The 445,967-nt window shown below is 37.5% G+C and overlaps 3 protein-coding genes across 8 annotated transcripts in view; 2 read left to right on the forward strand and 1 right to left on the reverse strand.

The window, feature by feature from the left end:
- Nucleotides 1–13,255: 13,255 nt before the first annotated feature.
- On the reverse strand, nt 13,256–47,445 carry SLF1 (SMC5-SMC6 complex localization factor 1). The gene is made up of 18 exons (XM_061479088.1): nt 47,325–47,445; nt 46,638–46,751; nt 46,403–46,478; nt 44,206–44,449; nt 41,969–42,131; nt 38,228–38,359; nt 36,783–36,836; nt 32,761–32,919; nt 32,031–32,197; nt 30,495–30,632; nt 29,636–29,801; nt 24,363–24,510; nt 21,975–22,120; nt 19,818–19,978; nt 19,212–19,333; nt 17,159–17,251; nt 16,594–16,776; nt 13,256–14,226 (listed from the first exon to the last, which is right to left on the reverse strand). Exons 2-18 carry the CDS (start codon nt 46,749–46,751, stop codon nt 13,742–13,744), a joined length of 2,751 nt encoding a protein of 916 aa, XP_061335072.1. The 5' UTR covers nt 47,325–47,445; the 3' UTR covers nt 13,256–13,741.
- KIAA0825 (KIAA0825 ortholog) lies at nt 47,325–295,751 on the forward strand. 5 transcript variants are annotated; one of them, XM_061479084.1, is made up of 21 exons: nt 47,325–47,421; nt 57,292–57,385; nt 85,005–85,144; nt 95,144–95,312; nt 99,957–100,626; nt 122,253–122,423; nt 135,080–135,174; nt 138,094–138,321; nt 139,322–139,587; nt 140,798–140,948; nt 145,610–145,800; nt 147,669–147,851; nt 155,002–155,112; nt 160,326–160,465; nt 169,689–169,877; nt 171,377–171,610; nt 173,389–173,797; nt 177,586–177,733; nt 182,028–182,183; nt 186,403–186,497; nt 293,829–294,364. In XM_061479084.1, the coding sequence occupies exons 3-21, from the start codon at nt 85,014–85,016 to the stop codon at nt 293,947–293,949; spliced, it is 3,858 nt and encodes a 1,285-aa protein (XP_061335068.1). In that variant the 5' UTR covers nt 47,325–47,421; nt 57,292–57,385; nt 85,005–85,013; the 3' UTR covers nt 293,950–294,364. The 5 variants fall into 5 exon arrangements, with proteins under 5 accessions (XP_061335068.1, XP_061335069.1, XP_061335067.1 ...); XM_061479083.1 differs by lacking the exons at nt 47,325–47,421; nt 57,292–57,385 and adding exons at nt 61,713–61,777; nt 294,947–295,751 and having other exon boundaries at nt 293,829–293,952; XM_061479085.1 differs by lacking the exon at nt 85,005–85,144.
- Nucleotides 295,752–316,970: 21,219 nt separating this feature from the next.
- ARB2A (ARB2 cotranscriptional regulator A) overlaps nt 316,971–445,967 on the forward strand; it is a 295,189-nt gene continuing 166,192 nt past the window's right edge. For both annotated transcript variants that reach the window (XM_061479091.1, XM_061479090.1), the window contains exons 1-6: nt 316,971–316,995; nt 336,095–336,218; nt 338,465–338,566; nt 341,186–341,286; nt 365,716–365,781; nt 378,564–378,755. In XM_061479091.1, coding sequence (XP_061335075.1) covers nt 336,113–336,218; nt 338,465–338,566; nt 341,186–341,286; nt 365,716–365,781; nt 378,564–378,755 — 567 coding nt within the window. In that variant the 5' untranslated portion in view covers nt 316,971–316,995; nt 336,095–336,112. The remainder of the gene's footprint in view (nt 316,996–336,094; nt 336,219–338,464; nt 338,567–341,185; nt 341,287–365,715; nt 365,782–378,563; nt 378,756–445,967) is intronic.

Consider the following 445,967-nt stretch of genomic DNA (forward strand, 5'->3'; position numbering starts at 1 on the left):
CTCTCCTGCTACAACAGGACATTTTAAAATCACATTTTAAAACAATTTTTCAGTGAATCCACTTTTGCTATTTGCAGTTTGTCTATTCTGCTTTGTGTGGGAGGCCTCTGGAGAGAATCAGTCCTGCCTTATGCTGTGAATATTTCAAGATTTCATTCCATTTCCAGATTTGTTCTGAAGTCAATTTCTAACCTGCTAGATTTACTGAGTCTTATTCCTAAGCAACTTCTCTGTTCATGAACAATCAGAAAAGAATAATGCACCTCATGATCATGAAACTTTATCTGCTCTCAGAAAATAACATTTAACAACTTCATTTGAGTCCACTGAAAATTAGTAACTTAATTGGGGTCCACACTTAAAACAGGTGTAAGAGCTCTGGGGATCTACTGAGGCTAATTGTCTGAGAGGTTCTAGTCACTGATTCTGATGATAACTTACAGTACAGAGCTTGTTCACCCTGATTTTATAGTTGTTTCTTTTTGTAGTAAGGAACAACTCAGTGGTTTTCATCTTAGTAATGAGCGTTAACTTGAAGAGCTACTGTAACTTAGCATTTTAAACCTAAGTGGAATAAACACTCCTATTTTTTATTGCAATTAAGACAACAGTGGAATAATGAGAAAGTAATTAAGCAGGCTGCATACAATATATCTGGCAATATCTACCAACAAGAGGAAGAGCTGCTGGACCTGCCACCAAATGAACTACATGATGCTGAAGTATTTCATTGTAGGATAGTGCATGAGCACAAAGCAAAGGAGAGATAGGAATAGTTATTTCTGTCATCAGCACTAGATCACATACCTGCCACACAAAACGTAATAAAACCTTTGCAGCTCTGTGCCCATCAGCCAGGGATCCCTGCCTCATGGGAGAAGGGCAGCTTCCACCTGTGCCTGCTCTCCCTCAGCTGCCAGAGCCTATTTTGACAGTTAGGCACAAACTTCTTTCTGAGCGTGCTTCTCCTTTGAGGGCAAACTTCTTCCTCCCAGCTGGGCTAATTTCCAGATGCTGTGCGGCAGCTTTTATAGACGACAGCTCATCTCCCCACTCCCCCACCAAAACCGGTACTGCAAATTTTCAATAAATAACTCCTCCTCCAGAATATTTCTGAAATCTCACAAATATTAAAAACCAAACCATTTTATAGCAAGCACAATTTCAATTATAGCTATTTTTTAGTGTAAACACCAGATTTCCATTACTTTCTTCCTAGTTAAGGTATAGCATAAAAAGAAGCATAAATTCTGACTCTTAAAGTGGAAACTACTCCAGATGAAGTGCAAACCTCAGACGTGAACCTAGAAAAATGTGAAGGCTTTAACAAAGTATACTGTTCTCTACTCTGTCACTTAGGGAAGTGGGTGAAATCCAGCTGGTTGAAAGCTTCATGCAGTTGGTGAATCAGATATGGGGAAGCAAAAGTAATGAGGGTGAGGGACAGCCTAGGGAAGGGCTTGTAGACAGAAACATTCACAAGGGCTCACCTCTAGGCAGTGATCTCCGCCTGCACCTGGTGGAGAAAGAACCTGTGTAGGTGTCCTAAATCACCTTGGCCTTTGTTGTGAATAATACATCCCTTCCATCAAAAGCAGCCTTTTTCTCTCAGGAAAGAAAGTACTGCAGCTGCTGCCAGACATGGAAGATGTGAGCAAGTATAGGTCAGGTCCTCAGATCAGGAGGCTGGATGCTGCAAAAGGGTTCTTTCACGCCATACTTAACCAAGAGAAGGCATGTTTCTCATACACTAAGGATTTTAGATATTAATTTAAAAAAAAATCCATAAGATATCATATGGCAAAATATAAAATAAATCTTAGCTGTGCATTGCACAGAATGCTGTATTTCTGGATGATGTCTTCTTTATGCTCAAAGTCAGATTTAGCCTATTTCAGAGAGGACGAATTCCGCATCAATGAATCTTGAGGGTCAAACTTGAATTTCTTGAAGTTTAGAATTGAGTTCTTTTAACAAATGGACAAAAAAAAAAGTATAATCATGTTTTTCTCCTCATCAGCCTTAGTACTGAGTTAAATTTAAATGTCAAAACCTTTTTTTATGGTTCAGGTTGCACAATAGAAACCTGAAACCCTTAGTTATGAGTCACTGGTAATAAGTATTTTCCCATTATAATATAATCAAAAGAAGCTCAAAACTTCTCACTCAACTTTTAGTTAAATTACAGCAAGTGATTAAAGCCTACAATGTTGATCACTGATATATATTTTAATTAAAGAGCTCTGATGAATAATTTCTCGAGAAGTCTAGTTAGTATTGCCTTACATGAAGACACATTCCTAGAAGTCTACATTTTGCATAGTTGTACATGCTTTTTTTTTTTAGGCATGTCACGAAAAAAACCAAAGCCTTTTACAGCTACAACTGATGAAGAAAGATCCCCAGTCAAAAGCAGTATAAGAAAAATCAAACAGCCTGAATGAGGATGCAAAACTGTGGTCAAATCTGTATGGAGCACTAAGTATTGGACAGTTGCATGGAAGAAAACAAGAGCTGCAACTTCAGATCTTCCCATCATTTCTTAGTGTATGCCATTGTAATTGCCACAAGAACCACACCTTTGAAATGCAAATGCATATACCAACCAATTACCTTGTTGTATCATGCCATTCCTAGATATTATTGGAAGAAAGCAGGAAAATGGTTCAACTAATCTGTAGCACTGCTAGTTTAGCAGAGCAGGAATGCTTTCCAGCAGAAGCTCCTTGGTTGACATTGACCTATTTTATGATGTGAACTGCAGCTCCCATGGGCTGCTCTGAGTCTTTACCACCGTCTCACTGAAAGGTAACTGAAAAAGGGCTTTTTGCTGAATGGAGTGCTGGGAAAGCTCTTTTCCAGTGATGTTTTTACCACGTTATAGGACTGGCCTCAGTAACTCATGGTGTGACACACTGACCATTTCTTTCATTTGCAAAAATTTACATCTCAAAAACCAGCCTTCTTGGTGCACGTCTATCCTTGAGTTATGATATGCAGGAAGATTTTTCACTGCCTTCTGAACAAATATGGTAACAAAAGTGCAAAATCTTTTCTTTCCCTGCAGGGATGCTAGCCCTGGGACATGTAGCAAGCTTGATAAGCAGTTGCACTCATATTGGGAGGAGCTGTTCCTCATAGGCACAAAATAATGGCTTGATCAGAAGAAATGGGCTTGGGGACTAAAGCAGTTTATTCCCTCAGCTACCGTTCTGCTCCTCAGGCTGAGGATCCCTGAACACATCTGTCGGGGAAGGGGGAGGAGAAATGGGAAGGGATTGGGTTGCTTAAATAAAAAATTTACTCATAAATTAAACTACCAATTCTTACAGGATTATTTATTTATTTATTTGACTGGGTTTTATTTAAATGAGAGAAGTCCTTCTGCACTACATTTCTAGAGGTAGATGTCTTACTTAGAAGAAAGTTCAGTCAGCGCAGCTTGCTGAGGCAGCATACAGTTTTGGGAAGACTGGGTGGCATCTTGGTAAAGAGCTGGGGGAGAATTTCAATGGATTATGAGACTGAAACTAGCCTGCTTGTATTTTCCCTTAACAATATAAACAGGTCCTTTTCCCTGGCATACTAATGGAGATCCACAGCTGAAAACTATAGTTACATCTACAGGCTTCTTTCCAGATACAGCCCCATTTCCTATCTCTTCTCAGCATCAGAGATTGCGCTTCCTTTTTTTCCACCTTGCCATGCAGTTCCTAGTGATTAAACTGAAGGATACAGCATCATATCTCTTCTTCATTTCCTAGTCACCCCTGATACATGCAATTAAGCCTTACTGTGAAATCTCACTGTTTGCCATGTCATGCTCTCCCACTTCTTCCTCATTGTTTTTTGTTGGCTTCTTTCCCTTATCCACAATTTCTGTTCGGCTTATTCCTCTTCTTTTGGACCTAAGTCCTTGGCAATATGGTCACAGAGCTTCAGCTACTTGCTTTGCATTAGCACTTCAGGCTTTCCTTATGTATCTGTCTCCTGCCTCTGAAGTTCAATGTTTGTTTGGTTTCTCATCATTGCATTAAACAGAATCATTCCTGTATTTCAACAGTGTTGCTCCTCTTGAGCCTGCAGTGACTCCCATCTAGACCACCCTCCTTTTGATACTCTACACCCAGACTTTGTTGACTCCCTGCTCCCTGGTTGTGACATATTTTGAAACCATTCCCCATGAAAGTCAGTGCAGAAAAGAAGAATACAGGAAACGAAAATCCAGGTTTAAAGGAAGAAAATATGTCCTGGAAGATGTGTAACTAACTGTTCCTGCAATATACGTGCATCTTGTTTCTGAAGGATCTGAGCTTAATGTTCTGCTCCACTCCACTTAAAGGATTTGGACCTCTGTGTCACTTGCATCAAATCATAATGAGCATTCATTTTCAAAAACCAACAACAAAAAAAGTAGCATAAAGCCATGCCAAAGCAGAAAACCTGTACTTTAAACATAATCTCCTTTAAATATATGGGGGGGGGGGGGGGGGGGGGGGTGTGTGTTTAAAACTGGCAATTGCATCAACTACATATTGTTTGGCGTGAAGGAAGATTTCTCTAATGAATTCTCCATCACTGTTCAATTTGCTGTTCTTTGTTAAAACCTACGATTCATAATTAAATATAGGACTATGATTTTTGCAGGTTGGCTTCCTTCTTTTCAGGGTAACACAGAAGCTGCACTTGGACCAGACATTTTCAGAACTAAAGGTGCTATTTTAAAAAGTAATGATTTTTTGAAGTAGTTGACACACTTGGTGTTGAAGCTGTCAAATGTCAGGAATTTTAAAGCCAGGGTTTCTGTTTATCTTTTGATTTAAGTTGTGATAAAGCAAAGGGAGAGGTGCAGAGAGGATCCATTGTCACACAGTGTGCCTGCTTTCAGAGGTAGGAAATTAGCCTTGCATATTATTGAAGATAGAGAGAGTGGTGCAGTTGATGTGTGCTGTCCCAGAGCTGCAGACACTGCATGGCTGAGAGTAACCAACACGAGACAATCGGGGTTGTAACAACGGAGGCATGAGATGCACTGTTACCTTTCTGTGAAGAGCTCTATACAGCATCTGTTCCATCTCAAAAAGATGCATAAGTTCATTCTTTTGTGAGTGCAAATTTAAATGACCAATTTACAACAGGAAAATGGTCATGGTGCAAGGGAAGCAGGAACACTCAGTCTTAATTTTTAGTTTCTTGGGCTTTCTCCATCTCAACCCTTTTTCTTCTTTCAATACACAGTTAAGTAGATGTGACATACACCACTGCAGCTATTTCAGAAGTTCTGAACTTTTAGAAACACAAGTTACTATATTGATACTTCAGTTCGTCTGCACATCCTTAAAGAGTGCACATCCAACGCTGGTGCTGAAAAGTAGTCAGTTCTCTTACATTACTCATGCATGCAACAAGGAAAGGCCACATGCATCTCAAAATCTCTCATCGAGTAACAGTGATGAGAAACACATGCGAATTCTGATGTTATTTTGAAAAAGGCGGCGTAAAAATAATTTTTCACTCCCCATATTCAGTAGCAAAATGCAGTTGACAGCTTGTCTCTTAATTTCAGCCCACTACCAGGGACAGACATTTAGCCGTGGAGTGAATAGAACAACTACAGCCTTCAACCATATGTAGACTCCATATAAGACTCTGCTATTAAATGAGGAAATAAATTATCAGTCTTGACCCAGAATCAGCCTACTTAATCCAGAGGACACAGATAAATTTAAGAGGTGCACAAGTAGTATTTTAAGGCTTGTGGCACAGTCACATACAACATTCTTGTGAATTTGGAGAGATACGGGTTTTATGTATAGATACTTGATGGATAAGGAATTGGCTCGATAGCTACACCCAAAGAGTTGCAGTCAACAGCTCAATGTCCAAATTGAGATCAGTAACAACTGGCGTCCTTCAAGGGTCCATCCTGGGACCAGTACTATTTAGTATCTTCATCAATGACATTGAGGGATTGAGTGCACCCTCAGAAAGTCTTCAGATTACACCAGGCTGCGTGATCTGGTTGACATGCCTGTAGGATGGGATGTTACCCAGCAAGACCTTGACATGCTTGAGTGGTGGGTCCGTGCAAACCTCGTGGAGCTCAGTAAGGCCAAATGCAAGGTCCTGAACTTGGATTGGGGCAATCCCAACCACAGCTACAGGCTGGGGGAGACTGAATTGGAAGTAGCCCTGAGGAGAAGGACTTGGAGGTGTTGGTTGATGAGAAGCTCCCCATGACCCAGCTTCAGTGTGAGCTTGAGCCCAGAACCCCGCCTTGTGCTGGGCTGCATCCCCAGAGGATGAGCAGCAGGTCAAGGGAGGGGATTCTGTCCCTCTACTGAGCTCTGGGGAGAACCGCCCCCCCCCCCCCCACTGTAGTCCTGTGTCCAGCTCTGGGGCAACAACACAATACGTGGAGCTGTTGTAGTGAGTCCAAAGAAGGTCACAGAGATGCTGCGAGGGCTGGAGCAGCTCTGCTCTGGAGACAGGCTGAGAGAGCTGGGCTGGCTCAGCCTGGAGAAGAGAAAGCTCCTTAAGGGGAGACCTTAGAGCAGCTCCAGTGCCTAAAGGGGCTACAGGAAACCTGGAGAGGGGCTTTGGACAAGGTCCTGTAGGGACAGGACAAGGGGGAATGGCTTTAACCTGACTGAAGGGAGGCTGAGATGAGCTCTTAGGCAGAAGTTCTTCCCTGTGAGGGTGCTGAGGCCCTGGCACAGGTTGCTCAGGGAAGCTGTGGCTGCCCCATCCCTGGCAGTGTTCAAGGGCAGGTTGGATGGGGTTTGGAGCAACCTGCTCTAGTGAAAGGTGCCCCAGCCTGTGGCAGGGGATTGGAACTGGGTGGGCTTTAAGATCCCTTCAAATCCAAACTATTTTGTGGTTGTGTGACTGCTCTTGGCACAGCTGGCCAAGAAAAATACCCAAGCCAAAACAAAACAAAAAGCTGGTGAAAATTTATGCAATTTTAATGTAAATATTGGAGAAACAAGCATCTGCAGGATTAAAAACCAAGTATCATCTCCCCATGAGATGATGCTCTGACCTATAGAGGTTTCTGGGGGAGGGTATAGTTTTGAAAGATAAGCACAATCCTCATTCTGCTTTGTAGGGACCTCTCTTCCCCTGTGTCACTACACAGAAGCCTAAAGGGCACCCAAAAGTGTTTCTTGAATCTGTCATGTGCCAGGTACTCGATGTGTAATTCATTTGTTATTTACAGGTCTTCATTTCAGGGTAAGAAAAATGAAATTTGCGATTAAATTTATAAACAGGGAATATTTAAAATTATGTCTTGTTGCCCATTTGTAGTCTGTCATGAAAAGAAGTTTTCCTTCTTTCCCCTTGGCCAGCTTGCGACAGCCCCCTCCAGCAGCCCAGCAGGGCTAATTTGCTGATGTTTGGCCGTCACTGTGGGGAAATGAGACAGTACCATCTCAGAATTCTCTGTTTTAAACCTGGTGCTTCTGTAGCACAATGTGCATGTGAAAGGATTTTTCTGGATTCGTGGAAAAAACAAAAAAAAAAAATTTGTATCTTAGTTTTATAATGGTGATGAAGTCCCTATAAATACAGTTGTGCTAGAGCCTTTGATAACTGTACCCATCATCTAATCTTATCATTTCCCTCGCTTTTTTTGTGTGGAGTTTACAAAGGCCCTTTGTTACCAAACAAAATCCTGAAATCAGAAGGGGTTGTAGGAGAAGATATGTTATCATCAGTCCACATGGCATCCATACTAAGTTCAGTCTTCAGTACTTCAAGAGCCGTTATAGATAGCACATCCCCTGTGCAGGGAAGGTGTGCTTTGAATAGCTGAAAGCTGTGACTGGTTGACCACCTCAAACTGCCAGATCATGTTTGTTCTCAGAGCAAAATTTCAGGAAGCATGCACATAGTATAACATTATTAAAGAAAATTGGAGCTGGAGAACGAGTGAGAAGCAGAAAATCTCAAGTTTTAAGACTAGATGGGTAAGAAAGGCAAATAACAAACCAACAAGCTGAATTAGTGACACTGCAGTTCTAAGATTTTTTAACTGATCTTTCTAGATTAATTTTCTAGGTTTTTTCTTTGCTTAGCTTTGCTTTCCCTAAATTTTTCCAAAGTTATAGATGAGCTTGTATAGAGGTAGCTATGTATCTTGGCAAGATACCCACTACTTTCAAATAAAAGAGCTAGGTGATTTAGGTGCACTGGGAGTTAAACAAAAATGAGACCTTCTTTACATGACTCTCCTGAAAAACTGTGACATTTCGCAAACATATACCACTCATTTAGGTAAGACAAGAATTAGATAAATTAGCCTTCAGCTGTGTGTAAGTAACAAGCCACAACAGGTAAACTTTCCTGCGTCAGCACTCTGAACAATTTGTACGAACTGGCTGCTCACTCTTCCACTGTTTTATTTTCACTTCTCCCACATTCAAGATTGATGACAAATTTCCAGCATCAATAAGATAGCTCTCCTGAGAGATAATGAAACTTGACTTGAAAGAACCCTGTAGATGGATCTCACTTTCTTAACTGGACTTGAGGACAGTATTTTTGAACCATTCTTTCCTTCCTTCACCCTCCAGCCAACAGTCCCTTTGAGTATGAGTGGTAACAGTAACTCCTGGTTGTTAATACCCAACAAAATTGCCTAATTTTTCCTTTTTTTTGGTGTATATTATCATCAGCTTTTTGCAGATAGAAGTATTGTTTCTTAATATTCCTAATTATTTTTGGAGCAGTTTAATCATGGTCTGCAAACACCTGGTTCATGGATGCTTGTGTCGATAGTGTTACTGGAGCTCTGCAGCTTTAGTGTTTTACCTCTTTTTGCACAGCTTTCCCCACCTGCCTGCAGGACAGTCTGCAGAACAGTCCTCAGCTCATCCTTTTTTAAAAGAAAGCATTTTGCATTTACTCAGATGCCTAAAATATGCTACTATAATAGGATCTATTGATATCCTGACTTAAACCAACTTCTTAGACAAACCAGAATCCATACTTTTTTATACTCAGAGGTTACAAGTTTGGTTGATAGATCTGGTACATTTTCACTATCTTCATCCGAATTTGAGAGCTGGGACAAATACTTTTCAAACTGTAATTTTTAGGATTGTTTTCTTGAAGATGCATCATTTCATATCCTGGTAAACATGATGATAAATTTATGAACTTGTAAGGATATTTATATACTATAACTTGATGATGGTAATTATTTAATGTGCATTTTACAAATTAAAAGTGGTTATTTGACAGATTTTAAACAGTGTCTCATGGTGTTCCTCTGACTCCGACTGGCATGTTTCACCAACAAACTAAACAGTCATTTGTATTCACATTTGCACGTGGAAGGAAGGGTCTTGATGTAGCCAGTGCAAGTTAAATACAAGACCGCTATGAAGGCTATACTTATCTGACAGTAACTGTTGGATTCCCCTGAATTTATTAGGCACTGTTGACCACATGGGAGCATGGTATTGTGCTGAGGAAAAAGGCGTAGTTTGGTCCTTGAATTTATAGGGAAAAGGACAGTCTGCCATAGAATCATGGGATCATATAATAATGATAGGTTGGAAAGACCTTTAATATCATCAAGTCCAGCTATTAACCCAGCACTGCCAAGGCCACCACTAAACCAGGTCCCCACGTGCCACATCTACACGTCTGTTAAATACCTCCAGGGATGGTGACTCCACCACTGCTCTGGGCAGCCTGTTCCAGTGCTTGGCAAGCCTTTCATTGAAGTTTTTCCTAAAATCCAATCTTGTTCTTTTCCTTTTTTTGCTTGAGATAAGAGACCAATCCTCCTCACTACAAGCTGCTTTCAAGTAGTTGCAGAGAGCGATAAGGTCTCCTGTAAGACTCATTTTCTCCAGACTAAACACCCCCAGGTCCCTCAGCTGTTCCTCATCACACTTGTGTTCCAGGCCCTTCAGCAGTCCCATTGCCCATCTCTGGACCTGCTCCAATGTCTTTCTTGTAGAGAAGGACCCAAAACTGATTCTAGGTGAGGCCTCAGCAGTGCCCAGTACAGGGGGACAAAGCAAGGGTCTGGTACTACTTGCCCACGGTATTTGTGATACTGCCATTTTTGCCCTTTTGCAGCGCAGCATCTTAGCATCAGTTGGAATAGTAGATGGTGCAGAAAAGAGCTTCAGGACTGTTCAGATAGTTTAAAGGGAGCTCAGGCTTTGAGGCTTGAACCTCCTCTCTAACAAATTTTAAAAGTTTATTGAAGCCACAGTAATATTTAAATTCTGTAAGATAGCCTTTGCTCCTAAACAAAAATAAACCATATCAACATCAAAATTCCCGAGTCCAAACTGCTAGTATACTGGCAGTAGTGATCTACCTGCCAGCGAGTATGACCATTTTGAAATCAAGAGATACTTTGTAAAACATCTTAAGAACACGACCAAGACTTCTGCATGCTAGATGTGCTTCACATCTAGCCACGGCAGTCGTGTGAAACGAAGAATATGGGTCAGAAAAAAATCTAACATTGAAATTTGGCTTGATGCAACCCTTTTACCAACTTTCAAAGCTTGACCGATATGTTGGCATACCATTATAATTCCTGACTGCACATCCTAGTGTGCTCTGTCTTCTTTTTTGCTGCTAGCAACTATCATGCTGCTAGCTGCTGTTACTCAACTGTCTGGGCAGCACTGGGTCCATGTGCAGAAGAGAGATTCTCCAGCTGTATTTTGAAGGTGGAAAACAATGAAGAACTTCTCAGAGTCTTGGGAAAAACAGGCCTGATTGAGGACGAAGAGGTACATACCTTCCTGCTTGTGAAGCATGTTGGCATATGAAACATCAGCATAGAGAGGAAAAGCGGAGGGGGGCTAGCTGTTTTTTTAACTAAGCCAGGAAGTGGGAAATACCCTACATACCAAGAGGGATTTTAAAAAGAAGACAGTTTAATCAATTAATAGATTGCGCTTTACTGCAATCATGATTTAACAGGAAAGTTGCGGTATTCTAAAAGAGAGCAGGTACTCTCTAATAAATCAGATGAAGCACATAATTTTATGTTAAATACAACTGAAAAATACTTCAGACTTTTTAAGGATATGGAGTTTGCAAACTTGAGTACACATAAAACTGAGTATGTATAAAACTGAACAGGAAAATTTTCAATATATGATCCTTAAACTGAGAGAATATTAGAGAGAACAAAATGGTGTCACCATATAATTAAAGACTGACTATGCACACAGACAATATCTAAGTCTGCGCTACATGGGGAATTTTAATTCAGACATTTGCTAATTTTTGAATGTTTCATTTTGCAATGTTAATAATCTTCATTTACCATATCCTATCTATTTTACAGTGTCTTGGAGAGAGGTACTTGAATTTAGTTTAAACAGGTAAGTAGGACTTATAAATGATTAAGATGTAATTTATATAGGAAAAAACACATAATAGCAAAATATTGGGAGGATATCTTGGATATATAAGCAGAATCACTTTTTATCAGACCAAAATAATGTTTTTCCAGCTTTCATTTTATTCAGTAATGTATTCACTAATATATTAGGAATAGATATTAATATTTTGAAGCATTTGCTTTCCCAGATCCACTAGAATTTTTTTCTATGGTTCTCCAAGTCCCAATTATTTCAAATTTCTGATTACTGTTCAAATTTGTGACTAAAGAAAATGTTAATATTGCCAACTTAAATGCATATTTTGCATTCTTTAGAATGTATGTACATAGTATTTCTTTCATCGCATCCTGCAACAGGGAATACTGATGTTTATTAGTTCATCCCATATATGATAAACATTTTGTCACTGTTGCTTCCTTACTAAAGAAAAATAGAAAGTGCACAAACCAAAACAAACCCAGTATTCACTGTCCCTTTATTCTATTAGAGCAGGCTGTTCTGCATGCATGTATAAAAACAATAATCAGTCATTAATAATCACTCCACACAATGAAGGGCTGGCTCTCAGACGAACTCATTCTGAGCATCTTCAGTGGACTGCTTTCAGATCATGTGTCTCAGCTGGAGAAAGGCTAAATGGAAGTTTTAATGTGTCCCAAGCCAGCTACACCAACATAACTTATTCCCTCTGGTCAACCAACATCAGCTTCAGAAGCAGCTTTTACACCTTTTCTTTAAGGGTTCTTTTTAAAATACTATAAATAGTTATTGCAGAAGAATTGTAAGTGTCACTAAGTACCTTCCTTGCTAAGATTTTAAACTACTCAAATTTATTACTGAATCTTTCAGAAAAATATCAGGTATTCTCATTCTAAAGCAGCACTCCCTTCACTCCCCCTGGAAGGAATAAACTTCCCTAACCAGTGTCTCTTCCCAGACCCTAGTCCAAGATGAATTCGGCACTGGATCTCTACAAGACACAAGGCAGGAAAAGTAGTTGTTGCTGTGTAAATATGCAATAAGACATCTCCAAAATACGTAACTCTTCCCCATCCTCAGCCCCATGCAACACAATTATGTAGTTCAGCTGCCTCATGAGCCTCACATCTTTAAGGAACAGCACAGGGTTTTCTCTTTGTCTTAATTAATTAAAAGGACCATCTGATAGAATATGTAGCACACAATTCTAAATTAGAAGATTAGTTTAGAGGATTTATCATATGTAGTTTGCATGTTTACAGAATGAAGAACAAAAGTCTCATACTAAATGGGGTGTAATTTTTAAGGAGATCTGTATTTAGTGTCAGAATCTGATGCCTAGTATACACTTACGCCGTTTTGTCTAATCATCTGTAAATTTCCCTGCCAACATAACTAGATTTGTGCCACTGGTACCACTGGCATCCTTAGTTGAGAGAATCCCAGGAGTGTTACCAGATCATTTTACACACTGCCAGTGTAATGGATTTATTAAATGACTGCAAGCCAACACAAGTTAAAGCACAGCCAAGGACACTGTATGTTATGCTGAGGGTAGATTTGGCCCTTTGGCCATGTCAACATACTGGGAAGCAGCAGGATGACTTGGTCATTTTAAAGCTCTAGAGTCCCCACTGGAATAGCACAGATCACCTGACTATCTGCACCAGTCTCCTCAACTCAGTCACTGCAGAAATGAATGTGACCACAAGCGCTGCATGCTAACAAGGGAGAAGATCTTCCACACACCTTTGTGTAGACATCTCCATGAAATTCTAGTACATCCATTCTGTAAATACAGATATACTACCTTGATTTGAATTTTACATGGTGTTTTCAACTTTTACAAGCCAAGGGTAAATAAGACAAAAATGGATAGAAGGAATTCACTTTTCAACATGTTTTAGTTTAATGACAGATATCTGTAAGATTAGTTTTATTAAAGGATATTAAAATATGTAGACACAAGCCTTTTTAAAGGAAAAACTGCTTGTTTTTGCAACAGTAACTCTGGAAATCAAAGTAAACTATGGCATGAGATGGGTAACAAAGATTTCCAGGACTGAAAATGCAAAGTTTAACTTAGTACAAATGATGTAGCACAGGTGGTCACATGCACTCAAATCTGCTAGAAAACTAGAAGGCATTAGTATTGGCAAAAATTTGCCCCAAAAGTGCATTGAGTCAATGCATCTGACTTCCAGGTTCTGCTACAGGAAAGTATTAACAACATGGGAGATACTACCATGTAGGGCTCGTGTAGGCTGTGAAATCTGTACTGCTTCAGTTGCCAGAAATAATTTAGAACAGCACCAAGGGTGAAAACTCAAGATTCAATCAATGCAGTTTGTTTGGAAGCTAACTGTTAAAAAGATCTAAGCAAAGAGCTTGAATGCCTCTACCATAGTTTCCAGAGTAGCTAATAAAGCCTTCATCTGTTCCCCAGGGAAGAAATCCATATTTGCAGATATTTCCTGAAGAAATTGTGGAAGCTTTTGAAAAGTTTCTAGCTCTCTAAAATATGTATCTACTAGCCAATCTGCAGAAAATGTATTTTTCATCTCACAGTTATCACGAGCCATTACTGGAAGTACATCTGAACAACCTACCTCTCTAAGAGTTAAAGTAAAGGGTGAAGACAGATTATAAACTGAACAAAAATTCAACAGCATCTTATTAAATAAAATCATCAACAGTTCTCTCTTCTGATTGTAAAAACCTTGATCTGTGCGTTCATAGAAGCTTTCAATACTCTCTTCCGGATGAACAACATTCAAAAGTTCTTGCTTTACTGGGATGGACTCAACATAATCCAGTGGCAATTTTCCAGCGCAATCCCTCTGCTGTAGAAGGACTGGTCCTGCAGGAAAAATATAAACATTAATACTAACAGTATTTAAATTTGGCAGCCAAACAAGATTCCTCCTCACCCCTCCTCCCCAAAAGCTAGAAGACTGTTTAAATTCCTTTTTGCTATGTTATGTTGATGTAACTGATAAGCTACACATTTACAATACAATCTAGAACATGCAGAGGGACTCTTTGTAACGACTTCTTTTCAGTATTGTCTTAATTTACACAGAGTATGTAAAAACTTAATGTTATTACTGCTGTAAAGTTCTATTAAGCCTTTTATAGACCAGGTAATTTGCTGACACTGACTCCAAATTAAATGCGTGTTACTGTGATGGTCTTTATTCTACTGTTCCAGCTGCTGTGGCCAACCCTGTCTTAGACTATGCAGCAAGGTAAACTATTGAGGTAGGAATCTTGGTCTTCCCCAGCAAGTGAATTTCAAAGTTTGATCTTAACAGACTTATGAAATGCAAAAAGTAATCACTCAAATAGTTTGAAGTAAGTAAATGGGACATGTTTTACTTGTTCAGATTTTACTACATTCTTCTGGCATTTCCTGTTTATTAGTACAATGAAGCTGTTAATATTTAAACAGTTTACAGATGACTTCAGAAGCTTAAGAAAGGCTGAACCAGAAAAAAAAAATGAAGGCAGTTAATATGCTACAGGTGGTGATTTTCAAAGATGAACACATCAGGAATCCTCTTACATGTGGGTTACTGTGCTAAAGGAACAATGTCATTTTAACTTAAATACAGTATTAGAAATATGTTTTAATAACAAGAGGCAATTCACTGCATTACATATCCATGCTAGAGGTTGTAACTTTGATGTGATGAAAGCTGTATCATTTTACGCCATCACTGATTATCCAGTGCAATTAATTTTTGCAAGCTGAAGGTTTCTAGAGACAGAGGTGTGTTCTAAATTATTGAGCTGAGCAACTTCATGCTCAATGAGTAACATCCCTTCTACCACAGTCTTGTCAGTTATTTGACAGGCCAAAATCCAGAGTGTGACAAAGGCAAAGATAAGGGTACATGCAACCTCACAGTTGCCAGAAAACTTTGATGAATGCAAGTGCAAGTAGAGCTCTTCCCCTAGGACAACAGGATCATCCACTACCTATTCTTCACAATAGCCTAGAAAAAATGCACATCTGTCAGTGCAATGCCATTTTCAATTGAGGAGCTGAGCTTACTATAATATTGGCTATTGCATCACTTAGACTGATTGAACTGAGCCCAGGTATTGGCTTGGCATGTCAGATACATGGTTCAGTAGATATATAGAACACCTGGGAGCCACAGATCTGAGGCTCAGCAAACACAGAGGTAGAACTGCAGAGAAATGTATTGATTATGAGCTGGTGCTTGCACAACAGGCACAGAAATAGCCTTTAGGGGGCAGGAGAAGACTGTAAATACAGACGGTCTCATGCCAAGAATGAAACAAAATTCTGTTTCTCTACCTTAATTAAGTAAGAGGTCATCTAAATACAGTGCATTCTTCTGCCTCATGGGTATACATAGAATGATTTTTATTGAAAAAATCTAGTCCTAGTGTATAATGCACAGAGAGTAAACTGACTAGGTAGGGTAATGGTAAGGCTATCACGACTATTTGCTTTAGTAAATGAATTAAAAGACAGAAGAATTGCTATCCAAGAACATTCTCTGCAGTTGTTTTTTAAACAACATGCTAAGTCAATTATATTGATACCGTATGTTTCAAGACAAGATACAAGTTCCATGTCACTGAACACAAAATAATGTTCAAAACATTTATCCTGCCTGCCTAAGGGGCAATGTATCTTTTTTTAGAAACTAAGATACCCCTCCCACTATTATCCCTAAACAGCAGTTATGATTACAATATAGATTCCTTTCTTAAACTAATTGCCAAGCTAATTGTGTTCTTCAAAGACCATCACATTAATTTGCATAAATGCTGAACAAATTTATGTTGAAATATATGATTATACAGAGATATACCGATCTATTTTTGCATTGTGGTAAAAATAGATCGAAACAAAAGAAAACCCTTAGCTTTGCCGGGTAATCTTTATCTTCATTAATGAGTTTGGAGAATATAGTTACAATGCATATGGTGTAAAGTACAGAAGAAAAACATTACCATATTGTAAAAAATGTGAAAATCCTGGTTAATTTCATATTCAGCTGATCAAGATACGTGTGAAAACAGTATTATTTTTATTGTGACCAAAACACCTTGGCTTAAAAATGTTTAAAAATAAATATTTCATAATAACATTGTATTTTAAACAACTATTAAGAAAACATCACGACCTTCATATGGACTCAGAACAGTGGTTAATTTACCTAAACCGGTTTAGCATAAATGCACTCACCCCCATACTGAAGTAGCAGCTTGCCAATTTCTACATGTCCATTTGACAGTGCATCATGCAAAGGAGTCACCCTGTCCACTTGACTGAGCAGGTCTACCTCTGGACAACGCTGCAAAATTTCACGGACACACACTGTGCTGCCATGGTTACAGGCTTCATGCAAAGGCGTCCAGCCAGCATAGTCTGAATTATAAATCAAGGGAAGTTTTAAAACGGCAGAAGTAGTACTAAAATGTTAATAATGCAATTCATTAGACAGCAAAGCACTTTGCTTTTTATTATTCATCACAGTGGCAGCTAGTGATTTCAAACCAAGAAATTAGATTGGAAAATATCTGAAAAATATTGAATAGGTATTTAAAAAATCAACAGAAAATGTGGTATTAAAACACACTTCAGCAATAGATTAACCTTTCCTTAATGCTTGCAACGAAGTCTTCATTTTGTGGTGTTTAAAGTAATAAAGATAGTTTTAATAGTATAAACATAAGCCTTATTACCAAACAGATACCGATACAGATCTTTACTTAATTTATTAGTTCTCTAGAGAAAATGAATAACTTACCTTTAACATTAATGTCTGTTCCAGGCAAAGAGAGAAGCCGAATCAATCTCTCCACTTTGTTACTTATGCAAGCTTTATGCAGGGCTGTCTCTCCTACCATAAAAAATTAACAGATTACACTAGGCTAGGCAAGATAGCAACTACAGAAAATAATCAAAGTGCCTGGAACTAGGAGACCTGGATATATGCCAGAAAATTCAATAATGAGTAAGATTTTCCTTTATCCTGTTTAACCATCTTTCAAGAAAATTCAAAAAAACCCAGAGCTTCTGTTCCACCAGAGATCCAGCAATGAAATTGTATTGCAAATGGTTTAACACAGGAATTATCTCCCCCCAGTTCAAGGTTTAAAGCTTCAATCACACTATAAAAGCACCAAGTGATCACAGAACACCAAAAATACTGGGTTTTGAAGCAATAAAACTTTACAGCGCAGTTGCCCTCCCTTAAATTTATTCATGAACCTCTGTTAAAATGTATGGTTCTTTTTACAGAGCATTTAGAGCTTAATTCAAATGAATGTTTCTGGCTAAGCACGAGTGCCTCTACACACTCAAGTATAATTCAGAACTTCAAATCTGTTAACAGATGGTTTGCTGTTTCTCAATAGGCTGTCTAACTTGGCTACGGTAGCAAGGGAGGGGGAAAGAGAGAGAAATAAACGAAGAGGTCTTAATAAAAGAGAGAAAATCCTCTGGAAAATAAAAAAACTCCCTTAATGCCTTAATACCATGCAAAGCTGCAGTAACTGTAAAAAACTGAACAGCAAGCAACTGAAAATTGCTACTTATATGTAAAGACACCACTAGTTTCTACATGATAAAAACTTCAGACCCATTCTAAAACCTGTTTTGCTTTCACTAAATGATCAGGTTTGAACAAGAGCCAGAGGAAAATCTTGACATCAGGTGAAAAATGATGTAACAAACATCTTGGAAATGAAAAATATCTCAGGCTAAATCTCTCAGCGTTTGTGGTAAGATTCAGATGTTGTATTTTGTATTAATACCTTCACTATGTAAATCTGTCAGCTCCATACTCATTCTTGCAACAGAAGATATTACTTACAATGTTGGCAGGGAAAGAATAGATAAAAAGCAGTTTGGATTTTTTTTCTGCCCTAGTCCTCTAGCTCAGTTTTCTTTGTAGAAGTCAGTATGTAATAATTCACATTAATTTTACTTGCAAAAGCAATAAAGAGAAAGGGAACCACTTTTAAAAATGCATGGCCTGGTTCTGTTACTGAAGCTCTCTTAAATCCCCAAAGAGGGTTAGGGTTTTTTTGTCCTTCAGTGTTCATAATACAATTATGGTTTTAATTTTTTGAACAATCCCAGCTTGCTTTTGCTAAGTTTTTTTAAGCCTTCTCTTGGGTGTCATATTAATATAATTGTGTTTTAAGCAATATATGTAAATTTCTGATGATGAAGATGACAAAAAGTAGTTCCAGCAAATAATTCTGTTCAGGTAAAGGCTCATGTAAAGTATGATTTATAAAATTTGTTTAATAAGATGAAACCAAATGATTGCAGTGCTATTTTATTCCTTAGGTACTTGGGTTCCAGTACAGCTAAGACAAAAGCCAAATGCCTTTCATAGTCTGGGCTGAATGCCTGGGAGAAAACAGTCCATATGCTTAACACAGCTACGTAACACAGCATACTCCTCAGTCTTTGTTCACAAAATGTCTAGGACTGAAAGAGATGAAGACTGAATTATACTTTCAAATCAGAAGACGTTGATCCTACCAAGCACAGGTTGAGGTAGATTAGCAAAGTAAGGCAGACAAGGCTGGAATGAGCTTGCACAAGCTGTACACTGTATTTAATATCTAGGAGGGGGAAGGGACTGATGAAGGCAGCTTTATTCCACCATATATACAATTCCTCCTTTGAAATACACATCAGAAAAAAAGGAATATGAACTATAAGAAAGTAATTCTTGGGTATAAGCCATAATTTTATTCAGCATTTACCAGGACAAGATTTTTAAACCTGAAACTGTTGATTCTAACCGTATAAAGTTCTTAACATAAATTACATATACAGAATACCTTTAATATTTCTTCTGTTAAAATGTACCTCTTCAGCCAAACGGCAGTGATTCTCTTTGGCATATGCAGTCTCAGCTCCAACCATCTGTGTCAATGGAGGGCACTTCTTAAAGATTAAGTCACTGAAGACAGAGCAAAGGGAACATGTCTAAAATCAGTGTTACATATTTTCAGATAATGTATGTGTGCTTAATGCTTTAAAATACACCATACTTAGATCTTCTGTGAATTTCAGAGTAATTTCTGAAACTTAATTATATACTTTTTATTTCATTTAATTATAACTGTATTTAAAACTGCAATAAAATTAAATTACCCACAATTAAACTTTCTTTAAAGTTAATTCTATGAATAGTTCAACTTCTCTATGCACCCTTTAATACTGGGAAAACATAACTACATCAGACTGCACACAGACTGAAATGGATAATGGGGAGAAAGGGGGAACCCCAGCCCAGAGGTGTTACAGGTTTATAACAGAGCTTTCTGACAGTTGCAGTAATTTGTAGACAACAAAACAGGTCATATAAAGTTCAGGAAACGTGTCAGGTCAGAAGCTGTCCCCCAAAGCAGAATAAAACTGGTGATGTTATAGGTATTACTTACGGTAGATCAGGCAGCACTTTGACTTCGTTCTTATTGCCATTTAGCATTGGTAATGTCCTTTGAGACTCAAGGCACGGCCACTGCCCTATTTTCTTTGTTTTGTGTATCTCTCTTGCTTCATGCATCCCTATCTCTTGCAAAACGGGCAAATAGGAAGTGACCTGTTGCAAAAGTAATATTTTCAACTACTTTGCATGCACGAAATTAAAATGCAGTCAATTTTTTTTTGTCACTCATGATACAAAGCACTGATCCACCATTCACATCTTGCAGTACCTACATTTTTAAAAATATGATCCTAAGTGATGGCATATATAGATTGTTTAAAGCTGTCTTCTGCAATCTTGTGTTCTTGTAATTCACTCTTTATGCTGGCCTCAGAGGTGGGTGGGTTGTGTCTGAGCCAGAAAGTAGGAAATTCTAGACTTCTGACATAGATCTTTGGTTGCTGAGAAAATTTTGATCACTTTAGCTGGATATAAGACTGAAGTAAAGCTAATTGATTCTCAGGTACTTAACAAAAATATTTACAAGCTTCCTGCTTGCAACCCAGGGAGCAAAACCCAGGGGGTAATTTGGTAAAAAAATACTCACTCCCCTCCTTCATCTCTTCTTAGATGAGGGCCTGGATCAAGCCCTTAAGCATTGCAAATGTAATAAGCTAGTTCTTTCTTAGTTGCTATCCCACTAATAAGATAGCTTTGGACATTGTAGATATGGCTTCTTTCTTGTAATACAGAGATTCCGAACCCGCCTACACCACTCATTTTAAAAAGTCTTGTAAGTTTCTGCAGTTTTGCAAAAGCAAAGGAAAAAGTCCACTGAGGAGACTCATTCAATGACTGCAAAATAATAATACACGAAGAAAGATATTTAAGAAGGCTTTGAGTATCTAGCAGATCACTGCAGATTCTGCAGACAACTTGCAATGGGTGAAGGACATCTTAATGGCACCTTCACTTTACATTTACCATCAGAGAATAGCAGATCACCATTTAAACCCATATAAGAGCCTAGCTGATAATATGCTGTATGAGAAGAGCTGCAAAATTGGACAATAGCTAATATTTACTATAGGGAAAGGAGGTACAGTAATGTTAAGGAAAGCTATAAAAAGCACATGAACTTGTTTCAAGCACTACAAAAATTTACATTTAAGTAGTTGCAGAGAGTGATCAGTAGTCATGGCAATACTAAAAATAGCAATTGCTGCTGCATATGTGCTGGCAACATATGTTAAGTATTAGACATAGAGTTGGTTTATTTTTAAAGTTCTGACAGTCCTTTGTTCAAGCTCTGTTTAAACATGATGTATTAATAAACAATGTTCTCTATTCACAATAGCTCATGTAAAATTCAGGAAAACTTATGTATGGCAAATATATAAAAGCGTAAACTTCTTTTTGTTTGACTCTACCTGGAGAATTTTAGGACATATAGAAACAGTTATGGATTCCATGTTATGTTTATTCATTAGTATTAAGATTATTGAAATGAAGTTCTAAGTTAGGGCATGTCATTACTGCGTGATCTCCCTGATTAGGCTGCATCCTGCCAGTAGTCATGGTTTTGAGAATTTCTTTCACAGTTTTCACCATGTATTTCTTCATCAGCTATCAGAAATTGTGATTTGAAGGCAGGAAAAGGTTTGCAAGTAGGAGAAAGTTCTTAAGAGGAAAAAAAAAAAAAAAAAATTCACAAAACCCCACTGTCGTTCAAAGTCATAAAATCTTGTATGTAAGAAATGCTTGGACCCAACAGAATAACAGACCATCATCTCTGAAAAAAAAATGAAGGAAAATATAACCCAGGAAAATCATACACATTTTCCTTAATTACAAATGTAACACTGCAATAAAGTATTTACATCAGAGATTATTTTAAAAAGCTTTCATCCTGACCTTTAATGTTAACTGAATGTAAACAGATGACTTGGGTGTTACAGATTCTTTGGTAAGAAAAATCTTACCATTGTTTTTAAATTCAGGTCTCCATCAAAGAGAAAATTAAATGCAGTACAGTCTGTCTACAGGTGGAAGACAATGCATGCCATGAACATGACCTTAGACCACAAAAGAAAGATATTTTCCAAGACTTCCATGAATCCAATTACTTGTAAAATACTTGAGTGTGATGTTAAATGGATGAGTTACTTACTATTTTCTGAAGAGAAAGAGGTTCCGTAGAAATAGTTATATTCCTCTGTAAACACAGTTTTTTAAAAACTGCTTCTGCAACAAACATTTGAAGCCAGAGGGATGGTATGGAACAAATGAACATTTCTATTTCATGCACTGAAAAATCTGGATAAAAACACAGGGAATAGGGGGGAAGAGAAAGCCTTAAAATAAGAATATACAAACCTGTACATCTAGAGTTATATAGAAGATAGCTCTCCCAGCTATCTTCTATAGTTTTTTTTCTTCCTGCTATTGCAGATTCAGAAGCTAGTCTCTAGGAAAAATACTAAAAATGCTCATATTAAAAAAGATTATATCCATCATCTGATAATAAGACCAGCTTCTAAGAGAATGGTCAACAGATTTTAAAAGGCAAAGCACCACTTTTTATGTGAAAGTTTAAAGAAACCTTCACTCTATATACAATCTTAGACAAGTTATATCTAGGTTTTGGAAATGATTTATTTGGGAAATTATGCAAGCAACCACCTTTAAAATCTGTAAGTGACACAATACAAACGCAATTCAGACAAAATGTGTAACACATGAACAAAGAACAAGTAATGCAGGGTGATCTATAAACTCTACATTAAAAATGACTGTAAGCAAATTTCAACCCCATTCAGATGCGCCAAACAGTTCATACTATTTAAAAAACAACCAACCAACCAAAAAACAGCCAATGGCTGAAGAATACATATTTACCTCAATATATATGGCATATATCTGGCCTACCTTTCTTTGGTTTTGGAAAAGGAGACAGAATGACTGATTTTTCTTGAAGAGTGGAAAGAATTTGTATTATGATTCCAGCAAATTAATTTTTTTTAAAATAGCAACTGAAACAGGTGGAAAGCGAGGGCTGTCATGAAGAAGAAGTCTTTACTCTATTAAGGGACTACTCTATTCTGCTAAATAGTACTTATACATTAACTGTTAGACATTAACGTTAATTGTAGGTTCAATCAAAACAGAAACACAAGTTTTGAGAGTACAGACCTTTTCTCCTCCAAAAGCAACAGAATTTAGGAGAACTCTGCAACAGCTTACAAGACTTTAAGTGCTGTGGACTGAACCAAGCAAGCAGTTATCACCAGTAGGTCAAGTAACCTTCACTCTTTATAACCAGACTGTGAATGTTGTTCTTGTGAATCCTCTCAATAAAGGAGAGCATAGAAAGTACAATTTTCCATTTCTGTACTGGAAAGTAAGAAAGTCTTACAGAAATACATATCAAAGATTCTCCCTATTACATGACAGCTAGAAAATCTGTTGGAAAGATAGCACAGCAGTAGGTACTGAAAGCCCCACTGATTTGAATACTATAAAGTTCTAACTGATTTGGCCTTCTATGACCTAAAGGAGGCTATAATGGCTCTGATGATTTGCTTTCTATAAGACTGGAGTAGAGCTACTTGTCTAGAGACCAAGATTTTAGTTTATTTTTTTCAGGATAGCGCTTCTCAAGTGTCCAAGGAGAAGAAGACACTTTAAATGAAGCCTATGTACACCTATCTCTAGAAAAAATAATGACCGAAACCAGGATGTCCATATTTCATAACTGGGGGAAAGTTCCGGTTGGAATTATATTTCAAAATTAAATTAAAGCATTCAGTAGTTTTCTTGAGATTATTTTTTCTTGTCTTTTGAGCTCCTCATTCTGTAGTTGCTAAAAGGACAGATATCTCGACAAATACGCCATGTTAAATGATATTTGAGTTGTTACATTTCTCCTTATCTAGTATATTTAATGAAGAGGAACAATACTGATTCATCTGGTTAGTTGGAATTTTCCTCCCCTTCCCCCAGATAAAGTCTGTTAAGGATGTGTAATGAAACAGTGAAATCTTTCATTTGGAGTCTGCGTGGGTCAAAGAGTTCAGCATAGCTTCTGGACTCATGGTTGAAGTGTCTTTAAAAAAAAAAAATAATCAAGTTTGTGGAGTGAAAAATTTCACCTGAGAACCTGCCTTAGCTAAGGTACCTCCAATTGCCTCTCTGAAGTTATGGTTTATTATCATACGCTTTCAGCTCTTCCTAAATTTACAGGAGAGATCCAAACATTTTCCAAAGATGTTTTGTTTTACTTTATTCTTCATACTGTGTGCTCATGCTTTCACATTAACACCGAGATTTATTTAGAAGGATTTTAATATGAAAGCCTGTTCCATTTGATCTTGGGAGAGACAGATGCATACACTCAACAAAATACAATAAAACAGTTTCCTGCATACATACACATCATACCATAAGAGTGCACATATGCAACAGAAGGTAAAATAAAACTTGGAAGTAAACTGAGGATTTTACTGAGGACTTTAGTATGTCTGATTAAAAGACTTTCAGAGGCCTTTCAAATACTCACCATCACATGCAATGGCAAGGTACTGTGCCAAATCATCAGATATTTGATGGAACACATTTCTGTCCATAAGCAAACTTGAGATGATCCAATACTCCACTACAGTTCCAAGAATTGCATTTAACAGACCACCTACTTCACATATGAAAGCCTACATTAAAAAAAAAAAAAGATAGAAAAAGATTATCTATAGACCTGTAGTGTGTAACAAACTGACACAGATAACGTACCAGTAATGACACTGGAGAACTTCTTTAGATAAAAGACCACTCTGATGCCACATCACTTTTTTACTGGTTTTCCTTTTTCTACTCCAAGATTAACTGTTGCAGACAGGTCAACAAAATTAATATGCTATTGATGCCACATCAGTTAAGACTTGGCACTGAATAAATATGTTATTTGAAAATATCCTGTCTAAACCAACACGCACAATGGGATCAAAGTTTGCCAGTTTGTGGGATCAGGAAACTTTCCTCTGCTACCAAAAATTCCACAGAGACTAGCAGCTGCAAATTTAGAAAGAGCATACATATGACAATTAGCCTTACCTTTTTCTCCCCTGAACCTGCACAAAATGGTCACGATACAAAAAACAAAGTGCATTTTTTGCAGGAGGCATCAAGACAATTTATCATAATGTGAGACAGGTGAATGTATTTGTTCACCCACATGAGTAAAACGTGGGTGAAAGGGGTGGGGAGCAAAAGCTGACCTTGAGGCAGCAAATTCAAATACTGACTGTTGATACTGCAGGTATTAATGTTTTGCACTCACATATATAGCTGCATAATAAATGTGGCTGGTACACTAGTTGCAACTACATTTGCTCAGCTAAGTATCTCTGCACACTGACAAACTATATACTGCCAACTGGCATAGGCTTGGTTGCCATTTTGGTAATACAATGATAATACAAAACAAGAGCTTCTTAGTATTTTGAAATAGTTGAATGCCACGTGAGGCTGAAATGCTCCAATTTACTGAAATCATCATCTGTTCTGAAAATATTTTCATATTCAACCAAAAACCTATAAAAACATAGTAATGAAAACACACGCAAAACTAAAAAGGAAAAAGCAGCAAGCATTTCCATTAAACATAGGAATTGTTACCATGTATGACAGTGCCAAGTCCTTGCCTTTGTCCCTACTCTGCCCCCACAGCAAGAAGCTGGGAGATGGCACAGCCCGGACAGCTGACCCAAAATGACCATGAGATACCCCATGCCATAGAGTGTTATGTGCAACAATAAAAGCTGGGGAAAGAGGATGAAAGGGGGAACGTTTGGGGTTATGGTGACAGCCTTGCAAAGTAACCACTACACATAATGAAGCCCTGATTTCCAGGAAGCAGCTGGACATTGCCTGCTGATGGGAAGCACTGAATGAATTACTTGTTTTGCTTTGCTTGTGCATGCAGCTTTGCTTCACATATTAAACTGCGCTCATCTTAACCCATGAGTTTTCTAGTTTTTGCCCTTTCAATTCTCTCCATCATCCCAGTACAACGTTGGTGAACAAGAGGCTGGGTGGGCACTTACCTGCCAGCTAGAGTCAACCCACTACAACATGCACAGCAAATAAAGTAAGATCCAGTTAAACCTTTTTTTCAAAATTCTCTTACTTGTTCTTATTATTGAGAATCAGAGCTATCCAACTAAGAAAAGCATTGAAGTGGGAAGAGGCTGTTGACTGCGTTAGCATTCAAAGGTTACATCAGTACAACTGATGTCTGCCAGCTTAGCAAATACAATTCCTACATTGCTGTTCCATTTAATGCTTCCAAGAGCAGCATGGCAGTGACAGAAGTTTCACAGTGTGTTTTAGTGCACATAAAAGTTTTTACAGGAAAGCTTTTAAGTCATAGGAAAATTCGTCTTGACTTTTTTGAGTTACAGAGTTATTTTAGTTGTTCTTTACAGTTCTTTTTCATACGGTGTAAATGCAGTACTCCAAAAGTGCCTAAAACATGCTTACAAGAAAACTAATGGAAGTGACAGCTAGACCAAAAAGACATTCAGATCTATAAATTTACACCACACAAACTTATACCAGGTAATGGTACTTGAAACAGGGAAGAAGACAAATTAGAAATGTGTAAGATGATACAATTAAAAAATGGAATTAATGTCTTTTTCACTTGTCAGGCTACACAAGACAGCTGTTTCTGGGAAAAGAAAAAAACACCAGTAGTATCAGGAATGAAAAGCATTTCTGTGGCATTATTAAAAGCCATGCAATCGCTCAATGCTACTCAAAGTGTTATAAGCAATATACAGGGTGCTTCATAAACTCTTCAACTGAATTAAGAGCTTTGATTCAAAGAACCCTGACCCAGGAGTTTCTGTATCAAACCTATTTAAATAATGTAATAAATAAAAAATATTATTTATATTAGAAGTACATTTGATATTGATCTGAAGATCTCAAGTCATCAAAAAACTTGTATGTTATTTGGCAGTGCATTTTTAACTCCAATACTTTCAGGTATTTTTAAGATGAACTAACATCTATCAAACACCAGAAAGCAAACGCACCCATATATGTAACTTAAGACTTTACAGCCCTTCATTCTTTCTTTTTCTTTTTTTCTGATGTAGGTTATAATAGATCTCAAAAGTGAAATAACTTCAGAGTAAGTAAGCCAAGGAAGCCAGTAACTCAGAATTTCAGCACGGATTTTCACAGTTAGAATATTACAATTGCTTCTGGATTACTCTTTCTAAACACACATATGCACACACATACATTTATAGAACATAACTTTGCAACAAATCAGCACTGGAAGCAAGGAAACATACACAGTATTTTCCCTCTCGTGATTATTTGTTGCAATCTTAGAATCAATCTGATTCTAAAAAGCTAAAGAAGAAAAGAATAATTTCCCACTTTTACCATGCAGGAAAGAATGTGTTAAATCTATGCCAATAAAAATTAAATTATTTACCAGTTTTTGTTTACACATACTTTCATTGGAAAACTGCATGGAAGTTGAGTATATTAAAACTGGCATGCTTGTTTCTTCCCACCAGCTAACATGCTCGTAAAACTGGGAAACATGGTCACTACTTTACACTGTGCTATAAAACACTTAATTTCTGTGCCCATGAAGATAATAAGACTATCCTGAGTCATTACTTCCATTTATCCTTCTGAATGGCCTTACATGATTCTCACCAATGTATTGCCTCTTAATCAAAGAGCGTTTAAAAAAACAAAACTGATAACAATGACTCACACCCTTAAACTCAAGACAGGAAAGGAAATTTCGCACCCAATATGCTATATTTAATGAAATGGAAATACTCTGGTTTTACTTACTAAAGTAAATACTTAGTAAGTATTTAGTCAGTATTTAGTATTACTTACTAAAATAATAAACAAATAGGGAGAAAAAAAAAAGCTGGGGAGGATTTGCCGCTTTGGCTTTCTGAATGACCTTTTCAACTCTGTTATGGAATTTTAAATGAGTCTCTGAATATATGGAAAAATCAGCATATCAAATTTTAGTATAACAAAGTTGAGAGTGCAGAAAAAGATAGACTATTTTTGAACGTTAAAATACAGTATTTTGTTTCAGAGTTTATTTTTGCCCAAGAATGCAAACGGAGAGAAAGTGAAATATGAAATTAAAGAATAAAGCTGTTAAGAAAGAACATACAACACTACGGATATATGAGCCAACAAGGTGCTTTTTAAGGCTAGAATTTGTATCTCCAGGGATATTGTACAAATTCTTATATACCTGTACAATACAAACTAAATTGAAGGCAACTTAATTGCTGTTCTGTGACCTGCTGACCAGGACATTGACCTGAAAGATACTGAGTGCTTTGTATACCACCTCTTTTTTCAAAAGCCAGAGGCCTTGTAAGTACAATTCTTACATACTACAAAGTACAATAATTATATACATGTATATAAAGAAAATAGAATCTATACAAGATGTAGGTCTCTATATTTTATGTTATGTTTTATTCTTTATTTTTCATATATGTATTACACTCTATCTGACACAAGTGATTATTCTGCTTGTGCAAAGAATGGTTTATGAAAAAGGTATGGCTTAAAGTGCTGGAACTTATCAAAGGAAGGCATAGTAGAAAAAAAAAAATTGGTTCCTATACTTAACTGCAGATTCAACACTGGGAACATATGAAAGCAGTCTCATTTTCCAAAGAAACAGAATGGCCACTGACACCAACTGAATGCAAGCCTGCTTGGTGCTCAGTACCTTTGAAAGGGTAGGTTGTTTAAATATAAATACAGGTATAGAAACCCAATTTTAGGCACTTCTTTAATATCTTGACCAAGGATAAAAGGCAGCACTGTTTCAGAACGTCTTGCTTTGATAGCCCTCAAAAAAGGTAGGAGGTCTGGCTAGGTAAGATGAGTGAAGCTCTCATTATGTTTAATCTTTCTTCTTTCTTAACATAATGAAGAACTACTAGGTATTACATTAAAAGTGCTTTTTTCTCCGGAATACTTCATTTTCTATTGCTGTTCTGTTATTGTATTGAAAAAATGAAGTACCTATTTATTGTGTGCTTTCACAATAATTTAAAAGAGAACGCAGAGACAGCAGTAAGTTTGTATTTTATTTGAGAATCTAGAAGTCAAAGATGTTTTACAAGGCCTCTAACTTCTGAAAAGAAAGAGATGGTACAGAGGACACTCAGTATCTTTCAGGTCAATGTCCTGCTGGTCAGCAGGTCATAGAACAGCAATTAAGTTACCTTCAATTCTGTTTTTCTGAAAAGACTTAAGGCAGATACCAAATGAAACTAAGGGACTTGGAAAGAAAACTGCAGCATTTATTAAAATAAAACAATGCATATCTGTAGGAAAGAAAAAAAAACAACAAACCAACCCAAAACATTACTTTTGTCAGCTATCACCTTCCAACATTTCCTGCATACAATCACTGTAAAATAAGATAATCACCTTTTCCGTTACACATTATTGTTTGACAGGATGTGTTAAGTTGGTGTCCCTAATGACCACAGTAATACCTGCTGGTAAGGGCATGTGAACATCTGAATGCAGCCAACAAGCTACTCATGATTCGTTTCTTCTCTACAGATCAATATGAGAATCTTATGGATCAATTCATTTCCTTTAGTGGAGCAAAAACCAGCATGCTTCACAACAAAAGGCAGCTATAACAAGCAGCTGTGACACTTACATATAATTCCTCACAAAGGAATGAACAAAGGAATGCCTTTAAAAAAAATGTCAGTCTTCATTATTTTAAAGCATAAAATTCATACTCACATCATTTTTTCTGTTCAATTCTCTGTGGGAAAGTATGACCCAATCTGCTAAAATATTTATGTTTTTGGTAAAAAGCACTGAGGTTTCACTTCCCATCCAAAAGGTCTTTAGAAGAACTGTCTGTGGCCTGACTTGCTGATGCTGTGAATTGGTCCCTTCAACCAAACTGCAAAAAAAGAAAGTGAAAAAACTTAAATCTATGCTGCTTTGATTACTGTAGTTACCAGACAGAAACGCTGTCTTCTGTCAAAACACACACAGGTTTGGCAATTTTTAAGTGTGGAAAGATCAGACACAATTTCTGATGAATAGTAAGTAAAATAATGATGACTATTACAGTCAGACTGAAGGAATGCTAATATTGTGCTAATATTACATAAAGTGAAGGCTGCCTTTATTGTATAAAGGCAGAGCAATCCCAAGACTATTTTTATACTTGATAAACTAAGGAAAGGTAATTGTCTCACTGGCAAAAGATAAAGGTTAATTGAATAAGAAAGGAAAAAATCAGTATGTTCAAAATACTGCTTGTCTGCCTTAAAGAATGAATACCAAAGCATTGAAAAGCTAAAAATACAACCTTATGAGCAAAATGAAATGCTTACTGAAACTTGTAATACAGTGAAATAACAGGCTGGTAAAAGTTAGAGACCTTAAGTCATGATTATGAAAAAACCTATACAAATTACAATAAGCATATTAAGAATTTAAAAATACAAAAGGAAATGCTAAACTGCCATCTCTGTAGAACATTATCTTATTAGGAATATACAAAAATCAGGATGCAACCTGCTGTAGATACAGAAATGCGTATGAAATTGTGAAAAATAATAAGAACGTATTATCCTATAAAACCTACCTTTTTGTCATATACTCTACTTCAGATTTTACTAACTCAAAGAAAAACTTCAATAATCTTTTGTGAACTATCCTCTGTTCATCTCCTCCCCCTGAAACTGGGACTGCATGACAAATGGCTTTGCAACAAAGACAAGACCTGAAAAATAAACACCAAAAATCCATTTGTATGACAGGAATCATGGTCTGATCTACCTGCTAAAATTGACTTTTGACAATTCTGACAAGAAAATATCTTGCTCCATAGCAATATTTATAATTTTAAAGCCTAACTTTCCTGTTTTAAAGCATTATTAAAAAAACCCCAGCAACATAAAAAAGTTTGTGACTGGCACTTTTTGTTGTAGCTTAAGATTTTTTTATTATAGTCTAAACTAAATAATTTTACTGTAATTATTCTGTCTCTACCTGAGGTACTACACAATTACTGAACTTAACAGGACTTCTTTAAAATCTTTTAATTACAAGGTAGTCTGGTAATATTTTATGGACACTGCAACATTCTACAAAGCTTAGTTAAGGGAACAGTTCACACATACTGTTTGACAGGACTAGTATCACAGTTTGTGACCAAATCTAATGATCAACATGATGGAGATAATTTTGAAGTCAAGTGTGAACACATTCTTTTTGGCTACTGGAACACATTTTTTGGAGTCCTGGAACCACCAGGTAAACAGCTACCGGGTATTCATATTCTGTAAGTCAATACCAAAAGATAAAATACTTTATCTAAGAGATAAAATCTCTTGCATTTCTTGTGACATGTTCCTAACAAAAACTATTAAGTGTCCAATTATAGTGATTCAATGCCCTTCAACACCAGAGACATGCTTAACAATCACACGTGCATATAGCTGTAATCACGGTTGCATCAAAATATTTAGGTTTTACTTCACCTTTTATGACAGTAATAAGTAGAGGTACTGTTTCCCTTCCAAATGTATACAAGAATTTATTTCTATTGAAGTACATTACAAAAAGTGAGTTCTCAAGCTAAAGGATAGACCATCTACCCAAACAGCTCCTATGTACTGATTGAGACTTGTATTTGCCAGTGTATAGGATATAATCAGACTTCCTGAAGAAAATGGTAAAGTTTATGATAAAAATAAAAATAAAACACGAAGCTTCATATTTGGTAAGATAAGACTGGAATTTGCTTTGTAATTGCAGCTCTGAGTGTGTATACATATATGTACGCATACATAAACACCAGAACAGCAATAATACATGGATTACTGTAATTTGTGGAAAGCTTAAAATAAATCATTTTTTTAATAGGAAGGAGGATGAGAAAATGTACTTCTTTTCCTTTCCAAAAAAAAAAAAAAAAAGCCCTCTTCCTGTGACCTAACACTTACTGAACCATAAAGTGAAAGGTCCAGATCTCAGTTACAATTCTAGACCTTCACATTCTGTTAACTTTTCCTGGTGAAAATGTGACTTTAATACAGTAGAATTTCAAGTCTCCTCCCCCATCCCAGAGTCTAGAGCAAGATAACAACTATTGCATCCAACACCTCATTAATCTTACCTTACAAGCACCTCAATAAAGGACCATGTGCCTTTCTTACAAACAGGACACTGAAGAAGTTCCAAATAATACTTTAACATAGATGGGGACTTCCAAGGTGGATCATGTTGGAGAACAAGGTATAAAATGTGATAAAACTTAGCATAAAATAATGCATCAGTATTTCCCTGTAATAAAATGTGAAAATATTATTGGTTCCATATTGGCCAAGGATCCCCCAGACACTAAGAGTTTATACATTTTCTTTATTTCTTACAATCCCAGGTGACCAAGTTTAATCACTGAAGTAATACGCAATCTAATGCATAACTACAGCAGCAAAATTCTGAGTTTACAAAAAAAAGGAAGGGAAGAAAGAGAGCTTGCTCTAGTGTGATATTTCAGCTGAGCATATCACTGCTTAAAACAAACCTTCTTCTCCATTATGCTCTCTATATGCAGTCTACTAGGTTAAAAAAGTCACAGAAGTGCTGTTCCTAAAAGCAACAAAAAACATTATGGGCCAATTCTCCCACGATTTTAGAGCACTACATTCATACAGTTTGTAAATAAATAATAATTTAAAAGAAATCCTTAAGTATTAAATTCTTTCCTTTTTAACATACATTGATGAACACGAAGCGTAAATACATCACTAAAAAACCCACTAAATACTGTATCAGAAGCAAAGATCGTAATATTTCTATTTCTTGCTTTCATATTTATAATATTTTTAGTCTTCATCTCTCACCAATAGGACATATTCTAGAAGAGAATTAATAAGTTGCACAGGAGGTGTGAAGTACTTCTGATTAGCAGCAAGTTCTGTGATTACATCAGGAAATAAATACTCTTCAACTAATCCTTCAAGTATATACCATGTGCCTCTGGACAGGTCAGTATTTTTAACCTAAGAATGAGATAACTTTGTAAGTAAAAGAACAACTTAATAAAACCAAACAAAACCAAAATGAACAACAAACAAAAACACCTTACAAGAACTAGCAGGAAAATGTTGGTAAACAGGGAGAAGATTATAAATTAAAACAGAAATACCACTTATTCCCTGATCCAACAAGTTGACATGTAGAAAAGTTGCTCTTACTGAACTAGGATTTCACTGAAAAGACAGTAGGTTCCAGAATGTGCTTCTCTTCTTAGAAGACCTGGATACATCTACCCTTCTTAAAAATAAAATAGAATTCACACCCAATAACTTGTCTATAATTTCTTCTGGAAAGGTATACAAAGGAGTGTTAATATTTCTAAAAGTGCAGACTACCTCCCACAGTATACAGCTGGAGCACTAAGATAATTAGTATCAATGAACAGCTTCTGAACAGCACTGAAGTTAAGGAAAAATGTAAAATCACGAAATACATCATTTACGAGTACACATTATAAAACCATAAACCATGTAACTGTTTTATCTCCTCAGTTCTCCTCCTCCCATTTAGCATGTCAGATAGCAGCTAATGCTACAGATAGCATAGATATTGATCCCAGTGGATTTTCAAAGCTCTGAAGATCATCTTAATGGCACAGGCCTTCTTTCTTATTCTCCACCACTCCTGACAATGAAACACTTAACTCTGCAAGCTTTCAGAAGACCCAGAATGATATAACGGCTTCCGTGAAATGCTGTATCTGCCCTGCAATTTCCCCGTTATTGTCTGTACTCTCAGCTTTCCAAACCTTTATTTCCACAGATTAATGATAGGAAAAAGGAGCTATTGAGTATCTCAGCTACACTGTTATTTACCTCTTTCTTCCAGCAAGGTATTGCTATTTCTAGTCCAGATTCAAGCTGAAGCAAAGATGTACTAACCCGTCACAACCACATTGCTAACAGAAGCACAGTTTCCCTCTGCCTGATAAATTTCTGCTTTGAAATCCAGCTATTTTGTTTGACCACACTCCCTGAGGCTCTGGTAAATTCCAAGAAACTCAGCTAGGAAATCACAACTCAGAGAAGCAGTCAGGAAGACCACTGACTGTACTGCTGGGAGTTAAACAGTTACATAAATTTACTGTTGCTTTTGACCCTGATAACTTGTAGACTTTACGATTCCTGCCAAAAAAACTGGCTCCTAATGTATATTAGATAAAGCTACTCAACACATCCTCACTAATTGCTTTAAAATTAGTTTAAAATTTAAGTTAACATAGATTTTGAATCGAATTGTGGTTTTCAGGTCTGTTGAGCACACTGCTATTGGCGAGATTGTTTTCAAAAACATTTCACTAATAAAAACATTAGGAGCGCAGGTCAAACCTGAAAAATCTTCAGAAGGAAATGATAATCTTAGTTAAAGCATAGCTAAAGTCTCAGCAAATGAGTTCCACCTTAGCAGAAGACTGTCTGCAAATGTTTCTTAGTTTCCTAATGTATGCCACTGTTACATTAACAATAAAGCTGCTCATCTAGACAACTTTCTTTTAATCAAGTCTTTGTGCATCTGGCATTTGCAACTCACATTTATTTCAATTTTCTTGTTCCTATATACACTATTAAAATCTTCATATTATTTCCCTTTGGCAATAATAGTTGCATTCATACTTTTGTAATGTTAATGATATGCAAACAGCACGTATAAAGAGCAATCATAAACTGTTTAATAGCAAAGAACAACTTCTCTGTTGCCTGGATTTAAGATGCCTGAAGATAACTCAGTATATTGTGCCCATACAAGCACGTTACTACTGGCCCTCATCTGGTGATCATACCAGCAGCGATTGAAACTTGTTATCTCTTGAAAATTCTAGTACTAGAACAAATAGCAACATCAATGCATTATTTGGAAAGTACACCCAGACAAAGCTATTTCGGGAGAGTGTGAGGCCTTTTGCATTACATTCAAGTTAAGGAGGAACTGCAGAACCGGTTTTCAGTTTATTCATAAGGGGGGAAGTAAGGAGGATAGAAAACTGAGGTCATGAACTTTATTCAGTAGCAGAGACACCTACTGTAGGGCCTTAATATTCAATAAGCTGTACAAAGCTGCACTGGCTCACATTCTGGCTGATGAACTAGCAGTTTCGTGTGAAACACTGCTGGTACAACTATCAAAACTTTACCAAATAAAAAACAAAGATCCACAAACAAATAAGTTGTGGTTTATATAGCATAATGTGCAAGAGAAGCTGACAAAAGAGAAATATTTTAGAGAAGAAAACAGATAACAGAACACTCATTTGAGTTAAGCCTTCCTAGCAGATGCAAACCGAGATGACAGAACATAGTATGTAATTCTAGTCTGCTAATTTGGTTTGCAGGTTTTATTTTGCTTCACTAGCATTACTGGAAATGTTTCTTGGAGCTGTTTTTAAAAACCATTAATATACTGCTTATAAGAGACCCATGCAAGATGTAAAGACTAGCAATGGATATTCTGCAAAGCGATAAAAGCCATTGGCAGGTCACGCATATGAAAAGTCTTAAATTAGTCTTAAAATTTCCAACAAAAAAAAACCCGCTATTATTAAAAGTACAGAAGAACAATTTCAACTTACATGTGTTAAGAAAGCTAAAGGGGTCTTTCCCCCATAAATTCAATAAGCTAAACATTAACCTTAAATTTCAATACAAATCTGCTCAGTTACAAATCTGTCCAGTAACAGAAATGCACACAGCATTCTGCCCATTAATGGCAGTGCTGAATGACAAAGGCATTTTAGTGCTTATGTTTTAAAAATATTTTTTTCTTCCCTTTCTTACAGTGTTAACAGAAAGAAATCAGATAAAAAGAGATTTATGTGAAGCCCAAGAGCTGATTTTGTCAAACTAGGACCTCACCATACATCCCATAACTATTTATGTAGGACAGCTCATGAAGTTACCAAATCTTCATTTACCAAGAAATACATGAAACTCATAGATAACTTCAAGTGTTTCCTATTTTAAGTTACACAAGCTATCACATAAAATACAGTACCTCATTGCTACTATGTATGATGCTTTTTAAGTACTAAGAGGTAATGTAGCAACATTATTTAAAGTTCTATGATTAGCATTATAGACAGAAAAGGAAAAATTTGAGAAGTATTTACTTCGATATAACAAACTTAATAAAACCTGCTGTTGACCTGTACCCTGATTTATGGCATTTATTTGGCTTAATTGGAAGAAAAAGGAGAAATTAACTCAATAGCACAAAAAAAAAAAAAAAAAAAGGAATTAAGTCAAAGTAACTATGAAAGCAGGACTGTAAAACATAATGTATTCTACTTGCAATCTCCACTTCAGTAGACTTTGAAACCTGCATGATGATGTTTAAGGCTCATGCTGTAAAAGCGACTGGTTTTTTTTTCTACCATGAGACAACCTTCAGTTAAAGTCTGTCCCTACTAGCAAAACCAGGTGGCCACTGCAAAATATGTATACTTTTTCTTTATTGCTACTGCATAAATATAGTGCTTGAACAATTTAAGATGCTCTAAATCATATTAGGCCATTTTGCTTCTTCTAAAACTAACACGTAAGGCTCTCTTAAGTAACAGGGTTAAAGAGTTTCTTTGTAATAAACGGGAGAGTACAGAAAGTGTAAAACAAGCAACATTAAACACAGGATCAACTAGACTGGAAAAGACCTTTAAGATCATCACATCCATCATCCCAATGAAGCTTTTCAACTCTTCAATAATTTCACCAGCTTTGGACAACAAATATTTTAAAATGTTTCTCTGATAGCCAGCTTCTCACTGAAAGCGCATTTGCCTAATTCAATAATAAATTCAATATATGCAACATGACCTCTCTGTGACTATACTTACCTCTGTGCCACATTTGTTCAGCTGGTCTTTTTGAGCAAACTTGTGTTTAACAGCCTGTAAAACAGGATAAAGTCAATCTACCAATAAGCATATTCAATAAATACTGTACAAAATTCCCAAAATGACAACTTTTGTTAAACACAGTACAAGCAAAATATTCAGCAGAGCAATCTATTTCTATTTTAATATTTGGATGGTGAAGTTATGAAATGGTGAATTAGTGACCTAAAAGGAAAATAATATGGGCATTCTTTCTATCCATTTTTCCTGATACTCTCTGTTTCTTGTTTCTGGGGTTGTTTGGTAAGGGCAGTTTTACTAGTTTTGGTCCACTTAACCACCTTAAAAAATATTAAGTGTTTTCAGTTTTTCTGTGGCAAAATGCAAACTTTGGATCTCTCAAGTTGCCTAGATATGGCAGTAGGCGTAAAAATGTGTTACTATTGTTGCTGCATTTAGTTAACAGCCTAGTGGCACGATCTTACTAATACATGCTATCAAAAAAGTATTTTAAGAGAGATAGATTGCCTTCAGGATTATGTTTACTCCATCTGCAAATGCAAACTACGTAACAGTTTGAGGGAAAGATAATCTGATAATAAGTGCACTTGTGTGTAGTATACATGAAGAGTCAACATGTTTTAAAGGCCTGGAGGGCAGTCATGATAAAATGTCTCTGAATGTAAGATGTATCATTCGAAGGTGTATAGATTTAAGCAGCACGAATCTTCTATTTGTTAATCTTGTGTTTAAACATTGTGTACACTGAGGATTTAAAAATTCTGATTCTTTTGCTACTAAGAACTTCATAGAGTACCTGATTTTGCCGTCACAAAACCATACAGTGCTTCATGTAAGCAAGCCCTTAAAAAAATACATCACCATCTGTATCATTGTAACTTAAAGAATAATATATCGTAACTCAAATGATTGTGCCTTTTTAGATATGAAATAGTGGTTTTAATTGCTAATGCAGTATGTTTATCAGAATTAGGTATCTGACATTAAGACAAGGGCATTTAGTTCTATCTTTTGCTTTATAAAAATCATTCACATTAACCACCAAAATACTTGCTCTAGAATACGGTTAGTTTTACATATGTGTTAGTGCAATTTGGCTAAAGAATAGAAAGTCCTAGAAAACCTGTAATCCAAAGGCATTTTGTTGAACAATATTTGTTACTTATCTCACATATTACACTATGATTTCAAGTAGTCCAAGACATCTTTCACACATCCATACCTATCAACTACCAATACTAAATTATAATTCAACTAATGGCAGATGTAGTAAATATGGGATTATAAAACACTGAAGGTTAAAAGGCATTATTACTATTTCAAAAGATGTAAAATATCTACTTTAATCACTCTGCACTATAATGAAAGATAAATTTAATAGTACACATTGTATGCTAAGAAAGCATTAACTGCTTGTTACTTACTGCAGCAAAATACATATGTTTTATAACAGCTTTTTTCATTTCAGCAAGCTGCATGTTTGACATGATTTTGTCTCCTTCTTGTGAAACCGGAAAATGGTCCATTATAGTATCTTTGGTATTTTGTATCTCATTCTGTGCAGAACAAAAAAGTTCTTTTAGTTTCAAAGCTAATATTCTTTCAAAGCTAATGCTCTAAACCCGCTCTTATGTGCTAAGTCTTTCTACATATTCTATTATAACCCCTTGTTTATGCATGCTGATGTAATTGCTCAAGGTTCTACATTATGTGCCAGATAAACAGCTGGTGGTTTGGAAACAAATCACTGATGCTGTAGGAAGTTATAGTATAGTAATGATCAGCTTCCCCAGAATTATTTTTCCTAACTGACTTTAACTCTGACCCAATAGTGTGGCTGAAACAAGAGCTGCGTTTCCACAACAGATTCTTTCATGGAACTTCACAAAAAGTAAAAATGAAGCCTGCGCATTTTTAAGTAGTTGAAAATGTAGTAGAGATTTTTTAAGACATTGTTTCATCAATCTGACTATGACCATGCCTTCATTTGATAAAGGCCACTACAATAAAATCTTTTCCATTCTTGCTTATAAGCCTGTGGTAAGTTAGTAATTTAAAACTTCAAAGTTTTTTTTTTCATGTGTTTGTTTATTTGTTTGTTGGGGGGAGGAGTTTGGTTTCGTTATTTTTTGGTAATCTATTCTCTAAGTCCACCTACTGTTTCCAGCTATCTTATCAGCACTGAGATGGATTGAGGATGCATTTCTGAAACTGGCTTCTGACCCATTCTGGAAAGACTCTCAGTAAAGCCCCTAGATAATTTCTGTCATAAAAAACAACTATAAAAATATTTTAAAGTTATTTAGGATATGAGGACAATACATTTCACTAAGAGTTTCAATGTATGCTTGCCATTAAAGACACAAAGACTAAGAATAAAACACCATCTTTGTTTTTAGGCAAACACACATGTAACTACAAAATCAGATTCCTCCAGCAGTGTGATAAGAATACAAAGTAGGTACAAGGGAACTGCTCCCCTTGGCCACAGTACTGATGAGAGCAGGGGTGGAAGGCTTGGATTAGCTTGCCTTCTTATTCAAACACCTACATCTGATGGGTGGATGAAGTATGAGAAATATGAGAAATAACAGTAGCAAAAAAACACAGTAGTGCATGCAGTGGCAAGACAGAAGTATAAAACTGTTTATGGCTTGCAAGTTTTCAAGATAAAATTTCATGCATGTTTCATCCTGATTTTCCTTCAGATATGATTCACACAAATATATATATCTCAATATATAATTCAAAGTATTTGGCATGGCTCTTACTGTATTTCTAAAGAAATATTGAGTTTGTTGCACATTACAGGAGAGTTAAGTATTTTCGGTGACTTGAAAGATTAATAGCTTTTGATGAGCCGGAGACAAATGAACTCTTATGCATTAATCTTTACCTCTTGTGGCATTTTCTTCACGTTATTTACAACATGCTTAGAGAAACACTTAATTTACAGCACCACCTTGTAAAAATTTTATGAATTCCACCATGCATTCAACAAAGCATTTAAAGCCTCTTGTTTGAGAACAGCTCCCTAAAATCATGTATGTTTTAATATCTCGAACCAATCTTTGACACCTTGTAGGATCAGATCATTAATGGCAATCCCACAGAGCATTTTAACACTAGAGTTGTGAGGTTGAGATTATAAGAACAGATACAGAAATATAAAGGTGAAACAAAGACTTGGCTCAAGAAGAAAAAAGATCATAGCAAGAGCAGCCTGAACATTAGTGCAGTTACACTGAAAAAAGAATATAATATTCTGCTAAATTCAGCATCTGGATGTGTATGTGGATGTTTAAGGGAGGAGGAAGTATACTTATATCTGCTAGAAGTAGCAGTCAAATAGCACAATTACAAATTTACAAAGTTGGAACAGTCTAATGAATTATGTGCCAAATACTTCTAGAAGGGAAAGATCATGTCTGTAACATTCTTCGATAAAGCATAATACATTTGGACAAGTGCTGCGATTTGATTGCCTGTGTTTTATTCTTTTCCTTTTAAGAGGCTGTGAGCCTTGGCAGTTTTCTGAGTTCTTTAGATGCATTTAAATAGAAAGCAATGCTCTCTTGGCCTCTGAGGTGAGTTACTTTAACGAAATCTAAGAAAAAAAGACACATGCAAGTTAATGGACTGGTTAAGATGGAAGCTTGGGAGGAATTCAGGGGGCATAGAAACACTTTATTCTCAGAGATCAATAAAAGGTGAGGCAGACATAAAAACTTGACACTCATTCCTCTATTAAATGTAAATGTCTATCTGAGCTGAAAGGTGCAATAGAGAACAGTTTCCCTGAACAAGCTTCCTTAAGAGAGTAAGCACTAGACTGAGATTCCATGTTGATACAGATTTTATTCACGGTGTAAACAGTAAGACCTTTCAACTCTTTTCTCACACTTTTATACAGCTTTGCTGCTCATTAAAGAGCAAAGTATATCCTTTGAGCTGAAGAATCCAAAGGATTTTCAATTAAGCAAGCTTCTCCTATTAGCAAACAGTTTTAGCTCCTACTTGCTTGCAAAGGTATTTTCAATTAGCAGTTGACCAAAATCATCCCACAGTCTAAGGGACTATCAGATAAAAAGAATCTTCTGAGGCCTTGGTATTTTGACCTGGAACTACTGAAAGAAGTTCCAAATAGTTCATCTAACGAGCAAACAACTATCAATCATGAGGCACCTCTCTCAGGGGAAACAGCAAGAAAAAATTCTAGTTCTAATAAATTCCATACATACAGGAAAATTCACTCAACAGTGCCATGTTCCCTCAAGGTTTAAGACAGAAAAATGAAAGGGAAATAAGCTGCTTTTCTTGTTCTGCCATGCCTTTTGCACCGCTGTAAATTTAACCTTTGCAGCTTGTAGATCAATGGTAAACCTAACACTTTGAACCAGTTGATACTGCACTGGGTTCCTCATCTGGCTGAGCTACTCCAACAAAAAAACTTCATCTCTCTGGAATGATGACTTTTAGCGTGGTGTGTCTCAAATAAGGTCCATCCAGGACCTCATGTCTTAGTGGATTTGATGACGTACTGTCTCGTTTTATATAGTCAGAGTGACTTTGGAGAATCCTCTATCAACCAAGCTTGCATTCTCAAGAATTTTAACTTCTGACTAATGAATTTTTGTCATGAATAGCAACAGGTTTTCCGACATGAAAAGAGACAAGTTTAATCCAGTGAAAAAAGCAGAAGCTAAGGAAGAACATGAAGAGGAGAAAGAAAAAAAATGATGGAGACTCCACAGCTTCTTCAGGCAACCTCTTCCAATGCTCCATCACCCTCACAGTAAAAACCCAAGTGTCCCCTGACTTTCAGCCAGAACCTCCTATGCTTCAGTTTGTGCCCATTACCACTTGTCTTGTCACGTCAGAGGGCACCACTGATGATAGCCTGGCTGTCTTCCCTCACGCTCCCTTCAGGTATTCATATACATTCACCAGCCTTCCCTCACCTTGGGTAAACAGTCCTATAATCAGTATGTTTTGTTACCTTTAATTAAATCACAAAACATTCAGGCTGACCACTGTTATTGCCATTAATCTATCATTGATCATTAATCACTAATGTTGCATTAAATAATCAGTAAATATTACAAATTGCTAACAGTGACAATAAAACTCCCCTAATTTTAGGTTATGTTTTTTAATTTACTTACCTCAAAAATGTAATGTCCTAGATATTGCACAGGGTAGTAATGAGCTTCAGAGAGACAATTTTTGCTTTGCGTAAGAAAAGTCTTATTACTGATGAAAATATGAGTTATATTGTCTTCTGCTTTTTGCGATGAACATATCGTTGCCTTTCCAGCTTGAAGAACTCTAAATAAACATATTTGGGAAGATGTTCACTGCATTGCGTTAATAACGCCTAAAGCTACAGTCACAAACTAGAAGCATGCAAGTAGAAGCGAAAAAGGATTCTAGATGTATGGCACTGCCCAGCCTTCAGTAGGGCACTTAATAGCCTTCAGGAAAGGAAAGAACCTTTTCTTCCTTCTCACAATTTAACACTACCAATTAAAATCAGTGTACACCTCCTACATAGCTCACAGAAAGCTTTACCTGTGCAGCTTTTCAAAGGTCAAATTTGGTGACAGCAGCTATGATTTATTACATTATGTTCCCCACAATGATGATAAGTCTTTCTAACTGTAACATGATATTTACGTAACGCAAATATGGTACTTCTGCTCCATTCTGGAGTCATTTAACAGCATTTGGTGCTGTCCTATATCACACACAGAAAACAGGTTTGTCTTTGAGACACCATTACATGTAAGTTTCTCCAGAGTTGTACTGCTGCAACTGTTCCTATCATTTAGAAAAGATGACAGACAAAAAAAAAAAAAAACACAAAGAAGAAATAAGGTCTCTTGACATGCTGGATATATACAATCCAGGTATGTAAAAAGAAAATTATGCTGGTCTTGCACACTTAACCATCCAACAGCTAGCGACTAAAGGCTGGAAGGGCATAGAAGGAGGGAAAAAGGCAAGAGTTTTATTAAATACTAGAGAAAAAACTCTTTCCCAAAAGCTATAATGACCTTTATGACTGAAAACAGAACTTGCTGGAGAGAAAAAAAACAACAAACTACCTTTCAATGGTTTCTGACCAAGTAAAAGGATGTTGATGTATGGGAAAGTCAGGAAAAGGAATTACTTCCACAAAACTGCCTGTGGATCTGTCTTGCTGATCTAGCTACTGTTAAAGGTTCTCTCCATTGTGAACAGAGCTGCGCAAGACACCATTTCAACAGTGTTATCATGAATATCTACATAAGCATTTTTTATGGAAAAAGAAACAGCACCTTTCACAAATACAGCAGGATGAGTGCATCCTTCCGCTAGACAGCACATAGTAAAATCTTCTGCTCAGCCAATAGCGCATTTAGAGTGTCTTCAATTGATAAAATCAGAAGACAGTATCTTCAGATACACCTCACTTTGTCTTTGTGAACTAGACAGATGGCACTCTGTGATGCAGCATGCAGACCCATACCACGATCAACTAGACAAGCTGCACTTCCCTTCTTGCCGCTGTATCTGTGGCATTCCCAGACCCGCGTATTTGTAACTGGGATCTCTACAGAGGACAGTAGCACAGTATCTGCTCCTGCAGTGAATGTAAAGCACTAAGACAGTGTACCAGAAGCAAACACTACTTATTATGCTCTGTTTGCAGTTCAATGTAGCATTCAAACCATGGAACCCTAATGTGTCGGTAAAAGTATGGGGGGCGGAGGGGAAAGGCAGTCCCAGAATTTTTGCCCTTCAGTTGTTTTCCTTTTCTCTGCTTTTCCTTTATACTTTTGCCCTTTCCCTTCTGATCCATCTCTACTTACCTCTAATTACATAATATCATAAACATCCATTACAGTACAAATGTGGTCTTCAGAACTACAAGAAGCTGTTATGTAGATGTGACACAGCAACCACAGACACAGTGTGGCCCAGAACTGCAACACACAGTTCACAGCTGGCTCAGGTCACCCACCCAAGTGAAATTACTTATCCTGTTCTAGCTACTATTTAAATGTAACATCCATACAAAATAAGCAATTACTTACAAAAAACATAAGCCTATTTATCCTGCTTCATGAAGAAAGTTTCTGTAAGCAGCTTCCTTAAGACACAAACATATGTGAACACGTTATTTTTGACACTATACTGAAAGAAAGCAAGAAAAGCAGAGATGCTAAAGATTTAAAGTCATTTAATTATAAAAAGTATGGAAATATATTAGTGTATGTGTAGTGAAAATGGTTCAGAGTTTAAAGAGCTGGAGGTTGTTATGGACCAAATTAACTGGGATGGAAGAACAGAAATGTGTTCAACCATACAATAAGTGTTCCATCATTCATCATTTAAGCTCTAAGACATATCTTCCTACCTTCTAACAGATGCCATTTGTTTACCACCTTCCTTAATGGGGAGGACAACTTTCCATCTGTGGAAGGCCCCTGGAGCACCAGAGCGTGTCAGTTCTTCGCGCCATCTTTTAGGTGCGGATTGCATTTGAGGTGAATAATGGGTGTCTTCTTCAATTTCATATCCCCATTCGTACATTGTTTCATCAAGCCATCTGCCACTTTCAGCACTATTAATTATGTACTCCTTAGTTAGTATCCACTTTCCTAAAAAGCAAATGAACTGTCAACCACAAAAGATTTTTTGTGCAGACATATGGCAATCAATTGAAGATCTAACATAAAATTAACTTCAACCTTTCTTGTGCAAGTAAAAGCTGGAATTATGAGTACCATTTCTAAAACTTCTTCCTGCTACAAAAGTTCTCCTCTTTACACTTCAGAATTACAATGCTACTGAAACTGTTTGTTTTGTTTTCTTTTAAGGATGACGTACCTTTCTACACTTCCTAGATAAAATACTTGTTCATCTTCTCAAAAAACTGCAAATGGAATTTTTCAGCTTCCCAGACTTTAAGATTTTCACAGAACCTTGCTTAATCCTTTATTTTTAATACTATTTAACACTTTTACAAATGTACTAGAATGTAGTAAAATGAGAAAATGCTTGATCACCAATGATTAAAAAGAGGAACAAAGGTTTTAGCATGTAAGCTGCTTCTTTCATATATTAATATTACTTGTACTGCAAGTGTAGTGAACACCAACATGAGCTTGATCACCAAAGATTAAAAAAGGTACAAAGGTTTTAGTATGTAAGCTGCTTCTTTTATATATTATTACTTGTACTGCAAGTGTAGTGAATACCAACATGAGGGGAATACAGTTTTAGATTTTTGTCTTTCCCCTTCTTTTCCCATCCTTTTCTTTCATCCTTTGGCTCCACCTCCTCCACCTCTTGTCTTTCATCTTCCACATGCATGCTTTTGATACTGTACATAATGATCTCCCCCTTTGTCTCTCTTTTCTTCCAGGTTCAGGTTAAGAGCTGTGGTTAGTACCCTGCTCCTGTACTGAAACACTATCTACAGAAGATACTGTAAAAAAAATTGACTTGAATTGTGTGAACCTAATTGGTTTCACGGAACAGCAGGTTTGACTGGCAAAATGTCTCAAGTGCAGGAGCACAGATGGTACTGCTACATAACCTAGCATAGGTACCAGTAGACTTGTGACTAGAAAAGGTATGCTGTGAACTACCTGTATGTTAATACCACTTTCAGTCAAAGCTTCCACCTCAAAACTTCTGCCAGTTAGGATCTCCATGAGGACAGGCATCCTGGTTAGCACTTCTGTTCACATCTAGGGAGTTCTAAATGGGTTTAAATATGATCTTTCACACTTACTTGAAGAAAAATCTTCATCTTGGGAATGAAGATACTCCCTCTGCCATAAGGGGGAGATTATGTGAAAATAGCACCTCTTCCAGGAGTACTAAATGGTACTGGAAAAGATTTGTAAGTATAGAAACATGACAGCTGTGCATTGCCATGTGGCCACTGCACATATTGTCTTCACGCAGTTCAAGAAAATATCTCCAGATGCTTTAAGTTCCAAAAAGTAAGAAATTCTCACTCTACAAGTATTTTAGTTGTTTATGTAACGGACTTCAGCATCAGGACTTACATTAAAAAAAAAAAAAAAAAGCAAGAGTAAATACCAGAGGCTTGTGTCAGAATGGAAAAAAAACTGGAGTTTTCTCTTGCTACATGAACAGGAATGTACAGACAGTGACCTTTGCCAGTGAAGGCTGCATATGAATTTGGTGTCAAAAACCCATGCTGGCTACAGGTGGCCATACTCTTCCTGCCCCCTTCTCAAGCAATCTGTTTTTAAGTACTTATATCATTTGCCTATGACTTCATGATCTAAATAAGAAATATATTAGTATGCGAATATAAAAACAAACATCTGGGAACATATGTGGATCAAATAAGGAAGATGGCAGGAATATCATTTAAGAAAACATCCAAACCAAAAATAAGTAAATCAGAACTTGAATATAATGCTAAGTTAAAAAACAAGGTTAATGGAACAAGCACAAGGGTTTGTAAAGCCATTCATTCCTGAAATAAAAGCAAGTAACGAGACACCTTTTAGGGGTCCTTTCCAGTCCTACATTATGGTGCTACGAAATTTTAAGGTAAACCTTTTACTCACCAGCAGAACATGCAGCTAAGAACTTTTCACTCTTGCACAACTTTTTTGCTATAAGGTGTGTACAATTCCTGTATTTCTAACAAAACAAAAACAAATAAACATACTTGCATCACTGGAAGCAGTTCCAACTTCCTTGGTTATTTATACACAATTCTAAACTCTTGCGTGGTCCTTTCTTTTAAGGTTCGTATTTTCATTTTCTGCGCTAACCAGCAGCTACTTTAGTGAACAATACCTTAGTATCTATGAACACACAGTCCAGTTTGAACAGCCATTTCAGCAGCGCTTTTTTCTCACGTTTTTTAAATCCAGTGAATTGGATTATCCGCTTCAGCCCGGCACTTGCCATCTGTTAAAAGGTAAACACACGAGAAGGAAATATTAACACAAAAGATAAAAATCACAGAACATTGCTAAGATCAAAAGGGGAAACCCGCCGCCAGGCTCGAACATCACTGGGCGCCGGTTCGCCGCAGCTGAAGCCGCCACCCCGTCCCAACGGCAGTAGGGGGCCACAACCCCAGGCAGCCGGAGACTGCGCCCGTTAAGCCTCTGCCCGATGAGCGCTGGCAGTTCGAGGCGCCACTCCGCCTGCCATGAAGTAAAGCGACTCCCCCTTCTCCTCCTCCGCCCGCCATGTAGATAAAGCGCCGCTACCTCCACCCGCACGCCCGCCCGCTCTCCCGCCATGACGGAATGCCACCCCCATTCCTCAGCGGTGTTTCGGCGAGAAGTGCCCAAGCGGAAGCCGCAGGGAGCGAACAGCCTCACGCTCCGCGGCGGGTGGAGCACTGGCCTCACGTACAACCGCTGTAGCAGCGGCGGCGAGTTCCTCCTCATTCCTCACGCTACTCCCCTCCGAGCCGGGGTCTGCATCCCGCGCTCGTCCCCCGGCGCGTTCCCGCCTTCCTCTCTGCCCCGCCCCCGGATGTGGCGGCGCTGCCGTTCCGGGACGTTGTCACTGGCGCTCCGCTGCCGCCGGGGCTGACAGCGCGGAGCTGCGGGGGCAACCCTGCTGGGTAAGTGGCCCCGGCGGGGCTGCCTTTCCCCTCCCCTTGCAGTGCGGCCGGGGTCGGGGACCGCTGCACATGTCCGAGGTGCCCGTGAGGCTGGTAGGTGCCCCGCTGAGAGGCCCGAATTCGCGCCTCGGCCTAGGGCGGGTAAGGGCATATTTCCTTCCCTCAGGCCGCGGGCGCTGGGTCCCGGGGCTGAGCCAGGCGAGTGAGAAGGGAGATGGGCGGGACACGCCCGCGCCGACACAGATCCTGTGAAAAATCACCACTTCTGTTACTCAGCAGAGTGGATTTCTGATCCCAAGTACCTTTTGTGTCTATCTCAGCGAAACTTTCGTGCCTTGTACTACATGGTGGCTGATCCTCAGGGAAGGTAGCCAGGTACTGGCACAGCCAGACATATTTTGGAAGGTATTCCTACCCCCCATGGTCAAGCTGGTGCTGACTCTTCATTGTGTAAGTCAGGGTTTGATTTGGGTTTTCTTACATTAAAGAGCACCCCGAAAAGGTCAAGGTAACAGACAGCTTGTACCTCAAGCATTCCATTTAGAATTTAGAATTTAGAAATTTAGCAATGCCAGTATTATGAATGTTTGTGAAACTTTGTTTTGGTCCCTTATGTGTTTGAGAGGTGACTTTGGACTTGATTTGGACTTGTCATGTAATGTGTTGAATGGATAGCACATTAACAAGGGTCATCTGGTCCAGCTTTTTAAGAATACTGTTGCCACTTCATAATAAAATTAGCTTTGTAGAATAACTCCTTTTTTAAAATGGTTGGAGTGTAGAAGGTACACATCCTGATTCAGGTAAAGAAGGGGCTGAATTGCCTGCTTAGAGAGCTGAATGCTGCTCTCTCCACTTTCATAAAACTCATATGTGAGAGTGAACAAGGCGCTTTGTACTCATTGAGATACCAGCTTTGTATTTAAGACCTGTAAGCTCAGATATGTATGGCAAGTCTTTCACAAGTGCTTGGTGTGTGTCACTGCAGGTCGTATCTGTAGTTTTCAGCTCACCAGTGCTACAAAACATAGGTATTCCTGTGGAAAGAAAACCAAAACCACCTAGCTTCTGACATCTAAAATTTGGCAGCACGTTGAAACTTGGTTTTGAATCTGAGTTTCCCAGATATCAGAATGGATAAATAGTTCTGCTGAGTCTTAGATGGGTCTAGTGTTGCTGTTTATAAAGTATTCTGGTAGCCATAATGCTTACTGAAGTTCTTCCCATCTTCCATTTCCTCAACATTCTAACTGTTTTTGTATGCAAGCATGATAATCTAACCATCAACAACCTCTGACATGCGGTTTTGATATGTGGCACAGAAAAACCTCTGAACATCTATTTGAATATGCAGAATACAGTGGCTGTGTTTATTGCTTATATTTATCGATGGACAATGAAAATAAGTTGCATTTTCTATTTTGCACTGTGCCACATCTTTACCTTACCTTCTGTCAGCACTGTAAAGGTATTCATTTTAATTCTTGTAAACTTTCACTTTCATATAAACAGTTTAATTCTTATTAACTTCTACTAGCTACTAACAATTACTTAACTGGTAACTAATAGCAGTTCTTAAGGGCTTTTAACAGGCTGGAGGAACCTTCAGCATACAGTACGATAAATTTCAGCACATAGTACTGTAAACTAGCTTCTAGTGAAGAAGTTGCATACTTCTATGATGACTGTCACCTTTGGGAATTAAATATTTTCTAGGTTTTGTGTTTGGTGATTTGTTTTTTTTTTTTTCTTTTTGCTGGCACATGAAATATGTGGATTCAGAGTAACTCGGACATTTGACCTCAAACATTTCACATTTATATTCACTTTAAAATACATGAAGTGTATACTTCAAGTGTAGGTTTAAGAAATGAAGAACATGTTACCTTCATTTTAATGATATTTGATATTTGGATTTCACTTACTCTCTCCCTCTATTTTATTTTATTTTTTTTCATAAAAAGCCTAAAGTATTTTCCTCTTTTCTATCCTTCTTGTTATCTCTTTATAGTAGCTAAGTATCTCTTAATGCATTATGTTTTTTCTTAGTTACAAGGGTAACTTAGGTGTCATAGGTTTAGGGAGCTGTCTTTTTAACTGTTGTATACTTCAATACCTCTAGGTTTCTTTGTTCTTTTAATGTGATTGTCAAATACAGTACTATAAACTATATTTAAGCTGTTTGTTTCCGGGTTTTAGATGGATATCTACTTCTCCACTTCTACAGTACCTTTGATGCCTTTTGTAAAAATTCAGAAGTGATTTTCAGTGCCTCATGAATGGTATTTGACTTACAAAATTTCTAATTGCATTTTAAGGACTACCAAGAATGGCTGTACAGCTTCCATGTCCTCAGTTCATTAAGAAGCCAAGATCAAAGGAATAAGTATCCATTTTACTCTTTCACAAAAAGTTTACTTACAGTGTTTCAGGTGCTTATGTCAGACTTCTGAAACTGCGTCTTTCTTAATTTTATTTCCTAGAGAAAAAAAAAAAAAGCATTTTTTTTCATTCCACTCTTCTAGTTTTCTACCTAATACTTTTTGTTCCCTTTATGTTTGGCACAGGATCGTATTACTACTGTGTGTTTTCCCTTGAAATTTTACTTCTTATATTTTGCCATAGACAGCTATTCTATTTTTCTCCAGGGCTCACTGGTGTTGCCGTGATCAATGTGATCAGTTTTGAACTTTTTCTGTAAATCTCACTGCCTCATTCTGCAGGCCTTCACCACTTTATCCTTAACTTTGCAACTTACAGTTTGGTGGGGTTTGGGTTGGCTTTTTTTCACTTTTTCATCTCTAAATAGGGTTTTGTCTTGCTGTGTTGAAAATTTTATGTAATTTCTTGCAGCAGTTGTGATAGTGATACAATTCCAGCAAACACATCTCTTCAATTTTGAAATATGATATGACAGATTTTTTAATCTAGTGGAAGATACTTTTCATTATGTGCTTGAAATATTTTCCATCATGCAAATAAGTGTATTAGAATTTCAGAAATTATTCATTAGAGCTTTTTTTTCTGTTCCATGAACATAACACGTGCACTTGTTTAAGCAGTACCCTTTGACAAAACAAAAATTACAGTGCCACAGGCAAATTTTGGTCAAACAGTAATCAGAGCTTTGTAAGAAAAAACAAACACAAATCCTGAAGTGATACTGGAAAGTCAGTCTTAAAAGCTAAAACAGAATGAAGTGTCTCCACACTGCCTTCATGTGGAGAAAAATCTAACTTTATGCCCTATTTTAAGTCCATGTTGTAAGTCTGTCTTCAGTACAAAGCACTGACAAAATTATTATAAATTTATCATAAATTTATGATCGATAATATCGTAAATTTGTTGCCATAAATTTGTACTTGTTATCGTAAATTTGTGCTTGTGGTTAGAGACATCTTTGTGGTCTTTTCAGGAGAGGTAGTTTCGGTTTCTCTCATTTATTTTTTTTTTATACCCAATGTTTCTTTTTCTGATTATTGTAAGTTCAGTCTATGTTCTTACCTCCTTGCATTCATCGGCCCTTCTGCCAACTCACATTCCACTGACATCTGTGGTCAGTTGAATCAGTGCTGAGAGTCAAATGCAAACAGTGCAGAATGGTGTTCAGCAACTTGTTCAATAACTCTTCTGTAAATGGTTCCAGGCTGTATACTTTATAACTTTCTGTGTATTAGTTCACTCATTAATGAATTAATGAACTGCATTTCATTAGTGCACTTTCAGTCACTCATGACTTGGCATAAGGTTTTTTTCGTTGGTTGGGTTGGGTTTTTTTTAACATACAGGTAGTGGAATGGTTTCATTTTGCATTTAATACTTAACCTTCCCACCACGTAAAGTTTAAGTTTCCTGTCATTAGTCCCTGGCATCTTGGACCTTCTTTCTTAATCATATTACTGTTCTTCTGCCCTAACCTAAGTTCACTGTACCTGCCTGGAATTCTTAATTGAGCTAATTCCCCCCACTGGCCTCTTAGTGTTTTCTCTTGTGTAGAAGATCCATTCTGATGTGATCAGCAAATATTCCTTCGTCAAAGTCCTTTCACCTTGTTTTTTTTTTTTTTCCCAAATCCATGTAAGCTCATTCAGATTGTATTGTTTGATTATTAGTTTTTGAATTTTTGGGGGTGTGTTTTAAAATGCATTTTCTGTGTCTTTTGCCTATTATCCTTTCCTAAGTAGCTGCCGTAAGAATGGTGAATGTCTGTAATGGTAGAAAACTATAAATATTTCTTACATTTCTTAGAATATTCCAGAATTGTTTCTTCTCTGCAGTAACCCCTTTCTTCCCCCAGTTTTATTTATTATTACGCAGCTGCCAACAGCATGGCTGATGCCCCACAATGCAGATATACCTGAACCCTGTCTCACAGACATTAGAAAATTGAGTTAGACATGGTGTAACCAGTGGGGTAATGTGGTGCATATACACTTTTTGCCTTCTCTGCTGTTGCTGTACTTCAGGTCAGTACAGAGGGTAGGCAAAAGGTGCAGATGGTTGTGGATGAATGGAGAAGAGAAAAAGACTAAAAAGAAGTTAGGAGAAAATATGGCATAAATTATAATAGAGAAGATAGTGAAGGTACAAGAAGAGCAAGCTGGTATCAAAATACCACATAGCATATTGCAGTTCTGTCAGTGTATTTTATCAAAATGAAACTTGAAGCTTATGTAAAATTCTGAAATGCAGGTATCACATATAGATACACTATTTTAGGTGAGGTTCACAATGTATTGTAGTGGTTTCTTATAACTGTTCAGTTGCTCTTTAAGTTGAGGTGAAACCCCTGTTATCAGCAGATCTTGTAGATAACTCTTGTATTCTTACTTCATTTGATATCCATCCAAAAGAATTCCAGGTCAGCACCCAGCGGCAACTTACCCTGGGATATTGGTGTCTCTTTAAAATCTCATGCAGATTGTAGTAGAAGCATTATGTACCAAAATGATTAGCTTTTATTGGTTTGTTTATTTTAGCAGCTATCACTATCTACTAGACTCAGAAAGCAGAAAGCAGACAGCATTCAGCACAGAGTAAATCCAAAATTAACTGTCAGAGTAATAGCAAAAAGTATTAATTAGTGTAGCATTAATGTAGTAACCTATTGCCATCAGAAGGTGGGTTTCTCTTCAGATAGGCTTTGAGGTCTTTTTCAATGCAAAATAAGCTAAATAGCCATCGTTTTTGCTTTTCTGAGTCTTGTGAAGTCATTTGGATGAACAAGAAACTTTGCATAATGGCTCTTTGTTTCCCATCACACTTGTGGACTTGGGAGGTAAGAAGCAGAGTTGTGTTGCTGTGAACATGATGGTGTGATTCTACTTGTCTTTGGCATACCCAGGTATAAGACATGCAAGTCATTTCCCCATCCTGAGATAGTACTCTATGCTAAGAGCCAAATGTTCCCTCGAGTAAAGAGATGGCAATGGTCTTTTGTGATCTGTAGTCCCAGGAGCTGTCAGAGAATTGGTGTGGTCCTCCAGATATCCTCTGAAAATAATCTGAGGATTGCAGAAGTGTCTAGACCTTTTGCAGAAGGGGTACTTGGCAGTCTCTTATGCACAGAAGAATCAAAGACTTCATTTGAAGCAATTACGTAGGTAAGGTCTCTTCCCTTCCGCTTTCCCAGTGAGGCAATGACATTAGTGTAGAAGGTTGTTGCTGTTAGCTCTTTCTCCCATCTGGAGTGCCAGTATTGACAGAAGGGCTGTGTGGTTAGTAATGTTACTGCTCATAAAGATTATCAGGAAGGGCTGACATGAGAGCAAGACTGAAATCCTTGATTGGGAACAGAGTATCTTTTCAGGAAATGCTGTGGAGCACCTCTGGGAAAGCAGAGATCCTTTGGGAAGGCTTTATGGGCCCTGCTGCATAAGCATAAACTCTCTAAAGTGAGCAGCCCCATTTCTCTCATTTTCCTGCCTCCCAGTGGCATCCTCAAAAATTTATTAGGCAGACCAGAGTAGTACTACTGTACACGTGTCCATCTGCAGCTAACTAAACCCATGTTTTGGTGGTGGAAGGCTTAAAAAACTATGCCTGTTCCACTCATGGGGTTTAAGGACACTGGCAGCAGAGGCAACAAAATGAAAAAGAGCAGGATGAGGATTAATGTGGAGACTAATTAGGAGAATTGCATGTGTAGCATATTGAAAACATACATGATGTAAATCTTCTGAGGTAAATGGTAGATCCTGACTGAAATATGATAAATTAGTATGTCTGTTTTATAGTTTAAACATTTATAGTTGCTTGCAGAAACTGATTTTCTGTGATGCGTGGAGGCATGGAATAGGCCTCAATATTCAGAGGTGTTTCCATATTTAAGTTACTCATATGCCAATTTTTTCTATGCAAAACATATACCAGTTAAATTTTCAGGATCAGTGTTATTTTGTAATGAGCTTGTCTCTGCAAGAAACAACATAGAATTTGAGACACTGCATTAGTTAAAAATGTGTAAGTGTACATGTGTCTCTATACAAATATACAAGGTAGTATTATGTGCTATACAGGAGCTTTCCTTGAACAAGGCAAAATTCTTTGCTAATCCAGCTAGTTCATTACAAAATATTTGTATTGACATACTGAAAAATGATTATGCATTCTACTTCTGGGTTTGTTTGTTTGCTGTTTTTTTTTAATGGATACATTTAGATCACTTTCAAGGAATTAAAAGGAAAATTGTGTTGCAGAAAGAATCCTTGATTAAGAATCTTTGATTTTACCTCTCTCCTTTTAGTTCCTCTGCTATTATTGGTCTTTACCTGAAAGTCTGAGCAATACAGTTAGCAATTCTTCCTTTTATAACTAAATATATCAGATAGCTGTCAGCTCTCTGATGTGCCTGATCTTCTCTCTTGTGGAGTTCAATTCAATATCAAATCCAAATCATCTGATAGCAATGCAAAATGCTGCCATAATGTTACTCTGCTGTACTTTGTTACCTCTTCATTCCTAAATTTTGTTTGATAGAGGTGAAACTGTTACACATTGTTGCTTAGTTTATTTCTTATTAGTTAATATAGGTGAAATAATCAGTGTGGTGCATGCTTCTGCTTATAATTTCAGTTTTAGCAAATACTGTACTTACTTAACTTGTCCAAACATGTTGAAAGTATTGAATTTTAAGGCTAAAACATTCACAGTCTGAAAAGGGAACACTGACAAGCTCAGTCAAAAGGGAAAAGAAGAATAATTTATAAAAGGAACTGTAGATAATGATGCCATCCAGTTGTTTTAAAATGCTTCTACCTCACCTTTAATGAATTAGATTTGTCAACGGCATATGTTTTATGCACTACTTCTAATGAAGTGGCATACCAGCACTGCAGTGTACTTTGAGGTTTATTCCATCAAAGCTTTTTGCTGTCGTAAAGTAGACCTTTTTAAATAATAGATACTAAAACCTACATTTAAATAACATTAAGGTTGTGACACAAACACCAAATGACAAACTTCAGGCAATTCAGACTCAGGGCTGACAACTTGTCATTAATTTGCGTTGTTGCTTTTTAAAAAAAGACGCCCAATTGCATGATTTAAGGATTTAGTGTTAGACTAACTTTAAATTTCTGGGCTTTTGTGGGCTGAAGTTACAACCTTACTGTCATTTTCAATATAGTTTGTTGTTTGCTGTTTTTTTTTGCATAGCATCTGTTTTCAGAAAAATAATAAATACTATGGAAGAAGTACAGGCCTTGTTGGCATTGTTCATAATTTAAAACATAGGTATGAAAGTGTTGGTCAAAGGACAGAGGCTGTCTGTCCCATTGTTAAACTTAACATGCAGTTCTTTCAGTCTTCCTTTGTTCTTGCCTTTGCTGATTCTTTTACAGAACTTCTGAGTTACAGGGATTTTAGTCCTGGGGTACTTCAGCTACAACCATGGCAGGTGCTAAGAGTTCCCAATTCTTCACCATGTAAAGAACCACTTTCTTCTTAATACTTAAAGTACTGAATCAAATGAGAATTTTAATACATGTAGAAAACCTTGTAAAAAGGCATTTAAATTACTTAAAATATTGTGAAACAAAAGCGGGTGAACAGGATACTTGCTGTTACTTCCTACATACACTTTAGCATTTTGTTGCTCTTGAACATAATGGACATTTCTGTTCAAGTACGTAAACACAGTCCTTTCAGTCCCTCTGTAGGGGTGATTTCTCAAGGTCTGTAAGTCTAATGCTGGCAATTTATCATTTTCATCATAGTTTTGTCAATTTAATATAGCATAAGCTGCCACTGGTGCTAAGTGGACAGGCCTGCACCAGCCACTCACTGCAGTCACCTACCCTGATCCAACCAAGATTGCCTTGTAAATGAGGATGGATGGGCTTGCACGGGGTAGGTGACTGGTACAGAAGGTTGGTAGAGTATTTTTGCCATGTGTGATGGTTTAACCCCAGCTGGCAAGTAGCACCCCTTCAGACACTTGCTCACTCCCCCTATGGTGAGATAAGGGGAGAGAATGAGGTGAGTAAAAGATGAGAAAATTCACGGGTTCAGATTAAGACAGTTTAATAAGTAAAGCAAAAGCTGCACGCACAAGCAAAGCAAACTAAGGAATCCATTCACCACTTCCCATGGTCAGGCAGATGCTCTGCCATCTCCAGGACAGCAGGGGTCCACTGTACCAGTGTCTTGGTAGGACGAATGCTGTCACTCAGAAATGTCCCCGCCTTCCTTCTTTGCCCCCCAGCTTTAGATGCTAACCATGATGCCATATGGTATGGAATATCCCTTGGATCAGGTGGGGTCAGCAGTCCTGGCTGCGTCCTCTCCCAACTCCTTGTGCATCCCCAGCCTGCTCACTGATGGGAAATGGTGAGGATCAGAAAATGCCTTGACTCTGTAAGCTGAGCACTGCTCAGCAATAATGAAAACATCCCTGTGTTACCAATGCAGGGTATAGAGCTATGATTCAGATTTGTGCTGGAAATGCAAAGGAGCTGGAAAAGTTGTTATGAAGAAAATGAACTCCGTCTCAGCCAAAACCAGGTCACCAAGCTAGTCTTCAGCTACCCTACTTGATTAATTATGTTAGTGTCAACAACCACAGCTGGAGGCAAGAGTCAATCTTTAGCTCTTTTAATAAGGCATTGAATAACAGACTCACAGACTGGTTTGTGTGGGAAGGGACCTTAAAGCTCATCAATTTTCAACCTCCCGCCACGGGCAGGGACACCTTCCACTAGACCAGGTTTCTCCAAGCAACATCCAACCTGGCCTTGAACACCACCACAGGTTCTCTGGGCCCAGCTTCTCTGGGCTACCTGTGTCAGGGCCTTACTACCCTCACAGGGAAGAACATCTTCGTCAGATTTATCTAAATCATACCTCTTCCACTTTAAGACCCTTGCCCCTGTCCTGTCACTACAGGCCCTAGGAAAAAGTCTCTTTTTCTTATAAGTCTCCTTTATATGTGGGATGTTAATCTCAAACTTCTACCTCTTCTTTTTTGTACGCTGTCTGTTTTCAAGTGGGGGACCACAAAGCAGATTATTCTCAGTGAAAATACTTAGATATTTGGACCTTGCTAAGCATTTAATAGGTGCCATATGCTATTTTGGGAGACTCTGTGGCTTTCTAATTTCCCATCCCATGCATGCCTACTCTGCCTTTGCAACAGTGAAATGAAGTGTTCACCATGGTTTGTATAAGTCTCAACAGAAATGGAGGCTTCTAAAGCTAAAACTTAAAAACATTCTGAACTTGGGCTACTATTTACCAGTTGGAATTAAGAATAATACTCTCCTAGAGTGTGAGCAATTTTATATAATACTTAAGCAATTAGGATTTTTAACTGTGAAAGTGTTAGTTCATCAAATACTCCCTATTGGTATTTTAATAGTTTTTTTTAGGTAGGACCACTGATGAACTGTTAACTGAGTATTACGCATGGGCCCTTAAAACTGAGAACAAAAAGATTTCAGTTACAGAAAGAAAATAGTGACTGAAGGTATGTATTTATGTAAATTGTACATTGGTATGTTCTGAAATTGACTTGCTATTAAATATAAAATGTTTAAAAAGTTCTAACTGGGTGGTTAGATGACCTGTAAAGTTTATAAGAATTGCTACTAATTGAGAATATATATAAATTCTTACTGATTGAAGAAAATGTAGAAATGCTGCATTTAAGTTTAAAAGGTTTTTTTAAATTTCTAAATAAGCTTTGTTCAGATTAACCATTTTGTGAATTCTTATCTCTGCAGCAGCTACAAAAAATACTAGCTGTTTTAACTATTAAGAAATTGATAGGTATGAACTTTGGATTAGTATAATTTCATAAGTTTCAGTAAGTTATCTCTTTGTAGTAAGGACTTACACAGTTACTGTGTGGAAGCTGAGAGCGTTGTTTTTTAAATATATATTGTACTTTGCAGCATTTGCTTAAGTGCAATAGTCCCTAACATTTATTATATTTGGAGCAGAATACAGTCTGTTCTATAATATACAGAAAAACCTAGTAAACTCTCTTTGGTTAGAAAGGTCAGAAAAGGTGCCTGTCTCAAGTTGTCTGAATCTCTTTACCTCAGTATAGTCAGTCAATTTTTCTCTGTTCTTTTTATTGCATTGCCGTTAGTGCATAATAGTACAAAAATCTAACTTGAATAAAAACTTGTGATCATTCCAGGAAGAAGTGGTTTAGGGAGCTATATCAACCAGTAGTACAGATGAAGAAGTGGATTATTTGAAGTAGGAATAGTAGACTATAAAATTTTTTAAAATCTTAATATGCCTTTTAACTGGGAGCATGTGAGTTATGTAGGGTAATGCAAGTCTAGAAGCCAGTGAGGAGTACAGCACACTTTGCTATTTTCCTGTAATAAACTTGTCCCTCATGCACACTGTGATAGAAGAAAACAGTGGAAGAAGCATTCCAGTCTGTCTTGATATTAAAACTCAACTTATTTGTTCAGTATCATTCCAAGATATACACCAGCAAAGCAATAGACTTTTGATTCTCTTACTTGGAGCAACCTTAGAAGTTTCTGAATAATGTTCAGCTCCAAAGATAAACATTGAGCAGGATGTTGCAATGTCACTTACTACCATCTTATCTAGGAAAAACATGTTATTTAGTTAAATGCTCCCTCCCTTTTCTGTCTCTTAACTCTTTTCTCCATTATTCAGAGTACATACAGTTAACTTATTTCTTATTGGATGTTTTGTTTGTGCTTGTAACATCCTGCACACTCTTCCCTGGTGGTGTACCACTGAAAGGAATCTTGGGTTGGGACCACATGCTGTTGGCTGGGTCACAACAAGCATGATCTATTTTACAGGCTAATAGAATAGAGTTGAAACCACAGAACCTTATTTTTTTATATAAAAATAGGTTTGACCAACAATAGATTTGATCACAGCTCATGCTTCTGAATGATATTCTGCTAGAGTTGTTACTATACTCAGTTTTAGACAGTTAAAAAAATAAATGGATTGAACCTTAAGTATTTGATTATAATACAAGTTTCTAGCTTGAATGCTATATGGCTTATTAATTTTTAACTTTAGAAAAATTTTAAAATGCCATAATATTAACATATGGAAAAAGAAATGTGCTAAAATGTTAACATGACCCTGGAAAAAAAGTTTTACTCTTTTGTTTTTAGTATGATGTCCCCTTCTCTTTTTATCCAGAAACTTGAAATACAGTGTTACTTCCAGATAAAAAAACAACAAACTGATCTTCAGTTTTCAGTCCAGTTTTGTTCTGAAGCAAATGATTGATTTCATGTGATAGACAAGTGGTGCACTTCTTTTACACTGTAGCTCCACTTCTTGGCTGGTTGCACAACTCATTTGAGCCTTTTAAGTACGTAAGAAAGAACGCAGCTCATGGTGTTCACTTGTAAGATACTTATGAACACTTGCTCTTTTAATCATGAAAACAAAGGCTAAGTGCTTTCTGCACTAGAGATCTTAATATAAATTTTACAGTAGTTGTTTAAGATGATAGGGAGGAGGAACCCCTTTCTTCATCACAAATCAGCTGATTGTCTTTCTTTTTTACACAGTAATTTATGACCTTTCTGGTTCCAAAGAAAGATTTCTTTTCCCCTCTGTGAATGCATTCTTTTATGATTCCGTCTCCCTCCTTTGTAACACTATTGCTTCAATATTTTGAAATAGTATTCTTGACACAGGATCTTCCCAGAAAAAATGGTAGAAAGGCAGTAGAGTTCTCCACAAGTATTCTTGAATCATACCCATGTGGCATTTCCATGGCATATACAGCCTAACAGGATAGAGGTAAATGAACTTCATCATGAAGTATGTTTCCTTCGTGAGCTGACAGCTACAGGACTTAGTTGCCCTATGATAAGGACCTTCAGTCAGGAGTGGGAGTATCATTTAAGAGATCCTTGAGATGATGGAAGTTGTATTTCACTATAACTATTCCTTTATTTTCCTTTCTTTCTTTCTTCAGCAGCAATGGAAAGGTATTGTGGATAAACATTTAGAAGTGCCACTTGGTTGTGCATTTCTATTTTGGTTTTTTTTCGGGGTTTTTTTTTTGTTTGTTTGTTTGTTTGTTTTTTTTTGCCAAACACCTGATAACGTAAGTAATGAGTGAGATTAAAACTGGATCAAAATAGAGAATGCTGTGGGAAGATCAAGGCTACCTCTGAGTAAGTAGTTGAAAAAATACGTTATATATGGCTTGTGGATTAGTAAGAAGTTTCTGTCTTAAACAAACAGAGAAGAGTGATCATGGAGCCACCAGCACCAGTTGCGAGCCCAAAATGTTAAAAGAACACTAAAATGCTGCTCTGTTAGTAGAGAGCGTAATTCTCTTGCTGTGGGGCTCTAAACATGATCTAAACACAGCATTTCATAGTGAAATTATGGATTTCCCAAAGGTAGGGTTTTATTGTTTTGGTGTATTTAGACTAGTTACCAAAGAATCTTTTAGAACAGCTTTGATGAGTTTTAAGTTAGGCCTGGGCATGGGGCAGGCAATCTGAGATGTTTAAACAAATAACTTCACATGAGGCTTCTGATGGGAAACATCTTGGTTATTTTGGTGTGTTTTTTTCATAGCTAGTAACACTTTAAAACCTGATTGTGAGTTTAAATAAGTCAAAATAGTAAGAAGCAACAGACTTTCAGATGATCGGAGAGACTGGTATATCTCTGTGAAGAAAATATTTTTTATAAAAATGTATTGTGCTTTGATTAATCCACATAAACTTCAAATAGAATGCTCATTATACAATACCGTGCCTCATCAGAGAAATCAATTACTTTTAAATTGGTATGTGTGAAGCAGCGAGTTATGTTACCAAGGTTGCTTTGAAGACAAGCCAACAGAGAGGAAAATGATTACAGATCACATTGTTCTGTGGAAGCTTGAACATATTTCCTGTTGTCAAATGCTGACCTTTCTTAGACTGCAGCTGATGTAGTTGAATATAAAGTTATCCCCCTTGAAATTCTGATTTATATTGCATCTTAGCTGCAAGCCTTTGGTCAATCTCAGAAATGTAAAATGATCTTGAAACACATCCTGTGAAAGCTACTAAATTGAAATTATTTGTATAATCTTTTTCTTATTTCAGTTAGTTTATGACATGCAGTTGTCACCTTTTGTAAGTAATTTTTTTCTTTGACTGGAAAGCCCTGGCCTCTTTAAACACAGTTACAGTTCTTGGTTTGCTAATCCTGTGAAGTCAGTCTGCTCTAAACAAGAAGCTTATCTCAAACCCTTGGCAGCTTCAGTGAAAATTAAAAAGCATGCTCTACTGTAGAGATTGTCAAGAGTGGAAATAATATTTGTCCAGTAGGACAGCTTGCTTTTGTAGGTTCTAAATGAAAGTTGAGATTCTGTCTCTTCCTTGAAAGCTTCTGTGTCAAGAAAGTAATTTGGACTGTTTGTGGTTTGACAGGGATTATTAAAATCAGATGAAGTGAAGGGAAGGAAGTGTGAGAAAGCAAAATTGACAGTGACATTCTCTATTATTTGCAGCTTGGATCATGATGACTATGTTGATACGATAGATTCTAAATTTTAGATTTACTGTTGGGATATGTTAAGCAGCAACTACAGTAAAATGCAGTTACAGGTAATTTTTCTGACTTAACACAAAACCATCCAGCATTTATTTTCATTGGGAAGTTTGAAAGGGGGAGTGTAGCAGAAAATGAAAGACTAGAGGGACAAATGAAAAAGGGAGAAAGGGAGTGAATCAGAATGAATTGAATTTTCTCCTGTGTGGTTTGATTTAAACAACTCCTTACCTTTTTACCTTTTTTTTTTTTTTTTTTTTTTTTTTTTTTGAGTTCATGAAGATTGCTAGTATACTTCAGAGGGAATAAAACTTAGCATTAAGAATTCATGGAACAGGTCATAAAATTCATTTTTCTAATTACTTGAATTTTGGTAGGAATTTTCTAACATTAATAGTTTTGCAGAAAGTGAGCTTAAGTCTTAAAGATTGCTGATCCACATCAAATTTTTATGACTTGCATCTTCCATCTTATTTTTATACAGTGATCTTTTCTGCTGCTTTGAGATAAATTATTTAAAAACTTAAATTATTGCAATGTTCATATAGCTGAATTTTTGATTGCTGGAGATACATTAGCCTCAAACTATATGCATCTTTTGGTGTCTAGTGAATATAAAATGTATCACTTATATGAAGTCTTTTTTTTTTTTTATCTCTTGGTCAATAGGTAAACTTTCAGGTTTTGAGTATGCAAGTTAGTGCAGAAGTAAGATATCAGTCTAGTTTGAAGGTTGCTCTCATTTCCATGTGGTTTCCTTTTCTGTTTTCCAGTGCAGAAACTGCAAAAAAAATCTATTTTGGGGGCAATTTTCAGTGTAGAGTTTTAGGATATTTTTGGAAATTAGAAAACTGAAAGGAAAATAAGTGACACATGAAAGCCTTTGCTGCTGCTTAGCATAGCCGTAGCTTCATACCTTTCAAACATGTCATGCAACGTTCTAACAGTTGAGCCATGCCAGTATAGCAAGTCCCGTCTCTCATCTGTGCCTGTCTTTGCAGCAGAGTGAAGCATATTAGCATCCAGAGTGATTCATCTCCCTGAGCAAAAAGGATAAAGGAGCAGGAGGAAAAAGAGGTTACCTAGAATTGTTCAGAGTCTCAAAATAAGGACTGTCATGAGAGAAAAGTGTGATGTTAAAAACAGCGAGGACACTGGTAAAAGAGCATAAAAATGCCTAATGTGAGAAGAGTGTGCAGACCGCAGACCCCAATGTAGGCTGGAGGGGAGAATGTGAAGCACAGACAAGCACCATGAAATAGACCCTGAGATGAAGGAAAACTGAAAATGTGTGCAGAGGACAATCTCAGAGGGACATAAAAGACACAGCAATGAGCTGCTCCTGTGCAAGAAAGGAAGGGCTTAGTGCTGTAGTTACAGAAGCATGTACTGGTACTTTCAGAAAGTTAGATTGACATTACCGTTTTCTGTTGTCCAGGTTTTGTCTGGGATAGAGTTAATTTTATATTTACTAGCTGGTGCAGTGCTGTGTTTTGGATCTAGAGTGAGAATAATGCTGGTAACACACGATGTTTTAGTTGTTGCTCAGTAGCATTTACCCTAGATCAAGAGCTTTTCAGTCTCATGCTCTGCCAGTGAGGAGGGGCACAAGAAGCCAAGAGGGAGCAGAGACAGAGCATCTAACCCAAACTAGCCAAAGGGGTATTCCGTACCAGAGCACGTCATGCCCAGCAGATAAAATGATGGGATTTACCTGGAAAGCCCAGATCGGTGCTTGTGTCAGGCTGCGTATCAGTCTGGTGGTGAGCAATTGCATTGGGCATCACTGCTATTTCTTGTTTGTTTGGGGATTTTTCTTTATAAGGGAGCATCTCATTTGCTTTCAACTTAATTGATTTTATTTTATAGTATCAGGACTTGTTCTGGTTTTGCCAGTCATCTTTTCTGTTTGTTCTGCAGGATTCTTCTGGTTCCAAGAGATGTATTTTCTGCTTTATTTATATACTGTTCCCTAATCTTTCACATTTTCCTCTTTGTTCTTCTGAGCCCCTTGTTTGCAACCATACTGTAAGTTTCTGTTTGCTCCTCTCACAGAATCATAGGATGGTTTGGGATGGAGAAGACCTTAAGATCATCCATTTCTAACTCTTCCACCATGGGCAGGGACACCTCACACTAGACCATGTCGCAGAAGGCTCTGTCCAACCTGGCCTTGAACACTGCCAGGGATGGAGCATTTACCACTTCTTTGGGCAACCTGTGCCAGTGCCTCACCATCCTTACAATAGAGAACTTCCTTATATCTAACCTGAACTTCACCTGTTTACATTTAAACCCATTACGCCTTATCATATCACTGCTGTCCTTGATGAAGAGTCCTTCTCTGCATCCAGATTTTGGAGTTGTGTGTGCCTGTTTAGCTGAGTTACAAAATGCTTACACATTTCCATGGGTTATGCTAATAGTAGTGCTACAGGGTGCTTACGCACTCTCAGCAGTTGTGATGTTTAATGACCGTGTGTCTCTCTTCAGTGCAAGGAAATAGTAAATTATGTCAAAATAGTGGAGGTAGGTTTGTGACGGGAAGCATGGGTTCAACAGTTGACGGCAAGTGTGAGATGGCATTCTGATATTAATACTGGATGGGAGGAGACAGAGTACGCTTGAGCCATAGCAGTACATCACCTGACAAAAAGCAATAATGAATAAGTCAGAGACAAGCAGGGCTGCCCAGACGGAGGGAAAAGCAAGCTAGCTATCTGCCATTTCATGGTGAAGCATTTATCGTTTCTTAGAGGTACAGATACTGTGTTAGCTCTTTCAGCTACTGATAGGACATAATTCATTGTAAACAGCACTGTGTTACACCTGTGTGTTTTGTAGCCTTTTGTTAACTTTTAATTGTGGTATAAAAATGTAAAAGTGAAAACCAGTCACTTTGAAGGAAAGGGGAAGGAATTTCCTTTTTCCCCCCCCTAATAAATTAATTTCATTTGGGGACAAACAGTGTCAAATGTCAGCTACATATCTTCATATTTACTTCTCTATCTATTCTAAAGTGACACTATGTTATTTGGTGGTGGTAGTCTTTGGTCTTGTTAAAGTACTTCCAAGCACAGAAAAAAATATGAACACAAATTCATAGAATCATAGAATAGTTAGGGTTAGAAAGGACCTAATTATCTAGTTCCAACCCCCCTGCCATAGACTGGGACACTACACACTAAGCCATGTCACCCAAAATTATGGAGTACCTAATTAGAAGAACAGTTAAAATTCAGTGTACAGTTTGCGTGGACTTATTCTAGGCTAGTTAGGGTTGGGGAGTGCTGCCCTTCCTGAATGTGTAGATTTTACTGTGTTACTTAGCCAAATACTTGTAATTTTGAAAATATCCCTATTTTATTGGAATCCATCTCTCCGTCTCCTGATGTCTAGTATTTATCAAAGGGGAGGTTGGTTGAATCAGGCTACATTTTCTAGTGGGTGGTTGTGGAATTAGTCTGAAGAGCAAGGAGAGAGAAACAATAAACTCAAAACCTCGCATTTCAGTATTTACAGTGTTTTCAAGTACAAGAGGTAAGATACTTGCTAGAGATTCAGAACACAGCAGATCAGAGGAGAGGCTCCTGGCAAAAGTGAGTATGAATTGTTTCGCATTGTTCCAGATTTAATTACAGATTCTTCATTGCTTATGTTAGTGTGTAATGGTTGTACTGAGTTTCATTCTTAAGATGAAAACAGAAATGCCTTTCACAATTTGTACCATGTCATATTTTTTCTGCAAGTATAATGCATGTGTTTACATTTTGGCATACGTTAGTCTCGGAAGATATAATTTAGTATTTCAGTTTCTGCTGAGCCGTTACCAGCTGAGACACCTTTCCTTCTATAATTCTTTTTTAGTGCAGGGGTTTTAGTTGTGGGAAAGGTGTGTCTTTTTTAATTTCCTATTTTTTTTAAAAAAAGAATCATAATGCAGAGCCAGTATTTGTGATTAGCAGAAGTTCACTTTTCACCTGTTCCTCCTCCCAAAGGTTTAGTCAGCCAAATGTAAGGGAAGAGGCCTGGAATCTTTTCAAAAGACATCTCCTAAGTAATGGAGTTAAAGGTCACTAAAGGCTTTTGGTGGGCCTCTGCAGAGGCCATGGTCAGCAGAATCTAGTTCACACAGTGATTAAAAACTTCTTGTTGATTTCTAAGGGATAACCTCACCTTCTATCTTTTTTTTATGTAAAGGACCAATTTTTCTTTATGTGATGGCTGTTGTTTCCAGAACTACTGGAGCTAGAAACTAATGCTAGACTTTGGTAAAATAATATGTTTATTCTCCTGCCTGTTTGTGATACCAGCTGTTAAAAGCTGTTAAAGCTTAAAATAAAAATGTAATGTGGACCAAAAAAAAGAAAAAAATTCTTTGAAGCAAGGGCATTATAATAAATAAGCATTTTCACTGTTTTTAAAACATCTTGGTAGGCTGTCAAACTGCGTTCCAGAAGTCACATAACTGAAATTTCATTTAAATGAAGTTTAGTCAAAAGTATGTGACAAACATAAGTATTTTGTATTTTTCTCAACTAAATGTTACTGTGCCATCATAATTGTTTTTATTCTAAAGAGGGTCTGCTTCTTATTTATCTAGCAGGGGCTCCAATATCTGTCACAAGGGTTTTGAGAAAATGCTGAGACCTCTTACTACTTTTGAACTGAGATTTTTGGAAACACAGAGAAGCTTTAAAAATTAATATCTGAAAGAAAGATTCCTGTGTTGACTTATAAATTATGTTTATCTTCAGTAGTATAAATACCATTCAAATTCACTAGTGACATCTATTTTAACCTGTTACCTAAGAGAGAATTACAGTTATCTTCTGACACCTATTCTGGTGTTCATTGTCACAATGCAAACATGATGACTAATTTAAATATTAAGAAGGGATCAGGAGTAGCAGCCTGAAACTACAGGCAATTTAAGTTATATTTGAGAAATGTCTAAAAACTGGCTCAAAATAAACAGCAGAATTTGTAAGAAAGATGACAATGTGTATGTGGTATTAAGAAATAGGGTTGCTTCAAATGAAGGTAGAGTTTATTGTCAGTAAATGGACTAAACTTTGAAGAAGGAAGGAAATCCTTTGGCCTACAGCCCAGACAAGGCTTCAGTTGTCTTCTTTCTGTTGTTTAAACCAATTGTGGAGGTTCTTACCACATTTCGTAGCATATTCAACTAATGAAAAAGATCTGACTAGTTTTTTCTACAAATACTTTATGTTATTCAAATCTTTTATTTTGATTACAGTTAAAAGCTGAACTTTAATGGAGTGTAAGCCTAACACAGAAATAAAATTGTGTTAATTAAGGTTAAACTTAAATGAACAAGCTTAGGTTTCTACATAAGGTTAAGTATTAGTAAAGTTTGTCAAGCGCTCTCTTTTCTACTTCTGTTTATTTTGAGCTAAACTTCTTTATGTCCTTGATGGTATTCACTTTCAGGAAGAGACTTCTTTCTGAAGCTCAGATAGGCCTGCAGATTGAAAAGCTACGGGCTGCAAACTGCTGTCTGATCTAGGAAGAAAGGCTAAGTTACATGTGGAATCATACAATCTTCCTTCTTTAAACAGTGATGCCAGTTACATTTGATTGAGTACAAGTATATGATTGCCTATGAAAAACCTTAAGCTTTATTCATACAGCAGCTATTCCAAGGTAGAAATACTAGCTGGATATTCTGATAGCTAACAAATACCCATTCAGACCCACTTACATACATATCATTTTTGGCCTCCCCCTTTTTGATAAGTGCTGTTTTTCCCCAGCATATGACAAGCTAGGAGATTCAGAATAGTTACATTCTTCCTACCTTTGTTATACTACTTCAGCAAAGTCAGGATTCTTACTGTATATATGTTCTCAAACAGAAACAGACTTTTCATAAATATGATGTCTAGGGTGGAAGTCCTCAAGTCAACAGTTTTTATAAAGCCACACAGATTTGTGGTTTCATTGTAAGCTGAAGGAGATAGATTTCCTGTAAGAGAGACTTGCAGGTCAGTATTTTGCAAGCAGTGCTCTGAAAGGCAATATCCCTTGCAGTTAAGCCCTCCTGCTTCTTACGCTTCATATATTAATGTTTAGGCCACTGTGCACCTGGCATTGCTTGAGTTCCTCTCAGCTGAGTAAAAACAACAATGCTGTCCTCAGCCACATCAGTCATGAGAGTCTCATGCCTTCTGCAGTCAGGGCACTTAATTTCATTATTTTCAAGAAGAATCCACACATACCCTCCTGTTGTTTTCTTGAGTTTTCTTGTTGGGTTTTTTCTTTCCTCTGCTCCTGTGTTTCTGAATAACTTCTTATGCAGTGTGCAGCAGCAATACGCAAATAAATGGTTTAAAAACTCACTCAAAAGCACGGACTTAGAAGGTAACATGGTTCTGAGATTCAGTGGAGGAACATACTTCTGACTAGTGTATTGTGTGCCACTCTGTTAGGTTCTCATTCAGCGAGAGGCTTCAAAACCGCCTGATGAAGCCAAACTTCTGCATTTAATCATAACTTTTGTCCTGAAATCCTGCTTTGGGACTTTGCTCTGGCAAGGTCCATGTCCTTTCTGTCAGCAGACCATTTAGCAGTAGCTGACATTTTCAAAGAGAGCTGATGTCAGGAAATACCTTTCATGAGTGTTTGGGTGTGCGAAGGCCTTCCCAATTCCACTGGTTACTCATCTTGCATTTTGAGAGCAGTTTTTTAACGCAGAAGTTGCATCTGAGTAAGTTGAAAGACCACAAATAGCTTCTCACTGTTTCCCTGTTTTCCTTCACTGTTACAGGGAGAGGAGTCCGGCAGACACTCCTGGATGTTGCAGAGGTTAGTCATCAGTACTTATAACCACATAGCTATTTAGTATAAATGGTGCCAAAGTGCCACAGACTCTCCATCAGGTTGCTTTTTTGCTTCTGCCTGTCAGGAGTATTCCCTGTTTAAAACATTGCATCTGCCGAGCAGCAAGCATCCTGTGTGCAAGTCAGATCATAACTTTCCATATTTTCCAGTATCACAGCATGGCTGCATTCTTAAGACCTACCTAATGTTTTAAGGCTTTGTCTCTCATATTGCATTACAAATTCTAGTTGAATTCAGCAGACTTAATTACAGGGATTTTCTTATATTTGTGCAACTATATTCCTGAAAATTATTATAATTTAATTATCTCTGAGTCTTCTACTCCTTTGCAAAACTTGGCTGAAGTTGGGAAAAACACGTGCCTGGGGCAGAGTGGAGGAAGATGCACAGACAATGGTTGTGTAAGCCTGTTTTCTTTGAAAGTAGACTGAAAAGCAGCAACATGAAGAGTTGAAATAGAGGAATAGAAGGTGGGAAGCAAATTCATATATTAAATAGAAAATAGTTTTGTATAAAAAAGAATGGGAAATAACAGTCATCTTTAAATTCTGTATACTTGTGCTTTAAAGAAGAAAAGGCTATAGACACTGGGGAGGAAGGTGTTATTATAGGCAGTGTGTAATTACTGTCATGCTATGGTGAAAAGCCTTTTTTCTGAAAGGAGGTAATACAGGCGTCTTTAAGATTATTTAGTCTTGTTTTGCAGTCCTCCTACAGTTTGTGTGTAACTAAATATTCCCATTGAAAATACTTCATCTCTTCTGGGCTGGATCATGAATTTGCTGATGCACTTTGAGTAAGAGCAGTGACTGTTTCTTACAAATTCAAAGACTGAGATTGCATCCTAAAGATAAGTCTGATTTGATCTACTGGCTGCTTTGAAAGTTTGGGTGAGAGACTGACTAAAAAGCTTCCATGTTTCCATTTCATACTCCTGGGTTTGGAGTATGGGTGAAGCAAGCAGATGCTTTTTGTATAAACAAGACTGTGTCTTGCAAACTTGGAAATATTTGACTTTTCCTAGATCATGTGTACTCAAGTATAGTGTACTCCAGTATACATGATAAAAGGAAGTAGAGTGCCATTACTTATGTCTGGGGGTTGGTTTTTGGGTTTTGGTGGTGTTTTTTTTTAAGACAGATACAGAAGATTAATAGTGCTTTTGAAGTTGAGAACTGTAAGTAGTAAGAAGCAGTATGTGGCTGCATTACCCAGTAGTATCTTAAAGATGTATTGAGCAATAGGCAGTAAGGCATGAAACTTTACAAGTTTGAGTTATGCCAGGCAAAACTAATTTAAACATTTGCTTTAATAAATGAAAGATATTTTTTAAAAAAGGAAACCCAATGGACATTTACAGTTTTCAGTTACAGTAAAGTGTGTCATACATTAGAATTTAGTGAGAACCTGTAATATTTGGGAAAATAAAGTCCATGATGTTTATGCTGCTAAGCAAGCCATTAAAACTGTGATTATAAACTTGGACACACTTAAGAGACATTTATGGAGAGTTTTTTGTATTCCATTTTTATAAAATTGACATTTTTCTAACTCTTAGCTTTAAACTGAGAAATAAAAGAAATAGAATGTGTGTGAGTGAAGGGACTGAAATACAGTCTGTGTTTTCAAAGCTGAGGTTACAGACTTTCTTTTGTAATTCTTTTAAATACAAGAGTTTCATTGGAAGGCTATTTCCTGTTAAACTTGTGACAATTCTGTATCTGATCTACACAACTATAAGATCTCAAAGGTCTTGAAATTTCTTTCCTTTAAATACCATTGTGCTCAAAGAGTATTGTATCAGGATGGAGAATTTTTCCAATAAACAAGAAGAGAAAAGGCTTTTGTGGTCTAGTATAGAAGCAGGTAGTATTTATTTGTAAGGGTTTTAGTTGAAAGTTGTATAAGTTAGATTCTTTACCACTGTGTTAAAAGATTAGTTTCTTCAGTACAGTCCTTATAAATCTGTGCAGTTTTAAACATTGATGACAAGCAAGATAAGAAGGCTGTAGCAGGTGATTTTGAGAGTATAGCTCTGAGAGGGATTTGTGGTTTTATAAAGAATTGCCTCTTCCTTCTGAGTTTGTAAGTAACACAAAATGAGAACTCACCTAAATAGCATCTCTTATTGCCACAATTGGAAAGACAATTCTACAGTAGATGCACAGTCTTACACATAGGAGGTCTCTTATATTCTTGTCCTCAGGAAAAAATGATGCCATGCAGTCTTTCTGGGGAAAGTAATTATTGCTCTCATACCAGCATGCTAAATTTGCTTAATACTTACAATCTTCAGGTGTCGCTGTAGAAAATAAATACTATATGCTAATTTGAGCTTATTCTAATTAATGATCTTTTTCCTGGCAAATACCATTAGTAAAAAAAAAAAAAAAAAAAGGATGATAAGAGAACATACAGTAGGTATTTCTAACTAGGGTTCTAAAAATCTCTTGTCTGTGCATTAGTGATTACAGTAGTGTACTGATTGATAATTATTTTGCAATTGAAAAGTACCTTTAAAGCATCCACCATTCATAAAGCATATCCATTTGACAACGAGATTGATTGATGTAGTCTTAGTTGAGGACAGTGGCAGAAGAGGATTTTATGTCTCATTTGTGTATATGTGGCAGTGGCGGAAAAGTTGATTACTGATTTTACATCTAAAGAAGAAAAAATAGCACCAGATTTATCCGTTTTTTTAAACTTACTAAATATAATAGAACTACAGGCAGCAAAAAAATAATCTGTGAGAAGAGGCATCTTGAATCCTTGTTTCATCTCTACTAAAAAACCCCAGAAATATAAAAAAAAACAGCACACTTGTATACAGAAGTATATACTTGTATACAAAACTTAAGGCTTTAGTAACTGTAAAGACTAATAAGAAGGTAGGAAATGCCACTGACTTTTCACAGGTAGGATGCTTAATGTCTTTGGACTTCTGGTCCAAGAATGGCTTGCAAGTGTTGACTCTTGTATGTTGTACACTGTGGGACTCCAGTTATGGGGTAACTGGCAGAGAGACAAAGATGATACAGGACTGATTCACTCAATACCTACTCAGTAAATGGCCATTTCTACTCTTCAGAAGGTTATGAAGTCATGTTATGCCTTATTCCTTTCTTCTGATGTAACTCCTCAGGAGTTTCCTTGCAACTCCAGATGACATGTTCCTCTTTTGAAGTCACTGCCTTTGACCAACAGTGTTTGATTAAGTTTATGTAAATGAGAATTCTCTCCTTGTCTTTGAACATCTCTTAGCAGTTCCAAGTAGCAGGAAATAGAAAAAAGCAGTGCTGATTCCTTTGCTTTATATTCTCAACATTTCACGTTTCGTGAGTCAAAGAATGGGGGCAGTAGCGAGAACTGTGGATCTCAGTTTTAAATTCTTCCATGTACATATGACTAGAAAACAGAACTAAGCACCATAGTTTAAAAAAACCTGCAGATACTAAAATAATAGCATATTGCTGTTTGGCAGAAATGTGTATTTCAGAGTCCTTTTTCAAGGCTTGAAAAGGCTTGATGATTCAATGGCTGATATAGCTGCCTTTGATTATAGGACTGCATTCTAATACTGCAGCTTGAGATGGAAGGAACAGCTTTCTGTTTCATCCACGGTGATGACTGTTTCTTCAGTCCCACTGTGGGTTGTATCTTATTCCCACTCTTTTATTTGCTGTATGTTATAATAACAGAATTTGGGAAAAAAAGCTGTATTCAGTATGGTTACATATTTAATTATAGATAGGTAGAATCTCTCTTTGAAAGATGTAAAGAAAAATGTGTGTGTAGTGAATAATAATAGGTGAACGTAAAATCAACATTTAAATACAAGTTTGTGTCAACAGTAAATGTGTAAAGTCTGCAGGGGGAACATTGCTAGATTTTTTTTAATAAAACTTGTTTAAAAGTTTGTGACATTCAAAATATTATGTAAACACTCAGAAAGACTTTTTTGTATGCATTAAATGTTCTTGTTTACTGGAATGGCATGGTATTCTATTAGTAAAAGCTGTGTATGCCTCAGCAAAGTGTGGGAAATAAGTGAATATGGAAGGTAAATTTGAAAGTCTAAACTGGGATCTTTAATACCTGTGTCCTGGCAGAACTGAAAATGGGCTATTTTCTTTTTTAGAATTTATAATTTCTTCCTTTTCTTCTGCTGCCTTTATTTTAAATAGTGATACAATTCTGAACGTTTTCCCACAAAAGCTTTTACTGTGTCAACATAGAGCTCAAGAAATGATAATTTTTAAATGTATTTCCTGTGTAAACTCTATGTGGTTTCAAAAAAAATCCTTTAAATATTCAGGCGATGTGGAGTCCAGAACAGTAGGAATTTGACATTGAATAGTATTATCTCAGTCCATTGCCATCACTGTTTCTGCCTGCTGTGTGATTGCAGATGACATCTTCTGTGCTGTAAAGCAGCTGGGAACAGTTGTGCAACTAAAGATACATAAAGGAAATCATCGTTAAGGTGATGGTTTGAAAGTGTAAACTAAGTGATGAAAAATCTTGCCAATTCTCTCATCCCCTTTTAGTTTTGCAAGGATGCTAGGGCAATAAGGAGATACCTCCTGTAAGGTAAGAAGCAGGATCAGAAAAAGAGCTTCAATGATTTGGCTAGCTCTCTGTACATACAGTTCTGCAGTTTGAAATAGACCTGTTTTCAAATCATGGCTACACTGACATCTTGTTTTTGAAGTAATACTAATGGTAACAATTTTCTCTTATTGTCCTGGATGTGAATGGAATGAGAGCTCTAGGGATAAAACTCATATAATGTTAAAGTAAGCTTTCAGATATTTAGATTGGCTGTAAAGTAGTAGTCCAGAAAATTTGATCGCCATGGTGCTTGGATTATACTTAGACAAAGGTTTTTGTGCAAAAGAATATGGTATGTGGAAAAAAAATTTGCTAAATTAATAAATGTATTAGGTAATAGTTTCTAAGTGGTTTATGTGTACTAGTTTTTGTTTAAATACAAAATATAGCTATTTTCAAGTTATGCTGAAATACTCTGAAAGTAATGTTTGAAGTATTTGAAAATAAATGTCTTGTACATTGTCATTAACTGAATGAGATTAATGACAGTCATGTTTTTTTGAACTCTTAATGCTTTAAAAGCTGAATTGTAAAATAACAAGATTTGTTTATACAAATCTTGACTTAGAAGGGAATGATTTGGACAAAACAATACAAGTCTTCTGTTCTTTTTATCCACTCAAGATGTTTATTTACATATGTATGCTGGTTGTGGTGAATAACAGAAGTTTTGATGAAACCAAAATGTTTTATCTGTAATAAATCAGGAAGCTTTTATTTGTTTTATTCTTCAGCTCTTAGACACAAACTTGATATTTTATTCTTTATCTTTGTGAAACTGTTTATGAAATGATTCAGGGTTCATTTAAGATTATTACTTGTTAATTTTCAGTCCAGGAGTAAAACTGTTATATATTTCCTCAAATTCTGACCGTAGCAGGTTAGAAATACTGGGAATTAAGACCTTCTACCCAAGTATATATACATTTCCTTGATATGATACCCTATAAATTATTTTTTCCATTAAATATCTGCAAGTGCTTAAGTAGTAGATTCTGTTTAGGTTTAGAGAACTTCTTTAGATTATTTCATACACAGTACTATGTGTATAAAAGCCTGCCTTTGGACCTTAATGAAGCCTTAATGCTTTGTTTTGTCTTTTTTTCTGAAAACCTACTGTGTAACTTGCTGAAGTAGGTGCTATAGTACTCAAAGACTATAGCATCTTTTCTGTATCTCTTTGGATCTGCATTGTATGCAATGATACTCTGATAAGGCTTCTCAGTTTGCTTAGAGTTTGCATAAATGTATACAGGCATTTGAAAACCCGTGAAAATTTAACGTTTAGTTGGAAGTTTGACACAGTGTAGTCAGTCATAATGAGAAACCACATCTAACCTTAACTTAACTGCTTTAGTTCTATTATTTGCTTGAACACATATGTACTATGATTTTTTTACAGACAGCCCAGCTGATTCATTTTCCACTAGGCTTAGGTAGTTGATTCAGTCAGCTGCAGGTGAAGTTTAGATTTTTTTTTTTTTTGCATACCGCTAGATGTTCCGTGTAACTATAATACAAACTTTGCCTGGCATTCTCCCTGGTGATGTTCTTCTGTAATATCTGAAACCCACTGAAGTCAGAACAAGAATCTTAGCTGGCTGAAGTGCCATAGGGAAGTCACAGAGTAGCAGTACTGAGTACTGATGAATGAATAAGTCTGTCAAAGTTTACAAAGTTTCTGGAATTAGTTTGTATGCTATAAACATGAACTAGTAATGTTCTACCAAGTGAACTGTAGAACTTACCAATAATCTGTATTTTAAAAGAATAGTGTTTGTGTCAAAAAGTAGGAAATGCCTGTTACCTGCTTGTCTACAGTATGTTAGGCTATGAATTTAAATATTATGACTTTCATATATTGAGCTACATTATACATGTGTCAATTCAGCAGAAGTGCTCGTACAAGGGTCTATTCAAGTTTTATGTCCACGTGAACCGTGTGTTTGAGAACTAATGATAATTATAGTAATTCAAACGTTTCAAATTAATCTTGGAAATCCTGTGGAATTTCCATTGTATATTTGTAGTTGAAGGTTTTCACAAGATTTTTATTGAATCATTTTATCAGAATGAAGAAATACCTATTTGAACTAAGTATTATTTTATATATGACTTCTATGAGAAGATTCCTTCCTTTTGATTGACACTGAAAAAGAAAATGCTAAAATGGAAAAGTGCTTTTTGGTGGTAAACACTACATGAACTGAAAAAGCAAGAAGTATCTGTTGATTCAACCTGAATATTCCATAGTGTTTTTTCAAATAGAACTAATGGGTTTTGATAAAAATTGGTTCTTAACATTAGGTTTATTAGAAGTGGTGAGTTGTTACAGTGCAGTTAAATTGCATTGATACTCTGGTTTAAAATAAGAGACCTGAGAAATATTTCTTCTTAAGCTACGCTGTACATGAATTTCTTCAGTAGCTACTAAAAAGGTTGACAACTATATCAGTATAGTGGTAATGAATAGTCTTCTAATGTGTTTTGAAAAGAACTATACCTATTACAGATAGGGACACGCTGAGTTGCATTTGAAGCAGGTTCTACAGGACCATTTGTCTCAAAACACACAGTATTTCACTGTAATAGTAAAAAGAAATATGATGGAGTGATACATTTTATGAAGCATAGTAACAAGTGTGAAATTAACCTTTGCAGATGAAGTGGGTTGCCATTGTCTAAACTACTTTGAAAGAATTTGAAATTTCAAAACAGAGTTCTTCCCCATATCTCAAATAATAAAAATTTTAAGAAATGTATTTATTAACAAAAATTAGGTTTTGCTATCAGAGGAGGGCTGTGTCATACTGGCTGTCAGGGTGCAGCAGTGACTGGCTGCTCTTTCAGGGCCAGGAGAGAAGGCGGATAAACTAAGTGGCTGGGGAGGGGCCTTGGCAGACTGATGCCCATCCTGCTGCCCCTAAGGGATGCAAGAGAGGCAGGCACCAAAGTGGTAGTCTAGTTCCTCTGCAAGTCCAGGTCATCAGGCAGTTAAAGTGTCTAAGTGCACCCAGAGCCCTGACACTACTTATGCTAAATAACAGTAGAATTTTTTGCTCAATTTTTATCAATTTATATCTTGATGTACTTTTTTTTCCCTTCTAAAAAATTTTTGTATTTTTCTTTCTCATGTGATAGTCTTGTATTAGGGAAGTAAATTCTTTCTCATGTGATAGTCTTGTATTAGGGAAGAAATTACTATTGACAGCTAAAACAGTATTTGAAAACTTGTCGTGGTTTAAACCCAGTCAGGTAACTTGTTCACTCACTCCCAGTGAGTGGTGCCGAGCTGACAACAATTGAGGTCCGTGTCCCATCCCCCCGCCCCCGCACCGGGGCTCTCCCCTTCCCCGCTCCCGGAGGAACGGGGAGGAGGATCAAGAGAGTGCAACTCCTACGGGTTGAGACAAGAACAGTCCAGCAACAAATCACCACCACTACTATCAACTACAACAATGATAAGGGAAAATAACAAGGGAAGAGAATACGATACCACCGGCCAAGAAAACGAGTCCCACCTGGAAGCCCGTGTCCTTCCGGGTAACTCCCAGTTACCCCTCACCCCGGGCATGACGTGCTGTGGTATGGAATACCTCCCGGGCTAGCCCAGGTCAGGCGCCCCATCTCTGCTTCCTCACAGCTTCCCCTCCTCCCTGGCAGAGCATGAGCCTCACAAAGTCCTTGGTCAGGGTAAACATCACTTAGCAACAACCGAAAACATCGGCTTCACCAACACTGTTCTCAGGCTGGAAGTCAAAACACAGCACTGCACCAGCTAACACAAAGGAAAAAACATGACTGCTACTGCTGAACCCAGGACATTATCCACCCTTTATTCCATACCATTCACGTCGTGCTCAGATCCCACATTTTCAATGCACCATCGCTCTCCCACATATATACATCCATATACATACAGACCAAGAGGAAAAATATCATTTTCTTAGTGCATGGACCAATCCCTATAATGCTGCCGAGTCCATTCGGTCCATGATGTTCAAAGTTCATTCTCTGTTGGGATGATGGCTGGAGGGAAGTCAGGGCCAGTCGCTGGTGACCTGGAGACATCTAGTTGGTGGGCTATATAAGCATTACACAGCAGGCAACAGCATACAATTGAGTTCACTGGCTGTTTTCCCCTAAAATCAAATCCCCTTGAGGTATACATCGGACTTCCCCATCTTCCCGCATTACCCACCAAGTATATCCAGGTCTCTGAGCAAAAGCAATCCCACGAGTGGGTTTGCCTTTACCTGAAGCAGGAATAACCCAGACTGTCTTCCCCAGCAAATTCTTCATATGCACCACGGGAACTTTGTCCCCCTCTACAATATGTAAAAGTTCTGACTGGGCTGGGCCGGCCCTGTTGGCAGATCCTCTGGTGTTGACCAACCAGGTGGCCTTTGGTAAGTGTGTATCCCAATGCTTGAAAGTTCCCCCACCCATCGCTCTCAGTGTAGTTTTTAACAGCCCATTGTACCATTCGATTTTCCCAGAGGCTGGTGCATGGTAGGGAATGTGATCTACCCACTCGATGCCATGCTCTTTGGCCCAAATATCTATAATGTTATTCCGGAAATGAGTCCCATTGTCTGACTCAATTCTCTCTGGGGTGCCGTGTCGCCACAAAATCTGTTTCTCAAGGCCCAGGATAGTGTTCCGGGCAGTGGCATGGGGCACAGCGTATGTTTCCAGCCACCCGGTGGTTGCTTCCACCATGGTAAGCACATGGCGCTTGCCTTGGCGGGTTGGTGGCAGTGTGATATAGTCAATCTGCCAGGCCTCCCCATATTTATACTTCAACCATCGTCCTCCATACCAAAGAGGCTTTAACCGCTTGGCTTGTTTAATTGCAGCACATGTTTCACACTCATGAATAACCTGGGCAATAGTGTCCATTGTTAAGTCCACCCCTCGATCACGGGCCCATCTATATGTTGCATCTCTGCCCTGATGGCCTGAAGTGTCATGGGCCCACCGGGCCAAAAATAATTCACCTTTATGTTGCCAGTCTAAGTCCATCTGAGCCACTTCAGTCTTAGCCGCTTTATCCACTTGTTGTTTGTTCTGGTGTTCCTCAGTGGCCCGACTCTTGGGTACATGGGCATCTACATGACGTACCTTCACCACCAGGTTCTGCACCCGGGCAGCAATATCTTTCCACAGTGCAGCAGCCCAGATGGGTTTACCTCTGCGTTGCCAGTTGCTCTGCTTCCACTGCTGCAACCACCCCCACAGGGCATTTGCCACCATCCATGAGTCAGTATAGAGATAAAGTACTGGCCACTTTTCTCGTTCAGCAATGTCCAGGGCCAGCTGGATGGCTTTCACCTCGGCAAATTGACTCGATTCACCCTCTCCGTCAGCAGTTTCTGCAACTTGTCGTCCAGGACTCCATACAGCTGCCTTCCATCTCCGATGCTTTCCCACAATACGGCAAGAGCCATCAGTACACAAGGCATACTGCTTTTCACTTTCTGACAGTTTATTATATGGTGGGGCCTCTTCAGCGTGCACCACCTCCTCCTTTGGTGACATTCCGAAATCTTTGCCCTCTGGCCAGTCCATGATGACTTCTAGAATGCCTGGATGACTGAGATTTCCTATTCGAGTTCGTTGTGTAATTAGTGCAGCCCATTTACTCCATGTAGCATCAGTTGCATGATGTGTAGAGGAGACCCTGCCTTTGAACATCCAGCCCAGCACGGGCAGCCGAGGTGCCAGGAGGAGCTGTGCTTCAGTGCCAATCACTTCCGAAGCAGCTCGAACCCCTTCATAGGCTGCCAGTATCTCTTTCTCAGTTGGGGTATAGCTGGCCTCAGATCCTTTGTATCCCCAACTCCAAAAGCCGAGGGGTCAACCTCGAGTCTCCCCTGGAGCTTTCTGCCAGAGGCTCCAGGTAGGACCGTTCTCCCCAGCTGCAGTGTGCAGCACATTTTTTACATCTGGTCCGGTCCGCACCGGTCCAAGGGCTACTGCATGAACTATCTCGCGTTTAATTTGCTCAAAGGCTTGTTGCTGCTCAGGGCCCCATTTAAAATCATTCTTCTTCCGGGTCACAGGATAGAGAGGGCTTACAATAGAACTGTAATTTGGGATGTGCATTCTCCAGAACCCCACAGCACCCAAGAAAGCTTGCGTTTCTTTCTTATTAGTTAGTGGAGACATTGCTGTTATCTTGTTGATCACATCTGTGGGGATCTGTCTATGTCCATCTTGCCATTTTATTCCCAAAAAATTGAATCTCCTGCGCAGGTCCCTTGACCTTACTCCGTTTTATGGCAAAACCAGCTTTCAGCAGGATTTGGACTATTTTCCTCCCTTTCTCAAAGACTTCTTCCGCTGTATCGCCCCACACAATAATGTCATGAATGTATTGCAGGTGTTCTGGTGCTTGCCCCTGTTCCAGTGCAGTCTGGATCAGTCCGTGGCAAATGGTAGGGCTGTGTTTTCACCCCTGGGGCAGTCGGTTCCAAGTGAACTGGACACCCCTCCAAGTAAAAGCAAACTGTGGCCTGCACTCTGCTGCCAAAGGAATTGAGAAAAATGCATTGGCAATATCAATCGTGGCATACCACTTGGCTGCCTTTGACTCTAGTTCATACTGAAGTTCTAGCATGTCCGATACGGCAGCACTCAATGGTGGTGTGACTTCATTCAGGCCACGATAGTCTACTGTTAGTCTCCATTCTCCATTAGACTTTCGCACTGGCCATATGGGGCTATTAAAGGGCAAGCGGGTCCTGCTGATAACTCCCTGACTCTCCAGTGTACGAATCAGCTGATGGATGGGAATCAGGGAGTCTCGGTTGGTGCGATATTGCGGTGCACTGTTTTGGTCGCAATTGGCACTTGTTGTTCTTCAACTTTCAGCAACCCCACAGCAGAGGGATCTTCTGAGAGACCAGGCAAGGTGGACAGCTGCTCAATTTCCTCAGTCTCCAAAGCAGCAATACCAAAAGCCCACCGGTACCCTTTTGGGTCTTTGAAGTACCCTCTCTTGAGGTAGTCTATGCCGAGGATGCATGGAGCCTCTGGACCAGTCACAATAGGGTGCTTTTGCCATTCCCTCCCAGTCAGGCTGATTTCAGCCTCCAGCACAGTCAACTCTTGGGATCCTCCTGTTACTCCAGAAATATAGATGGGTTCCATCCCTTGACAGCTTGATGGCATCAGGGTACACTGTGCACCGGTATCTACTAGAGCCTTATACTTCTGTGGGACTGATGTGCCAGGCCATCTGATCCACACAGTCCAGTAAATCCGATTGTCCCCTACCTCCACCTGGCTGGAGGCAGGGCCCCTCTAATGGTCGTCACAGTGTTGGCCACTTAAGTTGTGGTGAAAGGGATTATTCTTTGTTAATACAGGAGCTGGAGTAAAATCAGCTCTTCCACTCCATCTGGGAAACTGCTCACCAGAGACCGAAGCCGTAGCTCTCATGGGACGATCAGTCTTGGCCCTTGCTCCCCTCTTCAGTTCACTCACCCGTTCCTCCAAAGCTGAAGTAGGTTTTCCATCCCACTTTGTCATGTCTTCTCCGTGATCCCGCAGGTAAAACCATAGGGTACCCCGTGGCGTATACCTCCTGCATCTCCTCTCTCGAACAATAGGACGCCTTTTGTTAATAGCTGAGACGTGTGTTAGTACACGTGAGGAGCTGGATAAATCAGATAGATCGTCCCTCAATTGTTCGAGGTCCTGGGACAGTTTTTTCACAGCTGAGATGATGGAAGGGGTGAGATTGTCTTCGAACTCTCGGAGTTTATGAACCATTTCATCCGCTGTTAGTGGTACTATGTCATTCCAGGTTACTGTTGCGAATGAATGGGCATATGATGACGGTGCATTCCGCGTAAGTTTTCGCCACATGGGTCGTGTACATTCAACTTCATCTGGATCTATAGGTGTATCCCCGTTATTCGGCTTGATGTGATAGAGCATCTCTACGATGGCCGATTCCCTCAGAGACTGGATGCCTTTGTCTATAGTAGTCCACTTGGCCGAACGACTCGTAACATCGTCCTTGTACGGAAACCTTTCTTTCACAGCTGCCAAGAGCCGCCTCCAGAGGCTGAGGGACTTTTTCTCTCTTGCAATTGCTTTGTCAATTCCCCCTTCTCTAGCAAGTGATCCCAGCTGCTTGGCTTCTGTACCTTCTAGTTCGTGACCATCGGCCCCATTGTCCCAGCATCGGAGTAACCAGGTGATGATGTGCTCCCCTGGTTGACGGGTAAAATCTTTTCGCATATTCCGCAGCTCGGTTGAGGTCCGAGGTCGAGAAGTTACCTCTTCTTCTTCATCTTCGTCATGTGATGATGACTCCTGATCAGATTCTGGACCGGGTGGTGAATTCATTGGTTCTTCATCTCGCTTCACCCTTTTTGCCTCCTTTTTGCTTGTTCTCTTGCATACAGGGGCAACCGATATTGGTACGAATTGGTACTCTGGTTTGGCTGCAGTGATTATCACTGTGGTTTGAGTAGCGACTGTACTTGTTGCTGGGGATGGTGTAGCTGTTGTGCTTGGAGCTGGGGTAACCGCACTGTCTGTTGCAGTTGAAGTTTGAGCAGCTGCTGTACTTGCCACTGGGGTGGCTGCTCTGTTCATTGAGGCCAAAGTTTGGGTAGCAACTGTACTTGTCGCTGGGGTTGGTGCAGCTGCTGTGCTTGGAGCTGGGGTAACCACGCTGTCTGTTGCGGTTGAAGTTTGAGCAGCTGCTGTACTTGCCGCTGGGGTAGCTGTGCTGTTCATTGCAGCCAAAGTTTGAGTAGCGACTGTCGCTTTGCCCTGAGATCCGCCGACATTCTTTTCCTTTTGAAGGTGCTGGATAGTGTTGAACAAGGCCCTGTAAGCATAGGCCAAGCCCCAGCACGTTGCCATGATTTGTCCATCTCTGTTATGGCCAGAATGACCACACACCTCATTTAAGTGTTTTACTAATTCTTCTGGATTTTGCAGTTGTTCGGTAGTGAAATTCCAAAGTACTGGAGGGGCCCACTGACCTAGATACTTGCCCATACTATCCCACACACCCTGCCACTCATGGCTGTCCAGCCTCAGGGAAAATCTCTCGGTCCTCCTACATCGTCATTTGACCCCAGACAAGACCCAAACCTGACTCTGCTTAACTCTTGAAATCAGTAGTGGGCAAAACACACTCTGTATGCGTGTTAGCATGGTGATTCCCATCACCATCAGCAAACAAGTCTCAACAGCATTAAAAGGCCATTCAAAAAATTCAAAACTCTCAGATGTAAATGGTCTGGGGGGACGACTAGGAGGGTAAAAGGATGTCTCCTTCACAGGTTGAGCACCTGAGAGGAGAAAAAAGATGTGTAATTGCTAAGCACCTTCATCATATACCTCCCAAAATATAAAGGTGGTGACCACACTGGGAACATAAGCCAGAGCAGTTTCATGATCAATGATTCTATTGTATTACAAGTCATTACCATAAAGTACAATGGGACAAAAACCTTAGCCCAAGCCCCACACTTGAAAAACACTAATACAGCAAATGCCGGATGGACGTAAAATACGATATACTGAAACTGTGAGATCAAGAGGAACAACCTTGAGAGCCAATAAATCAGCATTGTGACGAGTGACTATCAATCCAGTCAGATCTGTTCTTATCTCAACCCCTCGTGCCCCACGTTGGGCGCCAAAAAGAACTGTTGTGGTTTAAACCCAGTCAGGTAACTTGTTCACTCACCCCCAGTGAGTGGTGCCGAGCTGACAACAATCGAGGTCCGTGTCCCCCCCCCCCGCACCAGGGCTCTCCCCTTCCCCGCTCCTGGAGGAACGGGGAGGAGGATCGAGAGAGTGCAAGTCCTACGGGTTGAGACAAGAACAGTCCAGCAACAAATCACCACCACTACTATCAACTACAACAATGATAAGGGAAAATAACAAGGGAAGAGAATACGATACCACCGGCCAAGAAAACGAGTCCCACCTGGAAGCCCGTGTCCTTCCGGGTAACTCCCAGTTACCCCTCACCCCGGGCATGACGTGCTGTGGTATGGAATACCTCCCGGGCTAGCCCGGGTCAGGCGCCCTGTCCCTGCTTCCTCACAGCTTCCCCTCCTCCCTGGCAGAGCATGAGCCTCACAAAGTCCTTGGTCAGGGTAAACATCACTTAGCAACAACCGAAAACATCGGCTTCACCAACACTGTTCTCAGGCTGGAAGTCAAAACACAGCACTGCACCAGTTAACACAAAGGAAAAAACGTGACTGCTACTGCTGAACCCAGGACAAAACTGAATTATTAGATGTTGCTTTTTCTCTGATAAACTGAGAGTGAAAGGAATAATTACCTTGTTTTGATGAGTGAACTGAAGAAGAATGACATAGAAGTCTTACGGGAAGGCATACGTGAGAACTAGGCTGTCATGTTAACAAGGTGATTTTATTCATGTGATGAATTTTTCAAACAGTAAGTGGTCTGTAAACTATACTGATATTTTTTTTTGAGGAACACAAGCTTCTTTTGGCTATCGTGTAATGGAAAAATATTGGAATAAATGTAAAATTTTGATAGTGCAGCTATTTTATGAAAACTCTTGAGTCATTCCAAGCTGTTGTTATTTTTGCATTACATGTGTCTGCAACAGAGTACGTTTTATACCAACCATAGACTGTTCTGCAAGCATAGTTGAGTAAAAGATGTGTTTGAATTATAAGTACTGGAGTTAGCATCGTATTCTATAGAAATTCCGAGATATTTCTGAAGAGAAAAGAGAATGGATTTGAGTGACCTTATCTGAATATAAAAATATGTGAGTGAGCAACTGTATTTTCAGAATTGCTTTTATCTCAGTTACGTAAAGAGCTGCTTAATCTTTTCCATTTAACTTCTACTTTTAATTGCAATGTCTTTAATTGCGGTAACAGATGTTAAGATACTTCGAGTCTTTATTCAAAGACTGATCTTTCCTCAATAAGTTATGTGTATTTGGTTTATATCCAAAACTTTTAACCGGAAGGATGACTTGAGTTTCGGTTACATTAAAAACGTTGAAAGTCTTTGAATTGTTATTTGCGAAGCTGTATTCTATAGCTTCTGAGAACTGAAGAAAATTACATATCCGTGGAATATTTTGTAGTATTGGGCTGTTAAGTCATATGTGCAAGATAGTAGGTTTTAAAGGACTTTCACGTTCTCTTTATTATTAAAGAGCAAAACCAGAATTAGTCTTTCTGCTGAAGAAATGCACAGTTCTGCTCCTTGTAGGTCTACACTCATATTTGTCCAGAAACGACCATCTTGACCTTGCATTTTAATCTGAGGCTCTTTTAGAGAGCCTCTGTTTTTCTCATAGTGCCTGTAGGTAAATTTCCAATCAACAGTGTAATTGCTTCATAAAAGAATATTGCATGTAAGAAAAATATTTATTAATTCATTACATTTTGTTGCCCAAAAATTGTGTGCATCTGGCTGTTATGTTTGTTCCTCATGTTGCTACTGCTATATGAATACTGTTATTAAATCCTGAATAGCAGATGTCAAATGTGGTGGTTATTAAGAAGTTTACACTTTTCATGTAATTTTAACTTTGGTAGTAAGTATTCACTGTTTGTAAAACTAACTTCATTATTTCTCAAAAAAGAGAGTACAGTAAAAACACAAAACAAGAAAAAAGCTTTTCTAATGTTTTCCTTCTAATATAGAGACTACTGGGATTAGTGTCGAGGAGTAGGCCAGTGGTTTTGACATGTTTTGAGAAAATGTTTATTGAGTAAAATGTGTACAAAGCAAGATGACACTTGTTCTGGCCTGGAATTTTGTGTTCTAAATATTTGCAATGATGTGCCTAATGTCCAGACAGCAGTTACTTCTCAGACAGAAATTATAAGCAGACAGAAAAAGAAATTTGCCCTCTGATACGTTTATTTTTATATAATAAAAATTTATAATAGGGATAATGAAGAAATCTACTACTCTGATTAAGGTAAAAGAACTATGTAAACACATCCTTTATTAGTCCGGGTGTTTCCAAGGAACAAAATTATGCATATTTTGATACTTCTTTGTCTGAGTTTTTTCATTATTCAACCACTGTATCTATTTTGCAGATTCTGAAAATGGAATGGGGAGGAGAGTATTCTCTAGATTCTTCCAATTTAGACTGTTTGTTGGATGTCCTTCCTACAGAACTGGAGTTTCACCAAATCCTTAGTGATCTTGATGAAAAAATAAAGAAGAACTCTTCTAGGTAAAGAGTATTTTATTTGTATCCGAAATACTAGTGAAAGTCATTGCATTAAAGAAGAAATATGGCTTTTGTCTTTTGTTTCTAGTTGTAGGTTAAAAGTTTTATAATTATTTTACTAGTAATTTTACCTTAACCACTTGAGCATTTAAGAAATGTTTAATGCCATATAATTTTTGTGCTATATTTTTTCTCTCAATGGAATTTTTGACTGTTGAATCATCTTAATCTTAGGAATTACTGGAGTAGGTGTGATAGTGGAGGAAGAAAATGTGTAGTCCCATGACAGTTGTATTTCCTACAGCTGTGAGATAGAACTTTAATCACTGAAAGACCTGCAGAATTTTAGAAGAAGGCAAAATTTGAACCGCATATGTTCTTTAAGCTTTTCTAGTGGAAGTAGAAAAAGCAAGGAAGTTAATATGTGTAATCGGTGCTACAGAAACAGTGGAGTGCTGAAAGACTTCTTTGTTGATGCAGACTTTTCTCACCATTACAAAAATATCAGCTCAAGATTTCATGCCTTATTTAAAAACAGTGGCGGTGTTTTGTGGCTAAGCACTTTAGTACCTTTAAAATACTTTGAAAGATGCTCTCAGGCAAATTGCCCGTTTTGGTGTCAGAGATACAATAAATATCATAATTTTTGTGTTAAATTTTGAAAATGCTTGCCTTTGGATAACAGTGCATGTTACAGAGTTGTATGACCTCAAGGAAATAATCTTCAGATGATATCTGTTTTACAATTGTGTCATTTTGAAGCCCACATTTCTGAGAGGTCTTTGTCTGCTCCCAGACAGCTTCCTGAAGAATGGAAATAAACCATTGCTATATATCACTGAAAATTGATTTAGGCTATCTCTGAATTATTGCTGTATTGTTTATGCCAGACTTGAGACATTTTTCAGCCTTTTTATTTGTATTATTCTTACCTCATATTTTGAACATTCTCATTTAAAAATAGTGTTTATAAAAGCAGTTCTGATAGTAATAATCTGAGGGTAACAATAATAGTGAAGATCTGGGAAATAGGCTATTGTGGACCACCACATACTGCAATTTCATAGAGTCATATTACAATTATCCAGCTGTTGACATCAGTGAAATGTAGATGCTTACTCAGAGTTTTGTTGATGCCATAATACAGTAATAGGTACTTAAGTTTTGAGTACTTAAGTTTTAAATTTTTTGGAATGCCATCCAGAGGGACCTGGACATGCTTGTGAGGTGGGCTGATGCCAGCCTCATGAAGTTTAACCATAACAAGTGCAAGGTCCTACACCTGGGTCAGAGCAGTCCCAGGCACAGCTACAGGTTGGGCAAAGAAGAGATTCAGAGCAGCCCTGCGGAGAAGGACTTGGGGGTGTTGGTTGATGAGAAAATGAACATGCGCAGGCAGTGTGCGCGTGCAGCCCAGAAAGCCAACCGTATCCTGGGCTGCATCAAAAGGAGCGTGACCAGCAGGTTGAAGGAGGTGATCCTGCCTCTCTACTCTGCTCTCGTGAGACCTCACCTGGAATATTGTGTGCAGTTCTGGTGTCCTCAAGATAAAAAGGACATGGAACTGTTGGAACAAGTCCAGAGGAGGGCCACGAGGATGATCAGGGGACTGGAGCACCTGCAGTATGAAGATAGGCTGAGAAAGTTGGGCTGTTCATCCTGGAGAAGAGAAGGCTGCGTGGAGACCTCATAGCAGCCTTCCAGTATCTGAAGGGGGCCTATAGGGATGCTGGGGAGGGACTCTTCTTTAGGGACTGTGGTGACAGGACAAGGGGTAACAGGTTAAAACTTAAACAGGGGAAGTTTAGGTTGGATATAAGGAGGAAATTCTTTCCTGTTAGGGTGGTGAGGCACTGGAATAGATTGAGCAGGGAGGTTGTGAATGCTCCATCCCTGGCGGTGTTCAAGACCAGGTTGGACGAGGCCTTGGGTGATATGGTTTAGTTTGGTGTCCCTGCCCATGTCAGGGGGGTTGGAACTTGATGATCTTAAGGTCCTTTCCAACCTTAACTATTCTATGATTCTATGAGTTTCTATGGTCTTGTATATCTGGGAAAAAAAATATCAGCATTTTTGGCAGTTGCTGTGTCACCTCTTCAGCTACAAAATAAAGGTGATATTGTCATAATTATGCAGAGCCACCTCAAGAGTTAGAAAGATTATTATGAAGATGAGTCTTTGGAATGCATGCTTTACTACTATTTTTGGTTTTAATTTGTGTAAGATGTTTGCTGCTGGTTGAGAAAATCTGGGCTGTGGGAAAGCAGGCCAGATGCTCACTCCTTTTAATGCTACTTTATATTAACATTTTATGGTACATTTTACATTAACATCATCACAGTGGAACTGTTTGTAATTTTTTAAGGCTGATTGTCCCTGTCTTAGTGCCTTCTAATTTGTAGGTCCATGTCCTTTCACTGTAGGTTTTATAAGATCAAAATGGTATTTTATGCAAGGGCAGCAGGAAAATGGATTAGGGAGTGGTACACAGCAACGCATGCCTGGAAAAGCTTTGTATTTCTGCTGAATTGACACTTAAGGTAGTTTTCAAACTAATTTTCACAAGCAAAATCAGAAAGTAGCCCTGTAGTTACCAGGTGATATTTTGCTCCTGTAATATGTCAGTTTCAGAAATGGAGAGGAGTTTAAAAGAAGATGGACAGCAGCTGATATGACTTTTAAATTAAAAAGAGTCCTTTTATTGCTAGTATATTAGAGGTAGCATGGAGTGAAATCATTTTCAAGTTACCATTGATCTTTGTAAGTCGTATGATAAGAGCAGCTCTATGCGCTACAGTGATACAACTGGAATACAATCCATTTTTCATCAGATAGATTTATGATTTTATTGTGCCGCAGAGAATAAACATAATCATATACAGCATATATATATTTTTAAAAAAATAAAACATTGTGTAAAGAATTATGATCCAAAAGTGTGTAAATCATTTGAATGTTCATTTATTGCCTTCCAACTGAATAGCTTTTATGAAATTGTGTGACACCACAAATCAGATATGCTTTCCAGCAGTTGAATTACCTTCACTATTTTTGTATCGTACCAGTTCAATTTGGTACTATAACAAAAGAAAAAAAAAGAAAAGGCCATCTGTGTGAGATCATTTTATTTGTAAGTTTTAAGGGAGTAAGTGCCACTATTCCATTAACAGAGCCCTTATTACACTTGAATGTTAACTATTTTTGCATCAGTTTGTAGAAGCAGGTGATTATGAACTCTCAAAACTATTGTCACTGCTGGCCAGTTTTGTGTGCAAAGCAGGTTACTTGCTGATTTTGTTTTCATGATTTCATCAGGATGGCCATTTGCTTTTAGTCTTTCCCTTGCATTTGCCTTGGCTTTTACTGTTAATCAAAACTCTTTGGATTTTTTTTTTTTTTTCCCCCTAATTGGAGGATTAAGAATTAGTAAGAGTTAATTTTTGAGCAATCCACAGAACTAAACTTTCAGCTGGTATTTAATATTTCTAAGCAGGAAACAAGGTACAGAGCTTGAAACCAAGCTTATAGCACATAACTTGAAAGTGACTGTAAACATGAAATCTGTTCAGCAGTTGGGGTTTTTTTTGTGTATTCAGTTCTTAGTCAAGCTATGAAAAAAATGTTATCATACACACAAACAAACCTGTATTATTAGCACAGCAGCTTTACTTTCTGGCTTTGTCCTGTGCTGTTGGGGTCACCATTGTAAAGAACATAAAATATTAACAGGATTTTTATCCGTTTATACAGTTGGGTTACTGAGAGTGAAAAAATGGACATGCCAGAAAGAATAAGTTGATGGCCAAATAGACTAAAATGGAACAATGTAAACATTCTAGAACTGAAACTATAATAACCTCTTCTTTTTTCCAGAATTTTAGAAATCCTAAGAGATACATTGTACCATGAGTGTTACAATAGGTTATCATAAGCATTGAAGGAACATGCAAGATGATAAACAGCCATTTTTGATAAAATCTCTTGTTTCTGTTCAAGATAAGATTATCAAAACATTCTTTGCATGAATTTTTATGGTTTTGTGGGGTGTTTTTTTTCAGTTAGATTGTATCTATAATTTTAAAAGTTACTAGAAAGTAAGTTATTTATATTTTTGGTTAAATTCCTGCATCATCAGCAATACCCACATGAAATTTTCTGTAGATCATGGGAAATTTTCTTACTGTTTCTCTTTTGGCAGCTCAGTTTTCATGAAATAAGCCAAAATGCTTGGTTATCATGGAGAAATTGTAACAATAAAAATGCCTGTGGGTGTTATATTGGTAAAAGTCTCTCTCAAAAATTTTTTACTACTCTGACACACAGGTTTATAAATGATATGACTGATTTTTTGCAAAATGGTTTCTAGTGTTCAAGCTTTTTAATGAATACACATGATAATAATAAAGTAGCATTATGCTACTGTTTCTTCAAAACACAGTGGAAACAAGAATTATTTTTGAGCCAATTGTCTCTTCTTAATAGGAGACATGTAAACTGGTTTTAAAAGCAGATCTCCATGAATATGAGGATCTTAAGCATAAGTAACATGAGGTTTAAAGATAATTTCACTTTATAGCTTAGCAGTTTAATTTAACCAATCTCATTGTCATTTTTATGGCTGCTCCATATGTTATGTGAAATAAATTGAAATGGTGCTTGTTAGAAATTGAAAGGAGTTAGATCATCCTTCAGCTTACTTATAGTATTCTTAGGAAATGGAAAATAAGAAATGGAGATAGCAACTCTCATCTTGATACTGTGCTTTTCAAAATCATCTTCTATCAGTATAACAGTGCTTACACTATCAGTTCCATTATAAGTACATGGCTTGTTACTGTCCATTGGTGCAGCCATGTAAAAAGCAGTCTCTCCACATGATTTATTCCTAAAAACTGTCATTAACTTAATAAATAATAGCACCTAGGTGTTCTCAAATTGAGACTGCCTCTCTACAGTGGGAATACTTACCAAATGAAATAGACATGCTGCTCCAGAAAAGCACTCCAGTGTGGAGACAGACAACATAAGAGAGCTTATGCTTAGCTTATAAAACAGCCCAAAACTGAACTGTAAAAAGGAGTAACAATTTCAGTGAAATCATTTTCACTGGCTTAGTGGTATACCAGTAGTGCTGACCACAAGCACTGATGTGCCTACAAAGGCTCAAGGTACTTCTTGCGTGGGACAAAATATTTCTTTCTTGAAAAATCAGGCAATTTTACAAAAATCCGTATAAGCCTAAGTATCATTTCTTTTCTACAGAGAAAGATTAATTTGTCTTTGAGATTTTATATTCCACTGCTTGTTTAATAGTTTGGTGACTATTTTTTTCTGTGTGTCTGAACAGTTCCACAGGTTCAGAAAAAGTGGAATTGTCTCCAGAAGAAAAATTGATAAATTGATAAATACCAGGACACTATCTGCCTTGAGTCCATGTGTTATAAACTGCTAGAGATGATGAAAATAATCTGAAAAATCTTCAAATATTAGAATCATCATAGAATCATGGAATGGTTTGGCTTTGGAGAGACCTTAAAGCTCATCCGGTTCCAGCCCTCTGCCACAGGCAGGGACACTTTCCACTAGACCAAGTTGCTCCAAGCCCCATCTAACCTGGCCTTGAGCACTGCCAGGGATGGGACAGTCATAGCTTCTCTGGGCAACCTGTGCCAGGGCCTCAGCACCCTCACAGCGAAGAACCTTATAGATGTTGACCAGTGTTATTACGACTTTTTTTCCTAAATACTTTCTTAATACATGCATTCAAAATATTTACAATATTCTCCAATGATTAAGTTTCATAAGTTAAATATTTTTTTCTTATGATTTTTATTTTATTCTTTTTTTGGCATCTTCTAATGACCACTGTCAGAGACTCAAGATCTTCCATCTGACCAGGAATAGGCAAGTTTCCAATGGAAGAATTAGGCACCTTCCAGTTAGGTTCAGCAATATCTCAAAATTGGTATGAGCAGGCAAAACATGAATTGTGTGCCTTGCCTTATCATTAAGGTTTAGTGTTTCAGAGGGTGTTTCAGAAAACATACATACAGAGCATAGGACCAGTTAACAGCAGTAGGGAAAAAGCATTAAGTACTGTAATGTGTCTAATTTGGGGGTTGCACGCACACACGTTGTATTCTTCCATTGACTGCACATGATTTTAAGATGATTTATGCTTCTATCATACATGTATAGTATCAATTGATATCAGCTGGGTTGATGACTCAATTTGTTAAAGAATGGAGCTTATTTTCTGCACTGAACTTAACAAAATATATTTGCATTTAATGAAAAACTATTATTTGTGGGGAAAAAAGGAAACTAGCGCTTTATATAGCTTTTTGTAATTGTACTTTTAAGAGTGAAATTCATTAAATACATTAAGCACATTTTTCATACCAGAAGTAATGTTTATGTTTACAGTTTTGAAAACTCTAGCACATAACCTAAGAAAAGGAACTCAAAGTCTCATTCTCCCTACACTAATAAGAAATTAGAAAGTTTTAAATACTACCTTCCATAGTGAGGATAATTTTAATCCTATTTGTCAGAAGGTTGTTTTTTTTTTTAATTATTGAGTTTTAAACCCAAATAATACTTCTTTTTTTTTTTCCCCAGAGGTAACCAAATTCCTAAATATTTAATTATGTAGCTAATGTGAAGGAATAAGTACCTGTAGTTAACTGTGTTCTTGTAATACTAAGTGTTGAGAAAAATCTTGAAAGAAATAGCAGTGTTTCGGAGACCATGTTTACGTGCAGTATACTGGAAGCAAAAATATTTTTATTCAGTCAAAACCAGTTTTAGTCCTAATTCATTGTTTACTTTATTGGGATAAAAAGATTAAATAAAATGAGCAGACTTACTGTGATTTGTACCTACGGGGAGGGTCACTGAAATTTATCCCTTTAATACCCTTATCAGTGTTGGGACAAATTACCAAAATATCCAGCTTTGAGAAAGCTGTCGCCTACTCACAGGTTGGAGTTTATTGGCTAGCACATAGATTCATATGTCAAAGATGAGTGTAAAAAATGGTTTGTAATTGAAGAAGATTGACAGAGACTAACAACAGCAGTCTCTTACAATTCATAATGCTGTAATCTACTTGGGTATGTTTGAATGAGACACGTAAGCACACCACAATAAAAGCCTTTGGTGTTGTCTCAGCAAGTCCAGGTGTATGAACAGGGCATTCAGTTTTCTAGTCCTGAGAGCTGGTTTCACAAGTTAAAAAAACAGATACCAATAATTTATCAAGTTCAGAATTGGCATTCATGGCTGGACAGTCCTATCTGGAACCTGAGCCAGGCCACAAGCAGGGAGCAGTTGCTTTTCATGGAGATCCTTTCTGCTCCTGGTAAATCCATGGATGATAGAAAGATACTTATTCCAGTACACTTCATTTTGAACTCAGTCATACTCAGGATTAGGTCTTTTACATCAATTTTATAGAGGTGTTTTACAGGCCATCCATGTATTCATAAATTTTAAAACTTTTTTTTTTTACATTTTATCATCAGTTGTAGTTACTGAAATTGATTTCTGAAGGTAATGAAGCTGTAAAATGTTGTGACTTCATTCTGTTAAAGTAGGTACCCTTTGAATGGTTTACTTAATGTCTTTTAAGTGTAAAGCAAATATACCCATAATTCTTAATGAATAAAGTTAAATATGGGAAAATAAGATGTTCAAAATGACCTACTTATTTTGATGATTTTTTTTTTTAGAAGGTTTATGGTCATAGTTTTGGAAACTATTTATTTATTTTCTGACATTCAAAATGCTACACTTCTTCTGCACTTACATTCTTACGATTGTCCATGCATTCTATAATTAGAGTTGATGCAGTTTTCATATTTAGCTTGTTATTGTTTAGTACTGTATTTTCAAGAAACAAAAGGCACAAAGCAAAACCTATCATAGCTAATTCTGGATGTCATTCTCAGAAAAAGTATACTTCTCTCTTACGTGTTTGTTGCAGGTAAGTTAAAAATAAAAGGAAATAACAAACTACTGTTTATCTCTGAACTTAATTTAGTGTAATCATTTGCTTATTTTTTTACACTGTTTTTAAAAAATGTCTATTCAAACATTCTCAGTTTCCCAAGGTATGGATGACACTGATTTACTTAATTGCTGTTGATCAGAATGAGGCAGCTAATGGGAATTTAGGGTAGATTGCATAACATCTGCAAAAGAGTGAAATACAAATCACTCAGTAAAAGAGAGACTCCAGTAGAAAATCAAATAAATGCTTCTTCCGCATCCTGAAAGCAGTACTGCAGGCAGAATTAAATGAAGTCAAGTCAGTTAGTGGGTGATATGCAGAATGCATCTTATCACTGATTTCTTCTACAAATTGTTACGGGTTAGTAGTATTTAATTTTTTTTTAATTTCATATTCAAAGCCAATTATATTTTTCATAAAAATATTTTCCTCAAAGAATATCACATTTTATGGAAAATTAATCTTTCCACACAGAGTTGTTATGCAGGAAAAAAAATTAAAACTTTACTCGGGGTTACTAATTTAAAAAAGTTTTCCTTTTTTTTGTTTTTTTTTTAAACTAGAAGTCTTTAATTTGGTATTTTGTCCCAGCCTGTAATGCGCTTAAAGATTTTGTTTGTTCTCCAGTTTCTTTTCTTCCCTCTCCTCTCATTCTCCTTTTCTTCTCTTCCTTTTCTCTTTTAAAACCTTCTCTAGTCTGCTTTTGACGAAAATTGTCAAGTTTGAAAATGTTAGAGAGCAGTTAAAGAAAAAACAGCCATACTTCATCTCTACAAAATAAGAGTGGCAAGTAGCAGTATAATAGACGTTTGTTGTTTTGTTGTTGTCATGAAAATAGAAGGTAGCATGATCAAAAGTATTTGACACTGAAATACCTGTTAAGAGCCAAGTCTCATCTGATCCCATATCTCTGCGCAGATAGAAAGTACTAAATTTGTATTAAACCTTGCATCCATTTATGTAAGAATATAAATGGAATAACTAATGCAGTCCAAAATGAAGTTCAAATAGTAGTGAGAATCGCTTAGTACTTCAATAAACCAAAACTAGCAACAATTATATTGTTGGCTGTCCTTGTATTAATCCTAGATCTGCCTAGGTATAGTCAATACTGCTTTTCTAACTGAAACTGTATAAAATATCAAGCATTGTTTAAAAAAAAAAAAAAAAAAAAAAGTCATTCTGAAATATTGAAAAGGTGGTTTTGTTAGAAAAGATACAGACTTAATTTGTTTCTGGATTTGTTGTTGTTGTTTTCAGTCTCCACACAACTAGAAATAAAATAATTTTGGATATTCAGTTGTTCTTGCAAGTTGTCCAACTGAAATTCCTGTAACAACTGTAACAGCCACATCTGATTTCATAAATAGGGTGATCATTCTAGGTGAATCTTGCGGAGCGGATCAGCGCCTTGAAAACAAACTCTGTTTTCTTTCAAATACTCTAATGACAAAAACAAGAAAGAAAAGATCTGCTTTCTCAGCACAACTGACTCCAAAATTCTTTTCAGCATTTTCTGTGATGTCAGTGAGTTTTTCAGAAGTTGTTGATATATGTTATGTATTATGAAACAACTGCTGATTGCTAAAAGAGCAAAATGACAAATTCACCTTTTGAATATAGTAGTTGACTCAGGTTATGTTCTCTCTTTTAGCTAATTAAACACCAAGGACCAGATCTTAGGTTCGATGAAGTCTTATTCACTGACAACAGCATTGAGAAGTACAAGATTGTTGGAGAAGTGGGGTAGTACTTACTGAGGATGGTGCAGTCTGTCCTAAAGGAAATTTATGTTAGCTCTAGCTCAACTGTATTTAAATATTAATCCTGCAAATAAGTCAGGCCTTATTTTGCAAGACTAATTTAATCTATGAAGAAGGACTAGTGTTAACATTAATTTGATGTAGTTTTTCAAATATGGAGTACATAAAATGCTTTTATCTCCAAGTCTTGAAAAAAAATTCTGTTTTTTTTTTTCTTTTTTTTAGCATAGACCAGTGTCTTAAAGACCTGCAATCAGAAGTAAATGAACTATGTCCTGATGAAATACTGCAAAGCACAACTGACTGCCTTCAGTGGCTAAACAACTGCAATTTTAGTTCTCTCAGACCTTGTCCTACAAACCATGGAGAGCTGATGGAGTTCCTTAGGACCCTGGTAAAAAGACTTCACTGTTTGGAAAGTTGTTTATGTGATGAGGAGGGGGGAGCTAAGGTTAATTAGGATTCTCACTTCAGTCTTCGCTGTCCAGAATTTTTATTATAAGGCTTAGTACTGGGTTTATGTCTGCAGCAGGGAGTTTTGGTTCCTTTTGGTCATGCCTTAAATAAACAAACTTGGGACAAAATCTTTTCACTGATACTACCACATGTTCAGCACTGCTAGGACTGTTTTATGAACACATGTTGGTGAAAAACATCTGAAGTTACTGTCTACCCTGAGGCTGTTGCTGCTTGTTCTTCACTTGCATCAGTATAATTTAATTCCTCTAATACAGATTATTGTTCCTGGTACATTATTTAAGTGTTAATTATCTGTCTACTTTTTGTTATTAGACGTGTGGGAGCTACATCCTTTGTTCTGGCAACTTGTACAACTAGATATAACCAGAAATCAAATTTCACTCAAATAAATCATCATTTTAGAAGCCATTTGTATCCAAAATTTTTTATCAAAAGTTAACCTTAGGAAATACCTGTGGAAAAAGAAGTCTGGGAAATTGAATTAGCTAGATAAATGAAGGGTGATACCTTGGTAAATGACAGCCTGCAAATATATGTATAAACTATGTATGTGTGTGTTCAGATGACGTAAATATGTATGAGTGTCAAAACAAATAAATGGTATCCAGCAGGTTTTTCTTTGTCACTCCCATGTCATGGTTTAGTTATAGGCCATGAACAGCTTTAGATTAAGATTGGCTGTATTGGCAGAGGGAAACTGCTGTGGAGAAGTGGAGTATTTTGTCCTTTGGGACTACCTCCTGGCTAGAGCTCAAGCTTCATCAACTCACCTCTTGTTTTTTCAGCTCTTTCTTAAAGGGGGTTGTTGATCTTTCATTCACTCTTTAATCGACTGAATATTAAGCTGTGTCAGTTGAGGAAGTCATCTCTAGAAACACCAGGTCTTTAATGTTTGTGCAGTGAAGATTTTTGTCGTCTTCTAAGACAGTCTGAATGTTGCTGTTAATAATCATCACACTCAAGGATGTCTGAGATTCCTTGATGCCATACTTCATCTAGAAAAAATAAGAGAATCCCAGGAAATGCTGACTTACGAAGTCTTTTTGTTACTCCACTTTCTCCAGTTAGCTCCTTACATGCTCCGAAGAGGGCATGGCAATGATGACTTCTGTTCATTCCTTGGTCTCTCTTCTTAAGAAATGTCTGTTCAAACCATATACCTGAACACCAGGTGGCGGCATTTGTTTGGGAAACACTAAAATGGCCGCATCTCTGCAATACTTGGGGTATCTCTTACAGAAAATGTGCTTTCTAGCTCTTTGGTTTACCAGGAGTTTACTGGCTGCGTAACAGTCTGGATGTGGGCTTTGGAGTACAGTTAGTCCTTGAGAATGGCTCTGTGGCAGGCTGCTATGTGGACAGCAAAGGGTGAGAAGACTTAAAGTCTCAATTCTGCACAGTTTATCAAGAAAACATCAGGGACTCAGGAGCTTGGACGTCACTGTTTCCAGGCTCAGGATAATCCAGCCTCTTGTGTAGATGAGACTACAGGTGAAAAGTGTACATGTATTAGCATAGACAGTCCCATCTGTAAGAAGTTATACTTGCAGTAGATAATCTTTAGTTCCATAAACAATTTTGCAGTAAACTGGTTTCAGTAATATCCAGCATTAATGAGATTATTACTGTCTGACCTTTCTTAAATATGTATCTTCATCCATTGAAATAATTACTCAGTTGACTGAATTTCTCACTAGCAAGCTTTTAATTAAGTATCATATAATTCATATTCAGTAATAATAACTTGCCTTCTACTTCAGGAAAATGTCCCTAATCATTGTTATCCTTTACTATGTGTGTTTAATGTGCTATGGATTTTGTTTATCTTTTAAGCTATTGGAACAATTAAAAAAATAGTGGAGAGTTCCGTATGTGCTTTAGCTGAAGTGCTGTATTTAGATTTATTATTAGTGTGGTATTTTCATGCATTTGTGAACTGTCATGCAAATACTGAGAGGTTCTTTATGAAACCCAAAAATCTTAATTATGTGTATTTTCATCCTGTATGCTATTTTACAATTCTAAATATTTAAAAGCTGAATATGTTTGTGAACCAATCTTCATTAATTTCCGTTCCTGCTAAACTAATGACAAAATCTTTTTAAATGAAATCTTAATTTTATTGTACCTATTTATTGATATGATAGGTAGTAGTCTGTAGTAGGTAGTAGTCCAGTTGGTAGACTGCAGATGTTTTCCTCTATATTATTGTCACTACATTTCTCATAAGACAACTTTTCATGCTTCTCTAAAACTGTTGGATACTAGTTTGGATTATTTTTTTTTTTAATAGTTTTGGCATCATCTTCTGAAGTATTTTTACAGGTTAATTTTTAAATGGGAAAGCCTATCCCAATATAGGGAATGTTCAAAAAGACTTGATGACACTGTTTTCAGAACTTCAGAATTCACTTCAGGGACTTTTTTTCTGAGTAACACTATGTCTAATATGGCATCTTTAAGCCTTAATTTAAGATGCAAAGGACTTGAAACACTGCTTAGGTTCTTACTAGCTTTCAGGAATAAAAATATTTCTGCTTAACCTTAAAAAACAGCAGTAGGGATTTGCTTGGAAGACATTTTTGATTTATCATTATTCCTTATGCATCAGTTACATTCACTGTTATGCCAGCTTCTCGTTTTCTTTATTTCAGAATGTAGTATTTGAGCGTGATTCATTAAAAAAAAGAACAAACCAACATTTGAGCTCTGGAAGCCTACCTGTGGAGACTTGATTGTTCATCACAGTGGTTGCTGATTAGGGTTTCAATTTATACACTGAGGCACAGTCTCTTTGATACCACGAAACTTTATAGAATACTTCAGTAGATAATAACAGAAAATCAAATCAGCCTTACGTATATGCATATTGATATGTATGATTTAGGATTTTAACTAGTTATACATATTTCTGTTATCTGCACATTTTTGTAGGATATTTGACTGATAATTTCCTTTGTTATGCATTCTTCCCCATGTGTTTCCAGCTTGTAAGGAAAAAAATTCATAGGAAACATTCTGAAATAAAGATGTAAAATGGAAGAAAAATAGCTAGTCTATTATTTTTAAGACTTTCTTTTATGGGAGGCAGTATACTCTCCGTCTTTTGTTCAGAGTTAGCTACTGTGGTGCAAGTCTTTTTTTTTTTTTTTTTATTTTCACCATGGCGTATGCCAAAGTAGAGGGCAATTGAAAGGTTAAACTCTTGGTTTCTTCCATGAGAGTGCAATGGTTTTGAATCATCTGAAACAAAGAATTTGAGGTGTGATACTAAAATTTTTTGTGACTCAAAAACATGAAGGGAAAAAAAAAGCCTATTGAAGCTTTCATTCTAAATTTTTTTTTATATTTTTGTGAGTTTTGTGTTGATAAAAGCTTGATACAGTAGAAAAATTGTACAATTTTTTTTTATTTGTTTGGAAATATTTCTGTAGTACCAAATTTGATTTATTTCTCTTTCAAAATTAAAAAAAAAATTATATATTTCTCAAGTACTGTAGGGTAAATAAATGAGCAATTCTGAAGGTGAAGGGTAGCTTGGAGACCCAGATGAAGGCCGTTAGTGGAAAGAACTAACCCTAACTGATTTGCCAGAATGCTTTTCTGTGTTGGAGAGAAGTGGTAGGTAGTAGGTGGCAGGGGAGTAAGGAAGGAGGTTTCTATGTTCTGATTCACGTAAGACTTGCCTGTTTGGTTTCTGAAACCCAGAAAATCAAGAATACCATCATTGTCACTCAGTTTTCTTGTGACTGTGATAGGGAAATTTGTAGGCACCTCTAGTGTAGCTTCAGGATTGAGAGAAGAGCCTTACAAATTTGGCCTAGAACTGTGGCCACATCCAACCTCAAATAGTAAAAATGTTGAAGATTCCGGAAATGTGTTTATAAAAAGTCAGGGTTTTTTGTCTGCAAGCGAAAGAGGATTTTGATAAATTGTTAATGTATTCATCTAAATCTTGATTTGACAGGATACACAGCTTCTTACTCTGCCCTGTGTGATCTAAGCCTGTTCAGTTCTTTGCAAGTTTTCAGTTTTAGTTCTTTAAGGGGGTCCTGAGAAGTTTATTTTATCCTTAGAGTGGCCTTTTTGATGGTTGTTGAGCCAGAACATATAAAGCAGCAATATTTCATTTTATAAATTCCTGTCTTGGTTTGATGAACAAAACCTGTCATTATCTGTATAAGTCTTGAGTCATTTTCATATCATTTTCTTTCGAAGATGTGTGTGCAGACCACAACAGGATGTGAAGTCTTACCTAATGAGCTTTCCAAAGCTTTCCTTTGAATTGCAGTTAGAATTGGTAAAGAGAAGAGTTTGAGGATGTAAGAAGGATGGGAAGATGAATGCGAGTTATTGGAGCAGGTAGAAAAGGAGATGGATTGGCACAGAAATCCATGGAAAAACAAGCTTTCTTATTTCTGTTGCTTATATAATAGTTTCTTATTTGCTGGTAAGATAAGTAGCATTAGAAACCTTTGATACCATAGCATGAAACTGTTTATTTTATGAACCGGAATTAACAGAACATATCTAAAATACTCTGATTTACTTTTCATAGCAAAGCTTGCTGAAGAATGAGCAAAATCAAGAAGAAATGATACTTCACTTCCTTCTGGATCTCTCTAGTCAGTGTGGTGTCTCATTTCCGTGTACTCCAAGTGGGAAGTCTTTTGAGTTAACTTCTTCCCTTCATGCCATTGAGGAGGATTCAGCTATGGATGTGAAATCTCTCTGGGATGATGTGAGATTGCATCTTCGAAGATTTTTAGTAAACAGACTGCATAGTCAAGAAGAAACAGCTACTAATGCTTTAGAACAGCAAATGGAGTTTAAAACTCAGTACATACAGCAACTTCTATTTCTTTACCCTGAATCAGAAATCTTAGCGAAGTATCAAAATATGCAAAAAAGTGTTGTTAGAGATCTTCTGCAAAACTGTATTTTGTCTAGCTGTGGTGAAACAAACTTCGATAAGGTGGTTCATGGTTACCAAAGTTCCATACCTACATTGTGCACAATGATAAAAGAAGATTTGTATCTGCTATGTGGAACTATTGATCCTTCTTCATCACTGAAATTTGTTAATGAAACTTATCTGGTTACCATCACTGAAGAAATGACAGTTCTTCTTGAAAGACTTTGTGAGCTGCAGTTCAAAGAAAATGCTCTACATATAGTTAAGGCAAACAAGATTTCAAAGAAGCATAGAGGAGCAGTTCATGCTGTGGGTTAGTAGCCTTGTTTTTTGTCCATTGTAGTTAGATACTATTTTAATTATACTACTTTTTTAGTGTACATTATTATTTCCAATGAAGGGAGAGGCCTGAGATTGTTAATTGCAGCTTTATGTTTTAATCATATTATTGCAGTTGAATTATAGACTGTTTCAAAACTGGGATGAAAAATGTTTTAAAGTTAGGGAGAGTATCTTGTGCTTATGTATATAGAAACACAGTTATAATTCACTGGATAAAATTGTCACATCATACTAATTTTTTTCAGTCTAACTTACTCCAACTGCTGAAATGTATAATAGAATAAGAACTATTTAATCCGGCTTTAAGAGAATTCAAACTCCTCTGCTGTCTACACCCTCGTTTTCAAGCTTAAAGGATATTATAGGAAAGTCTGTACAATAATGCCACCATAAAATAGACAGATTTGTACATCAGAGCAGACCCAAAAGATTACTATACAGATTCTAAAATAAATAATATGTTTTCTAATCTTGTGAAAATACAGTAAATCAGTGTTAATGCTACCTGGTTCTTTCTTCTTGTTCTAAGGAATTTAAGGCAGGAAAGGAGTCTGTTATAGGTGTGATATTTTCTATACTTTTCACAGTTGGTGAGTCTGACATGTAAATTTATAAAAAAGGAATCAGAACTTTAGAAAAAAAGTCATACAGAATGGAAATTTTCATCACGTAGTTCAATATGCAAGAGCTGTTTGTTCAAAACATAGCCTCCGATAAAGGTGAAGTAGTTTGCAGACAAAAAACATTAAAAGTTTAGAATCATGTGAAAAATAGAGAAACCAAAGATAGATCTTTGGGTAGTACAACATACACAAAAGGTGAGTGGGGTGATTATTTGCTAGCTCTACACAGAATAAAGTTACTCTCTTGTGAGTTTTAAAGTCAATATACATGTTAGTGTCAGTCAACTAGAAATTACACTGGAAGAAATGCAGAAATAACTTTTCAACAAGAGCTGAAGTATGGAGAAGTATGTGGAACATACGTAAGAGAAGGTAAGTGAGAAGGCATGCAGACAAATTATGTGGAAGGGTGAGAATTTTAACATAAAGTTGATATATTAGTGGGATGGAGTGTTGGTGGGAAGCAAGGAGAAGTAGTGTGAGGGTAAACTTGAGTTATGAAAAATGACTGGAAGTGTATCTTTGAGTCACATAGTGAGATGGGTCACAGTGAAAGGATTCGTTGACAAAAAAATGACTGATATGGAACTGGAAGTTTTTAAGTTTGTTTTTCTTTCAATCTCAAAACAGCTCACAAAGATAGGGAAGTTCTGTTATCTCCATTTTGCATCTAACGCATGCAGATTAAACTGATTTATAGTCAGGGTGGCTCTCTATAGAGGCACACGTTAACTGTTTCTGTATCTATTAGGATAGTCTTGATTCTTCTACTTAAATTTTCTAGTGAAATAGTCTAGGTTCTTCTACTTAAATTTTCCTTGCCACAAGATGTGTCTTTACATGCTGTTGTGCAGCAAATCAGGACAGATTTCCACAGTTCTGTTATACATTCAGAGAAAAAAGAGGAAGATAAAAAATTAAATCTTGGTACCTGCTTGCAACTTTGAAAGATTTACTTTAATTTGAAATATATTAAAGGTCAGATTTGCAGGTGCAGCAGCTATCCTCTTAGCTCTCATAAAATGTGTTTAGAAGTGGTGCTGGTTAATATCATTTAATCCTCAAAATTACTTTCTTCACAGTGGCTGTAACACTCATGTTTTCACCTCTGCACTGTGTACTGCTTCATACTGTTTTTCTTCAGGAGGTTGGTCTGGGAGGCAAGCATTGATTTCCTTGCAATCTCTTTTACTAGTTTTCTACAGCATCAGACTGTTCTAGATGATCTCTGGTTATAGGCTGCAGGCAGCCAAACAACAGAACAACAGTGAATGACGTCAGCAGGCTAGAGCAAAATAGGGGTCAGAGTTGTGAAGTAACACAGGATTATTTTTTTTTTTTTCATTTGGTTGACATGACATAGGCTATTATTTGTTGTTATTTATAAATTCAAGCAACATTTATACTTGTATCATTAACAAAACAATTATTGAAAAGTTTATGTGTATTATTGAAAATGCTCTTCTATGAAGAACTTTTTCTGGAAAAAAATTTCTTTTACAAATTTTTGAATATGCTACATTTTTACTACACTAAGTCAGAAGAAGGCTCTTTTCCTTTGGAATTAGAGTGTTCACGTGGCAGTTCACACTGAAATAACTATTCTGGAAAAAGTTCGACAGAGTAACTGGTTTTGGAGTTTTATAGTGGTTGGCAGGTGCTTAGCGGCTGTTGCTGCTTGGAATTCGTACTTAATTCTGATACCTTTGCTACCCTCCCACAATTGAGAGTGGACATCTGTACTTATACATCAGTGTGGTTAAAAGACAGTTTTAATAAGTTGACTGTGATACCAAATCTGTTGAGTATTGAAAAAGAAAAAAGCATGCTGGAGTATGTATGGAAGGGGAGAAAAGGAAGAAAAGAGTTTCGTTTTTTTTCTTAGTTGAGAGACAGTTATACAAATCTGTTTCTTGTTTTCCTTTTTTTTTTTTTTTTTTTTTTTAATGCATGTTGCTTCTGCCTGTGGGAACCACCAAAGCAGTATATTTCAGAACAGCAAAATAATCTAATCTAGGGAGTTCAATTGGAACTGTTATCCCGGAGGTGAAAAAATGATTTGTGCTTACTTTGTCTACCCTCAGGGAAATGTGGTATTTTGTTTGTTGAGTTGTATTTGTTGGTTTTTTTTTTGCGTTCATTGGTTTGGTTGATTTTTTTGTAAGTCCTGCTGTAATTGATCCTACTACATAGGAGAGTAAAAAAGTAACATAAAATAATGAGCAATGTTATAACCTCAGAAAACTTTAGATGACCTATTTCTGTCAGGAAAATACAGGCAGACTATAACAAGGTTTGACAGCATTATGAATCTTTAAAGTATTTCATTTATAACAATCTATTTGTGAAGGAATTAACATTCTTGTTTTCATACTGTATTAGAACAGTTCTTTGTCAAGTACTGTAATGAGATTGTATCCATTTATCAAGATTAAGGATGAGCATTGTTTTAGAGATAAGCTAGGAAAATGGGAAAAGAGGAAAATTCTTTGCAGCTTGGCGTCTTTAATTGTTAACTTTAGGAGGCAGGTGGTTTTATGGTATAACTTTATCCTGTTCCCTCTTAAGTCAGTGATTCTATTTTAACAGTGCAGGTTTTACAAACTCTTAGTGTTTTGGCTAAGTTATTGTAATAGGTTTTTTACCTAGTATGGGTCTTAATTTCTCTGTGCTATGTGTACTCTGAGCACATAATTGGTGTTTCTGATTTGCTAAAATGATATCCAAGAAATGATTCTTACTCGTCTTACATTTTTGATGTAACTTTGTAAGATGATGTTTCAGCCTTTATGTCATACTAATCATATGTGTCTTTCAAAAAAATATGTAATGTTACAGTATTTAAAAAACTAACAACATTATGTATCTGTTAACATAGTATGGGAAAAAACACGCAAGCAGCTGGTTTACAGCTTATCTCTTATGATTTTTTGCTTCAATTTCCAGTGTGATGTTTTTCAGAAATTATTTGCATAAAGTCTATTAAATGTGGATTATACTTTTACCTTTTGAACCTTTTTCATGATTCTTTGTTTACAGAAATGTTAAGCTAGTTTAATTGGGCATTACTAAACTATCCTAATCCTTCATCTTTTTTACATGAAGGCACATCTGCTTTTATAAGTGATATCAGCCAAAGAAACTTAAAACCCACGAAATTATACATGTTTTATATATTTGTGGAAGGTTTTCTTTGGTATTATTTGTTTCTGTTTTTTTAATATATCTACAGAGAGAGTGTAAATGTATGTGGAGACTAATTAGCCTGTTTTTAAATTTCATATGGTTAAAACTAAAAGAGATTAGAGCCATGAGTTTTATTTTTTGTGACATACACTAATTAATTGCCTTCATATTTATATTTAGTCACAAACTTACCAGAGATCCTTAAATAGGCTCTCATATCTAATGATCTAATAATCAATAGTTGATTATTTTTAAGAAAATACTATTCCAAAATAGAGTAAAACTGAAGTGGCACAGATGTGACTAAGTATATTTTAGCTACAAAGTAATTAAATTACCTTTACTGATATATTTTAATACTTATATTTTACACTTTTATTCCAGTATGTAACCCTCTTATGTGTCCAGAAGGTTTCTCTTTTCTTTTTCCAGAATATGACCAACTTCCATTTTATTGCAAAGACATATTCGAATGCAAACTGTGATTTAAATTGTGATATATAAAACTTACTATCTTTACATATTCATGAGTTCCTAAGGAATATATTGTGTTGATGGAACACCTAATGTGAATATGACATATATCTAAACTTGAATACAAGGACTCAGTATTGTTCAGAGGAGCTACGTTTGTGGGGTGGAGCTCAGACCAAGAAAAGAAACAGGCTTTGGAGTAACTTGTTGAAATGAGGGTAATTTTGGGACATGAAATTAATTTCCTTTCCATGGTAAGGAAAATTTGTTTTTAAGGTCACTTATCTTTGCATATTCCTAGGCATTTATTGTCCAGCTAACTTGAAATGTGAATTTTGAAGTTTTGCACATTTGACTTAAATTTGATTTCTCTACATTCATGTGCACATGGCTTTATTTCCCCTGGTTTACCATTTCTTCCCTTGGAAATAAAGAACCTTTGTTTCAGACTTTCTTTTATCCTTCCATTTAATTTAAATTCACTTGATTTGTGATTCTCCAGCCACCATTATTTCCTGCAACCAGTCTTCCATGATCTCCTTCTTATCTATCAAAAATATGCTGAAAGTAGCATTGATATCTGCTGGTTTTGTGACTGCACGATTTAAAAAAAAAAAAAAAAAAGCAGTTACTCATGTCTGAGAATAATTAGGAGCCAATAACTTTAGTATAATTTATTCCCCCATTTATATCTGGAAATTGAAGTATTCCAAACTTAGTTTCATGTAATTAATATTTATGTCTTTGCACCTTTTTTGAAATTGCTGACCAGATTACAGTCTATAGCAGATAATTCACAGTATTTATGTTGCTTTTCCATGATGTTTTTTTATCTGTAGTACATTGTTGAAATCTGGCTTTTTAGAAGGGGGAGGTGTCTCAGTCACCTGGCTTACTGCTGTTCTCCCCTGGAAAGTCCTGTTGCATTCTTTAAAGTACACCAGGCTATTGTAAAGTAGCCCATATGGATTACAGATTGTAATACACAGTATCACACCCTGCCTCAGCAGTTCATTGTATTCTCCTGATCATTGCATTAATAAAAGCAAGTTTTCAGTTATATCTATAATCTGTTGCTAAGGGCTAAGCATTTTAGAAATACAAAGTTTAAAGGTTAATTATGGAGGTTTATTTAAAGGGGGTTTTACATAAATTTAAGCTTTAAAATATTTCAAGACCTACATATCTATTGTAGGGACTGATAGACATTATAAAGACAAAAATGAAAGAATTGTAACAGAAACTGAAACTTTGCCTCCTGGCTTCCTTGCACATACTTCTTTTCTTTCCTACTCCAGCATGCCCACAATAATCTGCTTATCCCTTCTGATGGATGTGCTGGTTTTGTTTCTGCATGACAGCAGTAGGTGATGTGCTTCCATTATATTTTCACCTGCTTGGCATCTCCTCCTCTCTTCGATTTCCACACTCTCTGTCACACTGCAGAGAACCTGGTGACAGCTTTTATAGGAACAGGTCTTGAGAGGCCTGTATGAAACAAGGTATGTATCAGTTAATGGAAAGAATGGTGCATGGGCTTTGCAGCTGCTGACTATTGGAGCTGCACTGCACGTGGTGATGTACGGCACAGTCCTTGCCATATCTTACATAGATGGAGTGAAAAATCCTACAGTTTCCATCCATTAAAGGTGAGGAAGTAAAACCATAGCCCTTCTTTCTTATGCATATATAACCTTCACAGAAAACATGACATCAGCAAAAATTACATAGGCACCACAGATGTATCAAGTAGGAATGCAGATGTCATTATTAGTTTTACTTCATAAATACCAGCTATTTCTACTGTATTATGAGCCCATCAATACTGAGATATTCAATAGGTTTAATTGTCATGTATTTAAAATAATGGCGCAAATAGTGTTGGTGGGATTTTATATCAGGAAATTAAAATTGAAAACTAGTGGACGTACGTATATGATGCAGATTTCTGCAGTTGTCTTTGTTCCTTGGGAAGCCTATAAAATTTTGACAGCCAAAACAAGATAATATTACTCAGGGGAAACAAAATAAATGTCTTTGCATTTAATATAGGAAATAATGTGTTTCATAGCCTGTCACATTTTGTTTATTTCTTTTCCTTGCAACTATTGTATTTGATTTCTGTTGCACAATTATATTAAATGGAAATATGAGTAGTACTGAGGAGAAAATAAAACCATCTGCTTGAACATACGGAGTTGAAGTTTTAATAAAAAAGAGGCACTTTTTTTAAAGGCCATATGAACATAATACCTCAGGACCACAAATGTGTTTCTAGCGGGAGAATGACATTTTCATGAAGATTACAAAAGCATTAAGCTTGTTACTTTTTAAGCCTATATTAAGGGGTAAGATAACAGTATCTAAGTTACTGAAATGTTAGTTGAACTGACAGAATTTCAAGGCTGGTAGCATGCCTGAATACCTTCCTTCTTTTTAGATCAGTTGCTTGAAATTACTTATTAAGCCCATAATATGAAGACAGGCAGTGAAATCTCATTATTGACTCTTCATCATATTGAAAAGATGCCCATCCATCCCAAATTTTTATTTTCATGGTTTTCATTTAATAAGTAAACACTTTCTTTTTCAAATTATTTATATATAAGCATAAAATTCTTGGTACTTTTTTGGGTTGTATTTTATTAGACTGTTGTGTCCTGATGAAGTTCTTCCACATCTTCTTTTCCAGGAGGAAAATCTGTTTTCCAGCAGCAAATCTGTTTTCTGAACTTTGTAGAGGTTGAAAGAGGCATAGTTCCATTTTTTGGGTGTAGGGTTTTTTTCTTGAGATATTCACAATTAGCAAACACTGACTAATTACCTTCCTTTTTGCCCTCTTGACACACCTGCATGTTCTTGTGGAAGAACATTGTGTGAAGAGAGCATTTAACTCACTATGCCCTCTAATTATTGCATTCTGCTCTCAAGTTTAAAAGGTGAAACTGATTTGCTCTCCAGTCTGATACTTTCTGGGTAGTCAGAAGTCAATTTGAGTTTATATATCATAGTATTATATTTAATAATAAAAAGTGACAAAATCTGAGACTTACCAAACTAGGTTCCCTTACTTAAAAATATAAGCCTGCATGAAGAGTGTGTAGAATTAAAAGAGATAAGAGAAGTCTTCAAACGTGTTTTAAAGAAGCTCCTGCTATATTCATTGAAAAGAAAGTTGTTACAGAAATCTTCAGTATATGCATCTACTGTCATATAATCACAAGTTAATTAAATGGTCCTGGCTGTGATTTTTGTCAAGACAGAGAACCTCTTCTGAGGTAATGTGTATTTAGAGAGCAAATTTAAATTTTAAAGGACAAAAGTATTTTAATCATAATAGTTTTGCAAAAAATTATGTGTTTGAGTGTGTTACATCCACAAGATGGATATTACATGCTAAGTTAGAACACGAATCTTCTTTTCACTGTGACTTAGGCTTAGAATATTAAAAAAACCCTCCATCTTCAATCAAGGGACTGCTCTATTTGCTGAGTTTTTAAAAAATAAAGCTTTCAGTCATTTTATACTTTTCACTACATTTGCTGAATATAGCAGGGCAATGGAGTTATTCCTGTCTGTCTAATCTAGAGAAAAAGGTGGTTATAAATCGGTCCAACTTCTTCGTTAGAAAGTTAGCAGCTAGTGCCCTCGAGGTTTTAGGACCCCTAAATGTTGTGAACTGTTTGGAATCGGATCAGTTACTGGTCTTAGATTTTCAAGACTTCTTTTTCCTCAGTAGCTTCATGCACTGATAGTTCTCTGACTAAGATCCAAATCTTTGTGTTTAAGTACAAGGGATGGTGTATGGATTTGCTGTTAATGTGCTAGTAACGTCCAGCAATTTCTGTAGTGCAGGAATTAGATGTTTTGTTATGCACAGTGCTATGAGCTAAAAAGAGGTGTTTTGAGAGTTCACTCAATGAGTAGAAACCTATATGTGTACGTCTATGCTGACATATGATTAATTCTTCATTTGTATTTCAGCCTATCCCCAAAATATTTAAGAGGTTGAATTTCCAAACTTAATTCTCTAGAAGTTTTTATATAGCAGTGTCTGACATTTTTTCTGTATGCCTAGACTTATTTCTGATTTTTATATTCCTTTTAAAAATGAGTACTTTGTGATGACTTTGCCTAACTAGGGTTTTGAAATATAAAAAGGTAGGAAACAGAAATATAAGTATTTTTTTTGAGTGTTTTCTCTTATTAGAACAAAAGCTGTCACCATCTGCCTCTGTTCCATCTTGGAAATTCCAAGGAGTAAGAAAAGCAAAAGTGACAGAGGCACTTTAATCTATTATTTAAGGAAATACATAATATAATGTGTAGAGTACACGAAAGAATGATGAACACTTGATAAAAATTCCTGATTGGTTGAAAGTTACTAACAGCCTAATTTTAATAGAGTGGGTCTGATGTAGTGAACCAGTCTCTGTGAGACACCCAGCCATTCCGCTGTGAATATAAATGCTGAGGATAGAAATGAAGCTAGCAGGCATTTTTATATTTGCAGACATTAAAGAAATTGAAATCAGATTAAAATAAATACGTTAATTACTGTGTTTTCAAATACAAAGTGTAGTTGTTTTTTTATCAGCCAAGTGTTTTAAATGACTTACAGGGAAACATGCAAGTCCTATCAAAGAGAATTCATGGGGATTTTTGGCAGACCTGGCAGTATGTAATTTCTCATTCAGCAAGACTGATGAAGGAGATTAACTTCTTATCGTTCTTCAAGGACTCCACTGTTTCAAAACAAGTTGTGTGTCCAGATTACTACAGACTCCCTCAGTATTTATGCTTTCTGTAAACACTCTATTTTGGTGTTTTCTATTTGTGTGTGAAGACTTCAGGAAATGCGATGACTCCCTCAGTGCACAGTCCAGGCAAACAATTCAAAAGTGAGTGTAACCAGTTTCTGTGATTGGTAGGCCAATACAGTGTCAGTTCTACTGAGAAATGTTATGAAGAATAGCATTTTGTCACAGGTTGATTCTTGGAGTTTTCTAAAGAGGACTGTTTGCCAATAGTCACTACTTCAGAATAAATACGATAGAATAGCACCTAAAAAAAGAAAACCCATAAATGCTACAAATGACTGCTAAAGGGAACTGTAAAGAATGTCTGCTATTTCATTATTATGATAATTATCAGAAAATTATTGGATACCAACTGCTAAATTCCTTAAATGGACCCATAATTAATTAGTTTTTTATTCAGAGACTAATTAATTTATTTACATTTGAATTCTTTAAAATGTCATTGTCTATGAGAAATTGGAGTATATAATGAAAACATCTTCTAATTTATTAGAGGATATGTGTGGTTTTGAAAATTAATGAGCAGGTTGAGTCTCTGGTTTCACAGCAAGCTGAGATAGGTATCTGTGTATAAGGTAGTTTTATTAAACATTACTACAGGGCACTTCATCCTCAGAGCCCTTGGGGAAGTCTCTGTAATTTGTTCAACGGACTTGTAAAGTAGCTGTATGCTGTCAAGGAGTCTGATTGGTGAGGTGATCTGCACAAGATTACTACACCAGTTTGATGTCAGAGCGTAATCGGATGTTCTTGCTTTCCAGCCTGTGTTTCCATCAATGGTCCTTCGTTTATCAGTTCGTCAGTGATCATGGTTCCAAGATTTAATTTTGACTCAGTGTTAACACAGGATGTAAGCAAACATCTAGCAAACATCTAACAACCTGATACGGAATCAATTTTCAGGATGAGGTGAAAACTGATCTTATTTAACTGTGAAGGCATGATGGAGCAGATTTTATTACAATTTCATGTATAGTGAATCTCTCTCAAAACCTTCGTGTAGTCTTCACTGAGGTTTAATAGCTGGCAATGACGTGTCTTTCTATGGCAGGCACACTCTCTTAAGTATATGCAAATTCATACATGCTTACCATGTTTATACATAAGTTGAGATCCCTTATTCCACTATTTTTTTTTTTGTGACACTTGCACAGTATTGATGTATAGTATAAGCACTTACAAAAGTCACAAGTTAACAGTGGTATCTAATAAGAAAATGTTTTCTCTCTGTGCATCTATGACCTTTTCTTTTTTTTTTAAAAAAAAAAAAGCCACCAGACAAAAGTAAGCTGCCCTCTAGTTTGTTTGTGTAAGCTGCTTTATCACATTGTCCCAGGGCTCCTGGGTTTCACTGGAACTAACAGAGAGCTGCAAAGCAAGACAGGTGTTTAAAAAAGCTTAAACACTCATAACAGTTTGCATCCGTGCAGTTTCCTTTGCTACAGTTATAGTTCTTTATAGGTCTGTCAGTTTCAATCAACAGAGAGCACATGTGATCAGTATATCTGATAAACTTGTCAATGCCTTTTTAAAGCAGGATTTCCCAACCTATTCAGCTCTCCACCCCCCTTCCCTTTTTCATCATTTCAATAGAATCTTGATAAGAGAGAGATGTGCATAGCTAGCTCAGGCTACAACTAATTTGTGCAGGAAAAAATTAAATCAAGAGGTAAATTATTTCATGATTGCTCATTCCCAACAGAGTTGGGCATCATTCTGAAGAAAATATCAAATAATTGGTTTCAGGCCGTGTCAGACACATGCAATTCCCTTCACTAATGGCTGTGTGAGGTAGTGGTAAGCCTCAGGGGTCATCAAAGAACTGAAAATAGCTTAGTGCCAGGCACAGCAGTAGAGAGACAGAGCGCAGAATAAATGAAGTGGCAATAAGTGCAATCTGTAGGGGAAATGTGCTTCACTTGGAGTTTAATATATTGGCTTAGAATCTGGCAGTAAGCCATGCAACAATTGTTTACCTTTTTGTCAGCATCTGCATCTGTTCTGTTTTGTAAACGGCACTTAACTTTGAGTCAGTAAATGCTGGAATCAATAACAACTGTTAAGGGATTTCCTTTCTTTTTTTCATATTCCATAACAAATGTGTGCTACAAACAATGTTTGCCTTAGATTAACAAGGAACAGACATTAGCAGGGTCAAAGGGATTTGGTTGGGAACATTTTATAGCTCCTTGGCTTTACAGTAATTGTATCTGTGTGATTTGAATGTATCTTGTAACCTCTCCAAATTAAACTGTTAAAAAAATCCTAGCATGCAGTAATGAAGATGATTTTTTATAATTATCTTAAGTACTGTGTATGGAAAACTGCTGGCACTGTTTGTAATAATTTAATTCTGTGTAATATTGTGTATTACATCTGCTATGCAGAAATATTAAGTTGTCTCTTACAGTATGAAGAAATTAGTGATTATATCCAGCAATAGTAATTATTTAAACCTTTACATTACATTATTTAAATGAGTTACATTAAAAAACATACACCAGCATGCAGTTTGGGAAAACTGTGAGCAGATGTCCATAGAAATTGAATATATCATTAGTAAATGCAAATGAAAGAATAATACAGTTTATATACAAGTTTTGTTTAGGAGATAGTGTGCAGATGAATGCTGTCATAAATGCAAGATTGTTATAATAGTTATAGCATCACTTAGAAGTTAATATTGCTGAGAGTTGAGGAACACAGTATTGTTAATGGAATTTATGTATGTAACTCCCTGTGCACTGCTCTGAAAATTTACCCCTTGAAATATCCCTGTACACAGTGACGATCAGCAGCTGAGTTTCTAATGCTTTATTAGGGTATTTCTTTTCAGATTTAACAAAATGTTAGTTCCATTTATGAAAAGGCTTTATTATTTGTACATAAGTTGTAGGTAGATTTTAAGTTTAATATTACACTTTTTCAGTTTTCTTCCTCAAATAGCTTTACTGGATGAAATCCCTTACATCACTTTCTTGTGTCCTTTACAGAGCAGTATTTTAGATCTATCTTATATGAAATTAAGCCTTATAAATGGGGGCAGGGGAATAATATTTAATGTATTGGGAAGGTATTTTATAGTAAAATTGATTAAAAGGGTTTTAAACCCTTGGTTCCTGCTGAGGGAGAAATCCCCACTGTAATCACTGAAGAAGGCAGTCATCGGGTTGCTTTCCAAGGATTCCACCATGAGTCTCAGAAGCAGTTTAGTCATGTGGCTCTGTACACTAAGTAGTAAGGCTAATTAATCTGAGAGCAATACTGTCTTAGTGTAGCTATTCTTGAACATCCACAGCCCGGTCACCTATGATGCAGGGATTTCTGCACCGCACTTTACTGTGTCACATGCCTGGATGGGTTGATATGATCAGAACTGGCCATTCAGTTTTTTGAGATCTTGTGAATGCAAACTTGTTTAAAACATATAGCATAATATGCTCATTTAAAAAAAACACAAACCAAACCAAAAAAACAACCAAAAAAAAAAGCAAAAAACAAGCAAAACACACACAAAAAGAATCACAAAAGTTATGCTAAAGTTATGGGATTTATTCATATGCATATTTTCTTATGCCTTTTGAGATTTTAAATGCTTCCAGGCTATAACCAAGGAAATTGGAAACACTTTATTTAATGATTTCAAGAGCTACAGCTTTGAGGAAAATACCACTTCTGAAGCATGCTATAGAATTGGAAGTTAGCAAGTGTGCACAGGTCATTAGATCTAGCAGAGCCTTATTTCTCATGCCGCTTCCTTTTTAGAGATGAGGGCAAATCTTTTTTAAGTTGTAAGGCAGATATCTTGCTACTGAATATAAGTATTTAAAAGAAGCTCAGGCACTATGATCAAGTGCTTTATTGAACGTGTGTCACTCGATGTTGCTTGAAAAATGTTTTAATTAACTTACTAGCTGACTGAGAATTCATATGGGTGCTTCTCATCACTTGTGAAGTAAAATTCTCTAATACTGTCTTTTTTTATTTCTAAGAGCTCCCAAGTGGTCACATTATTTTGCAGAAAGTATCTTTAGATACAAATATGTAAAAGAAGACTGAGATTTAGTGTTCAAGATATATTGCATCAACATGGAATTTGACCTTAATATTTGAATGACATGCTGTTTTTTTTGTTAGAATTAATAGTGAGTAGAATTAGCTCTACAATGTATTTTTCTTGTTAGAAGGTGAGATATTAATTTCACTATTATTGTTGCAAAATTGTTGGTGATTTCATTAGTAATCTGTATGTGTCTCTTTTACAGTATTGCTGCTGCCTATTTCACTAGACTATATCCTATAAACACTTTTTTTTTTAGTTGTAGAAAAAAGCAGAAGAGACTTAAAGGGTAACAGGGTGATAAAAATGTAGAACAAGTTCCATAAAAGGAGAAATAAGCAAGCTACAGTTCCTCAGTTTGAAAACAAAATCTAATTGTGTGATACAATAGATGTCTATAAAATACAGGCATTATAAAATAAACAGGTTTCAGTAGTTGACTGATTCTTAAAACTAGTTGACAACAGGTGAAGCTAGAAGATTAAATATTCAAACAAACCAAATGATGTATTTGTTAACCCACAGTTTAGGTAAAGTGTGAAACTTCTTTCTACAAAATGTTATGGGTACTAAAAATGTAGAAAGGGTTGAAGGGTAACTGGAGAAATTGATGAGATAGAAACCCAGACTATTAATGTATGTTACATCTGTCTGTGAAAGCTACCCAGCTACAAGTGGTCAAGAACTAGGTAAGCTCTGAGGAAAAAATACTGAAGAAAAAATGGTTTCCTTGTTATATTTTTATTTGGTCTTCCTTTCTCAGCCACTGTTGAAGCCCAGGATACTGGAATAAAACACTGTAGCTGAACCCAGTATAGCTGTTCTTACAAGATTGTGCATTTATGTTTTTCTCACATAGAGATTCTTATTTATTAGCCACACTTATTTGAGGTGCTTGTAGTTTTTCAAATTAAATATATTTTGCACTAAAATTTGTACTAATTAGTTGAAGTGAAACCCACTTTTTATTACTCTCTATTCTCAGGATTTTGTGTTAAAAACTTCAGTAAAGATACCATTAATTTGTTTGGAGTGTGGTGTTTTTCATACTTCAATAAAAATGTTGAGTTATGCATTTTTCTTGGTAGTTGATAGAAGAAGGGGTTTGCCAGCTAGTTAGGTTAAAATTGTTTTCAGTCTAGCATTTCAAGCCCAAGATACAAGAATAAATATAATTCAAGGCAGCATGCTTATCTGCAGTTTTGAAGTTTTGAACCCTTAGAAGGCTACCAGAAGTCTAAATAAATATCTGAATTTTGTGTGTGTAACTTCATATGCGAAAACTAATGTAATTTTTGTTGTTTTCTAGTTAATCTTCATGAGTAAATCACTAAACCTGGTTCTTAAAAATTATGCCAGGGTTTATATTTTGTAGGGTGTGCTTGCACTACATGCTGATCTCTGCAGTCTCAGCATCTGAATCTAAATATTTACTGTTAACCAAATGCCATCTTTCATGCAGTGAAACAGGAAAACCCTGTGTTTATCTGACACAGGGCTCAATGGCTCGATGTCCAGTTGGAGACGGACAAAGAGTGATGTCTCTCAGGGGTCAGTGTTGGGACCAATCCTGTTCAACATCTTTGTTGGCGACATTGGCAGTGGAATTGAGTCTGCTGATGACACCAAGCTGTGTGGTTCAGTTGATACTCTGCAGGGAAGGAATGCCATCCAGAGGGACCTTGACCAACTTGTGAGGTGGGCTGATGCCAACCTTATGAAGTTTAACCATGATAAGTGCAAGGTCCTACACTTGGGCCGAATCAATCCCAAGCACAGCTACAGCTTGGGCAGAGAAGAGATTCAGAGCAGCCCTGCAGAGAAGGACTTGGAGATGTTGTGTGATGAGAAACTGAACATGAGCTGGCAGTGTGTGCTCGCAGCCCAGAAAGTCAAATATATCCTGGGCTGCATCAAAAGTAGCATGACCAACAGGAGGTTAGTCATGCAGGAGACTGACCAAAGAGGTAAAGAGGTGATGCTGCCCTCTACTCTGCTTTCGTGAGACCCCACTTGGAACACAGTGTGCAGTTCTGGTGTCCTTAACATAAGAAGAACATTGTTGGAGCAAATCCAGAGGAGGCCATGAGAATGATCAGGGGCTGGAGCACCTCCTGTATGAAAATGGGGAGAAAAAGTTGGGTCTGTTCAGCCTGGAGAAGAGAAGGCTGCATGGAGACCTCATAGCAGCCTTCCAGTATCTGAAGGGAGCCTACAAGGATACCCAAGAGGGACTCTTCATCAGGGGCTGTAGCGATAGGACAAGTGTTCAGACCTAAACAAGGGAAAAGTTTAGATTGGATATAAGGAAGAAGTTCTTTATTGTCGGATGGTGAGGCCCTGGAACAGGTTGCCCAAAGAAGCGGTGCTTGCTCCATCCCTGGCAGTGTTCAAGGCCAGGTTGGACAGAGCCTTGACAACATGGTCAAGTGTGAGGTGTCCCTTCCCATGGCAGAGGGGTTGGAACTGGAGGATCTGAAGGTCCTTTCCAACCCAAACTAGTCTGTGATTCTGTGATTCTGTTCTAAATTACTCATAAGCTGAGTAAACTCATTTGGGTTTAGAACATTTGAAAATGCATCTGAAGAGTTTGTCCATACAGATTGTAGAATTTTTTGTCTTAAATTTACTTAAGAACATGTATTAACTGTATGTTAAGGAATGCAAGACCCATGGATTTTATCTTAAAATGTTAAAACACCTTTGTGAGAATTTTGAGAACTAAATTAGTGTTTTGGTTGCATAATAGGCAAGGATGGAACAGATGCTTAGATTGTTTAGATCTAATGATTTATAAAAAAAAGTAGATCAAATTTAGGGACTGTAGTGAATAGGACAAGGGGTAACGAGTTAAAACTTAAACAGGGGAAGTTTAGATTAGATATAAAGAAGAAATTCTTCACTATGAGGGTGGTGAGGCACTGGAATGGATTGCCGAAGGAAGCTGTGAATGCTCCGTCCCTGGCGGTGTTCAAGGCCAGGTTGGACAGAGCCTTGGGTGTGATGGTTTAGTGTGAGGTGTCCCTGCTCATGGCAGGGGGGTTGGAACTAGATGATCTTAAGGTCCTTTCCAACCCTAACTATTCTATGATTCTGTGATATGATTATTGAGGTATGCTTATCATAATACAACCTTAATTTGGAGGATGTGCTTGTTTCATGTATTTATATGGAGTTTATGACCAGACTTTCTTTCTTCTGCTTTTCCCCAATGAATAGCTTTTATTACTTACAGTTGTGGCATTGATGCCTTCACTAAGGACCTCTTCTTAGGTATTTAGCATTTGAAATGGCCATATTTCTTCCTTAGACTTGCCAGCATTTGAGGCTTTCCTGTTGCTTTAGTAAGTACTATGCATTTTCTGCTTTTTGTTGTCAGGAGGCTTGGATGAGATCTGAGCAGAAACTTGAGATTCAGTATATTTTCATATAGGTTCCATCTGTAACCCCTAGTTTAGAAGGTTGATTGATCCAGGTGATGAAAGTGCTTACTCTTACCTCCTGAGGACTTCTTTCCAGATAGAACCAGACAGATGGTCTCTGATAAGATGGACAGTGGGATTGAGTGCACCCTCAGCAAGCTTGCCAATGACACCAAGCTGTGTGGTTTGGTTGATACACTGGAGGGAAGGAATGATACACTTGTGAGATGGGCTAATGCCAACCTTATGAAGTTTAACCATGTCAACTGCAAGGTCCTACACCTGGGTGGGAGCAATCCCAGGCACAGCTACAGGTTGGGCAGAGAAGAGATTCAGAGCAGCCCTGCGGAGAAGGACTTGGAGGTGCTGGTTGATGAGAAAATGAACATGGGACGGCAGTGTGCGCTTGCAGCCCAGAAGGCCAATCGTGTCCTGGGCTGCATCAAAAGGAGCGTGACCAGCAGGTCGAAGGAGGTGATCCTGCCCCTCTACTCTGCTCTTGTGAGACCTCACCTGGAGTATTGTGTGCAGTTCTGGTGTCCTCAACATAAAAAGGACATGGAACTGTTGGAACAGGTCCAGAGAAAGGCCATAAGGATTGTCATTGGACTGGAGCACCTCCCGTATGAAGACAGGCTGAGGAAGTTGGGGCTGTTCATCCCGGAGAAGAGAAGGCTGCGTGGAGACCTCATAGCAGCCTTCCAGTATCTGAAGGGGGCCTATAGGGATGCTGGGGAGGGACTCTTCATTAGGGACTGTAGTGATAGGACGAGGGGTAACGGGTTAAAACTCAAGCAGGGGAAGTTTAGGTTGGATATAAGGAGGAAATTCTTTCCTGTTAGGGTGGTGAGGCACTGGAATAGATTGAGCAGGGAGGTTGTGAATGCTCCATCCCTGGCGGTGTTCAAGGCCAGGTTGGACGAGGCCTTGGGTGATACGGTTTAGTGTGAGGTGACCCTGCCCATGTCAGGGGGGTTGGAACTTGATGATCTTAAGGTCCTTTCTAGCCCTAACCATTCTATGATTCTGTGATTCTTGAACACTTGAGGTTGATGAGACCTTGGCACAGGTTGCCCAGAGAAGCTGTGTCTGCCACATCCCTGCAGTGTTCAAGGCCAGGCTGGATGGGGCTTGGAGTAATCTGGTTTAGTGAAAGGTGTCCCTGTCCGTGTCAGGGGATTGGAACTGGATGGTCTCTAAAGTCCCTTCCAGCCCAAACCGCTCTGTGATTCTAAGTGTGGCATGTCCTCCAGATCCTAAGAAGATTTCTTCAGCTTCAGTCCATTCTGCTGAAGAGAAAGGCCAAACTCAAAAATAAGTGCCCCCAGTTTCTCTGATGCTGTGTGACTGCATCAGCCGCCTTGGCCCCAGCATTGACAAACCTTGCACAATTTCATAAATATTCAATATTAGTTTTACTTGGAGCTTTTTTTTCTATAAACAAAGCTCTCTGAGACTCGCCTTATTAGGATGGCAGACTCCTGCTGCCAGTCATCTGATGGTTGGGGTGATAAATCAGCACACCAGAGGAAATGAAGTACCCTTTATGCCCCCTTTGCTTCTATGTGATAGGAGGTCAAAAGTACAGATTTTCTAAATGTAGGGATTGTAAGAGGATGACAGTTTTGAGCTTATTCCTTTGCTCCTTCCAGTGTTCTGTAGTGAACCATTAAGATTTATTTACAAATAAATGCAGTGTAGGTTCAAGTTAATTCAATTAAATTTTTTGTCTTTTCCACATTTTCTTCCCCCTATCTCCTAGAAGGGACCACAGTCCAGATAACAGAAGCCTAAAGTACTTTTTACGGAATCATAGACATGTATATGGAAATTACCATATGCCAAAAGAAATTCACTTCTGGTTATTCCCCCTGTCCATTTCTTCCACACTGCTGTGGATCAAGTAAGCAAAGTTGAGGTTCAAGCTGACTTCTTCCAAAAGTTTTACTGTTCGATAACATGCTTTTGTTATCCAAACCCACAAAAACAGCACCAGTCTTATATAAGAATTAGTCTGTCTGTGTTTCTGGCACACTTATGCTTCTGCAGCTGTAGTGGCTGAGGTCGTAAGACCCATGGTTTTTGTATGAGAAAAATGAGATGGAACAATGCCATGCTGTGAGAGTCCTGGATAGCTCAGGTGAGTAGTTCAAAGATTACTGCCCTGAGCCAAGAGCCTCAAAAACTGTAAGCTATGCAGAATAAGACATATATATATAACTTCATGTGAGCTGTGCAGGTCAGCAGTTGAGAGGTATTACTGGACCAGCACTCGTCCTTTGAAATACCTACTGCATTACCGCAATCAGTTTTGGTTGATTGTTCAGTGATATATGAGCATGATTTGTAGTGATTGCTAATGAAAAGAGTATGTGGCTTTACTCATCTGTAATGTTGTAGAAAAAAGCTTGTGTAAATGATGCATGACTCTTTGTCACAGCTGGATCTTTGGTATAATTTCATGTCCAATGTAAGTCGCGTAACATTTTCTTTAGCACAACAAAACCTAACAGAGGACTAAAGAAAATTTAAGAATGGGTTACCTGTAGTATATGAAGCTCTCTCTATATCCCATATAGATATTTGGTTGATTGATTCCTTGCTTGCTTTTTGGTCACTTGGCCTTCTTCCAGAGAAGTCTTAAGATCTCGGTTGTGTGTAATTAAGGATTCTCTGCCTTACAGCTGTAGTGCAAGATGGTTATTAGCCGCCTTCCCTCAGTGTCAACAATTCTAGGAGAATAATATTTACATGGTGGTCTCATCTTTCCTTTCTATTTTCTGATGCCTTTATCTTGACCATATTCTGATCGCAGAGTTTTACACACCATTTTGTTTTGAATTGGATCACCACGTTCTTACTGCCTATAGGTGTCTGATGAGTTTCAAATCTCTCTTTCAAGGGGTTTCAACTTCAGGCTTTCATGAGTGTACTTAAACCACTGTTCTACTGCCTCCTTTCCTCCTGGCTGTGAGGGTTGGCTGGTTACCAGATGATAGTGCATATATTTGTGTCACTTTGTCAAAAACCTCTGTGCTTACCTCCATTTTGTTTCTTAATTTTATGTCAGTTTTGTGTCAGCCATAAAGTTAACCCAGTATTCTCCACTAGCTACAAGCACCTAGAATTTGTCTGTACTTAACCTAAAAGTCTAAGGGCTTTTCTAGATATCATAGAACATATGTAATATTAAATAGTAAGCTTTTGCTCTGATGACTATATACATGTTTGCATATGCTTTGTCATTTATTGAAGTGTTCTCTCAACTTCCAAATGGCATGAAGGATCTTTGAACTCATTATCTTCAGCTTCCAGCTGAAATGTACTTCAAATGGTCTTTGAAAGTAAAAATTTAAGTTTTGACTTTTTTCTGAGTTTGGTAATGTATTCTAAAATTAGTATTACTGTAGTAACCTTTGCCTTTTAGGTCCAGTTCCTGTCAGTCTAATAAGGGCAATATTGCTTGGGGCAATCATGTAATTGGAAGGTTTCTTTGTTCCTCAAGAGAGGGCCAGGAACATCACAAGGTTTTAAAATTACACACAACTAATGTTCCATTGATTTTTATTATGTTATCTGTGGTTCTTACATCTTGGATCTCTTATGTCTGGCTGTCTGGAGTGTTAGGAAGTCATTTCTTGACAGTTAAATGAAGTTTCCAGGTAAAGGAGAAAAATTCTCTGAACAGCAGAATGTCTTTTCTTGGAAGTTTACGACTTAAAATTGGAAATCCAGTGATACTGATATTATTTACTTGTTATTCAGAGAGGAAAGGCACTAACAGAGGCAGTTATGAATAACAATTTCCTTTGCCATTGTTAGAAATGCAAGGGACTAGCATGAATGCATCTGTTTGGAACCTTGAGGAAATTAAGATGTGAATGCAAAACTCACAGCTCAATCTCTAAGACTGCAAAACTGGAATAGCAAATTAGGGAATTTATATTCACAGCTCAGCTTTGCTACTTAGATCTATGTCTATTTAAAAGTGATTTGTGAATACCTAAAAAATCATATCTAGCTTTGAGGGGAAAGGGAAGTATTGGGTACTTCAAAATTGCAAAGGTAAGAGATATTTGACACATAAAAGAACATTTCAATCAATTTCTATTTGTTTTCGTCTTTCAGAGCTTCCCTTTCAAACTACTCTGGCTCTTGCTCTGACACTTTCTGCATAAACTGTTCTTCTGATGTTACATCTGCAACAGAACTGCATAGGAACATGGTATCAGCTCATGACAATTTGCACAGAAGTGCAAATTCATTACATTTAAAGAAGTTATAAAATTAAAACGCTTAAACCCATGTGGTTTGGTAATACTGAATTGGAAACAGCTTACAGTCTTTTATAGTCTGTGCTCAAATCAGAGTTCTCTGGTTGATGTGACATGATTATGTGTTATGATTACAAGTGTTAACCTTTCAAATTAAAATGTTCAGTTTCTGCTTTTAAATACCAACTGCTTATAGGTATAATACTTGCTGATATTTGTTCACTGACAGTCTCACTTGTTTTCAAGCCCCACATATTTAAAGTTATGGAGTGTTAGATTGATGTTTCTTTTTACTCAAATGTCATATTCGTCAACTGTACTGTGCTAGCAGATTGTTAAACAGACAAGGTGACTTGCAGAGTGACAGTGTAGTGATATGATGTCCCAAACCATTAAGATTCAGTAATGACATGGGTTTTTTTCCTTTTGTTCAATCAGTTTTACAACACAATGGTATTTATGTAAAACACAGGTGAGAAGGTTTCTGAGAAGATCTGTTGCTTGGAAAAAATCCTAGTTAATAAATAACAAAACCTGGAATTCAGTTGCAACTTTCCAGAGAGTTGAGAAATGCCAAAGACTTAGGAAGAACTGATATAAGAGTATTTTATAATGAGAAAAAGACACATTATGCTATGACAAAAATGAAATTACTTGATATATTTTCTTACATAATCAGTTTTGAAGGATCTTTTTTTACGCTGTATTAAAAGGTATTCTATGATTTTACTTGAACAGCCTCCCAAGAATGCCCCAAAAAAGGAAGGAACTTCTGCTTGACATTATATCAACTCAAATGTCTTTCTCAACTTATCAAGCTCTTTTTATTAATGGAAGAAAAAATTAAAGAGCTCTCTGCAGAAATTCTGTTGGTGCCTTCATTTACTGAGAGGAATAAGAATGCTCAAGGTAATGAACACTTTTCCTTATTTATTAATTCTACTTTGTGCAAAAAAGATAATTATATGTGATTTTAAACATTAATTATCTAATTTATATCACCATATCTTAAAAAACAAGTGTATTACCATATCCACTGGAAATCTTTTTGAAATGTATGGATTTATATTTGATCACAATGACTTGCAGAAAAGAACTGATAGTTGTGTGTAAAGATGTGATGTACAGTAGTTACTGATGGAAAAAAATAACAAACTGTCAAACACTTTAACATTATATCTCCTATTGAATTGTATATAAAATCATATGTTTCATATAGGACAAAACAATACATAAAGTCTGAATTTGAAACTGTGACTGTTTCTGAACTTATCTTTGGACATTGCCTTTTACAAGAGAAACAAACACTGACTTCGACATTGTTTAATTGACGTTATTATACATGCAAATAAATGTTTTCGTATATAGTTCTGCTTTAAACCATAGTTCTTACAAACACTAATTTGTGCTATATTTGCTATCATATTTATCTGACTGGCTTGAGTGGATATTTTATAGAAATAGGCTTTGCCTCAGAAAGTTAATTTGTTCACAGTCAAGCCTCAAGTTTGCGTTTGCTTTAGATTCCTAGGTGACTCTCTGTATCATCTAATTGCATTCATGTCATATGAGGAGAACCTAAAATTTCAAAAATTCAGGTGAATAACACCTCCCAGATCACAGTATGCTCATAAATGTTGTTCTACTCTGCTACTTCTGCCAGTAGAGAGACTCCAGATCACCAGAGAGCAAGTGGTTTCAAGAGCTTTGATTAAACTGCAGGAGAGGATCAGACCAGAAATGAGGCCAGGCTGCTTGGGGAGAGAGGATAGGTGGAGTCAAACATTTGATATCTCTCTAGTCAAGATGCAGAATGAGAAGAAAGATGTTTTGGGAATGTAGTCTCAGAATACTAAATTGATAAAAAATTAAAATTAAATAAGAAGGATACTGAGGCACAGATATTGTTAATGAATTCTTCATCTGAAATACTGACACTCTTAAATACAGGTTAAAGCCATGTATTTTTAGAACATACATAAAGGCTCAAATAAAATCTGCGTTCAGGTTCCGTTTTTTCTTTTGGTTTCAATGTATTTCTGCCTTCTTCGACCTCTCAGTTTTACTAATTCTCAAGAAATGTTAAGCTACTATACACTATGTTTTACATTTTATGCCCTTGATCCTACAAAGAGGTGTTGCAGTAAACTTCTTATAAGGGTAATGTGTAGGATATAGTATACATTCAGTAAGGGTAATTTCAAGTGTTCTTTTTATTTGTATATCCTGTAATAAAATGTAAAAAAAAACAAAAACAAAAACTCTTGAATGGAAAATTTATTTAAGTATACCCGAAAGACATGTGATTTCCAGTAATTCAGAGTACTTAATGATGTCAGTGTTAAAAAGAAATATTTTGTTTTCTAGGAAGTGTATTTAGGGCTTTATCCAGCAAGCATTCCACCAAGCTTAATTACACTTAGAGCTGCTCCTCAAAAAAATGTGTTAAGTCTTCTTTGAGGAATATTCTTTTAGAGTAATCCTGTCTATAGCAAGTCAGTTCTTAAATGGTGCATCTAATTAATCAAACCTAAATGGCAAGTATTACCAGGTCTTCTTGAAGGAGGCAGTCTTCTGGGTAGGTCTGTTCTAAAGAAAGCATAAGATTACATTTACCCTGAAACACAGGTGAAGGTAAATCTTTTCCAGGGGATGTTAGTGAAGTCATCAGATATACTTCTGTTCTTAATATTGCTATTCTGATCAGATGATTTTATTCATAAATCTATCAGTTTCTCAGTAATATGTAAAGACATTGCCAGAGAAGTTTAAAAAAAAAAAAGTTGGACTAAAGAAGGATTTATTGGTGTTATTTTCAGTTCATATCGTCAGAAGTCTCAGTTGTAGTGATGAAGTGAAAGATGATTTGATATGGGAGAATGAGAGCTATGTTCCCAGTAGTTCCAGGTTCTGTTAAGTACCAAAAGGGATTTAAGATTTTCTTTATTAATGGCCTATATTGGGCTTATAGTCTTATTTTTTTCACTGATGAAGTCTGAGCTTTGATAAGAAGGATTGATTAGAATCCTTGCCTTGTTTTCATCAGAACACATTATAATATTTGACTAGAAAACATAATGGTCATTTTCTGTACTTATTTAGAACCCTTCTTACTAGAAATCTTGCTTAATTTAGTAGGATCTAGATCTTTCCAAAGCAGCTTTAAATTAATTCAAGTACCAGTATCAGGTTTACAAGCCAGCACGGGCTGCAGAACCAACCTAAGAAGCAGAGTGAGTTAGCCCAGATTGAACTGAGCTAGACAGTTACTCATACTGCCTCTCACTGGTTTAAAGCTAGGTTGGGTGTAGCTAAACTGCCTTGCAGTCACTGCAGTGTAGTCATATCTGGAGTATCAGTCCCTTGCAAGTCCTACTGCTGGCAAATTAAGGGAAGCTGGCCAATTCATAAAAGGTACGCTAATATCCAAGGGAGCTAAAGTTTCCCCAGCATCACATATATTGAAACCTTGCACTCGCTTCCTTTTCTCTTAGGTTGCTTTTAGTATTCACAGGAGCCTTTTTATCTATGTAACTCATGCAGAGATGCAACAAAAATGTTTTTTCATGTGCTTGTGTCAAGTGTTGTGTTTATGTGTGTAGTTGTTTCAATGGCAGTTTTAGTTTTTTGTTCAGCATATCCCATAATACTTCAATCTTGATCTATAGAACATGTGTAAAGTTCCGTCAGAAACAAAGTAGTTCTTTGGATGGTTCCTCTTTATAATTTTTTTTTTTTTTTGTCCCAAAGATGGTATATGAGTTTTATCTAAACCAGACGGTTTCTTGGCCCTCATTTTTCCCTAAACCCAGCAATGACAAAGAGCAATGGCTGCATAAATTGGATGTAAGAAGAACACTTAGGGTTTATCACAGAAGAATCAAAGATTTCATATCTTCTGACAGATTGTTTGTACTCTTAGGGGGTCTTAAGAGGGGTCAAATGGCTTCTAAGAGTTCCTTAGCTAGATGGTTAAGGGATTGTACTAGGGAGGCGTATGTAGTTAAGGGTAAAGAGGCTCCCAGGGTTTGTAAAGCTCATTACACTAGGACTATAGCTGCTTCTTGGGCGGAGAGGTCGAAGGCTTCCACATTGGAAATTTGCAAGGTGGCCACCTGGGCTTCTCTTCATACTTTTTCATTGCATTATCGCTTGGATGTAGTCTCTTCTGCAGATTCTGCTTTTGGTAGGAGGTTGCTTGTGAACCAGAAAAAGAACAGTGAAGAAAAGAAAGACATGTAGTTCACAGTTCTAGCTGGCAACAAGACAAGTTTCTTTGCAGTGTGTGTGCACAATGGAATCCTATGAAGACCAATTTAGGCGGTTGAAAATAGATGTTAGAGGGAAGTACTGCCTACCAGTGTTCTCTGATGGTAACCCCATGGCAGACAATAGCACCAAAGGAAACAGTGAACCAGAGTGAACTCTGTAGGGAGATTGATATAGAGAATTTTTTTAGGTGATGCATACTTCTTGGAGTTCAGCTCGAGAATATTGTACCCAGCATCTTCTGGAATATATTCAGAATCTTCATTTTCCCAAATTGTTTTGCTCAGATTGAAAAAAAAAAAAAATTCTATGAATTGCATTTTCCACTCAAACTTCTTTTCACTATTCTCCATCAAGATCTTCCTCATTTTATTTTTTGACTTTTCTTTACCAGACCTAACTTAGGATGCATCCCTTGATAAGCAGTGTGTATGTGCCAAGTTTTGCACTTGGTTTCAAAATGTATCTTGTGTTGTCTAAGCACAATTTTTAAAAAGGCCCTGTACGTACACATTTTATCTAGTACCAGTGTAGTGTTCAGGTTTTCTCTTGAATCAAATAGAAGGAGAAAATAATTAAAAGCTCTCAGACAAATAAATGATGGTGTGGTTTTCTTCCATTCCTGAACTTTAGTGTGGTGTCAAGTATCAAGACTTCTACTGTATCTTTCTCAGGAAATGTATACATATTTTTCTAACATTTACGGAACATTTATTCTCCATGTTGAGGAGCGTTACTCAGTTCCACTACAAGCAATAGGTTTCAGAAAATTAAAGGAGTAGGCACCTTCTATTTTAACTTGACTAGACATTTAACCCTTCTCTATTTACATTGACTTGAGATTCGTGAGATGTTCCAACATACCAAGCATGCAGTGCAACTGGAGTTGTTCTCTTTGAAGGAATCTGGAACATTCAGCTACAGCCAAAGGTTAAGCAGGAGATTTTGGTTTAGAATCCTGCCAAATTGCAGTCACATCCCATCTTTAGGGTAAATTTCTCTTCCCTCTGCCTTTTCAGAAGCTTCTTATTGAGGTTTAAAAAATCAGAAATATCTAACGTACTTTCATCTGTCTGTCACTTTTTTTTTTTTGTATTCCAGTGAGGAAGGTGAACTTTGGACAGATCAGATAATGAGTACCAAGAAAAGCTTTTTCCAGTGGAGCTCTTTGAAAACACTGTGGGCAAAGTTGTCAAGGTTTATGAGCTTTGCCTCAGGTGACTGGGAAGATTTGCAAAGGTCTTTCTTTCACAGCAACAAGAAGAAATTCTCTACTCTATATCCACTTCTGCAAAGTGTAATAAATGGAGTGTGGAATTAAGCTTACAAGGTCCATTCTCTTAATAGACTTTGAAGTTGTAAAGATTTGAGTAAGAAGGTGTGATTTTTGCTTTGGTCTCAAAGCAAGATGTTCAGGTAGCTTCTTTAAGAAATACATAGCTTGAGCAGATCAATCCACAGTGAAGACGGAATTTACACCAGGAGGGAGTTTGATTACAGATGTACATTTTCTGTATTTGTATTATTACAGTTTCCTCAGTATAGTATAGCAAATAAAAAGTCCATTATTGAAGATAGAAAGCAGGAGGATTTTTAATCCACAGGTAGTCAAATATTTTTTATTTCTTTTGTTTATTTGTACTGGTAGGGGAGTGATATTTCCCATTTCTTTGAGATATATTATTTCCAGTAGAGGTTCAATAAAAGTTCTGTTTAAGCCAACCAAATCCAACTAGTAAGCCACTTTGGTGGTGCTGCTGCTTACCTTAGTCACGGTTAGTGAGCTGTCATACAAAGGGTTTCCTTGATGCTTTGCTGTTCTATGCTGCATGCAAGATGATGTCATAGTGACTGCTCTTATGACCCTAAATGCTATGAGAAAAGTAGAAAAGCTATGGAATTCTGTAGAAAAAAATAATAGAACTTTTTGTAAGGAAGAGCAAGACTTATATTAACAACGCAAGAGATCTCTGTCATACTCATCACAAAGCCAGAAAAAATACAGAATTGGAGAAGGAATTAAATACATTGAAGATGAAGAGAACATAGGTTAAAATGTTGGCTTTGAAAAGAAGAATAATCCCAGACAAATTTCAGTACATGTAAGGAAAGTTGGCTGAAGAGTTTTAATTTTAAGTGAAGCTTATGTAATCTTGTCTTGGATATTTGCTTGGATATTTGCTACCTACTGGGGACCAGTGGAGCTGGTGTGATGATAAAGAAGGTGAAGAACAGTTCTGGTAGGCGGCATGCCAGACTGGTCAAGGATGCTTTAAACTAGATGTGTTGGGGGAGGGGGGGGCATCATTCTGTCCCAGTACACCCAGTCAGTTGCCAACACCTATAATAAATGCTTGGAACAATGTAGAGATATTCCAGCCGCTCCAGCCAATGAGCCAGCTTCAGCTGGAGCTCGGCTCAGATGCCTCTATACAAATGCCCGTAGCATGGGGAACAAACAAGAGGAATTAGAGATGTGTGCACCTCTACGGGGGTATGATATAATAGGCATTGCAGAAACATGGTGGGATGGCTCCTATGACTGGAGTGTTGGAATGGGAGGTTACAGGCTCTTCAGAAAGGAGAGGCCTGGCAGGCGAGGAGGGAGTTGCCCTTTATGTTAGGGGTAGGCTGGAGAGTATGGAACTCTGTCTGGGGACAGGCGAGCAGTCCACAGAGAGTTTGTGGGTCAGGGTTAAAGGGAATATAGCTATGGGAGACATTACTGTGGGGATCTGTTACAGACCCCCTGATGAATAGGACTCTGTGGATAAAGCACTCTTACAGACAGATAGGACCAGACTCACGCTCACAGGCCCTTGTTCTCATGGGTGACTTCAACCACCCTGACATCTGTTGGAAGGACGGTAGGGCCCAGCACAAGCAATCCAGGAGGTTCCTCGATTGTGTAGAAGACAACTTCCTTCTGCAAGTAATAGAGGAGCCGACAAGGAGAGGTGCCATGCTTGACCTCGTGCTCACCAACAGGGAAGGGCTCGTTGGAAATGTGACACTCCAGGGCAGCCTTGGATGCAGCGATCACGAGATGCTCAAATTTGAGATCCTCAGGACAGTGAGAAGAGCATGCAGCAAGCTCACTGCCCTGGACTTCAAAAGAGCAGACTTTGGCCTCTTCAGGAACCTGCTTAGTAAGGTTCCATGGGATATAGCCCTAGAGGGCAGGGGGGCCCAAGACTGTTGGTTGACATTCAAGTATCACCTGCTACAAGCCCAGGAGTGTTGCATCCCAGCTAGAAGGAAGTGCAGCAGGAGGACCAGGAGACCTTCTTGGATGGATAAGGAGCTCCTGAGGAAAATTTGAAGGAAAAAAGAGGCTTATAAAAGGTGGAAGCAAGGACAGGTGGCCTCGAAAGAATACAGATAAGTTGTCTGGGAAGCTAGGGACCAGGTTGGGAAAGCTAAGGCCCAGTTAGAATGGCTAGGGATGTTAAGGATAACAGTAAGGGATTCTATAGGTTAATAACGAATAAGACAGACAAGGGAGAATGTAGGCCCCCTCCGAAAGCTATCATCAGAACTGGCTACCCTGGATTTGGAGAAGGTTGAGGTTCTCAATGACTCTTTGCCTTGGTCTTCACTGGCAAAGGCTCTGACCACACCACCTAAGTCTTGGAAGGCAGACGCAGGGACTGTTGGAACAAGTCCAGAGGAGGGCCACGAGGTGATCAGGGGACTGGAGCACCTTCTGTATGAAGTCAGGCTGAGAAAATAGGGGCTGTTCATCCTGGAGAAGAGAAGGCTGCATGGAGATCTCATAGCAGCCTTCCAGTATCTGAAGGGGGTCTATAGGGATGATAGGAAGAGACTCTTCATTAGGGACTGTAGTGATAGGACAAAGGGTAAGGGGTTAAAACTTAAACAGGGGAAGTTTAGATTGGATATAAGGAAGAAATGCTTTACTGTGATGGTGGTGAAGCACTGGAATGAGTTGCCCAGGATGGTTGTGAATGCTCCATCCCTGGAAGTGTTCAAGTCCAGGTTGGACAAAGCCTTGGGTGGCATGGTTTAATGGGAGGTGTCCCTGCCCATGTCAGGGGGGGTGGAAATAGATGATCTTAAGGTCCTTTCCAACCCTAACTATTCTATGATTCTACGGAAATGATTGAAGCTGCCTGGCTGATAAACTGAAGGAAGCACACAAATTAAGAGCAGTTTATCAAGTTTGTAGAACATAAGTTTCAGGAAAGATACAGCAAGAATTCATGATTGGTGCAATATTCCCTATTGATCAAAAGTGGTGGAGGTATGGAATCTGTTCTGAAATGGAGCAAGTGTGAAAAACTAAGAAATTTTTGGACAGCCTCAATCTTCTTCTTTCATGACATTTGCTTCTTTCTGCTTCGCTTCTTCACATTCTCTCCTCTAAGGGTTCATGTGAGAAGGGTTGCATGCATTCTGTCTATCTGTGGAAATGGAATATGAGGTTTGATAACTGGGAGAAGAGTCGAGGAATTTGTATAGAAAACCATGGCTGGCTAGGTAGGAATGCTTCCTCCGTCCCATTGCCTGCATTCCTGTCTGCCATGGCAAACTCATTTGGGCTGAGCAGCTTCAGAACATCAGCTGCACCAGTCTCTTCAATAAAGCTGCACTTTTATTTTGTGTCTCTTTGGAAACAATTTTTGAGAGGAAGGTTGTGGTGCATCTGAAGTGCAGAGGCTTTGGGGAGGCTGTGACTAATGTGCAGTGATCAATGAAAATAATTAATTACTAGCAGGAGGTTAAACTGAAGAAGATTAAGGCCACTCTACCTATATGAGATTTGGAAAAAGAAAATATTGGGAAAGCAGAGGAACTCAGTAGAAGATAGGAGACTTGACCTTGGGGCTTCTTTGGGAAGACCAGAAAAGGTTTTATATGTGTGTGAGCCTGCATGCACATAGATAAAAGTACATGAATATAGGGCAATATAAGTGCTCAGGCTGTTAGTTACAAAAGGAGGTGGGGAGATCTGTTAATTTAAAAAAGGAAGAAACCTTTAAAATGACTGATGCTGATGGAAGTATCATTTGGCTCTTTGCCTCAGGTACTGGAGACACAAATCTACTATCAGCTAGATACTTGTGTATCTCAGCTGTAAGTTCTTAAACAGGTAAGGCAGCAATGAATACACAAGGATTTAAGTTAAATGTTGCAGATTTCCTTTAATGTCTTGGTATATCAAGTTATAAATAGCTGTTTTAAAAAGTGAGAATAAGAGAATGTGAATATATAGATATTCAGTTTTGCTTATAGTTAGAGTCAGATCTATAAAAAAGGAAAGGCAAGGCAAGAAAAAACAAGGCAAATTTAGTTTGAATGCACAGAACAGAAAAGAGGGAAAATATCCAGTCAAGTATGGTTTGCTTTTTTTTCATTCTGGAGTAATTTCTAAAGAAAATTACAGGAAACTTCATCATAAAATACATTAAAAGATATTGAAAAAAGCAGTAACGTTATGGTGCTGTCTGTAGCATTTGTTGAATGATCAGGGAGCTAGTTGACCTGGTTACTCTCTTCTGTTTTTGTATGTGACCATTTTATCTTTCATTTTTCTCAGCTCAAATCTGGGGGAAAAGAGAAAAATACCCCGTAACAAAAAATCCCTGAAGCTTTAGAATGCTGTATAGGTGTATGAAAAATGGAGTGTTCGTTTTCAGAGGGTGAATTGTTTAATGAAAGGATAAAATCCAGTTTAGGTAAAAGAAAGTCTATATATGTGCAAATACTAAGTATTTCATAGAAAGAGAAAAGCTCTTTAAACCTTGACCTTGTGTACTACCAGTAGATTCAGGTGACTGAAGACCTGTAAGTTTATGCTTAGAAGATAATCTTTAACAATGCGTGACAGCACCTGCTCATACAAAACATCTCGGTTTTAATTTCACATGAGATACATTAAATTAGGAACAGCTGCATCTGTATTGATTATGCTAGGAGACAGATTTTAAAGATAACTTTTTTTTGGTTTTAGTCTCATATTACTTTCAAATAAGACTCGCAGAATCACGAAATGAGTGAGGTTGGAAGGGACCTTTGGATGTCAGCTGGTCCAACAACCCCTGCTCAAACAGGACCATGCACAGCCAGTTGCCCAGAATCATGTCTAGATAGCTTCTGAGTATCTCTTAAGGATGGAGACTGTCTGTCTGGACAACCTGATTCAGTGCTTGGTCACCCTAACAAAAGCGTTTCCTGCTGTTAAGAGGGAACCTCCTGTATTTTCTGTCTGTGCCTGCTGCCTCTTGTCTGTCACTGAGCACCACTGAGAAGAGCCTGACTCTGTCCTCTTTGCACCTTCCCTTCAAGTATTTGTGTACATTCATGAGATCTTCCCCGAGCCTTCTCTTCTCCAGGTTAAACAATCCCCATAATCTTAGTCTTTCCTCATAGGAGAGGTGCTTCTGTCCCTTAATCATCTGCATGGCCCTTTGTTAGAAACTCTCCAGTATGTCCATGTCTGTCTTGCCTTGTGTAGTGTTGAACTGAACATGATAGGCATAGACTTATCAGGGCTTAGTAGAGAGAAAGGATCACCTCCCTTGACCCTGCTGGCAATGCATCCCAGGATATCATGAACTTCTTTGCAAGAAGGGCGCATTGCTGGCTCCTGTTCAACTTGGTGTACATCTGGCCTGCCAGGTCCTCTTATGGAAAGCTGTGTTCCAGCTGGGTGGCCAGCAGCCTATATTGGCACCTGGAGTTGCTCTACCCCAGGTGCAGGACTTCGCACTTCTTTTTGATTTTCTTAAGGGTTTTGTGTTCCTGTTTCTGCAGCCAGTTGAGGTGCGTTTTGATGTCAGCAGGGCCTTCTGGTATGTCAGCTACACCACCCAGTTTGATGTCAGCTGCAAATGCGCTGAGGGTACATGCTGCCCCATCATCCAGATCATCAATGAGGACATTAAATGGTACAGGACCTATTCACCCTTGAGAGAGATCACTAGTTACTGGCCTCTAACTAGACTTTGTGCCACTGATCACAGTTCTTGGGGTTGGCTATTCAGCCAGTTTTCAACCCACCTCACTGTCTGCTTATCCAGCCTATACATCAAGAGTTTGTCTACTCTGTGTCAGATAACAGGATCTTATAGGAAACAGTGTCAAAGGCCTTACTGAATCCATGTGGACAGTAGTCGCTGCTTTCCTCTCATCTACCAGGCCAATCATTTCTTCATGGAAGTTTATCAAATTGGTCAAGCATAACTTCCCCTAGGTGAAGCCATGCTGAGTACTCCTGATGAATTTTTTGTCCATAACGTGCCTGGAAATGGTTTCCAGGATTAGCCGCTCTATCACCTTCCCAGGGACTGAGGTGAGGTGACTGGCCTGTGATTCCCTGAGTCCTCCTTCTTGCCCTTCTTGAAGGTATAAGTGATATTTGCTTTCCTCTAGTCTTGGACTCTTCTCTTGCCATGAATGATCAAAGGTTATTGAAAGTGTCTTTGCAAAAACGTATGTCGGCTCCCTCACAACTTCCAGGAGAATACTGTCAGGGCCATGGGTTTATGTTATGTCCAGTTTACCTGAGTATTTCCACACCTGATCCCTGTCCACCAAGAATGCATCTTCCTTGTTCCAACATTACTCTCTGGGACTTGGGATTCCTGAAGGCTGGTCTTGCTCGGAAAGACTGAGGCGAAGCAGGGAAAGCAAAGCCTTTTCCATGTCTGTGTAACCAGATCCCCTGTATCACTAGCAATGTGCCTACATTTTCCCTAGTCTTCCATTTGTCACCTGTGTACTTATAGAAGCTTTTCTTTTTGCCTTTGACATCCCTTAGGTGCATTTGAGCTTTGGCTTTTCTAACTTTGTTCCTTGGTGCTTGGATGTTTCTGTGTTCCTGTCAGATTACTTGTCCTTGCTTCCACCCTCTGTATGCTTCATTTTGTGTTTGAGTTTAGCTAGGAGCTCCTTGTTTATCCATGCAGGCCTCCTGGCATTTTTTCTTTTCCCACCACTCTTAAGCTCAGAGGAGGTGATATTTGAATATTAACAAGCTTTCTCAGGCCCCATTTCCATTGAGGACATCCCATGGGACACTTCAAAGCAGATCTTTGAAGAGGCCAAAGTCTGCTCTCCTGAAGTCCAGGGTTGTGAGCTTGCTTTTCACTCTTCTCCCTGCCTTCAAAATCCTGAATAAAATCATTTCATGGTCACTGCAGCCAAGGCTGCCTTTGACCTTCACATCCCAACAAGCCCTTCCTTTTTGGTGAGTATGAGATCCTGCAGACTACTTACTTCTCCTCACTGGTTCCTCTGTCGCTTGGAGGAGGTTATCATCAACACACTCCAGAAACCACCTGGATTACTTGAAATGCTAATGCAAGTGGTGTTTATCTGAGATACTAATTTGTTCTTGTCAAAACTGAGGTGGTATTCCCATTACTCCAAGATTTGCCTGGAGAAGAGAAGGTGCGTGGAGACATCATAGCAGTCTTCCAGTATCTGAAGGGAGCCTACAAGGGTGCCAGAGAGGGACTCTTCAGGGACTGTAGCAATAGGATAAGGGGTGATGGGTTTAAACTTCAACTGGGGAAGTTCAGGTTAGATATAAGGCAGAAGTTCTTTACAGTGAGGGTGGTGAGGCCCTGGCACAGGTTGCCCAAAGAAGTGGTGCTTGCTCCATCCCTGGCAGTGTTCAAGGCCAGGTTGAACAGAGCCTTGGGCAACATGGTCTAATGTGAGGCATCCATGCCCATGCAGAGGGGTTGGAACTTGATGATCTTAAGGTCCTTTCCAATCCAAACCATTCTGTGATTCTATGATTTCTAAGTGAGCTTTATACCAGCCCCTCTTAAGGAGCTTCACTTGATCCTGTTTCTATTGCCATTATTTGCTTATCAAAAATAACTGTATTAATTAACTTTTTATTCTTATCATACTGGCATTTTCAAATAAGTAAAAACTATAAAAATATATTAGTGTGTAATTCATATAATATATTGGAGAAAGAATAGAAATCAATTTCTACATAGATGTTCTAACATTATCTGTTCTCCCTAGGAATAGGTGACTGCACCATCAGTATAAAAATGAATTAATGACAAAAGAAACTATATTTTACACATTTATATGTATGTTTGTATAAAATCTGAATACAATGGGATGTGGATTTCATCATGTTATATAAAAGGAGCTGTGTATAACTTAAATTTGACTTCATCATTAGTGTTCCCCTATGTCTTGTTGAGGGTTTTTTTATGCTTCATATTGATATATCAGAATGTGTTGTAGGCTGCTGACTTTTCTACAGAATTAATCTTAACTTTGATCCCTTTTATCATACTGTGCAGGATTTCTGAAGAAAGCTAGTGGGGAGCTTTTAATAGGAGAAAGTAGAGCAAATGAAACCAGTGTGCTTCCTGAACAGTTACTTCAGGTAGAAGAGGTGAGTACGAAAAGAGTCTTGCACTTTGTAGGGGATTTTCTTTTGTCTGTGTCTCCAGTGTAGTCTGTCACCATGTTCATTGTAAACACCTATTGTCATAGTTTCATTATTTAGCTACTGTGATTAATTTTAGCTGCAAAGTCTCAGTTACAATGGAATGAAATCTTACAGCATTCATGAAGAATTGGTTGTTATTTAAGATTTAATGATAGTATGGATTTAACATCAGAAATATGAGATACCTCATGACAAAACAGTAAAAAATGCCAAAGTATTATAGCTTTCTTCAGAATTAAATGCATTCTTAAATACAGCAGAATCTTAAAAAAAATCTATAAAGTTCTTAGCATTTGATCATCGTGATCAAATAGGACTAAGTACTCACATAATGTCCAGTTTCTTTGATGCCAACAAACAGCTGTGTAGTAAGCACTATGCTTTGTAGAATGTATATGCAAGAGTAAGTACTAGTCTGGCTTACATTTGCTACTAAACACATTTTAATTTTTGAGGTTTTGGGACCTAAATGCTCTAAGAAGTCTGTTATTTTACATTAGTGGAATTTAATTTCCTAATGGCTCAATTTTAATGGTGAAATCACTTTTTAGAATGTATGCTGAATCAGTTTGTGAGACTAATGTTCCTATTACAGGTTGCAAAGAACAATATTTTTGAGAGAATTGAGCTTTACTTGACCCAAGATAAAAAAAAAAAAAAAAAAAAGAAAGAAAGAGGGAATGAAAGAGTGGGCATCCATGGAAGTTGTCTCTGTGCTCGCTGGAGTTCATTTTCGGGAGGGAGAAAGAGAACGGAAGGAGAAGGCAACTTCTAAATTGGAGTAAGCTGGAAGGGCTTCACTTAATAGCCCTTCCTTGTCTTCCAATTTAGTATTATAGCCACAATTCATTAGGAATCCTTTTATTCTTTTGTCCTACTATGTGTTTATGGTGGGCATCTTTACTGTATGTCTTATGTCACTAAAATATTTCTCTTACAGTGTTGCAACTCTCAATTTGCCACTTCCAGTAATGTTTAAGTCTGCTGTATGTCAGATAAGCAATGCAAATTAAGATTAGTGCAAAAGTAATAATGTCCTACTGTGTCTTCTTCTCACAACTGCTACATTTCAGATAACTTCAGAGGTCTCTATTTATAGAAGGCAGGGTACTGTTCTAAACCATAATAAAAGCCAGCATTGTCTCAAACCTAGAAATGTCTATTTAAACATTTTAATCTTTGCTAAATGCAGCTCTAGAAAAGTGATAACCAGTGTGGCTGTGTTAAAACCAGCTTCTTGAAAAGTTTTCAAGTTTTCCTTTAATATTCATGGTTAGTACCATCCACTTACTGCCTTGCAGTGAAAATTATTACAGGGTATACATTGCTGGATTACTTGTTAAACTGTTGAAAATGGTTATACTTGATTAAGCGCATTCTGTTAAAGATTATAAATGTAAAGATGAAGTATGGGTTTTAAAAAGCTGTCTTGTTTAAATGGAATCTTTTATAAATTTATTTCTTTAACATTTGATGACAAATTTAATATTGTTATGCATCCTGGACTGCATCAAATGGAGCATGACCAGCAGGTCGAAGGAGGTGATCCTGCCCTCTCTCTCAGTGCCCACTCTGCTGTATTTTGTGCATACTCTGGAGTATTGTGTGCAGTTCTGGTGTCCTCAACATAAAATGGACATGGAACTGTTGGAACAAGTCCAGAGGAGGGCCACGAGGATGATCAGGGGACTGGAGCACCTCCCGTATGAAGATAGGCTGAGAAAGTTGGGGCTGTTCAGCCTGGAGAAGAGAAGGCTGCGTGGAGACCTTCCAGTATCTGAAGGGGGCCTATAGGGATGCTGTGGAGGCACTCTTCATTAGGGACTGTAGTGATAGGACAAGGGGTAACGGGTTAAAACTTAAACAGGGGAAGTTTAGCTTGGATATAAGGAGGAAATTCTTTCCTGTAAGGGTGGTGAGGCACTGGAATGGGTTGCCCAGGTGTCCTGGTTTCAGCAGTCATTTTTCTCCTTCTTAGTAGCTGGTGCAGCGCTGTGTTTTGACTTTCGGCCTGGGAACAGAGCTGATAACACTGATGTTTTAGTCTGACCAAGGACTTTCTGAGCCTCATGCTCTGCCAGAGAGGAGGGGAAGCCGGGAGGAAGCAGAGACAGGACACCTGACCCAAACTTACCAAAGAAGTATTCCATACCACAGCACATCATGCCCGGGATGTAACTGAGAGTTACCCAGAAGGGCTAGGGCACTGCAGGGTTGGACGAGGTATCAGTCGGTGCTCGGTCAGGTGGGGTGGGGCGAGTTATTGGTTGGCTGGTGGTGAGATGTTGTATTCTCTTCCCTTGTTATTTCCTTTATCATTGTTATTATTGGTGGTAGCAGTAGCGATTTGTGTTATACCTTAGTTGCTAAACTGTTCTTATCTCAACCCGTGGGAGTTGCATTCTTTTTGATTCTCTTCTCCATCCCTCCGGGAATAGGGGGAGGTCAAGAAGGAGGGGAAGTGAGTCAACAAGCTGTCTGGCTAGGGTTTAAACCACGATACCAGGGAAGTTGTTGAATGCTCCAATTCCTGGCGGTGTTCAAGGCCAGGTTGGACAGAGCCTTGGGTGACATGGTTTAGTGGGAGGTGTCCCTGCCCATGTCAGGGGGGTTGGAACTTGATGATTTTAAGGTCCTTTCCAACCCTAACTACTCTATGATTCTATGATTCTATGTTCACTTTTGTTGAGTGTATATACTACATCTAATACGATTTCAAGGCAAGCAAATTTTAAGTTACTCAGATGAATTTCAGAAGGTGACGGTGTCCTTTAGTTTAATTATGAATGTTTGTATAAGTTTCAGACAATAATAACACTCAGTAATGAATTTGGATTGATTTAATATAAATATGTGTTTCAGCCTATTTTGCTGAATTTTGGCTGGAGAAATGCATTTAAAGACCTTTCTTCTTCTGTGGCTCACTGTATAACAATAGCAATAGAGGATTTTTCAGCTAAAATTCTTCAACATGAGCAGAAAGAAGAGTTTTCAGCTGCAAGCTATGCAATGAGTCTTGTAAACAACCAGCAAATGAGGGAGTCCTGCAGAGCAGTCCAACAGGAGGAGCAACCAAAACGAATTGCTAAGGCAGGTATCAAAAGATCTGAAGTTTGAGAGGAGACAGAATGCCAAGGCTGTTTGCTGTCTACACTTTGAAGTACTTACAGTGCCATTAATATTCTATATCTTATATAAATGGAATTAAAAAGGAAGTGAGAGGCATTATAATATGAGGCTGAGCAGAGCTTTATACAATAGCCCATAGTCTTATACTTGAAAGAATTAACTTTTAAACTTTGCCGGCATGATTTTTTTCATCCAAAAAGTTCTAAAACATTCTGATTAGTATCAGCTCTGTTACCAAGTGGTTTGATGGGAAAATGCTGAAAGCTTTGAAGAGTAGCTATAAAGGGATTTCCTGTATTCCTATCTTTAGACATGCCATTTAACTAATCAGCATAACCAACAATATGGCCAAATTAGAGTTCCTGATTTGGCTGAAAGGTCATTTATGATGGTTAATTAAATTGTTTTTCTAAGGAGATATGTGTTTGAAATTTTGAGGATTTTTTTATTTAGTAAGCTTTGCAACTGTTCTAGCAAATTTTAAATACTGTTAATGAACATTTGCTCAAAAAGACACAAGCTTTGGGAGATAATTTTAGGGAGATCAATGTATGAATTTAGATGGAAATTATAAGTTTGTTTTCAAATTCAGTATTAAGAAATATGTGTATTTTCAAAAATAAATTGAGAAAATCATTTTTGTTTACAAGGAATTAATGTTATGCTTTGAATGTGCATCTCATGAAATCATGAACAAAATGAAGGCACTACTAGCAAAGATGTTTTTCTTTTTTTTCTCATCATATATTATGCAGCTTTCAAGCAAGAAGGAATGAAATAATAATTCATTTACTGCAGATAAACGCTTCACCCCTGAATAACAGAATGAAATGTTTTTAAAGCTGATTTCATATATTTATGCTTTATGCCAATTTCATTATTCAAGAATCTGACCCTAGTGTGTATAAATTAAACAGTGCTGTCAGAATACAAATAACAACGCCATGTTTATTTCTCTCAGTTTTGTTCTGACATCATGGAAGAACTTGACACATTACTTCCATTGGCTCTGGCATGCAGAGATGATTCCCTCCAGGAAATTAGAGCAAATTTTGTGGAGGCCTGTAGCAAAGTGGCAACAGCTGTCCTGGCAAGACTGGAGGAGAAGAGCAAAGACGTCCCCTCCAAAGCTCCCCTGCAAGACTTGTATGCTGCCCTTTCCACAGCAATATATGTCTCTCAGCATTTTACAGCGTATAGCAATTTAATGAGAGAAACAAGCAAAAAGTGAGTCCCTTTGTCTTATAATGGTTTAATTCAAACATAAATAATACAGGGCTTCTTTCCATTTTGGATGATACAGTATGGTGGTAGTTTTCCAAATTGCATCATATTTTTCAGCACAGTTACTGTGTGTGTTACTTACGGAAAGATCTGAATCAAAGCCGTTGATAATCTAAAGCATCTATTGCAAAACAAATTATTTGTATGTTTAAGATCTGCATTTGATTTGCAGATCTATATTTTTTATTTATTAAGCTTAAGTAAATAGGATTGTCCAGTGAACTGAATGTTCTTTGCTATCATATAAATAAAAGGCTAAGGCATTAATTTCCTTTTCTGACCTTTGCAATAGCTGAATTTTCATAAAATCTGTTTTAGCACATACCAATCTTAGAGGACAGTATAAATATACATTCCTGTGTTTTTACCTTATACCATCTGTATCCAAATAGGTGAAAAAATACATCCACTGTAGTTTTAGAATTAATTTTTTGTTGCACACAGAATAAAAATTGGAGATGATATGAAGTACTAGTGTAAATTCTATGTCAGTGTTTGCCCTGGGAGGCAATATAATTACATTTGCTCTGCTTTTAGGAGATTTTGCCTTAAGATACTAGGAATCTCTTCATTAGTCCATGTTTTTCTGACACATGTAATTTAAAAGCAGAAAATGGGAGGGACACCTGAACTGGTGCAGTTTTCAAGGAATGTAGGATTTCTAAGGGTTTGTCTGCACTGCTGAGCTGCTTTCCCTTTGATATTTTACTCTCTCCTGCATGAAATATATCTTTTTGAATGGGAAGTTTGAGCCAAAATACTGCTCAATAATTCTACGCATGTGTATTATGAAAGTTCCTTAGTACATGCCTACCAAAAGTAATCTCTGGACTCTGTTTATGTTTTTTTTTATCACACTCGATGCTGATGCAATTATGTTTCAATCCAGAATCTCCCAGTAACTGAATGACAAACATACTTTTATCTCAGAAAATAGAATGAATATATTTTTCAGTAATGTGGTTAAATGAGAACTTGGAGATGAGCAGAATATTTAAAGAGTTTGTGAAACAAAGACCAGATACTTTTCAAAAGTGAATATTAGTTTCAGCCTTCAAGACCAAGAGGAAATTAGTGATTGATAACTGGGGATTGTTACTTCCTACTGCACAGCCTTTCAATCTTTGCCTCTTTGATCATTCTCTCTAAACAGACCCCTGTCCCTCATGCCTGTCCAACAATATCAGGAATTCATCAGTGTTCTTCAGTTTCAAGTTACGAACTACTGTGTCAGAGTTTGTGCTACAAGCATTTTACAGGATGCTGAGAGCCACCACTGGGATGACTACAAAGCTTTTTATGAGGTGTGAGGTTAAGTTTATTGTGCCTCCCTTTTATAAAATGTGTTTTACTGGTTGCCAGCTCTCTAATTAATTAGAAGCATAAGATCAGCATTATTTTTACATAAAGATTATTGGATTTTACTGCTTTGAAATATATATTATTGCAGGCAAATGCCTCTGTAGGAATGATGTAGGAACACATAAGCATTTAAAGATAAGATAAATTGTTACGATGGAGTGTTTGTGTCATTTGCTTAATAAAATATTCTGTCAAGTTCAAGACATTTATACAGAACTCAAGAAGACATTGAGAAGTCATTTTAACTCTTCTTACAGAAAGCATGACATATGAAAACGAAAGCAGGTTTTCTCTTGAAAATTTTAAATCTCATTCTTTGCTTTTTTTCTTCTTTTTTTTTTTAACTAGTTCCCCTTTTTACCTTTGGTAAGTGAAGACTATAACAAAGACAGACCATCAATATAGTTACTTTCATTATTCAACAGTATATTTCTGAGATAACCACTGCCATTTCATCTGCATTTTGAAGTCACAGATCTAGTCTTAAACAATAACCCTAACGATTCTGTGAAAAAAAAAACCTGCTAAAAACCTCCTAATGATTCTCTGAAAAAAAACCATCAAGTGAATTAGCATTTATTGGGGTTTTTTCTTCATTCCATTCAAATGGAGACATAGGCTGACATATACTGTTTGAAATTATTTTCACTTAATTTCTGGATGAAGTGGAAGTGTTATATGTTTTTTTATCATGAATAACTGAGATCTCTTGGAGCCAACGTCCTTGTCTTCCTTATATCATTTGCTGTGTGAGAGGATTAAAGTGGTTTTGTTAACTGTTTTCTACAGCTCTTACATGAGAGAAAAGTCTGTGTGATGCATGTATTCTACAGATGTAATATAAAAGCTCCTGAGTCAGTGACAGAAATCTGTGCTAGACAGGTGTTGCAGACCTTAATATGCGTAATTACCAAAATGCCCACCTCTGAAGGATAAGTAAACAAGAATTTTACTTTTGTTTGAATGTGAGCACAGATGTCCTCAGTTGATCAGGTAAGAAATTTAGCAGCTTCTGGCAACTCAAAATTCATGACATGATCTTCACTTCACCATATGGTGCCATGTCCTGTTTATTAAGGGGCCAATAACTATTCACTGTGGAGGAAACCTAATTGTCAGAAATAGCTGTCCCAAGAAAAAAGGGTATAGATTAGCTAAACATTTTTATCATCACTGGTCAGAACTGATGTGTGTAGAAAGGGATGAAGAAAGCTGGCATGTCAGCTCTGTATTGCTGGGATATAATTTTATGTCATCACTCTGTGCTTTTTATTGGGCCATGGACCATGGACCATTGCCCAAGCGTGGACCATGATCTGCTCAGGGTGCCTGCAAGAGACACAACGCTAACAAGCCACTACTTTCATTGTGCTCTTGTAGGCATCTCAAATGAAAGAGGTTGGTGTAAGACCTATTGATTGTTATGGAGGCAACAACCTACTGAAACTCCTAGCGGTGAGAGGTGGCTCCTTCTGAGGTCTAAGCTCTGCAGGAAGCGTGAGGCTCACAGAACAAGAGTAGCTTCAAGTCAGGTGCCAGAAGACTTTGCCACTCATCAAAAGCAGGCTCTGGTACAAGTGCCTCCTCCCTCAGTTGGAACATATCTTGCACTTTTGTGAGTTCCTCATTCTTGTCTTGCATACTTGATTACAATCAAAATGGCAATCTTACACTTGAAGAATGACATAAGTTACTCTTCTTTTTCCCCAATAATAGATGACTTTCAACTGGTATTAAAAAGAATATGTGATAGCCTTCCTTTCTGTACGCCACTAATGACATATTGATTAATAAGACTGCTAGAATTACTTGTGTAAGTCATCCAGGAAAAACCCAAACCCACTGAAAGACAAAGGGAAAGGAGGAAAGGGCAGGGGACAGTGTCTGTGTTTGATTACAGAGAACTGCAGTTTCCATATCCATTTATTAGTTTGTTTGTACAATGGTGATATCTGAGAAGAACAAGATTGGTAGCAAATGGTTATTACATTCTGTAAAAGAATTTGCTGCATTTTAAAAATAAGAATAAATAAAAAAATTAAAATATATTTTTGATTTTCATAACTAACTCAATGCGGGACCGGGATTAAAAGCCAAAAGACCAGTTATAATTAGAGGGTGAACACATTACTATTATAATCACTGTGAGATCACCAAAAGTTCTGAAAGCCTTTTAGGAGAGTTAAGAAGAGATTTTGTGAGATACAAGTAGTGAATTGATGGTGGTGTGAGATGTGAGCTGACCTCTGAGAGCAGTTCCTGTTCAACACTTGGAGTCTGAGCTGCCAGGGAGGGAAACTCTGGGCTCGGTACACTGAACACCCACTGTGTCACTGGCCAGCATTCCAGCTTAGGCGTCCGAAGGGAGCCTTTAGTGTAGCAAACATCTGCTGTGGCTTTGAGAACTTACGTTTTCTAATAGTCAATGAATAAAGAATTGTCTGTTCAAACATAATATTGACTGGCTTATGCAATAAAGCACAGCTACTTGTTTCGTGATATGTAAACTAAATAAAAGTTCACATCTGTTTGTATAAAATGAAGCCTGCAAAAATAGCAGATGTTTACCAGTAGAAATGGCAACAAATTGAAAAACAGGTCAGAAAAGGAACGAATCTTATTTAGATCTTCAGTGACACTGTTGCTTCTGTGATAGAGGTACAATGTTAGAAAATGTGTATTGTTCAATTTACTGCTTTAGACTGAATAAAACAGAGAAAGTGAAGCATTTTGTGTTTAAGGTTAACTCACCAACATTCAGTAACTTAAAAAAAAAATAAATAGTCAGTTTAGAATTATATTTCTGGGTGCTAAGACTGCATTGGTTTTGAATTTATTTTTTTTTTTGTAAATTAACCGTTTTATGATTCTATGAACTAAATAAATTAGCTTCCATTAGGCGTTCAAACTAATTATTTTTCACCTGGTAAATTTATTCTGTAACAGTTGTAATGTTTTTAGAAAGAAAGGCAAATGTTAGCAAAATGTCTGTGAGGTAGGGTTAGGGATTTATTTCTGGCAAGTTCTACTGGAACATACCCCAAGAATAGTCATGGTAATGTGTCTAAGAAACCCCACCTTACAGAAATATTTCAGCATTTGAATTATGTAAAGCTATGGAGTTATGAGTTGAGTTGTGAATTAAACTTGTACTTTTTCAGTATATCATGCTATAATAATGTAATTTTATTTCACACAAGAAAAACAGAAAATTATTTTAGTATGTCCATAATTTTATTATATCAATTTTTGAACAATATAAGACAATCCTATTTTACCTGTGTGGAAACACTTGTCAAGTGCTTCGTTGTTCAAAATACCAGAGTGATTTGGTTTGATTTCTCAGTTGAAATATGGTTAAAACAGTTATAAGATTCCCATGGTTGTAGGTATGAAGAAAAGTAGGCATATAATTTTGTCTTGAAACTTCTCTGTATTACATTTCTCTCTTCTGCTTTAGAGTTTGGTACTTCCCCTCTTTGTCATAATTTACCCGTTTTTAATATAAAATACGCTTTGATTATTATGGCAGAGATCCACTGAATAATGAAAACTCCCAATAATCTGTTCATGCGGTGTGTGTAAAAAAGCAAGACAGTTTTTTTTTTTTTTGCTTATTATTATTAGAGAATGCATATCAAATTCTTACAGTGTTTTAAAACTCATGGGGTTATTTTATATTTTTGATAATGCTAAAATATCAACAAATTCTTAAAATATTTCTCAACTCCATTGTAATTTTTCAAGTTAAGATTCAAGTCTTTGTTCTGACACAGCTTTATCATAATCATAGAATGGTTTCGGGTGGATCATATAGTTCTAACCCCCCATACTATGGGCAGAGAATAATAGAATCTTTTGAATAGATACTAGTTGAAATATTTAGATGTGATTTGAATCATGTACTGGGAGATGTTATGGATTAACCAATGTGAGTTTGACTCCTCTGTCTTTATCTCTGTATCATATTGGAGTGGTTCTGTATAAATAATGAAATATTAATACTGATGCTGATGCCTTCCTAGAAACTGTTTTGTTTCAATGAGTTGACATTATAAGATGAAAATTAATCTTACTAAAAAATTCTGAACATCTCTTATTATCATTTTAATTGTTCAGTTATATTTTTCTGCTCTCACTGCATTTCCATCATATATAATCGATGTTTTGTAATCATGGTTATGTGTAGCAATTATGAGTTTGTTGAAATAGGTATGCTTAAGTAATTTAAATTATTATTTTCTTTTGAGGACAAAGAAACTGCTATATTAAATTCCTCTGACTGTTATAGTCAGTACAGAATACTGTATGTGTTTTTAAACTAATCTTAAAACACAGTGGGTTTTGAGAATAGGTTAATTAAGGATATAAGAGGTAAATGCTGTAGTCTGGTTTTGTGGCAGAGCTCTAGTTTTGTAACTGAAATTGAACATGAGCTTTCTTGCTAATAAAGAAGTTTCACAACTTGTCAAGGACCACTTTTTGGTCATTATGTGCCTGAAACTTTTAATTTATTTTCTTTCAGATTGAATTAATTAGACTTACAGGAACTAAATTGACATTTGGAAGGTGTGTTTTTATTATTTATTGGTGGTTTTGCTAGGGGGAAAGATGCTCATTCTCTGTCCAGATGTGGCATTACTTCTGCTGTGCTCTTCATCATGATCTATGGACTATTCTACCCCCCAAGACAGCCCAGGAGATTCTTACAGATGTACTAGAGGAATCTTTGTCTATTCTGTCCTCCAGATATTGTCAGGCCTGTCCCAGTTACAAGAGAGCACCACAAATCAGGTAATGGTTGTATACTTAATACACGTTTTTAATGGATAAGTAAGTCTTAGTTTTCTGTTGCGCACTTTGTTGATTCAAATTTAAGTGTTAATGAACACAGCAGAGGGGATAGACACAGTTTCTTACTTGGGCATCATTTGAATTCAATATATTTTGTGTATATCAGTATATTTGGTGGTCATACACTAAACTGGGCAGAATCAAAGACCTCTTTTGAACTCTTGGTGAAATGGTTCCATAAGCGGCTTACTTGGTTTGAAAGCCTCATGATAAACAGTGCACTGAGGAGTAGTGGCGCAACGGAAAATGTGGGCAGCATTGGCAGCATCAGGATTTGAAATCACTGATTCATGAAGAAAACTCCATGTGTTCCAATAGAATTTGGGTTTACATAGGGTTTTTCAAGTGGAAGAGCTAGAAGGTCACATCAGAACATTTGCCAGAAAGAAGCCAGTGATACAGAAGGAGGGAGAAGAAAGAGGCTATTCCTTCTGTTGTTTTAGGAAGTATGAATGTGGAAGTTCTTGCTGGGATTCTTACAGTTTGCCAGAGAGGAGGGTCTCTTCAAGAAATACTAAAGCAGGTGTCTCCAGGTGGAAGCTTACCCTACCTCTGTCCTTTCTCTTTCTATGAAATGTTGTGTGTTAAATAAATTGGTGCATTTCCTATCTTGTCTGTTTATAGGAAATGAGACACACTCAGCAGACATATATTCTATTTTTGTATCTTTAGGTACAGAGAGTTTTCCTGGAAGATGCTATAAATTTCCTGGAAAGTAAAAATACCCTGAAATATGAAAAATATATATTGATATATTTTTTCTTAAATGTGGTATTAGTCAATTCTATATGAATTTGCTTCAAAATACTAAACAAGAAAGATTTTTTACATTGTCATTTTGTAGAGAAGCTGTTTTATTTAATAAGGCTATTCTTGAATTTGTCAGTAAGTAAATTGAATTATCCAGCCATCCACAATTGAAAAAATTCTTTTTAATTAAGATAATTCAATATATTTTTATCATAGAGGGTTTACGTATTCATTTATAATATGGTACTTTGGAGGGGGTCTTTTCTTCCAGTGGTTCTTGAAATATTAGAGATCTGATCTGCAGTATAGAGAAATGCATGTTTGCTTAGCTTTTCCAAAAATAAGATGAGCCTTACAAATGCAGATGATCACATATGCATCCATTGGCTTTTAGGTAATGAGGTACTTTTTTCACTCCAGCATCACGCCTACTGTGTATTTTCTGTTATCCATCTGCTTCCTATCTGTTGTATGTCAGCCTTTGAGATTATGTTGTTGTACTTTGGGTTCTTGGGGTTCTTGCTGTTGTTTAGGCCAGTATCCCATGATGCTCTGCCAGCCAGTATCAACAGCAGCACATTACTGACTCAGAAATGCTCCATGTCGTAATGTGTTGCCTGGCAGGTTAAGTTTTACAAATTGAAGATTTAGTTCACTTATCATTACTTTTTTTTTGCACCAGCAGGATTTAAAAATAGTATGAACGTTCTAATTATACTTTTGTCATAAATAAATGAAAATTTAATTGTATTCAGTTGTAGTTTAGAAAGTAAGGTGCTTCTGCCTAATGGCATTGTCCTTTGAAAGAGGAAATTTCCAATTTTTTTTAAGTCTCCTCTTGACTAGTGTCAATAACAACTTTTCTGTGGCTGAATTTTTACAGTGTAGCTCATAATTCCTACATCACTGATGAAAGATGAAATTTGAAGTCCATGCTGTGATTTAGGTGTTTTATGTTGTCAGAGGAAAGCTCTACTTAACTGAAATTTACCACTCTCCTGATATCCCTAGTAATGTTATTTTCACTTTTTTCTTTATTTTTTTTTTCCCCCCTACAGAATTGATATTGCAGCAATTTTGATGTCCACTGAAGATATGCTCTGGTCAGTTTGCAGCTCTGTTAAGGAGTTTCTGAATCCACATGAAGTCAGAGATCTCAAGATCTATAAAATACATAGCCACTGCAATAGTCTACTGTCTGTGCTAGCTATTTTAACTTCACCACTGAAGAATTTGTATGAGTGAGTATGACTGAAACATTCAGTTTGAGATAAAATTGGTTCTTGAACTTGCATGGGTATATCTACGAGATGAGTAATGTGTTGAAATACAAATGCAATGCGTAGTGTTGACACATTTTTATAAGCTTCGGCTATTTCTTGATTTGGTCTTGAACTTCTCCTTACAAGCTTAGCTAAAGCACAATTATATCTTGTGGGATTTTATTAGCTTTGGATCAAGTCCTGTACTTCACATTTTGTCTGGTCATAATATAGAATGCAGTGAATATCTGGTTAGATTTCCGCTGTAACATAAATAGTAGAATTTCATTAATAATTACTGTTCTAAATTTGCAATTTACTGTTTAGTTAGGGGACGTGTTGGAAACGTTGTTATCTGTCTAAAAACGTTTACTACTATGGCATTAAAGCCTGTGGTATGGTTTTTCAAGGACTTAGTCACTTATACAATTGAAAAGATTTTCATCTTCATACTTAATAGTTCAGATTTAGTTACCTAGAGCTTCCAGGTGAATTAGAATGTTCTGCTGTCATCCCATAATAATTCTGTAAGTAATGAATGAGCTTTAACTCATCCATTTGGGTCCCTTCCAACCCAAACCATTCTCTGATCCTAAGATTCTATGATAAGAACTCTGCTGTAAATTTGGTATCATACAAACTGAGATCACAAATTAAGAAAAAACAACAAAACCCCAAACTAAGAAAGCCAAGTCCTATTCAACTGGATTTTAGTTATTATTCTAAACAAGAATATTCTAGGTGATACTGGTTATGCAAATAAGAGGGTGGCAACCTCTTGCAGTTAAGCTACTTTAAATATTTTTTGCCATGTGTGGGCTCTTTTCAGACTTTTCATTATTTGTAGGCTCTGAGGAGCATGCAGAAGTGGATTATAACTAGATGTTTGATCTTATAAAATGCAGGCTTATGAAAAAATAGTAATTAAAAAGGTGATTCATGAGCAGATTAGGTAGTCTTGCTGTGATGACAGTAATGGAGGCAGGAATGGACATTGTGGTAACTGTAACTTCCTCTGCTTCTTCATGAAAGCCCTTAGAATGATGAACTAAAACAAACATGTAGTACAGTCTGTTCCTTTAAGCTATTCTAGGCTTCTCCAGTAATCCATGTTGTTTACAGAGTCTCTATACCTGGAATGATTATAAAAACTGTGCTAACTTGAGAACTCAGTGAGTTTCAGAACAAAGTGCCAATGGAGAGAGTGAGGCAGCATATTTGTATTTTATGTAAAATGCTACAGACTAACAACTTGGTCATATAGGTTTCGTATTTAGGCATATAAATTTCAATATCATAATTTGATTTTCTAGAGATCAGGAACTTGACATGCACAGGATGTAGCAGCTCATTTAATTTACTACAAAGTACATGCTTTTGTGTAAGTAAAAAGGGGCATTTTTAATGAACTGTGAATTCAAAAGTTCTGTTTTCAAAACCTGTGAGACTTCACTGTCAAAACAGTTCTTTTATATTGTGTGTTTCATTACAGCCAATATTGTAAGTAACCTTAACCTAACCCACTGTCCAGATAAAAAGAAAAAACAGATTAACTTCTTGAATGATCATAATCCAGTTGGAAACACTTTCATATACTGAATTTTATGTTGAATTCCTAGCTCCATTGTTTACTGAGTTATGGGTAGTTCACCATGTTAAGAATCTATCAATAACAAATTTAGAAGCTCCTTATGATTTTAAAGGGAACTAATCCTTCATCAGTTCTCTTTACAATTACAGATATGTAATCAAAATTTCCATTGTTTAGCTTGACTCTGTATCTCTCAAAACATTTGTAAGATTAACTGGAATTTAAATAAAGATTTTTCTTTTAAATCTATCATGCTCACTTTTATTTTACTGCAGGGCCTAGATTTAAATTAATCTTTGGACTGCCAGCAAAAGTTTTCTGTAATCAGAAAACTGGTGAGGGCAGAACATTGTTTTCCAGGATTTGTCTAATATGATAAATAAAAAATTGTATGATAAATAAAATGATAAATATGATATGATAAATAAATTATGAGAAAGTTGTCTAACGTGATAGACAATAAAGTGACTGGTTCGTTTCCAGCTTACTAGAGATGCTCTATTATAAACTGTTGCTTCCAGAGAATTAAAATTATTCAAGATTCTTTATTATGTTATCAAAATGCAATGAAATAGTAAGGGTGCTGAAAAATTAATAATATCCTTAACATAAAATAAAGCGATTCTGGCTTTCTCCTTCCTAATTTTGTGATTTTGTGTTTTGCATTCTGCTGCCACTTAAAGTTTCTTTTATGTATGACAAGGCTTCTTAGACCCAGTCCTAAATTCACCCATGAATCTTGACTCATCAGTTTTTAATACTCACTCAGTTTTCTGTGCTTCATTTTCCTTCACTGTTCTCTGGCCTTCCTGAAATAGCTTTAGTGTAGTAGACTTGTTGGTTGAAAAGGGTTGGTGGAGGTCATCTAGTCCAGCCTCCTGCTCCAAGCAGCATAATCACCAAGAGTAGTCAGACATAACTGTGTTAGCTGACCCATGTAATCCTTTGGGACTTGAGATTTTACAGCCTCTCTGAGCAAACCAGTTCCATGGCTGCACTGCCTTGCTGCAGAGTATTGCTTAATATCTAGTGTGAACCTTCAAAGCTGCTGGCTATGACTTGCCGTATCTCACCAGCCCCTTCTCAGAAAAGCTTGTCAGTGTTGTCTGTGTAATTACTCTGGGTAGGCTGCCATTAGATGACTCAACCCTTTAGCCACCTCTTCACCAGTGTAAAGAAGACTAGATCCCTCAACCTTTCATCATAGATGATGCAGTCTAGTCCCTTCCAGTTTCATCACATCCTCCTTGAGCTGTAGGACCCACAGCTGGGAAAAATACATAGGGTAAGGCATCACAATCTTTAGTTTGCTTGCCATATTCCTTATACAGCCCAGTGTATGGTTTGCATTGCTTCTAGTAACAATATACTGCCTCATTTCAACACCCTGCTGCCTATAAACCCCAGGCTTGGGGTTGGGAAGGGTTGGTACTCAGGCAGTCTGTTCCTAGCCAAGGTTGTTATAATTCTGTTGCTGGAGCAAAAAAGTTGCATTTTATCTCAGTGAACTTTGTGAGTTTCTGTTGGCCCAGTCGTGCATGACTTGGCACTCTACCATTTGTTATGTTACCTACCATACCTGCTTTCCTCCGTTTAGTGACACCTGCAAATGTCCTAAATGTCTGTTGATGTCTGTCTGCTTTTGTCAAGGTTGCTGAAGAACCTCTTGAGCAACAGCAGTCTCCAGGATGTGTTCCCCAAAACTACTAGGTGTTGCTATTTTCTTGCTACTTACCCAAACCTCTGAAAAAAGGGAGAATTTTCATTCCTCAGAATTTCCAGTTATCATAGTCTTACTCACTGGCAAGGTTGTGAGTTACTCAGTTCAAGTAGCTGTGGTTTTTCTCAGTGGATCTAAGAGTTTCCATCCTGCTTGTGGATTCTGTAGGGCAATCCAATGCTGTTCTTCATTCATTATTTTTACAAAATTAAATCATCCAGAGGCAGGCTGGCAATATGCTGTACAACAGACCCATTTATGACTTCAGAAAAGAGACTGTCTTCTGCACCAGGTTGAGGGTTGCTCATATTGGAGCAGATACGTTCTTGTGGTTTGTTTTCTGTATTCTTTAGTCTTCTGTACTGAGTGGGAAATGACAATCTTTCTGTTAGGGAAGATACTAAGAGTAAGGTGGATGCACCTATTTATGTTTCCATGCTATGAATTATCATGTCTTACTTTCTCAGCAAGAAATCAGGTAAATTACTTGAATTATGAGAGAATAATTTTGAGATGCTATTGGTAAAATTGCTGTCTGTTGGGTAAAGATATCTGTCATTCAACTGTAATAACTGAAAATATTTCTCTTAATTTTAATGTATGATTTTTAATTCATGAAGTTGCTTTTTAGTCATGTTTATTCCTGATATAGAGCTAAATCATTTGAAGTCTCCAAGGAAATACCATTAGGATATATCTTGTTTGCATCTCATTTTTTCACACCTGCACTGAGGCTTACAAGATCAATTCTCACCTTGTCATACTCTACTGAAGAATGAAACTGGAAACTTGCTGTGGTATTAAATACTTTCACAGATGCCATCCGCTGCTTTGAGACTACAGGCAGCTGCTTTAACATAACTTGTAGTCAAAACAAATCTCCTACTAGCTATTATTATATGCCTGTTAGAAGAGTGGTTGAATTAAACTGTCTGGCACAGAGTTGGGTTTTCCTGACAGGAATTACACAGCCGGCAGTGGACACTGAGAAATGCTGGCACCAGAATTATCATATTAACATTAGACACTTAATTTTTTTATAGTATTTGAAGTTGTTCTAATATTTCAAGTATTTTAAGGCCCTCAGATTATCTGTTTCAGTTAAAAATTTGGGTACAGGTTTTGTTATAAGCCTCAGAGTCCAAAAGCCTTCCCTGTTCTTGTACTTAGGAGACAGCTAAAAATCACACTAAGCAAGCTGCTTAAGCCCAGAAGTCTCTCAACACTTTAGACAATATCAGTAGAAAAGATGTAGACTTTTTTTATTAGGTTACTACCCAAACTGTATCTATCATGCTTTCTTGTAGGAAGTTTGCTTTATGCTTTACTATATTAAGAAAAATATTTCAGCAGATGAGAAACAATAAAGTGAATGGTTTTTCTTTAATTTTCTCACAGTGTTTAAATTACTGTTTAAGATAATTATTCTGTAGTTCAGGTTCTCCCTTTGTCTATATTACAATCTCTGGCTTATTTTTAATCTTCAGGTTTTCATGAATTCACAAAGAGCACAAATTCACCATGTGCTGCTAATCCTTATGCTCAGGTACCATGATATCATTCTTCCATATGAGGGTGGTGAGGCGCTGGCGCAGGTTGCCCTGAGAAGCTGTGGCTGCCTCATCCCTGGGAGTGTTCAGGGCAAGGTTGAACTGGGCTTGGAACAACATGGTCTAATGGAAGGTGTCCCTGCCTTTGGCAGTGGATTGGAACTGGATGAGCTTTAAGATCCCTTCCAACCCAAAGCAGCTGATGACAATGGAATCATAGGATCCCAGCTTGGAAGGGACCTCAAGATCATGTGGTCCAACTTTTTTAGGCAAAGCCTGACCTAGACTAGATGTCATAGAATAGGATCATAGAATAGTTAGGGTTGGAAAGGACCTTAAGACCGTCTAGTTCCAACCCCCCCTGCCATGGGCAGGGACACCTCACACTAAGTGCTATGTCCCAGCACACTGTCCAGACAAATCGTAACAGTGTCCAACTCGGGGGAGTACACTACTTCCCTGGTGAGATTATTCCAGTAGCTGGTTGTTCTCATTGTGAAGAATTTTCCTCGCGTCCAGTTGGAATCTCCCCAGGAGTAACTTGTGCCATTTATAGCTCCTCTTTTCCATGGGACTCCCTGCTTACTTAAGATAATTTTGAAATCTGTAGTAAATTATTACTATTTTTTTTTTTATTAGTAACTTTTTTTTCTAAAAAAATCATCCATCTTTTGGAGAAGTTCAGAAGCTACACACCAGTCTTTTTTGTTGCATAATTCTCTTCTTTCATCTGAGTCTCATAGCCAGTGACCTTATAAGCATGCAGCTACACTTCTAGATAACTTGCAGCTGTGAAAAAGAGTTCTTTAAACAATTAAATGACAAGGCACAAGTTCTGTTAGTGCCATGGTGACAAAGCACCCTGTAAGAAAGAGGAGATCTTACCTTTTAGGTTGGGAGTTCCTGAAGGCTTTATTCCAAAAGGTTTCTATTCTGTCTCCAGTTTTAAATGCTTAGATACGTTCTCATTCTTTCTGTATCATGACAGGAGTTTTTTTTAGCGCCTTGTAAAAAGATCCTCTTTTTACAAGTCCTGAAAAACTCCTCATGTCTTTTCCTGAGGTATTTTTAAATGTCCTTCTACTTTTTCTGCAATAGAAATACTGACTCAAAATTGGGAATGACATTGAATCACTTCAGAAAGTAAAGCAAATATACCATAAATGAGTTCTGTAGAAGTGGCATTTTTAAAGGTAGTTGCCTTCTTTATATAACTTAGAAAATACCAGACATGATACCTAAAGGAACAACCTTCAGGGAAGGAAAGTTATTAAGATGAAAAGTTTACAGCCAAGTTACTTTAAAAAATAAGGTGCAAAAGAAGTGATCATTGTTTATAGTTAATAGAGGATGGATGTTACAAACTATATCCTCTCTGATGCAACTGTATTCAGTGTAAATGAGAGTAAAAGGGTAAGAGCCCAAGGGGCATCCACTCTTATCACATTATTGCATCTACATTGTATGCTACAGAACTGACAAATACTAATACATCTATTATTATTATTTATTATTAAATAGTAATTAAAGTCTAATATTAAATTTTATGATCCTTTTCATATATACACATATGTAATAATCATAATATCATTAATTAATAAAACCAGTTAATTTTTAGTATCACTGAATTGAACACATCTGATTTTTTGCCTCTCACATCCTTTAAGTGAGAGAAGTAATGCAGAAGTGACATAAAATTAGCTTAGCTAATTCCTCACTAGTCTTTATATTTGAAAACAGTACCTTTTTCAACCAGCATTCTAGTTCTTACAAACCAGTGAAGTTCCAAAGCTTCTGGTTCAACTTTTTTGCCCAGTTTAATCCAAAGACTGTAAGTACTTGAATGTTAATCAAAAGAGAACCATTAAAATTAAAAAAGATATTTTACTTGATTATGATAAAAGTATTGTTAATATGATGCATGTATTATGCAGAAAGAAAAGGGCTATAGAAATGAATGACTGAAGAATAATGCTCATTCAATGCATTTTCGAATGTAGTTTGAAAATATGCTATATAGGAGTGAAAATACAAAGAAAACTGCTTTAACAGTACTAACAGTGCTAGAAACTAAATTTCAAAGAGTGAATATAAATAAGATATATTAGACATTTTTAACAGTACATAAAGAAATTTGCAGTCATATATGCGTATGCATATTAGTACTATTTGTCTTAAGGGATTTTCTGTGTGTTTGTATGTATTTAGTAGTAGTGATCTGAAGGGATTTTCTTCCATGTAATTCAGAAGTATTTGGTTTTTTTTCAGGACATTTCTGGACAATTCTGATGAACATCTTCCTCAAGATTTTTCAGAAGTCTTTTATCACCCATTACACTGGGTATTTTGTGTACCAGCGTCTTGTTCTTCCTTACTGAAGTGAGTATCAAAAGTTGATTGTTGTTAAAGAATCACTAGCTGGTCAATACTAATCAAATTCTGTTACATTTTGAAGTTTTTTTTAACATTTTGAAAAATATATATTAATACATGTCTAATTGATATTATGATTAAGAAAAAACACAGAAACATCTTTTTAAATTCATTGTAAATTTTCCTAATTTTCAAACTTTAACAGTAACAGTCTGTAAGAAAGGCCAAACTGAAAGCAGTACACTGTGTAGCTTTTTGCTAGTCTATTCATTATGTTTGATATTTGAATTATCTGTAAGTTTGTTTTCCTGTAATTAAAGAGTATATAGCTCTTGACAATAATGTATTTCAGCACAGTTGCTCTTTTGAAAGGCATATAATAAAGAATGTATGCCTCCCTGTTTATGATCGCTGGTTAAAAAAAAAGTTTGATATATAAATAACTCATTGAAAAATATGCTGCTTGATCGTAGTTGATTTTTTGGGAGATTACTGCATGATTAGAGGCAAAAACTTAGTTTCTTTTTCTGTGTCACTGCATATAATGACAAGTTACATGTGAGACATATGCTACCAGCTGTGCTGTCATTCCCTTTCTAATTTTGAACCTGAAGCACTCCCACACCAGTGCAGATTCTCTCCTAACCCCTTCACCTCCTCCTCCTCTTCAAAAGTTATTTCCTGAGAGATTTTCACTCTCCATTTTCCTGAAAAGCTGCTTTTACAAATTTTTATTCTGTTTAATGAGAAAGTATTATTCTATTTTGGAGGAATATGTTATCATGTGAGTGGTGACCTATGGTGACCTCCCAATGACCAGTATGATGTGGATTTACTACCTTTTAGCTTATATACACAATATCTTCTACCTTGTATATCGCAATATCTTTCCTACGATTTTGCTCCATACTACACAAAACATTTCTCTTCCTAATCTTCACTCCTACTACATTTCAGCAGTACTTTTATCTCCTTCCTGGGTGACTTTGATACCTGCTGAGCCAGAAGCAATAGATGCTGTGACTGAATCAAAGTTGTGTGGTTGGCTACCTGGAACACCAAACCAAGAGAATAACTGTAGAATTCAGAATGTGTCCTTTTCCCTGCTTGAAATAGTAATTTAAGTTTTTCTAAAGCTTGAAAGATCAAGTACTTTTACCTCTCAGTTGAGTTTCAATAAAATTTTTCAGTGGCTTTTTAAGTTATACATGGGTAGAGAGAAAGGAAAATAGGGGATATAAGAGAGGGAATGACTACATGATCAATTGAAAAGGGATCTATTCTATTTCTGGGAAAATTTACGCTTCATTAAGCACTCATTGTAGAAAAGATGTTAAGCTCTTTGATGCCTTCTAAAGCCATTGGTCAAAATTTAAATTATACTGTGAATTATCAGTTTTGGAAGAAAACTTCACAAATGAGTACACTCTGCTGTGAAAAAGTATGTAAAGGAAATGCTGATACCATTTCAGTCGAATATAATTCTATTTGGGGTGGAATTAGTATTTTAGAAATGATACTTAGGGCAGATTTGTCTTGATAAGTAGCATAAGACTACTCCAGAGTTATCTATATTTTCCCTTTATGAAAAATGAAAACATATGCATCTTCTTGACCACATAATGGTAAAATGAGGAGTGTAAAAGAAAGCACATGTCTGAGAAGATAGTTAGCCTGCCTTTGTGAGGACAGTCCGCATATATAAAGCCATGTACATTGTCCTGGTGATAATGAGTGAAGTATGTTGGTAAAATATTTAGTGTTTTCTTTCAACAAAGCACCTTTCAGCTGCTCAGAAACCACACCCCAATTAAAAAAAAAGTGAAAGACCCTGTATGTAATGAAGTAATTTGAGGGACATATTCTGAGGTGTTCTATTTTTGTCTTGGTTTTACACTCGATATTCATGTCACAGAAGCTTTTCTTTCTTGAATTATTGCATTTGATGTATGAACAAGACACTTTATGAACAAGACACTTTAAGTGTTGCAGAAAACTAATTCTTAGAGCATTCTAATTCTTCCTGGATTTTATGTTTTTACTTCTTATATCTAATAAAAATACATATTCACTGTCCATAACAAGACTGGAAGCACAAGCAATTGTATACACCTCCCAGCTGTAGCCACCTAATTTTTAACTGATGACTCTAACCTGCCATAAATGTAGCTGTTAATTATTTGCTCTTCCTAAGCTTCATACTTCAAGAGACACTTTTGCTAGTTCCTGAATTTATTTTATTTACAATTTCACTATTTAACCAGATTTACTACATTATTTTTCATGCCTGAATATGCCTACAGTCTGTGTTCTTTTATCTGACTTCTACATCTTTGTCAATACTGTTAACATGAATTAGTTTTAATGTTTATTTGCTTTTTAAAATCCTGAACTTACCATTTGAGGTCTTCTGCTTTGTTTTGTTTTGTTTGGTTTTTTTTTCATCTTGGATACTAACCAAAATAACATAGCTGATTATTAAACTAAATAATTATTGATAATTTATATTACAGTTCCTTTAGTGGTAATTATGATTCATTCTTTGCTTCATTTGGGGTTTATAATCGTATCATTCGCAAATCAGAGTCCTCATTTTTTTATCTTTTACTGTAGTAAACTGATCATTTATATGTGTGATATTTATATGTACTTCACCTTTTGTCACTTTTTATGAGGCTGGTCTTATTTTCACTAGTACTGAGCTAAAAGGATGGCAGAACATATGCCTCTCCATATGCACGTTACAAAACTTCTCAGTGCATTTATTGTTGCTAGCTACATGGCTGTAGGGAATGTCTGCTGTATTTTATTTTTCCTCCAAGTGAATCACATCACTGTACATTTCAATTTGCAAGAGGCCTAAAGAGCCAAGAACTGGTATATATTACAACATGATAGCTTCCCATCTGGTCAATGACAGACAAGTTTTCTTTCAACTCAAATATTTTAAAAATGATATTTATTTCTTAAGTAATATAAAATATTGTCCTTCATAAATCTAATTGACCAAACTTGTCCCTTTTCTTATATTTTGAAAGCAATAAGTGGCTTTATATATATATTATATATATGAATGATAACATAGCATTCAAGGGAGAAACAAAATGAAAGTGGACCATATATTTTAACTGAATTAGTGAATTGTTGCGTTTGCTCTCAGCCACAGTGCTAATTCTAGTAACTGTTTTAATTTAAGCTTTAATTACTGACTAAACTGATGAGTTCCTAACATGGTGAGAATTTATATAACTAATCTTGAACATACAGAAATTAAGGTAATACTGTTAAGAATGCAAAGCTCCAGTGTTGAAAGTTTGAATGCAGTATGTATTTTAAATGTAGAAAAATTATTTTGGCTGTAATTCTATGAATATTTAAATGTATATGTGTATATATATATTTTGATAAATATTATTAGAATTCAGTATGCAAAAATATAATTGTGGAGTCAGCATGATATTGTCAACAATTATATATATCCCAGATGAAAATCACAGTAGCTGTTCATAAGTTTTCAAGGCACATACATTACTTATCAACCCACATGTATTTCCTTTGCTGTTAACATTCCAAAGGCTGAGATGTATGAAATCCTCTTTTACTGAAATGATTATTACAGTATTAATACTTAATTATGTGAAGTTTTGACATAATAGTGTGATGTAGAGGTCCTTTTGGGAGATGCGCCTATAGAAGCTTGGTTTCCTTAGGTAACTTCAAGGTTGCCCTGCAAGATTTGAGGCAAACTGCTTTTCTGGTAATGTATGCAAATATACCTGAGAGGGAATAAATTGAAAGAGTGTATCAGGTGGCATTTTCATTTCCAGGTGTTGTACATTTGTATTAGTTGCATTATCTATATATCAGCCTTGACTGAACAGTGAAGTGCTTGTGCAGTTATCTTTGTTTTTTTCATGTGTGCATACAGGCAGAGTTGGGTGGTAACACACTTGATCTAGTCTGATGGTCTTAGAAGTATGCACATAACAGAGAAATTCCTCTCTGTTAGGAGAGCTACATAAACCCAGTTTAGTTCTGTGCAAATAGTTGTGAGTAAATGAAACATAAAGTATATCCATATAAATCTTTATACTTACTTGACAGGAAAATCTAGCTCCTGATGAATAAGGCTTTAGCTGATGCTGAAGGTGTGTGTGTGCTGCCAGAAAATGTTTATGCCTGCATAGTCAATTTGTCAGTGCATATGTAGTTCTTACAGCGGTACATGTAAAATTTATGTGCATAAAAGTTTACATATGCAGTGCATAAACTTTCAGTGTTAGCAACTATTGTTGTATAAACTTGTAGCCAAAGTGAATAAATTCAGTGGCTAAACAGCAGCTGAAATTTAATTTTAAAACCTTCAAAACAATGAAAAATTGAGCTTTCAAGGAAAAAAATTTAACCAGAACCCGATTTTGAAAATGTCTCTTTGAAAATGTTGCAAGAAGAAGAAAATAATGAATACAGTCAGTGATAAACACCTAGCAGGACAAGATTTTAATTTTTTTTTCCCCCTTTGCGCTGGGTGAGTCCAACAGTTGTTGGGTCACTGGCTGATGTCAGAGGAAGCCTGGAATATTTTTGTTTGGAAATCTAAACTTTTGCAGTAAACAAAAAACACAAACAGAAAACAATCTGCAATCTCCTTAGAAAGTCATGAATTTCTACCATGCTTTCTCACTTCTCCCTTTTGGCAAAGCAGTCATTTAGCCAGTCTAATAGTTCAGGTAGGTTTTTCAGGATGTGTAAGCATTGGTCAACCTAATGTGGCATGTTGCAGCCCCTTTGAGCATTCTCTGTTTTTTAATTAAGAGCTTCATATACTTCATCAAGGACATTTCAGAGCTCTTGCTAAGCAATTAGTGTAATAGTGAACTAAAGACTAATAGCCTTAAATTTATTCAAGCACAAAAAAAAAAAAATCCTTTTTGCCTGGTAGAACAAGGCAAACATGCTTCCATGAAAGAGATGTGAGGTTGCTTTGTATTAGTTATAACTTTGGCAGACAACCAAATGTTAATTTGCTTTTAGCTAGTTGAAATTAAATGTAATTCCTTCCCTGAGCTGCCTTAAAGTAAGCAAGCATGAAAGCGTTTTCAGAGTAATCTGAGAGGAACTGACATTTAAGTGAGTTAGCATTACATCTGCACTATAAGGATATTAATTTCATAGATAAATTAACTACATTATTCTCTCTTTATCTTACATTTCGAAAGGACTCCATCAGCCACAGAAATGGCAGCCCAGGGTCAGCTAAAACTGCTCTTATCCCAGCCATACTGCAACTTGAACTTGCTTTTGGAAACATTGCTACATCATGATTGTCTCTTAGTAAAAATTTTACTGAGAAGTTCAAGTAAGTATTTATACTGTCAATCCTTATATTGCTGAGAAATACAAATCCATTTTTAACAACTTGAATACTGCAGGAAACCTGTCATGTGTTTTTTGGGGGGATATTGGGTATTTTGGATATATGTATACACGCATACTCCATGTATATAACTATAACCTACCTGGTTAGTAAGTGACAAGATTTAGACTTCTGTTATTTTTTGTGCAATATGATACATGAAATGTACAGAAAAAGTACGTTTTTGGGGGGTATTCATTTTCCAGTAGGGCATACTTCTTGAATGAGTAAAAAGAAAGAAATTATTATGTTTTACAGTCAATCTGAATATTCTTAGTTTCAAAACAGACTGTGACTTGATAAAATAGACTGTAAAATTGTAAATTCAGAGGAGTCAAAATAGATTTTAACTTAACAGAACTTTGATACCATAACTGCTTCACACAGGTTTTTAAAAGTGTGGATTAGCAGTCTGAAAGATCACTTTCAAAATTGTTTCAACAGTGAAAAGCTTCTTAGAGGTTTTGTTGAAGTTGTTTTAGGTTTGTCACTGTAGGCATTCTAGAAGTGCGTTTATATGCTTCCTCTTGTTAATACTCTCATTAATGGCACTATGAAAGTAGAACAAATAAAATAATGGTTCTACAAGCTTTTTTCTTTTTATTCTGCTAGCACTGTGTTTGAAACAACAAACTTTATCACATCTTTTTTTTAATAGCTTCTGGATGAAATGATCATATTGTTGAAAAGCTAATGGTATAATCGCTTTTGACGTAATTTTGCCGTAATAGTGAATGAGAGTTTTGGTTCCTGTCTTTCTTTAGCAAAAGAATTCTCCCTACTTAGAAAAAGAAAAAACTGCTAGGTTCACATAATAGTAGATAAAACATAATTTAGTTCTGTCATTTTAAAATGGTCTAACATTTGTCAGAGGTACAACTTTGCTTCCACCCACTTCTGTCATGCATCTAACTGCAAACTGCACTGCATCTGCTTGCCTACTCAGATACCTGTCGTATTTTACAAAGACTAACAAATGTTTGATCAGGATTGTATTCTTACCCTAGTGTTATCCAGTACTGTATTTTACTAGCTGCTTAAGTTATCACAGGTATTAAGTGACAGAATATGTTAATCTATTGACTGACCAACCTCCTGAGCTTCAGGGAAATATACTACTTTGAATTAGAAAATGTGCTATTTACACAGACTTTATTAATGTAACTACAACATTGGTATGAATAAACTTTCAGTTTAGATTAAGTTGAAACCTGCAATGATCCATAACTTCTAAATTAATTTCAATGGGGTTAATTATCTAAGGATGAAATTATTGTATTCTTTATTCCCTCTCCTATGCAGCAGCTTTGTGATGCTATATAAAGTATTGTTTTGTTCCTATGTGATCTGTTATATATTAGTACAAGGAAAGTTGGACTAACAAGCCATACCTTAGTACTAGCAATGACAGTTTTGGATTCTTCTGTTCAGTAGAATAAAAGTCTTAAAGAATTATGTACTCATCAACACTAAAATTTTGCAATGTGAAAACAGATTAAAAGCGAAGTGTACTGTAGTTTTTTAGTTATTTGCTGTAGCAATAACAAAACTCCCTCGTATTTAACTACATTATGAGAATTTTTTTCATGTGAAAAGAATTCTCACGTTTTAGTTTATTTTATACTTAGTCTTTCTCCCTTTTAGAAAGCAGGCCAGAAGGCAAAAATTCTTTATGAAGAGGTGCTTATATGTGGAGTTTTTTGGTAATGATACCTTTTTATTGTATGGTAGCAATATTTGGGGATAGTTGCAGTAAGCACCATGCAAACACATTTAATTTAATAGCATTCCCATTGTTCTTACACAGTTGTACCCTGGTAAGTGTTACAAATAATGTATATTCCCTGTCACAATATGGAGTATTGTTGGTACTGACTAAGTTGTCTCAGTAGAAAGAGTATTTTGGCAGAATGCATGTATACATGATTTAGTGTTGCTAAATATTACAAGGTTACCATATTTGTTGACACTAATGAAGCTCCATGTATGTAACTATAACCTATCCAGTTAGGGAGGTGACAAGATTTAGACTTTTGTTATTTTTTATGCAATATGATATATGAAATGTACATAAAAAGTAAAAATCCTCAAATGTGAAGTTATTGCATCAAAAATACTAGAAGAAATATATCAGGATATCCAAAACTGCACCACTTATTTGTCTCCAGGGAGTGTGACCACTGGATAAAAGGCAGGTTTGAAAAATAGAGTTGAAAGATTGGATTTGCATTTTGCAACTCTATAACTTAAACTATGAGTCTAAATAATGTAGGTGCATTGAATTACAGTTAATTACAGTTCCATGTAATCCCATATAGGGATTTTTATAGGGGAATATATAATACCCCTAATAATATAGGGGTATTATAATATGATATATATAATATATAATATAATATATATTATATATAATATAATATATAAATCTAATATATGTATTATATATATACCAATATTTAGAAAATATCTTCTAAGAAGACATATTCTTGCATGAGTGAAGGGGCTATGGTCCTTTGCTGTGCCTTTGTGGAGGGAAATAATGAAGGTAGCTGGTACTGTGTTAATTTTCTGGCAAAACAAACTGTTTTGCAATTTTCTTGGTGACCTTTTTTACCAGAATGGCTTTCTCAGCTATGGTTGTGAAAAAAAAAATTGATTATTTTGACAAGCCACAAATAATAGGGGAATAAAGAAAGTGGTGCTTGCATGATATGAGTTATTCAATCCAGCAGATGACGATATGAAAATAAGAAGGGTGAAAGTGAGCTCTGAGATTCTCTGCTGGACTTGCTGTAAATGCACAGCATGCCAGCAGAACAGTCAGTGACTTCTCATTTGAGAGTCTTTATTTCCAGGAACCAGGACTTATTCTCTGCATAAGAAAGCAAAAAGCAATAGCTTTATTGAATTACACTAGCCCAACACAGGTTTAATACTAAAGGGAACCTTGTCAGTCAGCAGACACCTAGCCATTTATCAATAGTAGACAGAAAGAGTTTACTGAGAAATTGTCAGCAAGGCACATTTGAGTCCTTCAATCAGTCCTTGGGCCTCATACATAGTTTTGTTTAAGTAGAGATGATAGTGCCAAGTTAATGCTGTACAACAGAAAAAACAATGTATTCCCTTTTTTTAAGACACATTCCCCCCCCCCACACACCTTATTCATAGCAGTGAATGCATGAGAGTCCAGTTGTTACATGTAATTTTCTACACAAATTTAAAGTGAATACTGGCATGTGGAGATAAATTGGAAGAAAACTGGCTTTCACAGTAGGACAAGGCCATTGGCAGTTTCACCTAATGTTTTTGGATGGCACAATGCATAATCTAGAGACTAATGTAAGAGGGTATTGTACAGTTAAACCTAGATTAAATGCTGGTCCCCACTAAAACTTAGTGGCATTTGCAAATATTCTGTGATAAATTTAAGGCTGCAAAACTGAAATTGTACCCAAAGAAATGTGAGATACTTCAAAAAGAGATAATTTAACTAGCATACCTAAGGAGGGTTAGGAAAGGAGGATTTCCACTGAGAAAAATAAAACTGTGTGGTACTGTAACAGCCAACTCCCCAGACACTAATAGATACAAAGAGCTTTCTGCTGCTGTGCTTTTATAAACAGGTTTCTGGCAAGAGAAATTACTTGAAACTATATTTGTCAAATGGAAGGATGTTTTTCCCTCACCCCATGTCTTTGCCCCTTGTGAAGTAGCTCTTTAACCACCACAATGTATAATGTGGAATTTAAGAGTAAGTTTTAAGCACTAGTTAAATTTTAATTAAATTCAGTTTAATTAATTAAATGTCAGTCATTTAAATGTAAACAACATTGGTTTTTCCAAGTTACCCTTAAAAAATGGTGAAAAGTGGTAGCTTTACCAACTGACCTCACTCAGGAATCAGACTGTACTTTTAGTGACAGTAGTGAGTTACTACTAAAAAAAAAAGTACATTCCTTTAATAATTTACCGGCTCCATTAAAATCTTGACCATTGGCAAAACCTCTACAACAGTTCATTTCCAGTACTCGAAGTCATTATTTTTGTACTTCTTGAAATAATTGTCCTCCTTAGGAAAGCACAAGTCTCTTAGAGGCATTTATATTCTTGTGCAGAGATAGCTCTCTTCACAGATATTTGTGGGTCATCCAGGATGAAGCTTGTGAGTACAGACTTCAGAACACCTAGAAGTTTTCTTAGCTTCTTCATGATAGCAAACAGTATCATGGTAGCCTAACAACAAAAAAATCAAAAGATTACATTAAAAGTGACATCCACTAAAAATACCTATCTGACCAGCAGACTTATTGGGTACTGTACGTGCGTAACCAATGTGGTAAAATGGTACAAGGGTTTACAGGTGTCCTGTGCTTCCATCTGGAAGATCAACAGAAAAGGGACCATAATCAGATACCTTACTCGATACTTGATGACTTTCCAGCGATAAAGAAAACAGTGAACAGATTTTATGGACATTCTGAAATGCTGAAAATGAATTTCCATGTGGACTTACTGGAGCCCTGCTGAGAACCACATACCTGCTTTTGACAAAATGTAAAGATAGGCTCTGTGATATATCTGTGACTGTGATATATCTGTGATAGATTTCAGATAAGCCATTAACCTGGAGATTCATTAATGGAAGGCTCATCTCAGTTGAAAATAAAATGTTTAGGGAGAAAAATACTAAGAAAGTCAAATGAGAGTAAATTTCTATGGGATTGGTGACATATATAGCCGCAAAAGTAGTATGCTGATTTTATGGGCAGATGTTAAAAGTTTGTTAAAGTCTTTTTGACTTGTGTTGATCTTTTTAGTTGTCACAAGTGCGGGATTTATTGGATTTACAGGTAGCAGCTGATACAGAGGATTATTTCTTTTTACTAGATTGAAATGGGTAGGATAAAGATCTGTATTTCATTAGGATAGAAGTAATACATTCTAAAAGTTCTTTTTGGAATTAAAAAATAAAATAATAGACTTTCTGCCAAAATAAAGATATATTCAAAGTTACAATAGTCTAGCTGTCAAGACTGACTGGAGAGTGATTGCATTGGAGAGGACCAATTCTATAAGAGACAAGTAAAATGATCTACCAGAACAGATGCAGAAAAAGAATAGAAAAAAAAATGCCGGTAACAGAAGAAACACTCAGAATACAGTGCAAAGAGGAAACTAGTGCAAAGTGCTTGCTGAAATGTTTGGTTCTAAACAGATACAATATATCCTATTTTGCATTTTTTTATATCCTCATAAGCTGCTGTGATTTAAGCTATAAAGAAAGTAGAGGTTTTATGAGCTTTGCAAATAAAAGAACTGTATAAGAAATAACTTGTGCCATCTTCAGTTTCTGTTCCTAAATGAAATAGCATGTATAAATTTTAATTTTGACTACAACTTTTGGTCAAAAAAGACAGCATGACTGTTTATATCTTGTCTGTCTTGTAAGGATTCACTAGGGAAGGAGTCATCTAGAATCAATAACAGATTTTCTACATTCAGTAAAATTCATTTCATGGCTAAACCAGTAGCAGATAAGAGCTGGATGAGTGTGGTAATGTCAGCAAGTTACTGGGAAGTATTTCTATCAGTGAGAAAGAAATACGGATAAATTATGCTTCCCCCTGAAGATACACTTTTAAAATACATGGTACTACCCCAAAAGGTTAAGTTCATTATTTTGTCCTAGGATGAATGATACATTGTGACTGGCTAGGATGTAGATGTTATTCATTCAATACATAATTGTCTTTTAAATGTATTTATTAATAATATGGATATTTTAATATACTTGATATCCTCTGTGCATATGGAACATTATAGAATCATAGAATAGTTAGGGTTGGAAAGGACCTTAAGATCATCTAGTTCCCACCCCCCTGACATGGGCAGGGACACCTCCCACAAAACCATGCCACCCAAGGCTTTGTCCAGCCTGGACTTGAACACTGACAGGGATGGAGCATTCACAACCTCCCTGGTCAACCCATTCCAGTGCCTCACCACCCTTACAGTAAAGAACTTCTTCCTTATACCCAATCTAAACTTCCCCTGTTTAAGTTTTAACCTGTTACCCCTTGTCCTATCACTACGGTCCCTAATGAAGAGTCCCTCTCCAGCATCCCTATAGGCCCCCTTCAGATACTGGAAGGCTGCTATGAGGTCTCCACGCAGACTTCTCTTCTCCGGGATGAACAGCCCCAACTTTCTCAGCCTATCTTCATACAGGAGGTGCTCCAGTCCCCTGATCATCCTCATGGCCCTCCTCTGGACTTGTTCCAACAGTTCCATATTCTTTTTATGTTGAGAACACCAGAACTGCACACGATACTCCAAGTGAGGTCTCACGAGAGCAGAGTAGAGGGGCAGGATCACCTCCTTCAACCTGCTGATCACGCTCCTTTTGATGCAGCCCAGGATACAGTTGGCTTTCTGGGCTGCAAGCGCACACTGCCGTCCCATGTTCATTTTCTCGTCAACCAACACCCCCAAGTCCTTCTCCTCAGGGCTGCTCTGAATCTCTTCTCTGCCCAGCCTGTAGCTGTGCCTGGGATTGCTCCCACCCAGGTGTAGGGCCTTGCAGTTGGCATGGTTAAACTTCATGAGGTTGGCATCAGCCCACCTCACAAACGTGTCAAGGTCCCTCTGGATGGCATTCCTTCCCCCCAGTGTATCAACTGAACATTAGACTATATGAAAATAACAAACAGCAATTTTCGTTAACAGGTGCCTAACCATATAGCCATATTTGTATATGGATGTAAGTCCTGCTAAAATGAGAAAGAAGCATCTACTTTGAGCTACCTATAGGAGCTTTAGATTCCATTCACAGGTTAGCTTTTGATACTGAAATGCAGTGAGCAGAAAAAAGAGAAATATATAGAGGTAGGCATCAGTGGGCAATAGGTATGATGCCTATTATGATGTTTAACAGGAAGGCTGCATTGGAGTTGAAACTAGGATGAATATTTAATGTTATGACAGGTGAGCTAATAAGTGTTAAAGAAAAATTCTAAAGCAAGAGAAATCTACCTACCATTCTGTAGACTCCTAATTCGTAATATTTAACCAGCTATACTGATCAACTTTCTAAACCTTTCAGCCAGCTGACATTATCTTTTTAAGATCCCTTCCAACTTGAACTATTCTATGATTTTGTGATTCTATGATCTATGCTAGTTTAGTTGTCAAAAAATCCATTTCAGCTTGAGCTTTGAAAGGTCAGATATTCTTCCAACGTGGGCAACATTCATTTAAGGGTAAAACAAAAGAATAAAGCTAATGAAAGCTTACATATCTTGTTATGTTTCACCTCAGAATGGTTTCCCAGTGGATTCCTGAATGTCTTGGCTGAAAAGCAGACTTGTATTATACACTAGTCATAAGAAGATATGTATAAACCCCTACAGAATTCTTTTATACTTCTTTCAATTTATCTAAATTTACTTGTAGAACTAAGTTCATTAGAAAAATTATTATGAAGTTGTGACTCAAACATTCCATGTGGCACGATCATAAAAGAAATTTAGGCTTCGTTTCATGTCATAAACCCCTTTAAACAAAGCAATAATGCCATTTCCCATCATATTCTGTAAAGACAGTTTAAATAGTATTTAAAATCTCAGCAAATCCTCCTCCCTAGAATTTGATTAAATTAATTTTAAAAAATCCCTATAGTCATATAATCAAAGTTAATTCAAATTTTCATCTCAAAATTTGAATAGCTCTGTGGTTTTCTTTTTTAACGGCTTTTTCCTGCTTTTTTGGTTCTTTCTTTTGTCACATCCATATTAGACAACATATCACTGGTTTGAGTGAATTAGTGGAATTCGTTTGATTCTCCAGATACTCTGAAGCATCTGGCATTGAAAGGTCTCTCAGCAAAGTATGCTGGCTTACTCAACCCACAGGAAGAAAAGCTGACTAAAAAAAAAAAAAAATCTTACCGCTAATCTGTCTCCTGCCTCAGGGAAAAAAGCCCGCAGCTTGTTGGTTATGAAATCACTGATCTTCTTTTTCAGCTTTCTATATCCTATGGGCTGTTTCTATCAAGGCTGCATGCTACCCAGGCTGAATGGTTTGCAGTAATGTGTGAATTAGATTCTAGGAATTCTAGAGGAGAGTAGAATGAGATTCTTTTAATTTTACAACATTCTCAAATCATTCAGAGCTGGGTGGAGACCATCAGTTTTCCACTGTGGTGTATTTTGAAGGGTGTTTGAACCATTACAAACCACAGTTTAGAAATATAGTCTCCCATCTTTCTCCTGCAAAGGTTGCGAAAGGTAAGGGCAGTCAAACGGTCATAAACCAATGACATTTTCAAGCACTGTTTTATCTAAATTTCATGTTTGCAATCTAGAAACTTAAGAGTGTTTAACTGGTTCCGGCTCTGGTCATTTGTTATGACTGTTAACATCAAAAGCATTTTCCACATTTTGGCATTAGCATAACTCAAAACCACTGAGTTGCATTGGTTCAAAGAGGTTTGAACACATTATTATCTTTCAGCTGGGAGAATGTTTTGTAAGGATTATGAAAAACAGAAATGCGTGTTATGTGAGGTATTAACCACTCAACTCTATAAAAATCACTAGTTGCCTTTAAAAACATACATATCTGTATCTTAGCAGGGCTGAGATTTTGTTTTGTGGAACTGATTTCTTCTCAGTTTCATCTTATACTGAAAAAAGAAGACAACCCATTCTGGGGAGTATGCAGCTGCTACTGTATTATATTTTATAGAGTTCAGTTACTTCGTATGACTAATATACTGATAAGAGGAATTAAGTAATAATAACTTTTTGACTGTGGTTCTACAGAAATAGTACAATTTACTTCTGATTAGTATTTATCAAATAATCAAATTCCAAACATATACTGAGCGTGTTTTGAAATAGCCATATTCCATAGTTTGTAAACATGCTTCAGTCTTTTTTTTAATGGCTACGTATAATTCAGGAAGTCAAATATCATTATGCAGAGGAAGATCAAATTTCAGTATCTGCAGATAGTATAGTATAGATAATACAGTATAGTATCTACAGTATTATTGTTTGAAATATTAGATACAGTTTGCAGTTCATTTTGACTAATACTATCTATTACTGTGAACTTGAATTACTTGAAAATTATTGTAACCATGGTTTTCTTTATTTTTAAGGAAATGAAGTATTGAATCGTCATGAGCAGAGTTCTCTCTTAGAACAGATGTATAGTAAAGAGCCTACTCTGATTGAAACAATCTTCAGAGTATTGTCTTACTGCACTTTATCACCCAAATCTCTTGGCATTGCTTTTGAGACCTACATGGAAAAAGAGCAGTTGTGGAATTGCTTATACAATATGACAGGTATTTTATGTAATAATAAGTATTTAAAATCTAATGTTAAACCTAGTAGTCAGTTTTTTGATATATAGTACATATTTTTTTTACCTTAATAAATCAGATGTAATTATAGTAGTTTACTTCAAAATTGTAGTATAATCAAAGTCTTTTGAGCAACCAGCTCATGGTAGGAGTGATGAAAATTTTGAAGACAGCAGAGGTTATGGAGCAGTATGGTCGACCAGGAGCCTTATTTCCTTGTGTCTGCCGAACCAGCATGCTAGCAGCAGATCCTTTTTGTACCTCTTTATCAGCACAGGTTCTTTTTCTCTGTGCATTTAATGACTCTAGACCTTTGCCACGATTTAAAAGTAAGAAACAATTAAAAGAGTGGAAAAAGGAAGGACTCCTATTGGGGGAGAAGTAGTCTGATGGGCATATAAACTCCACTGTCAACAGGCAGGCAGGCGCCTCATTTTCCATGGAGTAGGAGAGCTGTCCTCACAATTAAAGCATCTGACGCTGCCCTCAAGGAAAAGCAGTATTCAACCAGAGAAAAGAGGTGAGGTTTAGAAGGATGATCTTGAAATGTTGATAGATAAAATGCAGGAAAGCTCAAAAGAAAAGAAAGAAAATGGGAGAGTGTAAGAGGGGACACAGAATTATGAATATCACAAAATAAGAAACAGTTGTGGTAAAACTGCTCAGGTACTCCTCAGAGAAAAATGGGATTTCAAAAGTAGCAGTCTATGGTGTAAGAGAAAGCAAAAAAAGAGAAACATTGTATGGAAGCTTCCAGAAAGGCCATGTAAAAAAAGAATGAAACTTAGACCAGCAAAAAGTACAAGCAAAATAGAGGAAAGGACCTAACATATCAAAAGACACCCCTCTTATGTCCTTCAGCCCTCTGCCTGACACCTGCTGCTCCTCAATTCTCTGTGGTATTAAGAATGTGGAGAAGATTGATACTTGTTGTAATGTATTTGTAACTGCATTTGGGTGTTCTATTTTCAGCATGCAATCTCTGATAATACCCTATGTCTCTGTTAATGACTGTCATTCGTATGCATTTTTGTTTCCAAAATATCTTTTCTTCCTTTGCTGTTCCCTAGTGTAACAGTTGGAGTATCTAATAAACGCAACTGCATTAATATTATCAAGACAAGGAAGTAGAAAAAAACCCAGTTATATCTATTTGCCTCATTGATGTCTAACAAGTAATTAAATTTATTCCATATGAAAAGGAAGATGTCAACTTAAATTAAATTTTTAGAAACATATTGAAGGAGAAAGGAGGATGAAGGAAATAAATGAAATTGCGTTTTTGGCAGTACTGTATTAAGATGGTACAAGATGCTATGTTGTTTTGGTTTATTTTCTCTAATAGGTCAATAGGTCTAAGTTATTATGACTCATAATGTTGTTACTTTTCTTTCCATATGAATTCTGAAACACTTTTTCCTGAAACAGATTTACACAAGTGACTACACTTACTGAATATTTAATAATTTTTCCTTCTGAAGTTTCCAGTTGTTGTGAGTCGGAGCCAGAAGTTATCAGATGCTTGAAGCTGACTTTGATTAATTCAGTCAAAGGTATTGTGAAGCAGATAATTTCTTTGATGCATTCATGGGAGGCAACAGAAAACTATGGAACATACCAGCACAAGCAAATAGTGCCTGAAAGTTTACTGAAAACGGTTCCAAAGGAATGGAATTATACTCCTCGGGAAATGAAGAGAAAAGAATCTGGGAAATGTGGGTGAAATTTATACACTGTTTTATCATTTGTCATAAAAGCTTGTTACTGCTTTAATGAGTACATATCAAAATTAGACAGAGTTCATGAGTGTTGCAGTTTGACAATGAATAAAATTATTTCCAAACATCCTGTGTGGGGTTTTTTTTTCAAAGCACTTGGCATTAAAATTCAGTTATTCATTCTTGAGCCTTACACCAATGCATACACAAACAAGCTTTTTAAAATAAGTATTGTAGTACTGATAATAGTAGTACTGAAAATATTTTTAGCATCTGGCAGTAATAAGTTATGATTCAAGGCAGACTAAGGTATAATATCTACACTCTTGTCTTAATGGCTGTAACCAGTTCTTAGTTATCTTTTCAGTCAGGACTGTTTAAATTTAGATACATAATGCTGACTGAAATGATAACAACTTATCCCAATTTTATAACACAGCAATTTGTGTTTGAATAGTGCTGAAACTGTTACAGAATATGATGCTGCTGGGTTGTTGAAACAGTTACTGAAGAAAGAGAAATAATGCATGTAATAGGAGATATTTTGAAGGTTAGATGTAAAGCTGATTTCTAGTATATACTTTCATAGTCTACAGTGCCTAAAGCCTCCGTCATTTCAAAAGGGTAACTTTTGGAAAGATTTCACCATAAATTTTTTGCCACCAAAATATTACCTGAAGATTTTCACTACAGTACCATCACTGCAGTATATTCTGGCATAAAGTTTTGAATATGTAGATTGAAGGCAAGCCAGAGCATCAATCCATTCTTTCTTTCTGTGTATATTCTCCTCAGCATATTGAGGCATATTTATGCAGCAGTGTGCTCACTGCACTCTTACTGCAATATCACTTTAATCCAGAACTACTTGTATGTCAATTTTAGGATACTAGTAAGCCTGAATTGGTATGCAAGCTGAGACATAAGACTCAGACTTGGTCACAAGTTAAACTGGCTGTTGGACACCTAGAACAGATCTAGCAGTTTGGGGAGTTTGTGAGTTTTTTTCTGTGTGTGTGTGTGGTTTTGGGCTTTTTTATTGTTTGTTTTTGAGGTTTTATTTTAAGAAGTTGACAATACAGATGCAACGAGTCAGGGTTTTTCTTGTTTTACCAGGGTTTTGTTTTGGTGATTTTTTAAATTACTCCACATTGTGGATCACCTTTTGGTGTATTTTTTCGTTTGGGTTTTGAGCACCATATTTAGTGTAGTTTCTTCTACTTTTAATACCTGGAATGTTTAAAATGCTGTGCTATATAGCATGCATGCTTATGTGAAAATTGATGAGTCAAGTTTCGTAGGGTTGAACATAGAAAGGGATCAATAAAACTGGGGAAAAGATAATAAGAGAAAACTAAAGATTAAGAATGTATGTAATATCCTGAGATATGTAGGACACTGCTCCATTCATGAAGTTCTAAAAATATTACACTACAATTTCAGAAACAACTTTTTTACCATTCATAACAGCTGGGTGTTGTCTTTTTCATTTATTTTGTAATAACTGTGCACATCAGGACTAATTATTAAGAGACTCACAGTCTGAATTCAAAATTTTCTAGGTTCTCTGGTTTAATTCATGTTATTGTTTAGCTTTTGTGGGATTTATATGGAGGGAGCACAATAGAAATCAAGCTACCGTGTTGAGTACTTAAGCTTTTTACCCATTTTCCGTACAAAAGAAAGTTAGAAATTATCATACAACATTCAGAAGCATGCCGTGATAGAACTAGAATGTTAATGTTAATCATATCTTCTTTTCTTTCTTTTTTAAGGCTTCACAAGGCTTGCAGCTCAGGCAGTATCTATTGTAATCAGCAAGTTACCTACAGTGATTGCATGTTTGCCTCCCCCAATTAAGTACTTCTTTTTTCTGGCTGAGAGAAAAATGTCAAGAAACTTTGCTGAATTGAAGAAAGCTGGTCTGCTTGTCTGGAACTTGATTGTAATTATATGTCGAATATTTGAGGATGGAAATACTGCAGAACTCTTAACAGGTGCAACACTTGACAGATGGAGCAAAGAAAAACTCAGTTTAATTCATGTGTGCTTAGAAAGTCTTATGGGAAAACAGAAAAGTGGCCCTAAGCAAGTGATCCAGAAGGTTATACAAAATATTGAACAGCAAAGACCAAACTGGATTGAAAGCCAGTTGCTGAAGGCAAGAAAATTGAGCATGGACAGGTAAGAACATTGTATTTTTCAAATGCTATGTTTTTTGGTTTTTATTTTACTGAGTATTCCTGTGTTTATGGCTATCATTCAATTTCATTAAAAAAAAAAAAGTGAATTTATTAAATTGATTAGTTCTTAATATTGATGGCTTTTGGAAAATTGTCTTCATAGTACTCAGAGATTTCATATTTTCATTATTATCCAAAAATATGGACAATTTAATTGGTGTATCTTTCATAATGTGAATAAGTATGCTGACTAGAAGGCACCACAGTGCATTTATAAATTAGTTTTTTTACAGTGATTAAATTAAGAGTGACTATGAAAAGCTTTCGGTGTTCATGTGTGATTAAATAGTAAGCATACTTCCTTTTAAAAGACAGCAAACCCTGAGGGCAAGTAGGGTATATCAAAACAGGACTAAGAGAATACCCTGCTCTGCCTTTCTGTGGGAATATCAACCTTCCCTGCAGATTTGACATTAAAGTCCAAGAGTTTGGAAACTTTATAATGATTTTTCAAGGAGTTTTGTTCATGTCAAAGTGATCCTAGTCCTGTCTGGTTTAATGTTGAATCATGTACCATTTTGTAAAAATATGATTTATCAGCTCTCCAATATTAGATTTATTAGAGTTACAGGACTTACTGAATTAAGTTGTTGACTACTCAAAGTAAGACTGCTTTTTTACAATTAGTATTCTTGAAGGTTGCAGTTGTTGCTCTCCTGACAGTAATTTTTCATACAAACAAAGGATATAGTGATGATAGGTCGGAATCACCAATACCGGTGAACAGACTTTCATACAGTTCTTCAAGGGACAGTATCCTGTTTCTATGAGGAGTCAGTTGACATGAGTAGGGCTAAGTAGTAATAGTCTCACATGAATGTCAGTGACATTGACCTTTGTAATATTTACATTTCCATTTAATACTAATTTACAAGCTCTAATCCAGTAATTAAAAGTTTGAAGCCAGATGCTAGTGACTGAAAGAGTCATAGAATGAAAAAACCATAATAGTGATGTGTAAATTGATACTTAACAGAATGGTTCCATACTATAATTTCTAATGTCACTGAGAGAATAGGTATTTAAAAATATAAACGCAGTGTAAGAATATATTGTGGATAACCTCTAAAAACCAAAACTTTAGTATTTGCACTTCTTCTGAAGCTGAGAATTTTAATTCAATATATCACTCTATTTGCTTTACTAACACACTGCAAAAATGCTGTATTAGCTATCAAGTATAGGACTGTGAGAAATGAATGTGGGGAAATGTTTCCTGTATGTCTGTAGTGCCAACCAAAGTGAGTGCTAGTTTGTGACTAGGGTAACTAATTTTAAGCTTAAGAATGCATTACCTATGCATTTGTGAGTATTTGCAAAACTATGATGCAGTGACTACACTAAGTCCCCTGACTTCAGTGGGATTTCTGCAATAGAAGTCTAACACAAATGTTATTTTGCCATTTTTTATTCAAACATAATGAGTCAATTTCAGGGAAAAAAGTGTCTTGTTAATAACTAGCTGAGATATGCAATGTGGAGGTATAATCTTATTGTAAATGCAAATTATGAAACTAATATATTAAAGCTGAAATTTGAATATGAATTAAACTAAATAGCAGTCACATAATCAGTAAACTAAAAGCAGGTCTTTCAAGAGAAGACTTGTGGTGTTTATGTGATTTGTTTGAAATAATAATTGAAAATCTAAGTTGGGGTAAATTTATGTTTGTATGACCTTTTAATTATTAAAGGATTATTGTGGGTAACTATGCACATGCATTTATATATATATATATGTTTTAGAAATGTTTATGATCTTTTAATAGATGCAGAGCATGGAATAATATAAACCCCCAAAATTTCAAACACTTATTTGTGATTCATCTACACAGTTGTGGAATCATCTTTAAAGTGCACTGAATTTTTATAAGCAAAAGTCTCGCAGGATTTTGTGTTACATTATTGTTATCAGAACTGCTAGCTACATAAGAACTGTAAATATTACATAGTTTCTTCCGTTGTGGCATGCAAATTAAATTTAGCTTTTCGGGAGATTTCAGAAAAAAAATCTTCAGTGAAAGAAAACGTCAGTTGCATGCATTGCCTCTCTTGTGTACTGCCTGAAAGAATTAGTATTCATTAAAATAACCTTCACTTTATGGTAGCCCCAGAGCTGTAAACAGTCACGTTGGATTCTGAAGAACATGCATCCCGAGAAGAAAAGAAATGCCTGTCTTTGCAAAGTAATTTGTCGAGCTGAAGATTATTGTTTTTATCATGGTGACCCTGACTTGGCTGGCCGGGTGCACATACAGATTAAGATGAATGCAGTTATTCCTTGGCTGAGGTCTGCCTCTTTCAGGGCACATTCTTCCTAATGACATGATGGATAGGCAGTCCCAAATCCAGAGAGGAACTCATTAATCATAGCAGTGACTGAATCCAATCATCTGCTTCACCTGCACACTGACAGACAGGAAAGGATGCAATTTGGGCACTGACACAGATATACTCCTTTGTCAGAGGTCCTCAACTTTTTTCAGTGTCAGTCATGAAGAAGTTTGGAAAGAAATTCAGTTCGTATGTGTATGTTGCATCAAAAGATCAGTCTTAAACATGCCTTAATTTTTAAGATCAATTTCTTCAAAGCTTTTCTGTAAAATACACCATTATAGCAGAGTATCATTTACTTCTATTCATCAAACAACAAAATTATAGTTTATATTTTGAAACTATTTGCTCTGTAAGATGTTCTGAAGCTGCATTTGGAAGCAATATCAGCTTTAATGTCCAGCAGCTGTATAGCATTTAAGTGTGCCTGTAGGTCAAGCAGCAACTTCCAGTGGAACTAATTTTGTAGTCATGGCACACTTTCAACAGTAAACTACAACATACAGCTGATTATACCAAAGTACATTGGAACTTTTTGGGTTTACTTTTAAAAAATTGTGCTTTTTTATATTCAGAATGCTTCTTTCGTAGAATTTAAATTAATTCAGTAATGACTGTAGAATGAATAATATATTATTGTCGGTCTTTCAAGTTCTTGACACACGTCAAGGTGCCAAAATATACCTGTGTCATAGCTCTCATATTTGAAGACAATAATTAGTTTTTTTTCCTTAATATTTTGTCAGCATACAATGCTAAGCTGGTAACATGTTTGTACGTAGAGAGAGCAATCTGACAATGGTCCTAGTTTTGAAAGCATATTTTTCAAGGCATTTTGGATGGTCACCTTAAGGTATTTTTTTGATAGTGGCTTCACACAAATACTTTTAAGGAGAAAAGAAGCACAGTGTAAAAAGTGCAACAAGTGTCAAATATGTACCTTTGAAATGATTACCATCATACCAATGGAAAGAAAAAGACTTCAGTTTAAAACTTCTAACCTATACTTAGAGTAATGGCTACTTTTCTGACATGTTAATTAGGCTTTGATATGTACAGCAACAAGCAAAGAAAAATGTATGAAAGATCAAATGCAAATGCCATTTCTGGTGGCAAAGATACTTCTCTAGTGGGAAAGAAAAAAAAAATTTGTTGCTTATATATCCATAGAGTAACAAAGTTTACTATTTTCATCTTTCAGATTAAAATAATTTTAATACTAAAAATATTGTATTCAGCATTTATTAATTAGTTCTATAAAGGCTTATTAGATGTTTATACAGCAACATTTATTTTGTGCAAGCCAAATCTTTGTGTTTTTAAGCTGATCTTATATTAGTATTTTGATTTTTATAAATTTAATTTAGGAATATCTGCACTTTCTCCATATTCCAGTGCCTCAGCCACAGTAGGTGCAACGTTAGAGGAAGGAGGTATTGGGTTCACTGAGCAGAAAATAAACATGATGGTCCTGGATATCTGCCACAAACCAGGTGGCAGCGAGTACCTGAGGCAAATTTATCACATCATCCAGCTCAATGAGGTAAGGAAACGGCCTTTTTACCGAGCAATTAGGTGTGTACTGGCCTGAGGCAGCGTCTGTTGGCAGCTAAGGGTTAGTCAAGGAGGTGATAATTTTTCTTAAAGTCAATATGAAATCCTATATTGTACTGTAATAGAATCCATTCAGTTTAGGCTTTTCTGCAGTTGTACAGAAGAGAATACTTTCTGGAAAACAATGTAGATTTTATTTATGTACTTAAACAGTAGTATGGCTCATAAGCTTCCTTCAGATTCTGTAGACCATAGATAAATCTTAGGAGTTTGAACTCAGTAAAAAAAAAAAAAAAAAAGGCAAAAAACCAAACCACACTCATTAAAAAAAAAAAAAACAAAAAACAAAAACCAAACCAAAACCAACAAGGTTATTGAAAAATTGACTGTTACAGGAAGTAAAATTAAATGTGGTAAATCAATTTTCCTGATTTAAAAAACAAATGAAGAAACAAACAAACACACCCTAGGGCTGTTCTGAGGAAGTAAATGCATGAAAACCTTCCTTAATCTAGATAACTCTGTTCATTTAAAGTGCTTTTGAAATGACAGTAAACAAATTCAGGTTTGTTTGCTGCACATGGAATTTGGGCAAAATAAGAGAATTATCTCATTATTTCTAATGCTGTACTAAATTGCCCAAAGTTACCAAAAGCATTTTGATTTCATACACTGAAATAAACACAGGTTTGCTTAAATTGTACGGTAACACAGATCTACACAGCTTAATTAAGAAAGTTCTGTTTATTAGCTTTAATTACTAAATTACTTTTCCTTGAATGCATAAGCAGGTGCTGTTAAGATCATTGCAAGTATACAGAAGTGTTTATAATAAAATGCAAAATAATGCAAATATAGGCATAGGCCAAGATTTTTCTTTTTTTTTAAAAAAAAACAATTAGGCAGCTATGTCAGTGTGAAGGCAATACAAAGCAGCTCAGTACTGGCACTGTGCTTCTGAAAATCAGATCAACTGTTTAGCTCTTAAGTATAGTCGTAAAAACAACCTTTGTGCATCTGCATTTGGAAGCTTTAGAAGCAAAGTAAGCAGGTATGTAGAGATGGCAACCTAGTATTAATACAATACAGAATCTTTTCAAGTTTCATCTCAAATAATTAAATTAATTAAATGGTTCAGGAAGTGAAGTGAAAATTATTACTGTAATACAGTTCAAACAAAACCTTTTCACCTGGAGCACATTCAGGATTACTCTTACAGAGGGAGGAAGATGAACAAGATCTCCAAAAATAGCATGTAATGCAGTAGTTTAGGCAATCACCTAGAGGCCAGAATAGGCAAGTTTAAATCTTCATTCTGCCTGGTTTAGACCAGGGAATTGAATATGCATCTCCCGCATCCAAACTAGCTCCCCAAACTGCTAGACCATTAGCTACCAGCATGGAGCTCTGTTCTTTTTCCCTGATGGAGTTGTTTCACCCTGTAGAAATGGCTGTAAAATCCATTCTGTAACTTCCAGGGTCAAAAATAGAATCATAATCTCACTGAAGGGGTAGAATGCCCATATTTCTGGAGACCCTGAAAAAGATCTGGCTCCTATGAGTATTTGGCTATTTATACAAAGTGGAGCAGTTCCAATAGGAGGTAAGATGCTGGGAGAATTAGGTGGAAGAGGGACTTTAGACTGACTTTGCACATCCCAGGTGGCTTTCCTTGAATTTCTGCAGCTGGTAAGAGCTTGTTAAATATGGAATGTTTCTCAGTGGAAAAAAAAAAAAAAAAAGAAAAAGTCTTGGTTTTTTTTTGTTTTGTTTTATTAAAAAACAAGAAGAAAAAGAATCTTGACCAGCTTGAGTCACAGAAGGATGTAACCCTCTTACTTCAAAATGCCTTTGAAACCATTAGAAAATATTTTAATGCTTATCATGGTATTACGGTAATGCACTTTTCAATGTCGTTTTTCACTTATTGTGAACACAATATTGTTTTACTTTTAGTGTGCCTGACTATCAAAAAATATACTTGATTGCCTGTTCAAATGTCCATCCTTTTGTTTGGAGACTCCTCTGACTATCAAGGGATTGTATTCTTAAAATTAGTTTGGAGATCTTTATGCTACACCACTTAATAATTGCCTGTGAATATAGAACAAAATGATGAGAGAGCAAATTGTTGTTCTTAATAATTTTCTTTAGAAAAGCAGATGAAAAGGGATATTGTTCTTAGAAGCTTTATTTGGAAATAGAGTATTATGTTATAAAGATCTATAATAGATACTGTAGAATTCAAAGCACCCTATTGTCCTTCATGTATTTACCTAAAAGAATAATAATTTTTAAAAGCATTTTTTGACGAATGGCTGCCAAAGAGAAACCAACTCTCCTGAGCTGTCAGGCTCAATAATATTCTGTCTAGTTGGTTTCATGCCCAGTCAATAATAGTGAGGATATAGCTCACAGGTTTTAAAAAATTATTTCATTTCTATTTTCACATTTTTGAAATACGACTTTTTCAGGGGCTACAATACACACTGTACTAAAGGAATTCTTAAAGTAACTCATTTACCAATTTTTAATAGGTCTCTGTGTCAAAACATAAATCCACAGTATTCCAAAGACAGAAAAATGCCTCTACTGGGAGGTGAACAGTCTACCACTCAAAATGTTCAAACCCTAGCAAGCACACACAGCAATTTCCAGTATCTTTGCTAAAAAATCCAACACAATCTGCTTGTGCTCTCTCTGTGACACGCAGAGGGCTTGGCTGCCCTACAGACATCTAGGGATTATGTGAAAAAATGTAGGTAACAGTGTATTTTCACACTGTTGTCTTAAACCAAAAACACTCTGGCTTCAGAGTCTTTTTGGTTCAGTTGGGTTTTTTTCTGGGGGTATTTTGTTTTTGGTTGGTTGAGGTTTTTTTTTGGTTTGGGGTGGGTTTTTTTAGTATTTTTATCTTTTTTTATTAGTTTGTTTTGTTGGTTTTTTTTTTAATATTTTCATGGGTTCTTCATTCATTTTCACAATCTCGTGGTTTTTCTCAAGCAGTCCTGACCACTGGCTGCAATCAGCAGAGCGAAACAGTCCTACTTTTTCTCTTGCCCTTGTTTTTTCCCACTCCTAGGACCCTCTTTCTACTACTACTAGAAATCATGGTGCTTGTTTATATGGCTGAAACCTTTCTTTCTTTCTGGATGATTTCACAACATATGCTAGTGCCAACACAAGGGAGAAACAGCTGCAGCATATGTGGACTGGGAGAGAACTTGTGCCTTTCAGGCCAGATCACAATTGGATCAGTTTAAACTGATGATGAAATTATTCTTTCATAAAGACCTACTGAGGAGCACAAGGTGCCTTGGCAGATAGTTCTCATACTCCCTCACCTGCCTCTGAACTTTTTTATCATCTCAGGAGTACTGCAAAATAAAAGGAGGATTTGAATCCACCTTAATGAAAGCTCACCTTGAGTACTTGCTCGGTGTTAAGGCAGTCCTATCATTGTTATGATAGGACTTAATAACAAACTGTTTGATCACAGTAGCCCTTCTGGCAAATAGATCTGTAAGTGTATCATTATCTAGCTCTTGGTAAAATAGCTCTATTAAATCAAACCATTTTATTGGCATGCAATGATGATTTATTTACATAGTAGTTTAAGAAGTGAAAACAGAAAAGCTTGTGGCCAAAATAATCATGCATCTGTTACAGTATAGTTTCTAAAATTGCCATGTAAATCATAAATGATTTCTAGTCTTTGACTGCTCAAACAATTAAAAACAGGTTTTAAGAGTGGGAGAATATTTATTTCCTGCATTTAAACAACTGGTTTGAACATATTCATCAAAGAATTAATTTCTAGTCATGTAGTAACTATTTAATGCTGTCAAAAAATAACTTTAAATATTTGTGTGTAGTTTATCCTGTAAAAGAAATCATGTAATGGCCATCTTACGTTATAACAGCTTATAGAAAACATTTGGTTTTCACTTCTGCATATATATATATTAGATGAGTACCGAGACACATAATTTGATGACAGTTTCAAAACAATAGCTTATATGATTGTAATTTGCTTTAGATGGATGGATATTCATGGAGGTTATTTATTGTTTTTTGTAAAAAGGTGGTGCTCTTTAAAAAGGTTTCTATTTTGTAAGAGATTATTTATTCCTTCCATTAATATAAGGAACTTCTATCAAACGCACGGTGAAGTTATGCTTAAAATTTAGGAAAATTTCACTTAGAAAGCTAGGAGGCATATACTGTTCTGTGGTTGTTTTTTGGTGTGTTTTTTGTTTTTGTTTTTGTTTTCTTTCTAAAAGGAATATTTGAAGGAGCAACTGTCTTGTGAGAATTCTTCTGAAGATGGTGTTACCTCCAGTAAATGCCTGCCTTTGACACGTAACAGCAGAGAAGAGCAGCCTGTCTTCAACCCTTTCCAGGTGTACAGAGAATCTTGTGCAAAAGTGTTCAATCAGGTCTGTGAAAATTTGAAACCTTGGTTGTAGTATAATTTTTACTTGTCAATCTTTTTATGGTCATGATAATGTCAGAGGCTGAAATTATGGAAATGGAATTAATTACATATGTTCACATTTGATGAAGTGCAAAGGAATATTATTACTCAGGAATCCAATGAGGGCACCCTCTACAATAGCATGATTGTCCTTTTCTTTCATTAGAATTATTGCATGTAAGATCAATTTGCCTTTACTGAGGCTTTCTGTATTAGTTCAGTATAGTGAAGGAAAGCCCATTAGTAGCAACAACATCTTTTACATCTGTGTAATGGTACATAGGGTTAGTCTCAGTCCTTTGAAAAATCGCAGCAAAATGCCCAGCGCACATATAGAATCTTCCTGGTAAGTTTTCCACTGAAGTGCTGAATGGTAAATATAAAGGATGGTTTGGAAATACAGAAATTTAACAGAGCAGTGAGAGTAAGCAGGGGAAAAAAAGACTCCCCACACTAAAAAGAAGGAAAACATCCATTTCTCTGTTCTGCATTGTGTGATATGTAAAGGATTATAATTTACTTATAGAAATTAGTTTCCTGATAATGAAACAGTTAAAGAAAATAGATATAGTAGCATAAATCTCTGTCAGAGCCCCACATGCCCTATTTGTTACACAAAACAGTATGTAGTTTCTGACAGCACTTGGACACTTATAAGCCTTACACCATCATTTCTCAAGTCTTCCTAATCCATTACCTGCACTTTTGATTCTGCCCCTCAGTTTTAAATATTTAAAAATAAATGGTATTATGGTAGCACAAAATGCACTTTACAGACTTGTGGTAGAAAGATATCCTTTTTTAGTACAACTATACCAAAGAGAAGGCTGTGTGGAGACCTCATAGCAGCCTTCCAGTATCTGAAGGGGGGCTAATAGGGATGCTGGGGAGGGACTATTCATTAGGGACTGTAGTGATAGGACAAGGGGTAATGGGTTAAAACTTAAACAGGGGAAGTTCACGTTAGATATAAGGAAGAAGTTCTTACTGTGAGGGTGGTGAGGCACTGGAATGGGTTGCCCAGGGAAGTTGTGGATGCTCCATCCCTGGCAGAGTGTGACAGAGGGTGAATGCTTTCATGGGAGGTGTCCCTGCCCATGGCAGGGAGGTTGGAACTAGATGATCTGAAGGTCTTTTCCAACCCTAACTATTCTATGATTCTATGATTCTAAACTTTGAAATTACATAATCTTCTTTCCCAGTTTTGAACATTTATGGCTATTTCTAAGCAGTTTGAAATATTTCAAAATAGTATTGCTGTAAAATGTATTGTTTTGGGGGTATGGTTTTTTTTTTGGTGGGTGGTTTTTTCCTCACTTGTTTAATGAATGCTTAATCATTGACAAGTTGCAATAGAAGTGTTAATATCCTGAAAAAGTAGATTAATACCAGTCTCACAAGACTTCTCACTCCAGGGGAATATGCTTTAAATTTACCTTTTAAAATAAACACATAATTTCTATTTTCGCTTTATGTAAAGCTTAAATTGATATGATTTATTTGGCTACAGAATCAGTTATTCCAATCTGAAATGCAGAAAGTATTTTACCATGCCTCAACTGTCAATTCATTAATAGTGTGGCAGAATAAGACCTTCAAGTAGTGACAACTCAGGGCAGAATTCCTCTGCTACTTGACAGGTTTGCAGTGCTCTGTTAATCAACAGATGACAAGAAATAGTTCATATTGAATTGCTTTGGATTTTGTAAACTTTTGGCACAATGTCTATGATCTGAATATGGAAACATATCCTAAAATTAAAAGAAAAAAAGAGTATATCATCAATCTTAAAGTACCATGTGCCAGTCCTGTTGTTGACAGTGACAGACTTATTTCCTAACCTAAATAATATTCTTAAATAATTTAGTTCCCTTACCATAAAAACGCACATTTATTTAGTGACTTGAAACTGTCTATTTATAACATATTGGTCAGAATAGCTCAGTGTCTGTTTTCCTGTGAAGACCATTACCATTGCCTGTAGAAGATGCCAGAGTACTGGCAGGAAACAATTGCACTTCTCAAAGGATATATTTCTTTCTAAATTCATTTGTTACTGGTTGGCAACTCCCATGAAGCCTAGGAGTTTATAATCCATGGTTAATTTATTCATATTTCTTTATTGCAACTAGGTGTGTTTTTAATACGTCAACCTACGTTTTATTCTTTTATATATTCTAAGTGCCAACACCCTACTGGTTTCACAACATGCTTTGCCTATGAGTTAATTATGTATTGCTTCTTAAAACTTTTCTCTCAGAAGAGCTTTCTCAGTAGAAGATATCTGAATTTTTTCAAAAGCTTTATGAAACATAATTCATACTAAACATTCCATGCATTGGTTTTGGTATATGGAAAAATTGCAATACATTAGGGTGGTTGACATTTCTCTTCTGAAGTTTGGCTAATTTGTCCTTTTCATGTCAAATTTAGCAAGATACTTAATCATAATTTCTATGAATTTTATTGCTCCTAAAACAAAGGCCACTGAACCTCTATTCTGAGATCAACTCTAGCATTTTTTATTAATAATTTATGAATTTCTTACCTTCCAGCTCTATAATTCAGTAGCTGGTTCTAGGAAGTGTGTCATTTCTGTTAACAGTTCAGCCACTTCATTCTTACATTCCTGCAAAAAACTTGAATAATCACCATCTGGTCCCAGTAACTTGTTGCTCTTGATTTTATCGATTTTTCCTGACACCTCAGTCTCTGCCAGTGCTGCTGCTCCTCTATTGTCTAATAAGATTAAGTCTAGGCCATACAACACCTCAACAGTATCAACAAAGAATAATGCTGCAAAGAAATTATTTTCCTTTCTTGAAGTGACTTTTTTAAACTGCCTTTCTTTTTTTTTTTTTTTTCTATCACAGAACAAATCAGTCTGGTGGACTGAATTTTTTGTCTGGTATACTTACAAATTTTCATATTTGCTTTTATGACTGTTACTACTGCTTGTCTAGCTTTTCCTTTTTATCCCTCTTGATTTTACAAATATGTCCTCCGTATTTATTTACCTAATTTTAATTCAGTGTAGTGTATAGAGCAGTTGCCTGTTTTCTCCCCAATGTTGCTCTTCCCCACTGTTCTCTCAGTTGATTTTTTTCCCCTTATTTCTTTTTTATCAGATGTTCACTGTTAATTCATCATTCACTTTCCACTTTCGCACTATATTATTCCTTCTTTAGCCACCCTTGTCTTTCTTTCTTATTATGTATTTCATCTTTATTTTTCTACATTACTTTTACGTGCACTCCAAAGATGAGGATTAAGGGGAAAATTAAATTAAAAAGGAAGGGAATAAAATAAAAATGGAAGGATTGCACTGATTCTGCTCTTCCAGAAGAATAAGTGCTGTCTGTAAAATGAGACTGCAAAATACAATTTTTAATTTAGATTTATTTCCATTGTTTTGACTTTTTCTTTTTTTTTTTTTTCCTTAAAATACTCAGTTCTGGTTTAGTGTTACAGAAATAATTTTTTTAATTGTTTCCTACAAAGTATGTTGAATTCTAGTCACTACTTGACCATTACTGATGAAAATCAATAATATGCAAAAGGAGTTACTGTTTGGTAAATATAAGAATGTTGTGTGTGGTATTTTGTCAGCCCAGCATTATTGTAGATTGATTTTATTTAATAAATAAGCAATATGGAGTTATATTTGTTCATATTGTCTAGACTTGCTGCTGTTTATAATAACCATCTGGTGGCTGGAGTGCTTTACAAAACAATAGATGAGTAAACCATCACTCTAATTGCAATAGAGGTTACATTTTGAATTCTAGCTATACCAAGTTTTTCATGACAAACTTTTTGCTGACAGCAGAAAATGTAAATTGCTGTTACATAAAAAGTTGAAATTATTTTGCTTTTCAAACAAAGAGTCAAGCTCTCAAAGTAGTTGGGCAGAATGCCATTAACAGCTGGAGAAATAACAGTTCAAAAATTGATGTATCTTTTTATAAATAATGGCTACATCCCCAAATCGATTTATAAATTAATTGCTGTCTTATTGGAATAAAAAATATCTTCTGTGGATATGATTGATATCATCTGTCTAAGTCCTTGTTCTAGACCCCCCTCCTTCTTGGTTAGTGTATCACAGCTGGGGCTTTAATTTACTGATCATATTAACATGGATTAATAACTAACAATAGCTTCTTGCAATGTATCAACAGTCAACCATTACTGAATGGAACTGGGATTGGTCAAAGTTGCTGCCAAGTTATTTGGGACTGAATCAGATGACCTTCAGGATGCTGCTGGCACACAGGTAATTATCTGGCAAATAATTGCACTTCCCTATTTTTCTTTTTAACTTTGTAATACTCAATACAAATAGATTTTACTGGTGAAATTAAATATTTATTTTTAATATTGATTTTTTAAATAGAGATACTTTTTGTCTAGTCTATTTGATCCATAGAAAGACAGTTTTCAGTTCCAATTTTGAGGTACCTAGTATGTTCCTTCTGTCTGAGACCTGAATATATGTTGATATTGCACTTAGATAGTGCTTTTAACAGAAATTAGTAACCTTTGCAAGCCTATACTGCACAGGCAGATATCAGCTGTATAGCACAGAACTTAAAGGATGTTTACTGAAGTGGCAATGAATCTTCAACTGAGGGCATGACAGGTGTAGCTAGAAATAGAAAGTGTTTCCTTAATAGTTTTTAACTAATTTAAATTATTTTAACATTTTAACATTCTGTTACTTGTAAAATGTAACTGCTTAATTGATAAGCAGCAATATTTGGTGCTGAATTGATACTCATTAAATTCAGAAAATTGTAGGTGGAAAAAAAATTTCTAAATGTTTGCCACTTATATCCTTGTGAAAACTGGAAAACTTGTATCTTGCAAAAAAGTTTAACATTCCATTCTTAATTCTGAATCCTCCTGGTGATATCTAATATGGTCATATCACTCATCTTTTAAACTGAAACGTTTCTTTATTTAGAAATTAGAGTGACAGTTTCAAAAGTGTGAGAATTTGTATGTAAAAAATGTTTTTATGGGTATTTTTATGCTTTTTTTCTCAATTTGTTGCTGGCAGTCTTAAACATTTAAGTCTTCATTTCATATATAAAATATTTGTACAGTCTATTTCTAGTCATCTTTCTTAATTTTGCTATGATTAATTCTTTCCCCACCCAAACTATTGTCTTCCAAAATCTTGATGCAATTGCCCAAAAGGTAATGCTGTTGAAAATGTGCCATTCAGTTCTTGTGTCTTCTGTTGCCCACTACCAAATGGACTGTGGGTCCTCATGGACTTTCTGGTCTGTACCAGTATGGTGACTTCTGTGTTAAATGGCAGACAATTCAGTACTGTGTGGTGTTTTTTTTTCCTTACCCTGATAGTTCTGCTGAATGCTTACGCTTGGCCTTCATTAGAAATAAAGTGGTTTGCCCTTTTAAAAAATACGCTCATAGAAAGTCTTAGATTCAAGATGGTTCTTGAATTTTCCCTTCTTGTTGATGTCATCGCTATGAATCAAAGGGAGCAAAGAGTACTGCTATGATTTGCAGAAGAAACATTTTCTGTGGCTGTTTCATCTCCTCTGTTGTACTGAAACATTTATTTTTTCATTTGATCTCTTTATAGAGTTTTGAAAGAAGTCATGTATATGCTTTCTCTGTACTTCTCTGTATTTCAGGCATTTCTCATATCATCTATTGTTGCTATTTATTTATTTATTTATTGTTTTTTACTCAATAATTGTCATCATCCTTTCTAATTTGAAAATATCTCCATTCATTGCCCTTCTACGTGATATGGAAATTCTAATCTAGAAGTGACGTTATGCAAGCCATTAATGATTAGCTCATGGATTTATTATTGAAACCACTCTACCAACAGATCATTTCAACCCATTGCAATCATAAAGTAGAGCTGCTAATCTAGTATCTGTCATAATGACCAGTGTCTCCAACACAGCTTGTGTTTAGGTGACTTCCTTTTTAGCACAGCTTAAGTATGTCTGCTCATGCTTTCCAACTGGATAGGCCAATTCTAGCTGGTCTTATGGCTAATCAAGCTTTGCAGTAACTCGAGCCCTGTCCTTAGGTGATTCTCCATGCTTCTTAAAATTGGATAAATCTCACGAATTAAGGTTCAAGCTGAATGGGTGTCTGATTATTTTGACCTCTTGTTTATGATGGACGTCTTCTGTTTCTACTATTTGCCTTCTGAGATGTGTCAAACAAAACTAAGGACAGTAACAGTAGTAGTTTTTAAAAAGAGTCAGAATCATCAGTTTATAAAGTGGAGTGCCAGAATACTTTAATTGATCCTTTCTTTAACACATGCTAAAGCTTTCACTTATCTGTTACTTCTGTGTAGGCAAAAATATTTTTACCTATTCACAGTGATATTTGGGTCTATTTGATTTTATTTATATAATAAGATATAAAAATTAATGTATTATGTATTACATTTAAAGAGAAATGCTGTCTGTTGCGTATGAAGTAAAATAAGTATGCTCTGCTCTCTCTTTGGTGGAAAAAGAGTAACAATGCTTAGGGGACTCATTTACAAGGGAGATGCTCCCCTAACCTAGTTAATGACTGAGTTAGGTGGGAGGGGGTTATGGGAGCATTGTCCCAGAGCCAGCAAGTGGTAGGCAAATTAATTGGTTGGTGGTTAGGGGAAAGTAAAAGACTTTTTAAGACTGGTTAAAAAGGCAATGTATTGTTGTATACTACTCACTGTTGGGTCCACTTGCACATATGAATCTAATCTGTCCATTCCTATCATCCTCAAAGCAAAAGCATTCAGGACATTTTCCAGATGAGCAATGTAGATGGTTAATGATATTATTTTATTTCAAAGCTATCAAATATGGAACATTATCAGGAGAAGCCTAATAAAGTTGACCAGTAAGCAGTAATGTAGAAAACTTAATGTTCATCCCTATTTACAGTTCATACCTTTAGAATCTGTGAAGCTTTCCTTACAGGAAGAAAAGGGATCTATAGATAGATTCCTTTCTAGTTTAACTTCTGATTATTTTTATTTCTTTTTATGTATAGTTGGAGCTGCAAGAATAAAAGTTAAAACATACTTTTCAATTATACTTGAAATAATCTTTTAATAACAAGTCCATTAACACTCAGCTAAATTATAGTACCTGATCTACCCAAGGTTTTAAAAATGTCCTGCGTTCTTGCACAGATATATGCTGATTTGTCAAATATTGGCACTTACTTGTACATTCTTAGATATTGCAGTACCAAATAGGAGTTTCATAGCTATAATACATATATGAAGGCAAGAAAACCATGTGCATTTAATTATTGTTTATTTCACATGTATCTCAACTTTTAATCCTTTCCCTGTCATAAAGGAAAAATTGTTATTGTCTGGCTAAATCAGCCTGTTGAAATTGTTTCGCAATTTAATCAACTATTTTATCAACTATTATCTCTTCTTTTTAACTCTCTGGCCACTATCTATGTGCATATTATCATATTTGAAAATACTTTATTAACTGTGGTGAGTTGATCCCAGCCAGCAGCTAAGTGTCCATATAGCTGATCGCTCACTCCCAGCACAATGGGTTGGGGGAGAGAACTTGGAAGAACAAAGGTGAGAAAACTCAACAGGTTCAGAGAAAGACAATTTAATAAATGAAGCAAAGCTGTGTGCACAAACAGCACAACAAGAAATTCATTCAGTGCTTCCCGTCAGCAGGCAGATGCCCAGCCGCTTCCTGGAAATCAGGGCATCTCACACAGTGGTTACTAGGCAAGGCAAATGCCATGATCACAAAAAGTCCATGCTTCCTCCTCCTTTCCCCAGCTTTTACTGATGCACATAACACTCTGTGAAATGGACTATATCATTGTCATTGTGGGTCAGCTGTCCTGGCTGTGCCACCTCCCAGCTCCTTGCGAACCCCTAGCCCACTTGCTGGGTGGGGAGAGTGGGGAAAAAAAAAAGGCCTTGGTGCTGTACAAGCACCGCTCAGCAGGCACAAAACCAAAGCACAGCACCAGACATTACTCTTCTTGTTTATGTACTCTTCTTTATGCTGATACATAAGTTAAATACTTTCTGATCACTTATTTTCAGAGAAGTATCTCAGCGACGCGTACATAGTTATAATAATGTTTTGCTGGCTTTTGAGATGTAACCTTCCTTCCACAGTTCGGCAGGACCTCCAAGTGTACTGAATACATTACTGTAGAGAATAATTGCATTCCATTCACTGTAATTGTGAGAAACAGCCAAGGCCTTTTTTGTAACATATGAAGCCGTTCTCCAATATCGCAGTAATTTGGTGTTCTAAGGAGGAGCATCCAGGATTTCCTCTTTTGCTCTGAGGGAAGTTTCACAGAGCACTGGTGCCAGCGCAGGGCATTAAGTAGTGATTTGGTTGGAATGATGTGGAGTTGTGTGTGCGAGCAGGAGCACTCTGGGAGCTAGAGGAACAGAACTCATGACTGGCAAAGCCAGTGACACCAGGTATAGATCTTAAGAACAGGAAACGTAACAACTTACTTAATAACTGAGAGGGGAATGTGTTGATTTACTGTAAGTGCATCAGATGAGACATAGTACCAATTTAGAGAAATTATGAAAGTTAAAACCAGTATTTGTTCAAATAAGAAATGTCATGAAAAACATCCAGACTGGAAATTAGAAGATCATTTCCAACAGATAAACCAGTGTATCTCAGGAGCAGTTTTCCAGAAAGTGTTTGCACAGTGATATGAGCTTAATTAGTTTTAAGCTGAAACAGGTTAGACAAGTTGTTTACTTCCAGTCATGTGTTCCTGGAGCTGCCCAGCAGCTTCTCAAAGCAGAGTATAAAACCTGAAATTGTTTATATATTGGCTTTAAGGAAACTACTAAAAATTAGTAAGTTTGTTTTCTACTAAAACTGGATAATATATCTAGGCTTTCTAGTAATGTTTGCTGCAAAATACACACAAACTCTCGCATTCTTCAGACTCCAGTATTTTTCTTAACACTGTCCAGACTGCATTCTGTCTGAGAACCTACTGGGCTATTTGCAATTGAAACTGCTTTTTAGGAATAGGAAGGTAAAGACTATTCTTGTCAGCCCCAAGATGAGAAGATCCCTTTATGATGTGGAAGCTGATGTTGGACCTACTGTCTCTCTTTTTTTGAAATCCTTTTTGAATTCATTGGGTGAGGACTGTCTATTTTCCTTTTGCAAATAAATTTAATGTAGTGGTGGCATTCATTCCCCATACTAGAGTTAGGTGATAAAATTACATATTTTGCCACTGATTAAGTTTAATAAAACTGAAATTAAGTAAACAATTCGTGTTTAGAATTTTGAATGATTGCAGAGCAAAATATGCATAGCTTTTGTATATTTTAGTGGATACACAGACACCATCTGTTGAAAATGGTAGCCATATGGTGAACTATTTATAGAAAATGTTTATATTCATTGTGTTGTTGATTATCTAGATATCCAGAAAATGCTCTTTTAAAATCCAGTTTATCAACACATGGAAAAATGTATTATGTAGTTTTGAAATTGAAAAGAATGTCAGCAAACTGTATGTGCTTTGCTGTCTGGAAGATTTTCTTTTTATGCAACTCTACAAAAGCCCAAGTCTGAGAAATAAGTGAAAATACCCCAGATATGAAAAAATAGGAACTTCTGTAACAATTGGCTTCTTAGAAGACATGAATGGTGGAAGAGCAGTTACTGGCATAATGCCAAAATAAAGACCGTATCTGCTTGGCAGATGATGCCAGTGTTAGGTCTAGTGTACTTTCCGATGTGTTAGTCAATCTATCTTTGGATCTGCAAATGCTCCTAGACCCTTTGTGTCCAAATTGCTGGATATTGGAAATCCATATTGCTGTTGTAGCTACAGCCATTAACGATGTGGTGGTGAAGAACTGAGATGCCATTAATACTACAGTAATCACCACTGGCTTGGTGGGATTATAATGGATGCCTTTATAATGCATGTGAGAGTCGGCTTTCTAAAATTCATGGGAGGCTGTGAAAGGTAGTATCCCATTGTTCCTGTGTCAAAAGATGCAGGTGAATGGTATTAATCCATTATTGCATGTCTCTTGGCTGATCATAGCATCAAGTTTAAATCCTAATGCTAGATGTACACAAAAAAAAAAAAAAAAAAGAAAGGAACAAAAGCCACTAATTTTGAGGAAAATATGATTTTGACCTTTCTGGATAAGCAAGGACCCTTTTCCATAAGTGAGTTGGTCAATAATAAGGTATATGTCACATCTGTCAGCATAAGGATTATCTCCCATCTGCTTATCCTCTGCTGACATAGCTAATGAAACTGTACTCTGACCTTAAAGGATCTGTCAGAAGTAGGCTTAGTTCCCTGCCTGGTAGTTTTAAAGCACTGGTGGCAGAACATAGATCAGTAAGCAAGAGGGAAGACAGTAGCCTCTATTACATACTGTTTGAATGCCACTTCAGCCACTATTATGTATACAGTTGTAGCATGAATTTCACAAGTTAAGTGAGGCTAAAGGTGAGACTTCCTATATGCAGTATGCTTTAGACTTTCCTAGTTGTTAGCAGTCTCTCTTTCCTACAAACATGTTGATGAATCCTATGAATAAAACAATATTGTCCAACAAAAATCTCCAACAAAAGATGCTAAAAAGGAAGGGACTGCCACATTCCAGTGACCTTACTTATGTGAGCTCCTTTTTAATACTTAGAAGTCCTTTATGATGAAGCCTTTGCCTGCATAGGGTATGGAAATATGTACTCAGCAGCTCTCTTTGAAGTAATAAATATAAAATTGTTTAAATAAGGTTTCATTTTAGTTTGATGCTGTTTCCAATGCTCAAACCTGGCCTCTAGAAAAAGAAAAGAAAAAAAAGTATTGCTGATACATATTTTGCATTTAAAAGTGCATTAAGCACAGCTTATTGGCTAGAGTGTAGGCTGGTGAGCTAATCCCCATTCTAATAATAATGTCTCATTGTATCTTGGTTTCCCCATTTAAAATTAGGTAACATTTGCCCACATTTATTTCCTTTCATATATTTTGAAAATATATTAAAAAAATTGGAAAAAATCCTAAATGAATGCAAATATATTAGTGTTAACAATGCACATATATATATTTATTGTTGAGATTCACTTTTTTTTTTTTAAGGTCTATATCTTTTCTTCATAACTAGATATTTTTGTATAGTGTAACCACAAATCATTATTTGGAAGTGTGACACTTCAACATTTTATGTCATTATGCAATTAACCTGGTGACTGGCTTCCCTTGACATCACTGACTTTCCTTAAAAATAGATACTTCCTTTCATCTGCAGATAATTTCCCTTCCTTTCAACTTTCTCACATCCTGTTGCTCACTCAGGATTCTTAGTGGAGAAAATCATATTTGTTTTCCTATCTGTTCTTTTCTTCTTCCTTTTTCTGAGCTTTTCTGATCCATGTTTTCTTTTTTAATAGATACATAGTGATCATAAATATGTACAAAACCTGTAAATGTGTATTAATGCATGCAGAGTACTGACTACTCCAACTGTACTCAATGGCTTAGCTATTCATCCTATCTATAGGCTTTTTGATCCCCCTACAAAAGGCTATGGGACACAAACCAACAAGCTAAAAGTCTGTTTTGCCCACCAACCCATTGTTTCTTTATTCTGCTTCTTTCAGTTGAGGGATTTTCAACAAAGTCGTAGTAATGCAGAGTAATTCAATTTCCATACAGGGATCTCAATTTCTTTTCAAGCTGTGAAGAGTTGAGACATGCAAATCCCTTGTAAGGTAGAGGGGGAAGTATTAATATTAGAGTTAAACAGATGGAAAATTTGGTCCTGCAAGTCATTTTTAAGGTTTCTTCTACACTGCAAAATTAGTCTGTAGCAAAGCCAGGAGTAGAACCTAGCTCTTTTGACTAAAATTTTAAGAGGCGAAGGTACCATATAGTAGTTGGTATGTGGGAACTGTTTATGTGCACAGCCCTGGGTGGCAATAAAGGGGAGGTGGCTGAATTTTAGTTAACAGTTAATTGCTTAGCTAATTTGAATTACCTTGCAGAAGAGATGGAGAACAACTGTATACTTTCTTTCATCCTTAAAACAGTTGTTGTTCTACCACAAAGTAAGTACTGGTAAGTAAGGACTGCTGGCTGCTATTGTGTAGATCACAGACCTTTCTACCTGTAATCACTCTCTCAGCGCTACAGCTTTCCCACATGTTACTAGCTTTTCCACATGTCTTTGCTACTGAATTTCCTCTGGCTCAACCTGATTCAATAGCTAATTGCTTAGGAAAGGATGATAAGTCACAGATATCTCATTGCCTTTTCCCCAGGCCCAGCTGTCAAAGTCAAACAGGCCTTGGAAGTTTTAGAATCGTGATACAGTTTTGAAGATTCAGCAGAGCCACATCATTTCCTATTTGCTCTTAGTGGGTCTGTGATGAGTGGCAAGTAGTCAATTTAAAATCTACATGGACTCTGTGAACTGGGGATTTCTGATGCTGACTGATACTCTGGCCCAGAAAAACTGTTTGTTGTGTTGATTTGTGTTGGTTATTGGTTTGTTTTTGTTTTGTTTTGTTTTTTTCCCCGTAAACTTCCTTCTGAGATCTAACAACAAAATTTAGCCTTTGTAAAGAGTGGGAAACCATTATGCATCCTGCATCATGTAGCAGAGAGTGAATTGTCATTCTAATAGTTGACACTGGAAGATGTCATTGAAGAAAGCTTTTTCATGTTAGTCTTTAGATTGACAGGTTATGACAAAACTGCATTCATGTTGCTTGAATACATCTTTTGTCTAATTTTACATGCTTTTTGACTTGTCTAGAAAATGACATATTGAGTTTTTCGTTAGTCTTAACCAGGTGTGATTTTCTTTATGGAAGATACCTTGGTAGGACTACAGTTGAAGGTGAATAAACCAGTGAAGCTTAGAAAGGCCACGGCCCTTCTTCAGATGGTAGTGATGAATTGAAAGACTCATTAATCAACAGCCAAGTCACAGGTGTGATGGCTTTCCTGCAAACTGCCAACAGACTGTGAAAGTCACATCCAACACATGAAACTGCTAAACTAGACACATCTAAAAACATTATTGAACTTTTGTCTTTCTATGTTAGTTTAGAAACACAACCCTATCACATTTTCATTGTTGATTGGTTTTGTTGTGGGTTTTTTCTAAGCAAAATGTTTGGTTTTGAAGAAATACTAGTCACTTTAGGGAACAAAAGAAAAACATGATACTGTTTTCATCTTTTGGTCATTTTAATACAATAAGAAGTTCATTAAACGGACATGAAGTTTTGATTGCCGTGCTAAGTGTACATAGCATTGTACATTTTTGTACACATGAAGTAAATGCAAAAAAAATTAATACAGGGATTTTCTGCACATAAATGAGTGGTCATTTTCTTCATGATTTTCCAGTCCTTTCCTCTAGCACAAAAACTATCTGGAACAAAGGTTCAGTTATGCTCTCATGCTGCAACATAGACAGTAATAAAATGTTTAAAATGAAATGAAGTTTTTATTATTTAATCAACCTGAACTGCATTTTTCACCTGTACTGATGGGAAAACCCCATAATAAGAAGCCAAAGAATGAAATCTCCATATGATTTTTCCACATCAATTCTTCCTTCTGTGGTTCCCCTGGAATGAAGGAGAGTCTAGTCAGAGGTCTTATATCTCCCCATTATTTTTTTTCCCCAGATTATCCTTAAATTGATATACTCCCAATAGATAAAAATTAATTTTACTCTGTCAAAGAGCAATGAATATGAATTTGCTTGAGTTTTTGTATTTGCTAATTCCTTACTTTCCTTTTTCTCATCTTTTTCCAACTATGGGTGCTCAAGATATTAAAAATGATGAGAACAGTGTCCACCTTCATCTGAGATGAGGAATTTCTTCAGTTAAGTAGTCTGATCTTCTGTTTCCCTTTTTAGCACATCTGTCTCAGTTTTTAACTTCATATCTTGAAATTAATTTTAATTTGCAGTCCATTTTCTCTACTGTTTTCAGCCTGGATTGCCAGTTGTAAATTTACTTTGGTCTTACCCAGTTTAAGTCAATATATGAGTATAATGCCTGCTGGCTGAGCAACACTGTAATGCACACAAAAGGCAAGGAAGCAATAGTGCTGCATATATTGAAGTAATAAGGTATTATAATAGTGATATATCAAAAGTGATATCTGCTTTGCCTTTACAAGGCTCAGTAAGCAGATACTTGGATATATCTGTCTTTAAGTTATATCTGTAACATTTTATCTGACTACTCAGTGTAGTACTACTGCTTGTTATTGGAGGGCTTGTTAAAGTATATACAGCTGTCATGTCATGTCACCCATTTTAGACAGAACTGTTGTAATTTCGTTTTAATGGCAGTGTATTTTAAAATAGATTTTCTATTGGGATCAGGAGAATTGTATTTTGTTTCAGGTTTGACTGTAGATTATTGCCTGTATTTTTTAGATTATAGCCCATTAACTTTCTGCTGTTGCTTTAACTCTGTAATTAAACACCCCCACAAAAAAACACCTTCTAGAATAATAAAAAATGGTCCCTTTTATTGTACTAATAAAGACTGTTACAGCTGAAGTTAAGTACAACCAAACTCTTCCCACTAAAGTGTTAATGAAATTATCGATAAAAAAATACAATGACTTCTTTTGGGATAATTGCATGGGTAAAATGGATAAAAACTGAAAGCATTTATGTGATAAATAGTTAAACTTCTCTAAATGGTATATAGAAAATCAAAGGCTTTCTTACTGTCTTTCCAATACAAAAGAAATCTTTAAAAATGCTAAGCTTCTGTTAAAAAGTAAATTTATTTTTTATTTCAATCATATTTTCAACATTGCTTCATTAACTGTTTCATATGGAGTGACTGTCAGATCATACTGTAGAAACAGCATTTAAAGTACTTACTAGTCTCAAAGTTGGTGCATACACAATTTATTGTTCTCTTGCATAGCTCAGGGAAAAATGGTTGTTGTGTAAGAATTTTTGTACAATATTTTCACAATTTTAGCAATAAGAACCAATAGTATTTGAATAGTAAATACACTAATTTGGAGAAGACATATATGACAGTGACCTCACAGGCATTCTGTTTCAAAAGTAATAAGCCACAATTTCAAATGTAAGCTGACTTTCCATTAATATAGTAATATGGTTGTTGATTCTTTGCATGCTGATAAACAGATACTGTGATTGCCCCATGTATAGAAATAAATCTAATCTGGTAGATGTTCCTTAATTTATTTCTTTTTTTTTTTTTTAAAAAAAAAAGAGATTCTTCTTTAGCATGTCTCTGCTGCACTGAATCATCTGCAATTCACAGAGGGAAAGGTACTTCCCCAGTAGGCCAGGCACAGGTTATTTATTACTTTCATTAAGTCATAGTCAGCACCTTAAACTCATCCAGAGACCAAGGGGCTTTCATGGTGATCACAGAACATCTGATAAGCATATACGCCATTCATTAAGTGAATTGATGCTTAATACAATTGTCATTTTTCTAGTTGTTTCATATTATAGCCACAAGCTGAAACATGTTCGCCAGCTTTCACCTTCCACAACCCCCTAGTGTGGTCTCAGAAGCACAAGCTCCCTGTTCACAATAAATCATACATATGACTTGGGCTAATGCAAAGCTCATTTTTTTCAGACCCAGCTCCAAATCTACTCAATGTTAGTTGAAGCATCAACCTATGTTAAGCAAAGACAAGTGAAAGACACATGGTCGTATGTCTTTCAAATGTAAATAGCCAGTGCCAACAGCAAATAACTCTCTCTCCTCTTTTTTCTTTCTAATACTCTCCTAAAAATTTCACGTGTGCCTTGAAGATTAGCAATAATAGAATGGCATTCAAAACACGAGACCTCTCCAGCAAAAGCAGAAATTACAGCTACTATCAGACACTGAAAAATTAAGCACACTCTCAAAATTGGATCTATTAGAAATACAGAGAAGAGTTTATTCACTTTTGCCAGTCTCTGCAAACAGCCTAACAATGTATCGAAGAGTGAATCTAGGTGACAGGTAACAGTAGCAATTCTCTGGACGCTTGTACTCCATCTGTCATAAAGAGATCGTTGACCTCTGTCTGTCTAAAATTCAACCCAAAATAGTCATAGATCAAGGTGATATATGACATTCAGATATTTTAAAGTTGGGCTCAAAGATCATTCTCCAGCATCATGCCTGAAATAGAATGGTTTAATACTAACTGGTCTGAGTCAACCAGCTTCAGGCAATAGCTTCCTGAGCAAGAAGGATTCAGTGACAGTCAGCTGGCGAAGGGAACTATATTATTTTTCCACCTGGAAAGGTAGGGAGCCTAGAACAACGCTTGTGTGATGAGGCTTTCATAGTTTTTATAGTGTCTTCATTATTGGTAAACATTTCTGGTAGAAAATTAACAAATTTCGAGGTGACTTAAGAACGTGCTTAGGTTTATTTTACAGCAACATAAAGGAGTTGCTCTAATGCTTTTAGAAATAGAGAAATTGTCAAATTTTTGTTTATTTATACTTAGATCAGTGAGAATTGGGTTTCCTTTGCAAAAACTATGCTTATTATACCATGATCTTTTACTTTTTCCACCAATTTATTCTAATTGTTTTTGCAAATGTTTGTCCAGACCTATTTAAAAAGAAAATAAACATTTCTTCTTTCAAAAGAAAGCAATCTTACTACTCCTTGCACCTCTAAGAATTATCAGAAAACTCACATGTATTCCTGCTGGCCTTGATAAATTGCTACATTTTTAGGCTTTCAGTTTAAGGTCTTTTGACCTTCAGTCATTTGGGGGTAGCTAATGTGTATCATCTACTGAAATTGAGTGATATATTTTTTTCCTCTTGCAGAATATAGTATTGCACTATAGTACAATCCCCATTGCTTAGTTCTCAGCTGTTTTATTTTTTATTTCAGCTTCTTGTATTTAATTAGATTATATTAACAAATTTTCCTTTTATTTGTTGTGCAGCTAATTCTGCCAAAAATGATCCCTGAAAGTGCTGAAATTGTATTTCCAAACCATTTACCACTATATTGAGTCATTTCATATGAAAATACCTAAAATCATTCTAACTAGTATTCTCGGTGACTTTGTCTTCTTGGTCTGATTCTTTTGGATAATCTGTATCCTTCTTTAAATCTGGATTTGGTATGATAGCTCTAGAAACGTATGTGTATTCTAGAGGTCTGTTCATATAATTTTAAGTAGAATGGTTTTCCCTTGACTTTTTTAGATATATCACTGTAGGATCATCTTTTTCATCTTTTCAACGTAATCAGTCTATTCTATGTAGTTTATAGGTGAGTATTTGGTCTTCCAGAAATATGAATAATTCCATTATGATTCTGTAGTATCTTTAATGTCAGGACAGGGGGTAAGGTTGAATGTCTCCCTTTTTCTTCTCTGATTATATGTAGAGATTTGTTGAATACGGAGGGATGGCTGCTTCATTTTCCAGTTCTGTTTTTTATATTACTCCAGAATTTTACATTGCCTACTCTACAGCTCCTACCAATCCTAAATGTATTTTTCTTCTTTTTGTTTTAGCAGTCTCATTTACAATGATTAGGAGAGAGCTCTTTCATAATGGCCTTTTCATGACATTTACTACATGACATTTTCTACTGTGTTTTTTTAACTTTGTCAAATTTAGTTTTCTTATTTTAATCTGTCTTTGCTTCCACATGCAGAATTTTCCTACGTGGGAATTAATGAGTAATTAGTAATTTTTCTTCCAACTAAAACAGAAAGCTGAAACACCTTATTCATATCCTTAATCTAATGAGTTCACTCTCTGAATTCAGTACAATAACTGGAATTTAACATGTTAGACTAGACTGCATGTTTGCAGTTCTGAGGCTTTAGAAGGAGACTACTCGGAATTAGTGTTTCTTTGGCCGTGTGCTTGCCTTGTGGCTGCATGCTGTGGTCTGCAAACAACCATTTGCCTGCCCCACAGAACGTGGTCAGTATCTTTTCCACACAAATACGCTGAAAGTACAGGCTATAGAAATTTTAATTAAAAGTTGAATGATAGCTTTTACAGGGGCCTGCTAGGTACTCTGACAGCGCAGTACTCTTCTGATCTGTAAAATAAGACAGTAGTGAACTATTCCATTAAACTATCCATTAAATCTAGTTAGTCACAAGAGCAGATTTGAGATATATTTTTTTTTCTCATTTTATTCAGTTATGATTTATTGGAAATTTTTGAATGTCTCTAACATCACTACATTATATGTTCATATAAGTACAAATGTGTGTCCATACAACTTAGTGTGTTAACGATTTCAGAACAATAAAGTATTTAAGTGAAATTTACTCTGAGGGAGCAAAATAGAATTTAAAGCAGCAGTGCTTTATATCTCAAGGAATATATTTTGAAGTGCTTATTTTAATCTGAAGAAAATATTCTTTTGACTTTTATTTTAGGAAAAATATGTAGTAATATACATTTAATCCTTTGGTCATTATATCATCTATCTTTTTGTAATGCTAATTGTTAGAACAAATGAAAAATGGAGCTTAAACAGCATACTATCTCCTCACACTGGGCTAAGAATTAGCAAAGTCATTGTTTCACAAAGTTGGCCTCAAATATTCCTGTGGTTAATGCAATAAAGAAATTAGAATGAGTTTTTCCTACTGCACTGAAATAGGAAAAAGGATAAAGAAAGGAAGATAATTTTTCTGTTGCTTAAAATACTTTCCTCATAGCTTATTGATATGACAAGTAATAAGACAAACATGTAGAACAGGCTTTGATATAACTTAATTAATTTTAGAAGAGCTAGAGTATTATAGGGAGTGTGCACCCTTTGAACTGAGTAGTTTCGATTTTTTTAATGGCATTTTCTCAGCATCCAATAATAACATAAGAATAAAACTTTATATCTTCTGAAGCAGACATATCAAGTTCTTGGCGGCATCTTGTATCTGTGAAAACTAAAGATATGCTTTAACTCTCTCCTGTTCAGGATCTACATCAAGGTCTTTTGCATGCTTATTTTTCTCTATAGTTTTAAATGCGTGGGAGAATTTGATCAGTGTCCTTTTTATATTCAAAATGAGCCAGCTTCTGTCTTGAAAGTGTCTTATTGTCATGATGTCACCACATCTCAAGATTTGTGACCTTTTGCTCCATATGGATTCATGGTAGACGTCGTTGTATTTTTGCAGATTAGATTGCTTTTGTCCCCCCGCTAGGGGGTATCAAAGCCTTTTGGACTAAAGTTTTACATACTGGTAGGTTAGTAAATAAATAAATACGTGGAATAAAAATAGTATTCTAATAGTACCCAACAGCAATTGAAAGCACCCAACACAGAACAAACCTAAAGTTTATGTGTAATAAGGACCGCCAGATGTCGCAAAGGCATCACTGGTGAAGTGTTTTTTTATCCAAAATGTGGCACTTATATGAGGAATAGTAGTATTGTGCTTGACAGTTGCAGAGGCCATAACAGGTCAGTGAAATGTCCTTCAAACATTTGATTTTTACATTTGAGAATAGGCAAAGATGAAAAGATAAACGCATATCTGACATTGACATTACTACCATTTAGACAACTGATGCAACTGCCTTAGTGGGATCAATCAGACCTTTATTACCTTGGAAACCACATAAAAGATTTAGGTTTGATTTTTTTTCTTATAAATGTAAAGGTTCTGAACATCATCAAACCACAAACTTCTAAATGTAAAATTGCTATATGTGTATAGTTTTATTTTTTCTTGCTCTTTTATAAGTTGACTACTGTAAAAAAAAAAAATTAAAAAGAATAACAAGTAGTCTTGAAGGATTTGAAGTGAGTTGAACAGTATGCATAAATTGGCAGTTTAACAAGTAGAACTTGGAAACAAGTATTCGATGATTGATTTTTTATTGAGACAGAATGAGAATGATAGTGGATAAAGTGATTTTCCTTATTGAGAGAAAATATAGTGTTTTTCAACATGTCTTCAGTATGAATGGAAGCCCTGTCAAAAAACGTGAGCAACACATAATATCTTTTAAAAGGTAAATTAACATAAGTATATCACTTAGTTTATGGATCAAATTTTACACGTGTCAGTTTTATTCATAATGTCATAAAGTTTATGTTGTAAAGACAGTGTTATTACCTTTGTTATGTCCTGGAAAAGCTTAATATTAACTGAGTTCATTGTAGAATTTAAAGTATATTCAGCTGAAGAAATGCCACTGCAGAAAATTAAGTCCAAAATATGTATTCATGCGCAGATCTTAGTCAAATCCTTAGTAATTTTAAGTTCTCGAAATACATTATTCAACAAGTAACCTGCTGTACACTTATGTTTAATGGGCGCTGCCTGAATACACGGAAGCTGTCAAGATAAAATATGGACCATGCATCATTCTAATTCAATTATGATTATTCTTAAAAAATGAAATAAATGTGTGTCTGTGTGTGCTTGTGTTGTACATGGAAATGTGCAATCTTTATTGGTAAGTTTGGATTTGAATGTTTTGCATGATTCTTGCTAATTTCTCCATTTCTCAGGTATGTGTTTATACACCACATAAACACACAACATATAAATACATGAATTATTTATTCAGACGTTGAAGATGTTCATAATGTTAATTGAATTTGCTGATATGTGAATATGAATGTGTGAACTTAACATACATTTTTGCCTCTCCCTGTTACACATTAAAAATAATATGATGATATGGTTATGCATATGCCTATTTGCATAATTGATATTAAAAAGGTTAAACAGGCCCTGGACTTTCCTCTGGCTTCAAGTAAAATGCTTGTTGAGAACTGATGTGTGGAAGGAACCATGTCTTTATCTCTGATTATGATTTCAATGACATTTGTCTTTTATAATTGTGATGTCAGCAGAGTTCTTAATGTAATAGGCAGTACCTAACTTAACAGACACAGTTGCATAATATTCCACAGATATCAAATTCTTTAACTCTAACTTTGAAGTCTTTGAGTGACAATTGAGGGGGTTTTTGGTCATGGGGTTTTAAACTGAGATAGATTTATATATGTATGTGTTTGTGTACACTGCTTATAAGCTACATGCATATGGAATACTTTGAATTTTGGTCTAAGACTTTATGTACATTTAACCTTTAATTTAACTAGCAGGTTTTAAGTTTTCCATAAAAAATAGATGAGCTTTGAACTCACTGAATGTTATTGGTGTAACACAATCAATCACTTCTAAAGGTTAATGGTGTTAAAAACAATGAGAACATATGTCTTATTTTTAATACTGTTATATTAGTAAAATTATTTAGCATAGGTAAAGAATTTGCATACCATTATTTGCTTTAAATCAGGATTTACAGTTTTTGAAAAGCATATTATAGGTTTTATTATCAAAGGTAAAGGTCAGGAAATACAAATAAGTATTTATATAAACTTTTCCACAGTGAAGAAGATAATTGCTGATATGGTAGCTATGGCACCTTTCTAGAGTTAAGTTGATCTGGAATGTATCACCATTTTTTGAAATGTTTTTACATTTCTCTATCCTATTCTGCTATCTTTTAATAAAATATGACTTACATAGGTGTTATCCTAATTACATCATACATGCAATTCCTCAATGAAATAAAAAGTCAATACATGAATGACAGCATGGGGGGGGGGGGGGGGGGCGCACAGGGCACAGGATTTAAGATGGTAAAAACCTGCTGTGGTAACAAAGACTGAATCCATCCCTATGTTGCATAGCTTCCTGATCATATCTTTAAACCTGATAGTAAAAAAGAATATTTATTTGTTGCCAAACTATTGTGGGATTTATTTCTGAACTCAATCCCAATTATCAAGAAAATTACATCCTCTTTATCTCACAGAAGGGTGTACTGCATCATAGCATATTTAGTTACTTGGTACTATAATATTGTTACCTTGCTTGAAACACATGGTCCCTCTTGATATACAAGAAAAAACTGAATCCATTTCAATAAATTAATAGGGATGAGAATCCCAATCCATCGTTCTTTTCAGAGGTTCACATACATTGTAATGAAATGCATTAGGAGTTTTCTTCACTTGAAATCCAAATGAGACCCATTTTGGCTCACACCCTTGACAGTCTCTTTTATAAGCACTGCTGTCTCCTGCTCATGTGTGGGCTTAGTAAAATGCTTCCTTTGTAAGATGCACAGAGACAATACAATGCCATGAAAGACGAAGGTGTCAAAACACAAAGTTAGAGGCAATCTAATCAATGCCTCCTGATTTAGCCTTTGAAGGCTCTCTTCATTAAAACTCTTTAATTGTGAGGCTTATCTTGAGGTAGAGCTGTTACTTAATATTTTTCAGTGTCGTTCTCCGGACAGTCATTTGTACCTTTTAAACGTAATTTCAATATTCTTTGTTTAGTAAATTGGATGCCTTGTTAGCAATAGTGGTGGTATGAATGACTTGCATTCAAGTGATTGAAGGTAATAGTGTATAAATGCTTGGTTCTCTCCCCCTGAAGTTTAATGTACTTTATTTCTATGTATATGTCATTACAAAATATATGGTTTTCATTATAGGTCTTTTTGTGTTTATGTATAGGAATGCAGATTAGAATATTTTAAAATTATGTATAGAAAGACTTGTAGCTGAATCTTTTTGAACTTCTGAAAATTTTCAGATTCAGCACAAATGTAAATTGTGTGTAAGTGGTGAAAAATGTAATCTCAGATTATATTACTCTAAATAAATCCCGAAAAAGAGTAAGTTAAAAAAAGATGGCACATAGGCCTTATCTCCACAAATTATCATAAAGAAGGTAGTGGTTTCTAGAAAGTAACTTTTTGGAATCAGTTGAAAACAAAGTGCGTCTGAAAGCATATAATACTAAAATGCTTTTAAAACAAATACTTTCCACCTGAAAAGTGCCAACATAAAAATAATGAAAGCCTAAAATACAAGTCATCATTTTTTTGTGAACCGGATGACATATTCTGATTTTTAAAAGGATGCATAGATGTAGTTTCTCTGCGTGTGTGTGTATGAATGGTGAATTGTGCTGTGCTGTAGTAGTACCACATGCATATGTCTGTAATGAATGTATGTGCTATATCAGTAAATGCATTTTTATATTGCAGTCTTTGCTCGTAGTCTTATTAAAATTTTGCAATGTATTGGAAAAAAAACATTGTGCATTTTTACAGTCTCTTATAAAACTTGTTATCTATTTAATGTCTGGAATATCAGGAAAGTTAAAACTATCTTTTTTCCCTTGTAAAAAAAAGAAAATTATAACAATTTTTACATGTAAAAAAAAAAAAAAAATGAAGACTATAGAATCGATTTGAAAATGGAAAAAGAATTGAGGCAACTTTGACCTGATTTTTAAATGACTAGTGTAGTGAGTACAGCTGCTCTAGCTTAGTAATTATTTGTGATAGGTTGTTTTTGAGCCCCGTATGTATAGGAGCTCCAGGCCCAACTACCTCATTTGCTGGCACACAAACAGATTCTTCCAGGTGCTGAAAATTAAATTTTAATATATTATTTAAATATTAAGAGAATTACAGTTTCAGTAATTTTACTGCTACAGCTGGAGTGCAGAGTGTGCCCATACACTGTAGAGGTTGTTGCATCGTCTACCAGAATGAATATTCCCATTGGCTTTAAATACTTCCAAGGAAGTAAATGTCTGATGTAAAGATAAAAACATAATTTTTTTTATACACTGTATTTTTAAAATATTGCATGGATCTTGACCTATTTATAGACTAAGATTTTAAAATATTATATTGCCATTTATATAAATTCACATTATAAAATGGAAAAATGTTTAAGAACTAGCAGGGAAAAACTTAGCTACCCCTGTGCTGTGGGCTTGAGTAAGGTGACAGTTCCAAAAAGATGTTAAGCAGATGGTTAACCTAAAACACAGATTTAATCACATTGATACCAAGCTAATATGTTTTGTGGATTGAAGTTCAGGCATGTAACTTTAGCACATTTAATCGCATGAAAAATATGTGTTGCTGAATTAGGCATCTCAACCCTCTTTCAGGATTTAAGAGAAATATTGGGACCTAACTGACTGGCTTACACCAATTTTTTACCCTAAGATTCGGCAGGTTATCGTAAAAAGGTAAAGGAAGTTTTTAGATAAATTGTAGGAAGGTGTAATTGCGCTGAACTGAAAATACTGTACAGCGAAATACATTTTTAATTCTAAGAATTTTCTGTGATGTCCATCCCTTCTGTTTCATCAGTTCAGCATACTTTTAACAGTTATTGAGATGAGCAACAATATCCAAGTTCAAATCCACGCAGGTATGGAATACTCTTCTTAGTTTTTTTTCCCCTATTTTGAAATACTGTAACTGAAAGTGTACTCTGAAAAAAAAATATTTCTGTTCTCCCCAGGTTAGCAGATAGCACGCTTATCACTAGGATGGTACCTCCTGTAGTTCTGCAGTCTTCTAATAAGTATTGCAATCCAGAATCTTTTTTAATATGGCATCAAAGAATTCATTAATTAACTTACTGATTTTTCATTATGCATCAGGAGAAATCAGTAGCTCGTTGGAAAAACTTCAGGCTAGCACAATATTCTGTTTTATCAAGTGAACATTTATTTTCACTTTTTAAAACCTGTCGTATTTAAAAGGGCGTTAAACAGGACTGTGTTGTCAGCAATCTGCACTCAGTGTTATTTAATTTCTTTCTTAACTGTGTGAATTCTGAAAGGTTGTTCAGGTGAAATTAATTGAGTTACGGATTTAAGTTCTCCACTGATTACTCTTTGTAAGGGGAAATTTCATTTGTTTTGATTATAGTCCTGAATATTGATTGGGATTCATTTTAATAGTGAATGGATCTTTTATTCCATTGTAACAAGATCATCCCTGCAGATCTTGTCCAAAGTCCATTTCACTAAATTAATCTTTGGATTAGGTGATTATTCTGAAAAGAGGATAGGCTGTGCAGTCTTAGTACAAGGTCGTGCTTAAGGCAAAAGTTATAACAATTTTTAAAGCACATTCTAATCTTCACAAAATCATTTTGGAAAGAAGTAAATGGTAGTGCTTTTGTCTTAATTATATAATTGTATTTCACAATGTTCACAGTTCCTATTACACTAATATCTTCTACTATTTTTAATAGTTATGGAATTTCTTCAGCTGGAAAGCTCAAGATGGAACTGTTTTAGAACAAAACATCAAAGTAAAATTAAAGAAATTAAGTCCACAAAACAGAATCATCACCATGTGTCTCATAAGGTTTTACTGTTTATAAATCTAAATTTCTCCCTTACCCAGTGCCTTACGTTTTTGTTCAAAGCATCCAGTCCAGTGCTGCATACGTGCTGGTTTTATTTTGATTTTTATTATGGTTTAAGTATTTTTGTATCTGCTAAATTAAAACATACTTTTGCCTTATGAATAGCCTTATTTAAGCATCCACATATTTTTTGGAGGTTACACAGTGATTTCACTGATACAGAATCAGTCCCTAATTTTCTATTCTATCTGAAATACCTGTCAAGTATAACAAAATATTGCTGTTAATAGTTAGCATAATGTATTTTTGAAAAGTTATTTGGACTGCTGTAAGGTATTTCTTCCCCTACTGAGAAATTCATTTTCTTGTAAAGAAAGAGTATGTGATTCAGGCTTGCAAAACACATATGCAGTCTTATATTCATGAAATAACTTATGACTTCGTGTTCTTTTTCCAATCCAGTCTCATGTGCTAAGAATGTTTGTGGTGGATTTTGATTCATGACAAGATAAATATACTTGGTTTCAAAATTAGTTTGTTAAGGATTGTGATGGTGTGTTTATAACAAGGCTTGAGGGGATGTGGAACCCACTGCATTACCTGGTGGGATGTGTGCTCCAGTCCTGTGATACATAAGTTCACACATCTCTCCAGTCAACACTAAGACGCCTCCAGCCTAGCGATGGCTCTGATTGTTATCCAATCAGGTGGCTATACCCTGCAATTTGATGAACACTACTAACAAAGACAAAATAAATTACATTTTCTCTCCTACATTGTTAACTATTATTAATATTTACATTGACCAGAAACTAGTTGCCTTGCTAGGTTCTCTCTGGTATGGGATACTTGGAAAGGTAGCCACATCATCTGTTGCTTCACGCTGCCTGATGTTGTGCAAAATATCTTTTTTTTTTCTGAGATTAAGCAACCTTTATCTTATTAAAAATACAGAATGTATAATTAAATATACGATCAACAGGCTAGGTGATTCTATGTATAGAAGTATAAAAAGATTGGCCATGATAGAGAGTATTATGCTAGAGATGTCTAAATCAAGCACTACTTTATTAAATTGAAAGTGACTTATAATGTCATTTATGTCTCTTTTTAAAGCAATAAAATAAAAAATAGCTATGTTGGGAATCTGTCTTAGGAACTGAAAATGCATTATCTGAAGCAAATCCAGAGTAATTTTGTAATCTCACCATTAGAAGACAACAAACTGTTAAAGCAGAATTCTTTGCTCTTCAATAGACTTTCACAGCAGCCTGGGACTTTGTTTTCTCTTGATTTAATAGGGGACATTCCCAGACTGAAAGTGAGGATCTAATGAAGTGAATTGGCAAAATTTTAGTAAGACCATGTTTTTCTTTTAGGTGAGAAAGTATTATTGATTTTTTTTTTCTTATGTTAACATTTGATGTATTATTAAAATTTTCTTTTTCACTGTAGTACATATTTTAAATGGATTAAATTCCTTACAGGTAAAATAAACAGAGGAAGAATTACAATTCAGAAAATAGAGAAAGGGGTTTTTTGCTTGCTTTCTCTTCACAGTAAGCAGCATCTTGAGAGCATAAATCCATATGTAAGACTTAAAGAATTAAGAGAGGAAGCGGTTTTTAGAATTTTTCTTCACACTGTGATTGGTCTGTGTGATTAGGACCCTGAGATTTCATAGAACTATCATCCCCTTGTAACAACTGCAGGTATATGGTAGATTTTAAGTGAGGTACTTAAAACATAACCACATTTCTCAGGAAATTGTCAAATTTTAGCATTCTGAGTTATCCTGAATGCTCAGATATAAAGGATTGACCCCTCAAGATGGAACAAGTCTAATTGGAAGTAGCATAAAAGATGATAGTATCAATGCATTTCAGTGTAGTATAATTATATGCTGAAGCAGAACCCTGAAAGTCTATTACTGCACATTGACACACAGTATCTTAAAAGGCAAAGTCAGGAAGCTAATTTCCAGGGAAAATAACAGTAGACAGGTTAATATAAAATATGTATTTTAATTACAAACCATTGTAGCCTAATGATCAGAAGCCCTTTTTCTTTTTTTCTTTTCCTTTTTTTTTGTTATGTATTCTTATTTTTTCCTTGTATTGCAAATGAGACTAAAGTAAGAGCTAAAATCCCAGCATTCTCACATTGTAAGGGCTTACAAAACTTATGTTCAACATCTCTCCTTTTTTCATGCTCAGTAATTAAAAATGGCTATCAGCATTTTTCATCCTTTGAGATTTACCAACTGCTATAGCATTTGTAGAATTATTTCTTCACCTGCTTTTGCATGGAATAACCAAATATCAGAGCAGCTTGAAGTACTTGAAAAAAAAGTTTACCTCTAGGCTTCTCTTCTTCAGCACATAGGCAGCTATATTACTATTCCACCATTCAATTAATTTTGAAATCCTAAGAACAAAAGTCATTAATAAGTCTTTTGTCATGGATAAAAAAAGAGAGATTCCTTTTTAGTATTTGTATGTCATCATGCCAGGCCTAGAAAATTAGCCTAATTTATTATTTAAAACACTAGTGGGATTCCTAATTGCATTCATCATTAGATATGACACATTTAGAACCGAGAACCATATCCAGTGAGAATTTTCTGGTTTGAATTTTGAAATAAAAATATTTTTCAAGAGATCCCTAGCTATCGCTTGTTACTATGGCAACAGTCCTATTTGTCTGAGAGCTCTGCCCGCTGCCAATGGGAGCGTGAGCAGCGTCAACTAAACATACGAATACATCAAAGGCAAATTCATATGCTCAATCTGATCAGCTCAATTAATGTAAGAACAGAAGCTGAAGGGGGTTAAAAGAGGGCATCCATTCAGGATAGATGAAGCCTCTTTTAGCAGAGTATATATGCCGGCCTTTTGGGGGAGGAATTTAGCACACTGTCAAAAACATTATCAGAAAAGGAAAGTACTAGGCCTCCTACACCTAACAGATATGAAGCTGTCAGACAAAGAATAGCACTATTCATTAAATGACACTTATTTTCTCCCACTTTACAAGAATACAGTGAACAAAACAAGCAGGGGAGCAGCTGAGAGAGACACTTTTTTCTTTTCCTGGTGATGACAGACATGCAGCAATTATGGTGATAACTAAGGAATACTAAACAAGAAGCCAGGCTCCATTCTGTTTATCACCTAAAATTTTATGTTACTAAATTTGCATGCGACTCTTGTTTTGTTTTATTATTTATGTCTAGGACAAATTAGATCCTTTTGTTTTTAACATGGTGCTTTCAGTTTGGTGAAGAATGTCGCTAAACTATACATGTTCTCCCGTTTTTCTTGTTAAATGGCCGTATCAAGTTGAAGTGCTTTTGAAGTGAGAGAGTTTCAAAGCATAACAAAACTGCTGTTAACAGTGGGGGAGTGGGGGGAAAGCATTAGTGTAATGACAGGTATTGTGTACTGTTTCTGCAGTACATAACTTTGAAGGCAGTTAGTGAAAATCTCCACTAATTCTCACCTTGGCTTGAAGAATATGGTAGGGCTTTCTTACTTATTTTCAGTGTTGCTATTTACACAGACCTATAGAGTTAGTAGGTGTTGTGTTAGTTTTATTGCACATGGAAGCGAGTGGGAAGTCCCGCAAGGCTACTGGCTTTTAAGAATCTTACACTTAAGCCATGATCACCTGATTTAAGGCCTGTTATCAATAGTCTGCTACTTTTATCTGCATGATCATGGCCTGATTGATACTGACTTCGTAGCCATGTACTCCATAATACCCTGTCAGGCAATGCTGACAGCTGCAATGAAAGAACAATAAATGTGGGGCAGCAGTAATGTAAAGGTCCAGCCAGGCTGTATGAAAACTGATAGCTGCAATATTGGCTTCTATGTTACCACATATACCAACCCCTTTGAGAATTTCTTGGTGAGTGAATTAAAATGGTCTCCTTATACTCTGAGAGAGGGCAGGGGGAAGGTCTTCACTTAAAAACACTGCAGGTCACTAAAAACCTGCATTAAAGTTGATGGGTAGACATAAACTTACTTCAGAAAAAAGTCAAGAAATCATTCTTCTCTGAAAAATGGAAGCAAGAATATTGCAGTAGGTATTTATGTACACACGAGTACTTTAATGCAATAGCTTAAACTTTTTGGTAGGACAACTTTTTCAAGCAGTCCAGCTAAGTTTTTGAACAAGCTTTTGCTTTTAATGTATTTCTATATGTGTTCATTATAAAGCATTGAGAGATTTTCAGTTACAAATCAAAATTTCCTAAACTTGTAACTATTGCTCTAAGACAATTCGTAATGACTTGAACAAGGATTTGATTTTTACCTAAGACCTGTGACCTACCTGAATTGAGTGCATGATTTATGTTAGTGTGGGACAATTTGTATGCTGTTACTAATATCTTGAGTTTATGATACACTGCTTACACTGTTTAGAGCAATCAAAGTTTTTGAACATGGTAAAGTATAGCATTTACAGTATCATGATATAATAATATTTACATACCCCTGGTGATGTGTAGATACTTTATATGAGTGTGCAAGAAATCCAAAGGAAGAGTTAAAAAGTAGAGTGTTTCCAAGTCTATGTACAAATACATAATTTGCTGATCAATGAAATCATAAGGCCAACTCCCTCTATCCTTGAAATTGGGTTCTTTGTCTATAGTGTAGTTAGTTGAATAAGGAAGGCAAATGAAATTATTTTACTTAAATGCTGCAGTGGTGGTCTTTCCCTTACAGTTGGATAATCAGTATGCAGCACTCAAGTTTCTAAAAGAATAAGCTGTTTTTATATTACTATCATTTGGAAACGCAGATGCTTCTGCTATCTCTTTCCTTTTCTGTAGGTGTGGGCTAATATGCCTTAATTTGATAATTAAAAAAAAAAAAGTATTTAAGAAGTAAAAAAAAAACAAAACAACCCAGTTCTAGCCTGATATCTTGTACAATATGTCAGGAATCAGCCTGAAGCATATTTTAACATTCACATTATAACTTTCTGAAAGTAGGGGTGTATAATGGGAACACTGACGGACCCTGAATGACACTTACATTGGCAGACAGTAGCACCACTAGGCACCCATGATTAGATCTTGTGTTTGAATGCAGTTAGCTAAAAAATGCTCACTAGTTTATTAGAAAAACTATTTCAAATTTAATCCTAAAAGGTAAGCTGTGTACTGATGATGGAAATAAAAATAGTGCAAAATAATGTTCTTAATTTTGAATTCATTGTGACGTCAGTTAGGTTTTCATTTAAAGACACCAGGTTAACTACAGGTTTCATTCAAAGATATCCATCTGACACAACTCATCAATGTAATGAATTTACTTTTTGAAACATGGGCTTTACTTTTTTCGTGAATAAGATACTCAGTACAGAGGGTTTTGGCACTGTACTAAATTATTATCTTCCTAAGATACATGTGGTTTTCTTTGGCATAAATTCTCATGATAGTTTTGGCTTCTTTAAATTCCTGAATATTTTCAAATTTGCACAGGTTTGCGGTGAAATGCATGGGAGTTGAACTGTGAGCTGAGGTATTTTGTAGAAACTAGTTGCAATATTAATTTGTAATGCTCCTTTATTCTTAAAAATACAAAAGCTTCTGTACTACATTTATTAATTTTAATTACTCTTATTCCAGAAGAAAAATTTAGATTGTGATAGTCTGCATTTGGATAGGAGCAAGAAACAAATTTTCTAAATTTTCTGTTTTACGGTTACTTTCTATAGTGTTCCCTATAATACAGAGGAGCTAAGAATGTTATCTGAAAATCATAGTTCAAAGCAGAAGGCAGTGTTGTAAGCTTCTCTGTTGTACACAAGAAATAGAGTAAATATTTGTTTTTATAGGATGATCAAAATTAATAGTAGGCCAAGAAAGTATTTTGTTACATATAAGATGTAATGACATAAACTTATTGCACACTGGAGGTCACCCTTGCTACTCCAAATTTTTTATGTTTTTCTAAGGAAAAAAAAAAAAAAAAAAGCAAGTAGGCTCTGTGTCTTTTAATATGCACGCTGAGCTTTTTAAAATGGTACATGTTTGGGATTGTGTTAACTCTTTAATTGGTTGAGTATTATGCAGTGTAGCTATAGACCTTTGTTAAAACTTCTTGGGGTATGTATTTACCTAGAGTCCCAAGAGGATTCTACAGCCTGCTTTGAAACCTCTGTTACTGGAAGTTGCACTTATCACTCACTCCAGGAAACCTAGTTTAAAGCTGATTCTAGGACATCTAAGTAAATTTTCACTAGTTGGCTAGATTACTACAAGGACCCACCCACAGCTGTATAGGAGTATTAAATTACCATCAAAATAACTGGTATGTCCTTAGATAGGTACAATTAAATGTTTTGTTCAGTTGATTAGCAACATGCAAGTTTTACTGTTTATAAACATAAGGGCAGAGCTGAAAGCTCTTGAGAAAGCCTGTACACTGTAGCCATAGGAATCTCAAAGGAGAAGTTTAAAATTAAATCAATGTCTATTTTCAGTCTATTCTGTGAGAGAAATCATCACACATCAGGATAAAAATGGCATATTCTTCAGGCTATAGCCAAGCAAGGTCTTAAACTGAGAACCTACCTTCTACTAGATTTGAACAAAAAAAAAAACAAAATCCTCTGTTTGTCAGTCATGGTAGAAGCAGGATCATCAGTCACAGAAAAATCTAAAATCAAGGGAAATACAGCTTATGCATGTATAACCAATCTAATACAAATATTTGCTACTAAAACATTGTGGATTTTCTTGCATTAGAGAAGGTACAACACGTAATGAATACTAATTGACAAAGCCCTGTACAACTTTGTGAAATTCTTTGGTGCTGTGTGGCAAGTGTTTTCATTTTAGGGCGTGAGACACACAAATTCAGGCTAAGACGAAGTCAGATTCCTCCATGATCTGACTGCAACCTGTTAGCTGAAAATACATAGTGAAATGTGGGAAAATCCTGCCTGGTCATATAGTGTACAAACTGCTTTACTGAATCAGAAGTCATGTGCTTGGTACCAGTATCTTGCCTCTAACAGTGTCTCTTTCCTGTGACTTCAGAGGAAACTGAATTTTTAAATAACAGATTTTGAAATAAGGTAATTGTGATTTAAACATTGTGATGTTCAATATTATGACATAGATTTTGAAGCTTACTGGCCTGTGCTGATGACCAGCAGTAATAGACTTCCATCAGGAACTGTCATGGTTTTCCAAGTTCTTTTTCATACTTAATTTTTTTAAGAACCATGTTTATTGTATCAAAATATATATACATATTGAAAAATACACTTTACTGGAAAACCTTGTGATTTTTTAAACAAAATCATCTAAATTTTGGATTCCTTGTTAGGAAGTAGGGACACAGTTTCCTTCTATTCCCTAAAATTTCCCCCAGAAATGTCAGCCTTGATTGGATGCACTAAAGAATTAGCTGCTCTTTCCTACCCTAGCAAGTTAGAAGCTCCCCCAATGCCTATCATATGATAGCTGCTATGAGTGCTGTGTAGCACCATTCCTCTCCAGGGTTTTAAGTCTCATAAAAGGCAGATTGTAGTCTCTACAGACTTCTCCTGAGTCTCTGGGAGGGCTAGCCAAGAACAAAATACTCCCTGCCTTTTCTCACATCCAATTAAACTACAATAAAGGCAGTCATTTGTCTTTCCTACTACAGGATCCTGTGGACTTTCCAGCTGGAGATGTTTTATCACTCAACACCTGTCACACAGACGTTTTATGCTGATGGTTCCACTTCAAAAGAGTCTGTGTGAAGGATGTGCAGGAGCTGAATATCCCAGTTCTGTGCTCTTCAGTAATAGTGCGTGTATTCTAGAAGGGGTCTTACTAGTCACCGTCACTGGGAGGGCCACATAGAGAAAAACAGGCCAAAAGATCGAAGTAGACCAAAGTATTAATTTGCTTTTTATTTGCAGTAGTTGAAGTCATTACTTTAAACCATTCTGCATAAAAATCTACATAAGATTGCAGAAACTAAAGGGTTATTTTGTCATACATTGGGTAATTATTATAGCATAAAACTGTGATACCAGTTGCCCTCTGCTATGTATTTCAAACTGTATTTCTAACATCACTTGCCAAAATGCAATTTCTGATATATCATCCTATTTACTAGTTTCTGAAACAATTATTTCAAAGTTTGAATTGTGTTTTCTCATTGAAGTAGTTTTCTCTACAAAATTCAAGTTGTGTTTTACTACTTAGTTAATGTAGGTACTTACAGGTAGCAGTGCTAAACTCTATCTGGCTTGTGTATAGAGCCATTGTTGTCATTTAAGCCCAGCCTGTCACTCAGAAACCACGCAGCTGTTCGCTCACTCCCCCTGCTTTCTTCACCCCCTCCCAGAGGGATGGGGAGGAGAATGGAAAGAATGTAACTCCCATAGGTTGAGATAAGAACAGTCCAGTAACTAAGGTATAACACAAATCACTACTGCTGCCACCAATAATAATAATGATAAGGGAAATAACAAGGGGATAGAATACAACCACTCACCACCCGCCAACTGATACCCAGCCCAACCGAGCAGTGATCTAGCCCTTCCGGGTAACTACCCCAGCTTATATACTGGGCATGATGTGTGGTATGGAATACCTCCTTGGCTAGTTTGGGTCAGGTGTCCTGTCTCTGCTTCCTCCCAGCTTCCCCTCCTGCCTGGCAGAGCATGACTCAGAAAGTCCTTGGTCAGAGTAAACATTATTAAGCAGCAACTAAAAACATCAGTGTTATCAGGCGCTGTTCCCAGGCTGAAAGTCAAAAACACAGCACTGCACCAGCTCCTAAGAGGGAGAAAAATGACTGCTACTGCTGAACCCAGGACAACCATAAAATCATTTTGGTTAGAAAAGTAAGTCCTGTAAGATTATTGAGTCCAACCATAAACCTAACAAACACTGCCAAGCCCACCACTAAACCATGTCCGTAAGTGCCACATCTGCATGTCTTTTAAATAGCTCCAGGGATGGTGACTCAACCAGTTCCCTTAGTAGCAAATCTGAACCTCTCCTGAGGAGTGAGCTTCATATCCTGCGGACATATGTGGAATCCAGGAGCTGCCAACATCCATGAGGAAAAACCATCACTGCTGAATAGAATGACAAGGACAGAACAGTCTGAAATAACTTGGGAAAAATGCATGACTAGCCCCACTCAATACACTTAGCCAGTACCTAGATGTAGAAAAAACCTGAGCTGTAGCAGGGACCTCAAGCACACATTAAAATTACTTTAATACCATAACCTGTAACTGCCAGCATACAAGCAGTATGAGGAAAACATTGTCCTTTCCTTTTTGGCTTTCTGTTAACTCACCACAATTCACAGTTAGTCTTGAGTAAAATGTTAATTTATTTTTGAGGATGAAATCTGTCCTAATTTGTAGCTGGTGGGTTGTAAAATAGCATAAACATGGTTGATATAACAAGGTAAAATTTTAACATGAATTTATTCCAATGGGACGGAACAATAAATTCACAATTCTGAAAGAGACCTGTAAACATTATGTAATATTATCATCATCAATTAGTAAAAAATGCCTTTCCAGTAGCTTCAACTGAACAGATAATAAAGAGGTGGAAGATGGGAGGAGAATTTGTCATTAACTGAGAAGCAGGAGTGCACTCCTTCCCACCACTTCCCCAAACAATATTCTGGCAGCACGCCAGCATGAGTGAGTCAGGCTTCCAGCTGCCAATTTAAGCAGTCCAGTCCATTTCCTTGCCAAAATGATGTAGCAGCCCAGTCAAAGCATTCACAGTTCAAATTGTTATTTCAGAAGAGTCCTAGAATTTTGGGAATGATTTTTTTCCCTTGACTTGAACCAATAAACAAAAAACAGACAACAAAAACAAACAAAAAAAAACAAACAACAAAAAACCCTAAAAGAATGTATTTGTAAGGTGAGATTGCATAAAATCTGTAGAAATGTGATATCTCAATGTATGAACTTAAAAAAAACTAGTAGTAAAATTTTTAGCCTGTAATTTCTTGAAAACTGCATGTACATTGAGATCACTGAGTCATACCAAGAACCAAAATGAAATCCGTGAAAAGCAGCACAATTAAATAAACTGTATTCAAGACATAGAGTCAGCCTGTATTCTCACTCAGTGAAGATGATAGATATAAATAATCAGTAAAAATTCAGCAACTGAAGAGGGAATCTTTATCAGGGACTGTAGTGATAGGACAAGGGGCAGTGGGTTTAAACAGGGGAGATTTAGGTTGAATATAAGGAAGAAATTCTTTACAGTAAGAGTGGTGAGGCACTGGAATGGGTTGCCCAGGGAATTTGTTAATGCCCCATCCCTGGCAGTGTTCAAGGCCAGGTTGGACAGAGCCTTGAGCAACCTGGTCTAGAGGGAGGTGTCCTTGCCTGTGGCAGGGGGGTTGGAACTAGATGATCCTAAGGTTCTTTCTAAGTCTAACCTCTGAGTGATTCTGTTTCTATAACCACTAGTGTACCCATAGTATTAAAAATAAATCAGAGTTTAGTTGCGATCTCTAGAAAAAGTGGAATGACAACATACAGAATCTTCATATTCCATGACAATATAATCTCTCATCTTAAGAAAGCTTTTGACATATTTATGATGTCTTTATAAGTAGGACTTAACATATTGCAACAAGGAACAATCAGAATCATATAGCAATATGAGTTCTGGATTTTTATGATAATGAGGAGAAATGAAAACTTGATGTGTTACGTGTTTCTCATGGTGCTTGTCATTTTATGATGCATATTGCATAAAAAAGCTATGGATGACATCAGATCATTTTTTAGTTATTCTGAGTTCTCCCTTCATACTCAGATGAAAAATCCTTTGCCAATATTGGAATAATTACCAGTCTTTATAGTCCAAAATTTAAATTGTATTTTTCTCAGTGATTAATTTTCATAATTAGATGTAAAAATTTTCATGTTAAGTAGACAGTAATTCCCTTGCAACAGAATGAACTAGTCAATGAATTTAAGATATTAGAAACTTTAGTAATAAATTGCAGATGTTGAAATAAGATAAATTTTTGCTGAATGAAGAAGCTCATGAGGAAGAGGTAACAAAAATGCTTAATAATGATGGAAGTGGATTTCATTATTACCCAGTCTGTGTGGTGACCTACATGGTTATTTTTGAAAAAGAGTCTATTGTTATAAACACATAAAAATATGAAGAAATTAAGTGTGAATAAAAATCCATTGTTGTTGTTTTTTATGGAAGCTAATTACATAAAATTTATCAACAATGTTGAAGGTGTTATACGGGTACTTTTATTCAATATGTGAATAAACCACTTGTACCATTAACTTCTAGGTTAATCTGGCTCTCAATTTCACAGTACCTGTATTGTCAGTACTTGAAGATTTCCTGAGTTTTTCACAGTAGTTTACTCCTTATCTAGAACATCATGACTGCAAAACCAAGATATTCAAAGAAAACTTAAGGCAGTACATTTTAGGATGCAAAGTTATATTTTTTAGGTCTTTACAGAAACTGTTTTTTCTTTCTCTGCATGACTCCAGTGTAGGACAAGCTAATAATTTAGTGTGCATTTCTGTTCCAGATATGCTATTTCTAAATATCCTCATTCTCTGACACACCAATAGATATAGGTAGTTTATTACACATAGAAGTATATATAAATGTAGATGTTAATTATAACAAAGTGTTATGGCAGTAGTGAACTTTATATTTGCAGTGATGGGATTTCTGGTGATCTGTAGCTCCTGTGGGAAGGCATTTTGCAGTCTCAGTCTAACCAAGAAAGCTTTTTTCCCTTTTATGAGAGTTTCTTTAGGTCAGAGGACTACTGTCTAGCTTTAGTCAGTCTTTTAGGTAGGCTGCTGACATCTTTTTAATATTTGAACAGACTTTGAACATCACTTAAACTCCAGGGGAAGCCACTGTGGCAAGTGGAGATATTCAGAGTTAAGAATATACCAGCTAAGAACCTTAATTCTAAGAATGTACGTCTTGTTAAGGAAAAACGCACTACACTAACCAGTTTTTAGAATGAAAATGTGTCCAATTATTGCATATAGCCCAGCCAAGAAGTAGATCTAATGAGCTTAAGACATCACACATCCAGCCATTTCTGGATAAACCTGTACTGACCTCCTAGCTGACCCTTCTTTGAGCAGGAGGTTGGACTAAAGACTTCCTAAAGTCTCTTCCAACCTGAATTTGACTGTGATCTTATCGTTGTCTACCAGGATTGGAAGAAGTTTCCTAGCAACAAGAAATTGAAGGTGTTAGTAACGGATGAAACTTAGTGTTAGGGAAAAATCCAAGACTACTTCTAATCTATGAACTGAATTGACCAATATTCTGTATGTCTCCCTTAGAGGAAAGGAAACTGTACATTCATTGTGAATCCTTTGAAATGTTTCTTCTCTGCTCATCTGTCATGCTCTTCATTCCTTTTCATGCAGCTCGCTCCCTCTTTATTTCTGATCTAATTTCATCCATTGACTGGCTGGTAGGTGATATTGATATAGCTGTAGGTGGTGATGGATAGGTAGCACTGTAGCATCATCAATATACGGCAGGTCCTTCCTGCTGTGATATTTCTTCCAGATCATTCAATGGGTGCATTGTTAAGTTTGGGACTTGGTATTTTGTTTGGTAATAGAGAGAGGTACACTGAGGAGCGACTTACTCCGTTTTAGTAAGTTACTGAAAATTCATGTGTCTCATTTAAGAGGGCTAGCCTATTATTAATAGTATTATGAGCTATGGCAATAACATTAATGCTGTGGAAACACATAACTTCTATCCACCAGTAGAGAAAATGACACAGCAGTGCTGCTATCAGCTCCATAGCTTGTCCCATTTTCACTGAGCCTGTAACATTATTCATTAGATCCATTTGTTTTGGCTTTTCAGTAAGCTTTCCAGGAGTTTGTTTGACAAAGGGAAGGTTAATGGTGAGCATCATTAACTTGAATTTGTATAATCTCAGTGCATTTTTGCCAAACTTTCATTCCGGCATTCATTCATTTTTGAAAAATAAAGGAAGCTTTTTTTTTTTTCCTGAAGTAATATGTTCACTATTTGTTAGTATTGACAATTGATATTTATTACTCAGACGTGAAGCAGAAAGACACTTTTTTCAGACTGACTTATATTGGACTGAAAACCTTTTGTTGCACAATGCTACATGAAGAGTGAATAGAAGGAACTGTGAAAACATTAGATCATAGAAAAAATAAATAATTGAGAAGCCTTCCTCAATGCTCTATTACTATTCTACTTAGAACAGATTAACAGTTTGACATAATGGTGGATGTCTGGCTCTTGTGCAAGCTGAAACTTGCCACAATTGATAAGAAGGCATATGAATAACTCCTTGATATGGGCCTTCCCAGATGCGGTGGAGGATGATAAAAATAATCTTCGCCTATAATGAAGCTTCAACACAGCCTTTGAGAAAATGACTGCTTTCTTGTATGTTCTGCTGTTTGTGCACTTTTTCTCTTCAATGCAGAATATCAGTAAATAAAAAAATACCTGCCTAAGAAGTGCTGCAAAATATTCATCATGTGGTTGAGGCTGGTGTACATAAGTTACCTTATTCAATACATTAATCCTTAGTTTATGGGCTTAATGCTGTTTAGCAAGCAAAACACTTGGAATCAGGGATTTCTGGTCAAGCCAGAATCACTAATTCATTTTCTTGTCATGAAGGAGGATAATCTTTGGCCATTATTTCAGCGTGAGAATAATCTGTTTAAAAGAGTGGCTGAATCTTGATCTCTGCAATCAGCATTTGCTCTGTTCAGCTGTCTCCTTGTTCTGAGCCACAAGTTACTTTATAAAGCCGTAAGATGCCAAGCAAGGAAATATGAATGCACATGCATAAACTTCTTGAGAAGTACTGTTTGCTTGCAAAACCAGACAGCTCCTTACTGGTATTCTAACCAATGCAGAACGCTTATGGCTAAAGATACATGTGATTTGGTCAGTGATTTAATATTAAGGATGTGAATATATGCTTTACATGACTTGCATGCTTTCATATAAAGAACAAAGTGTAGAAATATTTGAGCTGTATAGAAGATGTTGGAAGTGTTTCTGCTTTTTTTTGTTTCAAAACCTTCATAGGAATAGTTTAGGTAAAAATATCTGATATCTCAACATGATCTTGCTGCAATGATTCTACCTTCGTTATCTCAGTGTGAGATCAGTTATTTCCTGGTTCTGTAAGTCCCTCCTAGCTAATGCAGCGGTATTCAGTAAGTTACTCAATAATCCCCATTTCTGTTCTGCTTTTCCTATGTGATTGTTCTGCTCTTCATAACTATTGAATAATAGTAATGGATTCAACAAATTTTTACACTTTAATTGAAGAAAATTAGAAGCTTAAACTAGCAAAGCATTAAAATAGTGCATTTCAGTTTGGATTGCAAAATGTTTAACCCAACCTTTTCATAAAGTCCTAGATTAGTTTTTGGAATTCAAAGCATTCCTAATGAAGGCTTCATACTTATTCAGGTTTCTGTTATGACTTGTGATGTTGCCTGTTCACTGCAGATTTAAGTATGTCAGGTCCAGAAATAACATTCTACCCACAGTACTACCAGTCAGTCTTCTTGTTTTAAGAATCATCTCTATCTTCCTGTCATTAGCCAGTAAAGAAATTAATAGTGTTATAATGCCTTATGGAGTAGGTTTCATATCATATAATTCTTCTTTAACTTTTATATTGTTAGACTATTCTAATCAAATCAGAAATGTCAGAGGAACATGTGTCTGCAAACTGTTAACTGTTAACCTGCCTGCACAGTGCAGAAATATTTTGGGATGGATGAAACTGTTGTGAATCATGATAAAAAGTTCAAACAGCCTCTGCAGAAGTCAGCAACTTTAAATAACTGTAATTTTAGCATGAGGTAGGAAACATGCCATGAAGCTGAATTCCATAAAAAACATGCCATTTTTATATCTTACAAAATAATGGTTAGTATACTGGGAACAAAAACATGTACTTGCCAGCATTTTTTGTTTGAGCGGAGTATTCAATGTCTTACTGTTTTCTGTCTTGACCTTTCCACAAACTCTTCTACACAGTTACAGATTCATTTGATTTCAAATGTTCACTTCAGTGCAAAATGAGGGAAGGTAAGCAGCAATATCTTTGGGATCAACGAGAATAAGTAAGAAGAAAATTTAATTATGTGGACTGTCTCAGCTCCACTTTTCCTTGCTAGTAGGAGTGGCCTGCAATCTCTGCTGCAGATGAAACACTGGTGGCATGTTTTCACTTTCATTATGTATCTGGTGAACAGATCTTCGGTTTTATATTGTGTATTTAATAGCAATATTAATAACAATATTAGCATATTTAGTAAAATCTAGATGATTAACATCTCAAGCACATGATTTTGTATGTGATCCCAAAGTTCTGGCAGGTTTAGGTGTCAAGTTCAGATTCATTTCTAGTGCAGGGTCCTCTGAGAAAGACTTATGAGCTGACTTGTTTATTCCTGGTTTGATCCTTTTCTTCTCTAATGTTTCTACAACTGTAATGGTGCAGGGTTCAAACATTCTGAAGCAGTCAGAATATGTTTTCTCTCAGCCTGTCTGGATGGATATTTACTTTTGTTTCTTACCCTAAACCATATTGTCCTTTCCTTTAGCCTCTGCAGAACTGTTGGTTGAATATTGTGCCCCTTTTTACTTCATGTGAGATATGAAAATGTGTTCCTTCTCATCAGGAAACAGTGACTATATTATACATACAAAGATGGATATGTAGCAAATATTCACAGAAGACAGCTGCAAGCTAAAAGATGATACTCCCAGATCAAAAGTTTCTTGATTACATCACCGTAACCAAAAGATCAAAGATAATGTGATTTAATTTGATCACTGAGTCATCCAAATAAGCCTGGAGCTCTACTGGCAGTTTTTCTGAGGTAGCAGATTGCAGTTAGTATTTAATCAGGAAAATTATTTTAAAATAATGCCCATAATAACATTTTAAAATATTAAAATAATCTCTGTGGTTTCCTAGGATTTGGTGGAATTTAACTATTGGCATAATGAAGTTGTACTGAGGCTGTTCCTAAGATATTTGCAAGCACCTTACTGATGGGTGTAGGTGTGGTGAGTCACCCGTTCAGCACCAGCTCAGCTCCTGTTCATTCATTCCCACATTGTCACCTCCCTGATTTTGCATAACCTATGCAGCACTCTGTTGTCAATCAACCTCCGTTTTGTACAGTAAACTCTCTGGCTCTCTTTTGACTTGAATGAATGGTGCCATTCATTCACATCATATTTTTCTGCAGATACCATTCTAAAACAAGGATCAAGTGGTTAGATTTTGAAGTGCAAGAATTGTAAGGCGTTAGAGTCAAAAGAATTTGATACGTGTGGAAATCAAGTAAGAGGTGCAGGAGAAGAAGGGGGCAGGTTGGTTAATTTCACCTCTGCTACTACAGGCCCATCAGCTGTAAGCAATGAATTTTTCACCAGAGAGCATGCAACAGAGAAGGCAATTGTAATCATATTAAACAATTGTAATCATATTAATTAAATCAATTGTAATCATATTAATCTGCCACTTTGTCACACCATGCCTCTCTATAAGAGAAAGCAATCTTGACTTTTTTTGTCTTAGAGATAATTAGCTATGAAAACATTGCCCTAGATATTTACATGTTTTATTTTTTCATAGAAATGTAGAATCTGAGACTGGTTTGGGTTGGAAAGGACCCTAAATCTCATCTAGTTCCAACCCCCTGCTATATGCAGGGACGCTTTCCCCTAGACCAGGTTCCTCCAAGCCCCATCCAATCTGGTCTTTTTGTTTTCTTCTGGAAGAAGCCAAGATGAAGTTTTTACCTCTGGCAACTTCTTAAGTCCTTGGACATTGTCATCCTTGCTACAGCTGTTGCCACACCTAGCCACACTCAGCATAATTCAGTTAGTCACAATCTGAAAGTCCTTTAGGAGAATGCAAAGTGGGATCCTCAGGCAAAGGTAGTAAGAGTGACAGTAATGACAGTAGTGAGAATCTTCTGGGAGATGATTGTGGAAAGGACGGACCTGATCATGACCTGTTAAGACAAAGCAAGCAGTGGGTTCCTGCATGATGCTATCTGTGACCCTGAGGGGAAGGGTTTCAAGTGTTAGGAAGGATAAGAGTGTAAAATGGGATCATTCTCCCTCCTACCAAACAGAAGAGCACTGGCAGTTGATCCTAAGGGTCCATTGTTTGAAGTTTAATATCCTCCAGAAAACTTACCTGATTTACAAGCAAAAAATCTCTGAATTATCTGCTATGGCAATACAAGATATTATCTCCTAGCCCATGGGAAGATCTCTGGGATTTGTGAATGCCTTTTCTGATGCCTTAATGATCAGCATCATCTTCTAGCTTATCCCTTTAGTGAAAGTTATCATTACTGAAACTCATTGCTTATTGAAACATCAGATAAGGTATAATTTAATATACCTCTCTGATCTGCTATAATTTTTAAGCCTTGTGATTCTTTAAAACTAGCTAAAGCTGATCTCTTTTTGTAGTTGCGTACTGTGACTAAGCAAGATTTAAAATGTTTGGAATGTGTCTTTCTTAATTTCAATATGTTTATCATGCTGTTAATTGAAGGGTCTAACAAAACTTTATTGACACCTACTAATCTAAGCATTAGTTCCTTCCAATTCCTTAGATGTCTAATTGTGTAACGTGGGGTTTAAAAATATACAGCATTATATGGTTCTTTTCTGTTTGGAGTTTCTAAGAAGAACTCTAAATACAGATATAGTTAGATTAGTAGTTACATACAAGTTGTATAATTAATGAAAAGTAACTAGTAAAACTATTCTTGACTCTAATTACATTATGTATCAACACCTTGTGTTAGCAGTTAAGTACAAGGCTCTCCAGTAAGTGTATCTCTTAGCTTCTGTTTCTCCCGACATCATCTCCCAGCACAGCTGAATAGTGGAAGAATCTCTGGTGCACAAGAGAAAATGCAGATACCAAGACCAACATCTGCGCAGTGGCAGTGGCCTTAATGTGCTAATGTTTTATGGGACTTCTCCATGACAGTACAAATATATGAGGCAGCTAACACCTAACATAAAGTGAGGACTGAAAACTCATTTTTCTGGATGAGGCTGAAAATCATAAGTGAAAAAAATTTACATAGGTAAATTTTCGAGTTTAATCACGTTACCATATGCTGGTTTACCTATCTCTGTGGATATTTACACTTGAAAGTTCAGATATCCTTCCAGTTACTCTGCAGCTAATTCACAGCTTATTTAATAAGGTCTATAATGTAGAATTTTTCTCGGTAACTAGGTTACACTGGCAGTTTTTTCAGTGATCTTGAACTTCAGGTTTTTATTAAAATTCAGGAACAATCCTCAACATTAAAATACACTTTATTACTGAGTGGAAATGAAAGGATTTTTTTTTCACCTAAATGTCATTATAAAATTTAATTTTTTCATCATCCTTTATGTTTTAAAATAATATTTGATTATATACATGTACGTATATATACATGACATATATTCTTTTTATTTTGCTATGTAATGTCTAAACTGTAAACGTTGCTACATTGTTAAGCAGTTGTCAACAAAACAATAGATTTAATATTCTTTGTTTAAAAATAGTTATACCTGTTGTTGAATGAGACAGTCTATTCAATTTCATAAATAGCATATTTAATAAAGAACAATCCACAGCAAAGAGAAAAAAATGTCTTTATCCATAAGAAACCAAATGAGAAATGGATTTTATTCAGTCAAATCCTTTTAGTCAATGAAACAGCACTTTCATGCATACTGCACTCAAGTGATAATTAATATAGTCTAATTCTGGACGTGATGCCTGAATTGATGTACTGTCATCAATACCCCATGTTAAAATCAAACCTGGACAGGGACTTAACACCCTGGAACAGGTCATCATATGATAATATTCTTTTTTCCTTTCAGTATTTGTCTTCAACCGAGCAAAGTATTACAAGATGGGGGTGGGGGGGAAGAGAAGGGAAATAATTACAAATGAAGAGTGACACAGGCTGTGAATAGAACATATGTTAGGCTAGGCAGAGGCATCAGTGAATTATATCATTTCATGATGAAGCGGCAGTGGGGCTGAACGGACCTATTTTAAACCTTGATGTATTTTATCTCTACTGTATTTGGACTGTCATCTTTGGAGAAAGACTTTGTATAATTGAGAGTCAGCTCCAATCTGCATAACTTGAGCATGAAGTGTAAGCCAGATGAACAGTTTTATGGAAGAAAGGGAAGCATCTAATAAGGTATAAATGAGTAATAACCTTTATACCTCAGACATTTAAATGCATTTTGTGAAATATGATGTTTAATGGTATTAATTTCACGGTAGTATTAATAATATAAACAAGGTTTAAAAATACTTTAAAAATTTACTTAATTTTATTCTGTTATTTTAATAAAACCTATGTATTTACATTTGAGACATCCTTTGTTACATTGAACATACAATTATAACAATAAATTTTTCCTGATACCACATAATGTTTATTATTATGGTGTTATTTTTTGTTCTTCCTAGGCTGAGGTTATAGTTTTATAGTTATTTTTTAACTTTTAGGGGAATTTCTTTTGATGATGTCCTTATCTGTAATGGCACAAACAGTTGTATCTCCAAAAAGGTCCTCAGGGAGTCTGTAGCTGTGTATATGTGTATATGTAAGGAAGTCTTTTACTTTTCAGTTATTGTCCAGCAAGAGTTTGGTGTATTGATAGTGCATGATACAAAATCAAACCTCAGTATTGATTATTTAGGAATAATTTGTGGCAGTTCTAATAATACATTAACAAGTCTTCTGTCAGGTCAGGCTGAGAAAATCAGGCTGTTCAGCCTGGAGAAGAGAAGCTTGTGTGGAGACATCAGAGCAGCCTTCCAGTATCTGAAGAGGGCCTAGAAGGATACCGGAGAGGGACTCTTCATCAGGGACTATAGTGACAGGACAAGGGGTAATGGGTTCAAACTTAAACAGGAGAAATTCAGGTTAGATATAAGGAAGAAGTTCTTTACTGGGAGGGTGGTGAGGCACTGGAACAGGTTGCCCAAAGAAGTGGTGAATGCTCCATTCCTGGCAGTGTTCAAGGCCAGGTTGGACAGAGCCTTGGGCAACGTGGTATAGGGTGAGGGACCCCTGCCCATGGCAGGGGGGTTGGAACCAGATGATCTTAAGGTCCTTTCCAACCCAAACCAGTCTATGATTTTATATAAAAAAGCATGTGAATGCCATGTAGCATGTCCAGCGCAATTCAAGAAGCATATTACAGACTTACTCATTTGAATTTAATTGTATCTAACCTTTTGTTTGGATCAGGGTTTGTTAGAAAAATTCTTCAGACAGTTCACCTTTGGAGACAGAATGATTTTTTTATTGTTACAGCTATGAATAAGGAGAAGTAATTGCTTCTGTGATGCAAGCTACTTGTTCTGTATAAAACATTTTCTTCTTAGGTCGTTGTAGTTATGTCAAAGTGTAATGAGCATTTTACAGTCTCTTGTGCTTCCTCTGCATAGTTAACCAACGGTTTCAAGCTTGAAATAAATGTTATTAGCACTTTTCATTTTGAAAAACAGCTGATTAGAAGAAACTGAAAAAATAGGCATAGTATTCCAGTATATGAATCCTAGTACTGGAGAGGACTCTTCTCTGTTAGCTAAATTCACATTGACCAATACCTGCACATAGGGTGCACTCATAACCCAGCGAATTCCATGTGAGGGCAGAACAGGTCTTTTTGAATAGCTTTGATAGAGGATTGGGGTCACAGAGGTTTTGGCAGTTCTTTCCCCTCAGAATCTGTGCATAAATAATGTGTAAATTCATCTACATTGCCTTCTTCAGAGAAAAAATATTTCCTAGAATTGGATTGGAGCTCTAAATATGGCAGCTTTTTTTGTATAGGCCATGGCTTTAACATTTTAAAGGTGATATTTTGGGTAAAAAGTCTGCAATATCAGACCAAAATGTTAGTGTGACCAGACTAGCTTTTCTTTATCCCTTGCTTTCACATTGTTTTATTAAGTTCACCTTGTATTTCCCTTCAGAGCCTGAGGTCTGTACAACTAACTTCCTAGCAGCGGTAGTTACTGTGACAGTTAATGGACACTGTGACAGTAATGGTTACACTATGTTAAGTATGAATAATTATTTTTTTGTGAATAGAACAATGTGGCACAAGAACATTTAAAATCTTCACATTCGCTTATTGGGACAAACTACTTAATGACCTACCATGAGTACAAATAGGTCACTCTGTTCCAGCACATGTAGGAGATCTAGCATGTAAAATTAAGTAGATATAATGATAACAAGTTGCTTAAAAACAGAGCAGAAGGCTCAAAGCGAACACAGAAACAAAAGCTGAGAAACATCAATGAAAGTCATAGAGGCAACCAGTTTTTAAAGCCTTGATTTTCTGGCATTAGTTCTCTCTGCCTCACGTAGTCCTAGTGTTTCAGTTTCCTTTATAGTGATGAACCTTTTGACTCTTTTACTGTGCCGCTTTACATTCTCATTTTACTACTATTTTAAGACATTGTGTATGATTCTTGAATAGCTTTCTACTCACACACATGCATATATTTAAAGAAGGACAGCTGTCACAGAAGTTATCTGTTATCCACAGACCAAATGTATTGCTTTTGAACTGTATGTCTTTACATGATTCCACTGTGAAAATTCACTTGAATCTGATATTCTGCTTGCAAATCAAAAAGCAAGAAAATTTCTGGATGAGGAGAAAAAGGTAACACTAGCAGAGTCCACAAGATGCAGCGATCAGGCACCTAAAGAATGTAATTCTTCCTTAAAACAGATATAAACTTTTGTGTCTACAAAGCTGAGAATGTTGCTGTTTGCCAGTAGGCAAGGAAGAAAATACCATCAGTGAAGATGCTAAAGGGGTAAAAAACCCACCTGTTCATAAATAAACTTGAGGTAACATAACGTCAATATAATTTGATCAAATTTGTGGGAAATTTATGTTTTGAGACTTCTGAGATAAATGTTAATTCCAAATGTCAGCTAGCAAAACTGGCTGCATCTTTGCTGTTACATCAATGATTTACGGCTGATATTTCCTTTGATGTGCTCTGCTTTGGGCTTTTCTCATATCCTGTCTGATGTGAAGCATCCTGCCTCCACCCAGTTCCCTCCCACCCCATCCACTGTCTTACCTGGCAAATTTTGCATGCATGGGTTTGGTTTTCCGGGTGGAGATGCCCCTGTGTGATCACTGTGGCCATCATGTTCCCAAAGGGATTATCAGTTTGCAGTCAGAGTGAAGAATTTTTCTTAGGAAAATGGGTTTATAACTGGAGCTGTCATCTTTGTTAAAATTATTATGCAGGTGGGAGGGATTTGCACAAGTGTTTATTTAGGTTCAGTTCCAGTGAAGAGAAGAAAACAGATAGTAAGCCATAATTTTATTATTTTTCTCTTCTGCTTTTTATGCCTTTTAGAGGTCTTACAGTAATAAGAGGGTATCCTGAGTTAAGAGTTGATGACTTAAGGAGCCAAAATTAGAAGTTACATATTTTTGACCTCATATGAATATGTTAGTTTATTTTTAACATAATGCATTGTAATAGTTTGTTGGTTTTTTTTTAAAAACATATGCATTTACTGTAAAAATCTCTGTAAGTTAATGCATAATGATGGCTGCTTAGAGGGTTTGAAACTGAAAATTATGTATTCCTTTTATATGTCTGTACATCAGTTTGTGGTATTCTTTATGAGTTTCACACAGGGTGACAGAAGTTTGAGTCAGTGGCAGGCAGATTAGAAGTACTGCTATTGTCTGTCTAGAAATACGCACAGGCCGTTGCTTCAGATCATGACTCATAGAGTAAAATCAAAACCAGTCCTCTCTACCTTAAATTTTGGAGGGGGAAATAAAAGAATCCAGAAGAGTGAAATTTTAACCAGAGAAAAGTGTACAAAGGAACCATGCATGTAAATATTTTTAGAATACTTTCATGGCTTCGGATTTATTCCTAATTTTTTTACATAATTGAAGACTTGTATCCTTCCTACTATACTTTAGATCCGTTGTATTATTAATAGTAATACTAATAATGGTAAAATTGGACAAGATGCAAATTACAGCTTTTTAGTATGTAATTTTTAGAATCTAGATGTGTGAATTTTAACCAGTCTACAAATTTTAGTATTAGTCATTGAGAAATATATTTGGCTTATTTTTATTTTTACAGATCAGTTGTTTTTTACATTAAGAAATTTAGAGAAGTCTGGTTTGGTTTTTTGGTGGTTTTTTTTTTTCCTGAGCAATATATTTGTTGCAGCTATCACAGAGAAGTATCTTGCTTTCATTTGTATTTCTTTTTCTGTTCCCCTTTTTATTTTGTATCCCATGCCCTTTTTGCACTAATGGAATATAAGAGACTATTCTGCACTTGTGCTTATAACAGGATTCTCATTCCAGATTCCAGTACTGTAGAGCTGGAGAGCAGCCGGAAGTGTTTAGTGGCCGTCTGTAATAGTACTGCCATCTTTTTAGCATTAAAATTAATTTTCCTTATCTTAGCATATGAAGAACCCTGGTGTGCCCCCTACCTCATTACCTGCATTTTTACAGTGATGCCAAGAGCAGGGTATGTGGTGGAGCAGCTTTTTGGATATCGAATAGAAGTTCTGGGGGTATTTGCTTGGACTGCAGTCCTCGTAGCCTTAAATAGGTTCTTGCTTCATAACTGCTGATGGCTGGAACAATGTGGATGGATATCATCCAGGTTTTTCTGTTACTTGGATAGCTTGCAATTCTCCTGCCTAGGTAAAAGAACAGCTAGGCACATATCTGAAGTGTGTACTTGCTGCATAGTACTAATCAGCAATCTTGTTGACTGTCATAGAGGAGCTAAATAACTGAATATGTTTGTTTATGTATAGTGCAGTGTAATGACACAAAGTATTTTGTAGACTATTTTAGCTGCTGTTCTAGTGATGCACTTATTTTGTGCATGTATATTAATTTTCAGTTTGGGAGATGGATAAACTGAGTTCCATAAAATTAGTATTCTTGAGCATTATATTTTAAAAGAAAGCAATGTTTAATATGGATAATTATATCTATGAATGGGGGGGAGGGGTTAGATCCCAGTGGATGCAAGTGTGCAGTGACACTACGGTCAATTCCCTCCAGCTGGAAATTTCTGATATTCAAGGAAATGAGTAGTAGGCACCTAGCTTTCCTTGGGAAGAAAGTCAGAAATATTTTTATTATATCTTTTTTCTTTTGTTTTCCTAAGCTTTCTTAGTTCAGCATTCAGAACAGGACTTCTAGAAAATTTCTGATCTTTTAAATTTACAGATGACATTTTCCTTGAATTCCTAATAATTAAATATTTTTTGATAGCACTTATAAAAAGCTTCCAAAGTGACTAAGTCAGTTTTTAAATAGAATTTTGAAAGGAGATGGTTGCAGCTGTTATTAGAAACAAGAAATCGAAAGATTAAAAGAAAGCCCTAAAAAGAGAAAGAAAGGAAGACAGTACTCTAAACAATTAAAAAGGAAAAAACTAAAAAATACTAAGGATAAAATTGACTGGGCCACAGTGGGAAAAAGATTACAGAAAAAGCAATCATGTAAGAATGTGTATATTTTCACTTGCCAAATTAGTGTCAGTGAGATTCTTTCTTGGGTAGTTTTACCATGCTCTACCTAAAAGCCGGTACTTTCTCAGGCTCAGAGGTGTGCCATATGATGGTTACCTGAAATCATGTTAATTTTGTTCTTAAAAAAAATAATCAGCATGAATATATTGTTTGTGTTTATTGATTAATTATTTTAAAGATATTTCTTTACAGTGTTTGGAGATACTACCCTTGCATGTAGTCATAAAACCAAAATCTTGTATTGTTAAGATATTCATAAAATACTATGAAGCTGTTGTTTGGAATTGTTAGGCCACTCTGAGCTATTCTGCTAGGTGGCTTTTTAGATTCTGTTTGTTAGATTTCTTGTTGAAGTGTTGAATGATATCAATAGATACAGGTGCCTCTGAAGCAGATTCATATTTTAGAGAAATATTTTCTTTAAACATGAGAGCAGTCTTTGAGAAAGCAATGTTAAAGGAAAGGAAAAAGAAAAGAACTTTAGAGAGTACTTTAGCTAATTATATAATTGTAATCATCGTAATTTAGTATAATCATATTTAGATTTGTTTAGTGCAATGATTAAAATTTAGATATATCTCTTCAATGTATTTGGTATGAAATAAGCTTGAAATCTCTGGGGGAAAAAGGAATAGAAGTAATTGGACTTCCTATAGGAACGGTCCTGGAAATTGTATATTCTTTTTTTAATTTTTATTCTTATTATAGGTAAGCATTTTGATTAAAGTCATTTAATAAGTGCTGGAAGAACAAAGTTCAATTTTCAATATGTGATTTTGTATATTCTTTACTTCAGCTGATAATTTTACAGTCATCCAAAATATTCAAGAACTGCACAGAGTACAGTTAATAGGAGCTGAAAGGACTTACAATGAATTTTTTTTCTGGAAAAAAATGGAAGCTTCTATTTTGCTTTTAGCATGTTCAATGAGTTAGTTATCAATAGGATGGGGGGGGAGGAAATAATTATAGAGATCATTAAATTGAAAAATAAATGGTGGCCTCTGTCCTTTGAACACAGTATCTGACTGATTCAGGTATTTGCAAAACCATAATCTTGCAACAGAGCAGCCAGTTCAGCGTTATTTTATAATTTTTGAATGAAGCTACAGACAGTATTTGGAAAATTGAGACATCTATTTAATACATTTTTATGCATAAAGTACTGTTAAATGAATATAGGCTTTTCCCTTCATTTGGAGGTGTTTTTTTTTGCCTTGGTTGTGTATTTTACATAGGGTCCATTGAAGTGAATAATAATACTTTATTAAAAATCAGTTGTTTACTTCACAACCCTTATTACAGAAACCTGTCCCTAATCTTGGTTGTGCAGGCCTTGTCCCAGCTCCTTCATCCATCCCTGCTTTGTCTGTCATTTCTAATAGAAGTCAATCAAAAATAAGGGCTAAGATGGAGCATTCTGGTAGAATAAAAAGCAGTGGTGAGAAGAAATGAAAGAATAACATGGCTATCAATATGGTGATGTGACTCAGAAAGCCTGTGAACTTACCTTCACTGTTGGTGGGGCTTTTTTTTTCCTTTCTCAAATTCTTAAATTCCTCTTCTAATCCACCTGTCGTGTGGCTGGCGCTGTAAACAATTTTAGATGTCAGATTACCATTGAAATACCTTAATGCTGTTAAAAAGTGTGCATCAATTTCACTGTGACAGAAATAATGTCTTCCTACAGCACTCAAGCATGAGCAGAAGCTTCTGGATAATACTTCTATGCAGATACATAGTTATAATAATAATAATAATGATAATGTGGAGTGTTTGCAATATGATTTTTTTTTTAGTCATACAGTATGCTATAAGATGTATCTTAGTAGATCACCTAAAAAATAACACAGTTTCAATGTAAATAAATCCTTACTAATGCACACAACCGTATTTGAGTTTAGACAGACAGTATTATTAACAAGAGTTGTGAAATAAAAGAACTCTCCCAAGTTTTCTTTCAACTATCTTTCATATGCTCTGTTGAAATTAGACTTCTATGCATTGATATATATTTAATAAAAACTTTTTTCTTTTTTTTTTTTCTGGTACATTTCCAGAGCTCTAGCATGCAGTGAAGGTTTTATAGTCAATGTGCAGTGCAGCAGATGTCATTCCATTTGCCTAAGTCCTGCTGACATTTGGAGTTCTGGATTAATTGAGCTACAGAATGAAATTTAATTAAAATTAAATACAGACTTGGCCATTCATTTTTTACACTCTAGTGTGTACATTTGCAGTCAGTGCCATAGTTAATTTGTTTAATCAGGATACTATGTGGGAGAAGCTGCGCTTTGTTTTAAGCTAAAATTGTGGCAGATGCCAAGTGGAGCATTGTTCCTATAATTTCATGTGATACATGTAATGCAAATGATGCTATTGGTGTGCCTCAGAACAACCTAAGGGTTTAGATTATTCTATTTGTGAAGTTATTGAAAAAGAAACGACTATATAAAACATTGGGTTTGGTTAGTATTTTTTGAGGTAAAGATTTTGTTTAGAATGATGTTTTGAGTACTCTGCTAAATTAGTTAGCTTATGAGGAAATATATTGGAAGTCAAAGAATTACGAAAGTGCAATTTATTTCTCTCATAAAATGCCATTGTCAGAATCCGTTTAGCCTTGAGATAGATCTGTAATGGAAATGTCAACAGAAGGTATTAAAAAAGGCCAATACTTGATTGTAAGAACTTTTTTTTGTAATAATTGAGTAGGTATATACGTGGGAAGGATTCAAATATTTTTTCTGTGACCATATTGATAGGTAGCAAATACTAGGTAAAGTAGAAGTAACACTGGAGGGAATATTTATGGATTCTGTCTTTACACATTTAATTTAGGTCCATTTGGAAACACTTACTTCTGCTCCTTTATATGTAGGTAGCACTAATTTTGGGTATTCTGACTCAATCTAAATGAGAAGCCTAAAGCAGCTGAAGTAGATGGTGCGAATACTTCTCCATGTATTAAAATAAAGAAGACGTTAGTAGACGCCATCCTGAATATTGCATAATAAACTTAGCGACACATTTCTACTGTGAAAACTGAGGACATAAAGCCTCTCGTTTGCAGTATACTGAATGAACAGAATTTTTAAAAAAACTGAGTCTGTTTTTTCAACTTTGTCCTTCATTACTACAATGAAAAATGTTGAGGTGTAATCTACTACAGCTGTATACTTCTTGAAAGCCAACTGAAATATCAAATCCCAGAATATTCACTCAGTTTCCAAAAGCTTTTGCCTCAGGTTTTCTTTAAACAGAGGAATTGTCTTTAGTATGTAATGAAGGATTTCCTTTCCATGAACTTTTCGATTCCCCACTCTAAGCCACATAAACTTCAAGCATTTAAAGCAATGCATAGATTGACTGCAAGTTGCACGAAGAAACCCCTTATGTTTGGTTTTAACATGGTGCTGTTCTATGTGCTTGTGACCCACCAGCTCCTACACTGGAAGAGGTGGTGTAACATGGATTCCTTGTTTACTTTTCCACGCTACTTGAGATTTTATGGACTTCTTTTATATCCTGCTCTGCGTTTTCTTTTCCAGCCTGAACTAATCCCACCTATTTTTGTACTTTATTCAATTCTCCTGTATACTTTTTTTTTCTTCTTAAGATAGAGGTGTAGTGGAACCAGAAATTCATATGGTATTCAACACGTGAGCCATGGATTTACACGATAGAGCCATAGAATCACAAAATGGTTTGTGTTGGAAGGGACTTTAAAGCTCATCCAGTTCCAACCCCCTGCCACAGGCAGGAACACCTTCCACTAGAGCAGGTTGCTCCAAGCCCCATCCAACCTGGCCTTGAACACTGCCAGGGATGGGGCAGCCACAGCTTCTCTGGGCAACCTGTGCCAGGGCCTCAGCACCCTCACAGGGAAGAACTTCTTCCTAAGAGCTCATCTCAATCTCCCCTCTGTCAGGTTAAAGCCATTCCCCCTTGTCCTGTCCCTACAGGCCCTTGTCCAAAGCCCCTCTCCAGGTTTCTTGTTGGCCCCTTTTGGTACTGGAAGAGTTCTTTAAGGTCCCCCTGCTGTCTTCTCCAGGCAATATTCTTTGCACACTATAGTACTCTTATTAATTATTTATTTTCCTGTTAAATGTGAGCACTTAAATCCCAAGGCTGTTTGGGGTGGGTTTGTTTGGGGTTTTTGTCTTTTGGGTTTCTTACCTGGTTTTACTCACAGAATCACAGAATGGTTGAGGTTGGAAGGGACCACCAGACACTGTCTAGTCCAACTTACCTGCTCACGCAAGGTCACCTAGAACACATTACTCAGGATTGTGTCCAGGTGGCTCTTGAATATTTCGAAGAAGGAGATTCATCATGGAACTTATATTTTCACAGAATTGTTTAAGGCCTCTTGCATGCTTGGTAACAACCAGCTCAGAGCCCATCATTTTACCAGTACAGTTAGGACTGAGATTCCCTTGTACACCACATTGGTCTTTTCTGAATTTCACTTACCACCCTAATGCCCACTAGTTCCGAGTCATAAGGGCTTTCTTGGTGTTTGCACTATCAGTTCTTGACTTTACCACTTGTGTGTTGTATTACCAGCAAACTTTGTTATCTCACAGCTCACTCATCGTTTATGAGTAAGATAAACAGCTTGACTCCTTGTGTTTATCTGCATCACCATGCAATCTGACGATCCATCCTTTTTACAAGGCTTTGGTGAAAGCCTTTGTCAAAAGCTTTTGAAAATCTGAGAAAACTATATTGAAAAGTCTCCTTTACAGACTGGATTGTAGATACATTTGTCACACATGCCTTCCCCTTATGAGGGGTAGGCTGACTCTTACTGACAGACCAATTTATCTATCTGTACACAAGTTCTTTTCTTTACTATAGTATCCAGTGACAGGCCTGGTGGACTCTTGAAGCTTACCTGTTTGTAGATACTCCCTGGAATACATTTCAGAAAGTGGATGGCCCATTTACCAGATTCTAGTCCTTAATTAAGTGGGTTTAAGTGCTAGGTTTCATATTATAGTTAGTGGTTCACCTATTACATTCCTGAGTTCCTTTGAAACTATAGTGAGTTTTTAGAAACTCTTAGTTTTGGTTTGGTTTTCTCCCCTCCCTTGTCACATAATGTTTTATACTGACATTCAGTTTGAGATGGGTTTTCTGCTGAGACCTTTACTGAGAAGCTTCAAGTGTAGGAACCATCTCAAGCTTCCACAGTATTCAAAAGCAAACAGAAAAAAAAAAAACAAAACAGCAAAAAACATGTGACAGTTGCACCCTGATAGTCTTCTAGCCATGTGAACATTCAGGCAGAATTCCTTCTCCTGGTGTCTTTGAAAACATTATTCTATTGTAAGATTTTAATGCCTTGTGTGGGTTGTTACTCAAACTCTCTTCTGGACTGTCTCACTGTGTTTTTATAAATAACCACAGTTTATAATGCTTTCTATTTTCAACTTTCAGAATGATACCTCCTTGCTTTTGCTAACTGCCTTTCCCCTTCTGTCTAATTCTTCTGTTCTTGTTCTCTGAAGTAACTGCTTTCTGTCTTCAGCAAGATGCACCTTGTTTTTGCACTGCCTGCAAGGACTTAATTCTTTCAAGTGCCTCTCCTGTGTTCGTAAAGCTTTTCATGTTCATAAGTAGCAGAACTACAGTGTTGTTCTATCAGAGCTTTTTTTGGTGAGGCACAGTTATGAGATATTTTGGGGGGCTGTCCAAGAAGGTTAAATTCCAGTATATTATAGCTGCTGTTAGGGAGTGGATTTTTGACAATTTCAAATCAAGTCTGTTGCTCTGCTCAAAACCTAGTCAAAGGTTGATTCTTGTCTCATGGGCCACTAAACAGACTGCCCCATCAATCAATTGCTGGCAATGTCTACAAATTTGGTCATATTGTCAGGTCATAATGTGATGTTTTTCCAATCCACAGAATGAGAGAGTCATCTGAGTCTCCCTTAACTGCAACATCATTGCTGTCTTCTCTCCCTTGGCATATCACAGACAGTGTCACCAGTTCTGGTCAGGCAGTCAGCAACATTATTCTAAGTTTTTCCCATTTAGGTCTTGAATTCCGATCATCATTCAAGGATCTGTCTTTCTTCAGACAGCTGCAGTCAAGACCAAATGTGTTTGATTTCTGTAGGCAGGCTGAGCCAATATCCCAGCTAACCTGGATTCTCAGCATCCCTCCAAAATTCTCAACTAAAGTGTCTATAAAAAAAGATGTATTCTGAAGCTTTATAACTATAACATTGCTTTCCTCTTCTCAGTTGTGATCACCTAGAGTTTGACTTCTTTGGCTGTTGTTATTTCTATCTTACTGGTCATTTATAGAGTAACAAACAGGAACATGGCACTTTACAGACAAGAACAGATGCGCTCTGAAAGTCTGTCCCTGTCTTGGCACTTACAGTCAAATTCAGAAAATGCCCTACAAATAACTCAGTTTTAAAAATAATTTTTAAAAGCATTAAAGGGGCTTACGTGTGGCTTTCTTACTCATACTCACATGGTAAGAAAGGGATTAGCCAAGGGGTTAAGGCACTAATGATGCTATTAAAAAGTTGATATGCATCTTAATAGCAAATTAATTAGAATTAAAAAGGGTAGCTGGGTGGAAGGAGACACCATTTTGTGAACTCAAAGCTGAGAGGGAATAGAGAAGTCAAAAGACTTTACCCTGAGGGTTAGGAGAACCAGTAACAGAGTATTTTGGAAGGGGACATTGCAGTAAAACAGGTTCATCCCTGTCTGCACAAGAAAGTGGCACTGTGACCAGTGGGCAGATCACTACATGAGAGAGTCCACTTACAGTGAGATGTGCACTACAATTTGTACTTGTTTGCAGAAAAGACATAGAAAAGAAAGAGTTGATGATAAGTGTTATATGTCAGAAACAGGGTTTAGTCTGGTTGAAAAGAAGTAAGATAACAAGAATTATTTAGAGGATGCTGGGGTAATAATGCTGGCAGAATAGTGGGTTTAGATTTCTAACAGTGAATAGAAAGATTTTTTGCCTAAATTCCAAGATAATAACATGACATTCAGGATGAGTTAGTAAAGGGACAATTGGAGGGAAGACACAAAAGAAAATAGGTAAGTCAGGAGTTTTCTCTGAGGCAGTGGTCAAAATTGAGTACTAGGTCTGAGAGGATAAACAGAGGAAAGACACTGGGAGTAATAAAATTTAAAATAGAGGTGAACTGTGAAAGAAAGAAGGGGGAAGCATGAAAAGACAAGACATTACAGATACAGGCTAAAGAGAGAGCATTCAGGAGTAAAGGGCCATGTAAGAAGATATAGTCACGGCAGCAGAAATGGAAAAGAAGCTGCAGAAGAATAAGCAGATCACAGTGCTGAAGATGAGAGTAGGAGGAATGCAGTGGATATATTTAGGGGTGTTGTTCTGTACAAGTTACATAGCTCAAGGGGTGCAAAAATACATAACAGGAATATTCAGAAATTTTTTTAACTGTGGGAAAGGAAGAGACTAGTGAGCCACTATGGCAAAGAGCCTGTGTTCGGCAAAAGCCAGTATGATGTGTTATTTCACCTCATTGAAGGGAAAAGTTGGTCAATCTTGTTTTAGAGGAGTATCTTTATGGGTACAAAAAATATGGTTCATTTAAGCCCACAGCACAATAGTCCTGTGTCGAATATTTAGTTTGTATCCTTTTTTTTTTATTTTAACTATAGCTGTTTTATTCGTTCAGTATCTATTGTATTAAAATTTCACTGATCTATTATTAGTATCAGTAATCTTGTGATCTTCAGCTTCATGGTAAGTACTCACTCATTTTCCTTTTAAAATTTTAAACTGGTTGCCAGATGGTGTCATTGTGTGCCTTTTCATTTCTCTATTCAGGATGGTAAAATCACATGCATTTGCAATTCTTACTTTGCCATAGGCTTGCAAAGTTTTGGATGACTTATTTTGCAGTCTGCATAGAATCATGGTAAGGGTTGGAAAAGACCTTAAGATCATCTAGTTCCAACCTCCCTGCCATGTTCAGGGACACCTCACATTAGATCATGTTGCACAAGGCCCTGTCATCTGCCAGTATTGAATAGGTAGCCAGTAATTCTTCATGGATCCATTCTTTAGTCTTTTTCATGTAGGAGCAAAACTAATCTCTCAGCTTTCCTCATTGCAAGCTTGCAAATATAAAGCTTGTTTAAACAACCTTTACACTTTGTTTCCCCTGAAAGCCAAACTAATTTAATGTCTGGTTTTGATGCTTACAGCTTTCATATATGTAGGAGCATTATTGTTACAGAGCCTCCTTGTCCTGTCTTATACCCTGGTTCATGGGAAATACACAGATACAATTTTATGTTAAGAATTGGAAACTACGATAATGTGAGACAAAAAAATGGCCTGCTCTTAGTCCAATTAGAAATTAATAATCTGCATGTATTATACCCCTCTAAGTGATACATAGTCTAATACCTCTGACATTTGCTGCAGAAATTGCTCTGTGTGGTTCTCTGCTTCACATAATTTGGACTCGCCCCAAGATTATTTAATTATGGAAAAGAAATTTGTGCTGACATTGAACCAGTGTTGGAGATTTCAAGTGGAACCAACATAGGCTAAGCTTACATAAATTATTAAACCAGATTTAAGTTAAACTTTTCCCTCTTACACATTATGAATGGCCTTGTGTCTAATCTAGAAGATACAGTCAGAATGACTACACCTATCCTGGAGTAGCTACTGTATAGATGATAGAAATAATTCTGATTTGCTTGTTTTGAAAACAACAGAGGGTGAAAAGACAAAAAATGGCATTTCAGATTAGGCTTTTGGAAGTATATGATTGCACTGGTAGACTTGTATTTGTGTAAAATGGTGTTCTAAGATTAATAGATTTTGTCAGGTGAACACCATGGGAACATTCTTCTGCCGTATTACTGAAGATTGCACTGTTGGGCTTTGAAGTTGCATACTATCAGAATTGTTTTCATCAGTCTTGAGAACTGCTACTGCAATACATTTTATTTTCTGTTTTTCTTGTTCTTTAGAATAGCATTGTGTAATTCATAAATTATCCTGATAATCTGACAGGCTTTTGTTTTCTCTCTAATAAGTATTTCAGTTTGGTGACCTCTGATCATTAGGCAGAATATTTCAGAGGAGAAGAGAATGAAAGGCTGTGAGAAATGCCATTCTTTGATGCTTTTGATGAGGAGATGCTTCCTGGAGTCAGTGTGACACACAGCATGGGTGTAATCCTTGACTACAGGCTGACTTTAAAAACATTATGCACCAGCTGTGGTCAGCTCTGTATTTTTAAGGGGTGCTTTGGGGCTAGACTTTTTAATGATGTAAATACTATTACAAGACTGCAGACCTTGTATTCTATCTAGTAGCTGTAAGGCACGTCTTTGTAATTACACAGATGGATTATCGTTGTCTATGTTGTAAAACTGTACAGATAACTGCATATTAACCAGACAAGGACAAGGACAATAAATAGACTTTAGCAGTATTCCTGTTGGAGTACCTGAGAAAAGAGCATGGAGCTGTTTTCATTGACTAACACAGTCAGTCTGAACGCTTATCTTTCTGAACAAGCTCTGTCAGATACTGTGTCAGACAAGAGAAGGCTCCAGGGAGACCTTAGAGCAGCTTTCAGTGCCTAAAGGGGCTGCAAGAAACCTGGAGGGGCTTTGAACAAGGGCCGGTAGGGATAGGACAAAGGGGAATGGCTTTAACCTGACAGAGGGGAGACTGAGATGAGATCTTAGGCACAAGTTCTTCCCTGTGAGGGTTCTGAGGCCCTGGCACAGGTTGCCCAGAGAAGCTGTGGCTGCCCCATCCCTGGCAGTGTTCAAGGCCAGGTTGGATGGGGCTTGGAGAAACCTGGTCTAGTGGAAGGTGCCCCTGCCTGTGGCAGATGGTCTTTAAGGTCCTCCTCCCTTTCAGTGATTCCATGATTCTATATGTTATCTCACTATCATAAGGAATAGTGTGTGTAGTTCTGGCCATTTGTGATGTTTTAAGAAATTTTCTTTTTTAGCAATGAGGTATAGATAATTATAGGAAGTGTTTATTTTTGTAAGAAAATGATCACTCAACATTGATATGTGGGTGTAAAAAGGGAAAAGATAGCGAAGATATAACTTCTGGGATTTCTAACTTCAGCAAATAATTTTGGCAATGTAGTTTGTTTTAAACTAAGTTGGGCTCTGAAAAGGCATAGGGACAATAAAATATATTCACAGTTAGAATCAGACCCCACAAAGTGACGAGCTTATCTAAACATAACGTTATTTTCCTCCTTTTGTTTGGCTGATTACTTTCAAGTCTGCAGATATGCATAACTCACATTTTCCTATTAGTTTAAAAACTGTACTTTTAAGAAACATGACTTTTTTTTTTTTTTCACTTTGGTAGAATGAACTATCTTGGGACTTGATGAATATTTGTTGGAGCAAGTAGTGCTATACCACCTCTTGCAGCTGATGGGTAAAGATCAGGTAGTTCCGTGTGTCCCTTATTTTCCTTTTCATCTGCAGATGAAGTGGAAAAAGGAATAGACTTGTTTGTCTTAAGCTCTTCTCTTTTAGAAAGCTGTTGTGACTAATTGAACTTTTGGTTCACAATGATACAGCATGTAATATTCTGAAGGCCTTGTTATGATGATCTCATTCAATAAATGTGAAGCATCCCCAGGATAATGGTGGGAGAAGTATGGGGTAACATGTACTCTGTATTCTTAGCAAGCTGCCATGTGGGCATGTGTTTATTGTCTGACGATGGCTGGGGCCTTCAAGGATTTGAAAGAGTCAAAGATCTGAAGATACTCTGCCTGTAATTTCAGACACACTTTAAATGGTCAAGGTAAAATGTAGGCAAATATAAACTTAATCTCCCTCTCAAAGATTATAGATACAAACTTATTAAACATAATAAATGTTTATTGTAAAATGTTTATTTACTAACCATAAAATAAATCATAAAACCATAGAATGGTTTGGGTTGGAAAGGACCTTAAAATCATCTAGTTCCAACCCCCTGTCATGGGCAGGGACGTCTCGTACTAGACTGGGTTGCTCAAGCCCCGTTCAACTTGGCCTGGAACACTGCTAGGGATGGAGCATTTACCACTTCTTTGGGCAACATATTCCAGTGCCTCAGAACCCTCACAATAATGTCCAATTAAATCTAAATGTATTGTTTAAAACAAACATTTACAATGACTGTTTGCTTTCATATCCTTGTATTTTGGTGGATATCTGTATCACATTGCTTTATGCTGGAATTAGAAGTTTTATTTTCATCTGAACAGTCTATGCGAGACTTATGTTTACTGAAAGAATCAGTGATTTAAAAAAAAAAATCAAAACCCAAAACCAAACCCAACCTTGCATCTGCCAGTCCAATATATTATCAATTTATATTAAAAATATGATGCATGAAAGAAAAGGCACACCAAATGTATGTGTTATTTTTAAGTTTCATGTAAAATTACAATGTAGGCTATAAAAACTACAGTTTTTCACAGTGTTGGCATAAGAGATACTATTTTCCGCTGCTGTATGTAACTTCCTAAAATCCATATGGGGTTACTTTCCATTATTTTCTTTGAAATATCTTTTTGAAAGCATCCAGTGGTCTGTAAAAGTGTTTGCTGTAACTGTGACAGACTTAAAGCAAGGATAATACAAATATCTCCCTCCATTTAAGAAGAGTGATTAGAGTAAGCAAGCATGAATATTAAATTTATTTCACCTTTCTTTATGGATATTTTGTTTCCAGAAGTGAAAGTGTTTTGATGATGTAGAGTACATCATCTCGAGTAACTTCTAATCTGAAATGAAGTCATGCAAAACTATTTCAGAAAGATTTTGAACCTTTCTAACTCTGCAGTTATGAAGACTTGCTGTATTTCTGAGCTATAACGAGGAGATTTTTAGAAAATCTTCATAGTAGAACTTGTTTTATATAAGAAACCTAAAAAGCTAATTTCTTTTCTCCTTTCTGCACTGCAATCCGCAAAGTGTGATTAATAATAGATTTAAATTTGCTAAGTGCATTTACTCCTTTGTGCCATCATAAAGAGAATCTATTACTTCAAAATTGAGGCTTAGTTCCAAATTGCACCATTATGAAGTTTTCTTCCAGCAATGTTTTGTCTCTAATACACTTCCCTCATTGTAATTCTATTGCAAACCTGATGTCTAGCATCAAGTCTCACAATAATTATTTTAAATTGCTACTAGGAACAGTAGTCCTGGTGGGATATATTGCTACCATTCTAACAAGATGAATTTCAATGCACTTGCAACCATATTATAGTGTATTATGAAAGAAAGAAAATCTTTGAGTTGTAGGTAGGCAAGCAGATTCAGAACACTGAAAAATTATCTTTATCAACTTCCTAGCACTTCATGTTGCACTTTTATGTTATCAATTTAAATTAATTATGTATTAAAATGTATGATAAATGTAACTATTTACTGTTTTTAAGTAAAACTGAGCAACAAGATATAGTGGGACTTTAGAAATGAAATTGTTTAGCTGAAATTACTACCGGACTCAAAGCTTGGAAGTCTCCTGAACTTGTGCTAAGAACAAGTGAAAACTGAAAGGAAATGTGAACTAAAGGAGTGCACTAAAAGCAGTCATTTCAAAGAGACAGAAGGTGCAAAGCTCTGTGGCTCGACTTTGTAATGAGATCACATATTAGCTATTAAATTCATCCCACTTTGCCCAGAAACTTCAAGGCAGATCCTCACCAGTGGTTTTAAAATGAGTAGCAGCTGATGTAATATGTGTATGAATACAGTAAAGCACTGCCTGTAGACACATTGTGCAGATCTAGAATTAAGTGCTTATGCCGTAATTAAATGATTTGTAATTATTTGCACACCAATATTTAATATCATTCTAAAGTTATAGATAGATAAATCTAAACCCTAATGTAAAATGAACCCTTACACAGCAGTGCCCAGAAGATAACTAAAATTTCCAACTTTGCCAATCTCATACTTTCAAAATTCAGAACCGAATGTTGTTTTAACAACATTAAAATAGCATCCCCAGGCAAACAAAAGAATAGCACAAACTTTTGCATCACTCTATCTTTAGTGGTAATGGTCATCATACAATATGTGCCGTGGTCTCATTTTTCTCATTTTTCTTTGCAAGAGAAGACAAACTACACACAGCAAGTAGCGGAAACTCATCAATAGCTCATTACCTTTTATTTTAAACTGAATGGTTTTCAGACTCTGAACGTGGTGTTGATAGGTAAATCTGGGGAAGGAGCATGTGTTCTGTGTGTATTCAGTTGGCTACACGTTCAGTCTGAGGGTGGTCACATCATGCACAGGACTGCCTGTAGTGACTCCATCCATAGATACAGCTGTAAAAGTCACATCATACTGTCTTATTTTGGGGTAAAATAAATGTCTGGGTGATGGAAAAATTATTAGAAACAGAAATTGCCTTAAGTCTAATGGTCTGTTTTCTCTGACTGCTCAGATCCCTCTTCATAAATGTTTTATAATGCCTTCCTTTTCCCTCATCCATTTCTGAATTCCAATCTTTTCTGTGAATTTAGGAAACTACTGTCCAAAAGTACACATCAAAGTTGTTTCTCTAAGGATGTGGCATGGACAAATATATTTTACCTTCTAACTGCCAATTAATTTTCAAACCACTGTTGCTTTAAAACAGTGGTGTAAAGAAGATTTTAGATACCCTTTACAGGATAGATTATTGTATTTCCTAATACTTGTTTCTGCTGTTACTTTAGTTCTTTGAATCCTGCACTCATATGGATGTTTAAAGTGCAACATATCTGGTTTTACGCTTTTGTATTTCTTCATATATATATATATATATATACAGGCTCACAGTTATCATACCCAGGTTACTCAATACATTTCAACAGAGTTATAAAATGGTTTGTAACATAACTGCGTATCTTGGCTTCACAAATTAAAACAAAAAGCACGAGATATATGGAACTCTCCAAATTCAAATGTCAAATCACTTTCTTAGTGACCACATTTTCGCATTTGGCCATCGCCAGCAGACTTGTGTGATAAGGCCACTGCAGATTAAAAAAGAGCGCAGATACTCAGAGGCGATAGCCTCTCATCCGGTGTGAAGTAAAGCTAAGGAAGTGAAGCAAAGGTCTCTGCTGGATCAGGGCTAAAGTACTTAGCACCTTACACAGCTGATGCTAGAAACTGAGAATTGCCAATAACTACATTTCTGCCACTGGTGTTTCTCCATTAAAAATAAATATATAATTTTGCTTTTGTGCCTTGCCAGCTTGAAACACTGAAAGTAATTTTGTTTATAGAAAGTACAGAATGAGTTTCAATGGGTGTCATGAGGGTAGGTGCCACACAGCTCCATCAGAAACAGTATGTCACAGTCTACTATAAATGTGCAACTTTTCAAGGAATGTGAAAAGAGTTCAATATTCCTATTCTGCCCTTTTTTTTTTTTTTCCTTCTTTCTTCTGCTTGAACTCTTAGTTAAAAGCATTAGGAATGCTTTATGACAACTTACTGGACACAGTCCTTGTACAAGTTCTTCAGTAATGGTCACTTGCACCAACTTTGCTGCAAGTCAAAGAAGCAGCTAGGAAAATGCTGTATTTCCCCCCTGCCAGTCCTGACAGGGGGGAAATACACACTGATCCAGCTACCATCCATTAAGTGTAGCTTTCCAATTGAAAGTGCTCATCCTGGTCTGAAAAGGTCAAAGACCAGAATAGTACCATATTGCCTTTGTACAGGTTTTTCAGTGCTTGTAAATGCTAAAGCAGTACAAACTGTTGTTTTAAGTTAATTTTCCAGAGTATTTCATCAAATTATTTCATTCAAATTAAGTAGTGCATGGTGTCCTTTTTTTTTTTTTTTTTAATTTCTTCTTAAATTTCTTTGGAGATTAGTGTATACAGATGTACATTTTCAGAGATGGTAGAATGGTTAAAAACAGTTTTACTTTTGACTGCTCTAAATATACAGTGTATCTGAAAGTCTGCTGCTTGGCAAAAGTCGAACTATGAATCTCAGATATTTTCAGATTAATAAAAGCTATGATTAATGCTAAAACAGGTGTATTCTGTAGCATGTTTCTTTATCTAGCAGAGGCTGTTGGAGAGAGAAACAGAATTTCATTCAGGGCCCTCTGAGCATTAATAAAGTAAAACTGAAGACGCATAGTGCTACTTAAAGCACTAAAGTGCTAAATAAAAAATTCTGTCAGAGTGAGCCCATAACATAACCTCTTGGGACTGATCACATCCTTTGGCTTAAAATATGAAGTGAGCCTTAATGAGAAAATGAAATTAGCTTGGAAATTTTTAGTAATTCTTACTTCTTTGAACTTGGGAAGAGAGTATCATGTTTGCTAGCTCAAGTAAGACAGGAATATGTGCTGTTGAAATATTTTAATATTACTTAACTTGTCAGCACTAGATGGCAAGAGACATATTCTATTTAGTGTTAAGAAAGTACTATGTGAATTTACCAATATGGGTATAGACTTCAGATTTCAAGAGTATTGAATGGATTATTGTCCATAGCTAGATAAATTTGAATTCCACAGAGCTGAAATGTTGGAAATTAGCTGCATGATGTATGAACCCAAATAATGGTGTTCCTGACGTAGGAGAAAGTGATGGAAATTAAACAGCTAGTTATGCACAGTGTGCCTGCACAATGTGCTGCATGCACCGCATGTGTTAGAATTTCTCCTCAGTTCTTTTTTTAATCTTTTATTCATAGCATTGCAGGTGATGAAAAATTTATGCCTTGAGTCTGGCATTGAAATTAAATGCAAAATGAAAACAGAAGCAGTTTATACTGACAGCTTAAATATCTTTATCTAGCATATGGTTGCACTAAAAAAATCACTGGGTGACTTTTAAAATCTCCCACGTGCAAAAAATGCAAACATTGCACAATAAAGGATAAAGTTAGGACTCTATGTTTGTTAACAGAAAAGTTTCTAATCATTACTGCTCGGTACTAATTTTTCAGAATTATTTTAGAATGTCAGGTGAGGGTGGGTACATATTCCTAAACAGTCCAACTACTGACACTATTAAGCAACGTGGAGAAAAAAATTGGGGTTTGTGTTACATTTTATTAAGGCAATTTCTATACTTCCCTTATTTAAATTGAATGAAAGGCATAGATATTGTACTTGCGTACTGCTCAAGAGGTTAATATCCAGGTGAATCAGTTCCTGAATTGTGACAGTCATAGTGCACTTATTCTGTAGTAAGAGTGGGATTACTAAGATACATAAGTATACTTTTAAAGTGACAATCCATATAAAACATACTTTGAAAAGTATAAGACTATTTTAAAAAGCAATTTTTATTGTAGTAATTTCAGGCAGAAAATGCTAGATTTAAAATACTGGTTTATTTCAAGTCATTCAACCATTATTTGAGATGTACAGCTGCAATGGGGTTTTTATTGTGTTTTTTCTTGTCATTGTTGCTTTTACTGTTTCTGTAATGCCAAGTCACTAGTTATAATTTTAAAATTAAAATTATTATCAAGAAATTAAATGCTAGGAACTTTTGTGAGTAGTGCATTATTGTGCAATATCAGACTGATGTACTAACACTAAGAAAAATAATGTTTTTTACATATTTTAATAACTGAAATATGAAAAATACAAGTCTGTTTGCAGTCACGTAGAACCCTAACAATACTTCTACTGTTACCTGCTCTCCAGTGCTTACCAGTTTTTCATACAGTTTCTGATTTGTGGCTTTTTACAATGCCTTATATAAATGTTAGTGTGTATAATTATGCAGATAATTTTATACAATATTGTGCTAAGAGTGTACTGAAAATCTGTTTAATTCAGTAATTCATTTGCATTTTAATGATTCTAAAAGCACAGTTTTACAGAATAAAATTAAAACATCTCCTTGACTGTTACTGCAGTGTGAAAAGAGTTGAAGCTCTTATTTTGTGCTCTTAAATCTATTAAATACATCATTAGTAAAATTCACATTTAAAAACATTGGAGAGCACACATTCAAGGGGTTTACAAAATCAGCTATAATGTACCTTAAATTCCATTATATGACAAAGGATACTCAAAACATTCTGGAATTTGGTATCTGTGGCATTTGATCACTGATTTTAGTATGTTCACTACAAGCATTCAGCACTTGAGCAGATAATTCTGGTAGTGAAGGTAGACTGAATATATCAAATGTGCTTGAGGAGAGACGCTGAGGTACACTGAGGTACCTTTCAGTAGGAGGAATGAAAGTAAGAGACAAACACTTTTTTATTTTTTAATCAGATCTTTTAAAGACACAAGATATAGTCTAAGGGCTCTTTTATACCACAGAGTGAATGTACTAGCTTTCACAAATACAGGGAATAACATTCTCTTCATCTGTATCAATAATTTTTAAGTTAGCTATGTAATATTTCTCTCATTTCCTTTATCATATACAGATTTAATATCAGCATGAATAAATCTAAATTGTTTGCTTCTTTCTTCCTAATTCCTGCAGCAATGTAAAAGCCTGGAGAGGTTTGAAGTGACAGGATTACAAGCAGTCTTTTGCATACATGGCCTTTAGGGATGAGCAGCTACCTTGCATCTAATAAACAAGAAAGTGAATTCTTTGAATAATGAATTAAGTGGCATAAGTTGTGATAACAAGGAGCAAATGTAACTTCAGACGAATTGTATTTGCTTTGTGTGGGGTTATCTGAGAGGGCTGATGCTTCGCCAAGGGATATCGAAAAAAGGCTCATTATATTAAGATGTTCTTTCACAGAACACAGCCTAAAATGATCCTGCAATCTTTTCGTATGCTGAGCTTCTTTGTGTGGCTCTATCTAACCAACTGTCTCCACCAGGGGGATAACTGGGATTCTTTTAGGCTGCTGAGTTTTGTTTATAATGAAAATTCCTAGTGAGTTTTAGATGGGTCACCCAGCAATTAAATAGAGATGTCTAATTGGTTGATTCATATTAGGGTCAGCAGCTGGTTACAGAATAAAAGCTCACAGTGCCCCACTTGCACAGTTCTGAACCAAATTAAATTATTAATCTACTCTTTTCTTCAATGTAGCTTCACAGGGATCCCTAACCTGCCATACCGAATAAAGCAGAACTACTACTTTACATTTTCATTATGATGAATTATATTTTACATTGCAAATACATTCCCATTTAGTTTGCACGGAACATTTCATTCAGTATCTTGAATTTATTCAGGCAGTTAGTGTTTATGTTTATTTTGTTAATTCTAGTTATTAAATGGACCTGAGAACTCATGGGCATACAGTTAGTATTAATAACACAAGAGTCAGAATATGAGAATCTGAGAGAACTGAAAATAGAATGTTTGTTTTCTTCAATTGCTATTTTTTAAATAGGCAATAATTTTAGGTGTTGAAATGGGCTATAAGTTAAATCATAATTAAACAAAAATTATGTTTGTAGTAGCAGTGAGGAAGCACGTCTCTTACCTTTGCTGAAATTAGATGTTTATTTCAATTTTGTGTTATTTAATTAGTTAAAACTGGTGCACATAACGTATTAGACTTTCAGCAAATAATTACTGTATGAAAAGAACTATGTGTTCACAAATAAAACTTGCATTTTTTTCTTTTGTTACGCTTCATAATTTGTAAAGAGAAAGAGCTGAGATGTATCAGACTCTGCGTTATTATTCATTCTAGTCCAGTGAGGAAGATTATACCTTCATGAAATAATGGCAGGAAATATCCAGCTCTATGCTTTTTCATTATTTTTTAATTAAGTTTTTTAAGATACCCAGTGCCAGTACCCAGCTGATTAAGTGGTCTTGGTGATAGATCCTGTTGCTCTTAAAAATGGTGATAGATCCTGTTGCTCTTAAAAATATACATATTGATATGTATTGCTTTTAGGAACAAAGAAGCAGGTCTTGTTTTTAATTTCAGTAGAATGAGGTTTCAGGCTTTAATGTCACATTAAATAGAGCATGGTATTTGCTGGGAAGGGGACCTGGGAAAGACATAATCCAAAGTGATTTTTGTTTAAGTTGTACCTTGAAATTTGGTCAGCTATTCTAATGATTCTGCTCGGTGGTTTACACTGATGGTGGGCCTAGCCCATTTCCAGTGCTGCTACTTGTAAGAGCAGGATTAGTTCTACTGTGCTTCTGTGTGAGCTATGTACTACTGAAGTCATCGCAAAAGTAATACAGTATTGCAGTTTACACCTCAGTCAGGTATTAACAGTTGTTTCTTATGCCATGGAATTCCAAATGTAGAAGATCCTTTGATCACAAAATGGTTTTGCTTACACTTTCAAATAAACTCGTTATTCAGCTATTGTATGACAAGGTTTAAAATTGATGTTGATGAGGTTGGTTTTGGTTTTGTTTTGCTCATGAGGATCTAGTCTTTTTTAATTTTTTTTTTTTTTTCCTTTCTTGGGGTTAGTCAAGTCCACAGACAAATTATGACCAAGTTAAATGAATAGTGTTAGATGAAGCACAAGCTAAAGGAGGAAAAAAATGTGAAGCATTCATATACTGTCCTCAATTCTCACTGTAGTAGCAATATTAATTTAGAAGAAGAATGGAAATTTCTGTTAAAAGTGAGGTTGCTGTCAAAAATAAATTAGGATATGTAAAAAAAAATAGGCTAGAGAATAATATAGAAATATCATTAGAGAAACTGTCTCATTTCAAATGTTATTTCCTGTGGCGGATACCCCTCTTATGATGGACGTGGCAGAATACAGAGCACTCAGAAAGAGTAGTGCAAAGTTAGAAAGTTCGTATCGTACCTGAAAACAGTATTTCATCAGACTTGAAATGTGTTTGTAACTAATGTATAAAGGTTATACTCAGAGCCTCTATTTTCACTATTAGGAAACAACACAAGGGAAATGGAAAGATGTAAATTCATAGCTGGTATAAGATATATATTTCACACAACACAAAACTAGCCTGAAGGTAATTGACACACAATGGTTCTTGTAAGCAAGTTAGGTCCTGAAAGGAGATAAAGCTTTTTTCTTCAGAACTGTGCATTTTAATAGATAGTGGATGGAAGACGCAAACTGGTGAGATAAAAAGTAGCCTTGTGCCATTCTCTAAGCAGTTATGATTGGAAGGAGTATTTTGTGGAAAGGGATGTCAGCATCATACGTTTGGGTTTCTGTGCCTTCATTCTAGATTTACCTTGCTAAAATTGTTTCTTGAAAAATTTTTGCAAAAGAAATTCCTCTTCCTGTGTCTTCTAAAATATGCCCATGCAGAGTACAGCTTTGCACCATGCCTGTCATCTGTGGCTGGGTAGCCCAGTCACCCCTCTATACCCCTTGCTATCTGTTCTCTGCTCCTATCCAAAACCTTAAAGCATTTGCAGTTTATGCAAATTGTTTTATATATTCAAACATATAATATTGTTAATTTATCTTTCTACTCCCAAAGAATATTTTTGCATATCATCCATGTTCTAAGCCACTTAAAACTGTTTCAAATAGTCACTAATAGTGGCATTGCCCCAGCAGCAGACAGATGAAGGTTGCTGACTTTGTTGAATTTCTCCAGTAGGTTTTATAGTTTTTGCTAAGATCAGTATGACATAACTGTGGTTTTGTTGATACTTACGCTATATACTTGAAATTTAGTTCACGTATGACTGTAATCTATCATCATGCCTCTTGACTTCAGCATAAACCTTCCCTGGCTTTTGGATAGAGAAAAATGGGGATTAGCTCTTGTCTGCTAGCCTCCTTGTGATAAGAAAAAATTTAAGATGAGAAAAAAATTGATCAATGCTAGGTAGATAGATAAAATGTTCACCTATATGTATTATAGTTTACAAATGTAATATATATGTAGTTAAAAATGTAATATTACTAGATTCAATGTGACTCCTTTTTATTAGCCTAAGAGCTATTGAGAAAAATGTTCAGTTGCATATGGTAAAAGATTTTGAGTTTTTATGTATTTATTTAAGTGTCTGCTTCTTAAGAATGACTACATGGTGAAAATAGTGAGAAAATATGACACTGTTAGATTTCAGTAATAAATTCAGAATTTTTCTCAGCTATGAGTACCATAATATATAATACCTAGCATAAACAGTATGGATCCAAAAGAACCATAGAAGTCTGTAATGTTTGTATGGACTTTTTTTTTAATTTTCACTAAATCATTATGCTTTCCAGGAATAAGATTTTGGATTGATTTTGAACAAGAATAAATAGGAGGGCCTAGTCAGAATCACAGTTTTCAAACAGTAGATTTATCAAAATCAGGGGTGCTGGGAAATGACCTGTATTTCTGTTCTCACACATGAAAATACTACAGCGCTTAGTCTTTCTGGTCTGTGATCATCTTTTGACAATTTTTATCAACACTGAGAAACAAAACTATTGTTTTTCCAAATCAGAAGATTTTGAAGCCTTTTCAAGCACAGTTCAGCATAGAGCATCTCTGAGCTGATCTTTGCATTGCTCCTGTTCCATTTTGACTTAAGTGGAAATGTTTCATTTGGCTCATTTTAGCAATGTTGCACTTCAAGATCCTGTTCACTAAACCAAAGTTTCATGTTCAGCATAAAAATCTTCTCCACAAGAAATAAGAGATATGAGGCATTCAATCCACAGTTCATCTAAGGTGTAGGAGCAGCTCAAATAAGCTTACATTATCGCCTAACTGATGTGAGATGAAACAGTTGGATTTAATCAAAATAATGCACTGCAATGGGATTTTTTTTAGTTCTGTTCTTCACTTTAAAAGTAAGAAATTTCAGTGGGAGGGGAAAAAAAAAGTCCTGTGAAGGACTTAACTTTTGCTTAAACAACATTTTCCATCAAGATATGTTTTCATTAAAAACTATGAAGTTCTATGTCAGCTCAACTCATTAATGGTGGTTAATGTTATCAGTATTTTTCACTGAGATCAACGGCTGCAATTTTTAACTTGCTGTTCATTTCAGTGATATTTTTTCTAAGTAGCACTTTGTGACATTTTGAGAGAAATTTGGAATGTTTCCATGATTATAAGTGTAACAGTGTTATGAAAAGTAGACAGATCTTGTACTACTGAATACCCGTAGGTGTGTTCTGAAATCAAGTTACTCATAATGATGATGTTATCTCAGACACCTCATTCTCAAAAAGTTAGTGCTAATTAGAACCACTAGTATTTGTTTCCTGTCTTGGACAGGAATAAGCTCAAAATAAAATATTCAAAGTCAAAAGACTGAGTAGGAGAAAACTTCCTATTGAGTTTGAATAAGATGTTGTTTCAGAGACTTGTGACTCTGACTCAATACAACCATGGTATTAATAGCCATGTGGGCTCCTGATGAAAAGAACCCAAAAGCTGCAATACCCAGCAGGAAATTTTTGGTCTTCTTTCTTTGAGTAGACTTTTGTCTGGATTGACAGATACATTTTGCTTACCGCCATTTCCCAAAAGCATACTTTGACTTGCAGTAAAAGGGTTGTGATCAGTTTGATTTTTGAGAAGTAATTTTTGGTTCATATATCTCATTATTACTGCAACTATGGATATCAGTTTCTTAGCTAGGGTCTTGTTTTTTATCATTTGTAACATTCTGAAGGTATAAGGAGGGGTTCTTTAGACCATCCTTCTAGGGATTTTCTTCCCATACAACCTTTAAAGAGTGAGAGATGAACATTTTCAGGATGAAAACCAGAAGAAGCTCTGATCATTGAGAGAGTTCCTGTCCTTGTCCTCTCCTGTGGATGACTTGGAAAGGAAATCACCTGTCTGAAGATTTGGCAGAAGTGAGCTGGCTAAATTATGATAAAGCACAGTTCAAATATACTAATTCATGACAGTTTGGTTTCTATTTTCTTCAACTTGCTGATTTTTTTTTCAGATAATGCATAGAACTAACTTGAAGTAACACATTAGACCACTGTAAAATGCTAAAGAAAAAATGAATCTACAAATGTTTTCAAACACCAGTTAGTTGATATTAACTCTGCTTGGCATAATGCTTTAAACAACACAGATTCTACCTTATTGAAGCAAAATGGTTAGTAACATTGGCAAAATGGTTAGGGCCAGGTATTCTGGGCAGCTGAGTAAACCTAAAACTTTCCTATCCTAGTATGTTTGTTAACAAAATAAATTTTAAAAAAGTATAATATCTATATATTTTTTTACATTAATACCACTAGTTTATACATAATTAATTTTTTAGAGAGGCTACAACTCTTAACTAAAATTTAAAGCTATATAAATATAAAAGAACTTGTCACAATTGAATTTTTCTTTGTTTTTAAAAATGGGATTATGAAAGTTCTTAAGAATTCTAAAAGCATTCTTTACTGACACCCCAGCTTTTTTAGTTCTGCAGGTAGGTTTAGGATTATCTCAGGTTTCTGTTTTGTCTTTCAGGCTTAGAAAATTCCTCATCATAAACAGCACAAATGCTCTTCTTTACTTTTGCATAATGCTGCTTAAACTGTCAAAATATGATTTTGCAGGATCTAAATAGAAATTTTGGTGATCTCAAATGCTGCTTGATAATGTGCATGCTAGATTTTAGATAGCTATTTTGTGGATAGTATGAAGTGTGTTTTAACTGAAAGTACATTTTGACAATCCATGGAAGAAACCATCAAGTGAGACATGCTTTATTGAATATTAGATGGTGCTTTGAGCAACCTGACCTAGTGGAAGGTGTCCCTGCCCATGGCAAGGGGGTTGGAACTGGATGACCTTTACGATCCCTTCCAACAACCACTCTGTGATTCTGTGATTCTATAAAACATATTTACCTCTCTCATGTTTACCTGAAGGTTTTGAGATTTGGACAGTTTTCTTAGGTCTCTTAATCTTCATAAGCAGCAATCATTATTATGATTACGTATTAAAATTAAAAATAGTATATGCCTTTCTTTGGGGAAAATCAGAGTGAGATGAGAATTGAAAGATGTTTGCCATAGGAAACTGTTTTAGGAAGTTATAGAGGCAATGCAAACAAGTGCAATTTTACCTTAAAAGAATGTTCAGTCATCTTGGCTGGTGTTTTGATAGATTGATAATGCCAGCATTATTATTCTCCCATTTTTTTTCATACGACAGACAGTAACAAAACATTTGTTTTCTTCTTGCTGGAAATCCAGTGGACATTAAGTCAAAGTTAGACACTTTTTGGCCATTCAGGTAGGTCTAATAGTCATAATTAATTGCGTTTTAGGCAAACAAATGAGTACACTGGATCTTAAAATCAAGACAGAGAAACTCATATTAAAATGAAAATTATTCTCTGATATATCCAAAGTGAAGAAGCAGTGTTTCTGCTGCAATTTTCCTTCCATTGTCATGATTGATTTCTGTCACTAGTTTTTAAAACCTTTGACATGAAGCAACCAATATCTTCTGTTTAAATTATTTTGTATCTTTTATAATAATAATAGTTGCTCTCACCAGTCACAGGGGAAAAATTATTCCTTAATTTGCTAGATGGTTTTGTCAAGAATTAAGTAATGGGTAGGTTTATATTGTTTCCTGGTTGGAACTGGTAAGGTCTTTCTGAAAGATGTCTGAGATCTCTTTGCAGTGTTTCACTTAGAACTGATCAAGATAGTTAAATCAGACATGGACCTGACACTAATTTCACAAAAAAAAAAAAAAAATCATAGATCACAATGAGCGTATCTCCAAAATAAGAAGTATTATAATATAGATATTCTTTATCAGTTCTGACAGTACAGTCTTAGCGTTATTAAAAGTCAAAGAACTGAGCAGATGTCTAGCAATGCTGAATTATACAGTCTGAATAACTTTTATAACTAGCAGATGCAGTGCAGTATTTTCTTGACTCTTAAACGTCTGTCAATAAAGCCTGATGCTTAATATCAAGTGGCTAACAGAGCCAGCTGTGTACTGTTCACGTTTAATAGAAATGAAAAAAAATTAAGATTAACATATAACAGGTAAATTTTGCTGCCTTACTGAAATTATATGGCGTATAAAAGGTTTCATTGTATTTTTAGGGAATATTCAAAGACATCAGCAGTGGGTCAAACACACTGGGGAAATGATTGCAAAATACCCTTGCTAATTTCTGTCTCTTTTTCACAAATGAAAACTTAACAAGAGAAAGAACAGAAGCTGTTTTATTAACCTTATAGTACCTTTGACCGTATTTTGACTCAGGGGAATCACAATAGTTAATGGAGGAATGTGTGAATATAATTCTTTTGGTCTGTCAAACTGTTTAACAGGCAGTGCAATGTATCTCCAAGATTTTGTGAGTAATCTAATTTTGTGATATCATTTTCTACATAGTGAGTAATACTGGCATCTGTTAACCTGCATTTTATAGTCCATAACATGATACTTAGAGATATATATCTATATAGGAATTTAAATAGGAGAGCAGATAAGTTTCCAAAATGAGTGAAAAAATATAGAAAATATTAAAGCTTTTACTGCAGTATATAATAGAAAAGTTAGGCTTACACCAAGATTTTGATGTCTGCTGCCATGACTGCAAGGCTTCACGTATGATGATGTTTAGCTAAAATAGTTTAGAAAAGTCATTTCTGATAGTATTAACACAGAAGGGAAAGAATAAAAAAAAAAAAAAAGACACACCAGAAACCTCTGCTAGAAATCCAAAACATTACTCAATGGGTACCAAACCTATGTCCCAACTTGGGTGCTGTATTACTGATGTTTCATCTTAAAAGTATAAATGAAATCACATGTATCTGTATTCTCTTTAGAGAGTAACAGATGGACCTAAAGAGTTTGCCAAACAAGATTTTGAAGTTTAAAGCTCAGGTAGAAAATGAAAGGTTAGGCTTAACAGAAATTTGTTGTATTCCACGAACCCACTATTTAAAGATTTGCGAGATCTCTTACCAACTGATGTGTACAATGGATTAAACTAACACAATTCACCGCACTGAGAAGTTAATGTATTCAAGTATTTATCTTTTCATTTCTAAAATAAAACAATATTTTGTTCATATTTATATTTAGGAATCAACTTCGACAAAGCATAGGGCCATAAAGACATATGAGCAGTAAGTGCAAAGTCGCTGTGACTGTCACTGTTGATAATGCATCTGTAGGCAAAGTAGGCAGATTAATTTACTTACGGTAAGCTAAGTGCATTCTTGACTTGTGAAGGGAAATCATTTGCTCACTTAAGCCAGATATCTGACTTTTGATGGCAAATGTCACTGCCTGGATTTCCCTTTGACAGTCTGGCAACCCTGCACCCCTGTTATAGTATCCACTTATTTGTCTTGTTTTCAGCCAGATTAATCCATTCTGTTTTGACAAGAAGACTGATGGGAAATTGATAACTGTGATAGACACAAACAGAAGAGTTGGATGCTGAATAATTCAGCACTTTTCAGTATCAATAAGAGAACAGGTTGAAGAATTTGTGTCTCTATTTACACTTAAACTAAACTAAGTCAGCCCAGACATTTATGCTGCCAGTCTATCAGAAAACCAAACAGTGTACATTCGGTTTCCACACGACAAAATGTTTTATAAGCTTGTAACAATATGTGTGAAGCTGCCAGAATAATAAATAGGTACAGCAGCCCATGCATGCTAATGTTATGTTGTAAGCAGTTTTGTTGACAAGTGCTAATACTTCTTTCATACTATCATCAAAAGCAGCTAATACAACAACCATTATTTGCTGGCTTTCCAAGCAAGACATGATGGATTGTGACCTTAATATGGGTTAGCCAAGTTTTCAAAGTTAAACAACTTGCAATAAATCATAGAATTATTACAATGAAGTTTAATTGGTTAAGGACTGTTTATTTCCTAAACAGAGTGAAAAATTTCCGTTTCGGTACTTTTAATTTGCAAAGTGCATTTTCGGCATGAATGGCAGTTTAATATTCTGCCCTTTTGTCCTGCAAAATATGCAACACACAGGCAATCTATTAATTGGACAAAAATGCATTGCAAGCGTAAATTATCCTTTATATCATCACTTGTGAGCTTTTGCGTCTATTAAATGCGTTAAATGGAACATAGAGGTTTTACAACTTGCAGGTTAGTTCTGAAATCTAAGCCGAGCTTCAAGCTTCAATTAATGATCTTTATTTTTAGCAAAGTAAAGTAATTAAGTAGTAGTAAATATCAAGAACAATTTAAGTGATATTATTCTTAAGAAATACGTATCCTGATTTTATTGATTTAAAAGTCATAGAAATTATAATAGTTGTTTATATTATTATAATTCTTTTGTAAAAATGGGTGGGGGGTTTCTGCTTCCTTTATTTTCTTTCTCTAAAACAAAATACCAAATATTCTAAAACTACTTTATACGAAGTGGTTCAGTAAGAAACAGAAATTGCAGCAGCCTTCAAAAATTTTGCAGCATTTGGAACTGTATTTGATGCACTAATAATCATTTTGGTCACAATGGTCAAAATGTGTGTTAAAATAGCATACCTTTAAAAACTTGGGAACCTTTTTCTAGTAATGCTAAAACAGCTAGAATGGCATAGTGTTTTAAAAGGCACTAACCATACAGCTTGTGGATGCTTTAATTTTGTTTAAAGATAAAATTAAAATTACAGTAGATGCCAGAGAGGCACTGCAGTGGTACACATTATTAAAGGGATAAATTGGCATACATTTTAGCAGAGAAGTTAAAAGGTTCATAGCACATGAATTCAGCAAAATGGGAGTCTCTAGAATTACCTATTGTCTGAAATAATCTATTTATTTCCAGTAAGCAATAATTGAACATGGTTCATGACATGAAAAAGCAAGAAATTTTTTTATATCACACTCTAGTGAATACAGCTTTCTTCAATAATTTATTGCTAGTCTAAAGTTCAAATTGGAAAGTATATTATTTATTCTTTATTTATGTCTTACAAACACCTAACAACTTTCAGTTGTTCGGTAACGGTCTTTTAAAAGGAGCAGAGGAAATTATCTCAGAATATAGTCTTACCCTTTGGTGAAAGGTGGCAATTCCCTCATCTGCCATACCCACCAGTTGGAATCAGTATCTGAAATATGTAGCCTAATTATCATAGAAGAAATGTAAAGATCATTGTAAGTACTTGAGAATAAGTGTTGCTAACATAGAAAGACATGTCTTCTGTACTTATGCACAGTACTTAGTGAGGCAAGAATGAGTTAAATAACAGACTTGTTGAAAAATAAGTAATATCAAGTAACACTGTATGTATGTGTATATATAGATATATAAAAATATATATACACTGGAGGCATGCAGTCAGTGGTGTTCCAGGGATCAGTACTGGGTCCGGTCTTGTTCAACTTGTTTATCAATGACCTGGATGAAGGGCTGGAGTGCACCCTCAGCAACTTTGCTGATGATATGGAGCTGGGGGCAGCAGCTGATGCACCTGAAGCTGTGCTGCCATTGAGTGGGATCTTGATAGGCTGGAGAACTGATTGGAGAGAAACCTAATGAGGTTCAACAAGGACAAGTACACGGTCCTGCACCTGGGGAGGCAGAACCCCAAGTAGCAGCACAAGCTGGGGCCTGACCTACTAGAGAGCAGTTCAGCTGAGAAGGACCTGAGACTCTTGATGGATGATAAGCTGACCATGAGCTGGCAAGTGTGCCCTTGTGGCCAAGAGGGACAAGAGTACCCTGGGGTGCATTGGGAGGAGTGCAGCAGCAGGTAGAGGGAGGTGATCCTCCCCTTCTACTCTACCCTGATGAGGCCACATCTGGAGCACTGTGTCCAGTCCTGGGCTCCTCAGTACAATAAAGGCAAGGAGCTGCTAGAGAGGGTCCAATGGAGGCCACAAGGATTACTGGGGATTTGGAGCATCTTACTCATGAGGAGAGACTGTGGGAGCTGGGCCTGTTTAGTCTAGAGAAGACTGAGAAGTGATCGTCTGAACTCACACAAGTATCTTAAGGGTGTCAAGAAGATGGGGACAGATTCTTTTCAGAGCCCAGCAACAGGATAAAGGGCAATGGGCACAAACTAAACCACAGGAAGTTCCATCTGAGTATGAGGAATAACTTTGTTATTTTGAGGTGACAGAGCACTGGAACAGGCTACCCAGAGAGGCTGTGGAGTCTCCTTCTCTGCAGATATTCAAAACCCACTTGGGCACAATACTGTGCAACCTGCTCTGAGTTAACCAGCTTTAGAAGAGGGATGGACTAGACGATCTCCAGAGGCCCCTTCCAGCCCCAACCATTCCATGGTCCTGCAAGGCAAACAATTACCAGACATACATGCTACAGGACAAAAAGGTTTCAGGGCTGGAGGAAGGTCGATTAGGACAGAACTTTGGTTGCACATGTGGGAATAAGGGCAAAGAAGGCAATGTTAAACAGAAATGTTACTTCAGCTTCATGCCGTGATGAATAGCCAAGAAAGATCAGCTCCCGTATACCTGGGGTTTGTTAACCTACTAGTCAAGTTGATTGCCTGGTCTCCAGCACTTCTGATTGTGGCCAGGTGTTTGCTTGCAGAGCTTTCTTTCCAAGCAGGATCTAATAAGAGCTGACAGCAGCAGTTCAGGGAGGTTTTCTGTTGGAGGCTTGTCCTTGGAAACGTCTGGCATTGCATCTTTGTTTTGATTCATCAGTGACAGAGACTGTTTTCTTCATTTTCTTATGTGATATGATTCTGATAAGGAATGTAGGCATTTCTAGAGGCTGGTCAAGTCTAGAGCCTCTGAAGGGCTCCAGACAGCCAGCTGGGTGGGGGACAAAGGTGTTGCAAAGAGAGGTTAAACATGAGGCAGTGACATATACAGCATAGTAATGGAAGAATTTCAGATGCTAAATAGTTTTTTGTGCCATGATGTTAAAGCAGACAAACTCTACAAAGTTTTGGTTTTTTTGTCTTTTCCTGCAGTAGTTGCATTCTAGTAACAAAAGAAGTCAACTTCATTTAAAATATGCTATTTATGTAGGGTGTCTTGTGGGAAAGCTAAGTTATTGGGAATCATTCTATGAAAAAGCCTAAGACAAGCATTTTGGGGCTGGAGTTAAAATATGAGGCTCTGCAACTCCCAGAAAAAAAGTAGAGATAAGTTGGAAGTCCTTTCATTTGGGTACCATAAAGAGCTACTTTACAAAGCTGCTAGAAATGTAGTAGATTTTTCTGGGGATTTAGGACCAGATTTGAAGGCAGGTACATATGTCATTTGTGTGTGAATAATTATGGAGAAGTACTTCCAAGACAGGATATGGTACTTACAAACCCTAGCTTTTATCTGTGCTTCAGAGCTGTGATGAAAATGTTATATTGACACTACCGTGGTAATTTCTGAAGGTAGCTTTTTGTATCTTTTGTTATTATTTTGGGGTAGGTTCTGGTACAGGCCAAGAAATAACTTCTTCGACCTTTGTAACATCAAGCTGAAGTTTAAAATGGGTGTGCTGCAGTGTACCTGGTCTCTCAAAATGAAATTAACTCTATTTCTGCCTCAAAAGTACATAATAAGTTCTGTTTGCTCCAACAAAATGATACAGTGAATTCTGTTCTGCAACATGTTTTTATATGTCAGATAACTCAGATACAGGTAGCAACATATATTAAAATCCAGCACAGATTTTGCTGAATTTTGGGACAAGAGATTGACTGTTTTTCTTCTCATATTACCTATCCTTAACGTGCGTAAGGCTGCCTGATCACTGTGCTTTATTGTGCAGCCTTAAATAAACTCTGACAATGCAAGAGCTTTCTGACTACATAATAATAAAGACTATTTTTCTTGCATATATTTTGTTAATGCAGTACTTTGGCTTGTATGTGCTTACAAGAGTGGGGATTCACGTGCTTATATTGTGTTTGATCAGTAAGACTATAAACACCATTAACACTTTCAGAAAACAAAGCCATGGCTACTTGAATTCAGTTGTCATAACTCTGCACTAGAAAGTTACAAGTAGTTTTCCTATAACATCATCTTAACAAAGTAAAAATTGACTGAAAAAATAGAAATCATCTTATACTCTACTGAAATCACTGAGTTCCTTTAGAAATTCATCCATGTAATAAAGCTGTTCCATATGTTACTGAAATTTGGATCTTCATGACTAATTTGATCTCCATTGAGAGATATAGGTGAAATGAAATGTAAAACAAGCAGAAATACAACATCAAAAGGGCCTCAGAGCATGCTGCTTCTAGATTTTGGAATTGATAAAATATTCAATCTGTCAAAAAACAGTCAGAAAAGTTATTTTACTAAATTCAACATGATATGGTTTTGCAGTTTACATCTTCTGCTTTATGTATCCATTTTCTAAACTGTTTTCAACAGATTTAGCCTTGGTCATGCAAATTACACTGTTTTGCAGCATACAGTCCAAAAATAACTTGCAGGAATGTAGCGTGCAATTCATTGTCAAAACAAGGTTATTAAATCAGTGCTTAATTTTGTCTTTTGATGTAAGTGGTGAGATCCTTGTAAATTTAAGAGACAGCTATGCAGTGGAGTATGGTAAAAAATTTCAGCAATCATTTAATTACTAAAACCTGCAGGACAGAGCTCCTGAAACTCTTGACTACTTTTAATCAAATTTACCTGATGGACTTAGCCATCAAAACCAGGAGTATTTATATTGCACATCGAGTGAGGACCAGAAGCACCCACCAAGTGAAGCAATAATTTCAGGCCATTCACCAGCTCATTCTTAAAGATGGTCAGAGAAGAAAGTGGGTATGTCTTGGAGACAGTGAGTGACTATTCAAACTCTGCAGTAACACATCAAAATGCAAACAGTGGCACACAGCATCAGTGAATCACAGCATTACGGCATGGTTTGGGTTAGAAGGGACCTTTAACGACTATCTGATGCAAACACTAGTCTGAGGTGTACCTGCCCATGGCTGGGGAATTGGAACTAGATGATTTTTAGGTCCTTTACAACTCAAACCATTCTGTGATTCTATGAATAAGCAAAGCTATGGTTTAAATGACCTTTGATCAGATCTTACACAAGACTGTAGGAAAGTCTGGGTTCTTGCAGTGGTTTTGAGGTCTCAGGATATTCCGTGACAGTGTCAGAGCATTCTTATACGCAGAAAACCACTCTAGTCTGGTGATGACAGACAAAAGACATAGATACTATACAGGACACTGTATGCTTGGAAATATGTGCTCTTCTACAACAGGAATTGTTTTTTGTCTGTGATTTTGATATTATCAGAGACCTTACTGCTATACAAAGACTTCAATGCTATTTTAAGAAAGCACAATAGACATTCTTTTATTGCGAAAATTTGCATTGAGGAATATGGTATTTGTATCTTACATTTTTAAAAGTCCCATGGCAAGAAATGGGTTTGATTTTTAAGAAGATTCGTATTGAATAATTAACCATGAATTATTCTAATTAGACAAAAATAATTACAGGTTGGACATTCTGCTTCAAATGAGATGTATGGAGTTAGTGACTATTGGAAAAATAATGCCACCTGATAGAAGCTGAAATAAATCTAAAAAAGAGCTTTCTCTTGCAATCAGGTCTTAACTATGGTATTTTAAAATGTCTCCAATTTCAAACATGCAAATTTCTTCTAGACAGAATTATTAGTAGGGCTATATTGTTGAATTACGGAATCCTCAGTGTAATAATTAAAGAAGGTAGTTCTGTCCTTTAAAAGAGAGTTATGATTAACTCTTAACTTAATATCTGAGCTCTTGCTCAGAACTATGGAGAATACTATAGGTATGTATTCAAATCATAAAAAAGTTAATCCTAATTAAACCCAAGACATTTTTACAACTAAATGTTATATAATAATGTTATTTAAAATATATGTTTGTATGACATAGAGAGAGACAAATATATCGACAACATGGTTGCCTTGAGTTTCAGATGTAAGGGATTTATCATCCATGTGCTATTAAATTTCATTACATTGTGAAGAATAATTTAACAGTTTCCTTTAAAAATCATACTTAGGAAAGCACACATAGGCTGAATAGACTAAGGTTGCACACTGTTGTGTAAGGACTCTTTTTTTGCTTTGAAAATCTCCTGAAAACTGCAAGAAAAAATCCTTGTAATTTAATTTTTTTAGCCATTTATTCAGGTTTAGGATTTATTATAGAAATACATACATACAGCTTTTATAACTCAAAATTTGCAACAAAAGACAAATGGAACAGTGAAATGATGATTTTTTTGGTGGCTCTATAAATGCCATTCTTAATGTGAATATTGCATGCCTGTAAATAACCTACCATAGTTTCTTCTAACACAGAATGTTACTGCTTAAAATCTTAAGAAGCAAGATGACCTTTTTAACACAATTAAAGATTAACCAATCCTTTCTGAGCAACAGGGACAGGTAAACCTGAGGTTTTCTAGACCACCATGCTAGCAGCATTGTGTCCTCACCAATGAATTTTACTGCCATATATTCATCATATGGTCAGGGCACTAAAACTAAGCCTGCCAGAGAGTGTTCAAGTGTTTGCATCCTTATGAGCATGGTGTCTGAACATTAGTTGTATTAACTCACTCCAGAGCCAATGTGTGTTATCTTAATGCAAAATGTGAGAGTGCTCCTGTCTTTTGTTTGTGCTTAGGCTACTGTCATGTTGGCCCATCATTTTAATTGTAAATAATGCTTTATGTTGAATGGGCTTTTGTGTTAACTTCTAGATGCTTCTAAAAGGCTTGACTTTGAGCCTGTCAGAAAATGATATTAAGCATCTAACCACAGAATGCAGATCACTTTGAATTTCTAAATTCTATAGTAATTTCTGAACATAGATTCAGATTAAATTCATTTAAATATAGCCTATTCTACTGCAGCAACTTCTTTCCTAAACTGTATTTGGCTGTGCTTTGCCAATTTTTCACCCACATTGTTGTCATAAATGAACTTGCATTATAATGTGGAAATTAATGTGTTGTCATTTCACCTCAGTGGTTTAGAATTTTCATCATTATTTGATCTAAAGACCAGAAAATTTTGAGCAACTTCAAGCAATTCAAAAAGATTGTGAAACTGTAAAGTGAAACTAAGGATGATGTGGAAGAATCATTCATTAATAGTACTGTCAGATCACTCTAGCTAAGGACTTCCACCTTTCCAGAGTGAATAAATATGTCTATTCAAATTCTTTAGAAACATAACTTTAAAAAAGGAGAAAAAAAACTCTTTTCAGAATTTAATAGCCAAAATACGTGTATCAAAAAAAAGCAATGAAAAAATGGGGCATTTAATTATGATTTAAAATGATTGAAATTCCAGTGCACCTGTTTAATCAAAAGAAAATAATGTGTGCACAGTAAAGTCTTTTTCTGTTATGCTTCTGAAGACAGTAGCAGGCTATTAAGAAAATATAATAGGAAAAGTAATATCTAACATTTTGTTTTGTTACGTCAAGAGAATAACTATTGTTACTGGATAATTTTTACAAAATTCTGCTATATTAAGCTATGAATTTCCAGTTAAGCTTCATCTGATTACCATCTAAAGTTAGATGCTCACCCAAATACACAATTAGATATCTTGTATACCACTGGTATACTCTTAACAAAAATTTATTGGTCTCAGATACGTATGTCTGTACAGAGTATTGCAAAGCTGTTACCAAGACATATGGGTATTATTTGCTTACAATACAGGAAAGCTTTAATTACAAGGTTTAGTACTGTTTCCTTCTTTTCACATAACTACACGTTCAGTCTGTCCAGAGCATGGGCTGTGTCATTGCTGGACTATGGTTGTACAGTGAACCGAGTGGCTCTACAAACAACTGCTGCTTCATTACTACCAAAGTGGGAACATGTGAACATGTGAATTGCTGCAGAAAGGGACAGGACCCTAGCACTTGAGTGATGTGCTGAGTTCTTCCCCTCTTGCCTCTTCAAAAGAGTTTGCACAGGATGCAGGCCAGCTTACTTGAAGTGGAAAATATAGTGTATTATTTGGAGCAGACATGAGCATTCACATGTGAGCATCCATCAGCAGTTGAAATCACTGGAAGTTGTTCTTTCAGAAAGGAAACCCCTGTGTGGTACTAAGTATTCTGCAAGAGTGCATTAATGGTGTCTCAAAATGGCAACTCAAAGCTGGTTTTAATCTCTGTCCCAGTTTGGTGATACATGAAATAGGGTAGCATCTATTAATCTCAGTGTGTGTTTTACAGGTACTTTCTTTATTGTTTGTGAAGCACTTGGGGAGTGATGCCTGCAACAGAAAAGCCTGACATAAAATTATTAATAATGATAATAATACAAGCTTTGAAGTGTGTGGTAAATTAGATTTAAGGTCATCCATTGAATACTTAGTAGCAAATATAATGACTGTTACACAGTAAGAGATTTATCTCTCTTCTGTGCCCCAAAAAGACAGAGGTAGGTAGAAAAATGGTATATGAAAATTCATCATTAAAATTCACAGTTAACCTTAATTCCAACATTTTACATATCTGATTTTAAAACTTTTAACAAAATTTTGGCATCTGTAGGAGAATTTGCACACATCTGATTGGCTAGTAGGTAAGGCGGAAAAGCACTTTTAAATGAGTTAGCCTTTTGTAGGATGAATTGAAACCAAGATACTGAATATTCTGGAAAGGCTGTTCAGAAAACGTTTGTAAAATAGGAGAAAGGCTTAGTTTATATTTAATATAACTTTTGTCTAGCTATTTCTTCCTTTCTATTGTATACCTTGCTTGCAACAACTTCAGGTTACTGAAATACTTGACCTGATGTGTATATGAAAACATCTGTGTAATTTTTGTCTGGTTCTTTTATATAATTTCTATATAATTCTTCAACATACCTCTAGAGTTTTACAGGTATGCAGATTACAGATATTATGACATCTTGTGTAATGCTCTTATATGTTGTTTTTGCATCTGAAGCACTTACAGTCCCAAAGGGCAGTTCAGTATATTGAGATTTAAAGAAATAATTCCTTTTAGTTTCTTATAACTTGTCTTCTTATTGTTGAGTCTTTAGCCTGCACGTGTTCAGCCTTTTTTGCAAAGTATGCAACTATGGTTTTGTTACTTTTCACTCCAAGGAGTGCAATTCTATAAGCAGTGTTCACTTTTCCTACTGGAGCAGCCCATGTGATTCCTTGTGGATGAGGGTCATACCGCCGATCCACTATATATTAGGTGTTCCTAGCCCAGGTGCTTATACCTTATCATATATCAATTCCTTTCACACACCTAGCATTCATTCAGTGTGCTACTTCTATGTCATTGAATGGTTGATGGGTGGTAGTCTGGGACCACTGCTTTAACAGAAATGGTAAATATTTTGTGATTGTATTGTAATGACATAAAAGTCATCTGAATTGCTGCTGAAGAAACAAAACAAAAAAACAGTTTATGTGAAGTAGGTGAGGTAATGATTAAGTACACAGTGATTTCTCCCTTAACAATTCAAAGTGCTCAATTAGCAGAACTTGATCCCTTAACTGAAGCTTTGAATATTCACCTTCTGTTGAGCTATTAGGTGTCCATTGTTGAAAATACAATGTTTAAATAAGATCTCTCATCTTTAGTAATGCATCTTCCTAAATGCAAGTGAGTGCCTTTTTTAGCATGATGATCAAGAGGCATTTTTGTCTCTTAATAATGCTACTGCTCAACCTTGTATTAAAAAAAATATTTCAAATTATTTTATATGTCAAATCATACTGGGTATGGTCTTGAGCCAATACTTCAGATTAAAACAAATAATTTGAGGCTTCTTTCTACTGTAATCCAGATGTACGTATTAAGGAAAACATCCTGTCATTGTTTTTGCCTATGTGGTTACAGCAGTTACCTTCTGACCTACAGTGTCTTTGACTTTCAAAATCCAAATTAATACCATCTATTTGAGCTATTTCATTCTCTTTTCTGTGGCCTAGGAAAAATGAAGTTATTTGTAAAAGCTGATGTATTGTTAGAGTGTTCATTCAAACAGGTCAGCTACAACTTCTTGTTAAATTCAGCGGAAAAAGTCTGTGAGCTGCCACCTCAGCATTTTTGCAGCCATATTTATTCAGAGATATTTACATTTCTGAGAAAATTACAACTGTGAAAAAAATTAAATTAGCTTTTTCACTTTGACATATAGTTCCTCTCTTTGCCTAAAGATTTATGATCTTGCCAAGTCATTCTCCTCATTCATATTATTGCACTTTAGTATTATGATATGTCCTTTGCACATACATGAATGCTGCAACCTTGCACTTACTAGTGGCATTAAAATGAGTGAATAAATGTCAGAACTGAACAAGTCCTGACTGTCAAATATAAGCTTCTCTAGCATTCACGGCTAATGCTCTAATCATTGGTGCAAAACAATGAAATAATTTGCTTTCCTTACATGTTTTTACTGGCCTGGATGCATAGGGGAGTAGTGTGCTCAGTCATAATCATGCTCCACAAAGGCTGGAAATGTTCCCTTTGAGCTTCCAATCATTAGGCCAGCCGAAGTGAAGACAAGCCCATTGACAAGTGAGAATGGCAATAATTTATTTTCTGTTGATGGGTTCTGACAAATCTTGTTTGGAGCACTGGCTGCATACTGTGGGGCTACATGAAGAAAGACTGCCATGGCCCTAGATGAAGCTCTTCACAGCTCATTTAGTCCAAATGTAGCCACCTGGGTGGCGAATTGGTTCAACATACCAGCCCAGGGATTCCTGAACAAAATTAGATCACTTACAGGCAAGGCATAGGGGTTCCTACAAGGCATTAATCAATGGGGGTGGGGGGAGAGCTGTCAAAACCTGGATTTCAAAATTAAAGAACACAAGAAGGATTAAAATACAGCAACGTCAGAAATTCAGGAATGTAATTTCCATCACATAACTCCAGGTATGGAAAAGAGCTTGGAAGAAGAAATAAGATATTAAAGGTTGATTCAGTAGGGCTAGATTTTTACAGATGTTAATTAGTAAAAGCAGCATAAGGATTTATTGAGATGGGGCACATCCCCTTCAACTTTCAGCTGCCAGGTCAAATTAATTTATTTGCTTCCTACCACTGCATAACACAGTTCATAACTTATTTAAATTTACTTTTGCCAAGGCCCAGTGATGTGGCTAGCATCTCACATCTCATGCTGTTTCAGAATACAGATGGATATTTTATTTTTCAGGTTATGAACAGCCTGCCCCATTCATTTTATCAACTTATTTATATTTTATTTCTACAGAAAAAAAAAAAAAAACTGAAATAATATTGAGATCTGACTCTAATAGTTTTGAATATATTTTACTCTGTTTTTAAAAAAAAAAAAAATGTATTTTTGTTTCCTAAGGAATTCTGATGTCTGTATTTAAAGTCAGATATCCTCTTAAGCAGCATCCTTTGAATCCTCTGAATGGGAAGCTTCCTGCTAAACATTGCTTAAGATTTGATGTTTTGCACTCCCTTCATATTGGCCATTGCCCTAGAGGGAGAAAAAAGGCAAGAAACAACCAGAGGGGCAAAGTTCCTATTACCTTCAAAAAACTGTAAAGTGGACATCTCTACAAAATCTCTGTGGTAGCCCTGTCTTTTGCCTTCTGCATATCTCCACTTTGTTAACTTGGAAAAGTGGAGAATCTGGGTTTCCTACTCCATAGGAAATAGCTGATATTTCTGAGATGCTTCAGAAATCAGTAAACGAGCAAGAGTTGTCTCAGTATTATCACAAATATACTCATCCGCATCACCCGCTTTCTGATGGCCATCAAAGCAGGTATCCCCAGGTCCTGCACTCAGCAGCAGCTGTCAGAAAGGAACCATTTCCCACACACATCTTCCTTTTTCAGAGGCTGGGGGTGAACAGCCCACAAGGGATAACAGCCTTCTCTGGCAGTTTGTATTTACTGCTCACACAGACATCTCTACTATGGCACTGAAAATTCAATGTGTAACCCCTACTAGCCACACAAAAAATTTTTTTTTCTTATAAAAGTAAGGATTATATATGTCAGGATATGTAAATAGCAGGATTAAGGTTTTCCCATATCACACCTGAAACATAAACCCAAATAAAAAATGTGCTATTACATCTACCAAGACAATATTTTTTTTATTTACTCAGAACAAGTCTAGGACACTCATATGTAGTAATGCAGTGTAAGTGATCAGATTTAATAAGCAAATACCTAATTGGTAATCTAAATGTCTTTTAATTGTATTTATTTCTCTTCTAATCATTTTAAAATATAACTTACTTAAGAAAATGCAAAATGGAGTAGAATAGAGTTATTACCTCTTTCAGGTAGTCTTAAAGTTCTTGTTTGTCTATTATGCGAGGAGGTTTGTGCAAAAAGAACAGGTCAGGGGTGATAATGGTTTATTATCATAATGTCTGCCATACAGAGGGAAATACACAACATTTAATTGCCAGGTAATCTGTGAGCACAGTTAATTACATCAGTGTACTTTACATACTGTCAAGCTTCCTTTAAAGGGATATCTCCATCTTCTCTCCTCCTTTAATGTAATTGTATCACATTATGACCCTTAGAAGTGCACTGAAAATACAATGGTTTAAAGGTAAAAAATAACATTATCTTTCAAACTACAGACATATTATGATATAAAATACTATAAAATAGTATGAAATATTTGTGCTAGTTAATAATTCTTGTGGGTTTCCTCTCTGTTTTTGTTTCAGAATTTTAGTGCAGCTAATCAAAAAATAGTATAAAAACAGTGTACCCTAAATGCAGTTTCAGCTGTATGTTTCCTGCATGTTCTATTAACATTGAAACTATGGTAAAGAATTTTCCTAAACAATTTATTATAGCAGGCACTTGAAAATTTTATTTTTATTTGGCATTACTTTGTTCTCTAAAGTAGCATGACAGGATAACTGTCTTGCATAAAACCCAAGATCATCACTCTTTTTCAATGCCTATCAACCAGTTTGTGCTTAACCAAGCATTTATTTATTAGTTCTTAACGGTAAGGTCCACAAGGTTACTACACCTGAGAGAAAAATCTGTAAGACAGGCTTTCTAATTAATCACTGGGAGGGTTCAAGAAGGTCTTGTTATTTCTGTGAACAGCAGAATCTATGTAGCCTATTACAAGTGTTGATTGCTAAAACTGCACCTCATTTTTGTTTCTTCAGATCTATAGCTCTTTTTGTGCTAAACAGTAATATTCTTATCATTCTGTTTGCAAACATGCACATAAGAAGGTGTGTAGAGAGGGAGACAGGTCTAACTTGTTGCCTGTTTGCTCCTTAAGCATCTGGAAAAAGACTGATGAAAAGAAAAAAGAATATCAAGGGAAGCAATTTCAAACATGAATGGGTTGGGGTGGGGAAAATGTCAAATATCCCATATGGAAGCTTCAGACAGTGTAGAGTGAAAATAGTTCAAGATACCACTTACCCTGCATGTTACCTTATTTTGTCTAAAAGGTCAGAATCTGGTAAACATGACCATTTAATGAGATCTGCTAGGTGGTGTCCTTGCTGCTGCTCAGGCTGGGCAGAGCTTTTGCTGCTGGAATACAGGCATTTGAGAGCCAGGGAAGCTAGAAAACATGGATATTTATAACAATATCCGTGTGCTGAGATTCCGTATTAGAAAGCCTTTTGAAATCAAGTTCTGGAAATTACTCTCTGCCACACCAGCTCTCCCCCAACTGAAAAATGGTCCGGTTTTAGAGAAGCTTGCCTAGCACTGGAACCAGGAGGGATGAAGAAGCCAGAGGAAACATCCCAGTAGTCACCACTATCATGGAAGTAAAATTGCCCAAACTGATCCTTATGAGTGTCATATCTGAGTAAAAAATTTGCAGCAAAGAGAATAGGTAGAACACATGGGGAAAAAAAAAAAAAAAAATTGCCTAAAGGATTATAGGATTATTTCCTTCCCTTACTTCCTCAGTGAAAACCAGAGCACACATTTTAGAAGGCTGTGAATGCTGGGCCACTGTAATCTTTCTGTGCCTTGCCAGTCCGTTAAACAGGAATACAATTCTCTCTGTGGCTGTTTTGAGAAGAATCTATATTAAAAAAAAAAAAAAAAAAACCAACAAAAAAAAAAACAACAAAACAAGCCAAATCAAAACAAAACAAAACAAAAAAACAAACAGCTGTTCTTGTGCCACTGGAAATCTCCATACAGAAAGCTGAAAAACTGCACTACCAGTGCTCTTGTAAGGAAGCCGTTTAAAGTTCCTTGACTGGATCCCCTTCTTCCAAGCTCCTCAACACGTGTTTTTTTCTTCCCATTTTCATAGACCAGTGAAGCTTTCCTCTTACCTTTGTACAAGTCTTCTTCCTTTTTCATGTTAGCATGTTACTCTTGCTTTGCCATCTTACCTACATGCTTTTACACCTCTGGAGCTCTATGAATTTCAGCCTCTTTTGAATAGGTTCTTTTTGGAAAAGGATGTCCTCATCTCTTCTGCAGGTGATGTTTCCACAGGGAGAAGTAGCAAGGAGGCTTCTCCTTCTTTATGCTTTGCTCCCTGAGGTTTCCCCTGTTTCACCAGGTCACAGGAGGGAGCCTTAATACTCTTGAGTAGCACCAAATGACAATGAGGGGTCCCCACACTGCATTTCTGCAACTCTGAGCAAAGCTACAGCTTGAATTGTTGATGTTCATTATAAATATTGATTGGATAAAAAGCCAAACTTTGATATGTCTCTTTTTTTTACTCATAAAAAAATCTTCTACAGCTGCATATTGTCTAGTGTGATAGAACTATCATACTAAGGGCCTCAAACTGCACCTAGTTGATTCTATGATTCTATGAACTAGATTTACACTTAAGAAAAATAGCTAACAGATCATTACATGCAGTTAGACAAAGGTTGTAAATAGGTAGGGATAGCTGCACACATTTATGCTAGATTTGAGGGTGGTCAAACACTGGAGGAGGTTGACCAAAGACACCACAGACTCACCATCCTTGAAGACTTCACTGGACATGGACCTGAGCAACAGGTTACACTTGCTTGAGTGGGGAGTTGGACTAGATGTCCTCTGGAGGTCCCTTCCAACTTTGATGGTGAAAAGCAGTGAATATGTTCAGACTCCAATGGAGAAGGAACTAAAGCTCCTTTAGTTAAAAGTGCTAAAGCACCTTTAACTTATGGAACCTGTCTGAAGACTGGGGTTTTGTGAAAGTCCACCAGTCCAGTCCTCATCATAAGACAATAAAGAGATTTAGCAGTCAATTGCTCTCACACCAGAGTGACACCACTAGGAAGAATAAAAAGAGCAGCGCTATCAGTAAGACTGAGAAAGAGGAATGCTCTTGATAAAACTGAAAAATGGTAAAGCCATTTGAGATCAGAAGAGGGAGTCTGATGTAAATCCCCGAAGACTGGAGACTATTTGCAGTCTGAAAGAAGAGTACTTCAGGGCAGTCCCTACATGAGTATTAATGGAACATCCCAATGCATTGGACAAAAGCGCACTTCCCCAGTCCTGTGGCTGGCAAACAGGCACCCATATCTGAAATTGGTAAAATATAATGACTAAGAGCAAATGTGTCTGAATGCTTGTGCTTCAGGCTGGTTTTGACTAAGAATAAAGTCCTCTTCCCCTCCTAATAGCATCAATTAAATCAATAACAAGGTCATATTAAACCTAACAGCCACTTGCATCAATTTCTAAATTGGAAAGCTACCATTAAAAAAAAAAAAACACAAAAAACAAACAAAAAAAAACCAACACCACCCCCCCCCCCAAACCTATATACTAAAATAATATTTGCAATGTGAAATTTTGTGAAGAATTATTATTTTATGGAGAAGTTCAGGCTAAAGATGGATAGAACACAGTAATCTTCAATTTTAACTAAAAGGCTGTACCCCTATCACTAAGCTGTAATTCTTACAAAAACTTCAATTAATTGGATTTTTCACCAGAACTTTTTTGTCTGATTTAAAGTACCATGTAGACTCGTTATAGAAACTTCATTTAAATATGGATTTAATTAGAAATGTTTTATAATTTTAATGAGTCTTAAAAGTCTTTTGATGAGCAGTCAGTGTAATTATGGTATTTAAAATGATTGGATAAATGCATACTTTATAATTTACCTTCCTTGCAACTGTGTTTTCATGCCGGTTATTTTTAACATGAAGAATTGTTTCATTTTGTGTCAGTTTATCCTCCTCTTCCTTCCACAAAATGTTTTATCTCTGAAATAAAATTAAATATGCATGATACTGGTAGTATTGAATAATATTGTAATAGCACAGTTAAAAATCAATCTAGGAGAGCAAAATTATTTTGGATTTGTTAGAGAAGTGTCTAAATTGATAATTTGTTATCCAGAAGTAAATTACAGGGTAGCTCCATCCTATAGGTGTTGTCTCTTTTGTGTTTGAGGAAATTACCTGCAAAATTCCTGCAGAAGACACGTTGCATTTGCTATTGTGCTATCAGCGATCTGCTTCACTACTACTACATAAAGAAAGAGAGAGGCTCAGCATATTTAGGAAAATAAGGAGGTTACAGAACTACTAGTTAAAAGGGGGAAAAAATTGACTTTTTAATGCATCCTGTGCTTTATCACACAACCTCCGTGAAGGCCATTAACTGTCACATACTGAGCCTTACAATTCATTGTTCAGGAACAGTACACATTAGCTCCTACATATCTAATAAATTGTCGTTACATTGCTTTTTGTGTATGGGTCTTTGAATATGTATTTTTATTAACAAAAACCGAGCTCATAGTAAGTCAAGTCTTTAATACAGACTAGATAAGCCAATATTAGCACAGCCTAAAGAAAGCAGCAAACAAGAATTTTACATACTGTTTCTCAGGACTGTAAAACCTGTCTGCAGATCAGCCAGATCTCTTCTGCTGGAGTGCTCCAGGAGGGTCACATTTCCCCAAAGACCCCAGATCGTTGTACTTACTTACTTACTGAGTACTTCAGAGGAAAAATACTCGACTAAGACATAATGCACATCAACAATTCCCATTCCCTGATTTAAAATCATAGAATCGGAGACTGGTTTGGGTGGGAAGGAACCTCAAAGCTCACTCAGTTCCAACCCCCTACCATGGGCAGGGACATCTTCCACTAGACCAGGGTGCTCCAAGCCCTGTCCAACCTGGCCTTGAGCACTGCCAGGGATGGGGCAGCCACAGTTTCTCTGGGCAACCTGTGCCAGGGCCACATCACCCTCACAGGGAAGAATCTTTTCCTAAAATCTAATCTAAATCTATTCTAAATCTACTCTAGTAGATTTAAAGTAATCTATTTTAGTAGCTTTAGTAGATTTAAAGTAATCTACTAATTCTAGTAATCTACTAGACCAGTAGATTTAAAGATTTTAATCTCTAGTTTAAAATAGAAAGAAGTCACTGTGATCATGTCTTACTCTCATGTTTGGCTTGTAGACAGCTGGCTATAAGGTAGCCATTACTGATGAAAGCAAAACTTCAGTGTCTTACCTGGAGAAGATTATAAAAGAAGGGTAAACATGTCATGATACTTGCTTGACATATTCACACAGATCCAGCAAATTATGCTTATAGTTCCTAGCCCTATATAGATCTGTGTGGGGGTTTCCACCTTGCAGCATTAGCCAGCAGTTAATATAAACTCTGTCTTTTATCAGCAATGCTAGGTTCAGAAATCTTCCTCCTCCTTTTGAGAGAGAATATGAGGATGTATCCTCTTCTGTTAAATGGCTTTTGTTCATTCACTGTCAATTGTTTTAAGTGTGAGGAGAAACTTCACTTGCACTCATGCTTTGCAATTAGATACTTGATAATATTATCCATGTACTGTCATCTTTCTATCTGTGTGCTGTCATGTGGGAAGGCTTAAAATCTGATAATTTTTGTTATAGTGTGCGTCTATTGGACTTTTCTTGTAAGTATTTGAAGTTTTCATTTTAAATCAAATTTCTTACATAGTCAAGTGGTCTGGTTCTCAGATTTCTACACAGCTTTCCAGCAGCTGCTAACTGTATTTTGCCATGGACTGTGTAATTTAATCATCCCAAATATGGTTTTGGATATGTTAGTACAATTTTTTATTTTTTATTTTTTATTTTTTTTTATGTTGAAGCACACTTACATTTTTTAATAGAATTTTTTTATAAGCTCATTTAATTTTGGCTCTCTTGGACTTAAAGTAAAATACTTGAAATTATATTCTTCTTGTGAAAATTGTTATGAGTTTAAATCAAATTTTAGTATGTGACCTTTCTATAGGTGGTGTGTCTGTCTAGCAAACACTGATTTTTGCCTTCTCAACAGCTTTATGATCTGCAATACCGATTTTGGATATTGAGAACACTACATTACCATCACATAACTTTTTTTTCTGGCTTAATCAAATAAATCTATGCTTATTTATATCACTGATGGGAAGCTTCCATGTATATATTTAAGATTAAAATAATATATAAGAATATTGATTCTGTTGTTTTATTCCTTTATTTTCTTTCATATGTTTTAATAACATGGGGTTTGTTTTTGGTGGAAACCAGGTTTTAAACAGTATTAACACCTTCTGATACTTTTCTGAGAACTCCTTTACTCTTTTTTACTTTTCTCCACTTTCCGTGTGCATAGGTCTTGTTCTTTTTATCTCCATGCCTTCTTTTTCCTTTTTTTTTCTTTTTGTGATTTCAGTTGCTTCCATAAAGTTATAAAATGCTTTCAGTCTTATAAATATTTTCATCCTTGAAATTGCATAATTTCCATTTACTTATTTTTCTGTCTATTTAATGTATTCATCCAAGATAAATAATCTTCTAAATCTCTGTCATAAGATTCACCTCTTTGTGATTCTTTTATTTATTAAGCCTTTATCTTCGGATAGTATGATGACCTTTAATTCACTGTCCAACTTTTAAAATATTTAACTTACTCTTAAGTCCTTACTTACCTTAGTAATAGTCCAGCCTTGGGAGGGATGTCTATTGAATACATTCCATAACAAAATCCCCTTATCCTTCACCAGTGGGGCTCTACTGTGCAAGCAGTTGCACATTGTTTCTTTGCAAGTGTAAATATTCCTAGTTTATAAATATTTCAAGATAGATCTGCTTGCAAATCTAGCAGCTTTGCCAAAAAGAAGGTAACTGCTTAAGAGTGTTTGTTTTCATGTTTCTGCCTTTTCTTTTTTCCCACTTTGCAGTGTCACTGATGTTGTCACTCCCATTTTGGCTTCTCACAGCTGCCAGTCCAAGTCACAGAATTTACAGCAAATGTGGATTTGAGGAGGAGAGGAGCTTATTTGTGGTTGGAAAACCTATACCATGCCATATACGTAAACCTTGCCTCCTCTATTTTGACCTTACGTCAATTTTATGAAACTGTTTAAAGGCATTTTACACAGATTCCATCATATTTTTTTTGTACAGATACTTGCCTAGTTTTAACATCTTCTGTGATACCTATATCTCCTGGTCTTGCAATAAATTTTCTATGTGCATTTTAAGGTGTGCAGCTTTACAGTGAAATGAAATTTCATGGCAGAGAATTAAATCCTACACAAATACTCTGGTATAGAATCATAGAATAGTTAGGGTTGGAAAGGACCTTAAGATCATCTAGTTCCATCCCCCTGCCATGGGCAGGGACACCTCACACTAAACCATGTCACCCAAGTCTCTGTTCAACCTGGCCTTGGTCACTGCCAGGGATAGAATATTAAACTTTTATAAGATAAAGGTCATAGTCTTTTCAGCAGAAGAATATGTTTGTTTTCTGCAGGACCACAGCTGGGTTTTAAACACTGACGGTGAATGTGTAAGATAGAAGAAGTAGGTGTGGTGTCTATTTAAGTACAATTTGTATGAGCATCACATAAAAATGAGCCAGGCCTGTAGTCTTTTTGTGCTTGACCTTGCAAAGGTTCTTATCACAGTATCACAGTATCACAGTATGTTAGAGATTGGAAGGGACCTCAAAAGATCATCTAGTCCAATCCCCCCTGCCGGAGCAGGAACACCTAGATAATGTCACACAGGAATGCGTCCAGGCGGGTTTTGAATGTCTCCAGGGAAGGAGACTCCACAACCTCCCTGGGCAGCCTGTTCCAGTGTTCCGTCACCCTCACTGAGAAGAAGTTTCTTCTCAAGTTTAAGTGGAACCTCTTGTGTTCCAGTTTGTACCCATTACCCCTTGTCCTATCATTGTTTGCCACTGAGTAGAGCCTGGCTCCGTCCTCGTGACACTCCCCCTTTATATATTTATAGACACTTATAAGGTCACCCCTCAGTCTCCTCTTCTCCAAACTATAGAGACCCAGCTCCCTCAGTCTTTCCTCATAAGGGAGATGTTCCACTCCCCTAATCATCTTCGTTGCCCTGCGCTGGACTCTCTCCAGCAGCTCCCTGTCCTTCTTGAACTGAGGGGCCCAGAACTGGACACAATACTCCAGATGCGGTCTCACCAGGGCAGAGTAGAGGGGAAGGAGGACCTCTCTCGACCTACTAACCACCGCCCTTCTAATACACCCCAGGATGCCATTGGCCTTCTTAGCCACAAGGGCACAGTGTTGGCTCATGGTCATCCTGTCGTCCACTAGGACCCCCAGGTCCCTCTCCCCTACACTGCTCTCTAACAGGTCGTTCCCCAACCTATACTGGAACCTGGGGTTGTTCCTGCCCAGATGCAGGACTCTACACTTTCCCTTGTTATATTTCATCAAGTTACTCCCTGCCCAACTCTCCAGCCTGTCCAGGTCTCGCTGGATGGCAGCACATCTTATGCTCATAAAAATCTTAATGTAGCCATTAGAAGCACTTCATCTCTTCATCTGAAGTGACTTAGTCACTATAAACCTATGTAGACAGAAAAAGCATACTTGTACACAGTGCTCACTTTTATCTTTTATGGTTTCAGACCTATCTATGGCTACTTCAGATACTTCAGAACAGAAAAATTGCTGGTTAGGACATAACCGATTGCAGGTGCCAGATGAAGCAGACATTGTAGGTTCTATGATCCTGAATTTCTTTGTAATTTCTAAGTCTATCATTCCTATTAAAGATATTGAATAATTAAAACCATTTCAATGCATTTTCAACATTTTGTATATATATATATATATATATATATATATGTATAAATATATATTATCCTAGAATAAAGCTCACATGATGTTCCACAAATATGTAGTAGGAATGCTATTTTCCTTGAGCAGAAATAGAGAATTAGAATTTCAGAAAAGAGAGAAATATTGCACTAAGTTTGACTTCATGGTCTCATTTATTGTTATATCCATAATTTCTTCATTTTCTTGGCAGATCATTATGCAGGAATTACCCTTCTGAAAGCACTGAACTTTGTGCTGATTTCTGACTTGTAAAAATAAAAAGTAGATTACGAGGAGCTTGAATATGGCAATGAATTATTACAGTAAGTCCTTGCAACCTTAGATCTATCCTAATCAGGTTTGCTCAAATGCTGTTGCTTAGCACCCTGTTCTCTGCAACATCTAGGCAGCTGCAGGGAAGTTAATAGGCTACTGGTTCCTATTTCAGTTGCTGAAAATGGCAGCAAGTGACAGGCATTTTGCCAGATACTGTAGGTTCCACCCGTAGCTGGTTTTTTTTTTGGCATCTTCCCAATCTTTATATGTGGTGTCTGGACGATAAATAGATTTTATCAGGTTGATTTCAGTGCACTTTGTGGATAAAGGAGAGAAAATTATATTTCTATCATGAGATTTTTGAGATTTAGAAAATGTTCCCATCCTGCATCAAGGTGAAATCCAAACTTTTTGAAGTTCATCCTGCAGAGACACAAAGCCAGGAGTCTGGCAGGTGGGGATTTCAGTGGTACATGGGAGACCCTCTATCACTCTCACATGTCTCCTGTAAGTCATTTGAATTAGAAAGATACAGACTGTCCCATAGTGACACTTCCTTTCTCCTGTGTTAAGGAATTAATAAAATCCTTGCTGAATCACTGTAATACAGCCCAGCTGGGTGCTGCACATCTTCCCTTTTTCTCACTGTGTCCCTGACCAAGGCAGCAGAGTAGCGATGTGAGCCTTGGTCCTGGCTGGCAAAGGCCAACCTGTGAAACTGAAGGTATTTGCTTGATTATTAGCTTTGAAATATGTTTTCCTTGTGCAAACAATGTAAAAGCAAGTATACAGCCATAAAAAATGTTCACCAAATTGGTGTTTGCTGAGTCAGTAAAAGTTGCGAACATATGTTTTCATGAGATTCCTAGTTGCAGATATATATGCACATAATCCCAAGTGAGTTCCCACTCCCAAAAATCAGTGGGAATAAATATAATTTAGATGATAGCAATAACAAACCTGTGCAGTTTAATTTAATCTACATGTCTCAACCAAGTGTTTGCACGGTGTTACTGTTTCTTTCTGCCATGTCTTTTTCTTCATCCATCTCCTCCCTGATTTGTGACTTCCATCCCTGACATCATATTTATCTTACACAACAAGCTGCAAGCCTTTTTGCATCATCTGTCAGATAATGCCATCCTTAGCTTATGTACCTTACAAAACAATCCCAGTAGAAAGTTTGGCATGTAATTTTCCAAATGTTATTCTAAATAACCTGTTTGTCAATTAACGAAATCCTCACTGGAAGACATACAAAATTGATATTATATATAGTATGCTCAGAGAATTTAAGTTTTAGCATATTATATTCATGTTTGGTTTTTTCTTTTTATACCACATATTTTTTGCTATTGCAACACTAACAGATGATTAATTAAAAATAATGCAATAGGCCAACTCCTTCAGTATTCATATTAAGTAGAGGAAAATTCCTCAATCACTGCTTGTATTAGAAAAGGCAGTATTATACCTAAATTATTCTACTGGATGAATCTTTAAAACAATATTTGTACAGTAGTATTTAACTTTCAAGGTATGGAGGAGTGGAAAAAAGCAACAGTAAATATGAGTTATATTAAGACATTTCATCAGGTAGTATTTCTATTTAATCAATTCCCTATTTAACAACTATTCTAAATATGTATCTTGAAATAGTAAACACTGTTTAAAGTTAAAAGATTTCCATGTTGTCGTGGTTTAAAACCAGTCAGGCAGCTCGTTCACTCACTCCACACGCTTCTTTCCCTACCCCTATTCCTGGAGGGACAGAGAGGAGAATGGAAAAGAATGCAGCTCCCACGGGTTAAGAACAGTTTAGTAACCAAGGTATAACACAAATCACTACTAGTAACCAAGGTATAACACAAATCACTACTGCTACCATCAATAATAATAATGATAAGGGAAGTAACAAGGGAAGAGAATACAACACCTCAGCACCAGCCGACCAATAACTCGCCCTCCCCAGCCCGACCAAATACCAACTGATATCTCATCCAACCCCCGAGTCCTCACCCTTCTGGGTAAACTCTCAGTTACATCCCGGCCATGACGTGCTGTGGTATGGAATACCTCTTTGGTCAGTTTGGGTCAGGTGTCCTGTCTCTGCTTCCTCCCGGCTTCCCCTCCTCCCCGGCAGAGCATGAGGCTCAGAAAGTCCTAGGTCAGACCAAAACATCAGTGTTATCAGCTCTGTTCCAGCCAAAAGTCAAAACACAGCACTGCACCAGCTACTAAGAAGGAGAAAAATGACTGCTACTGCTGAACGCAGGACACGTGTATGCATATTGACTAAATTCATTAATCAACACGATCTTAAAATGTATTTAATATGCAGATTTACTATCTTCAAAGATAATTCAGATTGCAAGCTGAAGGTTTAGAATGTGTAAAATGCCAATATTAAAGTTATCTGAGCAACTTAAAGCCTGCCCTCATCAGGGCAGCTATGTCCTCCTTCACTTGTGCCAATACCACATAAGAGAGCAGGGAGCAGCTCACAGAGTGCTGTCACTGACATCCATCTACAACACTCTGTCATGCCACATAGAAATATACAACAATGCCATGTTTAGTTACACAAATGCATAGTAGTCATGGCAAGATGCAGCTGCAACTGCACAAGGGACAACTATGCCATAAGGGACAGCACTAATGTTGGGGTAATGTCTCCTTTGGTGAGGCTGCCTTCTCGGGTTCCTACAGGTGTAAAGGAGACATGGTGTTTTTGTGCCATATGGGGTAGTTCCACATGGTATGGGGAAATAAAATGAAATGAAGGGAGGCTTCAAGACCTGGGACTGCTTAACTTGGAGAACAGATGGCTCACTGGGACCTTAACCTTGGGTATGGACACCTGATGAAAGGAGTGAAGATGATGGTTTCTTCTCAGTGGTGTCCAGTGGCAGGACAGAGGCAATGGGCACAACAGGAATGCAGGAAATTCTGTCTAAACAGAAGAAAAAAACTTGTTTTTCCTCCAGGGGTGGTCTGGCTCTGGACCAGGTTGTCTGAGGAAGTAACAGTGTCTGTCCTTGGAGATGCTCCAATGGGACACAGCCCTGAGCAACCTGCTCCAGGTGGTCCTGCTTGAGATAAACACAGCCTTTGACACCTACCATATCCCAGGATGGGGCATCCCTGGTCCTTCTGGGACATGGAGGAATTCTGGCCACAGGCCAGGCAGAGATGGGTTTTTCTTTGGTATGAACACTGAAAGGACGTAGGCTTTTTCAGCAGCCTATCATTTGTCCAAAACCTATTGGTACCAATAAAAAAACAGCTTCCTGGTTCCCCTAAACTTTCTGCTTAGACTGCACATTTTTTTCTGCAAGTTATGAACTGAGAGGGATTCTTCTAAAAGAAAGAAAAGAAATATTTTTTAAAATTAAATGCATTAAGAAAAGTAGGGGATTACACTAGTCCCACAGTAATCTGTGTTTTCAAATTATTCATCTTTCTATGCTATTATAATAGCCCCATTTTAACAAATGGAGGAAGTTTCTTGTTGACAAAATATGAATTTTTTATATTCCTAAGCCACAAAGCTGTCAAATTATCAAATATAATTTCTCTGCAGATATATCTTATGATTGTATTTACAGAACATATATATGCCACAGTAACCATATTTGAAAGCTTAATCCTTTAAAGTATTTACATTGGGCTTTCAACATTCACTATGGAAAGCCTTTTTAAATTGAAATAAAAAGGGGAGGGGTGAAGAAAGGGAACAACCAGTGCATGATGTGAAGAGCAGGATTTTTTTAGTAGATGCAGTTTTGGTTCCTAAACTCTACCATGTAAACATATGCAGGTAAAACTTATATTTACTGAATAGAAATGTTGCCAGCACTGTAATTATAAGATACTAACTTTTGTGAATTTGAGCCTCTTAATTTTCTTTTAAAAATACATTAATGCTTAAAATAATTAATTTTATGTACTGACTACCAAGTTATTTAAAATGACTGAAAATGTGAATGCTTTGTATATTCACCTCCAAGTACTTAGTGTAGACACAGTGTTATTGATCCCATTCTTCCATAAGAACTGCCATCTTGAATGCCTTCATTCATTACTCTGTTAATAGCATGAGTATATGTTATATGTATATATATAGGTATATATAGGTACGCTGTATGCATATATATGTGTTTGCACAATCAAGCATACAGTGTTCCTAATTCAGATATTCAGATAAACAACTTCATGCATACACTAAAGGCTTTTGGGATGGTCTAAAGAAGAAACAAATTAATGGGGACAGGATAGAATCTGTAGGCAACAAGCACATGTGATCTGAGCACAATTATTTCTGTGATGTCATTATAAGAAATCATCCTTTGTGAATAAACTTTGCTTAAGATTATAAGCAGTTACACTAACAGAGAATGCGATTTGCTCCAAATCTGAGTAAGGCACAAGTCCAGCAAACTGAAGGTCTGTGTATTATCGTTATTATTGTTATTTGTTGAGGGCTTTTTTTTTTAACTTCTTTTAAAAGCAACAGCAAAAATTAAAATGCTTTGTTTTAAACACAAAATCCTTTACACATACTTGGTTATCTGAAAAGCCAAAAATGTCAGTTAAATAAATTTCTGAAATAAAAAAGAAAACATATTGAAATGCTATTTTCAACAAGACCTTATATCATTTACTTATAAAACATTGCTATAGAATGTTTGCACATTGAATTTAAATTTATAAGGTTCACCTTAATTAAAGTTGCTTAGCAGTGAAAAGTAACTTAAAATCTGCTGTTACTCAAAATCTTTCAGCCAATGTTTTTCACCAATTATTAGGATAAAAAGCTGTATTTATTAAATTGCAAAGGAGGGAGAGGCAGGCATCTCCTGTACAACTGCTAGCTCAGGTGTCAGCATTTGCTTCATCCCATTAAAGCATTATAGTTCTGGGATCCTGCTGATATATGTATATTTCTATACGCCTTTTATTCTTTATGGATTCCATCATGTAAGTCACCCCAAAATCCACTGAGATGCAATAACAAGTCCCTTCTCAAAGACTTACACTGAAGTGACGGAAAGGCAAGAGGACAAGGTGTGGGACACAAGAAGCCATATGGGAATTCATATGCCTTAGTCCAAGAGGAGTATTAGTGTATCAGATCAGTGTGGAAGAAAACTGTTAGAAATTCATGATTTCTCTCCTTTCTTACTTTAGGATTTATGCAAATTAAAATCTCAAGTGCTCTTGGGAGTAAATATCTAGGTGCCTGAAACATCTGGTTTCATTTCACTGTAGTTGTGTTCATTTTCTGACAGCTTGTCACTCTCAGAAGTGTATATATTAGCCTTCTGTTGTTTAGTATATTCCCTTTTCTCTATCAGTGTCTCTTATCATTAATTAATTAGATGCATCATATGTACATATATGCATACACATATTTATGTTTTCTCACCCAAGCTGGACACACACTTAACAAACCTTTATTAAAAGCATCTTTCTGGTTTGTGACACACTATGACATCGACAATCACAGATTCCTAGAATCCTAGACTTACAGAAGGGTTTGCTCATTTAATTCCAACCCTCTGCCATGGGCAGGGACATCTTGCCCTAGACCAGGTTGCTCTAAGCCCCTTCCAACCTGGTCTTGACATTATTACAATATTATTACATTATTAGTATTAATATTAGTGTTGGTATTTTTATTATTATTATTAATATAGCATATTGTATGCATTATGTATTATCCATTATAAGCTATATATTATGTATTGTATTATATATTGTACTGTAATATATTATTATGCTTTATATAGTACATTATTGTGAGGTAAATGATGTTGGACCTAGAGAAGCAGTACACAGTCTGTGTTTAAAAAAAGAAATCTCAGAAACCTGAAAATAAAATTCAAGAGACATCCTGCTGCCACAGAAACCTAACAAACTGGAGTATCTGCAGATAAGATATGGTGACAGCTTCAGCAAACCTAGGTCAGTGTGAGCTGAATTCTCTCAAATGTCCATTATTTAAAGCTCTGCAGTTAATAAAGACTTGTAAGAATGCACTGAAAAATGGAAATTTAACTTACTGGTTTTTTTAAAAAAACAACTGAAAAGTTGAGGTTGTAGACCTTTCCAATTTTCTATTGCGTTAAAATTGTGCACAAAAAAATATTTTCAAATATGGGATGTGTGATAGCCCCCAGTAACAGGGAGGCTGGGTAAATACTGCCTCTCCTTCCTTATTGTATCTGAAAAGTTTCTAAAAATTTTTCTGCGTTGCCTTCCTCTGCCCTTGATAACATCCTTTGTAGCTGTATTCTTGCCCTGGAAAAGTGTCTTTCATAATTTCATTCCAACACTTCTGCAGTTTCTATTTCAGTTCAAAACTTCTTAAATATCCTTATAATGTCTTAACTTCAGAGCTGGGACAGGTTAACCTGTGATTCAGAGCTTCATTCTCTTCTCTTCTCATGGCATACTTTTTACAGTGTTTCCCATGTACCGATATCTTCAGTAGATCAAAATAGTGTTTCTTCTTTTGGCTTGCTCTTTGGAATTAGGAGCAACTCTGTTCATCCCTCAGAGCTCTGTCTTACTTTATTTTTTTCCTCATTCCCATTCTAATGGCATATAGATAATTAAAAACATAAATAATAATTCTCATGGTGTCTTCCTGCATATCCTCTAGTAAATAAATATTATTTTATTCATTGGTAAAACTCTGGGAGGGCGTTTCTCCTGACATTTGTGTATATGTAAGAGAGGAATTTGGCAAAATTGTACTGACATTTTCAGGTTTTATTTATTTCTGAATATGATGAACACTGATTTTCACATAGACTGTCCTGGAAGCAATGCAACTTACCAATACAGGGGAGGATTGATAATTTTGGATGAATAAAAACAAGTGAACTATTTTGTGTTAGGTAGACATAGAGATGTTGTCCCAGTTGTGTGATTTCAGGCTGGATATCACTACCAGAACCTTTACATGCAGTGTTTGTTCTTTGTTCTGTAGTGCAGTAGTTGCATATTTGATGGCTGTCTGGCCCCCTCTTTTTTTTACTGTTTTTCAAGGGAGTATGTGTTTAGTAGATGGATTAAAGAGAGATTAAAAAATCAGAAAAACTTATTACATAAATTTCTGAAACAAAGCAGACATTTTTTGAACAGTTAGTACTTAAGGAGTTTAACTGTTAGTTACAATCCTAACTAAATACTTTTAATCAAATGCAATCTGATTAAACAACCACAGACTTACCTTTTAGTTTAATATTACCATTAGAAAAAAAAGTAAAATATTGCCCCACATAGAAACAGAAAGATTTTTCAGGACTTGAGACTATGGACAAAATTTGGATTTAGTTGGCTGTCTAACACTGATGTAAATGCGTTTCCTGATCTATAATTTCTCATGTTAAAAAAAAAAAAAAGCGTATTTATAACTGAAATATTAAGTGAAACTTACAGAAATTTATATTCTTCTATTACCTAAAAATGGCAAATGAGATAGCAGATGCTGAAATTTCTTGTCTTGTGGTGAATTATAACATGCTGGACATTGATAGAACAATTATATCACTGTTTGCAAGAGCTTAATCCACAGCTGTGTCTGTCATGAACTTCAGGAAGCAAAAGGCAATTCATTAAAATGCTCCATGAGCTGGTAGCAAGGTGTTGTATTTTATTTAACTGCATCATTTCTCTACCAGTTACAGTTCAGTGTAAAAGAACATTACTGACTTTACTGGCAGTATTCCATGACATTTAAATGTGTAAGTTTACTTTTTATTGAAAATTAAAAAATACATGGAAATTGAAACATATTGATCTATCATAAGAAATCTTGAGAACTGTACAAAAATACCAAACTATCACTTTCCATCTCAGGTATATCAGTATACTCCAGCACAAAGGCATAATGATTGCTTCAGCCAAAGATGTTTGAATGCAGTAAAGGTCCTGTATGAGAACAGGACGTGAGATGATGGCCTATGAGTAGGCTGGAGTTTGCAGAAGGCAAAAACAAAACACCAAAGCACCTGTCTGCTTCATACCTGGTTTGTCACTTTTTCTCTCTCTGTCAATGGCTGGGAAAGACATGGTCAGTCTCATCTTCATAAAGCCACTAATAATGTTTATTAAAATTATATTCTTCAAGGAGCAAGCGTAAGGGCAAGTATGAAGATGTCTTTTGGAGAAAATGCAATCGTTTCAAGTCTACTCAAGTTTAAAATGCTGCAAGAAATACCTGCCCATGAAAAATAATCTTTAAACAGAAAGGGACCCCAGGACCAGCTGAACTGGTAGGGCTCCACAGCTGCAAGCACAGAGTGTAAGAGAACATGCCACAGCTGGCAGTGCACATTAGGGTTAAGTCCCCTGCAGAAAATCTGCACCTACTAAACAATGGGATGAATTTCATATCAATTTCAGAAAATTGCATTGATTAGTTTATTATGCACAAACTCTTGCTTTCTTTTGCCTCCTTCAGTTTACAGTGTTATGTATAAATTAATGCATTTAGACAGAAGTTTGAAAATTACAGCAAACCAGTTTATTGGAGAAATTGAAGGTATGTGGAAAATATTTAATGTAAATTACCTGAAATGACTCTAAAGTCACATAAAGATAAAAGGGAATGCAACATAAGTTTATGCACCTTTTTTGTGTTCTTTTCCCATGTTTGCTTTCTTATAGAATATTTGGCAAAAAGGGACTTTCTCTATTCAGGCTCACCGTTGTTATTAAAATTCCTCTTGAAAACAGTGAAGTTTTCCAGTGGTAATTCACCACATTAAAACTAGATAAGCTTAAGAGCTTGTGGTGCTTGAATTCTGAATATTTACCCATGTTAGGATGTTTGAATGGCACTTTGATTTAGATTAGATGTGAATTATGACATCTTAGCACAGTATCAAATACATTGCTGGTGTTTGATGCATAGCAACTGTTAAGTACAGCTATTATTCAGTATTGAAATTTATATTTTCAGCTATCTAATATACAGCTATACAGTTATAGTCTCATCATTTGCCAACACTTCCCTGAAAGAGGACCTGAGATATTAGCTATTTCATAGGAAATAACAAAGATGGCATTGATTTCTTTTTTCCTTCCTTGTATAAAGTTCTACATTATGTGGCATTTTTCAGGACCTTAAGGAATGCAATAGATATCAAAATACTACACAAGCACTACTAGCAATACATAAAATACCACTATAAAATTATATTAGGGTGACCCCTTCTATAAATTGTTCACTTTTAGACATTGTTTTGTACAAGCTTTAGAAAAGGGTATGGTTAATCTCTCAAATATATTAATAAGTAGTTTTCTAAATGTGAAAAGAATTCTGAGTTTAAAAGTACTCTTAGGTTTTATTTCAATTTTGTTCACATTTATTATTGCTTGTAAATTTTTGCATATTTTTTCCTTTAATTTTTACATCCTTGTTATAACTGATGAACTGTAATAAACAATCTTAGTAACTAATCAAAGAGTAGCTATTAAAGTAAATTTATTAATGGGACTTCTTAAAATGTGGCAATCTGCTACAGGTAAAATCTGTGTCACTTTGGGTAATCCCTATACACATACTACTGTATGTATTTTATTTCTGATTTAATATACTTCAACTTTGCTATGAAATGTATATACTTCCTTTTGATCTGTAACAAGCAGCTAAATGTAATATATAGTGCCTATTATGGTTTTTAAAAAGTGCCTTCATAGGAATATATCTATAATTTACAAAATATATGCAATACTGCAACAGAAAATCAAAGCAGCAAATGTATCACCCTGTATTAAAGCCAGCCCTGCTAAAATGTCCAGCATGTTTTTTAGCAGATGCACAGAAGATTTTCCTCTGCACCTCTGCAAACACATTTACTGTTTCTTTACCTTTTATAATTCAGTATAGTGGAGAGACAAGAGTATCACAAAACATAGTCCTGCATATTCATTTATATAAATGGATATGTTGGTGCTAATTATAAGCAAGGATAGCACATGGAGACAGCTGGAATTACTGGATCTTCTTAGAGCACTGAATATTTCTCCCCTTGCACTCTGTTATCTTGCAGATGTGCAAGACAAGACTTCTGCCCCTCTTGCATTTTATTTATGAAAAGAACCAGAAGCCCTCCAAGAGCTAGTTATCCGCTTTGACCTCATGATCTAAGGTCTAGACTGACCAGCAGAAAACTTGTGATTCCTGTATTTATCTGTGCTGACCTGGTTTGCTCTATCTGTCTGAAAAAAAAAAAAAAATGTTTACTGCTAATGTGTTTTTTTTTACCCCTTCGTCAGCCTCCTGCAACACAGAAAGGAACAGCATACAGATAAAAAGTTTTCAGCAATTCAGGTGAACATATTATGTAGGCATAATTAGAGTGATACAGAGTTTAGCTGACTATGTATCAGCATTATTTCTGCATTTATTATCCTGATTTTCTGCAAGGGAGTACTGTGTGACTCTTAAGGTTTCATATTTAATTAACTGCTGTTAAATAAATTTCAAATTCTTTTTGAACACTTAATTCTGTAAGCATACAAGTAGCATTGGCCTGAATACATTGGCCTGAATACTTGCAATGCTACCCTAAAAATTACAAAGGTGATTTTATTCTAAACATATGCTTTCTTTTTAACTCTGAAGAATATATGGAAAGTTGGGCTCATATGAACTCCAAGCAAAATGTAGACAGTGATGTGATGGATTGGTTCATATAATTTCAGTACCCTTTTGAAATGCTGATTTTATTTAATCTTCCAAGACACAGACAGACTAAAAATACATGCCACCTATGTATTTGGAAATTTTCTCTAAGAGCTACACTACTAATAATTTGAAAGAACAGAGGTGTGCATGTTGGCTGTTCAACTGATGAAGCTTGCATTTTGAAAGTAATTCAGGATGATAATTTCATTCACATTTCTTGAACTGGCTAGTTGGATTTGTACCAATTACTGTTGCCAAAACAACTGTGACATTTTAGATAGGCTAGTAAAAATATGTTCGATTTTGGACAAATTTTTGAATAGGAAGTATTGATTCTTTTTCCATTTGAACTCAAACACCTGATTTCCCATCCCATTTAGGAGAGCAAAGATATTCTGTAGCCTTCTCGTTTACTGTCTAGTAGTCTTTTAGAAAAAAATAATGTCCTCAGACTTTAGGCCTATGAGTGGCAAAATTTCTACACTAGATGAGGGACCAGGTGTTTGTCAAGCTCATTTCATAGATCTTTAATTCATGGATACTGTTAAGTGAATGCATAGAAGACATTCTAATCCTCATTGGACCTGCTTAAATGCTTTAAAAATAGACTACTTTTTGCTAGAATGATAATGCAATGTATTAGTAATAACTTGATATAAAGTGAACACTAGAGAATGTCCAAACTGGATGACATTGAAGATTTTTACCAATGCTAAATTTTAAGTTTCAATGAAATGTGCTGACAAGTATGAAGGCACTATTTTTAAAAGGAATCTACTGATTTATTATTAAGCTTCCTTTAGCCAAGTGTGCTAGATTTCTGTGTTACACCTCCAGCAATAACTGTTTTGAATGTATTTCATTTAGCATTTTCATCTTTCTAAGCAAAAAGCTTTCATTTCATTGTCATCTTTCTAAGCAAAAAGCTCCTCTACTCAAAAATATGCAACAAATCAAATTAATTAAAATGAATCAATTCAATTGGTGAAGTGGTGGTTTGGAATGACTCTGAGGACCATAAATTCAAATTAAGGCTTATACAATTTCTTCCTGGCTTTGGAGAGGCGCCTTAGTCCATTAGCAAAAGGAAAAAGGGAAACTGGTCACCCTGTTTGACAGCATTCACCCTGGGATGCTTGCAGAAGTAACCATGCTGAGGGCTCATGTAGCCAGATATTATAAATATATCATAAAACAGAGAACGAAGCAGATGGTTATAATAACAATTAATTTTACCTAATGTTAATAATCAGATCAGGCTAAGTATGATAGTGGTTGTACATGAGTGGGATTGCTGCAAATTGCTGCAAAACTCTGATCATAGACATAGTGTTTATAATTTTATTCATAGTATGCTTTGCTTGTTCTGATACTCATCAATTGAGGCGATAATGTGGGTTGTCACATTCAGTTTTTAAGGTAAAAGTATGATGGATATATGCTAATTCATACGTGTTCATTGAATATATTTTTCCTGACTGTGTTTTAATGATCAGATTGTACTACAGAGCACTTGTTCTTTTTTCTGGTTTTAGTAAGCTTTTAAACACAGTTATAACAAGTACATCCCACGCTTTATTGCAAATATCGATTGTCCTCTTTTGCAAATATGATGAACTCTCAACATTCTGTATTACATTTGATTTATTCACCAATCTAAACTTGTATATGGCTTTTGCTTTCTGCAGTCTGAATGAGGACCTAATGTATGTGGGAACAGGACTAAGGTATTGCTCCTGACATGAGTTTCATAAAAGCAGTCTTTATTCTGATGCTCCTCTACATCTCTCCTACTTTACAGGATCATCCTATGCTCATTTATATCCACTGGATTTAATACTTGAAAATATTATTTCTGTATTCAGTATTCATGCATTACCTTTTGTCTTCAGCTGGTCTGAACTGGGAACCTACACTTTACTATCTACTTAGAACAGAAAGAGATATATTAAAGGGATAGCAAACCCTTAACATCCACAAAATTTGTAAGACAGTGTCACATTACATAGGAATAATTACAGTGATACAAAGTTTAGCTAACTATATATCAGCATTATTTACGCAATTGTTATCCTGATTTTCTGCAAGGGAATCCTGTGTGACTTTTAAGGTTTTATATTTAATCAGCTACTAAAAAAAAACAAAATTGGCTCCATACTGTTTTATTTTTTCAGTTTTTCAGATTTAATGATATTACGACTTTATCCTAAACTAGAACTAAGTATTCACATGGAGAAAGGGAAGAATCTGATATTTATTTCTTGGTATGATAGGTATGCCTGATGATTGCCGAAATAATGAGCCAGTCAGTTTTTTGGTGTTTTATAATATAGTATTGTCCCTGAGAGAAAATTATGACCATTCACATTAAATATTTGGGCTGATCATCACGTGGTGTTTGAGTTTTCACTACAAACCTATAGAGTGTTGAGAGCACCTGCTAAGCTTCCAAAATGCTTGCTAGCTCTTCCAATTTTTCTCTGCTATTTTTACTGTGCTTCCACATCTACCAATATGTGTGATAAGAAAAATAAAGTACTATCACAATAAATGTGAGATTTTTTGGTGAGATTTTTAAAGTACTATCACAGTAAATGTGAGATTTGACAATTTGTTTCAATTGGCCATGCTAGTTGTGTGGGGAAAGAATTTGGGGAGTTATATATTCTATAACTCAGTTTTGTATTGACTTGCTTGTTCTAAAGACTGGTCTAAAACACATTAAAAAATTAATAAGTTCTCTTTCTTTTAGGTGGGAGATGAAAGAAGGTGCAGATCTTGAAGATGAGGAGAAAGTTATGGTGGAACACTTAAAAAATGTTTATTTGACACAAAGCACTCCTACGTCAGAGGAAAAAGAACGATTACCTTGACAGGTTTCGGGTATCACCTTTTTCTGAATTCACCATGGTTTAACTTAATGGCTTAGTTATAACTGACGGGACTAGAAAGCTCAGGAATATATATGTTGAGTAGGAGTCTTAAAGTAAAGAATGTTCCCCTGTTATTGCCTAGTTACCCCATACAGGCAGCAATTGTTCACATTTGCATCAGGGGAGCAACCATATATGAAAATGTCAATGTCACAAAACTAGGAGGGGTGTATCTCAGTACTGAGGAGGCATGAACGTGAATGACAAACCAAGAACTGTTTTAGAAGTATAAAGCTCACTCTGAAAATAATGCAACTTTGGAAATGTACTGAGCAAACACCCGTGCTATGCTTCTATCAACCATTTTGGAGTCAGTCAGACTGCCCCAGTTAGGGTTGCTCAGAGACATTTTCTCTCCCTTGGTGTCCTGCCATTTAATCATCCAAAGTATATGAAAAAGGACAGGCACAGGACATGGGCCTGAAGTCCTTTGTGAATTGCTCTGGGATGAGTATGCTTGGCCATTATTCCCAAGCAAAACCACATCACTTTAATTGCACTTGCACACCCTAACTTAACATCCAGTGTATGTTATGGCTTAAAAGACATATTTTAGAGAAACTTGTTAGCAACTTTTAAAAGTTTTGAGAAGCATATTTTTATAATATGCTTAACTGTGCATATTATAAAAGGAGTCACAGGCACTGCTCAAAGGACTGCCTATACATTGAACTGAGAAGAGAAAATGATTAAGAATGAAATATTTATTTCTGATATAGTAAAATTTCATTTTCATAGTGAGGCCTGTCTAATATTCAGATTTTCCAAATATTAAATGTTTTTCTTTCCAGTAAAAAGTTCTTCCTCAAAGCGTAAAAATAGCTGAGTTAGCGGGCTATTACGACATTATTTTTTTATACAGAAATATACAAGTTAATTTTTCCTTAGCTCTGGAGAAATAATCCATCAATTTTTTATTTGGTTCTTGCACTGAAAGTCCAAGGGAACTGTTTCCTCTGCCTGATGAAGGACCCTGACATGATCTTGCTAAGGCTGCAATCTTAGCTGCAGCTATTCCTGTTCTCATCACATCTTCTCACAGATGCTATCATGGACATAACTCAGACCACCTGAATAGGAGGAAGGCAGCTTTTTTTCCTAAAGACTTCAGCAGCATCATAGAAAACCATAATGCTAAAGCTGCTGTAGGTTCTCATCTGAAACACAGTTTTTCCTCCTCTTGATTGCTCTTTTTTTTTTATCATGTGTATAAAATATCAGACCATTTCAAATGAAAATAGAGACCACTGCATCTCACAAATCTCCAAAGATCTTGTTCCAGCACTGCATCAACAAAAGGACTGTGAGGCACTGGTGCTTCAGAAATGCTAAAAGTATTACTTAATGAATAAACCAGACTTTTTCCTCTGATGCTGATATAGTCATTTCAGATCATAAAGATGCAATTAAATGTAAAAACAGTTTTTCTTTGCTTTGTATTTCATGTTTGAAGATTAGTTGTGATCTTAAGGCTTAAAACGTGGCTACAGGGATTACCTATGATGGCAGGTATAGTATTCTGACAAACGAGGCAAACATACCAATAATGTGTTAGTGCATGGAAGTTGGAGTTCAGAATATTCTTTCCTACTTTATCAAAATCTATTGCACATAACTATTTTTTTGTATTTTTTTTTTGTCACATGAAGTGAATTTTTTAGGCTGAGAGAGTTGGGGCTGTTCAGCCTGGAGAAGAGAAGGCTGCATGGAGACCTCATAGCAGCCTTCCAGTATCTGAAGGGGTCTTATAAGGATGCTGGGGAGGGACTCTTCATTAGGGACTGTGATAGGACAAGGGGTAACGGGTTAGTACTTAAACGGGAAGTTTAGATTAGATGTAACGAAGATGTTCTTTACTGTTAAGAGTGGTGAGGCACTGGAATGGGTTGCCCAGGGAAGTTGTGAATGCTCCATCCCTGGCAGTGTTCAAGGCCAGGTTGGACAGAGCCTTGGGAGTGATGGTTTAGTGTGAGGTGTCCCTGCCCATGGCAGGGGGGTTGGAACTAGATGATCTTAAGGTCCTTTCCAACCCTAACTATTCTATGATTCTAATTTCTGTTCATGTGGTGAAACTCACTGAAATACTTTCTGTGACAAATCTTTCCTTCTGGGAAACACTTATTCTGAATAGGATAAACTTTGCAAGTGAATTAAACTAATCCAGAATAAAACCCCTCACTTACTCTGAAATGGGACTGTCCAAACTGGTTATTATCCTTTAAATTCACAACACACCTGGTTCTGATATAACTTGTAGACAGCCATGTTAAAAAGCAAACCAACCAACCAAACTGATAAAACCAAAAAACCAAAAACGAAACAAAAAATTCTTCATGACCCTTTCTTCCTTCTCTCCCTGGCAAATTAAGTCAGCAGTAACCGACTGAGTAGCACAAGAACAATTTTGTCTTTCTTATAAAGAGTATACTTATAATCTATACCACTGTGGAGCTGACAAGACAGAATAACTAGTCTGAACAGCATCAGAATCATAGAATCATTTAGGTTTGAAAAGACCTTTAAGCTAACCGAATCAGACTGTTAACCCAATACTGCCAAGGCCACCAATAAACCATGTCCCCAGCTGACACATCTACACATCTTTTAAACACCTCCAGGGACGGTGACTCCACCACTGTTTCACAGCCTGTTCCAGTGCTTGGTAGCCCTTTTTTTGAAGAAATTTTTCCCACAGTCCAGTCTAAACCTCATCTGGCATAACCTGAGGCCATTTCTTCTTGTCCTGTCTCTAGTGACCTGGAAGAAGAGACCAACTCCCACCTCACTACAACCTGCTTTCATGTAGCTGTAAAGAACAATAAGGTCTACTGTTGGTCTCCTTGTCTCTGGGCTGAACAGCCCCAGTTCCCTTAGCCGTTCCTCACCAGACTTGTGCTCCAGGCCCTTCACCAGCTCCGTTGCCTTTCTCTGGCCTGGCTCCAACACCTCAATGTCTCTCTTGTAGTGAGGGGCCCAGAACTGAGCACAGGATTCAAGGTGCGGCCTCACCAGTGCCCAGTACAGGGGGATCTTCACTGCCCTGGCCCTGCTGGCCACACTGGTGCTCATACAGTCCAGGATGCCACTGGCCTTCTTGCCTGCTTAGGCACAAGCTGGCTCATGTTCAGCTCCATCAGTCAGCACCCCCAGGTCCTTTTCCATGAGCAGCTTTCCAGCCACTTGTCGTGGTTTAAACACAGCCAGACAGCTCATTCACTCACTTCACCCCCCTTCTTGCCCTCCCCCTGCTCCCGGAGGAACAGATAGGAGAATCAAAACAAATGCAACTCCCATGGGTTGAGGTAAGAACAGTCCAGTAACTAAGGTATAACACAAACCACTACTGCTATCACCAATAATAATAATGAGAGGGGAAGTAACAAGGGAAGAGAATACATCACCTCACCACCAGCCAACCGATAACTCGCTCCCCCCAGCCCGACCAAACACCAACCGATACCTCATCCAACCCCGCAGTGCTCACCCTTCTGGGTAACTCTCAGTTACATCCTGGGCACGACGTGCTGTGGTATGGAATACTTTGATCAGTTTGGGTCAGGTGTCCTGTCTCTGCTTCCTCCAGGTTTTCCCTCCCTGGCAGAGCATGAGGCTCAGAAAGTCCTTGGTCAGCCTAAACATTTGAGCAATAACTAAAAACATCGGTGTTATCAGCTCTGTTCCCAGGCTGAAAGTCAAAACACAGCACTGCACCAGCTACTAAGAAGGAGAAAAATTACTGCTACTGCTGAACCCAGGACACCGCTCTTCCCCGAGCCTGGAGCATTGCAGGGGGTTGTTGTGGCCCAAGTGCAGGACCTGGGACATTGCCTTGTTGAACCTCATCTCACTGGCCACAGCACAGAAATCCAGCCTGTCCAGATCCCTCTGCAGAGCTTCCCACCCTCAAGTAGATCAACACACACAACTTGGTGTTGCCTGCAGTCTTACTGAGGGTTCCCTCGGTCACTGGTCCAGGTCATTAACAAAGATATTAAAGAGAACTTGCCCTAGTATTAAGCCCTAGGGAACACCACTTATGACTGGCTGCCAACTAACAACCATAACAATATAACAACTGAAAACAACATAAAAGCTGAACCTTTGCACAATAATTTATTTGGATGTTTTTTCTTACAAAATCTTTTTTTATATATGCATACTTTAGAATATGCAAGCTAATGTGGTTTTGAAATTGAACTTGTCCCTCAATCCGCACTGAGAAACAGCTGGGCTCAGATTGTTGGCAATGTAGTGATCTTATTAACAAGACTTCAGGGTATAAAAGAAACATTGTTTTGGCAACATCACTTATGCTTAATAGATACTTTTGCAACATTCGTATTTTTTCAATAAAATTACATTAATAATAATAGTTGTATAACTAAGATTGCTAAATAACATACCATTAATTTCTCAAGACTGCTTACATAAAACTTAAACCCTTACTTGAAGCTTGAAAGAGCTGATCATTTTTATATTATAAGGTGCGTAAAATTAGGAGTACTTCTATAACAGATTGCTGCTTTCTTTGCCTTAATAAAACAATAGTCCTGTATTATTTTAGAAAGTTCTGCTCATTCTAAAATTGACTTAAGATTAATTTCATTTTAGAGAGTGATGGGTTCATAAAGCTACAATGTTTTGCTTTCTTATTTTGTGTCCTGGCTCTTTGTTACTACTCGTTTATCCAAGAACATCTCACATTTACATCTAGCCTCAATAAATGAAGGCAAAAGGAGACAGATTTGCTGGCAGCAGTGTGGGCCCTGTGTTGCATGACCACTGCGATCTGACCATGTTAACTGCTTCTGGAAAGGTAGTCAAAAATAAGGATTGAAGTCTTTTGTGTACAACAGACCTTTCTGAATGGGCAAAAGCTGACCTTGTTGGCTCAGCTGATTTAGCCTAAAAGCAAATTTTGTATTTGTAGATATTAATTGGATCAGATAGTGCAAACTGTGCATTATCACTAATGTTCACAACTAATTCTCATATAAAGTTTTAGTGTGTTTAACCCTTTTTACTAAACAGGCTTAAATAGAAGACTTCATAGCATGGTCTATCTCTAATTACATTAGTTTAGTACCCAGTTCAGAGTGCTCCAAATCTTTAACATCTTGCTACTTTTGAAAGGTGGTTAATAGAATTAGAAGCAGGGCAAAACTGAGAGAGCATTAATAGTAATAGAACTCAGACATGCAAGGGAGAGAGATAATTTGGGGAGAAAGATAGCCCTGACTTTTAGTGACTGCTGTCCTGACAAACAGTGTGCCGTAGATCATGCTTTATTCAGGGAGAGGGATTTTGTATACACCACAGGCAACAAAGCTATTTGTTCAGGAAATATGCATGATGGCAAATTGATGTTCTTAAATTCATCTCTACATCCTCACAGCAGTTCAAGGTAGGCATGAGTCTGGCTTCTTCCAATTAGCTTCCTCTGACAGAAATACTCCATTTCCCTCTTGGCTGGGAGGACTTCACAAAATACTACAAAGTTTCATCTGCAGTAAGATATCAATTATATGCTGATATAAAACAATTTTATGGAACACCTTAAAAAAATGTGCAATAATTTTTAGTGACAGACACTATTCAGACATCCAAAACAACAGTCAAAAAGACTGACGAATTAGACTCATTGCCCAATTAAGGCATGAAATGAGACAGTAGCCTGATGGCAACTGGGAGATTTCTAGGTGAGCATATAGATCTTGAGGAGGTCCAGGCAGATGCAAAATTGCTTCTCTGTAGTAACTATCCGTGCTGTAAACAGTGATATGAAGGGAATCAGAAGCTCTAATCCTGGTCAAATCCATGGTCCTGATGAGATCCATCTGCGGGTCCTGAAAGAGCTGTCAAATGAAGTTGCTAAGGCACTGGCCATCATATTTGAGAAATCATGGCAGTCAGGTAAAGTTCCCGATGACTGGAAAAAGGGAAATAGAACCCCCATTTTCAAGAAGGGGAAAATGGATGACCCTGGGAATTACAGACCAGTCAGTCTCACCTCTGTGCCTGGCAAAATCTTGGAGCAGATTCTCCAGGAAGGCACGCTAAGGCCTATCAAAATCAACAAGGTGCTTGGTGACAGCCAGCATAGCTTCACTAAGGGGAAACCCTGCCTGACCAATTTGGTGGCCTTCTATGATGGGGCTACAGAACTGATGGACAAGGGTAGAGCAGTTGATGTCATCTACCTGGACTTGTGTAAAGCATTCAACACTGTCCCACACGACATCCTTGTCTCTAAATTGGAGCAACATCAGTTTGGTGGATGGACTGCTCTGTGGATAAAGAACTGGCTGGATGGCCGCACGCAAAGAGCTGTGGTCAATGGTTCAATGTCCGGCTGGAGACCAGTAATGAGTGGTGTCCCTCAGGGATCGGTGTTGGGACCAGTCTTGTTCAACATCTTCGTCGCTGACATGGACAGTGGGATGGAGTGCGCCCTCAGGAAGTTTGCTGATGACACCAAGCTGTGTGGTTTGGTTGATATGCTGGAGGGAAGGAATGCCATCCAGAGGGACCTTGACATGCTTGTGAGGTGGGCTGATGTCAACCTCATGAAGTTTAACCATGCCAAGTGCAAGGTCCTACACCTGGGTGGGAGCTATCCCAGGCACAGCTACAGGTTGGGCAGAGAAGAGATTCAGAGCAGCCCTGCGGAGAAGGACCTGGGGGTGTTGGTTGATGAGAAAATGAACATGAGCTGGCAGTGTGTGCTTGCAGCCCAGAAAGCCAACCGTATCATGGGCTGCATCAAAAGGTGCATGACCAGCAGGTCGAAGGAGGTGATCCTGCCCCTCTACTCTGCTCTCGTGAGACCTCACCTAGAGTATTGTGTGCAGTTCTGGTGTCCTCAACATAAAAAGGACATGGAACTGTTGGAGCAAGTTCAGAAGAGGGCCACGAGTATGATCAGGGGACTGGAGCACCTCCCGTATGAAGGCAGGCTGAGGAAGTTGGGGCTGTTCAGCCTGGAGAAGAGAAGGCTGTGTGGAGACCTCATAGCAGCCTACCAGTATCTGAAGGGGGCCTATAGGGATGCTGGGGAGGGACTCTTCCTGAGGGACTGTAGTGATAGGACAAGGGGTAATGGGTTAGTACTTAAACAGGGGAAGTTTAGCTTGGATATAAGGAGGAAATTCTTTCCTGTTAGGGTGGTGAGGCACTGGAATAGGTTGCCCAGGGAGGTTGTAAATGCTCCATCCCTGGCAGTGTTCAAGACCAGGTTGGACGAGGCCTTGGGTGATACGGTTTAGTGCGAGGTATCCCTGCCCATGGCAGGGGGGTTGGAACTAAATGATCTTAAGGTCCTTTCCAACCCTAACTATTCTATGATTCTATAAAGCCCAGAAAATGGACAAGGGTGAGCTTGCTTTTCCCCCTACCTTTGTACTCCAACACTTGGGAAGTAGAGAACATCAGCTGATATTGCCAGGTAGGCAGTACAAGAAAAGCATGCAAGGCCTTGAATAGGCTGGGTGTCACTGAGGATCTTACAATACCCATTAGTAAAATGTTGCTCTTTAGTAACAGAATCTGAAAATAGACTGTTAGCTAGTATTGCAGCAAGTAAAACAATGATACAGAGCTGATAAAAAAACAGTCTAAAAAGCAAGGAATCACTCAAGTATGCAAAAATAAATCCAAACATGTTTTTCTTTTTCCTGGAAAAGTGATTCTATCACATGTGTCTCAGGAAGAAGTAGCAATTACCAAGTACTAATAACATAAAGTGATCATCTGAATTAAGACTGTATGTCTAAATTTTTTAGATGATTACCCCTAAGCTGACAAGGAGCACTCATGGCTAGTGCAAATTTGATGACTACCAGATTGACCCCTTTTAGATCCGTGACAACTTCAGCTATTAGTAGGTTGCAAATGTCTCTGAGTAGATACTTTATAGTATCTCCTACTGAAGAAAGTATTTCAGTGTTAAAATAGCTTGTTATCTAATTTCTGCAGTAAATCAACCCAAGCTCCAACAGTCTAGGTGTCTACGCATTCCTGATTCACATCCATTCTCTATCTAAAAATGAGGCAAAGAACTGTATAATGGTGATCATATTTAATAGGTATGAACTTCTCCAGTTACCAGCACAAACAGCATGCCATGTCTGACATGACAAACTCAGGTTTCAAACTTAGTTCATGGTGGAGGTTGGCTGCAAAAGCACGTAACTTGGTCTTTTTCTTTTCAGGACAGCTTTTTTAGAAACATAATCTCCCTTCAATTCTCCCAGTAAATAAATATATTGATTAAAATTAGTCCCATAAAACAAGCACTCAGTCATTAGAAAACAGCTTATGAATGGTTACCAGTGTGCCCGTGTGCGTTCCTGAAGATAACTGTAATGACATGGTCATGTACAATTTGTTCCTAGATGAATTCACTGGATGACAGAAATATGGTTACACAACCAGTACAGGTACTGCTGTCACTCAAGTTATACGTGGGTAGGTAATTCATTTTCTAGACCAGCTGTCATACAGACTTGAAGCAGTGTAGGTCCTACATGGGTAATAATTTCAGGTTTAGGATTGTCTGAACACTTCTGCTCCTAAAGTTGCACATGAATTTTGTACTATCTATGTTCTTCCATTGTTCTAAGATACCTGTGTTAGCTGGGATAGAAAGATCTGTTTGTCTGCATTGCTTTACGTGAGTTATTTCTGTTTGCTAATGAAACTTATTTTTTACTTAAGTACTTTTAATTTACACTTCAAAATCCACAGCACATCTGTTTTCACAATCTACAAACACCTAAATACATATCAATAAAGCCTGATCAAACCTTATAGAGTCTTAGATTACCAAGATCTTAATAAATGTAAAATTCAAACCAACCACCTGCAAGGTTATAATTCAAGAAATGCAGTAGCTCTTTGCACTTGCATTTTCACCTCCCTGTATATTCCAGAAATAACACCTTTAAGCAGCTGTTTGGTTATGTTCTGCACACTTCCTTGGTATCTTCCATTCTATATAATAAACATGTCTTAAATAGGCTTTACTATGTAGATTAAGATTATGCTTTGCTTCTAGAGAATGGAACAAATATTGGGGAGGTAAGAGGTTGAAATGGCAGGTGGTTTTTGTTTTGGCAGGTGGTCTAGCAAACAGATTACTGTCTACAGTAAGACATGTGGCTTTGGGAATGAAATAATCTTGGCAGTAATCCTACCTTCAAGTATGTATTAACTTCAGGAAATTGATGGCTGGACGTACTATGAAGACTGTCTTCAGAGGCAAATGGATCAGGTCTCTTCAAACAGCAACATTCTGTTCCAGTTAAGGCTCCCAAATTTCACACACGCCTGTCCACTTTATGAATGAACAGACTGATGGAGGTTGTTACATTAACACAAATGTGTAATGTTAATCATCTGGCCTCCTCTTCTCTCTAGAAAAGTAATTAACAAGAATACGGTAGACTGTTCTTTATTTCCAACAAATATGCAGGGTCCTGATCAAGCAAGACTGTACTTCTAGGAGACTTTGGCATCAGCACAGATACCTCCACACTAAGAAGTTGGAGAGCGCAGTTTAATTTATCGTGCTTTAAAAGTGCTGTACATGCCTGGTGCGGTTCTCAGATTTGTGAACCAAAACCGACCAGTCCTGCGACCCTTTCATTCCCTTTCCTTCTCATCCTTCCCCAACTTTGGCTGAGGTGTCAGTGTTATGATCATTCCTGACATTTCCAGATGAGGCTGGAACAGCATCACAGACCACATCTCATGCCGCAGTGTAGAAAACACATACAAAGCGATAAACTGTCTCACAGGGCATCCAGTGCATACAGACAAGTAGCTCTCTAGGCCCAGTTTTTGTTAAAAGCTTTTGTATTTTAACCCTATGCTCTGACATTTGGGAGGGCCTCCAATCTGACAAGCATCAAGGTGAGACATACCTACTTGTTCTGTAGGAACCTGGTAGCTTGGATTTGTTTAAAGGAAAGGAGAGGATGGGAAAGGGATGGTTTGTTTATTATTATGCTTACAATGCAATGTCAATTTTATTGCTTCTGTTGCTGGTTTGTTTTCTTTCTAAGTGGACTGATGATTGGTCAACACATGATGGTTAAAGTCTGCTTGAGTAGTTTGCACATTGATAAAATCACTGTAACTGCCAGCAACACAAGTAATTTGTGAGTTTAGGCTCTTCAAAGACTGTCCATCACGGCAGTAGGCGCAGTAGGAATTAATTCAATCTAAATATCTCTACTAAAATAGTCTATAATTAACATGATCTCTTAGTTCAGCTTTGTCAGGTCCATCCCTAATAACCACAGTATTTCTTCTCTCATTAGGAGTGGGAAGGAGAGAAAAATACTGGTATCCAATGTGCCATGCTTTTTCAGGGATCTCATTTTTCCAACTCAAGTTCCAAAAGATGTACTTAGACTATGTAATGGAAAGTGTACCATGTATTTGCTTTTCCATTTTATATGTATACAAATTGTTTAGAAGACAGTTGTACAGTTTTTTAAAAAGTTATATAATACCCTGGAGCAGTCATCTGCTCTTACATGCATAATTTATTCAAAAATTTGTGGAGTTGAGGGATTGATAGTTTGGAACAGAAAAATTATAGGTATGCTATGTTCTTGCAAAAATCAATCACGTAATCATGTATTGAAACCAAATATTTCAAAATTCAAAGTACAATTAAGTTGTTTGCACATGTAACAGCAGTGAAATAACTTTGCAAGGTTTACATTGTAAACCCATACATCTATAAGGAGTAGAACACAAACCATAAAGTTCTGTCAGTAGCATTACTTTCAATCTTTGTTTCATTCCACCAAAACTTTTTATATCAGTCTGGCATTTTTTTAAACAACTATATACAGGACCAAAAAATTAGGAGTGGTTACTTGAAATACAGATCATATATATTTAATCTCTACAACAAATGCAAAAGCAGTAAGTGAAAAACAAAGACATAACAGACTGTAAAAGCTCTTAGAACATATAATGAGGCATAAGAGTGAATGTCATGACAGATTTATGTATGTTCAAGTTTCAGCAAAAACTGCTGAAGACAAATTTGAGAATATTTGTGTATCACACTTTTGGCACAATAGCAGGAACCAAAATAAATTATCCAGGAATAAGACATAAGAAACAGATTCAGGGTGTAAACAACAAGCCGAGTAAGAATTTTGAATTAAAGAAAACTTTCAAGCCAAAAGAAAGGTTTTTCAAGCCTTGCAGAGCACTCAAGAACAATGTTGCTTTTTCATGACTCTTCAGCATTTCACTTTTTTTTGAGTTTCTAATTTAATTCCTGTGAAAAGTGTTTCTCAAAAGGTAACACATTGTCTTTCTCAGGAAAGCTAACGTTTTTCTTTTTCTTGAAATGCATTCTCTGTATTTATGCACTATACACGGTACACAAAAAGACTATTCCGTTGATGTCAAGCCAAAAGAATAAATGAAAAGAAACTACAAAGGCAATTCTAAAGAGAATTTATTTTTTCTTTTGTGCTTAGCATCAGAAAGAATTTTTGTGACCCAAAAGACACAGGATAACTTTTCCCAATCATCACACTTCTTAAAGGTTTCTATTGTTAAACGCTAGATGACAAGCTTACGCTTTTTTTCCTTTTTTCTTTTTCCTTTTTAACCTCTGGAAATATCAGCTGTCACGGGAGGGGGGGGGGGGGAAACAGTTTAATTTTTAAGATTAAAAAAATCCGTGTTTTACAGTTCTGCATCTGATGAGAACTGGGCTGAAGCTGATCAGTAGTGAGGCCTCTATCGTGCAAATATATTACTTGGCATTAAAATCTTGTGATTTGCATCAAGTAGGTGACAAGACAGTCAGTAGGACAGATACCCTTTGCATCTTTTTTTCTCAGCAAAGGAATCCTAAACTGGATCATATTCTGCAATTTCAGGATTCAGTGCAAAGCTCAAATGGAATAAACCACATTTATTGCAAATGCAAATTCAGCCCATGTAAAACAAGTAATCAGTCTTGGCATAGGCATATCCCTCTTGCGAGGTTTACCATGCTCTTTACCAGCAGTAATCTGACTAAGAACTAAAGATGTTAGTACGCTGCCAGATGCTGAAAGCAGAAATGTAGTTCTTGTGAGGGAAGGGCTGGGGTGTCCTACCAGCACTGAACACAGGAGGATTTAACAACTGCTTATGAAAGTTGCACTGCAGGATAGCTATTAAAATCAGACATCCTACTTGCTACAATCATCAATCAGCTGCTTCTAAAATCCTGCCCACCTTCTGTGTGTCATCTGGAGGAGATAAAGTTTTAATTGTGAGCGGGTGGTATAAAAAAAATAGAAAAAAGGCGCCTTCTGTCATTCCAAATTTTTTGTCCTATCTTGCTTTCTGTTTCTACGTCTTTGTGCCAGTTGAAGTTTTGCAGGCAGCTTTTAAAAAGACACACACACAAAAAAAAAAAAATAAAAATCAGTAGAAACAAAATCTAGGTCAACAAAGAACATACCGTAAGGAATGCATTGCCAAGTATGGGAGTAAAAACTACTGCATATTGCAGCTTTTTCCCTTTTGTATTTTGACTCTTTTCTCACCTAAGTTTCAAATAATTCCTAGTTTCTTTGGTATCCATTACCAAGCTCCCTTTTTGTTGGTTTATTTGTTTATATTTATGACCTCAGGAGTTTCTTCCTTGTTTCCACTAAGCTCCAGTTTTAAACACCATAAGCTTGTGTTTTAGGGTTCAAAATGGTTTCATTCATAATACTTTCATTCAGCTTTTCTGTTCAGTTTTTTCAGTGGGTAAGACTTGACTTTTTTCCAGCTATTCAAAATAAGCCTTATTGAAGCAGCACTTATTTATTTTATGTTACTGTAACAAGAACTGTCTTCAGACCATGATCACTTGGCATAAACACAACAAATATTTGGTTCCCTTGGTGTGATCCTCTTCAGATGTGATGAAGTCTTAAAATAACTTCTAACCATCTTCGATACAGTTCTTCTGAGTTTCATTTTTTGCCTCTAAATTTTAGAAAAAAGTATTTTCATACTGACAGCACTAAAAATTTCATGCTCTGTCATGCAGACTGCAGCCCTCAATTGAGAGGGCTTTTCCCATCTTCATGCTGCAAACAGACACTCAGAGCCACTCACCCAGCTCCGTGCTTCCTTCATAGGTCAGCTAACCTGCTGTCTGCTTATCTCACATTCCCAGAGCATCCCAGGCCCCCTCCTTCCAAGGTATTATTATTTTGTGGCTTTCTTGGAAGTCTCAGGGCCTTGTTTCTGAATTTCACACACACACACACACACACACACACACACACACCCCGTGCTGTTTTCAGTGTAGAGTTGCCGCTATTTTACATGACTAGAAGTTGCCAATTTTTCCCTTTGAAACAACCTGTCTTTAAAATTCAATTTCCTAATTGTTTTGTGGGAAAGAAACACAGTTTCTGGCCTTTATTATGTTTATAAATTGGAGGGAAAAAAGAAAGGCATGGGAACAGAAACAACTCCATTAGGGGTCAAGTCCATGCAAACACGATAGATGTCTAGTTTGTGTTAAAAAAAAAAGAAGAGAAATGCCTCTCTCCTACAGATCCATGACCATGACTATTGGCTTAACCATCGCAGCAAGACAGAGAAAATCAGGTGTTGTAAGGTCTTCAAGAAACCTCAATGTTTCTAAGACCTCTTTCCTAATGAGTTCATAGCAAAGATTTTATGTTCTTTCAGTTCCTGATTTTGAACTTTATGCTGTTAAATTTCATTCCATTTCTCTCGTTCTAGTCAAGAAGATCATTACTCGTAATAACTTCCTGTCACCTACAAATTTCATGGATGCAAATCAAATTCTTATTTCTGTCTCATTAATGACTCTATTGCACATATTATGTTCAAAACATCATCACAGTCTCCAAAGAGTGCTCCTTTTCATTTCTCTCCTTTCGGCTTAGGCTTTTGCAGTCTTCTTAGCCACACCACAACCATCTCATCAGTTAATTCTGGTCTGAATTATCCTACCCACCTTCAGTAATATTCCCCACAGGGAATCTGTTCCTTTACTGCAGTTTAGACACAACAGGGTGATAAGTACTAGAATTATGTGATCTGCTCTGGGTACCACCACTAAGCAACTTACCACACTTTCTATTCATATCTGTGTTCACAAGTCAAAACCTGGTCTAACTCTATATAGTATTAACTGGGCAATTTAAGGGGGTTGGTGCAATCCATCTTATTTGGAAAGAATTTATACAAAAAGGGTGGGTTTTCTATGCATTTTAATCTCCTCATGTTTCTTACACTTCCTTTACAGTCACAGAGGCTACCTGTCTTTGAAGCAAAACATAACAAATGCTGCATCCACCCATCAGTTTTAATTAGTTCTGCAACCTCCTATGGACTTGAGAAGCACAGGCAGTCATTAAAAGTATGCAGACCAGGACAGTTTTCATTACATGACCACATACTCTTTTTGCAAGAGACTGTTGTTTCATATGCTGCACGGGATAAACAGTGCTACTGACACTGAATTAATTTAGTATTTCACTGCATAATAGTTGATACCAAATTAAATTAGTATTTCACTGAATATAGAAACTTAGACACAGACAGGGATACAAGGGCTCTTAAATTGAAATTTTACTGTGTATAGAGGCTACAGTCCAATGATGAGGAAGACATGCAACAAGAGAACCAGATTCTTGTCTCAAACCAAATTAGGCTTTCCTCCTGTTGATAAGGCCTGAGAAATATGTAAATGGCTGTGAAAGAAAACAACTCAAAGAGCTTCTTAGGCTTATATATTAGCCTAAACAAGAATATGTAGTTAATTGTTGTCGTGGTTTAAACCCAGTCAGGTAACTTGTTCACTCACTCCCAGTGAGTGGTGCCGAGCTGACAACAATCGAGGTCCGTGTCCGTCTCCCCCCCCCCCCCCCCCCCCCCCGCACCAGGGCTCTCCCCTTCCCCGCTCCCAGAGGAACGGGGAGGAGGATCGAGAGAGTGCAACTCCTACGGGTTGAGACAAGAACAGTCCAGCAACAAATCACCACCGCTACTATCAGCTAAAACAATGATAAGGGAAAATAACAAGGGAAGAGAATACGATACCACCGGCCAAGAAAGCGAGTTCCACCCGAAAGCCCCTGTCCTTCCAGGTAACTCCCAGTTACCCCTCACCCCGGGCATGACGTGCTGTGGTATGGAATACCTCCCCGGCTAGCCCGCGTCAGGCGCCCCGTCTCTGCTTCCTCACAGCTTCCCCTCCTCCCTGGCAGAGCATGAGCCTCACAGAGTCCTTGGTCAGGGTAAACATCACTTAGCAACAACCGAAAACATCGGCTTCACCAACACTGTTCTCAAGCTGGAAGTCAAAACACAGCACTGCACCAGTTAACACAAAGGAAAAACATGACTGCTACTGCTGAACCCAGGACAATTGTAAAGACTAAACACACATTCCAATGTCCGTAACTAACAGATTCCCATAAAAGAGTAAAATATGACCACTACAACCCCCACAGATTTCTCCTCAACCACGACATACTGTAGATCACAGAAAACTGTAAATACCATAGAACTCCACAGTCCTATGTGCAAACAAAAGGTAAAAGCCCAGTGAACGATGATTTACCAACTGTACCTCTGTTTCATCCTCACTGCTGCTATTTGGAATTTTGGGATCAGTCCTCTAATGAGAGCTGGAGACCTTCACTTCCAACCTGCTGCCTCTTTGTAATATTAAGAACATCCAATCTCTGGTTAATAGTTCTTTGGTGGTCAAGCATCTCCAAAACCACTGATGATGTGGGAAGGAATGGGAAGATTCAGTTCATGAACAATTGGCTTCGAGACTGGTGCTACAGGCAGGGCTTTGGATTCTTTGATAACGGCTGGTTTTATAGGGCACCAGTCTGGACAATGACAAGTGAGAAAGGTTTGTCTCACAGAGGGAAAAGGATGCTGGGGCACGAATTAGTAGGGCTCATTTGGAGAGCTTTAAACTAGATTCGAAGGGGGATGGGGTTGTAGCTGGGCTTGCCCCAGTGGGGCAGCGCTCCAGAATTAATGAAGACTGGGAGGCCTCCTACAATCCTAGGGTGAAATCGGTGTGCTCAACTCGCTCCCTGGAATGTCTGTACACCAACACGCAGCATGGGAAATAAGCAGGAGGAGTTGGAAACCTGTGTTAAGTCAGGAGATTATGATCTGGTGGCAATTACAGAGACGTGGTGGGACAGCTCACATGACTGGAATATAGTCATGGAAGGCTATGTCCTTTTCAGGAAAGACAGGCCAGCCAGGCGGGGTGGTGGGGTTGCTCTTTATGTGCGGGAGGAACTACAGTGCACCGAGTTCTGTCCAGGGACAGATGATGAGCAAGTTGAGAGTCTGTGGGTGAGAATTAAGGGGCAGGCTGGCAGGGGGGATACTGTTGTAGGTGTCTGTTACAGACCACCGGATCAGGGTGAGGAAGTTGACGAGGCCTTCTACAGGCAGCTGAGAGCGGCCTCACAGTCACAGGCCATGGTCGTCGTGGGGGATTTTAACTTCCCTGATGTTTGCTGGAAGGACCACTCGGCAACCCAGCCACAGTCCAGGAGGTTCCTCCAGTGTATGGATGATAACTTCCTCCTGCAAATGGTGGATGAGCCAACCAGGAGAGGAGCGCTACTGGATCTCATCCTCACTAACAAGGAGGATCTGGTTGAAGCAGTAAGGGTTGAGGGCTGCCTTGGTTGCAGCGACCACGAGATGGTGGAGTTCAGGATCTTGTGTGGCAGGACTAGTAGAATACCAAGTAGAATTGCAACCCTGGACTTTAGCAGGGCAAACTTTGGCCTTTTCAAGCAATTGCTAGGGGAAATCCCATGGGCAGGGCTGCTTGAAGGTAAAGGGACCCAAGATAGTTGGTTGACATTCAAGGACTGCTTTTTCCGTGCTCAAGATCGGAGCATCCCGACACGTAGGAAGTCAAGGAAGAGGGCCAAGAGACCTGCATGGCTAAATAGGGAATTGCTGGGTATGCTCAAGTGGAAGAGGAGAGTTTACAGGTCATGGAAGGAGGGGCTGGCCACTTGGGAGGAATATAAGGCTGCTGCTAGAGGATGTAGGAAGGCAGCTAGGAGGACTAAGGCATCCTTAGAATTAAACCTGGCAAGAAGGGTCAAGGACAGCAAAAAGAGCTTTTTTAAATACATGGCAGACAAAACTAACACCAGAGGCAATGTAGGCCCACTGATGAACGGGATGGGTGCCCTGGTGACAGAAGATACAGAGATGGCAGAGTTACTGAATGCCTTCTTTGTCTCTGTCTACTCTGCTGCGGGCAGTCCTGAAGAGCCCTGTACCCCTGAGACCTTAGATGAAGTCAGGTCGACGGAGCGGTTTGCCTTAGTCGATGAGGAATGGGTTAGAGACCAGTTGAGCAATCTGGACATCCATAAATCCATGGGTCCAGATGGGATGCACCCGCGGGTGCTGAGGGAACTGGCGGAAGTCATTGCTAGACCACTCTCCATCATCTTTACCAAGTCTTGGGAAACGGGAGAGGTGCCTGAGGACTGGAGGAAAGCAAATGTCACTCCAGTCTTCAAAAAGGGCAAGAAGGAGGACCCGGGTAACTATAGACCGGTCAGCCTCACCTCCATCCCTGGGAAAGTGATGGAACACCTTATCCTTGGTACCATCTTAAGGCATATCAAGGATAAGAAGGTTATGAGGGGCAGTCAACATGGCTTCACCAGGGGGAAATCATGTTTGACCAATCTCTTAGCCTTTTATGAGGAAATAACACGGTGGATGGATGATGGCAGAGCGGTGGATGTGGTCTACCTTGACTTCAGCAAAGCATTTGACACAGTCTCCCACAGCATCCTCACGGCTAAAATGAGGAAGTGCGGACTGGATGATCAGGTAGTGAGGTGGACTGCAAACTGGCTGAAGGAGAGAAGCCAGAGAGTTGTAGTCTATGGGGCTGAGTCTAGTTGGAGGCCTGTAACTAGTGGAGTGCCTCAAGGGTCAGTACTGGGACCGGTATTATTTAATATATTCATCAATGATTTAGATGAGGGAATTGAGTGTACTATCAGCAAGTTTGCTGATGACACTAAGCTGGGAGGAGTGGCTGACACGCCAGAAGGCTGTGCTGCCATCCAGCGAGACCTGGATAGGCTGGAGAGTTGGGCAGGGAGTAACTTGATGAAATATAACAAGGGAAAGTGTAGAGTCCTGCATCTGGGCAGGAACAACCCCAGGTTCCAGTATAGGTTGGGGAACGACCTGTTAGAGAGCAGTGTAGGGGAGAGGGACCTGGGGGTCCTAGTGGACGACAGGATGACCATGAGCCAACACTGTGCCCTTGTGGCTAAGAAGACCAATGGCATCCTGGGGTGTATTAAAAGGGCAGTGGTTAGTAGGTCAAGAGAGGTCCTCCTTCCCCTCTACTCTGCCCTGGTGAGACCGCATCTGGAGTATTGTGTCCAGTTCTGGGCCCCTCAGTTCAAGAAGGACAGGGAGCTGCTGGAGAGAGTCCAGCACAGGGCAACGAAGATGATTAAGGGAGTGGAGCATCTCCCTTATGAGGAAAGACTGAGGGAGCTGGGTCTCTATAGTTTGGAGGAGACTGAGGGGTGACCTTATAAGTGTCTATAAATATATAAAGGGGGAGTGTCACGAGGACGGAGCCAGGCTCTACTCAGTGGCAAACAATGATAGGACAAGGGGTAATGGGTACAAACTGGAACACAAGAGGTTCCACTTAAACTTGAGAAGAAAACTTCTCAGTGAGGGTGACGGAACACTGGAACAGGCTGCCCAGGGAGGTTGTGGAGTCTCCTTCCCTGGAGACATTCAAAACCCGCCTGGACGCATTCCTGTGTAACATTATCTAGGTGTTCCTGCTCCGGCAGGGGGATTGGACTAGATATCTTTCGAGGTCCCTTCCAATCTCTAACATACTGTGATACTGTGATACCTTATTTTAATGAGGTTTTCCACCTTCAATCTTTCTTTGGACCTGCAATTAGAAGGGTGCATAAAGATCACCGACAGGGCGCTTTTTTAGCCATTCTGCTCATGCAAAACACCCCTGAAACTTGTTCCTGACTCCTACATTCTACCAGTTCATTTTTGTTGCTTGGGGTTTGGGCTGTATCGCCAGAGCGTGAGCAGCAGGTCGAGGGAAGGGATTCTGGTCCTTTGCTGAGCTCTGGGGAGACCCCTCCTGCAGTCCTGTGTCCAGCTCTGGGGCAACAACCAAGAGGGACATGGAGCCGTTGGAGCAAGTCCAGAGGAGGCCACAGGGATGCTGCAAGGGCTGGAGCAGCTCTGCTCTGGAGACAGGCTGAGAGAGCTGGGCTGGTTTAGACTGGTTAAGAGAGGGCTCCTCAAGGGGAGACCTTACAGCAGCAGCCACTGCCTAAAGGGGCTACAAGAAACCTGGAGAGGGGCTTTGGACAAGGGGCTGTAGGGTCAGGACAAGGGGAACAGCTTTAACCTTACAGAGAGGAGATTGAGATGTGATCTTAGGCAGAAGTTCTTCCCTGTGAGGGTGGTGAGGCCCTGGCACAAGTTGCCCAGAGAAGCTGTGGCTGCCCCATCGCTGGCAGTGCTCAAGGCCAGGTTGGATGGGGCTTGGAGCAACCTGGTCTAGTGGAAGGTGTCCCTGCCTGTTGCAGTAGGTTGGAACTGGATGAGCTTTTAGGTCCTTCCAACCCAAACCAGTCTGTGATCCTGTGACGATTCTGTCAAATATTTTCTTTTTACAAAAGCAAAGCTGTCAAACTGTAAAGTGGAACCGTGACCTCTCCAGAAATCTGCCAGCCCCGGGGAGCCGCCCGAGCTCCAGGGGCCTTTACCAGGACCGGAACTTTACCCCGACCGAGCTTCACCCCTCGCAGGCCTCCAGCCCAGCGCCCACCCTGAACGCGGCCCGGGCCAGAATGGGACAAGGCAGCACCGCGACAGCCACCTTTCCCGCTCCACTTCCGGGTTCTCCGCCGCGGCGCCGACCGCTGGCGTCACCGATCACGGACCCCGGAAGTGGCGCCAGAGTGGGGGTGGGCGGTAGCAGGAGTCAGAGCGGCCGCGGTTTGGCAGCCCCGCCCCGCTGGCGATGGGCGCCAGGTATGTGCTGCGGGACCGGCCGGGACCCGCCGGGGACAGGGGCAAGCGGGGCTGCGGGAGGGGGTCGCTGCTTTTTCTCCGTCAGCGGCCGTGGCGAGCGGAAGGACGGCCGCTGCGCCCGGCCTCCCCCCGCCGTGATCCCCTCCCAGTCCGTCCCTGGCGAGAGCACTGGGCGCGCGGCCTTGCGTGTGCGCGGCTGCGGGCCTGAGGCGGCGGCGGGCATGGAGGGGTCTGTGGCTCGTGCCAGTGGACGGCTCCCGGTCTCTCCGCGCCGCCCCCGTCCTTCCGTGGGGCGGGCTCGGGCTCGGCCTCGGGCCGGTGCCGCGGCCCCGGTGGAACCGGTGTGGGTGCGCGCGGGACCGGGGCCTCAGTGTCGGGCACTTGTCCCGTGGCAGCTGCTCCACGTGTTTGCATCTTCCTACACCGGGATGGAGCCCAGAGCGCCTGGTGGCAGCAATCGTTCGCAGCTGTCTGAACGGTTTAAAGGTTTCCCAAGTACACGGCCGCAGTCGTTGCTGCAGCTTTTGGTGCTGTGATCAGTCGCTTCCACAAAACAAGACTTGTCAGTTTTCCATGTTACCTAATGCAAGTTGTAAATGAGCATAATTCTCCCAACTTCAGAGTACACTCAGGCTTTGAGGGGTCACTTTCGCCCAGCGTTTTGCTATCCTAGTTACGTGTGATTGAAAACTTCTCTCTGAAGTTTATCGTGGTTGGTCTGGCAGCTTCAAAAGCTACCCGAGGTATTTGTCACTTCTGAGTTGTGAAACAAAGGGGGGTGATTTTTCATTTTATTACTGCAAGTTGGTTTTTTTTGGCAATGAGATGACTCCAAACTCATAATCCTAAAACATCAGATGTTGAGCATCTGTAGTGCTTTCACAAAAGGGCATGCACTTTGCTTTTTAAATAAATCCTTTTTTTTTTTTTTCTATTTGAAGCTAAATACCGAAGCTTTCAATAAAGAATGTGCTGCTTTCCCTCCAGATAGTTAACTTTTAGGTGTGATGTTATGTGAGCCAAGCTGCTCCATCTCATGTAGGAGGGCTTAATGACTCCACACAAGATGTGGCATCAACGTTATGTTATTGCTGCATGAAGTATTTGGCAAAGGTAGTTAAGTTTCAGTAAGCAGGTACCAGACCTTGATAAGGACATACCAACACTGGTTAAAGAGGTGTCATAAAATCAACAGCAATTGCAAAGCTAGCTGGTCTAAACTGCACCATAATTTGGGTGGCACAGTAAAGAGTAGGATGGTGACACTGCCTTCGAAGAAGCGCAGTTACCACTAGTACAGCGAAAAGGTGGAGTCCTTTTAGCAATCATTAATATTTTCTTGGTGTCATTAATGAGACTGTGTGTGAAAGGGGATTGGCGATATGTTATACTGTCCCTGGTAAAGCTGTCTGATAATAGCCTGTTGGTTAGAGATGTCTGTGGGACATTAAAATAAGGTATTATGTAATTAGGTAGGAAAAGATAAAGCCGTTGTGTAGGAAAAACTAAAGACTTGGCAGTCAAAGATACTTAATGGCTTAGGGGGTTATCACTAGGTGATACCAATGTAAAATATAGGAAGCGTGTCTTCATATGGTCCTCTGGGTTGGGAATTGATCTGGTGTTCTGAGTGTTTCAGATATTACTTCACCTTGTGTTTTGCTCACTAAAGTGCTGGTCTAAATTCGCAGGGTGGCTGTAGACAGAAGCCCCAAGCAGTGGCTGTCTCCGCTGTCGAAGTTGCTGCCGTTACTTCCTGCCTGCCTGTGCTGGAGGTCTTGTGTGCCACCCCTGGTGCTGGTCTGGGCACTCCCCATACCACCTTTATCAAAAGAGGGTAGGCAAAGGCAGGTGTAATAATTACAGTGTTAAAGCTAACCTGACTCTTTGTGTCTGAAATAGGTTAGCAGGTGTTTGTAAGTGTAGGAATGAGATGAAAACTTCCAGCAGGCCAACAGTACTGAGCAGCTGGAGGTGGCCAGGGGAATCGTCATTTCAGAAGCATAGTGCATGCTCAGAGTGCTGTCTGCCTTACTGAAATATCTTTAATTATTGGAGGTTTTTTCACCAGTGGCTGGATTTTGTCTGTTTTCTTCAGGTTGCTTATTCAGTGATGGCAGCCAATTATGACTGTATGTTAATCCACTAGTTGACTTGACTGTGGTCTTTACTGAACTGCCTTTTATGTACTGGTTAGCTAATGTTTGGGAGAGCCTCTCCTTATAATTACTCAGTGGGGATTTATCTGTTGGTCTCCCTTCTTTTTAAGTTCACAGCCATATTTTTTCTTTTGCCCCCTGAAGACTCGGTGCTGACTTTGGAGGTTTTGTCCATTGCAGGCTCTATAGAAAAAGTTCTGAATGCAATTCTATTGCTGCTACTTTGAATTTGACCCAGTGTTCCTTTAGGGAACAATGTGCTGTGGTGACTGAGGAGTTTTTTTAGATTTACAATAGATTCCTGGAATTCTTTGAAGTTAAGCATACAGACAAAGAATGAATGGATATCTTTTTTTATTTTTTTCCACTCGCTTACTGAAACAAATTGGATAACAGTTGGCAGGAAAACATTTGCTTATGAAATTTAATGATGCCCTATGAATTTTTTTTTTTTTTGTGCATTATAGGAGACTGTTGTATTCTCTTTGTAAGTGTGGTCATATATCTGTCTGCTTAGCCTGTAGATCAGTTTCACCGATTTGCACTGAAATATACAGAATTCCTGAAGTACAATTTAATGGGTTTAAATTAGTTGTTTTTCATGGATGTTCCTCAGTTTTTTAAGTGACATGGTTAGAATGTGCATTATATATGCACACTTTTTTTTTTATTTTTCAGAGGAAGACTCTGGAATGAGGACTGACTGCTGTTAGTGAATTTAACTATTCACAGCATTCCTCACACTGTACCGCTAATGCGACCATGTTTTTCTGGAAAGTGAAAAGACAGCATTCAATTTTCTATAACTATTGCTTTTCTGCTCAGCTCATCATTGGTCATTTATCAGTGCCAGTTTTGGCAGTGGGTTTTGTTTTACGGCTGGCTGCTTCTAGGAATGAAGCTGGGACCCACAAGTAGTTTCCCTGCAGCTACAGACCCACTCTGTTAATGGAATGGCCTTGGTGTAGTTTCGCAGCCTGTTCATGTTTATGTCCCTACTGTTGGAAGGGACGGCACGCCTTTCTTCTTCTTGCCCCATCCCTCCTGAACATAAGAGATCACCTGACTGTGTAGCAGTGCAGTTTTATGTAGTTGCATTTATTCGCATTGCACTTTCCTGAAGAGTATTCGCCTCCAGCTTGATGTAACTGAAGTTTGTATTCTGATGAGCAGGTGAACGAAGAGGAAAGATGAACTGTAGAATTTATCAGGCTAATTCTAGGTGTTTCTGCTTTACAGTTAATTTCTGGATTCTTCCAGCTTCCTGTTGCCCAGCAAAAATCTAAGGGGATCAGTCTGTGCAAAGCCTGCTGTATAGTCATTTAAGGTTCGGAAGTACTGTTTTTTAATATCTACCTGAAATAAGTTTTATCTTAGCAGGTGCAATACTAGCTGAAACAATATATTTAGTACAGTGGTAAATTTAGGAAACTCCTCTGTCAGTAAATGGGTTTTTTTCTCAGGCAGACAAGTGAACGAAAGTGTTCTTTATCATATGTCTAGAAAGAGTGATGATGTTTAGAATGTACATGGTGTCAGATGGACTGCAGATTGACCAGTTCTGATGTTGACTGGAAGCAGGTCTGTACCTGAAGCACAGGTGGCACTGAATGTTGGTATTTATGTTTCTTGATGTTTGTATATGTATAGTCTGGCCTGTCATAGTACGGTGTTCCTCTTGGTACTCCAGTTGTTAATTTGGAAGTTTTCCTGTTTGCTGCGAATTTCAAGTCAAAGTTTAAATATTTTTTTGAGGAGGACACATAGAAAATGTTTTTGACTGTATTGAAGATATTCTTGATTACTCTTAAGTCCCTCCAGGCATCTCCAAGAAGTAGATAAGAAAGATGAAATTTAATAAGAAGATGTCTTTGGAAATTGTGCACTGTTTCCCAAGACAGCTAGGCTGGATTTTTCTGAATTATAAGTTTCATAAAGTTGCCATTTTCCATTTGCAATTAAGTATTTTAAGATATTTGTTTTGAATTCTCTGGACATTTCAGCTGCAATATACATACTGCACTGGCCTACTGAGCTTTCTTTGCCATGTCAGCTTTATGCAGCTGGATGACAAAAGCTCCTGGTGAGACTCAGGAAAAATGGGTTCTCCTGTTGCTCATCATTCCTTTACTGAAGTATATTTTGGCTTAGGATCAGGTGTAGAGGACCTCATTTGTGTTTCATTTCTGCTAAATGCTGGGAGTTAGGAGGTCTATTGTACTTTGCAGCCATTGTATACCTCTGTGCTTGAAGGAAAAAAGTATCCTGATTCATTAGAGAAATAACAGTCCTTCTTGTCTTAAGCACTGGAGTATAGCCAGGCAATCTTGAAAACAGCTGTTTTTTTTCTTAACAAATGAGTGTGTAATTCCTCTTGTAGTACATGTGTGCCATAAAGCCATCTCAAGAAATAAGATGCTGAGTAAGTGGACCAGATATAAATAAAAACAGATACCCACAGTCAAAAACAAAACTGGAAGTATGTTGAAAGGATAAATATGCTAACAGGAAGACTCAGTGAAAGAGCCATTAGATAAAGGCATTATGGAAATGTGGTGAAATGAGGGATAAATAAGTGTGCTCATGCACACAGTCTGTATCTCTGTTGAAGAATAATACTCTGTGTACTGAAAGAGTGTCTCCCCACTGAAGCATACAGTTAAATCCTGTGAAATAAAATTTGAGTGACTAGGAATTGTGTGTATCTGTATGTTGGTAGTTATCAAGGTGCAAGACTGTGTTAATATAGCTGCTCAGCCCCAAGGCAAGGCAAAAGATTTCGGAGTAGGCACAACCATCAAAATAAAGAAAGCTCTTATAAATGCAAACTTGCATTTGATACATGCTAGTTGATAAGTAAAAACTGGAGTTTTCTTGATACTTTATTCTAAATGTTTGCATTTTGGAATAGCAAGGTTTGAAATTTAGAAGAATAAACTATTACCTATCACAACGATTGTTTATCGAGTCCTTCTTTTGCTTTATCTGTATTTTGTTTCTTATGTTTGTTGGCAAATCAAGCTAAAAAGTTTTCAGCCAGCAGATGTGTGTTCCTGCCTTGTTCTGTCACCTCAGTTGTACCAGGTCAAGAACGAAATCTGAAAATTCATAAGTATACTCTTAAAAAAGATAAAAAGGGGCCAGAAGCGGGGAGAGGGGCATGAGGAGAAGGTTGGATCAGGTTCCTATTCTAGTTTAACTCAGATCTGTTTTCCTGAAATGGTTTGCAATGCATTGCAACAGCCAGTTGTGCCAGCACAGCTGAGGAGATAGCATGGGTAGGGGGTGGGACCACTTAAGTCATTTTGCAAAGATTTGTTTGGGAATATGTCCTTTGTTTCTAAGACCTGGGGGCAAGAACAGTCTTTGTTCTGTATTTGTTCTCTGTGACACAGTGGGGTACTTGTTATCTGTCTGGATGAAGTCGAGCGCAGCTTTCCCTTGGGTTAGATTTAACATTTCTCAGTATAAGAAATTGTCCTCAATTTTTAGAAATTTCAAGCATGTTCTGATAATGGCAGCATAAAAGCTCCAGGTTATCTCACTCTGTGTTATGTCCAGTGTGATAATGAAATTTTTATTTCCCACAACATGCAATAGATGCTTAACCGCCATGCTATGCAAGCTTTCGTGTCTGTAGTAAATCACAGCTAGTATCCTGACTTGTGCTTTATTTCTTAAGACATGATTTTCTGTTGTCAGTGACTCAGAAACAGACATTTTTGGCATACAGTACCGTTTGTTCTCCATTTTTGCTCTTTCTAAATAGGTTATGTATCTTGATTTCTGGCATCACATTGATGTGAGTCATCCAGCCAACTTCACTACTATCAGATAGGTTGAAGGTACCTTCCTGCAGGAGTGCTTTAAGTTCTTGTCTGTTATCTTCCCAACAGCATTCTGTGGGCAATTAAAGATTTTTTTAAAAAACACTTATCTTTCAATTTTTTTTTTTTTCCTGTTAGTTCTGTTCTCCTTGTTTGTGTTTCTGGTGAATATTTAAGTATGCATAAAAAACAGGATAACTCCCTAAGGAGTAATTGTGAGAGGATCACACTGAAATAACCAGAAGTTTGAATACTTGCCTGTGTGAGGTAGTTGGTTTAGGGAGGAGAGGTGGAATGGAAATATGCTGAGATGGGAATTCCAGTATCTTGATACCAGCCAATATCTGCATTTTCCTGGGACAAGAGAGGAGACTGTTGCCTGTTTGTATCGGAGACAAACTACAGTTTGCAAAGCTAGTAGTTATGCCTTTGGGAAGCTCAGGAAGCTTTGAGGTGACATTTGCCTACCCAGTGATGTCCAGAGAAAATACTCAAAAGCATATTGCTTAGAAATTTTCTGAGAATTAACATCTTTAAGCAGGACTACTAATGGGAATATAAGAAAGCTTTGTACTTACGGTAGTTTTAAACTATTGAGCTTTCCGGAGTACATGGTGCTGTGATGTGATGCCTCAGTGGTTTGGATGAGAAACACGGTATTTGATGAGTTGTTTTTTTTCGACTACTTTTGTGTCAGGTCTCAGCTTCAGCAGTCTTAGTGTAAAAATCTTCAGTGATTCCACCTGTGCAAGACATGGTGTGCTCTTTTCATTGTTTGGATGTGTCTGCTGGCACCACAGAATAACTAAGTGTGCCTGTTCCACCACTGTACTGTCATGAGGATGAGCAGTGGAAGTGGACAACTGGGAGTTTGGCCTGAGGAAGATGCTTGATGGCTTTGTAATCCCCATGCTCATTTGGTAATGGCAGGATGAATGAAACCAGGGGACTGGAGTAGAGTGGATGAGCAGAAGTTTGGAATGAGGAGTTGAGTTGGTGGTGTGTTTATGAAAGGACGAATGAGGGGGGATTGAAGAGGGATAGAATGGCACTAGAAGCTGTTGGGGTGGAATGATGGGGTGGTTGTGAAAGAAGTAGGAGAGGATGATTAAGAGGCACTTAAACATGGGGGAAGAGGAATTGAAGATGGCAGAAAAGCTCGAAAGAGGGACGTCAGACGAAAAACCGAGTAGCTCTTTATCAAGTGAACACTTTCATTCTACCTTTTGACAAAGGAGGAAATGCAGTGGAAAAAACAAATGAGGTTATGTCTTTAGTATTGGTTTGCATGGCAAGGTTTTGGTTTGGGGGGGCTGTGGGATGGCTGCTGTGAGAGGCTGCTGGAAGCTTCCCCATGTCTGACAGAGACAGTGCAGCCTGCTCCAGGACGGACCTACCACTGGCCAAGGCCAAGCCCATCAGCAGCAGTGGTAGTGCCTCTGGGATAACATATTTACAAGGGGAATTAAAAAATAAGCCATGTCACTGTAGCTGGAGAGAGGAGTAAGAATGTGTGAGAGCAGCAGCTCTGCAGACCCCAAGGTCAGTGAGGAAGGAGGGAGGAGGTGCTCCAGGTGCCAGAGCAGAGATTCATTCCCCTGCAACCCATGGTGCAGAACATGGTGAGACAAGGATGTCCCCTGCAACCCATGGTGGTCCATGGTGGAGCAGGGGTATGCCTGAAGGATGCTGTGAACCTGGGAAGCCTGTGCTGGAGCAGGCTCTTGGCAGGCCTGTGGCCCCAGGGAGAAAGAAGCCCACAGTGGAACAGGTTTGCTAGCAGGACCTGTGACCTGGTGGGGGACCCACACTGAAGCTGTCTGTTCCTGAAGTGCTACACCCTTGAGGGGACCCTTGCTGAAACAGGTCATGGAGTGCTGCAGCCTGTGGGAAGGACCCATGTTGGAGAAGTTGGTGGAGGGCTGTCTCCCGTAGGAGAGACGTCACACTGGAGCACGGGAAGAGTGTGAGGAGGATGTAGCAGAAGAGACAATGTGGGATGAATTGACCACAACCCCCACTCCCTGACATATGGACTGCTGGAGGAAAGGAAGGTAGGGAATTCAGAAGTGAAGTTGAGCCTGGAAGGAGGGTTTCTAAGACTTGCGTGTATTTCTCATTACCCTACTCCAGTTTGATCTGTAGTAAATTAATTTCCCCAAGTCGAGTCTGTTTTGCCCATGATGGTAATTGGTGGGTGTTCCCTCCCCTCCTTTATCTCCACCCACGAGCCTTTTGTGATATTTTCTTTTCCTTGTCCAGCTGAGGACAGCGATAGATAGTGGGCACCTGGCACCCACCACACCTTTGTTAATTACTTGGATGATGTTGGTGTAGAGAGTACGTTTATTAATTTTACATAGTACCAGACTGTGAGAGGATTCAAGTTCTGTGAAGAATAAATTTAGAATTTCCAATGGCTTAGAAAAATTGAATAAAAAACATAAAAGGAATAATGCCGTTTAAAAGGACAAATGCAAAACGTACTGTGTTTAGATTAGATGGTTCCCTACATAAATATGAAATAGCAGTAATTCTAGAAAAAAGAATCTCAGATTTTTAGGTGAATCATAGCCTGAACGTGTGTCAGTAGCACTGTGCTCTTGTAATAATGGTAATCATTCTTCTGGGATGTATAGTTAGAAGGGACATATTTAAACATATCACATGATAATTTAACTCCGTATTGCTTGAACTGTGTCAGTTTGGGGCATCACATTTAAGAAATGTTTTGAGCCCATGGGAGAGTCTTCCAGGGGAACACAACAAGAGTCTTCAGAAGTTTAGGGAAAAAAAGTGCAATGGGGAAAGAGAATTTGCTCAGACTAGAGTATTTTAAGAGAGGCAGCAGTCTGCAGGTATAGGAAAGGATGCCAGAAAGAGAAAGGACATAAAATTTCGTAAGAGACAGGAAGAAAAGGGCTGCGGCAAAATTAGGAGAAATATGCTTCTGAAAAAGATAGTTTGACATTGGAATAGATTTTTATTTACAGCCAAAATATTCATATCCTGTCAAGCGGGTTAGTTTAGTTGTCAGTGATACTGGGGGACATGGTTTCTCTGTTACTGCTGAAGAGTGCACTACCACCTACCTCATGGAAAGGAGAGCTCCAGCTTTGGTGGGGAGGTTTCCCCTTGCCTTTCCTATTTCCTAAGACTTGTAGACTTGGCAATGTTTTAATAGTGTCTTTGGGTAAGGAGGGCACACATATTTAAGTGTGTGCTATCATCTTTGGAAACATGATATGTACACTTAAAGGTTTTATTCATATGCAGGATGATTCTAACCAGCTTAAAGGTGTTCTAATGCACTTAAAATAATGGTTACCAGTAGAATGAGTAATACCCAGTGTTGTCAGCTTTCACAAATTTGTCATGGCTGTGGCCCTGATGGTTTTGACAGTTTCATGATGATAAATTTTGGCTGTTACACACAAATTGAAACCGAATCAAAAAGAAATTCCTGAAAACACAAAACTGAAACCCCTGAGACCATGAGCTGTTCATTCTTGCTCAAGCACATGCTGCACATAATGATTCTCACATTCGTTGTTAGAAGCTGTTCGTTGCTGTTGTGGGAGGTGACTAACATATGTATAAATTTATATATATACACACAGACGTACTTTTTGCATATTCATTTGTATTGCACTTAAAATTTTTCTTGTCTCCACAGAACAGCATGGTGGTTGTCTGGTCCAACACCAGTGCCCAGAGCAGGGTCACCTAGAGGAGATTACTTATAGCAGTGTTCACTGAGCTTTTAAAATGTCCCAGGACAGAGATTTCTGTAACGTCTGTTCCAGTGCTTGACCACCCTAAGAGTAGGGGAGGTTTTCCTCATGTTCAGATGTCCAGTTTGTGCCCATTGGCAGTTCTCACTGGGCACCAGTCGGAGGACTGTGGCTTAGTGGTCTTTCCTCATCAGGTTTTAACAGGGATTAAACCCACTCTTAGGCTTTTCTTCTCCAGGCTGAATAGTCCAAGCTCTCTCAGCTTTTCCAGGGTCCTCCAAGCCTTTAAATGTCTTTGTAGCCTTCCACTGGTGTTGCTCCAGTATGTCTGTGTCTCTGTCATACTGGGGGTCTGGAATCAGACACATCACTCCAGATGAGTCTCAGCAGGAAAGAACAGAGGAGAAGGCCTGTGTCCCCCAGCCTACAGGCAGTGCTTTTCCTAAAGTAGCTACAATGTTATCACCAGCATCTTCTTCACTGACTTGTTTCTCCAGGTCTCTTTCTAAGCTTTTGAGCGACAGTAGATGTATGTAGTCTTGAAAATATTTGTTACCTTCTTCAAAATTGTGATGTTTTCCATTTCGAAACTTCAGAAGCTTGAAATAATATTCATGGTGTTTGGTGAAGTTTCAGTGACAGAAACACAAAAGGTGTATCCCTTTGAATGGAGAAATTTGCTTCAGCTGATTCTTGCAAGACTTGAGAAGTACTTTGTAGTGGAGTAATTTTTAGGTCTAGACTTATTTTGGTAGTTGCTTTCCATTTAGTTTAGAACCTTTACCTAATTCTTACGGTAGTTAAACAGCTGACTAGTTGAGACATGTTTTACCATCAATATAAAAATAATAGTGCTCTTACTGCTACAGTTAGTTTGGTTTTAAAGCACTTGAGTCCTAATTTCAAATAATTTTTCATGTGGAGTGAATGATGCTTAAGTTCTTAGGTGCTTTTAGTACTGAATGTCTCCAAGGACAGTGGTCTGTCCCTCTTCCCATATTTTTTGGGGGAACTTTATTAGATCTTTTGTGTCACCTTCTGGATTTGTACCAAGTGTGCTAAACTTCATCTACATCAAGAAGGTGGTTTTTTTTGTTTTTTTTTCTTAGTGCTGCTTGTATTTTATTAACAATGTTGGGGTTTTGTTATTATTACTTTCCACCTGCTTTTCTCTCTCATTTTAACTGTTTTTTTTCTGTATCCTTTTTCATGGTTTACAATAGAATTTAATAACAAAGCCTGAACAGTCTGAAATTTTTGGTTTCTCTAAGATTTTTTCTTTTACCTCCTTCTCCAGCACAAGGAGGGCAAAAGGTTTTTGCTTCTTCACACTATGTCACATCTTGAAGCTGTTGCAACTGAAATGTTGCTTCTGCATTCATTTGGGAGTATGTTAAAAGCATAAAAGATTGAAGGGTTGGCTACACTATCATGTGGATCCTTGTAACATTTTTTTGCTGTGCTGTAATTGTTTTTTGGTAGCTAATGGGATATTTTTCTTTCCAGATTCATTGTGTCCAGTGTTTAGTCTGCTAATGTGACTTTATAATGCTTGGTGAAGCTTTCAATTAATTAAAAAAAAATAAAAACATAGAATTCTAGTTTATGTAAGGATACCGTGATGCTATTTCAGCGCAGATTTTATTGAAAATTGTCAGTTACGTGAGAAAATGGATTGCCTATAATGTGCTTTCAGAAGTGAGTCAGTGAGGCTGCTGCAGGTTTGTAATTTTTCCACTTTATAGTGTATCTCTGCTTTTCTTGTGTGAATTTTCAGGTAGTCTTGAAGCAGTATGGCCAGCTGCTCTAGAGGTTGGTATAAAAATAAGAACTTTAATATGGACAGACCTTAGTACGTATGTATTTTGTTTACATGACTTTTCAGTGTTAGACATTATCCATCTGATCATGAGCTGACACAAAGGTAGAATAATGGAACAGATTGTTTACTCTTGTCCTTTAAATACTGTTCTTGTATCCATAAACTCTCTTGTAGCTGTTACATTTTTCGGCTACCGCATTATTCAAATGACTAAGTTGTGTTTAACAGCAGTATTCCTTCTATAAAGGCATCTAACTGCAGTCTGAAAGAGTCAAGAAGACTGCTGCTTCTTCTGATGTAATGGTTAGTTGTAGTCTTTTCTGAGAGTGATTATTAATGTTAAAGAATGATAAAAGTGGCTTTAAGGGAAGTCCTTTGTTAATAATTTTAAATACTATTTGGAATGGTAAGGAAATCCTAGAAGATGGGAAAAGTGCTGACAATGTGTCAGGACCAGTACTTGGTAGAAGAGAGTGGTTCAATCCAGACAATAATAGATTGTTTAGCTGTCTGACACAGTTTGGGTAAAATATGGGGATCCTAATGAAAAATTCTATTAATAATGAAATGACAAAATAAACTGTTCAGGTAATGAGTTTCGTTGATTGCAGTTACTGCTCCAGTATAACAGATACAACATTTTGTAAAGGGAGTACTTTAAGGTAAATCATTCAAATTTCAAGACTGTTTAATGTCAATAAAATAGCCATGTCATGAGGCACTTGATGTCTTTCTGAAAAGTTTTAAGTAACAGTTATTAGGAGTTTAGTCTTCCCTAAATACTGCTGAGGAGTAATCTTGGGAAATACTGTTAAATCATTGATTTTGTTTTCTAGCAGCAGTACTGGCTGGGCTGTAGCTCTTCTGAAAGGGAGCTGGAGGTGCTGTGGGATGGCAAGCTGAAGAGTGCCAGCAGCATGTCCTTCCTTGTACTGATAAAGCATACCTAGGGTACTATGTATGTTTTTTTCCCTCATTTCAAGAGGGGCATTGGAAAATTAGAGAAGTACCCATCACCAGGATCGTTAGTATGCTGGAAGGATGATGAGCAGGTTAGAGAAGTCAGCATTTGGTGAAAGGTTCAAGGAAGTCTGTAGAGGAGAGAAGGCTTGGAGAGATTTCGTCAGTCATCCAGTACCTTCTGGTCGTTGTAGAGGAGTTGTGTTTTCTGTTCATAAGGATGCGTGGTGAGAGAAGAAATTTCATCTGTGTATGAGAAAAAGAAAATCTGTTAGAAATACTAAATATTGGAGTAAGTTCCTCAAAGGTGTAGCAGAATTTCATTAACTGGAAATAGCTTGTCTTAGCAACACCCTGGCTTACCTGATGCAAGCTGTAACAAAGGAAGGTCCAGTGGAGGCTTGGGTACCAGACCTCTTCCAGACATCTTTTCCAGCCTAGAAAGGCACTGCTCTACAGTGCAATGGTTAGAGCTCTCTGGCAGTTTTGGCTCTGGGCAGAAATAGCAAGGTTGTATAAGGTAGTAGGAGAGCTGTCTAGAGAAATGTGATTATAGTTAACTGACTGAGGCAATTAATGGAATATTTTTAACGTAAATATTAGATTTTCCATTTTTAAAGCTGAACCAGTAAGGAAAATGAAATTTAATTGGTTTGCTTTTTTCTAATCTTTGTTCTTTTTATTGTTTTGTAATGGAAAGTAAAAGAGGAACCACTAATGTAAAAAAATCAAAGACAGTTATGTTGCAGTCAGAATTTTAAGATCAAGTTAGTTTAAATATTGAGCTAAAAGGATAATGTGTTTACATTATTCACATTGTTTATATATATCTCAATGTAGTGCTGCTTTTTGACAATCAGCAGAAGCAAAGCTGTGGATTGCATGTGTTTAGCAGGGCTATTTGCTTTGCCTACCAGCTAGTTGAAATGAAGCAGTGCTTCTTGGTTAAGCTGGCCAAATAGCATGTGCTGCCCCTCAAGTTGAGAGCAGAGCAAAGAAGTTTGAGATACTGTACTAATAAAGCCGGGAGAAATGATAAAATTGAAGGGATGAGTATCCTACAGCAGGAGAAGCTATGGGCAGAGCTGTAACGCAGAATTCTTGAGGCAGATGCTGGTGCAGAGAGGAGATAGGTATACTATGGGAATTTGGGGCCTTTTAGTCTGATTCTGAAATAAGGTATTTTGATGATGAACTGATGTCTGCAGTAGCCCTGCGTGCTCTTCTCAGTTGTGTGTGATTTGATTCTGCATAGCATCCATCTGTTATAGATATTTCTGTGTCATCAGGGTGTCTGCGTTAGACACAGAGTAGTGGAGTGGTGATATTTATTCTTTTCATGTGCACATTCTGGAAGGTGGTGGAGGAAGCAGGCATGTCACAGAAATCTGGGTGCTGCTTAGTTTTCCCTAGTCTTTTTTCATGCACCTCCTCAGCATGGAGCCTGGAGTAGAATTAGAAGTATCTTGCTGTGTATGAGGACCTGGGCTGCAGACCTGGATTAACTGCATTTCCGCCTGATTTGTCTGTATTCTTTTCAGGAGTCTGAATGGCAGATAGCTCTTCTGAAAGTCATACTGTTACTTAAGAGCAAAAGGGGAGAGAAGAAAAAAGTGGTTTTAAAGTACTAGAGACATATGCATCTGTCTAGGGTTTTTTAGCAGCTTCTGATGGTAGACTAAGCAGGAAGCGTTTCCCTAGAGTTTTCCAGTCTCTCTCTGTTCTTCTGTGGCCATCCTGCAAATTACATTGGCGTCTGTCCTAAGAGAAGGCTCTTTTAATAGTCTTCAAGTTTTATGGTGTTCAGAGGCCTTTTTCTCTGACCCATGGGATTGCTTGAGAGAAGATGCCATTAAAAAAAGATTAAAAATTCTAGCTTTGTCCTGTAACTGCTTAGTATGTACAGAGATGAGGCTACTGAGAGTCAGTCTTCTCTACCCCATCTTTCAAGACAGAATCTTGTTAAAACTGACAGTGTAGTAATCTTAAAATGTCATCCAAACCAGGGCTTTTTTATAAACAATCACAGAGTAATTTCAGGTATGTTATGAGGTAATACTGTGCAAAGTCCTTGTGACTTATCCTTGCAAAATACACTGACAAGAATATTTGATTCTGTAATTAAAGAGCACTTCACACAAATCTGAAATGTTTTCAAAATGATTATATTGCTTCAACATTTGTTTTTCTCCTCATCATCTGAGATGTAGCCCTATGCATTAATGGAACAACACAATACAAATCTAGCACTGAATATGGCATTATTGCACGTTGCATGGGGTTTTTTTGAGCCTTTAATTGCAGAACACCATTAGTTCTTCATAAACTAAATACCTTGAATTTTCCCTAGCATTTGTTGTTTGTGGAGGATTATTGCCAGACTTTGAAGAAGGTGGTGGTTAAAGGCATCTTGAAATTAATGTCCTGCTCATCATCGTACGCTTGGGTGCTGAGATTGGCAGAGCTGGGGAAGATTCTTCAAAGTTCTTAAGACGGTAATCCACCTGCCCATAGTTCTGAGCATTGAAAGAAATCATTCAGACTGAATGCCTGGCAAATATAAAAAAATAAATATTAAATATAAAAAAAAAATAGAATATACAGAAATCTGAAAATGTTTCGGTTTTCAGGAATTGAATAATACTCCATAAGAACATCTGCAGATTGTGAATTGAGTTATCCATGCAGCGTTCTTCATGCAGCATTCTACTGCCTTCACTTTTCCTGTCCCCAGAGTTGCCTGCCTGATTTGTCAGATAACTATCCATCTGCCTCAACAGAAGTAGGGCTATATCCATACACTCAATTATTGATATTCTGGAGATTTAAGAGAGTATTGTATTATGCATTGTTGTTGTTTAGTTGTATGTGTGTTGTAGGCAGCCCCCTATATCCGCTTGCTCATTCTCTGTGCATTGGGATGTTGGAAAGAATGGGAAGGGTGAAAGCGAGGAAACTCATGGGTTGAAACAAAGACAGTGAAATAGTTAAAGCAAAAGCTGTGCAAAAGCAAGCAAAACAAAATACAGAATTGCAGGTGTTCAACCATCCCCAGTAAAGCTGGGATTCATCACGTGTAACGGTGAGTTGGGAAAACAAACACCACAGCTCTGAACATCCCTTTTTTTCTCAGATTTATTGCTGAGCATTAAAGTATATGACACAGAATATCCCATGGGTCATTTGGGGTCAGCTGTCCTAGCTGTGCCTCCTCCCAGCTTCTTATGTACCCCCAGCCTGCTCGCTGGTGGCACATGGTGACAAGCAGAAAAGGCCTTGATTTCGTGTGAACACTAATAACTAAAATGTCCTGCTGCTACCAACATTGCCATACTGGCAGTCAGGTGAAGTTCACGGTGACTGGAAAAAGGGAAATATAACCCCCATTGTCAAGAAGGGGAAAATGGATGACCAGTCAGTATCACCTCTGTGCCTGGCAAAATCTTGGAGCAGATTCTCCTGGAAGGCACGCTAAGGCACATGAAAAACAACAAGGTGCTTGGTGACAGCCAGCATAGCTTCACTAAAGGCAAATCCTGCCTGACCAATTTGGTGGCCTTCTGTGATGGGGCTACAGAACTGATGGACAGGGGTAGAGCAAATGTTGTCATCTACCTGGACTTGTGTAAAGCATTCAACACTGTCCCACACGACATCCTTGTCTCTAAATTGGAGCAACATCAGTTTGGTGGATGGACTGCTCTGTGGATAAAGAACTGGCTGGATGGCCGCACACGAAGAGTTGTGGTCAGTGGCTCAATGTCCAGCTGGAGACCAGTAATGAGTGGTGTCCCTCAGGGATCGGTGTTGGTACTGGTCTTGTTCAACATCTTTGTTGGTGACATGGACAGTGGGATTGAGTGCGCCCTCAGCAAGTTTGCCGATGACACCAAGCTGCGTGGTTTGGTTGATACGCTGGAGGGAAGGAATGCCATCCAGAGGGACCTTGACACACTTGTGAGGTGGGCTGATGCCAACCTCATGAAGTTTAAGCATGACAAGTGCAAGGTCCTGCACCTGGGTGGGAGCAATCCCAGGCACAACTACAGGTTGGGCAGAGAAGAGATTCAGAGCAGCCCTGCGGAGAAGGACTTGGGGGTGTTGGTTGATGAGAAAATGAACATGGGCTGGCTTCAGTGTGTGCTTGCAGCCCAGAAAGCCAACCGTATCCTGGGCTGCATCAAAAGGAGCGTGACCAGCAGGTTGAAGGAAGTGATCCTGCCCCTCTACTCTGCTCTTGTGAGACCTCACCTGGAGTATTGTGTGCAGTTCTGGTGTCCTCAACATAAAAAGGACATGGAACTGTTGGAACAAGTCCAGAGGAGGGCCACGAGGATGATCAGGGGACTGGAGCACCTCCCGTATGAAGAGAGGCTTAGGAAGTTGGGGCTGTTCAGCCTGGAGAAGAGAAGGCTATGTGGAGACCTCATAGCAGCCTACCAGTGTCTGAAGGGGGCCTATAGGGATGCTGGGGAGGGACTCTTCCTTAGGGACTGTAGTGATAGGACAAGGGGTAACGGATTGAAACTTAAACAGGGGAAATTTAGCTTGGATATAAGGAAGAAGTTCTTTCCTGTTAGGGTAGTGAGGCACTGGAATAGGTTGCCTAGGGAGGTTGTGAATGCTCCATCCCTGGCAGTGTTCAAGACCAGGTTGGATGAGGCCTTGGGTGATACGGTTTAGTGTGAGGTATCCCTGCCCATGCATGGCAGGGGGGTTGGAACGAGATGATTTGGGACTCAGGTCCTTTCAAACCCTAATTATTCTATGATTCTATGACACTGTTTTCATCACAAATCCAAAGCATAGTCTTGTATCAGCTACTGTGAAGCAAACTACTGTGTCCCAGACAAAACCAGTGCATGTATTCAAAGCTGTTGCTACTGCAGAAGAATTCTGAATGATCATTTTGAACCTCGTGTGTAGTTGGTAAGACCATCCTGTTCACCTCCCAGAGGCTGTGTTGAGGTCATACTCCCTCTTTCTATTATTTTGACGTGTTTATTGGATCATGTTTACATGCATAAGTTTATGAAATTCAGTTCCAGCATGTCAAGAAAATCAAGCTGAAATAATTAAAATAGTGTGTGGAATTGTGTTGACACTGCCTTGTATAAACAGCTGAGTTGCTGACATGTTTGGGACGCTAATGTATATAGCTCATAGTTCTCTGCTTTTTGAGCTTACTGGGTGAATAGCACTGAAAGGTGGCTGCTGTGCAAATCAGCCTTTACTGTCGTGTATGTACTTTTATCAGCAGGTTCCACCACCATTTGATAAAATGTGGCGATGTACTGAGATTGAGAGACTTTGAGATCTTTGTATTCTGGTGTTTAAAGATGTTGTTCTTCTAGCATCTATTACTCCCCTCCTGTTCATCTTCCCTCTGGCTTTTTGCACCTGTATGGAGCATGCTTTAGGCAAATACATGCATTTTCTGGAAATTCTGGTAAGTCTTAATAAGTCTATAGTAAGTGTGTGCAAAACAAAACATTTTTAACTTGGGCAGATCTGTGCAGGCTTTAAGAGTAGTGGCAAGAGGCACACACTGGAAAGCTGATCCTCTGGTTAAAATTCTGATCTTTGCAACAAGGAGATGCTGTAGCTGCTCATTAACATCAGCAGAACGGAGGAGAAGATACTGTCTCTGAGCCTTTTTCATATGCAAGAGATATTTTAGCTGAACTTTTTCAAAACCTAGTCTAAAGTTTAGTCTAAAGCGTACTGGAAGTAATTGGCTTTCAAAGCCAAAGTTTGGCAAACCTATAAGCACCTGAAAAGAGGGTCTTGTGAGTGGAGGGAATAGACATATGACCTTAACTGGTGCAGTTGTTACTGATGTCATCTGTAGAGCAGTAAAAGCTGAAATAGGTAAAATCCAGTTACAGACAGAGAATCCTACTAAGATTAAAAGAGGTATTTTTTTGCTTTGTTGAACCAGTACGGAGAAGGGACTAGAGCCAAAGTGTCACCCAGCCATCTCTCAGAAAAACCCTGAGTCTTACTCAGTCATCAGTCTAATCATACACATCTGACCCACACTTGTCCATAGCTTGCTTGGCATTTCAGTTTACAAAGAACACAGCTCTAATTCAACTGTATTGTAATGAAGCAGTGTAATAAAGAGACTCTGGTAACTCCTGTTGAGATTATATCCAGATAAGTCTTGAGGGACTTCCGCTGTTTGAAAATACTTTTGTTTTCTCCCTACATTGCACTTGTGGTGGGTTAGCACATCAGTTATTTGTAGCCTTATTTGGAACATTTGTAGCATTGACTTAGTTTCAGGTATTGCTAATGTAGAGCCAAATTATATACTACAACTTTCGCCACATTTCAAGCTGAATTTACACAGTGAAGACTAATTGAAGTCTTCACTGAAATCTGTGTATGTGTGCATTTGTTTGAGAGTCAGAATACATGCAGTCGTGAATCCATCAGCTCTATAGTTGCATATTTAGAGGTACGATGAAAATGCAGCCCTTTATTGTCTCATGTGAAACCATGAAACGAGAATATTTCTGCTGCCAAATTATTTTAAGTATTGCTGGGCAGAGAGTAGAAGAGGCCCAGAAATATGCATAAGATATTTTTGGATAGAATCATAGAATCATAGAATAGTTAGGGTTGGAAAGGACCTTAAAAGCATCTAGTTCCAACCCCCCTGCCGTGGGCAGGGACATCTCACACTAAACCATCTCGCCCAAGGCTTCTTCCAGTCTGGCCTTGAACAATTCCAGGGATGGAGCATTCACAGCCTCCCTGGGCAACCTATTCCAGTGCCTCACCGCCCTAACAGGAAAGAATTTCCTCCTTATATCCAGTCTAAACTTCCCCTGTTTAAGTTTTAACCCATTACCCCTTGTCCTGTCACTACAGTCCCTAATGTAGAGTCCCTCCCCAGGGAAAGCAAGATACATGCAAATAAATATACATTCTCATGGCAATAAACTTAATTACTGTATTTCTTCAGGTGAAATAGTAACTTGTTTGTTAGGACGAATGCTTGCTGTAGCTAATGCTAAAAAAAAAAAAAATCACAGAAAAGATGTTTTTAAAAGAAGTATCCAAGTAATTGTACAGAATAAGACATTTAAAATAATCTCCACTTACTGTGAAAGACTTGATGATAGTATCTGGGGATTACGTGGAGTACTCAATGTATGAAGTTAAAGATCACTGGGACTTGAAACTGATGCCTAGAATAAACTGCATATTCCTGCATATGGGAGAGCTTTATAATTTTCCTACTATTCATTTCTGCACCATCAGACTATACTTGATTTGGAACCTGTCTGCCAAAGAAAGGAAATCCAACCTCTCATGTAATTTTTTCAGTTTGTTATTTAAACATATACCAGTGAGGGATTCCGCAATGCTGTGTTCATACAAACAATGTATAAAATACTGGTGCTTGTTTCATTCTCATTCTAATATCAAGTCCTCCCTCCAGTGGCTGCTGTAACATTTTTTTAGTTTGTCAAAAAGAACTGGAAATTCTCTCTCCAAAAGCTGAATTCTGATTTATTTATTTATTTGTTTTTTTGGTGCTTCTAGCTTGGCAAGTGAACCTGTTACCTACCACCTACAGTGGCGGGGTCTTCGTCTGTTTAAGGAAGAAGGGTATCCATTGTAGAGACAAGAATGCCAGGGATTCTTCATTTCTTCATTGATTTATCTGATTAGGGGATGGGGGTTTGTTTACCAAGATACATCTGTTCAGATAAATTTTATGTTTCTTCCCTTGGGTAATAAGAAGTTATTGAGCATCTGTATGTGTTTTGTAACTGTATTAGTGTATCTACACCCAATTATGAATTTTCAAATATTGTGTAGGGAGTACTACCTAATTTGTATGACTACAATAATTTTAATCTGGGCTATTGCAAAACACTATCACTGTCATTTTGTAGCACACCTAATAATTTTAACTGGAATTAGTTTGTTTCTTTTCTGAGTGATTTAGTAGAATGTACATAGTTTTGTGCTGCAAATGTGCAAACTGGTGATGGACAAAATTTTGTATTCAGTGATGTTTTGTCAGTGGGCTGTTTGGAGGCATGTGAGAAAAGTCTTTAATACCATCCATGTGTGTGAATAGTCATTTGAGTCATTGTAATGCTTACATTGCTGTTATTTTTGTTGATTACCTTTGTTATGAGTACTGAGTTGATGAAGGTGTTAGCCAAAAGATACACATTTTGACTGAATCATGTTGAGCTGTGACACAATGGTACACAATCGAAGCAGAGCTTTCTTGGTAGAATTGTGTCTTTAAAAGACTTCTGGCAGGGTACTATCATTTCACATCAGCGTAATTGGAACAGGCTTCTGCAAAGGAATGTGTCAAAGTCTCCTGTAGGTCCAACTTGTAGAATGGATCATTGGACTTTCTTCAACCCCAACTTAAAAAAAACAAACAACCTTAAATTGCTGAATTTTTCCTTAATCTACAAGAAAATGTTTCATGTAGTAGGTGTTCTCTAAAGACAATAGAAAAATAGTCTTTATTACACTTATTTGTGGGTTGGTGGTTTTTTTTTTTCCTGCTGATACAGTTCATGGAAAGACATCTATGGTAAAGTATATTGGGGAACATAATAAAACAGATTGGTAATGACTGACAGATAAAATGAAGAACCAAAGAAAGATGAAGGGAAAAAGAATTCAATGCATGGAAGTCTTTTTACAGAGAAGGAGGAAGCAGTGATTGTGATGTGGTTGTTCGCTCCTCTGGTGTCAGATTCAAGATGAAAGGGATTACAGATTTGAATGTCTGGGTTGACTTCTGTGCAGTAGGAGAAATTTATAAATATATTTTGCATGTAAATTCTCACCTTGAATATATATAGGTTTATTCTGTATTTGGATGTTTACTTTATACATTTCAGTGCCAATAACACAGTGGTTCAAAATGTGCTCTGTCTAGTTTTACTAAAACCAAAACTAAATAGTACAATAAGAGTAATAAAGTGGAGTTAATTGATGAAGAAAATCCTTAAAGGTTGTGGAAGTCCTATTGTTTATGTTTTGCATTTTCTTACATCTTCTGCTTTGGACTTACAAAGTGTGGTGCTTCTTTAAAAGGTTTACCATTTACTGATATTACATTAGAATCACAAAAAAGAAGGATCAATTTGCTAGATGTCCTTTTAGGATTAGGGTGAAGTTAGTGTTATTTCTTGTGAACTTGAGTCTTTGACCAAACTTGATTCTGGAGTGTGTGTCACACTTCCTGTAAAGTGTCTTAATACAGGATAGTGTGATGAGACTTCAGTATCCAGTATAAATTTTGAAGGAGTGGAAAATTTTCATTTTACCTTGCATATCCTAGGGATTTATAATATTTATGAAAGTTTTGCTTTAGGAACAAGTTCTGGGTTTTTTGTGACATAAGCAGTAGCAAATGAGATCTGTTGAAGTGGAAGTCAGTTAATCTCTTAATTTCCAATTCTTGTTGATTTTCAGATTGTCCACTGAAGATTAATGTACTTCTACCTCAGTGTTTTAAATCTGTTGACAGTTTGGGTAATGATGGCTCAGCTCCAGCCAGGATGCCCAGATGAAAAAGAGAAGACTACTGCATTAAAGGGTATGAGTCTCTCTGCCTTCTCTCTATGTATATTGACATTTCAGAAACAGTTACTAAACAAAGGAAAATAGTTTGATATATCTATGGGTTAGAGTCTGGGAACTGCAATACTGAAAGAGACTATTCGTCTGTCTATAGTAATGCTTTTTGTCTAATGGTGTGTCCATTATCAGTATTTTCATAACAAGATATGAAAAATAATGATCTGTGGTAACAATAATATATCCATTAATTTTATATTTTCATAATTAGCCTTTGAGAAAGTTTGCTGGTGTTTTTGTGTTCTTAGTTGCTGGGATTTGTCATTTAGTTTTTATGCCATTTATGTTTTATAATTATAAAACCTTGTCACAGCTTTTAAAAATCTCTGACAAAAATGTTAGCAGGGAAAACATTTTCAGGGCATTGATTGCCATGTTGATTTTATAGAGTTTTCTTTGTATTATTTCTTTTAAAAAATAGATGGACTGAAGTGACTTAGTGGAGTAAGTTTCCTGAGGAAAAAAAAACCACTGTATTACAGCTTTTGTACAGTGTTTTTCAGTTTTGGAAGTACGTGGAGTTGGTTAGACCTACAAGTGAGCTAAGCAAACATTTGATTTAAATTGCTTTCATCATACATTTACTCACTAAATTGTCTTTCGAAAGAGAAAAGAAGAATATACCTTGCAACTCCAGTGTAAAAATCTGATTTCTGCTGAAGTATTGTTAGAAATATATGTTCTGTTATACAGTGATGGTAGATGGTGTTTGTTCAGTTACAAGTGTATTTTTGGTAACCCTTGATGAAAACCTGTGTGGTGTTTGTTTTGAAACTTCTACTAATTATGTCAAATTAATGTTTTTTGAGAAGCTGATTCTTCATGATGGGAAAAGTAAAACTCCCTTTTTATACTTGCCAGTAATTTGATCTTCATCAGGATTAGTGTCCAAGAAATAAATACTCCAGATTATGAAAGCTTTCTCTGAGGATGTTGTTTTCTTCTAGGAAGGAACTCTGAAAAATGTTGAAGCTAATTTTCAGTACATTTTAAACACCGTAGAAATTCCAGAGGATTAATGTACCAATGCTAAGCTTAGGTAATGTGGGTAACATGTAGCCTTGTCCCTGGTGACAAGACTAAGCAGAAATAGTGATACAAAATTTATTCAAATAATGATTTAAAGTAATTAAAGGATGGAAGTGTAGTTAATGTCAAAGAAAGAAAGTTTACAGAAAATGAGTCTTTTCAAACTGTTTTCTTTGAGCTACAGTTTTGGATGGTAAAGGTACAGTATACTTAGAATACTTAACACATTTCCTTGGTTTAATACGTGGTATCTTGATTTATGAAACAATAATAGTTCAAAGTCTGTGTAGCACTCCTGAATGTTTTTGTGGTCTTTAATTAATTCAATCAAATTAAGGAAGTAGGAAAATATTTTAGTGGAATCTTGGTGAATCATTTCTTGATTTTTTTTTTTTTTTTTTTTTTTTTTTAATAATCAGTGTGTTAGAGTGTTATTGCACTGTGTGGTGGTGGACAATGAGAGAAGGGATTATTGTACACTATTATCTGCATATACAGTAATTATGTAGTAGTTAGATGTAAGCAAAAGATGTCCCTATGTGTTTGCCTCTGGTTAAATATGAATCCTTAAATCTAAGGTAAAGACTGCTTATTTTAGTGATTGAAGGCTGTGCTAGGTTATACCATCCTAGTCTGACAAGGATGTGTGTGTCCTGGCTTGCAGTAAAATGGATGGTGGTTTTTTGTACCTTGAGAGTTATTAAAGGAGGGTGGCTGAAAGAAGGATTCAGATAGCGTAGCCTGTTTGGGTATCAAAGAGAAGGTTAAGGAGTGTTGTGATGACACAACTAGTAAATGCCTATGAGATGATGTTCATTTGATAATTTAAGCTCTTCATGAAGTCAAACAAGAATGTATTGATGACTTGATACTGAAACTAGGTAAGTTCATGTTAAAACCATGATGCATACCAGAGGTGATTTTGGTGACTTCTCTGTCCCTGTATGTTTTGGTCAACATTAGAGATAAATAGGTAGGTAAATAAATAAGTAAGAAGATACACTGAGAGTGAGGCCCAACTTTTGAATCTGGAATGATACTTCCCAGAACAAAGTCCTGTGCTTAGTAGTATGTAGGATGTCCTTCTGCCCTTAAGATATACAAATCTGAACATGATAACAGCAAAATAAAAAAGGCATAGCATACATTATGTAATTTTTCTTGTCTTTTTTTCAGATTTATTGTCTAGAATAGATTTGGATGAACTAATGAAAAAAGATGAGCCACCACTCGAATTTCCTGATACTCTGGAAGGATTTGAGTACATTTTTAATGAAAGTAAGTCATATATGATTTTTAAATGTTATACTTACGGTAGTGTTGAGGGGTTATCGGAACTTTAATTATACGATATAAGTCCCTATCAGAATTTCACACTTTTCAGTTAAGAATAAAATTTCAAGTCTTAGTGGTAACACACTTGTAAATCTAGCTAAGTAATTAGTTTTTTTAATTTCATAAAATTGTCACAAAAATCCCTCCTTTCATGCAATACTGTAGGTTTGTATTGTGCATACTTTCTGACTTCCTGTTTTCTGTTACAGTAGTGTTGATACAAAAAAATTCTGAAAGTAATTTTGGTAGCATTAGCAAGCAAAATTAAAGGGTAGTCATGCATTTAAGAAACATTTTATTTACTGATTCATTTTTATGGATACAAAAGAAGTTATTCGGATAATGATTTATCCCAGCTATTTTATTAATATCAATAGAAAAGCACCTGTTTATTTTGGTGGAAGAAAGAATGAACATTGTGATAGACTGTCCCTTACTTTTCTGATGTGGATCATGGTTTTGCATTACAGCTAAGTGTTTGATGACTGTGAGTACTTCCAGGTAGCTGAATCTGTGTGTTAAATGAATTAGTAGTATTTATAATTTCCAGTGCATGCATTTTAAATCCAGCTGAGAAATAAGCCTCTGAGCTAAAGTAGTACCAGACTCAAGCAAATGGCTCTTTCAAGATTGTTTGAAACCTGTAGGACAAATGGGGACGTTTAAAATTTTACTCCTTTGCAGTGCCTGTTCTGTGAACAGAGGAACTTTAGTTTCTAAATCTGCCCATCTTATGTCTTGACTTTTAAAGAAAAAAAAAAAAAGAGCTTTCCTTTAAATGGTAGTCATTTATGCAACACTTAGCTTTTTAATACTCTGATGGCTTTCACAGGAAGGTACTTAGAGACTAAAAGTGTCATGAAAGTGACGCTCTTTCTTTGCTGGGAGGGGTTCAGTTCTGTCACTTTTCAGCTCCTTATTTTTAGATCTGCACAATGTCTACTGTCTTCTTTACTGACTTCAGAATTAATGGCTCATATGTGGCTGATAAAAAGGGCTGAAATTTTAATTTTGGGGAACAGTGTTTTAGAATGATATTATTGAATATTCCATCACCATCCTCACAGACTGAGTGATTTCCATAGAATGCAGCAGAACACATGCTGCTGGGCAGCAAAGCAAAAAGATCTCTGTTTTGCTTTTGTACATTTAATTAAAGTGTTTGGTCCTGTAACCATGCCATAAACTTGCTTTTTTTTTATGATGGAAAAGTAAGGAAGATTTTTATCAGATTTAAAGAATCTGTAGAAGACAAGGGTTCCTGAAAGCCAAAGAAAAAAATTTAGTGGGTGTTTGCTCCACTTTACTTGTGGAGAGAGCTACTTCATGTACTAATGAATGGCATACTTGAAGAGTAAGTAGCTGAGAAGGAACAGCTGAAGATAAAGTTATGATGAAAATATGAGAAGGATATTTGAACCTGAGACAGGGATACAAAATTTGGGAGAGATGTTTCCCTGGTGTCTAGTACGTGAGGTAGGACAAGTCTGGAAAAAATATCAAATAAGGAGATAAGCAAACTATTACAGATGTCAGATCTTAAATACTTTATTTAAAACATCAGGAATCAAATCCTAAAGATCCTGAAAAGGTGTGAACTAAGTTAGTAATTTCTTACTATTCAAGAAGAAACATTTTGCTAAGAAACCTAATTTTCATCTTGCAGACTTTTCAGCTTTCAAAGGGGATACTCATACATATCCCTCCCTGCTTTTAATGTTTCTTTGATTTACATTGATTTGTGATGCTTTGAGATCATAACTTGTGTTTTGTCTAATGAGCTGAAACATTACTGGTAAGGTACCTATTTTACTGAAATTACATCCTATTGGTTGCCATTTTATTATTGCTGTTATTTTAACTCGGCCCATGTCATATCTGTGGCTCGGTATGATACTAAACTTTCACTATAAACAAGTCCAACTACAGAAAGTTACACTGGAATCTCAGAGTAGCATGTGGGTTTGCTCTGAGCAAGCATTCTGCTTTATTCTAGTGTTGCAATTTTGGTGTACCCTGGATGTAAGAGCTCTTACTTGATTGCACTGTGTCTAGGAGTTAAGATACTTATGCTAACTGTGCATGTGCTTTTTCAGATTAATTTAAAATGTTGTTAATCTTGAAAAAAAATGTTGCCTTCCTTCCAGCCTCCAGCCCATTTTGTACTCACGTTTCCTTATAAATTCAGTTGGTTTTGAAGTGGGAGATTTATAGCTACAATTTGATCACCTAATTGACACCACAAATCAAGTATTAACTACTAATGTTTACATTTCACTGTTAATCTATAGCAGTTGACACATAAATATTTCTTGCAGAGCATTTTGGTATCCACGTGTAATTTTACTGTCATCACTTATGTTTAGCTTTATTTAGCAATATACACCATTCAAGGGGAATGCATTTTGTAGTTATGCTACAGTTGTTTTCCTTCAGAAATACTGTAACCATAAATGAGAATGAATTCATAATAGCCCAATTTTTATATGTAGACTTCTTTTAAATGTGTCTTACTTCTAATGAAGAAGTTACTGAAATGTAATGATTTTGTTTCTTTTCCAGAAGGGCAGTTAAGACACATAAAAACTGGGGAGCCATTTGTCTTTAATTATCGAGAAGATTTACATAGATGGAACCAAAAGCGCTATGAAGCTCTTGGAGAGGTATATAAATAGTGTGTGTGTATGCATGCAAATATATATTGGAGTTCTGTGGGTTTTGTAGCATTTCTCTGTAGAAGTGATACTTTCATGTATGTCAATAAAGATTTAGCAAGGCTGCAGTCATTTAACAAAAGGTATTTCAGGATTTAAATGCTCTAACAGTAATTTCCATTATTTGCTGTATAGCTTAAGATATGATTTAGACTACAATTTGACTTTAATGTATGTTCAAAATAGAATGTCATCTAGAGTACGCAAATTGGAGAATATTATACAATGCAGTATTTTGTTCTCACAGTGAAGCACTGGATACAAAACTGGCATTTTACCTTATAGCTGAAGATAGATGCATTGAATAGTTTTCTCGTGTAACCGGGTGATACCAGGACCACCTAGGTTAATTAACTAGAGATCTGAGGAATAATTTATTAAATATTTGTTGGTGTATTACATTTTGGATGCAACTGGTACTTCTTAGGCTTTTTGTAGGGATGCTGTGGATGTAGTAGCTATAAAAGCAATGGATCTTAGTTTCTATGTTAAAATGACTTTCATTTCAGTGCCATGTTTTCTGTAATACTTCAGGAGTGAGAACATTGACTTGAGGAGAAGGGCAGCTGATCTCAGTGAATGCAGAGCAGTGTGTGATGAATGCAGAGCAGTGCTGTTCCTTGCACTGTCACAACCTCCCCTACCCCACAGAAAGAACATTCTCTAGGTAGTAATGCTGCTGAAGTTAGAATGGCTTTTGGAGAAAGGAGATGCACAATTCTGTGCACAAAATAGTCTTTCTATTAGAAAGAATTCTTTCCAGATTTCTTGTAGCCCCTTTAGGCACTGGAAGCTGCTCTAGGTTCTCCCAGAGCCTTCTCTTCTCCAGGCTGAACCAGCCCAGCTTTCTCAGCCTGTCTCCAGAGCAGAGCTGCTCCAGTCCTCTCAGCATCTCTGTGGACTCCTCTGGACTTGCTTCAGCCAGTCCAGTTTGGAAGATATCTGCATATATCTCCCTTTCATCCTTCTTTCCCCAGCTTTTATTGCTGCGCATGACACTATATGGCATGGAATACGCATTGAGTCATTTGGGGTCAGCTGTCACGGCTGTGCCCCTCCCAGCTTCTTGTGACTCCCAGCCAATCTAATTGTGTACTGAAAAGTAAAAAGAAAACTACAGGGCCTGAAATGACAGCCAGTCCTACACTATTGCAAAGTAAACAGTGTAAAGCATCTTGGTTGAGTTTTTCTTGAATGGATAAATAAGTACATAGTAAATTTATCACAAAATGATTTCATATAGTTTCTCATGCTGCCAAGAATGCCTTTGTTAAGCTGAAGAAGTATCTAATTACTTCTTCAGTAGCAAGATAGGCTGTGGGAGCTTCTGCAGGCACAGAACATGCAGGGTCCAGAAGGGAGTGCACAGTAGATGTCTCTGCCCATCTGGATCAACACAAATAGTACGCCGTCAGTCCTTAACCTCTGCTGAGCAGTGCTCTGGTGCTGTGTCCTCGCTCAGCCCTTCTGTTTCATGCAGGGCTCTCTGCTATGCTGGAGCTACCAGGCTGTTCAGCGCTGCTTTGTCCTGCCAGATCTTTTTTACCAGAGAGTGAAGAACTTTCATTTTTATCTCTTCCTTCTCATTCCTGCAAGAACTGTGGCAGGGAGGAAGCAATGGTGCTTCTCACATACTTTCATCTCAACTGTATTTTTTCAAAAAAATGTGCTATTGCCCTATCTTTGCATTGTCTAAGTTACTTGATACAAGCTTTTCTCAACAGAAAACAGATTAGCACTTATTCCAGGGTCTGTGTATGCAGACCCTTGTATGTGCATGTACTATTCAAATATCCCCATTTTCCAGATAAACGAATTGGATGAGGCAGAACTACAAAGAATAGTATATCTTCATGTAGATTCTTGTGTTACCGCACCTCCTTGTACATGTTTGGCAACATCATCAAATTCCTTATTCTGAACATCCGAATAGCTAGTGCCACAGCTTCAACTTATAATGATATGAATGACTTTCTGTGATTTTTGGTTAACAAGGAGGTGGGTGTGTTCATGGAGTGGGTGCCTTACATCTGTACTCTTTCTTGTGCATTTTGCCTTAATTATAGCGATTCTCCATGTTCAGGTTTAAGTGATCTTTAAAAATGCACACTGTTTATATTGGTATGTAAAAGGCAGAAAAGTTTGAGGTCAGGAATCTGACAGAGTGAATTGTTCTAAGTTGTTTATTTGGTTTGTATTTTTGCAGAAAAAAGAAACTGACGTGTTTTACTCTGTTGTCTGCTAGATACTTTATACTACACAATTCCTCCAATATGCCACAAATTTATAAATGCTCCATTGTTTTTGGTGCTGGGAGTGCTTATATATTTATGTGAGAATGCAGGGGATGTTGGCCAGCAAGACCCTTGGCATTTGTTCACATACATAGAACCTTCTTTTGTGCCATAGATTGGTGGATCACTGATGTAGATGTTGAAAAGTACGGAAGCAGTATATTACCCTCTGATTTGCCATTTTGTAGTCCAGTGTAACATGTTTAGCAAATGTGGTAGCTTAAGAAGCAGCAGCTCATAGAATTCGTAAGGCAATATAGTAAAATCTGGCCTTCAGCCTTTGCTCTGAAACATCATCCTTTGGCTTTAGGAGTTCCCTAATATTTATTTGTGGCTGAACATTTATGTAGTTGGACATACAGTGAGATAATGAGGTAGCTAGACTTGGGTCATCAGACAAAAGTGATTTAGGTGCTCAGTGTTTCTGTTGTTCAGTCATTTTGTGCTGGTTTTCTAATGTTTAAAAGATATACCCATCCTGCTGAAGGCGGCTTTTTTTTTTCCCCTTTATTGTATGTATATATTTTGGGCTCCTTTTATTGGTTTTTACTGATTTTAAGCAGTGGATGTACTTCCTGGCCTAATGTCACAGAATTGTTCTCTCTTTTTCAGATCATTAATAAATTTCTGCTCAGTAATTTTTTGCTGTTAAAAGTCATGAATGCACTATCTGTGATGTTCTGCCATTATTCTGGCTGTATGGAGATTGATTCTTCACAAATTACAATGGTTTGTCAACGTCTCCACTTCTTATATCTCTTTATTCTTCATTCATCGATCTGTTATTTCAGGCACACAATTTGTTCTGCAGCCTCTTGATACGTGCTCCTAATAGACAATTTAGTGAACTGTTCATAATTTTGTGATTCTGGTTCAGTCATTGCTTTTACGGCATTGAATTTTGTGGAGAGCCTCTCCATTTGCTTTTAAAAAATTAAAATGGCGACAGCAGTGCACAGAACATGGTGTTGCAGCTGCTTCTAACTGCTGATTAATCCATGTGGCAAGTTTGAAGTACGATTGAGAACAATTTTGTGACAACAGTCGTTGCAGACGTACCATTCAGTACAAGGTTGAATTTTTATTTATTTTTTTTTTTCTGGCTAGGAATTATGGAGACATGGATTCTAGGTTAAACTTCAGATTAGACTCAGATTGTGTACATCTCCATGCATTTTAAATAGATGTCTGTGTTTATTGTTTGCGCTGCACTTTCAGTTGATATTAATCACTACTGAAATTGCCAACAGTCAGCTTCAGCCCCTGGTTCATCATGACTTTGAAATTAGCTGGAAATTATAAAGAAAGTACAACTAAAATCTGTTGCTGGGATTTTACCTTGCATTTTGCCAGTCATATGGGTTGTGTTGATAATGAGATTTCATGTGAAAAATATTCACATTCTCCTTCTACAGTTGTACAGTAACCAGAATATCCCTAGCATCAGTTACTGTCTGGCCTTCTCTTTGCCTCTTACAGCTCTAGCACTGAGTAATAATGATTTGGTGATTGCTTGGAGGCCATTTGGTATTTGAAGTTGTTTTTGTGAGTGCCATCACCTATATTTGTGAGTGCCATCATTTACCTATACTAACAGCTTGATTGACTACTTATGACTTTACCTAAGTCAAATAAGATTCATAAATATGTAGATGATAATGTAGACTGTGATATAAATGCCTCTACAGTGGTCCTATTCAAGGACTAGTGTATGCCATCCCTTGTCATTGCAGGCTGTCTGACCTGCAGAAGCATATAAGCAGATAGCAGAACAGCTGTGGTTATTTTTTACGCTTACCACACCATAGCACAAGAAATACCTTATACTTATGTAGGATAGGTACAGAAAGCAAAGAAATAGAACACCTAAGTTGGAAATTCCATACATGTTTCATTTATTATAAGATAGAGTTCATTTTATGTCCTCAAACAAGTTTTGTCCAACTAAATAAACTGCCTTAAAGTATGTGCACAATGTTGGGTCCAGCTTATAAGAAAGTAGATTAACCACCAAGGTTAATATTTTGGGGGGAGTGAAGGGAGATGGGGGAAATAAATATCTAGAATTATGACAACCCATAATTAAGATTGCTAAGTAGTAAAATGGGATTTTTTTTGTTCCAGATCTTGTTTAAGTTAAAGAACAGCTTGGTCTCGACATAATTTAAAAACTAAGCGTTCACCTGCTACTAATTTCCTCCTTGGTTGCAAAGAGCATTATTAGTTTGGATGACTGAGAGAAAGAAGCTATTTACATAGCACAAATGAAAGCATAGAGCAGCAGAAGAGGACATGTAAGTTAATGAAGAAGGAAGCATTAAGTAGTCTGCATTTGAAAAGATAGCTTCTTACATGAATAACCCAAAATCTGATGATAGGCTGCACGTGCACCTGATAGTACTTAAGGTCCAATCTTGCAGCCGAAGCTCATGTGAATAAACTCAATAGGTCTGATCTTGTGAATAAGGGCTGCAGGATCAAGTTCCAAATAAAATTTGCAGATGATTAGTAGAAATCCTTACACTTTAGTTTCAGTTTCTTTGCACAGTTTTCAGTTAAGCATTCCAGATTTTTCTCTGGCTAGTGAGACTTTAATGTAATAAACTATGTGCTGCACACCATAGATTAAGTAAAATTATGTATCTTGACTTATGTATTTGCTGTTAATTATTTAGGGGTTGGAAAAATCTTACTGAGAGGACAAAGTAAATTAATTGGTAGTGATGTGGTATATAGGCAGGTTCATGGACATTCGCTTTCATGGGATGCTTACTTGGCTAGGGCTGTTGAAGAGGGTGTTCTGTTCAAAGAAATTAGATGCCAAATACTTAACAGGTGCCTGCTGAGTGTGTATGAACTGAATTTTTTCAATGTCTTGTATTGCAGTCAAGTAATGGGGGTAGTAAAAATCCTTGCTGAGAACCTTATGAATGCTTCTTAAATTTATGTCCTCTTTCAAAGGTAGAGTGAAAACTTCTAGATTAAATATTTCCCCCAGTGTTATTTTGGAAGTGGTTAAATACCATTTTGGGTGGTCTCCTTTGATAGCAATTGGGTAGTGCTATTTATGGGCAAGTCATGCCCCATCTACTAATGAATGTTGTGGAAGATTTTTGGTTTAGGAAAATTTTACAGTGGAGGAAATGTCACAAAAATATTTAGAGTTGTATTTTTTGAACAAAAATAACTGAGGAGGAGGAGATTGGGCAGTGTCTTTAAAATAAAGATCTCATTTCTTATTAGACAGAGAAGAATCCACGTGGAGTAGAGACTTTTGAATGTACCAGTTGGAGGAAGAGCTTAAATGACACCTGTCACATTTTGAACACCAATGTCGAATATAAATGCAGTTCCTTAGGAATCCATGCTTTAATGGCTACAGGGCTTTTTTAATACTAATTTGATTATTTTCAATTTGAGATAGGTACATGTGAAATGGAAAAATGACATGAAAGACTAAGGAAACTAAGTAAGGCACCTGCAAATGGGGCAGGATATTGGATTTCTTCTCATACTAGTTCCTGAACCATAAGTAACACAATTCAATAACATTCCAGTCCTTTTACTTCACTCATTTTTGAACCAATGCTTTTGATAGCAAAAAGCAAACTCTAGTAGGGGCAGCAGAAAAAAAATCTAAATCGTACATGTGTGTTGTCTTCAGAATTTTAGAAATATTTCAGCTTTTAGCAATCTGTTTATCTTCACCATTTCTTTCTAGTGAGTGACGTGTATGGACAGACAGCAAGGAGCAAAGACTACTTAATAGTACCTAAGGAAATTTAAATTTAAATATGAATCTTTGTTGCATGCAATATATTCATTTGCATATGCTAAATCTGCTTTCAAAATCTGCTGTTTGTGAAGACTTTTTACTGGAATGATTATGTCAGATGTGCTTCAGTGAACTCTTCTAGTTTGTAGGCAGCAATTGGCAGTAGGTTGGTTCATCACTGTAACATGACAGTACTCGAAAGGTTCAGAGATATTTTCATAATTATTGTTAGCATGATTCTTGAAAGAAATGATGAGCATCTCATAAACCCAGATGGGAATTTGTTACATTGTTGATAAATGTGTTGATAAATGTGTTTTACATTTTTAAATTGATAAACAGTGAAAAGCAGAGAAGATACAATAAGGCAGATGGTTGTTTATAAAGCACTTGCAAGTTGCTGCAATTCGAAGAATGGTACTAATTGTTAAAAAGAAGACAAAAATTGGAGTAGGGGGAGTGTTTCAATGAGTTAATCATGAGCTTTTTAAAAATAAAACCTTCAGCAGCTTTAGTTCAATTAGAACCATTCTTGCCATCCTGGGTGTATATGCAAAAGTTTAGACTCTCAGTTCTTAATAAACTTTTGTACCAACCATTTTCATGTAGCTGAAATTAAAAATACATCTAATCCACCTTTATCTAAATACATCCATTCCTTTCTTTTTCCTTTCCAGGAAAAAAAAAAAAAAACAACAAAACAAGATTCACTGCACAGCAGAATAAAATTGAATTATCATTATTAATCATTCCCTCTTAGATGGAATGATTAATTTGGATTGAAATCCAGAATCGGAGAGTTCTCAGCAAGGAAGTAAGATGGGATATAGCTGGCTTATTTTTTGTTAGAGTGGTGAGAAAAAAAATGTTTTTTGTCAACGAGGTGACTACAAAAACGTATATTTAAGTAGTGCTTAGGCAGAACACAAATCAGCATATGTGATGAAATGAGTTGGTTCACCTCTGTCTTGTGAACATTCAGTTCTTGTTTCCATCAGTGATATTAGAAGTTTCCATGAAAGGCAAAGTATTTTCCTACTCTTTTTGCAGGAGTTTTTGAAAACTGGAGTTATGTAGATTGCTGCCTTCATCAAGCAGCTCTTTTAAAATACATTTATTTCACCTCCGTTGCAGAACTCCGGAAGAGTTAGTTCTCTGACAGGATTTTCAGCTTTCCCAAGATAAGGAATTTAACACTTTCTGTGTTTTCAATGAGAGCCTTATATCTTTCAGTTTTCTGGGAATACTTTTATTGAAATTTAGCAGAATAGTGATATTTTTTAATAAAGCTGTATCAGCTGTGTCAGTCCTTAATAGGAATAATTTGAAAGGAAAAAAAAAATCAATTATAAGTCAATAGAGCGTTGTATTTCTCTATGTGCAAACGACCTAAAATTACTTTAAGATGCTCCAGCTGCTCAATTCATTAACTCAATCACAACTGAATTTTGGTATCTGTTATCTTCTGTTGAGTGCTGCAGCAGAAATACCCAGTTAGTGAGCCTGAAGCTGTGAGATGCAGTTATGACTATTCAGGAATATCAGTTCAATAGGTTAGTTACCTAGGATTTTAAGAGGCTTAGTACATAGTTATTTATCCTAACTCATGCGTTGTCCTGTCTGTAATGATTCAGGGAAGCATCGTGCTTCTCCACAAATAGTGTCAATTCCTTCTCACATTCGGGGTTTCCAGATTTGCCTCCTGTGGTTTTTGGTTGGTTGCACCTCTTGTCTCTTCACAGTATATCTGTTAAATCTTTGAATTCTTCTCTTGAGTGATACCCTAAGTGTGTTGTTGGTAATAAGAAAAATCCTTGTTGAGAAAACCAAAATTTTTCTCTTTTGACTCAATTAACTGAGTGGGGGGGGAATTGTGCATATGTTTTTGCCATGTTTCCAGCTGTGTGAATTATATAAATGTTATGGTAACTTTCTCTTACTTCACTGTAGATCTTACACTTCATAATGCAGGATGGGAAAAGTATGCAAAAATGTTTTCAGGAATTCAGCTTCTGTCATTGTTTCAACTATATATGGCTATATTCTAAGTGGGGTTTTTCTAAGGTAAAACCTGACATATCCATCCCAGTCAGAATGCATGTGAGAGTTGCACACAGAAGTCCAAATAAATGTGTAAAATGTATTTGGAGGTGGTTTTGTTAAGTTCTGCGACCTAAACTTGGTTTTAGATGTGACTGATATTCATGCATTAGACATGTGCCTTCATCACATGCTCATAAGAATTTTGGTTCAGTAGTCCTTAAAGCTGATGTTTAGGTAAGAGGGGGAAAAAGAAGTATTGAATGTAAGAAAAAGGGGAGTTTGTCCGCTGTAAGCTGTAATTCTAAGTGAGAAACCTTTTTCTGTATTTTCACAGTATGCTAGAGATTGGAAGGGACCTCGAAAGATCATCTAGTCCAATCCCCCTACCGGAGCAGGAACACCTAGATAATGTTACACAGGAATGTGTCCAGGCGAGTTTTGAATGTCTCCAGGGAAGGAGACTCCACAACCTCCCTGGGCAGCCTGTTCCAGTGTTCCATCACCCTCAGTGAGAACAAGTTTCTTCTCAAGTTTAAGTGGAACCTCTTGTGTTCCAGTTTGTACCCATTACCCCTTGTCCTATCATTGTTTGCCACTGAGCTCCATCCTCGTGACACTCCCCCTTTATATATTTATATACACTAATAAGGTCACCCCTCAGTCTCCTCTTCTCCAAACTATAGAGACCCAGCTCCTTCAGTCTTTCCTCATAAGGGAGATGTTCCACTCCCTTAATCATCTTCATTGCCCTGCGCTGGACTCTCTCCAGCAGGTCCCTGTCCTTCTTGAACTGAGGGGCCTAGAACTGGACACAATATTCCAGATGTGGTCTCACCAGGGCAGAGTAGAGGGGAAGGAGGACCTCTCTCGACCTACTAACCACCCCCCTTCTAATACACCCCAGGATGCCATTGGCCTTCTTAGCCACAAGGGCACAGTGTTGGCTCATGGTCATCCTGTCATCCACTAGGACCCCAGGTCCCTCTCCCCTACACTGCTCTCTAACAGGTCGTTCCCCAACCTATACTGGAACCTGGGGTTGTTCCTGCCCAGATGCAGGACTCTACACTTTCCCTTGTTATATTTCATCAAGTTACTCCCTGCCCAAGTCTCCAGCCTGTCCAGGTCTCGCTGGATGGCAGCACAGCCTTCTGGCGTGTCAGCCACTCCTCCCAGCTTAGTGTCATCAGCAAACTTGCTGATAGTACACTCAATTCCCTCATCTAAATCGTTGATGAATATATTAAATAATACTGGTCCCAGTACTGACCCTTGAGGCACTCCACTAGTTACAGGCCTCCAACTAGGCTCCGCCCCATAGACTACAACTCTCTGGCTTCTCTCCTTCAGCCAGTTCACAGTCCACCTCACTACCTGATCATCCAGACCGCACTTCCTCAATTTAGCTGTGAGGATGCTGTGGGAGACTGTGTCAAATGCTTTGCTGAAGTCAAGGTAGACCACATCCACCACTCTGCCATCATCCATCCACCGTGTTATTTCCTCATAAAAGGCTAAGAGATTGGTGAAGCCACGTTGACTGCCCCTCATAACCCTCTTATCCTTGATATGCCTTAAGATGGCACTAAGGATAAGGTGTTCCATCACTTTCCCAGGGATGGAGGTGAGGCTGACCGCGCTATCCCCTCTGATTTTCCTAATCTCTGTTGACCCTCACGGTCGCTGAAGCGTGCCGGCTGTGGCTCTAGCTAGGCTAGCTCCGATCAGCTGACTGAATTTTTTTATGTACTTTCAATTCCACGACGTTGGTTAGGAAAAAAAAAAGCAAAAAATATAAACTTAAATGAAAAATGGAGCAATATTTTCATATAATATTGATACAACAGGAACAAAGGTAGTGTTACTGTAGTTGGTTGTGCCATCTGAAGGTAATGATGTGAATGAAAGAAGGAAATTACTCAGAGTTTATGAAGATTGTAGGAACGCAGAAGGTTCAAGCAAAGGAAAAAAAAAAATCAGGACAGGCAACCAGAAGAAATCTTTAAATGAAATTACTTAGTACTAATCATTTTTACTGCCTGATCATTAGGGGTTTGATACTCAGTTTCCTCTGTGCCATCGAATGTACCAAGATTGATGGTTACAGTTGATCTCAGATCTTTCAAAAAACGTGTTTGCCTTTTTTCATTACTTTTGCTGAAACAAATTTTTAATCCTGCTTTACTTGATACAGTGGAAATGCACATGGATTTTTGCAGTGAACATTTCTGTTACTGCTGACTTACCGAGGCTTTTAACTTCTAAGTTTTAAAACAAATGTTGTTTTGTGTAGTAGTGAAAAACCTGTATGAAACTGCAGGTAGCAGTGGAAGTGGGGAATAATGCTAAAATAGCTGTCAGCAAAAGAGAAACAATGAAGGTCGAGGATAGCAATTGCTTTTGTTGAGGTAGAATGAAGTGTCAGAGATGTCAGGACACAATGTTGATAGTTGATCAGTTCTTTGTGGTTTTTCTTCAGCTTAAAACTTCATAGATCTTTCATGGAGGGAGGGATTCGGTATTTTTTTGCAGAAGGATGCCCTTTCTGCTTGTGACAGAAGTCAAACTGTTCAGTGGCAAATAATGTATCCGGCATACCCAACTCTCAAAGAGATGCAAGAGGTGCAAAATTCCTATACATATGGGTACAAAAGTTGTTATTTCTGTGAAAGCAACCACCCTCAAAGTCAACATGTGTAAAAGTTGCAAATGGCAGAATATCATTGAAATAAGTGGCCAAGATACAGCAGAAGTCATGAATACTTTTCTAGTGCCACAGTGGTTTGTCATTACATTTGGTCATGAGTGGAGAATTACAGCAGTCAGCATAGTCAATGCACCTTTTGGGGGTTTCTGCCAGCTGAATGACTGATAACTACCACATGCATTACTAAAGTATAAATACAGTAAATATCACATGTGCTACTTGAATCAAGGTGCAGAGGGACTGAAGCAAGTCTCTCTATCAAATGTATGGGCAAGATTGACCATATGTGTTGTGATCCACACACATTTGTACTTGTGAAGCCCATGCTGGCGTGCACTGATGTAGTAATGGCTGAGGGAAATATTTTTTTATTCTAGATATCCATGCGGGCATAACACTGACCCAGCAAAGGGCTACAGGAATTCACCTTGCGACTAAACCCATTAATGGAAGTGGTGATGTCTTTTGTCTCTTATGAGAGAGATCTTTGTGAGGAGTGAAGAAACCTACTTGGTTCATCTTCAGAGGGGAGGCACACTCATCCCATTTAATTATGCATTCTAGACTTTAAGACAATTAGTTTGAAGTCCTTATACCTGCGAGGAGGTGTTTAACCACCAAGAAAGCAAGGCTCCATCACACACTACGTTGACTTGGGAAGGCAAACACTGTATTGGAGGATAACTCTGAACATACCCTCTTCCCCTCCTTCGCTTAGCTTTTTATATGCTGAGCATGATACTGTATAGTCATGGGCTGTCCTTTTGGTCAGGTGAGGTCAGCAGTCCTGGCTGTATCCTCTCCCAACTCCTGATGTGTCCCAGCCTGCTTGGTGGTGGGACATGGCGAGAAGCAGAAACAGCCTTGACTGTGTGTGAGTACTGCGAAGCAGTAACTAAAACATCCCAGCTAAAACATGTTAGCACCACTGTTTTCTTCACAGATCTAAAACATGGTCCATACAAGCTGCTGTGAAGAAATTATCTTAGCTGAATCCAGCATAAAGTGGTATTGATGTCTTGGAAATGTTTACTGGTGGTACTGGTTATTGTCTTAGAATTGCAGATCAAGGTACATACTGAGTTACAATATATGGCTTCAAGTTTGGTCAGTTCTACATCAGAAAGCTAAACCTGAACAGAAATAAAATGTTAATATTTCCTTCTGGAACAATTTTTTTCTTCATACAAATACAGTATGGTTGGATAATTCCAAAGTAATTCTGTAAAATGGTGCTTTTTGATCTTTTTGTAAGAAAAATCTGATTTCAATTCACAGTCTGCCTGAGAATTTAGAAGTATTTTTTCTTCCACTGCCTCTTAGAAGGTTGGAATCTTTGGCAAAAAGCTCACTATTGTCTTGTGTTTGCAAGTTTCTCAGGCTCACCTTTCCACCTCCACAAGAAATCAATTAAGTATATTGTCAGATACATTAGAAAGCAGAATTCATTTGGCTGGAGTATTAAATGACCTACTAATAATCTTTTACATAAAAATAGCCTGTATCTGTAGGGATATGGGTAAAGTGAGTAAAGTGAACAGAAATTAAGTAACTCTTAAAGTGAATACAACTGGGAAGTGAAGATTGATGCACATTTTTAGTACTTTCATAAAGATGATTTTTTTTTTTTTTGACAGACTACATTAGGTAAGAGGAAGTGTCCTAACTTAGATTGTAGTAACATCATTTTGAGCTGATTTCCAATATTCAGGAATGCATATGTTCTTGATCCTTCATTACAACTAGTAATTTTAGGAATATTGTGTTGGGAAAATAAGGCACATTAGCCAGCAGCGCAAGTAGTAGGAGAAGCCACAATATTCATTTCCTCTCAACCCAGCCAAAACCAGTTTATTTGGCTGACTATCAAAAGAAGCAGCAGTAATTGTTTCCAGTATCAGTGGAAGCATTTGCTGTTTAATAAACCCAAAGCTTCTATTTCATTAACTTAAGAAAAGGCTTGGTATCTGCCATCAATTAAGAATGGGACTCCCATGGCAAGCTGTAGGCGGTTGTCTGCCTGTGCCTTGCTTCATAGAATCATCGGTTAGGGTTGGAAAGGACCTTAAGATCATCAAGTTGCAACCCCCCTGCCATGGGCAGGGATGCCTCACACTAAACTGTGGGTTGCTTCTGATGCTGCCTCTGCAGTAGCTGCTTGCCTTCTGCAGACTTTCCTTCTGGATGGAGTAGGAGTCTGCAAGAGCAGCTTCCCAGGCCTGGGTGATCAGTGCTTCAGGACCTGCTGCTGTGTGTGTGTGTGTGCCCAGGAGCTCAGCCAGATCAGAGCCACCTTGTGAGCACTGGCCAAAAGGTCATCAAAGGCTTATGACTTAGTCTTGGTTATATGTCGATTATAGGCAAACTGTAGATAGTAACAAGACAATTTGCCTCTTGTCAGCCTGTTTGTTGACATGGAATGGTTTGGATTGGAAGGACCTTAAAGCTCATCCAGTTCCAACCCCCTGCCAGAGGCAGGGACACCTTCCACTAGACCAGGTTGCTCCAAGCCCTATCCAACCTGGCCTTGAGCACTGCCAGGGATGGGGCAGCCACAGCTTGTCTGAGCAACCTCTGCCAGGGCCTCAGCACCCTCACAGGGAAGAACTTCTGCCTAAGCTCATCTCAGTCTCCCCTCTGTCAGGTTAAAGCCATTCTCCCTTGTCCTGTCCCTACAGACCCTTGTCCAAAGCCCCTCTCCAGGTTTCCTGTAGCCCCTTTAGGCAGTGGCAGCTGCTGTAAGGTTTCCTGGATCCTTCTCTTCTGCAGGCTGGACCATCCCAGCTCACTCAGCCTGTCTCCAGAGCAGAGCTGTTCCAGCCCTCGCAGCATTTCCATGGCCCACTCCAGACTCGCTCCAACAGCTCCATGTTCCTCTTGTGTTGTTGCCCCAGAGCTGGACACAGGACGCAGGTGTCCTCGACCTGCTGCTCACGCTCTGCGGATGCAGCCCAGCACATGGTGGGTTTTGTGCTCAAGCGCATGCTGAACCCAGGTCATGGGGAGCTTCTTCTCAGCAAACACCCCAAGTCCTTCTCAGGTTTGCTCCCAGTCCAGTCTCTCCCCGCCTGTGTTTGTGCATGGGATTGCCCCAACCCAGGGGGCAGGACCTTGTCCTTGCTCTTGTTTAGCTCCACAAGGTCCACACAGTTCTGCCTCTCCAGCCTGTCCATGTCCCTTTCAGTCCCATCCCTTCCTTCCAGTGTGTCAACTGTACCCCACACGTTGGTGTTGTTGGCAGAGTTGCTGAGTGTGCTCGATCCCACTGTCCATGTTACCAAGAAAGATGCTGAACAGCTCTGGTTCCAGTACTGACCCCTGAGGGGCACCACTCGTCACTGATCTCCATGTGGACATCGAGCCATTGATCCTGTCTCTTCTGTCTGAATTAGGCCTTGGCCAGAACAAAGGGGCAGGCAGCACCCCTGACCTGTGTGCCCAGATTACTGCCTGACAGTAGCAGTGGAGGTGAAGCTGCTAGGTCAATGTAATCACAGCAGTATGTGTTGTATAGAGCAATAAATACAGTCTTGTATGTAACGGAGGGCAGGTCATCCTTAGTTGCAGCTTCTCTGTTCTCATGTCATAGAGATAATTGTACCAAATTCTGTTGTCATAGAGCAGGTTGCTTTCAGGCAAAAATCTGATTCTTAATCTCACCTTTTCGTTTTATTCTCTTGACTGTTATTCATGTTAAATTTATTTTATCTGATAAATGATGAATTTAAAATGTCTTTCATGTGTCTTTCTCTTTTGTAATACTCTGACCGAAAACAGAACTCCACACAGGAGTTCTGCAGGCTAGCAGCTGTGGTATAAATTGCATGCAAGCATGCTGTTCACTGTCATTGATGTCTGTTTTCTTTATTTATATCTAGATGTTAAAATTGCCTACTCAATTTTTCTGTTAGATTCTGTAAAAATCACAGAAACTGGATCTTATGAAGAAGTTTCCTCTTCAGACAACATTTTGATATCATTTTTGAGTAGGAATTGTTACTACTTCTTACTTGATGTATTTGTTACAGATAAATGCTGTATTAAACCACTTGTCTAATCAAACATGGCTCTTCTTCCACATGCCCCTCCCTTCCAAAATAACAAAGGATCCCATCATGCAAATTTCTGTTGGGAAATTGACGAACACCAACATGAGCTTGAACTAGTCCTGGCTTATAGCATTTACAAATGGGCATCTGAACAGGCTTTTATGCAGTGTTTTCTGTTTCAGGCTTTTTCATAGCTTTACAGGCTTTTTAGAAATAACTGCTTAATTAGTTGGACATGCTAAGTGTTTTACTGTTTTAATGCAAAACTTCCATTAGAGCTTGCAAAATGTCCCTTTTGATTAAAAAAAAAAAGAAAAGCTTTTCTATCACAATGTGTTTAGTAGAAAGTAATATTTGAAATTTGCATAAAATCATGATTTGTTGTGATCCAACTTCATCACTGTCATGTTAAGCAATTTCATGTGTAATTGGACTGTATCTTGGTGGTTGGACTAAGAAAGACATGATTCCTTCTCAAATGAAGTCTATAGGTAAAAGTCATTAAGACACAATGTTCCGTGGTATACATACCTGCATTATTGGCTGGTTTTCCTTTTCTACTGACCCTTGAGCCCACACAGCCTGATGAGAAGTGCTACACTGATGTGCTGTCTTTGGACATGTAGATGCTGCTTGATTAGCTATGTTAGTTTTTCAGTCATAATTTCATAGGAAGAAAGGATCTGCTATGCTTTTTGGAGTTCGTCAACATAAATATTCATGAGGAACTAACAATATTCTTACATACTGTTCTCATATAAGTGAAGTAGCATGGGCTATGAAGTTTATTTCATAATCATCAGTTACCAACACTTTCCTCCTTGTAGGATTGTTTTAAAAATAAAGCGGGGAAAAATGCATTAATTAACCTTTCCAAATTTGACTTAATGAAGGTATAGTAATTTATTTCATTGTTAAATTAAATGGTTTCCCAGATTTTATACAGGAGCGAAAGTGTCAAGTTTTTACTTGTCACATATGAAGCAATCTCCCTTACCTCTTGGTGGAAAGTTCTAGCATTTGCTGTACCTGGGGTTTTTGTAGCTTGCACCCTCTTTGAGTTTGCCTGCCAGTGAAGCACAAAGCTAGTTTAAGTGGGCTCAGTCACGTGAAATAGAAAAAGAAAATTCTTGAGAAACAGTGAGGAAAAAGAATAGAAAAAGGTTTGTCAGTGTTCTCTTAAGTGTCCAAGGTGTTCTCTTAAGTTTCAACTTGATACCCTCAGAAGAGGCAGTGCCTTTACGGCAGGTTTTTTTCTCCTTAAAGGAAAGTTTCTTTCAGAGTGCTAGATATCATAACCATAGACTAGAAAAGCAGAGAGAAAGGTAGCCATTTCTCTTAGAAGTTAACTGCTGGCATTTGTTAGTTACTCAAAGCAAGTAAGGGTCCTAGGTTTGCTGCTTAGTATGTGGTGGGTTAATGACCATGGTGCAATCTGTTTGGTTTGCATAACCTAGTAAAAAGAGGTGCAGGTGTTATTTAATAGTGAAATTATAAACATTTTTTGTGATTTGTATTCTTGAGAGTATCAACTACTATTTGTGCCAAGAAAAGAAAAAAACAAATACAGCTGATGGTTGGCGCCATGGCCCTTTTCAGCTAAATTAATGTAAATCCAGTTTATTCTGACTCCACTGTTCTGGAGCATGGTGACAAAATGGTTAAGACATCTTGCTATGTAAAGAAGGTGTTAATTTGAGTTCTGCTCTGGATTTACATAAAATTAAGCCTTCAGTCCATCTGTGAATATTTATCTGGTCATTTCTGCTGAGGAATCAAAGGTGGCAAAATGAGATGCTTGACACATCACTGACTTTTTTTGTCTGTGATTACAAAAGCTGGTATGCTTTATGTCAATCTGATACGTCATTTGGGTTTGGCATGGATTTTTAACCTTTCAAAACTGTGTACCACCACCTCTCAACCTAAACTACAGTTTTGCATTAATAGGTGGAATAATGAAAACTGCTACTGCTCTTTCTTCTAGGTATCCTTTTGTAACCCATCTCTAATATGAAATTTAGAGATAGTAATCCTAAATTTTAATTCCTGAATTGGAATATTAAAACGTGTTTATAAGCCTCATTTTTATTTGTTCCCCTTGTTATTCTTTTGGGCGTTTTTTACTTTCCTTCTTTGTGGGTTTTTTTTGTTTGTTTTTTGGGGGTTTTAGTGGGTTTTTTGCAACCTTTTCATCCTTTTGTTTCTATCTCAGTTTGGGGAAGGAGGTCATGCTTTCTGTTTATTTGCTTGTAGGGCAGGGTGCTTGATTGAAGCCTCTGCTTAGCACGAATACATGTATAAAGTTATGTATGTATATTTAAAAGGAATTGAGAATTTTCATAAGATGTGCTATATATAATTAAGCCATTTCTAAAGCCCAGTAATTTTTAAGAAGTTTCTAAAATCAGGCATGCTTTTCTTAACAAGGGAAAAAAGAAGAAAGAAAAACAAAATATAAATCAACAGGTGTCAGCAAAGACCATGTAACAAAACATTGGGTCAAATCACATCAACAGTATATACTGCATTCAAGACAGATCCCTGTCATTTTTCGTTTAATTCTCACGAAAGATCTTGAAATCCTAGTTTTGATCAGCAACTCAGAACCCAGAATATAACACCCATGTGTTAAGATTAGATTGAATTGCTTTTAGTACAAAACACAAGAAATTCCTTAGAGGTAATATCAGTTCCGTTTTAATGAATTGTTCTCCCACACTATATAATACAAGTGAGGATTTTTTTTTTTTTTTTTTTTTTTTTAACTTGCAGTGAACAGTGCCTTTAGAAAGGCCATTCAGCTTTTAGGATTTTTTTTGTTTGTTCCAGTTCATAGGCAAGAGCCGTATGTCAGACAGTTGTTTTCCATCTCTTGTAGTTACTTATTGGCGGGTTTGTCACTTGAGTGACAACATAAAGCTGATTCAGCCAAGGGTATGACAGCCAGAACAGCATGCCTTGGGTCAGTCCCACCACTTGAAATTTGCTGCAGGGCACTCAGTTGGAATTCATTTTGCATTTGTCTTACTGAATGTTACTGCTGTTACACTGCAAAGACTGGGGAGACTGCTGTATGCTGAAAAGATAGTTTCCTTCTCATGCTAGTTTTCTCCTGATTTTTTTTTTTTCATTAAAGTGCTTATTACCAATGAGGAGACAAATCTTACAAAACAAGAAAATCCATTACTTGTAATGGTATTGCTTCTAGTGGTTTATACTTTTTTATTTTTAAAACCTACAACCTGTGTAACCTGCTTTGTAGTTTTTAGGACATACTGGTAGTGCTGAAGGCCCTAATCTCTTAGTCTGAATTTAAGTTATTTGGAAATAGTATCCTTTCTGTGCGCACAAAAGATCCATTTTTTGGGAAAGTTAGATTCAAGAGATCATAACGTTATCTCAGGCCTGAGTTGATGGTTGAAAGCATTTTAGAGGTGACAGTGTATCTCGTGCTGAACTTTGCAAAGTCAAGTTGAACTTGCTACTTGGGAAAAAACACAAAGTCAAATGAGGTTGATTTTAACCTACATGTGGATTTGTTAGGTGAGCAGGTAGTGTTCAACTGTTGCATATTTTAAGTGCAGTTCTGTCACAGGATGAGAATTGGCAGGTGAACCTAAGGCTTAACTTTTTCTGCATTCTCAAAAGAAAAATACAAAACCTTGTGGTTTTCTTTAACTCAAAGCATAGGAAATTGTATCTGAGCGAGTTACTGTATAAAGCAGAGATGGTCAGACTTCAGTGGTTTCTGAGCAAGTCTTTTTCACTAATATTTTTTTAATGGCAATTTTCCCCTTTTTTCTGTAGTACATATTTATGTAGGAGATTAAACTGAGGTTAAAGTATAGTTAACTTAGGTTAATAGAGGAATAATAAGCTACTAATGACACTATAATTTATTAATCCTTTTTATGATACGATTTATGGAAAACCAGGTAGTCATGCAGCAGGGAAGTGCCATCACAACTCTGTCTTATTAGGTCCAATCTCCTTAATTTTAAATGTAATATTTATATTATTCTAAAAAATACAGCCACTAATAAAACCTAGAATGAACATTACTGCCGTTAGATTTCTTAACTGTCTGCACTTCATGTACTTCGAGAACTGTCTTTAAAAATTAATGAAACAAGTGATCTGATAAGGTGTTTGGAGTGTTGTTTCACAAGTTGACATCTTCAGAGGCAGAAACTTCCTATACACTGAGTAAGTGTATTGTTGCTAATGCATCTCACTCTTGATGGGAAGTAGCCTTTCTTAACCTTGAGAGAGTAGTTTTGCCTCCATTTTATTTACTCCTTGGAGTAGTGAAAAGTAGGAATAGTAGTAATGGTGGTGACGGGGTTCTGTCTGTGTTTTGAATAGCTGTGAATGAGGAACATGATGTAGGAAGACTCAGATCCATCCGGTAGATCTGGTCCACCAGAAGAATATATTTAATCAGTAATTTGCTCTGTTTCCTATTTTCTCAGAAATCTGCTAAACGTGCGTATGAGCAGGCAAAGGTGTGGACAGCATGGGTTAACAGTTTGCACCCCTTTATCCTTTCTCTAAGGTCTTGTAATCCATCCTCTGTTACCCGAGCAGCTGTAATGTCAGCTGCTCACATGTGCTTTATCCATTGTTGTATCACATTCTTCATCATGTGTTAACCATACACCAGCCATTTGAAGGGGTAGTTGGTGTTTTGGTCAGGAGGGGTGGATGTATGGGAGAAGAGAGAAACACGGAACATTGGATTTTCTTTAAAGAGACTTTGTGGTCTGTGGTAACTGAAGGATTCCTCACATCTGTCCTGAATCCATGAACATTCAATGTATGGTAATGATTTCCAGTGACTACTGATAGCTGCTGGTTCAGAAGCGAAAGGCCAGAAATCACATGATCCTATTCCATTTCTTTAATAGGTTTTACTAGTGAATTCACTGTGGAGAAAACATTTTGCAAGTTAGAGTAGGTCACTTTATCTTTTTTTCCTCTCTATGTGGGTTTACTGTTCTGTTCATATACATAGTCTGGTGGTGGGCAGAGTTACCTGTAGTTGGTTTTGAAAGAGGGAGCACACTTAAGGGAAAAAAAAGAGAATTCAGACGACTTGGTTGTAAAGCACAGCAGGGAGGGATCTTGATGAACAAGCCTCAGTGCACTTCATTGTGACCCAGCATGGTTTTCGATGCAGTATGTACTGAAGCAGCTCCTTTGGATTGGGATGTAGGTGTTATGGAACAAGTAATCAAGTTGTGTTCTGTGTCTGTATACCTGTATGTCTTGGTTATGAAAATGTTCACCAGTGGATCAGCTGCAGTTCTGCTTTTCTTTGTGTATGCCAGACTGGTTCTTGATATTTTTGATTTTAAGGCTTTTTTTTAGCTTCACACAGACTTAAAATGTGGGGTATATTATTTTAAACTAAGTTATTTTTTAAATTTTAGTTGCCTTCTTGCTCCACGGGCATGCTTTTTGTTTTCCGCTTTTCCAGACTTTTACTGTTTAAAGAAATCCAATACTTACTGCATTAAAGAGTCTTTTTGGCATTTATCTTCACTTATAATCATGTTTAAGATTCAGTACCTCCAGGGTCTTAGCAACTTTAAAGCATGTTCGTCACAATGGCACTTAGTCTTTAATTTCTCTTTTCACCTAGTGGTATGCATGTATTTATCTTTTGATTGGACAGCTTCAGCAGTGATGTAATGCAGAGGTTTCAGAAATTACACTGCGAACAGAATTTTTCAATGCTTTTGAGTAATTGAAAGCTGTCCTGAAGAAAGTCCTCTATATGAACAATATAATCTTAAAAGAACGCAAGTCTTTTAAGTCGTATAAAGCCAAGTCGTATAAAGCCAAGACCTCATGAGTTAATGTGTGCTACAGTTACGTGTATAGAGTCATAGAATGGTTTGGGTTGGAAGGGACTTTAAAGCTCATCTACTTCCCACCCCACTGCCATGGGCAGGGACACCTTCCACTAGACCAGGTTACTCCAAGCCCTGTCCAGCCTGGCCTTGGACACTTCCAATGCTGAGATATTCACATCTACCCTGGGCAACTTGTTCCACTATCTCACCACCCTCATAGCAAAGAAATTTATCCTTACATCCATACATGTGAACCAGAACTCTTATTTCCACCTGGAGTTTCTGTTCTACTCTGCCATAGTGTACATATATAAGAGGACCACTTTGTGCTGGGAATAAAGTTTCTCCTCTCCCACAGTTTGATAACAATCTCTTTTGGGGGTAGAAGTGTTAGCTAAGTACCTTTTTGTGGTTGGAAAGGATTCATCCCTCACTGTTAAAATAGGCGATCAGAGGTATGGAATTTTGGAGGGTTTGTGTTTGGGTTTTTTCCTCCAATTCTCAGAGTTGTATCACAATGGCCTAAATATCCCAGGTTTGTACAAGTAACATGAGCGGGGTTCTCTAGCAAGTGTTATGGTTTGCCTCGAGAATGGCTTGTACTGGGCAATTTGTTGCTTGGTGGTTACAAACAAGTTGTTAACACTGGACTGGATTGAGTAGCCTCTGTTGCTAAATGCCTGCCGTCATGAGCAACCATATGACCAGTGATTAGTCCAGGAGAGTTCATGGAGTGTAACCATACTTATCTTCTTATTCAAGAAGTCACACTTCTCAACACTCCTCAACAGCCTACAACAGTTTTCAGATCGTAAAGTATCAGAATACATGAGCCGGTACTACTATTTAAAGAAGTTGTGGCTATTTAAGTTGTATAAATTTGTAATCGTAAGTCTAACTAGTGGTATACGAATAATATAATCCAGTTTTCCTTGTCTTTTTAATGCCTATAGAAAAGGTATTTTAAAGAGCTTTTTAAAAGTTAATTTTGCAAAATTTACAGATCAGCCATAAATTCACAAGAATTAATTAGAAATATAGAATCCCAATGTTAGATTTGTGGCATTTTCAGTACTTGCAGCCATATTCCTAGATAGGACAAGATTTTGCTACATTCTCCAGGCACATCCATGCCAAGTGCAGGAAACCTGGACTATGATGATGTTTTCAAATCTGGGAAGTTTTGGGCTTTGCTGCTACTTCAGGAAATGTTGTGTGTCACTTTCCTTCCTTTAAAGCTGACAGCATACCCACTGTTGCTAAGAGATTCCTGAACCTGATCTTTTGCTGCCAAAAAAAACAAACAACCCTCTTGTGGTCTTATGTATGTATACTATGGCTGTCTATGGCATTTTTTCCTCAAGTCTTTCTGTCCTGTGGGGACCATACAGGTGCTGAGCTGCCTGAGGATCATCATCTCACACTGCCTCCAACCTCTTAGATCATTCTTCATGTTTGCACTTACTAAAAGCATTTGTTAGGTTAAGTCTTTGCCATACCAGCGTGGTTTACTGGGTTGTCAGTCCCATTTTTAAGGCTCATACCACTACTTATTATATTAGAGTAGTGCATAAAAAGTAAGTTAGGATCACATCCCCATTGAGACAGGGTATGGAAAAAATGAGTAAAGATTTCTTTTTACCCTGAAGACATCACAGTAATGAGAGAGTGTAAAAGAAATAGATACAGAGCTGCAAAAAAAAGTGGATTTTTTGCAAGTAGTGTCGAAAATACATATTCTTCATAGCAACTTTTTCCTCCTCCAAGTGTTATTTTACTGGTTTTGATGGTTAGTAGATGCCTGGAATTAAAGTGAAGAATTAAATTTCTACATTTGAGGCCATATTATCATTATACTCATTTTAATGTCTGTACAACTTCAGCATCTGAGACCGCAGGAACTTAACTGCTTTACTTGTTGGCATTACACTGAAGTTGATTTCAGTGAACCATAAAAAGTTTGGCCCTGAAGGTAAAATTACACTGTATGCATGTTCCTAACATACTGCTTTGGGGATAAACATGCCTTAAATCGACTCATTGCTCACAGCTAAATTCGTTTTCCAAATGCAGTTTCCGCATAGATAGCAATGTTCTGTAAGACAGACTTTCTTTAAAACCATAAAATTTTTTGAACATAATCCTATCAATAAACATATTTGAGCAGGATAGCAAAGAATTCACATAATCCTAGTAAAGATTTGGGGGTTTTATGAAAGTAAGGGTGGGGCGCGTGGCAACATTTTTAATTAGCTTTCATCATTACCTCTAATTTGTTCAGATGTGTTCCAAATGTTTGCATATTGTGTTTGCTCACACGTACATAATGAAAACTTTTGGACTTCATTGAAACTTTAGCTCGTAATCATGCATTTGGGAAATTAAAATTGAAATTTACGATACCCTGGGTCCTACTTGCTCTGTTCGTTGTGTCTTTCTAAGACACCATCACTTGAGAGCTTTGTTACAGCAACATTTCTGTTGTGGCTTAATATGTTGTGGGTTCAGAGGTCTGTAATTGTGGCCTTGAGGGGTACAGACACCAGCTGGGTTTGTACGCAGGTATTCTTGGATTAATATTTTCAGACTTAGATCTTGTTCTGTCTGGAATTTAAACATAGCTCCCCATACTTTAAAGGGAAGGCAAGCACCATTTGAGGTTCTTAATGAGCACTTTGTTTTTTCCTCTTTAATTTGACTTTTGTTTTTTTTTTTTTTACTTTCATTTTAACTCCTGTAGCCAGTGAAATCCAGGCAGTTACTTGCAGACTGTTTTTACAGCCCTGTATGGACAAAGAGCATTAGTTTGCTCCTCTGCTTAATTGCTGAATTAATAATAGTTAGAAAGTTTTGATATCTGCATCTCCATTTTCCTTAGAATATATAATGGTGAAAAAAAATCCCCATATATTAGGCAAGTCATTGAAGTGTGAACAACTTTGTTATATCTGACATGTAACAAGTCTTTCAGGGCAACTAGGTTGGTTTTGTTTGTTTGTTTGTTTTTTATTTTTTTTTTAATAATTCCTTTTGTTTCAGGTCTAAAATTTCAATTTTATTTCTGCGTGGAAGCAAGAGATTTAAACTCCCCCGTACTGGGGAACCAGTCAGGGTTTTTCTTCTGTTTAGAAACCTTTGACCCATCCCTCCCCTGTTCAGTGAATGGAAATGGCAAGGCAACTTGTGCTGAGGGTGACTACAGATCTGCTTTCCATGTAGTTTATGCAGCAAACCTGCAGGGGAGAGGGTTTCAGGAGTCCTGCATATGGAAAAAAAATGCTTTTAAAGTATTTCTTTGCAAAAGAGGGCCTTTCTTATGCCTCTGAGTATATATTAACTGGTTATAATCCTTAGTTTTGAGGCACATAATTATTCACACAGCAGCACATGAAGGATTCGCAGGTACAGTTACGATTTCTATGTACTGGCAAGCAGCCTTTTCCAAGGGACAGAGGGGACTTTTTTTGTGTAAAGCTTCAAGTTCTATAATTAGTTGTACAGTAAAGGATTTAGATACGTGGCAAAACATATACAAGGGCATAGAAGTTTAATTAAGTCGCCTTTAATTTGTCTGCCTGGATATGTCATTACAGTAAGTGGTTTAATATTAACATCTATTTACATTTCTTTTTTTTTTCCTTTTTTCCAGATTATCACTAAGTATGTTTATGAACTACTGCAAAAGGAATGCCACTTGAAGAAAGTAACTCTCCCAGTAAGTATAAATTATATTTTTCCAAAGACATTGTTTGGATCTTTAAAAAACATACTCTGCAGTTGGGGCACTTGTGTAAAGGCAAGCTGTGCCAAGGCTCTGTGCAGGACATTATCTCAAGACACTGCCTTCACATGCAGCATCCGTGTGCACATGGCGACGTGTTTTGACCTCACTTCTCACATGCTTGATTTTTGAGCCTTCCTTGCCTTACCAGATACCAGCACTTCCAAAATGTGGTTTTGATAAAGGAACCATAAGCTTTGCAAAAAGTGTGAATGTTTTGATGTATTGCTTGATGTAGACTACAAACGTGCATTTACAGGAAGAGTAAACTCACATGGAGTTTCAGTAAATTACTCCAAGTCTTTTTTTAAAAGACACTTTTTCAGTAACTTGTAGCATGTGTGTAATATAAGGTGCTGCTCTGGTGAAAATACCTGGTGAACTCTTGGAAGTGATAAAACATTCCCCAGAGAACAGATGCGACAGTGTTTGTAAATACGTGTAGTGCTATTATCATGTTTAAGTACTTTTACATTCTATGCTGGAGAGTGGGGGGGAGATTAGAGTGAGGGCACTGTGCAGGTTTTCCATCACTGCCATCCACGATTCTTAATCATCTTTGAGAAGCTGTTGCATTACTGTTGTTGTCAGCCAGTCCTTCATATTCAGTTGAGGAAAACCCATTTGGGCTAAAAGAGGAAAAATTTATTTGCTTTAGCGTTCTGTAACGTTTCACAGTTCCCATTTCCATTACCTAAGTCTTGTTTAGGGCATGTTTTGATAACTTGCTCAAACTACTCAAGTTTTCCCACCCAGGCTTTGCCAGTGTCTCCTGGTCGGGGCAGAAGGAGCTCTGCCAGGAGCTCCATGGAGCAGTTGGAGGGCAAACAGGAGCTCCCACAAGGGGTGCACCAATGCACCAAGACCACTTGAGAAAGTATTTCCCCACTTTAGGTTTTCAAGTATAGACAAAGAAGAGGATTGGGTTCATAGCGGTGGTCTGCCTGGTGCAGTGCTGGCCATGATCTTTAACTTCTTTGCAGAACTAGTTTTCTTTGGGGAAGTTTTGGTCCAAGATGTACTTCCATATGCCAGACAAGTCATGTCACCCACAAACTGTGAAACCAGGAAGCTGTCTTTTATAAACGTTGAAGTGCCTGAATCTTGAGGCTACAGAACTGTCTTTGAATGTCCTTTGTAAAAACAAAGATTCATCTATGTCATGCAATACTAAGGCTGATCTGTTAGCTTAAAAAAATCCTAGAAGTTGGGTTGGAAGGGACCTTAAAGCTCATACAGTTCCAACCTCCCTGCCATGGGCAGGGACACCTTCCGCTAGACCGGGTTGCTCCAAGCCCCGTCCAACCTGGCCTAGTTACTTGCATTGTTGTTGTTATTGTTACTATTAATGTTATTATGTTTAACTTTATTTCAATTGTTAAACTGTTCTTCTCCCAAACCATGGGTTTTGTCTTTGTCTGATTCTTCTCCCCATCCCACCAGGCACAGTGGGGGCAGTGAGCATGGTGTTTAGCTGCCAGCTGGGGTTAAACCACAACATATCTGTTGGAAGCCCTCACCACAGCCAAAAATACATTATGAAGAGGCCTACAGAAATGAGAAAAATTAAATAATATATGTAGAAGCTGAAAAATTAAAGCTCTCTAAAGGCTATGTTAAATCACCGCTGACATCCTGCCACCTAGCAACACAAAAAACCTATTTTAAACTAGTAAAGGAGACTAATAAAAGTAGTGAAACGGCTTGTAGCAAGAGTAAGTCCTGTGCAAGTGAGGAGAATAGAAAAAAGTATAAATGCTTGCAATTTACATGTAAAATCACAGTAAGATCACCCCAAACTGAATTTGAGGAACTTGTTACAGTGGTAAAGACTGCTATTAAAAGGTAGCTGATAAGGCTGATGAATGCTTAGCTCAAACAAGAAAAACAAACATAGTTATTTCCAATATTATTTGTCTGGTTTCAACATTTAATTTTTTAAAACTTCTCTAAGCAGGATAGAGTTCTGAGGAACTATCTCAAATTTAGTTTGTCAGTAGTGGAGCTCTTAGTACAAATCAATATATCGTACAACAATCAAATCAAATTTATAAGAAGTCAAATATGAAGCTGCAGAACAACTAGCTAATACATAACTTCCTGCTGAAATCAGCTGTTTTTGTCAGAAAAGGCCTCCAGGAGTTATTGATTGTGATTCCTGGGTATCAGGAAGAAATAAAATGGGAGGAGAGGGAGGATGGAGTTAGTACAGGTTTCTTTTTTTAAAAAAAACAACTACTGTAATTCCGTGAAGGAGTCAGAGATCCTGTGAAACAGAAAGATGTTGTCAATAAGAGTATGTGGATTCCCAACAAGCTGTCAGCAAGGTTAGCAAATGCTTTGAAAAAGCATAAGAGAAGGGAGTCCCCTTATGAGTTAATAATTGGTTAAAAGGGAAAAAAGATGTTCGTATTTCACTGAGGAAATAATTTATTACTGGTGCAGTGTTACTAAGGCCTGCACAGACAAAGTTGTAAATAAAAGGAAAAGAGGAATTAATATAAGCTAACAAACTTAGCGTTTTTTTTTCCTGAAATTGTTTAGAATACTTAAATCTGAAGCTTACTCTGATGAGTTGGGGAATTATTTCATGGTGCTGAATGGTTGGATGATAAAATGACATGATATTCAATTCTGGTAAATGTGAAATTATGGGGAAATAACTCACTCTGTAAACACAATGGTGGCCTCTAAATGAGCTATTACAACTCAGGAAAGAGCTTGGAGTGATTGTGAATAGTTCTCTGAGGACATCAGTTAGTGCTCAATGGCAGTCAAAAACCCTCAAAGCAAATAGGATGTTAGGAATTATGAGGTGTTGAGAACAAAACAGGAAAACATTGTCATTCCACTCATTATGTGGGCCCTCATCTTGAACACTGCGTGGAGTCCGGACACCATATCAAAAAGGATATGAAGAATTTAAAAAAAAAAATCCACAGAGGAGGGTTACAAAGATGATCACAGGCATGAAATGCTTTTCACACAAAGAAAGATTAGACAAAGATTTCTTCAGCTTGGAAAATAGATGACTGAGGAAGGAATATGACAAATCTATAAAATCATGAAAGGTGTAGAGGAGATGAATAGGGTATGGTTTTCTGCTGTTTTCATAATAGAGAAGCTAAGGGGCATCAAGTTTAAATTATCAGGCAGGAGTTCTCTACTGAAAGAGAGGCAATACTATTTCATATACATCCCAATTGTATTGTGGAACTCATTGCCACAGAATACTATCAAGGAGAAAGGTATAAATGCATTAAAAAAAAAAAGGCATTTGACAATACTAAGGTGGGTTAAGTGCATTGAGCTATTGTACACGCTTGTCCAGTTACAGACTCTGGCTCAGGAGGCTCCAAAGTTACTACTGGTTGCCAAAACCAGGGAAAAGTCACACTATAACCACTCTGTTCTCATACTGTTTCCTTACATAAGCTACCAGTTGCCAGAAGCAGGACCTGGGACCTTGATCTTACCAAGATGTGTACTCTTATGACTGTGACCGTGTTATATGAATATTTTGGAGGTGAAAGGAAAACACTTCTTACAAACTTTGTTACAGGTGATCAGAAAGTTGGTATATCACAGAGCCACAGAATGGTTTGGGTTGGAAGGGACCTTAAAGCTCATCCAGTTCCAGTCCACTGCCATGGGCAGGGCCACCTTCCACTAGACCAGGTTGCTCCAAGCCCCATCCAACCTGCCCTTGAACACTGCCAGGGATGGGGCAGCCACAGCTTCTCTGGCAACCTGTGCCAGGGCCTCACCACCCTCACAGGGAAGAACTTCTGCCTAAGATCTCATCTCAGTCTCCCCTCTGTCAGGTTAAAGCCATTCCCCCTTGTCCTGTCCCTGCAGGCCCTTGTCCAGATCCCCTCTCTAGCTTTCTTGTAGCCCCAAATCTCTGCCCAGCCTTTTGGCCTATTTGCCTTCCTTTTTTATGTCAGCTCATAAGAAATAAGCAGTGTAGTGATGTTTGAATATATAGAATGTGTTTGAGGGCTGTGTTAAGTGGAACACTTGTTTTTTCCATATGATTTTCTGTGGAAACACTATACTTCAAAGGTTTAGGTTGACAGCATTTCATGTTCTGTCATCCTCATTCATTTCATCCTCATGTGTGAAGTCCAGCTTGTTGTCTCTATTTTGCCTTCTTGTGGTAGCTTCAGTATGGGACAGAATTATTTGGAAATTTCTTTTCAGCTATGAAAATAAGAATGGTTTGGAAAACAGGAAAGCTTGTCCATTATTTTATTATGACAGCATCTCTGACAAAACATAAATCTGAACCTTTTTTTTTCCTAAATATGCTGACAGGCATATTACGTTATTGTTCCTGTAAGGTATAGTCGTACTCCTAATTTTCAACATACAGTACTGGACTTATAAATTTAAATGAAGAGACTTACATTCGGGGATAAGCCATTCAATTATTTCTTTCAAATTTCTCATTTTGTGCTCCATTGAAGGTTATATTATTAAGACTGCATTTTTTTTCTCCAGATAACGTCTTTATATTTCTCTAGTTTTAATGGCATAATCAGGTATTGATCTCTGATCTTCTTTAGCTGTTGAGGAAGAATAGAGGGCTTCTGAATTAAATGTATTTTTAACAGTTCTGGGAAGGCATGGGATGGAGGTTTAAGGGTGGAGTTTTACTGACATGTTTCATTGACCATGGCACTGAAAGTTCTCACTTTGCAGTATCTTCTGACTTATCAATGCTTCGCTTTTTCACTTCAATAGGTAAAACTTGGTTCAGTATTTTTCTTGATCAACTCAACAGCTAAGAACTTTTTTTTTCTTTGAAAGACAATGGTCTGTTGTCTCCCCTGTATGTTCCTTCTTGCTGCTTTGTCACCTGAGTCCAATCAATACTTGTTTCTTAAAAGTTCCCCTGATTGTAGGTTTCTTAGGTTAGCTGTGGTAATAACCCGATACTAACTAGCTGCTTGTAATATTGATCAGCAGTTTTCATTTTTACGATTTTGAGTGAAAGATTGTAAGTCAGGATATTCAATATTGTGAAGATTCTAACATGAGTGAGTTAGCAAGCTGTATGTAGAACCACATAACAGACTTTCTTTTCTTGTGAAGCAAATGAGCAGTTTTCAGTCTCCACCAGCTGCTCACAATTCTCACAATCTTTTTGAGTCTTTTCAGTTTCAGTTCCATTTATTTGCCATATTCTTTCCGCCTGTCACAAGTTGCACCTGTTTCACTTATTCGTAGGCTACACACTTGTAATTTTTATTGTGTTTTTTAACTGGAATAGGAAAAATATTAGTAAATTTTTTTCCCTTTAAAAATTTAACGTTGTCGTGGTTTAAGCCCAGACTGTAAGTCAGCCACGCAGCCCCCTCGCTCACTCCCCCCCTTTATTCCCCTGCTCCTGCTCCTAGAGGGATGGGGAGGAGAATCAAAAGAATGTAACTCCCACGGGTTGAGTTAAGAACAGCCCAGTAACTGAGGTATAACACAGACCTACCATTGCTACCACCAATAATTAAGCTTGGACATAGAATTAAACTTGGCTAGGGATGTTAAGGATAACAGGAAGGGATTCTACAGGTACGTAGCAAATAAAAAACAGACTAGGGACAACGTAGGCCCCCTCTGGAAGCTCTCGGGAGAACTGGCTACACAGGATTTGGAGAAGGCTGAGGTTCTGAATGATTTCTTTGCCTCGGTCTTCACTGGCAAAGGCTCTGACCAAACCACCCAAATCTTGGAAGGCAGATGCAGGGACTGTAAGGATGAAGAGCTTGGGCTCACTGTAGGAGAGGATCTGGTTCGAGACCGTCTTAAAAATCTGAACATGCACAAGTCCGTGGGTCCTGATGAAATCCATCCGCGGGTCCTGAAGGAGCTGGGAAATGAAGTTGTGAAGCCGCTGGCCATCATATTTGAAAAATCATGGCAGTCAGGTGAAGTTCCTGAGGACTGGAAAAAGGGAAATAGAACCAACATTTTCAAGAAGTGGTAACACAGCGCTGCACCAGCTACTAAGAAGGAGAAAAAAATGACTGCTACTGCTGAGCCGAGGACAGTATCCACCCATTATTCCAAACCATTCACATTATGCTCAGATTCCACATTTTCAATATACTATCGCTCTTACATATATACATATATGTATATATACATCCACATACACAGACAGACAGATCATTCCTTTGTGTATGGACCAATCCCTATAAAGCTGCTGAGTTCATCCGGTCCATGTTGGGCTCCACCTCTTGTAACAGTCTTTCAGAGCAGGAGTGGCTGCGTGCAGTGTTTTCTGCAGATTGTTGCCTGCTGATGTTACCGTAGAACTCATCTGGTTTCATCAAAGTTCATCCTTTGTTGGGATGATGGTCAGAGCGACGTCAGGGCCAATCGCTGGTAACCTGAAGACATCTAGTTGGTGAGCTACAGAAGTGCCGCATAGCGGGCAACAGCATACAATTGAGTTCATTGGCTGTTTTCCCCTGAAGTCAAATCCCCTTGAGGTACACACTGGACTTCTCCATTTTCCCATATTACACATCAAGTATATTCGGGTCCCTGAGCAAAAGCAATCCCACAGCTGGGTTTGGCTTTACCTGAAGCAGGAATAACCCAGACTGTCTTCCCCAGCAAATTCTTTATGTGAACTTTATCCCCTTCTACAGTATGTAAAAGTTCTGACTGGGCTGGACCAGCCCTGTTGGCAGATCCTCTGGTGTTGACCAACCACGTGGCCTTCGGTAAGTGAGTATACCAACGTTTAAAACTTCCCCCACCCATTGCTCTCAGTGTAGCTTTTAACAGCCCATTGTGCCATTCAATTTTCCCTGAGGCTGGTGCATGGTAGGAGATGTGATATACCCACTCGATGCCAAGCTCTTTGGCCCAAGTGTCTATAAGGTTGTTTGAGAAATGAGTCCCATTGTCTGACTCAGTTCTCTCTGGGGTTCCATGTCACCACAAGATTTGTTTCTCAAGGCCCAGGGTAGTGTCCTGGGCAGTGGCATGGGACACAGTGCATGTTTCCAGCCATCTGGTGATTGCCTTCATCATGGTAAGCACATGGTGCTTGCCTCGGTGGATTGGTGAGAGTGTGATAAAATCGATCTGCGAGGCCTCCCCATACTTGTACTTCAGCCATTGTCCTCCATACCAAAGAGGCTTTAACAGTTTGGCTTGTTTAATTGCAGCACATGTTTCACACTCGTGAATAATCTGGGCAGTAGTGTCCATTGTTAAGTCCACCCCTCGATCACGAGCCCATCTATATGTTGCGCCTCTGCCCTGATGGCCTGAAGTGTCATGGGCCCACCAGGCTAAAAATAATTCACCCTTATGTTGCCAGTCTAAGTCCGTCTGAGCCACTTCAATCTTACCAGCTCTATCCACTTGTTGGTTGTTCTGGTGTTCCTCAGTGGCCCAACTCTTGGGTACATGAACATCTACGTGGCGTACCTTCACCACCAGGTTCTGCACCCAGGCAGATATCTTGCCACAGTGCAGCAGCCCAGATGGGTTTACCTCTGCGTTGCCAGTTGCTCTGCTTCCATTGCTTCAACCACCCCCACAGGGCATTTGCCACCATCCATGAGTCAGTATAGAGATAAAGTATTGGTCACTTTTCTCGTTCAGCAATGTCCAGGGCCAGCTGGATGGCTTTCCCCTCGGCAAACTGATTCGATTCATCTTCTCCTTCAGCAGTTTCTGCAACTTGTTGTCCAGGACTCCATACAGCTGCCTTCCATCTCCGATGCTTTCTCACAGTATGGCAGGACCCATCAGTAAACAAGGCATATTGCTTTTTACTTCCTGACGGTTTATTATATGGTGGGGCCTCTTCAGCACTCATCACCTTCTCCTCTTGTGACATTCCAAAATCTTTGCCCTCTGGCCAGTCCATGATGACTTTAAGAATTCCTGGATGACTGGGATTTCCTGTTCAAGCTCGTTGTGTAATTAGTGCAGCCCGCTTACTCCGTGTAGCATCGATTGCATGATGTGTAGAGAAGACCCTGACTTTGAACATCCAGCCCAGCACAGGAAATGGGGTGCCAGGAGGAGCTGTGCTTCAGTGCCAATCACTTCCGAAGCAGCTCGAACCCCTTCATAGGCTGCCAGTATCTCTTTCTCAGTTGGGGTATAGCTGGCCTCAGATCCTTTGTATCCCCAACTCCAAAAGCCAAGGGGTCGACCTTGAGTCTCCCCTGGAGCTTTGTGCCAGAGGCTCCAGGTAGGACCATTCTCCTCACCTGCGGTGTAGAATACATTTTTTTACATCTGGCCAGGTCCGGACTGGTCCAAGGGCCACTGCATGAACTCTCTTGTTTAATTTGCTCAAAGGTTTGTTGTTGTTCAGGACCCCATTTAAAATCATTTTTCTTCCGGGTCTCATGATAGAGAAGTCTTACAATTGAACTGTAATTTGGGATGTGCATTCTCCAGAACCACACAGCACCCAAGAAAGCTTGTGTTTCCTTCTTTTTAGTTGGTGGAGACATTGCTGTTATCTTGTTGATCACATCTGTGGGGATCTGTCTACGTCCATCTTGCCATTTTATTCCCAAAAATTGAATCTCCTGTGCAGGTCCCTTGACCTTACTCCATTTTATGGCAAAACCGACTTTCAGCAGGATTTGATTATTTTCCTCCCTTTCTCAAAGACTTCTTCCGCTGTATCACCACACACAATAATGTCATTAATGTATTGCAGGTGTTCTGGAGCTTGCCCCTGTTCCAGTGCAGTCTTGACACAGCACTGCATCAGATACTAAGAAGGAGAAAAAACAACTGCTACTGCTGAACCCAGGATGAACGTTCAATCTTAAAAACTTCAGTGTACAGATAAAAGACGCCTAGAGCCTAGTCAAGTCTCATGCATCTTGGGTTGATGATGGCTGAGAAATGAAAACTGAGTCATTGTCAATGTGTTAGCATGAATGTCAGTAAGGGTAGATTTCAGGTATAGTTTGATCTTACCCTATATATTGATAGCTGTGCAAAATGCTAACTACCGTACTGCTGAAATACTCTGTAGAGAGCTACTGCAGTATTAGGTGATAGCTCATTTGAGACAGAACTCATGGAAAAATTCACTGTTTGAAAACTGTAAGAAGTCATAAATATATGTAGAGTATGTAACTCAGAGAATTCACTGCAACTGCATACATTTGTAAACCTGAAGGTATAGTTGTGCATTGGAGAAACAGATATGAGAAAAGGAAATTTAAACTTTAAACAGTACTTCTGAACATCAGGTTATTAGCAGTGTTTAGGTTGGTTCAACATACCCAGCTACAGATTATTGGAAGATTGTTACTGCATGTGAATAAAGATGTTGAATCAAAGTGTTACATTAAACTAATTGAAGTTCAAAACTTTTCTGGATTTGTTGAATTTCTGTTTAAATAAGGGGTCAGAAGGAAATGTTTATGAGTAGGTCAGAAGAGAAATTGGCTGATAAATGCAAATTACTTTATGCAGACTCAGTGTGTCTAACACTGAATGGTATTCTACATTGATTTGTCAATAAAGTAGGGTTGTACAGAGGAGTGATTTCTGTGTGCTTTCTTTATTGAAAGCTTGATCTAATGAACTACTACTGTTTGAAGATAAATTAGCTTGAAGTTTCCAAATGTGATTAATTTGAGGAAGAGTATGAAGAGTTGTTTCTTATGATGTTGGTAAATATTTTTAACTCTTTATAAATTAATGTTTTTGCAGATGTCGTGGTTTAAACTCAGTCAGCCATGCAGTCCCCCTCTCACTCCCCCCCTCTTCGTCCCCCTTGCTCCCAGAGGGATGGGGAGGAGAATCAAAAGAATGTAACTCCCACGGGTTGAGATAAGAGCAATCCAGTAACTAAGGTATAACACAAACCACTACTGCTACCACCAATAATAATAATGATAAGGGAAATAACAAGGGGAGAGAATACAACCGTTCACCACCCACCAATCGATACCCAGCCCAATCCCAGCAGCGATCTGTCCCTTCTGGGTATATAGTTTATATAGTGGGCATGACATGCTGTGGTATGGAATACCTCTTTGGTTAGTTTGGGTCAGGTGTCCTGTCTCTGCTTCCTCCCAGCTTCCCCTCCTCCCTGGCAGAGTATGAGACTCACAAAGTCCTTGGTCAGACTAAACATTACTAAGCAGCAACTAAAAACATCTGTGTTATCAGCACTGTTCCCAGGCTGAAGGTCAAAAACACAGCACTGCACCAGCTACTAAGAAGGGTAAAAATGACTGCTACTGCTGAACCCAGGACAGCAGAATTGTGAACTAGTTATGTCTTTTACATACGATTGCAAAACAAGAAATTAGTTTAGAAATACTAAAGCGTACAGCTAAGTTGTATGTTTGACTGAAATACAAATTTGCGATGTTTTTCTTAAGTACATTATCATAGGTATTAAGTTTGTGTTCAAAAGTCAGTTATGTCTTGCCAAGTACTGTTGTGAGATTTAGTGTTGTCTGATGTTTTACCTAAGCCAATTTAAGTTTTAAGTATCAATACTGCCACTTCAGAAGTGGCAGTGTGATCTGACCATTGCCCCAGTATGATACCTGTACTTACATCCTCTGAACTCCTTTCAAGAGGGCATATTTTTTACCATGATTTTATCTTCTCACAAAGTATTGAGTTCATTTCCTGGTGTAGAGCATATAAGCTGAGGCACAGGAGACGTTATCATCATTTTGTGTCAGGGAATAAAGTCTTTAGTGTTACAGCAGATGTTGAAGACAGACATGACCGTTCTTCCAGGTAGGAACTTGTTTTGCTCAAGTAGTCTTATTGACTTAGTCATAAAAATCACAGACTGGTTTGGGTTGGAAGGGACCTTAAAGCTCATCCAGTTCCAGCTCCCCTGCCATGGGCAGGGATGTCTTCCACTAGACCAGGTTGCTCCAAGCCCCGTCCAACCTGCCCTTGAACACTGCCAGGGATGGGGCAGCCACAGCTTCTCTGGCAACCTGTGCCAGGGCCTCAGCGCCCTCACAGGGAAGAACTTCTGCCTGAGATCTCATCTCAGTCTCCCCTCTGTCAGGTTAAAGCCATTCCCCCTTGTCCTGTCCCTGCAGGCCCTTGTCCAGAGCTTCTCTCCAGCTTCTCCCTGTGGCTGCTCTATCCAGTCTCCATTGAGCCTGTACTTGTGCTGAAAAATATACTTGGTAGGATTTGCATTAAAAAAAAAAGTATAGAGGTTCATGAATAATTAATTTTTCCTAAGTAAGGGTAATTAAGAACAGAATCATAAAATCATAGACTCATAGAATAGGTAGGGTTGGAAAGGATGTTAAGGTCATCAAGTTCCAACCCCCTTGCCATGGGCAGGGACACCTCACAGTAAACCCTAGACTGTCCAACGTGGCCACACTGCCAGGGATGGAGCATTCACAACCTCCCTGGGCAACGTATTCCAGTGCCTCACCACCCTAACAGGAAAAGATTTCCTCCTTATATCCAATCTAAATTTCCCCTGTTTAAGATTTAACCTGTTACCCCTTGTCCTATCAGTACAGTCCCTAATGAAGAGTCCCTCTCCAGCACCCCTATAGGCCCCCTTCAGATACTGGAAGGCTGCTATGAGGTCTCCATGCAGCCTTCTCTTCTCCAGGCTGAACAGCCCCAACTTTCTCAGCCTGTCTTCATATGGTAGGCGTATCAGAGAAAAAAATAAGATAATCCAAATAACCATGTCTCCTGCGTCAATGTAAAGTTTATATCCTGGCCTGACTTTCTATGCTGCTGAGGAGTGTTAGACAATTCAGGTTTGTTCCTAGCTGCTGTACAGTTACTCTGTTAGGGGGAGGAGTACAGTAGGAGGGCGAGATTGCCTTTTGTATCCTTCCTTTTTTCTGTATTCATATGGTAGAAAGGGAGGAATGAGTAGACAGAATGTTTTTTCAGCAGTCATGGTGTTTCTACCAGCACAGTCCTTTTGCCTTGACCCAGGCTTGCTAAACCAAGTGTTTAACTGTCTAGAATTTCTGTTTGTATTGAGCAAAAAGTGCTGCTTTACTCTCTTGAGTTAAGAATAAACGTTGGAATTAGATTGTGGTTTACTGGATATCAGAGCTGGTTGTTAGTCTGTTAATGCAGCAAAATAGCTAATCATTGACCCAGTGCAGAACTCTTAATGAAGCCATTATTTAGACCTAAATTGCATTTCTGTATTTTATTAGGCCTGTCCTATTAAATTTATAATAGACAAATTTGTGATACTGGTTACTATGCAGCTTACTGGGTATTTATGTTGACGTGGCTGAGATGGAAGTCTCCAAGAATTTTTTTGTATTATGGAAGAATTTTATTGTTGCTTCAGGCATATCAGAAGTGATAAATTACTTGACAGCCCCTGCTCAATTGTTCTTTTATGGACTTTCTTTTTTACCAATACATTCCTGTAAAAATTGATGTTTCAAAGCTTTTGCATACTTCTTACCCCTTTTTTTTTGATTGAAGTCTCAGTTGCACTACTCTTCTAGACTGTGGTACATTTTCATGTTTTGAAGTTAGATTCCACAGATACTAGCTTATGCTTTATTTTTGTTTAGTACTCTGCACACATTAGTACTTGTAATATGCATGCAAATAGTTGTCAAATGGTGAAGGTTTTCATCTCAATTAGGAAACTAACTTTACAGGTGTACTTTTAAAAATTTTAATGGTGCATTTTTGTGCATTTTATTGATGTAAGTTTGTGTGATCTTTAATTGCAGGTTGATGCAACAGAGAGTGAACCAAAGAGTTTTATCTTTATGAGTGAAGATGCGTTGACAAATCCTGACAAGCTCTTGGTCCTGATTCATGGTAACGGTGTTGTCAGAGCAGGTCAGTGGGCCAGGAGGCTTATAATTAACAAAGACCTGGACAGCGGCACACAGATGCCATATATAAAGAGAGCTGCTGAGGTAAGTGAAATTACATGTGTGTATGGTTGTGTGTTCATACACATATGTGTGTGTCTTCCTGTATGTGAAGAGCTCTAAATCTGCAATGTTTTAATTTGTGGATCAGTGTTCGGTATTTCTCTATGAAACCATTTTATTTATGATGGGAATGCTTGTTTGGTTTTTTTCAGGACTTTGTTCTAAAGGAACCAAGTTTCTCTCTTACAGTAAAAACAAAAATTTAGTTGTGTGTCATGTTGCTGTGGCAGTGCTGCCATGTAGTTTAATATGGCAGCTAACATGACAAGAGCCCTTAGCAGGCGATGAGATGCAATAGAAAGCACTACAGAAATTTGTTATGATTTGAAGTGTTTTCTTTTACATTTCATTAAATTTGTACGTATTCTCACTCAACGTCTGTTGTAATCTCATGATAACATGAGCTTTCATGATAACAGCAGGCTTTTTTGCTAGGCTTGTACTGAATTTATTAGAGGCACAGTCTTTTTCAGTTTTGCACTGAATACTGATTCACCTATCAGTACTTGACAGTAAAAAACATTTACATTTGATGGACACTATTTTGTTACATTTACATCTGTGTGAGTGACAATGCACAATTTGTGTAACGTGTTTTAACACTGGAACTTCATAGGTGTAATTGTCTCTTGCATTGTGCTAAATGAAACTTAAAGCAGTAAACATAAGAAAATCTTATTTAAAACTTTCTATTATATTTACCAAGTTAAGCTAATGTTCTGCTCTACATGTCAGTGCTGTCACTGATTGTTACACATTTTGCAAAATGAAGTTTAATTCTTTGCAGTTGGCTTTAAAGTATTCAGTATAGAAAATGGTTCTCTTCAAACATGTTTTTTTTAATAAAGCAAAGAAAGAAAAATTGTTCAAACATTAAACCATTAAAATATTTTTGTTTGCTTTAGTCCACTAAAAAACCACCAGACTACACTTTGTGTGAAAAAGAAACCTAGTCTTGTGAAAGTGATGCTTGCCTTCTTCTGATACAAAGTTTTTGTTCATTTTAAGTTAATACTGAGAGGCAGAAAAAATATACTTTAGGTTTACTGAGTGCAATATGGGTGTATGGTAGGTCCAGGGTAGGAAATTAACTCCTAGAGTGCAAATTCCAGAGGTTTTCTCAAGAAACCAAAGAGCAGTCGCGACTTAAATCCTTATACCAATGCTTACACACCTGCATTTTAATTCTTTCCTAGAGATGCGGATGTCTTGGCTAACATGAGAGGTTGAGTATTTAAAACTGGGATCCTTAACTTAACAGATACTCTTTGAAGGAGTGTTTCTAGTAGAGGAGAGTTATAGGTCATATTCCTGTTTTGTTACGTATTTTGTGCAATGACTGTGCCAGAGTGACAAAGTTTTCAAACCTCTCTTCCCTAAAATGGTTATTATACTTAAAAACAGATTATATATTTCTGCATTTTGAATACTTGTCTATTTATTAAAATAAAAAAAAAAAGAAAAAAAAACAAAGAGTTTGATCACAAAATATCTTTTAATAAATGCAATCATTCAATCTCATTGGACCTCAGACTTTGTGTTCTTATGATTTTACTTCTTTCTCTCTCATAATGTGGTTTTTAAATTCATAGTTCTTTTTAGTTGAATAATTCCAGCTACTGTAAAATGAACTATCCCTTTTTGTGCATCTTAAAATTCTGGTAAATGTGTTACATGTTTAGAACACATATTATTTGCAATGTTTTGGGTTTTTTTTGCAAAATTAAGATGAGATCATATTAAGTTGTAGTATATTAAATGTGTTCCTGGTTTTTGTACCCTGTAATGGGAATTAGATGTGTATCTGGTTAGACAAGGCAGTATTTTATGGATGTCAAACCTGACTGAAGGTATTTGGAATCATTATGTTATGACTAAAAGGAGAATACAGATAGTTACACACTGATATTATGTCTACTTCATGTGCAAATCATATAAATTGCTCTTCCAAATGCAGGAAATTACAGTAGAGTGAGTAAAAGGACTCCAATTTTAGTTAATAATAATAATAAAAATTGCATCCTTTTCTGGGTTTTCTGGCATTCAGTCCTCTAGTTGATTTAGGCACTTCTGTCTGGTATGAAATGAAAATAACTGGCCTAAACGATAAATGGCCTGAATGAAAATTGTGATGTCTCCTCATGCAGTGTTGCCAGTTTGAAGTAAGGAATTACTTTCCCTGATCTTCCGATGTTTCTTCTAAGAACAGGTCTCATCACTGAATGAAACCAGCAGACCTTATCAAAGCATAAGATTGCAGTGCTGATGACAAGAGAACCTGGGTTTTTTTTTTCTTGACAGACTGTCTAGGATTTGAAAATTCCCCTGAACTGTTGTGAGTGTGAAACACATACAGGTAGCTTAAGAGACTAGGTTTTAATTAAAAAAAAAAAAAGGAAAATGCCAAAGTGGTGCTTAAATGTCTGTTGTGCAGAAACTAGTTCAGAAATATCACCTCTTATTTCCTTTAAACAAAACTTGACAAACAATCAAACAGAAGGTAAGTTAGGTCAAAGTCATATCTTTTTCCCTATTGCTTTTTTCTCGGGAGAGTTATGAGACTACCACAAGCAAGTTTCGGTTCCCTTCTTGTGAAAACTGAAAACAGGGTTGTAAAAGCTGGAATTATCAGTAGGCAGTGGATTGAGCAGGATGAACTGATACTTCTCTCCTAATGAGAAGTTAAGGGAAGAAAATAAACTGTTTCTATCTGGTACAGCACTTTCTAAAAAAAAAAAATGGAAGCCAACCAAAAAAACCCAGAACAAACATAACCTTTTCTCTTAAAGCATGTGTGAAATAAGGGAGCAGTGCAAAGGCTTAAAATTTACCATGCTTCTTAGTGTCTTGGGGCTGATACACGTTGGAAAGAAAAGATCCAAGGAGAAACATCCCTGTGGGAATTTGAGTAGCTAGAAATGTGTTTTTTCTTTTCATCTAGGTGGTTCCTGTAGATAACACTGCTCCTTCTGTCTTTTATATCAAACTCTGTTGTGTAGATTCAGTCTTTTGTGTAATAGGTTTGGGAGTAGTTCACAAGGTTTTATGTAAAGAGGTAAGATTAATGTGTTAATTCAGGAATCCAAATCTGATAATATAAAAGATTTTGAAATATGAAAGAAGAGAACACACAAGCAACTAGATAGAGAACAGATTGTAGGACAAAGAGGAGGGAGAAAAGTATACAGTGTGAGAGACAGATATGTGTAAATATGTTAAAACACGGTAGGAAAAGATGTACTTTAGAAAAACAAGTATGAAAAAGGCAAATGTGATAAAGCGGTAAGACTAACAAAAGCTTAATTAAAATAAAACAAATACATATTATAAAGATACTTGACACCAAAAAAGATAGCTATTTGGTATGGAAAGAGTACAAAATGGTACATAATATGGTATGAAATAAATATGCACAGGTTTGTTGTTTTGTTCAGATATAACTTATCTATTGAAACTTTCTGCAGTGGGAAATACTGATTTTTGACAGAAGCAGTCATCTCCTGTGAGAGACTGAAGTTCAAGTTCCTCCTTCGGGAACGTGGGACTTACCAGTATAATACAGCACTGAAGCCATTCCACTTTTTATTAATAAAAGAAAATTATATTAAAAAATAATTGTAAATGAGAAGAGGAATTTTAATCTGTCTCTTCTACATTTTGCATAAATGTCTCATTCACTGTAACTCTGCTCTCTGGAGTCAGGCTCCTAGATCAGTTGTTATGACTGAGATAGTTATTATTTAGTCGTGTATGTACACTGACTCAAGAAGCACCAGGAGGAGACGGTGTGGGATAGAGGTGAATTCTTTAAATCAGCAGTGAGGGTGTTTACATAGGGTGTCAGGAATTAAGGATTTACATTCCTGGTTTCCTTTAGGTAGTTCAGGGTCTCCTGTGTTCCCTATGAGGACCTTGGTCACTTTAAGAGGAGGTTTGGAGGAGGTATGCTGCTCTGCTTCATTGTTGAGCGATAACAACATGAATGGTTATCTGAATGTTGCTCCAGATGTACTGGCAATACTAGTGAAATAGTGGAGCAAGCAAGAAGGGGTACAGAAGTTGGCTCCTGCTCCATGGAATAGCATTCCATGCAATAACATTCCTTACCTAGTGGCTGGAGAAGGGGGTTCTGTGCTTTAAAGTCTGCTGAGTGTTAAGGCAAGGAAAAGCTGAAGTTGACTTACTTATGGAGGAAGTTTGTTCCTTGGGGAAATGGGAGCTCAGCTTACAGAAGTTTGGACATTGAGAAGAATTTTGGAGTAGTCTTATCTTTGATACCTTTTCTCTAGGGAATAAAAAGGATATTGGTTTACTGCACAAGTACAAAGAAACTGTTGGGTGTCTTCTCTGTGTTTGGAAATCCAGTACATTTTCTACCTAAATTAGCTGTGGTCCCAAGGATACTAATAAAATTTAACCACAGCAACTGTCAGTTATTTGATTTTTCTAACATAACAATTACTGCTTTTTTAAATAAACATCCAAGAATTGTTGCCTGGTTTCAAGTTCATCCCAGTGTAATATAGCTTAGATATTGCTATTTAATGGAGAATCTGTGCTTGACATAGGGGTAACAGCACCAGAAAATTAGCTTCTTCAAAGAACCTGAACGAGTTTTTCAGGAGAAATGCAGCACCCAAAAATCTGACTTTCCACAAACAAACAGAAAAAAAAAAGGTTTGCATGAGATGGGCATCCACTGCAGAAATATTTCTTTAATGGCTGATAAAACACAGTTTTCAGCTTCACATTTCTGTTGTGTTAATCCTAGTCTTTTATGCATTTTCTTAACAATTTCTAGGTTTAAGAATATTTTTGGTCAGAATATCGGATTTATTCAATCATATACTATTAATTTGTATAAAACTGTCAGGTAGGTAATATTTACTGAGAATTAGTGAGGGTAGTTACTTTCTTCAGCATGTGATGTCATTAGTTTTGTAACTTTATTTAATAGAACAAAATAATTCAGTGTAATTGTAGTAAATTTACCCACCATATCTTTCATGTGATTTAGTAACCTTGCTGTTTAGTAACTGGTCTTTCCATTTTATAAAAACTATCCAGTTTCAAAAGTGGGCATTTACACATTGTTGTCAAGAACTTATGCTTTGTTGAAACTGTGTTAACAAGAATTCTTGCTGAAAAACTTTTATAACTTGATTTTAAGCATAGAATTTCTTGTTAGACAGCATCCTCTTTGTTCTAGTGGTCATATTTTAGGAACCTAAGATATAAAATTTTGTCTTACAGTTTATACAGCAGTTTATACCTGCCTAGCAGAATTTCAGTAAGGTGGGCAAGGAACACTCTCTGGAAAAAAAGAAGAGAGTTGACATTTCACTGCAATTACAATTCTTCCACAGCATACTAATATTTACATACCTTTTATGTCTTCTAAGTATATTGTTGGAGAAAGGTGTTAAAATACCTCATTTATTTGTCAGTTACAGCACCAGAGTAATCATAATTTTACTTGAACATTCTAATACATTACTGAAATTAAAATTTCACTAAAATGAACAGCAATATGCTATATTGTTTTCTTTCAAATATTAATTTTCTTACTCATATTTATATATTTGCTTTTTCTTCATTCTGTTAAACCATAGAACTAACACTGCTTGTAAAGTACTTCTTAGTAGAGAAAACTTCTATTTAGAACTTCTACTTCTGTGGGGATAATAATAAGAAAACCGAAGTTATGCAGCTGGTTGGCTGATCTTTTGACATCTTTCTAAAAACATAAACACAAATGACAATGTAGTACTAAGTAATTTGACATATATAATTGACAAAATACACCATAGTCTGGAAAGAGAATTTAAAAAGCAATACATTCAATTCCTTCTAAAACATTTTATGAGGAAGTTCAAGAAGAGGTTAGAAGAAGAGACTGATACTGAGCTGACAGGGTATATAAACCCACACCAGACCCTACACCAGCAAAAGAAAGCAATGAGATGACAGCTCTACTGTTGGGAGAGAGTCTGATAACAACAGTTTATTCCTTTATGATTTCAGCTCTTGACAGAAGACAGGTCTGCTTGTTGCATCATGGCAGATGTATCATTACCTTCTGGGCCTGTCATGACTGAACTGGGAAGAAAAACACTTGCATTTCTGAAAATCCTTTTTTAATCATTATCGTTAATTTGATAAAGATTTTTACTGATTGCTTTGTCTTCCTTCATTCTTCTGTCTGTGATGTTTTAGAACCCTTGTAGCACATTGTGTTAGTTTACTCTTACTGTGTCACTGACCTAAGAGAAAGACTCTTTGATGTGGATTGAAAATATCCTTTTCCCCCAAAATCATTTGAGCATTCTTTTCACTGGCTAAGCATCAGGTTGAGAACACACACTGAATATTTAAAATAACCGTGATCATTTTAGAAATAAAGTTTAATATAAGGCTAAGTGTCCTTTTCATCATATGCATATTAGGATTCTTCCTTTTTTTTAACCTCCCTCCCTTGAACTTCTTGGATACCTAACAGTGACTCTGGAGACTTAGAAAAGTGTAAGAAGGGGTGTGGATTTTTGAAAGTATGTCAAAAGCCTTGGGGTTTGGGTATGATCAGAATTTCAATAGAGGTTGAGATGAGTTTAAATGCATAGAAGGCAAACATAAAAATCTTGTTTAATTTCTGTCATGTTGTTCTTTTTTTAAGTCACTCTGATGTCTTTTTCAAATCTGCTTTTCTCTCAGGCTTTGTGGTACTATATCCAAGATCTGGTTTTTTTCCTCTTTGTATTTCGTTTTAACTGCTGATCCCTCTTCTGTGGTGCTTCTACCTTTAATATCAGCTGAAGTGGTCTGAATTGCTGAATCAAAGCTGTTTTGGGAGAGAGACAGTGTTTAAGATTGTGCAGGGTGAGATTCTCTGGGTGGAAGGTAACACTTCCTGCAGTTATAATCAATGCACTTGACACTTTAAAAGGCAAGAGAAGCCATGACTTGCTCAGGGGTTAAACTTTTCAAATAACTTCCCTTGGGAAAAATGCCATCAATAAAATGGAATAATTAGTTGAAGATTCTTGAGTAGCCTAGGTTTGAAAAGGAAAGATTAGAGATAGGGCAAGTTTGCACTTCTATTGTATTTTCCATCACTTTTGTTTTTTAAACTATGAGCTTTTGTTTAAGTGTGTGCAGTACTACAGAGTCAGTCTGCTTCAAAAATAGTGTCATCTACTTCAGGCAATGCATTAATTTTGTAATGTGTTATGGTCTGTGTAGTCTAATAATTGTAAGAACAGAGATTAAATTCTACATAAAATATACCTTTAGATTTGCTAGCTCTTTTCTTACACATACTTATTCTGCAAATAGTCATTGTAGCTAACTGAAAGCATTTGCTGCTTAGAACCTTACTAAAAATCTTTAAATATAATATTTTCGTGGTTTAAACCCAGTCAGGTAACTCGTTTGCTCGCTTCCCCCCCTTTCTTGCCCTCCCCCTGCTCCCGGAGGGACGAAGAGGAGAATCGAAAAGAATGCAACTCCCACGGGTTGAGATAAGAACAGTTTAGTAACTAAGGTATAACACAGATCACTACTGCTACCACCAGTGATAATAATGATAAAGGAAATAACAAGGGAAGAGAATACAACACCTCACCACCAGCTGACCGATAACTTGCCCCCCCCAGCCCCGACCAAGCACTGACCGATACCTCCTCCAACCCTGCAGTCTCCCAGCCCTTCCGGCTAACTCCCAGTTACATCCTGAGCATAACGTGCTGTGGTATGGAATAGCTCTTTGGTCAGTTTGGGTCAGGTGTCCTGTCTCTGCTTCCTCCTGGCTTCCCCTCCTCCCTGGCAGAGCATGAGGCTCACAAAGTCCTTGGCCAAACCAAAACATCGCTATCAGCTCTGTTCCCGAGCTGAAAGTCAAAATACTGCACTACACCAGCTACCAAGAAGGAGAAAAATGACTGCTACTGCTGAACCCAGGACGTTATCCACCCCTTATTCCATACCATTCACGTCATGCTCAGATCCCACATTTTCAATATACCATCACTCTTATCTCAGTGCACTCTTATCTTAGTGCATGGACCAGTCCCTATAAAGCTGCTGAGTCCATCTGGTCCATGATGCCAGGCTCCATCTCTTGTAACAGTCTTCCAGAGCAGGAGAGACTGTGTGCAGTGTTCACACTTGTGAATAACCTGGGCAATAGTGTCCATTGCTAAGTCCACCCCTCGATCATGAGTCCATCTGTATGTTGCATCTCTGCTCTGATGGCCTGAAGTGCCATGGGCCCACCAGGCTTAAAATAATTCACTGTCCCCTTAAGCAGTTTCTGCAGCTTGTTGCTGGGGACTCCATACAGCTGCCTTCCATCTCCGACGCTTCCAAAGCACTGGAGGGGCCCAGTGGACTAGATACTTGCCCATACTGTCCCACACACCCTGCCACTCATGACTGTCCAGCCTTGGGGAAAACCTCTTGGTCTCCCTATATTGTCGTCTAATCCCAGACAAGACCCAAACCTGACTCTGCTTAACTTTTGAGATCAGACAAAATGGTTGTGGGTAAAACACAGTCTGTATGTGTGCCAACATGCTGATCCCCATCACAATCAGCAGGCAGGTCCCAAGGATACCCAAAGGCCATTCAAAACCTTCAGAACTCTCAGTTGATGCTGCTGTACTTGTCACTGGGGCTGGTGTAGCTGCTGTGCTTGCCGGCTCTCCCACCACCGGCTTCTCTTTTCCTGAGTCCAGCTCTTCCTCCTCTGCCTTGCTGGGAAATGCTGCGTGGTCTCCTGCATCCTCCTGGGGCTCGGCGGGCGGCTTCCGGGGGATGCTCTCGGCCGTCGCGGGGCTCTGCTCGGCCGCGGGGCTCAGCTCCTCCGCGGGGCTCGGCTCCTTCGCCGCCTTCTCCCGCTTCTCCTTCCTCTCCTCGACCGCCCCGACCTCCTCCACCGGCAGCCGTCCCCTCGCAGCCTCCGGCCCCGCTCCCGCCGCCGCTTGGTGCCCGGGGCCGCTCTCCCGGGCCGGTTCGGCTGCCGCCGGCTCCCGGGGCCGCTCCCCCTCGGCTCCCCGCAGCCTCACGAAGATGGAGAGTAGGGTGAGGGCCAGGACGGTGAAGAGCAGCCGGACGGCCAGGTACAAGTCCACGGCCACGTCCGTCCCGCCCTGCTGCTGGAGCCCGCCCGTATTACAAGCCATTGCCATAAAGCACAGTGAGACAAGAACCTTAGCCCAGGCCCCACACTTGATAAACACTAACACAGCAAATACCGGCTCTACGTAAGTTACAACATTCTGAAGCTGTGAGATCAAGAGAAACAACTCTGAGAGCCAATAAATCGTCATTGTGATGAGTGACTATTAATCCGGTCAGATCTGTCGTTATCTCAACCCTTCGAGCCCCACGTTGGGCGCCAAAAAGAACTGTCATGGGTTAAACCCAGTCAGGTAACTCGTTTGCTCGCTTCCCCCCCTTTCTTGCCCTCCCCCTGCTCCCGGAGGGACGGAGAGGAGAATCGAAAAGAATGCAACTTCCCACGGGTTGAGATAAGAACAGTTTAGTAACTAAGGTATAACACAGATCACTACTGCTACCACCAATGATGATAAAGGAAATAACAAGGGAAGAGAATACAACACCTCACCACCAGCTGACCGATAACTTGCCCCCCCCAGCCCCGACCAAGCACCGACCGATACCTCCTCCAACCCCGCAGTCTCCCAGCCCTTCCGGCTAACTCCCAGTTACATCCCGGGCATGACGTGCTGTGGTATGGAATAGCTCTTTGGTCAGTTTGGGTCAGGTGTCCTGTCTCTGCTTCCTCCCGGCTTCCCCTCCTCCCTGGCAGAGCATGAGGCTCACAAAGTCCTTGGCCAAACCAAAACATCCTTGTTATCAGCTCTGTTCCCGAGCTGAAAGTCAAAACACTGCACTGCACCAGCTACCAAGAAGGAGAAAAATGACTGCTACTGCTGAACCCAGGACAAATATACATTAACTAATTTTAAAAATTAGATCTAAATCGTATTAAGTGAACATCCAGTGCATACAGTCATTGATTTCTATAGAGATGAACAGTTTTTACTATGAAACTAAACTAATCTCACTTTGCATTATTTCCACTTGACAGTTTCAGTTTTTATGAGAAATTTACTGTTCTTCTCACTTTTTTGTATTGTGATTTTTGTTAAAGAAGTTATTTTGAAAGGTAAAACCTAGCTAAAAATTTTGCTTTCAATACACAGTGTAGTATATATGTACTGTACAAAATATTGGTAAATAATGCATGAATGGCTTTGGAATGAAAGGTTCTTCCCCTTCATTAATTATTTCCTTATTTCCATTCTTCATTTTTCTTAAAGGAAAGTAAAATCATGGACAGTACTTTGGACAGTAACTGAACAAGACTTTAGCAAACACATAATCAGTGCTTTTCAGAAGTACAGCATTGTATTTGCTAATGGGTTATATAAAAATGAGATTTTTACCACCTAAACAAATGAGTTTAATTGGTAGAGAATACCCTGCATGCTGAGTTTTCAGAAACTCTTAGCAAGAAAGTGTTGTCTAGTCTTAATTCAATAATGTACAACTATTCCTGTGTGAGTTTTGAGGATCTGTCTGTGGCAAGTTAGATGTGGAGCCATCACCTTTTAATTGCTGAGAAATTGTGATGAGGCTCTTGAGGTATGGATCTTCAATATATTGTCTATTTAAAATTTGCATTATGTGTACCATTTGTAAGAGAAAATACATACTAGTACAAATGGGTACTTGGGTAGTATGGGTAAATACATACTAGTATGAATGTACTTGGAAATGTGGTAGTTTATAATGGCTTGGATTTTACTCTGTGCTCTCTGCTTTGATTATTTAAACAGTGCATATTTAGAAGAAAATAGAGTTGAAATCCAGTGTCGTTTTGATTCAGAGAACTCAGGTTTGTGGAAGTTCTGATGGTAGGTTCAGCCCAGGATAGCAGTAATCTTGGATTTTTGTTCACTTTGCAGGTTTAGAAGACAGGTCAGGTGCTTTGAGTTCCATAGTCTGGATATTTTCTTCTCTTTGATGAATGATTTTAGGTGCAGTCATAAATAAGAAATTCACTGCTGTATTTTAAAAATAAATTAAAAATCAAATTTTATTTGTACTAGTAGAGTAAGTTTTATGAGTCTAAAATTGATACAATATATGAGATAATACTTCCTTCTGCAAGTACTGTAATCCTGTAGCCTATAATATAATATACCCACAGCAAAGGCCACAGGCTTTGCAATAAGTTTGCAAGGTCTTAGGACTGAGGATTGCTTCATTCTGAACTTTTCTTGACCTGCTCCCAACTTTGCTTTTATTTGGTTTAGCTGTAACATCAATTTTTCTTCTGATCAGCTGGTAATATGGATAATTTGTTTTGCTCATTGTTATACGATGCAGTCATAGTTATATAGAGCCAGTAGTGTCCAGTAGTTTTTTCTATGCAGAGCTTTTTATGGTTCTGAGTTAATAATGTAGAGTGGAGAAATACAGACCTGGTCTAATAGAAGAAGCCTTGAGAACAGGGGGTGCACCACAGAAGAGTGCAGGAGTGGGATAGTAAGGGATGGAGTTCAGGCTGCACTGGTTTTAAACCACGACAACTGGAGACCCCATGGATGTAATTAACTCACCTGTGGTCAGTGATAGGAATGGAGATCTGGAGCTGGACAAAATTTGCTTTAGGGATGACAATGAAAAAAGAATCTCTTAAAAGAGAATCACTTAAAAGCTGTCATAGAGATTATATTCAGATATAATATGCAGCTGCTGAGCAATGAAAAAAAGTTGTAAAATTATTTTAGCAAGCATATAAGAATTATTCTTAGCGAATCTAACAGTAGGGATGAAGAAATCCTTGACATGAACACAAGCTACATTCCTTCCAGTGAGGAACGACTGCTGCTGACAACTCACTGTAGCATCTACTCCACCACTAGTATGAAACAAGGTCTCAGAGGAGCAGGAAGAGGGATAACATCAGGAAAAGCATAAAAAACTAAATGTGTCTGTAGCAGTTTTAATTGTATTGCTGCTGTTACTGGGGCTTCTTTTTTTTTTTATTTCTATAGAGAATTATTTCATTTTCTGTAATAATTTGACCTGAAATAATAATGCTTCCTGGATTAGATTGTTAAAGCAACCACTACACTCACAGTAAATTACTGGCTTTATACATGAGGTATGTTTCTTCTTTATCCTTAAACATTTTTAACATAACAATATTTAATGAAGTCTGAATTGAAAGGAAAAAAAGAGTGGCAAAAGCCTTCTAGATTGCTACAGTTTCTTGTTATTGCTCAATGTGTTCTGTTTCCTCTTTCAAAACTGATTACAGAGAGAAAAGCCATAAGGGTCATCTTAATTCCCTCAGATGCAGAACACTTACTGGCATCTGAGAAGCCCTGGGGTGCTCAGGAATCTACAAGAAGTTGGCAAGCATGACATAAAACCTATGAACGGCCCATATTCCCTCTAGGCTGTCATAGCTCTGTCGTTATTTATCTCTAAGAACAGTGCATAGGTGTATCTTTATTTCAGCTGTTTTGCTATAGAGCAGTTGTATCTCAGTCTTCAAGGTGAGCTGGTCCAGTGAAGTTGTGGTGGGACAGCACCTCAACTTGCGCTCTGCACCAGTGCCTTCACAGGTTAATACCATTTAGAGTGTGAACTTTGATAGATTTGTGTGTGTGTGTGTGTGTGTGTGTGTGTGTGTGTGTGTAATAAACTGTGCTTTTTTAACCATGGAATGAAGGTTTTTGTGGAAGGCTTTCATAGGTGATTCTTGGCAACTTTTTCTGTTGTGATAATCTTGTCAATGATTATCTTAATACAGGCTTTTGAAAATGGCACCAGGCTAAGTACTGTCATCAAATGAATTGCTTAGATTGGAAAAGATGCTTAAGATCATCAAGTCCAGCAGTAAAAAGACTGCCAAGTTCACCGCTAAGCCATGTCCCTAAGTGGCACTTCTTACATGTCTTTTAAATACTTCCAGGGATGGTGACTCTACCACTGCCCTGGGCAGCCTGTTCCAGGGCTTGACAATCCTTTTGGTGAAGATTTTTCCAATATTCAGTCTAAACCTCCCCTGGCACACCTTGAGGCTGTTTCCTCTTGTCCTATCACTTGTTACGTGGGAGAAATGTTACGACCCGCACCTCACTACAGCCTACCTTTGGGTAGTTGCAGAGAACGATAAAGTCTCACCTCAGCCTCCTTTTCTCCAGGGTGAACACCCCCATTTCCCTCAGCCGTTCCTTATAAGACTTGCACTCCATATCCTTCACCTGCTTCGTTGCCCTTCTTCAGGCACTGTGTACACAAACATTTGTTTAGTCTTCATGAAATATCATTTTAACAGGGATAAATTTAACTTAGCATAATTGCTTTCATGTAGGGTGGAGTGATCTGTTAATTGTTCATTAGCTAATATACAATCTCAAGTCAGTAACTTCATTTTGCTTTATGAAAAAATTATCCAACCTTTGTTCTATTTATTCAGAATCATACTAAGTCAGGAATGAGAAATATGCATGCATGCTTTCATATGCTTTAAACAAGTTAACTCACTTAAATTCAAAAATACTTAATATCTGTTTTAAAATATTAAAACTGCCTTTTCTCATAGTAGAGATGATTGAACTATCACGTAACTGAACGCATGATAATGTGTAAATTGTATACTTTATAATATATATCACAGGAACAATATTACATGTGTGTCAGTATAGTATGGTTTATGTATGTATTCAATATTATACTAAATTTCTAATACCCTGTTGATTTTCCAAATGAATCATTACGTAAAAGACTTAACAATTCAATGGGGACATGAACGCTTCCTTATTCATACCATGAAATGCATATTTGAGTAAAATTATCCTTTGCTTACTCTGCAGTGAGCTGGAAAATATTAACTTTAACGCATAGGAATTCAAATAAAAAATTGATATGCTTCATCCTTATATATTTTAGTACTGTTCTAATAATGCACAGTGCTGCTTCAGGTAATAAGGAAATAGATATGGTATAGACTTTGTCATGCAGATTTACTCAGAATTGTAATCTTTTGAAAATGCACAGATCTTTTGAACGATATATGTCACTTTTGATCAAAAACTTTAAAAGTTTAGTAATTCTGCTAGAACAGACTAAAACTGTGGGTAATTGTCTTCTTTTCCCTGAAATTAAGAAATTATAACATCATAAAATCTGAGAGAGAGGTATGTAGTAGGTCATTTGCCGCTACAGGCATTTTCTCTCCCTTTAGGATGTGCTTGTTTAGTTTCTCTCACTACATGCCTGTGGCACTGCATGGTGAAATTCAGACGTGTTCTTCCCCTCCAAGGAATCTTCAGGGTGGCAGATAACTTATACAAAATTAATAAATGGTGTTGCTTTTTTTTATTATAACCTGTCACAGGCAGTTCACTTTGTGTTTCCTTTGGAGAAAGGTTGAGCTGTGTAGGATATGTTCATTAAAAACAGATACATAGAATAGAATTCTGTTCTACATAGAATTCTTCTACGTAGAATTAAACAGAGAGTGTACGCATAATAGGGAGAAATCCATCATTAGGATAATTAAATCATTAAATTTTCAGTGATTTCTTTAAAGAGAAAAAAGAGAACAGTGGAAATCCCTTGTGTTGATTAGCTTTTTTTTTTTTTATAAACTTAGAAAATTCTAAGAATTTTTAAACATGTCAAAGCATAGGTGATTTTTATATTCTTTTAATTCTAGGTAGATGAATTTAATTTCCTTTCATCTTGTCAGCATATAAAGAGTAGACCTGTTTTGAGGCTTTTCACTTGCATGGTTATATTTGGGGAAGTCCAGGTGTACCATCTTGCTTATTCACAACCATTTGTTATACCATATTGCAGTGCTAATCCTCTTAGGAAATGGAGAGATTGGCACAGATAGCTTAACCTGTAGTATTGTGTGCTGCATGCTGCCTCCCTGTCATGCCGAAGGCAGCGAGACTTTAGATGGCTTTGGAAGGTAGAACGGTAATGAAGCTTGAGTGTAAATAATTGCTGATATATACTGGAAGACAACTTAGTTTAAATTTTTTTTTTTTTTTTTTTTTTGACATGATTAAGTTTAGTTGCTGTTTTAGCTCTGAAACACAGAGTTGTATTTAATAGTGCCATACTCTTATACTGTTGCTTGCTTCTGATGAATAAGAATCCTTAAAAATATAAAGGTATTAAATATTGCTATATTTACTAAAATAAATATTTAGAGTAAAAAGAACCTTTACTTATTAGTACTTATTATTAAATGTTCTTTTTACTCTCAAAATCATTTGAAAAATGCAGGCAGAAAATGTTCATGGTGCTTCAGTGCACAGGTGATTTTATGCTGACCATTGGTAACTGAGGCTGTTTTGAATCACAACTCTTCTTCCAGCATTGGGAGTAATATGATTGAGTCTTCCGGAATGACTTCCTGAATGCTGATAACAGGAGGCCTTTCCATTAGATACAGAAGCTACTCATGTGGAATATGCGCCTTCCACATCATGCATGGTTGAGATCAAATAAAGGATTTTCAAGATCTGACAGCCCTGGTTCATGAACAGTGATACTTACACTTAATTTAGGTTTGTCTGAGTGCTAATATTTAACTGATACCAGCTGATGATAAAAATAACAGTTTCTGGGATTCCGTTTTAATGATAAAGTGTTCTTATTGTCAAATACTTATAACAGTAATTGCTAACAACTGATTAAAACATTTATTAAGTAATACCTCATGTTAAATCAAACATTTACTGGTTTTGATTATGTAAGCAGTGTCAAAAGTCTATCATTAAAGTGATCTTTTTTACCCATATTGACATTCTTCATTTTGTTCATTGTTCATTTTGTTCATTGGATTTGCATTCACATTAGGTTAGTCTTTTAGCCTTATTTTGAAACAGAACCTTTCTTAAAATAAAAACAGTCAGCTATTTTTGATTCAGTTTAATCCCCTTTGTCATCCCATCCCATACTGTATGTTCACCTGCTCTGCCTGTGCTGTCCTGTGCTTTTTTCTGTGCATTTTTTCTAAATGCAGTTTTATGCAGGTCTGAGAACAGAAGAGTAGAGGGAGTTTTAAATAAAAGCTGTGTGCAAGAGTCTGTCTGAACCATTTAAACACCTCCCTGCTCAGATAAAAAGAAATGCTTTTGTGTTTTTCTGCTGGAAATTAAGGCTCAGTTGTATTAAATTGGGGGGGGGGGGGAGGTTATGTAGAATTTTAGAAGAGATTCAATACAAAATTGTATGTAAGCATCATAGACAATCAAAATTAATACTTGGTATTTTGACTTGTTACCATTTCCATGTAATTAATTTTTTGAAAACATTCATGTCTCTCTGGAGTCCTTGTGTTCCTCTTCGAGATGTTGATTGAGAACTTATCCAACGCTAGTTTTGTACCTTGTTTCTACTTCTTCATAGTAGTAGCTTTAGAGTGTCATAATTTTACATTTACAGCTAAGCAAATACTTCTTTTTCAGCCATTTTTTTCTCTAGTTTACATTTTTCAAATTGAAACTATTGCTTTCTGAAGTGCCTCTGTGTGTATGAAAGCAAGTATATACATGTGCATTTGGAGAAAGACAGATGCATCTTAATTATCTGGTTGGTTGTAACTTTTTGATTTTATAATTGTTAATATAACCAGCTGCATTCAGGTAAAGTAGTAGTTAACTTCTTACATGTTTTGCCTGTGAAAGTAGCATGTGACTTTTTTAAAAAAAATGCTGATTATATTGTATATTTATATTTTATAATATTATATCGCTGTTTTAAAGCACTGGAAAATTATTGTTTCAGGTTACTCTTTTCTCTGAACCCAGTTGTATATGATATATTAAAAAGGGGTTGTACTGACTATTCTTCAATGATAATAGTATTTTAAATGTCATACAGGTAGACTCACATTGTGATTTAATTTGATATAGCTGTTGTGTGTGTGTTTTTTCCCCGGGGCATCCTTATCGAAAGACTTTTAAGTAATGAACTCATTAGGAATAGGTAATAATTCTTTAACAAGATGTTTAAGAATGACAGTTGACATAGTCTTGTAAAAACTATACAAAACCTGAAGAAATAACTTTGATGCACCATGTGCTTAGTAAAATCAAATCTCTCTACTGCCCCTATATAAGAGAGTACTGGATTAGTTTCAAAAAATTGAGGTATTTACTGTGGTGACGTTCAGTAACTGAATTTTTTTAGATACTAATCATAGGTCTGGGGGTTTTAATGCAGGATGTCTATATAAAAGATAAAAAATTAAAGAAAATACGGCAATTTTGCAAGCGACTTGTCTTTCCTTTAATATTCTGAGATCAGGTCAAAAAAGCCCCAGCCCTGCTCTGCAAGGAATATCTCAGAGGTGAGTGGGGACTTTCTGTCCTTCTCTGCAGTAAGGTTTGTTCTTTGGTCGATGATCCCTTCTTGAAAAAAACAGCTTTATGCGGGTTTTGCATAGTCATCCTTCCCATGATTATCAGGCTGAGCAGGGACTGGATGGAGCAGCCTTGAGGAGAAGGACTTGGGGGTGTTTGCCGAGGAGAAGCTCCCCGTGACCCGGCTTAAGCATGCGCTTGAGCAGAAAACCCACAATGTGCTGGGCTGCATCCCCAGAGCGTGAGCAACAGGTCGAGGGAGGGGATGCTCCCCCTCTGCCCTCTGCTGTGCGCTGGGGAGACCCCCCCTGCAGTCCTGTGTCCAGCTGTGCGGCAGCAACACAAGAGGGACGTGGAGCTGTTGGAGTGAGTCCGAAGTGGGTCACGGAAATGCTGCGAGGGCTGGAACAGCTCTGCTCTGGAGACAGGCTGAGAGAGCTGGGCTGGTTCAGCCTGGAGAAGAGGAGGCTCCAGGAGACCTTAGAGCAGCTTCCAGTGCCTAAAGGGGTTACAAGAAACCTGGAGAGGGGCTTTGGACAATGGCCTGTAGGGACAGGAAAAGGGGGAATGGCTTTAACCTGACAGAGGGGAGACTGAGATGAGATCTTAGAATCATAGAATAGTTAGGGTTGGAAAGGACCTTAAGAGCACCTAGTGCCAACCCCCCTGCCATGGGCAGGGAAACCTCACACTAAACCATGCCACCCAAGGCTCTGTCCAACCTGGCCTTGAACACCACCAAGGATGGAGCATTCACAGCTTCCTTGGGCAACCTGTTCCACTGCCTCACACCCTCACTGTAAAGAACTTCTTCCTTATATCCAGTCAAAACTTCCCCTGTTCAGGTTTTAACCTGTTACCCCTTGTCCTGTCACCAGAGTCCCTAATAGAGTTTCTCTCCAGCATCCTTATAGGCCCCCTTCAGATACTGGAAGGCTGCTATGAGGTCTCCACGCAGCCTTCTCTTGTCCAGGCTGAACAGACCCAACTTTCTCAGCCTGTTTTCATATGGGAGCTGCTCCAGTCCCATGATCATCCTCATGGCCCTTCTCTGGACTCGTTCCAACAGTTCCATGTCCTTTTTATGTTGAGGACACCAGAACTGCACACAATACTCTAGGTGAGGTCTCACGAGAGCAGAGTAGAGGGGCAGGATCACCTCCTTTGACCTGCTGGTCACGCTCCTTTTGATGCAGCCTAGGATACGGTTGGCTTTCTGGGCTGCGAGCACACACTGCTGGCTCATGTTCATTTTCTCATCAACCAGCACTTTCATTATCTCGAGCCAGTTTCCAGACCTTTGTTTTGCATTCTAATACTCACATCCAAATGATTGCCCATCTTCCCTCCTACTCTCTTCTTTCCTCTCCTCTTGAATTGATATTGCATAGCTTTCTTCTGACATTTTGGTGCATAGGGAGCCCACTGATTACACAGCAGTACAGTCACCCGATTCTTCATTCGTGTGTCTGTACCTGAAATTAACATGTGCAAACCTTCATCTGCATAGCACGCACTTGCTTCATTAAGTTTTGGTATGCTTCAGCTGCTAAAACTGAAGAGGTGTGTATTGAGAATGTGTATATTTTTGAAAGTTTATTAAGTTGGCCAATTTTGAGTAGAATCTGATGCAGATGGGAAAAGTAAATCCCAGCCAAATTTTAAGTCCCTATTGCAAAAAATAGGTGCACTAGAGTGTTTCATAGCTAAGTCTGCTAGATTTTCATAAAGTCAGCAAACTAATGTAATTGTATTTTGACTTTCTCATGGATATAGATGAACTGTTTTCTGTGAAATTTCCAAGAGAGTTCAGCCTCAAACAAAACCAGCTGTAAAATACCACTGAAGTTTGGTAAAGTTCCGAGTAAGTAGGAGGAAAGTAATTGAAATTTTGTCAGGCTTAAGGATTGGCCAATTAATTTATTTCCAGCCACCTGACACTGCAGCACTGGAGACCAGCAGCAAGAAATTCTTCTGCCTTTAACTATTGAAGTTCTGTGGTGGGGTGGTGCTCAGTGTTCACCTCATGAATTAGACTGAAATTTTCGTCCTTACTGTTTGATTTTCAGTCATGTTATGTCAATTTCTGAGTAACATGATGGAGCTACTTTGTGAGAGAGAGATCTGTGGTATCTCCTCTTGACCCACTTCTGAAATCAGTTATTCTGTTCTGGAAATGAATTTTTTTTTTATGTACAAATGTGCATATACCTTGATATTTTGTAGTCTAAGAATTGCTGGAACAGTCATTGGTCTGAGGAGAGAGGCTATGCATTAAAATGTCAGAATAGAAGGTTATCACTGAAGTATCTGGATTATTGACATGGCGTAAGAGTCTCTTGTCCTTCAGCTGTGCACTACCTTATATGTTGTATGTTACCATTTGGCCACATTAAATTACACAGTGCTGCTGCAGCTTGATTGCTGTCCAGTTCTTGGATAATCTGGGATCATGAAGACAAGGCTTTCAGGTTCAGTTCTGACTCACAACTTGTAGGTGCTTCCAGAATCTTATCCCAAGATTGCTCAGTGCTGGCCTACCTAACTGCAGTTCCCTGAAGAGCACTTTTCTTGTTTGAGGGGCAATTAAGCCTACAGCTGTTACATTAAATGATTTTGGTCTGCTAATGGCAAGGCAGGACATGCATCTGGACCTCTCATGTATAATTATTGGATTTACAAACTCCACCGGCTATCATATGCAATGTGCTGAAGTGGGTGCTCACTGAGAAGGATGGTGACGACATTCCAATAAAGATTAGTAGGAATGCAGATGTCTTATGTAATACCTTTTAACTACTGTGCGATATGAAGAGACATGAAGATTCTGATTCTAAATAAAGTTGCTTCTCCAGAGGTTGTAAAAATCAGATTGCTTAAATGAAGGACAAGTTCTAGAAGTTGGAAACCAGAGAGTATTTTTCACCATTGAAATGGTGCATGGGTGGGCTTGGCTGCTATCCCTTGTGTTTGAGGAAACAATAGGAACCCATTTTGTTGTATGATAGCAATATAAAGGCAGAAGAAAGAGGATGTGGTGGTGAAAAGTGATAGAATAGCAAAGTTTAGGGAGCAGTCACCAGAGGAGGCTAAGAAATCCTTATTCTTGAAGGAGAAGAGTTTAATGCAACCTGTCCAGACAAAGGTGATGCGAGGAAACAATGCTCTATTTGCCTATCAGTGCAAAAAGAAATAGGGTTAAGAAGTATGGTCCTTAACTGAATAATCATCGAGAGGCTTCTCAGGAGGCTTTGGGCATTACTGGCCAAGACAGAATAGTATTGCCAGCATTGCTTGTTGGAAGGAGCAGGAAGAAAGATGAGGCTCTGGAGAGGAAAAAGGGGAGTTGAAAGAGATGTGCCTAGTTGGCTGTGTGCCATGAACAAGCCCATCAAGAGTCCACAAACCCGTGGAGAGGTTCCGTTCAGAGGCCCTTGCAGTATTTGGTATTATCATTTATGGATGACATCCAAACAGTACATGCTGATGCTCCTGTTTGAACTGTCAGAGGTCATACTTTAAAGACAAAATCTCCTGTTGTCAGAAGATGCCACCATGAAGAGATAGTCTGTTCTTCCTACTACCAACATTTCTGAATCTAAACACTTCAACTTCTTTGGCAAGGCTGCTTACATTTTTTTAAATTTTTGACTCAAGAAAAATCTTTAGAAATGCTGAGATGAAAAACAAATGTTCTGTGTCTACACTTTGTCTTTCTGACCAGCTCTGCAAAATGATGGTGCCTACACCGTCTTGATCTGATGATTGTGAATCTGAAACTGAATCACTTTATTTCAAAGTTTTCACAATTTTTATTATTTTACCTGCTGTATGTAATGTTTGTGTGGACAGTGCAGCCAAAGCAGGAGGATTCACTGTGCTTAATGCAATGGGTGCATATAGCCCACTTCTCAGCAGACTCTCAAGGGGGAAAAAAAAGGGGAACTAAACACATTTTACTTGTAGTGGTAACCAAAGTGCAGTAGCAGGTGCAATGAAAGTAAGCCTATTACACCAGCTATGCAAAAAAATCTATAGCAAGCCTAAAAATGACACTGCTTTCTGTGACACCCTGGCCAGCATCTCAGTGTTGATATTCTTTTCAAGATATCAGTTTACTTAAAGGAAAACTGTGGGTGTTGATGGGGAAACGTGGGTATTTGGGTTTTTTTTTTTTGCATTTTCCCCTCAAGATACTGTAGTTCACCTGTCTGTGGTGTTACACAGTCTTGTGGAAAAGAACACTGAGTACTAATGATATTTTAAAAGGTCCGTAGTTCCTTTTTATTTCCACTACTCTTATTAAAGCAGAAAATGAAGTTTTTAAAGTTTTCTGACTGCTTTATCTAAATAAATTCTTCATTTTCCAGAATCTGGAAAAAAAAAAAAAAATTTCCAGTGAACCCTTACGTCATGCAATATTAATCTTAAGAAGAGACAGGATCGTTTAAAAGTAATATTATGGTTTTTTGAGTTTCTTAGGATAAAACTGAGAAACTGCTTTCCATCACCAAAGGACAAGGTCATCTCTTTGTCTGGGTGACCCTGAACATCCAGAGGACACTAAAATGGGTCAGGACTCGAAGCAGTTTGTTTGCTGGTGCGTGTCTGCCTTTTTTTTATGAACAGCAGGGACTGTGAGAATGAAGACCTTAGACCCACTGTAGGAAAGGATCTGGCTCGAGACCATCTTAAAAACCTGAACTTGCACAAGTCCATGGGACCTGATGAGATCCATCCGCGAGTCCTGAAGGAGCTGGCAAATGAAGTTACTAAGTCACTGGCCATCATATTTGAGAAATCATGGCAGTCAAGTGAAGTTCCCAATGACTGAAAAAAGGGAAATATAACCCCCATTTTCAAGAAGGGGAAAATGGATGACCCGGGGAATTACAGACCAGTCAGTCTCACCTCTGTGCCTGGCAAAATCTTGGAGCAGATTCGCCTGGAAGGCATACTAAGGCACATGAAAAACAGCAAGGTGCTTGGTGACAGCCAGCATAGCTTCACTAAGGGGAAATCCTGCCTGACCAATTTGGTGGCCTTCTATGATGGGGCTATGGAACTGATGGGAGAAGGGTAGAGCAGTTGACGTCATCTACCTGGACTTGTGCAATGTGTTCAACACTGTCCCGCATGACATCCTTGTCTCTAAATTGGAGGGACATCAATTTGATGGATGGACCACTCGGTGGATAAAGAACTAGCTGGATGGCCGCACGCAAAGAGTTGTAGTCAATGGCTCAATGTCCAACAGGAGACCGGTAACGAGTGGCGTCCCTCAGGGATCGGTGTTGGGACCAGTCTTGTTCAACATCTTTGTTGCTGACATGGACAGTGGGGTTGAGTGCGCCCTCAGCAAGTTTGCCGATGACACCAAGCTGTGTGGTTCGGTTGGTACGCTGGAGGGAAGGAATGCCATCCAGAGGGACCTTGACACGCTTCTGAGGTGGGCTGATGCCAACCTCATGAAGTTTAACCATACCAAGTGCAAGGTCCTACACCTGGGTGGGAGCAATCCCAGGCACAGCTACAGGTTGGGCAGAGAAGAGATTCAGAGCAGCCCTGTGGAGAAGGACTTGGGGTCAGTGCTGGTTGATGTGAAAATGAAGAGTTGGTAGATGAGAAAATGAACATGAGCCGGCTTCAGTGTGCGCTTGCAGCCCAGAAAGCCAACCGTATCCTGGACTGCATCAAAAGGAGCGTGACCAGCAGGTTGAAGGAGGTGATCCTGCCCCTCTACTCTGCTCTTGTGAGACCTCATTTGGAGTATTGTGTGCAGTTCTGGTGTCCTCAACATAAAAAGAACATGGAACTGTTGGAACGAGTCCAAAGGATGGCCACGAGGATGATCAGGGCACTGGAGCACCTCTCTTATGAAGATAGGCTGAGAAAGTTGGGGCTGTTCAGCCTGGAGAAGAGAAGGCTGCATGGAGACCTCATAGCAGCCTTCCAGTATCTGAAGGGGGCCTGTAGGGATGCTGGGGATGGACTCTTCACTAGGGACTGTAGTGACAGGACAAGGGGTAATGGGTTAAAACTTGAACAGGGGAAGTTTAGGTTGGATATAAGGAGGAAATTCTTTCCTGTTAGGGTGGTGAGGCACTGGAATGGGTTGCCCAGGGAAGTTGTGAATGCTCCATCCTTGGGGGTGTTCAAGGCAAGGTTGGACAGAGCCTTGGGTTACATGGTTTAGTGTGAGGTGGTCCTGCCCACGGCAGGGAGTTGGAACTAGATGATCTTAAGGTCCTTTCCAACCCTAACTATTCTGTGATTCTATGGTAGCTCTGAAATAGTTTTAAGATTTGTAATGACGCATTTTGTGGGAGAGTAAGGGAAATAGTTCAAAATTTAGCAAAGACCTTGGATTGGGTTGTTTTTCTCTATGTGCTTTTATATGAGAAGTTACTTGATATAGGTTTGCTATAGTTTGTAACCAGTCTTTTTTCATGCTTTGATTTCATCCTTTGTGAGTGATCTTTTTACATTGTATTTTTTTTTTCCCATTGCCTGGTGCTTAACTAAAGAGGATTTACTTTTTCAGAGACCTAGTATCTTATACTTGAGAAATCTTTTACAGGGAAATGAATAGCATATGGTGATGTTTATATATTTGAGCAAACTGAAGGTCAGCTGTAAAAAATGAGCTGTGCAAAAGACAGGTCTAGTCCTGCTTTCTTTCATATTGAGCCACAGACAATTCACTTTACGCAATAGGAAGGTGCTCATTTATAATGCTTTCTTTTGCATTGCCGTTCAACCTGCATGTCTTTTGTGTTATTCATTGGCGTTTCCTAGTACTACTTTGTGAATGATAGGTAGTAATAGTAAGTAATATAACTCTTCCGAGAAATACATACATACATATATATATATATATATATATATATATATATAAATTCTGAGATCATAATTTTTTTTTTACTTCTTAGGCCTAAATAATTTTTCTTTTGCAGCAACATGCCTCAAAAATACTTTTTTTGTAAGTAGTTTGAAAATAGTCCTTCAGAAAGGAGTTAGCTGAAATAGCAACAACAAATAAACATCAAAATCAAACAAAAAGAACAGGATAAAAAAAAAACATGACAAAATATTAGGAAGATGTTATGACTGGGGCAAAACAAAACCTAAACAAATAAAGTAATGAACTTAAGAGCTATTTTGATGCTTCATTTTGGAAAGATAGAAGCTTAACCTTTTGTACTTACCAGTAGTGAGAGAATTATGCATACTGACCTGATTTCTTCTATATTCAAGATTCATTTTATTATAAAATGGATCTTCCCCTCTTTTTGTTTTAACCATGTCTTTAAACCATGAATGATTATAGACCATAGGAGTGTACAGGTGCAACTTGTATGTATTCCCTTAAGTGTGTGGTATGCTGAATACATGCCATATAAGCTTCATTTTGATTTCCATCACTCTAGGGTTTTGTTTTAATTATTTGACTTGGCTCTTCCAAAACAACTTCTAACAACTTTATTTGTGGATAAGACTTAGCATAGAGTATTGTATGGTGGATGCCAGTCTGAAATATTCCTATTTCATTTCCATTTTTTATTACAAGTTGTTTTGGGGTTTTTTTGACCTGCATTGTCCATAACCCTGACTTATGGGGGTATTCAAACTTCTGGGTTTTGTACGTTTCTTGAAAGACTAGAAGAATATTCCATCCAAAAAAAAAACCCAATCTGACCATGCAATCAAGTAGAAATCCCAGCCTTTCAAACCATATGAAGATACTGCTTTTAGAGCACATCATTTTCGCCACACAGTCAGACATTTAAAGCTGTATTTGCCACTGCACAGGCAGAAAAAAAAAAAAAAAATGCAGTAAAATCTCACAAAGAGGAACAAATCTGCAGCAACTGAGTGCTTTGGTTTTTTCTCACGTTCCTTTAGTCAGAATGTGGTATTTTTGAAAGTTTGTGTCAGTGTACTATGTAGAAAGAGGTTTTCCTTTCACCTATTTGAATTGTAAGCTATTTGCTCTGAATTTTAGATTAAAAGGTTAAGAAATCCAATTTTAGTTTCTGTGAGAAATGTTCACACTATAGCATGTAATATCTCTTATGTTTGGCTTATGAATGTTTTTACTGAACTTCTGAATTAAGAAAAAACCTGCTTGGGTACAGCTAGCTTCAGTGCCCTTTTCTTAATGTGAAGGAGAGGTTGAAGGATAAAAATCATCACAAATGAGGGACAGTGTTCGACAAAATGTGTATGCATAGTTGTGGATATAAGCCATTATTCACAAGTGTATGCTGTTTTAATTGTTTTCAAGGAGATGTGGGTCTTGGGACACATTTCTTTCAGGTGAAAGTGCAATTCCTTTAGATTTTATCTTGTTTATGCATGAGGACATGCCGACAAATTGGTCAGTAATACTCCTGAGTGGTACTCACCTGCACAGTCCTCCCTTCCTTTAAGTGAAGGGCTGGAGCTGTGCTTTCATGTCACGATATTCTTCTGTACATAAAATTCCAGTGTAACTGAAATTGTGACTCCTGACAGACTGTTGCCAGACAGTGTGCAGTTTCTCCTGTCTCTTCACAAGTATCTCCTCATTATTTTTAGATCCTGATCTTTTATCTCTGTAGGTAATTGAACTTTTAATGTCAGTTTGTACTCAGTTTTTTCATGCAGACTTAATTCTTATATGCATGTATTAACCATAGGGTTTATGCTCCACATGTACCATGTGTGACCCTCCATCCTTTTATATGTATACACATATGTATATATTTATTCTGATAAAAGTCACAAATCCTTTCTGGAAAATAAAATGTAGAGGCAAAGTTAAGCAGTTTATTTAACACTGGATTATTAGCAAAGTCAAAAGTAGATTTCAAATCATTTTGCTCTGTTTAGATTACTCTAAACCCAGCTCCCATCTAACTGCTGGTATCTTGCATATTTTAATTGTTTGAAAAACTTTATTGTTTTTAACTTGCCTGCTGTCTAAAGGTAAAGACTGTCAACCTTTGTGATAGACAAGGCTGCTTTAGCTGTGGTTTTGTCAGGAACTGATTCTCCGGATATTATTTTTTCTCTCTTAGATAAGTTTCTGTCTCATCTTGCTATGGATTTATGGATTAATAAATACCTAATTTTATTAATTATTCTGTGCAAACAAATTATGAAGCTCTTAATTTATAATATTCTACAACTGTTCCTTTGACTTGTAATTGCCTTTTAAAGTTTTTTCAAAATCCAGGCTGCTCACACTGAAAGGACATTGCCCACAAGGTGAAACACGGACATTCAGTTTTGCCTAGAAATAAGCTTTTACTAAACTTTAGTTTTGAACTGAAAAATGATGCCTTTGTGTGGGATTAACCTTCCCTCGCAGAGCTGCTGCTGTCTCCATAGCCTGGGAGTGCTTGATGCCATGGTGCTCTCCTGATCTTTCCCTTGAGGAGGAGGGTAGGTTGAGTTGTTCTCCTGTTGATCATTTTGTGTTTGGAGGCCTTTCCCACTCCCCTCAATTTTGTTGTGCCACTGAATGGGACTATGTTAATGCCTGGGCTTTGTGGCTCTCCCATTGTCTTCCTGACTAACGGATAGAAATGTCAGGCATAGAGAACCAGCCCCAAACGGTGACCCCTGTAACATTCCCCTTCAGCTGATTGACATTCAGGCAGCTGCTGGGAGAAGCCGCCACCATTCAGAGGTTGGTGTTCTTGCTGAGTGAGTCCCTCGATGTCAATCCTGTTAGCCCAATTGCCATGTGTTGGGAATGGTGGCCTTTCAGTGCTAGATAAAGCATTCCACACCTGCCACTGGCGTGGTGCTTCCCCCTTCCCTTCTCAACTGTGTCACCTTGAAGACTCGTAGGGCCACTGTGGTCTAACTACAAAGGCAGCTTTTGTCCTGTTAGGATTTCCAAAATGCTTTGTACCACTGCTCTCTTTGTGTAAACATAGCTAAGCCTGAGCATGGGTAATCTTTAATTTTTTATTTTTTTCTTTACAGATGTTGGTTTTCAGAATAGCACTTAGAAAATTAAGCAGCAGCATCAAATTTGTATTAAAATAGATATGGATAATTTCTATTAATGCAAATATACAAGCAAAAATAACAAGGTAAAAGAGTGAAGAATAGTGCATGTGTTGTTAAAATTCTTGTCATACCAAAATAATTGTGTTGCAGTCTGAGGAATTGTAAAACTTACCAGGTGAAGGTTAAAATCATATTGTTATTTATTGATCTAATTCTTGTCTTCTTCAGTGTTCAAAGGAACATTCTTCCTTTGCATCTTAAAATTTCCACTCTTACAATGTAAAATTTATAGAAATAGATAGAGATATCGTATTGACACTGCCTTTCCTGCAGCTTTCCCCTTTGAACACATAGCTAGAACATAGCACTTAGTGCTGGGAGAAAGCTCAAGAGGGAGGTTTGAACACTCTTCTCAAAAGTGGTACTGTGTCAGGAGCAATGCTCTTAGTGTGCTCATATCACAAGGGTCTCAGTGTGGCTGTCTTGGCTATGAGGATGACAGTGATACTTCATCGTAAATGTAGGTAATTGCATATTGGCCTGATAATTTTATGATTTTGCATATTGGTGATAATTTTTCCAGTTATTGTAACTTATATTGCACATCTGCAATACACTGTACAAAATTAATAATAATATTGTGCTTTTCCATTTTCAGTGTGAACTGTTAAGTGTTCATTCTCTTAAAATCTCATCCTTGTTGGCGAGGGGGAAATTTCTAGGTAATTGTTTGCCAAAAACTGGCACACCTCTGCAGTGCAACTACTTGCATGTTTATTTGTGATTAAACTAAATAAATGTATTTTACAATATTCATCCTGTTAACAAGTGAAGGAACCAACCTTTAGCGCAGTAATGTAGCTAAAGGTTGATTTTTAGCAACCTTTCTTAGATTTTTTTAGCAGAATAGATGACTGCCATAAAATTAGTTTTGGATTGTACTGCAAATGTCTTTGGCATCTCTTCAGCAAATGCTGGAAATACTACCATTGTTTTGCACTTGAGTTTAATATATTCTGTGATTCTATGATTTAATTTTTTAAAATGGTTTATTACAGAATTCTGTGCAAGTTAAATGCACATAAAGGGCTTTAATCCCTTTCAAATCTCCAGAAAAGTCTTGTTATGAAAAGAAGGACATATATCCATTCTTTTATATGACTTCTGGTTTTGTGTGTGTTCTTCTCAGGTACAGGAGTAACGGCCTTTGACACTGGTCTCCTGATTGCCAGAATCAGGTATCAGGAGAATATCAGAAAATGTGGGGAGTGTTTATTTTGTACCAGAAAATGCAGATTCCATGTAGGTGAATAAAACTTGTATTTTATTAGGAAAGCTTTCAAGGATGTATCATCTGTTTGAAAACAGGTCAGATCAGAAATTTACAGTTTAAAATAGAAATTAATTAAAGTTTATAAGTACATAACTTTTCAGGTAGATAATTTCAGGTACATACTTGATGAATTTTCAGGTTGCTCAGAAAATAATAAGTTCTTATGAAGTTCTAACTAATTTTGAAAAAGGAAATGGCATTAAGAGGCTGCATCTTGAGTGCCTCAATTGTTGATTCAGGTAAATTAGAAGTAGCTCTTTTTGCGGGGTACTGGTCATGTAAAATGCAGAGATAACACCTTTTTGACTGCTACTGCTTATTGTCACCATTCAAAGTGATTCTTTTGCAAGACTGGACCATTGTTTATTATATTCCATTCTGTAGTAGCTGGCTGGTACTCACTTTATCTTTTTTTGTATGGTTAGTAACCACAGTTACTTATAGAGAGATGTATGGATTCTGTATGTGAAATAGAATGGAATTGGCTTGATTGATATTACTTTCAGCAGAGCCAAAACAACTGAAAAATTCATTAAAATTATCAGGTATGTTGGGAAGTCAAACAAACAAAGGACAGCTTACACAAAGCTGCTATTTGTATCTGGTTTCAGGTCAGAGGACAGTCTCACCTTTAACATCCATAGATATCCCCTGTCCTGGGTTCAGCAGTAGCAGTCATTTTTACCCTTCTTAGTAGCTGGTGCAGTGCTGTGGTTTTGACCTTCAGCCTGGGAACAGTGCTGATAACACCAATGTTTTTAGTTGCTGCTTAGTAATGTTTAGTCTGACCAAGGACTTTGTGAGTCTCATACTCTGCCAGGGAGGACAGGAAGCCGTGAGGAAGCAGAGGCAGGACACCTGATCCAAACTAGCCAAAGAGGTATTCCATACCACAGCATGTCATGCCCACTATATAAACTGGGGGTAGTTACCTGGAAGTGCTAGAGCACTGCTTGGATCCGGCTGGGTATCGGTCAGCAGGTGCTGAGTGGTTGTATTCTCTCCCCTTGTTATTTCCCTTATCATTATTATTATTGGTGGTAGCAGTAGCGATCTGTGTTATACCTTAGTTACTGGACTGTTCTTATCTCAACCCATGGGAGTTACATTCTTTTGATTCTCCTCCCCATCTCTCTGGGGGGGGGAGGAGGGAGAAAGTGAGCGAGTGGCTGCATGGTTCTGCCGGCTGGGCTTAAACCATGACAGTTGGTTTTGGCAGCCAGTGTGGGGCCGGAAGGGTTGAGATAACAAGAGATCTGACCAGAGTGTGTCTAATCATATTTGTGATAAGCATTTGTTTTTTCGGATTAACAGTCACTCATCACGATACTGATTTATTGGCTGTCAAAGTTGTTGCTCTTGATCTCACAGTTCCAGAATGTTCCTTACTTACAGCCGGTATTTGCTGTGTTAGTGTTTATCAGCTGGAGGCTTTGGGCTGAGATTCTTGTTTCATTGTACTTTACGTTAATAACTTGTAATACAATAGAATCATTGATAATGAAACTGATTTGGCTTGCGTTCCCAGTGTGGTCATCACCTCTATACTTTGGAAGGTATGTAATGGAAGTTTTCAGCAATTACACATCTTTTTTCCCCTCCTTGGGTGGTCAGCCTGTGAAGGAGACATTCCCTTACCTTCCCAGCCCCCCACCAGATCGCTTACAGCGTCATTTGAGAGTTCTGAAGGTTTTGAATGGCCTTTGAGTACCCTTCAGACCTGCCTGCTGATTGTGATGTAGATCAGCATGTTGTCACGCATACAGAGTGTGTTTACCCACGACCATTTCGTCTGGTCTCGAAAGTTAAGCAGAGTTGGGTTTGGGTCTTGTCTGGGGTTAGACGACAATATAGGAGGACCAAGAGATTTTCCCCGCGGCTGGACAGTCATGAGTGGTAGGGTGTGTGGGATAGTATGGGCAAGTATCTAGGCCAGTGGGCCCCTCGAGTGCTTTGGAACTTCACCACTGAACAAGTGCATTATCCAGAAAAATTAGTCAGACATTTAAATGAGATGTGTTGTCATCCAGATCATACCAGAGTGGGACAAATCATGGCAACATGCTGGGGCTTGGCTGATGCTTGCAGAGCCCTGTTCAACACCATCCAGCACCTTCAAAACGAAAGAAATGTCTCTGGATCTGATGGCAAAGCAACCGACAGCGCAGCTATTCCAACTCCAAGTACTGCAGCTATACTACCCCAAGTGACAAGTACAACAGCTACTCAAACTCTGACTACAACAGATAACGCAGCTACTCTAACTCCCAACTACAGCAGCTACACCAACCCCAGTGACAAATACAGTAGCTACTCAAACTCCAACCACAGCAGACAGCGCGGCTACTCCAGCTCGAAGCACAACAGCTGCACCAGCCCCAGTGACAAGTACAGCGGGTACCCAAACCCCGACAGCAGATGCTGCAGCCACGCCAACTACAGTGATAATCACTGCAGCTAAACCAGAGGACCAATCTGTGCCAGTATCAGTTGCCCCTCTAAGCAAGGGGAAAAGCAAAAAGAGGCAAAAAAGATGAAGCAAGATGAAGAAACAATGCACTCACCACCCAGGACAGCATCTGACCAGGAGTTATTATTACGTGAATCAGAGGAAGAAGAAGAGGTGACTTCTCAACCCTGGACCTCAACTGAGCTACGGAATATGCAAAAAGATTTTACCCGTCAACCAGGGGAGCACATCATCACCTGGTTGCTCCGATGCTGGGACACTGAGGCTGACAGTCATGAAGGTAGAGAAGCCAAGCAGCTGGGATCACTTGCTAGGGAAGGGGAAATTGACAAAGCAATTGCAAAAGAGAAACAGTCTTTCAGCCTTTGGAAGGGGCTCTTGGCAGCTGTGAAAGAAAGGTTTCCATGCAAGGACAATGTTGTGAGTCATTCGGCCAAGTGGACTACTACAGACAAAGTATCCAGTCTCTGAGGGAATCAGCCATCCTAGAGATGATCTGTCACAAGCCGGATGCCAGGAAAGGATCCATAGATCCAGATGAAGTTGAATGTACACAACCCATATTGTTGAAATTTACACAGAATCCACTGTCATCATATGCCCACTCATTGGCAGCAATAACCTGGAATGATATAGCACCACCAACAGTGGATGAAATGATTCGTCAACTCCGAGAGTTCGAAGACAATCTCACCTCTTCCATCATTTCAGCTGTGGAAAAACTGTCCCAGGAGTTCAAACAATTGAGAGATGATCTATGTGATCTATCCAGCTCCCCACATGTACCAATCCACATCTCAGCTGTTAATGGAAGATGTCCTACTGCTTAAGAGAGAAGATATAGGGCATACATGCCATGGGCCACCTAATGGTTTTACCTGCGGTATCACGGAGAAGACATGAGGAAGTGGGGTGGAAAACCTGCCTCAGCTCTGGAGGAGTGGGTGCGTGAATTGAAGAGTAGAACAAAGGTCAAGGATGATCATCCCATGAAAGCTGTGTCTTCGGTCTCTGATGAGCAGGTTCCCAGATGGAGTGGAAGAGCTGATTTTACTCCAGCTCCTCTGATAAGGGCTAATCCCTGTCAACAATATATAAGTAACCAATGTTGTGATGACTATTAGAGGGGCCCTGCCTCCAGGCAGGTGAAGGTAGGGGACAATCAGATTTACTGGACTGTGTGGATCAGATGGCCTGGCACATTTGTCCCACAGAAGTATAAGATTCTAGCAGATACCGGTGCACAGTATTACCCTGATGCCATCAAGCTGTCAAGGGATGGAACCCGTTTCTATTTCTGGAGTGACAGGAGGTTCCCAAGAGTTGGCTGTACTGGAAGCTGAAATCAGCCTGACTGGAGGAAGTGGCAAAAGCACCCCATTGTGACTGGTCCAGAGGCTACATGCATCCTTGGTATAGACTACCTCAGGAGAGGGTGCTTCAAAGACCCAAAATTGCTGCTTTGGAGACTGAGGAAAATGAGCAGCTGTCCACCTTGCCTGGTCTCTCAGAGGATCCTTTTGTTGTGGGGTTGCTGAAGGTCGAAGAACAGCAAGTGCCAGTCGCGACCACAACAGTACACCGGCGGCAATATCGCACCAACCGAGACTCCCTGATTCCCATCCATCAGCTGATCCATAGACTGGAGAGTCAAGGAGTGATCAGCAGGACCCACTCACCCTTTAATAGCCCCATATGGCCAGTGCGAAAGTCTAACGGAGAATGGAGACTAACAGTAGACTATCGTGGCCTGAATGAAGTCGCACCACCATTGAGTGCTGCCGTACCGGACATGCTAGAACTTCAGTATGAACTAGAGTCAAAGGCAGCCAAGTGGTATGCCACGATTGATATTGCCAATGCATTTTTCTCAATTCCTTTGGCAGCAGAGTGCAGGCCACAGTTTGCTTTTACTTGAAGGGGCGTCCAGTACACTTGGAACAGACGGCCCGAGGGGTCAAACACAGCCCTAGCATCTGCCATGGACTGATACAGACTGCACTGGAACAGGGACAAACTCCAGAACACCTGCAATACATTGATGACATTATCATGTGGGGTGATACAGTGGAAAAAGTTTTAGAGAAAGGGATGAAAAGAATCCAAATCCTTCTGAAAGCCGGTTTTGCCATATAATGGAGTAAGGTCAAGGGACCTGCACAGGAGATTCAGTTGGGAATAAAATGGCAAGATGGACATAGACAGATCCCCACAGATGTGATCAACAAGATAACAACGTCTCCACCAACTAATAAGAAAGAAACACAAACTTTCTTGGGTTCTGTGGGGTTCTGGAGAATGCACATCCCAAATTACAGTTCGATTGTAAGCCCTCTCTATCATGAGACCCAGAAGAAAAATGATTTTAAATGGGGTCCTGAGCAGCAACAAACCTTTGAGCAAATTAAACGAGAGACAGTTCATGCAGTGGCCCTTGGACCAGTCCGGACCTGGCCAGATGTAACAAAAGTACTGCACACTGCAGCCGAGGAGAATGGTCCTACCTGGAGCCTCTGGCACAAAGCTCCAGGGGACACTCAAGGTCAACCCCTCAGCTTTTGGAGTTGGGGATACAAAGGATCTGAGGCCAGTTATACCCCAACTGAGAAAGAGATACTGGCAGCCTGTGAAGGGGTTCGAGCTGCTTTGGAAGTGATTGGCACTGAAGCACAGCTCCTCCTGGCACCCCATTTCCTGTGCTGGGCTGGATGTTCAAAGTCAGGGTCTTCTCTACACATCATGCAGTCGATGCTACATGGAGTAAATGGGCTGCACTAATTACACAACGAGCTTGAACAGGAAATCCCAGTCATCCAGGAATTCTTAAAGTCGTCATGGACTGGCCAGAGGGCAAAGATTTCGGAATGTCACCAAAGGAGGAGGCGGTGCGTGCTGAAGAGGTCCCACCACATAATAAACTGTCAGAAAGTGAAAAGCAATATGCCTTGTGTACTGATGGTTCTTGCAGTATTGTGGGAAAGCATCGGAGATGGATGGCAGCGGCATGGAGTCCCCGACAACAAGTTGCAGAAACTGCTGAAGGAGAAGATGAATCGAATCAGTTTGCCGAGGGGAAAGCCATCCAGCTGGCCCTGGACATTGCTGAATGAGAAAAATGACCAATACTTTATACTGACTCATGGATGGTGGCAAATGCCCTGTGGGGGTGGTTGAAGCAATGGAAGCAGAGCAACTGGCAATGCAGAAGTAAACCCATCTGGGCTGCTGCACTGTGGAAAGATATTGCTGCCCGGGTGCAGAACCTGGTGGTGAAGGTACGTCATGTGGATGCCCATGTACCCAAGAGTTGGGCCACTGAGGAACACCAGAACAACCAGCAAGTGGATAGAGCTGGTAAGATTGAAGTGGCTCAGATGGACTTAGATTGGCAACATAAGGGTGAATTATTTTTAGCCTGGTGGGCCCATGACACTTCAGGCCATCAGGGCAGAGGCGCAACATGCAGATGGGCTCCTGATCGAGGGGTGGACTTAACAATGGACACTACTGCCCAGATTATTCACGAGTGTGAAACATGTGCTGCAATTAAACAAGCCAAACTGTTAAAGCCTCTTTGGTATGGAGGACAATGGCTGAAGTACAAGTATGGGGAGGCCTCGCAGATCGATTTTATCACACTCCCACCAGTCCACCGAGGCAAGCACTTACCGTGATGAAGGCAATCACCAGATGGCTGGAAACATGCACTGTGTCCCATGCCACTGCCCAGAACCCTACCCTGGGCCTTGAGAAACAAATCTTGTGGTGACACGGAACCCCAGAGAGAACTGAGTCAGACAATGGGACTCATTTCTCAAACAACCTTATAGACACTTGGGCCAAAGAGCTTGGCATCGAGTGGGTATATCACATCTCCTACCATGCACCAGCCTCAGGGAAAATTGAATGGCACAATGGGCTGTTAAAAGCTACACTGAGAGCAATGGGTGGGGGAAGTTTTAAACGTTGGTATACTCACTTACCGAAGGCCACGTGGTTGGTCAACACCAGAGGATCTGCCAACAGGGCTGGTCCAGCCCAGTCAGAACTTTTACATACTGTAGAAGGGGATAAAGTTCACATAAAGAATTTGCTGGGGAAGACAGTCTGGGTTATTCCTGCTTCAGGTAAAGCCAAACCCAGCTGTGGGATTGCTTTTGCTCAGGGACCCGAATATACTTGATGTGTAATATGGGAAAATGGAGAAGTCCAATGTTTACCTCAAGGGGATTTGACTTCAGGGGAAAACAGCCAATGAACTCAATTGTATGCTGTTGCCCGCTATGCGGCACTTCTGTAGCTCACCAACTAGATGTCTTCAGGTTACCAGCGATTGGCCCTGACGTCGCTCTGACCATCATCCCAACAAAGGATGAACTTTGATGAAACCAGATGAGTTCTACGGTAACATCAGCAGGCAACAATCTGCAGAAAACACTGCACGCAGCCACTCCTGCTCTGAAAGACTGTTACAAGAGGTGGAGCCCAACATGGACCGAATGAACTCAGCAGCTTTATAGGGATTGGTCCATGCACTGAGGAATGATCTCTCTCAGTTTGTGTGTGTGTGGATGTGTATATATATATATGTATTATATATGAGACAAGAGTGATGGTATATCGAAAGTGTGAGATCTGAGCATGACGTGAATGGTTTGGAATGAGGGCTGGATACTGTCCTTGGTTCAGCAATAGCAGTCATTTTTCTCCTTCTTAGTATCTGGGTGCAGTGCTGTGTTTTTGATTTTCATCCTGGGAACAGCACTGATGATACTGATGTTTTTAGTTGCTGGTCAGTAATGTTTACTCTGACCAAGGACTTTGTGAGTCTCATGCTCTGCCAGGGAGGAGGGGAAGCTGGGAGGAAGCAGAGACAGGACACCTGACCTAAACTAACCAAAGAGGTATTCCATACCACAGCATGTCATGCCCACTATATAAACTGGGGGCAGTTGCTCAGAAGGGCAACATCATTGCTCAGGTCCGGCTGGGTATCGATCGGCAGGTGCTGAGCAGTTGTTTTCTCTTCCCTTGTTATTTCCCTTATCATTATTATTATTGGTGGTAGCAGTAGTGATTTCTGTTACACCTTAGTTACTGGACTGTTCTTATCTCAACCCATGGGAGTTACATTCTTTTGATTCTCCCCCCCATCTCTCCAGGAGTGGGGTGAGAAAGGGGGAGGGAGAGTGAGCGAGTGTCTGCATGGTTCTGGGTTGCCGGCTGGGCTTAAACCACGACATTGCCTTTTAACATTTTATATTTTGTCTAAGTGAGTATTTTGCTTTTTAAACTACAAAGTCCAGTTAATTAAAAATACAGGTGTTAGTTGTGAAGGTTTTTTGGACTATGTATTTTTCATTTCCTTCCCATCGTGTTCTTTGTTTTTGGGTTTGTTTGGGGGTTGTTTTTTTTTTTAGCTGAAATTATTTTCAGTAATTTTAAAAGCTTGGGCTTTTAAAAGAATTAGGAGGAGTATAGGTTTGTAGTACCTATAAATACCTAAAAATATTTTTCGAACCAATAACTTAGAATAATTTGGACTCTCGCTACCTCTTACAAATATAGAACCAGACTAAAGGGATTATTGAAATGTTCTGTATTCCTTTAAATTCTGTTTAGTACAGAACTCTAATTTGGTGTTTGTATTCTGTATAGATGACAAACTAGATCAGCAGTTCATGTCCTTTCACTCACTTGGTGCTTGCATGGCTTAAGAGTTACTGCAAAAATTGCTGCTCTATTCTGTTCCCGGACCGCAATTGCTGATTTTACTGCCAATTTAACTGTGCAAAAATGGCTCACCTCTTAGATACAGAAATCCTAAATCGTAAAAGGTGTCTGGCCAGAGTGCGTTTAGTTATGCTGATGTGCAAAAATCCCCAAACCTGAAGACAAATGTTGTTAAGTGCTGCAATCAGTAGCCATTTTCATAAAAAAAAATCTGCTCACTTTGAATTAAAAAAAGTTGTGTTTTGTTTAAAGCCCATGTAAACAAAGACTAGTAAATATATTGGATGATTAGGAGCTTTATTCTTAAGACTTAAAAGAGTCTTGTTTTCTTTTGCTGCAGCTGTTACAATAGATTCCAAATTGAATTTAAGGAAAAGTTCAGTGCAGATTAAGAAAATTAAACAAGAAAATTAAACACACGAATCTGACACTGATTTTATAGGAGTTTGAGTAAGGTATGGAGCAGAAATGAAGGAAAGCCCAAAACCAAGTACTAAAATTCCTCTGTTGTTTCTCTCTTCTCTGTTCCTGTTATGTAATGGATGGTTAGGTATATAATAAATCTTATACTGATTGTACATTAAAGCGTTTTGAGTTGCAGAGGTAGCAGATGAGAAAGACAAAAAGTGCTAGCAATTTTGCAACTTACCATGGAAATCTTAGGAGAAAACTACTTACATAAACTTTACACTGAAGAGATGTCCTAAATAATTTCCAAGGGATTGTGTAGAAAATTAAACAATTTGGCAATACATTTGTGCTCTGGTGGTCATAAATGTTCTCGATGTTCTCACTTTTGTAGAGTAGTGGTAAGTGCAAGTTAGAGAAAAACAGAAAACAAAACTGAGAAAAATGGGAAAAAGCTTATTCCAGGATGTAAGCTTAACGTTCGCCTAATTAGCCCTATGTTCAGAATTGTGTACGCTTGGGCTTCACATTAAATATTGAATATGAATATGATGTAATACATGCATGAACAATAATGTTATATCCACGTCACATTCAGATATCTTAACCCAGAAGCTTATGGATGGAGGAAGGAAAACTAACTTCTTATTAATAAATTTTAAAACCTTTGTTGAAATGAAGTGTATTAAATAGCAAAAAAAAAAAAAAAAAGGAAAAATACATCTACAATAGCAGCACCAGCAGCATTCTGCAAATCATTTTTCATTGGGCATTCTAAGCACAAGAAAGACAAGACTAACTTTGCTTTAGGCCAGTGAGTCAGTGGGTAGATTCTCATCTGGATTGATGTGCCAGTGAGATGAGGTTCAACAAGACAAAGTGCTGGGTCCTGCACTTGGGCCACAAGAACCCCTTGCAGCACTCCAAGCTTGGGGAAGAGCGGCTGGAAAGCTGCCCATGGAAAAGGACCTGGGGGTGTTGGTCAATGGTCAGCTGAATATGACTGTTGATATGTGATATTTGGCCACCTGTGCTAATGTGCATCCTGGCCTGTATCAGCACCAGTGTGGCCAGCAGGGCCAGGGCAGTGAAGATCCCCATGTACTGGGCACTGGTGAGGCCGCACCTTGAATCCTGTGTTCAGTTCTGGGGCCCTCACTACAAGAGAGACACTGAGGTGTTGGAGCATGTTGAGAGAGGGGCAGCAGAGGTGGTGCAGGGCAATAGAGCACAAGTGTAATGAGGAACGGCTGAGGGAACTGATGGGTTTAGTCTGTAGAAGAGAAGGCTCTAGGGGCACCTTATCGCTCTCTACAGCTGCCTGAAAGGAGGATGTAGCCCAGTGGTGGCTGGTCTCTTCTCCCAAGTAACAAGTGACAGGACAAGAGGAAAACAGCCTCAAGCTGCACTGGAGGAGGTTTAGGCTGGAGGTTAGGAATGATTTCTTCACAGAGTGTTCAGGCATTGGAACAGGCTGCCCAGGGCAGTGGTGGAGTCACCATCCTGGAAGTGTTCACAAACCATGTAGATGAAGCCCTTAGTGACATGGTTTAGTGGTGGCCTTGGCAGTCCTGAGATAACGGTTAGACTAGATGAGCTTAAAGGTCTTTCCCAACCTAAATGATTCTATGATACTATAAATTAAAACTGAAGTATTTACAGTATCTTAAAAAAAAAACAAACAACCTGAAAATAAGAGGTACCTGTAGCCAATGGAATAATTATGCCTTTTTTCATCAAATTTGATATTTGATGAATAAAGAAGACGATCACTTAAGCGATACTTGGAAATTCTGATGTGAAGCAACAGAAGAAAACAGGAAGTAAGGAACACAGAGAAAAAAAATAACATGTTATTATCAGTGAATATTTTAATACTAAATCCTGGATCTGGCCAGTATCTTCTTTCCGTATTTGGTGGGAATGTACCATGCAAGAGGAACACTCCAGAGATGGGATTGTAGGCACGAGTCCAGAACATGACTGGTTTATATGGCTAGATGCAAATGGTACAGAAAGTTTAGTGTGGGAGAGGAAATCTAGACCTGCCAAGGAATTTGAAGACCAGAATGAAGTGGTCTGTAGATTGACAGGTGCAGATGGATGCTCTTCTACCCATGGTCGGAGTTGGTGGTATGCAAATTCGGGTCTTGGGCTCACGGAACTGTTTGGCTTCCACAGCACCCGACCAGGTCAGTCCATGTAGGACCATTTGGACAATCCACAGACATGCCTCTTGAAGGGGTCCTTTCCTCAGTAATCCAGCCTGTGGTTGCATTCGACCAGAGGTTGAGTTAAGACACCAGGGAATCTAAATTGATGCTGCCATGGATGCGGTTGCATATTTTATTCTCTAAGTTGACTCTGAGTCTGCATATATCTTCAAAATGATATTTTGAAGTTAATTGAGCAACTCTACAGAAGACATGGGGAGAGGAGGCAAAAAAAAAAAAAAAAAAGACTAGTTAACCTTTAAATCAACACTCATGCAGTGTTTTGAGATGACTTTGGATGTCTGCCTCACAACAGATTGTGCAATGGAAGTGTGAGAGCAGTTATTGATGCTTCTGGAAAAGAATCCCTTTTTTTGCAGGTTGACACATTGTTAAAAGCAGCACAGGTTATTTTGTGAGATATCAGAGTGGTGGTTTGATTATTTGGAAATATCAAGGGATTTTCCTCTTAATTAAATTATATGATTTAATGGGTAGTGGATAATGCTAATGACTAGAAATTGTCTTCTTCTGAAGATCTTTGAGTTTGTAAAGTAAAATTCAGTGACTGCAAGACTATATACTGATAATACAACATCATAATTACTGGTGAATAGCTTAAGACAAACACTAAATAACAAATACAAAAAAGTGTGTTTTTAATTTGCACCTGTGGGAATAACATAATTTCCAAATAAGGCTTTTTTCTTTTTTCTTTTCCAAATGGCAATTCCATCATTTTACAAAAAATAGAAATTGTGATAGTTAAGAAATTTTAGCTGTTTGAGGATTACAAAGGATTACGTTTTCCCCAGAAGAAAAAGGTTCACGATTTTATTGTTAAGATCATACATTTTTCAAACCTCTCTAAAGTGTTTTTTAGCTGAATGCTTTTTTCCTAGTCTTTCATTGGCTGTTGACTTTAGTATTTCCTCTCAGCTAGTTTCTGTCTTTTACTGTCTCCCAGGTTGATGTCTTTGCCCTCACTTAGCCTGGGAGAGAGATGTGTACCTTGATCTCAGGAGGTGGATTGTGTTTGCAGTCCAGGTGCTAGATGGGGTTTAGGGAAGGAATTTTGAAGAATGAGGTTACAACTCTCTCATAAGCTGCCATCAGAAGTAGCACTGTTGAGACAGTCTAATGAATTATATTAATTACTTTCCTTTCTACCTTTGTATTAAGTGTAGTTATGAGTCTGGGCATTTGTTATGAAGTTTGAACTGTGCTCTGCCAGGTGACAGAAAACTACATTTCTTTCAGCAGTTTGATATTAGTTGTCAGTAATGGAGAAGTCGCGGGTTTTGCTTTCACAATCAGTGAAGATCCACAGCCACTGGACACCTGTACTTCCAAAAAGGGCATCTGGGACTTCTCTGTGGGAATACGGTAAAAAATGGTGTATGGCATTTGACATTTAAATTAAGGCTGTTAAATAATACTTTTCTCCTGGGTGGCAGTTCTCTTTTACCTTGAATTTGCCTCCTTAAGGAGCGCCTCTTCTTCTTTTGTTTCCCCTCTCCTTCCACCCTGAAGGTTTCCATCTCTTGAGATAAATTCAAACCGATGGTGAGTTGTGCTCAGGGAGTAAAATCGGCAGCCCGGGTTAAAACTCAGATGGATCCCTCAGGTGAAAATGGTGCAAAGACAGAAACTTGCCTCCACGTAAGTGTCCTCTTCAGCAGAGGTGACATCCAGGATGAATTTCTGGCATCAGAACTGGATTACAGCTCTGAAAGCCTGAACCCTAAACAGCCTCTTGAAATTTTATCAGGTCATTAATAGCAGTGAAGTTCCATAGTTAAAGCTCTGTAGGAGATTGTAAAGTTATACAGCTAGGCTCCAGGAAATTCTGCATGAAATCTCATGCTGGTCTGGTTCAATTTTATATAACAAGCAGCTTAACTTCATGAAGTGACTGTTTTGAATTGTAAGTAGCAGGGTAGTACTTTCATTTAAAATCTCGGTTTTATCAGGTTGCAACTTTGCTGTATTTGTATTATGTATAAAAAGTTCAGTGACATTTTTAACAAAGCATATTTTTCAATTGCTTCAGTTCTCTTTTGTGAGAAGCAGTACAGTAATATTTGTCCTACTTTTGGGTACTTCTCAGTATTCATTTAATAGTGAAAAATAATTGCAAAACCTCTGGTGTGGAAAATGAAATTCCAGAGTTGCTTGCATGGGGTAAAAACTGCTTTTTAAATACTTGTAATATTTATGAAGTGAATTTTACGAACATTTTATAGCTGCTAGTTTCAGGAACTGAATCACTATTGATTTTGTTTGTAGTATGCCTGATGCTCTCCATGCAGATGCATCTCTTGGTATTAACTACACAATAAAGCAACAATCCCAGAAACTGCACTACCAGTGGGCACTGTGAGGGATATCCTGATTGTCCTTGGAAGGTTTATGTGAGACTGCAGGATCACGCTGCTGCTTGCACTAAATTAGCAGCTTGTGATGGCAGAGATGAAGAGACTTCATCTCTTTTCTCCCCTCTCTGTGGCAGTATCTCCCTCTCTTTCAGAAGCAGCTACCCTGTATCAGGTGCTCTGAATCGCCTTCCAGAGGTTCACTTCTCCCTTCATTGACTGTAAAAACAACAGTGTGCTGGGCTTCCCCAGGTACTACTCTTATTTCTGTTACAGAGACAAAGGATTACAGAGACAAAGGATTGCATGATCATGAAGACTGAATTGTCTTAATTATGCCTCTGTGTGGTCAATCCACATCTAAAAAAAGCAATAAAAATCTTGCACAGCTCTCTTCTGGACTGTAGGTAGTGTTAAGATGAGAGATTGTCAGTCTCCGTCAGCATCATCTCACTGAGTAAAAACTTTTGTGTAATAAATATAGTTGGCCATTTCATGCATCTGGATTTTTTCCTCTCTTCTTTTTAATATGCAGTGTGCATTATTATAGATATGTTGCAGTAACTGCTAAAAAAATCTGTAAATAACTATTAAAAAATACAAATACATGATGTTCATCTGTCCTGAAAACAGGTGTCCAATTTTTTAAAGGATTTGCATCCTAAGTGTTCACAGCCTCTTTAGATACATCAGTAACCTTAGACATACTTGTTTTTCATTGGGAAATCATGAGCGTAGTTTTGTAGGGGAGCGTGCAAGAAAGAAGTATGAAGATGGAAAGCTGTTAAGTGAAATCTGAAAGGCAGGAATGAGTTTGCTGAGATTGACTTCTGTGGTGATGTAGAGCTAGGAAAATGGTATTTTGGCTTCATAAGATTGCCAGAAGTAGGAGGTTGTTAGTGGTCAAAGCAAGGGAGTCAGAGCTTTGTAGACGATGCGCAAAAGGAGTGAACACGTTGTGATAGTCTTGAGTCTTGTGCTGCAAATTTGTTGACAAAACTTTGTCTTCATTTGTTCTTGAAGAGAAATGTAATTAACTAAAATAAATAAATTGGTCATGACAATACTGAAACCAGTCTGTGGGATAAAGCCAAAACTAAGCTTTATTGCTAGCATCTGGACAAGAAATTATTGGAGTATGAATTAGGACATAATGGAAATTTTTTGCACTGTGTAACTTTAGAAGTTTGGGTTTAAACTTATCTCTGAAAATTCCTTTTGATTTGGGGTAGAAATTAGGTTATTCAGTTTAGGTGCTGTAACATTGCCTTTTGGTAGATGCACATAGTTTTTTATGGAGTAATCATGAATACCTGTATTGTGTGATGCTGAGGTAAAAGAAAAAGGGAGATGGATGTCAACAGCACTGAGTATAGTAATAACGTAAGAATGAACGAGGCCACGGGGTGATGGGAGGATGTAGGTAGACCAGATGTGCTAGTGAGACACTGCAGAAGAGAGGTTTATAAACCTCAAAAGGGGACATGAAGGTGGGTGATAGGGAAGTGAAAGGAGAGCCATGAGAATAGTGTCTCATTTCATTTAATTGTCATGCACAGCAGAAGTACAGACAAGGCCTGAAGTTTGGCATGGCAATATGTTGTTTGAGTAACTTGAGTGAGAACAGTTTCCGTGGAGGAGTAGAAGCCAGATAGCAAAATGATCAAAAAGAGCACTCAGAAAAAGAGATTCAAGACTAGAATCAGTTCCATATTCAGCACGTCTGAGACATAACAGCAGTACTGAGACGAGCCAGTAGGACATTTTAGTTGGAGGGAGATGAGTGGTTTTCTAAATGCATTGCAGAGGTGAAATGCCATGGGAAACACATTGACAGTTTCCCATAAAAGATGGAAATAAGTACTTTGGTCTTTTTGTCATCCCTGTTAATGGCTTTCCCTCCATAAAGACAAGCAGACCAGTCCTTAGCTTGATCTTTAAACTCTGGTTGTGCATCTAGAGCATGGTGTCACTTGTATTTTATGATTCTTTCTTCCATTGCTTTGTTTGCTTTGGTCACTCTCATTTTGTCACATGTAACCTCTGTGGTCCTACATTCCACAAATTTAGGTGATGATTTTCTAGGAGACAAGACTTCTGGTATGATTCTACAGTGCTGCATACAGAGCAGCATTCAATTCTGGTGAGGCTTTTTGAGTGTTGCTGAATTTGCCTGTATTAAATAGCAATTAAGAAGTGCTGTTTGCTGTCTCTATGATATATGCATCATTGACACCATTCTGTAGAAGAGTGCTGGAAGAACACAGTCCAGGGAAATTTGTGGCAGAGTTTGGGAACTATCTGTATTTACAGACTCTCTGAGCTGTGAGATGATCCTTGCTCCTGTTCATCCTTTTATCTACAGTAATTGAACACCCTTATCTTGGTGGTATTGGCTGTGACTGTAGCCTGGGTTTCCTTTCTAATGCACAAGCAAACCTGCCTAAGCTTTGCAAGAAGTTCCATGATGGAGTAAAAGGGCACTTCAGAAGCCATCTTCTGCTTCCTTTTCTGGCCTGGGAAAATAGGATTGCACTTTCTCTGCCCCAGACATGCCAGGGCATTGAATAAAACCTTGCAGACTCATCGGGAAATCAGAGCAGGCAGTGAACCCTTCTGCCATCAGAAACAGTATTTCATGTGAAGCCAGCTAGGGTGGGGGAGCTTAATGTGGAGTGACACCTTTGTACCAGCTCAGAAACTGACGCTGTGTGTTTTGTACAAAAAGTTCTACCTGTTGCATTTGTATCCTCTAGGTGAGCTAGAGGAGCTTTTGTCTGAGATTTAAGATTTTTATCACTTGTATGTTTCTATATCAAGACATTCCGGTGCATCATAGGTGAAAAGATTAACCTAAGGTAAACCTAAAATCTGGGGATTGGTTTTGTTTGACAGCCATGGTAAAAATAAAAAATAAAAAAATCTGGTACATTGTAACTGAAACTTGTGAAGTTTTTTCTTCTATTGAATTGAGATGTCTTGTGTTAATCTAGGCTTGTTTTTTTCCAAAGACTGAATTCCAAATATGTTTTAATGATAGTAAGTGTGAAAATCTGCAAGAAGATTTGAAACTAAAGGGCACTTTCAAGAAACAAATGAAAATTCATTCAGAAACTTCTAATTTAAGCAAGTTTTAAAGTGGGATGTGCAGACACTCAGAAATTAGCTTTGCATTTAAACATACTCTAAACATTGTTTTTGAGCAGGAGAAATCTAACCGAGTAGGTAACCACAACTGGTAATTCTGCTGCTTAGCACCAAGAAGCAGAGTAAATTAGAATTCTCCTCACTGTGTGCCTTGGAGCCCATTCCACCTGACTCATCAAATGAAAGATTCATCAATTAATCCTCTGACAATAACAATATATACACAAAAATCAATCCAGGATTGATTTTTTGAGTCCAAACGTGAAAACCAACCCCCAGCTTGCACATAATGTGAAATTTCTCTTCATTTCAACCTTATTATTGAGTATAAAAGCTGAAGTGTTCATAGAATTATTTGTTCTAAGTCAACTACAAAGGTGGGATTGTTTGAGAAAGGGTGTGTGTGCCGTGGAGATGTTCTGAAGCACTATCAGAGCTGGCTAATAAAGTTGTCAGATGTGTGTAAGAGCCCGGCTGATTGGAGCCTCCCCAGAAGGCAACTGGTGGGGAGAGATACTGATCACTGGGATCTGACAGGAGACCACCCAAGGTAGCTCAGAGACTGCCACATACCAGGCAGGATCAAAGAGGGGGAAGAGCAGTGTAAAATAAACTAAACTCAGGAGCAGGGGTATGGAAACTATCTTGATAGGGGAAGCGCTGACACTGCTGCAGCCGAATCAGTAAATCATGAGGTTGAGGCATGTTGCTTGTAGGGATCCTAATGAATTCCCAGAGGCAGAAAATGAGATAATAATTTGTCAGATCTCTAACTTGTAATTCATGCCACTTTTTCAATGGAAAAGAAAACTGCAGCAGGTTCCGTGTGCATTAGAGTGGCAAGTGCATTGCCATTGCTCTCTTTATATAATCCACTTCAGGGTGTTCAATATACGTAGAAATTATGATAGGTCTTTCCTAAAACAGCAGTGTATTAATTTGATGGGAAGTTAAAACATCAGTTTGTATAGGTACTAGTGTTACTTTGTTGGAGATCAGATTGATGCTGGGAAGTATTTTTGTACCAGATGATATATCAAAATGCAAAAGGTACACAGTAGAAATCCCAGATAAGAAAATCTCTCAAATATCTCAAGATAAATACAGATTGCTTTTTATTTGAGGTACAAAAGAAAAGTAGCCTAGTTCCTGCATTCTGTGTATAAGCTTATGGTTTTAACTGCTCACCAGATTAATATTTTAAGCAACCTTACCTCCAACATCAGAAACGCTGATAGTGACTTGTTAAGTAGGCTCTTGCCTCTGAATGCAGTATGAAGGAGATAAAAATCCTCCAAGTGGAGGAACTCCATTTTTGTTCTTTGTATCACCTCTGGCAGCAATTCACTTCTTCCTTCCCATATCTAAAAATCATTTGCAGGTTGTAAAGAAGAGCCCAAATGATGTTGAAGAGTTGAAAATTGCCACAGTGCAGCATGCAATTACCAAATAGGAGATATATTAACTTTTAGATGGGTCTTTGTGAATGTGTGTATTCACAGTGTAGATCATCATTAACATATCTATCAAGTTCTAGATGTGTGAAAGGTGGAAACACACTTCAGGAATATTTGATTGATATGTATTTCCTCAGTCATAAAAGTAGAGAGAATTTTGGTAAGAACACAGACTGTGAGATGCTGTGTTGTTATTTTTACTTTCCTAGTTGAATGCTAAGACCACTGTTCAAAAATTGTATGTGTGATAGGAACAAAGATGTTGTCATAACTGTTTGTCAGCATATTAAATATTCAGATGTATGCGATTCATTTGGATACAAGGAGAGTATCAGGACCTGTATCTGTTCCCATTTAATATTTTTTTCTAAAATATTACTGTAAAGTCTGACTCATTGCAGGAGAATTTTTGTTTGCTCTTTCAATTTACAGTTCTATTAAGAGTCTTAAAGTGTAGACAGTTTCACAAATTATATTCATAGGTTTTGCAGTTGTCACATAATTAGAGACTGAAGGAAGTTAGGAAGGAATATGGTAGTTGGTATAACTTACTTTTAGATATATTAAAGTTGAGTCTGAATTCTGGTCTTTTGTTTCAACTATTCTTCATCCTTTTTTTTATATGTATAGATTTACATAATCAATCCCTGTGGGAAATGTACTGTTACCAGAAAGTGAGTAATAAAGAATAACTTGAAGGTAGAGAGCATGTATATATTTCAGAACATGTTTCAATAATTTATTTTTATAATGTTTATTCAGATTTACCTTTGTGTTTTCTATCATATTGGCAATGTATATTTTAAATTTTATTCATGAATTCTTGTATGCATTATTTCTAAATATGAGGCTAAAATGTACTATTATTTCTGTGAAGCAGAACAATTTCTTTTTAAAGCAGGTTAACATTAATTTGGTAGGATAATGCAGTAATACCTTTTATCTTTTGAGAGTCCGTTTATTGGATAATTTAGTTTATGTATTATTTTAATAATTCAAATTACATCAGTGTTGGGGAATTATCCCCCCCCCCCCCCCCCCAAATTTCCTCAGTAAATTGGGTTGATCTTGTGCAGTCAGCTACAGATAAACTGGCAATGTTGCTCAGTAATTGCAGAGCCATTATTCAGGTGTGACACATTAGAACATATTAAAATTCTTCATTTTCCATTTTCTCTAAAGCACATCATGCAAGTTTTCTTCTTTCAGCAGGGACCTGGTATCTTGTTTCCAAACTGGGTATTTGCAGCGCATCTAATCCATCCTCCATCCCCTGTGCTAATTAACTACTGGAGCAGTGGGGGGCCTGGCAACGAAAGTGGTCAGCAGGGACTGGTCCCAGCTGACAGCAGTGCTGGATCCCAAAGCATCACTTTAATATGTGACCTAAGAGCATTGCTCATGTCGACGCTTTCAGGGGTTCCCTACTTTGCGGTGGGGTTGTACCTGCCTGTTGTAGTGAGCACTTCAGGCCCACTAAACATCTACAGCAATTTAGTGGTTGTCAGTGGTTTTATTTCTATAAATACTACTTTTAAAACTAATTAGTTAAAAATAAATACTAAGGTTGGTTGTTTTTCCCCTAATCATGCATATATGTGCTTGTTCTATGCAATTTGAATTGTAATTTAAAAGACTGAAATATATGAAGAATTTACCTACTCTGGGTTTTTTAGGCAATTCTTTATGCTCTGTCATATGCTATTAGATGAGCATTTTCAGGTGCATGTGGTAAATTTAGACACCAAATCCATATTAAGATATGAATTAAATGAAAATTAGATTAAATTTGTATTAAATGAAAATACATTGTTTTCTTATGATTACACTGTGAAATCTCACAAACTCCAAAAAAAAGAATTCCGTCTTTTACAGGAAAGCCATTTTTATGTATGTGTCTGAAAAATCTTTACAGATGTCACATATTGGGCAGATGGATTGGGAAATACCAGGTGGGGTTTGTATTTTCAGCCCGATAGTATGTGTTTCACAAAGCCAGTATGAAGATTATGTTTAACAAAAAAGAAAATGCTCTTGAATACAGGCATCATCTAAATAAGCTGTTGTTAAATTGCACTTTAAAATCCTTGCTCAGGAGGAATCTACTTGTTTTGACTCACAAATTGAATCATGGAATCCTAGAATCAGCTGGTCTGGAAAAGACCTTTAAGATCACCAAGTCCATCCATTACCCCTGGACTGCCAAGGCCACCACTAAGCCATGTCACTAAGAGACTTATCTGCATGGTTTGTGAACACTTTCAAGGACAGCGACTCCACCACTGCCCTTGGCAGCCTGTTCCAATGCCTGAACACCCTCTCTGTGAAGAAATTGTTCCTAATCCCCAGTCTAAACCTCCCCTGGTGCAGCTTGAGGCTGTTTCCTCTTGTCCTGTCCCTTGTTAGTTGGGAGAAGAGACCAGCCACCTCCTGGCTACATTCTCCTTTCAGGTAGTTATAGAGAGCAGTAAGGTCCCCCACTGAGCCTTCTCTTTTCCGGACTAAACCCCCCAGTTCCCTCAGCCGTTCCTCATCACACTTGTGTTCTATTGCCCTTCCCCAGCTCTATTGCACTTTTCTGGACCCACTCCAGCACCTCAGTATTGCTCTTTTTTAGCCCCTATGTCTACTGTCTGAAAATGTCTAAAAGCAGAACATCTCTCTGCAGCATTTCTCAACAGCATTAGCTTTACATTTCTAACTTCAGTTTCAGGACTTGGGCCTCAGTTTAGCAAAGCAGCTATATATGTATGTAAAAACAGATTGCAAGACCTTGCAGCATGGTCTGATAGATGTTCAGAAGATAGGGGTCCTTCTCATGCCTCTCTCCATGTCCCACAGGGTGATTTGGTGTCAGACCACAGCACCCTCCTGTTACAGAGGGAGAGCTACTGTTTTTCCATGTAAAACCCGTTCGATACCTAATGATTAAAGCCACTGTTATAACACCCATTATTATGTAGGTGATGCTTTAACATGATTTTGTACTAATGGAAAATTAAGATCATGCTTCAGTTTTATCGCACACTTGCATGTCTTGCAGAAGTATGGCCTAAATATCTCAGCCACTTTGAATTCAGTTTGGCTGAGACTTGGGTTTTGTTTCAATATGCTTAAATTTCAGCATATGTTCAGCTGAATGAAAGCTTTGCTGTGCAGATGACAAGTTTAGATGTTACCATTTGCATCATTCCTTCTTCATTTAAAAAAAATCAAAACATGCATTACAGGTGCAGAGTTTTGATTGACATTGAGATGGGAATTGGGGTTTGGGGCCATCCACTTTCTCATTTGGTGTGCATGCTTGTTTTGTTTGGGCTCTGAAAGTTAAGGATTTATGCTGTGTCCTGGGATTTTTTTATTTATTTTTTTTAAACAAATGGTACTGAGATTATTTGTGCTCTTCTCCTATCTTTGTAAAATATTAGAAATCTTACTGTACAGGTTGAACCTGGAGCTGTTAAAAAAGGAACCTTCCTAAAAGGATAAAGAGCCTGTAGCTGAATCTCCTAAATTTGTTTTCTGCATCATTCTTTTTCATACTAATATGCTGTAGTTCCATTTGGATAATAAAGTGACATTCATGTAACAAAACAGGATGGAAATTCAGAGGTTGGTATTTTGCAATAGCAGCAGTAGAATGTGGAGACACTGCAATCTGTCCTTTCCCCTGTTCACTCTGTTATGTGTTGGCTCTGCAGCTGATATGGCCCTGCTCCAGCTTTGGCTTTTGCAGCTGATAAGGGTCTCTGAACAATGAATTATTTTAGAACTGTACTTTGCCATGTGAGCCACGTTACCTAGATAAAATGCGGTGAGTTGTAGAAGAAAAGATAATTCCATATTCTGTGGCCAATTGGAAATAATTTCCTTGCATTTGTGAGTCTTAGTCTTGTATCATTTTGATGTGGCTTTTGTATTCTGTCTGAAATAGTTGCTACTACATTTAAGGTATCACATAGCCGATAAGTTTTGCTGACATGGGCTTACTTTTAATAACATCTTTGCTTTATTAAAGAGATATGTGTCTTTTTACATGAAAAATTAATCTCTTTTAAGAGATAAAAATGGTGGGATTTCTGACTAGACAAGCAGCAAATAAAACAGTTTTTATCTTATGTCACTTCTTAACTGTACATTAAAGTTTATCACAGACTACAATAATAATGTAGCTGTAGGGATTTTCCGTAAGTTTTATTAGTAGAATTTGAAACATGTCTATTTTTGTGAAGATGTAGGCCTGTCAGGCCCATTCATAACTGAAAATGTATGTTTTGTTAAAAAGTAAGAGACAATACATTTTGCTAAATATATCTAGCCACATCATTTTTCTGTGTGTGTAGCACAGATGTGTGTGTGTTAGAATTCCTATTCTGTCATTGAAGGTATGATTTTTCACAAGTGCCAAGATCAAGTCTTCTAACTCAGCATTGGATTGAAGGTTGGGTAACAGAAAAGAGAAGGAAAGAGGAGAAAGCACTTGGCAGTATCTCAACTGCAAAAAAACATTTACAGGTGGACATAATTTCAAAAGAGGTTGTATTCCTGTACTTTTACAAGGCAATTTCTATTCTAACTCACCAAATTCTCCGTTCTAATTTGGGACTAAGTGGCACTTTTGCCATGGATTTTTTTCATGGCATCAAGGAGAATCTCTAGGAAATAAAGAAGGACACATGGTAGCCCAAATAGGTGTAGAAATGGCAAGGGTTACCATTTTCATCACTTTCAGATGAGTGGTTGCTGGGTGATCATGTGTACAACGTAATGACATCCCCAGGGAAGTGGATGCCTTAGTTGGGCTTTGAGGACTAGGGATTACAAAGACTCATTTCTGATACAAATAAAAGAGTAACTACAGGTATTTGCATAAAAAGTAAAATTAACTGCCCTCAGCTGAAGTATAGAATGTTGTTGTCCATCCAGGTGAATTGCTTCGGAAAAGCCTAAGTACAACAAAAGCAAGCAGCTTTTGTCCTCCTCAGGAATGGCTGCCACACATGCTTCATTGAGAGCTTTGATGTGAAAAAGGACTTCAAAGGCACCTTGACCCATTTATTTGATGTAGTATAATGTTCATTATCGGTTGTTACACTATGTAAATCTACTTTTTGCCCCTAATCCTTCTGTCTTCCATATTCCTCTTGAAAGACACTTCTCATGAGAGCCTTTTACAAAAGAAGTGGCCTTGTTTAGACTCATAAAACAAATGGCCATCATAATTCAGGGGAAGAAGTTTTCCAAAGAAAAAAATAGTTGTATTTTAGACCTAAACTCAACATATTTTCTGGCCTATTCGGATTACCATGTTTGCCTCCACCATTCCATATCCTCAGCTATTTCTTTGGTGTTGACTTATGGATATTTCTAACTCATGAAAGTACATGAGATATCTGAAGAGTTGCAGTAGGGTCCTTCTCATGTAGGTTAGCACCCTTCAACACTGCCACATCACTGGGAATATTCACAAAACTGAGGATTCTAACAGTAGTTTGTGCACTAATGAAGGGAATATTTGTCTGTGTGGACTCCACTCCTTTTCCTCTCTGCTTGAATTCCTTATGAGCAAGAAATAATCTCTAACAGCATTTCAGATGAGAGTGCTCGTAGGAACTTTGATCAGCTCCTGCCTGCCAAAAGATAGGCTTTACCACCTCAGTTGTTGACGGGCTTGAACCCAGTATCAGTGGTGTATATGTGTCTGCAGCTGTTAGGTAAGTGTTGTGCATGTATGTGGCATCATTTGTCAGACTTTGTGTGTGGCTTGATAGCTGATGTCTTCAGTACTCTTCTTCCAAGCACTCCCTCAAAACACTGATAGATTTTGTGAGTTCCTGGAGGTTTTGGGAATGGTAGCTAAACACAGAAAACATATGAAAGCATTTTCCCTTTTGACACTTGGCAGCCTAAGTTCATGTGTAAGATGAGCTCAGATTTTTATCTGAATCAGTTAATTATCTTACTGGTATTCTTTCTAAAGCTACTTTCATTGCTGATCTTGTTTGGAGAGTCACGCACTGTTACCTAGGAAGGAGCCAACCCTTTATACCCACCCCAGCTCTCTGAGAATGTAGTTTGATTATTGAAAAGCTAAGTTGCCTAGTGAAAGAGTCTTTAAATGAATTGTGCAGTGGGTTATGCATTGTGTCTCCATCTGTTACCAGTTAGAAGGTGAACCTTTCCATCCAAACATTAAGGCATATTCCGATATGCAGTCTTTGGCTTGCTTCAGAAACATGCCAGAATGTGAAGTCTGCGAAGCATGAAGAAAAGCAAGCTGCAGACTTTTATAAAATGTTGTACCTGTGATGGGGGGGGCTGATTCTGATGCCAAGCTCTGGTTAGCAAGTAATTGTTTGAATAGTACAGGTGTTGCCCAGAGGCACTTGCCCATTACGATGTAATTTGTGCTAATCTGTACATAAAGTAGACAGGTCGCGTGCTGCAGCTGTGAGTCCTCAAAATGTTATAAGGACCAGCCCTTCTACCATGCCTTCCCAAAGTGCTGTTAAACTGTGAAGGAGCTAGGAGAGGGATCTCTCCTTTTCTGCCGTTACAGATTAGAGGACAAGGGGGCCTAAAGTGTCTGTGTAGCAGTGATATATGACACCATTCAGAGGGTACTGGTCCTTCACTATGTGCAGACATACAATATTTGCTGAATTTTTTGTCCTGGCTGATTGGCAGGCCTCACTGAAAAAGCTTCAGAGTTCACATAGGAAATTGCCCCTTCTTTTTATCCTGTTTTTCTCACCCGCCCTCCTGCAGATTCATTGAAAACTGCTGCCCTTCCTGTCCTCCAAACTAATTTCATTGCTGTTTTTTTTGAGAAAAGATTTTCCTGAGCCTGTCTGCTCATTTTATAATCAGTGTCCTGAAGTTGCTGTCCTTTATTTGTTTAAATAAGCAATTATTTATTGCTTAACCATTACAAAGCATTTAGAAGAGTTCAGGAACTGAATATGTTCTTTCATTAATTTCTGGACTGGTAACACGAAGCAAAACACAATAAAAAAATGGTATTGAGTACAATACAAAGTACTAGTGCTGGATTATTGGTATGTAAGCTATATGCTAGACATGTATCTAGAACTTAATTTACTGTATTGACCAAATGTTTTTCCTCTTGCCGCGTCCTAAATAGTAATTTTTTTTGTGTGTGTTGTCACTTGAAGGGTCTTTAGAAGAGTAGGATGAGACCCATAACCTGCCTCAAAGGGTTTCCAGCCAAAGCTTCATAGAATTATAGAGTCATAAAATAGCTAGGATTGGAAAGGACCTTAAGATCATATAGTTCCAACCCCCCTGCCATGGGCAGGGCCACCTCACACTACACCATCTCACCCAAGGCTCTGTCCAACCCAGCCTTGAACACTGCCAGGGATGGAGCATTCACGATTTCCCTGGGCAACCCATTCTAGTGCTTCACCACCCTCACAGTAAAGAATTTCCTCCTTATATCCAATCTAAACTTCCCCTGTTTAAGTTTTAACCTGTTACCCCTTGTCCTATCACTACAGTCCCTAGTGAAGAGTCCCTCCCCAGCATCCTCACAGGCCCCCTTCAGACACTGGAAGGCTGCTATCATGTCTCCACACAGCCTTCTCTTCTCCAGGCTGAACAGACCCAACTTTCTCAGCCTGTCTTCATATGGGAGCTGCTCCAGTCCCCTGATCATCCTCGTGGCCCTTCTCTAGACTTGTTCCAACAGTTCCATGTCCTTTTTATGTTGAGGACACCAGAACTGCACACAATACTCCAGGTGAGATCTCACAAGAGCAGAGTAGAGGGGCAGGATCACCTCCTTCGACCTGCTGGTCACGCTCCTTTTGATGCAGCCCAGGATACAGTTGCCTTTCTGGGCTGCAAGCACACACTGCCGGCCCATGTTCATTTTCTCATCAACCAACACCCCCAAGTCCTTCTCCACAGGGCTGCTCTGAATCTCTTCTCTGCCCAACCTGTAGCTGTGCCTGGGATTGCTCCCACCCAAGTGTAGGACCTTGCACTTGGCATGGTTAAACTTCATGAGGTTGGCATCAGCCCACTTCACAAGTGTGTCGAGGTCCCTCTGGATGGCATTCCTTCCCTCCAGCGTATCAACCTAACCACACAGCTTGGTGTCATCGGCAAACTTGCTGAGGGCGCACTCAATCCCACTGTCCATGTCAGCAACAAAGATGTTGAACAAGACCAGTCCCAACACCGATCCCTGAGGGACACCACTTGTTTCTGGTCTCCAGCTGGACATTGAGCCATTGACCACAACTCTTTGTGTGCGGCCATCCAGCCAGTTCTTTATCCACCAAGTGGTCCACCTATCAAATTGATGTCTCTTCAATTTAGAGACAAGGAGGTCATGCGGGACAGTGTCGAACGCTTGCAGAAATCCAGGTAGATGACATCAACTGCTCTACCCCTCTCCATCAGTTCTGTAGCCCCATCATAGAAGGCCACCAAATTGGTCAGGCAGGATTTCCCCTTAGTGAAGCCATGCTGGCTGTCACCAAGCACCTTGTTGATTTTGATAGGCCTTAGCATGCCTTCCAGGAGAATCTGCTCCAAGATTTTGCCAGGCACAGAGGTGAGACTGACTGGTCTGTAATTCCCCGGGTCATCCATTTTCCCCTTCTTGAAAATGGGGGTTATATTTCCCTTTTTCCAGTTGTTGGGAACTTCACCTTACTGCCATTTTTCAAATATGATGGCCAGTGGCTTAGCAACTTCATTTGCCAGCTCCTTCAGGACCCGCAGATGGATTTCATCAGGTCCCATGGACTTGTGTATGTTCAGGTTCCTAGGAAGGTCTCGAACCAGATCCTCTCCTACAGTGAGCCCAAGCTCTTCATTCTCACAGTCCCTGCATCTGCCTTCCAAGACTTGGGTGGTGCGGCCAGAGCATTTGCCAGTGAAGACCAAGGCAAAGAAGTCGTTCAGAACCTCAGCCGCTAGGTATCATAGGATATTATCCCACCATGTTTCCATGATGCCTATTATATCATACTTTCATAAAGCAAAAAGATCAATATCATTTATTCTCCTTTCACAGCTACAGATACTGGGACACAACAGGCTTGTGCGTTGTCTGAAATACAGATACTAATTCAGCAGCACAGCTGGTTTGCAGTTTAAGAGTTTGGCTTTTATAGTTCTGTGCATAAGCTATTTGACCATGCTTGTTTTCCTGTATCTTTTCGTAGGCAATGTTTTTAACCAGTCTGTTTCTAAACTACTTACCAGTAGCTCATGCATCCTAACACTGTTCCTGAAGCAGCTGATTATATTAACTGCACTTAGAGCATTTGTAATAAAGAAAACCTGCCGTTTTCTGAGCCATTCCCTTTAAATTGTTTGTGCTCTGGCTGTGGGTAAAACTGTGTGAAATACAATGTGAATACAATATTCAAATATAAGTGTATTCTGCAATTGTATTATGCTTTAAAATAAGTATCAAATATTGATTTTGCTTATATTTTTTTAATTATGAGAGTCACATTTTTAGGCTCTAATTTCACCAGTCATTCAGCTTGTTTGCTGAGTTGTTGAAAGGAGCTGCCCCAATGTCTGGATTCTTTCTTCACTGCTTTTACCTGGTAGAATTGGGCTTTGCTCTTTAACTTTGGAACAGCAGTATGCTTGCTGCCAAACTGAAACAATGTGAAAAATTTAGTTATATATCACACTTATTTTTCTTCTAAGTGACATGATTGGCCCCACTAATTGTGTGACTAACCTCATAATATTCAGTCTCTTTTCCCCAGGAAACATGACTCTGTTCTCCTCCATTTAATTTGATGCCAGACCATGTGGTGTTTCTTTCAAGTTCTTCTTTATCTCAGTGTTGTAGTGTGGGGGACCTCTCTAGATTATTTCAATCTCTCTTCATATGTAAAGATAATGGTAGCATCCACAATGGGAAACAGTAACTGTAAGAAAGCACACAGCTTGCCGTTTCCTCTTTTTTTTATTCTCCCAACTTCAACCATGGTCTTTCCTCTGAAAGAATGAAAACCATGGAGCTTATCAAAATAACTTACCTCCCTGACTATTGATTGTCTCCTTTAATAGCCCATTAGAATTAGATGGAGAAAATACTTTTTAGATCTTTTGGTCTGCCCCCCTGCTAGTTCAGCATTGTTCCCTTCATTATGCCACTGAGTATTTCTTCTAGTTTGTTGAGAAATTATTCCACGGTTTCACTGTCAGGAAGATTTTCCTTATAGGCAGCATGCATTTTTCCTTCCTTTTTTTTTTTTTTTTTTACTATTCCTAGTTATATTTCCATATCATTCCAGTTTTCCTCTTTCTTACCATGTACTTAGACATTTCAAGCAGTCCTGCATGACTACCTCTTGGCTAAGCTAACAGTTTTTTGGTGATTCAGCATTTAGTTATTTTTGTATTTTTCTCTTTTAATTATCTCTTACTTCAGTATCTTGATACCGAAAGTGATAGGGCAGATTACAGAACTGAATATGAAAGAGTTCTATTACCTGTGATTTCCTAACCTTTTTTTTTTCTCACTTCTACCCTTGTTATTCTGCAAACCTACTCTATTATTCTACAAACTTGATGTAAGTTAGGCAACTGATACAATCTCAAGGTCACTTACTGCCTTTTAAATTTGTTTCTCTCTTATATGTATGATCTTTGGACTATTTTCCCTGCTTTATTCAGTGTCATTTTCATGATCCTAAACTAATGGCTTTTTGTATTTTTCTGCATAGAGATCTGAATCTGAAAGCCCTGTTGGTTCTTTTGTATTATTTCTCTTCTCTATTTACATCTATGGCCAGTTAAGGATTGTGTTAACATAATCATTGTCCTCTTCTAGTTATTAATGACATTAAAACAGGACTATGACAACAAATTTATTTTTAGAAATATGGTATTATAAGATGTTGTCTGTACTGAAATTCAGATGAGTTCTTTGTCCTGCATTTTTAGTATTGATTTATTCGTTTATTATTTTTCATAGATCTACCTTATGTTTTATTCATGATTCTAGTGTCCCATGTACTTCCCCCCCACAACTTGAAGATGCAGAGTTGTGTTGAAAATGGTTCACCACAGAGTTGTGAATGGTTCAATACCTTGGTGGTGATGGAACACCTGAGCTAGTCGGGAATGGAGCTTTTCTAATCTCATCTTGTCAAAGCTCAGTCCCCATTCAGAACACCAGTTCCCAAGCAGTGTGAGTCCGTCCTTCACAAAGGATTATCTTCCAGTAAATACTTGCCAGCAGTTAAAGATCTTCAAAATGAATTATACCTATGTTAAAAGGACTTTACTGACATCTTTTCATGTCACTCATCCTTGGTGCTGCTATCCTCAGATTATAAATTTTCTTGCGTATGAAGTATTCTTTGATATTTTCGTATATGATTAATCAGAAATTCAAAGCATGTGGTAATCCACATTTTCCTGACTAATTATTATTATATGTCTCTTTCTGCTGCCTAACTCAGTTCAGAATAGTGGAAAGGAAAAATGCAAATCTTTTAGAATAAGGTATGGAGAAGCTTAAGTACTATTAGCAAAAGCCTCTATTTGCATGCTTTATTTTTGTAATATATGTTGGCTTGTAAAATTAATTCAAGCAGGTGTTAATTCAGTTTTTTACCTTAAAAATTAGCTCCAACTTTGTCAGTTCTGTAAGTTAGGGTGACTGTCTTAAGTGCTGAAACACTGACAACATGATTGCAATTTAGTGGAGTAACAGAAAAGAATAAATTATTTGGGTTTACTCTGTTGATTATGTGGCAGCAGGATAAGATTTCTATAAAAACTGTAAGTTTAGTTAATTTCTCTTCAAATTAAAGCCTCAAGGTCCTGCATTTAGCTGACCATTGAGGGTGGAAACAGACGTCCAATGACCTGTCAGCATTCTTCTGCAGTGCCATTGTGCATAAGTAATTATTATTGCTTTTACTGTTAACCTGCTGACTGTACTCAGTGCCAAAATATATATCAGAAGCTACCATTTTCAAGTTTCGGTACACTAATTCAGGCTATTCTTTTATTGTGTAGTAAAATATTACCTTGGTTTTTAGAGGCTTTGACCTATGGCATGCAGGTAAAGCTGGTTCTTTATCAAAGTCACTGTTGATTGAGGCTGGGGGCTGTGTTTAAAAATGCTGATTTTGGTATGTTGGGTCCCGTTTTGAGTGGTGGTGTGTTTTCAAAAATCCTTTTAAAGTCATTAGAAATTGTTTACTTCATAGAGAATTAAATCCAGGCTGTCCTGAGCTGGCATTTCCTTAAAAAAATACAACAGAAATCAGCTATGAATCAGTACGTAAAGACCAGAAATATCTAATGTTTTCTTATTCCCGGAACTTCGAGAACATGTTCTGCATTGTTTCTCATGTTTATTTCTCTCCTTTTTGAATTCCCCAGGTGTTTGCTGTCTGTTATTCCTTGCTTTTGTCCTTTGTGGTTACTTTATGTTGTCCCACTTTCCCCTCCTGCTTTTCCACATCATTCAGCTTGGGTGATTTTTATTTTCCTATTTGTCTCCTTCCTTCTTTGCTGCAGAGCATCTGCAGGGCATCTGGGGGCAAACAGCATTCAGGTCCTTGATAATGAGGTTGAGCAATTGCCTTTGTCATTTTCCTTTATTCTGGTGGTTCTCATCAGTTTGTGGAAATCTGTTTGAGACATTAACAGGACAAGGGGGAATGGCGTTAAAGATGGGAGATTTAGATGAGATCTTAGGAAGAAGTTCTTCCCTGTAAGGGTGGTGAAGACTTGGTATTGTTCATGGTTTTGTCCTTTACTGACTTCATTGAATTGCACCTGGCAAGAAGCAGGCATGGCTGTGCTAAAATAAATAGGGATATCTGTAAGTGTCAGAACAGGGTTTGAAAGAAGATTCTCATTTAAAAAAAAAATAAAAAAATGTCAGTGATACAAAACAGAAAAATAAAGATCCTCTACTATTCTTTGTGGTATGAAATATACTATAAGGTTGCCAACAGGGAATTATTAGAACAACTGTGTAGCAAATCCAGTAAAGTTACGGTTCATGTTAAGCTAATGTTTATATTCAGAAGAACTGCAATTGCAGTGTCTTTAAGAAGTACACAAAATATTTGTACAATTCAAGTGTAGTTATTGCTATATTAGTTGTTTCTTAACAAAATTTTTATTTCTTGATAACAGTTAAAATTGCAGTGTAAATGAATGTTGTATTAAACTTATACATGCACCTAAGAACAACATGCTGCATTTGATATCTTCTCCCTCATCTCATTTTTCCTTTTCGATTTACTTTTTTATTGCAAGCCTGTACAGTAGAGCCACATAATAAATATATTATTGAAAGTATTGAAAGTCTTCATTGATGACGTAGATGCATGAACCTTTCACACAGCAGAAAATGCAGAAGCTTTCCTGAAGGGATGCAAAAAAAGTGTTTAAATTTTAAGTAGCAAATATAGACAGCTCTCAGAGGGGGAGTACAGTATTTAAATATATCTCAGAGTTTTCTGCCTGTTCTCACTTCTCAGGGGAAACTACCCATCTTTTCCACATGGCCTGATGATCATGTCAGTGTTTCCATGAGCTTGCACTTATTGTCGCAAAAACTGAAACCAGATTTTAGCAGTACACCGACTTAAAACTGTGAACCTTTACCAAAGGAGTAACAGGACATTTCAGTCTTCTGTATGCTTGAGAAAGCACTGATGCTAAGAGTAGTCAGCTCTTTAGACAGCTGTGGTTTAGCCTCTGTTTTTCTGACTACGAGAAGTAAAACTTCAGGGTAAGCCTGTCTCATCTGTCAGCCACTGGCATGAGTCTGCCACAGACTAGTATGCTCTGCTTCCATTGAATCACAGAATGGTTTGGGTTGAAAGGGACCTTAAAGCCCACCCATTTCCAACCCCCTGCCACAAGCAGGGACACCTTCCACTAGACCAGGTTGCTCCAAGCCCCATCCAACCTGGCCTTGAACACTGCCAGGGATGGGGCAGCCACAGCTTCTCTGGGCAACCTGTGCCAGGGCCTCAGCACCCTCACAGGGAAGAACTTGTGCCTAAGATCTCATCTCAGTCTCCCCTCTGTCAGGTTAAAGCCATTCCCCCTTGTCCTGTCCCTACAGGGCCTTGTCCACAGCCCCTCTCCAGGTTTCTTGTACCCCCTTTAGGCACTGGCAGCTGCTCCAAGGTCTCCTTTAAGGATCCTTCTCCAGGCTGAACCAGCCCAGTTCTCTCAGCCTGTCTCCAGAGCAGAGCTGCTCCAGCCCTCGCAGCATCTCCGTGGCCTCCTCTGAACTCACTCCAACAGCTCCACGTCCCTCTTGTGTTGCTGCCCCAGAGCTGGACACAGGACTGCAGGAGGGGTCTTCCCAGTGTACAGCAGAGGGGGAGCATCCCTTCCCTCGACCTGCTGCTCACGCTCTGGGGATGTCCTTTCCTGTTCTTGCAGGCAAGAATGCATATGCCTACAGGGGTGGAGGAAAGAATCTCACCTGAGATATCTCACAGGTCCAAGCCTTCCTTTGTGCAACTGCATAGATGGGGCAGGACAGGTCTCTGTTTTATGAAGCAGTCTGTGTCGCTACTTTGAAACACAGCCCAACCTCTGACCCTGAGGGCAAATGACATACTACAACTCTAACGCATGCAGGTAAATTTTTTGCTCTCTCTACTCCTCTCCAGCACAAAGGGATGCTGCCTTCTCTGTGTTGCCCACTGGGAACGGCCTAAGATCCTGCTACAAAGGTCTGTGCCCTGTTTGGAGGGCATAGGTTGAAAATGAGGCAGAAGATGCAGCAATATGCCAGAGCTTGAGCTGGCATCCCTTCTCAGCTTAGTGTACTTGCAGCCTCTGAGGCTGTGCCACCACTGGAATAACTGTTTGCTAAAGGCAGAAAAGAACTATGTCATGTTTACACCTATTTTCAAGCCAGTACCTAAACTAGCAGTAGTAACAGAGCATATGAAACCTTTATATACAGAACTGCTCCTGCCTGGGTAAAATAAGTGATTTTAACTCTATGCTGCAGGAGGTGTGAGAGAAGAGCAAGCTATTGAAACAGCAGCCAAAAAAAAAAAACCAACAAAATAAAACCAGACAAATAATTAAAAGCAATTCATGTTTCATAACTTTGTAATTTATGTTGCTAATGGATAAAAAAAATAAATAAAAAGACGATTGCAGCAGAGAGATTGAGAACATGCAGGATGCAGGCGTTTTTTTTCAGCTAGAACAGTATTACTTTAGGGCATTTTGAAAGATGCAATAGCTGATTCTGAAGCTAATTTAACTGCATGGATGTGCAGTGCTGTGTTTCTTAGGTGTGATTTGGGCAAAGGAACAGGTAACTTAGGTAGCTGTGAGTTAATGAAGCTGCAAACTTAAGTGGCTGATGTAATTTTCACTTCTGTTTTATTTAAAGGGAGACTGCCAGCTTGGACTACAGTCAATTTGCAAAAAAGTATTGTAGATACTTACTGAAAGCACATTACAGTGTGCTCGCCAATTTTAGTGGCTTTGTAGTCATGTTTTCTAATGGATGTGTTTTTCTCCAAATATCAGTGAAACTATACAGGGAATCTGATCATGCAAACACTTGGATGCTGTATGATTTCTCTGCATATAGTTTTGTGTATAAAGTTATGCATTTGCCTACATGCCTGTTACATTGGAACATGAATATTTATGGAGTCAAAAAAACTGGCTATACATAGCACAGTGTTAAAAACCACAGAGAAAACCTATTAGAAACGCGGGGGTGGGGGGGAAGAGCGGGACAGACAAGGACAAAATGTTTTTCTGGAGTCCCTTGCAGTTTTAATAACTTTGGATGTTAGTTATAACATGAAAGATAAAAAGGTAGAAATGTGAGTTCTTGTTTAAGCACTAATCAGTAGTTCGAAGATGGACCCTTTTCTGACACACACAGAATCATTTAAAATTAGTTTTATGAATAGTGGTACAAAAACCATGTTGTATTTTTCCCACTGTTTGGAATTTTTTAAGGAACTTGCAACAGACTGTTGTAGGTGATAGTTATATTGCCCCATGGGTGCCATGTTAAGGTTGCTACTACAATTCACATATTTAGCTATTTCCTGATTTTTTTTATTTTTTTATTATTTTTTTTTAATTTACTGTACAAAATGTTTAATGCTATTTTGGGACAGAATTTTGTAGAGATTTTGGCTGGAAGAAGTAAACCAGCAAGAGAAAAACCCATTTTATCATAGTAACTCTCGGGTATCCCTTTCAAGGTTGGTCCTCAATATTCAGAAATCCATGCAAGCAGAAAAAAAAGAGATTGTACGTTGTCAGATCTTGTGGCAAGCAGCTTCTTTCAAGGTAGTACTGCTAAGTGATCTTGTAATTGAGATATTCATTCCACCTCCACTGAAAAAAATCTTACTCTACAGGAGATACATTAGAGGAACTCTGCTTCAGCATCTTTGAAATCTACAAGAAGGAACCCTTTTTCTTTGAAATTTTACTTTTCTCTCATTCACCATACATTATGTGAAGCAATGCTTAACCATGAAAGTGTTGACTGTTAAGCTGCTTAGTTCTGAATACATATGCAATGTGCTTTCCCGTATTTACAAAATTTCACAATTTCTCATGGAAAACTGTGTAAAATACATCAACGAGGATTTTTCACTACGTCAGTACTCAGTCAAATTGAGACTAGTTTTCCCGGAAACTCTCAATTGCATGTTTCTTCAGGGAGAACTATTCTCAAACAAAATGCGTACTTTTTTACAAAGCATTATTTACTCTTCTGCAATGTAATGTTTGTTATAATCTGTCTAAACGTTATGAGCTGTTTCTGAGGTTCTTGATTTGGTCTCTTAACTAATGGTGTAATTTTGAAAGGCACAGAGGTACTGTGGGTTTCCTAATGGGAAAATACATTTTTTAAATCTGATCATATTCAAACTATACTTTGAGCATAACCTGATGAAAGCACTTGAGCCGTCCAGCTTTATCACTATTATGGCACTATTTATTTTCATTCTGTTACATCGTCATTGGTATGTCATTAAAATTGAATCATGTAGATATCACCCATCTCCATGTAATTTCTGGATCCTTAAGATAATCAGTAATTTCTGGTTGCAGGAAATAAATTAATTGAAACTTGCAATTTTTAGCTCTAAATAAGGAAAACACATTCCCAGTTGCAGAAATTGCACGTTCTTAAGAGTTCCGCTGTTGTCATTGATACATTTAACATCTTCCATTAGAATGCAGCCACATCTCAGTTTTTTTTAACTGATTAAAATGTCTAATCTGTCATCAGACATTTTGTACTTTGATTTAATTGGTATTGACATCTCCTGTATTTAATGATGATGTGTACCTTTAACTAAAACTCTTAATGCTTTATACAAATCAGAAATAAAAATCATGTGGCATATCAGTTTTGGATCTTCAGAAGATTTTTTTTGTGTGTGTGTGTGCTAATTTTGCGTACCTGAATTAATCTTTCATTATAAAAAAAGCTTCCAGTCTAGGCAACTAAACTTTGCTAGGGCACAGCATATTCTTCCTCCCATAATCTGGTAACTTTCAGCATGCATAACCTTCCTTCCCAAACAAATTGCAGTGCCTGAACTCCCTGGGAAGTGTTTGCAGATATCTGCGTGTCAGTTGTGATGATTTATCTCAATCTTTTCTGGAACTGAAATTTTTTGAGGTATCGGGAGACTTGCTTCTGTTAACCAAAAACAACAGAGGGTGCTCTTTCATACTGCATACTAACATGTACATTTCCATAGCACTCTCACCCTTGCGTTCTCTTATCTCATTTTTCCTGCGCTGCTTGCCTGAATATCTCAATATCAAAAAGTTTTAAGTCAAACGTGACTGCATTAATTCTCATGAGTTTTCTGCCTGTCCTTCCCAAGTGGCACAATATGATCATAGTTACCCCTTTCATTTCATTTCTTTCCATACTGACCTTCAAAATTTCTGCAGGGGAAAAAAAAAAATAAATAAAAAAAAATAGTAGAATAGATTAGACAAGCTTTATTCTTTCACAGTACCATTGGATTCTTTTTGTATCGTAAACACTTTTTCCAGTCTACCTATTGGCAGGTGGCCCTTGGAGTTATTGACAATGAAATCCAATTAGACCTCTCTACTTGCCTTGTTGTTCGTAGTCTCCAAATAGTTACTAAAGAAGTAGGGTTGCAAGATCTGGATTGCGTTCAGACCTCTGTCATACAGTTCTTGTAAGAATTTAGGCAATTCTCTGAGCTTCGTTTTTTTTCCATCTGTAGAATAGGAGGAATGATAATTGTGTGCCAGCTGTCTTGTGGTGGGCAGAACATTGAAAAGTTTCTCTGTTCCCATTGTACTCACAGCTCTACCGAAACACTCTGCTTGCAAAGGTCTGTGAAGAATTTTCCACACTGTCTGCTCATCATCCCTGGGAGCCAGCGCTGAGGACATGAAACTGTCCTCAGTACTATCTATACTTCTCGGGATAGTGCCCACTTGGGAAGGAACAGGAAGTGGTTGTGGCGGGGTGCGCCATGCTGGGCTGAGATGCAGAGGAGAGAGGCAAAGAGGCAGATCTAGGGAAGCTGTTGGGACAGACGGGGTTACTTCAATATGCAAAATGATTTGCCTCATCCTCTGAAAATCTGTGGTATCCAGCTACCTTGCATTAGTCACAGTCTCTAACACAAAGACTTCCCTTTCGGTACCACTGGTAATAAAAAGTACACAAAATGAAATGAAATTACTTTTAATTTATTACTTTATTACACAGCATAAGCTATGGCTCGATGTTTTCCTTAGTGCAGTGAAGGTATTTGGGGATCTCAACCTTTATTACTTCTTCCATTACTAAATGTCCCTGCAGGTGCTTTGTGATTTTTGTAGGTAATATGTATAAATGCCCATTCCCAACCTGAAGTGAACTGCCTTGGTGCTCACTGGTTACTCCGGACTCTTCAAAATACTGGTTTCTCAATGACTATTCCCCTTCTTGGGAAAGCCAGTGGCATTTCTGAATCTCTGAGATCAGTTTTCTGAAGTACCTCTAAAACAGTACAAACTTTGGGGAGAACAAAAGGCGTAACAGGCTTTCAGGGTTGTGAGTGGGTGGTGTTCGGATGTGCAAAGTTTGTGGTTTTATTAGTGTTTTACAAAACTTAAAGTGTGGAAGTTTACTTTGCCTGGTGATGGCATTAACTTTGATTCCTGCTGTTTAATAAAGGAAAATGAGTGCACACTGGAGCTGTTGAAAAAACATTAAACATGGTATCTCCAAAAGCTAGCTCATTTGTGAAATATCTTTCTTGAAATAATATGAGAAATTCTGCTGTAAAATAATTTAATTTAGAAAACAGTATGTACAAATGTTCTAAATTTATTTTGTCTTTCCAAATCTTTCTGATAATATATATACAATTAACACAAATAGTAAATTTTATTTGCACTTTTGCACTATGTCCAAGGAGACTTTTTCATATTTCTTTTGTATGGTTGTTATATTTAGCTTGGTTTCTTATTTAAAAAAAAAAAAAAAAGAAAGAAAAGTCTTCTACAATCCAGTATTTTCATGCAAAATTGCATCTTCAGAAGTGCACAGCATTCTCTTTAGTGTCCCTTGCATCTGTGGCCTGTCTGTGTAGATGTAATTACAAGACCAAGTCCAATATACTTAAGGCAAAAATATCCACTGGCTTTTTGTCAGGAAGAACTCCAGTGGCTTTTTGTTGCACAACCACTTTAATTTATCAGTTTCCTACACTGCAAAATATTGTTGTTTAGAATATGCATGCGCTTGGAGTTTTAATTCCAGACTTACTTTGAAGCACTGTAGAATTCAGAAAGATATCCCTAGCTGTAAATCCCTGTTTCACAGAAATGCTGGATAGGTTTAGCTTAAAATTGCTTGGTTGGGTGGTTTATTGTGTTTTGGTTTGGGTTTTTTTTTCCTTTAAATATTGTATAAGGGAGGAATAAAGGAGCATAACACAAAATATTTTAGATCTGTCTACTGTTTTGTTATGGTTGATCACTTAAGCACACAATTTTTGCTTTGTCCATCTGTAAAATGGGTGTAGCAGCACATAAGTTACTCAAATGGCAGTGTAATTAAGTACCCTATGTAAAGCAAGATGATTTATTAGTATCTGATGCCATTATTTTAGAAATACATGGATCTATTAATCTGTAACTGGAAAATACATTGATCTAAATGAAATGTCATGTATTAAAATGTTAGGCAAAGATAACATTAGTGGCAAACATTTTGTGTCCTATTTAAATAGCATGCCCGCTTTGTACTTTGGGGAAGTGTTTAACATCTGACATACACCAGTTCCCAAATTCTGATCTGGCAGATTTGATTTATAATTGATAATTCATATGGCTTGCAGTGCAGGTTCAGTTTAAATAATGCAACTCCAGAAATACTATTCCTCGAAAATTACCACAGAGTACTTAACAACACAAATCATGCATCTTAATTTACATGTGGTAGGTGTGGATGAGAAAAATTACTGTAATTTCTGTGATTTACCATAAAAAGTGTATCAAATGTGGTTTCATGGTGTGCAAATTGTGCTAGAGATTAGAGGTTTATTGGAACAGTGCTACTGACAGCAGTGTTACGAAGTCAGAGATAATTT

This window comes from Pezoporus flaviventris, unplaced genomic scaffold (genome assembly GCF_033815535.1).
Source record: "Pezoporus flaviventris isolate CSIRO_AGI_PZ_B2104156 unplaced genomic scaffold, CSIRO_AGI_Pfla_v1 ptg000141l, whole genome shotgun sequence".
NCBI lineage: Eukaryota > Metazoa > Chordata > Aves > Psittaciformes > Psittacidae > Pezoporus > Pezoporus flaviventris.

What these genes read in the sequence shown, in the direction of transcription:
- SLF1 (XM_061479088.1), bottom strand. Translation starts at nt 46,751, where the DNA reads ATGGCAAGTGCCGGGCTGAAGCGGATAATCCAATTCACTGGATTTAAA. An exon ending in TAGGACATTACATTTTTGAG is followed by an intron (nt 38,360 to 41,968) that starts GTAAGTAAATTA and finishes TGTTCTGCACAG; the next exon opens with AATGAGATACAAAATACCAA. An exon ending in AACATATGTATTTTGCTGCA is followed by an intron (nt 36,837 to 38,227) that starts GTAAGTAACAAG and finishes CCTGTTTTACAG; the next exon opens with GCTGTTAAACACAAGTTTGC.
- KIAA0825 (XM_061479083.1), top strand. An exon ending in GAGGAATAAGAATGCTCAAG is followed by an intron (nt 122,424 to 135,079) that starts GTAATGAACACT and finishes CATACTGTGCAG; the next exon opens with GATTTCTGAAGAAAGCTAGT. An exon ending in ACTACAAAGCTTTTTATGAG is followed by an intron (nt 140,949 to 145,609) that starts GTGTGAGGTTAA and finishes TGGTTTTGCTAG; the next exon opens with GGGGAAAGATGCTCATTCTC.